The 516,268-nt window shown below is 41.8% G+C and overlaps 2 protein-coding genes across 2 annotated transcripts; both read left to right on the top strand.

Annotated features, from left to right (window-relative positions):
• Positions 1 to 98,363: 98,363 nt before the first annotated feature.
• hmcn1 (hemicentin 1) lies at positions 98,364 to 463,658 on the top strand. Its single transcript, XM_078407604.1, has 107 exons — positions 98,364 to 98,643; positions 150,789 to 150,859; positions 159,349 to 159,507; positions 165,043 to 165,165; positions 183,097 to 183,268; positions 185,767 to 185,873; positions 196,085 to 196,205; positions 196,524 to 196,787; positions 198,684 to 198,828; positions 199,889 to 200,010; positions 210,129 to 210,404; positions 222,036 to 222,177; positions 229,002 to 229,129; positions 232,450 to 232,563; positions 236,277 to 236,435; positions 237,548 to 237,742; positions 239,719 to 239,814; positions 241,139 to 241,266; positions 245,761 to 245,905; positions 248,520 to 248,632; positions 250,853 to 251,012; positions 252,011 to 252,182; positions 253,410 to 253,537; positions 258,862 to 259,134; positions 263,594 to 263,689; positions 267,523 to 267,714; positions 269,190 to 269,320; positions 270,265 to 270,412; positions 273,233 to 273,359; positions 276,248 to 276,402; positions 283,440 to 283,718; positions 286,001 to 286,282; positions 287,533 to 287,641; positions 289,096 to 289,265; positions 289,772 to 289,926; positions 290,713 to 290,836; positions 293,644 to 293,745; positions 295,344 to 295,520; positions 298,639 to 298,790; positions 300,719 to 300,842; positions 311,123 to 311,298; positions 312,514 to 312,610; positions 314,486 to 314,608; positions 318,575 to 318,736; positions 323,156 to 323,437; positions 325,285 to 325,452; positions 327,471 to 327,584; positions 330,288 to 330,371; positions 331,544 to 331,735; positions 332,566 to 332,739; positions 337,211 to 337,324; positions 339,037 to 339,182; positions 341,669 to 341,819; positions 342,065 to 342,271; positions 343,492 to 343,605; positions 347,503 to 347,690; positions 349,360 to 349,456; positions 349,700 to 349,861; positions 353,079 to 353,192; positions 357,820 to 358,022; positions 360,008 to 360,089; positions 364,052 to 364,183; positions 368,733 to 368,882; positions 370,893 to 371,052; positions 372,059 to 372,183; positions 374,751 to 374,934; positions 377,914 to 378,011; positions 380,742 to 381,020; positions 381,494 to 381,690; positions 384,600 to 384,681; positions 386,436 to 386,572; positions 388,432 to 388,573; positions 389,472 to 389,613; positions 391,793 to 391,920; positions 392,924 to 393,080; positions 395,129 to 395,250; positions 395,983 to 396,147; positions 398,109 to 398,216; positions 400,214 to 400,351; positions 401,150 to 401,284; positions 406,909 to 407,178; positions 408,200 to 408,390; positions 409,764 to 409,977; positions 410,968 to 411,102; positions 411,953 to 412,143; positions 412,754 to 412,835; positions 414,276 to 414,545; positions 415,243 to 415,413; positions 417,200 to 417,370; positions 421,263 to 421,433; positions 422,223 to 422,393; positions 424,503 to 424,673; positions 430,282 to 430,452; positions 436,199 to 436,348; positions 436,929 to 437,066; positions 439,152 to 439,273; positions 441,068 to 441,305; positions 443,573 to 443,635; positions 443,748 to 443,867; positions 445,235 to 445,369; positions 445,966 to 446,079; positions 446,340 to 446,465; positions 448,280 to 448,408; positions 454,375 to 454,710; positions 456,607 to 456,726; positions 458,511 to 458,637; positions 462,938 to 463,658. Exons 1-107 carry the CDS (start codon positions 98,364 to 98,366, stop codon positions 463,302 to 463,304), a joined length of 16,911 nt encoding a protein of 5,636 aa, XP_078263730.1. The 3' UTR covers positions 463,305 to 463,658.
• Positions 463,659 to 481,992: 18,334 nt separating this feature from the next.
• On the top strand, positions 481,993 to 484,443 carry LOC144597879 (toll-like receptor 2). The gene has a single exon (XM_078407612.1). It carries the CDS (start codon positions 481,993 to 481,995, stop codon positions 484,441 to 484,443), a length of 2,451 nt encoding a protein of 816 aa, XP_078263738.1.
• Positions 484,444 to 516,268: the final 31,825 nt, after the last annotated feature.

The raw sequence follows: 516,268 nt of genomic DNA, 5'->3' as shown, positions 1-516,268 counted from the left end.
TGACCAACCTCCTGAGTCCTGTGCCTCAAGAAGAAGTTTATAAACAAAGCATTCTATTAATGATGAGGGAAAAACGAGCCAGATGCTCTGTTCTCTTTGGCATTCATTAAGTTTTGCAGGACATATATGTCGAGAGAGATTAAATAAAAACAAAGTAGAGCTTTTCTTTGGTGTCTCTTGCTCTAAGCTAGCTTGTTATTTTAACTTGACTACAACTTTCTTGGTAGAGTTGTGGAGGTACCACTGAATAACATGTTGGTAGGAATCAATAGCATCAGGAGAAATGGAGAAGTACAAAAACTGAGAAGGAAAAGAATTGCATGGACAGTTTTTGCTTTTTGCTTGTGAACTTGCGCCATGATCAAAATCAAGTTCATCAATGCAAAAACATATAAGTCAAAGAGTAATAAACAAGATCTCATCAGCAATAGTTGTGGGCATCAGAACAAGCAATAGCCATGTAAGTCCACAGATGGTGGGATTACAATTGCAACAGTTCAGGGGTAAGGAACACCATTTGTGATAGTGACCAATGTTGCTGTTGCATCTCATTTACATAACCACCAACGCTGAAGATGCCATTAATGAAAGTAAGTGGACTGAGGACTAAGAAACCAACTATTTTATGGAAAGTTACACTAACAAGGGCTTTATTGTCAGGTCTGCATTTTCCATAACTATAACACAAATGGAAACTTGGATCAAAAACATCCTTCACTATATTTTTTTGATGGAATTTTATGAGGCTAAGTAGTTCTTCAGATTTAAAGTTTCAATTGGATTGCAAGGAGCAGGTGTCAGTTAGAGACTGGAACTCTTCATATAATCGTGGGCCAGCGCTCAGCTCAAGAACACCTGCATCATATTATTCTCAGTGGGAATTATTGACATCCTCCCCAGTGAGAGGGCAGTGGTTTTTAATGAACTTCTATTGTCATTGTGAAAAAATGTTTTGGCTTTTTTGTTCCACTTGTTTTTCATACTTGTTTACAAAATGGTGGTTGTGAATGTTGAAACGCTACTTGCACATAACAGTAATTGCACATAACGTTTCTTCATGTATGCACTAAATATTTTTATTGTGAGCACAATAGGGGTCATTTGGTGAAGCATTTAGGAGGTGGGCACAGAGGGAAAGATATTCACATGACCCAAGAACATTGTGCTGCAGGGGTCCGCACATTAATGTTAGGATGGATTCAAAGCATAAGTAACATCTGGAAATGGCTGCCCATCCAATGAGAGCAACAATTTGTGTGTCCTTGTAAGCCATAACGCAGCAGAATACAGCAATACCTTAATCCGAAACAGAAAATGCTTGAAAGGTTCAGCAGTTTAGGCAGCATCCGTGGAAAGAGAAACAGCCAACATTTTGGGTTTGTGACTAATATAACTTGTTCTGTTTTTATTTCAGATTTCCAGCATTTGCAGTTTTTGATTTACAGCAATATCTTGCATTTATATTGGTATCTTTAACATTTAAAACACCCTACACTATTTAAATTTTCTGAAACATAATCAAGAAAAAGGTATCTATTTAGAAATACATAGGCCATAAATGCACCTCACTTGATTTGGTCACCTTTCCTCCACCAACACTGATGGTTATTACAGCAGACCTCTTGCAGAATTATATTGGTATCAAGATATTGGCTGTTGCTTTTCATCATAACATCTTACTGAAGATTCCTTTAAATTGTACCAGAATTCTCACTGCCTTCCTCAGAGCTGCATAAAAATGGATGTGGGTGGAAATTACACTGGACTGAATTCTACTCAGTTTACTGCCTTGTTATGTATAAAGAAGAAGAAGAAGTTTATAAACAAAGCATTCTATTAACGATGAGGGAAAAACGAGCCTTCATATGTATAAAGAATATGAAAACTGGGAAAATGCATTTTTCAGTAACGTTTGTTCATGGATTCCACTCTTTCTTAATAAATAAATAAATAATGTGGTTTAAACATGTTTCAATAGTACTTTGAGCTTTACTTTTCTCTGTGCATTTTTGTTATGCTTAACATACCCATTGTAGTTTCTACACTGTCAATATGAAACTCAAGGCCTTCCATCCACCACCAGGAAGGTCTCGAGGTCTTCCACCCTCTCCTCCCAGCCGAAACAAGGATAGAGTTCTCCTGGTCCACATCTTTCACCCCACCAGCTTCCACTTCCAACATATCATTCTCTGACATTTCCTCCATCTCCAACGTGATCCCAGCACCAGTCACATCTTCCCATCCCCATCAATTTCCATTTTCTGCAGAGACTGCTCTCTCCGCAACTCCTTGGTTCACTCATCCCAAGCTACCTAAACTGTCCCTTCGACAGGTACTTTCCCCTGCAACTGTATGAAATGTAGCACCTGTCCCGAAACCTCCCTCATATCCATCCAGAGATCCCAGCTGTCATTCTTGGTGGGACAGAGGTTCATGTTCAACTCCTCTAATCTCATCTACTGCATTCGCTGAACCCAATCGAGCCTCCTTAACATTGGCGAGCTCAAGCATAAAGTCGATATCCGTTTCGCTGAAGTGCTCAGTTCGCCAAGGCCTACTGGATCTCCTGATTGTTAACCATTTTAACTCCTCTTCCCATTCCCATTTCTGTCCTAGGCCTCCTGCATTTCCAGAGTGAGGCTACATGCAAACTGGAGGAACAGTGCCCCATATTTCACATGGGTAGCTTATAACCTAATGGTATGAACATTGAATTCTCCAATTATAGGTAACCTACCAAAACTGTTATCCCTCCCCCCATTTCCTTGTTTCTATATGAAACAATTAACTTTATTATGTCTCATGATGTGGTGGTCATTGATCAGCCAGAATTGCCCTTGAGAAGATATTGGTGAACCTCTCTCATAAAATGTTGCAATGACATTTACATGGAGTCGATTATCCAGAATATGGGGAAAAAAATCAATTTGTTAGTTGTGATTACCTTAAAAATGACTAGAATGTCCTAAAAAATGGTTTGCTGCTTTCCTTAAAGGGAGGAAATCTGCCATCCTTATCTGGCTTGCCTATATGTGACTCTGGGTAAACCTCTTAAATTCCCTCTCACATGGCATGATTCAGTGGTAGGAAGGTCATCACTTCCTTCTGAAGGGCAGTTAGGGATGGCTAATGATTACTGGCCTTGCCAGTAATGCCCGGTTACCAGAAAACTGAAAAAAATAACAAAGTCCTTACTGTAAAGATACTCCAAAGGAGTGGGTCCGTAATGCATTGAAGGAAATGTCCCTTTCAGATATTAAAGTAAAATAAGCAAATGCACTTTGTTCCGCTAGGATATTAAGGTCAGAAACACTTCAGGTTTTTTGGTCAGATGGCTAACCTTAGGTGAAAATGAGGGCCTTTATTGGGAACAAGAGTTAAGAGCGTTTAAATGTCAGATGGGAATGAAACAATAAAATTCTTACTTGCTGCAACTTTACTGGCACAACACAACAAATAAAAAATAAATAAATAATCAGTAAAATTAGCTAATTAGACCGTAATAGTATGCATTGAAGTATGTAGTGCAACCTATATAAAGTCCACAGTTGGGATCATTGCTGAGGTAGGATTGTGGTTAGGGTTGTGCACTGGGGTTGAAGTGCCTGCTGTTTGAAGGGAGGTCGTGGTTCTCAGGCTCGTGTATCTTCTTCCTGATGGTGAAAGTGAGGTGAGAGCATAGTCAGATAGGCCTGTGATGATATTAGCTGCCTTTTTGAGGCAGCGCTTCCTGTAGATCCCTTTAGCTGATGGGGAGAACAATACCCGCGAAAGGAGGATAGTAAAAGCTTCTTTAGGTATGTGAAGAGGAAAAAAATAGTTAAGGCAAATGTGGGTCCCTTGAAAACAGAAGCAGGGGAATTTATTATGGGGAACAAGGAAATGGCAGACGAATTGAACCGGTACTTTGGATCTGCCTTCACTAAGGAAGATACAAACAATCTCCCAGATGTTCCAGTGGCCAGAGATCCTAGGGTGACGGAGGAACTGAAGGAAATTCACATTAGGCAGGAAATTGTGTTGGGTAGACTGATGGGACTGAAGGCTGATAAATCCCCAGGGCATGATGGTCTGCATACCAGGGTACTTAAGGAGGTGGCTCTAGAAATCATTGACGCATTGGTGATCATTTTCCAATGTTCTATAGATTCAGGATCAGTTCCTGTGAATTGGAGGATAACTAATGTTATCCCACTTTTTAAGAAAGGAGGGAGAGAGAAAACAGGAAATTATAGACCAGTTAGTCTGACATCAGTGGTGGGGAAGATGCTGGAGTCAATTATAAAAGACAAAATTGCAGAGCATTTGGATAGCAATAACAGGATCGTTCCGAGTCAGCATGGATTTAAGAAGGGGAAATCATGCTTGACTAATCTTCTGGAATTTTTTTTATTTATTTTTTAATAGATAAATTTTTATTGGAGATAGGTACATAACCTGTTTACATCTTTACAGTCATACATTTTTAAATTGATAATATTGTCAATTATTATTATATTGTCTCCTGGAATTTTTTGAGGATGTAACTAGGAAAATGGACAGGGGAGAGCCGGTGGATGTAGTGTACCTTGACTTTCACAAAGCCTTCGACAAGGTCCCACATAGGAGATTAGTGGGCAAAATTAGAGCACATGGTATTGGGGGTAGGGTTCTGACATGGATAGAAAGCAAAGAATGGGGATAAATGGGTCCCTTTCAGAATGGCAGGCATTGACAAGTGGGGTACCGCAAGGCCCGGTGATGGGACCGCAGCTATTTACAATATACATTAATGACTTGGATGAAGGGATTAAAAGTAACATTAGCAAATTTACAGATGAGACAAAGCTGGGTGGCAGTGTGAACTGTGAGGAAGATGCTATGAGGTTGCAGGGTGACTTGGACAGATTATGTGAGTGGGCGGATGCATGGCAGATGCAGTTTAATGTGGATAAGTGTGAGGTTATCCACTTTAGTGGTAAGAATAGGAAGGCAGATTATTATCTGAATGGTGTCAAGTTAGGAAAAGGGGACGTACAGCAAGATCTGGGTGTCCTAGTGCATCCGTCACTGAAAGGAAGCATGCAGGTACAGCAGGCAGTGAAGAAAGCCAATGGAATGTTGGCCTTCATAACAAGAGGAGTTGAGTATAGGAGCAAAGAGGTCCTTCTGCAGTTGTACAGGGCCCTAGTGACCGCACCTGGAGTACTGTGTGCAGTTTTGGTCTCCAAATTTGAGGAAGGATATTGCTATTGAGGGCGTGCAGCGTAGGTTTACTAGGTTAATTCCCGGAATGGCAGGACTGTTGTATGTTGAAAGACTGGAGCGACTAGGCTTGTATACACTGGAATTTAGGATGAGAGGGGATCTTATTGAAACATATAAGATTATTAAGGGGTTGGACATGTTAGAAGCAGGAAACATGTTCCCAATGTTGGGGGAGTCCAGAACCAGGGGCCACAGTTTAAGAATAAGGGGTAGGCCACTTAGAACGGAGATGAGGAAAAACGTTTTCAGTCAGAGAGTTGTAAATCTGTGGAATTCTCTGCCTCAGAAGTCAGTGGATGCCAATTCTCTGAATGCTTTCAAGAGAGAGCTAGATAGAGCTTTTAAGGATAGCGGAGTCAGGCGGTATGGGGAGAAGGCAGAAACGGGGTACTGATTGAGAATGATCAGCCATGATCACATTGAATGGCGGTGCTGGCTCGATGGGCCGAATGGCCTGCTCCTGCACCTATTGTCCATTGTCTATTGATGGACCTCTGGGCAATGTCCTTTACTTTCTGCTGCCTCCTTCTTTCTTGGGTGTTCAAGTTACGGATCCAGACTGTGATGCAACTCGTTAGTATGCTCTTTACCGCGCACCTGTCGAGGTTTGGTGGAGCATTCAGCAATATTGCATTGGTTTTCCCTTCCTGAAGTCAACTATCAGCTCCTTGGTCTTGCTAATGTTAAGAACAAGATTGTTGTTCAGGCACCACTCAACCAGATTATCGATCTCCTCCTTTATTCTGACTCATCATTACCTATTATTCATCCAACAACGGTGGTATTGCAGCACAGTTCCTTCCTACGAATTTAAAGATGATGTTGGAGCTGTGTCTGGCTACAAGGTCATAGGTGTACTGAGAGTAGAGCAGGAGACTGAGCACACAACTTTATGCTGTGCTGATGGTAACTGAGGAGGTCGTGTTGTAGCCAGCTCACACTGATTGAGGTCTGTCGATGAGGAAATCAAGATCCAACTTTATAGGGCATGCAGAGACCCAGTTCCATGAATTTGAGGATGTTTAGAGGCAGATGATGGTGTTGAAAGCTGGGCTTCTGTCAGTGAACAACAGTCTGCACCCATAGATGAATCATTCTTCAAGCTGGAAAGAGAAGTCGGGAAAAGGAATGTAAATGATGAACTTTTAACGTAAAATTAAATTATGGGTAGACATCCTGACTGAAAATTGGATTAAACCATTCTGTTGTGACTCTTTGACAGCCTTGCTGCAAGGGCTATAAAGACATTTCATAAAATACAGTAGGCGAGTCACCATTCTATTTGGCCCTCACTTGCTGTTACTTAAGCCCCTGGGATCTGCTTTGCTGACCTTATTAACTGTGGGCTTGTCATACATCATGTGAAAATATTCATGTTTAAATATACATAATTAATATATTTGCAAAAGACTGCTATAAAATATCGAGCAAAGACTGCATTGTTGGATGTTTTAGATCTTTAACTGTGCTTTCTCAGATGGATAGTACAAATCTTACCCCACCATCTGAAGGAGGCAGCATTTTGATCCAACATTATTGTTGTTTGTGAGCAGTTGCTATCTGCTAATCAGCTGTTGCATTCCTATAGTTAAACACAGCTACATTTCAAAGAAAACGATGTTATTGCCTACAAAGAGCTGCAGGATACATATTTATTTATACTAATAATATGTTTATATTATTGATTGAAATTATTGAGATGTTTTCAATATAATTCAGATTTATTTCCCTCAGTCCGAACACCAAGAAATAACTGGATTTGTTTTGCAATTCAAAGGAAAGAAAGTTTCACACAGACTGATTATCTATCAAGAGACACCATAGAAATAATGTGGGAAAGTAGGATAGATGGTCACATGAATCATTCAAAAAGTAAGTTCAGATTTAGGGGAACCTGGATTCACAATGAAATATAGTTTAAGATGCAGAAAGCTCCATTAATACTAAATACATCATGATCTGTTTTGTGCATCCATTATCATTGACAAACAAGTTTCACCAAATGCTTTATCAAGAGGATGGTGCCATTTATAGGGCATATTATGTAAGTGTTTGTGTATTGAACTGGAATAAACCTTGTTTTGTGGATCTAGAGTTAGAGCATTTAAAGGCAGATTCCTGATTCAACTGGTGAAAGTTTGCATTGAAGCAGAAGAAAGATAAATAGATTGATCAATATGTTATTGCCATTTTTACTGAAATCTTGATATTTTTAAATGATTTTTTGCAGAAAATGGTAAGAAAAGAAATGAGCAGAGAATGATTGGAATATAATACTATTAAATTATATTTATATTACATTTTTAGCTGTTCAAATTAATAGATTTTATCGAGTTTGCTAGACAATGAATCAATAATAAAGTATGTCGATGTCGACGTGGATGTGGTCTAAACACCGGTGTGTCAGGGCAAAATCCTGTAGCGGCGCCTTGATGTGTCGCTGAATCTTGGGGGTTAGATAGGGGATGCACGCTCTGGCCCAGCTGTTGACCTGTTTACGCAACCCGTGCCACAGGAACTTGGCTGCCATCAGAGCCTTTGTTGTCCGGATGGAAGGGTGAGCTAGGCCATGAACCATGTCGAAAATCTGGCGGAGCCAGGCAGCGGGGATGATGGGACTTGGTAGACACGTCGCAGAGGAGTGTGGTGTCAGCAGGCCCGAATCGCACATCCTCCAACAGCAGGCCTGAGATGGTGGTGCATTAGGTGAGCATCTCTTCACCCTCTCCCTGGGCGGCCGCCACGGCCCTGTAGTCGACTCCTGGGGCCAAAGCGTGGATAACATTTATGGCGGTGCGGGACAACGCATCTGCGACCTGGTTGTTCATGCCTTTAATGTGCTGGACGCAAGTCGTGTATTCTGAGATGTAGGTTAGGTGGCGCTGCTGTTGGGCTGACCAAAGATCAGACACATTGGCAAAGGCAAACGTGAGTGGCTTGTGGTCGGTGAAAGCTGTGAAATCCCTGCCCTCGAGGAAGTAGCGGAAATGCCGGATGGCCAGGTAAAGAGCGAGGAGCTCCCGGTCAAAAGTGCTGTATTTCTGCTCGGGGGGAGGGGGGGGGGTGGTCTCAGGTGATGACTGGAAAAGGCAAGGGGCTGCCAGCTCCCATTGATCAGTTGTTCCAGCACTCCGTCCATGGCTGTGCCAGATGCGTTGACCATGAGCGCTGTTGGTGCATTGGCTCATGGATATACCAGCATCGTAGCCTTTGCCAACACCTTGGCGTTGACGAACGCAATCATGACCGCGTCATCCCAAATGAGCTCTTTTGGCTTGTTGGCCAGGGCCTTGAACAGCGGTTGCATGATCCCGGCGGCATATGGCACAGAATGGTAGTAGAAGTCCAGCCTGCGGCCTACCCTATCCATGAGCCGTTGGAAAGCTTGGGACTTGAGGCTGAAAGGCATGCGCAGGAATTCAAAGAGCCCGAACGGGGTGATGAGGCCCGTCTTGGGGATGTCGTCTGGGTGGACCGGAATCTGATGGTAGCCGCATACCAGGTCGATCTTGGAAAAAACTTTGGCATTGTCCAAGTTTGTCATGAAGTCCTGGATGTGAGGGTCAGGGTACCGGTCGGCTGTTGTGACCTCGTTGAGATGGTGGTAGTCCCCACATGACCTCCAGCCCCCAGATGCTTTGGGGATCATGTGAAGAGGGGATGCCCACAGGCTGTCTGAGCGGCGCACTACGCCCATTTCCTCCATCTTGCGGAACTCGTTTTTGGCCAATTGGAGCTTGTCGGGGGCAGCCTGCGTGCACCATCATGGAGTGGCGGACCGGTGGTGGGGATATGGTGCTTCACCCCATGCTTGGGGCTGCCCAATGTGAACTGGGGAGTTATGATGTCAGGAAAATCGGCCAAGATCCTGGTGTACTCATTGTCGGAGAAGGTAATTGAGCCGAGGTGGGGCGTAGTCATTTCGGCGTGGCGCAAGGCGATCGACCTGAACGTCGCAGGATTAACAAGAAGTTGTCCTTTCACGTCAAACAACAGGGGGTGCGTCCAGAGGAAGTCGACGCCCAGCAGCGGTTGTGAGACGTCGGCGATGGTAAAGGTCCACTTGAAGCGACAGGAGTTGAAGTTGAGCGGGATCGTGCGGACCCCATATGTTCTGATGTTGCTGCTGTTGGTGGCAGTCGGGAAGGCCCCTTCTTTCTGGAATGAATGTTGGTCCCCTGTCAACGAGAAAACGCTGCCCCGAATGACGATCCCAGGTGTAGAGGAGGCGATGTTTTTGGCCGGCCGCAGTTGCCACTCCCGACGGCCGGGCAAGGCATTTCCCGGATGCGAGCAGGGTGGTCGGCATCGATGGACTGTTGAGCCCCACCTTTGGTGGTAGTAGCACCACTTGTCCTTGCTGGCGCCGTTTGTGGCCAACGTCACTGCCGCTCCTTCCGTGGAGGCTGGGGACGCCCGTATGACCTGCCGAAGCACCGCTGCCACCCGACTGATGGTGGCTCCACCCTGCTGTTTGGCCTGCCACAGCACGTCCGCCCGGGCTGCCAGACGTCGGGGGTCGGTGAAATTGTCATCTGCAAGGAGCAGGCGGATGTCGTCAGGCATCTGCTCGAGGAAGACCTGTTCGAGAAGGAAGCAGGGCTTGTGTCCATCCATTAGGGCGAACATTTTGTTCATGAGCATGGACGGCTTGCGGTAGCCTAGACCGTCCATGTGTAGGAGTTTTGCCGCCCTGTCACGGCGGCTGAGACCGAAAGTGTCCTTGAGGAGCGTTCTGATCGCTTCGTACTTGTTGTCCGTTGGTGGCTGGTGAAGGTAATCGATCAGGCGGTGTCCTGGTCCAGCGCACTGACCACGTAGTAGTACTTGGTGACATCAGCAGTTATCTGGCGGATGTGGAATTGGGCTTCGGCTTGTCCAAACCACACTTGGGGCTGTGATGTCCAGAAGGTGAGCAGTTTGAGTGAAACTGCGTTCTGCTGATCTGGGTTGTCTCGTCCAGGCATGATGAAATCCAAACGTGGCTGTTTTGGATCGTCAGTGTCACCACTGTTGAGGTACAAGTGTTATATAAACACAGTTTAATATTTAAACGATACAGCTCAACAATTAGTACAAGAGGACAAGGTGTGTGTTAACATGTTGACTGTACGGAGAAGCCTAGCACTGTCGTCCGCTGCACACCGCTAGCAGACCACCCAGGTCGGCGTTGATTGGTCCACGCCAGGTCCACGCGAGTGCTCGAGCTTGATGAACGACAGTTCGAAACCAAAGTGGCTCGGCCCGCCACACCCCATATCATTTAATAGATATAAAATTTCTGTGGAAATTGCAGCATATTAATAGATGCTGCCACAGATTAGGTTTTCTCTCATGCCTTTGTGATATTCCTTGTCCTAAAGGGTGCAATTTCCTGGCATCCTGCGTATCCTTGTGTGATGATAACGTAGATTATTTTCCCCCTGAGCCCCCCTCATGCGGGCAGCCACGGTGAGGCCTGGGTCCCGGGGCCAGAGCAGTGGGCAGCGGGCAGTGGTGAGGCCTGGAGCCTGGGGTCCGGAGCTGCAGGCAGAGGTGAGGCCTGGAGCCTGGGGCCCGGGGCCGGAGCAGTGTGCAGCGGTGAGGCCTGGAACCTGGGGCCCGGAGCTGGAGCAGCGGGCAGCGGTGAGGCCTGGAGCCCGGGGCCGGAGCAGCGGGCAGCGGTGAGGCCTGGAGCCCGGGGCCGGAGCAGCGGGCAGCGGTGAGGCCTGGAGCCCGGGGCCTGGGGCCGGAGCAGCGGGCAGCGGTGAGGCCTGGAGCCCGGGGCCGGAGCAGCGGGCAGCGGTGAGGCCTGGAGCCCGTGGCCTGGGGCCGGAGCAGCGGGCAGCGGTGAGGCCTGGAGCCCGGGGCCGGGGGCAGCGGGTCCCACAGCGGGCAGCGGCCTAGAGTGGCGCCGGGTCCGGAGCCAGAACCGGTGAGTGCACCCCTACACCCAGACCCCAGACCACTAAATCGTGAGTGGTGAATATTTTATTGTGGGTGGTTTTATTTTGCAAAACAATAGTGCAAGCGGAAATATTTTATTATGTATCACTATCAAATTTTATTATATATCACTATCAAATCACTATCAAATATCTATAATTTTCAGATTTGTGTACCCCTGTGAAAATGAGCATACTGAGATACTTTAAAAGACAGCGTCTTCAGATCGATGAAGAAATAAATGACAATGAAAACACTCAGCCAGAAAAGAAGGCAAAATTACTTGAAAATGATAATGTAACTGATGCAGCTGTTTCGCCTGATGCTGCATGTGAAGACATTTCAAAAGATATTGGAAAAATGTGATCTTCCAGACTGTTGGACACAAGAAATGGATGAAGCAAAAACAGGTCGAGTTTTTAGAACTGTATATAATATTGTGCACAAAGGTAAGCCCTATACAGATATGTCTTCTGATATTGAACTGCAAGAAAGAAACGGCATCGACTTAGGGTACGTTCTACACTCTCGTAAGTCATGTGCAGATGTTTCTCACCACATAGGGAACCAGATGCGAAAGACAGTGGTGGAAACTATAATTTCAAAACAATCTAAAATGTCTATTATGATTGATGAATCTTCTACTATTAATGGGAAAACTGTTCTTGTAGTCTGCTTGAGAGCAGCAGTTGGTGAATCTTCCCAACCTATATCATTCTATTTTGACTTAGAACATATGAAACTTGGTGCAAATGCAAAATCTATATATAATGGGCTTCTAAGTTGCTTACAAAGAGGTTGTTTTTCAATACAGTACCTAAAAAAAGAAAATGTGATATCACTTGTAACTGATGGTGCATCAGTAATGTTAGGACGAAATGCAGGGGTTGCAAAACTATTTCTTGATGATTTTCCTAATGCAACTGTTTGGCACTGTGCCAGTCACAAGCTTGAACTCAGTGTAGGTAATGCTATAAATGAAGTTGCAGGTTTGAATCATTTTCAGATATTTTGTGATAAATTGTATTCCTTATATCATAGGTCTTCTAAGAATCAGAATGAGTTAACTGCTTGTGCTGAGGCTCTTCACTGTCAACTGTTGAAAATTGGTTGTGTTTTCAGTGTGAGATGGGTTGCTTCGTCTTACCGAACTGTAAAGGCAATGTGGCAGTCTTATAAAGCTATTTGGGAGCATTTTGGAAGAGCACGCTGTGATGCTTCAAGATCTAGTGCAGAGGGAGCAAAGTATGAGGGGCTGAAAAAAGTATTAGAGTCATCAGCTTTCGTAAATAATTTGGGCTTGTTGATGGACAGTTTGCTAGAGTTGTTTGAATTGTCACTTGAACTGCTGAACCGAAATTGTACACTTAGTAAAGCACATGAGGAAATTAAACGTTCCTGAGGAAATTAAAGGTTCTTGAATGTCAAATAGACAAGCCAGGAAAATTTTATACTCAAGTGGAGAAACCAACAAGCCAGATGATATTTAATGGAATACATTTGAGAGCTGGTAAAGTACCTACTATACATAGACAACAGTTTTTGAGGTGTTTGGTCAATAATATGAAATCCAGGCTGCTTGAATCTACAACAGCTTCCAATGATAAATGTAAAAAGTTAATTAACAAGTCGAAATATTTAGATATTAACAATATTCCAGAAGACTCACTTTTTACCTTTGGGGATAATGATGTAGAAGAAATGGCAGAACAATTTGGCTTAAATGGTCGGCTTTGTGTCAGAGCCTTCAGAGAATTCAAGGAATCTAAAGGGAAGATAGTTTCTGCAGATTTTCAGCAGCTGGTAACGGCTGAAAATACACTTCCGGTATCAACAGCAGAATGTGAAAGAAGCTTCAGTGGCATGAATTTCTGCATTCCACCACAACGTGCAAGACTTCAAACTGATCATCTCTCAACTCTTCTATTTATTAAGTTGGTGGGACCTCCTCTGTCAAAATTCAACCCCGAAGAATATGTGAGGACATGGCTTCTTAGTGGCAGAAGGCGTGCTGAAGAAAAGGCATGCAGAAAGAAAGAGGAGGTGACAGAAAAAAATGGAGATTATATACCATTATGGAACATTTTGTAATGTAAACAGAGAGAGAGAGAGAGAGAGAGAGAGAGAGAGAGAGAGATGCCAGAAAGCAGCTATGACATATAATACACAATATACTATATTATAAATACACAATAAACAAGTAATGCATTCTTGTACTCTTACATGGGTATGACCGCACATAAAAAAATCCCCCCCCCCCTCCTTCCCAACCTCAGCCTCACGGACCTTAGAGTACCCCTAGTTCCTAAAACCCATTTCCATCACTGAATTTGTTCCAAGTGAGATGCAACATCTCACTTTAAGAGGGACTTAAGAAAATGTAGGGGCATTCATGCAGTCCTGTTTGATATCAATCTTCACTCAGAATGGTTCTTTAGAAGACCGGTTGGTCAATATCATGCCTTACATCCCTTCAAGGCGCAGTTATAAGATGGAGATAACTTTCTGCAAGCAGCTAAATAGGAGAAGGGTGTTTTGCAGTCCTTCTTGATTGTTTAAGCCAAAGACTTTGTGAGGTCAAAATCAGCCTAGTAGGTTGTTGGTGCCGCTCCATGCATTTTTCTAGAGTTGTCCACTGTGCCGCTGAATGTAGGGACATCTTCATTGGATAAGAAGCTTTCGAGTAAGTGTCGCGTATTGTCTATTATTGCTAATTCTACCCAATCTAGCTCAAAGTCCATGGCTGAGTTCCACCTCTACCATCCCAGGCTTCATTTTTCCTAAAATATTTTAAATCATAATACTTGATGATTAGTGACTGCGGAAGAATGGGAAAACCAATTTCACACAGGGCCCATCAGATGTGAATGCAAGATATCAAATGCATGTTAGAGATTGCTGAAGACAGAACTAAGGAAAAGGCTAAAATAATTTAACAGTGGTGTGAACATCCAGGAAGAGTGACGCTAGACTATCCTGATGATAACTCTGAGGTTCAGGGATAACACCAGTTCAGATTTACAGCTTTTCAAGGCTTTATGATCCTTTACCAAAGGGAAAATCTTATCATAAGGAGCACTTCCAAACCAATCCCTTATCTCAATTTGTTATTGCAAAGAATGAAGTGACAGATGTCAGCAATGTTAGTTTCATGTTGCAATGCCTGTAATGGTTAGCATTATACCCATTATTATCATTACCCACAGGCAATTTCTCGTAAATATTTGGGAGTACTGAAAGATTAGACTTTATCCAAAAACGTCTTATCTCTTACTTGTCAGCTTCTTACCAGACTTATTAAACCACTGTATTTTTCATCAAGGGGAAATAAATTGAATATATACTTGGAAAAGATGAGAAAAGCACTACTTTAAAATTCATCACAATTTCAAATCAGTAATCATAAATGCTTCCATAATGTTTGAGATGAGAATGAATCTGATGATTTTGCACTGCAGTGGCAAATTTCTGCACGAATTATTCACTGCCTTGTGCATTTACAAAGAAGAAAGATTTGCTAATTTAATCTGAGGAATGAGGATGAAATCCTTCTGAAAGATTAAATCCAATTAACCTAAATTAAGCAGTCCACTTGGGGTCTACACATGCAAATGAAACTTTGGCAATATGCTTTTCTAGGAGGTTACTTTTTTACAGCAATTCCACAACACCCTCCCCCCAAGTTGCAAGAAATATTAGCCCAAATCATATGAGGGAAATGTTAAAATAAAACTTGAAATTACAACATTTAAATGCAGCGGTGAGTGTGGTGCCATTAAATCAAACTGAAACTACAAAAAAAAAGAGCTATCCCTATGGAACAAAAGGAAAGAACGGAATACAATTTCAATATATATGACAATACTCCATAAATTAATTAATTAGGATAGAGATTAATCAATGTTAATTTTCATAAGATCATATGTAACAGGAGCAGAATTAGGCCATTCGGCTGACACACGTTTTTTGGCATGAAAGTGTAATAATTTGGACAGCAAGTTCAGAAAAATGTACTGCCAAGAAGTCAGAGCAAAAGGGGCATTACACAAGACCCAAAAGTACCAACCCAAGGTTAAATGGCAAACTGGAAAGTGTGACATATACTGTGTGAGTGCAATTCACCAATCTCCCCTCATCAATGCTCTGGGAAAATTCTGTCGCATTATGTGCCAAGGGTTCCTTAGTAATCCTGGAATGGAGATGACAAAAGTGGATTGGAAGGGAGCAGGTCCAAGCTGGCAGTGTCTTGCATTATTTTTGTTAAGTCAGGATAAGCTGTTGTAGCTTGGGAAATCTGAACAGAAATATTGGCTTTGTATGTTCCTTCCTGCAGATAACACATTTTATGTTGGTTCAGCGCAATTAAGTATATAAAGTCTGAAGAAGGGCCTCGACCCGAAACGTCACCCATTCCTTCTCTCCAGCGATGCTGCCTGAATGGAATTACTGAGTTACTCCAGCATTTTGTGTCTACCCATATAATTTCAGGACTTCGATTGAGAAATTTTGAAAGACCAATTGCATACTCATCCAAATCAAGGCAATGTAAGAGATCTCTTGATTTTATCTACGTGTAAACTTCCTGGTGACAGTTGTTACTTTCTTGAAAGGCAGATTTCACCATGTTTGAGAAACAGGAAGTAGTTGGCAGTACTTTCCCTCACCTAAATCTGAGTTAGAGCAGATTGCACGGGATATTTAAAAGGAGCAGAATTGCAAATGAGAGTTGTGCATTTTGTCTCAATTACCCTTCTTATTGCAAGCCATAAACCAGCAAAATTCATTAGTGAAGCAGCAGGAATTTTCTTTTTAATTGTTCCAGATGGCATTTGGCTTCTGCCTACATTCTAGGGTATCTAATTTATTGTGTTGCAATCATTTTTACAATCTCAATGAAAAGAAAATTAGTCACCAGTGGTTGACGGTAGTCAAAAGCAAGATTTGATTTTGATGTAATTTCTACATACATTTTTCACTTTAATATATCTGTCGAACTGAGTAACGTACCAACATATATTCCTCTTCACATCCCATTGCAATACAATCATAGAATCAGACCCCTCACTCTCACACCTCTTCAGCTTGCAGAGACATTTATTGGTCTATTTAATAATTATACAAGTACTGAATAAATGCAGAAATACACTCACCTTGGAATTGTTGTCAATTTATACTTCCTTGAATGTTAGGTCCTTGTAGATTGTGTATGAAATGGAAGTAAATCACATTTGTTTTTTGCCTGTAATGTGTTTTGCTCACCAGTCTGGTTTTGTATGCTATGTGAGCTTTACTTGCCATTTAGCTTTGAGCCAAAAGGATAAAGTAAACTCCGAACATCTGCAGTAATGAAGAGAAGCCAAGGGAGACGCTAGAGTAATCTCCAACTTAATTAAAATATCTTAATAAAATATTTATAACATGGCCAAACTCTCATTTAAAAGATTTAGAACCCAGTAGTCAACATTATCTATAATTTATATATTACTCAGTTCTATAGATGTCTGCGTGAAATGCATCAAAATTAAATTTCACTCTGACTACAGTCGTCCACTGGAGAACAACTCTCTTTTCAATAAGTTTCATACAAATGATTGCAATATCATACATAAGATGTCTCAGAACGCAGAAAAGAACCAAATGTACCCTAGGACAATTAAAAATAAAATTCCTATTGCTTTGTTAATGATTTTTGCTGGCATACAGCTGGCAAACGGAATTGCATCAGCAAGTATGATTGTGACAACACGCACAGCACTCAACTGTAGACCTGCCTTTGTGGATGATGTGTCCCTGAGCTGATTTGCATTTATTTCTAAAGTGGGATAGGCATTCCATGGTTCACCCTGTATTTAATAGTCAGGGTATTATGAAGTGATACTGGAAGAATTTATAAGAAAATAACTAGATGCTGGTACAAATCGAAGGTATTTATTCACAAAATGCTGGAGTAACTCAGCAGGTCAGGCAGCATCTCTGGAGAGAATGAATGGGCGACGTTTCGGGTCGAGACCCTTCTTCAGACTTTAAGAATTTAAATGATTTCTGTGAGCTGACATTTGAAAAAAATATACAGTAATTAACAAAAATGGCAGTAATACTGTTGGAATACAGTATTCCAACTAATACAAATGAATGTAGCAGTATTCTTTAAGAATGGCTGAAAAAGAATCAAAGAGAGGATACTTTGTGTCAATTTAGTTAATCTGCAATAAAATGGTGTATAAAATAGTTACTTTGCAAAAATAGGCCATTCAACTAGAAAATCCCAGTTTATACCAAAACTTCTAGCCTTCTCCATATAACTATTATTTTGCATTTTTGAGCTTAGCTAACTTCCTCTTAAATTTATCTGTGCCACTCACCACTCTTGTTACCTGCAATAATAAATTCAATATTTTAACTTTTCCAATAAATTTCTTTTGACTTCTGTTAGATTTACTAGTTTATCTGATATTGATCACTACTTGCATTTCTCCACACTTTCTACACTTTCAAACCAATTTTTAATCTTAAAGATCAACTTTAGGTTACCCATCACCCTTGACATTTCTGTCGAGGAGCGTAATGGTTGCCTCTGCCTGATGTTAAACCTTGTCAACACCCCTACCCCTCACTTGCAACTTGATCAATATTTCACTCTGTCAAGTTCATTGGTATCTGCTATACAGTGGCTACCCCACGGTAAAATAAACCACCCACAGACAACTTGCACTCTGAAAATTACTCTTCTATCTTAGCTTGGGAACTCAGATGTTTGGATGTTGATATGAATGACACATGACGGCAGGAGATGGTTAACTCAAATAATTATTCGGAAGATGAGTCTCGACCTGAAACCTCACCTATCCGTATTCTCCAGGGATGCTGGCTGACCTGCTGAGCTACTCCAACACTACTCCAGCTACGCTACAAGGATGTCTGCAAGAGAGATTTGAAGGCGCTCGACATCAATGTGGAGTCCTGGGAGAGTCTTGCAGCTGACCGTATGAGGTGGAGCGGTACCCTGAACCAACATCTCAAAATGGGGGAAGAGAAACTGATGAACGCAGCGGCAGACAAGCGGACACGCAGAAAGGAGCGCAGCAACTTCAACAGACCAGAGACCACACACAAATGTGACCTTTGCAACAGAGACTGTCACTCTGCATTGGTCTCTTCAGCCACAAGCGATGCTGCTCTAGCCGAGGTGTGGAGCAGGCAGCCAACTAGGATGCATCACCCATGGTCAGCCATTGTGTTCAATAGACTTTTTGAGGCAGCAACTCCTGTAGATCCCTTTGACGGTGGGGTGGCCATTACCCGTGATAGACTGGGCATTGTTCACCACTTTTTGCAATCATCATTCCTGGACATTCGACTTGCCAAACCAGACCATAAAGTAACCAGTCGATATAGAAACATAGAAAATAGGTGCAGGAGGAGGCCATTCGGCCCTTCGAGCCAGGACCGCCATTCATTGTGATCATGGCTGATCATCCACAATCAGTAAACTGTGCCCAACTTCCCCCCATATCCCTTGATTCCACTAGCCCCCAGAGCTCTACCTAACTCTTAAATTCATCCAGCGATTTGGCCTCCACTGCCCTCTGTGGCAGAGAATTCCATAAATTCACAACTCTCTGGGTGAAAAAGTTCCTTCTCACCTCAGTTTTAAATGGCCTCCCCTTTATTCTAAGACTGTGGCACCTGGTTCTGGACTCGCCCAACATTGGGAACATTTTTCCTGCATCTAGCTTGTCCAGTCCTTTTATAATGTTATATGTCTCTATAAGATCCCCTCTCATTCTTCTAAACTCCAGTGAATACAAGCCTAGTCTTTTCAATCTTTCCTCATATGACAGTCCCGCCATCCCAGGGATTAATCTCGTGAACCTAAACTGCACTGCCTCAATTACAAGGATGTCCTTCCTCAAATTAGGAGACCAGAACTGTACACAATACTCCAGATGTGGTCTTACCAGGGCCCTATACAACTGCAGAAGAACCTCTTAACTCCTATACTGAAATCCTCTCGTTATGAAGGCCAACATGCCATTAGCTTTCTTCACTGCCTGTTGTACCTGCACGCCAACTTTCAGTGACTGGTGTACAAGGACACCCAGGTCTCACTGCACTTCCCCCTTACCTAACCTGACACCATTGAGATAATAATCTGCCTCGTTTTTGCCGCCAAAGTGGATAACCTCACATTTATCCACATTATACTGCATCTTCCAAGCATCTGCCCACTCACTCAACCTGTCCAGGTCACCCTGCAACCTCCTAACATCCTCTTCGCAGTTCACACTGCCAGCCAGCTTTGTGTCATCTGCAAACTTGCTAGTATTACTTCTAATTCCTTCATCCAAATCATTAATATATATGGTAAATAGTTGCGGCCCCAACACCAAGCCTTGCAGCACTCCACTTGCCACTGCCTGCCATTCTGAAAAGGACCCGTTTACACCTACTCTTTGCTTCCTGTCTGCCAACCAATTCTCTATCCATGTCCACACCCTACCCCCCAATACCATGTGCTCTAATTTTGCTCACCAATCTCCCGTGTGGGACCTTATCAAACGCTTTCTGAAAGTCTAGATACACTACATCCACTGGCTTCCCTTCATCCATTTTACTTGTCACATCCTCAAAAAATTCCAGAAGATTAGTCAAGCACGATTTCCCTTTCATAAATCCATGTTGACTTGGACTTACCCTTTTACTGCTATCCAAATGCAAAGTTATTACCTCTTTAATAATTGACTCCAGCATCTTCCCCACCCCCGATGTCAGGCTAACTGGTCTGTAATTCCCCGTTTTCTCTCTCGCTCTTTTCTTGAAAAGTGGGATAACATTAGCTATCCTCCAATCCACAGGAACTGATCTTGAATCTATTGAATATTGGAAAATGATCACCAATGCGTCCACTATTTCTAGAGCCACCTCCCTGCGTACCCTGGGATGCAGACCATCAGACCCTGGGGATTTATCAACCTTCAGTCCCATCAGTCTACCCAATACTATTTCTCGCCTAATGCAAATTTCTTTCAGTTCCTCTATCCCCCTAGATCCTCTGTCCTCTAGTACATCTAGGAGATTGTTTGTGTCTTCCTTAGTGAAGACAGATCCGAAGTACCTATTCAACTCTTCTGCCATTTCCTTGATACCCATAATAATTTCACCCGTGTCTGCCTTCAAGGGACCTACATTTGTCTTTGCTAATCTTATTCTCTTAACATATCTAAAGAAACTTTTACTGTCCTTCTTCTTTATATTCTTGGCCAGCTTCTCCTCGCACTTCATCTTTCCAGCCGGTTTTGCCCGTTTTGTTACCTTCTGTTGTCCTTTGAAAGTTTCCCAATCCTCTGGCTTCCTGCTACTCTTTGCTGTGTTATACATCTTTTCTTTTAGTTTTATTCCATCCCTAACTTCCCTTGTCAGCCATGGTTGCCTTCTACTCCTCTTAGAATCTTTCTTCTGCTTTGGAATGAAATGATCCTGCATCTTCTGGAACCAACATGATCTTCTCAGTCTACCTGCATATTGAAACCCCCCATCACCACAGTAGCATTACCTTTGTTACATGCCAGTTTTAACTCCTGCTGCAACTTACACCCTACATCCGGGCTGCTATTTGGGGGTCTGAAGATAACTCCAATTAGTGTCCTCTTACCTTTGTAACTCTATCCACAGTGAATCTACCTCATCAGTCCCTATGTCACCCCTCGCAAGGGATGCTCTCTACTGTACACTTGTAGACATTCAAGTGACCATTCATTGACATACCAAATCTCCTGTCTTCTAAGAAAATAGAGGCCTTAATGGGGTTTCTTTATGATTGCATCATTGTGCTAGGTCCAGGACAGATCCTCAGAGATACACTGTTGTTTCTGCAGATCCTCCAAATTCCATAAAAGACCAGGATTCCCAACACTGAGACCAGAATTACATTCAGTCAGCTCCACTTGGCAGGTCACATCAGTTGTCTGCCCAACACCAGACTCCCAAAACAGAGACCCTATTCTAGAGTCTGTCATGGGAATAGATTTAATTCTCAATCCTGAGGGGGAAAAAAAGCCCCAGTTCTTTAAGTAAGTTCCATTTCACCAAAATTAAAGGGCTAAAGTAATGAATCACTCACATCATAATGTCAAATACCACTGTTGAATGACTATGGGATTGATTTCAACTTTATGAATTCAGCTTCAATGCAATTGACAATGCACTTGGTTATTCCACTCAATGTTAAAATATTCCTGTGCTATACAGTGCATTCAGAAAGTATTCAGACCCCTTCACTTTTTCCACATTTTACTACGTTACAGCCTTATTTTAAAATGGATTACATTAATTTTTTTATCATCAATCTACACCAAATACCCCATAATAAAAAAGCGAAAACAGGTGTTTAGAAATTTTTGCGAAGTAATTAAAAAGAAATAACTTAAATATCACATTTACATAAGTATTCAGACCCTTTGCTATGACACTCAAAATTGAGCTTATGTTCATCCTTTCCATTGATTATCCTTGAGATGTTTCTACAACTTGATTGGAGTCCACTAGTGGTAAATTAAATTGATTGGACATGATTTGGAAAGGCACACGCCTATCGATATAAGGTCCCACATTTTTTTTGTTGTTTTTTTTTTTTTTTTTTTTTTTTTTTTTTCCTCTCTTTTTTTCTTTTTTTCTTCTTCTTTTTCTCTCTCTTTTCGTTTTTCTTTTATCCTTATCTTTTTCTTATATATACCGACATATCTTCTAGGTATAGATAACAATTTGTTTTACACAACCTGGGGATATTTATGTTATACATTGCCATTGCTTATGCTTATGTATTCCCTTATATTTATCCACTCATGTATTTTTGTATGCCTATTGAAAATACTATAAATAAAAAATTAAAAATTAAAAAAAATTAAAAAAAAGATGAAGGAGTTGGTCGTAGACCTCTGAGACAGGATTGTGTCGAGACACAGATCTGGGGAAGGGTATCAAACGATTTCTGCAGCATTGCAGGTCCTGAAGAGCACAGCTCTGTCATTCTTAAATGGAAGAACTTTGGAACCACCAGGACTCTTCATAGAGCTGACCGCCCGATCAAACTGAGCAATCGGGGAAGAAGGGCCTTGGTCAGGGAGGTGACTAAGAACCCGATGGTCACTCTGACAGAGCTCCAGAGTTCCTCTGTGAAGATGGGAGAACCTTCCAGAAGGACAACTATATCTGCAGCACTCCACCAATCAGGCCTTTATGGTAGAGTGGCCAGACGGAAGCCACTCCTCAGTAAAAGGCACATGACAGCCCGCTTTGAGTTTGCCAAAAGGCACCTAAAGGACTCAGACCATGAGAAACTAGATTCTCTGGTCTAATGAAACCAAGATCGAACTCTTTGGCCTGAATGCCAAGCGGCACTGCTCATCACCTAGCCAATACCATAGATACGCTGAAGCATGGTGGTGGCAGCATCATGCTGTGGGGATGTTTTTCAGCGGCAGGAATTGGGAGACTAGTCAGGATCGTGGGAAAGATGAATGGAGCAAAGTACAGATTAGATCCTTGATGAAAACCTGCTCTGGAGCGTTCAGGACCTCAGACTGGGGCAGAGGTTCACCTTCCAACAGGACAACGACCCTAAGCACACAGCCAAAACAACGCAGACTCCTGCTTTGTGACAAGTCTGCGAATGTCCTTGAATGGCCCAGCCAGAGTCCGGACTTGAACCCGATCAAACTTCTCTGGAGGGACCTGAAAATAGCTGTGCATTGACGCTCCCCATCCAACCTGACAGTGCTTGAGAGGATCTGCAGAGAAGAATGGGAGAAATTACCCAATTACAGGTGTGCCAAGCTTGTAGCATCATACCCAAGAAGACTTGAGGCTGTAATCGCTGCAAAAGGTGCTTCAACAAAGTACTGAGTAAAGGGTCTGAATACTTATTTAATGTGATATTTCAGTTATTTCTTTTTAATTACTTTGCTAAAATTTCTAAACACCTGTTTTTGCTTTTTTTTATGAGGTATTGTGTGTAGATTGATGATAAAAAATGAATTTAATCCATTTTAAAATAAGGCTGTAACGTAGCAAAATGTGGAAAAGGCTGATGGGGTCTGAATACTTTCTGAATGCACTGTAGGTAACTAAGAGGGAAAATGAGGGAAGAATAGCATTAAGATATGTGCATATCTATATACACATTAAATTGTTAGCTCTTAGTCCTCCCATAATTCCGGGTCTCTAACACATTAATTGACAGTGCAATTCATTGGATGATTCACTGGTGTTAATGAACACACTGCATGTGCACATAAAGATACCATTAATCATTTTTAGATTTGTTCAGATATTTCGTCAACAATTTTAATTCTGTTCTCTTAATTGTACATTTTCCTGTCAACATTTGTACCAGATCATACTGTATATTATTGTACATAATCATTATTCTGGAAACGATGTGGCAGGGGGACTTGGTTTGCAGGGGACAGGAATTTCTTATTTTGCCTCAGGATATGTAATGAAAGCAGATGTCAAGGATAATTGCAGCATGGAAATAAACTACAGCTTTCAAGCATTGTTATTTATTGCTGTACATGCAGTCACAATTGGTTCCCATCTCAGAATAGCTATAAGCTTGCCCATGGAATTGACTGCACAGTGGAAATAATTATTTTCACCCACAGTAAAATAATTGCAATCAGTAAAATTTCTTGCTGTGCACAGCAAATGAAGCAAGGAACGTATCAAGTAGATTTTTGGAGATGTGCTGCTGTCTGTTTTTTGAAAGCATCAGTTTTTTTCTGGACATCAATGAGAATAGATGGTCATATTCAAGCACTTGTAGAGGAATAGTATGCTTAACTCAAACTGAATTGTCACAGTTGACTATTGTTGTACAAGTGGATCATATGAAAGCTCTATAATCTATTTATCTCTTTTTGGCACATTGGCCTTCATCAGTCAGAGTATCGAGTATAGAAGTTGGGAGGTCATGTTGCAGTTGTACAAGACATTGGTGAGACCACATTTGGAATATTGTGTTCAGTTCTGGGCACCATGTTATAGGAAAGATATTGTCAAGCTTGAAAGGGTTCAGAGAAGATTTACGAGGATGTTGTCAGGACTAGATGGTTTGAACTATAGGGAGAGGTTGAGTAGGCTGGGTCTCTATTCCTTGGAGTGCAGGCGGGGTGGATTTTATAGAGGCGTACAAAATCATGAGAGGAATAGATCGTGGTAGATTGGATAGATGCACAGAGTCTCTTGCCAAGAGTAGGGGAATCGAGAACCAGAGGACTTAGGTTCAAGGTGAAGGGGTAAAAAGATTTAATAGGAATCTGAGGGGTAACTTTTTCACACAAAGGGTGGTGGGTGTATGGAACAAGCTGCCAGATGAGGTAGTTGAGGCTGTACCTATCCCAACATTGAACAAACAGACAGGTACTTGGATAGGACAGGTTTGGAGGGATATGGGCCAAGCGCAGGCAGGTAGGACTAATGTAGCTGAGACATGTTGGCCGGTGTGGGCAAGATGGGCCAAAGGGCCTGTTTCTACACTATATCACTCTATGACTATATCTAAGACATGATCACCAACAATTGAACCAAAAGCAGGAGCAAACTTCAAGGACTCTCCCATTCTCACTGGCTGCGATCAAAGCCCAGCACCTGAGTGCAAAAGACAAAGCTGAGTTATTTGTGATAATCTTCAGCCAAATAATTGGTCTCAATCCTTAAGCAAAGGAAAAGGTGTTGATGTTGGTGTTCTGATAAAGACAATTAGGGTCATTCCTGACCAGAACCATTGGATGAACAGGAAGATTCACTTTCTGCTAGAATCCAGATCCAAGGCTTTCAAGAAGGATGAAACTTGGCTGTACAAGAAAGCCAAGTATGATCTTTGCAAGAATATCAGGGATGCCAAAAGAGAATTCCAACCAAGCTAGAGGTTCAATTAATTCAAGTAGATGGCGGCCTAAATAATTCACAGACTGTAATTGTGTGCAATCTCTGGATGCAACGTATCTCTACCAGTTGAGCTCAAGGACTTTTATACTCACTTTAAAAGGCAAACTAATTTTCACCATGCGCATCCCCCCATCCCCCACTTGCTTTCTCCCATAGTATATGAAAGCTGCCAGAGGACTAGTTTAGGCAGGTACAATTTCAACATTTAAAATACACTTGGACAGTAGATGGATAGGAAATGTTTAGAGGGATATGGACCAAATATGGCCAAATGGGAAAAGCTTAGATGGGGCATAGTGATAGAGTGTGGAATCAGGCCCTTCAGCCCAACATGCCCACACCGGCCAAGATGTCCCATCTATACTAGCCCCACCTGCCTGCATTTGGTCCACATCCCTCCAAACCTACCTTTCCATGTACCTGTCTAACTGCTTCTTAAACATTGGGATAGTTCCAGGCTCCACTACCTCCTCTGGCAGCTTGTTCCAAGCATCCACCACCTCTTGTGTGAAAAAGTAACCCCTGACATTCCTGAGCATCTACTGGGTGTTGTCCTTTGTTTGAAGTGTTAAACTTTGGCTCTGTTAATCTGTAAAACACCCTGTCCATGCTGACAAAGTTGACATATTCGACTTATCTCATTTGCCTGCATTTTGGTGAAATCTCATAAAACCCTTTCTATCCATTTTTTTGCCCAAATGTAATGAATCTGTTTCTGTAGCTTCATCTGCCAGCTCTGGACTACCCTCTCAGTTCCAGATATGGACTACCCTCTGAGGGAAAATATTGCCCTGAGACCCTCTTAAAACTCTCCCCTCTCACCTTGTAGAATCCACTAGCCTGGGCAAAAGACTGTGAGTGTTCACTTTATCCAACCCCTCCTCAAGCCATTAAATAGCAGTGAACTGATGTGTGGGAATAAACTGCAGATGCTGGTTTCCATCAAAGACAGACACAAAATCCTGGAGTAACTCAGCGGAACAGGTAACATCTCTGGAGAGAAGAAATAGGTGATGTTTCAGATTGAGACCCTTCTTCAGAGTGGAGTCTGAAGAAGGGTCTCGACCCGAAAAGTCACCCATTCCTTTTCTCCAGAGGTGCTACCTGTCTCGCTGAGTTACTCCAGCATTTTGGGAACTGATGGTATTGGTGGGTGAATACTGCTAATATCAGTCTGACCAATGCAGATTGGAAGCATGTAGCCTATCCAATCATCATAGTTTTCTGCTGATGTCATTCCATGGTTGTGATTTTCTTCTGGAGCCCAGCACACCAGTTCCATTAAGATGATAGCTACCCTTCCTCAAAAGGACCAATAGCAGGCCATTTAGCTCCAGAGCCAGTTCAATGAGAGATGGTACAATATGACAGTGATTAAATTACTAATCTCTGAAGAGGCAGCTGGGTAATTTTAATTAAAGTGACTAAATAAATCTGGATTCCGAATAGATCTGGATGCTAAAGTCCTCCAGCAAAGAAATTGTGTCATCTGGCATGTTTTATATATGATTGATTTGATTTGATGTGATATGATAATTTTTAGGAGAAAAAACTGCAGATGCTGGTTTAAATCGAAGGTAGACACAAAATGCTGGAGTAACTCAGCCGGACAGGCGCATCTCGGGAGAGAAGGAATGGGTGACGTTTCGGGTCGAGACCCTTCTTCAGACATCATTAATTTTTACCTGCTCTCTGAAATGGCATAGAATGCCTCCATTCAAACACAAGATGAAGGGATTAAAAGTACCATTAGCAAATTTGCAGATGATACTAAGCTGGGGGGTTGTGTGAATTGTGAGGAAGATGCAATAAGGCTGCAGGGTGACTTGGACAGGTTGTGTGAGTGGGCGGATACATGGCAGATGCAGTTTAATGTAGATAAGTGTGAGGTTATTCACTTTGGAAGTAAGAATAGAAAGGCAGATTATTATCTGAATGGTGTCAAGTTAGGAAGAGGGGATGTTCAACGAGATCTGGGTGTCCTAGTGCATCAGTCACTGAAAGGAAGCATGCAGGTACAGCAGGCAGTGAAGAAAGCCAATGGAATGTTGGCCTTCATAACAAGAGGAGTTGAGTATAGGAGCAAAGAGGTCCTTCTACAGTTGTACCGGGCCCTGGTGAGACCGCACCTGGAGTACTGTGTGCAGTTTTGGTCTCCAAATTTGAGGAAGGATATTCTTGCTATTGAGGGCGTGCAGCGTAGGTTCACTAGGTTAATTCCCGGAATGGCGGGACTGTCGTATGTTGAAAGGCTGGAGCAATTAGGCTTGTATACACTGGAATTTAGAAGGATGAGGGGGGATCTTATTGAAACATATAAGATAATTAGGGGATTGGACACATTAGAGGCAGGAAACATGTTCCCAATGTTGGGGGAGTCCAGAACAAGGGGCCACAGTTTAAGAATAAGGGGTAGGCCATTTAGAACGGAGATGAGGAAGAACTTTTTCAGTCAGAGAGTGGTGAAGGTGTGGAATTCTCTGCCTCAGAAGGCAGTGGAGGCCAGTTCGTTGGATGCTTTCAAGAGAGAGCTGGATAGAGCTCTTAAGGATAGCGGAGTGAGGGGGTATGGGGAGAAGGCAGGAACGGGGTACTGATTGAGAGTGATCAGCCATGATCGCATTGAATGGCGGTGCTGGCTCGAAGGGCTGAATGGCCTACTCCTGCACCTATTGTCTATTGTCTATTGTCTAAATACAATTAATATTGGTCTTATCAAGGATCCCTTGGGTGAATCGGAGCATAATAATCTGCAGAAGGGGGAAAATTAAAAGTGAGATCTTCTGATGATAGGTGTTTGTTGAATACTGGCCATTGATGGCGATATTTGGTGAACTTATATATGTTTAATTTTTAAAAGAAACATGCATCACTCTATTACACCGAAATGGATAATTCTTTCAGTCCTTCAAATCACGTATATTCTGCTTAACAGCCATATAATCTTTCCCTAAGCCCTGGCTTTTCTAGATTCTCAATTTATATTAACCTCCAAAGTGGAACCTTCACTTACTCATAACCTTCAGTTATTCCCCTACTCCCAATTCCTCCGTCTACGCCGCATCTGCGCCCGGGATGAGGTGTTTCACACTAGGGCTTCCGAGATGTCCTCGTTTTTCAGAAAACGGGGCTTCCCCTCCTCCATTATATATGAGGCTCTCACTAGGGTCTCTTCTACATCCCGCAGCTCCGCTCTTGCTCCCCATCCCCACACTCGCAACAAGGACAGGATCCCCCTCGTTCTCACCTTCCACCCCACCAGCCAGCGGATCCAACATATTATCCACCAACATTTCCGTCACCTACAACAGGACCCCACCACTGGCCATATCTTCCCATCCCCTCCCCTCTCTGCGTTCCGCAGAGACCGTTCCCTCCGCAACTCCCTGGTCCACTCGTCCCTTCCTACCCAAACCACCCTAACCCCGGGTACTTTCCCTTGCAACCGCACGAGATGCAACACCTGTCCCTTTACCTCCCCCCTCAACTCCATCAAAGGACCCAAACATTCTTTCCAGGTGAGACAGAGGTTCACCTGCACCTCCTCCAACCTCATCTATTGCATCCGCTGCTCTAGATGTCAACTTATCTATATCGGCGAAACCAAGCGCAGGCTCGGCGATCGCTTCGCTGAACACCTGCGCTCGGTCCGCATTAACGCAACTGATCTCCCGGTGGCCCAGCACTTTAACTCCCCCTCCCATTCCCAGTCTGACCTCTCTGTCATGGGACTCCTCCAGTGCCATGGTGAGGCCCGCCGGAAGTTGGAGGAGCAGCACCTCATATTTCGCCTGGGCAGTTTGCGGCCCGGTGGTATGAACGTCGACTTCTCCAACTTCAGATAGCTCCTCTGTCCCTCCCTTCCCCTCCTCCTTCCCAGATCTCCCTCTATCTTCCTGTCTCCACCTATATCCTTCCTTTGTCCCACCCCCGACATCAGTCTGAAGAAGGGTCTCGACCCGAAACGTCACCCATTCCTTCTCTCCCGAGATGCTGCCTGACCTGCTGAGTTACTCCAGCATTTTGTGAATAAATCGATTTGTACCAGCATCTGCAGTTATTTTCTTATGGAACCTTCACTCCTTACTTAAAAGCTAACATGTAACTTTCTGTGACTATAATTATGAACTAAACATTTACTCCCTATTAATAACTAATCCAAACCTTCACTTCCTATTAAATGTATTAGCAAGCATCATTAAACACACAGTGGCATAGCAATTTCTCCGAATAGCTCTACTTCCTTCAGTGTAGCTCTACTTAACTCAGTATTGTGTAAATGAAAATGCAGTTTAGACAGTGTAAAGTGTGATAATAATCATTCCACATCACTCCAGAGATTTGACCAGGCACTCAACTCACATGATTTGAGCTTGTGCAATTTCAACATTAGATATGCATTATAATCTGTGCAGTATTTCTATGTAGCCAAAGGTTTTAGTTGTTGATTGCTCCTGCGACAACATTTTTCTGCATGTGTGAAGATGTCATAAAATATATAGAGAGGTAATTTTATCCTGATCCACCCAACCCAAAACTGATGTGAATTATTCAACCTTCAATAGGATGTAAACTTTGGGTTGGGGTGTAATCTGGCCAGTGATTTTGGTGAAAATTATCCCTAAAGATACCATAAGATGAACATTAATAAATGATGTATTGCATAATGTGATCTTTGAAAAACAGAGCCATAAAGGTCATCATCACTGAATCAAGACATGAGCATCATACATATTATTGAAGAGTCATAAGATTAGAGTGGTAAATGTTTTCCTCAAATTTTCGCGGGGGAGAAATGGATTCTTAACCTTGTGGTACTGGTGGCAGAATCAAAAGAGTGATCTGGTCTTTTTGAAGGGCTTTATTTGAACCATGCTAGGATCAGTGCCCTGCAAAACTAAGGTAACAGACAGGCATTGAACAAATTAGTTGAGTGGATGGCATGGAGTGGCAGAGGAGAAATCGGAAGTTCAATAAGTCAAAAATAAATTAGAGATCTGGGCTCAGGGAAGCAAAAGGATGAATGAAAATCAATGCATGACATGAAAGGACAGAAGAATGTGTGGCAGAAATTGGGACTGGAGTAAGTAACAATTACAAGAATTCAAAGCTTAAAAGGCCTGTCCCAGTTAGGCAATTTCAAGGCGACTGTCGGCGACTAGGCTGTTGCCGAACGTTCGCCGGGGTGCGCGGGCATGATCGTGAGGAGTCTTCAATGAATCGTAGCGGAAAAATTTACCTGCTAGAAATTTCTCGGCGACAGCTGGCTTGTCGCCAGGTATCGTAGCTTATTGCGGGCGCTGTCGCATGCTGTCCCCAGGTTTGCTAGTGTGTCGCAGATGCATTTAGAAGCACATAATATTAAATTAAGAAAAGGCATTTGAAGATACCAGAAGATAGTTTTCTTTAACCAATTTATTTACCGTCAGGACATTTGACAGGCAGATTGGAGGTGACAGTTTGACGGTCAGGTAATTGTGGGAATTTCGCAATGTTTCCGAAGACGGTGTAATCTCTTAGCCAGGTGCTAGTTTCACAAAAAAAGTAACTTGTATCGACCTGACTCGGCATTGTCGTGGTCATTGTCCTAGGGTAAAAAAAAAATTTGCCGATCTGCTACGACTTTGACAGTCGCCGGCAGTTGCCATAAAAATCACGTAACTGGGACAGGCCCTTAAGGCTGTTTATCTGAAAGCACAGCATATTTTCAATGATAGATAAGCTGGTAGCTCCAATAAAAATAAATGAGATTGATTTATCGGCTATCACAGAAACACATTTGCAGTATCCAGGACTGTAAACTTAATAACCTTTGACCAGTTATCTTTGGTTTATTATTTTTACGTGCACTGAGAAACAGTCAAAAACTTTGTTTGCGTGCTTTAATAAAATCGTACCATGCATGCTTACGATTAAGCCTTACACAAAACAACAGATTGTGCAAATGCAAAAATACCTGAGTGCAGAATATTGTATTATAGCATTATAGCTGCAGAGAATATACCAATAAAAATTTGCAAGGGTTGCAATGAGGTAGATTGGGAGATTGGGACCACCCTATTAGGTTATGAGAGAACCATTTGGAAGTCTGATAACTGTGGGGAGGAAGCTGATCCTCTATCGTGTGATATGTGTATTCAAGCTTTCATATCTTCTGCCTGACAGGAGAGGGGAGCAGAGGTAATGGTGGGGGTGTAATTGTGCTTGATTATATTGGCTGCTTTCCTGAGGCAGTGTGAGGTGCAGAATGAGGTGATTGGAGTGGGTGGGGGGGGGGGGGGCAGCTTTTGTGCAAGGGAGTGCGCTACATCACAACTTTGCGGTTTCTTGCAGTCTTCAGCAAAGCAAGTTGTGATGCATCCCGATGGGGTGTTTTCTATGGCACATCTGTAGAAATTGGTAAGAGTTGTTGGAGACATGCTGAACTTTCTTACTCTTCTGATGAAAAAGAGGAATTTCTGTGCTTTGTTGGAGGTAGCTTGAATGTGATGATCCAAGACAAATTGCTAATGTTATTTATGCAAAGTATGTTGACGCTTTTGACCATCTCCACTTTGGCACTGTTGATGTTGACTGGAGCATGTACATCATCTTGTTTCTTGACGTTAAGTACTACTAGCTCTTTTGTCTTACTGGAGAGGTTGTTGTCTTGACATCACATTACTAAGTATAGTAAAGGGCTGAAAAGCAGCTTTGAAGAGCAGTATTGGGAATTATCGTGAAGGAAGTTTTGTCGCCTATCATTGATTGTGATCTCCGGATCAGGATGAAGAGGACCCAGCTGCAGGGGCTATGCTGTCTTGTAGTTGTAGTCAGCAGTAGGAGTAAATATCAATTATAATTCAAGTGAAGAGAGAGTGACTGGAAATGAATGGAGTGGAGGGAACTCTGGTACATTCTCCAGGTAGAGGTTGGGATGTTTCCAGATTTGGGAAGGCCTCAGAAACATAGAAACATAGAAAATTGGTGCAGGAGGGGGCCATTCGGCCCTTCGAGCCAGCACTGCCATTCATTGTGATCATGGCTGATCATCCACAATCAGTAACCAGTGCCTGCCTTCTCCCCATATCCCTTGATTCCACTAGCCCCTGGAGCTCTATCTAAATCTTAAATTCATCCAGTGATTTGGCCTCCACTGCCCTCTGTGGCAGAGAATTCCACAAATTCACAACTCGCTGGGTGAAAAAGTTCCTTCTCACCTCAGTTTTAAATAGCCTCGCCTTTATTCTAAGACTGTGGCCCCTGGTTCTAGACTCCCCCAACCTTGGGAACATTTTTCCTGCATCTAGCTTGTCCAGTCCTTTTATAATGTTATATGTCTCTATAAGATTCCCCCTCACCCTTCTAAACTCCAGTGAATACAAGCCTAGTCTTTTCAATCTTTCCTCATATGACAGTCCCGCCATCCCAGGGATCAATCTCGTGAACCTACGCTGCACTGCCTCAATTAAAAGGATGTCCTTCCTCAAATTAGGAGACCAAAACTGTACACAATACTCCAGATATGGTCTTACCAGGGCCCTATACAACTGCAGAAGAACCTCTTTACTCCTATACTGAAATCCTCTCGTTATGAAGGCCAACATGCCATTAGCTTTCTTCATTGCCTGATGTACCTGCATGTCAACCTTCAGTGACTGGTGTACAAGGACTTGAATGAAGAGATGTGGTTACAAGATCAGGGAGCAGTCATTTAAAACACAAGTGCATAAGAATCTCTTGTTGCATGCAGTGGTGAATCTCTGGAATTGTGCACCCCAGAAGATTGTGGAAACTAGATCACAGGAGACATTTGAAGAGGAAGTTGATATATTTTTTGAAAGGTCAGGGAACTGAGAGCTGTGTGCAAATGACTCAAGAGAAGTTGAGCCCTCGGATAGATTAACTGCAGTCGTTTTGCATGATGGGGCAGGCTTGAGAGGGCAGGTGGCCTTCTCCTGCTCCTGTTTTCGTGTGTTTTTATATTGGGTGTAAAACCTAAACCGAATCAGAAATCCTCTCTTTACATAGCTCACTTTTCACTATTCTTCTCCCTCTTTTCTCATCTAATGTTATTTATATAATTTATTTTATCATTCCTCAATGTATCTCTTCCCACTCAGCTTATCATTCTTGTGTAATAATAACATGCTTACTTGTTTGCATCTGCTCTTGTTAATAAACAGCTGATATTTTGTATCCAATTGGATAAATTCCTCCCGAGCACATCGTAACTCCAATGTTATTCATCTCCTGACATTTGGGAAAAAATTACCCCGTAATATCAGTAGTTGCTTTTTTATTCTTAGTTTTGGATTGTGGGTTTAAAAAAAAATAGTTACACTCAAAATGTTCTTATTGGACTGATGTAAGTCATTTATCCATTGACTTAAGGAATCATATCTCTAGATTTTAAAAGCTTTTCTTTGACTTTGAAGTGATGTGGATTGAGACATTGAAAAAAATATGTCTTGTTTTGAAACCCCAAGATAATAGGTCACAGCCAAAGATGAGGAAAATATCATGGTTGGAAAGGTTAATTGTGAAAGCAATATTTATGAATGGAGATGAAGAAAATATTTAGGAAAAGGACATATTGATAAAAATAGAAATAAAAGACAGAACTTACTTTCAAAGTTTAATTATTGGATTAATATTTATCATTGTGTAATGACTCCTACTGCTCACAGTTTGCAACAAGTGTTTTGCTGGAGGTTTAGCCACCATAAAGTTATACAGATACCAAATGGCCAAATCGCAACTGCTCGCTGCACTTTGTTGCTGACTTTGCTGATTTTACCAAGTTATGACCTCTCGTTCAAAGTGCTGAACCTTTGGGCCTTGCACGTACGTGTAACAGGGCCTGATAGCAGGACCCGCTAAAGAAGCTGAGAGTAAGAGAAGATTTGTTTACTTTAGGTGAAATATCATATTGTCAATTATGTCCAAAGCTGAACTTGAAGAACTCTATGCTTTTGTGGTATCACTGTATTGGTATAATTGTAATGTGCAAAACAAATTCCTCGTATGTTGCAAAACATACTTGGCTAATAAAGTATGATTATGATTATGATGATGTGAGAATTATGGCTTTGTGGCCATAGCTAATATATTTGGACAGCAACTGATGCAACTCTAACTGAAGTCACTTGCCATGTAGATTCCTCCCACACATTGCATGCACACAAGTCAAGGGAATATCATAAATTCACAAGACAAAGGAGCAGAATTAGGCCATTTAGACCACCGAGTCTGCAACGTCATTCAATCATGGCTGATCTATCTTTCCCTCTCAACCTCATTTCCTGCCTTCTCCCCGTAACCTTCAACATCCTTACTAAGCAAGGACCTATCAATCTCCACTTTAAATATACCCAAAGGTGGCCTCCAGAGCCATCTGTGGCAATGAATTCCACAGATTCACCACCCTCTGGCTAAAGAAATTGCTCATTTCTTAAGGTACGTCCTTTTATTCTGAGCTGTGTCCTCTGGTCTTAGACTCTTCCAATAGTGGAAACAACCATGCCACATTCACTCTATTCAGGCCTTTCACTATTTGGTAATACTCACAGGAGTTTAGAAGGGTGAGGGGAGACCTCATTGAAACTTACCGAATAATGAAAGGCCTGGATAGAGTGAATGTGGAGGATGTTAAAATATCTTCTATCGTTATCTCACACCCTTCTATTTTCTTGTCTCTATTTTGTCTCCTTTAGTCTCCTTTTCATCTCTTGCCTTTGTTCATCTACCTGCCAATCTAAACCTCTCTCATCTGTATCCACCTATAATTCACTAGGCTTTGTCCACCCCCCATTTATTTTCCAGCTGTCTTCCTCTTCTACAATCAGCCTGAAGATGGGTCCAAAACATTGGTCATTCATGTCCTCCAGAGATGTTGCCTGACTCGCTGAGTTACTCCAGCATTTTGTATTCCACGCAAGATTCCAGCATCTGCAGTTCCTTATTTTTCCTGGAATTGAACTTGTTTAGCTTTCCCTGGTACTGGCACATTTGGGAAGGAAAGCAAGCCAATACGGCTTCCTATTGTGGTCATATGTATTAGGATATCATCATCAGATATTCAAAGAGAACTCTGTCGTAATGCTAATGCAGATCAGATTGGGAAGAGACCTGGCTTACTTCGATAGTTAAAATTAAGGTCAATAATGCAAATTGCAACTAGAAACTCTTCGTACGTGTAATAATGCCTATGATTAATTAATTAATTAAATGTCTTGTTTTTGATTGCTTTGTGTAGTTTCAGTAACATAAGCATGTTTGAATATTTGGCACCTTTACTTCAGGAATCCATAATAAAGATGAGCCTTCAGGCACATTTCCAGGCGTGTTCTTTGTTGAAGCCATTCAAACAGAACAGAAAGAGCACACAGAGCAAATCTGCAATCATGCGGTCTATGTAGTGCTTAAAGAATATTGCCAAAATTCCAGAAACATTTTAAATCCCTATATCATGCAACACAGAATTTTATTTGTTCTTGCTCCATTCTGCCAAGATTAATTAAAATATGAAGAATGCACACCATTGAATGACATGCAGTGTATTCAGAAAGTATTCCGATTCCTTCATATTTTCCAAATTTTGTTACATTACAGCCTTATTTTTAAAATGGATTAAATTCATTTTTTTATCATCAATATCCCAGAATGAAGAAGCGAAAACAGGTGTTTAGAAATTTTTGCAAAGTAATTAAAAAGAAATAACTGAAATATCATATTTACATAAGTATTCAGACCCTTTGCTATGACACTCAAAATTAGAAACATAGAAACATTGAAAATAGGTGCAGGAGGATGCCATTTCGCCCTTCGAGCCAGCACTGCCATTTATTGTGATCAGGGCTGATCATCTACAATCTGTAACCTGTGCCTGCCTTCTCCCCATATCCCTTGATTTCACTAGCCCCTAGAGCTCTCTCTTTTAAATTCATCCAGTGAATTGGCCTCCACTGCCTTCTGTGGCAGAGAATTCCACAAATTCACAACTCTCTGGGTGAAAAAAGTTTCTTCTTACCTCAGTTTTAAATGGCCTCCCCTTTATTCTTAGACTGTGTTCTGAACTCCCCCAACATTGGGAATATTTTTCCTGCATCTAGCTTCTCTAGTCCTTTTATAATTTTATATGTCTTGAGCTTAGGTTCATCCTGTTTCCATTGATTATCCTTGAGATGTTTCTACAACTTGAGTGGAGTCCATCAGTGGTAATTTAACTTGATTGGACATGATTTGGAAAGGCACACGCATGTCTATATAAGGTCCCACAGTTGACAGTGCATGTCAGAGCAAAAACCAAGCTATGAAGACGAAGGAATTGTCCGTAGACCTCCGAGACAGGATTGTGTTGAGACACAGATCTGGGGAAGTATATAAAACGATTTCTGCAGCATTGTAGGTCCCGAAGAGCACAATGGCCTCCGTCATTCTTAAATGGAAGAACTTTGGAACCACCAGGACTCTTCATAGAGCTGGCCGCCCGGCCAAACTGAGCAATCAGGGGAGAAGGGTCTTGGTCAGGGAGGTAACCAAGAACCCGATGATCACTCTGACAGAGCTCCAGAGTTTCTCTGTGAAGATGGGAGAACCTTCCAGAAGGACAACTGTATCTGCAGCACTCCACCAATCAGGCCTTTATGGTAGAGTGGCCAGACAGAAGCCACTCCTCAGTAAAATGCACATGCCAGCCCGCTTGGAGTTTGCCAAAAGGCACCTAAAGGACTCTCAGACCATGAGAAACAAGATTCTCTGGTCTGATGAAACCATGATGGAACTCTTTGGCCTGAATGCCAAGGGTCACGTCTGGAGGAAACCAGGCACCATACCTACGGTGAAGCATGGTGGTGGCAGCATCATGCTGTGGGGATGTTTTTCAGCAGCAGGAACTGGGAAACTAGTCAGGATCGAGTGAAGGATGAACAGAGCAAAGTACAGAGAGATCCTTGATGAAAACCTGCTCCAGAGCGTTCTGGACCTCAGACTGGAGCATAGGTTCACCTTCCACCAGGAAAACGAGTCGAAGCACAACAGCCAAGACAAAGCATGATTGGCTTCGTGACAAGTCTGTGAATGTCCTTGAGTGGCCCAGCCAAAGCCCAGACTTGAACTCGATCAAACTTCTCTGGAGGGACCTGAAAATAGCTGTGCATCGACGCTCCCCAGCCAACCTGACAGAGCTTGAGAGGATCTGCAGAGAAGAATGGGATAAATTACCCGAATACAGGTGTGCCAAACTTGTAGCGTCATACCCAAGAAGACTTGAGGCTGTAATCGCTGGCAAAGGTGCCTCAACAAAGTACTGAGTAAAGGGTCTGAATACTTATGTAAATGTGATATTTCAGTTATTTATTTTTAATTACTTTGCAAAAAAATGTAAACACCTGTTTTCGCTTTTTTATTATGGGGTATTGTATGTAGATTGATGATAAAAAAATAAAGAATTTAATCCGTTTTAAAATAAGACTGTAATGTAACAAAATGTGGAAAAAGTGAAGGGGTCTGAATACTTTCTGAATGCACTGTAAATAATCCTTGGCAATACTACCAACTAGGCTTGGTCATGCACACTCCTGCTGATGTGATGCCCTTCAACTGATTATACTTGTGGCTGACCAAAAATTATTAATGCCAGGTTTATACCAGAATGAATGGGATGGAGCATGAGGTGGGCCTCAGAATCAATGGATGCTTCAGATGAGAAGGGAGCATGTACAAATGGATTAATCTCATTGTTCTATAAATGTCATATATATGTTCACAATTACCTCCTTTTCCAAGAAGTATTTTTGATGCATCATCAAGAATATTTTATACATTAACATCATTTTCATGACTTTGGGAAGAATTGTTTTGTTGTTTCATATCTTGTGGAGTAATTGTGGAACACTGTGTCCCAGAACATGTTTATTGTTTGCTGATGTGATCTTTGCCGAAACATGTACACATGATGGAGTTGTGAATGAATGTGACTGGCCTGTGTGATATTAAATGCTTGAAGCAGAAAACACTCTGATGCTAATGGCTTCAAATTTGCTCTTGGTGCAAGTGAAGCATAGCAAAACAAATTAAAGTCATATTAGTGCAAAATATTATTTTAAAGATTAATTTCTGATTTGCTGAATGTGCATTTAGCAAATTGATGGAAAATTTTAAAAGAGTAATCTGCAATCAAATTATATTTAAATTTTGAAAACTCTTCCTGAGGTAGATGCAACAGAGCTAGTGGATGAAATTTCAGTTTTCATGTACAACCATCTTTGCATTTTAATAGAAGTTATGAGGATAATCAATTGGACTTGGGTAGTGCTGAACACTTGATAAATAAGGTTTAGGTTTATTGTTGTCACATGTACCAAAGTACATATCCAAACACACCCGAGATACCTTACATAAATACAATCGTCAAACTCAAATACAATAGATAGACCAAAGGGGAAGATACAGAGTGCAGAATATACTTCTCAGCATTGTAGCGCATCAGTTCTATAGACAAAATCGAATGTCCTCAATAGGATAGAGGTGAATCGGACAGTACCCTAGTTTATGGCAGGACCGTTCAGAAGCCTGATTACAGAGGGGAAGAAGCTGTTCATGAGTCTGGTGGTCCACATTTTCAAACTTCTGTACCTTCTGACAGACAGGAGCAGGGAGATGAATGACCGGGGTGGGACAAGACTTTGATTATGTTGGCTGCTTATACGAGGCAGCATGAAGTGAGGATGGAGTCAATGGTGGGAAGTCCAGTTTGTGTGATGGACTGGGCTACATATACCATTCTCTGCAATTTCTTGTGGTCTTGGCAGAGCTGTTCCCAAACCAAGCTAATATCCAACAGTATGGTTTCTGTGGTACATCTGTAGAGGTTTGCAAGAGTCACTGGAGACATGCCAAATTTTCTGTCTCCTCAAGAAGTAGAGACACTGGTGTGCCTTCTTGGCTGTCACATCAATGTGGTTGGTCCACAACATCATTGGTAATATTTATACCAAGGATCTTCAAACACTCAACCACTTCCACTTCTGCTCCATTAATGCTGATTGGGGCATGTACTCCACCATGCTTCCTGAAGCCAATAACGAACTCCTTCGTCTTGCTGGCATTGAGGGAGTGGTTATTGCTCTGACACCATGTCACTAAGTTCTCTCTCTCCTTCCTGGACTCTGTCTCATCATCGTTTGGGATTCAGTCCACCACAATGGTGTCATCTGCAAACTTGTAGATAGAATTAGTCGAATGTAACCAAACAGTCATGAGTGAAAAAGTAGCATAATCAGGGACAGAGAATGTATCCTTGTGGGGCACCGGTGTTGTGAATTATTGTTCAGGAGGTGTTGTCGCCTATTCTCAGATTGTGGTCTGCGGGTCAGAAACTTGAGGATCCAGTGACCGAGGGGGGAAGCTGATTCCTACGTCCAGGAGTTTGGAGATGAATTTGGGTGGAATTGTGGTGTAGAAGGCAGAGCTATCGTCAATAAATATGTCTAATGGAGGATTACTTGTTGTCTAGGTGTTCCAGAGATGAGGTTAGCACCAGGGAGTTGGCGTCCGCTGTGGTGGACCTATGAACCTGTTGTGATGGTAAGTAAACTGCAGTGGATCGAGGCTGACTAGTCTGTTAAAGCACTTCATGATGGTGGATGTCAAAGCCATTGGATAGTAGTCATTAAGGCATGCTGCTTTACTTTTCTTTGGCATTGGGATGATAGTGGTCTGTTTAAAGCAGGTGGAGGCCTCAGAATGGAGTAGCAAGAGGTTACAAATATCTGTTGATACCTCTGCCAGCTAATCCACACAAGACTTGAGGACATGGACAGGGACTCCATCTGGATCAGTTGCTTTCTGCAGATTCACCCTCAGAATGCAGGATGTACATCAGCCATTTTAGTTACATGTCTAAAATGCACACTGCTTTCTGGCAGAAATGGAGTGGGATTAAACAGCTATAGACAGAAAAAAAAGCAGAATAATTATGGCAAAAATATATTTGGCTGAAAAATGTTATTAATAGTGAAATCGGGCTGAGTTGAGCTGGCTCTGGGGAATAGTTCCAAAGGGAGTCACTGGCATTCAGTAATCCCAGGTAAGTGAGCTCCAGACATACATGGACCTATTCACAAAATGCTGGAGTAACTCAGCAGGTCAGGCAGCATCTCGGGAGAGAAGGAATGGGTGATGTTTCGGGTCGAGACCCTTCTTCTCGACCCGAAACGTCACCCATTCCTTCTCTCCCGAGATGCTGCCTGACCTGCTGAGTTACTCCAGCATTTGTGAATAAATCGATTTGTACCAGCATCTGCAGTTATTTTCTTACACATGGACCTGCTCTGCCCAATTCATGCTGAGTGGCAGATGCTGCCACTTCTGTTGCTGGAATCCACAAGGAGAGTCCAGCACTGGAGCCTAGATGTGCTACAATGTTGCTTCTGAATACTGCTCCGGTTCAACCTGCAGTTAGACCTGCAGTGGGATCAAAGTGTACATTCATTTGAACAGGAATTCACAGCTTAGAAATTAGCAGGTAAAAAGTAAATTGCTTATTTTTGACTAGTTTTATTTCAGTTATGTCATAGTGGTTTAACGAATTTATTATATATATATATATATATATATATATATATATATATATATATATATATATATATATATATATATATATATATATATATATATATGCAACATTTATAAAACTATTTAAATATTGCACAGACAATTAAATCCTATGTGTGTAAAACAGCCTCCTAACTTCATGATGCCACCTGAGGCTTACTCATGTTTGAGGATTCCTACTTGTTGTGAAGGATCAGTTCAGGCAGCCCTTAGCATTAGGCCCAGGTAAGCGCAGGCAGTCCAGGTCAGGGCGGCATGGTGGCACAGCGATAGAGTTGCCACCTTACTTGAGAGAAGGCCAGAAGGCAGAGAGGGTAGAACACAGTGCAAGGAGTGAGAACTGTTGCGAGTAATAGTGGGTGGAGGGAGTGTAGGTACCTTAGCTCCTGGTTTGGACAGAACTGGGAGGTTTGGAAATGAAGCCGGAAGCCACATGGCAGAAGGTGGTGGCACAGACATGTACTGAGGAGACCACCTCCCCATTCCCCTCTGCAGAGTATTTCTTTCTGCATGAAGACACTATTACTCATTCTCTTAAGAACATGGATGTTCTAAACAGAGGAAATAACTGGCACCAAATCACCCTTTCAAAACCTGACATAATTTATAAACCTATTTGTCTTCTTTGTACTACTGGATATACATAATACCAAGGGCTCAAATCTTTCCTTGCAGCCTAGTTACTAGCTCTTATCTATGGCTCCCATAGTGGCTTAATCATCCTCGTGCGTAAATGTAATATTGTGGCTGAAACGAATGAGGTATTTAATAATTTGTAGTAAATATCTTTACCAAGAAAATGGGCATTGAGAAAATAAGAAATGATTTACTAAGTTTACCAAATTGACCTGACACAATTAGCCTTTAATGCTGGAGCTCTATTCCCATCATCCTCAAAATCCCCAGCATCTCAATCAGCTCCAGTTAAGGAGAAAAAGATTGGAATTATAAGAATGGGATGAGATGCAATAGTTTGGAAGCTGATTGCTACAAAATTGCAGAACATTACGAGACAGCACTTTGCAGTATATTTGGCATCAATATGGTAGATAGGATATTGCTGCATTCACATGAAAGTACAAGAATAAAGCAGAATTAGTATTTAAGAAGCTGTTTTATAAGCCTTGGTGATAAAATTGAACAGGAGATTGTTCACTGCACAGTTAGTTGTGGTCAATTTGGATCCATGGTGTAAACTGGGTGTCTAACTCAATTCATCATTCGCCAAGGCCCTCCCATTTTCTAATGCTAATTGCTCTCCTTGTCTATTGAGCTCTGGTAGCAAAATCAGTTTAGCTTGTAATTAAGGTGCTTCCAAGCCTTTTATGTAGCATGATGTTAAGGTTGTGTGGGCCCCATCAATGAACGGAGTATTTGCGAGACATTATTTCAAAAAGAAGACAAAATCTTTTTTTGGAATTACCATAATGGACTAAAACACTACATATAAATACGTGATATGTCAAGATTATTGTGAGTAAAATAAAAACTGTCTAATTATGATGAGGATGAATCAATTGTTACTATGAAAATTATGGATTTTAAAAGGAGTCGTAATATTTTTGCAAGCAATTAATCCCCCTTGATCTGATGTGCAGGCTGCCAGAGAGCATTACAAGGACTATTTACCATATCTGTGTTGTGCAATGACCTTCGTGTTTTTCCAGCAATTCAGCACAAGCGGGTGTAGGAATTTCATACATAAATTGTTTTTCCGTACATTACTGAGCAGGTCAGCTTGGAAGCACTGCATATTTGCAACTGGAAACCATTCAATGAAGGCAAATTCACTGGTTCAATGCAGCTTGTCTGTTTCAAGCTCATAATCAGGTGCTTAGCTTCAACAAATCCATCTTCACCTCTGCAAGTTGACAAGCAGCTTTTTGCTATCAACATAAATGCAGTAACCCTGGTATTTAATTTGCATTGCAAATTCTCATTTTAATTTATTTTCCAGAATCATCAGGCTCTTGCCTGCATTCATATCCAAGATCCAATTCCCAATTACGCTATTTATTAACCCCTGCAAACTGCCTTGTGCACTAACAATTTAGGGTTCTTCAGAATCTACCACCTTCTCAGGCCATTATCAACCGAAAGGTTCCTTGAAAATGGCATCACAGGTAGATAGGGTGTTAAAGGAGACCTTTGGTACATTGGCCTTCATCAGTCGGGGTACTGAGTAGAAGTTGGGAGGTATCACAAAATGCTGGAGTAACTCAGCAGGTCAGGCAGCATCTAGGAGAGAGGGAATTGGTGACGTTTCGGGTCGAGACCCTTCTTCAGACTGATCTCAGGGGGGCGGGACAAAGAAAGGATATAGGTGGAGACAGGAAGACAGTGGGAGAACTGGGAAGGGGGAGGAGGGGGGGAGGGGGGGAGGGGGGGAGGGGGGAGGGGGGGAGGGGGGAGGGGGGAGGGGGGAGGGGGGAGGGGGGGAAAAGAGAGAGACAGAGGAACTATCTAAAGTTGGAGAAGTTAATGTTCATACCGTTGGGCTGCAAGCTGCCCAAGTGAAATATGAGGTGCTGTTCCTCCAATTTCCAGTGGGGCACTGGAGGAGGCCCATGACAGAAAGGTCAGACTGGGAGTGGGAGGGGGAGTTGAAGTGCTCAGCCACCGGGAGATCAGGTTGGTTAAGGCGGACTGAGCGAAGGGGTTGAGCGAAACGATCGCCGAGCCTGCGTTTGGTCTCGCCGATGAAGAGAAGTTGACATCTTGAGCAGCAGATACAATAGTTGTGGTTGGAGGAGGTGCAGATGAACCTCTGCCTCACTTCAATAGAAGTTGGGACATTATGTTACAATTGTACAAGATGTTGGTGAGGTTGCATTTGGAGTATTATGTTCAGTTTTGGTCACCTTGCTATCGGAAAGATGTCATTAAGCTGGAGAAAGTACAGAGAGGATTTATGATGATGTTGCCAGGACTCAGGAGCCTGAGCTATAGGAAGATGTTTGCCATGTTACAGCTTTATTCCTTGGAGCGCAGGAGGCTAGGGAGTGATCTTATAGAGTTGTATAAAATCATGAGGGGAATTGATAAGGGGGAATGCAGAGTCTTTTACCCAGAGCAGGGGAATAAAGAACCTTAGATTTCAGGTGAAAGGGGAAAGACGTAATGGAAACCTGAGGGACAACCTTTTTACTCAGAGGATGGTGGGTATGGAATGAGTTGCCAGAAGACGTAGTTGAGGCAGGTACAACAATAACATTTAAAATACAGCACAGTGGCGCAGCAATGGAGTTGTTGTCTTACAACGCTTACAGCACCAGAGATCTGTGTTCAATCCCGACTACGGGTGCTGTCTGTCCGGAGTGTGTATGTTCTCTCTGTGACCACGTGGGTTTTCTCTGAGATCATTGGTTTCCTTCCACACTCCAAAGACGTACAGGTTTGTAGGTTAATTGGCTTGGTATAAATGTAAATTGTCCTTAGTGTGTAGGATAGTGTCAATGTGCGGGGATCGCTGGTCAGTGCGGACTTGGTGGGCTGAAGGGCCTGTTTACGCGCTGTATCTCCAAACTAAACTGAACTACGCTAACTATCTCAGACTTATTACCTTTATGACTCTGTGTTACTTGCAGAGGTTTTTTGCCCATTTAATTCTGGTTGGAATGAGATTCTTAAATAGGATTGATCTCCTTCAGGACTGCTAAGGGTTCCCTTACAGATGGCAATTTGTACCACATGTTCAAACTGTGTTGTTTGATTATTGTTCTGAATACAGATTATACGTACTTTGTTCCAATTAATCAGTACCGCAAATTGGGGCTGTTTTTTTAGCTTTTAAATTGACCTGTTCTGTATCTGGAACTGGTCTGTGTGTTGAGATTGACATTTGTTTTGCAATGAATTGGCAATAATTGAAAGGTTATAGAGATACAGTACACAAATAGCAGTATACCTTGTGGTATGAATGCTTCTTTGAGATTGAATTTTGGATTTGCTTTGCAAACCATGTTCCTCGCTGCTGGTAAAGGAGTTGAAGCATTTGCTCATAATGGACATCTAAAAGTTAATGATCTCTTTAATTACCAATTCATGTGGCCCTTGTAACTCATTAAGTTTGCCATTTAGCTGGCTGGCACTGCAACTAATGATCATTCCTGATCATTCAGCATGTTGAACAGGAATACAAAAAATGGGTGATTGGGATTGAAAGTGCTGCTTAAAGCCATTCTCAGCCTTCATTGGTCCTGGAGATTGCCTGATTACACAAATACTTTTGACAGAAATTGAGAGACTTTCTGAGACAACTGAGAGACTTTCTGAGACAACTGACATCTCTTAAAGTGTTTATGCTGATAATTATTTGACAACTTAATTTTAAAACAAATTATTATACTGCTACACCTCATGGGAGATCATAAAGGCATTACCAGGAGAGGGAGATTTGAGGGAAGACAACTGTCAGTTGATGGGGTACAATATAAGGGGTGGGAAGAGGAGGTTAGGAGGGAAAGGAAAGTTCATAACTTGTTAAGTGATTCACTGTCTGGTGATGTTGAGAGACTACTGACACTTTTGCCAACACGTCTAGTTCAGAAGGCACAATAAACTTGAAGAAGTGGATGGAAATTGAGGTGGAGTTTCTCCTGAATTTGGACCTCCAATGCCATGTTGAAGAATTTCACAACCCGAGTCATTGGGATATATTCCATTGCCTGTCAGCCAGTGTTCTCCACAGTCTTGATCGAAGAATATCTTTTCTCAAAAATGGCTCAATAATCTTAGCATCTCCAGGCCTGTTGAGGGTCAAATATTCAGCTATTAGATCCCCCAAATTGTAGCTTAGTGCAGATTTTTAAACACATATGTCTTATTGACACTGCGTTTAGTGCTATTTTCTCTCTTTTTCCACTAAGAGCCATTAGAATTGCAGATTTCTGGTTAATAATTCTTTGTGCGTTGTAACTATGAAGAAGAGAGACCGTGTACAGGTGATTTTGGTCGGTGAGGAACAAATTTACATCAGACGTCTAGATCACAGTGTAGATAACGAGAGCGGAATTATTGGCAGGTAGACCTAGTTTTGATTTAATAAGTGGTTATCAATATCACATGAAAGTAGAACTAAAATCTGGGAAGGTGTTAAATAAGTGCCATTGGACGTCATTCCAGGTTTATGTTATTGTTCAAGGTGAAAATGACTATGCAGGTATTTGATTAAAAAGTCCTTACTCTTGGAGGAGCTGTGGCTGCCATCCAGTTGCAGCCTGCTTTTGATAAATAAGCACAGTTGTCACATGTCTGATCTCCCTTGATGAAGGAAGTATCAAGTTGCACCATTTTTAGTTTTGTTTAGAGATACAACATGGAAACAGGCTCTTCGGCCCACAGTTTCCATGCCGACTAAAGATCACCTGTACACTAGATCTATCCTACACACTAGGGACAATTTATAGAAGCCGATTCACCTACAAACCCGCACATCTTTAGAATGTGGGAGGAAACCGGAGCACCCAGAGGAAACACATGCAGTCACAAGGAGAATGTACAAACTCTGGACAGACAGCACCCTTAGTCTGGATCAAATCCAGGTCTCTGGCGCTGCAAAGAAGCAACTCTATCGCTGCTCCACCGCGCCGCCCCAGTGTTATTCAGCCCTTCCTTCCATTGCTTCCCATGAAAATGAGAATCAATGACTTTATCATGATCTTGCTGGAGCAAGAACAATGAAACCAATTGATATATTACAGTGAGCAGATGATGTGGTGGTCACAATGCTGGGTGGTAATGCAGTTATTGAGAAGTGCATTGGAGAAATGGGATCTTTCTGCAACCGCATGTTAAATTGTAAAGTTTGTAGTTCAATGGGATGATATGAGAACAGGGGTTCAAGATATAATTTTCTCAGGAAATTCCTTCAGGCCCTGTCCAGGCCTCAGGTACTCTGGTGGGTTGTTGACATCTCTCTGCTACAGTTTCTCCTGAATTTGGACCTCCAATGCCACGTTGAAGAATTTCACAATGTGAGTCATTGGGATATATTCGATTGCCTGTCAGCCAGTGTTCTCCACAACCTTGATTGAGGAATATCTTTTCTCAAAAATGGCTCAATAATCTTAGCAACTCCAAGCCTGCTGAGGGTCAAATATTCAGCTATTAGATCCCCAAAATTGTAGCTTTGTGCAGACTTTTAAACAGATATGTCTTATTGGCACCGTGTTTAGTGCTATTTTCTCTCTTTTTCCACAAACAACCATTCGAATTGAAGATTTCTGGTTAATAATTTTTTGTGCTCTTGAACTATGAAGATTTTTTACAGTGAATGATTGAGGAACAAATTTCCCAGATTTCTAGATCACAGTGTAGATAACTGGAGCAGAATTATTGGCAGGTGGTCATTGTTTTGATTTAATAAGTGGTTATTAATATCATATCATATCATATCATCATATCATATATATACAGCGCGGAAACAGGCCTTTTCGGCCCACCAAGTCCACGCCGCCCAGCGATCCCCGCACACTAACACTATTAACACTATCCTACACACTAGGGACAATTTTTACATTTACCCAGCCAATTTACCTACATACCTGTACGTCTTTGGAGTGTGGGAGGAAACCGAAGATCTCGGAGAAAACCCACGCAGGTCACGGGGAGAACGTACAAACTCCTTACAGTACAGCACCCGTAGTCAGGATCGAACCTGAGTCTCCGGCGCTGCATTCGCTGTAAAGCAGCAACTCTACCGCTGCGCTACCGTGCTATCACATGAAGATAGAACCAAAGTCAGGGAAGGTGTTAAATATGTGCCTTTGGACGTCATTCCAGGTTTATGTTATTGTTCAAGGTGAAAATGATTATGCAGGTATTTGATTAAAAAGGGTGATAAAATGTAAGCAGCACATGCAAGTTAATATGCTTGGTGGTTTGAGCAGAATTTAAATTTCAAACACATTTATCTAAATCATAACTGATAACAAATGTGACTGCTTATACTTTCAGCAGAGCAAAACTTTTTGCAAGTAACTAAATAATTTCATAGCATAAAAATGGTTCAATTGTCAGTGAAAGCATGGTAGGTTTTGTACATGAACCTCCATAAAATTTCATTGATTAGTGATCTCTTGGTCTAGGATGGGATATGGTCCTTCTAACAAATGGGAATGATATTTTCAAAGCCTCCTTGAAACCGTGTAATGTTCTCTCTGCCTCATGGAAATCCTGGCCCGTAACCACTCAGAATGGAGAGGGAGCCTACTTGCCCTTGTATTGGGAGAACAGAGAAGCTCAAAGTAAATAGCAGAAGGAGCTCATCACCCTCCTGACTACTTACCGATCCACTGCGTCGGGCCCATGGCATAGTCTGCGATTCCCATATTGGCCTTATCAGAATTTTAGTAGAAACAAATTATCCATGATCCTAAAGGTCTCTCAAAAGAAAGCTAAAATAATACCTGTGTAAGGGGGGGGGGATTTTTCACTTTAAAGTTCTCCTACAAAACTATTTTAATTCCGTCTGAAAATAGATTTTACAGATTACTGAGGTGATTGAGTTCAAACTTGTTATCTATTGTTTTCCTACTGAGTAAATCATTTTAGGCAGTAAATGCTTTTTAACTGGAGTCTTGTGCTTGTCCTTGGAGTTAATAAATGAATAAATGGCTATTGCATAATCCTGATAGCACTGGTCTGGGGCCGTGTTATTAACTGGTTCTGGATATGGCAGTCGGCATATTTCCCTCACTCGTCCAGGATCATTAGCATTTTGTCTCACTGTGAATGTCGAAATCTGATTTTTTTTTCTCTTTTAAAAAGTTACTTTTTTAAAATCATCATGCCAGAGTTTACTATAGTTCAACAATGCAGAATTACTCTGAATAGGATTCATAAATAAAAAGACCAGCAAATTACTGTTAGTCCAAATGATTTCACAGAATAGTAAATTTGAATTTTTAATGTTTGCCTCATTCATATTTAAGATACTATGGCATTAATATAAAAACATAATTAGGAGCAGAAATCAACCACCTAGTCCCTTCAGCCTGTTCTGTCATTTCATCTAAATGTAACCCCAACCCTGCATTTCCATCAAGCTCCCATTTACCAAATATCCATCTGCTGTAGCTCCGCTTTACAAATATTCAATCATTCCATTTCTAGTTCTCCTTGAGAAAGAGCATTCCAAAGACTCCCAATCCCTTGCCAAATAATGGGCAACACTATTTTTAAATGGTGCTTCTATATTCTACAACAGAAGGAAACATCTTCTTCACATCCACCATGTCATGAACCCTCAGGATCTTTTGTATTTTAATTAAATCTCCTCTTGCTCTTTCAAACTCAAGCGGATAAAAGCCCATCTTACCCAACATTTCCTCAGAAGATGGCCTTGCTCATTCCTGGTGCAAGTCGAGAAAATCTTGATGAATTGCTTCCAACACCTTAACACTCTTCCTTACATGACTAGACCAATACTGTACACAGTTCCCCAGATGTAATCTTAGCAATGCCTTATAAAACTGGAGCACAAGCTCCCTAGAGCACAAGCTCAGTAGATAATAACATTTTGCCCCACCATGCAATTAGTTGCTAGAAACTACATACAAGTCTTTTGCAAATTGTGGACAGGTATATTCAGTTCCATCAGCAATGCACCCCAGCAACCCCTCATTTAGATAAGGTATCACAAAATGCTGGAGTAACTCAGCGGGTCAGGCAGCATCTCAGGAGAGAAGGAATGGGTGACGTTTCGAGTCGAGACCTTCTTCAGATTGATGTGTTTTGCATTTTGTGATACCTTCGATTTGAACCAGCATCTGCAGTTATTTTCCTACCTCATTTAGATAATGTGCTTTTTCTTATCATTCCTGCCAAAAAGGACAATTTCACATTTTCCCACATTTGTATTCCTTTTGGCAGTTCATGGCAAATCATTTAGCCTATCTAAATTTCTACGTAGTTGATTTATGTCTTTTTCATGAGTTACTTTCCTGCCCATCTTTATGTCATGAGCAAATTTAGTAACCATATCTTTGATGCCTTCAACCAAATCATTTATAGAAAATGGAAAACGTAGATGCCAAATGCCATTTGGAAATCTAAGTATAATACATTCAGTGGCACTTCATCCACACCATAATGTTACTTGCAAAAATTGCAAATAATTCAAGTGTGTAGTTCTTGCTATCTGCTTTTGTGTAAAGTTAGTTTTACTATTTTCCAATCTAATGGGAGCTTTCCTGAATCGAGGGAAGGATAGAAAATTATTCCAACATATGAATGATGCCACATCATTTTTTAAGAGTGAAGGATGAAATCCACCAGGGAACTTGGCAGGCCACAGCTCCTAATTTGCTCCTGATCACTTTTTTCTTAGTGATGTAAGACCCTTCTTCAGACTGGAGAAGGGTCTCGACCCGAAACGTCACCCATTCCCTCTCTCCTAGATGCTGCCTGACCTGCTGAGTTACTCCAGCATTTTGTGATACTTTCTTAGTGATGGTAATTTTCTTGAGTCCCTCTCCCTCTTCCATTTCCCGATTTCTTTTTTGATCCAATACTGCTCAACCTGGCGATTTAATTTCAATTCTGTGCAGTTTCCTTCATTCTTTTTCATGGTTTGTCTCAATTAATTGGATTTTTAAATTTGGCTGTACATTCTTATTCTCTCTTGAGGATATTTCTTACCCAATCATTTTCTGATCTTATCTTTTGGCGCATTATTTGTCGCCAAGCGTGGAGCCAACTGTAAGAGAGGTGACCCATAGTGTTGGACTCCCATCTTTGGTATCTGTGGACATTTCTGATGAAATGTGTGTTCATTGAATTGAACGATCGTATGCCTGATGATGAAAGTCCTTTTTATTTTGGTGAGACTGCCAGTGGCATTCATTGTGGATGGCTTCCCACGCTAATTGGAAAGTTGTTTGTTCCTATTTTATGCCTCATTTCCAATATTATTACGTGTAAAGCTCAGATTTTAAAATAAATTTAGCGATGCCCATTAAAAAAAAATAATACTGTATTGAAGCTAGTGTTCTGGAGATTTACCTTTTGATTCTGGTTTGGTAGGGTTGGGAATGGGAGACATAAGTGAGAAATAAACTAGTACTACTGAGTTACAAGGGCAAAGAGATTCATTGGAAATTTTCAGACACTGCTGCAAAAATATAGGAAGATTGCAAACCTGCATTAATTCTCCCCAAATGCCAGTTATGCTCCTGTCCCTGGCGAGTAATGAATTGATAGCTGAATCAGGGTCTGGGAAGGTTCCTTCCTTCCTTCATGTCTGAGAGGTCAGTCCTTGCTAACAGTCACTGTGCTGCTCAACAGAAAAGGTAAAATAAAGCAAAGCAAACAACCACAAGTGACAGACAGCTCCAAGGAGGCAAATTATATTGTATTTTTCTCCTCCGTGGAGAGAAGGTGGTTGCTTGTGCTTTTCAGATGTATTGATGTGAAGAAATGCAGGAAATGAGTAGCTGACCACTGGGCCCACTCCTTTCAACAGCAACGTTCTTGTATGAATAGAAGTCAAAACAAGCCCGAGAACAGAAGGAATTCAGTATTGCCAGGCTTTAACAGTCTTGTGTCAGCAGTTGGCTTGGTCTTGGGTTTATTCTCGTATCTGTCCGAAACACCACCTCACCCCAAATCCCCATCTTTAGGATTTCTGTTATTCAAATGAAACACAACGTTCAAAGCTGGCATGAGCATTGGTTACGATCCTCTTAGATTGATTTTTTCCCCCCGATCCTAGGCTTTGGTCACATTGCTCCTGATTCACCGTTCATGAAACTAATCACTGCTGCCCGAGTTAATTCCAGAACACCCACACCAGACTTTCTGGGTTTTTGTGTGTGGGTGTCAGTAAAATGTACGCACTACAGCAAACATCTGGAATTAAAAATAAGGGCTATTTGTTTGTACAGTTCATGATGTTGAGAGAAATTCCTTTCATAGAAATTGCATCAAATAATATAAAGTTTTTGTGGGTTTCACAACTCTCAGTTTTGATCAAAAATGATCAACAGGCGAGGTGCTTGGACATTCACCTCAGCAACCCTTGACACCACTTCTAGCATTTTCATTAACATTGTCTCCTTACAAACATGCCAGACACACACCAAAACCAGGCTTTCACAGCACTTGTTACTTAAAGAGGACCATAATGGATCCCAGCCTCTGCAATCTGGTCCACGGTCCATTTTGACCACTTATCCTTTAAATAATATTGATTCTTCATTTGGACCATCCCCCCCATTGATATATTACTTGAGTGAAATTCATCTCCATTTTATTTCTATAAATAACAAGGTAATCTAATAATAAGGTATAATCTAATAATAAGGTGTGTGGGAAGGAACTGCAGATGCTGGTTTAAACCGAAGATAGATACAAAATGCTGGAGTAACTCAGCGGGACAGGCAGCATCTCTGGAGAGAAAGAATGGGTAACGTTTCAGGTTCAGACCCTTCTTCAGACTTCTGAAGAACGGTCTCTACCCGAAACGTCACCCATTCCTTCTCTCCAGAGACGCTCCCTGTCCTGCTGAGTTACTCCAGCTCTCTAATAATAATTTTGTAATATGGTAAACTGTGCAACACACATTATTCCTTTTCTACCATTGTCTTCCTGCTCTGCCCTATTACTCTAAAGAAAAAGCAGGGAGGTTATGCTTTGCTTTCATTGGGCAATAGTAAGAACACATCTTGGTTCAGAGAACATTTACTGGACTGGAATGGGGAGGTTGGTCTATGAGGAAAGGTTCAACAGATTAGGCTTGTATCCACTCAAATTTACAGGAGTGAGAAGGGCCTTGGTTGAAAGATGCTGAGAAATGTTGGAAGGATGGATGTGGAAAAAATGTTGCCTCATGTGGAAGAATCTAGAATCAGGGATCACTGTTTAATAATAAGGGGTCACCCATTTAAGACATTGGGTGAGTTGTGAATCTTCAGAACTCTCTTCCTCAAATATTGAGGGAAGCAGAGTCTTTCAATATGGTTAAGCAAGAAGAATATTGATTCTTGTCAAACAAGGGGGTTCAAGGTTACTGCAAGTAAATGGCAATATGGAGTTAGGGTTGCAGTCAAATCGGCCATAGTCTTATTAAATGGTGGAACAGGTTCAAGGGCCAAGTCCCTGCTTCTGCTCCTAATTGGTGTCAGCCCATGAAACCCGATAAAGAAAAGTACCCTAGACAGAAAATCAGCTGTTTCAAAGTGAAAAACCAGGTTCTTGTCTCATCAAAAACTCTTTCTTGCATTGCATATAAAAATGGCTCTGTGAAAATATTTTGTCTTAATTTATAACCCTAAATCATGATAACTCTTTCTGATTCATACACAGCCCTTTATCAGTAAAGCAAAAAAACAAACGAGGAAGCATGTGGATAAATACTTAATCAAATTCAAAATTGTAAGTATAATGTAGAATAACAGGTTTAAAAAGTTGACAGAATTCATTAAAACGTTGCATAAAACATTTACAGTATATAATACATGTGTAGGAAGGAGCTGCAGATGCTGGTTTAAATCGAAAGGAGACACAAAATGCTGGAGTAACTCAGCGGGACAGGCAGCATCTCTGGAGAGAAGGAATGGGTGACCCTTCTTGAGGGTCTCGATCCAAAACGTCACCCATTCCTCTCCAGAAATGCTGCCTGTCCCGCTGAGTTACTCCAGCATTTTGTGTCGACCTACAGTATAATACAATTGGCTGAACATTTGTTTTGAATCTGAGTTTAATTTATTTTAACCGAGTTATTCATTTCAAAAATTCATTTACCAGACACACTCGTGTGTCAATAACAAGTTTGCAGGCACATTATTTTGGTTCAAGTTTTATTTTTGGAGCTCTGTGTCTTGTGAGCTGAGAAGGTTCCCACAGTAAAACAATTTCCTGTTTAAATTAACACAAGCTTAAGACATAATACTTTATGCAGACTACAAGCATTAATCATTGCCAAAGTCTGTAACAAAATATTTTCTAGAACCCATAAAAATTGGACATGAATCATTTAGGAACTTGAAAACAGAATATTTTCAGCATATTTTACTTCATTTTTCCCCCTTAGGTTTCCTGTATTGTACCCCTTTTGGGTTGATAGGTTGGTAACTTGAGGATAGATACGATTAAATGACAAAGATAAAAAGAAGAAGGGTCCGAATAGTCTGAAGAAGGGTCTCGACCCGAAATGTCACCCATTCCTTTTATCCGGGAAGATTGTTCCCGATGTTGGGGATGTCCAGAACCAGGGGTCACAGCTTAAGGATAAGGGGGAAGTCTTTTAGGACCGGGATGAGAAAACATTTCTTCACACAGAGAGTGGTGAGTCTGTGGAATTCTCTGCCACAGAAGGTAGTTGAGGCCAGTTCATTGGCTATATTTAAGAGGGAGTTAGATGTGGCCCTTTTTGCTAAAGGGATCGGGGGTATGGAGAGAAGGCAGGTACAGGTTACTGAGCTGGATGATCAGCCATGATCATATTGAATGGCGGTGCAGGCTCGAAGGGCCGAATGGCCTACTCCTGCACCTATTTTCTATGTTTCTATCCAGAGATGCTGCATGTCCCGCTGAGTTACTCCAGCATTTTGTATCTGTCTTCAAGATAATAAGCCATATACCTTTGGGGAACAAGGAAACAGACAGGAGACCTGGGAGTAGGTTTTCAACATGTCTCTGCTTTGGTCAGCTGTATTGACAGTCATCTGATTTTCATTTCTGCTCATTGTTAAATAGGACGGTCAATCCCCAATGGCAGATTGTGCCAAAGAGACAAATAGAAAATGTATCCCTGATCACAACCTTTTGCATTGCATGCTCTTCCATTGTCACCATACTTCCACTGAACCATACAGGTAAGAAGCCCCATTTCATTGTTCAGGAATGGAATTTGTACATGGAATCATGGAATAATTGCTGCACAGAAAGAGGACTTTCAGCCACTATGTTTATGCTGGCTCCTGCTACAGCAAACTTTACAGTTCCATTCTTATAATAATAATAATAATAAACATTTATTTTTTATAGCGCTTTTCCAAATGCTCAAAGACGCTTTACAAAAACAGTCAAGACATAAAAACAAACAGACAAACTATCCTATTCTTCTGCTCTTCTTTCATGGTCCAGCACATTATTCCTTCCCTTTTAAAAGCATCGATTGATTTTATTTCCACATCTCCTGCAGGCAAGTGTGTTGCAACCATGAGATCATAAACACTATTCTGACCATCATGCTCTCATGCATAACATTCTTCTAATTCTATCTGCTTTGTAGTATCTGCAGGGACTTTTGTGTTGCCTCTCTCATGGGCAAATAATACAGGTAGAGTTAATGACTCAACCTCCTTTGTTGCAGGCAGTAACTTTCTTTTAATAGCAATGCCAATAATTAATCAAAATTCATACTAGACGATGCACTCCGTTCTCATACAGTAAGTATGCTTGCATATGTACGCTATTTTGCTCATACACTCCACATTTTTTTCTCTTTCACAATAATGACAGGGTAGGGCAAATTATTTGTATTCAGATGCAAGGATTATCATGGAAAGTAACCAGTCAGCTAGAATATCCAGTTCTGATGACAAACCAGTTTGCGTAGGTTACAGTGCACCCATCCTCACTGCAGTGGTGGATCAGACAGGAAGAAAGGATATTGGGTAGACTCAAAATGCTGGAGTAACTCAGCGGAACAGGCAGCATCTCTGGAGAGAAGGAATGGGGTATTGGAACTCTGCCATATCTTCTGCAAGGATATCCCAGTCAGATTCAGAGTTGAGTCCGTGAGATTCAATAACTAAGACAAATAAAACAATCTACTTGTCCTTGGAAATAGAGAGTGTCCTTATTAATAAAATTACCATGAATATCTATCATAGTGGTAAGAAAGTATTTAATAAATAATATTATGACTACAGAAGAAGTTCTTCAGCTTCCTGTCTGGTCTTAATTTTGAAAACACACATCTGAATTGATATATCATATCATATCATATCATATATATACAGCCGGAAACAGGCCTTTTCGGCCCACCAAGTCCGTGCCGCCCAGCGATCCCCGCACATTAACACTATCCTACACCCACTAGGGACAATTTTTACATTTACCCAGCCAATTAACCTACATACCTGTACGTCTTTGGAGTGTGGGAGGAAACCGAAGATCTCGGAGAAAACCCACGCAGGTCACGGGGAGAACGTACAAACTCCTTACAGTACAGCACCCGTAGTCAGGATCGAACCTGAGTCTCCGGCGCTGCATTCGCTGTAAAGCAGCAACTCTACCGCTGCGCTACCGTGCTATAGTTGTTTAGTTTTATTTTACCTTTAGAGATGCAGCATGGAAACAGGCCCTTTGGCCCATCAAGTAAACACCGACCATCGTTCTATGTTATCCCACTTTCCTATCTACCTCCTCCACACTAAGGGCAATTTAGAGGCCAATTAACCAACAAATCCGCATGTCTTTACGGTGCAGGGTGAAACTGGAGCAGCTGGAGAAAACCTACATGATCATGGGAGAAGGTGCAAAGTACACGCAGACAGCACCCAAGGGCAGGTTTAAACCCAGGTCTCCGGCACTGTGAGGCAGTAGCTCTACCAGCCCTTCCTGGAGATTGTGGGATTGTTGTTATTGCAGTATTACAGGTTATTACAGGTCACTGGGGTGTGTAACATGTGGTTTGGGCCAACTCTATCTTCCTGACATACAACCATCCAGTTTGTCTCCTGCACCTATTCCTGTCATCTCACCTACTATAATATGCAATTTGAAAAGTTACTATTAAGAAATCCTATTATCGAGTAAACCTCCTGGAGAAAAAACATACTGCCCAGGTTCATGTATCTAACCATAGGCCTGCTGATATCAAGGGGTACTGAATGTATGTTGACCATCCAATGTCCAAAATCAAATAGTCTGCTTACATTGCCCATTTGAGAGGATAGTCAGTGGCAGCGAATGGATAGTAATGTGACTCCTACAAATGAGGACTCCAGTTTTTCACAAGATTGTGAAGCCCAGTACAAGCATTGCATCTGGTTCTGTGCTACCAAATGATCTGTGCAGCAGGCATTCTATCATACTGTTTTACAGTTCCTCCACTGCAGCCACTCACAATTCAGTGAAAAACAACGTGTTGATTCTTTCTACATTTTCATTTGGTTTGACAACTTAAATTAAATGCTTTTCAGATGGATGGGAGAATGAAAACAGCCATCAATGGCTCAAAGCCACTGCTGCCCTGGCTGTGGTAGAAACCCATTTATCAATCAATATGTAACAATAAGCAATCAAAGGAGACTGCAGAGAGGCTGCAGATGCTGTAATCCGGAGCAAAAAGGGACAAGTCTTGGAATTCTATAATTGCAGGGGAAATTGGCAGGGGACAGGGAAGGATGGGTGGGGAGAGATGAGTGGACCTACAATCACAGAGAGCTGAGCTTTTACAGTCTCTTGTGTCTATTCAATGAACGAACCTGTCGTATCCTGCAGAGAACGGATGTATGGATTGGTTCTGCTAAATTAAATAGAAACAAGCCACTTGGGATTTTGGCAAATTATAGCTGGCAGAATGACAACTAAAAGCCAATAATACATACTGAACCAAATTACTTTGCATTGCACTGGAACTGCAACACAAAATACTTTTTTGTGTTGGGTTAAGTGTGTTTGAAATTTGCGGCTGGTTTAGGCAAGCAGAGCAGGGATTGTGAAATATGATGTAGGCAGCATGCCAACCTTGTGTTGCTTATCGTTTATATGATTGTGACAATGAGAAGGAACATCAAAGGTTTAGAAGGATATGGGATAAACCCAGCCAAATGGGTCTAGTTCAGATTTGTCTGCATGGATAAGCCGGACTGAAGGGCCCTTTACCCTGTTGTAAAATTGTATGATTGTTGGGATTTACCATTTGAAGGTGCGTTCGCTGTCCTTGATGAATCAAATGAGCTCGCTAAAACATTTCTGGCACTGAATACAAATCTTTGATTATCACAGCCATCTCTTCCCACTGCACTCGGATCTGCAAGAATGTCTCGACATTGGAGAGAGCATCTTGCACCCAGAGGACTTGCTGGAGAAGATGGGGAGGAGTAATGATGGACCTATTTACAGCACAACAGAAGGCTCTTTAGACCAATGGCAATGGGAGGAGATGGCTGTGATAATCAAAGATTTGTATTTAGTGGCAGAACATTTTTAGTGAGCTCACTGAATTCATCAAGGTCAGTAAATGCATCCTCAAATGGTACATACCACCTCTCATAGAGTCATGCAGTTTTACAACATGGAAATGGGCCCTTCGGTCCATCTCACCATGCTGACCAAGGTGTCTGTCTGAGCTACTCTCATTGTCCCTGTTTCTCCCATATGCCTCTAAACCTTTCACGTACCTGTCTAAATGTTTAAATTGTACCCACCTCTGCAGCTTTCTCTGGCAACTCATTCCACCTTCAATATGAAAAGGTTATCACCCTGGTCCCTTTCATATCTTTCCCCTCTTGCCTTAAATCCATGCCCTCTAATTTTAGATTCCCTCACCCTGGGGAAAAAAGTTGTGACATCAACCTCATCTACACCCCTCATGATTTTATATGCCTCTATAAAGTCACCCCTCAGCCTCTTCCGCTCCAAGGAAAAAAGTTGCAGCCCATCCAGCCTCACATCATGCAAGTGGTGGAGGCAGGCTCGATTTTATTATTTAAGAGTAAATTGGATAGGTATATGGATGGGAGGGGATTGGAGGGTTATGGTCTGAGAGCAGGTAGATGAGACTAGGTCAGAGAAAGTGGTCGGCGTGGACTGGTAGGGCCGAACGGGCCTGTTTCCGTGCTGTAATTGTTACATGGTTATATGGTTATAAGCCTTCCAGTCCAGTATCATCCTCATGAATCTCTACTGCACCCTTTCCAGGTTAATGTTATTCTGCCTGCAGCTGGGTGCTCATAACTACGCACAATACTGCAGGTGTGGTCTCATTGGTAGCATGATTTTCAACTCCTCTACCTAGTGCCAAATGTCATCTCACTCTGCTGGGAGAGGAGAGAAGCTTAATGGCATTAACACAGGAGATGTTGGATTAATAGTTTTAGGCAGAAATTACAATGTACTTCAAACCCCAAGATGCGACACAGACCCAGAATTACATTACAGAGTGTTTTAAGACATCTCTATCTGGCACCAAACTGATGCAAAATAGAGCTCTCCAACAATGGGGAAGCAGGCTTGTACCTCGACTTCTTTGCAACTTTACAAATAATGTGACCAAAATTCCCTGGAGATTCAAGTCAAGTCAAGTTTATTTGTCACATCCATATACAAGATGTGCAGTGAAATGAAAGTGGCAACGCCTGCGGATTGTGCTAACTACAAAACAGAATAGAAAAAATAATTTTTAACACAAAAGATAAATTAATACAGTAAATTAAATTAGTCCCTGGTGATATGAGAGTTAACAGTCCTGATGGCCTGTGGGAAGAAACTCCGTCTCATCCTCTCTGTTTTCACAGCGTGACAGCGGAGGCGTTTGCCTGACCGTAGCAGCTGGAACAGTTCGTTGCTGGGGTGGTAGGGGTCCCCCATAATGTTGCTGGCTCTGGATCTGCACCTCCTGATGTATAGGTCCTGCAAGGGGGCGAGTGTAGTTCCCATAGTGCGTTCAGCCGAAAGCACTACTCTTCGCAGAGCCTTCCTGTCCTGGGCAGAGCTGTTCCCAAACCAGATTGTGATGTTCCCGGACAAGATGCTTTCTACAGCCCCAGAGTAGAAGCACTGAAGGATCCTCAGAGAGACTCTAAATTTCCTCAACTGTCTGAGGTGGTAAAGGCGCTGCCTTGCCTTACTCACCAGCATGGCAATGTGAGTTGTCCATGTCAGATCCTCTGTGATGTGGACTCCCAGGTATTTAAAGCTGCTCACCCTATCCACAGTAATCCCATTTAACTCCAGTGGCGTGTACGTCCTCAGATGTTGGGCTCTTCTACAGTCTACAATCAGCTCCTTAGTTTTTGTGACATTCAGGAGGAGGTTGTTGTCCTGACACCAGAGTGCCAGATCAACCACCTCCTCCCGGTAGGCCTTCTCATCGTTATCGGAGATCAGGCCCACCACCACAGTGATTCGATAGTCTTGCAACTTTTAAAGTCGTTTTTGCAATACTTTGCAAAAGTTCCAACAAAGGAAATAATGAGAAGAGAATTACCTGTTGTTGTGTTGTTGATTAGGAGAATACATTTAAACATATGATGGTGGGCAGGCACTGGTTTGCATTTAAAAAGAAAATGTTGAGTTTACACAATCAAAATTGCTTAAGGCACAAAAACCCATAGGAAAAGTGACACATCCATAAATAACAAGGGAAATTGAAAATAGTGTTAAATCCAAGGAAAGGGCTTGTATAGTTGCCAGAAATAGCAATTGGCCTGAGTATTGTGTGTTTAATAGTCAGAAAAGGAGAACCAAGCAATTAACAAAGAAAGGCAGGTGAGAAAGACAAGTGCAGTGACCATTGAGTAACATCAAAACAGATTGCTAAAGCTTCTACACAAGCATAGAAAGGGGAAAAAAAATAATGTAGTCCCTTTACAGGCCAAACAGGAGACTTTACGCCAGGTAAAAATTACAGAAATTACAGTATTTCACACTTATTTCACACGGAGCACCAAGGCACATTCCTTGTATGTGTACATACTTGGCCAATAAACTTATTCATTATTTTGACATAAGATGACACAAAAGAATTCCCATATATATTAGCAAATCAAGGGTTAAGTTGAGATTGAAGATTTAAAGGAACTGAGCATTTGCTGACAAATGGTACTGAAGCTGGTGAGCTTGAATGTTGATTGCTCCACTGGCTTAAAAGAAGAATTTGCGTTGGAAGGAGTACAGCAATGATGCATTGGACTGTTTTCAGATTTGGTGGATTTACTATCCGAGGAGAGATTGGATTGACAGGGACAATATTCTTAAACTTTCAATGGAATCAAAAGGAATGCCATTGAAACACAAAATTCTTAAAGAACTCAAGAGGCTAGATGCAGTGAAGATGTTTCCCTGGACAAATGCTTCTAGGATCAACAAACACAGTTTGAGAACAAAGAATCATCTATTTCTGACTGGAATGGGGAGAAGTTTCTTCAGTCAGAGGATGGAGAACCATTGGAATTCTTTATCCAATGGGTTGTGGAGGCCCGTCCACTGTGTACATTCAAAAGATCTCCATATTTCCAAATAATACAGAAATCAACGGATATGCAGAGGATGCTGGGAAATGACACTGAGGAAAATGACCAACCATGATCTTGATGAATAGTGGAGAATACACAAAGGGTTGGATGGCTGCTTCTTCTCAAGTTAATTTACACTGGCATCCTTTCTTGGTTTTCACTTGGCAATTCAGTGGCGTGCATCAGGAGGTGACTCCAGAGTAAAACTATCTCTTTACACTCTGTTCTCTGTTCCCAAAAACAATTTACATCAACATGAAAATGTAGTATCCTTATTTAACCAGACAAATATTCTCCGGAAAATCCTGCCTGTGATAAAAGAAGTACAATTGATTTTAATTGTGTTGTTAGTAGCCAGACTTAGTAACCCTTGTCACCATAACATCTAACTGCAGTGGACCATTTGTAAAGCATTTCTTTATCCTATATAGAAAAGATAATTTTACCTTTTAGTGGATAATTGATAGTTACGCTTCGAGCGATAAAAGTTAGATAGATTTTGTTCAAATACCGCCTCAGCAACCATACTCGGCATGTTTGATTAAACTCGATTATGCAGTATTGTGATATGGTTGTTAACTCATTCATTGTAAAGTAGGTTGAGATGTCATGCACACCTGCTGGTTTAACTCACAGTAGAATTTTAATGGAAGATATTAAATGGTGCGCTACCAGAAAAATTTGCAGAGTTGACAGTGCAGTTCATGAATCTCAACCTACTTTACAGGCATTGAAAACAATTATTTGAACACAGTTACCTTATTTGTTAGAATTGTAGGACAACTGTGCCCATAGCAGTATAATACTGGAGTATACATCTAAGAATTAACAGCATAAAGGGTTTTGTCTTGTTCAATGATTCTGTGTCTGGCAGGATGGTTCTGATCTTCTGACTAAGTATTACTGTAATTTGCAAATAGCTCAGACCTGTACACTAGCCCAGAGACAAAAGTCTCGACTGGTCCATTTTTCACTTACCAAACTATGAACATAGTCCCCTGGTTCGGTGCTCAATATATTCTATTAGTTTAATGGTGTGAATTACCCCTTAAGCTTAGCCATTAACATCGTGGACAAATTCAAGCACAGTGGAAAGAAAACTGGAGGGAAACTTTACATAAATAAAACTAGACTTGTAATTAAAATAGCAGGCAAAGTCAAGAAAGTGTATCTGAATAAAATGAGCCCGGTAATGCAAAACAAAGCACTAGTTTGGGTGACACTGATTACTTTGCAGCAAGTTCTTGAAATAGTATGCAGAATAATGTTCCCAGCATTTGTGAGGGTCGTGCAACCAGCCACAAATGGCTACAATAATAACTGCAAAATGTTTTCCCTGTGGAGTAATATTGCACCAATTACTGCCTCAGCGGTCGTAGAGTGCATCACTGGGATTTGTGCAAAGGTCCTTTTTAACTTAGTTTAGCTCAGCCCACACCAAATTCAAATCCTCCACACATTCCTCAAAACATTCCATAGCTTTCTGCCAACTGTATTTTCAGAATTTGCATTTACTGGGCATGAGGCAAACAAATATCGTCCTCTGACAAGCCATAGAAAGCATACAGCTTCTCTGGCCAAGCTCTGGGCTGCTGCTGTATGTATCCTGGCCCCTTAGCTTTGACTTACTGTTTGAACACACACCACCCAAAGGTAGATTCCCACCCAGAACTCTTGATCTTAGCAAAGAAGAACATAGATGAGATAGAATCTTGATTGGAATCTCACTTCTTCAGTGCTGAAAAGAGGAGACTCTGTCTTCTGGACAGACTTGGATAGCATTCTCTGGGATGCCGAAGGTGGAGGGGAGATCTGATAGAAGTATGTAAAACTATGAGAGGCATAGATAGGGTAGTCAGGCAAACTTTTTTCTGGATAAATATATCTAATATTTGATTTTTGGGAATATTTGATTTCCAAATATCAAATACAGGAGGGCATAGCTTTGAGGTGAGAAGGGCAATGTTCATAGGTGATGAGTGGAGCAAGTTTTTTACTCAGAGGGTGGTGAGCACCTGGAACAGGCTGAATGGGGTGGTGGTGGAGGAGGCATACGCAATAGTGGAATCAAAAAGAGTTTTGGAAGAGGCGCATGGAAATGGAAGAATATGGATAAGGAGCAGGCCGATAAGATTTCGTCTTGGCATCATACTTGACACAGACAATGTGGGCCGAATTGCCTGTTCCTGTGCTGTAACTTTCAATGTTCTATGCTCTATGTCAGTTTATGTGAGAAAATCTATGAGCCAAAGCATGGATGCTGCAATCACCTGCAGTGTCTCACAATGACTGTGTAAAGGCTGGAATAAACCTGAGGCTTGTAAACTCACTAAGGGTCAGTACCCATGCTCCCTTTTGCCAGATCTGCCTTAACCTGTCTTCATATAGTGTTTTGTTTGGAAAACTGTAAACACTCTACACTTTCCCCCATTCCGAGAAAGGGTCCCTGACCCAAGGTGTTGACAGTTTCCATTTTCCACAGATGCCTCATGACAGGAGACAGAGGAAACCGTAAATGCTGGAATCTGGAACATAAAACAAAATTGCTGGAGGAACCTGGTGGGTTGAGCAGCATCTGTTGGTGGGAAAAGTAAATTGACGATGTTTTGAGTCAAGGCCCTAACTCTATATCAGGACTGAGTGGGGAAGGAAGATAGCCAGTATTACGATATTAGATAATAGGTGGACCAAGGAGGGATGAGGAATGAGAGGCAGATGAAGAAGGAAGGGGGAGGGATGGAACAAAATGCAAAGTGCTGGAGGAACTCAGTGGAAATTCAGCATCTATGGAGGGAATGGACAGGTGATGTCTTGAGTCGGGGCCCCTGGTGATAGTTGGAGATAGACAAGGAGAAGACAGACAAAATGGAAAGTCTGGAGGTGGATTGGAAACAGAGAGAGAGACAGAGATAGGAACAAAGGAGGTAGGAATTATCCAAAATTGGAAAATTCAATGTTCATACCATTGGGTTGTCGACTACCAAGGCGGAATATGAGGTTTGGTTCCTTTGATTTGTGTTGGGCCTCACTCTTGAACTGGAGAAGGTTGGGAACATACAGACTGTGGGAATGGGAAGGTGAATTATAATGGCATGCTACCAGAATCTCAGGATGCCCATTGCTGATAAAGCGGAGGTTTAGACTCTGTAAATCAGATGCCTAATCTGCTTGTCTCACTTTCTACCTGTGATTCTGTTTTTGTTCTAGGAAGCTCAGTTTGTCCATAACTCTGACCTGCATGGGCAAAGGAGTCAAAGCATATATGAGGTTGTATGTGAGGTCTTAAGATAGACACATAATTCTATGAGGACAAAAGATCAGCTCAAGTCCTGGTCCTTCAAGTAACATGGCTGTCAAGTGAAAGGGTTATTAACGTTGATGTTCTGTGACTAACTAAGAACAATGAGCTTAAAAATCATACTGCAGGGGAACTTTACAAATTACATGCTGCGAGTGATATTTGGGGCATTTTACATTGGAAACATTGCTGGGGTATGTGAAAATCCTGCCTAAAGGTTTGGAATCAAGTTTTCTATGGATTAATAGTTCACCCAAAAATGGGCACAAACCTGCTTTACTTTTGGCCAATTGGTCAATTGAACTGATTTTCAGTCGCACAGCACTATGTTTTTGCAAAAGAATTTTGAGGTCCATCTGTTAATTTACTTATGTTAGAGTGAGAAAAGAATATTTGTGGACATTGTGATCCCTACATTATAGCCCGCAGCTGAATTGGATTTTAAACAAGGAACTAATTTTAACCTAAGGGCAATAAACAAACTATTGGAGGAACTCAGCACGCCAGGCAGCAGTTTCTCTCTTGCACAAAATTCCAGAATCTACAGTCTCTTGTGTCTTAATTATGTTAACCTGGGACCTGGGCATCATTGGCAAGGCCAGCATTAATTGCCCATCCTTACTTGCTCTTGAGAAGGTGACGGAGAGTTATTTTGAACTACAATCAGCCCTCCAGGTGAAGGTGCTCCCTGAGTGCTGATGGTTCAGACTCCAAGATATAGACCTAGCCATGATGAAAGACCGGCAATCTATTTCCATGTCAGGGTGGTGTGCAGCATGGAGGGCAACCTGCAGATAGTGGTGTTCCTATGTTGACCTTGTTCTTGTTTGGTAGTAGAAGACGAGAAATTGCAGTGTACTTTATGGGTGGTGTATGTATTTACGGCCTTATGATGCCATAGAAGGAGGTCCATCGAGACTATGTCAAATCTTAGTGCAATCCTATTATCCACATTCTCATTTATTTCCATGTAATCTATGTTCTATCATCAGCCTATCAACTTCCCCAAATTCTCCCGACACCCATTTACACCAGGGATAATTTGCAGTAACCAATTGTGGTAGAAAACTGGAACAAAAGAATGAATCCCACGAGGTTACAGAGAGAATGTGCAACGTCTACACGGAGGTAAGGATAGAGCCTGAGTTTCTGGGAGCATGAGGTCGCAACACAGACTGCAGTGCCACTGTGCAGCATTTGTAGAGGGTGAAATTGTTAAGATTGGGCCAATCTGTACTCTGTGGGCTATAAAGCTGCTGGCCTGATCCCTGCTGTGTGTGGCAAGACCAGTCTTATGGATAAATATTGGTCCCTGATCTGAACAAGTAATATCATGGTTCAGCCATCATGGTCACAGTGTTTTTTCTCAATGAGTTGGAAGATTAATTTAGTCAAACATTCTCAACAATATCAGAATTAATATTTTTCTCTTCAATTTGTGAATAATTTTAACAATTTACTGCCTGAATTTGGCTTTATTTAATTATGGGTTATGAGTATATGGGAGATAGACTCAAAATGCTGGAGGCAACATCTGTGGGGAGAAGGAATAGGTGACGGAGTTGGCTGCGCCTAACGGCTGCGGCTCTCTGGCAGTCTGTTGTCTTTTTTTCTTTTTTTTTCTTTGTGTCGGTGTTGGGATGGTTTTTGTTTCTGTTTTTGGCTGTGTATGTGTGGTGGGGGTGTGGGGTGGGGTGGGGTGGGGTGGGGTGGGGGGGGGGGCGGGGGGAAACCTTTCTTTTATTAGGTCTCTTCCCCGGGGCGCAGCTCGCCCGCGGGGCCTTCCATCGCCCGGCGCGGCTCGGCTGCGGGCCTTAACATCGCCGGCGCAGCTCGGGCCGCGGGACGTTTCAGTGCCCGGTGAGGCTCGGCCGCGGGACGTTTCAGTGCCCGGTGCGGCTCGGCCGCGGGACGTTTCAGTGCCCGGTGCGGCTTGGCCGCTGGACTTAACATCGCCCGGTGTGGCCGCGGGACGTTTCAGTGCCCGGTGCGGCTTGGCCGCTGAACTTAACATCGTCAGCGCTGTTCGGCCGCGGGACGTTTCAGTGCCCGGTGCGGCTCGGCGGCTGGACTTAACATCGCCCGGTGTGGCCGCGGGACGTTTCGGTGCCCGGGGCGGCTCAGCCGGGGGGCCTTCCATCCCCTTGCGGGGGCTGTGCGTGTCGTTTGCCTCGGTAGGGGTCGAGCTGCCTGTCCGTGGGTGCGGGGGGAAGAGAGGGGAAGTTTTGTTGCCTCCATCACAGTGAGGGGGTGTTTGGAGTCACTGTGATGGATGTTTGTGTTGGGGTCGGGTGTTCTGTGTTCTTTTCTTTTTTGCTGTGTTTTGTGTGACTGCTGAAATTTCGCTCGGTGTTGTGCCGAGTGACAATAAAGTGTTGTTATGTTATGTTATGTTTTGGCTCAAACCCTTCTTCAGAATGATTATGGGTGTATGGGTTTGGCTATACTGACCTCTACTGGTCATTTTCCATATTTTACTTTCAGTAATATGACGTGGCCTTTACAATCCAATTATTAGATTTCAAGGAGCACCTTGTCTCCACATCGGTCAATCCAGATGAAAGCGTGGCAGATCTAGTTGGACAGTTTAGATTCCTTTGTCAAACACCTTATGCTGAAGTGTTTTACTGATGTATAAATCATATGATGTAGTGATGAAGAAAACACATCAGCATATTTACTTCCTTTGGCATCCATGAGGATTCTCTCGGACTTCTACGGATGTGCTCTAGAAAGTATTCTGATGGAACAAACCGCTGTTTCATATGCACCTCAGCCTTATGCTGCCTGTCCCGCTGAATTACTCCAGCATTTTGTGTCTATCCTTGGTGTAAACCAACATCTGCAGTTCCTTCCTACACATTTTGTCAGCTTGATATGGGAGTTGCTCTCCACTTGACCGCCTGCAAAGAGTGGTAGACACATCTCAGTCCATCACAGGGACGTCACTTCATTGCATCCAGTCAATCTTCATGTTGCATTGCATCAGAACGGATGGAAGTACTGTCAAGGATGCTTGCCTCCATGGCCATTTCCTTGCAGCCTGGTATATATGACAATAAGTCAATCCAAATATGTGCCTGAATCATATCTTATGTTGTAAATTGAATTAGTTGCAAAGCCACATAACCAATTCTCCACTCCACCAAATTAAAACTCAAAACTTTATGTTGGTCCAGAAACGTTCTTACAAAGTGTTAGTTTTGAGCTTTCATATTATTGTCACGTGGTGAGATACAGTAAAAGTCTTTACTTTATGTGCTATCCAGGCAAATCATACCATACATGAGTACAATCCAATTACACAGGGAGCGCAAAGAAAATGCAGAATATAGCAATAGAGCTACCGAGACACTGCAAATAAAAAAAAGTACCAAGGCGTAAGTATGTAGATTGGGAAAAGGGGTATATATCTTTAGCTGATGAGAGATCTGTTCAGAAGTCTGATAACAGCAAGGAAGAAGCTATTCTAGAATCTGGTGGTACACGTTTTCAAGCTTTTGTACCTTTTGCGTGATGGGAGAGGGGAGAAGAGAAAATGACTAGGATGAGAATGGTCCTTGATTGCTTTGGCTTCTTACATGAGACAGTATGGAATGTGGATACAATCAATGAGATGCACAATGGACTGGACTGCATCCACAACTCTGCAATTTTTTCCAGCCTTGGGCAGAGCAGTTGCCAAACCAAGCCGATGCATCCCAGTAGGATGTTTTCTATGGTGCATATGTAAAAACTGGTAATAATCATTAGAAACATGCTGAATTTCCTTGGTCTTCTGGGGAGGTAGCATCATTGATGTGCTTGCTTTGGCCGTAGCTTTAATGTGGTTGGACCAGGTCAACATTTTGGTGATATTTGTGCTTAGGAACTTGAAGCACTTGATTATTTCCACTTCAGCATCATTGATGCAGACTGGAGTGCGTACTCTACCCTGCTTCCTGAAGTCAATGAGGGACAAGTTGTTGTCTTAAAACCATGTTACTAAGCTCTCCATCTCATTCTTCTACTCCATCTCGTCAATGTGTGAGATCCGGCCCTCCACGGTGGAGTAATTGGCAAACTTGTAAGGAGTTAGTGCACAGTCATGAGTGTATGGGAAGTATAGTAAGGGACTTATAGTAAGAACAGCTTGTAAACAGCTTGTGACTTCCCTAATTTAAATGCAATGGGTGAACTGCCTTAGGAGACCATGATTAATACAGGGAGAAGGCCATTAAATGGCTTAATGTTTAGTTGGACATGGGGATGCTTCTTAAGGTGAGCTACAATTCAAAGGAAAGATGTGTTTTTTGCTAGATAGCAACATTTTCCAGGTCTTCAACTGACTCCTCAGTTTTATTGATACAATGGAAATGGTGGGGGTGGTCAAGGAGCATATCAGCAGCAAGAAACACATAATTTCCCTTGTTGCTAGGTCAATTTCTCAGCATTGAGGCAGTACAAATAAATGCCATTGTATTTTCTGGTAGGGAACCTGTTGGAGAGGATTCTTTGGGATAGGATTTACTCACATTTGGAAGAGAATAATAATAATAATTTAAAGCATTTATTTTATATAGCGCCTTATCAGGTGCTCAAAGCGCTTTACATAAACAATCAAACATAAAAACAAACAGACAAACTATCCTAACGGAGAAGCGGCGAATAAACAACGCAGCGTCCTCTCACGTCAGGGTCCGGCAGTAGACAACAAAAAGCACAGGACACACAGATACAATTTTTACACAATTTTTACACAAACAGCCATCACAGTGATTGCTCTAGGCACACCCTCACTGTGATGGAAGGCAAAGAATGGGTTATTAAGGACAGTCAACGTAGTTTTGACCACTGCAGATGAGTTACTTTGGGGGGTGGCGGTGAATATCCTTCACATGGATTTTAGTAAGGTATTTGATAGAGTTCTTCATGATAGGCTAATTCAGACGATTAAGATGCATGGGATCCATGGTGGCTTGGATGACTTGGAAAAGTAGTATGAATTCAGAACTGGCTTACCCCTAGAAGACAGAGGGTAGTGGTGGAAGGATATTATGCTGGTTGGAGGTGTGTAACCATTGGTGTTCAGCAGGGATCTGTGCCACATTTGTTGTTTGTGATATATTCCTATAATCAACTTGTATGTAACTGTAGACACAAGGAATTGCAGATGCTGGTTTACCAAAACAAGGGACCTGACCCCAAACGTCACCGATACATGTCCCCCAGAGAATGCTCTCTGACCCGTTGAGTTATTCCAGCACTTTATGTATTTTTTAAAGTATAAATGTAGATAGGTTGGTTCGGAAGTTTTCAGACAACAGCAAATTTGATGTAATTATGGACAGCGAGAAAGGCCATCAAAGGATACAAAGGAATGTAGATCATTTACAGATAATGGAGGAGAAACAGCAGATGGAGTTTAAACCAAGCAAGTGTGAAGTGTGACATTTCGGGAGGTCGAATGTAAGGGGAAACTATACTGTTATGGCAAGACCCTTAACAGCTTTGTGTGCAGAGGTATCTTGGAGTCTAAGTCCATTGCTTCCTTATAGCGGAAACACAAGTGGAAAGAGTGGTAAAGAAAGTATATGGTATAGGAAAAAAAACTGCAGATGCTGATTTTAATCAAAGGGAGGCACAAAATGCTGGAGCAACTCAGTGGATCAGGCAGCATCTCTGGAGAGAAGGAATCGGTGACGTTTCAGGTTGAGACCCTTCTTCAGACTGATGTCAGGGGAGGGGGCGGGACAAAGATAGAATGTAGTCGGAGACAGGAAGACTAGTGGGAGAACTGGGAGGGGGAGGGGATAGAGAGGGAAAGCAGGGACTATCTGAAGTTAGAGAAGTCAATGTTCATACCGCTGGGATGTAAACTACCCAAGCGAAATATGAGGTGCTGTTCCTCCAATTTGCACTGGGCCTCACTCTGACAATGGAGGAGCCCAGGACAGAAAGGTCATATTGGGAATGGGAGGGGGAGTTGAAGTGCTGAGCCACCAGGAGATCAGGTAGGTTAAGACGGACTAAGCGGAGGTGTTCAGGGAAACGATCGTATATGGTATGGTTGCTTCCATTGGTCAAGGCATTGAGTATAAGAGTAGAGAGATCATATTGCAGCTCAATAAAACTTTGGTTAAGTTGCAATTGGAGTATTGTTCCTAATTCTGGTTGCCCCATTACAGGATGGATGTGGAGGCATCGGCAAGGATGCAGAAGAGGGTTCAGCACATTATTAGCTATAAGGAGAGGTTGGACAAACCTGGATTGTTTTCTCTGGACTGTTGGTTGAGAGGAGACTTGATGGAAGTATATAAAATTATGAGAAGCATAGGCAGGGGTAGAGGAGTCAGATTTTCTGCAGGGAGGAAATGTCCAACACTAGAGGGCATAGTTTTAAGGTCAGAAAGGGAAAGTTTTTCTATGCAGTGGTGGTGCCTGAACGCATTGCCGGGGTTGGTGGTGGGAGCAGATATGATGGTGATGTTTAAGAGGCTTTCAGGCAGACACATGGATATGCAGGGGATGGAGGGGTTTGAATCACATGCAGGCAGAGGAGATTAATTCGGTATCATGTTCGGCACAGGCATTGTGGGTTAAAAGGCCTGTTCTTGTGCTGCACTATGTTCTATGCTATGCAATGTTTTATGTTCAATCAAAACCAAACCCCAGCCTTGGGCCCAGACCTTGGCTCCACCCTGCAGCCTCTTCAAAATGAGCCACCTGGTAATGTACAAAATTACTGAAACATCACTCGGTGTAACTAATTAATAAAATCATTTACCAAATCATTTGATGAATGGGAGAAGAGTTCAAAGAAAATCCTGTACATAAAAATATTTATTTTGTATATATAACCCTGAAGTTAATCGTTAATGACAATTGAAGTTTATCCACACAATTTTCCATCATTTCTAACATACTGTAGATCACCACATACTGATTGCAGATTAATGGCTTGAGAACGGTTGTGATTCACAAAGGTTGACGTTTCATCGGAAAGGGTTTATAGGAATATGGTTTGAGGCAGGTCAAAGAGAATTCTGAAATCTGTACAAACCCTGGAGCGTGTTTTCCCTCTACAGGGAATGCAATACAAGTGTTTGCTTCACCATTAGTCAAGAATGGACTGCCGCATGGTATCCCCTGTCACTGCTGGGAATTTACTGGAGGCAGAGTAATTTTGGGTAGCAGTGGCCTTGACTATCTCCCCTGAGATAGGGACAGAAGTGAGACATAGGAACACATTTCAGGCTAGTGGAACATTGTTAATGAATGTAATGGTTAGAGTATGCATGGGAGTCTCCATAAAATCTGGGCATATTTCCTTGACAGCCTGTATCTGAAAACATATTATTTAATCATCCAGATAGATCCAGAATAGACAAGCAGGTTACAAGAGGTCATAAGACATTAAAGAAGCACTGAATGATGCCATGCATTGTTATTTTAAACATTGGTAAACAAATGTAATTCACTTGTCATTTAAGATTAATCCATGGATCAGAGAGCCATGAACACATAGTCCAAAGAGGTACTACTGACAGTGTGCTGTCCTGTTGTGATGTGTCAATGGAATATAATGTTAAACTGCAGCACCCACTGCCTTAGCAGGTAGATCTAAGTAATTCCATGGTGATGATTTAAAAACAACTGGGGAATTCTCCCAAATTATTTATTGAGGTATCTCCATATTAAGATTACATTAATTAATTAATACAATTAATTTAACCAGAATTAACTATAGGTTAATTTTCACCTACAATTAAATGGACCAATTTGAATAACATTTTGAATAATTAAAATACAAACCATTAAAATATATACATTTCTGGGGATTCCCAACATCTGCTCTGATACTTTGCTGAGTAAGCTAACCACCAAGAGGGAGACCAATATTCAAATTGGCAACAGTATCCATGGACAATGGATGGGGTAAAGAAAATCAAACAAGGTTTCTCGCCAGGACTCTGGTTGGAAGATTGATATGTTGGGAGAAGAACATAGCAAAGTTTAGCAGTGGTGTGCTTAGAGTAGTCACGTTGTTTGCATGACATTGTCTTGACTTAAGAAATATGGCCTGAAGACATTGGCAGGTCCTCATACATTTTCCAACGATTATGTTACGCATTACATGAAAGGTTGACTGAAAACTGGCTATAATCAAGGCATTGTGCCTCAGCACCTATACATCCACGCCATAAAAAGAAATCCACGTTTTTGTTTACATATTTTTCTTTTTCGTGGCATTTTGGTCTGATTTTATTCTGTGAATTTGTGATATTCGTTGGACATCAATTTATCCTTTGGATGGAGCACTGATAAATAGTCTAACATTGGTGGGTTAATCTGGTCATTGGCTTTCCAGACCACTGGTTGGTTAATGGAATGAACTTGAAATTCATTTCAGACTGAAGAAGGGTCCCAACCCGAAAAGTCACCCATCCTTTTTCTCCAGAGATGCTGCCTGACCTGCTGAGTTACTGCAGCACTTTGTGTCTATCTTTGGTTTAAACCAGCACCTGCAGTTCTTTGATTCTACATTTCAACCTGAAATACTTGCAAAATAAATATGTTTCTATGAATATGGCCTTAACATTTATTGGGTGCTCTGCGATATATACCTGGGCTTAATGTGCAAACTAAAGTTGTGGCCACCACTAATTTATGGAAGAGCTAAAAATACTCGTGGAGTTTTTCAGATAGATATGCTAAGATACAATACAATACAATGCAATACAATATATCTTTATTGTCATTGTATAATAAATATCTTTATTGTCATTGTACAATAAATATCTGCTAAATATTTATCTTGTGGATAGTCTTCAGTAGTAAGAGCTATTTTGAATCGAACCATCTCCCATTACTCCAACCATCTTCTGTGGAAAACATTCACACACTGCATTAACATAGTGATACACTTCAAAAGCAATTGTCAGTTTTAATACATATCAGCTAACTCAAGTTCTTCTGTTTATGACATCTGTGCTTTAGAATTTATTTCTGATCATTATGGTGAATCTAATTTCTGTTTGTGCTCATTGAGGTAAGATGGACATGTAGTCAAATTTAAGGGCCTGTCCCACATAGGCGATTTTTTAGGCGACTGCCGACGACTGTCATAGCAGGTCGCCGAAAAACCTGCGACAATGTCTACGACAAGCTACAACAACCTACCATCTAATCGACGGCAAGCTACTGACAACTGGCGACCCAATCGTCACGACGTAGGACGCCCACCTACGACCGCACCTACAACAACCTACAATGACACCTACGACAACCTACGACCACACAGGTGACAACTTATGATAACCGAAGTCAACCTACGTCCATCCGCGACAAGCTACGACCCTGTCGGCGACAAATGAAGACAACTGAAGACAATTCATGTCATTTTGGCCTGCAAAACAATGGAATCGCCCAGTTTCCCTATAAAAGGGGGCGTAGGATAAGGTTTCCAATCATTCTGCATCATGACTATTTGAAAGTGATGCCATGAGACACTACTCTGAAATACAATATCTTTAAACATCAATTTGCTGTCACAATGTCAAGCATTTCCTTTACTGATATTGAAACAAACAAAAATTTTAACAACAAAAAAAGATTGATAAGAACATGCAACAGTGCATACAAAAATATTATAATTACATAACATTTGTATATATGTATTGTTTTTCAATTATTTATGTACTCCCAAACCCCAAGGAGGGTTGTTGAGTTTCAATAAACTTCAAACTTTAAAATTCAAACTTCAAACATAATACCAGTGCAAAAACATACAAAATGTAACATCATTTATGGACACATTACACAGATAGGTGATCTGATAAAAATTCCAAACTCAAGTCCCCACTTGCATCCTGGGTCTCTGTTCTGGGGGTACCCCCTGGTGTCCCTGGTGCAGGTCTGGGTGTGTCAAGGCTGGGGTAGTCTGTGAATGCAGCTGAGAGCGCAGAGAAGCTACTAGATCTTGCAGGCTGCAAGGCAGTGTGTGTGGAAGTTAGGGTGACCTGCTGTGATGGTGTTGATGTAGCCTGCCACTGCTGTATCTGTGAGTAATATGACATCACTGGTGGTGGCTTCAGTGGTGGTCCCATCAGTGACTGTGGCTGCAACACAGATACATATCAATATTAAGTGAAAGTCAAATAAATCAAAACCGTTAACAAGCTGTGTGTGACAAAGAATTTCAAGTCCAAGTCACAAAAAGTTTTATAAAATTAGATACCTTGTGAGCCTGCTGATGTGGTGATCACGTCAGTGGCATCTGTTGTGGTGGCCCCATCAGTCCCATCTGTTGCTGTCCCATGTGTCCCATCTGCTGCAGAGTCTCCAACACACTCTGTGAATTGTGAATATTTCATACAAAAATACAAATTTTAAGGTCAAATATTAAAGTCAAATGTCCCCAAAATTCCACAATTTTTTTTTTACCGCCAGGGAGAAGTTATGGGCCATCGTCATGGCAGCAATTGTGTAGTTGAACCACACGTTCTCTGGGATCTTGAGCAGCTCATTCCTTAAGAATCCGAGGAAGGTGTCAACAGCCCTCTCATGTGGTGTCTGGGGCTGTGTCATGGCCTGTCTGGCCTCCCTGGCCTCCCTGGCCTCTGTTGCCTGTTGCATGAGCTGCAACATAAATGAGTATGATACAGGTAAGTAAATTTGGATTTTTTCAACATTCTGAAAATCCAGTGGTGACCAGAAAGACGCTATGACTCTTTGGAGACTAATCACGACCATATAGGCAACACCCTGGCGACCGTGTGGCGACAGCCTAGTCGCCTATAGTCGCCAAAAAAATTGCCTAAGTGGGACAGGGGGTTTAAGACATTGTTGAATTCTGTTTTCTAAGGTGGTCCTAGCAATGTTTAAGTTATTTCTTTAAAAGGCAAATTATCACTGATAAAAGCCCATTTGGCAAGGGACTAAGTTGTGTGGACTGATGCAACTCAAGATGTTTGGTGAGAAAAGTGATCTCACTCTGGACTGTTCACCCATAGAATGAGGTGGAAGAGGAGCATTGGAGGTAGAGGTCATTTGAGGTGAAGGGATGCAGGAACCAGAGGTCTCCCTGGGTTTGGGGCCATAGTGTAGGCCGAGAGATGGTGGTGCTTTGATCCTTTGATCAGGATCTCACACATCTGGACCCATTGACCCATCAGAGAACTTCAGGACACAATACTTTGCTGATATCGGGAGCACTAGGCAGATGGCAGAAGATTCTCAGAGGTTTTTTGGAATGCTTTCTGGGTTAGACTGTCGGCTTTGGGGGAAGTGGTTTTCGGGACTGGGGAGAGAGTGAGCAACATTTCTGGACGGTCTCACTCTCTTAGAGAAATCATGCAGCTAGGGAAGGCCGGAGTGAAGGAGAGAGCAGGGAAATCCAGAGAGAACAAGAGAGGGATAGGGCTACTGAAAAGACGCTATGACTCTTTGGAGACTAATCACGACCATACAGGCAACACCCTGGCGGAGGAGGAGGAGGAAGTTATGGGGTTGAGAAGAAGAAATTTAGGGGAAAGGAGGCAACGGTACAGAGACTGAGGGGGAGGACTAAATGAGGAAGGTGTTCAGGTTGGGGGATGTAAATGAGGAGCAGAAGTAAAGGGAATGGCCAAAAAGGCATCTTTGTGTATGTCTGTGACTACTCTATGTCAGTGCAGCAATACCTGGTATCAGATCACCTTGGACCTCCTTGGTCTTGGACCAAGACCTGACCTTGTCAAATACATGTGGTAACTGGTGCGCAATAGTCAGTTCACATTAAAAGGTTTACACAAATTCATCTTCCATATTTATTCCTATATTTTTCCAAGACATGGAAAAAGGCCTTTTTGACCCATTCAATCTATTCCAGCTCAGAGAAGAATCCTATGGCCCCCACTAACTTTCCTGTATCATATTCTCTCCACTTTGCAGTAATGGAGTGAAAGCAAGTCATCCTTGTCTTCGAGATATCCTCGTCTTCAATGTATTCAAGAGAGAGTTAGATACAGCTCTTAGGGCTAATGGAATTGAGGGATATGGGGAGAAAGCAGGAACGGGGTACTGATTTTAGATGATCAGCCATGATCATATTGAATGGCGGTGCTGGCTCGAAGGGTCGAATGGCCTGCTCCTGCACCTATTATCTATGTTTCTATGAGTGACTGTCTAAAAAGGTTACATTCACAACAAATAGTGAGATACAACTTTTAATGTACACCATTTTTAGGTTTTGATTGTAATAGAACAATATGCAAACGAATTGTGTCTCTCAATAAAATTTAAACAGGATAATCATCAAATGTTTGCAATATCTTTTACCCTCCATGATGTAAACTTCTGCTTGTCTGCCCTCTGCTGGTTCTATTTTGTAATACAACATGCTCTGAGACATTACATTGATTAAATGAAGAAGCATGTACTGCTGAGAGAAATAACTTCCAGGCCTCCTATCTTGGTAAATCTGTACAACGTCAAGTTAAATGTGTTAGAATTTTCATATTTAACATTTTTATATGAGACATGGCATTAAGATCACAAAAACACATCATTAAACTTAGGGATAAAGATGGATAACCATCAATCAGAAACCCAACTCGTACAGCTGTAAATAATAATGTTCCCACAATTCAGAGTCTGGGGGTAGTTAATGGCTCACATTCTGACACCCATTTGCAAGATGCAAATCAGAGAGCTCCATCTGATAAGATCTCCATCTGCCTGCAAAAACACAGCACCGGGCTAGACATGCAGGATCAGCCAGCCCACTTTGTCTTTCCCCAGCACTGGGAGTTTGTGGCTGCAATAGACAATAGACAATAGACAATAGGTGCAGGAGTAGGCCATTCGGCCCTTCGAGCCAGCACTGCCATTCAATGTGAGCATGGCTGATCATTCTCAATCATTACCCCGTTTCTGCCTTCTCCCCATACCCCCTGACTCTGCTATCCTTAAGAGCTCTATCGAGCTCTCTCTTGAATGCATTCAGAGAATTGGCCTCCACTGCCTTCTGAGGCAGAGAATCCCACAGATTCACAACTCTCTGACTGAAAACGTTTTTCCTCATCTCCGTTCTAAATGGCCTACCCCTTATTCTTAAACTGTGGCCCCTTGTTCTGGACTCCCCCAACATTGGGAACATGTTTCCTGCCTCTAGCGTGTCCAAACCCTTAATAATCTTTTACGTTTCGATAAGATCCCCTCTCATCCTTCTAAATTCCAGTGTATCTGGACCATCTGCAAGATTACACTGCAGCATCTCACCAAGGCTTCTCTGCAGCAACTCTACCACAGGCATGAGGGCATCATGGCCTGTAAAGACCTCCCAAATCATTTGTCATTTTGCCTCGGAAATGTACAGCTGCTCCCTTATTTTTTATGAGATTTAAATTCTGGAACGACATACTCATCATCGCAGTATGAGTACTCTTACTACATTGTGGCTCATGAAAGTGCTTACCCCACTATTTAAGGGCAGTGGGCTAAAGAGGCAGGCTTTGCTGGAATATTGAAAATAAACAATACTTTGTATTTGAATGATAATATTCAATTAAAAAAATCACGTTCATTTTCCTTTGCTATTAAGTATATCATGTGCCTTTATTGCCATCAGTTCCATGTTTTGCCCACAATTAAGTCTGTTTGACTTGTACATGGTGAATTTTAATACAAATTACAGATACTGCATGGAATTTCACTGTACCTTAATTGGTACGTGTGACAATAAACTGACCTTGAGACGTTGACCTTGAAACCTACAAACGTCTGTAAAATGGATTTTACCTTTATTTGGTTGCTATGTGGGCATTGTGTTTACTGCTAATGGCCAATCAGGGAACAAACCTCTTCTGCCCCAAAAGGTCATGAATTTGGGATTTAAAAAAAAAATCACGGGAGGTTATCAGCCTGATTGCTATGTTGAAACAAGGCCTGATTGGTTTCCAATGGCAACCGGCAGGATCAGTTGTGTCTGCTGTATTCTTACTGTTAAGGAAAATGGGAAGTGGTTCTTACTTTTAAAAATCTCTCCAGCAGCATAAAAGACATCCATGGAGATGAGGGAAAACACATAAGGATGTGGGCACATATATCTTTGGTTTGTGTGGCCACATTAACCTCTGCCCCTTCCTGAGATTGTCCTCACTGAATTTAGTTTCGTTTATTAGTTTAGAGATACAGCGAAGAAACACGCCTTTCAGTCCACGCTGACCAACGATCCCCACAAACTAACACTATCCTACAGACACTATGGACAATTTACAATTTAAACAAGCCAATTAACCTACAAACTGGCACGTCTTTGGAGTGTGGGAGGAAAATGGAGATCCTGGGGAAAACCCACTATGGGGGCAATTTTTTTCACACAGTGGATAATGCGGATATGGAAGGAGCTGCCAGAGGAAGTAGTTGAGGCAGATACAATAACAACATTTGAAAGACATTGGGATAAATACATGGATAAGAAAGGTTTTGAGGGATATGGGCCAAACATGGGCACATGAGATTAGATTAGAAGGGGCATCTTGGTCAGTATAGACGTGTCAGGCTGAAGGGCTATTTTCTGTACTATATGCTGTATGACTGCATCTCCCTCCTGCACACCTCTCCCCGAGTTCATCTCCCTCCTGCACACCTCATCCTGAGTGCATCTCCCTCCTGCACAGCTCTCCCTAAGTGTATCTCCCCCCTGCACACCTCTCTCTGAAAGTATCTTCCTCCTGCACACTTCTCTCCCAAATTCTCACTCTCACACTCCCTCGTCCTAGATAATTCTCCCTGTGTACAACCCTTCCATCCATCTCCCCCGTGCTCACTATCTTTTGTGTTCTTCTCTCCTGTCATGTATGGCAATGCCTTTCTTGTCTGGCTTGTGTCTGTTTAAATGTCTACAAAGTTTTACAATGTTGACAAGTTTGCTAGCAGTTGATTGCATAAAACTGATTAAAAAGCTGTGAGAACTGAGCATTTATTCATTTCCGCCATCTGGGATGAACAGGCTACCAAGTTGTGCACTTGTAACATATCCTTTTAAATTGGACAGTTTCACAGCCGCCATGAACGTGTTCTGATGGTGTTAAGCATGAAGGACAGTTCTAGCTCAAACTGCATCCAATTGGCCCTGTTAATGATATCTTCCAGCACTATTGATTGTACAGTTTTCCAGCAAACTGGTTGTTGAGAAGCCGGAAACATCTTGGTTAATCCTGGGAGTTGGTTGTTTAGGACAGATTTGCTGCTGTAATTTTACTGCTGTTGTACCTGCTTACAATTCAACCACTGTTGTCCATCAAAATGGTGCAGTCTAAATTTCATCCTTTGGGTTGTGCACATTTGCAAATACAGACCTGGCAGAGATCAGCCTAAATAGTGTAAGAAGGAACTGCAGATGCTGGTTTAAACTGAAGATAGACACAAAAATCTGGAGTAACTCAGCAGGACAGGCAGCATCTCTGGAGAGAAGGAATGGGTGACTTTTTGGATCGAGACCCTTCTGAAGTCACCCATTCCTTCTCTCTAATGCTGCCTGTCCCGCAGAGTTACTCCAGATTTTTGTGTCTATCTTCAACCTAAATAGTGTCGGCCGAGGATTAAAACAGTGACACAAGATAAGTACCCAAAAGCTGACCTCTGCTGGCTTAGAGCAAAACAGCAAACAGGTAAATATACTGTTCCCCAATTCATTTATTAAATAATAATTATAAGAAATTTCTCTCCAGGACCATGTCAAATATATAATTTAGATGAATTTACTCTGATGTCACGTCAGTGTTTCCCCTTCACTTAAATTTGATGGGCAGTTCCTTGTTCCTCAAAGATAAAAGGGACTCAAACTACAAAGACTGATATTTGGATATAAAAACAGGGAATGCTGGAATTCCACAACATCACAATGGAGAACAGCCAGGTTAGTCCAGTGTGTGTACATACTTTGTCTGAACCTGTTCAGCTGAACGTTTTCTGTCTGGAACATTAGCCTATTGCTTTTACAGATGCTGACAGATTGTTGTGTTTTTCACGATCTTTTTTTGTATTTATTTCCTCGTACTTAACCTTACATTAAAGGTCAGTACATTTTTCTTATTTTTAAAAGGCAGCCAATCCCTTGCGACAGAAACGTTATTTCAGCAGGAAAACTATTTGCTCGTGGAACAAAATTTGCTTGAAGTTGGAAGTTGCTTCTAAATTAATTTTGGGTTGGATTCTTGGTGCTTGTTCCCCCAAATCTTTTTTTAAAAGCAGGAAAGCAATGTGATACATTTGAAAACCAAAATCTAAACAACAATTAGTTTGGAGAATCTTCATTAAATACCCTCATCTACTCTTTGTACATGATTTTCAGATAGATTGAATCTTTCATTGTCAGAGTAAGCTAAATGCCCATCTGTACAAATTGAAAATATAGCCAGATAGAACTATTTATTTTTCAAAGATCCTGAATTCCGTAATAGAGTCATTGATAACCATAGATAAATTAAGCACAGAAATAGGCCTTTTGTCACACTTTTGTCCAGGCATTTCATTTGCACAGAACATAAAATAGAAAACATTACAGCACAGGAACAGACCCTTTGGCCCACAACATCTGTGCAAGCTATGATGCGTAATTAAACTAATTCCATTACCCTGCTTCTCTCTATTCCCTGCCTTTCAATTTGTATGAATGAATGCTTCTTAAACATTGTAATCACGTCTGCTTCTACTGGCTCCCTTGATAGCATGTTCTAGGCATCTACAACTCTGTGTAAAAAAACATTGCCCTGTAAATCTTCTTTAAAATTTCCCCCTCTCATCTTAAAAGCTATGCTCTCCAGTATTTGACACTTCAACCCTGGGAAGATGTATCTGACTATCTACCCTATCTATGTCTTTCATCATTTTATATACTTCTGTCAAATCACCCCCCAGCCTCCGACACTTAGAAAAAAACACTTCAAGTTTGTCCACACTCTCCCTTTAGCTAATGCTCTCCAATCGAAAACAACATCCTGGTGAACCTCTTCTGCATCCTCTCCAAAGCCTCCACATCCTCTTGTAATGCGGTGATCAGAACTGCACATAATACTCCAAATTATGACCGAACCAACGTTTTGTAGAGCTACCACATGATTTCTCTATTTTTACACACAAACTCCGACCGATGAAGGCAAGTATGCTATACACTTTCTTTACCATGATATCCATCTGTGTGACCACGGGATTATGAATTTGCAACCCAAGATCCTTCTATACACCCTGAGCATCTGATCTGGTTGTGGCCTCCTGCTGAGAGTGCTCTCCACAATGTTGCCCTCTTCAACACCACTCATCCTCCCTCTTCCAGTAGCTTGTCTTGGTTGTTGATCATAACCACACGACTCCCTTGACCTGCAGCATTAGAAACCATTCTTCACATGTTGAATTATGCCTTAATTCATTCATTCATTCATTCATTCATTCATTCATTCATTCATTCATTCATTCATTCATTCATTAATAATAATAATAATAATAATATTCATTTATTGTCGTTCCAACAAGTACAACGAAATTAAAAAATAGCAATCCTGACGGTGCGTAAAAACATATATGCAATAAATGCAAAACAAATAAATACCAATATATTAAATACAAACGTTTTAACAGTGTGACCTATTGCAGAAAGTAGTGTTCAGTTCTCGTATGGCCCTGTGGTAAAAACTGTTCTTGAGTCTGTTTGTTCGGGATTTGATCGACCTGAAACGTCGACCAGAGGGCAGAAGAACAAACAGACGGTGGCCGGGGTGGGATGGGTCTTTTATTATTTTTCCTGCTCTACTGAGGCAGCGCAGGCTGAACAGGTGCTCCAGGGAGGGCAGTGAGCAGTCGATGATCTTCTGGGCCGTCGTGATGACCCTCTGAAGGGCCTTCCTGTCCTTTTCTGAGCAGCTGGCATACCATGTGGTTATACAGTATGCCAGCACACTCTCGATGGAGCAGCGATAGAAGGACATCATGAGCTTCTCCTGCAGGTTGGTCTTCCTGAGGATCCTCAGGAAGTGGAGTCTCTGCTGTGCCTTCTTCAATGTGGTAATGGTGTTGGTAGACCAGGTAAGATCCTCTGCGATGTGCTTACCCAGGAACCTGAAAGCGGGTACCCTTTCCACACAGACCCCATTGATGTAGAGTGGGTCGTGTTCTGCACTGGTTTTCCTGTAGTCTATTATAAGTTCCTTTGTTTTGGAGGAGTTCAGGACAAGATTGTTCACTGAACACTGAACACCTTTGGATTTCATCCCTGTAGGCTGTCTCATCTCCTCCTGAGATGAGTCCAACCACAGTCGTGTCATCCGCGAACTTGATGATGGTGTTGGTGGGATGGGTGGGGGCGCAGTCGTGAGTGTAGAGGGAGTAAAGGATGGGGCTCAACACACAGCCCTGTGGTGAGCCGGTGCTCAGTGTAATGGTGGAGGAGAGGTGAGGGCCTATTTTGACGGTCTGGGGGCGGTTGGTCAGGAAGTCCTTGATCCATTGGCAGATGGTTTGGGAAAATCCAAGGTCAGAAAGTTTGGTAACCAGTCTGCTCGGGATGACTGTGTTAAAGGCAGAGCTGAAGTCTAGGAAGAGCATCCTCACATAGCGCCCCTGGTGTTCAAGGTGGGTCAGTGCAGTGTGAAGAGCAGTGGCGATGGCATCCCCTGTAGACCTATTTGCTCTGTAGGCAAACTGGTATGGGTCGAAGGTGGGTGGGAGGTTGACTTTGATGTGCTGCAGGACCAGCCTCTCGAAGCACTTTGTGATGACCGGTGTGAGTGCTACCGGATGGTAGTCGTTAAGGCCGCTGATGACAGACTTTTTCGGCAGTGGGATGATTGTGGCGGACTTCAGGCAGGGGGGGATGGTGGATTTTAAAAGGGACAGGTTGAAGATTTTTGTGAAGACCTCAGATAATTGGTCTGCACATTCCTTCAGCACTCTTCCCGTCACACCATCGGGGCCTGCAGCTTTCCTGGGATTCACTGCTCTGAGCACGCGCTTAACATCATTCTCCTGCACAGTGAAGATGTGGTTGTCAGGTGCTGGAGAGGGTGTTATGTCTGCCACTGTAGCTTTCACCTCGAAACGAGTAAAGAAACAGTTAAGTTCCTCTGCCAGCGAGGCGTCGCCGTCGGCAGTCGTGCGGTTGCTGGTCTTGTAGTTGGTGATGTGCTGGATGCCTTGCCATACCCGCCGTGGGTCATTGTTGGTGAAGTGGTCCTCAATCTTCCTTTTGTAGGACGCTTTGGCATCCTTGATGCCTCTCTTCAGGTTGGTTCTAGCAGCACTGTATAGAGCTGAAGGCGGTGTTACGGTCCTTGAGGAGAGACCTGACATCCTTCGTCATTCAGGGCTTCTGATTGGGATACAACCGGATATGTTTGTCGACGGTGACATTGTCAACACAGTTTTGGATGTAGCAGAGTACAGTTGATGTATACTCCTCCAAGTCCTGATCCTCAAAAATATCCCAGTTGGTCCTTTCGAAGCAATCCTGCAGCTGTGAGGAAGCTCCTTCAGGCCATGTCTTAACAGTCTTTATGGTGACTGGAGCTTTCCTCCTGAGTGGGGTGTATGCTGGAGTTAAGAATATGGACAGGTGATCTGACTGCCCCAGGTGTGGTAATGGTGCTGACCTGAAACCCTTCTTAATGTTAGAATAAACCTTGTCTAGTGTGTTTTTTCCCCTGGTAGTACATCTTATATGTTGTTCAAATTTCGGGAGAACTGCCTTTAGGTCTACATGGTTAAAGTCCCCGGCTATGATGTGGGCTACTTCTGTATATGTGCTCTGTTGTGAGTTTATTGCACCGAGCAGGTAGCCTAAAGCTGTGCTAGCATTAGCATTTGGTGGGATGTAGACTGCTGTTACTATAACCACTGTAAATTCACGAGGAAGGTAAAAAGGCCTGCATTTAACTGTCAGGAACTCCAGATCGGGAGAACAGTGGCTGTCCATGATTTTGGTGTTAGTGCACCAGTTGTTGTGCACGTAAATGCATAACCCCCCCCCCCCCCCCCTTGCTCTTACCGGAGTCGATGTTTCTATCCCAGCGAAACGCTGTACGCCAGGCTAGCTCAATGGCTCCGTCCGGGATAAGTGGATGAAGCCATGTCTCTGTTACTAAGAGAATACAACAGTCCTCAACAAGTTTGTTTGCTGATATTCGTAGCTTTAATTCGTCCATTTTGTTGATGATGGATCTGGCGTTGGTGAGAAACATGCTAGGTAGCGGTGGTTTGTGTGGCTGTCTCTTTAGCTTGGCAAGTATACCGGACCGGCATCCTCGCTTTTGCTTCCTGTCTCTCCTCCGCCTGCGACGCCTGTTCGCGCCGACAACTATCCACGGAGAGCCCGGTGTCCTGGCTATCTCCTCCGGTATATTTCGTGGGTGTGGAAATTCGCGCGTAAGGTCATTCATTCATTCATTCATTCATTCATTCATTCATTCATTCATTCATTCATTCATTCATCCATTCATTCATTCATTTCAACTGTGTGGGGTAAAGAAAGGACATTGTAATCAATTACTTTTGTACATGTGCACTTTATGTGACAATTCTACTCATTGGGTTTTAACAAGTGTACAGCAGAATGCATTTTAGAGATCGAACGCCATTTTGGCCCAGACAGATGTGCACAAATAACCCTAATGTCATGTTGCAGGCCTCAGTGATCAAATGAGTGACACTGGTTCATGTGCAGATCTCTTTCTTCATATTATATAGGATTGTGCCAATTTGATTTTAAGGTAATCTATTTTGACTCTGACCACCTCTAAATTACTGGGATTGTGATTGTATATTTAATACCTGGGATCCTGGATAGTCTTGGCATAAAATACTTAACACATAGGCAAAGGCATACCTCAAATGTCCAATTGTGTTCAATGTGCTGGCGGACAGTGATTGAAATGGTGGCTCAGATTTGGTCAGATTCTAAAAAATGGGTGCTCTGAGTCTTTGCTTGAGTTTGTTCTTTGCACAGCCTCAGTTTAGCCTGGACACCACAAATTCTCATTTCCCTAATGGTAATAAACTTCAAAGGCTTTTGACATTCATATTAAAGCCCCCCTGCATGCAGACTTTGCAAAAATCTGCTGAGTTTGCTTATACTGCTCTGTTTTATTATTTGAAAACCAGAGATTGGAAATTATCCTACGGTACGTTTCCAATAAAACATAATTTGAAAGCTCTTTGTGGGAAACAAAGTCTTCTTTCCTCTTTTTCTTCCTCATAAATTTGTTCTGTTGACTTGGCCAGGGGACTTTATCAATGAGGATTTTAGCAGATGTGCCAGGCTCTCAGAGCAGCACATTGATCCCACTGTGGAGCATCATTAGACGATAAATTACGATTTGCCAAATAGCTTAAACAGCAATAAAATCTTCTGCATCATCCATCCTGTTCCTCTTCCCCACTTGGACAGTAAATCATTTCCAGTGCTAACTCTAGTACTAAATGAAATGGCACATTAAAGATGTTGAAATTAGGAAGATCAATGTGACTTCTCAATTTTAGTATTTCCAGTTAATGTTTCAACTATACAACATCAAATTCAAACTGGGAGTAGATTCAGATATAGGTTAACAGTCCTTCTTTTTAACTTAAATTAACCTATAACTTTGGGAACTTTCTCTACTCATTCTCTCTGTAGCCAATGCAAAGACACAGCTAACAAGCTAACAATGGTTTATTCTACATTTTCCTTGAGTAACATCTCTTTTGATGTCTTGTTTTCACACCGTTCTTATCTCTTGTCTCCCTCTCCCCTGACTCTCAGTCTGAAGAAGTCTCCCATTCCTTCTCTCCAGAGATGCTGCCTGTCCCGCTGAGTTACTCCAGCATTTTGTGTCTATCTTCAGTGTAAACCAACATCTGCAGTTCCTTCCTACTCAATGACACAGTTGATCACTCTGTTCCCTCTCATCATCCTGCAATGTGAACCATGCTCATCACACAGTTTTCCAGCATATTTTTTTGATGACGCAAAAATGTCCCAATTGATTTCTGGCAAACTAAGTGCTTTAAGCGACACAGGTAGAAAGGGTGGCGAAGAGGTGATTATTATGCTTGCCTTCATTGGTCAGAGCTTTGAGAACAAGAATCGGGACGTTATTGCTACAGCTGTACAAGACACAGATGAGATGAACTTGGAATATTGTGTGCAGTTGTGGTCGCTGAACTCTAGGAAGGATGTCATTAAGCTGCAAAAGGTGTGGAAAAGATTCATGTGACTGTTGCTGAGATTGGAGGGTTTGAAATATAAGGAGAGACTATGTGGGGTGAGCCTGTTTTCCGTATAGCATAGGAGGTTTGAAGGATGACCTTGTAGAGGTTTATAAAATCACGAGGAACACACACAAGGTGAATGATCACTGTCCTTTTCCATGGGTTGGGGAGTCTCAAACTATAGGTTTAAGTTAAGGGAAAAAATATTTTAAGGGGACCTGAGGGGCAAGTTTTTCACACAAAGCCTGGTGCGTATATGGATCGACCTGCTGGATGAAGATCATAAAATTAAAGTGATAGGAGCAGAATTCAGCCATTCGACCCTTCAAGTCTACTCCGCCATTCAATCATGGCTGATCCATCTCTCCCTCCTAACCCCATTCTCCTGCCTTCTCCCCATAACCTCTGACACCCAGGACCTCTTTGCTCCTATAACAACTCCTCTTGTTATGAAGGCCAACATTCCATTGGCTTTCTTCACTGCCTGCTGTACCTGCATGCTTCCTTTCAGTGACTGATGCACTAGGACATCCAGATCTCGTTGTACGTCCCCTTTTCCTAACTTGATACCATTCAGATAATAATCTGCCTTCCTATTCTTACCACCAAAGTGGATAACCTCACATTTATCCACATTAAACTGCATCTGCTATGCATCCGCCCACTCACACAACCTGTCCAAGTCACCCTGCAACCTCATGGCATCTTCCTCACAGTTCACACTACCACCCAGCTTTGTGTCATCTGCAAATTTGCTAATGTTACTTTTAATCCCTTCATCCAAGTCATTAATGTGTATTGTAAATACCTACGGTCCCAGCACGGAGCCTTGCGTTACCTATACTAGTCACTGCCTTGATTGCCCTATGAAATTTGTTTTAAGTTGGTGCCCGGTGAATAGAGCCAGGCCCTCCAGTAGGCCACTGGAGATGTCGGGCTCACCCGGCAGGCCTGGCTCGCCTGCCACGGACGCCGACAGGACCCGCCAGCATCAGCTGAGGGCGAGATGGGTCGTCGGAGAGCGGGAAGAGCCGTTGGGGAGTAAGGAGAGCCGTTGGAGAGTGAGGAAGGCCATTGGATGCTCCCGCCGAGCATCGTGGAGCCGTCCAAGAGAGGACCTGGCGGTGGGCGGCTGAGGACGTGGTGGGTGCCGGAGGTTGGTCGAGGATGCGCCGGTGAGAACAAAGAAGGACCTGGCATGGGGAGGCCACTGGGAACAAAGAGGGACCTGGCGTCGGGAGGCCACCGAGAACAAAGAGGGACCTGGTGTGGGGAGGCCACTGGGAACAAAGAGGGACCTGGCGTCGGGAGGCCACCGAGAACAAAGAGGGACCATTGGGGATTATATTGAATACTTTGTAACTTTGTCGGCACCCTACATGTGGCGACTCTTTGCATACATATTTCTTCATTTTTCGTGCCTCTCTGTTTACTTTTCATTACTCCTAATTGTCCTGTGCTTCTTAGTTCTTCACATTATTTTTCCTTTCTCTCAGTCAGCCTTGGCTTCTGTTATTCACTTCATTGATTAGTGCAAAAAAAATGAATGGCAGCTCTCAACAACCTCAAGACAGCCTGATTTTTCCGAGTAGTTTCTCCACTCACACTGGTGGTTGCTCTGCAGAATTCTCTGATGTAAAGAAAATTACACAGGAAACATTGTCAACAGTAAAGCTATCCCACAGCTGTTTTATGCTGAAGATTAAAATTGGCTGCAAAAATCCCTGCAGAAATGGGAGTGCTGCGTTGCAAATGCTAAAACATTTGCATTGCCACAAAAAATGACATTATTGCAGTAATGGCAATAGCGCAGTGAGTAAAGCTTTATTGACCTTGAGTCCATGTGGTTAAGTTGGAGGTGTGGAGTAGCAGCAAATTGATAACTTATTCAGCAATATTTTCGCTAAAGGGCCTGTCCCACTTAGGCAATTTTAAGGTGACTGCCGGCGACTAGGCTGTCGCCAACAGTTTGCCGGGGTGTCGCGGGCATGATCCTGAGGAGTCTTCCAAAAATCGTAGTGGATCTCGGCTAGTCGCTGAGAAATCATCTAGTTTGAAATTTCTCGGTGACAGCTGGCTTGTCGGCAGGTATCGTTGCTTATTGCGGGCGCTGTCGCATGCTGTCCCCAGGTTTGATAGGTTCTCTTAGATGCATTTAGAAGCACATAACATTAAAATAAGTAAAGTCATTTCAAAATACCATAAAATGCTTGTGTTTAACCAATTTATTTACCGTCAGGACATTTGACAGGTAGACTGGAGGCGACAGTTTGACGGTCAGGTAAGCGTGGGAATTTTCGCAATGTTTTTGGCCTCAGCCATTACATTTAAAGTGGGCTCCAAACCCAGATATACAACCCAGAAACCAGATATGCATCTCCCTTACATTTTCAAAGAATGCCCACACACTTTTCACAAAAATCCACTGAACCACTTTTTAATATATTTTTTAAAATACAGCTATTAGTAAACTGGAAGTAAATCTACTTTATTCCTTGTTACAGTGAAGCTTGGTTTTCAAGTAACCCGGGCAAGATTTTTATTTCAAAACTCTCAAGTACTTACCGACTTGTCAGTGATTTCAGCGAAAATTAGGACGCCGGAGAAGCATTGACAGCGTGGGAATTTTCGCGATGTTTCAGAAGACGGTATAATCTCGACCTGACTCAGCATTGTCATGGTCATTGTCGTCGGATAAAAGAAAATTTTGGCAATCTGCTACGACTTTGATAGTCGCCGGCAGTCGCCAAAAAAATCGCCTAAGTGGAACAGGCCCTTAACTGTTTAGCACGCAACAAAAGCTTTTCACTGTACCTCAGTACACGTGACAATAAACTAAACTTAAATAAACTAAAGTCCTTTTCCAAATGCAGATGGAGCTGATCCCATTCTATAACATTTATAGCTCACCTTGCCAAGGACATCACAATGGGAATGTGATGTCTACCTTTTACCCGAGGGATAACATTTTCACACAAAGGGTGATGGGGATGTGGAACATGCTGCTGGAGGAAATTATAGTGGTGTGTACAATTAGAGTGTTTAAAAAACATTTGGACAAGTGAATAGATAGAATAGATTTAGTGAACAACTTGGTCAACATGGACGAGTTGGGCCAAAGGGCATCCTCCACGCTGTATTCTATGAAGAAAAACTCAGTGCTTAGTGGGCAAGACAGAAATTTGTATGTTTTAAGTTTAGGTTTATTATAGTCATGTGTTCCAAGCTACAGTGAAAAGGTTAGTTTTGCATGGTATCCGATCAGATCAGATAATACTCTGCATAAATACAATCAAGTCTAACTCAATAAATTGAGCAATGGGGAAGATACAGAGTGCAGAATGTAATTGTATTGTAACGCATCAATCCTGTAGACAAAGTCCAATGTTCACAATGGGGTTGAGGTGAATCGGACAGTAATAGTCTTGGAAGTACTGTTCAGAAGCCTGATAACAGAGGGGAATATGCTGTGTCTGAGTATGATGGTGTGTACTCTTAAGCTTCTGTACCTTCAGCTGGACGGGAGCAGAGAGAAGTAGGAATGATCGGGTGGGACAGGTCTTTGATTGTGTTGGCTGCTTTTCCAAGGCAGCACGGTGTTGATCGAGTCAATGGTAGGAAGTCTGGTCTGTGCGATGGTCAGGGCTACATCTACCATTCTGCAATTTCTCACAGTCTTGAACAGAGCTGTTCCCAAACCAAGCTGTGATGAAACCCGACAGTGTGGTTTCTCTGATGCATCTTTAGTAGTTTATAAGAGTCACTGGAGACATGCTGAATTTCCTCAGTCTCCTAAAGGAGCAGTGGCACTGGTGTGCCTTCTTAGCTGTTCCATCAGTATGGTTAGAGACAGATCATTGGTAATATTAATGCTGAGGAACTTGAAGCTCTCAACCATTTCCACTTTGGGCACCATTGATGCTGATTGTACCATATCCTCCACCACACTTCCTGAAGTCATTAATGGTGCATTAATTCAACAAGCTGAATAATTTGAGCAGCTTAATTAAAACCAACGGCATTTTGGCAAGAGGTGTCATGTTATTACAATCCATCTTTTCTGTTAATTTTACTGCAAAAATAAATAGGAATTAAAGGTGCTATAAAAATCCAAGTTGTTCTTTCTGTACCACATCATCTCAATTGAAAAACACCATGGGCTGAACTAACACATCTGGTCAGGCAGCATCTCTGAAAGAATGGATATCTGATGTTTCAGGCCGTGACTGAAGAAGGGTTCTGTACCAAAATATTGCCTGTCTATTCCCTCCAAAGATGCTGTCTGACCCACTGGGTAATTTTTAGGAAAGCTCATGAATTGTATTAAAATATCAAAAGTTTTGATTATATTTAGGGTTCTAACGCATAATTATTTATGATGTGCTGCCATCAGCGCAGAACCTCAAACAATGGGTAGGTGGGGAGCCGGCGTGTCCCTTGTGTCCAGAGGTGGCAACGTTGAGACATATTTTGTCAGGATGTAGAAGGACTAGTCTTTCTCAGGGTCGGAATACTTGGCGGCTTGACCAGATATTGAAGTGCAAAGCTGCAGCAATTGAGAGGAGGAGAGTACGGGTGAGTTCAGTGGACCTCAGGACTGGGAGTGTAGCGAATCATTTTGTCTATGAGGGAGAGAAAGGCAGAGGAGGGAAGTTTACAGATAGGTCAAGTCAAGTCAAGTCAATTTTATTTGTATAGCACATTTAAAAACAACCCACGTTGACCAAAGTGCTGCACATCTGATTAGGAAAAAAAAAAGAAACATACAGTGGCAGGCAGCCAAACACAACGTGTGAGTCATGCCAGTTATGGGGAGCCAATGATTGGTCGATGCAGATAGATTTAGGAGGAAAGCTTTTGGTTCCGCAGGAAAAAATTACCAGTTGGAGGCCTGATATAGTGTTATGGTCAATTAGTCAGCGGATAGCATATTTTACAGACCTTACGGTGCCTTGGATGAGGCTTATGAAAGGAAAAGGCTTAGATATGTAGAGTTGGCAGCAGAAGTTGAGCAGGATGATGGAGAGCAAGTGTACGTCCTGTAGAGGTGGGTTGTAGAGGTATCATAGCGAGATCGACCACATCGCTTTGTGGTTCATCAAAATGGTGCCAGATCATCTTTAACATTCAACTGAGGGAGACCTTTAACACTCATTTGAAGGTTTTTTAATTAATGTAAAAGGCAATTGCAAATCATTCAAAAATGATCATTTATTGTCTACTTGACAATGTTTTTTTTTGTTTCTTAAAAGGTTTAATTTTAAAGCTATGCTCGCAGATCATTCCCACCCAAAAGATACATTTTTATAGAAGTTTCTCTAGGATAAATTTTGATGAAATTATTTTGTGTCAAAGACCAAAATTGTTTTAATTCAAAGCAGAGCTTATGAAGTATGCATCGCCACAAGTCACTGACTTATGCTCCATTGTTAGTCTGATGAAGGTGGCATTCTGTGCTTGACAAGTGTACAGATGTCCTGCAGGAAACATAACTGACTGGTTGCAACACAGCCTCATTCGGCAACTTGATCACCCAGGAAGGAAGAAGATTACAGAGAATAGTAGACACTGCCTGGTCTCTCCACCATTGAAGGAATCAATTGGAAGCATTGCCTTAAAAAAAGCAGCTGATATTCTCAGACTCATCATCCTGACTGCACTGTCATTTTCCTATTACATGGGATGAAGGTACAGGACCCTAAAAACCATCACCACCAGGTTTAATATTCCTGCGCTTTTTTTGAAATTGTTGCACTTGTGTGTGAATTGCCCAGTAAAGGGTACTTGTACTGGTGATGATCACAGTAAGTATTGTTTTGATCATATGATGATTATTAGTTCAGTTTAGTTTAGAGATGCAGCGCGAAAACAGGCCCTTTGGCCCTCCGAGTCCGCACCGAACAGCGATCCCCGCACACTCACACACCCTATACACACTAGGTACAATTTTACATTTATACCAAGCCAATTAACCTACAAACCTATACGTCTTAAGAGTGTGGGATGAAACTGAAGATCTCTGAGAAAACTCACGCAGGTCATGGGGTGAACAAACTCCATACAGGCAAGCACCCTTAGTAGGGATTGAACCCGGGTCTCTGCCGCTGTAAGGCAGTAGCTTGACCACTATGCCATCGTGCCTCTTACACATTAAAATAAACCAAGTGTGGGTTTTCATTCTTCTTGATTACAAATTATATGAGGAGATCTTTGAAAAACAAGTTTGAAATTTACATTTTTCCCATTTCCCCTCTGTCTCTTTTCCTTCCCTCTTAATACAGACTTTTTTTCTCCTCTTTACTCCTCTTCCAGTATTTGTTTTAACATTGAGTTCATCAGGTTCATTTGCCAGTTTGGTTGGATCACCTGCTGGACTGCTGCTGAGTTACTCCAGCTTTTTGTGTCTATCTTTGGTTTAAACCAGCATCTGCAGTTCCTTCCTACACACCAACACTGGTTCAGTTGACTACGGTAATAGTTATCATAAGAAAATAACTGCAGATGCTGGTACAAATCGAAGGTATTCGCAAAATGCTGGAGTAACTCAGCAGGTCAGGCAGCATCTCAGGAGAGAAGGAATGGGCGACGTTTCGGGTCGAGACCCTTCTTCAGACTGATGTCAGGGGGGCAGGCAAAGGAAGGATATAGGTGGAGACAGGAAGATAGAGGGAGATCTGAGAAGGGGAGGGAAAGAGAGGGACAGGAATTATCTAAAGTTGGAGAAGGTTCCACATGGAAGGTTGATTAAGAAGGTTAAATCGTTGGGTATTAATAGTGAGGTTGCAAGATGGATTCAACAATGGCTGAATGGGAGATACCAGAGGGTAATGGTTGTAACTGTATGTCAGGTTGGAGACCAGTGTCTAGTGGAGTACCCCAAGGATCTGTGTTGGGTCCACTGTTTGTCATTTACATTAATGATCTGGATGATGGTGTGGCAAATTGGATTAGTAAGTATGCAGATGATACTAAGATAGGTGGTGTAGTTAATAATGAAGTAGATTTTCAAAGTCTACAGAGAGACTTGGGCCTTTTGGAAGGGTGGGCTGAAAGATGGCAGATGGAGTTTAATGCTGATAAGTGTGAGGTGCTGCATTTTGGTAGGACAAATCAAAATAGGACGTACAGGGTAAATGGTAGGGAATTGAGGAATGCAATGGAACAGAGGGATCTGGGAATAACTGTGCATTGTTCCCTGAAGGTGGAATCTCATGTGGATAGGGTGGTGAAGAAGGCGTTTGGTATGCTTGCCTTTATAAATCAGATCGAATATATAAGTTGGGATGTAATGTTGAAATTGTACAGGGCATTGGTGAGGCCGAATCTGGAGTATAGTGTGCAGTTCTGGTCGCCAAATTATAGGAAAGATGTCGACAAAATGGAGAGGGTACAGAGGAGATTTACTAGAATGTTGCCTGGGTTTCAGCACTTAAGCTACAGAGAGAGGTTGAACAGGTTGGGTCTTTATTCTTTGGAGCGTAGAAGGTTGAGGGGGGACTTGATAGAGGTTTTTAACATTTTAAGAGGGACGGACAGAGTTGACGTGGATAGGCTTTTCCCTTTGAGAGTGGGGAAGATTCCAACAAGGGGACATAACTTCAGAATTAAGGGACAAAAGTTTAGGGGTAACATGAGGGGTAACTTCTTTACTCAGAGGGTGGTGAGTAAATTGGATATGTATATGGATGGGAGGGGATTGGAGGGTTATGGTCTGAGAGCAGGCAGATGAGACTAGGTCAGAGAAAGTGGTCGGCGTGGACTGGTAGGGCCGAACGGGCCTGTTTCCGTGCTGTAATTGTTCTATGGTTATATGGTTAAGTCAATGTTCATACCACTGGGCTGCAAGCTGCCCAGGCGAAATATGAGGTGCTGTTCCTCCAATTTCCGGTGGGCCTCACTATGGCACTGGAGGAGGCCCATGACAGAAAGGTCAGACTGGGAGTGGGAGGGGGAGTTGAAGTGCTCAGCCACCGGGAGATCAGATTGGTTAACGCGGACCGAGCGCAGGTGTTGAGCGATTAATATCAACATTGAAAGGTAATAGTTATTAGTCCTCGATCTGGGAATCAGCTCAGTCTGGGCCAGTTTAATACTTTATGGTGGGATACATGTGGTGTGATTCAATCTCACTGGAAACAGAAGGTTACTTCCAAAAGGGCATATCGGTCAGACTGGCACAGTGACACACGGGTTAGTGGTGCTGTGTCTCAGCTCCAGAGACGTGGATTTATCTTTGGTGCTATTTTTGTGAAGTTTGCACATTATAGTCATAGTGTCGTAGAGAGGTACAGTGCGGAAACAGGTCTATTAGCACACTGTCTGTAGCAGTACCAAACACTAATTTTTACAATAATCTTATCCTAACCCATTTCATTTTTCCCACATTCCATCAGCTACTTTTCAGCATACTCTACACACTCGGGGCAATTTACAGTGATCAATTAATCTACTGACACGCACATTCTTAGGATATGGAAGTAAACACAAACAAAAATCATATTACCACAGAAAAATACACGAACACTAAATAGGCGTCAGCAGAAACTGTATTCTTCTCATGACAACAGGGATTTCTGCACAACACTCTGGTTTCCTCCCATATCCCAAAAATGTGCTGGTAAATGAATTGGCTACTGTGAATAAACCCTCAGTGTGGGTAAATGGCAAAATAATCAAAGAGAAGTTGGTGGACATGAAAGGGAGAATAGGTTGTAAGACTACAGGAAAATGAGAGGGGAATGGGATTGCTCTGCTGGGAATGCAATGCTCCCCATCGGCCAAACGGCCTCTGTCTGTGTTGTAATAATTAACAGAGGAAAAAATATGTATGAAGAGAACTGAAAGACCCAAGTTAATGTAACTTGGGACTCAGAAAGTCTGTTGGATGAAGAACCTTCAAACATTTCTCACAGAGGAGAGGAAAAACTACACTTAAAGGGTCTTGCATAAGCAAGAGGTTTTATAATTTGGACACATACAAGAACATGATACTGATGGAGTAAGTGGGCATGTGTGACATGATCCAGAATAGCGCATTGGAGATTATTCTGTTCATATTGATGGCGGTTTGGAAATGCTAAATCCTCCTGATTAGCCACAGGATTAGGTTGGGCTACCAAGTAAATCGTTACTCAATTTATATTAGATACATCATTTGTCTCATTGCTTATTGTGGTCCGAGAAGCCTTACTGTGCTGTTATCAGATGATGCTTGCAACCACTTTGTGAACTGATAATCTGAACCATGCTGAAGAAATATCCATCTTTAGGAATCAATTTACCCAATGTGGCCTATCTACCAGCAGAGGGAGGCATATCTTAAGTTATTTTCAAGGCAGAGGTTGCCAGCAGAGACTGGTGTGTTCCATAATTTGAAATCTATATACTAAAACTCTCGTTTGTTTGTTTGTTTGTTCCTGAACTGCAGCCAAAACAGTACACGATAGCATGACAATTTTAGGCCCACCTTACTCACCGTCATCCCTTTGGTGCTAATGGAAGAACTTTCATTGAAATCGGTGTTATATTTTAAAAGTTATTCACATTTTAAAGTTTAAATCTATCTCCTAGAGAGGGAGGGGGTGGAGGGAAGGGGGGAGGGGGTGGAGGGAAGGGGGAGGGAGGGGGGAGGATAAGGGGGGTTGAGGGGGATGGAGTGGAGGGAGGGGAAGGGGGGGCGGGAAGGGGGGAGGGGAGGGAGGGGGAGGAGGGAGGGAGGGTGGAGGGGGAGAGGTTTGAAGGGGGCGAGGGGGGAGGGGACGGGGGAGGGGGAGGCGGAGAGGGGAGGAAGGAGAGGGTGCTGCACCAATGCAGGAGAGGTTTGGGCCCAACGGGTCCACTTGGTCTAGTAGGCTCTAAAATCTGGCACTTTGTGGAGAGGACTAATCCAAGAGAAAAGTCTAACAACCTCTGATTTTTTTTAAGTAGCCACTGTTTTATCGATATTCTAACAAAATTAATCTTTGACAAATTCACTTTCCCTTGCTGTAGAGGCTAATCTTGCAATAGTCTGGATATTTCATCTTTTTTCCTTCCACCAAACCCACCAAATCCCAAATATAATATAAAACATTTGTTTAATATTACATAAACATAATATGTTTATTAGATATAAACATTATTATATAATATAAATAAATTATTATATAAACATAGAGATAACAGACCATGGGCTTCTGGCAGGATTAGGTTTAGCCAGATTTACCAACTCAATCGCTTTTTACAAGAGATTCTTAAATACAATTCCTTTTCTTTGTAGTTCGGTACAAACATTTCATTTCTTTACAATGCCACACCCCTATAAGTTGGCCTTTTCAACTGGCTTCCAACTTTGGTCAGCTTGTTAAACTGTTCTGGTGAGAAAAAGAACAGTGGAGCGCCAGTTTCCAAACACAAAGCATCTTTCTCACACGACCGGTGAAATAGTTTGAACAGCTAAATTGTCAGCAAACGTGATGGCAGAGCTGCACATTGTCTTGCAAACGGCAAAGAGTGTTTACTATTTACACTTCAAGAGAAATTTGAAGGAATGTGTAAATGCGTTCAGGGTGGCAAAATCCTCTGATTCTTTGGTTCAACAGAAAATAACATTCTTCACCCAAGTGACAGCCCAAGTAAAAGTGTAAAAGAACATAATGTGATTTGAGATGTATCTAGAAGCACCAGATTATATTTCTGAATACTGTACACATTTGAACATATACCTTTGAAGCATATGAGCCTCATTGTAGAAGCTACTGCCTTCCTTTATTAAAGGATTTATGCAATGGGCATCTTAGAAAGTTAATAGGGAATATTTTAATAACCTGACTATACCTTAAGTGGTTTATATATAATAACTGATGCTGTAGATATTATATAGTATATCATTACCATGTTACTAGTGGCTGCTCAGCAGACGAATTAATGATAATAGGAAAGTGCTCCACTTAACATATAAGCAGTGTGAGAAAGACAAAGAGCGCCACATCGCAACCCAGATCTGGAATTTGATTTTTCAGTTTGTCCCTTTTAGAGACCTGTATAATTAGTAACAATCCCACTGTAAAATGCCTTCTCGTTTCAGTTTCTGGAAAGGCGCTGCTAATCTAAAAATTGTATCGCTATTAACTCTGTGTTAAAAGCACCAGTGTGCATTGAACAACACAAGGCTACCAGCGCGCAATTCGCTTGGTCCAGAAACCGGCAGCAACCAGGTACAGTTTCAGAGTTGAGCTTGTGTCAGTGTCTATTTTCTCCGGCATTTCTGCTCGGTGGAAGCCCCGCGTCCGTGCATTCATCAATTACCAAGAGCTGATCTGTTTTCTTGTAATTAACTCTGTTCTGCAACTAGTGATGTAATTAAATGTCGGCTCCCAGCACAACTCCATCAATTTTAATCACAAACATACTTGTAATTACCCAGCCCGCTTTAGAGGAAAAAAAATAAACTTTTGTAAAAAAAAAGTGCTGACCGCGCGATGCATTTTCCATTGATCCCTGGAGCCAAGAAGCAGCACTAAAAGGGCTGACCTTTAAACTGAGCACTCGCCCCAAAGCGGGCCCCTAAAATCCCAGTGGCTCCAGTGCAATGTGCTCCAATCGGCACACAGCGCTCACCGGGGGTATCATCTTGCCTCGTTGATGAGAGGAGAGGGAAGGGGCTGAGCTGAGCCGAGCTGAGCAGTGGAGCTCCAGTCTGAACCAAATCCTGCCACAGCCAGGCTGCTCCCGACATCTGGCCACTCCAAGCGGTCTAACTGTGCGAGAGAGACAGGCGGAGGACCTGCGGGAGCTTTGAACAACCTTTGGAGATCGCCAAAGCAGAGGGGAGAAACGTTTATTTATCTGTTGCCTCGCAGAGCAAACGCTTCTTCTTTTTTTGTGTTTAAATGCATCGCCAAGATTTACGCGTCGTTTGACTTTTGGAGGAAGGTACTCTGCCCTTGTTTGATACGACCGTTCAAACAACGAACATGAAGTGGTTGGTTCTAGCCTCCACGGCGTGCCTTGTCCTGCTGTCGCGTCCGGCTGCTCTCCATGTCCCCGGGGGCGAGGTGGAGGTGGAGGTGGAGGAGAAGTCGCCGGACGTCCCGGAAGGAGCCTCCACCCTCGCCTTCGTCTTTGATGTCACCGGCTCCATGTACGATGACTTGGTCCAAGTCATCGAAGGAGCTTCCAAGATTTTGGAAACGTCCCTCAGTCGACCCAAGAAGCCCCTGTACAACTTTGCCCTTGTACCCTTTCACGACCCAGGTAAGCCCGGCCATCATTGTGCAACTTTGGCCACTTTGCTCCGGTTCTTCACACAGTCCTGGTTTGAAACGCATCCATACCGTTTATTCACGTTCATTGTATCTTCAGCTGTTGTTGGCCGAATGAACAGCGGTTTCAAACATGTTTCAAAACATCTTTCATTTACTTAGCAACATTTTAGTTAATAAACCCCCCCCCCCCCCCCGCCCATCAGAGATCAATCAATCTTCCCGAACGAACGCTTGTTACTTTGAGAATATCTCTCTGCGGATAACGGCGAGCTGTCTGAAACACGCTCGGCTACATAAGGGCAATAGCGCGAGTGGGGACTCATGTCAGACTGTGAAAGGACAGGGAAGCAGACAAATTAAATGCCATTTCTTAGCGGGGTGAAATGAGCAGTACGTGGTGGGTGGGGGTTAAATAGAAACCAGCCGCAGGAGGACTCGAATCCACGCAGTTCCCTGCAGAATGGGACACATGGAGACCTGGCAGAGAGGAACACTGAGGTGGGCTGACTGACTGCTGGCTGAACGAAAGTCAGCCTCGCCGAAGGCACCATTCCGATTTGAACAAGACCCGGGAAAAAGTTTTGTTTTTCTCCCCTTCATGAATCAGACTGAGGAAGCCACATTCTCAGAAACCTCGCGTTTCGGAACCACGGGGATCCATTGAGACGGCTAATGAGTCTTTTATTGCAAGGAGGGGGAGGGGGGTGGACGATTTTCTTACTTCCCGCCGAAGAAAGGGGGAAATGTATTCATTTTGTAAAATGTTGCGATTATGTGCCTGTGTGTACAATATATGTAAGTAGAGGGCCGGTGGAAGGAAGTTGTTTTAAACCACCGAGGCATCAATCAATAAAGCAAGACACAAAATACTGGAGTCACTCAACGAGCCAGGCAGCATCACTGGAGAACATGGATAGGTGAGGTTTCGGGTCGAGACCTCTTCAGACTGAGGGGGGGGAGAGAGGGGGAGGGGTCGCAACCAATAAACTGCCAGAAAGTAAGTGGGATGTTGGAAGTACATTAAGTTTAGATGAGACGATGGAGGCAAATCACAAGGCATGTAATCTCAATGACAATTCGTTGCTTGGGTCAAGATTAAAAAAATACTCAAGTACTGTAGGTCCCATAGCAAAGCTTTAAGGAATAGTTATCTTCGTTTTCCTGGATAGTATTCCCCCCCCCCCCCCCCCCCCAAAAAAAACCCTCACCAATTGATCATAAACAGGTTTGGTCACAGTTTATGAATAAGGGGTAGGCCATTTAGAATGGAGATGAGGAACAACTTTTTCACCCAAGGCGTTGTGAGTCTGTGGAATTCTCTGCCTCAGAAGGCAGTGGGGGCCAATTCTCTGGATGCTTTCAAGAGAGTTAGATTGAGCTCTTAAGGATAGAGTCAAGGGATATGGGGAGAAGGCAGGAATGGGGTACTGATTGTGGATGATCAGCCATGATCACAATGAATGGCGGTGCTGGCCTGAAGGGTCGAATGGCCTACTCCTGCACCTATTGTCTATGAGAATATGAAAAGTGCCTTATAAATACATAGTAACCATAGATTTATTTTAAATGGAGCAGTGATTCCTCAATTACCAGGGTAGGATGGGCCATAGTGTAGAAATTGGTGCCCCACATTAAAGCCTTAGAATCCTCTACTATTCTATCCCTGATGGTATAACATTTTCATGTTGAACCGGTTTGAATTTCACTGTACCTTAATTGGTATAAGTGACAATAAACTGACCTTGAAACCTTGAATACCTTCCGATAAACTGTTCATTGAGGGGGGGGGGGGGGGGGGTTAAGCTGTTTATCCATGCTGTTTAACCAATGATATATATGTAATTATAAAAACACCAGTAATTACAAGCATATTTAACAGGTTGCCTAGCTTAATGCTATTCACTACCTTACCTGAATCTAATGTGCCTTATGTTCAACAAAACTTAAAATTAATTATAAATATATGATAAGTGGCTGATAATGAACTACTATCTATATACTAAAACTCTCATTTGTTTGTTTGTTCCTGAACTACAGCCAAAACGGTACACGATAGCGCGGCAGTTTTAGGCCCACCTTACTCACCGCCGTCCCTTTGGTGCTAATGGAAGAAGTTTCATTGAAATCGGTGTTATATTTTTTAAGTTATTCACATTTTTAAGTTAAAATCTATCTCCTAGGGAGAGGAGGAGGGGGAGGAGGATTAGGGAGGATAAGGGGGGTTGAGGGGGACAGAGTGGGGGGGGAGGGAGACGGGAGGGGGAGGTTGGGCCCAACATGACCACTTGGTCTAGTGGAATTATAAAATTGCTTTGGTAATCTCTTACTGATTTTGTTAGTCAACCATATCTACTAATTATTTAAGTATTCGTTATTTGTTTGTGCTACGAATGATTTTAATGTTATTTCACAATTGTTGTTTAACAACCTTGTTCGATTCCTTCACTGCTAATTGGCAAAAAAAGGTACATTCAGTCTTTTACGTTTTATGGATTGTGATGGGAGTGTAGTTGTGTAAATACTAACATAATACAAATGGAGTGATGCAAAATATTTTGTGAGTACACCGACGCCTTGCTGAATTAGAAGACTGCTGTTGTCTTCCATTTTATCTGGGGAATTGATCATGTCTGCAGAGATGTACTGTACAGATCTCCTAGTGAGAGAAGGAAAATGTTCCCAATCTGGTCCTCCTGATGGCTATTGTTTTGGGGGACTCCATCCAGCTGTGCATAGACCCTGAGTTGCATCACCAAGGGTCACTGTATCTCTCTCAGTTTGTGAAGGATGGCTGTGCTGTGAGATATTCCATCCATTGTAGAAATGTTTGTGTAGAGAAACACCTTATCGTGAACTTCTAAGTACTCCGAAACCTCATCCTTTATAATGGACTCTAAAATCTTACCAACCACCGAAGTCAGACTAACTGGCCTATAAGATTAGCAAAGACAAATGTGGGTCCCTTGAAGGCAGACACGGGCAAAATTATTATAGGTAACAAGGAAGTGGCAGAAGAGTTGAATAGGTACTTCGGATCTGTCTTCACTAAGGAAGACACAATCTCCCAGATGTACTAGAGGACAGAGGATCTAGGGGGATAGATGAACTGAAAGAAATTTGCATTAGGCGAGAAATAGTATTGGGTAGACTGATGGGACTGAAGGTTGATAAATCCCCAGGGCCTGATGGTCTGCATCGCAGGGTACGCAGGGAGGTGGCTCTAGAAATAGTGGATACATTGGTGATCATTTACTAATGTTCAATAGATTCAGGATCAGTTCCTGTGGATTGGAAGATAGTTAATGCTATCCCACTTTTCAAGAAATGAGCGAGAGAGAGAAAACGGGGAATTACAGACCAGTTAGCCTGACATCAGTGGTGGGGAAGATGCTGGAGTCAATTATTAAAGAGGTATTAACGGTGCATTTGGATAGCAGTAAAAGGATAAGTCCAAGTCAGCATGGATTTATGAAAGGGAATTCATGCTTGACTAATCATCTAGAATTTTTTGAGGACGTGACAAGTAAAATGGATGAAGGGGAGCCAGTGGATGTAGTAAATCTAGACCTTCAGAAAGCCTTTGATAAGGTCCCACACGGGAGATTGGTGAGCAAAATTAGAGCACATGGTATTGGGGGAAGAGTGTTGACATGGATGGAGAATTGGTTGGCAGACAGGAAGTAAAGAGTAGGAGTAAACGAGTCCTTTTCAGAATGGCAGGCAGTGGCGAGTGGAGTGCTGCAAGGCTCGGTGTTGGGGCGGCAACTATTTACCATATATATTAATGATTTGGATGAGGGAATTAGAAGTAACACTAGCAAGTTTGCAGATGACACAAAGCTGGGTGGCAGTGTGAACTGCGAAGAGGATGTTAGGAGGTTGCAGGGTTCCCTTATCAATTCGGTTCATTACATAACACTAAATCCAGAATTGCCTTTTCCCTGGTAGGGTCCACTACAAGCTGCTCTAAGAATCCATCTCTGCGGCACTACAAATTCCCTTTCTTGGGGTCCAGTACCAACCTAATTCTCCTATGACCACCGTATGATTGCCTTATATACATGCCAATCTTATTTCCTGATGTAACTTGTACCCTATATCTTGGCTACGGTTTGGGGGCCTGTAATTAACTCCCATTAGAGTCTTTTTGCCCTTATAATTTCTCAGCTCCATCCACAATGACTCTACAACTTCTGATCCTATGTCACCCCTCGCGAAGGACTGAATTTCATTCCTACCCAACAGAACTACCCCACCCCCTCTGCCCACCTTTCTGTCTTTCCGATAGGACATATAACACTGAATATTCAGCTCCCAGCTCCGATCCTTTTGCTGTTTTTTTTAGTGCGAAGACTTATCCACACTGAATATTGTAAACTGGCTCATTCCATAGTGTAGCACAATGCACTGAGGCCGAGTGGCGCCACCACATGGGCAATGTAGGGAAGGGCCGCAGTGTAGGGTCCTCTCCCATTACACTGAGCACCTGGAACCCGTTATTGATTGGGGACGATCAGCCACGATCACAATGAATGGTGGTGCTGGCTCAAAGGGCCAAATGGCCTCCTCCTGCACCTATTTTCTATGCTTTATGTTTCTATGCAATAGACTACTCTGCAAACACATCCTAAACTCTCAAATTCCACTATCAAGAAGGACAAGGGTAGCAGGCGCATGTGATGTCCTGTGTAGGAAGAAGCTGCAGATGCTGGTTTACACTGAAGATAGACACAAAATGCTGGAGTAACTCTAACAAGCAGCATTTCTGGATCCCTTCTTTTCAGAGATGCTGCTGAGTTACTCCAGCATTTTGTGTCTATCGCATATGATTTCCTACAGTTTTCCCACCAAATTACCCACCCCTCATGACTTGGAAATTTACTGTCATTACTTTATCATTGCGGTTAAACTCCTGGAACCATGCCCGACAACACAGTTGGAGCCCTTCACCAAAAGATCTGCAATGGTTTGAAATGCTTGCTCACTGCTACCTTCTCCTGGGCAATTAGAGATGGACAATAAACAATGACTTTGCCAGCAATATCTCAAAAAAACAATCAAAAGAATTGCTTAAGCATGGTAAGGTTTAGGAAAGATGCAGTGGATCTTTGAGTGAAGTGAAGTCTCGGTGTGCAAAGATGGCATTGCCATTGCCTACTGAGTTAGCCAGTGATCCTCTATAAAATCCTAATGATGAACATTTGTAGGTAATAGGGGCAATTGTGTGGCTGTAAAGGCACATCTAAAGAGCTAGCTCTTCTGAGGTGGTGAATTTTTAACGGCACCCTGCTATTTGGAGAGAATAATGCCTTAGGCTGAAGATTAAAGGGTACAAAAGGAACATAATTCCCTGCAGTGAATTGATGGATGGTGGTTTTAAACAATCAGTCTTATTAGAATTAAATGCTTTTTAAATTCCCCAATGTTGAGGCCTTTGTCATCAGTAAGACCAATATCTGGTAACAACTGCCTTGGACTCTAATTACGACTGAGATGGGAATTCCTGAATCCCATTGATAGCCTCCCATTGTTGACTGTGATTGTGAAAGATCTGCTGGACCTGACTTCTTTTATTGCCAAGTTGTGGATTTCCACTGGAATCGTGCACAAGTCCTATCAGTGAACCTGTCAATTGCTTTTATAAGAAAAGGTCATCATTACAGAATGATTATTTCTTCCAGCTATTCATAAGGGAAGCCATCGCAATTGGCTATCTGCAAATCAAATAATTCTAAAATTAATAACATTGAGAGAAATTAGATGAAAATGTAGGGGGGTTCAAATTTATTTGGGCCAGAATTTCGGGTGCACAGTGCAAGCCCATTGGGAGGAGTTGGACGTGAGATGCAAGCTTGGGAGAGGGTAGGTTCACTACAGTGGCTGTGTGTGCGCATGGGGAGTTGGGAATATGGGCTGTGGTTCAGGTGGTGTCCTAGATCCGGTTCTTGCTGTGGGTCAGGGGCTCAATCACAGAGGCTTAAAGTTGCATGGATGCTGGGAAGACTGCTATCCTCATTGCTCACTCACAGGTGACTGAAGGTGGCATTCAAATACATGATCAACCTGTGATGAAAGTTGAGGACTTTGCTATACAGTATATTCTGTGAGTCCTTGATTTTTATCACCTGCTTCTCCTTTATATTCTGCTACATACTTTCTTGGCACCATTGTTTCCCATCCTAAAACATTTTCGGGCACAATTCCCTTTGATCACTAAGACTGTCTATGTTTGCCTCCCACATGTTGCTTGGCTCCACCCCTGCTTCAACTTGTCTGGTGTTGAAATCTTATTGGTGTATTGTTACCCTTTGTTAGTCATTCCAACGCATAACTGAGTAGCTTCAACCATATCTAAATTTAAGATTATCTAAAACTCTGCTGCCCATCTCCTGAAACTGCGATATTGGTTGATTGGGAAAATCAGGTTGGTAATGGACCCCAGGAAAGGGAGTTTGTGGAGTGCCTCCGAGATGGATTCTTAGAACAGCTTGTACTGGAGCCTACCAGGGAAAAGGCAATTCTGGATTTAGTGTTGTGTAATGAACCTGATCTGATAAGGGGACTCGAGGTAAAAGAGCCATTTGGAGGCAGTGATCATAATATGATAAGTTTTACTCTACAAATTGAGAGGGAGAAGGGAAAATCGGAAGTGTCAGTATTACAGTATAGCAAAGGGGATTACAGAGGCATGAGGCAGGAGCTGGCCAGATTTGACTGGAAGGAGGCCCTAGCAGGGAAGACAGTGGAACAGCAATGGCAGGTATTCCTGGGAATAATGCAGAAGTTGCAGGATCAATTTATCCCAAAGAAGAGGAAAGATTCTAAGGGGAGTAAGAGGCACCCGTGGCTGACAAGGGAAGTCAAGGACAGCATAAAAATAAAAGAGAAGAAGTATAACATAGCAAAGAAGAGTGGGAAGCCAGAGGATTGGGACTCTTTTAAAGAGCAACAGAAGATAACTAAAAAGGCAATACGGGGAGAAAAGATGAGGTACGAGGGTAAGCTAGCCAATAATATAAAGTAGGTTAGTAAAAGCTTTTTTAGGTACGTGAAGAAGAAAAAAATAGTCAAAGCAAAAGTGGGTCCCTTGAAGACAGAAGCAGGGGAATTTATCATGGGGAACAATGGAAATGGCAGACGAGTTGAACCGGTACTTTGGATCTGTCTTCACTAAGGAAGATACAAACAATCTCCCAGATGTTCTAGTGGGCAGAGATCCTAGGGTGACGGAGGAACTGAAGGAAATCCACATTAGGCAGGAAATGGTTTTGGGTAGACTGATGGGACTGAAGGCTGATAAATCCCCAGGGCCTGGTGGTCTGCATCCCAGGGTACTTAAGGAGGTGGCTATAGAAATCGTGGACGCATTGGTGATCATTTTCCAATGTTCTATAGATTCAGGATCAGTTCCTGTGGATTGGAGGGTAGCTAATGTTATCCCACTTTTTAAGAAAGGAGGGAGAGAGGAAACAGGAAATTATAGACCAGTTAGTCTGACATCAGTGGTGGGGAAGATGCTGGAGTCAATTATAAAAGACGAAATTGCGGAGCATTTGGATAGCAGTAACAGGATCATTATGAGTCAGCATGGATTTACGAAGGGGAAATCATGCTTAACTAATCTTCTGGAATTTATTGAGGATGTAACTAGGAAAATTGACAGGGGAGAGTCAGTGGATGTGGTGTACCTCGACTTTCAGAAAGCCTTCGATAAGGTCCCACATAGGAGATTAGTGGGCAAAATTAGGGCACATTGTATTGGGGGTAGGGTACTGACATGGATAGAAAATTGGTTGGCAGACAGAAAGCAAAGAGTGGGGATAAATGGGTTCCTTTCAGAATGACAGGCAGTGACTAGTGGGGTACCGCAAGGCTCGGTGCTGGGACCGCAGCTATTTACAATAAACATTAATGACTTGGATGAAGGGATTAAAAGTACCATTAGTAAATTTGCAGATGATACAAAGCTGGGTGGCAATGTGAACTGTGAGGAAGATGCTATGAGGTTGCAGGGTGACTTGGACAGGTTGTGTGAGTGGGCGGATGCATGGCAGATGCAGTTTAACGTGGATAAGTGTGAGGTTATCCACTTTGGTGGTAAGAATAGGAAGGCAGATTATTATCTGAATGGTGTCAAGTTAGGAACAGGGGATGTACAACGAGATCTGGGTGTCCTAGTGCATCCGTCACTGAAAGGAAGCATGCTGTGAAGCAGGCGGTGAAGAAAGCCAATGGAATGTTGGCCTTCATAACAAGAGAAGTTGAGTATAGGAGCAAAGAGGTCCTTCTGCAGTTGTACTGGGCCCTAGTGAGACCGCACCTTGAGTACTGTGTGCAGTTTTGGTCTCCAAATTTGAGGAAAGATATTCTTGCTATTGAGGGCGTGCAGCGTAGGTTTACTAGGTTAATTCCCGGAATGGCGGGACTGTCATATGTTGAAAGACTGGAGCGACTAGGCTTGTATACACTGGAATTTAGATGGATAAGAGGGGTCTTATTGAAATATATAAGATTATTAAGGGGTTGGACACGTTAGAGGCAGGAAACATGTTCCCAATGTTGGGGAGTCCAGAACCAGGTGCCACAGTTTAAGAATAAGGGGTAGGCCATTTAGAACGGAGATGAGGAAAAACCTTTCAGTCAGAGTTGTAAATCTGTGGAATTCTCTGCCTCAGAAGGCAGTGGAGGCCAATTCTCTAAGTGCATTCAAGAGAGAGCTGGATAGAGCTCTTAAGGATAGCAGAGTCAGGGGGTATGGGGAGAAGGCAGGAACGGGGTGCTGATTGAGAATGATCAGCCATGATCACATTGAATGGTGGTGCTGGTTCAAAGAGCCGAATGGCTTACTCCTGCACCTATTGTCTATTGAGTCATGTTGCTCCCTGGTAAAGCAACATCTCAGTCTTAAAATTCTCATCCTGAATTTGTTTTTCTTTCATGTACCTTGTTACCTCTACAATTTTCAGGGCTCCAATATTACTCTAACAGAACACACCCTTGCAATTGTTGCCTTTGATCATCTCTGAATTTAATCATTTCACCATTGATGGCAACATGTTCAGATGCCAAAGCAATAAGCCATGAAATTCCCCCTCAAATTTCATTACAACCTCCTTGCATATTCCAGATTTTTGGCCTGGCGTAAAATGTTATTTGTTACCCTGGGTTAAAAAAAAAGCTCTATGCATTCACCCGAGATATTCCCCTCATGATTTTATACATCAATAACAATATCACCACTGAGCCATCTGCGCTCTAAGGAATAATATTCTAGCCTGCCCGGCCTTTTCCTTGACCTCAGGTCCTCAAGTCCTGGAAACATCCTCATAAATCTTCTCTGCACTCTACAGCTTTATGACATGCTCCCGTCAGCAGGGTGATTAAAACTGAACAGTGCTCCAAATGCGGCCTCACCAATGTCTTGCACAACAATAACATAGCATCCCAATTTTTATACTCGATACCTTGACTGATAAACGCCAATGTAAGAGAAACCTTCTTTACCATTCTAATCTTTGATTCATCATCATCCCCCCCGTTTTTCAAACACCTCTTCATATTTGGTCATTATCTGCTCATGTGCTCCCTATCACCATAACTTTGAGCAAACTTTACCACTCCTCCACACACCTCTGAAAAAGTGCACCATTTTGCACCACCAGGAAAGAAAAGCCAATCAACCTCCCTCTTCCCTGAGTCTGAAGAAGGGTCTCGACCTAAGCATCACCCATTCCTCCATCCAGAGATGCTGCCAGTCCTGCTGAGTTACTCCAGCATTTGTGTCCATCATTTCCAATGTGGCCCCTGCCTCCTTACCAAACTCCTAAATAAACCAGCTTCTGCCAGAGGAGAAACTGAGATGGGCCATTCCAATTAGGTCCAAGAACAGGAGAAGTTGCATCGGACCAGTACAACTGCACAGCTGCAGCTACATAGCTTATGCTGTGAGTTGTAACACTTGGGAATTTGCAACCCCATATAGGTGCGGGTAGTCACTTGATGAGTTTACAAGGCTGTAATAGGATTTTGAAAGCAGGGATTGGGCAGGAAAGTGGTTTTTCGGAGTACAGTCATGTGTGATTGTATTGAATGGTGGGACAGCCTCAGTGTCCTGCTCGATTTCCTATAACTAGAATAGCCTCCAACTATTGAACAGAAACCCATACTTTTCCTTATATTCATCCCAACTAGGCTGAAGTTTCCCTTGAATAACTCACTCAAATCCAAAAGAAACAATGAAGCAAAAATGTATTTCTCATAAGGACACACATGGAAAAAAACACACGCTACCAGCTTGGAGATGCTATTAGATCCTGATGGAGTGTAAATTCCCTCGTTGCAGAAAGAAAAAATATCCAAATCTGTAGCCCATTCTTTCCTATTCGTTCAAGCCCCTCTCCACCTACTCTCCTTTCTTTTCCTTTCCTCTCCTCTCTGGTCATCCTCACTTCTTCCCACACATGAAGAGAAACATGCATTTAAAGCGTTTGCACTTTTTGCTGCTCCTGGTGCAGTGATAAGTACTCTCAATGATAAAAAAATTGCCATAGCTGTTAATCCATTGTACATTTACAGACCAATATATTCTTATCAGGATCACCTAAACTCTTAATGAAATAAATGTGTAGGCATTTTATAATTATACAATTTAAATTGCCTATTGATGCTTTCAAGAGAGAGCTGGATAGAGCTCTTAAGGATAGCGGAGTGAGGGGGTATGGGGAGAAGGCAGGAACGGGGTACTGATTGAGAGTGATCAGCCATGATCGCATTGAATGGCGGTGCTGGCTCGAAGGGCTGAATGGCCTACTCCTGCACCTATTGTCTATTGTCTATTGTCTATTAAACATTTTTTTGAGTAATTTAAGCCTTTCATTACTATTTAAAACGAGGGACCCACTCTCCCAAAAGACTGCCATTGGCTTGGGGTGTGAAATTCTGAGCATAATTTCAGCTGTTCAGCTCATCCAGGTGTGTAGCTGAATGGCTTAAAATGTATCTATCATGAAGTTTATTGTCATTTGCACAAATACATTGAGATACGGGTGCAATAAAAATCTTGTTTGCAGCAACATCACAGGAGCATACACAATGTATACTGAATAATATCTCTTCTTCATATCTTTGCTTATTTTGCATTTTGCTTATTTTCAAAATTATTTGAATAAAGGTTAGTGAAATAATTTGCAAATCTTAAGTGGTAGAATTGTATTTAAAATTTTTAAATGACGTTTCTTTATGGGTGAATGATAGAGAGGGGGACGTTGATAATGTGCAAATGACACACCTAAACTGGCCTGTGGATTTGTGTTGTGTAGGCCTCGGGAAATGGAGGAGTTGAGGACTCGGGTGAGCACAGGATCCCACGGGTGTGGGGGAGGGGGGAGAGACTAAGCAGTGCTGCTTCAAGCTCTGAGAACACCTGTCGAATGTTGATGCTTCCTAATTACTGCTGTGCTGTTTTGGGCAATTAGTAAAGCACCATCTTTCACCTGGCTGTGAAACAGAGGATCTTGTGAATCACGGTGTGTGGGGTCAGGAGAGGGAGACGGAAAAGAGGGAAAGTTGAAGTTTTAAAACAAATGAAGCCTTTTGGCGTGAAAGAAAAGTTGCAAAAGGACTGAGGAAAATAACTAATTGAGGTGGTGGGGGGTGGGTCTTGCCTCCTATCTTTTTCTGAATGAATAATGTTAAGGGTTAGTTGAATGCTGTGGCTCAGAAGACAGAGAAAGTGGGCCATTTCACAATTAAGGAGTTACTCATTTGAGCCAAATAAGGTGAAGTATTTTCTGAGGTTTATGAATCTTTGGATTCCTCACATGACAGTAGCATCAAAGTCATAGAGCCATCAAGCTGTATAGCACAGAGACAGGCTATTTGGTCCATCTTCTCCATGCCGACCAAGTTAGCAACTGGACTAGTCCCATTTGCGTGCATTTTTTCTCACAGCCCTCCAAACCTTTTCCATCCTTATATCTGTCCAAATCTATATACTAAAACTCTCGTTTGTTATCTTCTTTGTGACTGAACTTCAGGCAAAATGGTACATGATAGTGCGACAATTTTAGGCCCACCTTACTCACTGTTGTCACTTTAGTGATAATGTAAGTAGTTTTATTGAAATCGGTGTTATATTTTTAAAGTTATTCACATTTTTAAGTTTAAAAGGAGGGGAGGGAGGGAGGGGGTAGTGGGGGGGGAGGGGGGGTTAAGGAGAGAGGGGAGGGGGGGTTAAGGAGAGAGGGGAGGGGGGGTTAAGGAGAGAGGGGAGGGGGGGAGGACAGGGTGCTGCACCAATGCAGGAGAGGTTTGGGCCCAACGTGTCCACTTGGTCTAGTGTCTTTTAAAAATTGCAGTTACCTCTGCTTCTCCAGCTTCCTCTGGCAGCTCATTCCAATACCTCCCCTTTGATAAATTGTAAATATCCTAAGACACCACAACTCCTATGCCTCAAATTCTTGACTTCCATGACCTACTCCAGAGTAAAAAGTCTGGAGAGTTTTGAGGCAACGATAGATGCTTAGTGTTGAAATGGGTGAACATTTATTGTGGAGGATGAAGATTCAGCTTACCATTGAATCAGCTGTGAACTTATTAAAATTATGCAGCAGGTTTGAGGGGCTGAGCAGCCTATTTCTGATGCTAATATTTACAATGAGATTACGCGCACAGTGTGAGGGTGTTTAGCATTGTGATGGAACTATCAACGTGGGGAGATGAATCATGTGCTTGCCCACCCAGAAGGAGCTGGTAGTTGGTAATGCCTGCTTACCCTGACCCACCAGCTCCCATTCATCAGGAAAAGAAAAGACAGATTAGCAAAAAAGTAGAGTTCAGTGTTAAAGGAGGAGGGAATGTAGTGGAGGATCCAGAACTTGCCGATGAAATGTGCTGACCACTGAGGCAGGTAAGAAATCACTTGAATTACTTTGTGTGTGATGTTTAATGAGTGGATTTCAGCAAAAGGTAAGCTCGGAAATACCAGGAAATAAAGCAACGGAAGGAACTGCAGATGCTGGTTTAAACCGAAGATAGATACAAAATGCTGGAGTAACTCAGCGGGACAGGCAGCATCTCTGGGGAGAAAGAATGGGTGATGTTTCGGGTCAAGACCTTTCTTCAGAAGGTGATGTTAAAATCATAATTTGTGGTTCCAGACCCCTTAGAAATTGAATCCTGTGCTGTGTTGAGCAATCTCTTCTATTTACGCTTGTTCTGGCTGCATTGGAATCTGTTCTGTAATAGCACATTTCTCATGTCCTTGAGCCCTTGGGTACAACTACAGGACTACATTTAGGAACAAATCTCAGAGTCAGAGCATCTGTCATTTTTATGTTCAAGCTTTCTAAAGGGGCAATTACATTACTTGAGTATAGACAACTGCAGGTGTGGAGTCATATCCCTATGCTATAGTGGTGAGTGCAATTTGAGGAAACTGTCTGTATTGTGATTTTCCTGCAGTGCATATCAGCATCATTTGTGCATGTATCAAGAATCCCACATAAATTCCAAGAGCAAATTTTATTCCATATCTCAAACATCTGGGTAGTGATCCTACCACAACGAGAGAGAAGTTCTGAACTGTCTACCTCCTTGGTGACTCTCAGACTATCTTTGATGGGACTTTACTGTCTTCATCTTGCATTAAACATTATTCCCTTATTATGTATCTGTACACTGTGAATGGCTCGATTGTAATCTTGTATGGTCTTTCTGCTGACTGCTTAGCACGCAACAAAAACTTTTCACTGTACCTCTGCACACGTGACAATAAAGTAAACTAAACTGATTTTGTAAGGCCATATTTTTGTTACCTGAACAGCTGTAATGAGTCACCTATGCTGTCCTCTTCCAGGTAATGAACGGGTTCTGTTTTTACAGATGTCTGTAAATATATATATTTAATTGTAAGGCAGAAAATACACAAAAATCTCTTGAATAGGTAGCCATACCTCAACAATATCGTACTGAATGGCGTGAAAAACACTAAAGGCTGATGGGAAAGAACAATTGCTAAAACTAGAGAGGGGGAGAGAAGCAGACATTTGTAGCAACAAACACATGAATGAACAATGGACTGGTAAATATAATAATATTATGGGGCTGGCTCCTATGTAGTGGTGTCCATGCATTGGGCATTTGTCGCCTGGAGGCAGCCTGTACTTGGTTAGATAATCTTCATGGTGTTGAGCAGTTTGAGTTCACAAAAGTGACAAAGTCACTATTGCAATGAGATGGTGTCCTGAGGGGGGCAAATTAAGGTGCAGCTGCTGCTTCTATTTAGATAAAACCTACGGGTGTGACATATTGTGACTGGACTAATATAAACTCAAATCTAGGAATGCAACAGGAACTGAGGTCTTAAGGAGTAGGTAGTGAGCATCGCTGAAAGTTTGCTTTTCTGAACTAGTTTATACATTTTAGAGCAAAAAAAACTGCTGGAGAAAGTCTGTGGATCAGGCAGCATCAGTGGAGGGGAATGGACAGATGATGTTTCAGGTCTGGACTCTTCAGACTGATGAAGGAAGGGAGAAAGATGGAGAAGCGAGGGAGGGGTGGGCAAAACTTAGCAAGTGATAGGTGGATACAAGTGAGAGGCTTTGATCGGCAGATGGGTAGAAGAAGTGAAAAGGAAGCAAAAGGGTGTCAGATAAAGAGAGAGACAGTGAAATATATCGCCAGAGGAAGGGATATGGGTGAAATGGGACAGGGGAGGGGAAAGAGGAAGGATAAAAGGGAAATGGAGGACTTGGAATGGATGGGAGATGAGCATAAGGAGGAGGGGAAAGGTGGTGGGAGAAATGTGTGTAGGAGGAAAAGGAGGGTCGGGATTGCTTGAAATTGGAGAATTCAATGTTTGTACTCTTTGGTTGTAGACTGCACAAGTGGCATGAGGAGTTGTTCTTTCAGTTTGCATGTGGCCTCACCTTGGCAGAGGAGGAGCTAAGGACCAAGGTTGGTTTGGGAAGGAGAGATATCACCTCGTATTCAAATCGGAGTTACCACCTTATATGCACCTTATATTCCACTCGGGTAGTCCATTGCATCTCATCCTGTTCGTAGCTGGCTGATGGAGAAAAGCTGTAAATTTGTTTTTCTTCTTTCGCTTCACCAGTAGGTGGCGTGCATGCAAGGCGAGTTGATGTTTCAGGCATGTTCAATAATTGACGTTTTTACCCATGTGGAAAAAAGTTGTTACATGCTTGTGGGATTTTTTAACAAATTTGGATGGAATTCATGTATTCCCTGTGCACCACCCGAAAAGAGAAGCCCTTGAGGTGTACTTGATAGGACTGTGCTGGCCTTGTCTTTGGGATTTTACTTCAGTGATCAGAATGGCTTGACCTAGTCTTGAACTGCATGTTCAGAACCAAGCTTTCAGTGAAGAGAGGAGTTGAGTTGTGTGCTCAATTGATTAGGATGCTGTTGACACTGTTCAGGATTGAACTCTCTCCTTCCGGTTGTCAGAAATCATCTGTGTTTAGTCTTTAATCAAAATTGGGCCCCAGTAGCATTTTTTCAAATGAAGTTATGTTGGTGCTGAGCTTATTCTATGATTGCTACAATCCCATGTTAAAAATAGATCCCTTAATATATTTTATTGTCATATTTTCCCCCAATGCATTATATTTACTCACCCGAAATATAGATCTTGGTGGTTGAAGATTACTTGTCTTATAGACAATAGACAATAGGTGCAGGAGTAGGCCATTCAGCCCTTCGAGCCAGCACCGCCATTCAATGCGATCATGGCTGATCACTCTCAATCAGTACCCCGTTCCTGCCTTCTCCCAATACCCCCTCACTCCGCTATCCTTAAGAGCTCTATCCAGCTCTCTCTTGAAAGCATCCAACGAACTGGCCTCCACTGCCTTCTGAGGCAGAGAATTCCACACCTTCACCACTCTCTGACTGAAAAAGTTCTTCCTCATCTCCGTTCTAAATGGCCTACCCCTTATTCTTAAACTGTGGCCCCTTGTTCTGGACTCCCCCAACATTGGGAACATGTTTCCTGCCTCTGATGTGTCCAATCCCCTAATTATTTTATATGTTTCAATAAGATCCCCCCACATCCTTCTAAATTCCAGTGTATACAAGCCTAATTGCTCCAGCCTTTCATATCATATCATATCTATATACAGCCGGAAACAGGCCCTTTCGGCCCACCAAGTCCGTGCCGCCCAGCGATCCCCGTACATTAACACTATGCTACACCCACTAGGGACAATTTGTTACATTTACCCAGCCAATTAACCTACATACCTGTACGTCTTTGGAGTGTGGGAGGAAACCGAAGATCTCGGAGAAAACCCACGCAGGTCACGGGGAGAACGTACAAACTCCTTGCAGTGCAGCACCCGTAGTCAGGATCGAACCTGAGTCTCCGGCGCTGCATTCGCTGTAAAGCAGCAACTCTACCGCTGCGCTACCGTGCCGCTACCGTTCAACATACGACAGTCCCGCCATTCCGGGAATTAACCTAGTGAACCTACGCTGCACGCCCTCCATAGCAAGAATATCCTTCCTCAAATTTGGAGACCAAAACTGCACACAGTACTCCAGGTGCGGTCTCACCAGGGCCCGGTACAACTGTAGAAGGACCTCTTTGCTCCTATACTCAACTCCTCTTGTTACGAAGGCCAACATTCCATTGGCTTTCTTCACTGCCTGCTGTACCTGCATGCTTCCTTTCAGTGACTGATGCACTAGGACACCCAGATCTCGTTGATCATCCCCTCTTCCTAACTTGACACCATTCAGATAATAATCTGCCTTTCTATTCTTACTTCCAAAGTGAATAACCTCACACTTATCTACATTAAACTGCATCCGCCCACTCACACAACCTGTCCAAGTCACCCTGCAGCCTTATTGCATCTTCCTCACAATTCATACTACCCGCCAGTTTAGTATCATCTGCAAATTTGCTAATGGTACTTTTAATCCCTTCATCTAAGTCATTAATGTATATCGTAAATAGCTGGGGTCCCAGCACCGAACCTTGCGGTACCCCACTGGTCACTGCCTGCCATTCCGAAAGGGACCCATTTATCCCCACTCTTTGCTTTCTGTCTGTCAACCAATTTTCTATCCATGTCAGTACCCTACCCCCAATACCATGTGCTCTAATTTTGCCCACTAATCTCCTATGTGGGACCTTGTCGAAGGCTTTCTGAAAGTCGAGGTACACCACATCCACCGACTCTCCCCTGTCAATTTTCCTAGTTACATCCTCAAAAAATTCCAGTAGATTTGTCAAGCATGATTTCCCCTTCGTAAATCCATGCTGACTCGGAATGATCCTGTTACTGCTATCCAAATGCTCAGCAATTTCGTCTTTTATAATTGACTCCAGCATCTTCCCCACCACTGATGTCAGACTAACTGGTCTATAATTACCCGTTTTCTCTCTCCCTCCTTTCTTAAAAAGTGGGATAACATTTGCTATCCTCCAATCCACAGGAACTGATCCTGAATCTATAGAACATTGAAAAATGATCTCCAATGCTTCCACTATTTCTAGAGCCACCTCCTTAAGTACCCTGGGATGCAGACCATCAGGCCCTGGGGATTTATCAGCCTTCAGTCCCATCAGTCTACCCAAAACCATTTCCTGCCTAATGTGGATTTCCTTCAGTTCCTCCATCACCCTAGGTTCTCCGGCCCCTAGAACATTTGGGAGATTGTGTGTATCTTCCTCAGTGAAGACAGATCCAAAGTAACGGTTTAACTCGTCTGCCATTTCTTTGTTCCCCATAATAAATTCCCCTGCTTCTGTCTTCAAGGGACCCACATTTGCCTTGACTATTTTTTTCCTCTTCACATACCTAAAAAAACTTTTGCTATCCTCCTTTATATTATTGGCTAGTTTACCCTCGTACCTCATCTTTTCTCCCCTTTTAGCATTTTTAGTTAACTTCATTACAGGTTTGTGGAAACTGAGGAGGCCAAAATGTAATTTGCAGCCTTCATCAAGGTGGAGCATGAGATGCTTGATGGGTTGAGAAGGTAGGAAGTTTGGAAGAGATGTTGGGTTCTTTCTGCCATTTTCATTGGAATTCATTTGTTCCCAATGAAGGTTCATGAGATTTTGTTGCCCATTATCATTGGCCAGGGATTCCCACGAGTCAGAAGGTGTTACTTTTATTTTGTTTTAAAGAGGATTTGACAACATCCTTAAACATTATCTTAGCCTTGGTAAACTCGTGCCATAATGGAGCTTGGAGTAAAATATCTGTTTCACTAAATCTGATGGCAGGTAAGTGAATCCATTGAAAGTGTGATTAACTGCATGAAGTGTTTGGCTGAAGATGATGCTGACTTTGATCGGCTTTTCCTGCCAGTGTTGCTGGAGGTAATGTTGATGGTGTTGCTCTGGGATCACTCAGTTGCCCCAAACAAATGAAGATGGAGATCATGCTGCATTTGGACCAGGAGCTTTTTGCAACTCTGATGTCTTGATCTTGAAACACTCACTTTCTCTGATTCCTGAAGGCTGTATCGCTGTATTGTCTTTCCGCTGACTGAATAGCACGCAACAAAACTGTACCTCGGTAAACGTGACAATAAACTAAACTGTAACTATACTGCACTGGAAAATGTATCATTGTTCCTTCTCCTTTGCTGTGTCAAAATCTTGGAACTGCCTCCCCAATTGCATTGTGAGATTACATTCACTACGCTGCAACAGTTCAAGGTGGCATCATACAAAATTCTCTCAAAGATAATTATCAAGGGACAACAAACTTTAGTCTTGCCAGTGATGTTCAGATCTCAAGAAATGGATTTAAAAAAAGCAGCAGCCCACGTGACTGAGGTGGGCAGGGGTGAACTACGTTGAGCCTTCTGACGAGGGGATGGAGGGGAGTGGATAGCTAGCTTTTTGAAACGTTTAATGGTATCTTTTCTGAATGTTGTGGAGTGTTGGCTTTTGGAGTTTAATGGTCAGATTTCAGGAACCTGGCACGCCCTGTCTAACATTTTTTCTTTCATTAATTTGACAGTGTGCTATACAATGTTTACAATTAGAGGTGATAGTAGGTCACATTGCCTATATGACATTACTATAGGATAGTAGGTCATTGTGCTGCTTATGCAGTGAAAATGGTTTTGAAGTCCAACAATTATTCCAAATGCATTCTTTGCCCAACAATTCCACACTTTGTGCATCTCATCCACCATTGATGTTTAATCTTTCACTAAGCATTTCACACCATTTGAATATCCTTCCTTTTTCCCCTATATTGCAAAATCTGTTCCGAGCTTATTGGATTGAGCTTGTCTTTCATTCCTTAACTTTCTCCCATTTCAGTTTAATTTCCTGCTTGGTACCCATTGCTTTACAGCACTCTGGGGAAAACACTGAGCTGTATTTTGGAAATACAAACGGGTGTGCTGATGAAAGATCTTTGCACTCAAACGTTAACTTTGTTTCTCTCTCCTCGGGTACTCCCTAACGTGAGTGTTTCTGACAACTTATCTTAGGTTTCCACCATCTGTAGTTTTTTCTCTTTTTATATTGTTTCTCTATGAGTGGAGTACATGGCATCAATTATAAATTCTGCATGCTAAGGGGGTTTAACCATGTTTAAATATGTGCAAAGTTACAATTTTTTTGATAATTTTAATATCTTCAACTTCTAGAACGAGTTAATGTTTTATACTTTGCCGCATCAAAACCAATGATAAGATTATTTCTTGGAGTTTTAAGTGTAACTTTTTATATGTTTGTGAAACTTGCTCCAGTAATGCCCAGTCATCATTCTGAGACTCGGCTTTCCAGACGCTTATTAAAAGTGCCTGAGGGAAATTAATAAAATGTTCTTTTGCCAAACAGCAATTATTTCAATTCCTTCAGCACAGTCCCAAAGGAAGGCAACTTGTGTTAATCAGAATATACAATAAACCTTCAAACTGTAATTTGTAGACAGCCCTAATATGTATACAAAGCTGTTAGGGAAGGTATGCCCCCAATGGAATTTCAAACCAAGTTCTTGTTCAGCAGTGAAAGTTGAACAAAGGCACACTGTCAAATTCTAAAATGTAATCATCATCTGCAAGAACTCAGAATGGAGTTAAAGACATCGAGTGTTAATTATTTTTCTAGCTGGTTCAGAACACGCTCAGAACACTTCAGGTTCTGAGAATGGGGAGTGGGTTTCTGCTTGAATCAGACCCCCAGTTGTGCTTCTCCACTGAACACTAATGCCTCAACAAGATCACAATCTCCAGTTAAAAAATGTAATTTTTGAACTTCCTGCTCTCGGTTTCATTGCTATGAAGAGTTATCCACATAGTTACTGCTAGGGACTAAGGTTGTCATGTCTTAACTTCCAGATTAATTTTCCGTGTTGACAATTATTCTTAAATTCCAGTGACGTTCATTGTTTAGATGAGACCAATAGATTGCATAAAGTAATGGCCATAGGAAAGCTATACATAAATGTGCAAGAAAACAGTAGCAGGGGTATGCCAAAGGGCCCTTTAAGCTTGTACTGCCAGTTGATATTGTCACGGCTTATCTACGCTGGACTCAACTCCACGGTGCCACTTCTCCATTCCCTTCTATTCCTTAACCCATCAAATATTTATTCCCCTCCAGCTTAAATACTTCTTGTGATCTAGTTTCCACCACCTGCCAGGGCAGAGAATTTCTGAGATTCACCATCCTTTCTGCAAGGAAATTTCTATGTGCCTCCACTTTAAATGATCAGCTCATTATCTTGTACAAGAAAATAACTGCAGATGCTGGTACAAATCGAAGGTATTTATTCACAAATGCTGGAGTAACTCAGCAGGTCAGGCAGCATCTCGTGAGAGAAGGAATGGGTGACGTTTCGGGTCGAGACCCTTCTTCAGACTCGGTAGCTCATTATCTTGTAGTGTCTTCTTGTTTGATACACTCCCACTTGTGAAAACGTCCCAATATCTACGCCGTCAAGCCCCCTTAGGATCTTGCATGTTTGAATAAGGTCACCCCTCGTTCTTCTAAAAACAAGGAATATAGGGCAAAACTGCCTTGATAGGACAACCATCTCATCTCAGGAATTTGCCCAGTGAATCTCCTTTATACAGCCTCCAATGTTACTTTATATATTTTTAGGTGACCAAACGGTACGCAGTATTCCAGGTGAGGCTTCAATAACACTCTACAATTGCAACAAAACCTTCCTTTGTTTAAACTTTAAAACTTTTGTAGGCCAAATTCTGTTTACCCTTAACGACTTGTTGGACCTGCCTGCTAACCTTTCTAGTGATTTATGCATGAGAACACCTAGATTCGTCTGTAATTCTCTCACTGCAGTCTCTCTCTATTTAGATAATCAACCTTTTGATTTCAACTGAAGTGCATGACCTCACACTTATCCACACTGACTTCATTTGCTAGTCTTGCACCCTCTTACTCAATCTGTCTATATCCCATTACAGAATTCTGGTATTGTTATCACAAGATTCCACCTATTTTCCTATCATTGGTAAAGTTGGATATGTTGCACACCACGCAAAAACTGATTGTTGCAGAGCTCCACTCATTACCCCCTTCCAGTCCGAAAATGGCCCATTTATTCCAACTCTGTTTTCTACGAAACAAGCAATTTTCGGTTCATTCCAACATACTGTCCCCAATATCTTGGATTTATGCATCAGCCTCCTCAGTGGCAGCTTGGCAAATGCCTTTGGAAATCTAACTGCACTACATCTATGAGTTTCTCAGTATCTGCCCTCGCTGACACATCCTTAGAATTTGAGCAAATTTGTCAAACATGATTATCTTTCTTCATAAACCATATTAACTAGAAACATAGAAAATAGGTGTGGGAGTAGGCCATTCGGCCCTTTGAGCCAGCACTGCCATTCAATATGATCATGGCTGATCATCCAAAATCAGTACCCCGTTCCTGCTTTTTCCCCCATATTCCTTGATTCTGTCTAACTCTTGAAGACATCGTAACTAGGTTTATTTACATTTATCATTTCCAAATGATTATCTATTGTTTTTTTTTATTTTTGACTCTAGCATCTTGTCAATAATAGCTGTTAAATTAACTGGCTTGAAGTTTCCTGCCTTCTATCTTTCGCCTTTTTGAGTAAAGGAGTCACATTGGCCATTTTCCAATTTTCCCTCCCAGAGTTTATTGAACGCCATGTCTCCCTCCCAGAGTTTATTGAACGGATATACATATCTATGTTGGCTACTACTAATTCACAGCTGCGTTCTTCATGTTTACCTAAGCTGCCTCTTTATATTTATGCATCCAAATGTCCCCTTAAAATTTATTTTGTCTCTTCTTATGAGCTTTTTGGTCTTCTGCTGCTGGATCCTACAAAAGCTTCCCAGTCCTCTGCTCCATCACAAGTCCTTGCCACGTTGTATACTCTACTTTTCAATTTAGCATTATCCTTGACCTCCTTTGTGAATCAGGGATTGTTCCTCTTATGAAACCCCACTTATTGACTGGAATCTCTTGCTGAACATTGTAGACCAGCTGAATTAATATCTACTGACCGGAATCCTGCTTTCCCTTTCCACCTTATTAAGGTGCCAGTCCCAAAACGTGATGTATTTTCAATACATTATTGTTTCAACATTAAAATCAAGACCAAAATAGTTTTTGTTTGTCAATTCTTCCACCTTCCTTCCACCCCTCCTTCCATGCGGCTTTGATTCTGAATCGGTGAAACAATGGTCTCGATGGTTCAAGACTCCACCTTTTGTCACTGGGAATACCTGATAATAATTGTGGATTCGGAGCTTGAGGAAGTTGGTTGGCTGAAACACTGGGCATTAATGATGCAAAAAGGTTGAAAATGGGGACAATAAACTTTTTGTGGTGCTGCAAGGGAAATTTGCTCTTTCAAAGTAAAGGCTGCTCAGTCATAATGCTTATTTCTGCATCCAGTTTGAACTTTTCACAACTGGATGATAACAGTGGAATTGTAGAGCTGTCAAATAAAAGCTTGGCAGAAGTTATGGAAAACAAAGGACTATGAGAATGTATGTGGGGGTAACATTATTTATGAATCATCTTTTAATTTTGGAACATATAATGATCGCATTCATGCTTGCCTTGCCTCTGGCAGTTGCCACTTGCTGGTTTCACTTTCTTGCTTTCGTATTTACTCTTCTGTTCTGTGCCTGTCGACCTTTTTATTTGCTCAAGTTCTGCACAAGAGCTTTCAAATTCTTAGGTAATACTTCTAACTCTTCACTGATCGGTCTATGATTTGTAGTTAGTAAATAATGCCACAATCAAAATGAGGGAAAAAATATGGGCCTTTGACCTGTCGTACTTTACCCTTCCACATATGTCTAGTCACCCTCGTCCCTGACTCTCAGACTGAAGAAGGGTCTCCACCCGAAACGTCGCCCGTTCCTTCTCTCCAGAGATGCTGCCTGTCCCGACCCGCTGAGTTACTCCAGCTTTTTGTGTCCATGGCCAAAATACAATTGTTGTTGTACCCGTAAATGGCATTTCAAAATGTGACAATGTTATCAACATAATTAGTGATTTAAGAAAAATTTCAAGATTTTATAAAAATATTTGAGTTATTTGTGGATTGAATTACATTCTAAAACAATGAAATACCAAGGTTTGTGAATGGTGCCACAAGTAAATGTCATGTCTATTCCAAGATTTTCATCTTTCAGTCAATAGCTAGCAGACACTTTGTTAAAAAAAATATGGGCAATTCGACATGACAGCTATGTATTTGAGATTAATCGTCAGGTGTGTGTATATGTGTGTCTTAGTTAGGGTCTGATTAAAACTGAGAAAAATTAACAAATTCTGATGTAGCCTTCAAAACACTTTTAAAAATAAAAGAGAAGTTGACATTGTAGACGATAGAACATCATCCTTCAGTGGAAAGAGAGTGATGGTTAATTTACTGGACCAGCAGCCAAAGCTTTGGACCATTGAGAAGGTTGAAGGCTGTGCCTAACACTGGACTTCTTTCCACCCTTCAACGACTCAACATCAACAACTTACTCCCTCAACATGACAGTGATAACACAAAGGTGGAAATGGTATGGTGGTGATTTCAAAGGCTTGATATCCAGGAGGGAATATTTAATGGCAGCACCAGACTTAAGCATCTGTTTGACAGGTGGCCAATTGCGTCAGTCAATAGCAGTTATACAGTTTGGCGGCAGGTCCCAATGTGTACAAGGAAGTGAACAATAAAATGTATATAAATGAGCAAACAACCAAATGGTTCTAAATTCATTCATGAAGAACATCTGTTGAGACGTATGCTGTAAGGAAACAAATAAGGAAATGGTGAATAGGAAGATTCCTGGAACTCTATTTTTTGGACTCCACTTTGGATTTTGTGGGCTCCACCTTTCCCGACTCATCGATGCAGGCTCTACTTTATTCTGTACCTTCCCTGCCTCCTGTGTCCCCCTCCCTGACTCTCGGTCCGATGACTGGTCTTGACCCGAAACCTCACCTGTTTCTTTTCTCCAGAGATGCTGACTGACCCGCTGAGTTGCTGACTGACCAGCTGTGGTGGATGTTTATGTTAACTTATGTGGTTGTGTGTCTTGTTGCATTTCACTTAGTATGGCTGTATGGTAACTCAAATTTCAGTGCACCTTAACTGGTACATGTGACAATAAACTGACCTTCACCTTGCAACCTTGAGTTAATCCAGCATTTTGTGTCTATCTCCATTTTCTCTGGCTTGCAGAATTATTTACCCAGACAGTAAGTAGATGGCCATATAGTTAGTCCATTGGCGTGAGGTTATCATAATTGATCTGGATGTTGCAACGCGTACAGAGTTCATGCAGGATATGTTGGATTGAGTTTGTAAGCAAAAATCCTGGTCTGGCAACATCATTTGAAAACATGCTGTTTGTATGTAAATGGCATACAGCTTTACTTAAACAATATTTCTCTTGACCCCGCCACAGATTGTTCAGAACCATTTCATAATATCACATTTTTTGCCCCTGGCATGTTAAAAAACATGTTTGGAGAATAGCGCAGCGGTAGAGTTGCTGCTTTACAGCGAATGCAGCGCCGGAGACTCAGGTTCGATCCTGACTGCGGGTGCTGCACTGTAAGGAGTTTGTACGTTCTCCCCGTGACCTGCGTGGGTTTTCTCCGAGGTCTTCGGTTTCCTCCCACACTCCAAAGACGTACAGGTTTGTAGGTTAATTGGCTGGGTAAATGTAAAAATTGTCCCTAGTGGGTGTAGGATAGTGTTAATGTACGGGGATCGCTGGGCGGCACGGACTTGGAGGGCCGAAAAGGCCTGTTTCCGGCTGTATATATATGATATATGATGATATGAATAACCCTCTGAGATGCCAACTCAAGTCGATAAGAGTGGCAATGAAGGCATATAGTTTGCTTATCTTCATCGGTCAGGGCATTGAGTATAAGAGTCAGGAAATCATGTTGCAGCTTTATATGCCTTTTGTTAGGTCGCATTATTGGAAGGATGTGGGGCATTTGTCGAGGGTGTAGAAGAGGTTTACCAGAATGTTAAAAAGGCACAATGTGTTTGAGCAACTCAACAAATTAGGCAACTGATTTGTACAAATGAACATTCAGGAGACTAAATCCATTTCCTTTCCACCATTTCTCTTCCTGGCAACTTCCTAAAAGTGAACCAAACTATTTGTAGCCTTGGCATCATATTGGCAGCAAGATGAGCTTTGAATAACACATCAGCTCAAATAACCATCAATTGAAGTCATCCATTCTCAGGATTTTAGTTATGCTGGTAAACAACTGGTGGTTCATTCTTGTGGTTCATGATATAATTGAAAAGTTACAGATTCCGTACAGTTTTATATTAATAGATGCATTCTTGTGTATCTGCCTGTCTTTTACAGCCGTTTGCACTTTATTATTGTTTTCCATCCAGTAAATATTCTTTGGCATTTTGTATGGAATTTTGCTGCTGTTGGAGTTGGACCAATGGGCAGAGATGGTTCCTAAGGATAATTTTAATTGCAGGAAGAGATGGTGCAAGGTGCAACAGTCAATTTCAAGGAGTAGGCCTGAGGTAGTTAAAAGCTCTACCATTAGTTAAAGTGCGTGGTAATATTTAGGTGCTGCATTTCAATCTGTCAATGGATAGCTAATGCCATCGTGAAACAAACTGAGAGTGAGTGATTCATCTAAAACGTTCGTATTGCAATCAACTTGGTTTTTCTTTAAGTTGGATTAGATAGGGTGAATTTACAGTCTTTTTATCCAGAGTAAGGGCATCAAGAACCAGAGGATAGTGGTTTAAGGTGAGGAGGGAAAGATTTAATAGGAACCTGAAGGGCAACGTTTTCGCACAGAATGTGGAACGAACTATCAGAGAAGGTAGTTGAGGCAGGTATAATAAGAACATTTTGACGTACATGGATAGGAAAGGTTTAGAGGGATATGGGCCAAACGTAAGCAAATGGGACCAGCGTTGATGGGGCATCTTGGTCGATATGGACTAGATGGGCTGAATGGCCTGTTTCCGTGACCCTATCACTACTAATAACAATTGTGTAAATGTCTATAATATCACTGGTCTATGATTCATTAGACCAAATAGGCACTCAACAGGTCAAGCAGCTTCAATGGAAAGAGAAACTATTAACATTTCAGATCCAAAACCCTTCAGCCATTCTAATAAAGAGTTTGGAGCCAACACATTCTGTTTCGCTTTCCAGGGATGCATGACCCCTGTAATTGAGTGTTTTTCCTTTGATGCCTATTGACTTTGTTTTGAGTTGGGGTCCATAATACCACACTTGGTGAAATTGCTGTCTTGATGTGAAATGCTCTTGGTTTTGGGATTCGGCTCTTTGATATATGTTTGGACCAAACCTGCAAATAATTCTGGAACCCAGCAAAACCCAAACCTAAAATATGAAGGTGAATATCTGCGTGTAACACTATTATCTTTGGAATATTACTTGAAATATGCTGCATGGGAACAGGCCCTTCAGCCCCCAATGTTCATGCTGAACATGATGCTAAATTAAACTAATCTCCTCTGTCTGCACATAATTCATACCCCTCCATTTCCTGAAAATCCATGCGCCTATTTAAAAGCCTCTTAAATACCATTATAGTATTAGCCTCCTCCACCACCAGTAGCTCAATCTAGGCACTCACCACTCTCTGTGTGTAAAAAAAAAAAATGCTTTACACATCTTCTTTAAACTTTGTCCCTCTCAATATAAAGCTCTGCCATTCTAGTCTTCGAATCCCCACCTGTGGAAAAGCTTCTGACAGTCTTCCCAGTTATGCCTCTCATCATTTTATATAGTTCTATCTGGTTTCCCATTAACCTCTGACATTCTTGAGAAAACAATCTTTGTCCAACTTCTCCTTACAGCCAATAGCTTCTAATCCAGGCATTATGATAATGTAAGAACATTAAATTCCCCAATTTTAGGGAACTAGCCTACAAACAACCCCCCCCTTCTTTCCCCCCTGTTCTCCCCCCCCACCCCACCCCCATCTCTTCCCTGTGCTCCACCTGGATGGACACCCATTTCTCCCTTTCTTCTTGCCCCTCCATCCCCTTTCACCTACATTCCTACCTCTGGCTTCACATTTTGCACTTCTTCTTGACCTAATCTTACACTTTTTGTCTTTTCATCTCTGGCCTTTGTCCAGCCATCCGCCAAGCACCCCCCCTTCCCCCCCCCCCCCCCTGTATCCCCCTATCACTTGCCAGGCTTTGTCCTGCCCCACCTCTCTTCCAGTCGTCTTTCCCTCTACTACAATCAGTCTGAGGAAGGTTACTGACCCAAGATATTGCCTATCCATGTTCTCCAGAGATGCTGCCTAATCTGTTGAGTTGCTCAAACACTTTGTGCCTTTTTAACATTCTGGTAAAACTCTTCTACACCCTCGACAAAGGCCCCACACCCTTCCAATAATGCGACTTAACCAAAGGCATATAAAGCTGCAACATGATTTCCTGACTCTTATACTCAACGCCCTGACCGATGAAGATAAGCAAACTATATGCCTTCATTGCCACTCTTATCGACTTGAGTTGGCACTCTCAGTGGGTCATTCTCCAAACATGTTTTTTAACATGCCAGGAGGAAAAAATATGGTATGAGGTGGTTCTGAATTAAAAGAACCATTTAGTTAAGTCCCAAGGACATTGTTAAAACAAGGCTATAAATATTGACTAAAACATTCATGATCAATATTTTTGATTTAATTATTAATGCTTATAGAAGCAATAAACAGGAAGAAGCAAATTATATACATGTACCAGATAGCAAAGGTTCAGCCAAGAGATGGGTTTTAAAAAAAATCAGGGTTAAATATCTGAAGAGTGGGTTCCAAAAATATTCTATCTGAATCATTGGCTCGGCTTTGGAGGTGGGAAAAGTGAATAAAACTACTTTTTAAAGCTTTTTATTCACAAAATGCTGGAGTAACTCAGCAGGTCAGGCAGCATCTCGGGAGAGAAGGAATGGGTGATGTTTCGGGTCGAGACCCTTCTACTTTTTAAAGCTGTTGTTCCGTTGAAACTATTGGTACACTGGTATCTCACTTGGTGTTATTCTGCAATGTGCTGATTCAATGCAGTTGTCCTTCCAGTTAGAGTGCTCACAGATAAATACCCAGTATCTTTAAAAATATATTCACTTGGGCCACATACCACTGCACTGGAAATCGGGTGTGAGTCTGCCTACTGATGCTCTTGCAGCAATGACTAGCCCAGGACTCGCTATGGAGAGACTGCTTTCAGGGGTTGGTATTGGGCTGCCTGGGGCAGGCAGTGCAGCTACCCAGGACTATGATGTGGGGCTCAGGACTGCACCCTGGCCCAATTCATTATTGGAGTGGTGTCAAATCCCAGTGGAGCTCTAAGCCACAATTATCATAAAACAAAGAACAGATTTTATAAAAAGACATAAATTGCTAGAGTAACTCAGCAGGTCAGGCAGCTTCGCTGGAGAACATGGATAGATGGGATGGGAAATCATGTTGCAGTATTATATGACACCCCGACCTGAAACATCACCTTCTAGCTCTTCGCTGATCAGTCTGTGATTTGTAGTAAGTAATAATGCCACAATCAAAATGAGAGAAAAATGATGGGCGTTTGATAGACAATAGGTGCAGGAGGAGGCCATTCGGCCCTTCGAGCCAGCACCGCCATTCAATGTGATCATGGCTGATCATTCTCAATCAGTACCCCGTTCCTGCCTTCTCCCCATACCCCCTGACTCCGCTATCCTTAAGAGCTCTATCCAGCTCTCTCTTGAATGCATTCAGAGAATTGGCCTCCACTGCCTTCTGAGGCAGAGAATTCCACAGATTCACAACTCTCTGATCTGTTGGACCTTCCCCTTCCACATATCTCTAGTCACCCTCGTCCCTGACTCTCAGTCTGAAGAAGGGTCTTGACGCAAAACGTCACCCATTCCTTCTCTCCAGAGATGCTGCCTGTCCTGCTGAGTTGCTCCAGCATTTTGTCTCTTATCATGTTGAAGTTAATTTGCCTCTGATGTTTCATCTTATTGAATTGCCTGTTTGATACTCACTCTGAAAGCTCACTCTAAATATGGTATCTTGGGGAAGGTTCAAGGGAGTCACTGCTTCAGCGAGCAATCTGTTTTCATTGACACTGAAAGAGGAAAAGGGAGGAAAGAAGTATTTAACATAACTTCCTATGTGACACTGGTTAAGAAACATGAGAAGAAAATCATTCATATGCCTGTAGTGGTGAATGAATGCTAAACCGTTCATGTAGGTGTTACTTATAAATTGTCTCATTTTACTTTAACTTAAATAAGGTGCCTTTCCTCCTTTTGTTGTCCATTTTGTACTATTAGTCCAAATGGTTGTATAACTTTTACACTGACATGGAGTAGATAGTCCTTTTTTCCAGGTGTAAATAATAAATAATAAAGGATACAGGTTTAAGATGAGAGAAAGAAGGTTTAAATGAGGTGTGCAACACCATTTCTCCATCACAAAGAGAGTGGTGAGTGCTTGCAGCACACTGTTAAGGGAAGTGTTCAATCAGATATTGAAGAGGCATTTGGACACTCATGAACAGGCTGGGCATAGAGGGATACAGATCACGTGCAGGCAGGTCGGATTAGTTGGATTGGCAATGTGATTGCTGCAGACATTTTGCCAAACAGCTGCTTTTTATACAAATTCCTGCAGGCATGATTTATACTTAAAAATGGAGCAATTTCCGTTATCTTGTGCAAACACATTCGTAACGTCTCAATTTTTAAAGTAAATGACAAATTTTTGCTGACAAACTCATTATTGAGACTGAGCAAAACATGTTTTTGTAACAACGCTGCAGACTTTGTTTAACATTCTATCTGCAAGTTATGAATACCTATCGATAGGATTTTCTTTTGTGTGAGCTGTATGCTGAGCTTTGTATGCTGAGCTTTGAATAAACAATAGACAATAGGTGCAGGAGGAGGCCATTTGGCCCTTCGAGCTAGCACCGCCATTCAATGTGATCATGGCTGATCATTCTCAATCAGAATGCCAAAACACACTTTAAAAGAGCTGCTCAGCCCCTTTAACATTACAGGTTTCCCACATCTCTGTTACAAAAAAATAAATTAATTGAGAGATCAATCTATCTACTAGTTTCAATGCTGTGTAAAATGTCCAGTGCAAAAATGATGCAGATTCCCATAAAATGTTTGGATGTGGCATTTTTTTATACTGTGATGTGTCATTTAATTGCCTACCATACTGATGCAAACTACCTAAAATGCTGGATCAGTAAGTGAACTGAAACTTTTACAATAACATTGTGCTCCCTAAATTCTGGATTATTGTTAAAAACATTGATAAACCAATAATTTTCTCTGAAAAATGTCATTACCTAATTTATATATAATGTCTCGGGTGTAATTTTAATTTTGTACTGGGAATTACAATTTAAAAAAAAATCATGCTTAAGTTTGCAAAGAATCTACACTATGTAGCGACCATAGAGAATGGTCCGGGTCGTCGAACCCTCAGATTGGCCAGCGAGGTCACGTGTGAACGCGACCATAGGGATTGGTCCAGAGAGCGACATCGCTGATTGGCCAGTGTGGTCATGTGCGCTTTTGGCGCCCGAAAGTTCCAGTTCGGCGAAGTCTTCGAAGAAGACAGTAAGTTTTTGATGGTTGTCCTTTACCTTGTTGTTTAACTCTGTATTCGAATATTGCGGCTGCAATAAACTTCTTCTACAACCAACAAGTTTTCGGACTCGCCATATTGGTGACCCCGACGTGATCTGGACGATCACCGACTATGCAGGGACACGACGCCTCGTTGTTGATTGCCGCGCCTGGCACACCGGAGTTAAGCGCGGTAAGCGTTCACCTTCCGTTGTTTTGGACACATTCACCGCAATCTTGGTTTGTCCACACCGAAGCTCAATTTCATATAAAGAAGATATCGGTTGACTCGACGATGTATTACTACCTCGTCAGCGCTCTATCACCGGAGACGACCACACGCGTGATGCGGTTCATCGTTAATCCGCCTGCGGAAAGCAAGTACGAGGCCATGAAGAAAGTGTTACTGCGAACCTTCGGGTTTAATAGGCATGATTGCGCTGCAAGACTTCTGCACCTACTGGACCTCGGAGATCGACGGCCTTCCGTTCTCATGGCCGAAATGATGATGCTAGCCGGTGAGCATACGGATTGCCTTATGTTCGAACAGGCATTCCGAGAGAAGCTTCCTAAGGATGTCCGACTGCTGCTCACGGATTGTTCTTTTAAGGACCCCGAAGCATATGCAGCGAAAGCGGACGCGCTCATAGCGGCTAAAAACAAGGCAAGCGGTTCGATCAACAAGGTCTCGACATCAGTGACCACGCCACAGTGACATCAAGATGGCGCCGCGTCTCCCGCCAGTTCTCCGAAAGCCCGCCAAAAAGATCCGCACAAGCGCGGCTGGTGCTATTATCACCTACGATGGGGTAGCGAATCCCGCAACTGCCGCTCACCTTGTACCTTCGCGGGAAATGCCTCGGCCGATCGTACATAGGGGCAGTTACGATTGGCCAGAACCGACGCCTCTACGTCCACAATCGATTCACGGACACAGAATTTTTGGTGGACACGGAAGCCATCGTCAGTATAGTGCCGCCGACCGACCTCGAAACCAGAACGGGTAAGACAGGTCCCACCCTCATCGCGGTTAATGGCAGCCCCATTCACACTTTCGGTATACGGAAGATGTCCCTTGTGTTAGGCCTCCGCACGTACGAATGGCCATTCATCATAGCAGACGTCAGACAAGCGATCCTGGGCGCAGATTTTCTCTGGGCTTTTTCACTGGTCCCTGATGTCCGCGGTAACGACCTCCGACCCTCCGCCGGCGAGCAGCCCGTCGCTCCGACAATCGCCTCCCCGCCCAGCCCTACTGTCCAGGCCGTCGTCGCGGCCCCTGACTCGTATGCTGAGATCCTGGCGGAGTTTCCAGAGCTGCTCATCCAACGTTTTGACACGCCTTCGGCCAAGCATGGCGTGGTCCATCATATCCGCACCGAGGGCCCTCCCGTTTTCGCTCGGGCCAGGAGACTACCGCCAGACAAACTGGTGGTGGCACGGGCGGAATTTAGGAAGATGGAGGAAATGGGCATTGTCCGTCAGTCCGACAGCCCGTGGGCCTCGCCGTTGCATATGGTCTCCAAGGCATCTGGGGGGTGGAGACCATGTGGCGATTATCGGCGTCTCAATGCTGTCACCACGGCTGATCGCTACCCCATACCGCACCTACAGGACTTTTCGTCTGGGCTGGAAGGAGCGGTGGTGTTCTCCAAAATCGATTTGGTGCGAGGATACCACCAGATTCCGGTGCGTCCGGAGGACATACAGAAAACTGCAACGATTACTCCGTTCGGGTTGTTTGAATGGTTGCGTATGCCTTTCGGTTTAAAGAACGCGGCACAGGCTTTCCAACGACTGATGGACCGTGTGGGTCGGGGTTTACCCTTTTTGTTTATTTATTTAGACGACATCCTGGTCGCCAGCCCCTCAGTGCAGGAACACCAGGTCCAGTTGCGGACTGTGTTCCAGCGGCTCCAAGACCACGGGCTCATTATCCAACCCTCCAAGTGTCAATTCGGCCTCCCTTCTCTTGATTTTCTAGGGCACAGAATTACCCCTGCCGGCGCCTCCCCTTTGCCCGAGAAGGTGGAGGCTATCCGGGCATTTCCCAGGCCCACCACAGTAAAAGGACTACAGGAGTTTGTAGGCATGGTAAACTTCTACCATAGGTTCGTTCCGGCAGCTGCGTGGGTCATGAGCCCGCTTTTCCAGTGCCTTGCGGGAAAACCGGTAGAGTTGGCTGCGCCTAACGGCTGCGGCTCTCTGGCAGTCTGTTGTCTTTTTTTCTTTTTTTTTTGTTTGTGTCGGTGTTGGGATGGTTTTTGTTTCTGTTTTTGGCTGTGTATGTGTGGTGGGGGTGTGTGGTGGGGGTGTGGGGTGGGGGGGTGGGGCGGGGGGAAACCTTTATTTTATTAGGTCTCTTCCCCGGGGCGCGGCTCGGCTGCGGGCCTTAACATTACCGGCGCAGCTCGGCCGCGGGACGTTTCAGTGCCCGGTGCGGCTCGGCTGCGGGCCTTAACATTGCCGGCGCAGCTCGGCCGCGGGACGTTTCAGTGCCCGGTGCGGCTCGGCCGCTGGACTTAACATCGCCCGGTGCGGCCGCGGGACGTTTCAGTGCCCGGTGCGGCTCGGCCGCTGGACTTAACATCGCCCGGTGCGGCCGCGGGACGTTTCAGTGCCCGGTGTGGCCGCGGGACGTTTCAGTGCCCGGTGTGGCCGCGGGACGTTTCAGTGCCCGGTGCGGCTCGGCCGCGGGACGTTTCAATGCCCGGTGCGGCTTGGCCGCTGGACTTAACATCGCCCGGTGTGGCCGCGGGACGTTTCAGTGCCCGGTGCGGCTTGGCCGCTGGACTTAACATCGTCAGCGCTGTTCGGCCGCGGGACGTTTCAGTGCCCGGTGCGGCTCGGCCGTTGGACTTAACATCGCCCGGTGTGGCCGCGGGACGTTTCGGTGCCCGGGGCGGCTCGGCCGGGGGGCCTTCCATCCCCTTGCGGGGGCTGTGCGTGTCGTTTGCCTCGGTAGGGGTCGAGCTGCCTGTCCGTGGGTGCGGGGGGAAGAGAGGGGAAGTTTTGTTGCCTCCATCACAGTGAGGGGGTGTTTGGAGTCACTGTGATGGATGTTTGTGTTGGGGTCGGGTGTCCTGTGTTCTTTTCTTTTTTGCTGTATTTTGTGTGACTGCTGAAATTTCGCTCGGTGTTGTGCCGAGTGACAATAAAGTGTTGTTATGTTATGTTATGTTGATATGGTCCCCGGCCGCAGAATCGGCTTTTACAGCAGCTAAGGCAGCATTAGCAGACGCCACCATGTTGGTCCACCCGAGCCCCTCCGCCCCCACGGCCCTGACGGTTGACGCCTCTGACGTGGCGGTGGGCGGGGTCTTGGGGCAGCACGTCGGTGGCCGTTGGCAGCCCTTGGCGTTTTTCAGCCGGCAACTAAATTCGGCTGAGCTGAAGTATAGCGCATTTGACCGAGAGCTTCTGGCCCTCTATTTAGCTGTTCGTCATTTCAGGTATTTCCTTGAGGGCCGCCCATTTGTGGCCTTTACGGACCACAAACCATTAACATTTGCATTTTTCAAATTGTCTGACCCATGGTCGGCCCGCCAGCAGCGGCACCTGACTGCTATCTCCGAATTTACCACCGATGTCCGTCATGTCGCGGGTAAGCTTAATGCCGTTGCTGACGCCCTGTCTAGACCTGCTTTTTCCCCTATTTCGGCGGTGGACTGCGAGGTGGATCCCCAGGAGCTTGCGGAGGCACAGCTTCTAGCGGATACCGCTTCGGCATATCAGTCCACCACTTCGGGATTAAAGTTGGCTCAGGTAGCCTGCGGGTCGGAAGGCACGAAAGTCTGGTGTGATGTTTCTCTTCCCCGTCCCAGGCCGGTAGTACCGCCCTCCCTTCAGTGCCGGGTTTTTGATGCCATTCATGGGCTGGCGCACCCGTCCATCCGCTCCACCTCTGCTTTGGTAGCAGCTCGGTTTGTCTGGCATGGCCTACGGAAACAGGTAGCGGGTTGGGCGCGTTCCTGCGTTCCCTGTCAGACCGCTAAAGTCCAGCGCCATGTCCAGCCCCCCGTACAGGAGTTCGAGGTCCCAGCAGTTCGTTTTTTCCACATCCACGTGGATTTAGTCGGGCCTTTGCCTTCCTCCCGGGGCTACACCCACCTCCTCACGGTGGTGGATCGGTTCACCCGGTGGCCAGAGGCTTTCCCATTGTCTGATATTTCGTCAGCGTCTTGTGCCAGGACTTTGGCCCTCCATTGGGTAGCTCGTTTCGGGGTCCCGGCAGTTATTACCACTGACAGGGGGCCGCAGTTCACTTCGTCCCTCTGGGCCGCGCTCGCAGAACTGTACGGTTCCAAGTTACAACCCACTACTGCATATCACCCCCAGGCAAATGGACTTGTAGAAAGGTTCCACCGTCAACTTAAGGCGTCCCTCAGTGCAAGGCTTGAAGGCCCGGACTGGGTAGACTAGCTCCCCTGGGTTGTTCTGGGCATCCGGACTGCTCCTAAGTTGGATCTCGGTGCGTCGTCCGCGGAGCTAGTATATGGCTCGACACTTCGAGTACCCGGAGATTTGTTTCCGGACCCTTCAGACCAGCTGCCTACAGTCCCATCAGTGTTAGCATCTCTCCGGGCACGGGTGGGTTCCCTGGCTCCAGTTCCGACTTCACGTCATGGGTGTCCCATGGTACATGAACCGCCTTCCCTGAAGGACTGTGAGTTTGTTTTTCTGCGAAAAGATTCCCATCGCGCCCCGTTGCAGAGGGTCTATCAAGGGCCGTTCCGGGTTTTGCGTAAGGGAACGGCTACCTTCACCTTAGACATGTGCGGCAAGAGTGAGCTCGTCTCGGTGTCCCGGCTCAAACCTGCACACTTGGATCTGGATCAACCAGTCCTGGTCGGCCAAACCCCTAGGAGAAGCCGACCTCCGTTAATTCCGCTCAGTCCAGGACCCCCCGTTCCGGCAGTTCCTCCAGGACCCCCCGTTCCGGCAGTTCCTCCAGGACCCCCCGTTCCGGCAGTTCCTCCAAGTCCGGAACCCCCGGCTCCTGTGGTTCAGGCTGCCCCTCTCCGTACTCGTTATGGTCGCGAAATCCGGCTCCCTGCTAGGTTCCGTACCTCGGGTTCTGGGGGGGGTCATGTAGCGACCATAGAGAATGGTCCGGGTCGTCGCACCCTCAGATATTCCAGCGAGGTCACGTGTGAACGCGACCATGGGGATTGGTCCAGAGAGCGACATCGCTGATTGGCCAGTGTGGTCATGTGCGCTTTTGGCGCCCGAAAGTTCCAGTTCGGCGAAGTCTTCGAAGAAGACAGTAAGTTTTTGATGGTTGTCCTTTACCTTGTTGTTTAACTCTGTATTCGAATATTGCGGCTGCAATAAACTTCTTCTACAACCAACAAGTTTTCGGACTCGCCATAACTAACTCTTTTCTTGTCTTTAATCTACCTTGCAAAAAAAGACATAGCATGAGGTATGTCCGAATTCTGAAGTTAAAGGCAGATGTGCGAGCTATTGATCCCACCTTTGATTACCTTTTTTTCAGTGTGTTTTTTGTTTTAAGCGGCTGCATTAAACATATCGGAAAATGCTGTGGAAGATTAATAGGATCCACTGAGAGAACTCTGATAGTATCTGTTTCTCCTTTAAGTAACTTGACCAACCATTCGTATATGCTTTGAGTCTTTGTAGCAAAGGCTATCAGACGTTGCTTGCCATGAAGTTTCCTAATACTCATCAAATGCAATCCGAGCTGCATTGACTCAGGGATCCCACACACTTGGATGCCACGACTTGCTTCTCATTAAACAAGTGAGAGTATTGAAGGTAAGCTATGTCCTCCTCTGATCGTGTTCTGAGAAAACACCAAGCATCCTATTCATCTGCTACTAATTAGGGTTTTGAGTGAGAGCGAAATAGTGCTGCAGTAGATAAACATGCTGATTACCTCAAAGTACCGTGAAAATATTTCATGTTCAGCACATGCTATGCATTACACCTTTGGTACAAATAACATTAGTACGGGCAGAACAAGGAATGTCGGGGCTAGTTATCCAGTTCACTTTGTGTATTAAGATAGCTATTTAACTCAAACATTTTTGTAAATTCCAGAGTTTTGAATAGATTGTAATAATAATAATAATAATAATCCATTTATTTTATATAGCGCCTTATCACATGCTCAAAGCGCTTTACAAAAACAATTAACATAGAAACAAACAGACAAACTATCCTGACGGAAAAGCGGCGAATACTCAACGCCAGCGTCCTCTCACGTCAGGGTCCGGCAGTAGACATTAAAAAGCACAAGACACACAGATATAATTTTTTACACAAAACAGCCATCACAGTGATTGCTCTAGGCATACCCTCACTGTGATGGAAGGCAAAGTCTTATCTCCTCCTCATTCTTCTCCCGTGGTGCCACGAGGTGATCGAGGCTCCCAACTTTTTGAAGCCCCCACCGGGCGATGGAAAGTCCCAGAGCCGAGCCGAGCAGGCCGATGAAAGTCCTGAGCCCCCACTGGGCGATGGAAAGTCCCAGGGCCGAGCCGAGCAGGCCGATGAAGGTCCTGAGCCCCCACCGGGCGATGGAAAGTGCTGCGGCCAGGCCACGCAGGGCGATGAAGGGCCTGCGAGCGGGTCAATCAAACCTCGCGCTCCGGGGCGGTCGAAGCTGCTACGGCTGGAGCTCCCAAAAGCCGTTTGCCAGCCAGGGACCTGCGAACTCCCGATGTTGCGGTCTGCAGGGCCCACGGCCGAAGCCTCCGAGATGGTAAGTCCAGGCCCTGCGACCGGAGTCTTTGAGGTCGATCCCAGCTGGAGGCCGCCGACTCCACGGTGTTAGGCCGTAGCGCGAACGGAGATACGACACGGTAAAGGTCGCATCTCCGTTGAGGAGGAGATTTGAAAAAAAGGTTTCCCCCAACCCCCCCACCACCCCCCTACATACACAGAATTAAAAATAAAATAAAACGTACATTTAACGAAGACATTGACAAAAAAACGGGGAAAAAAACGGAGAGACTGCCGGTGAGCCGCAGCTGCAGAACACAGCCACGCCCCCAAAAATTGTAGACACTTGCAGCAGTGTAGTTTTGACTGAAGGGAACATTCTGCCCTCAGCTTTGGTTTCTGTCAAATCCTGCCTGGGAGTTTTGTGATAGACGATTAGTACCGCATCTCCTCAGGCTTAGTTATAGTTTGATATGGGCACCCAATTAAAGAGTATGGCGGAGTCTGAGATTGGCCCTTGGATCTGGGCCAAATGAGTACAGGTCTTCAGGGTTTTTGAGGCAGAGAGTGGAGTTGATCCAGTTTGTCATATTGACAACTTAACTGATAATTAGTCATGTTTATTTCCTTTGTTTTTCTCACTACAGCTATTGTCTGACATGCGTATTTCCAGCATTTTATTTTTATTTCACAGCTACAGCATTGACAGCATTTGGTTTTTGTAAATGGCAATTTTGCTAGTTGCTTTATACCCTTAAGGTTTATAGTTTAAGGCCTGAGTTTTCATCTTCACTTAAGTTAGAACTTTATCATTGTGCATAACCTGCAGAAGGGCTGGATGATTTTCTTTGTTTCAGATTTTGGGTAAAATGACATTCAATTTTCTCACAATAATGAACTTTGTCCCAAGCCAGAACAGAAGTCAACGCGTTTATAAATTTCTTATGCAACCACAGTTTCCACATAAAGTAATTGGTCCGAGGAAGACACAAAATGCTGGAGTAACTCAGCGGGTCAGGCAGCATCTCGGGAGAGAAGGAATGGGCGACGGTTCGGGTCGAAACCCTTCTTCAGACTTAAGAAGGGTCTCGACCTGAAACATAACCCATTCCTTCTCTCCAGAGATGCTGCCTGACCCTCTGAGTTGCTCCAGCATTTTGTGTCTACCTTTATTTGAAACCAGCATTTGCAGTTTTTTTCCTATAAGTAATTGGTCCTGTTGAGTTCTAATTTTATCAAAGGGAAATCGCTGCCAATTTATGTGGAGAGGAAAAGTTTGATGGAACCAGCAGACGCTGTGCAATAAATTAAAATATCTAGGTGGTTGGTGGCAAAGTGTGTGCATGAGGAATAATGGGTGGTTGGAAAGGAATTTCCAGGTTGAAACCAGAGCCACCACCATGTTTCTGAACTATTCACTGGGTTCAGATTCAAGGAAAGCTTCATTTTAAATGAACTAGCATAGTGAAAGGCTTGGATAGAGTGGATGTGGAGAGGATGTTTCCACTAGTTGGAGAGTCTAGGACTAGAGGTCATAGCCTCAGAATTAAAGGACATTCCTTTAAGAAGGAGCTGAGGAGAAATTTATTTAGTCAGAGATGGTGAATCTGTGGAATTCTTTGCCACAGCAGGCTGTCGAGGCCGTCAGTGGATATTTTTAAGGCAGAGATGGAGAGATTCTTGATTAGTACGGGTGTCAGAGGTTATGGGGAGAAGCAAGGAGAATGGGGTTAGGAGGGAGAGATAGATCAGCCATGATTGAATGGCGGAGTAGACTTGATAGGCCAAATGGCCTAATTCTACTCCTATTCCTTATGACCTTTTAACTCACTGCTGGAGGGAAACCATTGGATATGGTGTTTCTTCCAATCTAATTTTCCACTGCTCAAAATATCAAATATCTAATCAATTCCTTATTGGGTGGGGGGGGGGGGGGAGAGAACAAAGGGGGACCTGGCGCCGATACTTTGTAACTTTGTCAGCGCCCTTTATGTGGCAACTATTTGCATACCTTGGGTATGCAAGCACAGAATATGTGACAGTAAAGCATTCATTCATTCATTCATTATTGGTTATGTTGTAATTTCCTACCCTCTAATCATCTTAGTACAAATGAATATTGGATGATGGTTTCACCGTCGATTTTAGGACCGTTCTTCGAGCAGCTTATTCTGGATCCAAACTGAAGCCACCCCTGGGTAGTGGTGATCCTGATATGATTGAATGTTATGTGCGATTCGTGGGGAAGAAGAATAGGTGCAAGACCAATATTTGAAACATGGGCAAGTATTGCCTTAATGGGATGGAGCATAGAAACCCTCCACATTACTTCTGTAATATGGTGACCAGAATTGCCATAATACTCCAAATGAAGCCTATTCAAAACCCTATAAAGCTGCAACATGATCTCCTGACTTTAAAGATGTCCTCTGGAATATACAAAATAGATGAGAAAGAAAAAATCCAAAGGAAGAAACCATTCTCTATGGACAACTAAAAAAAGTCAAAAGGTAGTATCAGTCTTCAAGAAAAAGCATATCATTATGGCAGATCAGGAAAGAGCAATGAATGTCTCAAAGCTTAAGAAAGGAAAAAATAGCATGAGATAAAACTACCAAAGATTTATGTATTTCAATTGAGTTTAGAAAAGTTAACAATGGAACTGATGGTTCTGTCAAAAAATGAGTCTGGGGAATTCATTTGAAACCAAGGAGCTGGAGTTGAATTTCTAAATATTTTGCATCAGTCTTCACTTTAGAAGATGCAAACAAGATCCTAAAGAAAGCTGGAATTGGAAGCTAATGATGGACTTGGGAGAGGCAGTGGCTGCAGCAATCATAATCACCACAGAGTTGAAAAAATTATTGGATCAGTCTGTATCCTGAAGGATTTCATCCTTGGATCTTAAATCCTTTCCAAGAAGGGAAATAGTGCAGGAAGCTTCAGGCCATTTGGCTCAACAGCTGACACGGGGCAGGTGTGAGAAGCCACTGTTAAACATATTGCAACAACACACACAACAGGATTCAAGGTCTTGGTATTAGCTTATTATTGTTATGTGGACCAAAACACAATGGAAAAATCATACATGGGGTGTTGCATTTTGGGAAGTCTAACATGGATAGCACCTACACAATCAATGGTAGGGCTCTGGGAAGTATTGTAGAGCAGAGGAATCATGGAGTGCAGGTACATGGTTCCTTGAAAGTGGTGACACAGGTTGATAGGGTGGTCAAAAAGGCTTTTTTGGCACATTGGCCTTCATCAGTCATAGTATTAAATATAGAAGTTGGGAGGCCATGTTGCACTTGCATAAGATATTGGCGAGCCTATGCTTGGGGTATTGTCTTCAGTTTTGGGCACCATGTTATAGGAAAGATGTTGTCAAGCTAGAAAGGGAACAGTGAAAATTAATGTGGGATGTTGCCAGGACCTGAGCGCCTGAGTTATAGGAAGAGTTTGAATAGGTTAGAACCCTATTCCTTGGAGTGCAGGAGGATGAAGGGTGATCTTATAGAGGTATACAAAATCATGAGAGGAATAAATTGGGTAGACTTACAGAACCTCTTGTCCAGATTAGGGGAATCAAGAAACAGAGGACATCGGTTTAAGGTGAGGGGGAAAGATTTAATGGGAACCTGAGGGGTAACATCTTTACACAAAGGGTGATGGTTGTATGGAACTAGCTGCCAGAGGAGGTAATTGAGACAAGAACCATCGCAACGTTTAAAAAACATTTAGACGGGTACATGTATAGGTTTAAAGGAATATGGGCCAAACACATGCACGTGGGACTAGTATAGATGGGACATGTTGGTCAGTGTGGACAAGTTGTGCTGAAAGGCCTGTTTCCACACTGTATATGACTCTATGACTCTATGACTTTGTGTAATGCCTGTCCCTTCACCTTCTCTCACTTCCATCCTTGGACCCCCACTGTTCTTCCAGTGAGACAGAGGTTCATATACATCTCTTCAAACTTCATCTGTTGCATTTGGTGCTCCTAATGTGGCCTCCTTTACATTGATGAGCCCAAGCATAGAGGAGATGAACATTTTGCCGAACATTTGTGCTTTATCTGTTTTGGCCAGCTGGCGCTCTTGGTTGTAACCATTTAAACTCCTGTTCCCAAGAACAGCATCTTCCCAGCAACCATCAGTTTCCTGAATATTACACAACCTCCGCAACTATGATTTTCAGTGGTCTGTTTCTTTGGTTATATTATGGATTTTGGTTGTTTTTTTTGCACTATTATGGTTACCTTGCATTATGCTTGTTAACTTACTCTAGTTTTAAGTATTAACGTATTATCTGTATGTTATTGTATTTATGGGCTTGTTTAGCTAAACCATGTAAGAATATCATTTTTTCCTTTGTCAGCACATAAGACAATTAAATACTCTTGACTCTTGAACTGTGCAGGATTTTCAGTATTTTCTGCTTTTAGTCCTGGTTTCCAAGACTGTTTTTCTTTCTAATTCCTGTTCTGGTTTGCTTGTTTTTTGTTTGGCTGCTGTGGTTATGTGACCTAATACAAGAATAATAACCTAAAGCAATCTGGATTTATCACCCAAATTAATATAACGGCTTCCTGTGAGATAAGTAATAACCCACTAGAGACATTATTAAGCAGTTCAAATCTATTAGCGAGGCTTTGCTATAAAGCCTTCGGCTGATTCCATGAAACCTATCTATACTGACTCCATTGGTAAAGTAATTTTTTAAAAAAATAAGAAGTTCTCAAATTCCCCACTCCAGTTGTCAGTAATTCAGTGCAGGATGACTTTGTTCTGTGTTCAGATTTTATAATTTCTTGGACAAATAATTGGCCATCTCAAAATAGCTGCAGACATGTTGCCCTATACCAACGAGTTGGAACGCAAACCTTAGCCACGGTTTAGAGTTATGGGGTTGTAATTGTGACTGGATTGACAGAGGTTGAGCTTCCCATGAGCGCATATCTTGGGAATACTGTACATGAAGTCAAGGGTAAATTATTATTACCAATGTCACATCCTACCAAAAATATACACAGTTCTATCAGTATATGATTCCTTTAATTTGGTTCTTGCATACACACAATAATGTTATGTAATCAAAGATGCAATCTGGAATTCTCTGCCACAGAAGGTAGTTGAGGCCAGTTCATTGGCTATATTTAAGAGGGAGTTAGATGTGGCCCTTGTGGCTAAAGGGATCAGGGGGTATGGAGAGAAGGCAGGTACGGGATACTGAGATGGATGATCAGCCACAATCATATTGAATGGCGGTGCAGGCTCGAAGGGCCGAATGGCCTACTCCTGCACCTATTTTCTATGTTTTGTATGTTTCTATTCTGAATCTTTGGGAATGTGAGACATCAAGATACCATTTTTCAAATATTGTGTAAAAAAATCCTGGAACTACAGAGAATATTGTTTGCCATTGGTTTATTTTATACCAAGATATTAAAGGACAAAAATGCAGTAAGTACAAGGAATATGTTAATTTAAACAACATATTGTACTGAGTTTTAATAGAAGTAAGGCTATCACTGTCAAGAGTTGAGGATGAACACGGCATGAACAACATATGTTAAATTGCAAATTTCATTGAATTTACACTAGTGTAAGAGTATAGATTCTGAATAAAGCATGGCAACTCAAGCATTATATTTTTAGCTAATGGCTAAAGAATGTATTTTAACGTATGCCCCATTTCCTCCATTGTTCTTGAATCAATGTTAAGTTTATTTTCTTCATATGCAATTACTCAAAACTCCAAGGAGGAATCATGCAGTGATAGAAATTTGTAGTAGGACAAGCAGCCCTGTGTCCATGCTAATGCCTCATCCCAGTCATAGCCCATTGCCATATAGATTATTCTCAGTCTGTTCTCAAAGAAGTATTTCTTTAATATCACAAAGCTTTCTGTTTCTAATTCCTTTTTCAGGCAGCCAGTTGCAGATCTCATCGTGCATTGGTTTCAAATATTTTTCTTCTAATCTTTCTGTTCACTTTGGAAGTTCTTGACTTCTGGGAATAGAATTGGGTTATTTCCAAATGCTGTAAGTCTTCTTTCGTGTCCATCATCTATGTTTCTAATGTTACATCACTGTCATTGTCCGTCCTGAAAAGGACGCAAACGTCCGGTGACAATCAGTGGGAGCCATCACTTGCACAATAGATGATGGTGGTAGCAGAATTAGCTCAGGACACTTCCAGTTTCCAGCCCCACGACGTGGACGCTTCTGCTATGGGGCCAATGCCGTAAGTTTACTGGAAGGTTAAATGAACCAACATTAGAACACCTTGCCCACTAACCTATGGCTCCACACAAAGATTGGTGATCTTCCAGGGTTCCTATTCTCTCCCTAATTACTTTTTTGCTTTTAATAGACGTAGAATATATTTGGATTCTGTTTTAGCTTATCTGGCAAAATTATTTAGTATCTCATTTTGTCCTCTTGATTTTTCCTTTAACTGTGCTCCACACACCCCTTACATTCCTCAAGGAATTCAATTGATCCCTAACCACCACCCTATCTCAGCATCAAACTGCTATGGACTCCTTAACCACCACCCCAACTCAGCACCAAATGCAATGGACTCCCTAACCACCACCCTACCTCAGCACCAAACGCAATGGACTCCCTAACCACCACCCTACCTCGGCACCAAACTGCGATGGACTCTCTAACCACCACCCCACCTCAGTACTGAACTGCCATGGACTTTCTATAAGGGTTGCACTAAGTAGTTCAGCGTGCACTATTACAGTCTGATTACCTAATCCTGCTAGCCTTGCCTTCACTGTAAAAGGTCGATGCTGGGCCTGAACTCCCATTTAAAAGCATCCCACATACCATATGTACCTTTACCTGTAAACAACCTCCCCCGAACAACTTTTGAACTATCCCAATAGATTTGAATTATAATGTGTTCCATGAGTTTTTAAATTATTTTAATCCTTGTTAATTTGAGTGATGGAGCCTATGTTAATTGTATAACACAAGATAGATGAAAATTGTAGAGTTTTTATATTTAAAATGTAATAGAAGTGTGAACCGTTGTTTTAAAAATAAACCAAATAAAATAGTTTAAACTAGTGCAGCTGTTGTCATTAGAACAAAGTTGGTCAGAATTGGTTCTTCACAACAGGAGACCTCTGAGAAATCACCAAGGAAAATGGATGATAATACTGTATTCAGGGAATTCCAGATGTGCATGAATTATATTTGATATATGAAAAGCCATTGTGAAATAGCCCTGTAATTTCATTAACGTAACTAAAGGCATTTGGACGTTTTTATATGAATTGTAAATTTGGCCACGATAACATTCTTTTAATGGAAGCGCAAAAGACTGCAGATGCTGGAATCTGTAATAAAAAAGGAAAGCTTTTGAAGGAACTCAACAGATCAGGCAGTATCTGTGGAGGGAAATTGTCAATCATCTAGACTGAGGGTTGTAGAGCTAAAATCTCATCTGACTTTCGAAGAGATCCCTCTCCCCTACCCCCACTCACCATCAACAACACCATAGTCACATCTGTGGAGTCATTTAAGTTCCTTGGAACCATCATCTCCAGGGACCTTAAATGGGGGGCCATTATCGACTCCACAGTCAAAAAGGCCCAACAGAGGATATACTTCCTGCGGCAACTGAAGAACTACAATCTGCCACAGGCAATGATGGTCCAATTCTATACTGCTATCATTGAGTCCATTCTCACCTTCTCCATCATGGTCTGGTTTGGCTCAGCCACCAAGCACAACATTCGAAGGCTGCAACGAATCGTTCGCACAGCTGAGAAGGTTGTTTGCTGCAACCTTTCCCCCCATTGACGAACTGTACACTGCAAGGGCCAGGAAGCGAGCGGGAAAGATCATCTCTGACCCCTCTCACCCAGGCCACAAACTCTTCGAAGTACTTCCCTCTGGAAGGCGACTCCGGACTGTCAAAGAAGCCACAGCCAGACATAAAAACAGCTTTTTTTTCCCACGAGTGATAGTTCTACTCAATAACCAAAGTCTGTAGTCTCTTTTTTGCTCTGGTTTATTTCACCCACATGTTTACACTGTAATGTTGCATCCTTATTGTTTTGATGTGGTTATGCTTTATTCTTAATTGTTAACTGTATGTTTGTGTTGTCATTTGTGAGCTGAGCACCAAAGCACATTCTTTGTATATGCATACTTGACCAATAAACTTATTCATTCATACATTCATCTGGGCCAACATCAATGCAACCAGGAAACAGAAGGCTTGTCTAGGTTTAGTGCTGCGCTCTTAAAAAAAAAAAGGCAAACTATTGCCTCTGGTTTGGCTTCCCAAAGGCATTTTACCTACTTGATGAAATTAGCATTGACCCAGATACCACAGTGACGATGACCTGCACTTAATTTCAAACCCAGGAATTGAAGAAAAAAATAGGTAGATTGCTTGTAAAAACTGAATCGAGGGAAGATCCCTGCTTCTCTGAAGCCAGGGTCAATGAAGAGCACGAGTATCTTTAAGTTAGAAAGGGGGTGGAACGTAATTTTTGATTAAGACGTACATTTACTCTGCTTTCATAGATCACAAGACTGTGGGTAGTCATGGCTAAGAAAGGCTATAATTACATCTTTGGTATTCATTCATTCACGAAGGTCTTGCCCTTCCTTACATTTGAGCATTTAGAGAAATGTCAAGATTTTCACTTTCACTGTTTTATTTTTGAGTTGAGTTAAGACAATTAGAAGATTGGATTTACTTTTGTAAGATCCTGCAACCTTGCATTCCCTTTTAGATATGCAGCAATGGCCGACTCAAGGAGCCTTAACAACATTTTCTGTAACATCAGGTGTAGAAGGTCCAAACCACAACTGAATTTGAATTACTCCTATTTTACAAATGATCTCGCCTGATGTATTACTTTTCGCTTATGCAAAGTGCCTTAAACTCATCTGCAATATATCTCCTACTATCATAATTTAATTGGATTTGAGCTATTCCATTGTCCCCCACAAATTTGATCATCTTGCTTTTGACTTTCATGCTCACAGATAATTTATTGCAATTGGAAGTTGAAGCCACAGCCTACTGTCTCAATTCTCTTCTAATCTGATTCCTCAAAATATCCTCTGTAAAAAGTACACATTTTCTATCCTTCAGCTAATTCATCATCTATCCCAAGGATTAACCCTGGATGTGATTTGGAACTGAGTAACTTTTTCTTGTGGTACTGAATCATATGCATCTTGAAACCTCATGCACATAATGTCAGAGAGATTGCCCAGTTCCTTTGGGTTGTCACTTCATGGAAGTTGAGGACTTATTGGGGTACAATTTTCCTGCTGAGTCCATGTTGATAATTTTTTATTCGGTTGTTGTACAGATTCTCAAATTTAGACCTGAAAAGCTATTCTGAAATCTCTCACAGAATGAACGATTCATGAAGTAAGAGCTGCCTGTGTATATTTTGTCTTGGTCTTTGCAGGTAGTCACTAGTTAATTTGTTTTCAGTCTAGTGATTCTTCAAACATACCTCCTGCCCTCCCAACTACATGGAATCACTTGGAATCTCATAGCACATGAACCTTTGTCCAGTTTGTCTCAGTCGCAGTTGTAACATATTAATCTATTGCTGCTGTCTCCAGAAATCAACTTCCTACTTCAGGAAACCAGGATATAGTTACCAACTATCTAATCCTATTTGTATTCAGATATTTTAGTCTGCATAAGATGATTTCACTTTTGTAACAGACTCATTAACTCTAGTGAGATGCAGGAATTTAATGTTATAATTGGTGCAACCTGAGTTGGCTTTATTTTGCAGCAAAAGCTCTGACTGGGGAGAGGACATATATATTTTGTCAAGAGTATTTGGATCGAAAATATTTTTTGAATCTGGATGCTGAACCAATATTCTCTTAGAAGACCATTTTCATTGTCTTGTGTGTATTTTGTCATGTGACACACAATGGTCTTCCAAGAAATGTTGAACATTGTGGATTGATAAAAGGAATTATAGGTTCAATAAGTGCTTTTTTCGCAACTTTTTCGGTCCCTAAGTGCTTCTCACAGCGATCTGTAAGTGCTTTTTGCAACAATGTAGCACCCTAAGTCCATCGCTAAGTGCTTTTCGGTAAGTGCTTTTCGCCGGCACGACAGGGGGGGGCTGGTAGGGAAAGGGGGGTGGGGGAGAGTAACGGTGGGGGCGACGGGGAGGGTGGGAGGAGGAGAGAGTGGGGGTGGGAGGAGGCAGAGTGGGACTGGGGAGGGGGACAGCAGGGGTGGGGGTTGGTGGTGGGGGGGAAGAGAGAGTGGGGGAAATGGGGGTGCTGGGGAAAGGGGGTGGCGGAGAGTAACAGTTGGTCTGGGGGGGAGAGAATGGGGGGATCTGAGAATGGGCACTGGGGAGGGGGACAACAGGGGTCGTGAGTAGTTGTCGTAGGGGCCCCAGTACACTGCTTTGCCCGGGGCCCATAATGCTGTAAAGACGGCCCTGGCCGGACCCACAATGTTTCTCCAGCACTTTGTGTTTTACTCAAGATTCCAGCATCTGCCATTCCTTGTGTCTCCACTGTACATTACTACAGGTGTAAGTGGGTGAGAGGAGAATTTATGGGGTGGGGGAAATATGGGGGAATTGATGGGAATGCCAGAGAGAAAAATGGGATGAGTTAGACACTGTGAGCTGAAGGGCCTTTTACCAAGTTCCAAGCCTGAAACTCCAGATGACTCTATGTGAATGCATTAAAACATTTGTTTTCATGTCAATAGGCTGCAATTAACATTTTCAAAATGTAGATAGTCATTCAGAACACTGTGGTGTTTGGAAATATTAAATGCAAACAAGAACAACCTCAGATGAAAGAACCATGTAAACAATAATCACCTGCTCATTGGTTACTCTTTAGCTCACAAAACACATGGAAGTAATAATAATAATAATAATAATAATAAAATAATATATTTCTTTATTTGTCCCACACTGGGGAAATTTGCAGTGTTACAGCAGCAAAGTGGATAGCAAGAGACATTCATTATAAATAAAAATAAAGATAAGGATAATTGTCATAATTTACTGTGTTTTTCCTTTACTGTTGACTGGTCTGCTGGGAGTAGCGCTGGTTGACTGGTCTGCTGGGAGTAGCGCTGGTTGTGCAGGCTTACAGCAGCGGGAAGGAAGGACCTCCGATATCTCTCCTTCACACACTCGGGGTGAAGGAGTCTGTCACAAGTGAACAAGCATTTGCTGCAGTGTTTCCACACGACTTTGACCATTGAAGAATGAACACTGATATATTCATGCAGTCATTTGAGTTCTGCAGCCCAACACATCTGTGCCGAACAAGATGTTTATTTGAGCTAGTCTGATTTGCCTGCATTTGACCTCTATCGGGTCTGGGATAGCAGAATTCCCTGAAGGGAAATGGCAAAACACTTCAACTCGGATCAGTTAAGATTTATTTTGTTTGCGCTGCATCTTTATGCGCTGGTGGATGTCTGTCTTGAGCAAACATTTTTCATTTTCTCAATCCTCGTATCTTGGGACCCCCCACAATTTGCACTAAGAAATGAGGTACCAGGGTCAGTCATTTAACAAATATATTTGCTCTTAAGGTGGCTCTTGCTTAGAGGTGTGACAACAAATCTTTGCACGACTGTTATAACTCTCACTGGACAGGCTGTAACATTCTACCAACTGCCCACGGACAAATAGATATAGTTTTATTAATTAATAAAATTAACTATAACTAAACCTTTGGGAAGGGGAATAAAATTTCAATGAATGGTAAATTAACACGTTTCGCTTTTATGGAAATCCAGTCTCGAGTGGAGATCAACTTGGATATTGAAGATGCAGAGAACTATGTTTGCATATCTGTCGTGCTGCTGCAAGTACACATTCCATTGTTCCGTCTTGGGACATATGACAATAAAACGCTCTTGACTCTTGGCTTTAAGGTTGCCTTTTTTGCACTGGTTGACCCATATATGAGGTGTGGTAGGCATCAGGAAGAGAGCAGGCCACATATGCTCTGCTTAATAATATAACTCAATCATTCTGCTGACAAAAATTTCTCCCAGATCTTGGCAAACCCATGTTCAATAAAAATATCAAATAAGATTGCAAATATGAACATTTTAGTTCTCTGCCAACTTTAGATAGTTCCTCTGTCCCTCTCTTCCCCTCCTCCTTCCCAGATCTCCCTCTATCTTCCTGTCTCCACCTATATCCTTCCTTTGTCCTGCCCCCCCTGACATCAGTCTGAAGAAGGGTCTTGACCCAGAACGTCACCCATTCCTTCTCTCCCGAGATGCTGCCTGACCTGCTGAGTTACTCCAGCATTTTGTGAATAAAATGAACATTTTAGTTTGCTGGTCAGTGGGACACATGGTGCAGTGAGTCTCTACAGTTCAGGAGGAGGCAAACCCAGACGGCTTGTTGATAATGATGAATGTGGTTGTGGCGAAGGCTTGGCTGGCACATATTCTCTGCTGCAAAACATCAATTCGATTTGGTGCAGTGTGCTCTTGTAGAGTTCTGTAAGAAAGTCCTAAGATTGTTGGAGGATCAGAAAATTCATTTTGTGGCTGTTCAAAATTTCATAATCTTTGGAAAATATCTGTAAAATGAGCATATCTTTGATGTCATATCATCATATCATATATATACAGCCGGAAACAGGCCTTTTCGGCCCACCAAGTCCGTGCCGCCCAGCGATCCCCGTACATTAACACTATCCTACACCCACTAGGGACAATTTTTTTTTTAACATTTACCCAGCCAATTAACCTACATACCTGTACGTCTTTGGAGTGTGGGAGGAAACCGAAGATCTCGGAGAAAACCCACGCAGGTCACGGGGAGAACGTACAAACTCCTTACAGTGCAGCACCCGTAGTCAGGATCGAACCTGAGTCTCCGGCGCTGCATTCGCTGTAAAGCAGCAACTCTACCGCTGCGCTACCGTGCCGCCCTGTGAAGATAGTATTTCTGTCAGGAGTTGTCTAATTTATAATTTGAAATATTTTCCAAATATCTGAAAATGTGGTTGTTGTGTTAATCTTTTCCTTATCATATTAATATATACCGAATTATTCAACTAAAATAGATGGATTCTGTTATTTTGTGCGAGCAGTGTAACTCTTAAATTTTCTTCTGTTCCCATATTAAAATATATCTACTTATTCAAATATATTCAAATGGGGAAGCAAGGAACTGCAGATGATGGTTTACAAAAAAAGACAAAGTTCTGGAGTCACTCAGCGTGTCAGGCAGCATCTCTGGAGAACACGGATAGATGATGCTTTGGGTCTGGGCCCTGCTGAGCCGGATGGTCAAAACGCACAGTGATCCAGCACAGATCTACTTGCACTTTATTCTGTCTTAAAACTGTTACAATCTGTTTCGTTGGGGGGTTGTTGTTTAAATTAATACTGACTAGCTAATTAAATTATTGCTTCGTATGGGAGGCGCATTCCCAATCTCGTTGTACCCCTGTACAATGACAATAAAGATATATTGTATTGTATTGTATTGTGGTGGGGGGAGGGTGGTGGGGAAAGCTGGAAGATAGGACAATGGCTGGCGAGTAATGTGTATACAAGTGAGGGGAGTTGGAAAGGCAGATGGTTAGCAAAAGGCCAGAGATGAAAAGACAGAAGGTGTAAGAGAAAGTCATTGAAGTGATTTGAATAGTGAAGCTGGAGGAAGAAATGTAAAAAGGTGGAAGGGGAGAAATAGGTACAAGTCCAGGTGGGACATAGAGGATATATGGGGGGGGGGAGGGAGGAGGGAGGAGGTTTTGATAGTTACCTAAAATTGAAGAAATCAATGTTCATACGGTTGGGTTGTCAGCTATCAAGTGGAATATGAGGCGCTGATCCTCCAGTTTGTGTGTGACTTCACTCTTACAATGGAGGAGGCACAGGGCAGAAAGGTCAGTATGGGAATTGCAAAGAGGAGTTAAAATGGTTAGCAACCGGGAGCTTTGGTAGTCCTTGGTGAAATAAAAATGGGTTCTGGCCTTTTGTGCGTGCAATGTTTATCTTAATTATTTTTCATTTCTCATACAGTCGATTATTTGATAAAATAAATGAATTCTATTATTTTGTAAGAGCAGTGTATACTTTATTGGTAATTGTTATCAATCTTTCCAGCTGTGTCATTTAGGTTAGGGGCTTCCTAGGTGAGCAGGGAAAACTAGCTACATCCATTTGTGAAGTAATTGAAACACAGTGGATAAGTTGATAAACAGGGATTTCATTCAAACAAATGAACATGCAACCGTTGTTCACTTGAGTCAGAAGTTGTCTCCTATTTAATTTAATTTAAAAATTCTTGTCTTGCAGAGGTTGGACCAGTCACCCTTACTACAGATCCAAAAAAGTTTCAATATGAACTCAGGGAACTCTATGTACAGGTAAGACAAAATTACAAAAAACTTGACAGCAATTGTTGAACTAAAGTCTTTCTTTGAGTTTGAACTGTGTGTTGCCCCACCTACACCCTCAATTCCCAAATAGCATGAGTGTTAAATTCATTTCTGTTGCATTTTTCGTAAGCGGTCAACATCGCAGGAAATGCGTGCTTTGTTTGGTATGAGTGGCTGAATTCCTGGAATATTCAGTGTGTAGACGCCATAATTTGAGCTGTTTGTTTCACAGTTGACAATTAATTGGATAATTTCCATCTTGTGTCTTGCTGGCAAGTTGGCAAGTAAAGACAAGAATGAATACCCATTTAAAATCAAAATTCAAACAATATGCTGAATATGTCCTATTCACGCAAACCTATAACCAAGGAAAGTAAGGTGTTTGAAGTTGACTTGTCAAAGACCTTTAACCATCTAGATCATTAAAATGTTATCCTCCTCCTTCCATATCATGGGTACATTTCCTTTATCTGTAGCACTATGTTTACACAGAAGCTGTTGGTAAAGTCCTCAGCCTTTGTTCAGTTATATGATTGTTATTATCATAATTGGTTTATTTGAATAGATAAGCAAATGAAAAATAATCCAAGCTTTCCTCCAGTGATCATTCTTTTGTAACTTCTGACTTAAGTACACATTGGGACCAGGCTAAGTTCAACAGGCTAAGTTGAAGAAGGGTCTCGACCCAAAATGTCACCCATTCCTTCTCTCCTGAGATGCTGCCTGACCCGGCTGAGTTACTCCAGCATTGTGTGGCGAAGTTCAACAGATTTAGTCCTAGTGTATTAGTGACACTGACCCAGTTCACAGATGGAGGATGGTTCCTTGAGCAGACTTAAGCAACAATGCCAGAAACACTTGGCACATGCGCACAGAGAAAGAGGGTCAACCTTTTGAGCTGCTGACTTTCGACCAGCACTGGGAAAAATTCCAGAGCAGGTTTTAAACAAGTACAGAGGTAGTGAAATGGAACGAGGGTAGTATTTCCATAACATTTCAGCATTTTGGTTTGTTGAGGACAGGGGAACTTGAACGTTTTATTCTTTGGGCAAAAACTAGTTATCTTCTGCCTTCATCAGGATAACCTAACACCTCTTTCCAATTGTGGTGACATTTATGATAAAGATTCACACACTTTAAGTTGTGTGCTGCAATTCTACAACCATGGATGAGGTAGATTCTACTCTCATCACTAAATAATCGGGAATGCAAATTTCACTTATTATTAATGAGATAATAAACTTGTTTAAGTAGCTTCTTTAAAAAATAATGCTTGATGACACTTGCACAATTTGGCTCTATGAAGGAAGCTAAAATGGCACTTAAACTATTAGCTTACATGATCACATCAATGCCAGCTATCAGAGCATCTCAACAATCCCCTTAGGCCATTTATATCCCTGAAACCTATTCTATCTCGCATGGCCATCAACTCCCACAATTATACCTACCTATGATATGGGTACTCTACAGAGGCCACTTAACTTCCCTTCACATGTTTGGGATGAGGGAGGAAACTGGGGCCTCGGGTATAAATCCATGTACTCATCGGGGGACAAAATGTGTAGGAAAGAACTGCAAATGCTAGTTTAAATCGAGCGTAGACACAAAATGCTGGAGTAACAGCGGGACAGGCAGCATCTCTGGAGAGAAGGAATGGGTGATGTTTCAGGTCGAGACCCTTCTTCAGACTGATCAGTCAACCCATTCCTTCTCTCCGGAGATGCTGCCTGTCCCGCTGAGTTACTCCAGCATTTTGTGCCTACCTTACTCAGTGGGGGGATTATCCAAACTCCAAATAGACAGCATCAGAGTTTAAAACAGCGCCTCGATAAAGGCCTCAGGCCGCATTCCCAGTCCACAGCCGCGGCCCAATCAACACGTGCCCCACTATTCATGTCATCTACACTAAGCTAGGGATGAGTTTCCCGATCATACAATATATCTCGTTGCGACCCTTGCACATATTTTATCTTTACTTTCTCTGTATCTGTAACATTATATTTTACACTGTATTTCTCTTTTACACCTACTGATGATCAGCCTGGATTACACACAAACAAAAGTTTTTTCACTATATCCCATGAAGATAATAAAATAATACTAACAGCACCATAGAGGGAATGACTCCTCCAGAAAGAAGCAAGGAGTCCTTTGTAACATCAAACGCAATTCCAACGCCTACAGCCTATTACTGTATGGTTTATCAGTAATTTCAAACTCATTTACCTGCTTTTAATTTGCTTTCCCTGATAAAGAACAGAGAATATAGTAGATTAAATGTGTAGGAAAGTACTGGTTGACAATGAAGATAGACACAAAATACTGGAGTAACTCAGCGAGACAGGCAGCATCTCTAGGGAGAAGGAATGGGTGACGTTTCGGGCCGAGGCCCTTCTTCAGACTGAGAGTCAGGGCAGAAGGAGACTAGAGTCTCCCAGATTCAGTCTCAAAAAATTTAGTTGACCCAATATCGCTCGTGTGTGTAAAATAAATGCATCCTGGTCATACTTGTAAATGGCTGTATTGCAATTTCGGGACAATTTCGGTGACCCTACTGGAGGGAATGACTGCTCTGTATTGAATCCTTGTTATCCTTTTAAGCGTCTCAGCGAAATCGCCACTCTGTCCAGCTCCACTCCCCCCCCCACCCCCAACCATCTGATCCTGAAGGAGTAGAGTTCATTCAAACCTTTCTCATAACATAAGCCACAAGGGAGGCATTGTGGCACAGCAGAAGAGATGCTGCCTCACAATGCCAGAGACCCGGATTTGATCCTGACTATGGGTGCCCTCTGTGTGGAGTCTGGGTGCTCCAGTTTCCACACACAATCCAAAGATTTGCAGGTTTGTAGGTTAACTGTCCTCTGTAAATTGCCTCTAGTGTGTAAGATGCGAAAGTGGGATAACATGGGACTTCTGTATGAGTGATCAATGGTCGGCGGGATTCGGTGGAGCGAGGGGGCTGTTTCCATGCTCTATATCTAAATTAAACTTTATTTTGGTAATTCTAGTATGGTATTTTCTCCTCAACCAATATAGCTGTTCCACTGTGCAGGGCAACTGAACATAGTATTCCAAGTGATGCTTGACCCATCTGAGAGGAAGATATTATTTATTTTGGGTTGATAATGATATAATTAGTGGGTACTGCTGCTTATGACAAGGAAAATGTGGAGGCTAATAAAATGCAGGGTCCAGGCAGAGCACCAGAAATGATGTGGGTGGACAAAGAAGCTTTGTTGCCAATAGTTTAAATTACAAATCCTGTTATGTCTGCACATCTGGGTCATTTGATGAAAGGTCTCGACCCGAAACGTCACCTATTCCTTTTCTCCAGAGATGCTGTCTGACCCACTGAGTTACTCCAGCATTTTGTATCTATCTTGGGTTGTTCCTGAGTTGACTAGTTTTTTAAACCTTTGGGCCACATGTTGTTAGTTTTTCAGGTTGGTTTGTGTGGATGACCCTGGCACGCCATGTTAGCTCAGGTTTGGGCCACATGTTGTTAGTTTTTCAGGTTGGTTTGTGTGGATGACCCTGGCAGGCCATGTTAGCTCAAGTTTGCTGCTTTACTCACAAACCACAACTGTGGAATTGGATTTCCTGCAAAGATGAACAAACAAGGTTTCTAACTGCATGCAATCTGCTACCTGGCCTATTCTTAAGGCAATGCCGAGGATTAACAATTTATTGTGGAAATCGCAGCAGTCCATTCATTCTTGAAGAGTTAAAACACATCTTGCCCTGCTACTCTCACAAGTAAAGTTGATAGTATCATGTAGCTCAATGTGCTAAAAAATATATATTTAAAAAAATACAACATGAAGTTTTCATTATTTTTATAACTTGAGATAAGGAATTTTATTTTGCTTTGGAAAAAGCAGGAAAAAAGGAACCAATAACCACAGGACTGATGTACAGGCCACAAATACATGTTACTACTACTCCTTTTCCCCTTAGAGTAGCTTCTACCGACGATACATTCAGGATATGTGAACACTGTGTATCCTTGTAATTTATGTTACCTTGTTAATTTTATGTCTGTCTCCAGTCTTCTCTGAGCTTTTCCTGTGAAAGTCAAAGGCTGCATTTTTGTGTAGGCCTCCGTGATTAAGGACAGCAATCCAACAGCCCTCCAACTGTCACATTCCTAGTGATTTCAGAACAGCAGGAAACATTTTTTTTTTTTAAAGTGAGATATTGGAATGATTTTCAGCTTGTGCCTGAGGACTTGTTTTTTATTTAGTTAATGTCAAATGCTTGCTAATGGGGAAGAGAACAATTTGCAGCCAGCATTCCATTCATTTTGATACAGATATTTTAATTCAAGATGTGCCCTTCTGTTGAGCACGAGAGCCAAATTGTACATGAAATTATAGATTGATGCTATAGAAATGTGCACTCTGATACTGGCACTGTCACAGGGAAAATGCCCATTGTATCCCAACTAATTAGATTTCATCAAAATATGTCATAAAATATTTAAATATTTTTACATTGAAATAAGTCAATGGCAGATAACAAAATGAATGTTCCTTCCTAAAATCAAAAGTTTCTGATCTGGGTTGGATTCTGGCAGCAAGCTTTGGAGTAATTTAGGATGCGAGGTTAGAAAAGATGAAAGTTTACCATGAAAAGATGAGCCATTGCCCCCACTTATCTATTTTCTGTAAATTAAAGTCTGATTATATTAAAATTGATTATTTTCTATGTAGCTTTCCTTTCATATTGAATTTTGACCTATAAAACCATTTATATGAAGAACAATTCTAGTAGATTTCAGCTATTTCAAAGATCCCACCACTGAAAAAACATTTGCAACATTTAAGTTAAGAAAATGATGTCCATGCAATTTACTGCATCAGAAAGATAGAACATTTCTGCTTCTTGAACAGACTGAGTTTAAGGTGAGAATCAGTAACCCCCAGAAGGAACCTATCCTCAAATATTGAATGCAATTATTGAATGGATGTAGCCAGGTTTGCAATTGTCTTGATTTGGATATGTTCTGATCAGCCACAACAATGAAATTGGTTTGTGTCTAAAAGTTCAGAGACTCTCTGGCATAATCTGGGTGGGAATCTGTTGGTGTGGCTTCAAACTTGTGTCAACATCTTCAGAATCTACCTTTCCAGTGGTGTTATGTCTGCAGGCTACAAATCACTTTTTTGTACCATATTGATTTCCAAACAAAATAACTTATGCAGGCTGCCTTTAAGTAGAAGTTTTAAAAGGAGTGAAATGGAAATTGTTGTTTTATGAAAAGGATATAATAGAGAAATGGAGGATATTTAAAGGTGAAATTTTGAGAGTACAGAGTCTTTATGTCCCTGTTCGGTGGAAAGGAAAGAATAATAATTTGAAAGAGCCATGGTTTTCCAGGGAAATTGGACACTTGGTTCGGAAAAAGAGGGAGATATACAATAAATATAAGCGGCAGGGAGTAAATGAGGTTCTTGAGGAATATAAAGAATGTAAAAGGAATCTTAAAAAGGAAATTAGAAAAGCGAAAAAAAGATATGAGGCTGCTTTGGCAAGTAATGTAAAAGTAAACCCCAAGGGGTTCTACAGATATGTCAATAGCAAAAGGATAGTGAGGGATAAAATTGGTCCATTAGAGAGTCAGAGTGGACAGCTATGTGCTGAGCCGGAAGAAATGGGGGAGATATTAAACAATTTATTTTCTTCGGTATTTACCGAGGAGAAGGATATTGAATTATGTGAGGTAAGCGAAACAAGTAGAGTAGTGATGGAAATTAGGAGGATTAAAGAAGAGGAGGTACGGACACTTTTGAAGAATATAAAAGTGGATAAGTCTCCAGGTCCTGATAGGATATTCCCTAGGACATTGAGGGAAGTTAGTGCAGAAATAGCAGGGGCTATGACGGAAATATTTCAAACGTCATTAGAAACAGGGATGGTGCCGGAAGATTGGCGCATTGCGCATGTTGTGCCTTTGTTTAAAAAAGGTTCTAAAAGTAAACCTAGCAATTATAGACCTATTAGTTTGACGTCTGTGGTGGGAAAATTAATGGAAAAGATACTTAGGGACAATATATATAATTATTTGGATAATCAAGGCCTGATTAGAAACAGTCAACATGGATTTGTGCCTGGAAGGTCATGTTTGACTAATCTTCTTGAATTTTTTGAAGAGGTTACCAGGGAAGTTGATAAGGGCAAGGCTGTGGATGTTGTCTATATGGACTTCAGTAAGGCATTTGACAAGGTTCCACATGGAAGGTTGATTAAGAAGGTTAAATCGTTGGGTATTAATAGTGAGGTTGCAAGATGGATTCAACAATGGCTGAATGGGAGATACCAGAGGGTAACGGTTGACAATTGTATGTCAGGTTGGAGGCCAGTGTCTAGTGGAGTGCCCCAAGGATCTGTGTTGGGTCCACTGTTGTTTGTCATTTACATTAATGATCTGGATGATGGTGTGGCAAATTGGATTAGTAAATATGCAGATGATACTAAGATAGGTGGAGTAGTTGATAGTGAGGTAGATTTTCAAAGTCTACAGAGAGACTTGGGCCTTTTGGAAGGGTGGGCTGAAAGATGGCAGATGGAGTTTAATGCTGATAAGTGTGAGGTGCTGCATTTTGGTAGGACAAATCAAAATAGGACGTACAGGGTAAATGGTAGGGAATTGAGGAATGCAGTGGAACAGAGGGATCTGGGAATAACTGTGCATTGTTCCCTGAAGGTGGAATCTCATGTGGATAGGGTGGTGAAGAAGGCGTTTGGTATGCTTGCCTTTATAAATCAGAGCATCGAGTATAGAAGTTGGGATGTAATGTTGAAATTGTACAGGGCATTGGTGAGGCCAAATCTGGAGTATAGTGTGCAGTTCTGGTCGCCAAATTATAGGAAGGATGTCGACAAAATGGAGAGGGTACAGAGGAGATTTACTAGAATGTTGCCTGGGTTTCAGCACTTAGGCTACAGAGAGAGGTTGAACAGGTTGGGTCTTTATTCTTTGGAGCGTAGAAGGTTGAGGGGGGACTTGATAGAGGTTTTTAAAATTTTGAGAGGGACGGACAGAGTTGACGTGGGTAGGCTTTTCCCTTTGAGAGTGGGGAAGATTCCAACAAGGGGACATAGCTTCAGAATTGAGGGACAAAGGTTTAGGGGTAACATGAGGGGGAACTTCTTTACTCAGAGGGTTGTGGCTGTATGGAATGGGCTTCCGGTGGAAGTGGTGGAGGCTGGCTCGATTTTATTATTTAAGAGTAAATTGGATAGGTATATGGATAGGAGGGGATTGGAGGGTTATGGTCTGAGTGCAGGTAGATGAGACTAGGTCAGGGAGAATGGTCGGCGTGGACTGGTAGGGCCGGACAGGCCTGTTTCCATGCTGTAGTTGTTATATGTTATATATGTTATATGTTAAAACAAGAAGAGCATAAACAAATGCTATCTGATATTGGATCAGTAATTTTATTCACACTAACTGTACAACACTTAGGCTTCTGTGCCAGTTCAGAAAAATATGCTTCCTGTTTAAATGGCTGTGCTTCAGTCATGAGCTGCTTAAATCTGAATGCCAGCAATGAAAATGAATAACAATGATTATTAACAACTTGCTCAGTAATGAGGGATGAATTCTTAGGAATTCTGGGTCCCAGCTGTGAGAAATCCTGATTGCATTAATGCGTAGGGTGCAAGATTGCATTCATGATATGAAATGTAGAGATGAATTTCAAGGATCCAAGAAATCTGGATCGTCCTTTAATTGCAGATGATAATACAGACTTCAGAAATGACCAAGGATGATTTGGGTTAGAAAGAATAAAAATTATGTTAAAAAAATATATAGAAGATTGTTTTGAAGTACCCAATTGTCAAACAAGTTTTTGCTTCTGACTATTATCCCAACATTTAATTTGTTCATTTGTGCTATCTACCTTCCCAGTTGAACTGAGAACTGACGTGTTGTTGCATAAGAGTAACCTATGGGTGTCTGTAAAGCAGGAGCTTGATTGGTGATTGCCAGGGAAACAATTTTCCAAAAGCTTTTGTTTGAAAAACCTTAGGTGGTGACAAATGTTGGGGGAGTCCAGAACAAGGGGCCACAGTTTGAGAATAAGGGGTAGGCCATTTAGAACGGAGATGAGGAAGAACTTTTTCAGTCAGAGGGTGGTGAAGGTGTGGAATTCTCTGCCTCAGAAGGCAGTGGAGGCCAGTTCGTTGGATGCTTTCAAGAGAGAGCTGGATAGAGCTCTTAAGGATAGCGGAGTGAGGGGGTATGGGGAGAAGGCAGGAACGGGGTACTGATTGAGAGTGATCAGCCATGATCGCATTGAATGGCGGTGCTGGCTCGAAGGGCTGAATGGCCTACTCCTGCACCTATTGTCTATTGTCTATTGTCTAAATCTAGCAATAAGTAAGTTAGATCCATTGATCCTTGTAGGACGATGAAAATGAATACTGTTGACATGGTATATGTTTTGTTAATTCTTTCAAAACAGGGTGGTGGTGACTGCCCAGAAATGAGCATCAGTGCAATCAAAATCGCTTTGGAAATCTCCCTTCCTGGGTCTTTCATCTATGTCTTCACAGATGCACGGTCAAAGGACTACAGACTAGCTCACGAAGTACTGCAGCTCATCCAGCAGAAGCAATCTCAGGTGAGCCACACCACAGAGTGTCACTAACATTTAAAGGCCCGTGATGTTGCTGCAAGTAAGAATCTCATTGTTGTGTTGTCGGTACATTTGGCAATTAATGGAAAATAAACTCAGACCAAAACTGGCATGGATGAAATATTTCAACATCCACCCAACACATTCGGTATGCTTTCCTGTACTTCTCTGTAAACATCGTAAACCTGCTCCTTAATTTTCAACATGATATAGGTAAGTGTGTTTTACTTTTCCACTGACTAGTGAAGAAATTCTGTTGATCAACTATATTTATTTTTAAAGTTTTATTTGGCAAAGACGTAAGTAGTTTTAGGATGCTTCAGAATCTTTCTCTAACCATCAGTAGCCTGACGATTTAAAAACAATGAAGCAACGAATCTCATGTCTTCAGGAATAACAGTTGGCCTACCTAGTCTCCCCTTCCACTCGCCGCTCAGTTTTCTTATTGCAACTTTGAAACTGTTGTTTCTGTATCCACTTTACTACATGTCATATTCATAGTGAGTTGCATTTTGGAGCTTTCATCCGAGTATCTCAAAGACTTTGTATTTCCATCTCTGTAATGTCACCTGACATAATGCCTGCCTCAACTCATCTGCAGATGCTTATACCATGCCTTTGTTACCTTTAAATTTCACCATTCAAATACACCCCCACCAGCTGTTTGTATCTTGGGTTACATTTTATTCATCCATTCATTCCTCTGCCTGCTGGATTCCATTTAAGTAATCCCATGAATTTAAAAATCTCATCCTTGTTTCCAAACTCAAATGTGATTGCAGCCCTCTGTAATTTTGACCTCCTGAGCATTGCTAACATTAATTGCCCATTCATTGCAGGCTGTACCGTTAGCTACTCTAGAGTTTGAAAGTTCCCTGCAGAACATGGCTGCCTCTCTTTCCTCCTCTCAGAGCATTTGCAAAACCTGTCTCTTAGACCAAGCATATAATATTGTCTCCTTGATTGATTTGGAGTCTTTGTTTTCCTCACTTTATTCTGGTAAAATGAATCAAGTTTTGTTGGTGTATTAAGTACATTTTGTAAATGCAAGTTATTATACACAAGGTACACGATTGCAATTGCAAATCAGAATGATTTTGTGCTTTAAAAAAATGCAAACTACACAAGTGAAATTTTACCTCACAATTATAATTGATCATCTGGCAGTCATCTAAGCTGGCATTGAGCTTAGAATCTCTTTATTGTTCTTCCCTGAATGTTCCCTAATTTTATAATTGGCAAGGAATGTTGAAAACGAAACAGTACCTTACACCTTTGTGCTGCCTCAATAAAGCTAGATTGAAATTCAGCATTACTTCGTCATATATGCAGATCTTTGTTTTCGTTGCTTGTTGCAATGTTTAGGTGGTTTGAACATTTTAACTGCAACATTGAAAATGTTCTGCATTCATCATTCTCCCCATCCACAACCAATACATTATTGCTGCAGAGTGCATGATACGGGTATATCATTGGAGCCCTTGTTAAATTCAGTTATTCTTTTTAGCCCTGCAAGGAAGAAGAAGAATAACAAAACCCTCCTCTGCCAGTAGTCCTCTCAGCTGCAGGCTGTTCTAACTCGGACAAATATCCCGAAAATAGACACAACAAGCTGGAGTAACTCAGCACGACAGGCAGCAACTCTGGAGAGAAGGAATGGGTGACGTTTCGGGTCAAGACCCTTCTTCAGAAAATAATATATTCCTTTATTCGTCCCACACCAGGGAGATTTACAGTGTTACAGCAGCAAAGTGGATAGCAAGAGATCATTCATTATAAATAAAAGTAAAGACAAGGATAAATTGTATTCCTTAGCTGTTACTGTTGACTCGTCTGCTGGGAGCAGTGCTGGTTGTGCAGTCTCACAGCAGCGGGAAGCAAGGACCTCCTATATCTCTCCTTCAAGCACGGGGTGAAGGAGTCCGTCACTGAATGAGCTGCTCAGTGCAGTGACAGTGTCCTGCATGGGGTGGGTCTCGACCTGAAACGTCACCTATTTCTTCTCTCCATAGATGCTGCCTGGCCCGCCGAGTTACTCCAGCATTTTGTGTCTATCTTCGGTTTAAACCAGCATCTGCAGTTCCTGCCTACACAGGACAAATATCCCTGTTGTGTTCTTCATCAGAATGCTTGTTTATTGGAATATTCTACTTGCTTTCGTTGTGGGAACATTGTCATCACAAGTTATTAAGACTAAGGTTTGCTATTTTCCATGGACATGAGGGATAAGTAGTAAAAAGAGATACTAGTTTTGGCAGTACATGAACAGAAAATTAAATAAAAATGTCCAATTCTCTCCTGACAAACTTTGTCCCTCAGATTTACATCAGCCACCTCACCATGTTGCCCTGGCAATGTGCAGCTCTGTGTGGGTTATTGCACTTCAGCACATTGGCAATGCAACTGCTTTAGAATGTTCAGCCAAGAAGGCAAGATGGTGTTAAATAAATTATAAAAATTGTAAATCATTAATTCCAAATTTTCTTATTCCATATAGTGAATGGTTTTCATTCCAACACATACCAATCTTGTGAACAACTTTTCAACCATGCGTCAGTTTGACCCCATCTATTTAAAATGCCCCCACCTGTGTGTACCTATTTCATTTACAAGTTCATTTTACAACTACCTACAAGTTCATTTTCTCCTCTGACTCAGGTGATGTTTTTTTGGAAATCCATTCCCTTCGAAATGGGAAAAGACAATGTGTACCTGGAGAAGTTAAGTGGAGCACCTTTTTCTCCAGTTCTTTTGGCATTGATGAAGCCATCAATGCACAAAGTGCTGGAGTAACTCAGCGGGTCAGGCAGCATCTCTGGAGCACATGGATATGTGATGTTTTGGGTTGAGACCCTTCTTCAGACTAAATGTGGGGGGGGGGGGGGGGGGGGGGAGGGGAGAAGAAAGCTGAAAGATAGGAGGGACAGGACAAAGCCCCAAGTCTGGCAAGTAATAGGTAGATACAAGTAGGGGCTGAGGGGTTTGATAGGCAGATGTTTGGATAAAAGCCAGAGATGAAAAGACAGAAGGTGTGAGACAAAAGGATTAGAGTTGCAAATTGTGAAACTGGAGGAAGCAATCCCCACTCCCCCACCCCCCCCCCCTTCCCTGTGCCCCACCTGGACTCACATCTATTTCCCCACTTCCCGTTCCCCTCCCCATCTATCCAGATTCCTTCCTGCAGCTTCACGATTTTCAACTCTAATCTTTTTATCTCACACCTTCTGTCTTTTTATCTCTCATTGTCCAACCTTCTGCCTATCAACCCCTCCCCTCACCTGTAACCACCGATTACTTGCCAAGCTTTATCCTGCACCTCCTCTCTTCCAGCTTTCTTCTCCCCTCCCCACCATAATAAGTCTGAGGAAGGGTCATGACCCAAAACGTCACCGATCCATGTTCTCCAGAGATGCCGTGTGACCCGCTGTTACTCCAGCATTTTGTGGCATTTCAGGTAACCCAGCATCAGTTTTGTGTTGGGTTCAGAACACCCAGCTTTGTGTCATCCGCAAATTTGCTAATGTTACTTTTAATCCCTTCATCTAAATCATTAATGTATATTGTAAATAGCTGCGGTACCAGCACCGAGCCTTGCGGTACCCCACTAGTCACTGCCTGCCATTCTGAAAGGGACCCGTTAATCCCTACTCTTTGTTTCCTGTCTGCCAACCAATTTTCTATCCATGTCAGCACCCTACCCCCAATACCATGTGCTCTAATCTTGCCCACTAATCTCCTATGTGGGACCTTATCAAAGGGTTTCTGAAAGTCCAGGTACACTACATCCACTGGCTCTCCCATGTCCATTTTCCTAGTTACATCCTCAAAATTCCAGAAGATCAATCAAGCATGATTTCCCCTTCGTAAATCCATGCTGACTCGAAACGATCCTGTTACTGCTATCCAAATGTTCCGCAATTTCTTCTTTTAAAGCTCCTTGTACAGTCAAAAATGTGAAATTTCAGGTCTGACTAAAGTAATTTGTGTCTCAATTTGAAACAGCTCTGGAATTAATTTAGTTAGTTCTGAAAAAAAGGCACTGAAAGAGCCTCGGGGGGAAGGGGGGGGGGGGGGGGGGGGTGGAATCAAGTTGGTGTTACCCAAGGGAAATTTATTGTAATGAAACCTCCCAATCTAAATACTAACTTGGACTGCCAAACCAGCAGAGGCAAAAGTTCTTCATCTCCATCATCGTCATTTGTATTTGATCCTCCATTGCTCCATCATTCGGTTCCTTTTTGAGGTTCAGTTATGGTTGGACTGGCTCAATACCTAAGCAACATCATCATTTGGTCCTAAGTGGCTGCTATTTAAATGAGTGAGCTTGTGCAGAGCTGAGTTTATTTACTCTGTGCTTTTACTGTTTCTGAGGAAGCAGAAATGGTTAATGCAATACCCAGACTTGTATCGCTGAAAATCATCAGTTACAGCATTCCAGATTGAAAGACAGAATTGTGCTGAGAACTCTAAAACTGTCTGCCAAAAAATGTTACACTTTAGTGCAAAATCAAGATACTGTAGATAAAAGTAATTGAGCTATATTTTCCTTTTCGCTGGCTAAACCTCACGTTACTGTGGAAAGGTTATTCTGAGAGATTTCCTGGTTCTCTTTTGTTACAACCCTCAGGAATGCTCAGATGCAAGAGAAAAAGAAAATATATTTTATCTAAAATTTAAATCAAATAAATTGCATTCACATGGGATTGATTTGACTATGCTGTGAAGATCTATATGTTATTTGGAACTCCTTGAGCATATCAAATTCCAGAAATAATTTTTCAAATAAAATATTTTTTCAAAAGTTGTCAAGTGGATGATTTGATTGGCCATCTTATGCTAAATAATTGCCTTGTTTTTTGTACTCTGTGGCTACAGGCAAGATGGCCATGAACAAGAGGACTGCTTACATAATGTCTAACAAGGTTTTAATCTGAGAAATTCTGATGGAAAATGTCCACATTTCGCACCTGAGGAACTGAAGGAGCTTTAGGAAACTATATATGTTGGCACTCATTGTTTGCTCTCTCATATCAATTGGCAAGCGCATGATGTTATCTTTGCCCTTCATTTCACAAACACAGAGTTGAGTTAATGTGTTCTACCACAGAAAACTAAAGGAAGAATAATACGAGTTGGAGTTTTCTTCTGTCTTTCAGAAATGTTTGACTTTGTATAAATATGGCAAATTATAGATGTGCAGAGTATTCTGAGAAATTTGCAGTCTGATTTCATTTTAATCTTGGGCATCTTGGTCAGCATGAACAAGTAGGCTGAAGCATCTGTTTCCATGCTGTATGATTCTTTGACTCTAATACCACATTCTAGATATGAAGATAACAAGGAATTGAAAGATGACAAATGTAAAGAATCATATCACTAACCTACTCAATCAGCTCTTTCAGAAGTCATAATAAATCTTCATCTGAAGCACGTGTTGTTTGTTCAATAGCAGTGTGAATAAAGTTTGGATTTAATGCAAACCGGGATGTAGCAATTTAAATTTGTATTATTCCTCTGCAGGTTGTATTTGTGCTCACTGGAGACTGTGGTGATCGAAGCCATGTTGGTTATAAGGTATACGAAGAAATCGCCTCCACGAGTTCTGGCCAGGTCTTCCACCTTGACAAGAAACAAGTCAATGAGGTAAAGTTGGAAATCAATTTGTTCTAGACTACCGGTGCGGCTTTGGTCAATGAAGGACGTTTTTTGAAATGGTAGTCGCCCAGGATCAATTGATTAAGTGTGGTCAACTTTTAAGTGCAATTTAAGAAGGTAGCTCACTATCACATTCTTGTGGAAATTAAGGATGGACAATATATGTTGGTGCCCAGATTCAAGGACATGAATGAATTTAAAGTTACTCCCTGCATTGTTTGAAATTGAAGCTCACCAGACTAATTATACAAAATTCATTTCCCTGTATCTCCAATCATTCCTTCCTTCGTTCTTCTTGTACAGCCTAGATATATTTTAAAATTCAAATTTGGTTACTTTTGTAATTTGTTTTGCCTTTGTTCCAAATTGCTTCAGAGTAGGGTGGGATGGGTTTTGGCACTATCGAACATTCTAACATCAGCTTGATAGCAGTGCAATCTTTACAAAGTCACACTGCAGCGTGAGTGTTAGGTATCCAACCTAATCTGCTTCTGTGCTCAATATGCCTGTCACTGAAGATAAAACTGTTATTCTACAGAGCGGAAGATAGACACAAAATGCTGGAGTAACTCAGCGGGTCAGACAGCATCTCTGGAGAAAAGGAATAGGTGACGTTTCGGATCAAGACCATTCTTCAGACTAATCGACCCGAAACTTCACCTATTCCTCGTCTCCAGAGATGCTAGCTGACCCGCTGAGCTACTCCAGCATTTTGTATCTAACAAGGAATGGAGAGAGTATCATGCCTGAAATGCATGTGTAAGATTTCCAATGTGTGTGCAATGGAATTAATACAGTAAAGTCATGGGTCGGCCATTTAGCCATCAAGCTCCATTGTGCTGGAAGGTCATCTATCTCAATATATTCCTGCTCTATTCACTACCATAACTGGAGAGCAGTTCTGAACTACTATCTACCTCATTGGTGACTCTTGGACTCTCTCTGGTCGCACTTTACTGGCTTTACCTTGCACTAGACTTTATTCCCTTATCATGTATCTATACACTGTAAATGGTTCGATTGCAATTATGTATTGTCTTTCCGCTGACTGGTTAGCACGCTACAAAAGCTTTTTACTGTACCTCAGTACACATGACAATAAACTAAACTGAAACTGAAACCTGATGATATTTTTGGATCTGGAAATTTGTATATCTCCTTTTAAAATATATTTCACAACTTGGTCATTATGATAGTGAACTCCACGGATTGACTTCCCTCTGAAGAAATTGGTCATCTTCTCAGTTCCAAATGTCTTGCCGTGCCCCGGAACTATGATGACATGTTCTGCATTCCAAGAAAACATTCACCACCCATCCAGTTTGTCTAATACTATCAGAATGTTGTTTGTTTCCTCTCCTCTCCTCTCCTCCTGAGCTCTAGTGAATAAACCCAGTCCATCAAATGTCTCCTGATACAACAGCCCTACCATCCCAGAAAATTGTCTGATTTGCTGCACTCTCTCAATGGCTAGTTGTATCCTTGGAGAAGGAGGCCAGAAATGTGTACGGTACAACAGGTGTGGTCTTGCCAAAACCTAGCAAGGTGCACTTGGGGCTATATTCAAATCCTCTGGCTGTGAATGCTCATTTACCATTTGCCCACTTCTCTGCATGTTTTTCTCAAGTGATCAGTATGCAAAACATCCAAGTCTCTCCAAACATCAGCATTTCCCACTATATCACTAAATAACAAGAGACAAGAGTATTTTATGGTCATATGTCCCAATCTGAAACATAAAATCTTACTTGCAGCAGCACAACAGATATACGAACATAGTACTCAGTAAACACCATAATTAGCTACAAAAAAGAAGTTCAATATTTAAAAATCAACTAATATTGCAAAGACAAAAGCAACCCCCAAGTCTATGTAGTTCAGGACTTAGTTGGAGCTCCTTTTCTGTTTTCTCTTTTGAAGTGGATAACTGCACAATTATCTTGCATCTGCCATGTTTATGTCTGTTCAATCAGTCAAAGTTACTGTAAAGCCTCTCTACATCTTCCTCACAATTCTGAAACCCACCCAGATGAGTGTCTCTGACAAACCAAAAGGTTTCATTTGTGCCCTGACCCAAATCGTTGAAGTGGATTAGGAAGACCTGTGACCTGAGCACTGATCCCAATGGTACCATGCTAGTTACCAACTGCCAGCTGGAAGAAAACACATTTCTTCCTGTTGTTTCCCACCCATCAAGCAACTTTCAGTCAATGCCAATACATTATCCACACCAGCCTATTGATTTTCCCTTATCTATTCCGTCTGTTAAATTTTCAAAACAAAATGTTTGTCGAACTTGGTCTCCCTTCCGAAAATCTACATTGACTTTGTCTAATGGCATTGCTATTGTCCAGTTTTCCAATTGTTCTATCATTTACAACATTCCATAGCAATGTTCCCCTCATTCACCCAGCCTGCATGGAAATGATTGCTTCTTTTGACGCTGTTAATTCCCGTTTAAGGTTTTATTAGAAAATAAGCATTTGCTAAGATTTTGTGAAGATTTTCGAGAAATTAACATTGGAACTTTTTGTAATGTCAGAAATTTATAATATTTAGAAAAATAAGTGAGGTTAAGAGTGGTCACCATTTATCATGCACAAACTGAAAGGCTACATCTGCTGCATGGATTTGTGTAGATAAGTGTAAAATTTCTGAAGTTGCAACCAACCTTTTGTTGGTGGCATAAAAATAGCATCCCTGCAAATGCTCCTGACATGCAACATTTCACCTGTAACAATGCTCATTGTTTCCATTTCACACTTCTCTGCATTAAATTTCATCTACCAATGTCCATCCAATGTGCCGACTTAGTTATGTTCTCTGGCAGTCTGTTATTAACCTCTGTGTTTACATCTTCACATTTTGCAGCATCTGAAAATTTTGAGATTTTAGCCTTCACATCCAAATCATTAGTATATATGTAAAAGAATGACTTTATCACTCAGAAATACCAGTGTCTATCATTCTCCAATCTATTGAAAAACAACTATTTAACCATGACATGGCAAAATAAAGTGCTGGAATAACTCAGCGGGTCAGGCAGCATCTAATGAGGCAATGGACAGGCGATGTTTTGCCTTGGGAACCTTCTTCAGATTGATGGCTGACCTATTTATCATGACCATGACTTTGAGTATTTCTTATCTGTGCTGCTATTGATAATTTTATCCCATACCAACCAGTTAGGCTAACTCGTCTCTTATGGGACTTGATGAAATGCTTTCTGAATATCCACATAAATAATGTCAATTGCAATTCTGTTGTCTTCTTTATCTAATCAAAATAAATAAATGATGGCGATGAAACAGGAATCGCTGTTAAGAAATCTGCTTTGGCTCTTTTTTTCATAATTTAAACTTTTCCACATGCGTTTTACTTTTTTCCCCCTGATGATTGTTTGTAAAACCTTCTCCATCTGTGAATTAAACTTGCCAGTCTGTAGTCGCTAATATTTTGTAAATGAGAAAAATGTATTGGCTGTTTTCCAGTTCTCTGGCACCGTGAACACATCTTGAGATTTGGAGATTATGGCAATCCATTCTGCAATCTCCTCCACTTCCCTCAAATGTATCTATCTGAATGAGATGAGTTGTTTACTTTAAGCACCGGTGACCTTTCTAACGCCACCTTCCATTCAAACTTCTCGCATCCATTATACGCATTATCTCCCTACCGTATTTAAGGTTTTGGCAGCATCCATCAGTTGAAGGAAGGCCAGTGCAAGGTGTTCATTGTGTTCAACCATACATTCTGCCTCAATCTAAATTGCTTTGTTAATTTATAATGGGCCTCATCACTCCTTTTACCACCAGTTTATTTACATTTCTATGGAAGATTTTTGTATTCGTTTTGTGTTCACTTCAGAATACTGCCTGGATTAGAGGGCTTCAGTTATAAGGAGAGGTTGGATAGACTTGGATTGCTTTCTCAGGGACAGCAGAGATTGTGGGAAGACTTGGGAGAAGTATATAAAATGATGAGAGGCATAGATATGGGAAGCAGTCAGAACCTTTTTAGATGGCATACCTACAAGGCGAGATGGGGAAAATGTAATGGAGATGTGCAGGGCATGTTTTTACACAGAGTGTGATGGAGGCCAGGAGTGGTGGGGCTGCTGGAGTTATGGTGGAGGCAGATACAATAGTGGCATTTAAGAGGCATTTAGCTGGTAACATGGAGGTGCAAATAATAGAGGGATATGGGTCATGGACATTGAGGTGCAAATAATAGAGAGATATGGATAATGTACAGGCAGAGGAGATCAGTTTAACTTTGCACCATGTTTGGCACATTGTGGGGCGAAGGGCCCATTCCTGTGCTGTACTGTTCTATGTTCTATGTTCCTTGCTCACCCATTCTCTTTGTCCGTTTTCTATTTCTTTCCCCTACTCAATTTATTATATTAAATTATTTACCGTGATGGATAGTGCTCTTGACCCAATGTTACTAATGTGAACGAACAATGCCACTGAGATTTTTATTTGGTTGCTAGTGTAGAGGTTTAATGGAGTCTAATCAACATTGCAACAATGAAAGCTAACTTTTGAAACTCATGCTGCTCAGAATTTAATTGCTATTGCATTATTTTTTAAATACTTATTTGTGCTGTCTTTTAAAAAAATCCCTCTATTGTTTACATCAATCTTTTCTTTTTGTTACTTTTTTTTTTGTCCTGGATTTAACATTGAATTTGCTGTCTTACCTTTCACGTGCTTGTTCAGTATTTTGCTGTGAACCACTTTGGGGAAATTGATTTCTACTCTTCAAATTCTATTCCTAATTAGGACTGTAATTATAAATGTTGCATTACAAATCATTTGTTTTTCTAATATAATTGTATACCTTACTTTACAATACTTTTCTTCTTGCCTCTTCACCATTTTGGAAACCTGTGGATCACGGAGACCCAGTTTCCTCATCCCGTTCACATAGGTCCCTGTGTCGTGACTGCTGTTTTCCTCTCTGATTTCGTAGTCTCAGAATTAAATAGGCAATGATGTTTCTAAAGGATGGTGTTGGTACTGTTGATTATTGATTAATGGAGATTTCTCTGCCATTCTGTTTTTCTCCGTCCTCCATGCAAGCAACATGGGTATACATCGAACTCATGGTACCGATTAAGTATGGCTCCATTTGAGTATGCAAAAGAAATGTGAACATAAATTAAACAAATTTCCTGTGGATCCAGAACCATTATCTGTTTTTTCTTTACCCAATTATTGCAGTTCATTGTCAGTACACGTTCAGAAATCTTTCACTTCAGGAAATGCTTTGAATGATTGTCCAGATGTTACTAATGTGCTCCATTGCATGTACATTGAACATGTATTGACATATGAAGATTCCTTCACAGAATCTGAAGAAGAAATGGAAAGATTGCAAAAGAGAACCTTGGGGACAAATGTTGATACAATCTTTAATCAAATAAATGTGTTGAATGAATCCAAGGAAAACATTATACTTCAATATTTGTGGCTTACTTTTTGTGACAAAGAATGTCGCTTTGGTTAGTTTGGCAGAGTATTAAGCTGAGATACGGAACATATTTAATCAAAGTGCCCTGAAACACAAACATGCTATTTGTCATGTTAAGAAGCTTAATACTCTTTCGATTAAAATCATATTCTTTCTCCTGGCAAAGTAAAGGGAGATAGAAAAATAAATATGATCAAAACTTGGAATGAATTAATATGAGGACATCAGAAAATGTTCAGGTATTTAGTGTGCAACAGCAAATGACAAAGAAAGCCTGTGTTGCTGGAACTGTGAATCAATGTATATAATGCAATGTACCGTTGCAACAAAAATGTTGTTTGAGCCGTGAGGTTTAGGCTGAAATTGGATGCACTGTCGTTAAAACTAATTTCAAATCTCTGGCCGAGATGGTTTTGGAGCAAATGGCACAGAAATAGCCATTCGAGTCATACAGCATGGAAAGAGGCCCATCAGCCCAACTTGCCTATGCCAACCAAGAATCGCCATCTGCACCAATCCCACCTGCCTGTGCTTGGTCCATATCATTCTAAACCTTTCCTATCCATGTACCTGTCCAAATGTCTTTTAAATGTTGTTATTGTGTCTGCTTAAATGTCCTTTAATTCTGAGGCTATGACCTCTGGTCCTAGATTCTCCCACTAGTGGAAGCATCCTCTCCACATCCACTTTCACTTTTCAGGCCTTTCGCTTTTCGGTAAGTTTCAATGAGGTCATAGAAACATAGAAAATAGGTGCAGGAGGAGGTCATTTGGCCCTTCGAGTCAGCACCGCCATTCATTGTGATCATGGCTGATCATCTACAACCAGTAACCTGTGCCTGCCTTCTCCCCATATCCCTTGATTCCACTAGCCCCCAGAACTCTATCTGACTCTCTTTTAAATTATCCAGTGAATTGGCCTCCACTGCCTTCTGTGGCAGAGAATTCCACAAATTCACAACTCTCTGGGTGAAAAAGATTCTTCTCACAGTTTTAAATGGCCTCCCCTTTATTCTTAGACTGTGTCCCCTGGTTCTGGACTCCCCTAACATTGGGACCATTTTTCCTGCATCTAGCTTGTCTAGCTAGTCCTTTTATAATTTCATACGTCTCTACAAGATCCCCTCTCATCCTTCTAAACTCCAGTGAATACAAGCCTAGTCTTTCCAATCTTTCCTCATATGACAGTCCCTCCATCCCAGGGATTAACCTCATGAAACTATGGTGCATTGCTTCAATAGCAAGGACGTCCTTCCTCAAATTAGGAGACCAAAACTGCACACAATACTCTAGATGTGGCATTACCAGGGCCCCATACAGCTGCAGAAGGACTTATTTGCTCCTGTACTCAAATCCTCTCGTTATGAAGGCCAACATGACATTAGCTTTCTTCACTGCCTACTGTACCTTCACTCTTCCTTTCAGTGACTGGTGTACAAGGGTACCAAGGTGTCGTTGCACTTCCCCTTTACCTAATCTGACACCATTGAGATAATAATCTGCCTCCTTATTTTTGCCGCCAAAGTGAATAACGTCACATTATACTGCATTTGCCATGCATCTGCCCACTCACTCAACCTGTCCAAGTCACCCTGCAACCTCCTAACATCCTCCTTGCAGTTCACACTGCCACCCAGCTTTGTGTCATCTGCAAACCTGTTAGTGTTACTTCTAATTCCATCATCCAAATCATTGATATATATTGTAAATAGTTGTGGCCCCAGCACCGAGCCTTGCGGCATTCCACTCTCCACTGCCTGCCATTCTGAAAAGGACCCGTTTATTTCTAATCTTTGCTTCCTGTCTGCCAACCAATTCTCTATCCATGTCAATACCCTACCCCCCAATGCCAGGTGCTCTAATTTTGCTCACCAATCTCCCGTGTGGTACCTTATCAAAGGCTTTCTGAAAGTCTAGATACACTACATCCACTGGCTCTCCTTCATCCATTTTACTTGTCACATCCTCAAAAAAATCTAGAAGATTAGTCAAGCAGGATTTCCCCTTCATAAATCCATGCTGACTTGGACCAATCCTTTTACCGCTATCCAAATGCGCCGTTATTACCTCTTTAATAATTGACTCCAGCATCTTCCCCATCACCGATGTCAAGCTAACTGGTCTGTAATTCCCCGTTTTCTCTTTCGCTCATTTCTTGAAAAGTTGGATAACATTAGCTACCCTCCAATCCACAGGAACTGATCCTGAATCTATTGAACATTGGAAAATGATCACCAATGCGTCCACGATTTCTTGAGCCACCTCCTTGAGTACCCTGGGATGCAGAACATCAGGCCCTGGGGATTTATCAGCCTTCAGCCCCTTCAGTTTACCCAATACTATTTCTCGCCTAATGCAAATTTCTTTCAGTTCCTCTGTCTCCCTTGATTCTCTGTCCACTAGTACACCTGGGAGATTGTGTCTTCCTTAGTGAAGACAGATCCGAAGTACCTGTTCAACTCTTCCGCCATTTCCTTGTTACCCATAATAATTTCACCCATTTCTGCCTTCAAGGGACCCACATTTGTCTTTACTAATCTTTTTCTCTTAACATACCTAAAGAAGCTTTTGTTACAATACCTGCCATTAAATGTTCTTCTGCACCCTATTGATGAGGCAATTTGATTAATTTATTCAGACTATTTGAATACAAGCACCTCTAAATAGTTAAGTGATACGCTGTAAGTAATGTTAAGATGACTTGTTTAACTTCTAACTAAGTTTTTCCATAATGGCCAAGCAGTGGCCTGCTTCATCAGGAATGTGGAATGTCATGCAATGTTCTAGACCAATAATAAAGGTCAGCTGCTTGGCCGGTTTGCCAAGTCCAATGTTCGTGATCCCATGTATAATAATTTTACATATTCAGGAATGTTCCATTTACAAATACTTGCGGTTGTGTTCGGGAACATATTATTGTGACTAATTGTGAATGAGTGGTTTTGCCCATTGTCTGTAAATTGGATTAGGTACTTAATACTTATGAACAAAGTAAAAACAAAACTGCAGGACAATATTTTTAGAAACATTAGTTTCAATGTAGAAATAATTGTAGCAAGGAAACAAAATGGAAGGAGGTGAGGGCCGCTTCTTTACTGTGAAGGACACATTTGGGTTCATATGTGGTGTTCTTGACTTTATTTTGAGTGATTTTGAACTCGAGCTTTCAGATCATATTTAATGGAGACGGATTACTGAGAGGGTAAACAGTTTCCGTTGTTTTGGAATAAAATAATTTAAAGAAAGGCCTATCAAAATAAGATATCTTCACGTGCTCAGCCTCACAGCCAGTGGGACATAGACAGTTTGTGCAGGCAATGCATGTGGCCTATTATTTGTTCTAGCTGCACTTTACCGTAAAAACTAAATACTTTTCGATTTGACAAAGGAGTTGCTTTGCTGAAAATTATGGCCTATTTTAATGTGTTATAAGGTCATTTAAAGCAATTTTCTGTAAACCTTGGGCATCTCAATTACATATTTGATGAATGATTTCACATTTTAAGCAATTATGGCAATTCATCACCTTGCAGCATTTTGTTCTAGATTCCCTTTTGATTACTGCAAGACTTTGCATGAACAGAAACCTAACACCATACCAGGAATGAACACATTTAACAAAATAATCAAAAGCTAGACAATTCCTTCCTTTGTCCCGCCCCCCTGACATCAGTCTGAAGAAGGGTCTCGACCCGAAACGTCACCCATTCCTTCTCTCCTGAGATGCTGCCTGACCCGCTGAGTTACTCCAGCATTTTGTGAAATAAATACCTTCAATTTGTACCAGCATCTGCAGTTATTTTCTTACAAAAGCTAGACAATATTTTTTTTAAAGATTAAAAAAAATCTTGATTTAATTTAATTCATTATCAGGCAGTACATGGCTTACATCATTAATTCCTTAGAAAATGCCTCCAGAACCTGTGAAATTACGTATAAAAAATAATCAAAACAAGGCGATTCCTTTCTTCAACTTCAGCCTGCGTAAAATCTGACAAAACTAAGATCAATACTTTGTGTCCTGAACAAATCAATTGTTATTTTTTATATATTTATTAACCATTAACAACCCATTGCAAATCTGAAATCATTCATTTCAATGCTTTTTCAACAAACAATTGAAAATTCAATGGGAATCTAACATTCTTAATGCTGATACTATTAACTCAAAAGGACCAATTCGGAGCTAATTCAACTGAATGTCTATCTACTTGAGTAGTCTTATTTGCAACATATCCCTTTAAACCTTTCGTATCTATATACCTCTCTAAAAGTATTTTAAATGTTGTAATGGTACCCGCCTCTACAGCTTCGTCTGGTAGCTCGTTCTGTATATGTCAATCCCTGCTGTGTGGAATAAGCTGTCCCTCAGGCCCTTTATAGATCATTCCACTCTCACCTCAAATCTATGCCTTGTAGTTTTAGATTCCCTGACCGTGTGGGAAAAAAAAATCATTTATCCCCCTCATGATTTTACATACTTCTGTAAGGTCATCCCTCAACCACATTTGCTCCAGAGAAACATGTCCCAGTCTATCCAGCCTCTTCTTATAACTTGAGCCCTCCTGACCTTGGCGTGCAGGTGCAGCAGGCAGTGAAGAAAGCTAATGGAATGTTGGCCTTCATAACAAGAGGATTTCAATATAGGAGTAAAGAGGTTCTCCTGCAGTTGTATAGGGCCCTGGTAAGACCACATCTGGAGTATTGTGTACAGTTTTGGTCTCTAATTTGAGGAAGGACATCCTTGTAATTGAGGCAGTGCAGTGTAGGGTCATGAGATTGATCCCTGGGGTGGCGGGACTGTCATATGAGGAAAGATTGAAAAGACTAGGCTTGTATTCACTGGAGTTTAGAAGGATGAGAGGGGATCTTATAGAAACATATAAAATTATGAAAGGACTGGACAAGCAAGATGCAGGAAAAATGTTCCCAATGTTGGGTGAGTCCAGAACCAGGGGCCACAGTCTTAGAATAAAGGGGAGGCCATTTAAAACTGAGGTGAGAAGGAACTTTTTCACCCTGAGTTGTTAATTTGTGGAATTCTCTGCCATAGAAGGCAGTGGAAGCCAAATCACTGGATGGATTTAAGAGAGAATTAGAGAGAGCTCTAGGGGCTAGTGAAATCAAGGGATATGGGGAGAAGGCAGGCACGGGTTATTGATTGGGGACGATCAGCCGTGAGCACAATGAATGGCGGTCCTGGCTCGAAGGGCCAAATGGCCTCCTAACATTTTCTATGTTTCTATGACCTGGTGACATTCTCGTGAATCTTGTCTGCATCTTTTTCAGCTTAATGACATCTTTCATATGATAGGGCAGCCAGAACTGCACTCATTACTCCAAGTGCCGTCTCACCAAACAATTGCACATTTCTAGATTACGCTCTCATAATTTGAGCCTTGATTATTTTTAGTTTAACTGGTTCAAAGGATTCAATTGCATGTACCATAGATTTCCTTAGTTTATAACCATCTTTTTGCAGTAGATTTGGGTAGCCTACAATCCAACAACATGAACATTGTATTCTCCAATTTCCAATTTCAGGTAAACCAAACCCCATTCCCTCCTGATCAGGACCAAGGTCCTTTCACACAAACTTTTCTTTCCACCCCACCACCTATTCCTTTCTCTTCCTCTGCCTCCTCCTTCTGCTTATCATTCACCTCTACCCATTCCAGGTATGTTCTTCCTCCCCCTCGCCCTTCCATCCTTTTTGCTGCTTCTACTTTTCATTCCTCGCCCTTGTTTGTTATCAGATTCCACCATCGGTAGCTCTTTGTCTACTTATCACCTCTAGTCTTAGTGATTATCTCCACCAATTTCTTCCTCATCTGAATCATCTGCCAGCCAACCCTTCATTACCTGGATCCATCTCACTTTGGTCAATTGTTCTTTCAATATTCAGCAACATTGTCCCTTCTAGACTCAGCATCAAACTCAGGGAACTGGGACTCTACTCCTCCCTATGAAATCGGATCATTAATTTTCTCAATCACTCTGTTTGAAATTATGCAAGGACAATACACATCCTTAACTATAGCTATTAGGAAAACAATTGACATTCAATGACAATATTGATGTTAGGGTTTATTTTTCATTTATCATTTGTACGTTTCATTGCTTACCTGTACTTAAAATCTGCAGTTGATTCTCTCCAGTTTATTACTCTGTCTTTGGTACAGTAGTAGTTCAGTAACGTTGTTGTGTGACTGTACTCTATACTGTGATGATATGTGGAGAATTATAAAATGGCCACCTGTTTTGCACCTATGTTTTACTGTGGCACGCAACAGGGCTCCTATAACATGCAGAGGAATGTGATGTAACCTTCAGGTGCAGTTGGTGGAGTGTGCTGTGTACACTGCATCAAAGTGACACTGGGCCTGGAGAGGCCTGACTATCAGTGGTGTTTATGGCATGGTGATTCTCTGAAGATTGTCTCCACCTCCACATGCTTACTCGATTGTGTGGTGAAACTATGGGTTGTTTCTTCCACCAGCCAGAGAGTTAATATCCAGCAACAAGCACCAGATGAAGAGTGAGTGAGAGTAGAGTTGCCAAATTCCTCACTCCCAAATAAGGGACCAGGTGACGTCACCGCCCCGCGCCCCACGTGATTCACCCAGCCAGCGGCCACGTGCTCCCGCTCCACCAATGGCAGCTGCCCGGGCCAGGAGGCAGGTTGCTACGTAATCTCCGTTAGGCGGCACCCGGGCCTATACTGTCCGGAGGAAGACACAAAATGCTGGAGTAACTCAGCGGGAAAGGCAGCATCTCGGAAGAGAAGGAATGGGAGACATTTCGGGTCGAGGCCCTTCTCGGCTAACTTGTCGTGGATGTCCTCCTCGGTGGCTTCCTCGTGGACCCCGATCACAAACAGGATCCACCCCTCCTGGCTCTTCGCCATCTTGGCCTGGCTCGTCGCCATCTTGCTCCACAGAGTCTTAGTCTTCTCGCAGCCTGGATCGAGCCCCTTCCTCGGAGCCAAATCCTCGCCCCTTCCTCTTCTTCGCCTTCTGCTTCAGTTTGTGGATACTTTTGTCGCTCTCGTCGTTCATGGCAAAGTCCTCGCCGCCCGTCTCATGGAGGTCCAGCAGAAGATGGGTGACATAGAAACATAGAAAATAGGTACGAAAAAAACCTGCACCTCAACCTGGACCGGCGCACCGGCTACCTCAAGGGCTATGCTGTGGTGGAGTACAAGACCCAGGCTACAAGGAGGTGCAGGCGACCATGACGGGTTTGAGCGGGTCGGAGCTGGCCATCAGCGTGGACTGGGGCTTCGTCAGGGGGCCCCCTAGGAGCAAGAGGCCGCAGGAGAAGCCGGAGCTGGCTGGACCGGAAGCATCACTGAGCCGGGATGGAGTGTGGAGCGACTGGTGGGACGGAGCGGCCCGCACAGCGCCGTGGAGCGAGACGCGCCCGCAGATAGCCGTGCCCAAACTGAGCCTTGCGTTACAGGGGCCGTTTAATCTCAGTCGGGACTGTCGTGGGGCTGGGGAGAGGGTGGGGAGGGAAGGGTAAGGTTGGCTTGGGCAAAACAACACTCAGAAATAAAGTACTTTAGTTTAAAAATATATCTTCAGTCTGAAGAATGGTCTCTACCCGCGACGTTGCCCATTCCTTCTCTCCCGAGATGCTGCCCGTCCCGCTGAGTTACTCCAGCATGTTGTGTCTACCTTCGATTTAAACCAGCATCCAGGCCTAATACGGGACAAGGGCGGTCTTGTACGGGACAAACCAATTTAGCCCAAAATACGAGATGTCCCGGCTAATACGGGACAGTTGGCAATCCTAATTTTGCAAATGAAAGCGACCGTCTTCTCTGGGAGGATGGAGACTGATATCCATGAATGCTGTTGCAGTATCCAGTGATAATGACAGTGGCTCCTGATGGTTAGCAATCAGAGCCGGCATCACACCAAAGATATGTTTGCACACAAATTCACAAACAATTGATCTGAATTTGAAGAGAAACTGATATTCACCATTGCTCCTACATAAACTTCATCCACTGATCATCAATTGGTTGATGTGAAGCCCATGTTCAATCCAATCAATTTTAATCCAAAGTATCAACCCCAGAATGTATACAACACAAAAATTTAAGAATTTAAAAATGTCTATCACTTGCAAAATCTCCATTTATAGCTGCCAGCTGCATCCATAACTGTTCAGTATGCTGCATGGAGCAGAATTGCTGAGTTTCTTCCATCTTCAGTTCAGTACAATCCTAAATAAATCAATTGCAGAGTTGGCAGCTGCAGACCCCATTTGATTCATTGAAAATGTTACTGACGTCCCTTTGGACTGTCAAATTCTTTGTGCGGCATGGTGTCATTTGCAATGTGACTTTTTCACTTTCCCTGGAGTAAATTAACTTCTGACACGTAACGAGATGGGAATAAATTAGTGCATAATAATGATGCGCTGGCCATTTGCATCAATTTAAACTGTCCTGGCTCACCTGTATAAATTGAATTAATAGTCCCACTGCAGAATGCATGTTTTTAAAAGAAGTCAGAGAGCAGGAGGTCACAGCCAGCTTTGCACTTCAGTGCTGGTTCTGGTTACTGTAACATTGCACTTGCACAGAGTTAGTTCTGCTTAAGTATTAAGTCACAGAGATTGAAAACCTGTGAGGAATTTCTAGAGAAAGAAAAGCAGAGTTGTTTGTTACTTGCAAGTTGTCCAAGTGCAGTAATACTGGTTGAGTTCTTTAAGAGTCTGAGTAAATGTGATGTTTTGAAGATTCAAAAAGCTTCCATTGCGATGCTCAGTTCTGGCACTGACATGGGTTATTGCAGCTGATTTTCAATTTATTGAACAGATATTAAGTTTCATGTAATGATAGCACTGAGTTGAAACATCTCCCAACATTGATTTATGGGCTTTTCAAAATGCTCAGTTGGAGCTGGCATGTTGCTGTAACATAGTCATCTCTCTGCACCAAATGTATTTTAAATGTACTCTTCAATCAGCAATGAAAGTAACTTATAGCAGATAGAATTCAAGCTGGGATTTGAAGTATATTCATGGATTTTAACAGATGTTAGGCAGGCCAGTGTTAGAAGTCTTTGCCTGTGGAATTGAATTCTATTTCTTCAGATTGGTCCAGAAGGAGGCATTCAAGGGTCCGGCATTAGTTGAGGCCTTAAATGTTTTTTGATGTTGATCAAGTTGAGTCGGAGTTGGCAGGTGAGCAGATAATTGTTGTGCAGCGGTGAGGCTCAGGCACGAGTTGGGCTCCGTGTGCTGCGATGTAGTTAGGGAAGCTCTGGCCTCAAGTCTTGACCTGAAGCTTGTTGGCTCTGACCAATGGGGCCAAATGAGGAGAGCCCAAAAACTGCTTTCTTCGGGGATTTTATTTTTATCAGCTTCCAAAATTAATAACTCCACTATATTGGCTGGGGAATACTTTGGGACATTGAGATTGTGAAAGGAGCTTTATAAAAGCAGATTTGGGGTTATGTGTCTTGTGTTCTTTTTTTTTTTTTCTATGACTGCTATGTAGTTTCGTTCGGTACTTCGGTACCGAACGACAAATAAAGCTCTGTTATACCTGTTATAGTATGCTAAATGATACTGGACATTGAATCATCCTCAGGTTGTTGCACATTATTCCATTATCAGTGGAGATATCAAACTCTCACTCCAGAGGGTTTTCCCTCTGACTTTTCTATCAACAGACACTGACCCTCACAGGAAGCAACTATCTGCTAGGATGAAACATTAAACCAGTCTGTTAAAAATAATTTGCAGATGCTGGTTTATACCAAAGATGGATACAAAATGCTGGAGTAATTCAACGGGTCAGGCAACATCTCTGGAGAAAATAGATGGGTGACATTTTGGGTCGGGACTGAAGAAGGGTCCTGACCTGAAATGTCGCCTATCCATTTTCTCCAGAGATGCTGCCTGACCTGCTGAGTTATTCCAGCATTTTATGTTTATCTTTAACATTAAACCAATGTTCTGTAGAAATTCACCACTTATTTTGTAGGCAAAATTTTGCCTACAATTTTGCCTACAAATTCAGTGATTACATTTTTTTTTTTTAATTGTTGATGAAAAATCACTTTGCTAGGTCATGAGATCAAGAGTCTTCCATAACAAAATGAATTGCTCAGATGGATGTCTTTGTGACTGACCTATTTGTGACCACACTCCTTTGGACTTGCTGAGATGGAATTGCTGAGTAACCTCAGTTTCTGATAGAACAGATATCTCAAAATCACAAGAAGAATAGATCGGATAGATGCACAGAGTCTTATGCCCAGAATAGGGGAATCGAGAACCAGAGGACATAGGTTTAAGGTGAAGGGAGAAAGATTTAATAGAAATCTGAGGGGGGGTTTTTCACACAAAAGGCAGTGGGTGTATGGAACAAGCTGCCAGAGGAGGCAGCAACTATTGCAACATTTAAGAAACATTTTGACAGGTACATGAATAGGACAGGTTTAAATGGATATGGACCAAACACGGGCAGGTAGGACGAGTGTGGATGGGACATGTTGGTCGGTAATGGCAAGTTGTGCTGAAAGGCTTGTTTATGAGTATGAGAAATGGTTTTAAAGGGCAGAATCCGCTTCCAGATAATGTTTTAATTCTTGGATTTAGCAAAGCTAAGATCTTATGATTTAAAGAAAAGGCTGCCAATTAGTGTGCTCCTTGTGTCCAAAAGCATGTCTTTCATTTGTTGCCCCAAGAAAAGTCTGCAATAGTCTAAAGTTCCAATCATACGAGGAATTTGATTTGCCATTCAGTCATACCAATAAAAAGCAACAAAACACACAAAGTACATTTTAACATAAACATCCACCACAGTGACTTCTCCGCATTCCTCACTGCGATGGAAGGCGAAAAAAAAGTTCAATCTCTTCCCTTCTTTGTTCTCCTGCGGTCGGGGCACTTTAACCTTCCATTGATGGGACGATCTTGGCTCCCATAGCCGGCGGTCAGGCCCTCTGCGTCGGGCCGATTGAGCTCCCGCATCGGGGGGGGAATCTCAGCTCCCCCATGCCAGACAATCGGACGCTTGATCGGGGGGAGTCGAACCTCCTGCGATTTTGGAGCTTCCCGACGTCAGTCTCTACCCGAGACTGCGAGTTCCTCGATATTGAAATCCGCAGGCCGCGGTTAGAGGGTCGATCCAAGGCAGGGGATCGCAGGCTCTGTTGGTAAGTCCACGGCCCCGTGGTGGGGCTCAAAGACATTCTCGAGCAAGGCCGCCAGCTCCATGGCGGCACTGTGGTGCAGCGGTAGAGTTGCTGCCTTACAGCGAATGCAGCGCCGGAGACTCAGGTTCGATCCTGACTACGGGCGCCGTCTGTACGGAGTTTGGACGTTCTCCCCGTGACCTGCGTGGGTTTTCTCCGAGATCTTCAGTTTCCTCCCACACTCCAAAGACGTACAGGTATGTAGGTTAATTGACTGGGTAATATGTAAAAAATTGTCCCTGGTGTGTGTAGGATTGTGTTAATGTGCGGGGATCGCTGGGCGGCACGGACTCGGTGGGCCGAAGGACCTGTTTCCGCGCTGTATCTCTAAATCTAAAAATCTAAAAAAAATGTTAGGCCGCAGAGCAATCGGAGATATGATCCAGAAAACAATCGCATCTCCGGCAAGGTAAGAGATTGAGAAAAAAATTTCCCCCTCCCCCCTCCCCCACCCCCCACATAAAACAAACCAGATAACACATAATTTAAAAACACACTAAAAATAACATGATGAAAAGACAGACAGATCGTTGGAGATGCTGCCATCACTGACTGCGCCACCCAGTGGACAGTTCCTGGAATAACTGTAGTAGTAATAATAATAAAGGGCAGAAAGATCCTGTCATGGAAATAGAAAATGCAGGGAATACTCAACAGATCAGGCCGTAACTTTGGAGATAGAAACAAAGTTAATGGTTCAGGCTGATGACCTATCGTTAAAGCTGGCTTGTCTGGTATAAACTGGAAGGGTTGGTTAACTGAAATTGTTGAATTTAGTACTAAGTTCTGATGGTAATGTGATGTAATGTAATGTGCTAAATGGTTAGTTTGCAAAACTGGGTTAACATTGAACTAGTGTATTGGTGATCAATGGTCGGTATGAACTCGGTAGGCTGAAGGGCTTATTTCCACGCTGTATCTCTAAACTAAAAACGAAACTGTGTTTGAGTGTTTAGATGGTGGGTAAAGTTGCTCTTGTATGTCCTGTGGTTGCATGGGCAGATGCAATGAGAAGGAAAGTGATAGTTGATGGAGATGGGAGAATCAACTAAAATGTTGCAGAAGGAATGGCCCCTATGGAAACCTGAAAGGGGAGAAGAAGGTACATCTGATGATGACATCAAGTTGAATCTAATGGGGTATTACTTTTTCCTTTCCCCATAAATCGCACATTACTCTCTGTTATGGGATTGTAGTTTTCATTTTCTCTCTTGCTGTTGCAGGTTCTGAAATGGGTAAAAGAAGCAGTCCAAGCATCCAAAGTTCACATGCTTTCCACAGACCATGCCGTACAGGCCATAAACACCTGGCAAATTCCCTTTGATCCCAGTCTCCGAGAGGTGACAGTGTCTCTCAGTGGTCCTGCTCCTTTTATTGAGATCCAGGATCCTGCAGGTATGGTCCTTCAATATTAAATTGATTATTGAACACAATGAATGAACAAGAATAATTCTATGCAATTGTTAGAAGGAACCATTTTGTCAATGTCACAATGTATTCTCTTACCATTTTGAACATTACTACGCATCAAAAGACAGAGCAAACACACAACAAAGCATTTATCTAGCATTTTACTTTTTTCATTCTTCTAGTGTTTTTCTGAATTGACAGGAATTGACTCGAGTGTAAAATAAATTGTTAAATATTGTCTGAAAGTTTGTATTGTTTCAGGCGAAGTCATGACAAAATGGGCAATAACTTAAGCATTTATGCACATCACAGCGACTCATTAAAAACACCTCCACTTCAGATGTATGTGGAACTTAGAAATATAGAAAAATAGGTGCAGAAGTAGGCCATTCGGCCCTTCGAGCCAGCACCGCCATTCAATATGATCATGGCTGATCATCTATAATCAGTACCCCGTTCCTGCTTTTTCCCCATATCCCTTGATTCCTTTAACCCTAAGAGCTAAATCTAACTCTTGAACTTCATCAAGGAAATCAAAAAAATATTTATTTAGTGATAGCTAAGAATAGGGAATGTACAGAAGGACCACCTTATCTGACATGCTGCCCTACAATTTCCCCATGCAAATCATAATCTTTTTTTCCACTTTGATTAAAACGTAACAGGGGTGAGGTGTCAATTAATTGCTCAGGCAACTGAATAATATTGAGAACAAAAGCTAAGTGTTCTCAGTAATTTTTTAACCACCATTTGGTTTTGTGTCCTCTTTAACTTGTCTAAATGGATATTACATTTAGAGATAAAAAAAAATAATATTGTAGTATGTCCTTAGGTTTTTTTTGTGGAAAAGCGGTGAAATATTTGAGTGTCAATGAACGTGCGTTTCTTCTAAAAGTGTTGGACAACAAAAAAAGTTTATCTAAAGGCATTTTTAGTTTAATCTGTAGCATTTGGGAAACCCAGATGAAGTCTCTCAATGCATTAATGTGCCATGCACAATAGGTCCTTGGGTAGGCACCAGTATTGCCTTAACTAAAACCTAGAGTGAAGATAGACATTAATGACTGCTAGAAAAATAGGGTTGCTCCAGCAGGTGATCTCAACTTCCCTCATAATGCCTGGGAATGCCATAATGCAAGTGGCTTGGATGGGGTCGAATATGTGCCCAGGAAAGATTTCTGAAACAATATGTAGATGGTCTATGAGAGGGGAAGCAACACTGGACCTCTTATTGGGAAATGTATCAAAGCAAGCGACTGAAGTGTTGGTGGTGAAGCACTGGGAATAGTGACTATAATTCTAAGAGTTTTTAAATATTTCTAAAAAAGGTAGGATAGGTCCACACCTTAAAGTCCTAAATCGAGGCATGGCAGGTTTTGAAGGCATTAGGCAGGAACTTGCAAAGGTTGTTTGGGGGCGGCTAGTTGCAGGTAAAGGGACATCTAGTAAAAGTGAGATTGGGAGAGTCAAGAGGCAGCATGTACCTGCTGGAGTGAAGTGGAAATTTGGCAGCAAGAGGGAACCTTGGTTTATCAGTGGTATTGAGGCACTGGTCAGGGAAAAGAAGGAGATGTTTGTCCAGTAAATCCCTTGAGGGGTGTCAGAGAAGTAAGAGTACATTTAGAGGGATATCAGCAGGCCATGAAGAGGTCATGAAATAGCTTTGGCAGGTTTGGTTAAGGACAATTCTATGAGATTGTACGTATATTATGAGCAAAAGGATAACTAGGGAGAGAATAGAGCCCTTTAAGGATCAATGTGATCATCTCGGAGTGTAGCTACAAGAGATGGGCAAGCTGTTAAATGAAAAATTTGAAACTGTATTTACTGTGGAGAAGGTAAAGGTGACCAAGGAATTTCAAGGAAACGAATAGTAATATATTGGAATATGTCCACATTACAAAAGAGGAAGTGCTAGCAGTCTTAAGACATGGTAAAATGGATACATCCCTAGGACATGATCAAGTGCAGCCTAGGACATTGTGGGTAGGTCATGATAAAATTACGGGGGCCCGGCAGAGATATTTGCATCATCTTTAGCCATGGGTGAAGTACCAGAAGACTGGAAGTTGGCTGGTGTCCCTTTATTTAAGGCCTGCACAAACAAACCATGAAACTACAGACCAGTGAGCCTAACATTAGTGGTGGGAAGGTGACCGGAGGAGATTCTGAAAGTTAGGATCTATCAACATTTGGAAATCAAAGACTGATTCAGGAATAGTTAGTTTGGTTTTGTACATGGAAAATCAGGTGTCATAAAATTGTTTGAGTTTAAAAAAAAAGATGAACATGAGGATTGATGAGGGCAATGTGTTTAACATTGTCAAATGAACTTTAGCCAGGCCTTTAACAATATCCTGTAAAAACATTTTTAACTGAATGGTAATTTTTTTTGTTTTAGTAGGATATTAGTCTCAGTTTTATTGCATTTATTAACAGGAAAGCGACATTTCAATTGATTAAACTTTTCTTTGGATTTGTAGGAAAAATAATAAGGAAAGAATCTGGTCTTAATGAGCTTTTATATATCGTGAACTCTGCCAGGGTGGTTAACATCAAGGATCCAGGACAAGGACTTTGGACCATAAAGGTAAGTCTATATAGTGAGAAAATATATAAAATTCTTTGAAGATTGATGACAAACCAATATTATATAGATTCCATCACTTTCTTACCACAATTTCAGCAGGAAACTAGTAGGATCCTGAAGAAAACATGGAAACACAAAGCCACTTTGTGTATCTCGTGGTGATGTTTGATTCTGTGCATTGCCTGTAGTGAAATTATCAGTTCTATCCCTTTATTGGGCCTGGGTACATTGATATGCCTTCTCATTCTTATAATAGAAGAATGGGATCCCATCTTGCCATTTCTCAGATTTGTGCCACGTCTCGAGTGTCAGCATTAGAGAGCATGTCTGTTGTGTTGTAGGTTCATTATTATTTTAAAAATATGGAAATTCTGGTTTCAAATATGAAGGTCCAGCATCATTGCGGTTTGATTTTAGAGTATGTTTCATTGTAAATTAGCGATGAACTAAACATCCATCATCCAATGTGGACCAAGCAGAATTTGTACATCTTTGAATACATCGTTGCATGGATGAAGTCACAAGGATTTTCTCACATACATTCCCATCTCTGTTCTCTGGTATTGTTTGTTCTTTATGAGCCATAGGGACATACTTGACATTTTTTACCTGAGTCCAATGAAAAATTGTGTGGGAATCTTTTGTTTAGTTTTCCTCATTACCTGCCTCATTACCCATTGCCTTATTCCCACCAGGCACAAGGTAGAGAAGCGTGATAAGGCACACCTCCAGATTCTGGGACAGTTTCTTCCCAGCTCTTATCAGGCAACTGAACCATCCTACCAATAACTCGAGAGCAGTCCTGAACTACTATCTACCTCATTGGATACCTCAGACTGTCTTTGATTGGACTTTACTGACTTTATCTTGCACTAAACCTTATTCACGTTATTCCATTTATAATGTACCTGTACACTGTGGATGGTTCGATTGTAATCATGTATAGTCTTTCCACTGACTGGCTAGCACACAACTAAAACTTTTCACTGCACCTTGGTACACATGACAATAAACTAAACTCAGCTGTGGTCAAAAATTAGATTTTCCATTCAGAGTGGCTTTGTAGGTCACTAATTCATAACTACTCTATAGCTAGGATTACCGGATGCAAGGTTTAGGCCATAAAATGCTGGAATGCTAGGAGTTCCAGGTGCTGAGGCAGTGCTAGATCCAGTACAATACTCAATCTTGGGAGTGCTATGCATCATATTAATGCTGGAAGGTAGACACAAAATGCTGGAGTAACTCAGCGGGTCAGGCAGCATCTCGGGAGAGAAGGAATGGGTGACGTTTCGGGTCGAGGCCCTTCTTCAGATTTGCAACATCTGCAGGGGTTTTTTTCCAACACATATTAATGCTGGAGCTTGGAGCAGTGGTAGACCCTGGGAATGCTATCCTAGCAATGCTGTGTGTGTTAGCAATGCTTAATCCAAGGAAGGTTGCAAATTCATGGCACTATCTGTATACAGGTAGCAGTTAGTTGGGAGTGGTGGAGAGACAAGGTGATAATTAAGAACTACATCATAAAATTACAGCTGCCTCAATCTGGGAACAATTCTGCATGAACAAGGTAAGTTAAAGTGATGTTCATGTGTATGTTTGGGTGTGTAAATAGACTGCCAGTCATCTTGCTGTAGATTAACACAGTATTACGGCATCTGGAAAAGGTTCTGAGTTAGAAATCAAAAATCGTGTTTGAAAAAAGATTTCTTGTCTAGGAATTTATACATCCATTTTTCTTCTAATGTAATGGTGAGCCATTCATCCCAATTACAGGAAAACCCCCCTCAAATCGAGTGTTTTGTTACTTTCATTCTTGCCTTTACAAAAAGTAGAACATAATTTCCTGAAACAAAGTAACTCGCAGTGTGGTGCTGTAGGAAAATAATTGCAGATGCTGGTACAAATCGAAGGTATTTATTTCACAAAATGCTGGAGTAATTTAATTTGTCTTTCAATTTGTTGTATGTTTTACTACAGCATTGTTTAATTTAAATTATTTTACTTGAGAACTATGTTCTGCAGTTCCTTCTAGATTAAAAAGATCCTTTCACTGAAGGAATTGAACTTGAATGGCCCAATAGTTTCCAAAATATGTTATCTCTGCAGTACAGAAGAATAGGTGGTTTTTATCTTTTTTTATCTATTTGCCTTTATGTTATCTTTAACTCCCCTTCCCCTTTAACCTCCTTGAAGTTTGAAAGCAATTACTCTTTGAGGCTGGTTAAATAACAAGTCGTAGGCAATTAGGTACATTACGAGAGTGGGCAGATAAAAAGGGCCTCCTGTAAGGGCGGTGGAAGATGGCCTTAATGATAAGATATGGTGGAATATTTACGCTGAGAAGCATGTGGTTATCGCAGCTCTGCTCCACTGTGCTGCATTTGCCAGGATGATGATGATGAAAGGACTGGAACTACACTTGTTCTGCAGCTAATGTACTTGTTGGCTCTCCGCTGTGAAAGGTGAAATCTCGGCTGCCTGTGATTTTTTTTTAAACGAATTGCTGTACTGTAAAGGTTCCCGTTAAAATTAGTTTTAAGTTTACAGTTCAAAATAGTGGCGCTCAAGAATGGTCATGATCACCAAATGTTTAAGTAGATTTATGAGATGTACTTAATAACTATATCAAAGTGAAAATTCTGCCTGCTTAGAGAGCAGGGCATTAAAAACATAAGACTACCATTTTTAAAAAAAACGATGGTCTAGAAATCTGATTAGATACTTTGTTATAAACATTGAATTCTCCAATTTTAGGTCCTCACTTTCTGCTTGGACAGGTTACAACCTGATAACATAAACATTGAATTTTCCAATTTTAGGTAACATCAGCCCCACCCCCTTTTTCATTTTACCACTTCTTTTCCCCATGCTCAACCTCTTTCCCCTTACTCCCGACCCATTCCACTTATATCCCTTTCTCTGACTTCACTTTTCACCCCTCCATTATTTCTCTCTCCATTTTACATTGTTTTGTCTTATTTTAATCTCTAGCCTTTGTCCATCTATCTGCCAGTGAAACACCCTTGCCCGGTATCCACCTATCACTTGCCAGGCTTTGTCCTGCCTTCATCTCCTTTCCAGCTTTCTCCGCCCCACTGCCCCACCCCCCAACTGCCTGCAAAAGAGGGGTCCCGACGCGAAACGTCACCTCTCCATGTTCTCCAGAGATGCTGCCTAACCTGTTGAGATATTCTAGCACTTTGTGGGGGTTTTTGTACACTAGCATCTGCAGTTCCTTCTATCTCCATATAATCTGTTTTATTTGGTGGAATAGAACCCTATTTCAATTGCAAATTTTTACACTGGCAAGAGTTGCATGTCATTGTGCCATGAACAAATTTGAGTTTTGTGGCTATATACAGACATGCTTGAAATAGTTAAGGATTTGTAGCAGTGATATGTAAAGCTTCCCTTTCCATTTGTGCCATCAGATATATGCCATGTATGAGATAGATCTCCAGATTATCATGTGCCTGATTTTTGCCATGATTAGGTGACATATATTAGCCTCGAGCCTTGAGGAATTGGTCAAATACCCTTGATTTCTTGATATAATAATCACTTAAATATAATATTTAAAAAATAACACGAATTGTCTTCTCCTTTTGTCCTTTGGTGTTTAATATTATTTGCAACATAGCAAAACTTCTTTCAGAATTATGGGAGAGCCAAGACCCTGCAAATGGACACTCTGAACGTACCATTTATTTCCACTCTAATCTTTCACAGTACCTTTAGAATTATTAGAGTTAAAAGCCATGTCCAGTTTAGACAGCAACAATGATAATTGCCAACTGGTCAATTGCCAGGAACAAGAATTAAAGAGGAAAGTATCTAGGGTGGAACTTTCAAAAATGAATGAAATTAGTTGAGTAAGCTTAAAAACAAAGGTGAGTGACATCCTACTTTATTTATTGTTAAAAGTAAACACAAAATAGATCAATGAACAATGATTTGGAAAATAATGGAACATGTTGTAAATCTACAGATCAATCAGAGTAATATGTACTAAAGCACGTGCCAGCCCACATAGAGGACCAAATCAGCATGGCCTCATTCTCTGTGGTTGCAAAGAAAGGCCTCATTATGGTGAAACAATTTTCAGCTTCAAACAGTATCTCACCTGCTGTGTGTGATTATCTCTGTTTAATAACCGTCAACTGTCTGGACAATTGGATACAGTAAAATCTAACCTTACTGCCAACTGTCCATTACAAGATCATGGAAATATTAAATATGGTCCACAGATGTGGGACAGCTTATAAATCTACTGCAAGCCATGGATTCCAGCAAGGTCAAACCTGCGCTGATTGAAAACCAGTTCAATCGCTGCTAATAAAATTGGTTAAGGAAAGTCAGGACACTCCAAATGCGCATTTATAATAGTATGAAACCAGAGGATTAATAAACTTCTACCACATATACAGTTGCAGCAGATTGATTCATATAATGTACTGGATGCATCATTTGCCCAAGTCCTTCAGAGAAGATTGTTTTTGATGTCCCAGATTCCAGGTCATACCTTGAAAGTACTGAAACATATTTTATGACATTGACATAGATTATATCATTTTCTTTTAACTTTAGATAGAATTGAGAGGGAATTACTAAAATGGTATCTTTCTCCTTAAAAAAAATTAGCCTTGATGTCCAATTTGCAGAAATGGTGTGGATTTCAACAGCCCACACTGTTACACTTACTAAATGAAAATGTAAAATAAGCATAAAAGGATATGAAAACCAGTTCTTCCCCATGAATCTTTGAATGCAAGCATTTTAGAGAAATTGCAGCAAAGAAGCAGAATATTCATTCCCTCTGATCAACTCCAGTACTCATGCTAACTTGTGCCTCCTTCAATGTGGAATGATGGGACTAGGCATATTGCAATTTAATTGTGGTCTGAATATTTTGGAGCAGAGGGTGAATTTCCACTCCACAGTTGCAGCCCATGTTGGCTACTCTGCTTGGGGCTTAAAATCAGAGCTTGAAGGCTTTTAATGTGGTTTACCAAATATATGTGGAAGAGAATAAAGCCGACTGACATTTATATAGCACTTCATTAAATCTCTTATAAATGTTCCTAACAATTTCAAGTTCAGTGGATTACTTTGAAGAGTGATCAACAAATTCCCACTGATTGCCAGTACTTTGGTCTAGAATTTTTATTTTCAGAGTTATTAATTGTAAATTATATGTTGACTAGAATACCAAGAGAACTTCCTCTTCTTCTTTGACCATAGAATTTTCCAAACTAGTACAGCAGTTAGAAACGGTCCATGTCTAATGCACTATTTGTACCATAATGCCAACTGGTTAAAAGTCTAAATTATTGAGTTCATTGACTTCATATACTTTTTGGTAGTGTGTGCAAATGTCATATGCAATGTCCAAAATGGGAATTACAAAGGACAAATCACATTTGGGTAGGTCCTAAAGGATTGGCATCATTGGATGCAATTGTGTTTCTGAACTTCAAGAATCATTCCTCCTGCTTCTCAAAAACCCAGGAAAAACATTAAAGGGAAAAGTCCTGAATGAACTTGTGGCTGCAGGTTTGGCTTTATCATATATATACAGCCGGAAACAGGCCTTTTCGGCCCTCCAAGTCCGTGCCGCCCAGCGATCCCCGCACACATTAACACTATCCTACACCCACTAGGGACAATTTTTACATTTACCCAGCCAATTAACCTACATACCTGTACGTCTTTGGAGTGTGGGAGGAAACCGAAGATCTCGGAGAAAACCCACGCAGGTCACGGGGAGAACGTACAAACTCCTTACAGTGCAGCACCCGTAGTCAGGATCGAACCTGAGTCTCCGGCGCTGCATTCGCTGTAAAGCAGCAACTCTACCGCTGCGCTACCGCTACACAGGATGTGGATATCACAAGCAGTGCCAACATTGTCCATCGCAAAATAAGATTGAACTGAAAGCACAGTTAAGAGTTAGTCACATTGATGGGTATGAAGCCGCGTATTAGCCAGACTGGATAGGAACATAGGAATTCACCACGGAAAAAAGGACATGAACGATAGGGAGATGTGTGGGGTATTCTGATAGTCTAGGGCAGGTTGAGATCAAGAAGGATGATGCATTGAATCTATTGAAGAGCATTAAGGTGAATAAGTCCCTAAGGCCTACCTGGATCTATCCCCGGTTAATGAGAGAGGCAAGAGAGAAATTTGAAAAAAAATAGTCAAATCTGAGGAGGACTGCAATTAGCTCTCCAAAGTTTAAGTTATAGAACATTCTGCTAACTTGCAACATCCTATGCACCTTTACTACTTGTACTCACTGACCTACCTTGGTAACCAGTTCAGCAAAGTCTCAGTCGTGAAATGCTTAACGATTTTTAAAATTCCTTTCACCTTTCTCTATACGTGTAAGTTCCTTCAACCTACAACATACAAAAATCTCTGCACTCCACCACTTCTGGTCCCCTAATAAATCTCCAGTTTCAATGCTGCACCGTTGCTATCTAAGCTTTAGGGTGCCTATAAACGATTCTCTGGAATTCCACCCTTGCATATCTCTCCCTCGTTTACCTAATGGCTCGTTCACTCTATGGATTTGGAAATTTGGGCCTATTAAGAAGCTTATGATAGGGTACGATACAATAAAACTTTATTCATCCCCGGAGGGAAATTGGTCTGCCAACAGTCACAACACACAAAAACTTGAAATTAAAATTAAATTAGAAGTGAGAAAAAAAAGAAAAAGACAAGCGACTGTTGGCTGGCTGGCTGCCATGTGCACAGCGCCTTAACCAAACGAACAGACAACCAAACGAACACAGACTTATCCCCTGGGCAGAGGATTCTAAACTCCCCCACACCAGGTCCTCCTTTCCTCCTTTGTTCTCCCACCGTCCCTCACGACGGTCCACCCACGCCGGATCCCCATTGTTTTCCCCTCCCCCCTCACGCCCATTGGCTGCTGATTTGCGAGACTGCCATTGCCGCCGAGGCCCCACCATCGCCGAGGCTCCTGCTGCTACTGAGGCCCCACCACCGCCGTGGCTCCCATTGCAACCGAGGCCTCACCACCGCCGGGGCTCCCAATGCTGCCGCTGCGGCCCCACCACCGCCGGGGCTCCCTTTGCCGCCGAGGCCCCACCATCGCCAAGGTTCCCGTTGCAACCGAGGCCCCACCATTGCCGAGGTTCCCGTTGCAACCGAGGCCCCACCACCGCTGAGACCCCACCACCGCCAAGGATCCTGCTGCTGCCGCCGAGGCTCCCGCTGTTGCCACCGAGGCTCCCGCTGCTGCCACCGAGGCCCCACCACCGCCAATTCTCCCTCTGCTGCTGAGGCACCTAACTCTGTCGCCACTTAAGCTCCTTCGGCCCAGACAGGCGTCGCCGCCCGGCTTCTCCGCAGTCCCCTGGGAGTCCTGTGGGGCGAGTCGGGCCTGTCAGGCCCCTTTCCGGTCGCCGGGGTGCGTTCCGGTCGTCGGCACGGTTGTTCGGTGGGTGGATCAGGAGTGAGTAGCTCGTCCCGTGAGCTTGGCGTAGATTTTAAATATTTGCAATAATGCACAGACTTATTTCAATATTTCAGATATAGCAATAACTTCAAGACCTGATCAAACATTGAGACAGGTGGACAGAGCAAAATATTGTTTTTTTCTCTCTAGGCTGGAAATTGGTCCATTCCACCATTAGTAATTTTAGAAATTGTTTTGGCTCATGCTCCAATCTCCCTAGGATTTAACAACTTGATTAAGTTGCATTCTCTGAAATAACATATTTCAAACTGCTGTTACAATTTTGACAGCAGCTAATTAACCATGGAGGAGGCTAGGTATTCTCTCATTTCTACTCGGAACAGTTTGACCTCCACCTTAATCTTAAAATTAATTTATCTCTTCTTGATGTGACCTGAAACTGTTAAAGAGCAATGGGAAAATTATGTCCTTACTGGAGCTCTTCAAGCTTCTTGTCCTGCAGGACACATTCCGTCTGTTTTTTCTCCTGATATATATTTTCACGTTGAGTCTTTGTGGATGAATGGATCTTCAATGATTCGGGAAGTTCATTATAGTTTCTCTTTGCTGACACCCTCTGGGTTTAAAGCACTTTATATAATTGAATGCAATAGGCGGCACAGGGAACTGTAACTGTGCTCTCTGCCAGGCACAGGCATTCCTTTTAAGGACCATCTGTTTTCAAAGCTACAGGCTGAAAGTGATAGTCTTGTAAATATGGCTGATAATATTTTGATCCAGAGAGTTGGCTCAATGACTGAAATATCTCCAGGGCTGTTGGATTATTTAAATTGCTAATGAAATAAATCGGAACTAAAGGGTTATAATTGTAACATTGAAAACACAAAATTGTCATTATAAAAAGGCAAGGCAACCTGCCACTTTTACTTGGTCTGCCCTCAAAATGAGTTCATAACCACCCTCTGGAGTGGCCAGGAAGCCACTTGATTTTATCTAGCATTAAAAGCAAGAGGAATGCTCACTAAACCATGCAGCATTAACCGAGGTACCAGATGTCCAATGTTTCCCTGCCGGCTTTCACAAAGACCTCCTTGCAATATTTAAAGACTTGCCAATATTGAGGACACCTCACAGATTAGAGAAGGAATAATTAACTCCCAGATGTATTTCAGCCAAGCATGTTCACTCTATTTCCTATTGAAACAGCAGGAGACTATTTCAACCCGTCAAGTCCATGCCAATTCGCAAAACCAATCCCATTTACCCCCAATAATGCCACCCACCGGCCTGCACCACCTCCCTGCGGCTTCCAGCCCTGTGGCTACTGCCGCACTGCTTCCTCAGCCGCTTCCAGGCCGTGCCTGCCGTCGACACCACCACCACTGACCCTTACCAGCACTCTGACCTCTCATGTCATGGTCATGGTCTGTGACCAATGACTCCGCCAATCCTCGCCTCTCCCATGGCTGCCAGCAAGCCGTGGGCCGGCAACTCAACTGGATTCCAGGCCCGTGTTCCAGACCATGAGTCTGAAGAAAGGTCTTGACCCGAAACGTATAGTATCCATTTTCTCCAGAGATGCTGTCTAATGTGCTGAGCTACTCTAGTATTTTCTGTCTTTTTGTATATTAACCAGCATCTGCAGTTCTTTTTTCCAACTGCTTGTGCAATGATTATTACTTGGTAATCGCCGACTTGGTTATAGCTTGACAATCGGCAATAACAGACATCATTTACCTGCCGTTGGTCTGTTATTACGAGGGTTTACACCATGTTTATGAGATGAATGTTTGTAACTTAGTATTACAATTGTGCCTGCTGTACAATCACATGTAATGGATGGGCAGGGACTTCATTTTTGAAGTCAGCACAAGTGTTGAGCCTGGTTAAAATGAGTTGCACATTTTCCTATTCATCTTCCTCTTGCTATCTTCACCAGTGTAGTGTGAATGGAAACAAATTCAAATTAAACTCACTGACTGTCTCCTCTCGCCGTTACTTTGTCAGCCTTTTGGGGCAATGACCCAAGCCACCCAGTTTGATAATGTTAAAAGCAGATTGGCTGCTGATTTATGAAAACAAAAGTGAATGCAGATCCTGAGATTTGTGCTCCAGAAGGGGTTCTATTTTGTTGGATGTGTTTTGCAACCACTGGGTAACCAAGACTGATGGGTATGATGTGGAGAATGCACCTTTAGACAAACAACACCCTCAATTGCCAACAACAAGGACTTTAAGGTACAATCTTCTATCTCATTGTACATGCAATAGTTTAGCGACACAATGCGGAAACAGGTCCTTTGGCCCACCGAGTCCGTGCCAACCAGCGATCCATGCACACTCACTCTATCCTACACACACTAGGGACAATATACAATTTTGCCAAGCCAATTAGCCTACAAACCTGTACGACTTTGGAATGTAGGGTGAAACTGGAGCTCCCGGGGAAAACCCACGCAGGTCATGGGGAGAACATACAAACTCTATACATACAGCACCTGTAGTCAGGATCGAACCCAGGTCTGTGGTGATGTGAGGCAGTAATTCTACCACCGCACCACAGTGCCACACTTGACTTTGGACCACCAATATTTTGCTAATTTATCAACTATGCCATTAGAGGAGTTTTATTTCCTATTGCTCCCTAAGATAGGTTTCTGCATTAGTTAAATACTGCATTATTTAGAGTCTTTGAGGCTTGTTAGTAGAATTCATATTGCGAGATGTTGATATTCTGTGCTACCCCATTTTCCTGCAGGCTGCAAGTGCCGGGAGGCATTCAGTTAGAATCACAGGCCTCAGTATGATTGACTTTCGAGCTGGATTTTCACGAAAACCAACAATGAACTTTAAGAAAATTGGCAACAGACCTGTGCAAGGTCAGTCTTTAATAACCCTATTTTCACCTCTGATGGTACAGCAGATGCTCCAGTCTACGATAGCACAATGTATGCAAATAATTTGAACTTAGAGCAAGAGTGGCCATATAAATATTGACACTTGGAGCTACTCTATTATCTGATTCATTATTTAATATGGATGCCACTTTTCAAACAGATGACGAGGGGGGGGAACATCTTTTGTTAACTTTGATTATTATTATTATATGTTATTTCAAACAGTATTGTTTTATTGCTGTGTTTTAACTGAACTACGGCATCTTTGTATTTCACATTTCATATTACTCATACTTACAGGTATCCCAACGTACTTACTGCTGAATACAACTGGGCTCGCACCTCCTGCTCGAGTGGACCGAGTGGAGCTTCTCAGCACATCGGGCGCATCTTTGAAGACTATTCCAATAAGGTATTACCCTGACCGAAAGCCTTACAGCATCCTGAACGTGACTGAATTTATTCCACCCGATGAAGCTTTTTTCTTGAAAGTGACTGGATATGACACCAAAGAGTACCTCTTCCAGCGAGTATCCAGTGTGTCGTACTCCAACATTGTCCCAGGTGAGGCCCGCAGTGGCGCAACATTAAATCCTGCAGTGCCAGGTGGATGTTAACATTATTCCGCTGCTGTGTGGTGTTAGTAATGAACCTGTTACTGTTTCCATGTGGAATTAATGTCTGCTCTTTGCATGAATTGCTTAATATCTTAAAGTAATGGAAGAATGGTTTAAAGCAAATTAATTTTACAATCATTTTAAAGATGGCCACACCCTAACAGGCACCATTGATGTAGCCTTTGATATAAAAGCATCAGTATTAAAATTGTGCATCGTCCTATTCGGAACAGAAGGACATTTCCAGCAGGCAATTATTAGATACTAAATGGGATTTGCAATGTAACCTTTCCTCGTTTGGTAACACTGAGGCTTCCCTATTAGCGACGCGAGCTCTCTGAGCAAAACAGGATTTGTCTGAACGTGGCAATGATTTTATCATCTGAGCCATTCGAGGGACTGCATTTTTACATTCCTCTCTTAAATAGGTTTTTGCATCAGTTGAATCAATGCACCATTCTGTCTGTTTGAAGTTTGTTAGAAGTAATCTTTGTTGAAATCAATACGTCGGATTGATAAAATGTTTCTCGTACAAATAATTGTTTCCAATTTATTTTCAAAGAAGTGTTTTCGCCTTTTCGTATGCTTATTTACTGAAGAGAGATCCAATTGTAACAACACTTTAGTGGCAAAGGAAATTCCATGTGACTAATGTGGTGTAGTAGTCTCATTAAAGCTCGGGATGGAACACTGCGAATAATGTGGTAGCGATCCTCACATTCCATAGCATGGTACCCGCTGTGAACACGTTGTCACTTCACAGTTGTAGCCATAGGAACAATTATATAGTTTTCAATCTAAAAAAGCATTAGGTAAATGCATGGATGAAATTGCTTTTGTGTTCTCAGATTACCTGTAATCACTCGGGACAATTTTAAGACGTGCTCCTTGGGAGAACCAGGGTTGTAGTTGATTATCACGAGCATTTAAATCCCAATTTCTGCAACAAGGGACCCTAAATCACCCATGACTCATGCTGCAGAGATCAACTCTGCTTCTTGCATGTCCCCCCCGCTCCCACCCTGTCATTTTACAACTTAAATTAAGGCTTCAATTTCACCAGAAATTTCTGTACTATTAAGTTTCTTAAAATATTGCGTTTTACTGTAGCCACAAGAAACACAGTACACATCAAACATAAAAAGAGTTGTCAAATAAAATGAAATTATATAATCACCATCAGAGGAAGCAAAGCTTTGATTTTTGGGTAGAGGTGTGGCATTGGGGAGCAGCCTCTCTCAGGATGAGAACAAAATTGGTCAAATAGGCATAGGCAAGCACCCATGGAAAAACTGGGGAACTTTGGGCTGCCCCATTGAACCCAATGGGAACAGTGCTGCCACTGGCATATACTCGCACTACCAATTGACTTCCAAAGACAAACATGGCTAAGACTCCAAAGTAGCACTGGTTGACCTGCACCATCACTGCTGTGGTCAGTGAAGTAGCAGCCATTTGTGCATGTCATCAGTGCCGTTTTGCAACTAGCCATGGGGGTTATGATACTGTAAGGCAAAGACAAATATATCACCTTATATTGGTCTGAAGAAGGGTCTCGACCCGAAGCGTCACCGATTCCTTCTCTCCCAAGATGCTGCCTGACCCGCTGAGTTACTCCAGCATTTTGTGTCTACCTTCACCTTATATTACCTCATGCAAACTGGTTCTAGAGGTTCTTTTGTAAAATGAGTGGTGCCAACAAATACTGTGGCATTAGGATTTTTGGTGAGACTGTTACTCAGAAGGTTGATTTGAAACATGATTTAATATGATGAAAAATATCCATTTAATCCCTCCATAAATTTAATTAAAAAAATTCACAAAGCATGACTTCTTTCCGTAGGTGCTCCGAAGGTCACAATGCCGGCGCTGACTCCAGGTTACTACCTGCAGACTGGCTACATCTCGTGTTCTGTGGAAAGCCTCATTCCCTTCACACTGCGTTTCAGCAGAGCTGGCTCAAAACTTGGAACAGACCAATTTTACAAGTATGTACAAAAGATACATTTTGACGTGGTTTTGCATATTACCTGCTTCAGCCATGATTTGATCAGCCAAGCTTGTAACATTCATCACTTAGCATGCAAAGATCAGATGCTGGTGGCCACATTTGGAACATTGTGAGCAGTTTTGGGCCTCACATCTGAGGGAACATGTTCTGGCTTTGGAGAGGGTCTCAAAGCGATTTATGAGAATGATCCCATGACGATTTGATTAATGTATGAGGAGCGTTTGAAGTCTCTAGGCTTGTACTCACTGGAGGTGAGAAGGACGAGGGAGGAATTTCATTAAAACCTTCCAGTTTGTGGAAAGTGGATGTGGAAAGGATGTTTCCGGGAATAGGAGAATCTAAAACTAGAGAGCACAAGCTCAGAAGAAAAGGTATATTTTGGAAGGAGATGAGGAGGAATTTCTTTAGCTGGAGGGTTTTGAATCAGTGGAATTTGCTGCCAGTTGACAGTTATGAAGGCCAAGTCATTGGGTATTTTTAAAGCAGATTCATGATTAGTAAGCGTGTCGAAGGTTACGCGGAGAAGGCAGGAGAATGGGGTTAAGAGGGAAAACTAGATCAGTGATGATTGAATGGCGGAGTAGACTGAGCTGAAGTGGTGAATCCCGTTGGAGGTGGTGAAAATGTCAGAGGATTGTGTGTTGTGTGCGACGGCTGATGGGGAGAAAGGTGAGGGGAACCCCCGTACTGTAAAGAATAAGGACCTCTGTCCTGGTAGATCCACTAAATCAGTATCTGTATGCTGCAGAGAGACACTCAACCCTGTTAATGCAGGTTGCATTCAAAATCAGAAAGGTGAGAACTACCTAACTGCTGAAAAATCTGGATTCTCAAAATTCTTTAAATATATTACTTCGATAAACATTAATGCATTTGCAGATAATCTTTAAATTCTCACAATCAATAGTATTTAATTCCTTTAGTTATTTTGGGTTTGTCAGATTAACAATAGACTTCACTATGTCAAACACATTATTCTTGTTCTGATTTTGTCACGATAATTCTACTGAATGTATCTTGTATTCTCTCTCCTAAAGGGAATCTGCCATTGTGGATTTGGAAATGCCTCGTGTTTCTGCAGTGCATGAAGGTGTTTATGAATGCATAGCAATCAGCAGTGCTGGGACTGGGCGTGCACAGACCTTCCTGGACGTATCAGGTCAGAATCCACACAAATGTGCCTCAGTATTTCCATTTCACATAGAAAGGTCTGCACGGAAAAGCTACACAATTTTAATGCCTGGGATGTGAATGCAAATTTGTCATTTTGCGTTTCAGGATTTATCTCCATCTGGTTCCCAAAGGGTGCTGTGATGTAATATTGCCAATATCCATCCTTTTCTCTGATTGATAATTGGCAATCAGGCAGATTTCAACTGTTACGTTTCAGTGCTCTTGTCAAGGTAATGGAGCTGATTTTAACCCATCCCATGCCAACAGAGCAGGAATGGAGCGGTGTCTGATGGACCACCATTCTAACCGCTCATGGCAGGGTGGTGGCTGAATAAACTGCTGTAGCCAGATGGGAGCATTTGTGCTTGTGCAAATCGGCGTAAGGTCATGTGTCTAGGTGGATTTTAAACAAGGCCTGACTGCTGATCCTATCATAATCAAAATGTCAGGTGAAGGCAGGACGCACTGTGAGGAAAAATGATAATTTCCCTTGCTCCCTTCTCAACTTAGTTTAGTTTAGAGATAAAACGTGGAGACAGGCCCAGATGGCTCACCAAGCTCGTGCCGACCATCAATCATCCGTACACTATGTTAGAACACTTTTACATCCTACACACTAGCGGCAATTTACAGAAGTCAATAAACCTGCACATCTCTGCAATGTGGGAGGAAACCAGAGCACCTGGAGAAAGCCCACACGCTCACAGGGATAATATACAAACTCCCTACAGACAACACCCATAGTCTGGATCGAACCCGGGTCTCTGGCACTGTCGGCAGTAACTCTACTGCTGTGCCACCGTGCTGTCCTTTCTCCCAGACCTGCTTCTCATTACCTGACTTGTTTGCCATTTATCTTTCATGTTTCTCAGCCATTGTTAATGAGGCTCTGAATCATGTTTTGAAATTTCAGAATGTCACATTACAGCCTGGGAACCTCTATAACTTGGCTTCGTCTTTTCCTGCACTTGAATGGGATGCCAAAGAATGCTTCCAAATGTAAATTTATGCTTAAGATTTAAAACCGGACACAGTTGCCAGTTGAAGATCAGAGATATGGGGGAGAATGAACTAAGTATAGATTTAAATGTAGAGATGGCTGGAGGAGTAGAGTGCATCTTCATCAACTGTTTTGGCTTTTTGGTTTGGCAAATGAAAAACTTTTAAGAATCTGTAAGTTCTGGATATCGGAAATAAAAAACATAATATTAACCACTGGATGCTACCTGACCCGCTGAATGTTTCAGGACACTACTATTTTAACATTACGTCAGTTAGCACATGTAGAAAGTTAATATTTCTGTACCCTTCACCAGTACTCGGAAGGAGGAAAATGTTAGGATTAAGTTGCAGGAAGGATGGAGGGAGGGAGATAGGTCAAGAGGATTATCTCTGGTGGAGCGAGGCCAGGATCGCTGTATTGATAAACTCTAGTCAAGGTTATTTGGCCAATGGGTGAATGAGGGCAGATAGGGAGAGAGAACGTGTATAAGCATCTCCATAACATGTATGAACTGAGTGCAGCTAGTAAGTTATTCCACAAAATGCTGGAGTAACTCAGCAGGTCAGGCAGCATCTCAGGAGAGAAGGAATGGGTGACGTTTCGGGTCGAGACCCTTCTTCAGACTGATAGTAAGTAAGCCAGACAGTTAGTAAGTTGGTTTGTCTAGATGTATCTTTGGTCCTCATTGTACTGTCTCAACATCCATTGCTTTCATCTGAAGAAAAGGGGTAAACTATCAGCTGATTATGGTGAGGAGACCTGTGGCATTTTGATGGAGTATTCACTGTTTGCACCATGACTCTGGGCCACACCAGTTTACAAATCTTTGCTAAACATCTTCAGCTGATATTCACCTGTTGTCTCACCTGTAGGTCAGACCTTGTGAGGTTATATAAATAGCTTTACTGGAATAAAATAATAACCACATGGGAATTATGTTTCTTGTCTCCGACTTAGAACACATGTTTTTAAGTTTCAGATAAATGCCAGGTGCAGTTTATTGCGATCTTTTAGATGCCAAATGGAATTGGTATTCGGTAATCGTATCAAGTAATTCAACTGTGCAAGAGACAAGAAACAAACACATTTATTGATGAGCAATAGGCTTTCCAAACCTCCTTTAAAATGCCTACGTGTAGATGTTACATCAGAAAGTTGTCAAGAGTGTTTATTTGTAATATGTTCCCGATATGAACCCGGAACAATGAAATTCATCCTTGGTGCAGATTCACAGACACATTAGATACGACACAACGACAAAATAAATATATATATAATGACTTATCAGTTACTTTAAATGAACTAGATCATGATAGTGCAAAAATCAAAGCACACAGAACAACCATTGTAGTGCAAAATCTATAGTGGTACGATGCTGAGGTTGGGCATGGTGGTTCAAGAACCTGATGTTTGATGGGAAGAGGCTGTTCTTGAACCTGAGGTATTGAGTCTCAGGTTCTTGTACCATTGCAGTGAGAAAAGAGTGGAGGCAGGGTGCTATCAGTCTTTGGTGATAATAGCTGCCTTCTTGAGGCAAGACTTCCTGTTGAACATTCGATGGTGGGGAGGTCAGCACAAATGAAGGACCAAGCAATGTCCACCATTCTCTGCAGCCAACTTCATGCCTGAGTGTTTGAGTTTCTGAATCAAGCTGAGGTGTAACCAGTCGGTGTACTCTCCACCACGACATGCCAAATATCCTCAAACTTCTGAGGAAGTAAAGATTTTGGTGAGCTTTCTTCTTTCGTTTTGTAGAGATACAGAGCGGAAACAGGCCCTTCGGCCCCTCCGGGTCCGCGCCAACCAGCGATCCCCGCACATCAACACTATACTACACCCACTAGGGACAAATTTTTGCATTTACCAAGCCAATTAACCTACAAACCCGTACGTCTTTGGAGTGTGGGAGGAAACCGAAGATCTCGGAGAAAACCCTTGCAGGTCACGGGGAGAACGTACAAACTCTGCACAGACAGCACCCGTAGTTAGGATGGAACCCGGGTCTCCGGCGCTGCATTCGCTATAAGGCAGCAACTCTACCGCTGTGCCACCGTGCTGCCCTAATGATTCTCTGTGATTGCATCATGTACAGGACCCTGGACAGGTCATCAGAGATGTGTACGACCAAGAGCTTGAAACTGTTGACTCTCTCAATGAAAGCAGGTTCACGGTCCCTTATCTTTCCCTTACTGAAGCCTACAATCCACTCTTTGTTCTCGCTGATTGCAGTTCTGGCCAGTGTATAGCGTTCCTCAGTGAAATTGCCATAACCTCAGAAGATGCTGTATAATATATATACTTCTACCTTAATCCATGTTAATCAATGTGCCAAATATTGATTTGCTTGCTGTAAAATGTTTATAAGGTCACTTCAGAGGTCACATCTTCCTGATTTCCCCTTTGACCCCATACTTCAATGTAAATGGCTGTCCTTTTACGGTCCGAAGAAAGGTCACAATCCGAAACGTCATCTGTCCATTTCCCTCCACCGATGCTGCCTGACCCGCTGAGTTTCTCCTTGCACTAAACATGATTCCCTTTATCTCGTATCTGTACACTGTGGATGGCTCGATTGTAATCAGGCATTGTCTTTCCGCTGACTGGTTAGCACTCAACAAAAGCTTTTCACTGTATCTCGGTACATGTGACAATAAATAATAATTTCATCAGGACTCCAGTATCAGCACTGTCTAGTGTGGCCTTTAATGTTGATGACATAGTGGTTTTCTGGATTGCAGAGATCCCATGTGATTAATGGCAGAATGAAAATAACATTAAATAAGAATCCTGCCGTGTTGCTGCTGCATTCGTGATCAGAGCTCAATGGCAAGCACCACAATAGACTTTCCTACAGACTTTAGAGATACAGCAAAGAAACAGGCCCTTCTACTCACGTCGATCAGTAATTACCCTGTACATTAACACTATCCTACATTCTAGGGACAATTTTACAACCTACCAAAGCCAATGAACCCACAAAATTTTATATCTTTGGAGTGTCGGAAGAAACTGGAGCACCCTGAGAAAATGCGCAGGGAGTATGTCCAAATTCTGTACAGAGAGCACCTGGAATCAAGATTAAAATAGAGAAAGCCATCTAGCACCAAGTCCATTTGAAGCATTGGCCAATTGATCAATAACCAGTTACTGACTTTATCAAAATGCAGGAGTTATGTTCAATTGGTGTATTTGCCTGCATGCTAACCTTGTTGCACAAAGCATTAGGTTGAGACAAAATCAAAAGTGAGGATATATTGTGGATTTAGATGTTTGGCTATAAAAGGAAAAGTATGTTAGATTCTGGTGCAACTTGACTGGTGGGAATTGTCCTGAAGCTGTGCATCAGGTCTGCATAATATTGAATGAAAGTTTAAAGCCAACTTGTTAACAGTGCATTAATGCTCAGCTCCCACTCAATGTAGGCAGCCATAAAAAAAGTTTGACGACTAGCTTCGCGTTGACTTTGTGGTGACCTAACTTCAGGGTTATGCAGAACATTTTTGGAATTTTCGGTTTCGGTGATAAATGAGCCCAATGTGTGTCTGTGCAAGCTTTGGATCAATGCCATTGGACTGCCTGGTGCTCCATTCCATTGCTGGACTCATCTCCTGCTTGTATTACATTTACTACGTTACCTTGGTGAAATCTCATGGAGGCCACATGTGGATTATATTCTCTGGTGATTTCATCTCAATCTACAGACTATCTACAGTCCCCAGGCACTGCTGCGGATTCCATGAGGAGGTTGACAAAGGTCATAATAATTAACATAAAAGCTGTAAATAAAATATTGCAGTTGATTCAGTTAAAATTAAATCATCTTTAGTAAGGGAATCATTCCAAATATTCATGGGACACTAAAAGTACTGTTGCTCTCCAGTCACAGGCATACAAACATGTTTTCTTTATTACGAATTCTATATTTTAAATATTGGGATTCATTCCCATTTCTCCATTGATTGATTGATTCTATTTTTCATTGTTTTTCAAGTTAGTATGGTGAAAGTTAGTGTGGTAATGGAAAGAAAACCATGTATCTTTATGTGTACCAAACCTATTCCATGAATGGCTTTGAGAACAAGAGGAACACCATTTAGTGCTTCAAACTCATTCTCCCATTCACTACGTTCATGGCTGATCTGTGACCTTACTCCTTGACATTCACCTGCATTCCTTAATATATTAGATTTAAAATTATCAATTGACAGAGCACCAATTACTGTTTGCTAGAAAAAGTATCCTAAATTTATCTCACTCTGTTTAGATGTGTTTCCTAACTTCACTCCTAATTTCTTTGTCTTAGATCCCCCAATAATCAGAGAGCTTTTTTTCTGCCTGTACACTTGGTTCCCCTTAATATCGAGTACTTCTATTTAATCATCCTTTTGGCTTCTAGGAAATTCAACCTCAGTTTGCAAAATCTTGTTATTTAACCATTGGAATTTGGCTGCCCAGTTAAATCCACACTGCATTTCCTCTGTGGTCATTATATCCTCCCTGAGGTATGGTGCACAGATCTGCTGATGGTACTTACGATATGAGCTTTGTATATTTGTGGCATAACTTTTATCATTTTAACAATAACCTTTTTGATTATTTTCTGCACATGTCCATTATATTTTAATGGTCTATCCAGATGTGCTCCTCAAGTTTTATGCACTCAACAAATATGAGGTGATGCCTTTTGAGAAGTCAAATGGGGATAGGACATATTCAGTAAATGGTAGGATGTGAAAGAATGTTGATAAATACAAGGCCTTTGAGATTCAAATTCTCATTGGTATTCCTTGGATATGGCACGCATGTCTGCTTTTATTAGTCTGGGAGTGAAATATAAGACCTGGGACATTATGTTGCAACTTTACAAACTTTAGTTAGACTGAACTAGGTGCATTGTGTACATTTCTGGTCACCATACTATAGGAAGGATGTGGTTACATTGAGAGAATGCCAAGGAGAATACCCTAGATGTTGCCTGAACTGGAGGACGTTAGTAATGGGTAGGGATTGGATAAGCTGGGCTTGTTTTCTCCAGAGTGAAAGAAGGTGAGGGTTGACGTGAAAGAGATGTATGAAATTCTAAGGGGTATAGATGAGGTAGATGATCAGATGTTTTTCCCCATGATGGGGATATCAAAAACAAGAGGATATGGGTTTAAGATGAGAGGAAAGAGTTTTAAAGGGGATTTCAGGGATGTTTATTAACACATAGAATGATTGATATCTGAAATGCGCTTCCAGAGGAGGTGGAGGAATCCAATACAATCACTACATGTCAGAGACATTTGGACAAGCACTTGAATAGGCAATACATAGAAGGATATAGACCTAATGCTTTCAGATGGGATTAATGTAGATGGGCAAGCAGGTCGGATAGGACGTGGAGGCTCCAAATGGGTTTGTTTCTGTGTAAAAGACCGTGGCTACTTCCACTGCTACTAGCTTCCCACTCTTTGAAATATATTCTCCAATTCTTTTTAGCTCTAAGGTAGTGGACCTCAGATTTGAATCAAATTGCCAGAATTTTGCTCATTCACTCTTGGCATTTTAATGTCGCTATCACTCTGCTTACAATATCACCTATTTTTGTGTCTTTAACAAATGTGGGATCATGGTTTTCAGCCCATCACTTACAGCAGGAATAAATGAAATAACCAAAAGCCCTCTTGTTTTTTCATAGCATTGGAATTGGTTCCACCAATATCTCCTCTCTGCAGGAAGCTTTAAATATCATGGAGTGAATGATGTATATTTTCTTTAATCATAATCAGGCACATGACGTGGGGCAGGAGAAAATTCTCCGAGTCCTAGCTGCCTGGTTAGTGTGTAGTCACATTAGCAAGTGAGCAGGTCTAAATCTTTACAGCATAGGTCTCTTCATCAGGCCTGACTTCCAGTCACTGATTGACCCAAACCTTTGATTCCCAATACGTTTGCCACCCATCCATTGACAGGCCTGCCCCCAAGTTTCTACTTGGTTTATGACTGTTGGCCTCGTCTCTCCCAGGAGCTAGCCTGGAACATCATTGAGGTTTGCAACTGAGGGGTCATGTCCAAGATGACCATTGGAACAGCATTGTCGTGACTATTTATAGTGCATGAGATTATTTAGCCTTGGAGTTTTAACATTGCTGACACTATTTAAATAATATTCAGTTGACTGTCTTATTTAGAAACTAGTTTTTTGGTAAACATCAATTAGATAGACAAATGTTTCTTTATTAGATTTCTCTGAAACATTACATTTGGTTTAAATGTATCAATGGATAAAGGCAGTCGTATCAATTGACATTTTGTTTTATCCTTCTGCTTTTCTTTAGAACTCAATAACATTTTCAGTTGTGAATCATATTTTGAAGGTTAAAAAGTCCTTGACTGTATGGATTCTTGAGAACAACAAAATAAACACTTCAAATCTTTACAAATTGTTGATTCTGTCAGATTATATAAATTATCCATGGATGCCAGGATGTTGAAGGGAAATCAAAGGTTTCAAAGGTCTTTTAATGTCACGTGTACCAGTTAAGGCACAGTGATATGCGAATTGACATACAGCCATATGAAAAAAAAGCAACAAGACACACAACTACATAAAAGTTAACATAAACATCCACCACAGCAGATTCCCCACATTCCTCACTGTGACGGATGGCAAAAAAAGTCCAATCTTCTTCCTCTATATTCTCCCGTGGTTGGGGCAGTTGAACCATCCGTCGGGGCGATCGAAGCTCCCACAGCCGGCGGTCAAAGCCCCCGCATCGGGGCGATCGAAACTCCCGCGAAGGGCGATCGAAACTCCCGCGTGGGGCGATTGAAACTCCCACGTCGGGGCGATCAGAACTCCCGCAGCTTGGAAATCGGTCTCTGACGAGAGACCGTGGGCTCCGTGATATTAAAGTTCGCAAGCACCCACAGTTGGAGCTCCGAGGTCGACCCCTGGCAAAGGGATCATGAGCTCTGTGATGTTAAGTCCACAGGCTCCCCGCAGTGGAGCTTTCAACAGTCGTCCCCAGCAAAGGCTGCCAACTCCTCGATGTTAGGCCGCAGTGCAGACGCAGATACGATATGGAAAAAAATCACATCTCCATCGAGGTAGGAGATTAGAAAAAGTTCCCCCAACCTCCACCCCCCCACATAAAACAAGCTAAAGAACACTAAAAACATACATTTAACACATGCCATTAAAACACAAAGCAGGAAAGGACAGACAGACTGTTGGCAAGGCAGCCATTGCTGGCGCCACCCAGTAATGTACCCACAACTGGGATTTAGCACTCAATTAAAACTTTTAAATTTAAAGTACAGTGCCTGGAACATTCCTCCTGGTCCAATAAATCTATGGGACAAAAGCTGAAATATTTAAGATATGAGAGCTGTTGGTTTTCTGTTTACATATGTGAAGTTGGAAAAGGCAACTGAAAGAGATCCAACTCATTGGAATAAATCACAGAACAATCCCGAGGTCGCATTTACCAATTAGAGGAGAGCAGAAATTCCCAGTTTAGTGGTCAGAGGGGATCCTGCATATGTAAAAGTCCTGGAACATTAAGTGAATAAAAACAATTTGTGGCCTAGAAATTCATTAAAGTAGCACACCATGTGCTAAAATAACACAGAGAAGTACAAGCACAATCAATCACAATCACAATCATACTTTATTAGCCAAGTATGTTTTGCAACATACAAGGAATGTCATGTGCCATATGTGTGTGGTTTTCAAGTTCACACCCCAGGTACGCGCTTAGGATGGTGTTCCCATGAACATGTATTAAGCGCCAGCCATTTTAGGAGCCCTGCACCATTTGCTGAAACCATTTAGTGCTAATCAATGTAAATTGTGAACTCTAAATGGGTAAGTGGCCACGGAATCAAACAAATAATGGATATTCTTCTGCCTTTTCTAAGGCGTTCCCTCAGCATTGATGATAACTGGTTCCCACTCCAGTTCTGTGTGTTCTGAGCTGACTAATGTGGCCTCACTAAAGCCTTTAACACTCTTCTCAAATTGAGCGTCCTGATTGAAGTTTGATTACAGGAGTGTTGATATTTATTGTACTGAGCAGGGGAGGCCTCATGCATGAACTTGTATCTCTCTACAACTCCTTTTCCCAATAAATATACACTCAGGCAAAAAGGTTTTAATAATATCTATTGGTTTTGAGAGACCCGCTTATAGATGCATTTATTAGCTCAATTACTTCATCAGACCTGTGTTTTGATGCTAAAAGGCAATTTGTAAACAAAAATCAGTGGCACCCAGCACAATAATGTTTTTTTTCTAATGGACTTGGTAGAAGTATCCTTGCCACCTTCTCTGAAGGTCTCATTCAGCAGGATCTTGGACAATTTGTGGGAGTCAAGTAGTTTAGTTTAAGATTAGTTTAGAGATACAGTGTGGAAACGGACCCTTCAGCCCACCGAGTCCGCGCCAATCAACGACCACCCGTTCACACTAGTTCTATCCCACACATAGAAGGGACCATTTACATTTCTGACCATTTACAGAAGTCAATTGACTTACAAACTCGCACGTCTTTGGAATGTGGGAGGAAACTGGAGCACCCGGAGAGCATGTTCTCCCTGTGACCACACAAACTCCAAACAGACAGCATCCGTAGTCAGGATCAAATCCAGGTCACTGGCACAGTAAGACAGCAACTCCACCGCTGGGCCACTGTGTCACCCATTAATCCAGTGATCAGGATTTCATTTCTGCTATAAAAACTAAAAATGCTGGAGATATTTTGCAGAACAGGCTCAGGAGGCGAAGAAATGAATTTACATTTTTATCAATAAAAGACATAAATCGGAATTATTCATTCTATTTCTCTCCAGGGATATATCAAGCATATAAGTAGATTTTAATAAAATGGTTAATCAGATTCTAATTTATCATATTGCTGAATATGGTCAGATGCTACTACCTCAGAGTGTAATTAAAATTATTTATGTTATGAGCTGTTAATTTTATTTTGGAGAAAATATTTATGAAGTTCATTCAGCCTTGACAATTGCTTGAACTAGGGACCAAAGAACAGAACATCATTCATTGTTTTCCAACTATTTCCAATTTTACCTTTTCTCTTTCTTTATATGTGCAGAACCGCCTCCAACAATTCAGGTCCCCAACAACGTTACTGCCATTCCCGGGGAGAGGGCCATACTCACCTGCTTGACACTCAGCACAGTGCGTTACAACCTCACCTGGAGTAGAAATGGCTTTGACCCAAGACTGGCAGTGAAACACAGGGTACGAGTAATGAGCAACCTGTCTCTGGAGATCAGGAGTGTGCAGCCAGCCGATGCTGGCCCATACAGCTGCGTCGCTGCAAATGAAGGGGGCGCCACGTCTGCTTCCGTCTACTTGATTGTGCAAGGTAGGTTCCTTAATTAAACTTTAAGGATAATTTCTTGCTTAATTTCACCCCCCCCCCTCCCCCCACTGTATGAACATAAAAGCAGTTAGCAATTTTTTTTTTAAACCTGCAGATTTCAATTCTCCCTCACAAACATCGTACTTTGTACCCAATGGAAGCGACAATGCACCATTAAGTTAATATGAATATAATCTGTGGATTCCGGGAAGGCTGTTCAGCTTTAAGGGCCTGTCCCACTTTAGGCAATTTTAAGGCGACTGCCGGGAACTAGGCTGTCACCGACAGTTCGCCGGGGTGTTGCGGGCATGATCGTGAGGAGTCTTCCAAGAATCGTAGTGGATCTCAGCGTGTCGCTGAGAAATCATCCGGAGTGAAATTTCTCGGCGACAGCTGGCTTGTCGTCAGGTATCGTTGCTTATTGCGGGCGCTGTCGCCTGCTGTCCCCAGGTTTGCTAGGTTCTCTTAGATGCATTTAGAAGCACATTATATTAAAATAAGTAAAGTAATTTCAAAATACCATAAAATGCTTGTGTTTAACCAATTTATTTACCATCAGGACATTTGACAGGTAGATTGGAGGCGACAGTTTGACGGTCAGGTAAGTGTGGGAATTTTCGCGATGTTTATGGCCATCAGCCATTACATTTAAAGTGGGCTCCCAACCCAGATATGCAACCCAGAAACCAGATATGCATCTCCCGTACATTTTCAAAGAATGCCCACACACTTTTCACAAAAATCCATTTAACCACTTTTAAAATTAAATTTCTTAATACTGCCATTAGTAAACTGGAAGTCAATCCAGTTTGTGCCTTGTTACCGTGAAGCTTGGTTTTTAAGTAACCCATACAAGATGTTATAGTTCAAAACTCTCAGGTACTTACCGACCTGTCAGTGATTTCAGCAAAAATTAGGACGCGGGAGAAGCAGTGACAGCGTGGGAATTTCGCGATGTTTCCGAAGATGGTGTAATCTCGACCTGACTCAGCATTGTCGTGGTCATTGTCGTCGGGTAAAAGAAAAGTTCGGCGACCTGCTACGACTTTGACAGTCGCCGGCAATCGCCTTAAAATCGCCTAAAGTGGGACAGGCCCTTTATTTTGTCGCCTTGCCTCACTACACTTGTATGTTTGCAACATCTGGGCCTTGTTAATGGCTGCCTAGAGTATAATGGCAGGGATGTTAAACTGAACTTTTATAAAACACTGGTCCCATCTCAAGTGGAGTATTGTGTTCATATTAGAGTGGGTCCAGATAAGATTTATGAGAATGGTTCCTTAGATAAAGACCACTGTTATGAGGGTAGTTTATTTAGAGAAGCTGAGACGACTCTTTAGCGGAAAGAGGCTGAGATTTGATATATGTATGTAAAATGATCATGAGTATAGACAAAGTGGTTGGTGCAAAGCTCCATCCCTTTGGTGGAGAGTTTGAGGACTGAAGGTTACAGGAATTAAATTAATGGGAAGAGAATGAGGCATGTCAAATTTTGGTTATGTAATATGTTCTTGGAATCTAGAACACTGCCTGCAGATGTGGTGAAGGTAGGTTCCATTGTGGCCTTCGAGAGAGAATTAGATAATTATATTGTGACAAAAAAACTACAAAGCTATGGAGAAAGGGTTTGTGAGTAGAACCAGTGAATAGGTCTGGTCAAGGCCCAGTGCTGATGTAATGGACTGCAGGGTCTCAACTGCATCCATCTGTGTTGATGATATTTTAATTTAACCCACATGTTCTCTGCTATATTATCTTGCCTGCTGCCATTTACTTTTATTTTCATTCTACATCAAATTTTCCATATGAGGATATAGAACATAGAAAAGTCATCCAACCGCAATGAGAACATGCTGTGCCATTGCAGTGTAATCTTGAAAATGCAGCAAATCAATTAGTGTTGATTTGGTTTCATAAACAAGGGAATGATGCCATGGGTGAATGAGGGGTCATTGTCTTAAAGTGGGTGGTTGGAAGCTCACTTGAAAGGATTTTGAATGATATTTGAAGGCAGGATGAAGCAAGAAACAAAATTGGAATTGAGTTCTTGGAGGCTTTGTTACCAATACGGAAGGGGGAGCTACCAGGTCGAAATTGGCTATTTCTGTACAGGCCAATAAAATATTGATTTTATTGTTGCGATACACTTTTAATTTGAAATAGCCTTTGTGTTTGGACTTCTGACCTTTGGATATGTGAGATTAACAACTGCTACGTTTTACTTTTGACGAGTAAGGATATCAATTCTCAGACAACTGCTGTTCTCTTTGTGTATAGAGAGTGGGGGTGTAGCAGAAGTGAGCAGAGGTTACTCTTGGCTTTGTTTTTTCACACATTCTTTTGCCCACTTGTAAGTTGTAAATAGTATTTCAGGTCAGGCTGATGGTTTTAGCAGGGTGGATTGAATACTACCTTGCTCTTTTCAGCCTGGGTTGAAAATACAAAGATTTGGGAAAAGTAGTGTAGAGGCTCTTTCTGTACCATGTTCTTTGTTGTGAGTAATTTAACTCCTGGAGACCAGAATGTCCTTCTCTTGCAAACAGCTGCCCTAAAGACAGTTAATTGCCATGTACTACAGCCTGGATAATAGTCATTAAACCTTCTTTGATGTCAGATCATTACACAAAAGCTTTTTAAAGTTGGGAGGTCATCTTCGAGGTAGGGTGAGTTGAATACGATTTATTTATTTAACAAGGTTAGAAAGGGAATAGAGGTTTCCCATTCAAAGAAAAAAGGCAATCCCGGTAGATTTTAAATAGGATAAAAATGCACGTTGAAACTTTCTGAAATCAGTAATGAAATTTGGGTACAATATTTAAAAAATAAGTTTCCATCCCAACCAATTTGCCAATTAAGAACATGAGACTACAGAGTCATAAAGTCATAGAGTTGTACAGCTCAGAAGTGGGCTGTTCAGCTCAAGATTGCAACCTTTTTACCTATCTGCATCAATCCCATTGCCTGCAGTAGGTCTATATCCATCAATGCCTTGCTTAGCCAAATGCCTGTCTAAGTGTCTCTTGAATGTACCATTTGTATCTGACACCAGTACCTCCTCTGGCAAAGAGTTTCAGAGATTAATCATTATCTGTGTACAAAAACTTTCTCCTCAGATATCCTTTGAAACTTCTTCCTCCCATTTTAGACCTGTGCCCTCTTGTTTCTGATACCTCCAATATGGGAATAAGATTCTGACTATCTACCCTATCCATGTCTCTTAGAATTTTATAGATCGCTACCAAGTGACCCCTCCCTTGATCCAGTGAAAGCAACCCCAGCCTATCCTATCACCCTTCATCACTGAGGTTCTACGATCCATGCACCTTCCAAGTGTAGGAAACACTATTCTGCATTTCAGCTGGCTGGTCCCAAGTTTTAATTTGCCCTACCACAACTATTTAAACTAAATTGCACATCCTTACATTTTGTCTATCCTCATTTTTGATCCATAGTAAATAAATCATAGATGGTGCTGGAGTGAATAGTTATGAAAGGTTATTTTAATATGCTTTCGCAAAGCAAGATCTCACGTAACAGAAAGTGCTCCCACGTGTCTGTCTTAGCACAGAGACCACAGGGAGAGGAAATGTGGAAATGATTTGTCAGGTTTTGAAGACAAAATCTCTGCTCCAGATTTCCCACTTTGTAAAATTTGTAATAGACCAAATAGCCCAGTTTGAACAATAAAGCTGTGATTTAAAATTAATTCAGCATGTTGTCCTCTTGCCTCAACTCTACCAATACACTTAAACATTCAAAAGCAATAGGGTTGTCATAGTGGGTGACTTCAACTTTCCCAATATTAACAGAGGCTAGCTTAGTACAAAAGACATAGAAGAGGTAGAATTTATTAGATGTATCCAATAAGGTTTCCCAAAATGCTTGATTAGGAATGATGCTGAACCTGGGAAACATCTGGCCAGGTAGATTTAGTGAAACAGCATTTTGGGGATGGTGATCACAACTCCTTAAGTTTCAAGGTTGTAGGAAGGAACTGCAGATGCGAGTTTAAACCGAAGATAGACGCAAAATGCTGGAGTAACTCAGCTGGACAGGCAGCATCTCTGGATTGAAGGAATGGGTGACATTTTGGGTTGAGACCATTCTTCAGACCCTGACTGAAGAAGGGTCTCGACCCAAAATGTCACCCATTCCTTCTATCCAGAGATGCTGCCTGTTGCGCTGAGTTACTCCAACATTTTATGTATATCTTCCATAAGTTTTAAGATTATTTTGAATAGGAATATGTCTGGATGTTGGGGTAACGTATGAAACTGGAGTAAGGCAGATTACAATATTATTAAGTGTAGGAAGGATCTACAGATGCTGGTTTACACCGAAGATAGACACAAAATGCTGGAGTAAATCAGCGGGACAGGCAGCATCTCTGGAGAGAAGGAATGGGTGATGTTTCGGGTTGAGATCCTTCTTCAGTTTGAAGAAGGGTCTCGCCCCAAAACGTCGTCCATTCTTTCTCTCCAGAGATGCTGCCTGTCCCGCTGTCTTGCAACATTATTAAGCAGGAGCTAGGGAAAGTAAGTTGGGAGTAGTAGGTATTTGGTAAGTCTGCCTTTGATATGGGAGTTGTTTAAAGGCCAATTGATCAAAGTTCAGGCCCAGCATGTTGCAGTAAGGAGGAGGGATAAGGATGACTAGGTAAGAGAACCATGGATGACCAAACAGGTTGTATATTTGGTCAAAGGAAAGTGTATGGAAGGTTTAAGAAGATGAAATCTGATAGGGCCTTTGAATTTAAAGCAAGTAGGAAAACACTCGTGGGTGATTAAAGGGGCCAAAGAGGGCCATGAAAAAGAGGCTCTGGTGAGTTGGATTAAAGATACCCAAGGTTTTTTATATGGACTTTTTTAGGGCCACTCGAGGTGGGAATTTGTACATCGAGTCAGAGGATGTAGGTGACGGACTATATGAGTATTTTGCATCTGTATTCACAAAGGACTAGGTTACAGAGGACAGTGAGATCAGTGTGAGATCAATACTAATGTGCAAGGACAGCTTGAGGTCAAGAAGGAGATATGCTGGGGTTCTTGAAGATCATCAAGTGGATAAATCCCGAGGGCCTGGTGGCATTTTACCCAGGTTATCAAGCAAGGCAAGAGAGGAGATTTCAGGGGCCTTGACAAAGATATTTGCAATTTCTCGAGCTGCAGGCAAGGTCGTGGAGGTGCAGAGAGAGTGGGCAGTGTTGTTCCTTTGATTAAAAAGGGACGTATAGATAATCCAGGGAATTATAGGCCAGTGACCTCATGTCAGTGGGATGGAAGCTATTGGAGGGGATTCTTTCAGGATAGGATTTACCCACATGTGGAAGGAATAAGCTAATTAAGGACAGTCAGCATGTCATGTATTACGAATGTAATCTAGTGTTTTGAGGATGTGATGAAGGTGTTCAATGAGGGTAGGGCAGTGGATGTTATCTACATGGATTTTAGTACGGTATTTGTTAAAGCTCCCCATGGTTGGCTGATCCAGAACATTTAGGTGCACTGGATGCATGGTGACTTGGTCATACTGATTCAGAACGGACTTACTCAGAAGGCGGAGAGTTAGAAACATAGAAACATAGGCGCAGGAGTAGGCCATTCGACCCTTCGAGCCAGCACCGCCATTCAATATAATCATCTAAAATCAGTACCCTATTCCTGCTTTTTCCCCATATCCCTTGATTCCTTGTGGTGGAAGGATGTCAGACGGGCTGGAGGTTTGTGTGGAAGAGTCTGTTCCTGTGCTGTTCTATGTTCTGTGTATTCAGTGGCCATCTCTTCTGATAAATTTACAACTTCGGCATTTCTCTTATCTATAAACTTGTTCCCAATCCATCTTTCACTATTCTGTTTTGCACCATGAATGTTTAAAGTTATTGGGCTCTTTGTAGAACCATTTTTGTAGAACCCCCTTCCCTATTTAAAAGCACCTTCTGAAAAAACTCTTCTTTGTCATCATGTCTGCAATCTACCTATTCCAAATCCTTCTATCTTTTTTTAATGGACACTTATCTTTTCTGCATTTTGTTGAATTGCTTCATGGTGAGAGGATACAGGTAATTGTAAAGCTCTTAAAGTATTTGCACAATCTTTGTGCATTTGTCTTAATGCCCCTCTTATTTCTCAGTCTTGCTAGTCGGTGGCTGAGATTGAGAATGATTTCCAATAAATTATGCACATTTGCATTGTACGTTATCACCCAAAGTCAAAATCACCTCCTCCTGTGCTAAATTCATTGCATAATAGCTGTCTGAATGGAATTATTATTAATTTTTTTAACGTATCTCCCCATGCGCTAATACCAGAAATGACTTAAATTAACAAAATTATATAATGCAAGCAAATCATGCAACGTTTCAATGTTTGAATTCCAACTCTTGAAATTTTGGACATCTTTTTTGCTAAAATGCATATTTGTTCTTGCTCCTGGCAATATTGTCATTGTTTGGATTGGACAATCCCAGTCTCAGATCAATTAGCTAGTAGTCTGGTCTCAAAAGACTTTTCTTTGCCAAATGTATTTCAAGGAATCAGTAAATTTGAAACAGTGAATGGTGAACTGGGAGAATAATGAGGAGGTAAGTTCTTGCGGAGCAATGAGACCACAGGTGGAAAAATTTAGAGACCACGAAAATTCCCAGGCCAATTATACAGCATCACAAGAGAAGGTAACACAAACATCCTGTACATCCAGAGTTACTCAACAACGTCATTCTGACTGCTGGACTCCACACGGAATCTACTGATGAAGTGCCAACATCCTGCAGATTCCCCGCACTTCCCCATGGAAATCTGATGTGAACCAGTGCCAAGTTAGACCTGGCTCAGGTTCAGTGACTCAATTAATTTCCATGGATGGGGGGGGAGGGAGAAAGATATCTAACATGTTATTTATATTGTTTGAATTAATTGAGTTATTTTAGATCAATTTGAATGTATTAAATTATCTTCAAAAGGACACAAAGTGCTGGAGTAATTCAGCAGGTCAGGCAGCATCTCTGGAGAACATGGGTAGTTGAGGTTTCGGGTTGAGACTCTTCTTTAGTCCCGGATAATTCAGATTAGTAATCTTACTTGTTTTCTAGCATTTTTAAATTCAGTTTTAAAACTCTAGTTTGAATGATAAATTTTTGAATTTGATATTATTGGAATATTATTTCCATGTTTGTGATTACTGAAGACATTCAACATTTTTGCTTGTTTGTAATCTTGGCTCAGATCATTTTGGGGGCAGAATAGTGAAAGGGTTGGATAGAGTGGATATGGAGAGGATGTTTCCACCAGTGGGAGAGTCTGGGACTAGAGGTCATAGCCTCAGAATTAAAGGACGTTCTTTTAGGAAGGAGATGAGGAGAAATTTCTTTACTCAGACGGTGGTGAATCTGTGGAATTCTTTGCTACAGAAAGCTCTGGAGGCAGTTAGTGGATATATTTAAGGCAGAGATAGATAGATTCTTGATTAGTATGAGTGCCAGGGGTTATGGGGAGAAGGCAGGAGAATGGGGTTAGGAGGGAGAGATAGATCAGCCAAGATTGAATGGCGCAGTAGACTTTATCGGCCGAATGGCCTAATTCTACTCCGATCACTTATGATCTTATGATGTGTTTAGATTTTTTTAGATTTAGAGATACAGCGCAGAAACAGGCCCTTCGGCACACCGGGTCCGCGCCGCCCAGCGATCCCCGCATATTAACATTACCCTACACCCCCTAGGGACAATTTTTACATTTGTCCAGCCAATTAACCTACAAACCTGTACGTCTTTGGAGTGTGGGAGGAAACCGAAGATCTCGGAGAAAACCCACGCAGGTCACGGGGAGAACGTACAAACTCCGTACAGACGGCGCCCGTAGTCAGGATCAAACCTGAATCTCCGGCGCTGCATTCGCTGTAAGGCAGCAACTCTACCGCTGCGCCACCGTGCCGCCCTTATCGGTGGGAAGATAGTACACTGCTCAGACCCATGCTGATCAGGAGCCTTGTTATTCGGCTCAATGCATTAAGGGAAGCAGCAAGTCCTAGCAGCTCGCTGGTCCCAGGAGATTCCAAATCTAAACAATGTGGGTTGAACAGAAAATCTAGTGGATGAGTGCAGCTAGTGATTCATTTATTAAAAATCACTGCTGTATAGGAACAGCTCCATGATCACCCCAGCCCTTGGAAAACAAGTCAGATTATTTACAGATGTGTAAATGTCTTGAGAAGGGTCTCGACCCAAAACATCACCCTCTCCTTCACTCCAGAGATGCTGCCTGTCCCACTGAGTTACTCCAGCTTTTTGTGTCTATCTCCTGTGTAAATGGCCTGCTGTGTTCATTAATTAATGCGTGTGGACACTCCAGTTTCCACAGCAAACTGCTTAGCACCCTGCTAAGACACATGCTACATACTTACTTAGCAAAACTGTCCTCTCTATCTGGTGACAGATTCCTCAGTTGGCAGCACAATGGTCCATATTGTAGAGGGAAGTAGTGGGCTGTTCCAAACAGAACTGCCAGAATTTCCATGTGCATTTATCAGCAAGTTCAGAATTCCCACTTATGAATGTGGAAGAAGCAAACATGTTGGGCACTCGTTGCTGGTCTTTCCTCAACTAAGTTCCAGCAGAAGATTCCTCATGGAGTCCAGTGGTTGAGTTCTAGGTTGTAGCAGGTCCAGCCTCCGTTCATTTAATAGGAGAGAAAAACCTGCTAGGATAAAGGAGAATCCCAGTCCTTTTTTTGGTTTAATCAAATGTTCTCTTTTTAATTTAGTAAGACTTCAAGATTTTTGTTTTAATTATTCTGATGAATGGTTTGATATTTGTTAGTTTTTGACGTTTTCTGAATGAGACTGAGAAACATCCAAATGCATAAAGGGTCACAGTTGGCTAAGTCAAGGGAAGAAGTGGATCTGGGTGCTGAGATTTCTCAGCTGTTTTGTGGCCAGGGTGTGTTCTCACCCTCCCGCGTGATTGCATTTGCTCTACCATTGTCCAGGATCTCGCTAAATGAGGATTGGAACAACTTTATAAAGGGAGTTGACACCAGTGGAAACATGGGGAATGTGAAGAGCAAATTACTAGCATGAACTTTGAGATGTTGGATCAGCTGCATGCACTGGAACACCAGCATGAAGTTCTGCTGTACACTAAGGACAGTTATTACTTTTGACAGTTCCATGCATCTAATCATCGATACCTTCAACAATACTCACCCACTTCTGTCTGGAGTCAACTTGTACCGATTACTGTATGAGCTTTTCAAACATTAATCACGACACTGTGACACTCCTGACAGCAGTTTAAAAATGAGTCACCAAAGCAATTTTCAGGGATGCCTGAGTTTCTTTAAGTACATGTTCACAGCCTTTTAGTTGTAATGTTTCCTCTCCTCAAAGTCGCATGACAATGTTCATAGGCATTTCAAACGAATGGCCTCTACGACTGACATATTGATTCCCTGAGGTTGAGATGAAATGCTTAATCAAGATCAGTCTCAGTTCAGGCAAAACTGAAGATCGACACAAAAACTGGAGTAACTTAGCGGGTCAGACAGCATCTCTGGAGAGAAGGAATAGGTGACGTTTTGGGTCGAGACCCTTCTTCAGACTGAGAGTCAGGGGACTCTTGACCCAAAATGTCACCTAATCCTTTTCTTCAGAGATGCTGTCTGACCGCTGCATTACTCCAGCTTTCTGTGTCTATCTTCAGTTTAAACCAGCATCTGCAGCTCCTTCCTGCACATCAACTAAGATCACCTGAATGTTTCAACATAAATTTACCAATTACTTACATGTGTTGAACGGTGATGTTAATTTTCAGTTTCCTTATTTAAATTGGCATGGAAGTTAAAATGGTTGATTGTTTTATTTTATAAAAGAATGATGTTCTTCAATTTAGTTGCTAATTGAATAGCTATTTATAGCATTAATCATACATTGACAAAATGAGTAAAGATTATATAAAAGATTATATAAAGATTATATAAAAGATTATATAAAAAAGGTTGCATAATCCACATCATTATAAATGAAGATTCTAGGTTTCTTTCTGAACCTCTAATTTAAACCTGATAAGGTTGATCTCTCCAAAGTAAGGCTTGTATCTCCAAGATTTTTGATGGATCCTCTAATGATATCCTCAGCATTCAAATCAGTTATAATTGAAGGCTAACTTTAAAAAAAAATCTTATATTCTATGTACATGCTGATAATGTAAGCAAAATAATTCACAACTTTCAAGATTCACAATGGCTGCTTCCATGTTAATGTATTCTTTTGAAGTTTCTGCAATTTTAAGTTATCGTAATGTGCAAACAAAAAATATCAGTGATATATAGATCATGTCATGTCACTGAAAATCACAATTTGATATCGGAAATTTCTGGACAATTTAAGTGTTATCACTATGAAAATATCAAAATATTACCCTGAAGATGATAAATTTGATTTTGGTTGTTGCCCACAGTCTCTGGGTATTATAATGAATACTATCCCCCGAGGTTTGGGAGCCAATATGTAACAAAGCTACGTGCAAAAATGTTCTGCCTCTGCCTTCTCTTCCACGAGAATGCAACAAAGCGTCTTCTAACAGTAAAGTGGAACCACATTTTCAACCTTTTTCTGCTCGCTTGACCATAACTATAAAGCTGATAGCATCTAAACTTTGCCACGCTTTATTTAAATGTTATGCTGAACAGCCGTGGAATTTTGGCATTTAGCTGAGATGTTAATTGCCCTTTAAGGCTGCATGATGGTGAGTCCCTCTTTATAGTTTTATTAGAAAAAAAATGCCACTAATTTATCCATGAAGATTGATCTACATAAATACTTTGAATCCAGTGGTTGATATAAACTTCCAATCTTTGAAAACAATTAAACTTCTCACCTTCAAGTACTGAAATTAACATAATAGGGTGAACATGTTTCTTTTGCATAAGAAACAGTACCATGAAAGTTGACAATTTTGAAGATGTACAAAGGTGTTCTTTGTGTGGAGAAGGATTTAAACTGGGGGGGAGACTCAGCCCTTGCTATTTTTGTGGCCCTGGGATATTTTGTGGCTAAATATGACACAGGCAATCATTGGGAATTCACAATATTTGCTGTACCTAAACATTTTCCTACTTGTGTCCTGTGTGACTTATAATTGTTGTTGCAACAGAGGTGCATTGTGTGTTCCCTTGGACCTCATGATTGTAATGTGAAGCTCTAAAGTAATGCTCTATAACAAGGCGAGTGGAGGGAAATGTTCTTCAGTGTTAAACCAGACTCCTTCTTCTGGGCAATAATGCAGTGGAGATGGTTATTTAGGTTTTAGAGTGTCCTTTCATTTTTGGTAGTTTTTGTTAGTCCTGAATCAAAACAAATATTCTTATAAATGTCCCAATTTCCAGTGTCATCGAGTGGTTGAACTTGTAGCCATAAGACATGCACTTGAATACTGGTTGTGAATCAAATAATCCTGAGAATATGTATTCAGTCAAAGAAAGCCACATGTTCAAGGCAACAAGCCACACTCAGGTTCACTGTGGTTGGACGGGTTTCTTTGAACTAATTTGTCCTTATTTGAATCTCCTTCTCCTGCATGATTTGCTTTTCAATCAAAATAATTTTATTCTGAGTAACTGGTAATATTGTGCTTTAAAACAGAACCTCCACGAGTCACGGTGTATCCCACGAACCAGACCTTCACAGAAGGGAGGGAGGTGCAAATCGGGTGCACTGCCACTGGTTACCCACATCCACACATCGTCTGGACTCATAATGACATGTTTCTGATGGGGACAAACAGGTATGTATTGTCATAATATTTTCTGATAACTGAAGATTCTGTTCTGTTTGTCATCAATAATGCATTAAACATCCAACCCAACCAATGAGTTATATATCATGGACACTGGGGTAAGGTCCCTGATTTAGTTTACTTTACTCTACATTATTTTATAGTGTGGAAACAGGTCCTTCGACCCACCGAGTTTGTACCAACCAGCAATCACCCATACACTAATTCCATCCTGCACACTAGGGACATTTTTACAGAAGGCAATTAACCTACAAACCTGCAAGTGTTTGGAATGTGGGAGGAAACCGGAGCACCTGGAAAAAAACCTGCGCAGTCACAGGGGGAATGTACAAACTCCATACGGACAGCACAAGTCGTCAGGATCGGCCGGAGTCTCTGGTGGTGTAAAGCAGCAACTCTACTGCTGCGCCACCAAGCCGCCCTTCAAATCTCTGCTGAGATGCTCATTGAGTGCGAGAGAGGAAACTGTTCCAGGTATCCAATTATGATAGATTTAGATTTGGCCTGGGAGAGAAGGTTGATGTTAATTCACTTATTTCAGAGAATTAGCAAGATTTTGTGGTGACCACACCGTTGGTATATTTGCAGTGGCAAGATGCCAGTTGAAGCAGAAGTTGGTTATCACTGCCTAAGCAGATGTAGGCAAGGTGACAACTTTGTGAACTTCTAACAGTTGGCTTGGAGCTGAGGCTCTGCCTTCAGGAGAATTTACCTTGCATCTTCCATGGCTTTTTTCGGGATGTTCTAAAGCGTTTTGTAGCTTCTACCAATGGCAATGTGATAATGATCAGATAATCTTATTTTAGAAATGTAGTTTGACAAAAAAAACCTTGGCCATGACATCTGGTATAATTCACTTGCTGCTCTTTGAAGTAATGTCGTGGGATCTTACATGTCGCCTTAAGTGAGCAAAGATGTTTCGGTTTACAAAACTAAAATGCCAGAGGGTCTCGACTGTTAGCCTTCACAAATGCCGCGTGCTGAGTGCTTCTGGTGTTCCGTTTGTGGTCTAAATTCTAGCAACTGCATGTGTAGGAAGGAACTGCAGATGCTGGTTTAAACCGAAGATAGTACAAAATGCTGGAGTAACTCAGGGGGACAGGCAGCATCTCTGGAGAGAAGGAATGGGTGACGTTTTGGATTGAAACCCTTCTTCAGACTAGTCACAGGAAAGGGAAATGAGAGATATTGAACAAATTCAAAGGTTTCAAAGGTCTTTTATTGTCACGTGTACCAAATAAGGTACAGTGATATGCGGATTACCATAAAGCCATACTGAAAAAGCAACAAGACGCACAACTACATAAAAGTTGACATAAACGTCCACCAGAGCGGATTCCCCACATTCCTCACTGTGATGGAAGGCAATAAAGTCTAATCTTCTTCCCTCATTTTTCTCCCGGGGCATCGGGGCGGTCGAAGCTCCCGCGTCGGGGCGATAGAAGCTCCCGTGTCGGGGCGATAGAAGCTCCTGTGTCGGGGCAGTCGGACCATCCGTCGGGGCGGTCGAAGCTCCCGCACCCGGCGGTCGATGCTCCCGTGTCGGGGCGATAGAAGCTCCCGTGTCGGGGCGGTCGAAGCTCCTGCGGCTTGGAGTTCCTGAAGTCGGTCTCTGACCAGGGACCACGAGCTCTGTGACGTTAAAGTCCTGTAGGCTCCCCGCTGTGGAGCTCTCGAAGTCGGTCTCCAGCAAAGGCCGCCAACTCCTCGATGTTAGGCCGCAGTGCGGATGGAGATACGATACGGAATAAAATCGCATCTCCGTTGAGGTAAGAGATTAGAAAAAGTTTCCCACAACCCCCTCCCCCCATCCCCCACATAAAACAAGCTAAAGAACACTAAAAACATACATTTAACACATATTAAAATAACAACGACGAAGAAAGGGACAGACAAACTGTTGGCGAGGCAGCCATTGCTGGCGCCACCCAGTGGTTGATGAAATTAATGAAAGACATGCAAAAAAGTAACGATGATAAAGGAAACGGGCCATTGTTAGCTGTGGAAACATCCAGTAGCTGCATTCTCTTTTGGCTTCGATCTCTAGAAGAATAGCCTGGGTTTTTGTGCTTATTTCTCTGGAGTGTGACTTAAACCCAAACCTTCTGGTTCAGAAGCAAAAGTGCTACCAATTGAGGTACAGCTAACTCAGTGATGGGGAAAATACTGGAACAAAGTTAAAAGTGCATTTATGTGGATACAGGTTTTATTAATTTCTGGCAAGTATACACTTAAAAATAAGCTTTACAATAAGTGGGCCTTGTTTATTAACTAGGATTGTTGAAGCCAAGTTAAATTGTTTGTTTGACCTTCAGTATACAAATAGAAATTGTTTGGTTGCCTGCTGGGATGAATTTGGGCGGTCATGGTGGCGCAGCGGTAGAGATACTGCCTTACAGCGAATGCAGCGCCGGACACCCGGGCTCGCTCCCGACTACGGGTGTTGTCTGTACGGAGTTTGTACGTTCTCTCTGTGACCTGCGTGGGTTTTCTCCGAGATCTTCGGTTTCCTCCCACCCTCCAAAGACGTACAAGTTTGTAGGTTAATTGGCTTGGTAAATGTAAAAAAATTCCATCGTGGGTGTAGGATAGTGTTAATGTGTGGGGATCGCTGGTCGGTGCAGACCCAGTGGGCCGAAGGTTTTTTTCAGCACTGTATCTCTAAAAACGAAATTATCTTTACGTTAATTTTATTGATAATAATATGATATATACTTATTCTGAAATAAATCCCATAACTAATTACCTTTACCGATATTTACGTATGCATATGCATACCTCGAGTGTTGCCCTGTAATCATTCTTCTCAGCTGCAAAATCCTGGAATGGGTGACCATGTACTCACACTCCTTACCATACTGACTCCACCCAGGAGACGTAGACCTGCTCCAAAGTACTCCCCACAGCCGAGAGTCTGTCACTACATCCACTCTGTGATACAGCATCTGATAGGGAAGAAAACTGGTGGTGCACGTTTTCAAGCTTCTGCATCTTTTGCCAGAGGGGAGCAGTGAGAAGAAGGAATGACTGGGGTGGGACAAGTCTGATTAAGTTGGCTGCTTTTCCGAGGCATTGTAAAGTGTAAATGAAGTCAATGGCAGGAAGTCTGATCTGTGTGATGCATCCATTTGGATTGGATTACGGTGCTGAAAGCAGAGCGATAATTGATAAATAGGAGTCTAACGTAGGAGTGCTTGTCCAGATATTCCAGAGATAACTTGAGGGCCAGAGAGATGACATCTGCTGAAGGCTTATTGCGATGGTAATCAAACTACAGCTGATCAAGGCTGCTGGGAGACTGAAGTTAATATGTGCCATCACCAGTGTTTCCAAGCACTTCACAATAGTAGATGTCACAGCCACTAGATGGTAGTCATTAAGGCATGCTACTTTACTTTTCTTTGGCACCAGATGATACTGTTACTGCCATGAGACTCCAGCCTCAGAAATCCCTCTTGGCATTCTTAATGGCTCTGTGGTCACAAATGGGTTTACTGGGATTGTTCAAGTTAAATGCTGCAGACGTTGAATTCACCTGGGAATGGCCCACGTGATTCGTCCATGGTTTCTGGCTGAGGAATACACATTTCATCTTCTTTGGTACAAAGTCCTAGACCCACTTGCTGGTAAAGTCAGGGAGGTAGGAAATAAAATGTATCAGCATCTAAATACAATCCAATAACTGCTGTTGGCAAATCTGTATGAACAGCATTGGGGGAATGAGCTTGGCACCAATGTTCAATCCCAATCAATATTTAGTGTCAAAGATAGACACAAAAAGCTAGAGTAACTCAGCGGGACAGGTAGCAGCTCCAACCCAAAACGTCACCCATTCCTTCTCTCCAGAGTTTCTGCCTGTCCCGTTGAGTTATTCCAGCTTTTTGTGTCTATCTTCGGTTTAAACCAGCATCCATGTTTATATCTACACAATATTTAGTATCTCTGATTATCTATGGAGGACGTATTCTCGGGAGAGCTTTAGAGGTGAGTTGGCATCTGTAGAACTTTACTATAGCTTTGAGACAAGTGGTGAGAAGGCGGGGGAAAGCACAGTGTCAATGAATGAAGTCTGTTGAAGTAAGAACAGGCTTGATATATGACCTGAGCTCTCATTTCCACTATCAGTGTGCCAAGCCAACTCAGTCCTCCAGCAGCCTCTAGTGGCGCTGGTCTAGACATTCAGGATCACTGATTTTGCAGGATGGAAGCACAAGCTCACATACAAAGAATTTTGCTTTCTGTTTCGGGGCTACCACATTTAAAAAGATTTGAAATTTTTACAGCTTTTGAAATTTTTTGAAAGAAGCAAATCCAAAAGATTCAGCCCATGACCTAGATGATGCATGTAGTTCTGCCTCTGAAATGCAAACAGAACCTACAGAAGGTACTCAGCAAGTCAGACAGCATCTGTGGAATGAGAAACCGTTAAAGTTTCCAGTTGGAGGTTAGGGGAGGGATGCAAAGGACAAAGGACACGTCTCTGATGCGGTGGAGCCAGGATTGCTGTGATAATAGTACTTGAAAAATTGTTGAGGAATATTACTGAGAGAGAAAACAAACAAATGGGTATGAAAAAGCTGTGAGATGCAGGTCAGAGCTCGAGGAAATGTCACACAGATCAGGCACTGTCACTGGGGAAAAAAAATACAGATGGAAAACCTGCAGTGGAATTAGCCAGCTCAGCGAACAAACTAAAATTATCTGAAACTATTGAGTTAATGAATGTTCCCAACATTTTCTGTTTTCATTTCAGACTTTCAGCATCTGCAGTTTTTTCTTAATTTTCAGACATACTCTCAGCATCTACAAGTAGAAAAACTTGAAACAGAATGAATCCTGCGTTATTTGCCGAATAATCACAGCAATTGGTAGAGAATGTTGATTTCTGATTGGTTTCTGACCATGCTAATATTTGTTGCCCAAGTTATGCTTGGTGTATCCCATCACACATCTGCCTCTCCACCCTCTGCCCTGCCACAGAATCAGCAATTCCCTATGTTGGCTTCTTGTCTCAAACAAAACTCCTTTTTCCCACAACTTTGCAGTTGGCATAATCAAGATCAGGGCCACAATTTAGAACAGAGATGAGTAAAATCTTTTTCACTCACAGAGTTGTGAATCTGTGGAATTCTCTGCCTCAGAAGGCAGTGGAGGCCAATTCTTTGGATGCTTTCAAGAGAGAATTAGATAGAGCTCTTAAAGAAAGTGGAGTCAAGGGATATGGAGAGAAGGCAGGAACGGGGTACTGATTGTGGATGATCAGCCATGATCCAAGTGAATGGTAGTGCTGGCTCGAAGGGCCGAACGGCCTACTGCTGCACCTATTATCTATTGTTTAATTCCATGCATCAAGTCAAAAAGGATGGTTAACCTTGTAATGCTTGTAATGAGTGGAAAGCATTCATTGGTGAGGACATTAAATACATTGGATTATTGCAATGGTAAAGCAAATTAAAAATCTTAAAATTAAAAAAGCAGTTTGATTAACCGTCATTCCAATTAAATTTTATGCAAGCATAAAGTAAACGGCAACTCACACCAAAGTTAGAATTGACAGTGTTAAAAGTGAGATAGTGCTGTGAGGATATCTAGTAAATGATTGTGAAACATACTGAGCAGAGCATTCACACTGTTACAATTAGCAGAGTAATGTGAGGTCACACACTCACACGGCACTGGAAATGTCCAAACCACAGATCATCATCTTGCAGTCTAATTCTTGGCCAGAGCTTTGTTCGATTTGTGCCTCTGTTTCTTATTTCCCGGCACACCCTGTTCTAAATCTCTCTAGTGGGTACATCCTAAATCAGTAAGTAAGAATTTCATCGTTCCGTTTCACTGTATGTGACAATAAAACACTCTTGCCTCCTGAGAAAAAAAATGAATCAGTTGGGATCAAGTAGGAATCTGAGGAATAACAAGTTGTGAGGCTGTGGATTTGATCTTTGGTGTGGCCGACCAGCATCTGGGCTGTACACCTATGTACACTGTTATTTTTGTGGGCAAATATGTGCCTCTATATACATATCAATTAAAAACGAAGCTACATTTTTTTCCATCAGTTTGCCCCTCTGTTCTGTTTTATTTTTTTGTCACCAACTTCTAATTTAATAAACTAATAACTAAAAGATATTACATCGACACATGTTAAAAATTAAACACATTGTTTAAAATAGTACACTTAAAACTACAGTGCTGTGCCAGCACTTACCACCACAAGAAAAACACTTTGTGTACAGCCAGTGAAGCCAAAACCCTTCAGCATCTTAAATGAGCAAGTGGGGCTCATTGGGTCCTTAAACTGCAGAGAGCACACGAATCCCAAGTACTTCTCTCAGTTTGTATAACATTAGCTAACATCAATTGAACAAAAACACAGGTTCTACAATAAATTATAACTTCATGGGGAGCAATGGACGGGGAAGGGGGTGGAATGAGCCAGCGTTGTCATTCATGATTAGTTTTCATGCTGGGAAAGGTATGTGTGAGGATGTTAGTGACAAAAGATTTTGAAATAATCCACTCTATTCCCTCATCCTCCAACTCGTGACCGCTTTTTCTCGCCCACCTACTGCCACAGATAGGAAGAGCCTTCTTACAGCCAATTCTCAGCATAATAAATGCATAGAAACATACAATAGAAAGTTAAAACAGAAAGCACGTTAAATATGGGGATATAATAGTCTCTTCCATTGTTTTGGAAAATCATTCAAAGTTATATCATACAGTATTTTAAGTAAACAGCTATCAACAGTAAATGTGTCTTATAGCAAATGCATGTCTAATATGTTTCACTACTTTGTGTTTTAAAGACATATGCTTAGCAAAACTGGCAGTCTAATTATTAGACCTGCTTCTCAGAAGGATTCTGGAATCTATACCTGCCTGAGCAGTAACGCTGCAGGGACTGACAGACAGGCATCCATCCTCACCTATATAGGTAAGTGCAAACATCTTTATATTTCTGTACGTCGTAGTTTAAAGCACTGAAGAGTAAACATTAGTCCTATGCTGCAGCAAGGAGCCAGACCTGAAGATGGATTGCTAAAATTGGGACTGCTGGGCTGAATGTGACGGTCGGATTCTGTAGAATTACAGATGGGTTTAAGTATATTGCAGACTGTTATGGAAATTAAAGACTGGTTGACTCTGACAGGCAAATACAAAGATCACTATTATGATAATCACCAGACCATATAAAATTCCTGTCCTGATTCTTTATATGAGGTGTTTTGTGGGAACTTTGTCAAAAACATTTAAAACATTTGCTTCCTAAGAAAAGCCAATGACACACAATGGTCCTTGTAGTCATCATTCTCCAATCACTTCTGAGCCTTCCTCTGTGACACTGCTATGAAAAGCGGAATACAGCCACTTGGAAGTACATCTTGCAGCGGTTTAAATCTTGTACATTTCATTTAAGGTGATTTTAGACCTTAACCTCATTTTCCTCGCAGTGTTGAGCATCTGAAGTTGTGGCATCTATTTTCATCTGTTATATAGTTGATCTGTTCAGAAAATCAATGGTTGTTCCAGGATCTAGGCTCAAATTGATCAGTGTTGCAATGCCCCGGCAAAATTAGTCAGAGTTAGTTTGTCCAAAGAATTGCTATAAATTGTACAGCATGTCATTTAAAAAATATCTCTAAACCTCTTATTACATGTGTAACATTGGCATTTTATCCATGTTTTGTGTGTGTATGTGGGTGTGTGTGTATAATATATAGACACACACACACACACACACACACACACACACACACACACACACACACACACACACACACACACACACACACACACACACACACAAACAGACACAAACAGACACACACATAATGTATAGGCTATATTTGTTCTAAAATTGAGTAGGTTTTTTAACATCAATGATAAATAATTGAACCCTAAGAATCAAACTGCAGCTGCACTGTGTGAATTTTCGCAAAATGCATCAAATTGTGCAATTCACAATGAAACCTTTTATTTCACTAGATGTTGAAGTAATTTGAATATTTTGTGCAATATACAGTTAAGTAAATCCAGAAGCTGATCTTTGGGACATGTGGACTTTGAGGACATGTTCAGAAGTGCATCTGGGATTCTTACTGTTGATGTAAATAAGAGGCACAGCTGAGAGAGTCATTAATGGTTCTTGCAGACTTCAAGCTTCTTTTAAAAATTTTGTTTATGATTATCATTCAAGATCAATGCCAAAAATCAAGATGTGCAGCATAAGGAATGGATAATTAGGGACAGACCACATGCCTTTGTTTGCAGCAGGTCACGTCTTATAAACTTTTTTGAAGAGGTAACAAAGATGATTAATGAGGCAAGAGCAGTGGATATTGTCTGCATGGATTTTTGTAAAGCATTTCATAAACTCCCTCATGGCAAGCTGATCCAGAAAATTAAGATGCATGGGATCCACACATTCCATGGTAGTTTGGATTCACAACTGGCTTACCCATAGAAGACAGAGAGTAGTGATGGAAGAGTGTTATTCTGGCTGAGTTCGATGACCAGAGGGGTACTGCAGAGATCTATGATGGACTTCTGTTGTTCCATAAAATACTTTGATGTAAATGCGTACATTAGTAGGTTTGCAGATAGCACCATAATATGTGGAGTTACAGACAGTGAGGAATACTGTCAAAAGGATGGAGCAGGATATAGATCGGCTACAGAAGTGGGAGATGGAGTTTAGTCCAAGCAAGTGTAAGGTGTTGCAGTTTGGAAAATGGAATGTAAGGGGAAGGTATACAATTAATGGCAAGACCCATACAGAATGGATGTTCAAAGGGATTTTGGAGCCAAGTTTGTAGCTCTGTGAAAGTGGCAACACATTTACTCAGAGTGGTAAAGAAGGCGTATGGTATGCGTGCCTTCATTGGTCGGGACATTGAGTATGAGAGTCAGGAAGTCATGTCGGAGTTTGTTTCACATTTGGAGCATTAAGTGCAGTTCTGGTTGCCCCATTACAAGAAGAACGTAGTCCTTCGGAGAGGGTGTTGAACGTTTTCCGGATTCGAGGGTATTAGTTATAAAGGAACAGTTGGACAAACCTGGATGTTTGTTGTGTGTGAGTGTCAGTAAGTTAAGGGGTGACTTGATAGAAGTATATAAAATTATGAGAGGTAGAGATAGGGTAGACAGCCAAACCTTTAACCAAGAGAGGAAATGTTAGACTAGTGTAAGAAAATAACTGCAGATGCTGGTACAAATCGAAGGTATTTATTTCACAAAATGCTGGAGTAACTCAGCAGGTCAGGCAGCATCTCAGGAGAGAAGGAATGGGTGACGTTTCGGGTCGAGACCCTTCTTCAGACTGACGTCAGGGGGGGCGGGACAAAGGAAGGATATAGGTGGAGACAGGAAGATAGAGGGAGAACTGGGAAGGGGGAGGGGAAGAGAAATGTCAGACTAGACGGCTTAGCTTTAAGGTGAGGGGCCAATTTTAAAGGAGAATGTGCAGGTCAAATACAGAGAGTGGTGAATGCCTGGAACACTGCAAGTATTGGTGGTGGCTCTTTAGAGGCTTTTGGACAGGCACGTGGATATGGAGGGATATGGATCTCATGCAACCAGAAGAGATTAGTTTAATTTGGCATCATGTTCAACACAGACATTGTGGGCCAAATGGCCTGTTCCCGTGCTGCATTGTTCTATGTGCTTTTCCAGCCTATGATTCCTCAAAAATGCACTGGACATCCTGATACATTAATAAAATTTTGTTTTGCACTGTTTTGTTTTGCTGAAAGACAGAAAATTGAACCATAAAATGGTAAGGATACACAATAGGTAAATGAGGAGGAGATTGTATGAAGTTAATTTAACCTTGTGAATATGAAAGAAGCATCTTACAAACTTTATTTTTGTCTTTTCAAGTATTATGAGCAATTTTGTCCAAAAAAATCACAATAATTACTTATTTTGTTTCAGAATTTGGATCTCATTCTTAAGGTGCCAATAAAAGTATCCCCGAAAATGTTCAATGCTCTAATGAGAAAAATTCAGTTCTGGATTATTCTGCAATTTTTTTTAATTTGAATGTTATTTATGGGTTTTTATTAGATTACAGTGAGCAAGGTTTCAATTACTTGAATAGTCTGTACGATGACAAAATAGAATTGCATACTAAGACAAAAGTAAGTGCAGATGAAAAAGGTTTGTTGGACATCCGTGCAAAATAATGTTTTTTAATTTTAAGTTTTCAAAGTTGTTCCACTGGGAGTTGTAATTTGTAATTTTTCATCTCCACAGAGGCTCCAAAAGTTACCGTTGTCCGAAAGGAAATCCTTATTGGCCTTGGGGATACTGCAGTTCTGGAATGCAGAGCCTCTGGTGTTCCAGAGCCAGCGGTCAAATGGTTCAAAGGTGAGGGAACCAGCTGGAAATGAAATCTCCCATGCGATTCACCATGTCAGGAAAACTAGCCTGGAGACGTTTTGTCAGCTGCTTGCCTGTTGGTACAAATACCATTATATGTCGGGAAGCATTGTGCCATAATTGTTTATCCATTTGTAACTAAGAGCTTTGGGAATTAGAAGAGCCACAAATACTTTTGGTTGAATGTACTCCAGATATATTTCTAGCCCCTCAGATCTAATTTGCTGGATGTTTGTGGATTCATTCTGAGGACTTTGGCAATATCAGCTCGTGTGGATGAAAGTGTGCAAAATCTATGCCATAAATAACAGTTTAAATGCGTAGAAACAGTTTGCAGGGTGTTTTTTCAAATTATTGTTTTTCACTTCTTTAACTAATCGAGTTATCATCAATAGAGTCATACAGCAGGGAATTGGACCTTTGGGCCCAGCAACTCCACTCCGATAATCAAATACTCAGCTTTCTTATGCAGCTGTTCTGTGCACCGTGCATTAAAAATATTTATGATTATGATACATCTTTCTTAAATACAGTGCAAATATAACAAATATTAAGATATGATTCTTTTGTATGAAAATGAGACATTTTCAAAAGCAAATAATGGTGCAGGTTAGACCTTCAGAGATCATTCATCTTTGTTGACAGGGAATGTTGGTGGTGTTTGTAGTATTTACAACAGCTCTGGATTGTTCAAGAATTGGACTGCGAAATTGACATATTTATAGCTCAGAGGCATGACTACCTTACATTTCCTTAAGGTTGAATTTGAGAGAATAAATCCTCTCTTGGCTGGATTTACGACGTATGGAGGGCAAGAATGGAGTCCAGGAAGAAATCTTACAGAAAGCAGCTGCTTCCTGTGCACTTACAACATAATTGGGAGAACTTGGGAAGACTTATTTTTAAATATGACCTGGTTGTATATCAACTTTAAAGCTCTTGAGAGAAAAAGCACGTTTGTGGTAACAGGTTTAAATGTTCTGAGTTATATAAATACCATGGTGATGAAAGGCTTAAACTACACTTTCTTCCATCATTGAATCTATACTTTGGAATTTGCAGTACTGGTCTAAGTGTGATTACATAGCACTTTAGGAATGTACTAGACTGACAAAGACCACACTGGTTCTTTCATCAGAGTTCAAAAGCAGAACTTATAGTTTACCTCATTTTATCCTCATGTTATTTTTTGTACAATGGCCAATCTGATTTATCATTTTAATTGGCCTGCACATTTAGGTCACCTCTACTGAGCATCAGCCTAAGCTCTTGGCTCCCTGTCAATGTTTTCCAGGGAATGGGAGAGTATCCTACATATTATGTCACGGGAAGAGATTGGGAGATGTGCAAAAGAATAAACCCAAGGATGTTCTCCAAGCTCTTTTGGAAAGTTTAACACTTCCACTTCAATTCCTCGGAATCTGTGGTCCCTGACAATTCAAAAGGGAGAAGGAGCACTTTAGATGGCACTTAGAACCTCAAGTCTACACAAGTACAAAACGTGGAAACATTCGGTGGAAGGGTCATATGGTCATAAGTGATAGGAGCAGAATTAGGCTATTTGGCCCATCAAGTCTACTCCGCTATTCAATAATATCTGATCTATCACTCCCTCAACCACATTCTCCTGCCTTCTCCCATAACCCCTGATACCCGTAGAAGCTTCTTAGAAGTTGCCTCCCCTGTCAGACGCCTTCTGCCCTATACTTAACTGTTGAAGAGTCTGCATTTCCTACTTTGGCTCCATTGTCACCTTCGAATCCACAGACCCAGATTGGAACGGAATCTCCTTGATTACAGGGGCGATTCGTTTATCTGCGGTGTATATCTCTCAAATCTTTTCAGTTTTTAGTTGAGGCAAGCATGCTTTTGTGGTTTTCTTTCCTAGCTTACTTTTGTGATAGCAGCTTTCTGCCGTTTTCGTTCCAATGTGCAACATTAGCCAGATTATCCAGAGTGTTCCTTGAGGGGTAGAATCGATATCCTATCTGAATCCACGCCGATGTCTTGTGATTTACATTGTATTCCATGCACTGTGCAGTCCTATCTCTTTTGCCTTATTTACTGTTGGTACAAACTCTGCAGATAATTTTAAAGAACACTCATGAATCCTTGTTTATTCCGTTTCCCCAGTCTCACCAGTTTGATGAAGCTCAGTATCATGTTTGGTTTTCTATTTCTCATTGCAGCTTCTCAATTCATAATGAAACACCACCTCCTCATTACTTTCAAACTTCATTCTGTCATGGTCTCAGAAAATTGTTGTCTCTTTTTTCTCTCTCCTCAGTTCCAAATCATGGACACACAAGATGAAGTAAAAATCTCAGTCATGATTTCTAGGATACTTCATTGACCAATTCCTGTAGCTGTGGTACACGTCATCAGTTGTGAATAACATTTAAATAATGGTTCATATTTTCCATAAGTATCCATGTGTTCAGCCAGTCTCTCATGTGGCACTATATCACAACATTTGGCATTGCCTTTGACTGAATGAACAGAGACAGGGGAAAATTCCAAAAAAATTGCAAGAACAGCCAAATTTTTAGTGTGGAAGTCATTAGTGAATTTGACAGTGAGAACAAAACTGAGGGCTGGAACACAAAAGCCCATGTCTTTCTATCACAATGAAGATATTGTTGGGAGAGATCTATTTTTAAATCAACATCTTTATTTCACTTGTTTCTCTGCCCCTCTCCCAGTCTTAAGTCTTGTCTTTTGTGCCCTGTCCACTTGTGCATCACAATGTCATCTCCAGATGAATGCATGGGCAGTGTGAAATTTTGCAACACTTTCAATAAATAACCATCCAGAATGGTAAGAGATTAATGACTGAACCACTGACCACTCCTGAGTTTCTCCACATTCCTTTAAAGACATCGGCTCCCAATGTGTTGTTAAATTCGAGTCTGAACTTGTCATCTGTTCCCTCACGTGAGTTATAACACAGTTGTGCTACACCACATGGGTGCCTCTAAAGAAGCATCTTTATGCCCAATAAAATCTGTTCCAAGGTAGATAGGATTTTATTAGACTTAAAGATTGGAACTGGCGCTACAATCACCTACCTCCACAATGGCACAGATGACCCAATAAAAACATGCAAGCAATTCACTTTCAAAACATCATTATCACTGATTAAGATTTCTTTGGCTTGCAAGAGAAAGTTGCCACAATGAATACCCTTCAGTATTATCTTCCATTTTTCATGAATCTGTTGCTTTTACAAAGATCTGTTTTGAGAATTAGGTTCTGTAAAAATGGAAAACAATGAGGCGTGTGCTCCTAAAAGTGAAGATATTAACAGATTTGCTTGCCACTTGGTGCAAACATAGAAATGTTGGCCAAACTTTTATTGTCTATTCACTTGTCCCATAAATTTGCTGAAGAACAGTGTCAGTGTTGTGAAACTTTATCCTGTTATTCTTCCTGCTTTAGCTGTAATAATTGGCAATCAATTCACCAATTCTCCAAAAACACTCTTTTCTGGCTTAACTAGTGGGAAGCATATTAACTCTGCAATAGATACATTTTATTCGTACATTAAAATCAGCGGATCTTTCTGGCAGTCCGGTAAGAACATACAAAATGCTTATGACGTCAACATGCCCAAAAAGGGTTGGAGCTTATGGGTACTGTTTCACTTCCTGTGGGATTAATTTTCCTATTTTTTAATAAACACGCACGTTCGATGTTTTCAGGTGACCTCGAGCTGAATCCTTCCAATTTTCTGAGCATTGATACTCATGGAGGTGTTCTGGAGATACGGGAAATACAGGACTTGGATGCTGGAGACTATACCTGTGTGGCAGTGAATTATGCTGGAAGAGCTTCTGGCCAGGTTACTTTGGATGTTGGTTGTAAGTTTATTTTCATTGTGGCTTTAGTTACTCCCTTGTTTTTTTTCCATATGTTTTTGTTTGCTCCTTCATTTATCTTATCACCGATACTACTTTAGATTTTGAAAGGATTCGTTTTGGAGAGCCAAAATAAATCTCACCATGGCTTGCTTTGGTTTGTGGATGACATGGAATCAAATGTGTGAAATTGTCTCCACAACAGAGAAGGGGGAATTTCTACACGTTCACAGAAATGTGTTTACTGAAAGGATATTTTCCCATGACTGCTTGGAAGTTTCACAGTGTTGAAAAATATTAGGGAATTTAAGAAATATTCATAATTTAACTTCTTCTAGAAAAGGCAATCTGAGTAAGTCAGATTCTTGAAAAATTATAAATTTTGTTTATTGAAATGAAGGACATACAGAACATTTACACAGCCAAATATTCAGGAAATGTTGATATTTACAGAGCACATTTAATTATAAAGGAAACTTTCTTCTTACATCCACAAAGATATGCTGTTAGGTTAAATACCTACTGTAAATTGTCCCTCATGTAGTGAACGATAGGAGAATCAGGAAGAGGGGGCTGTTGCTAAGGTGAGGAATCTGAAAGAATAAACCTTGCAGGGAAAGAAATGGGGCAATGGGATCAATAGAATTGCTCTGAGAGCTGGCTAGACATTATTGGACAAATGCTTTCTTGCAAAAATGGGTAAATATGATCTGTAACATAATTGATCACCAACCTAAAACACAAATGGATTGTATGAACACAGCAATATGCAATCAAATAGCATTTTGCAGAATTGTCTATTTGGAGCAATAACATTAAAGCAAGTCAGGTTAGGAACTAACAATCACAACTGTGTTTCAGACCTCAAAAGTGTTGAAGAAGAAAGCCTGTAGGAAAGCAACTAGTTGTAAAAGAAAGTGAAAGATCGGGGAAGGGCACAGGGCCCATCAAAATTATTCTATTAAACCAGAGCATCCTAAGATGTTTTCCTACTTCATTAATCTCTTGCAGCATGCTTTGATTATATTTTCTTGTTACATTGCGAATAATGCAAATGAGATTCGCTGATATCATCTTCCATGCCAAATTGTTTGGTGGTTTCATCTTTTCCGCAGCGTCACCTGTTTTCTCGCAAGCCCCGCTGGATGTTTCCAAGGACATTAGTTCAAATCTGACAATGCCTTGCCAGGCGCTGGGTTACCCCAACCCCCGGATCAGGTGGCGGCGAGTGGATGGGGTGTCCATCTTCTCCAAACACTCCACAGTTAGTTCAGTGACTCAACTGAGAACAGGAAGTCTTTTTTTTAACAGTAAGTAACTCGTACCTGTTGCATGTATTGTACAAGCATTCCCCACACTCGTTTCTGAACCAAAACCCTTTGCATGTGAACACCTGCATCTATAAGTACATTGCTAAAAAAAAAACCTTAAGTTGTGCATCTCAATAATTTCACACAAAAGGCAGCATAAACGCAAATAGTATCAGTCATTTTCTCTCGCACTGTCATTTATGCAAGAATTATTAACAGAAGGAAACATCTGCAACACAACATCCTACCCCCTTATTGATGCAGGCTCCTTGTTATTATCAAACAAGCTTTCATGTCGTAGCTGAGATTCCATAACGTCTAAATAGTTGTGCCTAGATATTGGATTGCATGGCACCATTTTCCTGCGCTCCCTCGTTTAATTTCAATGCAAAATGAAGGAATTTGTTGTGATTGCACATAGTTGAGGAATTTCTGCCTGGGTCCTCCACGTATCATTGTAATGCACACAGAATCTCCTGTGCAGTGCGCAAAACATGCGGGGAAGTCACTTCCAAGAATTGTTGTCAAGGAAATTCGGCCTGCTACACGTCAATGATTTAACACTCCGATCTGACTCCATTTAGTTTCTAATCAGTAATGTCCTTGCAAAACATAGACAATTGTACAGTGATGAGCAGCTATTGGACTCCTTTTGAATTTTTGTAGGAGAAAAAAGTAGCATCTGTGAATATCATTTTTTTTTTCATGTTTAGGACTTTGCTCTTAAACTGAAAAACATAAGCAATTGGAAAAAAAAAGTCAGCCCTTTGAGGTTACTTCTCCATTCAGTAAGATCATGGCTGATCTGTTATCTGGTTTATTTTCCATTGGAGTATCCAGATAACAATCCCTTTAGAGTTCTAACTTAATGTTCTCAGCTTTGAGCATACTCAGTAATTGAATGGGTGGATTCTGCCAATTTGGAAGACAGATTATTTTGAACTCTCATTCTATCTGTTTTATGATTGTTAAGGGTCACTTTGCCAAAATATTTCTTTGATTCTGTGCTCTTTGGCTATTCGTGTATTAACTATTTTCAGGAAGCCTGTGTGCCGTTGCATTGATTTGACTGTAATCTAATTGCCCAGAACATTTTGAATTTGATTCATTGTCTGCACTTGCTGCTAAATTATGCTGTTGGCGTACAATTCTCTTACCCCTATCCACGATGATGAACTTACTGGTGAACTACATCCAATTCCCATCAGCAAAGCCCTGCGCGGTTCCATAGCTCTGCGTAACATATTCTCTAGCAAAATTATTATAAAGAAATGTTAATAGTCTTATTCTTACCTTACTTCCTGGCACCCATTGAATCTCCAATCATCCAAAATAGGTTCATTGATTTTGCAGCAGATCTACTTTTGTGCAGGAGCCACCAGATTCCCAGTGTAAGATCCTGCATGTTCATGGTCCATCATTGAAATTTGCCTTTGCACTCAAGTCCCAGATCTGCTTCAGGTTAAAGTTTTGAACCTACAGCTGTTTCTCCATAAACGTCAGCTTCATTACACAAGATCATGCACTGTTACACAATTGAGAATTGTTCTGTGACAATGATTTATTTTTCATTAAAAAAAAAAATCTTGTCATATAATTGAATGAATGAGGATGAATGAATTAATAAGTTTATTGGCCAAGTATGTACACATACAAGGAGTGTGCCTTGGTGCTCCGCTTACAAGTAACAACACAAACATACAGTATAAGAATAAGCTTAAAACATTAAGAATACATCATTACGGTTTAAACATGTGAGTGAAATAAACCAGAGCAAAAAGAGACTACAGACTTTTGGTTATTGAGTAGAGCTAATTGTGCTCTAACTTAATTAAAAAAGAATGGCGTTTCAATTCTTGCATTAGAGTCTGGAAGTATATTGTAAATATGTTACCAAAAATAAATGGTTTTCTCACTTTCATTGAAAGAAATCAGAAGAGTTGAGTTTATTAACAAAACAAATATCTTGTTCTCAGATCTCTGGGTGGAGGATGAAGCCACATACATCTGTGAAGCTGAAAACCAGTTTGGAAAGATCCAGGCTCGGGCCACCATGACAGTAACAGGATTAGGTAAGTAGTTTGATCTGAAAACATAGAACAGTAATTGTGACAGATATCTTAATGTACAAGTCAGATGAAATACTAGACAATGCAATGATGACAGATATCACTTAATGTTTAGTTTTAGTTTTAGAGATACAGTGCGGAAACAGGCCCTGCATATTAACACTATCCTACACACACTAGAGTCATAGAGTGATACAGAGTGGAAACAGGCCCTTTGGCCCAACTTGCCCAAACCGGCCAACAATGTCCCAGCTACGCTAGTCCCACTTGCCTATGCTTGGACCATATCCCTCCAAACCTGTCTTATCCATGTACCTGTCTCCCAAATAAGCCGGCTAGGCAGATGCAGAGGGGGGTGGTTCTGGGACACCAGAATGCACTGCTGAGCTTACTGGAGACGTCGTGGGTCCAATCAGCGAAACGTCGATGAAAGTAGGTGCCCACTTGATAACCCCAATGACGTGTTTGCCTAGCCTTGCTCAACATCGGAGGAGCATAGGTGAGTGCATAAGCCTCCCATCACCACCGGGAGCAAGTTGACATTTGGCACTTTGGATTTCTAACATCTTGTCCTGTGTATTTGGAAACACTATGGCACCACTGGTGTGGACATGACACGTTTCTATGGCATCAAACACCGCAGGCTGGGGAAACCAGATGATAAACAAACCTTATCTGGGATTCAGAGTGAAGTACAGTGTTTGTACTAGAGAATACATATGGTGAACTGCAGTTGGGGAAACTTAACATCGTTGCTAACAATGCTGAAAGTGAACCAATATAATATATATTGCAAAATTAGCTCCTTTATTGCAGTGCTGTTTATTGTTGCCTGTCAATTAGACAATTGTTAAATCATTACAAAGCCATTTTTCATGAGTCAGAAATGGGCCTGTGGACCCATGGAACTGAATACATAACTCTTGGCTGATTTTGCAGTGCAACAGCGAGGAAATTCCTCATTATCAAAGGTGCCCTCTTTTGGACAACAATAAATACCCTCGGCTGAATGTAAAGGACCTTGTAACGTTATTTCAATGAAGAGCAGAGGAATTATCCATGATAATAATAATATTCCTTCCCTCAGTATCAATTTTGTCTCATTATCTTGTCCTTAGCATAACCCGTTCTTGTGGTATCATATTTCATTTCATATTTCCTGCATGACATCAATGAATATAATTCAAAGCTTGCTTACATGACTGTAAAGGACTTTGGGACATCCTAAATGGGGCTTGAAAGGCAGGAACTAATTGTGTCTTTTTACTGATAAGAGCGTGGTGATTGTTAGTGTAAGTTCAGACACTTCATCTCTTTCCTCCCACAGTTAGACCGCTGATTGGCATCAGACCAGCTGCGGTCAACATCATTGAAGGGCAGCCTTTGACTTTGCAGTGTGTATTATTGGCTGGAAATCCCCTCCCAGAGCGACGCTGGATCAAAAATAACTTAAAGGTCAGCAAAGCAGTAACTAAACAATGGTTAAATGGGGGAAATTGGCACCACGCCATTGCCCCTCACAAGATAAGCTTAAGATTTGGGTTTAGCATGCCATATGCTGGCGTTAATGAATTGTACACTGGCATTAAAATTCAGTCTATAACTTCAGTGATGGATGAATTTTGGAAATATCTTGCAAATACTGATGTTACAATATGCCACATTTAACATGACGGGTAACAAATTTCTAAGCAATAGTTACTTATTGTGGCTTTGCTGACACGTGGCACGATTATATCCTTAAAAATATCTTGTTAGATATCTTGCACTTCCAACGAAATTGGATTGTGTGATGGTACAATCATTTGGTAACTTGATTCCATGCCCATTGAGATGAGAGTGTAGTCTGGTCGTGGGTCTTTGATGATATCAGCTGCCTTCTTCAGGCAGTGTTTCCTGCAGATCCCTGAAGTGATGGGGAGGTTAATAAATGGTCATGTCCACCACTTTTTGGACCCTCCTTCATTCTTGGGCATTCTGAGTTACCGAACCACGCCATGCTGCAACCCATCAGAATGCTGCCCAACATATCCCTGTAGAAGTTCAATACAGTATTCGGCAACATGGCAAATCCCCTTAAAATTCTAAGGAAGTAGAGGCATTGATAAGATTTCTTTGTGATTTACATAATTGTGCTGGGCCCAAAACAGGTATTCCGAGATGATCTTCACATTCAGGAACATTGTTATATACATTGTTTTATCAGTGCTTCATTTAATTTCTGACATACTTGATCCTATAAATCTGTATGTCTTTGGAGTGTGGGAGGAAACTGGAGCACCCGGAGAAAATCCACGCAGACACAGGGAGAATGTACAAACTCAGTATGGGCAGCACCCAGAGTCAGGATTGAACCCGGGTCTCTGATGCTGTGAGGCAGCAACTCCACTGCTGTGGCACTGTGCTGCCCTCAGTTGTAGAGTGCCTCGGATCTGATGCTTTCTGCAGAAGGGTGGTGCTGCTCTGTCAGGCTGCTCCTCTTTAGGTTCAGGTAGCAGACGAACTTGCCCATTTTGGATCAGTCTGCTTTCTTGTGAATGGCCTCGCTGTGCGAAGGGCTTCATGAGTGAAAACAGACCGTATAATCTGCACCAGTGGTTTCATTTGGGCTCTTGATGAGAATCTTCCCAGTGCACAAAATGTGCTGTGGGAAATAAATGTGATGGTTAGTATTCTATTGACATTTTAAATGCCATTTTTTTTTTAAATGGTTTTGAAATGCGTTTTGTATTTTGGTTGGGATAAAGGGCATCTCAGTCTGTGTGATCCTGATGGTTCATCTCCTTTTACTGTGCTTTCTTCAGGTTGCAAACAATTTTTGCAAGGGATAGAACTAATTAATGTGGTGACTGCTGCTTCAGCTCCTGAAGCACATGGGATTACATGCAATGATATTAAAGTAATCTCTCCCCTTCTTTTCGCCCACTACATTTCTTCCTTCAATGGTATAGATGTCAGGGTCTGGCCTGCAGTGTTTCCACTGCAGCTCTGTGCTGGTCACGGTTCAGCGGCCAGGAGGTATGCACCACAGCAGGGGGGGGGGTGCTCTTGCCAGATGTTCCATATCCCACACACAACACTGTTCCATGGAACTAATGATAATAATTAAAGTGTGCACATCACTGAACCAAGGAACTAAGAGCTGGGCACCGTTCTCAGAGCAGCCCACTCCAAAAATTCCAAACAGGGCTGCAACATGTCGAATAGGATAATTGGTGGCTGCATTGAAGCCAAAGGACTGAGTTTTACCCCAAGCTTTCCCCATCCCACCCCCTCCCCACACACACAGCATCTTAACCAAACGAGGTAGCACACAAGGATTTCATTAAACCTGCAAGTAGCTTAGGTTAGTAGGTCCAAATTGAGAAAATGTTGTGCATAGCTACTGCTCTGCACCAATGAAAATGCTATCAGTCTGACCTTTCTAGCGCTTGTTAAAAACAGCATCCTACTAGCCAAACTCTTTGTTCCTCTATAAAAACAGGACTTATGTGACTTTGGCAGAGTCAGAGCATTTCATTTTTTAGCTTTTTTTGGCATTACTCCTGGTAGATATCTACCCAGTAGAAAGCCATCCTTCATCTGATTAAATCAGGAAATCCCCATTCATTCTAGGGATAGCTTTAAGAAAACTACATTGGAGACAGAACAGTTGGAGTGACTGTTCGATCTGTGATCCTATTTCCTCTGTCAGAGGCCTGGAGCAAAACATATTTGGAGCATTGAGCAATGGAAAATTTCCCCATTTTTTAATCCTTTTAAGGTACCACATGGTAGTTACAACCCGATCCTTTTACCTTAAGCAACCATGGAATTAAAGCCTCCCCTTTCAAATTCAATGCAAAGTTGGTTTCAATACAGATTGTGTGGGTTGTTCACAGAATACAGTAAAGGCCACTGTTTATTTGCATTAGATCCTCTAAAAACTTACACCACGAGTTATTTGTCCAGAGCACTCAGTTGCAGAATTAGGAGCTCTTCCAAGAAAGGAGAAGAAAATATCTTTTGGTCGGAAGAAGCGATTTTAATCGAGATAAAGTTGTGCAAAGCCAGACATTCTTTGCTTCTGAGGCAAAATGGACGATTTTCCTTTTCAAGCATTGATGTTATGTAAAGGTGGAGCTGAAACTACTCTAGTGGTTTGGTTGAGAACAGTCAAGTCTGCAGCTCTGTGAAAATCAGTGCACTCTGAACTTTGATATGTGCTCACTGCAGAGTTGTAGGCTGAGACCAGCCAAAGGCAGGCGCAGCACATGTGACTCACTTCCCACTCCACCACTGGACTCCGCACTCAATATCCACTCCAATTTCATTGTGAGAATGTATGAGGATGTCAGGCTGGATTGACCAGGTCACTGCCATGCGTTTATTCTTTAATTTATTTATGGAAGCACTTTTTATGAATTGATATCACTTAGATATATTTTTAAACCTTTCAGCTTATTTTAGTTTAATGTTTCAATGTCTTGGATAATCAGAGATGTTTAATAGCTATTCGATGACAATTGACAGTGGTCAGCTATTTTATATATCGTCATGACACAGAAGGAAGCCATTTGATTCACTGAGTCAATACTGGCTCGAAGGAAAACAAAAAAAATCCACATTTATTTGGGACATATTTCCTCTCGCTTACTCATCCCCCCATATTCAATTCTTCTCCCACCCATCTAAATCTGGGTAATTTACACTTAGCCAATTAACATCAACCAGGACTTCTTTAGGGGGAAAACCATACGATACGATACGATAGAACTTTATTTATCCCAGGAGGGAAATTGGTCTGCCAACAGTCGTAAAACACAAGATACATGAAACATGAAATTAAAGTGACGAGTGGAAAGTCCAAGATTGAGGACGTGCAATCCTGTGGGGAGAGTGGGGGGTGGGGGGGAGGGAGTCAGTCTACCCCATGACAGAAGGGGGAGGAGTTGTACAGTTTGATAGCCACAGGGAAGAAGGATCTCCTGTGGCATTCTGTGCTGCACCTTGGTGGAACCAGTCTGTTGCTGAAGGTGCTCCTCAGGTTGACCAGTGTGTCATGGAGGGGGTGAGCTGTATTGTCCAGGATGCTCCGTAACTTGAGGAGCATCCTCTCCGAGACCATTTCCAGTGATCCAACTCCACCCCCAGGACGAAGCCAGCCTTCCTGATGAGCTTGTTAATTCTGTTAGCATCCGCAGCCTTCGCCCTGCTATCCCAGCACACATCATCAGAGTAATCTTGGGCTGGGCCAGTGACAAACACCTCATCACTCTCTGTGTTCCTCTTGCAGCATACGACAATGCCTGAAGTTGTTGGGATCCATAAACGTTTAGTGCAGCCTCAGGGAAAGTGCAAAGAACAGGCCAGATGAGGCGGGATCCAATGCAAAATCTAATTTAGTGTTTGCAAAAGGACTTGATCACTGCTGTATGTTAAGTACAGTAACAGATAAAAAGAAAGTGGAACAGGGCAGATGAGTATAAATATCTTGAAACCAGCAAAGAAACCAACAGAGGAATGATTGGGAGTCAGAAATAACTGCGATTTAAAAACTCACAGATGGTGAACAAAATCTGAAGGAGAAAACAAGCCTGCTGTACATTTCCGTGTACAGTCTCCACGTTCATCAGTGTTCCCCACAGCGGAAGCATGACGTTCTGCAATGGGAGTAAGTAACTGAAGCCAGAGAGGCACACTGAGGAAAAGGGATATAAATGGCAGTCATGACTGGCAGACAAGGAAAACAAAGGTTGAAAATAAGGGGAAAACTTTTCCAAAGGAGCTATTTCCAAAATTATAAACTTATGCTGCTTTCCTACTTTCTGTGCATCATCATCACTTTCTAGTGATTCATAACATCCCACCATAGAATTGGAAATCTGAGGTCTGACAGTGAAAAGTATAAAGCTATGAGGGAATGAATTAGTTGTATATCAATGCTGCAAGTTTTCACCCCTTCCCTAGGTGATATCAGATGGGTATGTGACCGTACGCAGGGATGGAAGTCTTCATATTGAAAGGATTCGCCTACGAGATGGTGGAAAATATATGTGCCTTGCCAGCAATGTGGCGGGAACAAGCAACAGAACAACTACTGTGAACATATTTGGTGAGTGCTACTCAACTGACAGCGCTGGTGACATCACCTGATTAGAGTAGAAGGAGTACCTGGAGTCAGTGTTGTTGTAAAATAATTGGGATGAGCTTGATTCCCATCCAGTCTTTTCCTACCTTCTAATTCACATGCTTTGAAAACATTAAACTGCCTTGTACCTTTGATATTTAACTGTTGTTGAAAATATCATGCTGAATTAATTATAAATGATTTCCACACGACATATTAATTTACCAGATGTACCACCTCCACGGGCAATAACTAAATAGATTATTTAGAAGAGAACATTTTGTTTTAGATAGGTTTCCTACACCCTTTTGTTTCATGCCTTATCCTTTTTATAACTTTCTACAGCTATTTATTAAGGTGCTGTGGGGTAATAAAAATGTTACGGTTGAATGCCTTTGCTTCTCGCTGTCAGTTATATTCACAGAAACATTTGACAAGGAGGAAGTCATTCCACCCTCCACCTCTCCACCTGCCTTTTCCATTCAATTTAATCAAGGATGATGTGAACTTCGATTTACTAGCCTTGGCTCCATCCCGTGAGATCTCCAGTAATAAAAAAGAACCAATTTTGATGTTCTGAGGGAATATTTTCTCAAATAACTTGTGTGAAAAAGTACTAATGAATTCACTACTAAATGGCGGAATGCCAATACTAGTTTAAATGTCTGTCAACGTCACCTTGAACATATTTAATGGATCTCCAGGGTGGAGAATTGCGAAGATTTATAAAGAAATTTCTCCCCTTTCTGTCTGAAATGGACGACTACTTATTCTGAGATTATTCTCCCTTCTTGATACTCCAAATGGGAGAAATATCCTCTCAGCATCCATCCTGCCACTTCCTCTCAGGATTTCAACATTATGGGCCATGAAGCCTATTCCTGTCCTGTACTTTTCCATGTTCTATGTTCGAGCTCTGTACAACTAAACCAACTTTGAATGAACACAATGTGTAATGAGTAAAATTTTCCCTTTTGTTTATCATTAATGTTTGTCAACATTTAAAAGATTCTTTCAAATCTGTGAATGGCAGCTGAGCGTGGAAAACATCTTCACCCTATACACTTCTATTATGATTGAGAACCTTGTGTCCTGGTGTCGAGACAACAATCTTTCTCTCAATGTCAGCAAGACAAAGGAGATAGTGATCGATGTCAGGAAATGAAGCACATACCCCAGTTTGCATTGACGGTGCCGAAGTAGAGATGATTGAAAGCTTCAAATTCTAAGGAGTAAATATCGCCAACAACTTCTCCTCGACCACCCATTTTGAAGCAACGACCAAGAAAGCACACCAACGCCTCTACTTCCTTAGAAGGCTTAGGAAATTCAGCATTTCCCCAACAACTCTCACCAACTTCTAGAGATGTGCCGTAGAAAGCATTTAATCAGGATGCATCACAGCATGGTTTGGGAACAGCTCCATTCAAGACCGCAAGAAATTGCAGAGAATTGTGGACGCAGCCCAGACCATCACACAAACCATCCTCCCTTCCATTGACCATTTATACCTCATGCTGCCTCAGGAAGCCCACTCGCACTATCAAGAATGAATCGCACCCTGGTCACTCCCTCTTCTCCCCTCTCACATCGGGCAAAAGGTATAGAAGTGTAAAAAATACACCTCCAGATTCAGGGACAGTTTCTTCCCAGCTGTTCTGAGGCAACTGAACCATCCTAGCACAACAAGAGCTCAGTCCTGAGGTACCAGCTACCTCGTTTGAAACCCTCAGACTATCTTTGATTGGACATTACTGGGCTTAATCTTACACTGAACGTTATTCACAATATTTCCTTTATCATGTATCTGTACACTGCGGATGGCTCGATTGTCATCACGTATTATCTTTCGGCTGACTGGTTAGCATGCAACGAAAGCTCTCTGTACCTTGGTACAGATGATAATAAAGTAAGCTCAAAACAGAGGCTGTGGTAAGCGATAATGGTGTCTGTTTACTGCGGTGGGGGGCAACACAGAGAGAAAAGAAAATTGTCCATGCTGTTTAAATCTAAGACAGCTTTTTCTCTACTTGTCAATTTCCAAAGTAACATTTAGTGGTTCTTTAGTTCCAAATCACAATTGCATAATAACCAATTCAGCTCAAGTATTGCAAATATTGTTTGCTAATTCACCACCTACGTAATATCCAATTGCAAGCAGAATGCTTGAACTTACCCTCTTGGGGGATGGCAATGTAGTGGTTACGATATTTGGATGAGATGCTTGCAGCCTGGACTCAGTGGTGTTCCTAAGTGGAATGAGTATTCCAGTGTGCCAGTGTCTGGCTTCCAGTATATTTCTAATTTCCCTATCACTATTCTTAGAACCAGATGGGGAAGACCTGCTGAATGTAGTAAGGCAGAAGATGGACACAAAATGCTGGAGTAACGCAGCGGGAACTCAGTCTGAAGAAGGGTCTCGACCTGAAACGTCCGGTTGAGTTACTCCAGCATTTTATGTCCATCTTCGGTGTAAACCAGCATCTGCAGTTCCTTCCTGCACAACGTAGTAGTGCAGACAGGTGTGGAACAATTACCCATGTCAGAGCTGGATCCAGCCATGTATATTAGTTATTCATGAGATATTTATCACTTCCAGTGCTCCCCACCATACAACATGGACCTCAGATATTCAGCACCATTGAGGGAGTTCCAGTTCGACTACCTTGTAAAGTACATGGTGTTCCTAAGCCTTCCGTTGTCTGGTCTAAGGTATGTATCCTAATTAGCAAGGAAGTGGCTATAATAACCTGCTTTTAGAATTGCCAAGGTATATGTTCTGAAACATATACCACAAATGATTTGTCTTCTCTCATCAGAGATTTGAGGATAGATAATGGCAGTCTACTTTTAATTTGTTGTATGATCTGCCACATTGATTTTGACTATTAGTGTGCTGGTTTCATAAGTAGCCATTCTCTGTTGCTGTGCTAATTATACAATGAGTTACTCTCTGCCACTAAGTCCAAGCCAAAACATCATCATGATACATGTTCACAATTTTCTTTATAATGGAGACACAAGAGATTGCAAAGGTAGACACTAAATGCTGGAGTAACTCAGCGGGTCAGGCAGCATCTCGGGAGAGAAGGAACGGGTGACGTTTCGGGTCGAGACCCTTCTTCAGAATGTACTTTATCCAACCTGCGTTGTACCCTGTCTGCGATGCGTCGGCACCAGCAGGCCCTCGCTCTGACTCTCCCACAGCTCTGGGTCTCACTCACGCACACCTGCAACGGACCCCAACTGTACTTTGTCCAACTGTCCACTTCCAAGCGATTGCAAATGCAGGATATGGAACAAAAAGCTGATTGAGGAACTTGAGTTCAAAAAACAAACAGCTGGAGGCAAACCAACAATGTAATCTACCAGTCCCTGCTTTACCCCGACCCCTCTGTTTCTGATACCAGCTACCTTCCCTCTCCACTCCCGGTCCTGTTGCAGGGTCTTGACCCAAAATGGTGACAATTCTTTTCCCCCCCCACAGATACTGCTTGATCTGCTGAGTTGCTACACTGCTTTATTATAATGGAATGGAGGAGATTCCTGATAGAATGTATTTGATCAATTCACATTTTCAGAAGTATTGATTACTACATCTCCTCCAGACATGGCAAAGCCCATTCCAATATTATCCCATGGTGTTTATTTGAACCACAATTTATCTGATACCTGAGAGGAACATTAGAGTTGCCGGTCCCATTGATACTACAAAAAGATTGTAAAAATATGCAGTGAAATTAATTTTTAGCATTGGTAATCACATTTGAAATTCATCAGGAGCATCGAACCTAAGCAATCTAACGTCGTGATCACATGTATCAATATAACATTGCATTGGAATGTAAAAAAATAATTGTTCATTGGACCACTTCAACTTTACAAGGCTCAAAAATGACACCAATTGAGTGATTATGTTTCACACGGCACACGATTTGTATAAATTCTTCATCTTGTGAAGATTTTCCTTTGAATATTCAGCTCCATGGAATTAGAAGCTCAGTTAATATGATCAGCAAATAGATACCAAAAAATGACTGCACACTCCCGTTATATTCTCCCCATTCTTTTACTAATTGACCACCAGAGGAAGTGTATAAACTGGAAGAGGTCGAGGTCCATAGAAAATCAGTGCTGCACAGTATTGAAGGATTTCTCATTTTCCAAGCCATTGTGTACTGTGTTCACAAACCTGTTGTGTTGCTGCTTCAAGGAAGAATTTTGTTCTTCCATTTCAGTGCATAGAGCAATATAACTCTCGACTCTCAAATAACAAATTAAATAATTGCAGCTTAATTTATTGCAGGAAAAGAAGTTACTGATCTGAAGTTTAATATGTGTAGATTAACATGGCATGTCATCCTTTGATCTGCTTGAGCTTGTTGATTATTTCCCCTTGGAGCATCTTGTTTCTTCCAGCTATACCCCACCCTAGTGCAATCTTCTTTGGGAAGGCTGATTTTGCAAAGCAGTGGGCCTCAGAGAGGAAAGGTCAGCTCCATCTCCAGAAATGCTTTGATTGCTCCTGAGACCCCACCTTTAGCCTCTCAAAACTGCATTTTAAATAGTGTGGATGACATATATTGGATATAGACTTTGATAAGAATGACCAACATTTGGAACGTTGAGAGTATATATGCCTTCTGATAAGATTGTTGAGTTCTAGCATTTGCAAGGTTTCTAAATTCTGGATTTGTGCTCTGCTTTTCACTAGGTTGATATGAGCCTCTCGCAACAAAGATTTTATGTACCTGATTATAACATACTCCTGTAAATTATAGAATTTTTGATAAATATTTTTTTAAGTGAAATGATTACAATGCAGGGTTGAAATGTGATCTCAAATAACAGTCCTGTGTTGCGCATATTCATCAGAATCATTAAAAGCAAAATGATCCATTTTCTGCAAATGATTTGCATCTTCTTTTACAGAATGGTGAACTCATTAGCCAGCATTTGAGGAATGTCAGCACTGAATCCGATGGCAGTTTGCTGATCTCTTCACCAAGTGGCAGAGAGACTGGAGAATTTGTGTGCACAGCCACAAACGCTGCAGGTTATACCTCACGCAAAGTTCAGCTGACAGTTTATGGTACGAGTACATATTTAATCTCTTTGTACAATCTAATTTATTGGTTGGAGATTGCAGGTCCTGGCTTGTGGAATGTGTCCTTGAGTGTTGAGTGTTGACAGGAGTACAGCAATTACTAAACTGAATCAATAATCATATTTTGAATGGAGAAACAAGGAACTGCAGACGCTGGTTAAAACACAAAAGGAGAGAATGTGCTGGAGTAATCCAGTGGGTCAGACAGCATCTTTGTAGAACGGTGGTATTTCGGGTCGAGACACTTCAGACTGATTGTAGGGGTGGGGGAGAAGAATGCTGGAAAAGGGAGAGGCAGGGGAAAGGGTGGCGACAGAGGCTGGGGGGGGGGAGGGGTTGATAGGCAGATGGTTGTCACAAAGGCTAGAGATAAGAAAGGAAGGTGTATGACAAGTTTGAAGAATTACAGATTGTAAAACCAGAGGGAGGAAAGTAGAAGGAAGGGGATGGGGGTGGACGGAGGAAATAAATAGGTGAGATTCCAGGTGGGGCACAGGCATGCGAAGAGAAAGGGAGGAGTCGGGGTGGTTTGGAGAGGGGTGGGTGGTGGTTGGGGAGCAGGGATTTGGGGGGGGTTGGGGTTTGTAAAAGGTTCCCTAGCTTTGGAGAATTCAATGTTGGAAGCTACCCAATCAGAATATGCGGTGCTGTTCCTCCAGTTTGCATGTGGCCTCCATCTGTCAATGGTGGAAACCCAGGACAGGAAGGTCAGACACAAAATGCTGGAGTAACTCAGCGGGACAGGCATCATCTCGGGAGAGAAGGAATGGGCGACGTTACGGATCGAGTCCCTTCTTCAGACTGATGTCAGGGGAGGGGGTGGGACAAAGACCGACTCTGGAAAAGGGGTGGCAGGATGAAGCCTGGCAGATAATAGGGTGGGGCAGTTGTGGTTGTCAAGTTTAGTTCTGAGAATTAGTTATTTTGTTTGCAAACAGAGCAATGTTTGACTATTTTAATTCTCAAGCAAATTCTACTTCCAGTTAAACCAAGAATTGTTACTGAGTCGGGAGGAGGATCTGCAGGGAGAGGTCCAGTGGAATTATCTGTGATAGAAGGAGAAGATATTACGTTGCCTTGTGAGGTCCATAGCTTTCCACCTCCCATTATCCGCTGGGCCAAAAATATGCAACTTATCTCTCCTTTCTCACCAAGGTAACTATAAGATTAATCATGGATCTGCCTGAGAGCATTTCTCTCATTTCACGATTAAGTGTGCTATGCACAGCTTTGGGATAATGCTGGACACATAAATTGTGCGGGGGCATACTTTGCAACTAAAGGTTCGGGTTATATTTCACTCGAGTAAATGTGGTTATTATTGGCATCGCTGATTTTGAACCTTTAAGTTATTTACTGATTCAGATAAAGTTTAGTTTCCATTGACCGTTTTTCTTTGCTCTTCATAATGTTTTAACTGCACGGAGGAATTACTGGGATTACATTTTTAACCGATGTATGTACCTCCTCTCAATAGTGTACGCCAACATAATTCTTCAGTTAAATAGCTTAGGTTTTCGCAACATGGAAGAAGAACCAATCTACAACATGAGTTCTTAATGTTTAAACCTATTTCAAATAAAAAATGAAGTGACGTGGAGCTTTTGCAACATTTTTGTAAATGTTGATCACCAACAACAAGCTGTGCTTGATTTCTGTTATTTTAATTTCCTTGTTGTTCAGCTGCTTGCACGTTTTTTTTATTTCTCTAATTTCTTCCTGTGAAATTATGATTCTATAATTTTTATCATATGGGTAGCAAATCCTTCAGCTCACTAGATTACAAGCCTGACAATGCTTTGATTTACGATATTTTTACTTTGCGATGGTGCAAACAGCAGCGACCCGTGGCGAGCCGCAGCTCGCTTCCGGCCACGTGATCACGTGTATTAAATGCATTTCGACTTACGAAATTTTCGGTTTCCGATGGGTTTCTCGGAACATAACCCCATCGTAAGTTGAGGAGCACCTGTATTGTGATTGGAGTATAATCACTGGTTTCACCCCTCCTTTTCCCCCATGTTTCGTTGTCTTTCTTGTCCTTTCATTTTCAACTGTTCAGCAGGATGATGATGGAAATGTTGACCTGTCTACTTTTCCTGGGCACACTGAATGATATGTAATGCTTTTCCAAAATATTCTTGTTTACTTTTTGCATTGGATTACCAGTTTTAAAATAAAGAAACAAAAGAGAGTCTAGTAAAACTCCTTAAATGGAAAAGTGCAGTCATTACCAAAGAAAATGGGGCAGTAGATAGGATCTTAAATTGTTGAACTTAATTTTGGTCCCTGTCCCCTATCTATATTGAAATATTAAAAAAATATTTGTTTTACACTTTAGCCTAATGGTGATTTTCAATTGGAATATATTTTGTATTCTAGACACACTCATCTTTCCTCTGGATCACTGAAGATTATTGCAACCAGACTGTCAGATACTGGAATGTACTTTTGCGTTGCTACAAATATTGCTGGGAACATTACACAATACATTAGACTGAATGTCCATGGTATGTATCCATGCTGGTGCAGACCAGTAATAACACTAGTCGTTCTTTCACTGTTAAAAGTCTGAAGCTGAGGGATAATTCTCTCACACAACAACAAATCACAATTTAAGCCAGACCAGCTCAATGAGCTTTAATATTTTGTTATTGCTCACAGAGGATTGGCATACATTTACACTTCTCCTATAAAACACATGGTTCAATCAGCATTGGATAAGTCACACACAACATGGGCAGAAACTCAAAACTTGCTAATTTCTTTATTTGACCTGAGAATCAATTTATTCAAAATTTCCCACGCCTATCTGTTTGTGCCTTGTTGTAGTGTATGGACGTTTGCACTCCACTCTCATTTCTATAATGAATTAATCGTTTTAAACATCTTGAAATTAATTTTTGAATTTAATTATAATCTAGGTAGATAATTATATCTATTGTATCTGCATTTAGAATGGCTTCCAGGCGCAGAAGAGATTGCACATCCAATTTTAAATTTTAGATAAGAGTTAATGTGATGGATAATGATTGGAGAAAGGAGAATGGGAATAAATAGTTGAGGAGCAGAGACAAGTGGGCTGCTGTGGATACAGCTGTTCACAATCTATGTTAATCATTTGAATAAGGGAATCGGGTGTGATATATTCAAGTTTGCTGATGATACAAAATTAGATAATATTATGGATTATGAAGAGAATGTAGAGAGACATCAGGGAGATTTTTACGAGGATGTTGCCAGGACTAGAGGGTGTGAGCTATAGGGAGAGGTTGAGTAGGCTGGTTTCTATTCCATGGAGCGCAGGAGGATGAGGGGAGATCTGATAGAGGGATACAAAATGATGAGAGGAATAGATCGGGTAGATGCAGTCTTTTGCCCAGAGTAGGGGAATCGAGGACCAGAGCGCATGGGTTCAAGGTGAAGGGGAAAAGATTTAATAGGAATCCGAGGGGTAACTTTTTCACATAAAGGGTGGTGGGTGTATGGAACAAGCTGCCAGAGGAGGTAGTAGTAGCTGGAACTATCCCATCGTTTAAGAAACAGTTAGACAGGTACATGGATAGGACAGGTTTGGAGGGATATGGACCAAGCGCAAGCAAGTGGGACTAGCGTAGCTGGGACATTGTTGGCTGGTGTGGGCGAGTTGGGCCGAAGGGCCTGTTTCCACACTGTATCACTCTATGACTATATAGACAGGCTAAGTGAATGAGCAAAGACATGGTGGATGGAATATACAGAGGAAATTGTGAGGCATCCATTTTGATAGAAAAACACCAAAAGATGATTTTTTTTTTAATGGCGAAAGCTTTAAAAGTGTTGGTGGTCAGAAGGTCTTCGGGTGGCCTTGTAAACAGCACGATCTCTAAATTAAAAACAAAATTAATTAAAATTTAAAAGCACTAAAATTATGAAGCATACAGATTAGCAACAAATATGAGACATTTTCAGAAAAGAATAACATTCATGTACTGTGACAATCTCGCCTCGTTCCGCAAACATCTTCAACTGTCCTATGTTACTTCAAATCATCATGTAACAAACTTCCCTGTTTATAATCCGTAGTTTCAAAAAATTCTTACAATTTATTTTCTTCATGACCAAAACTAACCCTGTAATATGTTTTATCTTTTATTTAACAAGACCTTCCTCTATTGCAATTGTACTAAAATTGAAAAGTATAGAAATAAGCCTGGATTAGTAGTGCCCTATACCCTGACTTGTTATTGAATAAGCCTCTTCTTAGAGTTTCACCTTTTGTCCTGCAGTGCTCTAAATGAGTCTCTGAAACATTGCAGGGATTGTACCCACAGGGTAGAACGATCCTGATCAAAGCTAGGGTTAAGGAAGGTCAGCCTTTCTTTAATAAATGATTGTCAAGAACAGTGTGTACCATTTAAATTTGTAGCATGCCAGAGATGTGATTCACATGGTTTAAGATGAACAGTATAAAAATGCCAATAAATACCATAATTATGATGAAAGTCACCCACATCTCATTTTCTTAGAAAAGAAGCCTAACAATATTCTATGACAGAATATTTCCTAATGCTTGTTTTCAAATATTCACCATCCTTTTGTTTTCAAATATTCACCATCCTTTTAAGATTGCTAAGAGTACTGTTAACAGAAATAACAGTTGCAGCTTTAGAAATGTATTTTTGGGACCAGCTTCTAAAGCGATTTGAAATGAAGTTTGGGAGCACGGTTATAAATAGAACATTTTCAAGTGATGAAATAATATAGAAGTTATTGAAAGTAGATTACTTTTTGCAGAAGTCATTATATTGTATGTACAGGATCTTGAGACCCTATATTTGTTGGACATGATATATTTTTAAAGCAGTCCAGATGTTCAATTCCTTTTCAGGTTTTGTGGACCAAATTCCAGACTTTGCAGGCAGCAACAAAGGAACAGTGTTCACATTCACTGCGCTGACAGAGAATTTGGGGTTTCACAAATGGGGAGTTTAAGAAAAAGAATGGCTTTTTACCATAAGAATCTCCACTGGGATGTGTCGGCTGTGCTTTCTTGTGTGGTGCTTCAGGCACCAATTTGCCCCCAGTTTTGTTTATTTGTGACGAGGGGCTCTTTGGAAAAATTAACACTACTTGGCAGACTGTTCAGTGCAGAAGCATTTGACAGAGACAAATTGATAACACCAATTCTCATGTAAAGTATTTTTGACAGTAACATCGCCAAAATGGGTGCAATAATATAATTAATGCCCTGTGTTATGGGTTGTCTCATCCCTTCTTATGCCTGCACCAGGTTGCTGCTGCTGGCACCAGGAACACATAGACATCTCCTGCAAAGCAGAAGAATGCCTGAATGCCTTACAAAGTGTTTGGGTCATTTGTCAGTGAGTGGTGTGCAGATATTGTGAGATGTAGGTGTCAAAACTGGAATGGAAGAAGATATGAGATGCAGTAGAACCAAGGATCTATTTGATAGAAATTGTTGTTAAATGCGCGATGTCTGTTGCCGAATAATGTGTGAGGCTAATGGTGCTGCTGTGGCATGAATTTGCTGTTTTCACTGACCTTAATCATACTTGTAAAGTTGTGAAACATTTTGCAGCACTGCATGTGTCCTTGGAGCTTGACATCTGGGGATGGTCCAGGGTGACCTCTATCCTCTGTAACTTGATTATTGGATTGTCTAGAGGATTTACTGGGCCCTGAAATTAGAGGGCCTCTTCTCCTCCTCCTTCTCCATGTGAAGGTATCCAGAATTGAATGAAGCAGTTGATTTGTCCACTCTCTGCCATGACTTAATGCCATGACATAGCTAATGAGATGCTCCGTTTTAAGATGCATACGAAAGATTTCAGTCAGAGCTGTCTACTTTCAATGAATTCAGATCCTGCGACTATGGATTCTGGAAATAACAAGTGTTGTTAGCTCTATCGGGACATGTAATCTGCATGGTTTTAAGAGAATACTAGAATGATTACAGCACAGAAGGCTATTCGGTTTTTTGTGCCAGCTCTCTACACAAACAATTCACCAATTCCATCCCCTGATACCAATCTTGCCATTTTTTTCTTCACCTAATGTTTATCTCATTCTCCCTTGAAGGCCAGAATAGAAGTTTTTCCACCACATCTGCAGACAGCGCATTCCAAAGGATGCATAATTGTTTCTCCTTGTGTCACTCTTAATTCTATCCCCCTTTACGTTAGACCTGTAACATTTAGTCCACAACCCCTCCACCAAAGGGCGCAACCTCCTACTGCCCATTCTGTTCAGACCCCTCATTATTTCATGTACTTCTATCAGATATTCTGACAGCCTCTCTAATCTGCTCTTGTAACATTCTCATAAATCTTTTCTGGACCCTCTAAAGCCGTTACATCTTATAATATGAAAACCAGAATTGAGCGCAATACGTACTCCAATTGCGGCCAGATCAGAAAAGCAAATCAAACGCAAGAAAAATTAAAAAACCTCTTTAGATTTTAGACTTTAGAGATGCAACGTGGAAGTAGGCCCTCGTCCCACTGAGTCCACACCGACCAGCGATAACCCCGTACATGAGCTCCATCCCACACAGTAGGGACAGTCTACAATGTTCAGAAGCCAAGTAACTTACAAACCTGTACATCTTCGGAGTGTGAGAGGAAACCGGAGCGCCTGGAGAAAACCTACACAGTCACAGGGAGAATGTACAAACTCCATACAGACAGCACTCATAGTGAGGATCGAACCCGGGTCTCTGGTGCTGTAAGAATGAAACTCTGATGTTGTGCCACTGTGCTACCCTAAACACCTTTTAGTTATGTCTGTAGAATTACATGTGCAAGCTCAGAGAGTATGCTAATATAAAATGTCATGTTACACCATTAAATAGTCACTTTTTTTCCTGTTACTGGTGTATTTATTAGCCATGTATCCCACCTTGATGCTCTTACATTGATTCGAGTGCCAAGTCTAACAACAAGGACTGTTAATCAAAGAATCTGTGAAGGAACAATTACCTCAAATAACAAATTCCAGTTTAAATGAACTTGTGCACATGGTGGAAGTGCAGTCTTGTCACCCCAGCATTAACAGCCAGTGTTTTTTGCCTCACATTACACCTATCACAAACCCAAATAATTACATTTTGTCAGTAAAAGTTGTTCGAAGCAAACCAAGGTCTCAAAGTCTAAGAAATATGGTTTTCAGGGTATACTGTTTTTTTGTAGTAATGGCCTTAAAAAAAAAAAGTGAGCGATCTCAAAGAAGATGCTGCCTGGTAAGTAGAGAAATATACCAATGATTTAGTGATGGGGACCAAAATGTAATTGTTAGTTTATGCAAAGCTGATGGTGGAGAGTATTTCCACATCGGTCGGTAGAGGCCGGTCTGTGATGGTGTTGGTGGGTGGGGAGAGGGTGGAGATTGGTGGTGGTTAGTGGTGGATTTGTTTCTGATATGAAGCTAAATGTCTCTTCCTGTGAGGTAATTTTTAGTTACATTCATGGTATCAATACACTCACAAAAAGATGTTACTGTCATAAAGAGTGCAGTCCTGGCATTCCTAAAATTAGAACTTCTTTGCAGAAAGCAGTACTTTAAACTCAACTCCATGCTACATGCTTTTATCTTGAGTGAATTAGGCAAAAGTTGTGCAACAGAGTAATGCTGATGAATACTGGTGTTAATGGAAGTGAACATGGGGAGAATTGGATATATTTTGTATCGCATGTTCCTGCTGTGGGGAATTACCTGCAAGCAAATCATATAGGACAAACTTAATTTTGTCTCATATGGTTATGATGAGAATTTGAAGTGAAATGCTGAGAGATGGCGATTCTATCTGAAAATTGTGCTGTCTGCTGTTTTTTAGTTCCTCCAAGAATTCAGTCTGGACCCCGCATTATGAAAGTCCAGTCTGGGCACAGGATCGACATCCCCTGCAATGCACAGGGTGTGCCAACTCCAACCATAACCTGGTATAAAGGAGGGAGAAGCATTCACTTCAATAAGGAGCAGTACCGTGTGAATGTAGAAGGAACGCTGACCATTAAGCGGGTCCAACTCAGTGATGATGGACCTTATACGTGTGTCGCCAAGAATGTGGCTGGTCAACATGAAGTAAATACAACTCTACAGGTTCACGGTACGTATTTAGAAACATAGAAAAATAGCTGTAGGAGTTAATCTAGTTTTTTGAGGATGTGATGCAGGTGTTCAATGAGGGGAGGGCAGTGGATGTTATCTACATGGATTTTAGTATCGTATTTGTTAAAGTTCCCCATGGTAGGCTGATCCAGAAGATTAAGATGCACTGGATGCATGATGACTTGGTCGTACTGATTCAGAACTGGCTTACTCATAGAAGGCAAAGAGTTAAAAACATAGAAAAAAGGTGCAGGAGTAGACCCTTCGAGCCAGCATTCAATATGATCATGGCTGATCATCTAAAATCAATAACCCGTTCCTGCTTTTTCCCCATATCCCTTGATTCCTTTAGCCCTAAGAGCTAAATCTAACACTCTCTTGAAAACATCCAGTGAATTGGCCTCCACTGCCTTCTGTAGCAGATAATTCCACAGATTCACAACTCTCTGGGTGAAGATGTTTTTCCTCATCTCAGTCCTAAACGGCCTACGCCCTTATTCTTAAAAGGTAAACCCTGGTTCTGGACTCCTCCAACATGGGGAACATTTTTCCTGCATCAGAATGGAGATAGACAATATTGATTGTGAAAGATAGAGGTTTAATAAACAAGCCTGGAAGGTTTGATGAATGAGTTGAGGGGAAACAAGGATTGAGAAAAAGGAAACAAAGCTTTTTGACAGGGCTCAGTTGTTTGTGCTTTGATGCTGAGATTCTGAGGATATACGCAATCAACTGAGGGCAGAGATGGACATGTGATCATTACAGAAACATGGTCTAAAGATGGGTCAACACTTAACAATCGAGGACATATTCCACAAGCCAGGACCTGCAATCTCCGACCAATAAATTAGATTGTACAGAGAGATTAAATATGTACTCGTATCATAAACTGTCAGCTGAACCTTGCGTGAGGTATAACCTGCAGCGTTTGTGGCTGTGCACACAAATTCCCCAGTCTCTCTGCCACTTGGTGAAGAGATCAACAAACTGCCATCGGATTCAATGCTGACGTTCCTCAAATGCTGGCTAATGAGTTCACCATTCTGTAAAAGAAGGTGCAAATCATTTGCAGAAAATGGATCCTTTTGCTTTTAATGATTCTGATTCTGCGCAACACGGGACTGTTATTTGAGATCACATTTCAAGGTTTCAAGGTCAGTTTATTGTCACATTGACCAATTAAGGTACAGTGAAATTTGAGTTACCATGCAGCCACACTAAGTGAAAAGCAACAAGACACACAACCACATAAAAGTTAACATAAACATCCATCACAGTGGATTCCACATTCCTCACTGTGATGGAAGGCAATAAAATTCAATCTCTGCATTGTAATCATTAATGGTGTGAAATTAACTTTTCACTTAAAAAATATATTTATAAAAATTCTATAATTTACAGGAATATGTTTTAATCAGGTACAAGGGAGGGCAGCGGAGCAAGAAGGGATCGGAGAGCATTTAGTCCAGGTGTGTGGTAGTGTGAACAATCACCAGGGACGACAGGTTAAAGGAAAGGTTATCATTGAGCAAAATGGGCGGCATGGTGGCACAGCGGTAGAGTTACTGCCTGACAGTGAATGCAGCGCCGCAGACCCGTGTTCGATCCTGTCTAAGGGTGCTGTCTGTACGGAGTATGTACGTTCTCCCCGTGACCTGCGTGGGTTTTCTCCGAGATCTTCAGTTTCCTCCCACCCTCCAAAGACGTACAGGTATGTAGGTTAATTGGCTTGGTAAATGTAAAAATTCTCCCTAGTGTGTGTAGGATAGTGTTAATATGTGGGGATCGGGGACCAATGATCAGCGCGGATCCGGTGGGCCGATGGGCCTGTTTCCGCGCTGTATCGCTAAACTAAACTAAGATGAAATCCTTGACTCGCCAATAGCATTAGCTGAGGGTGAACTGCAACCCTCTCGTTAAGTTCCGCTTCAATGTTCAGGCCTCTACTGTGGAGAAGATGTTTGCACAAGTCATGTCAATTGAGCTTCATATTGCACTGAAGGTGACTGTGCATGCCCAGTGGCCTGCAGGGATGGAACTCACAGCCAGAAAAGATCCAGATCAATTTTCCATCCATCAGGGGAATTTTAATAACATTTTTCTTATATACCTCATAAAACTTTGTGCAATGTGATAAAATTCCTAGGCCCCTATGTTTTCAATAAAAATGTCACCAATGCAGTTAAAAAAATAGTGGTCCATTTGTGGTAATATTTATGTTGGCATTGCTTACTTTTTAAAGGGAACCCTGAGTAATATATATGCTGGCCAAACCAATAGAGCCTTCAATCGACAAGAACTAGACTTCGGCAAGCCAGTGGATACCAACAATTTACACATAAGACACTCTACACCTCAGTGGATAGTATTCAACTCACTCCCTCTGGAATGTGGAACATTTTGCTGTGCATATCTTCAACAGTGGGACAACAATATCAGTTTTTCATGCTTTAGGAGGTAGCTCCCCTGCCCTCCCTTGTAGACTCCACCCCAACATTTCCTCAGCCCTCACCCCCCCCCCCCCCCACTACTAAAACTTGAGTTGACACATCATGGACCTTGCCACCAGTGCCACCACCTCAAGCAAACATAATCCTCATCTCACTCCTCACCCACTTTCCCCAATCCAATTTGCCCTCTTGCAGTCTTGCATGCTTTCTTGCAAGGCTTTCTCCATTCTCCCACTCTTTTCTGCTCCCCAACCCACTCTCTCAAACCTTTCTCCATGATCTCCAATTTCCACAATGCCAGGAGATCAGAGCCAAAAATACTTTTGTGCATGTATCTGTGGTCTAGGGCCTCCTCAATGCAAAGGATTACAGGCATTGAAGAAATGCTACACTAGAATTTTTGCTCTTCAGAAGGAGGCTATTTATTTTGGCTGTCAATGTTCTAACATGATCTAATATGTGGTTATGTAGAAACCTCATGTGAAAACAGAGTCTGGTTACAGCCCTTTTCATCTTCAATTTCTGTTCTATAGTTAGCAATTCCCTTCTCACTAATTAGATTTTCTCTATTCACCGGATAATTCAGTGAACACATTGTCCTTGACATGATTGAATGAATCAGAGTAAAACCAACCCAAGTCAGGTCCACTGAGAAAGGGATTAGAGGAGAGGGATCAGATGATGTTGGAATGATGAACTAAAATGGGCATAGATTTGGATGATGAAGCACCATCCAGAAAATGTCCAATAAAAGGAACCAGGGTAGGGCAAGGATGTTGGTGATGATGGGTTGAAAATGAGGGGACAAATATCTGAGGTTATGAAACTATTTACAATGAAGGAGTGGAGTTGTTGCCCCAAGTCGAGTGCTTTCAGCATGTGTGTATGCAAATACATGAGAACCAGCTTTGGTGCTCGATATTTCAGTGTTTTTTAAAATTTTTATTAATTTTATTTAAATTTTAACAAAACACATACATGTTACAGCTCATCGTACCCAATGATACCTACATTATAAATTCGATTATACATTGTAAATTTGATTATACATGTATTGTTCTGTATTATCTCCCCACCCACAACCCCCCTCCCCCCCACCCCCCAACACTGTGGCTGTAAGGAAACAACTCTACCTTTGTGCTGCCAAGTATATTCTTTGATACTTCCCCCAGATACTACCATTCACTTCCTGGGGCAATTTACAGTGCCGAATTAATCTATCAACCGTCTGTCTTTGGATGTTGTCATTGGATGTTTTCACTTGTTGAGTGCAGTTCTTCCCTATGCAAAATGCAATTGCAATCACAATGCAAAATTGGATTTTTTACTTCAACATTCTGAAACGTTTAATAGATTTGAAAGCTCGATGAACTGGAGATGATGTTTTGGTGACATTGAGGTCTTCTCCGTTGCATTGTTTAAGATTTTCTCTGCCCGGCGGGGGCTTCAATGTCGGGAGCCACGACCGCCCCGACGTGGCAACTTCAACAGCCTGACCGCGGGAGAAGACGGCAGGGGAAGAGAAAATAAATTCTGACCTTCCATCACAGTGAGGAAGGGACTGGAGGAGACTCACTGTGATGGATGTTTCTTTTTGTTTGGTGTTGGTTTATGATTGTGTGTGTTATTGCTTATTTTTATTGCTTATTTTTATTGGTCTTATTGTTGAACTGTGGGTAATTTTTCATTTCACTGCGTATTTATGGTGTATGTGACAAATAAATTGACTATTGACTATTGACTAATACTAGACTACTTGACACTTTGGATCGGAAATCTGATGCACTGGATCAAATAGGCTATTTTGGAGATGATCAGAAGGGAGAAATGAAGCAGGATTATCTTCGGATTGCTGGTTATTCTAAATGTTGATGGTGATTTTGCAAGACCAGTGAAGACTCGAGTGAAGGATGGCTAAACCAGTTCTGAGTCTTTCATGCACTGCTTTTAGCCTTGTGGACATGATGAACTGAGTGGTCTGTTGATATTATTTCCATTGTATTGTAGAACCTCCTACTGTTGAAGACCCAGGACCTCCATATAACACTCCTTTCCAAGAGAGATTGGCAAACCAGCGTATTGCATTCCCGTGCCCAGCCAAAGGTATGAATGGGAAATGTATTTATACTACATTTTATAACCCATTGAATCATGTACAGGTGCTCCTCAACTTACCATGGGGTTATGTTCTGAGATACCCGTCGTAAACTGAAAATATTGTCAGTTGAAATGCATTTAAAACACCTGGTCACGTGGCCGGAAGCGAGCTGTGGCTCGCTACGGGTCGCTGCCGTTTGCACCATCGCAAAGTCAAAATATTGCAAGTCGAAGCATCGTAAGCCGGGGAGCACCTGTATATTGCATTCTACGTAAATATGTTTTGTGCTTTTACTGGCTTTACAGCATCACCTTCAAATACCCAGTTTATTCATTGGAGGTAGGAAAATAATGGAATTCCTTTAGCTACAGAATTGAAAACTGGTGAAGTTACTCACCACATTCAAAACATCACTGAAGTCTCACCTGTTCAGCACTGCCTTCAACCACTGAAGGTCACCTCACCTTCTGTCTCCATTCTCTGTTCGTTTACTTATTTATCTATTTATTCACTTCTCTATGTTCTAGAAATCCCTGTAAAGCGTCTTTGAGTGTTTGAAAAGCGCTATATAAATGTAATGCATTATTATTATTATTATTAAAGCTGTAAAGAAACGTTGGTTAGATCACAAACAGACTGTCTGGTCACTATATGGAAAGTGTGCAGGGAACATTTATAAATTAGCTCACAAAAATGTGAGTGAATTAAGGATAAACAGATGTCCCTCTTTTACGAAACAAAGCCTGAGAATTTACCTAACAAAGATGTTTAAAATGACATCATGTTTTAGTTTTAGTTTTAGAGATACAGCGCAGAAAAAGGCCCTTCGGCCCACCGAGTCCGCACTGACCAGCGATCCCCGCACATTAACACCATCCTAACACACTGGGGCCAATCTACATTTATACCAAGCCAATTAATCTACAAACCTGTACGTCTTTGGAGTGTGGGAGGAAACTGTGGATCTGGGAGAAAACCCACGCGGTCACATGGAAAATGTACAAACTCTGTACAGACAGCACCCATTGTCAGGATTAAACCCGGGGCTCCGGCGCTGTAAGCGCTGAAAGGCAGCAACTCTACCGCTGCACCACCCAGAGTAAACGGAGTAAATACAGAGAAAATGTTTTCAATCATGGGAAGAATATGGATAGATGTCCCATTTTGCTACGTACACATAGAAATGCAGTAGGAAACTTAGAAGAAAACATCTCACCTAAAACGTGGTGAGACCTGAAACTCACTACATAGAGAAAGGAGAAAGGAATGGAATTAAAGAGATTGAGGATTTATACTGATATCTTTTGAGGAAGAACAATGGAAAAATTGTGAGCATTATTTTGGCATACTCACCTGTTTCTGTGCAGCATATCCGACAGCCTCATGATATCCAATGTGACAAGGATAATAATTAGTATTTTTCTTTGAGCCTATATTATCATTTTTCATCTCACATTAGGCCTTTTCTATGAATGACTTTGACTTGAATGAGTTAAGGATACATTTATGTTCTTTTGAGTTGTTTTATTTCATTATATGCTCTTGATATTGTTTGTAAAGTAAGGAGAATGCTAGTCCTTGGGAACACATAATTCAGTGCATCATTCACACCCCACTGTACGTGTGGACAGACGCTATAATATCAAATTGTGCTGCACGTCTTCTGGGAGATACTTCACACTGTGTTTCAGATGGTTCTCTCAGAAATGGTGTGAACTCTGCCCCATATTATCCTGGATGATGTACATGCTGCACTTCATATGCTACCATCCTGACTGCTAGCAACAGGTTTGCAAAATATCTTGGGACATTGTAGACTCATTATTTGATATAGTTTCATGTGGATTGATATGTAACACAATTCTTGAATAGAAGATGGCTGGAAGGTTGTTTTTATTGAAAGATTGATTCATATTTTTTAATCAGAAATGTTGGTTTTATCCACCGGGGGAATGTTACAAATTAATGCAGGGGTAGAGGTTATGAACTCGATTCCAAGTAATTTTCAGCAGCAATCATGATTCATAGTGAGCCAATAGTCATAGTTCACCCATTAATAGGCAGGAAGGATCAGTAATTCAAAAGTTAAGTCTCTCTCTTTCAATAGGTCACAATCTATGGTTCCTAAATACACCCAGATCATTTGACTAAAAACATAAAAAGTTTGCAAAGAAAAGAGAGTAACAACTGCAGTTTATCTGTAACAGATGTTATTCTGCATTTGCAGTGAAATCATTGAAATTGGTGGGGGTGCCATATAAATTTGAGCTTGTGTTTTCTATGAAAAGAAAACTAAACATCTCTTTAAAAGGCAAATTCATAGAATTGAGGTTCATGGAATAAAGAAGCTGGCAGCATAGAAATAAATATTCAGCTGAAGGGCAAAAATCAGCATTGTTGCAAAAAGTTGTTTTTCAAACTAGGAGCAATAAAGTTCTCCAGGGATCAGAGCTAAGATCACTGCTTTTTGTGACGCATTTGACAAGGCAGTGCTGGGTAAAACTCCTACATTTGAAGGGATTGCTAAACTTGGCATTGTGGTGTACATCGAAGAGTGTGGCAGACTTCTAGAGGATTAGGAGGCCGAGTGGACCCGTTGGGCCCAAACCTCTCCTGCATTGGTGCAGCACCCTCTCTTCCCCCACTCCCCCCTCCCCTCCCCCTCCTTCCTCCCTCCCTCTTCCCTCCCTCTTCCTCCTCCCTCCCTCCCTCCCCCCTCCCTCCCCCCCTCCCCCCCTCCCCCCCTCCCTCCCCCCCTCCCTCCCCCCCCTCCCTCCCCCCCTCCCCCCCTCCCTCCCCCCTCCCTCCCCCCTCCCTCCCCCCCTCCCTCCCCCCCTCCCTCCCCCTCCCTCCCCCCTCCCTCCTCCCCTCCCTCCTCCCCTCCCCCTCCCCCTCCCCCTCCCCCTCCCCCTCTCCCCCTCCCCCCCTCTCCCCCTCCCCCTCCCTCCCTCCCCCCTCCCCCTCCCTCCCTCCCCTCCCCTCCTCCTTCCCTCATTCCCCTCCCCCCATTCCATCCCCCTCAACCCCCCCTTACCCTCCCTCTTCGCCCCCTCCCTCCTTCCCCCCCTCCATCCCCCCACCCTCCCTAGGAGATAGATTTAAACTTTAAAATGTGGATAACTTTTAAAATATAACACCGATTTCAATGAAACTCCTTCCATCAGCACCAAAGGGACGACGGTGAGCAAGGTGGGCCTAAAATTGTCACATTATCGTGTACCATTTTAGCTGTAGTTCAGGAACAAACAAAACAAACAAACAAGAGTTTTAGTATATAGACGGACTGACAAGCAGTCGATTAAGTTTTTTTTTAATGTGAAGAGGTGCACGTCTGGCAGAAAGAATGAGGAGATGCAGTACTGGCTAAATTGTACACTTCTAAAGGATTTCTGCACTCCAAGGAATAGAGTCGTAGCCTGCTCAACCTCTTCCTATAGCTCAGGCTCTCGAGTCCTGGCAACATCCTCGTAAATCTTCTCTGCACCCTTTCCAGCTTGGCAACATCTTTCTTTTTTAAAATGGTACCCAAAACTGAATGCAATACTCTAAGCAGCCTCACCAACATCTTATACAACTGCAACATGACCTCGCAACTATATGCACTACAAAGCACTACATATTTTCCATGGAAGCCTTTCTGTAGGTTGTTTATTGGGTGCACTTAATAGTACCATTCTCCCCAGCTTTAGCTTAGCACCATGTCAGATGACAAATGCATAGTTCATGTGAAATTGATTAGTTCTTAAAGGTAACTGCTGTGTTTTCTTGACAAATTACAGAGACTGTACTTATTAAAGAGAATAGTTTTATCATGTAGTTTGTAATTCTCTGTTATTAGGTACTCCAAAACCTGTAATTAAGTGGCTACGCAATGGAAGAGAGTTAACTGGAAGTGAGCCTGGTGTTTCCATTTTGGATGATGGAACCTTGCTCATTGATACAGTTTCCCCACATGACAATGGAGAGTATGTCTGTGTGGCAGTCAATGAGGCTGGAGCAACAGAAAGAAAGTACCAGCTCAAGGTCCATGGTGAGTACCGGTAAAGTTACAAATTAATATTAATGTTCTCCAAACCAAAGGCTAAAATATCACTTGCGGAGATTAAACAAAAGTAATTTATAATAGCCTTGAATGCTCAACTGGATTATAGTTTAACTTTGCTGCCATCTAATGCATCCTTTCTAGCCCTTTAAAATCAATAAACAATAGACAATAGGTGCAGGAGGAGGCCATTCGGCCCTTCGAGCCAGCACCGCCATTCAATGTGATCATGGCTGATCATTCTCAATCAGTACCCCGTTCCTGCCTTCTCCCCATACCCCCTGACTCCGCTACCCTTAAGAGCTCTATCTAGCTCTCTTGAATGCATTCAGAGAATTGGCCTCCACTGCCTTCTGAGGCAGAGAATTCCACAGATTCACAACTCTCTGACTGAAAAAGTTTTTCCTCAACTCAGTTCTAAATGGCCTACCTCTTATTCTTAAACTGTGGCCCCTTGTTCTGGACTCCCCCAACATTGGGAACATGTTTCCTGCCTCTAACGTGTCCAACCCCTTAATAATCTTATACGTTTCGATAAGATCTCCTCTCATCCTTCTAAATTCCATTGTATACAAGCCTAGTCGCTCCAGTCTTTCAACATATGACAGTCCCGCCATTCCGGGAATTAACCTAGTAAACCTACGCTGCACGCCCTCAAAATCAACTTATAAACATCAATGGCAGTCTTGGCTCAGCAAGTCAGAGGATTTGAGTTCCAACCTCCTATTCTCCCCCCTCCCCCCCTCCACTGCCCCAGACATTTGGGTACACCCAGTTGCAGATGCTGAGTAAAGTGCTGAAGGATTGTGTTTCTGTCTAAGGTGCCAAATTTTTTCGGAGGCAGTAAACTGAATGCCACGTTGCTTGTTCACATTGGCTGAGAGAGCAAGCATTATCCCCATTTCCTAACAGATTGGTCACATTCATCCTTCCACCAGTACAAATAGAAAAGATCTTGTGTTCATTCACATCGCCATTATCTTTAGGACTTTAATGTGGGCAAACATTTTTCCATATTGACCTATTTTACTTGATTTGTAATGTTACTCCATTTCAAAAACTGTTATTTGTTTTGTGAAGCACAATATTATCAGGAGACTAAATTTGACAATCTTCCTTTACCTTTCTTGCTCTCACTGAGCATCTTGGAGATGGAACAATGAGGAGAAAACCAGGCTGGAAATTGTGCAACAATAGACAAAGCTCATTCCAGCAGCCCTGTGTGGGAACACTCCTATCAAACTTGCATGTGGTCCCATGCAGCACTATTCTAATTGAAGCAATAAATATTAATTTTGTACACTATTTGAGGCCACAAACTAATCTCCACTCGAGCCTGCAACGCTGAAATTTTACACCATTTTTTGATGACAAGTGGTTTTCATTCAAATAATTTGATAAGTTGATTGCATTTTATTTGGAGGAATAACAATAATTTGTGTAACATCTTCTCTTTTTTCCAGTCCCTCCTGATATCAGGGATGATGGAAAGCCAGCCAATCTCTCAGTGGTCATGAACCAACCCATCAACCTCTTCTGTGACGTGTCGGGACACCCTGCTCCTATTATATCCTGGTACAAAGATGGACTCCCGGTAGGTGATCACTTGTCAAACTGTTCGGATAAGCATTTATTGAGGATCATTTAGGGCTCCATTAATATTAAACCGATAGAATAATGGGCACCGTCTTTTCAGGCACTTCTTGTCATTGACAGTGAATGCTGTCTTTACCAGCAGATCCGAAGAATGAAATAAAAATGAACTGCAGATGCTGTTTTATATCTATGATAGACACAAATAAAGATAATGACTAATGAAAATAATGACTGGTAAAGGCACAAAATGCTGGAGTAACTCACGGTTCAGGCAGCATCTCGAGAGGAAATAAATAAATGATGTTTCGGCTCGGGACCCTTCTTCAGTACTGAGATATTGAGTCATAGAGTATTTTACAGTGCGGAAACAGGCCCTTCAAAGAGTCATAGAGTGATACAGTGTGGAAAAAGGCCCTTCATAGAGTCATTGAGTGATACGTGTGGAAATAGGCCCTTCGGCCCAACTTGCCCACACCGGCCAACATATCCCAGCTACACTAGTTCCAACTGCCTGTGTTTGGTCCATATCCCTCCAAACCTGTCCTATCCATGTACCTGTCTAACTGTTTCTTAAACATTGGGATAGTCCCTGCCTCAACTGGCAGCTTGTTCCATTCACCTGCCACCCTTTGTGTGAAAAAGTTACTCCTCAGATTCCTGTTAAATCTTTTCCCCTTCACCTTAAACCTATGTTCTCTGGTCCTTGATTCACCTATTCTGTGCGTCTACCCGATATATTCCTCTGATTCATTCCTCTCACATCTACAAATCCTCGAGGTACTAGAATTGTCAAACTACTGCTGTGAGTGAATACATTCCACAAACAGAACAGTATCAAGTCAGATGCCCAAAACATGTTTCCAGAAGCCTGAAATTTGCTATTTGCATAATTGTGTATATCGAATGTTACATGATAAAATATTTTTTCAATATATCCTCCAGGTTAGAGGCAGTCATGCCATACAGATATTGAACAGAGGAAAGACCCTGAGAGTGCACAAGACTGCAACTGGTGACGCAGGGAGATACACCTGCCGAGCAATCAACATTGCTGGAACTGCAGAGAAGATTTTCAACTTGGAAGTACAAGGTGAGTTGACATGGATTTGAAACTGCACGGAATAAATAAGCTATGAGATATTGTGCAAAATGTTCAATATCATATGATAATCTAGAAAATACCTACTCTGGATCCTGGAAATATGAAATAAAAGCAGAAAATGCCTCGTAGTTCAGGCATCAACCTGAATCATTAACTCTGGTTTTCTCTCCACTGATGCAGCTTGCTTTATTGAGCATTTGCACTATTTTCTATTTTTATCTGTGTGGCTTTATATGAAATATATGAAATATCATATATTTCTATATACCATGTACTTTATAGTTATAGATACTGGTGTCTCATTTAGCTCTTGCCACAGAGCCATGATTTAACATAATGCCCTTGATCCTCCCCATCTAAATATTTACAACTTGTGGAGCTTTAAAAAGGACATCTGCTTGGATTGTGCTCACGGTGCCAGGGACCTGGGGCAATGGCTGCCCGTCGTGTTGCTGTGCTCCGCTGTGCAAGGAACCCAGCTGGAAGCTCTGCCTTTTGCTGGTGCTCACACAGCCAGTTTGACACTCACAGTGAGTGTGGGCCATTGCTGGCTGCACCTTCTCCATGCCAATTTCTATGGACTTCCTCATCACATCCAGTGTTCATAATATTCATATAATGTTCCTACATTATGTCTTTTCAAAAGACATAATACACTTGAACTAATTGACGAGACACACATTTGCACCCTCTTGCCTTTCTTTGGTTTTGTAGCTCTCCCTAATGCAGAGACTTCTCTCTGGTAACATCAAAGGCTGTTAAGCTTCGCCTGACAATGCATGAGGCTGTTGTCTCTAGCCATGACCCACTTCATAGGGCAGCCCTGAGTGCCATGACGCTGGTCCCAACCCACCCTCACAAGCTCTCACACGCATCCTCTCTACACTGAACTCTGGATGGGTCATTACTCTGGGCCAGAGCACCAGAGCAGGACAGGATTCACTGAAGGATCTTGACACACAAGCACTGTTAGACACATCTCTGTCCATAATGTTACAATGACCTCTTTTGGTGATGACTCCATAAGTATTCTCCTTCCTAGAATTCATCCTGAAAATCAAGCAAGGTACAAGTGTACTGAGATGTGCTTTCTATACACATAATACCCTTCGATAAATGGATGGATGATTTTATTTTTGCACAACGTTTTACTGAAATTCTCAGTCATGGAACAATGAAAAAAAAAAGCTATTCTGGATGACGACATTTATTAATATAAACGCACAGGTCCTTGTGTAGTTATGGGTTCTGTCTATGTTGGTTGGAGATTTACTAATTTATAGTCCAAGTCCTCGTCTTTAAGATGCGGCCCCTCTACAACCCCATGGAACATGCACCCCTATTATTCCTTATATAAAACTGTTGGTATAGTTAACTAGTAAATTACTATGTATTTAAAACAGGCGTAAGGCAGAATGCAGGAAGTTACTAGTCTTATTAGGAAGCATATTCAAAAGGAAAATGTTTGAAGCTATCATTAAAACATTATGGCAGGATGCTTTGAAAAACCTACAGTTATCAGGCAAGGTCAACCTGGTTTCATAAAAGGGAAATTTTGTTTGACCAATTTAATGGAGGTCTTTCATGAAATAACGTGCCGTGGTTAATGGAGAACCAGTGAACACACTATACTTACATTTCCTAAAGGCACATGATTAGGTGCCACATCAAAGATATTTGCAGAAAGTTCATGGGGGGGAGGGGGGGAGGTAACATATTGGTGTAGATGTGACTCTATGACTATAACTAGATAGTAGATTGGCTATCAAACAGGAAACGGAGAGTAGGCATGAATGGGTTATTTTCTGATTGACGAGAGATTACCTCAAGGAATGGTGCGAGGGACTCGGCTTTTTACTATTTATATGGGTACCTTGAATGAAGGCACTGTGGCTTAGTTGCAAAATTTGCTGATGGCACAAATATTAGTTGGGACTTAAGTTGCCCAGAGGACATAAGGCTGCTACAAATGGATTATGAAGGGTTGAGTGGGCAAAGAATGGACACGGAAAAAACGTGAAATCTGGACTGATCCTGGGCTACTGGAGCTGTGAGGCAGCCATACTGACTGCTGGACCAGTGTGCCAGATTTCACATTTGCTGTTTGGACGAGTGAAAAGGGACTTAGTTGTAGCAGACAACGCTGAAGGGTCTTGAAAAGGTTGACGTAAAGGCTGTGTTCTCGTGGTTGAATCTAGATAAAATATCAAGATGCTCATTTAAGAGAGAGATTAGGCAGTTTTCTTTCTGAAAACAAATCTTTGGAAATCATCCTCAAAATGCAAAAAACAAACTGCTGGAAAAACTCAACAGATTGGGTGTAATGGGGATACAGAGGGATGGTTGACTTTTTGGGTTGAGACCCAGCATCAAGATTATGTCTCTATCTTCACGAAAGGGCATTTGAAGAAGAGAAATGGAATATTTTTAAGGCAGAATTTGAGAGATTATAATACACAATAAAGGAAACAATCAGATTAACCACAATCTTATTGACTCAAGTGACCTTCTCCTGCTCCCATTTCATATGTTCAAATGTTCTTTGAACTGATGCCAAGTCTAAATCTTTTGTTCTGATGACCTTTGAACCATTTAAAACTCCTTCAATATTCCATCTTCCTATAAATTTTAAAGTATTAACTTAATCTCAAATAATCACCAGTGCTGGTTAAATTCAAGTTCTATCTACTCTTTCAACCTTAGCATTACTCTGTTTTTGCCATTCACCTAGATTTTTCTAAAGATGTAATGAACTCTCTCTCTGTTTTCATACCACTTACATTCTTCTGCTTTGTTCACTCCCCCAAGTTCCTCCGAGTATAACAGGCGCTGGCAGTCCAAGTGAAGTATCAGTGATTCTGAATCAGGAAGCATCACTGGAGTGTAAAGTCCAAGGCATTCCATTTCCACATGTTCAGTGGTACAAGGACCACAGGTAAGCCCTTTTTCCTAAAATGCCGACAGTCTTCTGCTGGAGGGTCTAGGGAGCGGTCTAGAGCGGTCTAGAGCGGTCTAGGTCAACATGCCAAAGTTCTCTAACTGTAAGATCACTCCACATGGAGCTACATGAGAATGGAAAGAACAAAGTAGGAGCATATACGTTCCTCTCTCTCATTTAAAAACTATTCAGGTTTTATGTGAGATCTGTTTCAAGCGATCAGCCATCCTTCAGGAAATTCTGGAGCAAGGGTTAAGAAGTTATTTGATTAAAAAATGTTCTAAATCAGGAAAGTTTTCTCTTATTTCCTTTTAACATAGAAGGTGGCTATTTAGTCAATAGTCAATAGTCGTTTATTTGTCACATACACATAAATGTGTAGTGAAATGAAACATTACCCGCAGTTAAACAATAAGACCAATAAGATTAATCAATAAAAATGCAATAACACATACAATCACAACTAACACCAAACAAAAAGAAACATCCATCACAGTGAGTCTCCTCCAGTCCCTCCTCACTGTGATGGAAGGCCAAAATGTATTTTTCTCTTCCCTGCCGTCTTCTCCCGCGGTCAGGCTGTTGGATTTGCCACGTCGGGGCGGTCGGGGCTCCCGATATTGAAGCCGCCGCTGGGCGGTGAAAGGTCAACGGCCTATTCCAGGCCGCGCCGGACAGTGAAAGGTCCGTGGCGGGCCGACCCAAGCCCCGCGATTCGGGGCGGGCGAACACGCTGCCTCTGCCGCTGCCAGAGCTCCCGATGTCGGCCCCCATCCAGGGGCCTGCGGGCTTCCGACGTCCACGCGGCCCGCGCCGGAGCCTCCGGAGACGAATCGCAGCCGCTCCCGTAGCATCCGCAGGCAGCCAGCGCCGCAGATGGTGAGTCCGGGCCGCGGGCTCTGCGAACCAGAGCCCCAGGTGGTCCCAGGTGAATGGCTGATGGTAGGCCGCAGCGGGAACGGAGACACGACACAGAAACAAAGGTCGTGTCTCCGTTCGGGAGAGAGAATTTTACAGTTCCCGTTCCCTCCCACCCCCCCCCCCCCCCCCCCCAAACATAACATACAAACACTACACCATATTAAAACTACAATTCATACAAAACAACAAAAAACACAAAAGACAGACGGACGGACTGCAGGCAAGCCGCAGCTGCGACCCATCAAGTCCATGATGCTCAGAGGTCGTACCTCTCAGTTCTGTTCCCCCACATTTTCCTGTAAAGTAACCTCTCTCGTATGCACATTAACCAGTGCGCTCATGAAGAGAACCACAGATTCCTGAAGATCAAGATCAAACCTGGGGCATTGGACGGCACTGACTGCTGTGGCATTGACTGTTTAACTGCAGAGCAAGAGAAAAAAACTGTTTCTGATGGCAAAAGGGATGGTGAAGAGGACAAAGATATTTGGCAATGGTCCCAGAGGTGCCATGTTTTCTATACAGCTTGTTATTGTGATCTGAAGATGGTGGACAGAAATTCACCATTGACATTCACAAAAGGAATTAGATAAATATATGAAAGGGAAAAGAAATTGCAGAACTGCGGAAAAGGGCTATGAGCCTAGGAGTAATTGAATAGCTCAATCATAGAGCCATCACGTGATAGCTTCTTTCTGTGTTGTAACATCTTGTAATGCCAGGACTGTATGGAAATAAGAAAACAATATAAAATAAGGTGAAAACAGCCAATAGACTTCATTCTTCTTCTTCAACTTTAGTCCTAAGCAACAAATGTCCTGAGCACACAACAGAGGAGATTAATGCCTAGAATTCAGATTGTGAACCCACTTCCTATCTGCCACTTTGTATTTTGGAAGCAGCAAGCTGTCGATGCCCAATGTACTTTGAAGCCAAAAGCATACATGTCAAATCCAAAGAACTGTTTACTGAATCCTTGCAAAACCTTTAATGGCCTTTCATCAGATATCTTGTTCTCTGAAAAGTTGCAGACAGAAAAATCATGTTCATGAAGAATAAGGAAATAAACCTATAAACAGCTTGTATATTAGATTTGGCTTCAGGGTCAGTTATAAAACTGCTTTGGGCCTACTTTTGTATGATTTAATTAAAAATTATTTCTATTATGTGTGACCCATCTGTTCACAGCATGATGTGTTTGCGTGATGTTATCATGGTAATGTGTACAGCTGGTCACTTAAAAATATAGCATTACTTATTATACTTCTATTGAAATAAAAAATCATTATGATTTTGCATAATTAAATTCTGGAGGGATCATGCATGCAAATCAATGATTGCATTGATGGAACCTGTAAGAATATGGATAACTCTAATCTTTTACTTTCTCAGTTTGGAAACCTATCATTAAAATGTTCATAATGAATCAAGGTATCAGAGTAAAATGCAGTGTTTTAATTTATATTCGTAGCATGAGAACTCTATTAATTTTATGAGCGTAAAAGATAACCTGACCAAGCACAGCTTCAACAATATAGTTAGCAATGTAGTTGACATTCTCAATGGTGACCTTGATTCTGGGTCAGCAAAGTTCTCGCTGAGCTACTGATGCAAAAGTATCCATGGCAGACAAATAAGAGTGTGGCATCATTCTTTGTTAGCACTTTACATTTGAGGTATTTTGGCAGAATGGTGAACCAACCGCCTTTTTGATGGTTTTGCAAGCTCTCCAGCATTATTATTCCCTGATGTACACAACAGTGACCCAGGGCTATAATCAAGAAACTGCACAGCAACACAAGTCATGTTAGCATCTTTGTCAAGACCATTTACCCAGTCGATGTTCATGTGCTCCATGGAACCACCCTGAGCCCTCTTACAGAAGTCGTGTATTATCAGGTTAAGATATGGTACCGTATTACACCTTAAGGAATTGTAGTAAAAGAACTCAATTTTCCCAACAGGGTTCTGTTCCTGGGAGGCCCGAACATGGAGGTAAGAAATAATGGCCAGGTGCTACACATAAAGAGTGCGCGTTTGTCTGACCAAGGCAACTACCAATGCAGTGCTGTGAACACTGCAGGAAAACGATTCAAGGAGTTCAAACTCAACGTCTATGGTTAGTTCAACTTTTCTTGCTGGTATGGGGTACTGTTTTGTTCTGTTTTGGAGATTTTTTTGTTGTTCAATTATTTTATGTTGAGTTACTGAACTGTAAAGTTAATAACATCAGGATTGTGGCCAAGAGTCACATTCTCAGAGGTTGTTCTCAGTAATGTGGTACTGGTATTCGACCATCGAACAGAATGTTTCAAATCAAAGATACACAATTGCAGATATTTTAACTTTACGCTCTCATGCCAAAATATGCTCTGCTTCATGAAATCTGCAGGAAATTTGTTGCATCTATATTGTACTGGCGACACGGGGTGCAGCGGTAGAGTTGCTGCCTTGCAGCACTTGCAGCGCCAGAGTCCTGGGTTCGATCCCGACTACCGGTGCTTTCTGTATGGAGTTTGTATGTTCTCCCCATGACCTGCAAGGGTTTTCTCCAAGATCTTCGGTTTCCTCCCACACTCCAAAGTCGTACAGATTTGTTGGCTAATTGGCTTGGTAAATGTAAAAGACAATTGTCCCTAGTGTGTGTAGGATAGTGTTAATATGCGGTGGTCGCTGGTCGGCGCGGACCCAGTGGGCCGAAAGGCCTGTTTCCGTGCTGTATCCCTAATCAAAACTAAACTAAACTAAAACAATATCCTGCATCATGATAGGGAAGCACTAGGAGAGACACACTGTATTTTGCAGTGAGGTTTTAATTGACCTTTTTCTTTCTGAATGCAAGGTTTCGGGTCAGAAAGAGGCAGTACGTGTTGTAATGCAGTTCTAATCGATCTATTGCAACATCCTTGCCCTGTTGCTTGGAAGGGTTGGGCAACGGGTAAACTTGGTCAAATGAGGAGGAGAAAATGCAAATCCTACAGGAAAGAAGGGGAGTGGTTGGTTGACTGCTGCAAATAAGGGAACAGGCAGAACCACATTAAAAGGATGGGAAAAGAAAGATCTGGGGATTAAGCAAAAACGGCATTTTGCCAAACATAATCGCAAAAAATATCTTTCACTATCACGACAGTGAGAGAAATGCAGCAGGTAGTTTGGTGAGGATAAGCAGCAGCTCCTGAGTGTTGTTCTCTTCACCGGTTGCAGCCCAGATGGGCAGTCATGCTTTTCAGAACCCAGCCTGCTTGCTGAGAGGTGGTGCTGTCAGACTAGGTGGTAGATGGCAAAGTCCCCCAGCCAGGGCACATTCTGTGCTCATGAAGCTGTTCATATACGTTTCAAGTAATTTTCAACGTATAAGTGCTGATTAATCTGCTGAGGGAGGGCAGGGGGGAATCATTCGCAGGAATTTGGCCTGAATTTGTATATTGAGCCTGATGGCCTGAGTATTCGTGGAGAGTTGGATCAGTTCAGGGCCCCATACGCCCAGCAGTGTACAACAGTGCCATCAATCCTGCAGGAGGGATAAAACATTCCCAGGAATGGTGAAGGTGCCTGTTTGTCAGCTAGTTCACTGAGGCAGGCAATCTGGCTGTTATTTGTGGGTTTATTCTCCCAATCTTTTCATCCGGTTATGATGAGGAGACTCTGCAGGTTCAGCTGAGTAAAATGTGGTTCAATGGAGTGTGTTGGAGATTGTGGTTGTAATGTTGTACAGCTGAATGGGTCTCCAGGATATTTCAGAGACCTGTTCCCACACCGTCTGGAGTTACATGTATGTCAGACCCTGTAAGAATTGCAGATTTCCTTCTCCAAAAAAATAGATAAACCAATACAATACAATACAATACAATACAATATATCTTTATTGTCATTGTACCCAGGGGTACAACGAGATTGGGAATGCGCCTCCCATACGATGCAATAATTTAGGTAATTTAGACAGCAGCAACCCAACAAAACGAAACAGTTGTAACAGTTTTGGACAGGGTAAAGTGCAAGTTGATCTATGCGTTGTGGCCATCCGGCTCAGCAGGACCGGTTCATAGCAGCTATGGCCCTGGGGATGAAGCTGTTCCTGAGTCTGGAGGTGCGGGCATAGAAGGCCTTGTATCGTCTGCCCGATGGAAGGAGTCCGAACAGACTGTTGCAGGGGTGTGAAGAGTCTTTGTGGATGCTGGTGGCTTTTCTGAGGCATCGTGTGTTGTAGATGCCCTCCAAGTCTGGTAGCTGTGTTCCGATGGCCCTCTGAGCTCTATGGACTACCCGTTGTAGAGCTTTCCTTTCTGCCTCCGTGCAGCTGAGGTACCACACAGGGATGCCATGCGTTAGGATGCTCTCTATGGTGCAGCGGTAGAAGGTCGTCAGCAGCTGTTGGGGTAGACCAGACTTTTTCAGTGTTCTTAAGTAGAACAGTCTTTGTTGTGCCTTCTTGACCAGCGCAGCAGTGTTATTGGACCATGTTAGGTCCTCCGAAATGTGAGTGCCCAGAAACTTGAAGCTGGACACTCTCTCCACACTGTCCCCGTTGATAGAGATCGGGGCATATTCCCTGTTATGTGACCTACGGAAGTTGATGATCAGCTCCTTGGTCTTGGTGGTATTTAGGGACAGGTTGTTATCCGAGCACCAGTCCGCCAGGTTCTGCACCTCCGCTCTATAGTTTGTTTCATCCCCGCTCTATGGTTTGTTTCATACTTAGAAGAACATTAATTACTGTCATAACCCTTTTCATTCCAGATGTATATAATTAACAGAAAATGGTGTGGATTTAATTTGATCATGTCTAGTTCTCTGAATTTGTAACTCCACACTGTGATCATACCCTCAATTGCATAATTGTTAGGCATGGATAGGAGAGGAATTCTTCAAATCAAAAAAATTTCAGACATAATGTGAAAGGCACAAAATGCAAAAAGGGAAACTCTGTCAGTGGATGCAGGCTCCACCTAACCCTCCCCAAACTTACTACATTGTTAATTCAATTAAACTCCCATGCTGCTAATCATATACAGGAAGTATATAAATTAATTAATGTGTCCAGAGATAAAGACTTATGACATCTTGCATTGCACAGTGCAGGAAACCAGATGCTGGTTATGAAGGGTAATTATCTCACAGGCTGACCAAACCTCGTCTGAGAAACAGCTGGATGGATTTACAGTATAAAACATCATGTCTAACTAAACTAAAAGGCTTCAGGTCATTCGGCTTCTCCGGTAACTATGAGCAGGTTCCAGCAGTGCTTGTGAATTCATATTTTTAACTAGAATGCTATGCTCAGCAAATGATTTTTGGTTTAATTGGGTTTTCCTTTTTCACTGAAAGAATCAAATACATTACACTAACAACTTTAGTAAGAGATAAAGACGAAAAATAATCCTTTGAGAAACTGTGTATCACAGGCCTCATTAACTCGTTGCCCTGTATCTAAGTGTTAAACTATTAGAACACATGGACTTTGGAAAAAAATATCTTTCAATGCAGCCACAGTTCACATAGTAAGCTACACTGCAAAATATTGGCCAATTAATATTTGAAAAACTTTAGGGGCACCGGGTATAATCTGTTTAGTAAATGATTTGAACAATTATATAATAAAGACATGGCCTCTGCCTTCCCATGGGGGAAGAGATGCATTCTACCACAACCTCAAATGTGTTCCTGTGCTTTTGATTTCCTGCCAGAATTGATGACTGATGTTCTATACAAATGGTGAAAAATGGAAAAGTATATTTAAATAATATATATATAAACAACTAGAATCGTCCGAAGTATTGTCCAGCATTTTCGTAAAGTTGTGTTCCCTTGAATACAAGCGAACTAATGCATAGGAAGGAACTGCAGATGCTGGTCTACACCAAAGATAGGCACAAAATGCTGGAGTATCTCAGCCGGGCAGGCAGCATCTCTGGAGAGAAGGAATGGGTGACGTTTCAGGTCGAGACACTTCAGGCTGAGAGTCAGGGGAGAGGGAGACAAGAAATATGGAAGGGTAAGGTGTGAAAATGACAGATCATAGAAGATGCTGATCAAGGAAATGGAGAATGGTTTATTGTTAGCTGAGGGGAAAGTGAGAACGAGGCATACAATCAGTAAAATTAAAAGAACCAGTGAAGGTCCCTGGCATCTGCCTCTTTAAAGATTGGGCAAAGGAGAATGTGAAACTTGAATGGCAGGAATCTGGCAATTGATTGCCCAGGCACAGGAGGAAAACATTATTTTCTAACAAGTTAAACTTAATCCCAAGAGCGTGCTGATGACATTTATTGCAAAATGCAATGTTATGATCTAGAATGCTCTGCCTGAAAAGCAGGTTCAATAGTACCTTTCAAAAGAGCATTTGACAAATCCTAAGCAGGTTAAACGAGATGTGCGAGAAAGCCACAGAGCCGATGTTGATAACTTTTCATCAGAACCAGGAAAGGTGAGGATTCTAGTGGCAGTGAAGGGGAGAGTTGGGAAGAGCAAATATTTTTTTTGTGACTGGATGGTGAAAAGAGTAATGGATTAGGACTAATTGGCTAGTGCTTTCAGAAAGTCCATACAACCATGATTGGCCAATGGGTCCACTCCTGTGGTAAGACTGCTTATAATGAATGCAATGTTGCCATAATTTCAGATACAGGTGCAGTATTCTGCTACAAAGAACCCCCCACTGCAACTGCAAGTCTCCTTTCATCAGTTTTACAGTTGTGAAGACCGACCTTCTAACATATTTATATAGTTCTGAGGCTGTTGCTCCAATAGGCAAAAACAATTTCAACCTCGCTTGTTCACCATCCAGTCACAAAAAAATATTTGTTCTTCCCAACTCTCCCCTTCACTGCCACTAGAATCCTCACCTTTCCTGGTTCTGATAAAAAGTTATCAACATCGGCTCTGTGGCTTTCTCGCACATCTCGTTTAACCTGCTTAGGATTTACAACACTTTCTCTCTGCATTTTAAAAATGTCTTGATTCTACAATAAAAAAGATTTATTAATGACTAAAGATTGTGCATAAATATTAGGTAGACACAAATGCCAGAGTAACTTAGCGGGTCAGGCAGCATCTCTGGAGAGAAGGAATGGATGACATTTCGGGCCGAGACCCTTCTTCACTCTAAAGAAGGGTCTCGACCCGAAACGTCACCCATTCCTTCTCTCCAGAGATGCTGTCTGACCCCCTGAGTTACTCCAGCATTTTGTGTCTACCTTCGATTTAAACCAGCATCTGCAGTTTTCTTTCCTGTGCATAAATATTACTTTCCTAACTAAAATTTGTGCACACCAGAAATAAAATGCTGGCAATCTTTAAAACCGATTGAAAATGCTGGAAATGATAAGCAGGTTATTGACAATGAAACCAAGAAATTTGTTAACTTTTAACATTGTAAATATTTTAACAGTTTTAAATTATCATGTTGGAATGATGTCAATTATTGGATTAATATCTGTGAATATACATTAAATTACATTTGAAAATCAAAAAGTTGCTTCCTCCACCATGCAGTTAATTTAACCACCTGAGGAAATAGTCTATTGTATAAAATTCAAAATAATTAATCATGTTCGTGTCCTGTTTGAAGGACAGAGTAGTCAGATAAGCTTAAGTGTTCCTGTGTTACTCTGATAATTCTTACTCCAACGAATGGATATTCTTCGTTGTGCAGCCATTCCAATGTGAATGCGTGTTTGAATGTCACCTTACAACTGGAGAAAACAATATTCATTCGGTATCCAGCTCCAAGTTCCACTTGAGCTTCAAGAAAGCAGTTAAGGACCAAACTAGAATATTTTCCTACATTCTCTTCCCAGTTCTTCATTAGCCCCAGCGACAGTTTAATATTCAGCACCAAATCAAAATTGATCAGAAACAAATATTATATTTGTAAGCTAAGGGCTTGAGGCTTCCTGTTGTAGGATGTTGAAGTAGAGGGTACTTTTCTAAGGTAAAAGTTAAGTACATTATCAAAATGATGCGTCATTTGAAGAATGTCCTGACCAGAAATTGTGCTTGTTCATTCCCTCCACAGCTGCTGCCTGACCCACTGAGTTCCTCCAGCACTTTATGCTTTGATTCTAGCAGGGTTTAGACAAAAAATGCATTTGAAATAGTATTATTAATTTTCCCATAAACATCTTAAAATTTGCAATTGGATTTGATTTAATGTCTAATTCACCCTCGATCTAAGTGCATGGTATAATTATAGGATACAAAAATTGAAATATTTACTTTTGCAGTGTTCATCTACAAATGAATAAAGCAATCTTTCCTTTCCAAATGGCAGTGATGGTGCTGTTAAGGCAAACTAAGTCACAACATTAAGAGACAATGAACTGAAAGAACATCTAATAGTGGTATAACTTGATCTGTCAGAATAATAATTGTTTAGATTTCAATGTGATACATCTCATAGTAATCTGAACTGTTGATTAACCAGTCAATTGTTTTGACAGCTGCTAAACAGACTCCTGATGATCTGTTAACATTGTATTCATCCATTTGATCATTCTAAAGTTTATCTCAGTTTACTCAATGTACTTAAGCTTTTGCCTTTCTTGATTAGTATGAGCATCAAAGTTTATGTGGAGAAGGCGGGAGAATGAGGTTGAGAGGGAAAAATGCATCAGCTATGACCGAATGGCGGTGCAGACCCGATGAGCCAAATTGCCTAATTCTGCACCTATGTCTTATGATCTTATGGCCTTATGGCCTTGGTCTCACCTGAGATCAGCTAAATCAATGCAAACAGTGAATTCAGTCGTTTTATTCTATGTATGAGTAAGAAGGAACTGCAGATGCTGGTTTGAACTGAAGATAGACACAAAAAGCTGGAGTAACTCAGCGGGATAGGCAGCATCTCTGGAGAGAAAGAATGGGTGACATTTCAAGTCGAGACCCTTCTTCAGACATACATCAGCACTACATCAATTGGTCACATTACATGTGGTATTTTCCTCTTTGAACATAAATATCATAAATATCATAAATATCGAAAGGCCGAATGGCCTCCTCCTGCACCTATTGTCTATTGTCTATCCTGCCCTAATCTTAAAACCTGCCAGAATGATTTCTATGACTTTAATTGGTTATATATTCAGAACTTGTGCAAGGTGTCTCTTTCAAATGCTCAGTGATTGTATTTATGCTGCTGTCTTGTCGTTATTCCAAAAGTTGCACCTAGCATCAAAGGCGGTAATATCTCAAGTGACCTGACCGTTCTGCTCAACAACCCTGTCCTGCTGGAATGTGAAGCTCGCGGCGTTCCCCTGCCTGCCATCACGTGGTACAGAGACAACCGCCCAATCATCTCCAGTCCGCAAGCTACGTATATTGACAGAGGGCACTTTCTTCAGATACCTCGGGCCCATGTATCAGACGCTGGTCAATACTCCTGTCGTGTCACCAGCATCGCTGGAACTGCTGAAAAACTCTATGAGCTGGATGTGTATGGTAATAACTCCATTTACCTTTTTATTAAATTTCCTTTTACATCCATTGGAAATCCTTATTTTCACTTGGGGGAACAAACACTCTTTTGTTTCTCTGAAGACACTAATGGCTTGCATTTTTAAGCAATAATTAGCGTTTGTGGTTTTGGCAGTAGACTTTAATGCTCCATCCGTTGAAGGGAATCTTGAATCTGGACCACATAAATTAATGCTGCTTCACCAACCTTACAATTAATTAACCTCTCCATTCAAAAAATTCCAATGAGTTGAGTCAAATATAAGGGGAGGAGTCGGGCAAGAGTTGTAAAAGACCAACAGAGTGGCTGATGGTTTATCTCTGCCTCAACGGTTTAACTATTGGGTGGAGAGTGAAACTTCTTCAAGGGATAATTCACTCAGTGGTCAGATTTACTGTGGGCATTTCACTTTACTCAGCGTGACACATTCCTCTGCACTGCCAGCCATATGAAATTTTAACCTCCTTTGCAGTTTAACTAATCTCTAGGCAGAGAAAATACTACAAAAAGTTTTTTTATTGGGGTAAGGAAAGAATTGAGATTTACACCACAGCAGGTTGTTTATCTGTCTGGTTATTGTAAAAGTTTAAGATAATTGGAAAATTAGTTGCAATAAATTAAAAGTAAATACAACAAAGGTCAGCAAAACATTAGGATGAACCTGAGAAGAGGAAGGATGTTATACAGAGACAAGATGTTTCTTTTCAGAGTACATCACAGCTGAACTGGAGTTCCTGTGCTCTCAAAAAGAATAGAAACTTGTGCCCAGAGAATGGGATGAGTGAACAATTAATCTTAGTTGAGGAGCCAAGATTTGCCCATATCCAGGGCAAAGTCTTAGTTCTTCTCACAACAATCCACTTCCCAGAAAGCAATCCTGGCATTTTCTTACATAGAAACATAGAAAATAGGTGCAGGAGTAGGCCATTCGGCCCTTCGAGCCTGCACCGCCATTCAATATGATCATGGCTGATCATCCAGCTCAGTAACCTGTACCTGCCTTCTCTCCATACCCCCTGATCCCTTTAGCCACAAGGGCCACATCTAACTCCCTCTTAAATATAGCCAATGAACTGGCCTCAACTACCTTCTGTGGCAGAGAATTCCACAGACTCACCACTCTCTGTGTGAAGAAATGTTTTCTCATCTCGGTCCTAAAAGACTTCCCCCTTATCCTTAAGCTGTGACCCCTGGTTCTGGACTTCCCCAACATCGGGAACAATCTTCCCGCATCTAGCCTCTCCAACCCCTTAAGAATTTTATATGTTTCAATAAGATCCCCCCTCAGTCTTCTAAATTCCAGCGAGTATAAGCCTAGTCTATCCAGTCTTTCTTCATATGAAAGTCCTGCCATCCCAGGGATCAATCTTGTGAACCTTCTCTGTACTCTCTCTAAGGCTAGAATGTCTTTCCTCAGATTAGGAGACCAAAACTGTACACAATACTCCAGGTGCGGTCTCACCAAGGCCCTGTACAACTGCAGCAGAACCTCCCTGCTCCTATACTCAAATCCTCTTGCTATGAATGCTAACATACCATTTGCTTTCTTCACTGCCTGCTGCACCTGCATGCCTACTTTCAATGACTGGTGCACCATGACACCCAGGTCACGTTGCATCTCCCCTTTTCCTAATTGGCCACCATTCAGGTAATACTCTACTTTCCTGTTCTTTCCGCCAAAGTGGATAACCTCACATTTATCCACATTATATTGCATCTGCCATGCATTTGCCCACTCTCCTAATCTATCCAAGTCACTCTGCAGCCTCCTAGCATCCTCCTCGCAGCTAACACTACCACCCAGCTTCGTGTCATCCGCAAACTTAGAGATGTTGCATTCAATTCCCTCGTCCAAATCATTAATATATATTGTAAATAACTGGGGTCCCAGCACTGAGCCTTGCAGTACCCCACTAGTCACTGCCTGCCATTCCGAAAAGGACCCGTTTATTCCTACTCTTTGCTTCCTGTCCGCCAACCAATTCTCTATCCACCTCAACACTGAACCCCCAATACCGTGTGCTTTAAGTTTGTACCCCAATCTCCTATGTGGGACCTTGTCGAAGGCCTTCTGACAAGGCCTTCTTCCTCTTCATATCTGAGAAGCACTGAGGCAAATCATGATATCACAGCTGACATCAATCTCTTCACTGCTTGATTACGATTTACAGTACAGAGCAATGGTCCAAGTTAACCTCAAAACTTTCTAATATATTTTTAAACTTATTTAGACAGACTAATCTATTCTACTCACCTTTTTTTCCAGTTCCTCCAAATGTTGAAGGGCAGCCTGATACCCCTCTGCTGAAGAAAGTAATTGCTAACAGCTCAGTGGTTCTACACTGTGAGGCTTCTGGCCACCCACCTCCAGTTCTTACTTGGCTGAAGGATGGGGTTCCCGTGAAAGCTACCAACCACACACGTGTCCTGCAGGGAGGCAGGACCTTGGAGATTCTCAATGTGGTCGTGTCCAATGCAGGTGGCTACACGTGCATGGCTAGTAGTATTGCCGGAGAAAGCCAAATAAAGTACACCTTGGATGTTCTAGGTAAGGAAATAAAAGAATGTTTGCATTACCTTTGCAATCCCACAAACCCAGCAGCAAGTTCTATTTGGGGAGATCAGTGATGAGGAGAGATCCCAGGCCCTGATTTGCCACATGAGCTTGAAATTATCTTGAACAATTCTGGACACACGTATAAACCTTAATCCAGTGCTTCTTAAACTGGTGAATGGTTCACCCAAGGGTGAATGAAACTAGAGGGGTGCATGAAGGGTGAATGACTTAATATATATAAAATAATTTGCAAGGGAGAATACGACGAAAATTACCAAAAAACATAAGAAAATTTAGTCGAGGGTGAAGGAAATTTAGTCATAAAGACTCAAGGGTGTATGAATTTAAGAAGCACTGCCTTAATCTCATGAGAATAACCGACTCTTGGTGGATTAACACATTTAGCCTGAATGTATGAAGTGTTTTGACAGGTTCTGTCACTTCATTCACATTGAATGCTCCTAATGTATATTAATGCTTCAAGCAAAAATGTTCTCACATGCATACTTGCCCACAATAATGAGTCCGTGAATCTTTCACTGTTATCTAAGTTCTCAAGATCCCACAATTTAACTTTGATTAGGAGGCAGAGATCAGCCATGATTGAATGGCGGAGTAGACTCGAAGGGCCGAATAGACAATAGGTGCCATTCAGCCCCTCGAGCCAGCACCACCATTCAATGTGATCATGGCTGATCATTCTCAATCAGCACCCCGTTCCTGTCTTCTCCCCATACCCCCTGGCCTAAGAATGGCCTAATTCTAGTCCCATAACTTGTGAACTTAACTGAAATTTGAATAATTCCATGCCAGCTGCCCATGCAGGCATTTACCATGAAGGCCTTAGTTGGTGTCAGCTATTCAATGGGCCCAATTCCATCTGAGAGATGAAAAACCTTGCTGGATCTACACCTTTCAGGACAGGTACAAGGATAGGAAAGATATTTGTTTTCTCAAATATTGCTATATGTTCTTGATTAACTAATCACAAAGAATATTATGTCATTTGAAGATATTTCCACATTTATAAATCTAATGGGTAGCTAATTTTCACAGAAGATAAAGTAAGTGATGGTGTCTTTTTCCCTGGAGCGTGCAGGTGTATTTGAAAACTGACTGTTCATCAGAATGTAGGTGGTAAGCGGGAAATTTGTGGGAATCAAGTGACTTTTAATGATGCAACGTGCTCACATCTTGATTGCACTAACATTTGCATGCTTTACTTTTCTATCTTGGTACAGTGCCTCCAAGTATAGAAGGGGACGATGAAGCCATGGATGCCACAGTAAATGCCCATTATGCTCTGGAACTTGAGTGTAATGCAGCTGGAACTCCTCCTCCGGATATTACGTAAGCCTTAGCTACGTCTGCATGATTGCAAATGCTTACACCACAAGGCAGATTAGCAAGAGTTAATAAGATCCTTAAAGAGGAAACCACTCCATTAGAAAATCAACAGGCCAATTACTCAATGATTACTTTGCTTAATATTTTCTTGCTACTTACATCTTTCTGAACATCCTTGCTTTCCTAATAGTATTGATGCAGATGATTCCCTGGGCAGTACCCAATGTGATTCCGCTCTCAATGTTGTCGGGAGGAGAGACATTGTAGATCAGATCAGATCAGATTCGAGTGGTTTATTGTCATACACACAGGATACAATGAAATAACATCACACAAAGCTCATAGAGTAAACAGTGTACATGGAAATGATAAAAGAACAGTAAATGTACAGTGCACAATGAAAATGGACTGAATAGAAAGGAATAATGAGCCAGTGGATTGTGTTCACTGCTCTCTGCAGCTTCAGGTAGTCAAGAACAGAGCAGTTGCATAATCAGCTGAGATGCATCCTGTTAGAAAACATTCTATGGAGCATCTGTAGAAGTTCAAAAGGATTCTTGTGCGGACCCACTGAATCTTCTCAGTTACCTAAGAAAGTAAATACACTCATGCGTTTTCTTGATTACTGTATCAGTGTGAAGAGACCAGGTTAGGTAGTTGGTGATATGGAACTAAAAGCAGTTGACCATCTCTACAGCAGCTCTTTTAGTTGGAATAGGGTCGTGTGTTTGCACTGCCCCAGCCACCCACCCCTGCCTTCTTAGGTCTACAAATAATTCCTTCACCTTGCTGAAATTATGAGTTAGGTTGTTGCCCTGACACCATGACGCAAGGGTCTTGATCTCTTTCCTATTCTTTGTCTTATTGCTGTTGTTGATCTGACCAACAACAATAGATCATTGACGAATTTAAAGATAGAGTTGGTGCTGTACTTGACCACAATATCATAGGTTTACAGAGAATAGAGTTTGGGTCTGAGCGCACAGCCTTGAGAAGCGCCTGTAGGTGTAGGTCATGGGCTTATGCCCCAACTTACGAATTTTGAGGAAATTCTAGGCCCTCGATTGCCAAAAAAAGGTTTCCTAATTCTACTTAATGAAAGGCCATGTCTTTGAAATGGGCTAAGCAGTTCACAAAAATAATAAAACAGAGAATGGTGGAAATGCTCATTAGGTCAGGCAGCATCAATAGAGAAGAAAATGGAGTTAACATTTTAGGCCGATGACCTTTCCATGGTACTAAGAAAAGTGAAATTTATATTTGGGAGAAACTTAACGTTGGTGAAAATCAGTTTTTAGAATTCAATTGCATGCAACAATGACTGCATAATTTAAGTGATGCATGTCCCCATTTTTTGCTTGATAAGGCAACCGGTTGATCCTCAATGTGTTGACAATGAACAGCTTGGAACTGCAATTACATGGATCTTGTTGAAATTAAAAATTATTACTTTTTAGGTGGATGAAGGATGGAAAACCAATTAAAAATATAGCTGGTGTTCAAATTACAGCCAATGGTCAGAAATTGATCATCCCCCAAGCCCAGATCTCTGACGCAGGCAGATACCGGTGTGTAGCTACTAACGAAGCAGGCAGTCGGCAGCGAGAATTTACTGTCATTATTCAAGGTAACCACCCGCTCGTCAAAAGCAGATTTGTAGATTACTTTTGTTTTTGACCGTTAACTTTTTCTTCATGACTTTGAGGGTATTGCACAACAGACTAAAAGCAGAATGAAGAGTGGGTGCAAATACCTCCATCACCTTTCTGAACCACCCAACCACATTATATAATCTGTCACCTCAACAATTCTAGATCTGTGCTGTATGACTCTATCTGCCTTAATTAACAGATCGGAAAACACGTTTTATGATTTCACATGCTATTTAATTGGAGGTCTCTCATTAAAGAGATGATCTATAAGGTGACTTATTTTTTACAACAATGCAACATTATTTTTTTATTATCTGCCTATTGGCAGAATATTTTTTTTAAATTATCTACATTTGGCAGAATATTTGTCTGTCTTAGGATCCAGGAAGTTAGTTTTATGCCAGGAATTGACAGCTAAAAGTTAATTGTATTGCTGTGCAAATGGTATAACATGTGTTTCCTTTTTACCTCTTCAATGCAGTTTCCCCAACAATTAGATCAACGGGCCCTTTGGAAAGATCAGTCGTAGTTCATAAAACAGTGATCCTGCAGTGCGTCGCCAATGGTATCCCAAACCCTAGCATTACGTGGCTCAAAGATGAACGGCCTGTAAACACAGCAAGAGGAAACATCAAGGTATGGTTGTTGAATTATGATAGCCATATTAAATAGCTGAAGATATTTTAGCTGTAGTTTATAATTTCATGTTGCAGCTGATACGTGAACAACAAATTGGAGATTGACCATTCCCGAGAAAAATATATTCCTTGGAGAGAGAAAACCTTTGTTAAAAATTTCAGGAGCAGTAAATGGAGAAACAATGTGAGCTTCGTGGACTGAAGAAGGGTCCCAACCCGAAACATCGTCTGTCTATTCCCTCCACAGATGCTGCCCTGAGCAGCTGATTTCCTCCGGCATCTTGTGTTTTTGCTCTAGATTTCAGCATCTGCAACTCCTTGCGTCTCTGTCCAGCCATGTAAAATGATGTGGCCACAGGTTGCTGGGGTTCTGACTGCAGCAAGGGAGACCCTGTTCAGTTCAGTGACATCAGCGCAATTGCACTGAGTGGCGTGTAAAATCGACAGGGTGCAAAACTAAATGTGTCAGCCTGCATGAAACTAACCCCATCCCTTTCCCTGCTGATAGTATCTTTTACCATCAATTTTACTCAGCAAAAAGCAAAAGTTTTCTTTTATTCCAAATGGTTAATTTCTACCTGTTGATAACTCATGAACCGAATGCCATCAATTATACCTTTCAAAGTTTTATGCCTGATTATTATGAGGTCATCTGGCTGAGAAGTGGCGGCACTTTGAAACAAATGATGAGGATCATATCCTTGTACAAATACATGTTTCCATCACAGCACACAGTACATTAAGGTCTTTGGTGAAGTTGGATTATGTTATTGTGTGTTTGCAGCTGGAGTTTGCGGCTCATCAGCTGCAGATTGTGAATGTTTTGCTGGAGGATGCGGGCCGGTATACTTGTGTAGCAACAAACGCAGCTGGAGAAGCCCAGCAGCACATCAGACTCAATGTGCATGGTAAGTATTAAACACCAACACCAAAGCTGTTTACCAAGTAATTTACTCGATATTACATTTTTAACTTGCTACGTATTCTAGCATTCCCATTCTTCAATTCCGTGTCAAAACTATCCTTAAACCGTGAGAACAAAACACACTGGGCAGCATTGCTTTACAATGTCTGCATCTCCAAGGACTTCTCTTCATCATAAAATAGTTAAAGAAAAGGAAAGAATGACCTAAAAATGTTTGAATTGTATGACCAGTGTCTGCATTTATGTGCTGATGGGTTAGTCTACAGGTTAAATGAGATCTAAAGCAGGAGAGAGCATGAATTTCTTTTGCACAGTATATTTTTGAGAATCTGCTGGAAATGCTGCTTTTCCTAGTCCTTGAGTCCTGCCGCATTCTACTTCCCATCTATGCCCTGCCATTGGCAGTATGATTCAATGTTAAATAAGAAGATAACTGCAGATGCTGGTACAAATCGAAGGTTTTTATTCACACTGCGTTTTCTTCAGACTGAAGAAGGGTCTCGACCCGAAACGTCACCCATTCCTTCTCTCCTGAGATGCTGCCTGATCTGCTGAGTTACTCCAGCATTTTGTGAATGATTCAATGTTAAAACTTCTAATCTGATATGGACATTACCCTCTCTCCCCCTCTCTCTCTCCCCCTCTCTCTCTCTCTCTCTCTCTCCTTCTCTCACCCATGTGTAGAAATACTAAAATTGTTGTTAATTTAGTAGGTGATGTTGTTAAGCATCAGTGGTTTTATCATCATTAAACGTCTGGTCAATCATAAATCAATGAACTTTCAAATCAATGAACTTTCAAGAAACAATGTACCTTACAATTTTATTTGAAAATGTCTTTATTTCATGGAAATGTTTTTAATTTGTCCACTAACAGAAGTATACATTAATATGTTTTAAAAAGAAATAGTAACAGAAATTTTGGGATGGAATGGATGTTTGTCCTTGTCTTCTGCTCATTGAATGCTGGTACAGAAATATACCATACAAAATAATGTCAGTGTCTTGTTATATATGTACTTAACGTGCAACAATGTGCAAGATACATCTTCTGGATGCACTGGGACGCATCCTCAGTGATGTGACCTGGGGTCATCGGGTGTTTCGGGTCTCACAACATCAGACACCCTCGCCCAGACGACCCAGCCGGGGTTGATCAGGCCCCGACTTGCGTCCCAGCAGCAACCGCCCACGGATCAACCCTCTTAATCCAAAGCCATCTAGTGGCTATCTCTGCCGCTTCGCTTGTGGATTGAATGGCCCTTTTCTTTGCCAGCCCCGTAATGCCCAATTGGTTGAGGACTTTGCAGAGTGAGCATCCTGCAAAGCCTCTACAGCCCACCTCTATGGGTTCATAGCCTGTCTTCCAGCCTCTGTCCCGGCACATCTCCACCAGCTCCTGGTACTTTGCGCGTTTCCTCTCATTTGCTTCTTCCATACGCTCAATGATCAGCTGTTTTGTCACTTCGGAGGTGATGATCATGTCTGGCCAGAGTGATGTTGCTGTGATGTGCTGCGGAAATTTCAGCTGTTTGCCTAGATCGACGTGCAGCTGCCAGTCAGTGGCCCTGTAGAGGAGGCCCACCCTTGTTTTTGGTTGTGGTCGAGGCTTCTCTCCAACTTTGACAAAAGTGATTGGTTTCTTTGGGGCGTGGTGGTGTTTGCTGCTACTGATGGCAGTGGCTATGCTCTCAGCAACCATCTTGAGCACCTGATAATGGCGCCACTGATAGCGACCTTCCCCAAGGGACTTTGGGCAGCTGCTGAGGGGATGTTCTAATGATCCCCTTCCAGTGCAAAGTGGGCAGGAAGGTGTCACGCTCTTGCCCCAGACGTGGAGGTTTGCTGGGCTTGGTAGGGCATCGTAGACAGCTTGGACAAGGAACCGGACGCGCTGGAAGTCTGCCTGCATTATTGTCACCAATTCTAGCAAACTGAGCAGTTAGTACATTTAACAGAGGACAAATGTTGCATCAATTTCGGCAGAATTCACAGTTTTTAAATACTCGACATTTGTGAGAAGTATTCAATTCAGATCATTATATAATGCTTTTAAAGGTAAGGAGGGGCAATGTTTTCTGGTGTGTTTGTGAGAACATCCACCAACTTTGGAATTCTTTACCTTGTAAACTGTGGAATCGTGGTCTTAAGTTCGTTCTTCACAAAGATCAATAGCTTTGTGAATACTATTCAGATGAAAGATTATTGAAAAAACTTAACATGACATTCCTTAATGATTGATATATGGACCGTGGCATTCATGTATATTGGTGTGCAAGCATCATATCACAATTTGCAGATGACACAAAACTTTGATGTGTGATAAACAGTGTGGAGGATAGTCAAAGACTCAGAAGATATAGACAGAGTGATGGACGGACAGACGGCTGTCTAGCAAAAGCAATCGTGATTTGGAATTTGAATAGATATTTATGGGAGAAAAACATTTTATAGCTCCATGAAAAGAGCTGAGAAAAGGAACCAACCAGATCCCTCTTGCAGAGTTGTGCTCAAAAGAAAATAGATGCAAAATATTTTTTTATGGAATAAACACTAGAAAAAATATAATCTTACATGGAAATATTCAGCATTCAGCCAAATGGTCCAGGTTGCTGTTTATAGCCTACCACAGCGTTGTCTTCCTCAAATTATTTCCTCTTCAACCCCTAATAAAGTATTCCCTCCTCTGTCAAGTTTGCATTAACCCTCCACTGCCCCAGCCACTTCAGCCACTCCTTATAGCGATACATTTTCCTACCAATGAGAAAAACTATTTTGCTTCTCTTTGCAGAACCTCCGACCATTGAAGATGGAGGCCTCACTCTGAACAAGACTGTGATTGTTGGAAATCCAATAGAACTGAAGTGTAAAGCAGCAGGAAACCCAATACCAGGTGGGATGGCAAACTCCTATAATCTGCAGAAGGATTGAATTACAGCTGTTACTCCTTATTTGCTTGATCAATGGAATGAATGGAATACAGTTTCAAATTGTCTTTGAATTTTACCAGAAGCCTTCATGTAAATATTTGTGATTTGGGGAAATGTTTTAAGGGTTCTAAGGGTAGGCATTCAGAATGAAATACAATTTGGTTTTGAAGTTTGTCTTTCTTTGTAAATTCCTGGTTCACAAAATGTTTTCTGGTACAGCCATAATCTGTGTTGTGGTATTGGTCATGGTACATCGCAGAACTGGAGCTAAGCTGAATGTGGGACAGGTAATAAAAATGGCGGTTTGACCTGTTTGCTCTCTGCAACCACATGGTATGTGCACTCACAAAGAAAAACACATCAATGGTACGTGCAAGTTAAAGATCTGACCAAGGTCAGACACAATCACCCCTTAAAAGTCTTAAAATTCCATTAACTAACAGCTCACACACAAGGAGTCGATATAGGGTCCATCCTCCAAATTAATCAAGTCAAGTCAAATTTATTTATAAAAGCACATTTAAAAACAACCCACGTTGACCAAAGTGCTGTACATCAGAGCAGGTACTGAAAACACAATAAGAAACAGACATCACCGCACACAGGCACAAATAAAAACAGTTCAAAGGAAGCAGCACAAAACAAAAATCAGCCCCATCAGAAGGCTTCAAAACCCTAAAGAATGGAAGTATGTTTTGAGCCTGGACTTAAAAGAGCCGATGGAGGGGGCAGATCTGATAGGGAGGGGGATGCTGTTCCACAGTCTAATGTACTCCATTCAGTTCTTAAGTTCATTAGTGATAGGAGCAGAATTGGGCCATTTGGCCCATCAAGTCTACTCCACCATTCAATCATGGCTGGTCTCTCCCTCTCAAACCCATTTTCCTGCCCTCCCCAAAACCCCTGACACCTGTACTCATCAAAAATCGATCTATCTCTGCCTTAAACATATCCATTGATTTGGCCTCCACACCCTTCTGTGGTAATGAATTCCACAGATTCATTAAGAGGCATAAGTCTCATAGATTTAAGATCAAGGTGGAAACATTTTAATATTGGAGAGAATTGAGCAACTCGAGAGCCTCTCGATCAAATAAATAAATGGTATAAACTGTCAATGAATTGGACTACCCCAAGTGGATTTCTTCTGGACGCTCTGATTTCCTCCCACTTCCCAAAAGTGTGCTAGTTTGTAGGTAAATTGACCTCTGTAAATTACCTCTAGTGTGTAGGATGTGGGTTAACATGTAGCTAGTGTGATCGATGGTCGGCATGGACTCGTTGAACCAAAGGGTCTATTTCTATGCATCATCTATCAATAAATCAATCAAAAAGTAGTTTACTCCAACCACAGAAAATTGTAAATTACAGATGTTAATTGAAATCTTTGTACAATATGCACAGAGATATGAAACTTGTGAACTGTTGTGACAATGTAGTAAAACAGGAACAAAATTTTCTGTGTGTCTTTGGAAAGAATATCCTATATTTGCTCTGATAATTCAATTGCTGTAAAACACTTCTTATTTGAAGCATTTTAATTTTATTTTCTGCCTATCAGCTATAATATGGTTCAAAGACAACCGGCCCATCAACACAAGATTTGGAGCTTCCACATTGGACCGGGGTCAAGTTCTTCTGATTACCAATGCCCAGGTAACAGACATGGGTGTGTACAAGTGTACAGTCACCAATGTGGCAGGAACTGCTGAGATATCCTACAAGGTAGACATTTATGGTAAGCAAAGCTGCATGGGCATTTATTTATTCAGTATAAATCCAGTATCTTGATTTAAGATCATTGAAACTCAATGGAAATTCTTACACATATAACAATATGCTGAAGATAGACACAAAATGCTGGAGTAACTCAACGGGACAGGCAGCATCTCTGGAGAGAAGGAATGGGTGACTTTTCGGGTCAAGACCCTTCTTCAGACTTTTTACGTCAGTTCTTTTTGTTTTTGTAATTGTTTAAAAAAAAAAATTTAATCAACTCTAATGCAGTTAATGAAGCATTTAAAGATTTAACACTTTTATAAATTATTTAAGTATTGTCACCAATTAAATAATATGGAGCACCGACCGGTTAATGAAGGAGGAACCAAAGTGGATTTTAAAAGAAAAGGCTTAAAGTCCAATGTTACTTTTTCAGCCTGTCAAACAGTGCAATGAATATTATCCTCTGTACATGTGCTTGGTTTTGGTTTGCCTGTGATTTATACATTTAGCATCAAATTTAAACACAATAGCTAGACACCAACTAATTATTGATAGGACTGGAACCTAGATTGTAATTAAGTGTGATGTCCCTGCCTGACATATTTGATCAGGAAATATTCAGAGATGAGAAGAGCCTCAAGCACATATGCTCTAACACACAATGTTTGTCGAGTATTACTCCGCATGTTACTTCGTTATGAACTTGGGGCCCATGTTGCACATGATCCACACTGGCAAGCGAACAGAATGGGAAAACATTGGGCAGCCAGAAGTAAATAGACCATTGAATATGTTACGTGACTGTACACCTGTAGCAAGATGGTAAGTCTGAAAACTATTGACAGCAGCTTCAAATTGCTGACTTGAAGTGACAGCATTTGGACACAGGAGAAATAAAAGATAATGATCCCTGTCACGGTTGAAGCAGGAATAGTGCAAGATGCCATGTTGGACCCAGTCGGTCATGTTGGGAAGACTAGCATTTTTTATATGGTGTGTGAACCCTTCAGTCCTTTCATAGAATAGGTGGAGATGTTTCTCAGAACAAAGCCAATTGGCAACATGAGCTTGAAAGTAAAATTATATTTGCTCAAAATGAAGTCTTAAGAAAGTAATCTTAGCAAAGGAAATGGATTTACAGTTGTGGTACAGTGTGCAAGTCTGGTCACCTAGGTATAGGAAGGATATCATTAAATTAGAAAGGCTGTAGAAAAAAATCACCAGAATGTTACCTGGACTTGCGTGCTTGAATTATATGAGAGAAGCTGGATATGATGGGACATTGTAACATCGGAGGCTGAGGGGTGACCTTATTGAAGTATACAAAATTATAAGGGACATAGACATAGATAAAGTGAATGCTCACAGATATTTTTTCCCCAGAGCCAAGAATTCTAAAACTAGAATCTTTTCACACAGAGGAATGGCCATATCTTGAATGATCTACCAGAAGACAAAATTACGATTTTTAAAAGACATTTGGACAGGTACATGGATTGGAAGTATTGAGAGGGATATGGGTAAATACGGGCAAATAAAACTAGGCAACTTGGTTGGTGTGGACAACATGGACCTAAAGGCAAGATTCCATGCTATAAAGCTCGATGACTCAAATATGTAAGACACTTCAGCACACAAGGCAAAATATGAGACAGAGAGATTACAGAGTCAATTCGATCCTCGCGATTTTAGCGAGTTACATATTTGGAATCAGAAACCAAATCTCATGCAAAAGATTTGTTAGATGTGTTGAAGAATTTCTTCCAACTCTGTTCTTTTGGCACTTAATCAAATGTAGTTTAGCACCTGAGCAAATTGAATATGTTATTAAAAACAAATAAATGGTATTTTCACATGCACAGCAAAACATATCTCTGGAAATGGCTTCCAAACTATGTTAAAGAACTTCAGCTAATGGAGCCTATCAGTTATCTGTGACAAGGATGACAGTTTTGATATGAGGCTAAAATTCACATGATTGAATTGGTTGTGAAAAGCAGCTATCAATGTTCTGGAGATCATCAATCACGTGTATGCCAAATTAGATTAGTGCAAAAATGAAAGGAAAATGCAGCAATTTGAAAATCAAAGTGAAAGTTTATTATTTAATCAATGTGAACATTGTTACCATTGCTGACTGCTCGAATATGGGCAAAGATATGTTCCTAAAAAAAGTACAATTGACAAGAAATATGCTGAATCTGAAGTCATAATCTGGGAGCGCTAAGTGCACTGTGTACTTTCTCATGTTGGACAAAAAGTGATGCTACTGATCACATTAGCAGACGACATAACAGCTTAAATCATCTCTATGAATTATGAATCTACTGGAACATACTGTATATAATTTAATATTAGTGATGCCATTAAAATGCAAAACTGTGTTTGATTACTTCAGCTGGGCCAATTTACATGCTTCTCTCACACTTGTTTTTGCTGTTGCTGAAATTCTTTGGTCTTGAGGGTGTATCTGAAATGACCAGATGATAAAACAGAGTGTTTCACTTCAAAATGCTTACATTTTGTGTTACGTGCAAATGATTGTTCTGATTTTGGAGAAAGTGAAAATGAAAATTTGGAGAGATATAAAATGGCCTGCAGTCCCAATTATGTACATTACTCTGTCACAGAGAATTAGGCATTTGGAGTCCAATGATGACAAACATAAGGGCTAATCTGCATGATAAACAGCAAATTAAACATTGTACTGTGCTAAAAACTAGACTCCAGTGTGTCATTTTTTGAATTTGTCCAACTGAGTAATTCAAATGGAAATTAAATCATTGCATAACAAATGTTGACAATGACACCAAAAATATTGGAAAGCTGGAAGTACTCAGTAAATCCACAAGTATGTACGGCAAGTTAAGCAGTTAACGTTTCTGGCCGAAACTCTCAAAATAGGAACATTTTTCTGGCGTAAAATCATTCACCTGGAATACTCCAGTTTTTTCTCTCAGCAGAACAGCTGGGCAGTATGGAGATCATACACAGTATGTTGGAGATGATGACTTGTATCAAATGATATTGCAATGTGGACAACCAAGCACATGTTATAGTTGATATGAAACAAACATCTTTGTTTGACCATGCTGCACCCAATGTGTTCTCACGTTGATCATTTCCCTCTGCAGTTCCTCCAACAGTCTCTGGCAGCAGTGACATGGTGACGGTGGTGGTCAATAATGCTGCTAGATTGGAGTGTGAGGCTAGTGGAATCCCAAAGCCAAACCTGACCTGGCTGAAAGATGGCAGCCCCGTCTCCAGCTTTTCCAATGCAGTTCAGGTATGGTTTAATGCCCCAAAATTACATGGAGATATTAATGACAAGTCAATTTCATTATCAATTTTGTTCAGAAAGAAGCAGCTTACACGTCGACCTCAATGCAGAAAGCAAGATCCTTCAAATGTGATCAATGAAACTATCTGCCATAGCCAGAATGCTGATAGGGTTGCTTGCTTTATATCAAAAATACTTCACAAGATCTTTGCTAACTAGATAGACAGGGTCCCATTTCAATGTCCCAACAACATTGCTCAAAGTTGCCATTCAATGTAACCGTCTGACATAGGTAGAAAAAAAGCTGCAGGAGAAACTCAGCAGAATAACCATCTGATAGTCTTGCACCATTACTTCAGCCTAGATTGATGTCTTCAAAAGTTGGTGTGGCATCTCAACATTCAACCTTCTGCCCCTGGCATGAAAACTGTTGCTAACTGAAGTCTACACAACACAGATGGTGGTACTATTTGCGTAAAAAGTATTCTTCTTCCCACGGTTATTGTTGTTAGTGTATCATGACATTATCTCCTGTGTGAAACATTTTATGATATGAGCCCCTTCATTTTTTACATCTCAAACTCCATAATGCTGCAATTGAAGGTCAAAGAATTACAATCTTTCGGAGATGTAAGTATGTGTATTGAGCATCATTTAAAAAATATATATTTCTGCACAGTTTGTGTTGGATTATTTGGTTACATCCAGATTAGGTTAGACAACAGGTCTCGAAGGTAACAGACTGGCATGTAATCTATGGTGAAATGTGGCCCACATATGATCAATACACCATCAGCAAGAGCAAAAGCACATTTCCACCACAAATCTAATTGATTGCATTCACCAGCAGAGGGTGGCTATTTGGACTGTTGGGACTCATGGTTAGCATGCTTGACACACTATTTGTGAGCTGGCTGCTGACTGAAATGCTGACTGTTTTCTCAGTTACTTGTTTTTCCTGTTTTGGAATTGTTGAGCACATGCTGCCTACAGCATGATTTAATATAGATCTCTCTCTAAAGCGGCACGAAGCAGGACTGCTTCAGTGATGTAAAGAACTAGAGATTAGAGTGTGGTACAAAACTACACACCGCCCACTTCATACCAGTTCAATGATTTTTCTATTAGTCATGGATGGTTTGCTGACTGAATTCTAATGAGACCCAATGGAGCTTCCACTAAATCTATCGGGGAAATGCTGTGGATGCACCATAACTCTGTGAGCAATTTGGGCGGACATTTAAAATCGTTACAATGAAGCGTGAAAATAAGCCTGCTATTAACATTGGCATATAGGGTAGACACAAAATGCTGGAGTAATTCAGAGGGTCAGGTAGCATCTCGGGAGAGAAGGAATGGATGACGTTTCAGGTCGAGACCCTTCTTCTGACTGAAGAAGGGTGTCGACCCGAAACGTCAGTCTGAAGAACGGTCTCGACCCGCAACGTAACCCATTCCTTCTCTCCCGAGATGCTGCCTGACCCTCTGAGTTACTCCAGCATTTTGTGTCTACCTTCGATTTTAACCAGCATCTACAGTTTTTTTCCCTAAACATTGGCATTTAGTTGGACTACTTAATGTTAAGATCATTCACCAAGAGAAAATGCTTGCTTGTCCCTGTCCTTTAAATTTAAAACATAAATAATAGAAATGTATGGTGGCTCTTTGCTAATTATATTTAAGACAGCTGCATAGGTTTTGGAATATTGAGGGATTTGGGGAACATGGAGTTATACAAGAAGATGGTGCTGAAATACAAGATCATCATTTACCTGATTGAATGGTGGGGCAGGCAGGAGGGCCAATAGCTTACTTCTGATTCTGTTATGTTCTTGTGTAAGGAGTACATTTCAGATACAAGCAAGTTAATACATAATGATAAGTTGTGCGACACTTCTGTACAAAGTCTTTTGCCTTTATCTTTTACCTTGCAGGTTTTGTCTGAGGGCCGAGTGCTTGCTATCACCAGTGCTCAGATCAGCGACACTGGCAAGTACGTGTGTGTAGCCGTGAATGCTGCAGGAGAACAACAGAGGGACATTGATCTCAGAGTTTATGGTAACATTATTACAAACTTCCACCTGCTCCTAAATGCTTTTTGCATGGTATTCCCTGACTGCTTGACATAAACGTAAAGAGGTACAACTAAACTGCCTCAGATTTTTTTCATGTAAGCACTTTACATGGCTACAGCTGGAAAGCATTAATTTTCCATGCAATTGAGTAGTTCATGTCATTCGTGATCCATGTGCACATGGATCTCACTGGAAAAAAAAAATCAGTTTGCAATCTATTTAGTTATTATTATTCATGGTGCTTATTTTATCAGTGGTAAAGTAGTATATTTTGGCTGCAAATGACATTCCAGAAGGGAAAGCGTTCAGTTTGGTCTCGGTTATAATTGGTAAGCTGCAGAAGTTGATGAAAATCTTGTTGACTCTGGCTCAACTAGGAGACAAAACATTTGAAGAATTGGTTAAACCAGCGAAGCAGCAGAACTACCCTCACCCTGGCCCCATGAAGCCAGAATTGAACATTGCTGTACATTCCAAATGAACAAAACAGAAGGATAAATATTTAGCTATTGTTCTGTCACTGCCGTGCAGTAGATGAACTATTTGTATAAGATATCACTCAAGGAATCTGGGTATGGAGTTATTTTATTCTTTGAAGCCCCCTGAAAGTTCCCTCATCTTTTACGGAATCCAATGTAACGATTGAATGCAGAAGCTGGTGGGGTAGAATGTAAGGACCAGGGGAACACTACCCTTGCCCTGACTGGCAGGGGAAGAGGTGAGAAAAAAAGATGAGAATTTTCTGAAGGCTCTCGCAGGTGTGGTGGAAAGGAGGTCACAGGTAAGAAAAACCTAGGGCAAATCATGGGTTAGGACCAACGTAAGCCCAGCGTAGGTTCACTAGGTTAATTCCCGGAATGGCGGGACTGTCGTATGTTGAAAGACTAGAGCGACTGGGCTTGCATACACTGGAATTTAGAAGGATGAGTGGGGACCTTATTGAAACATATAAGATTATTAAGGGATTGAACACGCTAGAGGCAGGAAACATGTTCCCAATGTTGGGGGAGTCCAGAACCAGGGGCTACAGTTTAAGAATAAGGGGTAGGCCATTTAGAACGGAGATGAAGAAAAACTTTTTCAGTCAAAGAGTTGTGAATCTGTGGAATTCTCTGCCTCAGAAGGCAGTGGAGGCCAATTCTCTGAATGCATTCAATAGAGAGCTAGATAGAGCTCTTAAGGATAGCGGAGTCAGGGGGTATGGGGAGAAGGCAGGAACGGGGTACTGATTGTGAATGATCAGCCATGATCACATTGAATGGCGGTGCTGGCTCGAAGGGCCGAATGGCCTACTCCTGCACCTATTGTCTATTGTCATAAGTTTGAGGAAGAGCTCACACTTCATGTGGGCATGGAAGACCATTCAGGCTTCAATTTCAGATTCAACAATTTCAGGAAACTCAATTTTTATTGCGGAGTCTGAACTGGTTAGTTGTGTTGCAAGATTATCCATCTGCATTATTAAGACTATTTTGCATTCTCATCAGAGATATTCCTTTGTTCAAACTGTCCCTCTTCTACAATGAAAGTATGAGGCATCCTTTCTAAATAATTAGACTTTCTATTTAAAATATGATGTGTTCAAATCATATAAGAATATGATTAGAAAGATCTTGTACGGATAAAATAATCTTCAAGAAGTATGATCAGACATGGGCAAGAGTATATTTTGCTGCATTACACCCAGTTCTTATAGAGAGGACACAAGCCCTGCAAAGTTGCCTCTATGGCATGGAGGCATAATGTTGTCTTATAAAAACGGAAATAATGGTAATCGTGACATTCTTTACTTCCTTTTTTAAAGTTCTATGCTTGAATACAGAAATTGAAGGATGGAGTCCTCTATGGTTTATTGTCAATTAAAAGTTATATTCTTCAAATGTCTTTACATCTCATTTCAATAGAGTATTGTTGGTTCAGGTAATTGACTGAGAGGCCTTCTTTCTCATATTGCACAGCTTTGTAGGGTTTGTTTTGAGAAGGCTGAAAGGAGTGATGAAAAGTTCCAGTTACAAGTATTTGCCCTGCCATTAGATACACACTATAGTTGCAAATTTACATGAACTTACAGTTGCATACACTTGTGCAAATGGTTTGGGCTGTTTTAAGGATGCTAAATATCACACCTTTGGAAACTGAAAGGAAAGTCTGTTAGCTGTTTTAAATGGCATGAGGAAATTACAATTCAGTAGCAAACAATAAAGTAAAACATCTGTTTAACTGGTAACACCTGAAAGTACTTACACTGCATCAAAGCAGGTGTAAATTCAAAGTGAGCAAGCAAATTCATTTGAGATCTTCTCGACCTAAGTTGAATGGAGATTACCTCAGCTGCTCCCAGCACGAGTCAATGCTGCACAGAAAGTGTTTGAACCTGGTCTAGCTTTCACTGGCAGCAATCGGAGATAGTCATATATGCTATGTTTTAAACAGAAACCATTTTATTAATAAATTACATTATTACTGATTTTAAACAAAATAGAAAGTAAATGCATACTTTTATTTTACACAATGACCTTATGTAGTTTCAAATTAACCCAAAGAGCACCATATTGCATCAAACTATTTGCATTCTATAGACTTACGGTTTCAGAAATAGTACAGTAGAATTGAATGAGCAAATTAATATACCTGGTGTGCTTAAATAATTTATCTTTGATCAATCTGACATCTCGTCCGTTAGACATCAGTGTGGAATGCATAAAGCTGACAAACTTGTAAGTTTTGTGAACTGTAGAACTTTAAGACATATTTTCACAATTAAATTGTTAATGTTAGTTCACAAAAGCTAGTCTGAGGCTTTAGAAAACCAGTAGCTAATAATGAAATGAAAAGATGATACTTCTCAGAGTTATCAGACGTATCCACCTTAATGGACATCCTCTGACATGGGGTACACATTACGTAGATTCACCTTTGTATCAATTAAATAATAAAACATATACATTTTCATTTGAAATGGAAACCAACCTGATGCATTAATAACAAATTATTTCATTGTAAAATATGCTTCTACCACACGGTACTCTGTTCTCAATCACAATTATGAAAGGTAATTATGAAAATGAAATCATTGTGTTTGTTTTAATCTTTTTAGGGTACAGCATGTGCTTTGTTAAAACTATTTCACATTTACCTGCCCAGATCCCTGACATAAGTGTAAAATGTTGGCTTTTCTCTGATCTAATCTTCGGTTTCTGGAAATCACAGGAGTTAAGATGATTGGTATTACTAATGAAACTCGGGCTAATAGGGATTTGATATTGTAATTAGGAACGGCTTTTGAAAAAACCCAATAATGTTATTATAGTCAAGCACTGCTGCAGTGGAATATCTGGCAAACACATTCCACGCAACCAGATAATGCTTGTACTGCTCTCCTGAATAATATTTAGAAGAGCTTGTGCCATTTCAGTATTGATTCACATGGCCAACACAGTATATCTTGCCAGCTGTTAGAACTCCAAGCCAATAGTCGTCTTTTCAGCTCGCAAATCCCGAATGCTGCAATCCCCTGAGCCTCCTAATGCTTTGTTGTTCCAATTTAGTTTCTGGCAGTGTGCATAAAGCCATAAATTTACTTTAGGAAGTATATTCTTCCCAAAAGCTGGAACCTTTTTTTGCAAATTCATTTGCAGTTGTGTTACTGTTTTACAAGATTCCATTTATTGCACACTATGAGGCATTTGTTCTGGTGCAGTACACTAGATTATTGATGGGGACATTCATGCCACGACATATTATATTTTAACAATTGACAATTTAAGTTGTTATTGCAGTGGCTGAGCTTTTACGATCAAGAAATACAGTGCCTTGATTAGCCATTAGAGGAAGGGATTGCAGATGCTGATCTATAACAAAGATAGACACAAGGAGCTGGAGTAATTTAGCGGGTCAGGCGGTATAGCTGTAGAAAAAGGATGGGTGGTGGAGCTGGAGGCGAGAAAAGATAACGGTCAGCCACAAATGACCTCCAGTGGTAAGCCCACTGTTGGCGAGGGAAGGTGTGATCTCAAGAGGAAAACAACGTGGAGAACTGTGGAACTGGTAAAATGACTAGGGTTGAGGAAAGGGGAGTATAAATAGAAGTTACTTAAAATTAGAGAATTCAGTGTTCATATCGCTGGGTCGTAAGCTACCCAAGCGAAATATGAGGTGCTGTTCCTCCAATTTGGGTGTGGTCTCACTCTGGCAATGGAGGAGGCCCAGGACAGAGAGGTCAGTGTGGGAATGGGAAGACGAATTGAAATGGTTAGCAACCAGAAGATCCCATAGGCCTGGACGGACCGATTATAAGTGTTCATCGAAACGGTCGCCGAGTCTACAGTTGGTTTTGCCGATGTTTGAGTGAAGCATGTGGCACAATGATTAAGCCCTGCTGGAAAGGGAAACACACATACAAGAAGGAGAGGAATTCAGTTAATGCAGCTGGTTCTGCACAGACCATCACTGAGATTGGCTGCGGAGGAATCTGCAGCACAGCAATGTGGTTTGAAGGAGCTGTTGAGTAACGACAAGGAAATAAAAACGGAAAAGAAAGTGATTAGGATAAAGCAAAATACAAAAATGTGTGTATCATCTACTTCACAGAAAGACTCAGAGAAAAGAATTATCCTAAGTATGATTAGTGCAACAACGTGTATTTCTGCAGCACCTTTTAAATTAGTGAAATAACAAAAGGCATTTCATGGAAGGCTATCAAATAAACTCTGACACCAATGCAAATAAGGAGATATTAGGGCTAAAGATTGGTCAGAGGTAGCTTTCAAGGGAAAACTAAATTGGAAAGTGGAGAGTGCAATGTGAAAATAGTAAAATGTGCTGAAGTGTAGCCAGGGCCGTTTTTACAGCATTATGGGCCCCCGGGCAAAGCAGTGTACTGGGGCCCCTACCGTTACTCTCCCCCACCCCCCTTTCCCTACCAGCCCCCCCCCCTGTCGTGCCGGTGGAAAGCACTTACCGAAAAGCACTTAGCGATGGACTTGGGGTGCTACATTGTTGCGAAAAGCACTTACAGATCGCTGTGAGAAGCACTTAGGGATGGAAAAGCAAAGCACTTAGGGAGCTAATTGTTGCGAAACAGATCGCTGTGAGAAGCACTTAGGGACCGAAAATGTTGCGAAAAAAGCACTTATTGAACCTACATTTTTAAAGTAGTATTTATTTATTGCAAGTCACTTAACATACACAGATCAGCATGGGGCCCCTATGCTCGTGGGGCCCTGGGCAAGTTCCCATCAGGCCCATGCGTTAAGACGGCCCTGAGTGTAGCAGAGTTTGAGTGTCTTCAAAATGGGGCTGAAGCAGATGAGTAACCTCCATGAGTATGTTTTTAACGACACCTCTCATATATATGGTGCCTTGAACAGGGTAAAATAGAACAAGGACTTCACTGGAGCATTACCACACAAAATTTAACTCTAAACCACATAACAACGATCGAATCGTCTGACCTATATGTTTGCCGATGACTGTCCTATAACACTTACTGCTAAGCATCATGAGACAGATAAATTCTCAGCTGAGTTCAGCAACCTGAGCTCACGGTGAACTCTGTGCTGCTTTTCTATGTGTCTGTGAGTCCGTAAACATATTGATGATGTCAGCATTAATGTCTCACCCCAAAATCCTCTTCATCAGCTTGCATATAAAATATAAAAATCTGCTCCTGAAACAAAAGTGAGTGGGATTCAGTAATGTTAATTAATACTAATTAGCATTAAAAATCACCAGAATATCAAAGGTCTTCCCGTTGTACATAGTGACCAGACATGAACAAATTATTGAACGATTTCCATCATTCAATTTGCACTTTAAGTCTTTATTCAAAATAATCAATATCTTCACTCAGAATTACAGATCACAGAATTATTTCTAGTGGGAAAAAGAATGATCTAAAATAAAAAAACTTATGATCACTTGATCTACACCTTAGAAGACGTAACTTCACATTTCACGTAACTGAAAGGATGAAATAATGTTACAGGCAGTTGTCAAAGTCCAAAGCATTTTGAAATATTCTGCATGAGACCCAAATAGGTTTTGTGTGTGTAATGTGAAAACAACAATTAAAAGAGCATGAAAATGGCTGGCCCTACAAGGATTTAATACAATTCACGCACATCAAATTAGGTAAATAATTTTCAGTAGATTTTTTTGCAAAGGGCTCAAACCACCTTCTCCCTCTACTCACTCACTACCATGCCCCTTCCAGTCAATCCCAAATCTCCTTTGCTCATTCCTTTGCAGGGCCTCATTCAATCCAAAGCCTCTCACCACTCTGCGGTCCAAGTCTCTAAAAAAAGTCTCAGTGGAGCAGAAAATGGAGGCTGCCTGCCAATGAACAGCACAGAAAATTAACCCAGGTTAGGGATCAGATTCACAAGTGGCAAGCAGGTCGGAAGCTTAATAATCACTTGGCCAATTCCATGGTCTGGCTGTCATTGACCAGAAACTGCATATTGGCAGCTTCGCTGGGTCAGATGATCCAGCCCCAAATGTGAGTTCTGGGCATATTATAGACAATAGAAAATAGGTGCAGGAGAAGGCCATTCGGCCCTTCGAGCCAGCACCGCCATTCAATGTGATCATGACTGATCATTCTCAATCAGTACCCCGTTCCTGCCTTCTCCCCATACTCCCTGACTCCGCTATCCTTAAGAGCTCTATCTAGCTCCCTCTTGAATGTATTCAGAGAATTGGCCTCCACTGCCCTCTGAGGCAGAGAATTCCACAGATTCACAACTCTCTGACTAAAAAAGTTTTTCCTCATCTCTGTTCTAAATGGCCTACCCCTTATTCTTAAACTGTGGCCCCTGGTTCTGGACTCCCCCAACATTGGGAACATGTTTCCTGCCTCTAACATGTCCAACCCCTTAATAATTTTATACGTTTCGATAAGATCCCCTCTCATCCTTCTAAATTCCAGTGTATACAAACCTAGTTGCTCCAGTCTTTCAACATATGACAGTCCCGCCATTCCGGGAATTAACCTAGTAAACCTACGCTGCACGCCCTCAATAGCAAGAATATCCTTCCTCAAATTTGGAGACCAAAACTGCACATAGTACTCCAGGTGCGGTCTCACTAGGGCCCTATACAACTGCAGAAGGACCTCTTTGCTCCTATTCTCAACTCCTCGTGTTATGAAGGCCAACATTCCATTGGCTTTCTTCACCGCCTGCTGTACCTGCATGCTTCCTTTCAGTGACTGATGCACTAGGACACCCAGATGACGTTGTACATCCCCTTTTCCTAACTTGACACCATTCAGATAATAATCTGCCTTCCTATTCTTACCACCAAAGTGGATAACCTCACACTTATCTACATTAAACTGCATCTGCCATGCATCCGCCCACTCACACAACCTGTCCAAGTCACCCTGCAACCTCATAGCATCTTCCTCACAGTTCACACTGCCACCTAGCTTTGTATCATCGGCAAATTTGCTAATGGTACTTTTAATCCCTTCATCCAAGTCATTGATGTATATTGTAAATAGCTGCGGTCCCAACATCGAGCCTTGCGGTACCCCACTAGTCACTGCCTGCCATTTTGAAAGGGACCCATTTATCCCCACTCTTTGCTTTCTGTCTGTCAACCAACTTTCTATCCATGTCAGTACCCTACCTCCAATGCCATGTGCTCTAATTTTGCCCACCAATCTCCTATGTGGGACCTTGTCGAAGGCTTTCTGAAAGCCGAGGTACACCACATCCACCGGCTCTCCCCTGTCAATTTTCCTAGTTACATCCTCAAAAAATTCCAGTAGATTAGTCAAGCACGATTTCCCCTTCGTAAATCCATGCTGACTCGGAACGATCCTGTTACTGCGATCCAAATGCTCCGCAATTTCGTCTTTTATAATTGACTCCAGCATCTTCCCCACCACTGATGTCAGACTAACTGGTCTATAATTTCCCGTTTTCTCTCTCCCTCCTTTCTTGAAAAGTGGGATAACATTAGCTACCCTCCAATCCACAATTATCATTGTTATTGCAATCTGTAGATGAATAGCAGTACAATCACCCAACCTTTAACCTGAACTGTAAATTTAATCCTGCACTTTATAACATGAAGTCATTCACATGTGGGTTTTTTTCTTAATTCATTGTTTCAAACTAAATACATTTAAAGGAAATAGACTGTATCAGTTTTATTTTTCATTTGTAGAGTTTGGATTGAGATTTTGCTATTCAAATCCTGCTATTGGTATTGGTTTATTATTGTCAAGTGCACAATAATATTTTGACAAGGCAAAAAAATTGTTTACGTGGTATCCAGTCAAATGATACTATACATATGTAAAAGTGAGCCAGCCAACACAAGTACAGAGAGCAAAAATCTTGCGCAGAATATAGTGTTACAGTTTTACAGCGTTGTAGTTACAGAGAAAATGCAGATAAAAAAGAAAGCGCAAAGGCTGAAATGTGGAAGGTTGGAAGACAAAGACCTGATCCTTAGCTCATGAGAGGAGCGGAGCAGCAGCTATTCCTGAATTTGGTGATAAATGCAAGCTTCTGTATATTCTGCCTGACAGAGAGGGAATGACCAGGGGGGAGGGGATGGGGCAGGGGGGGGGGGGGGGGAGGCTGGTGTGTGTGATGGACTGGGCTGCATCCATAGCGCTCTGCAATTTCTTATGGTCTTAAGTTGTTGGCAAATTAAGTTGTGGTGTATCCTGATAGGATGCTTTCTACAGTTCATCTGTCGAGGTTCAAAAGAGTTATTGGAGACATGCTGCACTTCCTTCATCTTGAAATAAAGGTGTACTTGTGTCTTCATGGCCATAGCTTCTATATCGTTGGTTCAGATCAAGTTTTTGGTGATAGTTATGCCATGGAAATTGAAGCTCTTGTCCATCTCCACTGTAAATAAACTCCACTCCGGCATTGATACTGACTGGGGACACGTACACCTGATAGTTACCTGAAGTCAATAACTAACCTCTTCACCTTGTAAACATTCACAGAAAGGTTATTATTTTGACACCATGTTACTAAGTTCTCTATCTCCATCTTGGACCCTGTCTTATCATTGTTTGAGATCCTGCCCACTATAGTGTTGTTATCTGCAAGCTTGTCAAGGCAGTAAGAGCAGAATTTGGCTGCACAGACGAGAGTGGTTAGGGAATGTAGTAAGGGGCTGTGAACACATCCCTTATGGCTGTGCACCACTGTTGAAAAATTATCATGGAGGATGTTTACTGATCAGATGGGTTGGGCAGACAAGGATCCAATTGCAGAAGGGGGTGCTGACACCTAGGGCGAGAGGTTTAGAGATGTGTTTGGTTGGTATTATGGTTATGATGGCGGAGCTTTAGTCAATAGCTAGGAGTCTGACGTAGCTGTATGTATTATCCAGGTGTTCCAGGGATGAGTGTAATGCCGGATGGTATCTGCCATGGAGCTGTTGTAACAGGCAAACTGCAGTGGATTCAGGCTGTCAGAGAGGCCGAAGTTCATGTCCACCATGACCAGTCTTTCAATGCACTTCATGATGGTGGATGACAGAGCCACTGCATGGTAGTCATCGAGGCATGCGACTTAACCCGAGGCATTGGGATCATAATGCACTTCTTAAAGCTGTGGGAACCTCAGAATAGAGTAGGGAGAGGATGAAGATGTCTGTAAATACTCCTGCCAGCTCGTCTGCAGCTGTCCAGGTCCTGAGGATGCGGCCGCGGACTCCATCTGGACCAGTTGCTTTCTGCACGTTCCAAAACAGGTTTTTGAAACACCTTGTAGGTTGACCAACATCTATAATATTTAGTTAGCTTTCAGTTGCAGAGAAGGTGTATGAATCTTTCCTTCGCTCATCAACCTTTGTCCCTCTCCCCATCCCACCTCATCTGACCAGGCCCTAAACATCGGACGTTCAATGCTAAAAGTCCATCCAAATCTATTTCATAGTAGAGTTAATACTGCCCACTGAAAATGAAAAGACAGTCACTCCTTCTCCTCTCAGTTTAACAAATGTTTTAGTATTGAATAAAGAAAGTTTCTTGTTCATACTACGGCCACGCATAAAATATGTTTGTTATTTTAATCTGGCTCTTTAAGTCTCTATGTGGAGAGGGTACATCAACTTATGATCTTTTGGAAATTTACATGAATTTTATACCTGATTTTTGAATGCCTGTTTTTGTGAGCATGATGTAAATGCATTCCATGTTAATGCATCAATGTTACAGATTAATTACTGAAGAAAATAGGAAGAGTATAAATCCACCTCAGAGTAATATGATTTTTTTTCTCGCAGTTCCTCCAAATATCATGGGAGAAGAGCAGAATGTCTCAGTCACCATCAACCAAGGTGTTGTGCTCACGTGTGAAAGTAATGCAATCCCTCCTCCAATACTGCGCTGGCTAAAGGATGGAAAGCCTCTCTTCAAGAAGCCAGGTCTCAGTGTTTCTGATGATGGAAGTACCCTCACGGTATGTTGCAACAGTGTCACCTACTTGGTTATGAATCTGTCGCTTTTCCTTTGTAATTTATGATTTGTAATAGATTTGATTTTACTGCGAAGCTGGATTGATGATAACATTTTAAGTCAAAATGCCAAAACTTGTATTAAACTATGGTTGTATCCCCTCAGTTGCAATTTCATTTCCATTGATTGAAAACTGTTTCCTTATTCTAGAAATCAGGCACCAATTCATGAGTTGACAAGTTGGGTCAAATTTTTAGTAATAATATTTATTTATGTATTTCAAATGTTTGCACGGAAAATTAACAGTAACTTTAAATATTAATTATTGCTATCAGCTAGTTGCAGTAAATAAATCTCAATGCTTCCAATGTTACTTTGAAGGAACTGGGGGCTAATTTGCTTTAGCAACACTGTGTCTATTAAGTTTTGCATGATATTTTTAGGTTTTTAGTATTGAATAGATTGTATTTTTGTGGAAAGGGAAAGATGTTTTTAAGCTGGAAAGAGTACAGAGAAAATTTACAAGGATATTGCCAGAAGCTGAGGGCCTGGGCTATAAGGAGAGGTTGGGCAGGCTAGGACTTTATTCCTTGGAGCGCTGAGGGATGATGGGTGATCTTATAGAGGTGTATAAGATCATGAGGGGAATAGACAGAGTAAGTGCAAAGAGTCTTTTACCCAGAATAGAGAAATCAAGAACAAGAGGACATGGGTTTAAGGTGAGAGGGAAAAGATTTAATAGGAACTTCACGGGGCAACACTTTCACACAGAGGGTGGTGGGTATATGGCACGAGCTGCCAGAGGATGTAATTGAGACAAATAATATAACAACATTTAAAGATATTTGTACAGGTATGTGGGCAAGTGGCTTTAGAGGAAAATGGGTCAAATGCAGGCAGGTGGGACTGGTGTAGATGGGCAGCTTGTTCGACATGGGCAAGTTGGGCCGAAGGGCCTGTTTCTGTGCTCTATGATACTATGACTAGAACTGCATTTGGCGTCCATCATCTGATTGGTGAGAAGTGATTCTAGTAAATTTAGGCACTGATACTGAATGAACCAAAAATGTTCCTGAGTTCAGCACCATCACCAGCAGTGAAGCAACCAAGAAGCTTGCAAGGTAACGTGGCATCAATGTGCCTCAATAGAAATATCAACATCACAAGCAAAAATAACAGATTCTAAGCACTGTACGTAATTTTCTTTCCTCTCTCGTAGATTGAAGCTGCTCAAGTTCTGGATACAGGGCGTTATACATGTGAAGCCACAAACGTGGCTGGTAAAACAGAAAAAAACTACAACTTAAACATTTGGGGTAAGCTGTTTTCTCATTGCCCATATCTGTCTAAGAACATCCTGAAGATAATTCCAACTTGTAAGTAAATGTCAATGTGCAGATTGCCATTCAGTTGGAGTGCCGGTACCTGTGCCTAATGTTTTTGTAATATCAAACTCTCTCAGCCAGTGTCTGCAGAGGAGGGTTCTTTTGCCGCGTTCCCAAGCCTGCAACCATTGAATGAGAGGAATGCTTGTGGTTTGGCCTGTGAGCAACTACAAGCTGCGGAAAACCCCTTGCCAGATCATGCGGATCACTCGAACTGAGAATGACAGGGGCCTGGTTAAGCAAAAGGAGATCCCCCATCAAGTAAAGTGTGGAGACTGGAATAGACATGCTGCTTCTGGAAGTGGGTAGAAAGGCGTGGCCCATGGCACCTCACTTGGTCCAGTGTTACCTTGACATCAGAAGATGTCACTTTCATCTCAACAGTGCAATAAATTGGAGTTGCAAACGTCCAATACTTTATTGCACAGAAGAATGCCGATATGAGTCTGGAGCTCAGTGACCTGCATTTTCAAACTCTGATTTTATCTTAGACGAGGAAGTAAAATCCAGACCGATGGGACAGTCTAATTTATGGGTCCCAAATTAAATGGGTTAGCAAGCTTTTAATCCAATTCTTAATGACTGTACTTCTACACTACAAAAATTGCTGACAGCTTGATATTAGTATTCCAGGAGGTCACAAGGATGATTAGCGTGGGAAATGGAAAAATCAGACGAGTGAAGTACAGGCTTACTCTTCTGAGGTTAAATTTCAAGAACATTGTGGGGATAATGTAACTGGGAATTTTCCTCTTGTATCTGGCTGGGCAATCTTTCACTCAGGAATTCTTGATCTGGAAAATGGTGCCAAAATGCAAAAAGGCTCCTGTTTTCTGGCATCTTTAGCTTGAATCTAAATTTGTCATTCTAGGCCAAGAATAAAAGGTCATTCAGATGGGAATATGTATTGATATCTCAACAACCTTGTCCAGAACAGACTTCGAACTGTTTCATTGTCAATTTATTTCTTCTGTCTTTTTCACACAATAAATTGGTGCATGGGTGACACCTTTGGGATGAACAGATAAATATCTGGATTTAAATGCTACTCAATGCTTAATTTGCAAATCATCATTGCTACTTTGACCAAATCTCATGTGAACTTCACCACAGGGAATTAAAAAGTGGTTAAAAAAAAAAAGCAGTAAGACATTTAGCAATCTGGTTCTTATTTTTGGATAGCTTTACACAAAGTGATTGTTCTTAAACATATGAGAAAAGTTAAGACACTGTGGTTCAGCAAACAATTGGCCAAGTGCCTCCTGAAAATTAGAGTTCATCTCAGTTCAGACTAATAAAATCATAGATCACTTGCCAACCACTTTTGACAAGGATCAGTTGAAACTACTTTCTTTAATATGGACTGAATTTCATAATGAAATTTGAAGTCATTACCTGTTAAGCTCTTCAATTAATTTCACTTTCTAGGTATTTTATATCCATATATCAGACTAGAATTATGCACAATTAGTTTTAATGTTTGAATGTATAATATTTCATTATACATGCATTTAAATTACAGATTGAACTATTTGCATTAATGCAGCTCCCAAATTTTTTTTACCAACTGGTAGACACAAAATGCTGGAGTAACTCAGCGGGACAGGAAGCATCTCTGGAGAGAAGGAATGGGTGACATTTCAGGTCAAGACCCATTTTCAGACTGGAGACTGAAGAAGGGTCTTGACCTGAAACAGCACCCATTCCTTCTCTCCAGAGACGCTGCCTGTCCTGACTTACGCTGAGTTACTCCAGCATTTTGTTTTCCTACACATTATGTTAACCAACTTATATTTTATTGTTTAGTTCCACCCAATATTCAAGGATCAAATGAATTATCGAAGTTGACAGTCATAGAAGGAAACCTAATCAGCTTAGTTTGTGAATCCAGTGGTATTCCACCACCAAGCTTGGTGTGGAAGAAGAATGGTGAGTGACTAAAATTGAGTGTAAAATGTAGTTGAAGATGTATACCATTAATACAATATCAGATGCTGTATAATTAGATCACAAATGTTCATTGAATTGCAACAATCTGTGCCTTTCATTTTTTTCAATTCACACTTAACCACATCTCAATGGGATTGGTTTATTGGTTTATTATTATCACATGTGCCAAAATACAGTGAAAAGCTTTGTCTATATTCTATCCAGTCAAATCATAGAACACATGAGTACAATCAAGCCATATACAAATCTAAATGTAGGGGGGAAGGGGGGTTAGTCTGGGGAGGCTTGTCTTTGTCATGGACTCAGTATAACCACAACTCCCTGCACTATCTTGTGTTCCTGAGCAGAGCTATTCCCAAACCAAGCTATGATACATCCCAACAGAATGCTTTCTGACATGCATCTGTAGAATTTGGTAAGAGTCGTTGGAGACATGCCAAATTAGAATCATAGGAAGTAGAGGCGGGATGCACTTTCTTGGTGGTAGCTTCAATGTGATTTTCCGGCTATGAATTCTTGGTGATATTCATATCCAAGATCTTGAAGCTCACAACCATCTACACTTCAGCACCATTGCTACTGACTGGGGGCACGTACATCATCTCGCTTCCTGACGTCAATAACTAGATCCTTCAACCATTCCTTCTCTCCAGAGATGCTGCCTGTCCCGCCGAGTTACTCCAGCATAACTAGATCCTTCATCTTGCCAACATTGAGGAAAAGGTTGTTAGCATGACGCCAAATCACTAACTTCCCCATCTCCTTCCTCTACTCCAATTTATCATTGTTTGAGATCTGATCCACTGCAATCTGCAAACCTGGAAATGGAGTTGGAGCAGAATTTGACCGCACAATCATGAGTGTACCATGCATACAAAAGGAGAACACATCCTTGTAGGGATATTAAGAATTATGGTGGATGTTGTTTTGTCACCCATCCTCACCAACTGTGGTCTGTGGATCAGGACGACCAGGTACCATTTGCTGAGGAGAGTGCTGACTCCTCAGTCGAGGAGTTTTCAGATGGGTTTTGTTGGGGTCATGGTGTGGAAGGCAGATCTATGGTCAATAAATAAGGGTCTGACCGAAGAGTTTTTGTTGTCTGGGTTGAGAGAAGTGACAGATTTTATATTTGAAAGTCATCCACTGGTACCTAACACCTCCGCCGAGCTGTTTGATCCAGATGTACCCCAGCTTCCACCGTGACATTGCTCCCAGTGTCCTTTTCACACATTGCCTCATTTCCCTCTGAACCAAAGAAAGATCTGATGTTGCAACAGCAGTTTGTTGCCAGTGCACAGCCACTCTCAGGGTGTTTCAGTGAGTGTTGTTGTGCTGTTCTGTTGCAGTCTACATCTCAACCTTGATCCTGTAATCCTGTATCATCCAGAGTGGAGAAGGGAATTTTGTGCTATGCCTGTACCCTGTATCTAGCTTTACTCAGATAGGCACAGACACAAAATAAAACAGCTCGTAGATCAGTGGTGAGTCTATCGAAACACTTTGGTTTATTAAAGACCTTAACAGTGCACAGCAGGAAGCACACTGAGAGAACTCAAAGTGTTTCAAAGATTCATAGTTTATCCAAATGCAATATATCTTGTCCCTCATAAACCTTTCCAGTAACTTACCTACCACAGATGTTAGGCTCACTGGTCTATAATTCTCAGACTTTTCCCTGCAGCCCTTCGTAAATAGAGGCACGTCATTAGCCATCCTCCAGTCATCCGATACTTCACCCATATCTAATGATGATTCATATATCTTGACTCAAGCTCCTGCCCAATTTCTTCTCTAGCTTCCCACAATGTCCTCAGATATCAGGCATGATCAGGCCTGGGAGATTTATCCATCTTCACGCACCTTAGGATGTCTAGCCCCTCCTCGGCTGTAATACAGACTGACCTCAAGGCATCTTCTTTAACTGTACCAAGTGCCCTAGATTTACCTTTTTCACCACAGTAAAAACAGAGGAGAAATTCTAATTGAGGACCTCGGCCATCTCCTGGGACTCCACACACAGATGACCAATTTGTTTCTGAGGGTCACTATTCTCTGTCTAGTTAGCTACTTTCCCTGAGTGTCCATAAAATCTCTTCTAATTCCCTTTAATTTTATCTGCCAGAAATATCTCCTCTCCCCTTTTTGCCCTCCTGATTTCCTTTTTAATTATGCCCTTCAGTCATGGAGACTCTTCTAGGGATACACTTGATCCCTGCTACGCAACTTAATACTTCTTGGTGGCATTGTAATGATATCTTCCCTTGCATTTTAGACTCTGCTAATAGATTAGGGGAGTGGTAATTACTCTAATGGACTTGTTCCTCATTTTGTGGGCTGCCACAGCTATCTTCTCCCATTGTCTTTGCAGTGTTTGTTAGGTCCTTGCAGACAGTACATTTTATCTTCTTTGCACCTTCGCAACCAAACCCACCATCGCAGTGGTTGAAAATGATACTAGCTCCTCCGTCCTGTATTGAGCCATTAATATGCCCACGCTGACCAAATCCCACCATCACGTGTAATGCATTTCCCTTTTGGGAAGTGCAGACTGGCTTTAATAATATATGATGGCTTTAACTGATGTTTGGCACAATCAAATTTGGGCCACATGCTGAGCAATAAATCAATAAACAGTGCAGTTTGCACACAGCTGTGAGACAAATGAGCAAACAGTGTGAAGGTAACTTGATGCCTACTTTGGTAGCCATGGATGTTGGTCTTCTTCTTCTTGCGTATGGCGTGCACAACCTAAAGTTGTAGGTCAAGGGTAGACGTCCCGGCCAGGGCAGCAGCAGTTGCTGGGTGGATGGCCTTGATGCCACCAAGGAAAAGCCTCAGTGAACAGTCATTCACGATGTGTGGGATGGTCTGGTCTGGATATCTGCAGTCGCAAGCACTAAAGCCTCTGAGGTGTTTTGCAGGAATTTAACCAATTTAGCCCCCAAATATTTAGAAGCAACTTCATGTCTCTTTGACGGTCGGTCAACATGCCAATTTACCACTTGGACCACTTAATTATCCCTGTCAGGTCTCAGCTGCAACTTCAACGAGGATTATCAAGCTCTACATATATAGAATTGTAAAAATAGAGCGCTTCTTTCAAATTGAATAATCATTAATGAAATGTATCCACATAGTTAATGTTCAATTCCTGTTATTCCAGAAGTTTGCCAACTCTGATCTTTTCCATTTTACCTCATTGAAATACCAGGCCAAAATGCTTGAAACACTCAACAGGTCAGGCAGCATCTGTGGAAAGAGACACTTAATATTTTATTTCGAAGACTCTATGTCTCAGTTCTGATGAACAGTCCTAAACCTGAAAAGTTAACCAATTCTCTTTCCGTAGATGCTACCTGACCAGCAGAGATTTTCCTGCATTATTTGCTTTATAGTTGTTTAAAGTAATACTTTCCCCAACTTTATTCTTTAATTGCACAATTCCAACTCGTCTACTCTTCTTATATATTAATGATCTGCTGAAATAATATTCAAGAGGTAATTTCTTGATTCAAGAAGTAATTTCTTGCTTCAAGAGGACACATTTCAAAGGCCAAAAGGTGGGAAGGACACATATTAATTCTGCAACGCTAATTTCTTTAATATAACTAATAGAACATAGTAAAGCTGTGCAGAAGCATAGGCTTGGTTGTTTTGAAGGAAAATAACTGCAGATGCTGGTACAAATCGAAGGTATCACAAAATGCTGGAGTAACTCAGCAGGTCAGGCAGCATCTAGGAGAGAGATGGGTGACGTTTCGGGTCGAGACCCTTCTTCAGAAACGTCACCCATTCCCTCTCCTAGATGCTGCCTGACCTGCTGAGTTATTCCAGCATTTTGTGATACCTTGGTTGTTTTGAAGTCATTACGCTATTTCTCTAAGATCTTGCCACAGTGTTTCTCATAGAACCTATTTTATTAATTTTAATTTTTACCTGTAGGTTCCCCATTACTGAATGATCTAAATGGAGAGGTCCGTGTTGTCTCAGGTGGGCGACAGTTGCAGGTCTCCAATGCTAAACCATCAGACAGTGCATCCTACACTTGTGTGGCCACCAATATTGTTGGAACTACAATGAAAGAATACACGCTGGAAGTCTATGGTATGCAGTGATCTTTTCTTTGAATGAATTTTTAGATATTATTCAATTTTTTTTCCAATTACTAATGTTCTAACAGTTAATATGCGTGGATATTATTGCCATTTTCCTCAATGTTTACTCAAGTGTTTTGTAATACATCAAATTAAACTGATATATTTGAATAATAGTGGAAAAAGTAGAGGGAAAATAGAACTTTATCTTGATTTAAGACCACGCTCTATTTACATTCAGATATCAGTAAATTAGGAGACTGTACATTTATGGACTATTGAAATACGATTCTTTGCTTCCCACTGACATTTATTCAATCTTTTATTGATAAATATCTAAGATTAGTATTGTGTCGGAACAATGATTCCGTATGATTCAATCAAGAGCGCAGTCTTATCTGCATTAAGTGCAAACATCTGTATTAAACATTCAGAATCATTTGGCAGTGAACAGCTAGTTTAAACATTTTATTACCCGGTTTACTACTTGGACACCATTGACTATTATTTGCTGAACATGCCTCTCATCAACTGAACACAAGATTATTTTCAAAGGTTTTGAATCTTTTAGTGTTAGAAATTGTACTACATAATCCATATTTAATTCCAAGTAGGATAGATATATGTTTTGATATAGGTTATGTTATATTTAGATGTAGAACCTTACCAGGAACAATAAATAAATTATAATATATGTTATTACAATATAGATATGGTGGTGGTGCAGAGGTGAAGTTACTGGACAAGTAATCTTTGATTCTTTGTTCAATTGAATCTGTGTTCAAATCCCGCTGTGGGTCTTACATTCTTGTGGTCTTGTCAGCCTAGGCTCATGATTCTTGCTTTGCGGATTAAAATCAAGAATCTGTGAGATATCGTGGGTTCAAATCCTTCTTCATAGTCAGTTTCCAGCCCGTAGGGAGTGCAGGGCAGGGCAGTTTAAAAAAAAACGGCAATTGATTGGCTCAACAAGGTGGGTAAGTGCAGCAGAGTGGCTTGTGTTAGGGTGGAGAGCTTTGTTGAGGGTAAATGCTGAGGACTTGACCTGTGAGACCGATAAGGAAGCTGCAGATTAAATAGGGTGAGGCCTTTACTTTTCTCTTCGTTCCCCCAGTGTAAATGTAGTAAAGATGTTAGGGCTGTGGTACTCTACTCCTGCAGCATGTGGAACGTCAGGGAGACATCAGTTGTCCCTGAGGACCACATCTGTGGGAAATGCATCCAGCTGCAGCTCCTGATTGACTACATGAGGGAGCTGGAGCTGCAGCTGGATGATGTCAAGGCCATTTGGGAGTATGAGACTCAACTAGATGACTTTGAAGCTGGTACGACTTGGATGAGGGAGGGATGGAGAGAGAGGGGGGGATGCAAGGGTTACTTGAAGTTAGAGAAATCAATATTCATATATGAGTCTCATTGTATGTGACTCGTTCTATCCTAACACACAGCGAAGAATGGCCTGTTTCCTTTATCATCATTACTTTTTTGCATATCTTTCATTCATTTGTTCTATATCTCTCAACATCACCGTCTATATCTCTCATTTCCCTTTCCCCTGACTCTCAGTCTGAAGAAGATCTTGACCCAAAATGTCACCTATTCCTTTTCTCCAGAGATGCTGTCTGACCCGCTGACTCAGCCACTTGGGAGGTTTTAAACTCCAATGGCAGGGAGGTGGGAACTTGAGTAGAAGACCAGCAAAAGGAAGGACAGAAGGGAAGGCAGAGATTAGGACCAGGATGTCTCAAGGGAAAGACAGGCAAGGAGAGGTTAAGGAATAAGGTGAAACTATTTGGCTGAAGTGTGTTAATTTCAGGAAAGTCAAGTTGCTGCTTTGTCTGACTTCGATTAGGTTGCATTTGGAGTATTATGTGCAGTTCTGGTCACCCCATTACAGGAAAAAAAGTGGAGGCTTGGGAGAGAGTGCAGAAGAGGTTTACCAGAATGCAGCCCAGTTTGGAGGATATTAGCTATAATGAGAGTTTGAGCAAACTTGGAGTGTTTGCTCAGGAGTGATGGAGACTGAGAGGTGACCTTGCAGACATATTAAATGTTATGAAAGTCATAGTTAGGGCAGAGAGGTCAGAACATTTCTCCCATGGTTGAAATGTCGAAGACTAGAGGGCATAGCTTTAAGGTGAAAGGGTCCTAACCTAAAAGAGTCGTGCAGGGCAAGGTTTTTGCCAACAGTGGTGGGTGCCTGGTGGGTGCCTGCCCTGTCTGAGGTGGTGGTGGAGGCAGATCCGATAGCGGCAATTAATAGGCTCTCCATCGGTACATGGATACCAAGGGAATGGAGAGATATGGATCACATTTGGGCGAAGGAGATTAGTTTACCCTTGCATTATGTTCAGCATGGACAGCATTGGCTGAAAGGCCTGTTCTTATGTTGTACTGATGTATAGAGGGAAACATCGTCTCCGCAAGTACCCTGTTAAGCCTCAGAAGAAATTTGTACGTTTCAATATGATCTCCTTTCATTCTCCTAACTTAAAAATGTAGGCCCAGATTGCTTAATTTCTCCTGAAATAAAAATTCCCCATTCCAGGAATCTTATCTGTACTCTATCTAAGATATGTCCTTCCTTAGGAAGGGAGACTGGACTTAATCACAATATTTGAAGAATCACTGGGTGATTGGTGCATAAACTGTTATGCCCAAATAGTAAAAACCCAGCATGCTGTAGTCTTTCTAACTGCTTGCTGTACATTCATATCAACTTTCGCCACATAACGATACCAAGGTCACTCTGAACACTAACACCTTTCAATCTCTCCCCATCCAAACAAAACTCAGCCTTTCCATTTTTTCTAAGTTTACGACTAAACATTTTTTCATCATTATCCTTGTCTTTGCTCATTTAATTAACCTGTCTAAATCTCCCAAAATACCCTCTGCATCCTCCATATACTAACATCCAGCTTCTTATTATCAACAAGCCCAGATCATCCAAATCATTGATGTCAATTGTGAACAGCTGGAAACCCCATCAGGCATGACCCATTCATCTCCAGTTCATCCATTAGATGTTCTTTATTCTTTGCCAGAGCATTGCCCCAAATACCATATGCTCTAGTTTAATAATCTTTTGAATGTGTTCGAACATTCACAAGTTCCAATCAAGATTTCTTGGGTTATTAATATGGCATAATTGATAAAATTTAACAAATAATGTTTAACACTTTCCAATAAAGTTAAGGATAAGTGTCAATTGAGAATGATCTTATACAGACATATAAAATTATAAAAGGACTGGACAAGCTAGATGCAGGAAAAATGTTCCCAATGTTGGGGGAGTCCTGAACCAGGGGCCACAGTCTTAGAATAAAGGGGAGGTCATTTAAAACTGAGGTGAGAAGGAACTTTTTCACCCAGAGAGTTGTGAATTTGTGGAATTCTCTGCCACAGAGAGCAGTGGAGGCCAAATCACTGGATGAATTTAAGAGAGAGTTAGATAGAGCTCTAAGGGCTAGTGGAATCAAGGGATATGGGGAGAAGTTGGGCACAGGCTACTGATTGTGGTTGATCAGCCATGATCACAATGAATGGCGGTGCTGGCTCGAAGGGCCGAATGGCCTCTTCCTGCACCTATTTTCTATGTTTCTATGTTAATTGTTGTTGAGTATGCCCTGCCCTTGTATTCACAATTTGAAAAAAAATTATAACAGTTGTCATTCACATGATGGAATTTAAATAGTCTGTGTGAATCAACAAAATAACCACAAAGTATGAATCGATGAGTACACAGTGATTGCATCGGTCTCACATTTTTTCTATTTGCTTTATTTATTTCTGTTTAATGGTATTTTCTAAACTAAGTACAACTGGGTGACAGTTTATAGTAGTAAGTGCTTATATTATAAATGTTGGTTTGAATAAAATGAACAATTTAATGTTCGTACTCATAATTAATATTTGTCAAATTAGATGCCATATCAGTTCTATTCTCACCTTGGTGATCAGAATAATGCTTCTTTAAGCAGGCAGTTTGGGGAAAATGATGACGGGGGGCAATACTGCAGTTAAATAAAGGATTGTAATGACTGACTATAAAGCTTTGTGACTACTGAGTATTTTAAAAATATGTAGTGTTATTCAAAACGGGTTGCACAGTTTAGAGTTAATCAGTATATTGACAGTAACTTGTTTGTTTAAATAGTTATCTTGACAGAGTTATAAAAGATAAAGAAACTAACAGATGCCTGAAGAAGGGATTAGCTCTCAATGTGATACAACTTGTTAATCTTAGCCATGTCATAGTATTGTACTTGTATATTCTGTAGGGCGTTCAGTCTCTTCCCCTTTGAAAGACAACAATTTTCTCACAATAAATTGAAACATTAAAATAGTAATGCTGCAGACAGGCAGCTGTGTAGTTGCAACTATAACATGTTTTCTCTTTCGTATTAAAAGTCTTTTTGCTTGACAGTCCGACCAACCATCAGCAACAGTGGGAGGTACCCGACAGAAATCATTATTATTCAAGGGAATGACGCTACCTTAGAATGTGAGGCTCAAGGAATTCCTCGGCCAGCACTGACATGGATGAAAGATGACCGTCCCCTTGTGAATGACAGAGGCGTGAACATTTTAAATGGTGGACAGCTGCTCCAGATTAAGAATGCGCAGGTTTATGACACTGGGCGGTACACGTGTGTGGCTGTGAATGTAGTAGGACAGGTCGATAAGAAATATGATCTCAACATACATGGTAAGTAATAATACAATTAAAGTCTGAAGAAAACCTGAAACGTCACCCGTTCCTTCTCTCCAGAGATGCTGCCTGTCCCGCTGAGTTATGTATATATCTTCGGTGTAGGCCAGCATCTGCAGTTTCCTACACAATACAATTAATTTATTGGCTAAACTAGAATGATCCTGTAATCTGTGCACATGATGCACCAATTCTTGTTACGGGTTTCAGTAGAAGGGAAATAAATCGATTCCCATCAAGGATTACATTTCAGACATTTCCCTGCTGTGTTACCCATGATATTTATCAGCATAGATCCTTTAATTAGTACTTTTTTCTCACAAAATGTTGTAGTTTGATATCTCAAGTGCTATAGTCAGTCCTCGGGTTCAGCTGATTAACTTCCTGGATGTGTTGATTGCAGGAGAGAGTGTGCAAGGTTTAATGGGCCAGCTAACAATTTTCATCACAAGTTGGTATTTATATCTACATGTGAAAAAGTGGGCAATATTTTTAAAAAATCACCAGATGGGATGTGATCACCTTATTTAAAATTACAATCTTGCACCTCCTGTCAACAAAGAGAAACTGAGTGGAGTTCGAACAAAGGGGAGAAAATGAGAAGGAATCATCTTGGACACCACATAGCTATTAGTTTTTTTGCAGCATCACAGAATATGAATGCATTTTAATGAGATCTAAAGGAAACTGGAATGGGGAAAATGAAGGGGGAACATTTAATGATAATCTGAAGAACAGCAACACATACATAAGGCTGGTGTTCATCAGCTCCAGCTTGGTGTTCAACACCATCGTCCCTCCAAACTCATCACCAAGCTCCAAGACTGTGTTTGGCTGAGTCTATGTGTTTGTAACGTTGCTGCAAGCAAGACTTTTCATTGTACCTGTACCTCATCATACTTGTGCACGTGACAATAAACTTTTCTTGTCTTAATATCTTAGGAACAATAAATTATCTAACCACAGCACAATAACTCTGATCATCTGTAAATATTGATTATTGGTTCATAAGAATCATAAGATGTAGGAACAGAAACAGGCTATTCTGCCCATCGAGTCTGCTCCTCCATTCGATCATGGCTGATCTACCTTTCACTCTCAACCCCATTTTCCTGCCATCGCTCTGTAACCTTTGACACCCTTACTAATCAAGAATCAATCTCTACTTTAAAAGTACCCAATGACTTGGCCTCCAATGCCATCCGTGGCAATGAATTCCACAGATTCACCCCCCTCTGGCTAAAAAATTCCTCCTCATCTCCATTCTCAAGGTATGTCCTTTTATTCTGAGGCTGTTAGCTCTGGTTCTGGACCCACCCACTACTGGCCTTTCATTATTGGGCAACCTTCAATGAGATTCCCCCTGATCTTTTTAAAGGATACTTCCTGCAAGTACAGGCCCAGAGCCATCAAGCGTTCTCTTAATTCCAACTTGGCTTTAATGGTACTTAAAGAGTAAAAAGCATTCACTCTTGAAATGCAATATGAATTGTTTCAGGTCGATCAAATCCCGAACAAACAGACTCAAGAACAGTTTTTACCCCAGGGCCATACGAGAACTGAACACTACTTTCTGCAATAGGTCACACTGTTAAAACGCTTGTATTTAATATATTGGTATTTATTTGTTTTGCATTTATTGCATATATGTTTTTTACGCACCGTCAGGATTGCTATTTTTTAATTTCGTTGCACTAGTTGCAACGACAATAAATGAATATTATTATTATTATTATTATTCAGGAGATATTTATATGGATATAATTTTGTTTTTGTTATTTGTAATAACTTCTTTGTTGCAAATATATAATTTTATCACCTGGTATTCACAATTTATCTCATAGTGCCACCAAGTATTAGTGGAGCCAGTGGATTTCCAGAGAATGTCAGTGTTGTGGTTAAAAATCCCGTTGCATTGACTTGCGAAGCCTCGGGCATCCCTCTCCCATCAATCACTTGGCTCAAGGATGGACAGCCAATCAGTCAAAGCAATGCTTTGAGAATCCTCTCGGGTAAGCATTATATCACCATATTGTACCATGTTTTATAAAAGTTGAGGGATCAATGCTAATTTTCAAGCGTGGCAACGATTCATCAGCAGAACAGTGCTTTTTCACATGGACGATAAGATATTCAGTAACCAAGAGTCATTGCTTTTCCATGTTGCTAATTACTCTGTTCCTCTGGTGTGAACATAGGGTTTATTTTGTGAATAATAGAGTGATGTTTACGCAGATCCCAGCTCTGGACCGCTCCTTCACTGGACACTGTATTTTCTGCTTTCACTATTCATCTGATTTATGTTGAACCCATGCTTCAGTCAATCTCTCCCACAATCTCTCCCAGATTCACTGCAGCACGGATTAAATATAAAATGACCACACCGAGATTTGAAGGTAGACACAAAATGCTGGAGTAACTCAGCGGGTCAGGCAGCATCTCAGGAGAGAAGGAATGGGTGACATATCGGGTGGAACCAGCATCTGCAGTTATTTTCCTACACCGAGATTTGAGATATTTCCATGGAGAAACTAAGGTGCACGAGTAATTAATCAACAACAAAGGCAAACTCCAGATATCCTTATTAACTTAAGCCAATAGCTGACAGTTGTGGAAATGTTTGATGTTCCACATACATTGCAAATGATTCTTTGGGATAAACATGTAAAGGAAATCTATTTAGGACTTTGTTTTGCTGTGATGTGGTTTAATTGCACGTTGGAATTAACTAATTACATTTCTCTCATGCACGGAAGAAGGTACAAAAATATCAGAGTGCCAGAAATATCAGAGATCCAAGCCTCCAACAAGAATCAGGAACCTAGAAAAATACTATTGGTCATAAATAAAAGCTACGGAAGTTGGTGAGACCAAAAGGTCACAGATACCAAGGATTTGTGATCTGCATTGCAAAGTTTGAAAGAAATGGCTCTAGAGATCATGAATCCTTTGGTTATCAATGTGGTGGAGCTTTCTTAGAATATGACCAGTGGAATAGACAAGGGGAAACCAATCAACATGGTAGATTTGTATTTTGAGAAGGTTTTTAATAAGGTTCCATACAAGTCTTTGTTGAGCAAGGATATAGCAATAGAGTTGGAGATAAAATACTAAAGTAGATTGAGAATTGGCTATTGGGCAGAAACCACGTAATTGGAATAAATCCTTTTTAGTGGACCAACTGTAACTAGCAGGAAACCACAGAAATCTTTGCCTGGACATGAGGTATTCACAATCTACATCAGTGATTAGGCTACGGGGATCAAATGTCATATTTCCATGTTTTGTAATACACTAGGTGGGATTATGAATGGGAAGGAGGAGATAATGAGGCTTTGTGCTATTTAAATGGACAAGGAATTTAGCTGGAATAATATGGAAAAATGTGAAGTTATCTGTTTAGGTGCACCAAACAGAAAAGTAAAGTATATTTTAAATGGTATGAGATTGAGTAATGATAAACTGTCATTGTCCACGGGTTTCCAAAAGCCAGCAAATGATGACGATGCAAACAGAAATGTTAGCCTGTAATTGGGGAGGATCTGTCTGCATGAATTAAGATGTTTTACTGTAAATACATTGGCATTTGCGAGAACTGTGGACGTCTTGATTGTAATCATGTGTATTATTTTCGCTGACTGGATAGCATGCAACAAAAAAGCTTTTCACTGTACTTCAGTACATGTGACAATAATAAACTAAAACGCACCTGGAGTATTATGTATGTTGGTTTCATTATCTGAAAAAGCATATATTTGCCTTTGAGGGAGTGCAGTGAAAGTTCACTTGACAGTATTGCACGAGAAAGGTTAGCCATGACCTTAAAGAACAGTAGAGCAGGCTTGAAGGGGCAAATAGGCTAGTGATCCTGTTTATTTATTTCCTCTGTTCTTACTTCCAACTACAGGTTTAGTCAGTATTTTGGGGGACTCCAATTTAACTTTATGGGAATATCTACAAGCATCATGCAGGACACTAGTTATTTTTCAGTTTTCAATTGTGTGACATTTGACCTCCTATGAACCCACAGGAGGTCGTACACTACGCCTGATGCATGCAGCAGAGGAGGATTCTGGGATGTACTCCTGTGTGGTCACAAATGCTGCAGGGGAAAAGATCAAAGGCTTTGACCTCGATGTCTTAGGTATGTAATAAGTTCAGGAATAAACCAATAAATCACTTTGCATTGATGAATCTAACTCCTGATCACATTGTCAAACTCATTGGTGACAATAAAAATCCAAACAGGCTTTCCCTGGTGTTGTATACTTGGGAAAATGGGGTAACAGCCCAAGGTTTAAACATTTACCACTCACTGCCTGAGTAATGCTTTGAAAATATCATTCCATTCACTTGAGATCACCATCCAAACACATAATCTCCACGTGAGATCTGTGATGTTAGGTCTTCATTTTGACACCATATGGAATTTTTTAAGACTGATTTTTTTTTCTTCACATTATCATCTTTTAGCAGATTCGGAGGAACTAAAATACCAGGATACCATGCTACAAATCAGTTATACAATGGGATAAATGTTTTGGTCTGTGGTAGAGAAATGGTGCTTATCTTTCACTGCATTGACAGTTAACAACAGAGTGTTGCGTGGATCTGGTGCATGGATGTTCAGGGCCAAGCATCTGTGTAGTGCCAAGGCTGATTGGCTAGCATGCGAAACAGAAATTTTTATATTACCTCAGTACGAGTGACAATAATAAAACTAAACCACCAGGTATCTGTGAACAGAGCAAGTTAGCAACCCATTAGATTGAAAACTGCTCCCTGATTTGTGGAAAGTCTAAACCGATTTAGGGGCAGCACAGTGGCCTAGCGGTAGAGTTGCTGCCTTAGAGCACTTGCAACGCCAGAGACCCGGGTTCGATCCTGACTAAGGGTGCTGTCTGTACGGAGTTTGTACGTTCTCCCCGTGACCACGTTGGTTTTCTCTGAGATCTTCGGTTTCCTCCTGCAAAGATGTACAGGTTTCCTACATCCAAAGATGTACAGGTTTGTAGGTTAATTGACTTGGTATAAGTGTGTAAATTGTCCCTAGTGTGTGTAGGATAGGGTTAATGTGGGAGAATCGCTGGGAGAATTTAAACTAAACTAAACTAAATAAAATTAATTAAAAGCACAGAAAGTGTTTAATAATAATTAAAAACCTTAAATAAAGCAAACATTATAAACAATTTAACTCCCTTTTCACTCTGGGCCTTTTCTAGGTTGCACTATATACAACAGCTTGCATTATTATGGTCTGGTTATCTAGTATAACTGATCATTTATTTGTAATATTGTTTATTGTATGTTTATTTGGTGTGTTTAGTATGGTCTAAAGATACAGCACGGAAACAGGCTCTTCAGCCCACCGGGACCATCGATCACCATTCATATTAGTTCTACGTTATAACACTTTCTCAACCACTCCTTAAACACTCGCGGCAATTTGCAGAGGCAATTAACCTTCAAACCCTCACACCTTTGGGATGTGGCAAGAAACTGGAGTATCCAGAAGAAACCCACACGTCACTGGAAGAGCGTGCAAATTCCACACAGACAGCTCCCAAGCTCAGGATCGAATTTGGGTCTGTGCCGTTGTGAGGCAGCAGGACCATCAGCTACACCACTGTACTGTGTTGCACAAATTTGCATGTAAAACTGCAGCAAGTACGAATTTCATTGTTCTGGTCCCAGTACATGTGACAATTAAACCCTCTTGACCACCTAATCAAAAAGCTTGAAATCTGCATTGAAATCAATGAATTTACAGGCCCTGCACAAGATCCAAGAGACCATCTCTTCAGCGTAGTTAGGAATTCCAGTGCAACTGAGCTTTGCGGCTGGACTCCTACCAACTAATTCTCACAGACTCAGCCCTCTGAGTCTCGCAATAAATGGCACATATTTAGGCACCTTAAAATGTTTTAAGACTGCCAGCAACTCATTTGCAATGTGGATGTGTTCCAAGACATTGCTATTCCTTTCCTTAATCCCCTTAGTTTACACAACCTTCTCTAGAGTAAATACAGGGAAGAAAAATAATTATTTAAGTCCTCACCCATCTTCTGTTCCTTAACATATAGACAATCACATTGATTCTTAAGAGGACCTAGTCTTTCCCTGGTTAACCATTTGCTGTTAATATTCTCGTAGAATCTCCTAGAATTCTCCTTTACCTGATCTGCCATAGCTATCTCATGTCCTCTTTTCCCTCCTTATTTTCCTCTTACATCCTTTTATATTCCTCAAGGGATTCACTTGGTCCAAGCTGCTGATACCTGACACACTCCTCCACCTCTTTCCTGACTCGGGTCTCTACATTCCTCATCAACTGGGCTTCTCTAATCTTGTCAGCCTTGTGCTGAGCTCTAACTGAAGCCTGAAGAAGGGTCTCGACCCGAAACGCCACCCATTCCTTCTCTCCAGAGATGCTGCCTGACCCGCTGAGTTACTCCAGCATTTTGTGTCTAACAGAAGCATGCTCACTCTGAACTCTCCCTATCCCACTTACTAAATATCCCTTTACTTGCAAACAGTCTCTCCCAAATACTTTTCCAAGTTCCGCCTTAATGCCTTTTAAAGTTTGCTTTGCCCCAATATAGAACTGCAGCGTGTGGACCAGTTAGTCTTTCTCATACCTCTTTTAAAATAATTATGGCCACTGGTCTCAATGTGCTCCCCCATTGAGAGGATTACCCATGGTTGCACTGAATGGCAGAGAAGGTTCAAAAGGCTTTCTCCTGCTCTGTTGGTCGATATTTCTACTGGTCCTAAAGTCTAATGAAAACGTATAAAGTGTTTGTTCGCTGCACTATAATATGTAATTCTATTGTTCTTGTGTAAATAGTACCACCCAGCATAATTAATGATAAGATGGAAGACGTGAAAATAAAGGAGAATCACACTATAACTCTCACATGTGAGGTTTCAGGTAAGAGCACAAAACATTCTGAGCTGACCTGCATGTTCATCCGCATGTCCCAGAGTAGGGCTGGTATCAGCATTTGAGAATGTTGCACAAAAGGCTACAATTAGTGGTTGAAAGCACATTAAAATCATCAGAAAGGTATGCTGTGGGCATTGTCTTATAGACATCAACCATGGCCATGACTTTATTGTAACACATTGCCATGTTGTTCGTCGATACATTGCTCGTGTTAGACATCAACAGGGATTGATTTCTGCCCAGAGAGGGAGAGGTGTTGGTTTATCAAGGAGGGGAAAAATGGCCATTTGCGTGGAGCATTGGTTCATGAATGCCTGGTGGTCACATACAGCCCGAGAATGTGACAGGAGGCATGAAGTGATAAATGGAAAGCACTCTAGGGAAAAATGAGAATGCAAAGACCAACCTACTTCTATAATGTTTAAAATATTCGTATTTTTCTCTTCATTAATATGTGCAGTCCAGCAGAGTTAAAGGAACCTGTATTCATGAGATCATGATATTTGTGCCTTGTCGGAGAAGCAACAAACTTTAACTGTAGATACATATGTAACATTATTCTAAAGGCTGCAATGCATCAGCATTGGACAACGATACAGCCAGCTACAGAACAAAGGCAGCAAAATAGTCCACATGGACACAATCGAGGCAGCGAGCAAGATGGAATATAGTTTAACTAGAGAACGTGCTAATTATAATTCTTCACTCACAGATTTTGTTACCACACCACCTTAAGGCATTACATTTCCAAGTACAAGTGATTCACTTAAAGCACAATACATTAGTCTTCATGCAGGGAACATCTTTTAAAATTGTGTATACATGCAGTAAGGAGGCACATAGAGAAATCCTGCTCCCATGTGTACCCCAATGTAAATTATAAGTGCCTGTGATATTCCAATAGATGGTCCTGGTTCACTTATTTATACCATAGACGCATGTAAATGGATATTTATTTTTCTAGTGGCAAGGTTAGACTTCTTTCTCATTGAGGCTATCCTTCCAACTTTGCACAAGTATACCGCCATGTATTGTTAAACCAAGATACAAAGAATTTTTAGTAAATGTGTTTGGTTAGCGATTTGTTCAAAAATTGAACAATGATAATTACATGCAATACTAATTTATTTATGGAGGGTTTTATTTTGTGTGAAAAGGCAATCCAGTTCCACAAATAAGATGGCTGAAGGATGGTGAACCCGTGACTGAAGACCAGCAGCATCAGATCCTATCCAGTGGCCGTTTTCTCCAGATTGGATTCGCACGTGTGCCTGACACCGGGCGATACACTTGCATTGCTTCTAACGCAGCAGGAAACAAGAACAAGAATTTCAATCTAAATGTGCTAGGTTGGTGTTCCTCACATCTCAAACACACTAGGCTGGATAAACCATTTCTAGAATAGTAGGCATCTATAAATTTGAGCCCTTACGAGTGAACATTTTAAAAATTAAAATGTCAGTAGTCATTGGACACTGGGATTTAAGCAGCTCTGACATAACTCGAGCTCATTGATTTTGGATATGTACCAGGAGATGGTGATAAGCAGGTGATATCAAGACACCTAAACTTTGGCATTTTCATTTAAAAAGTGCAAAGTTGCTATATACCCCATTAAGTTGTGAATCTGTCAGATCAAGAGAATACTGTTTTCATGGAGTTAGGATTATGAAATGTTTCTTTGAACTGATAATACATCTGCCACCAGAAACTATTTTGACCCCATTCTGTTGAGCGTAGATTCGTCAAATTTTACAGAATGGGGAATGAATCTCTCAATTCTCCTACTAGGATCCTAGGGGATCCGAGTGTCACATTGCTCTCCGATGTTTAGGGAAGGTTCCAGACGGTTCTGGAAAGGCTCCTAACTTCCCACCCTCTCCACTGTGGAGTAAACAGGAGCAGTAAAGAATGATGGTGGAAGAGATGGGGAGAATGAGAACATGGATAAACAGATAGGGCACTGGAAATGCGCGTTCTAGATTGTTGCCATTCTGCAATACTAGTTTTTGCCGAGATTTATATTCAATGTTCAACAGTTTTACTGAAACAGCCTGAATCAAAGAGAGAAAGTGCATGAAAAAATCAGCAGGTCAGACAGCTTGTGTGGTCTGGGACTCTTCATCCGAACTTGAATCAATTTTATAACTTATTTGCAGTTTTCTCTTTCACCATTTAGTGTCTCCAAAAATTCTTGGTGTTGACAGTGAAGGCACTCCGGAGGATGTCACTGTTATTCTGAACAGTCCCACCTCCCTTGTGTGTGAGGCACAGTCATACCCACCTGCAATTATCACCTGGCTTAAAGATGGAGCATCTTTTGAATCCAACAAAAATGTTCATATTCTTCCAGGTAAGTATAAGAACATGAAAACCATTTTTTTTAATTACATCATGGGTATTATGAAATCATGAAAGTTAGACAGGTCAGAATAGTAATCTTTCTAAGATACCAATAGCAGTTTTTTCAGTAATTTACTATGAGTAAATGCTAAATATTTTCTGTCTCCATTGTGAAATACCCGAGAATAGATTTCTTTAATCTAAAATGTAATTGGAATGTAAATCATTGTTAAGAATGACTAAAATATGATGTAATGTACTAAAATCACCTGAATTAGCAAGCTATTGTGTTGCTATGCCAAAGCCAATTGTTAATCATTCCTATTAAAAATCTGAAGCGCCCACAGAAAAAAAGCTTTAGTTTAAATGGGGAGAGAAGCACAATGGGAAGTATATATTGTAGGATTGCCCATTTAAACATTTATTTGATTAGGTTTTAAAAGCCTCTTTAGCAGTCTGTTTTGACAGCAAATGTTTGCTTTCTCATCCAACTAGTTGGTTTAAAATGACTATTGTTTGATATTCTTGAATTTGGCTGGTTAAACAAATTGTAATAGAACTTTGGACTGCTTCTTAGATGCTGATTTATTTTCTGGAGATTTGCACTTCAGCAAATGTACTTTGTCAAAAGATGTGACTCCATTTTTCTCAATGGGAAGAATGACATGATATTAAAGCAGGTTTGTTCAGCTTCGGAGCCTGAGAGCCAGAGGTTGGTAATGGACCCCAGGAAAGAGAGTTTGTGGAGTGCCTCCGAGATGGATTCTTAGAACAGCTTGTACTGGAGCCTACCAGGAAGAAGGCAATTCTGGATTTAGTGTTATGTAATGAACCTGACCTGATAAGGGGACTCGAGGTAAATGAGCCATTAGGAGGCAGTGACCACAATATGATAAGTTTTACTCTACAAATGGAGAGGGAGAAGGGAAAATCGGAGGTGTCAGTATTACAGTATAGCAAAGGGGATTACAGAGGCATGAGGCAGGAGTTGGCCAAAATTGACTGGAAGGAGGCCCTAGCAGGGAAGACTGTGGAACAGCAATGGCAGGTATTCCTGGGAATAATGCAGAAGTTGCAGGATCAATTTATCCCAAAGAGGAGGAAAGATTCTAAGGGGAGTAAGAGGCACCCGTGGCTGACAAGGGAAGTCAAGGACAACATAAAAATAAAAGGGAAGAAGTATAACATAGCAAAGAAGAGTGGGAAGCCAGAGGATTGGGACTCTTTTAAAGAGCAACAGAAGATAACTAAAAAGGCAATACGGGGAGAAAAGATGAGGTACGAGGGTAAACTAGCCAATAATATAAAGGAGGATAGTAAAAGCTTTTTTAGGTATGTGAAGAGGAAAAAAATAGTCAAGGCAAATGTGGGTCCCTTGAAGACAGAAGCAGGGGAATTTATTATGGGGAACAAGGAAATGGCAGAACAGTTGAACCGGTACTTTGGATCTGTCTTCACTGAGGAGGATACAAACAATCTCCCAGATGTTCTAGTGGCCAGAGATCCTAGGGTGACAGAGGAACTGGAGGAAATCCACATTAGGCAGGAAAAAGTTTTGGGTAGACTGATGGGACTCAAGGCCGATAAATCCCCAGAGCCTGATGGTCTGCATCCCTGGGTGCTTAAGGAGATGGCTCTAGAAATTGTGGACGCATTAGTAATGATTTTCCAATGTTCTATAGATTCCGGGTCAGTTCCTGTGGATTGGAGGGTAGCTAATGTTATCCCACTTTTCAAGAAAGGAGGGAGAGAGAAAATGGGAAATTATAGACCAGTTAGTCTGACATCAGTGGTGGGGAAGATGCTGGAGTCAATTATAAAAGACGAAATTGTGGAGCATTTGGATCGGAGTAACAGGATCGTTCCGAGTCAGCATGGATTTACGAAGGGGAAATCGTGCTTGACTAATCTACTGGAATTTTTTGAGGATGTAACTAGGAAAATTGACAGGGGAGAGCCGGTAGATGTGGTGTACCTCGACTTTCAGAAAGCCTTCGACAAGGTCCCACATAGGAGATTGGTGGGCAAAATGAGAGCACATGGTATTGGAGGTAGGGTACTGACATGGATAGAAAGTTGGTTGACAGACAGAAAGCAAAGAGTGGGGATAAATGGGTCCCTTTCAGAATGGCAGGCAGTGACTAGTGGGGTACCGCAAGGCTCGGTGTTGGGACCGCAGCTATTTACAATATACATCAATGACTTGGATGAAGGGATTAAAAGTACCATTAGCAAATTTGCCGATGATACAAAGCTAGGTGGCAGTGTGAACTGTGAGGAAGATGCTATGAGGTTGCAGGGTGACTTGGACAGATTGTGTAAGTGGGCGGATGCATGGCAGATGCAGTTTAATGTGGATAAGTGTGAGGTTATCCACTTTGGTGGTAAGAATAGGAGGGCAGATTATTATTTGAATGGTGTCAAGTTAGGAAAAGGGGACGTACAACGTGATCTGGGTGTCTTAGTGCATCAGTCACTGAAAGGAAGCATGTAGGTACAGCAGGCAGTGAAGAAAGCCAATGGAATGTTGGCATTCATAACAAGAGGAGTTGAGTATAGGAGCAAAGAGGTCCTTTTGCAGTTGTACAGGGCCCTAGTGAGACCGCACCTGGAGTACTGTGTGCAGTTTTGGTCTCCAAATTTGAGGAAGGATATTCTTGCTATTGAGGGCGTGCAGCGTAGGTTTACTAGGTTAATTCCCGGAATGGCGGGACTGTCATATGTTGAAAGATTGGAGCGACTAGGTTTGTATACACTGGAATTTAGAAGGATGAGAGGGGATCTTATCGAAACGTATAAGATTATTAAGGGGTTGGACATGTTAGAGGCAGGAAACATGTTCCCAATGTTGGGGGAGTCCAGAACCAGGGGCCACAGTTTAAGAATAAGGGGTAGGCCATTTAGAACAGAGATGAGGAAAAACATTTTTAGTCACAGAGTTGTGAATCTGTGGAATTCTCTGCCTCAGAGGGCAGTGGAGGCCAATTCTCTGAATACATTCAAGAGAGAGCTAGATAGAGCTCTCAAGGACACCAAGATAGCTGGCTCGAAGGACCGAATGGCCTACTCCTGCACCTATTGTCTATTGTCTATTTTCAGGTAGTGGTTCAGGCAAACTGGTTGCATGGGTTTCTCTGCCTTTTAAAGATTGGAGTGTATGACAAATATTCTAAATCATGATGATGGCTGGTCAGTAATTCCATATGGAGCTGCCAACTAACTGCAGTGTACAGATCACCATCTTGAAATTGGGAATTTGCTGTAAATTCAGTGCCAGTGCCTGTGACTTCTCACTCTGCTGAATGAACTCTGTGCTGAGTCTAGGGATGGTTGCTGGACAGAGCATGGGCACATCCAATGTCATGTGTGTCAACCTGGCTTTAGTTTATTCAATCCAAATGTTTTTAAATAACTTCCATAATTTTTAAAAAAACTTTCAACTATTTCTATTGGTCTCTGAATATCAAAAACATTTAGAAAGATTATTTTTAATGTCTTGGACCCTACGAACTGTGCTTCCCAGGATAGTCATGGCAATGAAACTTGGAAGGACTATAAAAAGTTAGGATGCCATAGGATTAGTTAAGTAGTGGAAACGGACTTGACGACTGAACTGGATCAAATTCAACCTGTCACAGTGTTAAGATACAACTACTTAAGCACATCGAAGGGAGACACAAAAAGCTGGAGTAACTCATCGGGTGAGGCAACATCTCTGGAGAGAAGGAATGGGTAACGTTTCAGGTCGAGACTGAAGAAGGGTCTTCGATTTATACCAGCATTTGCAGTATTTTTCCTACTTAGGCACATCATCCCATTGTGCAGTGTATATATTATCTGTGAGATCTGAGCTGTGAAACAGTCTGAATCGTTCACTTAGTACAGGACAGGCATTCCTGTCAGGATAGGTCTGCAATGTTACTTAGATTGAAACAAAATGGTAATGAGATGTGCCAGGTGGCCTTTCGTTAGTTGAATTCAGATGATCAGTGAAATTGGTAAGTGTTAGCCTTGAATGAAAGCATTAACAATTCTGAAGTAGAACTAAGCAGTCAAATTGGGAGTTTGTTGCACGATCTCAATGATGTGCCATTTCAGCAACTAAAATTATGTGGTTTAATTAGATCTTAATGATTAAATGAAAAAACATTTCATAATATTCCATTATGATCAGATATCTAATTATAATATTTATATAACAAATTATTATTATTATTATTATTATTAGGTACGATATATTAATATAATTAATTTGGTCAGAGGAGGTATGGAGTGAGACTAGTAAATTCTGTGTTATACATCAAAGAAAGAATGATAAATCCATTATCATATCTAATTATGTCAGCATTGTTTTAGAATTTATACATGGAGCACACGAGTTTGATTCCCCTGATGTTGTGGTTGACTCATGTTGAGACTTTGCAGATCTCGAGGATTGCAATGCATTCAATTAATCCTTCTCTTTTTATTTCTTATTGCAGGAGGAAGAACGCTTCAGATTCTCAATGCTCAGGAAAAGGATGCTGGAAGATATACCTGTATTGCTACTAATGAGGCTGGAGAGACATTTAAAAACTATGAAGTCAAGGTTTATAGTAAGTGTCCGCAGAGTGGATCTGTTGTTCTGAAATAAAGTGCCCAGACCAAATAGATTAGCAACCGATCAATGTATCAAGTTTAACTTAGTTTAGTGTAGAGATACAGCATGGATACAGGGCCTTTGGCCCACCCAGTTTATACTGACCAACGATCACCCGTACACTAGTTCTATGTTATCTCACCTTTGCATCCTACATACTGGGGGCAATTTACAGAAACCAATTAACCTACAAACCTGTTGGAATGTGGGAGCACTCGGAGAAAATCCACTTGGTCACAGAGAGAACAAACAAACTCCGTGTAGACAATAGACAATAGGTGCAGGAGTAGCCCATTCGGCCCTTCGAGCCAGCACCGCCATTCAATGTGATCATGGTTGATCATCCACAATCAGAACCCCGTTCCTGCCCTCCCCCCATATCCCCTGACTCCGCTATCATTAAGAGCTCTATCTAACTCTCTTGAAAGCATCCAGAGAATTGGCCTCCACTGCCTTCTGAGGCAGAGAATTCCACAGATTTACAACTCTCTGAGTGAAAGAAAATGTCCTCATCTCCATTCTAAATGGCCTAACCCTTATTCTTAAACTGTAGCCCCTAGTTCTGGACTCCCCCAACATTGGGAACATGTTTCCCGCCTCTAACGTGTCCAATCCCTTAATAATCTTATATGTTTCAATAAGATCCCCTCTCATCCTTCTAAATTCCAGTGTATACAAGCCTAGTCGCTCCAGTCTTTCAACATACGACAGTCCCGCCATTTCGGGAATTAACCTCGTGAACCTACGCTGCACGCCCTCAATAGCAAGAATATCCTTCCTCAAATTTGGAGACCAAAACTGCACACAGTACTCCAGGTGTGGTCTCACTAGGGCCCTGTACAACTGCAGAAGCACCTCTTTGCTCCTGTACTCAACTCCTCTTGTCATGAAGGCCAACATGCCATTAGCTTTCTTCATTGCCTGCTGTACCTGCATGCTTACTTTCAGTGACTGATGAACAAGGACACCCAGATCTCTTTGACCTTCCCCTTTTCCTAACTTGACACCATTCAGATAATAATCTGCCTTCCTATTCTTACCAGCAAAGTGGATAACCTCACATTTATCCACATTAAACTGCATCCGCCCACTCACACAACATGTCCAAGTCACCCCCTGCATCCTCACAGCATCCGCCCCACAGTTCACACTGCCACCCAGCTTTGTGTCATCTGCAAATTTGCTAATGTTGCTTTTAATCCCTTCATCGAAGTCATTAATGTATATTATAAATAGCTGCGGTCCCAGCACCGAGCCTTGCGGTACCCCACTAGTTACTGCCTGCCATTCTGAAAGGGACCTGTTAATCCCTATTCTTTGTTTCCTGTCTGCCAACCAACTTTCTATCCATGTACCCTACCCCCAAAACCATGTGCTCTAATTTTGCCCACTAATCTCCTATGTGGGACCTTATCAAAGGCTTTCTGAAAGTCCAGGTACACTACATCCACTGGCTCTCCCTTGTCCATTTTCTTAGTTACATCCTCAAAAGTTTTTGCACCCATAGCCAGGATCGAGCCCGAGTCTCTGGCACTGTAAGGCAAAACTCTACCATTGTGCCACTGTGCCGCCCGATAATTAAGTCCCATAATGTTGAATTATGCTGGTGTTCACTTTTATCAGAAAGCTGGGAGTATAATGGTTTGCTGTTTTGTTTAATTTCTGTAGTCCCTCCTACTATCAACAAAGATGATAACTCGGATTTTGGTCTGTCTCCTAAAGAAGTTAAGATCAAAGTAAACAGCTCCCTGACTCTCGAGTGTGAATCTTATGCAATTCCAGCAGCCACCCTTCACTGGTACAAAGATGGACAGGTGTGTTGACCTTTCGTGTGTAATATTCAACGAGCACGTAAAATTATGTATTTGTGTTATAGGAAACCATGTTTCTTATGCAACTTGTTTTGCCCACTGCACAATCATGTTAACCATTTAAGTGTCACAATGAACAGGAGCAGATTTATTGTTTCATAAAATCTGAATTGAAATAAATGATTTCCTTTCTGTATTATCTACAAAATTTCTGAATGGATTTGACATCTGACATATGAGATGATATGGAATATTTATCGTAATCGATGTCCAGAATGAAATTGTGTAGGAAATGTCTCAAGAAGGGTCGCGACCCGAAACGTCACCCATTCTTTCTCTCCCGAGATTCCGCCTGACCCACTGAGTTACTCCAGCATTTTGTGTCCACCTTCCAGAATGAAATTGTTCATTAGCAATATCAAACTGGCCTTCTGGCAATCCTTTCACCTTTGCTAGGATCCTAGTTTTAGGGTCAAAGTTTATAGATGGATTCGCAGCCTAGCACATGACTTGTTGCTTTTATAGTAGTATGGCTGTATGGTAACTCAAATTTCACTGTACCTTAATTGGCACATGTGACAATAAACTGACCTTGAAACCTTGTTAAATATATAAACAGGTGTAGAAAAATTTGATGAATATTGGAAGCGCAGGAAGATATAGGTTTATGAATTGATAGTGAAATAACTGGGATAATTTGGAATCATCCTGCAAAGAGGCAGCATAGACTAGAAGGAGTGATTTTCTGTCATATAAACATAATTGATGTGTCATTTAGAAGGTGAAGTCCTGAAATCATCCCTGGGTAAATATATAATTCTCTATATTTAATAAGTGAGAATTTGAAAGTGATATATGAAGTTAATAACACATAGTGTTCTGTTTTTCTCAATTAATCAAGTAACAGTTATGAAGACCATTTATTAAAGTGGTGCATGAGAGTTCTCATCACCCTCTTATTATTCCACTTCCCCACCACTGGTCCGTTGTGCCTGCAGTGCACCCTTGGCTACAAACTGTACGTCAGCAACTCTGTGACACATCGATGCACCTCTTGCACCATCATGGATTTGTTTTTTGCTAATTATGTTTCTGCACTAATATCCTGTTTTCTTTTTCTTTTGCACAGTCTTCTATCTTTTAGAAATGTTGTTTGATTTATGTATACAGATGCTCCTCGACTTACGATGGGGTTACGTTCCGATAAACCCATCGTAAATCGAAAATATCGTACGTCGAAAATGCATTTAATACACCTAACCTACCAAACATCATAGCCACCTAACCTACCAAACATCATAGCCATCTAACCTACCGAACATAATAGCCACCTAACCTACCGAACATCATAGCCACCTAACCTGCCTAGCCTAGTCTAACTTAAACGTGCTCAGAACACTTACATTAGCCTACAGTTGGACAAAATCATCTAACACGCATGGCTGACTGGGAGCTGCGGCTCGCTCTGTTGCTCAGCATCACGAAAGAGTATAGTACCGCATATCGCTAGCCCGGGAAAAGATCAAAATTCAAAATTCAGGGTATGGTTTGTACTGAATGTGTATTGCTTTTGCACCATCATAAAGTCGAAATATCTCAAGCCAAAGCATCTTAAGTCGAGGAGCATCTGTAATTTGTTTTTTGTTGTGTGTTCGGCTGAGTCTATGTGCTGCTGTAAGCAAGATTTCCCCACTGTGCTTGTACAATGTACTTGTACATATGACAATAACATCGACTTGATTTGACTTGACTTCACCTCGACCACTTAGCAGGACAAGAACTGGTGACACAGGAAATGCCACTACTCACCTCTGGTTCCGAAGCAATTTTGACCCCAGACAATATGATGGTGATGTTCATTAAATTCTTGCCAGAATCTCTTCATTGTCATCAGTGTATATAAATCTGTGGGCTTTGTGGACAGGCCTTATTTTTATTCCCCATTCTTAACTGCTCCATAGAAGTTGGAGGGAGCTGCCTTTTTGAACCACTGCCTTGCCCTTCAAGTCACATGACTTGGAAATGTATCTCCATTGCTTTGTCACTGATGGCTCCAAATTCCGGATCTGCCCAATCAAGATCACTCTGATTATGTTCAGAATATGAACTACAGATCGCCCTGAACTTCTCAAAGTCAATTGGGGAGGAGCAATAAATGTTGGCCTTACCAAAAACTTTGATGTATCTATTTATGTTACGGTCAAGTTAGAAGTGATTCTGGCTTGGAAACATATTTTCTAGGCTGCCATTGGAGCAAACTGATGGAGTGAGCACCTTCAGAGCAGGGAAGAACAATAAGTTATTTGATTAGGACGCTATTGTTGTATCAATGTCCATCCAATCTTTCCATGTATCTGTTTAAATTTCAGCAAGAATTGTAAATCAGACTTCCCAAAATGTATCAATTTATGTGGTTGCTTTTGTTGAATAAACAAAGATAAGACACTGAATTTTCATGAAGCGAGAAAGTCAAATCTTTACATTTCCAGCCTCTGCAGGTGGATGATCACATCACTATCACGGCAAATGGCCGGATTATTCAAATCAAGAACACCCAGATTTCAGATACAGGACGGTATACATGTGTAGCCACCAATATTGCTGGAGAGGACGAGAAAGATTATGATGTAAATGTTCAAGGTTAGAGCACATTATTTGCTTATTCCCAAGTGTGCTTTGTGTTGCCACGATCTTTCTAAGTACATCTCTGTCATCTTCATATGTTTATTGTCAGACAGCCTATGCTGGCATTATCATTTACCTCCATCAGATGTGTTCTATAATTCCTTTGATCTTTTTTATCATATAAAAGTAACTTTTCTTACTGTGTAGGTTTGTAAAGAAACACTATTTTTAAGCAAGCATTCTTTTAATCCTTGATTTAGTTCCACCAAGTTTTGTGAAGCCGGAAAATAGCCATGATGTAAACGGGAGTGCACTGGACGGGAGCAGAGTCGTTGAATTCAAGGATGTGGTCATTAACAACCCCATCTCCTTGTACTGTGAGACCAATGCTGTCCCTCCACCATCTCTTACTTGGTACAAAGACGGCACACTGTTGACATCAAATGGCAATGTTTTGATACTGCCAGGTATGTATATTTTCACAGATTAAAAATGGTCCCCTAATGTGGAGTCTATATCTGCAATCAAAACATGCTATAGGTTCATTCTTATACAGTGGATTATTTAATTACAAAATGCCCACATTGCAAATGTTTGCAATCTGGCAATATAATCTTTGCTTTACCCTCTGGCATCAAACTACATGTTCTGATATTTTCCAGTCAGCAATGAGCAGCTTGCCTTCACTCGTGACCAAGTTCTAATCCACGATTACTCATTGGGAATTTCCTGCTCAAAGTTGGGAAGTCTTGTCAAACATTTTTAGAACATTAAGGAATCAGCACGAAATACCCTCAGCAGCAACATGCATTCCCTGTGAATTAATAAATATCTAGGATGGCACATTGAACAACCAGTGCTAATCCAACTGCCACCTTTAACCCAGGCTGTTTGTAGGAAGCCTAGAAACTTGACCAACGATTCTGAGCAGTATTCACAGGAGTATGGGACTTCAATTGAGCAAACACAGATTTCATAAGCTATATGAAAATCGTCACTGAAAGAAAGGCTTTGGACATATGCTTTGGACAAGAGCTGGCAGCTAAATCTGGTTTTATGCCTCCTTTAAGTGACTTTATTAAGTGTTTTACCTTTACAGAAGATATGTTGAGAGCTTGCTTAGAAACCTTTGGAGAAAATTTAAAAATTAGAAATTCTATTCTGAACATTACAGTTCCGAGTTCAGCACTTGTGAATTGCCACATGTATTTTCTGCTGGAACTGTTCCTTACATTTTTTGCTCCATCACTCCTGTGCCTACCAAAGTATCCACTACATCTTCCCATGAAACCACAGCAGTTGTATCGACAAGATCTCTCGTCTGAGGCTGCAATATACAAGCATTTCCTCCAGTTTTTGTTTGTGTATTTCCTGCACATAGGGTGGTCGCCACAAAGAGGAGATCAAAAGCAGATTTTGGTGAGCACACATCTCTGTGGTGGCCTGGACCTTCCTGTGGTTTGCCTTTTGGCCTGGTCATCCTCTCATCTGATAGATTGGGATTTCAGCATTTTTCTGTTTTCACAAAGCGGCTCAGACCATCTACTTGTCTTTATAAAATATGAACTGACGTTGCAAATTATAACAACAAATTGATTTGTACTTGCATTCTAGTGCCAGACAAAAGGAAGTGTATCCTTAAAGCCTAAATGTTTAATAACATCAATTTGTGCTTGTTGCCCACAAGGAGGACGTATTCTACAGATACCCAGAGCACAAGCTGAGGATGCAGGGCGGTACACATGTGTGGCCATGAATGAAGCAGGCAAAGACTCTATTCAGTATGAACTGAGGGTTATGAGTGAGTATCACAGGTGCAGTCAAGCAAGCCAATGTCATGGCACATTACGCTTAACTCGCATCAACTCTGCACAAAGTACCTTGCACCAAAATATGTTTTGCAATCACCACTGTCTTTCCTTTGCGTGTTCTATGATAGCAGAGTGCATACAGGAAACTAGGAAAAACAATGGGACCAGGTTGCAGGAGTGGCTCGGAGAAAGGTGTTGGAATGGGTGAGGGTTGGAGTGGGAAGGATGAACTACATTTCAATCAAGAGATCGGGATAAGGTAGTCATCTGAAGTGTAGACTGGAGAGCAGTGTGATTGGCTGCTGGTTGTTGGGCAAGGGTAGGATAGCAGACTGAAGATGGGGAGAATGTTGGATGACAGAGTGGGAAGCATTTGACAAGAGGGACATGATCAGGTTGCTGGGATCCAGTGTTACGCTCCTGCTGAGGAGTCCAGGCATATCTATGTCATAGAAAACCAGTGCAGTGGGGAAGTACTTTATTTAAGTAAAGGTGATATGGGCAATTTTAAAGCAGAGATTGACAGATTCTTGGTTAGTAATGGTATCAAAGGTTATGGGAAGGCAGGAGAAGGAAAGATAGATCAGCCATGATTGAATGGCGGAGTAAACTTGATGGGCCGGATGGCCTAATTCTGCTCCTAGGACTTATGAACTTCTTCATGGGACCCCGGTGCTGAACCTCACAACATGCCTTCTACTCAGGAAGGTCCCTTCAGATAATAGTGAAGCTGGTCTCAAGGGGACTGGGAAGACCTGCTTCTGCACAAGGGGCCTCTACCGTATATTTTTCAGGCTTCTTTATACATTTCATGGTCAAACACATGGGGGTGCTGGAAGGAAAAATGCAGAAAGAAGATGACTGCTGATGCTGGAATCTTGAACAAATCAGAAAATATTGCCAAATGCTCTACAAGTCAGACCGTGTAATTTGATGACTTTTCATCAGAACTTAGGAAAGTTAGAATCAAATAAGCTCCAAGCTGAAAATGTGACAGAACAATGGAGAAATCTGTGCAAGAGCACGGACCAAAAGAGACTTAAGGTAACAAATGATGGTGATATTGGCTGTAAGAGAGTAGCAGAGATGTGTTGGTCACAGATGGTCTGTCTGGAGGAGACATAAATAGAAAAGGAGAGAAAAAAAGTGCTGAAACTATGGAAATCAAAACCTTGCAGATTCAGGAAACCTGAAATAATAACATAAAACACTACAAATGCTTCAGCGCCGGAGGCCCTGCTGTCTATTGACGGCCCACTTTGAACTTCTCATGGTCAACCACATGGGGCAGCTCGAAGGAGAAATGGACAGGTACATGGATAGGAAAGTTTTAGATGGATAAGGGTCAAATGCAGGAAAAGGGGACTAGTTTAGATGGGGCATCTTAGGCAGCCTGAACGAGTTGGACTGAAGGACCTGTTGCCATGCTGTATGACTCTATGAATCCATGAATCTAATGCCTAGCAGGTCAGCCAGCATCTGTGGAGAGGACACAACAGAGTTAACATTACAGATACCGACTAATCAGAACTGGTCAGCTTTAAAATAAACTGGGAAAGTTTTTTCTCGGAAATGGATTAATTTGGTGTCTAGTCATGAGGGTTTAGGTTTACTATTAGCACGTATGCTGAAGTACAGTGAAAGGGTTTGTTTTGCATGCTATCCAATGAGATCATATAATTCTATACATCAATGTAATCAAGTCAAACTGAAATACAATAGGTAGAGCAAAGGGTATAGATACAGTATGCCGGATATAATTAACATTATTTTGGCGCAACAGTTTCATTGACAAAATCCAATGCCTGCAATGGGTTAGAGGTGAATCGGACAGAACCCTAACTCATGGAAGGACCATTTTAAAGTCTGTTGACAGAGGGGATGAAGCTGTTTCCGAGTCTGGTGGTGCACACTCTCAACCTTCTGTACCTTCTACCCAATGAGAGTAAGGAGAAGAAGGAATGACCATGGTGGAAAAAGTCTTTGCTTATGTTGGCTGCTTTTCCAAGGCAATGTGAATTGTAGATGGAGTCAATGGTGGGGAGTCTAGTCTGTGTGAAGGACTGGGATACATCCACAACTCTGCAATTTCTTGGGGTCTTGCGAAGCGCTGTTCCCCAACCAAGATTTGATGCAACCTAACAGTAACCTTTCTATGGTGCATCTGTAGAAGTAGTAAGAGTCATTGGAGACCTAGAGTCAGAATCATCCTGGAAACAGGCCCCTCCGCCCAACTTGCCCATGCCGATCAACATGCCCCATCTAAACTCGTCCCACCTTCCTGCCTTTGGCTCATATCCCTCAAAACCTACCCTATCCATGTACCTGTCTCAATGTTTCTTAAATGTTGCGATAATACCTGCCTCAACCATCTCATCAGGCAGCTTGTTCCACATACCCTTTGTGTATAAAGGTTATCCCTCAGGTTCTCATTACATTTCCCCCCCCCCTCACCTTAAAGCTATGTCCTCTGGTTCTTGATTCCCCTGCTCTGGGCAAAAGACTAATTTACCCGATCTATTCCTGTCATGATTTTGTACACCTCTGTAAAATCACGCCTCATCGTCCTGTGCTCCAAGGAATAAAGCCTTAGATGCTAAACCTCTCCCAATGGCTCAGGCTCTCGAGTACTGACAATGTCCTGGTAAATCTTCTCCTGCTACCCTTTCCAGTTTGACAACATATTTCCTATAACATGGTGACCAAAACTGAACATAATATGTCCTCAACATCGTCTTATATAACTGTAACATGACCTCCCAAGGGTCTCGACCCGAAACGTCACCCATTCCTTCTCTCCCGAGATGCTGCCTGACCCGCTGAGTTACTCCAGCATTTTGTGTCTACCATCTATACTCAATCCTCTGACTGCTGAAGGCCAATGTGCCTAAAGCCTTCTTGACCACCCCATCCACCTGTGACACCACTTTCAAGGAACTATGTACCAGCACTCCTAGATCCCTCTGCTCCACAACACTCACCAGAGCCCTACCATTCACTGTGTTGGTCCTGCCCATGATCGACTTTCCAAATGCAACACCCATTTCTCTGTATTAAATTCCATCAACCAATCCTCAGCCCACCTGCCCAAACAATCAAGATCCTGCTGTAGTCATCGACAACCATCTTCACTGTCTACAACACCACCCACATGTCATCTGCAAACTTGCTAATCATGCCATGTATGTTCTCATCCAAATTATTGATGTAGACATGATGAATTTCCTCCGTCTCCTAAGGAAGCAGACGCCTTGGTGGGCCTTCTTGTCTGACTCTCAATGTGGTTGTTCCATTGAGATAATTTGGCAAGTTGGAAGAGGAAATGCTGTTCATTGGGCTTTGCTGGAAAAGCATATAAAGTCAAGAAGAGAGGTTGGACCAGCAGCTCTTGACAATTAAAGTGACAAGCAAAAGGAAGGTTGAGGTGATTGAATGGAGAAAAACTAAGGACTTAATGCAACTGTCAGGAAGTCTAGTCTGCTTTTACGATTATTTTTAATTAACCCCTTATAGAATGTAAAAACATGCAGCTGCATCGTCCAATTTCTAGGTGAATTTATGTTAAAAATAGTGGGTAAATCTCTTCTCCCTCTCGTCAGTGTGGTCACATCGTCAATACAAGTTATGTTTGGGACGAAATGTGCATTTTAATGATTGAACCAAACAATGTGAAAAGTTACTATTTGACTGGTTATTAGAAATTCTAATTGCATTGCCAGAATTTGTTTAGCTCTTTTCAGTCTTTACAATGTCAAAAACGTCTGTCTTCAAAATTTGTGCCATCCACAACTTATGTACGGCTGGTCAAACCAAACTTTTAATTTCAACAGATTTCAAAAAGATATTACTGAAATAATTTGCTCTCTTCGTTATGCTTTTTCGCCTAGTTCCTCCTTCTATTAAACGGGTCGACAGTGATTTACCTGAAGAAGTCATTGTACTGGTGAACAAGACTGCCATGCTAGACTGCATTGTCAGTGGAACACCCACTCCCAAAATCTCCTGGCTAAAGGATGGCCAGGGGTTAGAAGCAAATGACCCCCACAAACTCCTCTCCAATGGACGAACACTTCAGGTGGTGTGAATATTTTGTCTAATGAGGCATTGGTATCCCAATGAACAAATTATCCAACACATTCAGTATTTTCAGGGGGTTCACTGTTAGAAGAACAGAATTATCAACAAGATTCAAACTGATGGTATATTTATTCAATGTAAAGTTGACTTTTCAAGATAAAATGAGGGGGGAAGGATGAGGGGGGAAGGATGAGGGGGGATCTTATTGAAACATATAAGATAATTAGGGGATTGGACACATTAGAGGCAGGAAACATGTTCCCAATGTTGGGGGAGTCCAGAACAAGGGGCCAAGTTTAAGAATAAGGGGTAGGCCATTTAGAACGGAGATGAGGAAGAACTTTTTCAGTCAGAGAGTGGTGAAGGTGTGGAATTCTCTGCCTCAGAAGGCAGTGGAGGCCAGTTCGGTGGATGCTTTCAAGAGAGAGCTGGATAGAGTTCTTAAGGATAGCGGAGTGAGGGGGTATGGGGAGAAGGCAGGAACGGGGTACTGATTGAGAGTGATCAGCCATGATCGCATTGAATGGCGGTGCTGGCTCGAAGGGCTGAATGGCCTACTCCTGCACCTATTGTCTATTGTCTAAAATATGCCAAGTTTGTTCTCTGCTTGTGCAGCAGTTCAGTTCCATTATTCGCCTATATGCATCTGAGTAAGGGATGGAAAATACACGAGGTTTAAAGTTACAAGGTACAACTTGCAAACCATTTCATAGCAAGGTATGACGAGGCCATAGTACTTTAACAATTCATTAGGCTGCTACCAGTCACCATCAAGATATCTCGTACCTTCCAAACATTACTATGTCTTCCCCTTTTGAATGAAAGATGAGAAAATTAAAAGAAAAGCGGGTGGCAGAGTATTATTTTTCATACACATCGCTGTAGACTGATGTGGCTGCTTAAGTGCAGACAATAGACAATAGGTGCAGGAGGCCATTCAGCCCTTCGAGCCAGCACTGCCATTCACTGTGATCATGGCTGATCATCCACAATCAGTACCCCGTTCCTTCCTTCTCCCATATCCCTTGACTCCGCTATCTTGAAGAGCTCTATCAAGAAAGCATCCAGAGAATCGGCCTCCACTGTCTTCTGAGGCAGAGAATTCCACAGATCCACAAAGTGAAAACGTTTTTCCTCATCTCCGTTCTAAATGGCATATCCCTTATTCTTAAACTGTGGCCCCTGGTTCTAGACGCCCCCAACATCGGGAACATGTTTCCTGCCTCTAGCGTGTTCAATCCCCTATTAATCTTTTATGTTTCAGTAAGATCCCCTCTCATCCTTCTAAATTCCAGTGTATACAAACCCAGTCGCTCCATTCTTTCAACATATGACAGGAAATAACATATCCCGGGAATTAACCTTGTGAACCTACGTTGCGCTCCCTCAAAAGTAAGGATGTCCTTCCTCAAATTAGGAGACCAAAACTGGACGCAATACTCCAGGTGTGGTCTCACCTGGGCCCTGTACAACTGCAGAAGGACCTCTTTGATCCTATACTCAACACCTCTTGTTATGAAGGAGGCCAACATGCCATTAGGTTTCTTCACTGCCTGCTATACCTGCACGCTTACTTGTAAAGATAAAAGGTATTTACATTGTTTGACGATGCATTTCTGCATCATTGTACAGGTAGTAATTGATTACGTTCTTACTCTTACCAACAGGTGCTCAATGCTCAAGTGTCTGATACCGGCAGATATATTTGTGTTGCTGAAAACATAGCTGGAAGTACTGAAAAATACTTCAATTTAAATGTCCATGGTGAGTGATACCGTTACAAAAACAGCAACTTCACACATTGTATTAAGAAAATCAGAAACCCCAAGAAATATGTCCTAACAAACTTTGCTTTACCATAATGTCTGGGAAACCATGGAATTAACTGCATAAGATTAAGTTAGGTCCTGGCTTTTGACATTTGACATCAGCTATTCTGATCTAAGTTATCTTGTTTGTCATAAAGAAAACCTGAAAATTAAAATTGAAATCCACTTTGTTGCACAGTGCCACCCAGTATCGTGGGCTTCAACCCAGAGAACATGACTGTTGTGATAAATAACTTCTTCTCTTTGACGTGTGAAGCCACAGCTTTTCCCCCACCCAGTCTCACCTGGCTTAAAGACGGGACACCTCTGCATTCTAACACCAACATTCTCATCTTGCCAGGTACGAAGTTGCTTCGTTTTGTGGAATTTTCTTTTGAATCTTGAATTAATAACCAACATTTTTGATCCTGTTGCTGAGATGGGAACAGAATGTGCTTACCATTACTCATGTCTGGCATTTTACTCAACATATTGTGCATTCCTGCAAATTAGCCTCTACATTTATAGAGTATGTGTTCTTTGATGTCTGTATATAACACGCTATCGTTCAAGGGGAAACTAAGCCTTGCTGACAGGCAGGGATTGAGCAGTGTTTTCAAAAGTATCATAGAACTATATCAGATTAAGGATTGTCTATTACATGTGTTGAAGACGTAGGGGCTAGCACCTTTGATATTCCATTGTGCATCATTGCTCATAAGTAACTCCATGGCTGGAATTTATAACAGTCATAGTCCTACCACATGGAATCAGGACATTTGGCCCATGTCCATGCTGACCAGTGGGCTCCCATCTATATTAATCCCATTTTCTAGCACTTGACCCATAACCTAGGTCCTTCAAGTGCTTGACCTTAATAAATGATGTAAGTGACTCTGCTTCCAACACCCTTTCAGGCAGTATGTTCCAGTTATCCACCACTCAAAGGGTGAGAAAGATTCCCCTCAGATCCTCTCTAAATTTCCACACTTTACTCTCAGATTCTGTCCTCTATTTTTATCCTTTGATAAGAGGAAAGGTTTCCTGCGGTCAGCCTTATCTATACCCTCCATAATTTTACATACATAGAACATAGAACAGTGCAGCACAGGAATGGGTCATCAATCCACAATGTTTGTGCCAAGTCAAACTGATCTCATCTGCCTATACATGACCCATATCCCTCTATACCTTGAATTTCCATGTGCCTATCTAAAAGCCTCTTAAACCCCACAATCATATCTGCCGCCACCACCACCACCTCAATATTGTCCCCTCTTTAACTCCTCCACCTAGTAAATACATACCGTGCCTCCCCATTCTCGCCTCTCAATGAAATGGCTGTATCCTTGGCAACGTCCTGGTGAATCACCTCTACCCTCTTTTCAGCACTTTCATGTTCTTACCATCGTGTGGTGACCCCAATTGTACATAATATTCCATCTGCGGTCTGACCAACGCTGTGCAAAGTTGTAAACCTCCCTGCTCTTGTGTCCAATGCCCGGAGGTTTTTTTCCATTCAAATGTCTTCTGGGATTTTTCCTACAATTGACTTGCCTGATAACGCTCGTCAACACTGTTATGAATTTGAGAAATTGAATTGGCACTTAATTTATTTCAAGCCACATTGTGAATCAAAATAACCATTGATGCAACTTTACCTCGCCTGTATCCACCTATCACTTGCCAAGCTTTGTCCCATCCCCATCTCTCTTTTCCAGCTTTTTCCCTGTTACTCGTAATAAAGTCATAAATCACAGAAACAGGCCCTTCGGCCCAACTCATCCATGTCGACCAATATACAATATCTAAGCTAGTCACACTGGACAACATGTCCCATCTACACTAGCCCCACCAGCCTGCATTTGGCCTATATCCTTATAAACATTTCCTATCCATGCACTTGTCATTAATGATTTTTTTTTTTAATTTGCACCTGCCTTAACTACTTTCTCTAGCAGTTTGTTCCATATACCCATCCTCAGTGTGAACAAGGTGCCCCTCAGATTCCTTTTAAAACTTTCCCCTCTTACTTTAAACCTGTGTCCTCTAGTTCTTGATTCTCTTACCCAGAGATAAAGACTTTATGCATTCATCCTATCTATTCCTCTCATCATTTTATACACCTATATAAGATTATCTAATATCCTAGCCAGCCCAACCTCTACTTATGGCACATCCCTTGAGTTCTAGTAACATACTCATAAATCCAGTTTAATGCCATTTTTCCTATAACGGGGTGACCAAAACTGAACACAATATTCCAAGTGCAGCCTCACCAAAGTCTTGTACAACTGTAATGTGACATCCCAAATTTTAGATTCTAGACCTCAGACTTTAGAGGTACGGCATGGAAACAGGCCCTTCAGCCCACTGTCTACGCTGAGCAGCGATCATCCCATACACTATCCTACACACTAAGGACAATATACTTTTTTTTTAACTGAACCCAATTAACCTACAAACCTACACGTCTTTGGAGTGTGGGAGGAAACGGAGCACCTGAAGAAAACCCACGCGTCACAGGAAGAAAGTACAAACTCCATACAGACAGTATCTGTAGTCAGGATCAATCCTGGGTCTCTGGTGCTGTAAGGCAGCAACTCTACCGCTGCGCCACTGTGCTGCCCTTCTATATTCAATTCAAGATCTCTATGTTGTAGAGAACACTCCCCAGGGCCCTACGTTCACTGAGAAGGCCTTGCTGTGGTTCGACTTGCTAAAATGCAGCAATTGAATTATTTGAATTCCACTCCATTAGCTATCCCTTAGCTCACTTGCCCAGCTAATTAAGATCCCACTGTAAATATTGATCTTCACTGCCTGAAACCACCTATTTTAGTGTCATCTTCAAACTTACTAATTATGTGTCGTACATTCTTGTCCAAATTGGTGATATTAATGACAAACAGCAATGGACCGATCACTGATCCCTGAAACACACCAATAGTCACTGGCCTCCAGTCTGAAAAACAACCTTCTGCCACCACCCTTTGCTTCCTATCATGAAGCCAATTTTGTATCCAGCTAGCTCTCCGTGGATCCCATGTGATCCAACCTTCCAGAGCAGACTACCATGCAGAACTTTATCAAATACTTTATTAAAGTCCATGTAGACTACATCTACGGCCAAGACCTCGACAACCTTTGTGGTTATTTCTTCAGAAATCTCAATTAAATTTGTGAATCATGATATCCCGTGCATAAAACCATGCTGACTATGCCTAATCAACCTTGTCTTTCCAAATAATTATATATCTTATCCCTCAGAATCCTTTTCAGCAATGTTTAAGCTTACTGGTCTATAGGTCGCAAGTTTTTCTTTGCAACTTAGATAGGTATGCAGATTTGCACTTCTACATTTCAGAATTTATAGATGTTGGTTTATTATAGAAAGTGGGTGGGAATAGGTGGGGGGGGGGGGGTGCAGGGTTGGGGGTTGGATATGTCTCTTTGTTCCAGGAGATTATAATTGACATAAATGTGTATAATAATAGCTACAGAATGCATCCTGTAGCTTCTTCAGTTTGATGAATAGTGGGATCTGTTTCTGATTTTGAAATCCTATTATCTCGCAGGAGGCCGGACTGTTCAGTTGCCTCGGGCTAAACTCACAGATGGAGGAAAATACACGTGTTTGGCCATGAATCAAGCAGGAGAAGCTGAAAAGCAGATTTACCTCACAGTTTATGGTTGGTATACATCACGACAATCAGAATTAGGTGTACTGGGACCAAAGAGATGAAAGTCAACTTAGTAATAATTCAAAGATAGACACAAAATGCTGGAGGAACTTAGCGGGTCAGGCAGCATCTCTGGAGAGAAGGAATGGGTAATGTTTCGGGTCAAGACCTTTCTTCAGACTGGTAATAATTCATAACGTTTTCATAAGAAATGTGATACTGTGCAAGAAAACAGCACTGCCTAGCTGAAATGTCAGTTAAAAGATAAAGTGAATTTAGCAAAATATGTGTGGAAAGAGGGTTGAGCTAGGAATTATTGTTTTGGAAAAAGACTAAGGCCCATTAGTAACAACAGGGGCAATCTGTATGTGGAGCTAAAAGATATTGGTGAGGTCCCAGATAAATACTTTCCATTGGTTGGCACCAGGAAAACAGAGATTATTGGGGCATTGTCTGAGATTATTAAATCTTTGCTGGCCGCAGGTGAGGTAACGGACAAAGTGAGGACGGCAAAGGTGGTCTGCCTTTACAAGGACAGCAGGAAAAGCCTGGTCATTCCAGACCCATGAGCCTGGCATCAGTAATATTAAGTTAATTGGTACAAAATTAACAGGATTAATGATCACTTGTAAAGACAGGGTCTAATCAGAGACAGTTGCATGGTTTTGTCAATTCAGATCCTTTCTGTCTCGACTACATCCTTTCTTTGTCCCGCCCCCTCCCCTTACATTAGTCTGAAGAAGGGTCTCGACCCAAAACGCCACCCATTTCTTCTCTCCAGAGATGCTGCCTGACCCGCTGAGTTACTCCAGCATTTTGTGTCATCCTGTCTGACCAATCTGTAGTGGAAAGAACGTTTACTAATGAGGGTATCGCAGATTGTGTGGTTTACATGATCTTCAGCAAAACCTCAATGGTTCAATGGTGCTCTATACCATAGATCTATGACAAGACCCCCATGGCAGACTGATCGAGAAACGTAGGGCCCATAGGATCCAAGGCGCATTGGCAATGGATCCAAAATGGGCTTGACAATAGGAAGCAGACGGTAGAAGGCTGTAGATACCTGTGACCAGTGATGCCTTGGGCCATTGCTGTTTGTAATATCTGTGAATGAACAAAGCTACAGTCAAATCTGTTACTGAAAATCTAGTTTTCAACTGTTGCCTCTCTGCAAGAATTCTGATCAAGGGGACATAGTCTTCATTTTACAGCTAGGCTATTTGAAATGGAATCTGTAATGCCCTGTCCTAAAAATCCAGATACCATGTTAATGGAACAATTGATGTTTCTTGGAAAATATTTCTATGATTTCTGTGCACAATGGCACAGTGGTAGAGTTGCTGCCTTAGAGTGCCTGACACCCTGGTTTGAACCTGACTACAGGTGCTGTCTGTATGGAGTTTGCACATTCTTTCTGCGACTGCACAGGTTTTTTTCTGGTGTTCCGGTTTCCTCCCACATTCCAAAGATGTGCAGATTTGAGAGTTAATTGGCTTCTGTGAATTGAGAGTGTAGGACAGAACTAGTGTACAGGATGATTGTAGGTTGACATGGACTCGGTGGGCCGAAGGGCCTGTTTCTAAACAATGTTTCTAAACAATTTCTAAATAACTAAACAATTATTTATTCTCTTTTATTTATTCATCACTTTACAATCTATGTGTAATTGGCACCCAATCCAAAATATCTAATTGTGTGTATAATTAGCATTATAATTTCCTGCATACGAAAATATCACTGTATATGTGTTAGTTCTGCAAAACACTGTTCCCATTCATAACACGACCAAATTTGTAGGCAACCGCGTCCTGCTTTTACTTAGCACATAGATAATAATAATCAATGCAATTGAGTTGTAGACTAAACTTGCATCTGCAAAATTCAGCAGGAGGTTTAACTATAATGGACTTGTTTAAAACCTGCTTCCTCTAATCTTTCCCTTCTCACACTAAACAGCCTTTAAACCCAATCTAACCATCATTTTGCTTTGCCCAATTTCCTCTCACTGATTACAGCCATGGTATTTTGTACGAGTGGACTAAAACAATGAAATATTTCTTGAAACTGCTGTTTATATTAAGTTTGGTTAATCGATTGTGAATTACTAACTAGCAGTTTTATTTTAATACACAAACTTCTAGTCATCTCCGATAACTATTAAAGACTGTGGTCTAAATTATATGTATCACAAGTAAAAATATATCAGCTTGGCCAGCAATTGGTTTCAATGATTTTTAATAATGTCAAATTTTTCCTCATGATTTTTCTTACAAATTTTGATAAATACTAATATTATATTAGTTGTACAGATATATACATTAATAATACGTCGAATTAGTTGCTTAATTGTGGCTTCTTATATAGAATTAAACATTAGTGATTTTAGACATGTATTTAGCTGTAGAGTTGTACAAAATAAAAATATTATTGGAATATGAGGATTTTTAAATAGATTTTTCATTTTACTTTATGGCCCACACAAACATTATAATGACAGCTATCCCACACGTCTGGTTTGTAAAGCAGAAATAACACCTTATGGTTTTAATATCAGCCTGTAATAGAATATAGTGCACCTGGTTGTGGAGCCAGAATAATGAAGTGAAGCTCGATTTGCTCTTTCTACAAACTGTTGACAATCTACATGTGACTGGCTCAATTCCAGCTCTTGTCGGGAGGCCTGCCTTAATCCAAATAAACACCAATTGGTTAGAAATGCTCTTTCTAAATAATTAGAGTTGTAAATTATCAGATGCGTTGTTAAGGTAACGGGAAGGTAACTGACTGAACACTCCGAGAAATGCATTTTGAGACATTGTACATAAATGGTGCAGCTCTTTGTTTTCATGTTTATTTCTTCTCTGTAAACTTGGAATATGGTTTGAATTAGAATGTCACATCATGAAAATCTTTAACACATATTTACGAACTGAGTACTGTAAAAACATTCCGGCAGATTGTCAGTTGTGTTAGGAGCCCTTTGGTTTCATGTAGTCAACCCGTTATAGGCCATCCTTGAGGGGAAATTAGCCTCTAATCTGCCATCTAATCTGTCAGCATGTCCATCTATTTAATAGAAGCTAAATTGTCATGTTTAATGAGAATACAGCAGCTGGGAAATAAATCTCTTCAAGAAATAAATTTCTTACAACATCAGTACTACGCCGCTTATCCCCTGGTCCAAGTTCTTGACTCTGCAGCGTGATGAAATGGCCCCTTGGAATAGATTGTATCATTCATTCAGAACCTTATATTTTTTTAATGAGTTCACTTCTATTCACGTAATGTACAAAGTGTGAAGACCCATCCTACTCAATCCTGTCTCCAGAGGATTATGATTAAACCAAGGAAACAACCTATGTTGCACCATTTCCATGCAAAGTATCTTTAGTTTAGTCTAGAGATACAATGCGGTAACAGGCCCTTTGGCCCACCGGGTCCGCACCGACCAACGATCCCCACACATTAACACACACGAGGGACAATTTACACTTATACCAAGCCAATTAACCTACAAACCTGTACGTCTTTGAAATGTGGGAGGAAACCTTGGAAGATCTTGGAGAAAATCCACGTAGGTCACAGGGAGAACGTACAAACTCCCTACAGACAGACCCCGTAGTCAGGATCGAACCCGGGTCTCTGGCACTGCAAGCGCTGTAAGGCAGCAACTCTGCCGCTGCGCCACCGTGCAGTTAGGATTTATCAGTTTTGAAATCGTATACTACACACTGCGTGCCGGATATAGCCCCAGTTGCATGGTCACTGTCGTGTCCAACCCGAAAACAGTGAGGCCAGAATACCGTTCAATTTTCCAACAGCTTATCATGCATGCATGGCAACTTCCTGCATTTCAAAAGGTTGTATATCTTTGGAAATTCCCATCTCGGAGAACTGTGGGTCTATTGTCATGCAGTATATTTAAGACCAGGACTGATAAGTGTTTTGAGCACTGAGTGCCTTGAGGAGATTAGGGAACTGGAGAGATCTGACTAAAGTTTGATGGTATTATAGCAGACTCAAGGGGCTTTATGGCCTCCAGCTGCTTCTATTTCCAGTCCTCTTTCGTCTTTTCTCCAGTGAGCTGTTTGGGATGTTTTTAATGTTAGCATTTCATTGTGAATGGAAGTTGTTGTTGTCTTCCCTTCTAACTGACAAGCTATTGGAAACAAAGCATTACATCGTCGATCACCACTTCTACTTTGGTATCCTCCAGCATGGATCTCAATAGAAAAATTCAGGACGTTGCAGTTTCCATATTGCTCTTGGAGTCTGAGATAGTACCTTACATCCAACCTGTGTGAATCTGCTTTAGGCAGTGACATGATTGAAAGCCTGTCTGCAAATTATCACCATCCAAGTCCTTTTGAGGCGCAGTACAGTTAATACCACATTCAAGGCTGCCACAGAAGGTAGTTGAGGCCAGTTCATTGGCTATATTTAAGAGGGAGTTAGATGTGGCCCTTGTGGCTAAAGGGATCAGGGGGTATGGAGAGAAGGCAGGTACGGGTTACTGAGCTGGATGATCAGCCATGATCATATTGAATGGCGGTGCAGGCTCGAAGGGCCGAATGGCCTACTCCTGCACCTATTTGCTATGTTTCTATGTTTCAAAGCTTTGTTTTTCTTATAGTTCCACCAACTATTAAGGACCGGTCAGGGGATTCGCCACACTCAGTTAGCGTTCGCACTGGGAGTACAGCCACTCTAGAGTGTGAATCAAACGCAGTACCACCACCCATTGTCACCTGGTTTAAGAATGGCCGTCCAGTTATCCAGTCCAGCAACATTCGCATTCTGGCCAACGGCCAAACTCTGGAGATCACAAAAGCTGAGGTAAGGCTTTTCAAAGTCAAACATGAGCATAATGCGCATCAGGGCCTCACTGTCTAAACTTTCTTTCTGGAAGATACAGTATCACATCCCATCTTCATTTAGACTAATTATCTTGCATGGATAATATCTAATTTTTTGATAGAAAATTTCTGTATTACTAACAAAATTTGAATCTGAATGGAAACCTTTTTCTTGCTACAAAAGCAATAGGTATAAAAAAAAAATCATAGGGTCATAGAGCAAGGAAATGAGCCTTTGTGCCTTCAGCCAATTGTGTGTGGGCTGACCATTTGCAACCTTTTACACTAAACTCATGTTATTCATCCATGATAGGACCCTAAACGTTAAAGTGTTCCATAGGAACCCACTCCCAGTGCGACAAATGATCAGCTAATTTAATTCAGTTGTGTTGATTGATGGGTAAATGTTGGACAGAGAAAACTACCCTATTTGTTAACCTCTGTTTAACATTTCATCCAAAACACATAGGCTACTTATATCGTTGCATTTAAAGAATTAAGCGCAATACCCAACTGCTTCCCAAATGCATATCTCGCATATGACCACCTCAGATACTGTGTCTGCTGTGGTCAGCCTTGGACTCCTGCCTAATGTCCAAGTCACTTGATGTTAACTTGACCTTGAACTGATTAGAAATAAGTTTTATTTAATTAGAAAATATTTTTCTTTCTTTTCTCAATTACACAGAGGATTCCAGTCAGAAAGTAAACTGAGATAATTAAGGTGTGCATTTCAATAATGAATAGTTTATTTTTCATTGTCAATTTATCATCAATCCTTGAAAAGGAAATCAAGTGGAAAATGGGACATGTAATCAAATTGTTCCATATCCATTGGTAATTATTCTTTTTCATGCCTTCAATTACTAAGTGTCAAACCCATTTAACCGTTCCCCAGTCATAATCAATATCTGCACGTCTCAGCAGAATGACATTGATGCAATTATTTTAAAGTGTTATTTTCAGTTTTGCTGTACTCTCCAATAATGTTGGACTTAAGGATGCTTCAAAAAGAAGCCGCCCTTATTTAAGTCCCTCCTCTCTCAGAATAAAGTTCACTCCATAATTAGAAAGACACTACTGAAGCTAAATTTTCAAATTTAAAGACGTGCATTCCTACAATTTAATTAGTGTGTCATAAATAACAAAATAAATCAGACATTCTACTTTTGGCTTCCAATTAGATGATCAGTGGGATGTTTTTAACTTGCATTTAATACAGAAAACTGCAATGTATTTTTGTGAGTCAAGGAAGTCAGGATGGAAAATCCGTAAGATGAGAGGAAATTTGAAATGCAATTTAAAATGTAAATGAAACTCAATTATTGAAAAATGGAAAATTCAATCTGTGAACTTCACAAGACAGATTCAAATGAATGCAGGCATTGCCACCAAGTCTACAGTCGCCATGTAAAAGCTAGAACTTTCTTTGTATATCAATTTCCATATACAGAAGTTCCTGGCATAAATTCTAAATTTGATTTTTGCTGATTAGATCCTTTAACTTCAAATACTTTCATTTCCACTTTTTTAGATTTTAACGTTTTTCAGTTGCATTGTATATTACAGCATTAACAGTCTGTTCTTTCAGATTAACTAAATAGGCACGGATGAATTTATAGATATAAGCAATCCTTCATGCCAGCTTTCCAACTGTAGCGTCCTTCCAGTAATATTAATTTAATTTGTATTATTGGAATAACAAAACATTAAAATATTGTCCAACTGAAAAAACCCATTAAATTCATATTACTGGAATAACCGCACAGTTGGAAAGCCAACTTGAAGAAATATACCTGTTCTATTATTTATAATTGAATAAGGTATTGCATTGTTAAATTGGTTACCAACTTGAACATGCGCATTGCCCTTTTTAATAATTAATAATGTGAATTAATAATTTTTATAAAACTATTATTTTCAGTATTTCTTTTGAAGATTTCTGCCTTTCTTTTGTTCACTTAGGTTTCAGACACAGGCCAGTATGTCTGCAAGGCCACAAATATTGCTGGGCAAGTGGATAAGAATTTCCACCTCAATGTACATGGTAAGTTTGTTTAGAAGTAGACTTTGTGGGGATATGGAGTATATAGCTATTCAAGTTTATTTTTATATGAAGGAAAACTGGCAATTTATTGGAGTCTGTTGTCAATTGGAGTCTGTTGTCAATTGGTGTTAGTCGTATGAAGTTTCAAGAGCAGAAATTTATCTTTGGCAGTTTTGGATAAGCTATGCCTTATATGTTCCTGCAGAGATAGTTTTTGATTAGATTAACACTGGAATTTAGAAGGATGAGAGGGGATCTTATTGAAACATATAAGATTATTAAGGGATTGGACACACTAGAGGCAGGAAACATGTTCCCGATGTTGGGGGTGTCCAGAACCAGGGGCCACAGTTTAAGAATAAGGGGTAGGCCATTTAGAAGGGAGATAAGGAAAAACGTTTTCACTCAGAGTTGTGAATCTGTGGAATTCTCTGCCTCAGAAGGCAGTGGAGGCGAATTCTCTCTTTCAAGAGAGAGTTAGATAGAGCTCTTAAAGATAGCAGAGTCAAGGGATATGGTGAGAAGGCAGGAACAGGGTACTGATTGTGGATGATCAACCATGATCACTGTGAATGGTGATGCTGGCTCGAAGGGCCGAATGGCCTACTCTCGCACCTATTGTCTATTGTCAATATCCAATGTCCAGCTTTATATCTTGGCTAATATGAAATCTAAGCAAAAAATGTTAGAAGTGCTCAGCAGTCATTTCTGGGGAGAGAAATAGTCAGATTTTCAGGTTGATGATGTTTAATTGGAACTGGGGAAAGTTAGAAATAAAACATGTTTTTAACTTGCGGAGGAAGAGGGAGACAGTCGGAGAGAAGGACGGGGAGGGTCTGTGAAAGTGTGAAGATGAGGAGAGACTGCGGGACACAATTGCTGGCTGAAAGAGGATGGAAAAGGCCATGATGTATGGAGGGAAAATAAAATATTGTATATATTCAGTAAGCCGGGAAAAACATCCGTTGGTCTTTCATCAGAGCATTTAATTCTGATGGAAAATTGTCGAGCCAAAACATTAACTTTATTTCTCTCTCCACAGTTACTGCCTAACCTGCTGATTTATTTTTGGCACAGTTTTTATATTGTATTTCCAGCATCTACAATATTTTGGATTTTGGTATATCAGAGGAATATCTGAGATCAAACAGGATTCAAACAAGATGTTTGAATTCTAAAATTACTGGAGGAACAAAGAGATGAAAATTGCATGCTGAAAATGTGGGATGCAAAACATTTTTAAGATATCTAATGTCTATTGTTCATTATAACAACTGGGATGCAAATAAGAATTGTTGTTTAATTATTCTCAGATTTGTACAGCTACAGGTCCTTATCTCTGATCCTTGCCTCCCATTTCTTCCCATAAACTACAAATTATCTTGACAGATGCGCAATGCCCACACCAATTTCCTGCAATATATATACCCTTGTTATATTTGGATCCACACTCCATCATTGAAAATCGTATTCTTCCCTAAACAAACCAACTGTCTGTTCTTCCACTGTGGCTTCAAAGTCTGGTATATCTCACTAAGGAAATTGTTGGGCAGGTCAAAGTACCTCACAAGGAATTGAATACATTGAAGCATGTTTCAAACAAACATCAAAGTTGGAAGTCAAACCAAACATTAAGTTAACCTCTTTTTTCCCAACACCAGTACTTCCAATGACACAGCACTCCGAGTAGTAAATGGAGCTCAACAATATACAAGCCATTTCCAGTTCTTCCCTGAATAAAAAATAAAAAAATAATTTCAAGCCTTGCATGATTTTGGTCATCCCAAAGCAGATAAACAAACAAATACATACATGGCCAGGCCCCATAAACTGGGAATAGATCTGGCCCAATAATTTTTTTTGAAAATAACTGCAGGTGCTGGTACAAATCGAAGGTATTTATTCACAAAATGCTGGAGTAACTCAGCAGTTCAGGCAGCATCTCAGGAGAGAAGGAATGGGTGACGTTTCTGGTCGAGATGGCCCAATAATCTGTTCATCTCTTTAGGTAATGCACTTCCCCAGGTCCCAGGGGACTATCAGCACTTTGTATCACAGTCGAGTAGATGCCCAATCCTCCAATTTCACCTCTTGCAGAAGATAGCACATTTGTTTCTTGAACCATTGTGAACCTGAAAACCTTTCATTGAGTAAAGCTTCATAATGGGTGGCACAGCAGCAGTGGTAGAGTTGCTGTCTTACAGCACCACTGACCCGGATTCAATCCTGACTAAGAGTGCTGTCTGTAGGGGGTTTGTGCGTACTCCATATGACTGTGTGGGTTTTCTCCAGGTGCTCCAGTTTCCACACTCCAAAGGCACACAGGAGGTTTGTAGGTTAATTGGCTTTGGCAAAAATTGTAAATTGTCCCTAATGTGTAGGATTGTGTTAGTGTACGGGGGTGCTCACTGGTTGCCGAAAGGCCCTCTTTCCACGCTGTATCTCTAAGGTTTAAAGTAAAATCTAAAGTATAAAGAGCTGGGCAAAATCCATTGTGGATGTTTCTATGTTGTATGTTTCTTTGGGCAGATAGTGGCATGCTATACATTATTGCAAAAAATAGGTTTGTAAATTGCAGATACATAACCCAGAGAGTTAATGTTGTTTATATCGAAAAGTTCAGCTAAAATGTTTGTAAATCTTATACCTTAACTCCAGCAGTGCAAGATTTCCTCAGTAGTGCGCTGAATATTCCTCCTGTATGCTCAAGTTCCAATAGATTTACTTCAACTCCTGAGCTCGACATAACATATTCTGAGCTCAGAATGAGCAACATTCCAACTTAAGAACATGTTGTGCCGTCACTGGCAAGGCCAACATTTAATTGCTCTTTCCTTGCTCAGCGTCCACATTCTCCAAGTCCTGAGACAAATCTCTACACATGTGAAGTGGACAGACAGAAGTAATGTGTTAGACACAAAAAGCTGGAGTAATTCAGCGGGACAGGCAGTATCTCTGGAGAGAAGGAATGGGTGACATTTCGGGTCAAGACCCTTCTTACAAAGTCTAAATGTGTTACTATGTCGATGCATTTTATCAAAATTATGAAATAAATTGTAAAATCTCAAGAGTTAACATTGGATTTTTTTTCCGGCAGTTCAAATGGTGAAGTGATTCAGTGCCAGAACTGGGGCATGGAAAATTGTTCTTTCTTTGAAGTTATCCATTACCATTATTGTTTCTCCAAAGGAGCAATTCATTCCTTGTGCACAAAACAGAACTTTTATTCGACACATTTGAAGGACATCATTGTCGTAGTCATTCTTTTTTCAGTCTTGCGAAAATATAAAATGTATGCCGAAGCCAAAGTATGTCAGCAGAGCATAAAATCATACACAATTTTATACTGCTTTTCCCATTAAAACGGCTGTTGCTATCTTTTTGAAGAACTCCTGAGTTGCCAAGATATCTCTAACTTTATTCAGTAAAGACCCCAGATTAATCCCACCGCTGTATTAAATTAGCTGCTCTCGATGCTTCATTGCTTGCAGGAGTTCTCTTATCCCCTCCAGATTTAATAGGATGAAATTAAAGCAGCTCAGACGTGCGTGCGTGTGTGCGTGCGTGTGTGCGTGCGTGTGTGCTTGCATGTGCTTGCGTGTGCGTGTGTGTGTGTGTGTGTGCATGCGTGTGTGTGCGTGTGTGCCTGCGTGTGTGTGTGTGCCTGTGTGTGAGTGACAAAGTATGTTTTCACAGCGGTAACCACCTTCATGGGTAGATGGTTCACCTCCAGTGCAGATTTATGTCAAACTGTATTGCAGCAAAATAATTGCCATTCACAGTCTTAAGTATCTCTTTTTAAAATGCAAAAGCCAAGAAGCAGGATAAAATAACAAGTTTGCAAAACCTGGCCGTTTTCCAGTGCAGGCAGATAAATTGGAAGTTTTGTTACACTCTGCATTTGCCAGGAAAAACATGAAGATGTAATTATACGTCGTTTAACTGTTCTATTTCTCATGCAGTCCCACCCAGAATTGAAGGCCTGGCAGAGGAAAACGTCACTGAGGTTATTAGCAATCCTGTCACTTTTGCCTGCGATGCTACTGGCATTCCTCCACCGACGTTATCTTGGCTGAAGAATGGGAGAACCATTGGTGAGATGCTGCTGCTACCTTGGCACTCAACTCAATGTCAAGTTCATGTTTTTGCTCGCATTAAAATGGGTAGACAATGCCCCCTGGTGGTATAATCTAAACACCAACACAAATAGAACATTATCTAAACAAGAGGCATCCTTTTACTTAACTCCAGTACATCTAGTAAATGTCCATGCCACAGATTTTATTTATTTCACTTTTTTTGGAATGTTAAAAATAGTTTCCATGTAAATCTCTGCTAAAATGTTTAAGACTTTCATTTCACACTGCAATGCTGTACAATACAGAGTACAATATATTTGAATACAGCTTTTTATTTTGACTTTGATGATTCAGTTAGCTCGTTGGTGTGGTTAAGAAACATGAGGGGAGTGGGCTACCTGAAATTGGACAATTCTATGTTCATACCATTAGGCTGGAGACTACACAAGCAGTATATGAGTTGAGACTTGAGACCAAGCATAGACTAGGTGACCATTTTGCTGAGCAAATGCCAAATGCCCAGCTCTGTCTGCAAATGGCAGCCTTCAGCTTCCGATTGCACGTCAGGTCATTGTCCGCTTCCCATTCCCACGCCAACCTGACTGTCCCTGGCCTTCCCCAAACGCAAACTCGAAGAACAACATATCACAGTTACTGCTCTAACCTGGAATGCTAAATCTGGCCTGTAGTTACATAAATAATGCTGAATCAAAAGTTGGCTAAACTGCTTGTTGTGCATCCAGAAGCAAACAGCACAAATAAGCAACACACTGGCAAATCTGCGATAAACGGAACCAGGTTTAGGGCCTAAAAATTGCTACACACAACATTATTTTGGCATTAAAATAGCATCGATGAATAATGGCATGATGCTTGTGAAAGTGGCCAATTCTCTGAATGCATTCAAGAGAGAGGTAGATAGAGCTCTTAAGGATAGCGGAGTCAGGGGGTATGGGGAGAAGGCAGGGACGGGGTACTGATTGAGAATGATCAGCCATGATCACATTGAATGGTGGTGCTGGCTCGAAGGGCCGAATGGCCTCCTCCTGCACCTATTGTCTATTGTGTCATGAAGAGCAAAACCTTTCATTGCAAGGTTCACAGAAGAGCACTGTCACTTTCCCTGTGCAATACTGCACTGGAGCCGCACAACATTTCCTTCTGATTTGAATCACGTTCTTGCAACATTCGGAATGCAAGCAGCTCTTGGAGACGTGCCACGGTACAAGCAACACTTTCAGCTACAGGGGAATGTTGCCACTGCATGAGTGGTTGTTTCAGTAATGGGAGAGGATGTCGGAGGTATCAGGAATATGCACAGCCTGCAGGAGCTGTTTTCTTTGTGTACAATGACCACAGAAACTCGCCCAAGGTTCAGTATTTGCAAGAAGTGCAGTGCTGGTCTGAGGAAACGCGTGACACCTTCACGATTGGTTTGAGTCACTGGACTGGTCCATATTCAAGGAATCTGTGGCTAGCCTAAATGAATATGCCATTGCTGTCACAGACTTTTATCTGCAGGTGTGTAGAGGACTGTGTACCAAAGAAGATGACATGTGCATTCCCCACTGGTGACCATGGATGAGCATGAGGTCCTCCCCAGGTGAAGTCCAAGTCTGCAGCATTCGAGTCAAACAACTTGTCCATCAGAGTGATCCCTAGAAATCTATTTACGACCATCACGGCGCCGTTAAGAATGTCAAGAGGGAATTCTGCACTGACCCGGAGACTTGAGGAAATGGCATGCAAACCCCATAGATTGGCACACTTGTAACCACAGGCTACAAAGCAAAAGTCAATGGCAACATTAGGTCCCTCCTCAATGAGCTCAACGCATTCTTCACCTACTTTGGAACAGACAATCAGTTGTGGAATGTTGCCCATCCCGCCAATGTCAGGGTTACTGTGGCAGATGTAACATCGTCCTTGAGAGTGAATCCACAGAAAATAACTGGTCTGGATGGAGTCCCTGGCCATGTCATCCTGACCTGTGTGGGTCAACTGGCAGAGGTATTCACAGACATCTTCAGCCTCTCACGACTCCATTCTGAGATCCCCACTTGCTTCAAAGAGACAACTATCATCCCAGTGCGGAAGAAAAGTAAGGTAGCGTGCCTTAATGTCTACCGTCCAATGGCTCTGACATCTGCCATCATGAATTGCTTTGAGAAACTGGTGATGGTACACATTAACTCTAACCTCCCCATCTGCCTTGATCCTCTGCAGTCTGCTTACCACTGTCACAGCCCCACAGCAGACTTCATCTCCTTGACTCTAGACTCATCTTTGAAACACCTAGACACCAAGGACTCCTACGTTAGACTTCTAATTATCAACTATCTCTCTGCCTGGGTGTGTAGGTTAACTTGCTTCTGTAAATTGTCCTGAGTGCTTAGGATAGTGCTAGTATATGGGGTGAACGCTGGTCGGCAAGGACTCGGTGGGCCGAAGGGCCTGCTTCCATGCTATATCTCTCGTCTAAAGACTACAAGAACTTGCAGAGAGTTGTAGATGTGGTCCAGTCTACCATAAGGACCAGACTTCTCACTATTGACTCCATCTACACCACACCGCCTCATAAAAACAGCCAACAAAATCAAAATCTTGTCCCACCCTGGTCATTGCTTTTTCTCCTTGCTCCCAACCAGCATTAGGACAGGAGGAACAGCTTCTTCCCCTCTATTATTAGAAACATGGAAAAAACATAGAAAAATAGGTGCAGGAGTAGGCCATTTGGCCCTTCGAGCCAGCACCGCCATTCAATAGGATCATGGCTGATCATCCAAAATCAGTACCCGTTCCTGCTTTTTCCCCATATCCCTTGATTCCTTTAGCCCTAAGAGCTAAATCTAACTCTCTCTTGAAAACATCCAGTGAATTGGCCTCCACTGCCTTCTGTGGCAGAGAATTCCACAGATTCACAACTCTCTGGGTGAAAAAGTTTTTCCTCATCTCAGTCCTAAATAGCCTACACCTTATTCTTAGCTGTGACCCCTGGTTCTGGACTCCCCCAACATCAGGAACATATTTCCAGCTTCTAGCCTGTCCAATCCTTTAAGAATTTTATATGTTTCTATAAGATCCCCTCTCATTCTTTATGTTTCTATAAGATCCCCTCTCATCCTTTATGTTTCTGTAAGATCCCCTCTCATCCTTTATGTTTCTATAAGATCCCCTCTCATCCTTAGGCTTCTGAACGATCCTTCCATGAGCCTTCCTTCCATTGTCCGATTCACCTCTACCCATTGAGGACATTGGACTCTGTCTATCGAACTGATGCTCTACAATGCGCTACAATGCGGAAAACAATATTCTGCTCTCAGAATCTTTCCCTTTGCTCTATCTATTGTACTTGAGTTTGACTGTGTCTATTTGTGGTGTGTCTGATCTACTTGGATAGCATGCAAAACAAATATTTTCACAGTACGGGTGACAATAATAAACCTAAACCTAGTTTGCCAGGGAGATCTCCAAGGTCACGGAAGGAGTTTGTGATGCCTTTGTGGAGCCTGTACCCTACCTGCTCCTGTGGACTGAAGGAAAAGCATCAGGAGCTTTCTCTTGCTGAGTGAAGAGTTTGGGTGTCCTCCTTATTCCAGCAGTGCACAGCAAACTGTGAGATGTAGCAGAGACAAGCAGCAGCAGGAAACTTGGTGTCTCTGTGTGGATGCAAATGTGACACTGACCTCCATGGGCACAAAGCTGTCGGGGCAGTAGTGAGGTTTTATAGTGGATCACAGGTCAAAGTGAGGACAAATGGTGCAGTTTGAGTCTTAGCCCTTTAAACAGCAACAAAAAATAACTTACTAAAACTGATAATTCAGTGATCAAATAAGAATGGCTGCAATCCAAACTAGTGAAGTTGAAAATCTCACTGGGGAATTTGTTTTTCACTCTGATCATTGGAGTGAGTTTTATAGAAGGAGAATGACCATCTTGCTGAAACATGTGAATAGTTTCTCCAAGGATCCTTGGGCATTGTGCTCAGTCGGGCTTAACCTGATCTCCACCGCACTGCATGGTTTATTTTAAAAATGGGCTCATATTTTGTACCCAATATTTTAGTTCTGACGAATGGTCATCAAGTTGATTGGTTCATGCTGTTGCTCTCTCAACAGCTGCTGCCTGGTCAGCAGAGTATTTTAAATATTTTCCACGTTTTATTTGTTTGCTGTAAAATTGGTTTGCATGTGCTATTTACATTATTCTCTAATGTTGTAAATGCTATAAATGAAAACAAGCAGAATTAAGTGCTTAACTACCATTCACTTTAAAACTAATAATACCCTTTAAAAAAGATTATATTTGCTTCTTGGTTGAATTTATACAGATTGCAGGCATGTTTACAATACACAATTTATGTTTAGAAATTCTGCTCAATGTATTTTCAGTAAATCATGCAAGCTAGATATAGATTGAAAATCATTAGGGGCCAAAATCATTAATTAACTATGAATCTGAGCTGTTTGAGTATTCAGTTTCCTAATATTTCACTAAAATGGATAATGGGTTTCAACAAGAGAAACTATGGAATTTTTTTTTATTGTGTTTCCTTTTGCTTCAGAAAATGCTGAGTCGTTGGAGATGCATGTTCTGTCTGGCGGCAGCAAACTGCAAATTGCTCGCTCTCAGCTTGCAGACAGCGGCTCCTACACATGTTTGGCAAGAAACGTGCAGGGAGTGGCTCAGAAAACCTACATCCTGACAATTCAAGGTGCGTAAGAGCCAAGTCTCCCGAGTATTGTTCCTGCTGCTTTGAACTTATCTTTAGATCATCACATCAGTCTGGTTGCTCAATCTGAATCGGTTTGCTTCGTTTGGAAACATAAGTAGAAAAAACAAGTCAAAGACAGTCACGTAAGCAGGTGCTGGAAAAACAATACATAAGAAAACAATCCTAACTTTTCAGATCTTTCTCTTGTTAACATCTATGAATGGTAAATACAGAAAGGTGTCAGTTTAAATACAAACGATCATGTTCTGTCACTATACATGGCTGAGTCACTTTATTACCTTACCCTGGTAACTATTTTCATCCAATCACTACCTCTAAGCTGAACCTCAAACACCACATCTCCCCACCATCAGGATCTACTGTCCCTACTTCTGCAGCATCAGCAGGCATCATCCTTGCCCCACAGCCTCCACCTCGACTGACATTACCTCAAGTTTCTCCAGTGCTACTTTTGCTAGCTAACCTCCATCTTACCCTAAAAAAAATTCCTGCACTGTATACGATTCCACTATCTGCATCATAATAAACTCTTCAACCATTGTACTCTTCAAATTATTTGCTCAAATTTAACAAAACAATTAAAAAGAGTCTTCCTGAGCAACCTTGTGCCCTGAACTCCAAAACTCAACCCGAACTTTCACCTCTAACCTCAGACTTCCCCCTCTCCATCTTCATCTTTGGAGTCTGCTTTGTCAGAGCTGGAATGCACTTCAGGATCTGGGTAAAAATCTGGCTGCTTACGGGCGGCACGGTAGAGCAGCGGTAGAGTTGCTGCTTTACAGCGAATGCAGCGCCGGAGACTCAGGTTCGATCCTGACTACGGGTGCTGCACTGTAAGGAGTTTGTACGTTCTCCCCGTGACCTGCGTGGGTTTTCTCCGAGATCTTCGGTTTCCTCCCACACTCCAAAGACGTACAGGTATGTAGGTTAATTGACTGGGTAAATGTAAAAATTGTCCCTAGTGGGTGTAGGATAGTGTTAATGTATGGGGATCGTTGGGCGGCACGGACTTGGAGGGCCGAAAAGGCCTGTTTCCGGCTGTATATATATGATATATGATATGATATGCCTTAAATTATCTTGCTTAAATCTGCTACTGCATGGCATTTTTTTGAAATGCTTATGTTAACAATATTGCACATATTGTATTAGTGTTGATTCTGTGGCCATTTAAAAGAGGAAGAACACGATTTTCAGTACAGTTACTAGTCCATGAATATAACTTTTCTCCTACAAATTTATTAATGTGATTATCTAATATAATGACCAGTGTTAGGTAATAAAGGGAGGAAGCAAGGCATAATGATTTGGCTGACTTCAATAGGAAGAAACTCACTTAGTGTAAAATAAGCAGCTGTTATTGCTGAAATAAATATTTTATACCTGAATCTCACCAATTCATTCCAGTCCAGAACGCCAGTTAAAAAATACTTTAATTATTTTAACATATAATGGCAAACGAGAAACTGGTAAACTCGAGAGCATGAAATAGTGGTAAGAAAATCTACTGATGAAAAAATTAACAGTGAATATAATATTTTATATTGCAAATGCATTTATATTTATTGAAAAGCTAAAATAGATCAGATGGCTTCATAAGCTCATCATCACAGAGAGAATGGAGACAATTGAGCAGAGGGCCAATTTGGAGCAGCAGCTCTAACCAAATAAGATCACATAAAAGAACTGAAGCAGAAATTGCTTGCAGTCCAAGTCAAAGAAGGTTTGCTGGAGAATCCTAGTAAGTGGAGGAGCAACCTAGTACCTTAATGTAAAGGGAAGTAAATTGAGGTTAAGAAAAGAAGTGATGTCCATGAAGTTGCGATCTTGCATAAGGTATCTGATCTATTGAAGGTACTGTTTCTAAAAACACCATAATTTCATTCCCTTTGCCTATGGGGATTTTATTAAGATTCATATTTCTGAACTTATAATTCCATGTGGGATTACTTGCTCTCTACAAAGATTTTTCTGGCTGTTGTGTTACAGTCCCTCCAAGTATTTTTGGTTCAGAGATGTCCAGTGACGTCAGTATTCTGCTGGGTGAGAGCGTGAAGCTGCTTTGTGATGCTGATGGCATTCCCAGACCTTCAGTGCAGTGGCTTAAAGACGGCAAACCTCTTAATGATGCGGATGCTAAACGAGTAAGGTAACTTTGGATCTTTAATCTTTGTTTGTGCCTTTCAAAATTGTGGAGGTAGTTATCAAACTCGTTAATGTATGTTTTGTGTCTAAACATATAACATAAATTGTATTTAGAGGCCCCAACCCCCTAGCAAGTTAACGTTCTCTACACATATCTTGTTTCTTTTCATTGCCATTCATGTATTTCCATCCATCAACTTAATCAAAAATGTCAGCGCCCTGAGATGAAATACAATAGTTCATTCCTTGAAGCCCGGCACAGTTACATTCTCAAGTAAATAAGGTATGATGGAGGCCCAGAGCAGATTAAAGCTTCATTTTAATGTATTCCAGTGGTTGGTCAAAGAGCCCAAATAACATAGCATGAGATTCTGTGACACATGATTGTTGACAATCTCAGTAAACCTAACAATCTGGTGTCAACTATCACTTAATCAGAGTTTTGAATCTCACGGTAACCATGAAATACTAACCAAAATTCATTTCACATCAAATAGTTTTCATTTGTTTCCAGCACCAGAGGTGACAGTCATTTGCATTACCTTGCCTGTGTCTACCTATTTACCTGCCACACTCTGTCCTGCCTCTCCTCACTTCTAGCTTTCTCATCCCCCCCCCCCCCTCCCCTCACCACACACACAATCAGTCTAAAAAAGAGTCCCAAACCGAGATGTCACCTATCCACATTCTCCAGACCTGCCTGACCTGCTGAGTTGCTCCAGCACTTTATGTCCTTTTGTACATTTAAACTTGTTTTCTATGGATTTTGAACAGGATAGCCAGCTGTAAAACATTGTGGAATGGAATTCTTGTCAATATTCTCTCAATCTCCTGCCATGAGCCAGGCAAGAGACCAGAGAAGTTGTGTAAACAACTGCCAAGGTGGTTTCCACTGCAGTAATTACAGGGGAGGTCAGGCATAGCTGTGCAAAACATTTCATGTTGTGTACTTCACTGCAGAAAAGCTTGCTGTTGTGATTTATAAATGTGTTGTGGTTCTGTTCTTCCAGAGTGAGTGCAGATGGCAGCACCCTCCACATTAATGGGACAGTGACTTCAGATGTTGGTAAATACACTTGCGTGGCCACCAACTCTGCCGGTGAGGAAGATCGCATTTTCAACCTCAATGTTTATGGTGAGTAATGGAAATGACAAACTAAAAACTTCCTGAAAGCTCTGTTGTTTGTTTAAAATAAAATAGGCAGAGAGAGAGACAGAGGAGACAAGATTTTCAGGTAGCTAAATAAATAATGTTGTGGCAACATGCAGATGAGGTCAAGTTCAATGCTGGTCTGAACTGGGTTCACTGACCCCACCTACTGTGCTGCTTGTGAGGTTTCCTGGTCCTCTGTACCAATGGGAAAAGTCACACTTTTGACGGGTGTAGCAGTCTTTCATACTATTTACAAATATCTATAATTACCTCAAAGTAAGCCTTGACTGGCATGGTAAGCTATAGCAGTAAAACTTGTGTGAACACAGAAACAGGCCCTTCGGTAATGGCGTATTTTCTAACGTTGTGGGATTATGTGGATCATCTGCCAAGAAAGGGGAGAGAGGTATCTGAGATAATCCAAGTGAATTTGAGGGTAGGGTGGAAGTTAGTGGTGAAGTTAATAAAGTCTATGAGCTCCTCACGGGTACAGGAAGTAGCTCCGATCCAGTCATCGCTGTAAAGAGAGAGTTGGGGGATAGGGCCAGTGTATGCCTCGAACAAGGACTATTCAACGTACCTGACCAAAAATCTGCGGCCCACGTGAGTGCCCATGTTTACACTAACTTGGAGAAAGTGAGAGGAGTCAAAGGAGAATCTATGTGTAAGATTTTGTTCTCCACCATTGACAGGTTACTAAACTCTGCTTCAACCCCTGATTTTTTAAGCCAAAGCTCTGCTGAAAAATGTGAGCTGTTTGCCGATTATTTTAAAGATAAGGTTCAGGCTATCAGAGCTGGTATCCCTTTAGATTCTACTGCCCTCTGCTGCCGACCTAGTAAGGTGCAGGCAAAAATGAGCAGTTTCATAAGTATTTCTACCTGCAATGCTCCTGAGGAGTCAGAGGGCAGGCCCAAAGGAGGGCAATCAAAGAACTTGCAAATGCCGCCGAACGGAGCAGTCACTGGCTGTGGCTGAAAAGAAAAGATACTGTCTGGGCTGCCACGTGACCATCTTGAGGCTAACCATAAGACACACACCCAGGTCTGATCACCCTGCGGTAGGCCTGCCTCGACTGAGGGTGTCTTGTGATAAAAGGCCGAAACACCCAGTGACGTTGAGGTACACAACTGAAGATGTGATGGAATGGTAGCAACATTACCTAGTGGTCACCCCCAAGAACAACACCAGTCAATTGTAGTGCAAACCTTAGGGATTGTAACATCTAGTCCTACTAATCAATCAGAACTGTGTAAAATTGTGGCTGAGAGCAAATTCACTACCTATCATTTCGAAGCGGTTCCAACAAAGTTTTTAAAGAATGTTTTTAACAGTTTATGCAGTTTTGATCTTACAATTTCCCAGATGCTTATAAAAGTGCTGTCGTAAAGCCTCTGTGAAAGAAACCAAATGTAGACAGTGGGCTACTGAGTAATTACAGACCCATATCAAATCTACCCTTTATCAGCAAAGTATTTGGTATTCAACCAAATACAACACTTTCTGAATCAAAATGACATTTTAGAGAAATTTCAATCTGGTTTCAGAGCAAATTACAGCACTGAGACTGCCCTGGTAAAAAATAGTCAGTGACCTTAGAGTTAACACTGACGAGGACAGAGTCCCAGTGCTGATCCTCTCAGACCTCACAGCAGCTTTTGACACCATAGATCACAGTATTCTTATTGATCGCCTAGAAAATTGGGTCAGCCTGTCAGATCAGGTAGTAAGTTGTTCCAATCAGATATAAGTGGAAGGAAGTACTTTGTTAGCCTTGGGGACTATGTGTCACAGCTGCATGATATACCCTTCGGTGTAGCACAAGGTAGCTGCCTTGGCCTGTTACTCTTTTCCTTGTATATGCTGCCGCTAGGAGGAGTTATCAGACAGCATCATGTAAATTTTTAAAGTTATGCCGATGACACTCAGTTACACCTCTCTGTCGATTGATCCACTGATGCAAATGCCTTAAGTTCCATGACCTCCTGCCTATTTTCCATTAAAAAATGGATGAATGCTAACTTTCTTAAACTCAACGATGACAAGACTGAAATGTTTATTACCTGGATCAAAACCCAAGAGAGAGATGTTACTCGGTAAACTGGGAAATTTGACTGCCTATGTCAAACAAGAAGTCACAAGCCTGGGGGTAAAAATTGACAATGATCTTAATTTTAAATCTCACATAACTAAGATAACAAAGTGTGCTTTCTATCACCTCAGAAATATTGCTAAACTACAGCCTTTCTTAACCCAACATGATTGTAAAAAACTCATACATGCTTTCATATCAAGCAGCTTGATTACTGTAATGCCTTATTACTAATGAACAATATTAATATATTATCATTACCTATTGCATTTACTTTTTTCAGTCTATCTTGTTACATTTATTCATAGTATTTATTCAATCAAATATTCAAAGATGTAGAAAATAATCTTTTGGTTTTCAATAGCTTTATTGTACGATATGGGGATTCCAAATGGACTATGTATAAAATAGTAAGTCACACATATTTCCTAATATATTAATATTATTTCTGCTGTAGTTCCACCAACCATTCATGGTAATCAGGAAGAGAACCAGGAACTCACTACGATATTGGACAACTCTATTAACATTGAGTGCATGGCTACCGGCTCACCTCCTCCACAGCTGAACTGGTTAAAGAATGGGCTTCCTCTTGCCATTTCATCTCAGGTCCGACTGCTCTCTGCTGGCAAAGTTCTGAGGTAGGTTGTCATAGACATAGACATAGAAAATAGGTGCAGGAGTAGGCCATTCGGCCCTTCGAGCCTGCACCGCCATTCAATATGATCATGGCTGATCATTCAGCTCAGTAGCCTGTACCTGCCTTCTCTCCATACCCCCTGATCCCTTTAGCAAAAAGGGCCACATCTAACTCCCTCTTAAATATAGCCAATGAACTGGCCTCAACTACCTTCTGTGGCAGAGAATTCCACAGACTCACCACTCTCTGTGTGAAGAAATGTTTTCTCATCTCGGTCCTAAAAGACTTCCCCCTTATCCTTAAGCTGTGACCCCTGGTTCTGGACTCCCCCAACATCGGGAACAATCTTCCCGCATCTAGCCTTTCCAACCCCTTAAGAATTTTATATGTTTCTATAAGATCCCCCCTCAGTCTTCTAAATTCCAGCGAGTACAAGCCCAGTCTATCCAATCTTTCCTCATATGTAAGTCCCGCCATCCCAGGGATCAATCTGGTGAACCTTCTCTCTACTCCCTCTAAGGCAAGAACGTCTTTCCTCAGGTTAGGAGACCAAAACTGCACACAATACTCCAGGTGCGGTCTCACCATGAAGCCAATGTTTTAAAACTATTTTTATTTGTTAACTGCAGAGCCAAGCCCCATTTGGTGCAGATATTGAAGCTACTCAGAGCCATCGAGGTCAGTTAAAAGAGGGTGGCTAAGGTTCTGCCATTTCTGACTTTTTCAGTTTGAGGAAGATAATCCCAAGAAAGGTTGAATTGGAGGCAGTGCATTAAGTCACGATTTGCTCTGAGGATGCTGAGAGGCAGAAGGTTTATAACGACATGTGAAGAATCAGCAAATGAGCATTTGGAGTTCCTTCCTGTAGTTCTGATATAACACCTGTTTCCTTATCATGGATTGGAAATATCACAAATGATGAATTAGCGGACCCAATCTGCATTAAGCAGGCCAAATTGGTTGTAATGTGATTTCAATCAGGAACTAGAGAACCACTTAAAAGTTACTTTGGAAATTGCCAAATAGAAAAAAGGCTGTCCTGTTTCTATGTTTCCATTCACTGTGGTAATGACACCATTATCCCATAAGAAGACGTCTGATGGCCAATGGATGGCCATTGAAATTGGCACGATTTTCAAAACTAAAGGTCTTTTCCATAGCAATGTTTATTTTACTGTGTATAAATGTTACTGTTTATTTTAATGTTACTGCACGCTAAAAAATATTAAAGGCTGCATGTTGCATCATTTAATAAATTATCAATGCACACATGTCAATACATGTGACACATCTATTGACATGTGTGCATTGATAATTTATTAAATGATGCAACATGCAGCCTTTAATATTTTTTAACTTGCAGTAACATTAAAATAAACAGTAACATTTATACACAGTAAAATAAACATTGCTATGGAAAAGACCTTTAGTTTTGAAAATCCTTCAAGAACAATGTATGACTTTGTTTTTGCAAATCTGAAACTCTAGTCCCTAACCTTCTTTCCCCCATTGACACAAATGACTTTATAACGTGATTTTTTCTGGAGTGAGGTATCTTTAGGAACGCAGCAATGGCAGCAGAAACATCTATATCTCGCTTTGCATTCAGGCCGCATTCCCAGGACTCATGGACAGGGCTAAAAGAGGTTCTCATATTATGGGGATCAAACCACATTCCCGCTAAAGCAGGAACAGACCCAAGCAGTTGTCATTTTTAAAGTACAGGTTTATGTATCTGTACGTTCATATCAACGGACTAAGTTCCTACAAATAAATTATCACTCTGTTGGTTAGCACCCACCCTTGTTAGACCACATTTGGACTACGCAGTTGCAGCATGGGACCCATAAACAATTTAAAACATTTCTTCCATCGAACGTGTCCAAAGACAGGCAGCTCGTTTTGTTACAAATACCTATGAGAGAGAAGCGAGTGTTACCGAACTTCTAAATTCATTGGGGTGGAACACTCTCCAAGACAGACGTAAAGCCCACCGTTTGACCTGTTTTTACAAAATGTTAAATGGTCAGCTCCACATAGATTACCACAACTACACCAAACCCAAACCTATCAGGAGTAGACGAGGGCATTCGATTCAATTTGAGATACCAGCTATCAAGACAGATGTGTACAGCAATTCATTCTTCCCTCGCACAATTAAAGCATGGAATAGTCTTCACCCTACTATAGTTATTCAACCAGCCACAACTAAATTTAAGGCAGCTCTTCTCCAAGAAGCCCTTCTTGCTTAAGTCCATACTCCGCCACCTCCAGTTTAAATTCCATTTGGAATATTTTGGAGGATCAAGAACCAAGTACAGATGAGTTGTGTGGCAAGTCCAGTTAATTGAAGTACAATTTTGCATTTAGAAAGCTTTTTATTCTTCATCACAAATAATAAGAATATAGAATTCCATGTAAAGAATAAATATTCCAAAGGTGTGGAAAGAAGGCAGGACCTAAAAGCCAAAAGAAAGATCTATCCTGATAAAAAAAAATACTGCCTGATCTTTAAGTCATTAAGAAACAAATGAGAGTCGAGAGTGTTTTATTGTCATATGTTCCAAATCAGGGCAATGAAATTCTTACTCTCCATCTCCATCTGCCAAGTGATCTGAGTTTGCAATTTTGATTTTGTTTAGATTTTGCATAGTTATTTTCGAATATAGAATTTTAGAATAAAAGATACTATTACAAATATGGGCTTCAGATTGCCCAAAAAGTAAAGTGTAACTGGATGCTTTGGATCAATCCATATCCTGACTCTGGAATTCTTCAGATGTATTATTTTCTGGTTTTAAATGGGATATCGTTAAATAAATTAACTTGGGACAAGATTAAGTAATCCCACTAAGGTGCTTGACAGTCACTTGAGTCAGTAGCATCAATGTTAAAAAATATGGAAATAGCATTGTACAATATCACTGCCCAACTTCAAGCTGAAGCTTGATAATCAATGCTTTACATTACTCTGTTGTAGAATTGTGCGGGCGCAGGTGTCAGACGGTGGGACATACACATGTGTGGCTTCCAATCGAGCCGGTGTGGACAACAAGCATTACAGCGTAATAGTGTACGGTGAGTTTAATACAGGGATCATGGATTGTTTTATACCATCTTTATTTTGGGCTGCAGTTCATGTGCATTTACAATGATGTACGGTTGAAAGGGATTTGTTTACACTGCAAATTTAGCATCATTGACCTGCTTCATTAACAAATGAGATTGTCCCAAGGGTGGGCAGCAATGAAGTATCTGAAACAGGATTCTTGCATTATTGACCACAAAAAGGTCAAAAACATATCTTGCAACTATTTCTCTGCTTGTGCTATTTCTCTGATTGTCCCACGATCTAAGAGTCCTTCTTTCTTCCTTTGCATCTTTCAATGTGAATCCCTGGATAATATGGGTAGGTGATGTTTTGAGTCAGGACCCTATACAGACTAATTGTCTGATTGTGGTGGTGGATGGGGGGGGGGGGGGGGGGTTGCAAGGCTAGAAGAGAGATGGGGCAGAACAAAGTGTGGAAAGTAATAGGTGAACCGTTGCAGCTGCGGCTTGCCTGCAGTCCGTCTGTCTTTTGTGTTTTTTGTTGTTTTTGTCTGAATTTTAGTTTAATATGGTGTAGTGTTTGTATGTTATGTTTGGGGGGGGGGTGGGAGGGAACGGGAACTGTAACATTCTCTCTCCCGAACGGAGACGTGACCTTTGTTTCTGTGTCGTGTCTCCGTTCCCGTTGCGGCCTACCACCGGCCATTCACCTGGGAACACCTGGGGCTCTAGTTCGCTGAGCCCGCGGCGCGGACTCACCATCTGCGGCGCTGGCTGCCTGCGGATGCTGCGGGAGCGGCTGCGACTCGTCTCCGGAGGCTCCGGCGTGGGCCGCGTGGACGTCGGAAGCCCGCAGGCCCCTGGATGGGGGCCGACATCGGGAGCTCCGGCAACGGCAGAGGCAACGTGTTCGCCCGCCCCGAATCGCGGGGCTTGGGTCGGCCCGTCGCGGACCTTTCACCATCCGGCGCGGCCTGAAATAGGCCGTTGACCTTTCACCGCCCAGCGGGGGCTTCAATATCGGGAGCCCCGACCGCCCCGACGTGGCAACTCCAACAGCCTGACCGCGGGACAAGACGGCAGGGAAGAGAAAAAGACATTTTGGCCTTCCATCACAGTGAGGAGGGACTGGAGGAGACTCACTGTGATGGATGTTTCTTTTTGTTTGGTGTTAGTTGTGATTGTATGTGTTATTGCATTTTTATTGATTAATCTTATTGGTCTTATTGTTCAACTGCGGGTAATGTTTCATTTTACTACACATTTATGTGTATGTAACAAATAAACGACTATTGACTATTGATATTGGGGTGGGGGTTTGATGGGCAGATGGTTTGACAAAGGCCAGAGATGCAAAAAATGTGTGAAACAAAATGATAGAAGAGTTGAGAATTGTGAAGTCAAAGCAAGAAATGTAGGTGGAGGGAAAGGGCAGAAATCGGTGCGAGTCTAGATTGGGAACAAGGGAGCGGGATGGGTGGGGAGAAAGGAGAGGGGAAGAGGGAGTTGTAGGGGAAGCTATGCAACTGGAATATAAGGTGCTGTTCCTCCAGTTTGCGTGTGGTCACACTCTGGCAATGGAGGAGGAATTATCATGTGTTTGGACTTGGTTTAGTGGGTGTGATGTTTGAATGTATCAGGAAACTTTCCCCTGGTCGCTGGCTCACAAGTTCACAAGTTAGAGGAGTAGAATTAGGCCATTCTGCCCATCGGGTCCACTACGCCTTTCAATCAAGGCTGATCTCTGTCTCCGAATCCAATTTTCCTGCCTTCTCCCCATAACCCTTGACACCCATTCTGGTCAAGAATTTGTCTATCTCTGCCTTAAAAATATCCACTGACTTGGCCTCTACAGCCCTCTGTGGCGATGAGTTCCACAGATTAACTACCCTCTGGCTAAAGAAGTTCCTCCTCACCTCCTTTCGAAAAGAGCGCCCTTTAATTCTGAGGCTGTGACCTCTGGTCCTAGACTCTCCCACCAATGGAAACATCCTTTCCACATCCACTCTATCTCTGCCTTTCATTATTCTGTAAGTTTCAATGAGGTCCCCTTCAACCTTCTAAACTCCAGCGAGTACAGGCCCAGTGCTGTCAAATGCTCATCATATGCTAACCCACTCATTCCTGGGATCATTCTTGTAAACCTCCTCTGGACTCTCTCCAGAGCCAGCACATCCTTCCTCAGATATGGGGCCCAAATTTGCTCACAGTACTCCAAATGCGGCCTGACCAGCGCCTTATGGAGCCTCAGCATGACATCTCTGTTTTGTATTCCAGTCCTCTTGATATAAATGCTAGCATTGAATGTACCTTTGTTACTACCGATTCGACTTGCAAATTAACTTTTTGGGAGTCTTGCACCAGCACTCCCAATTCCCTTTGCACCTCGAATTTCGCGATTCTCTCTCAATTTAGAAAATAATCTCTGCCTTTAATCTTATTACCAAAGAATAAAGGCGCAGATTATTTTCTACGGTGAAATTGCAAATATGATTGCATTCCAAAGACGTATAGGTTTGTAGGTTGATTGGCTTGGTATAAGTGTAAATTGCCCCAAGTGTGTGTCGGATGGTGTTAATGTGCGGGGATCGCTGGTCGGTGCGGACTCGGTGGGCCGAAGAGCCTGTTTCCGCGCTGTATCTCTAAACTAAACTAAACTACAGACAGGAAAAATCTCCTGCATCGTCTGCACATGCAGGACGAGCAGAGTTTGGTCGAATGATTCATTGCCTCCAATGTTTTCTTTACCTCCCATAGTACCTCCAAGGCTAGATGGTGCTGGCGGCACAGAAGACATCACAATAGTACTGGGGAATCCAGCATCCCTGACATGCATCACTGATGGAATGCCAACTCCAACGTTAGCGTGGTTGAAAGATACACAGCCTCTCAGGCTGGGCCCACTCATGACTGTTGGAAACCAGGGAATGTTGCTGCACATTTCTGCAGCTGAGGTGAAAGACAGTGGAAAGTACACCTGTGTGGCGGCCAATGAAGCTGGGGAGGTCAGCAAGCACTTCAGTTTGAAAGTGCTGGGTAAGTCAAACCTAACTCGCCATCAAGAACGGCAGAGCCAAAAGGCCTGTTCGTGTGCTGTGCATTGTGTGCATGACAAACAAGTCTAGACATTGGCCATGCAAGGGTAGTTGATGGAGACAGCCATCCTCTTGTGAGAGAGACATCACAAACCTGGTCTCCAGAGCAATCCTGTGGCCAGGGTTCACAGGTACATCGGCATCTACTGGGAAGAAGCGTTGCAGAAGGGTAGAATGGTGAATGGTAAAGAGAGTGACAGAAGTTAGTCATTGTGTGAAGAGGAATCAGCTTACAGAGGGAAATGATTTCCCAGTCAAAAACTTGTTACTCATTTTCATTATCTGTTTTGAATTTTCATTCTATTTATTTATTTCAGATACATTTTCCATGTGTTTGCCTTCTTTTGAATCATTTGCATCACTCCTGCACGGAGCTTGAATGAAGAGCCTACTTTATTTTTTGATATATTACAGATCCACCTCGTATCAATGGCTCCGATATTACTGAGGAAGCCTTTGTGGTTGTGAACAACCCCTTAGAACTTCACTGCGTTGCCACCGGCATCCCGACTCCTAAACTGACCTGGATTAAGGATGGACGTCCACTGCCTCTGACAGATGCTGTTTTTGTTCTTCATGGTGGTGAAGTGCTGAGAATAGAGAATGCTCAGGTGCAGTACAAGCTTCAATTCAAGTTGTCTCAACCATTCTATTTCTGCATAGCAGCAGTAGAGCTACTGCCTTACAATGCCAGAGATCCGTACTCGATCCTGACTACAGGTGCTGTTTGTACGGAGTTTGTATCTTCTTCCTGTGACCACATGGGTTTTCTCATGTGCTTAAGTTTCCTCCCACACTTCAAAGTCATATTGTCCGTAGTGTGTAGGATAGTGTTAGTGTAGAGGGAGATCGATGATCGGCGTGGACTCGGTGGGCCTTAGGGCCTGTTCCTGCACTCTATGTCTAAAGTCTAAAGTAAAGTTCTGTAAAATTTCTACCAATAATTACAAAGAGATGTGATGCTTTTCATTGTAAGCATTGCTTGTACACTAGACCTTGCTTATGAAAGGAGTGAATTAGTAGCCTTGACTGAGTCACGTCATCTAATTAAACAAGCTATCATCAAATGTTTTCATGTTCACAACGAAATAATATTTTCATTTGCATAACTGGAATTAAAATTTGCAAATCTCAAGGGTATGCCTTTAAGCTGTTAAAGTCTAGTGTGTTATTTAATTCTAAAAACTATTTTGAAAGCGCTAAGAGGAGGTGCAATTACACATTGTGTTATAGACACACAAATGTATATTTTGTTAAATCTACCTAAAGAAAAGGTTGCATCATCAACTGGAGGCATAACCTGCCCCTCCCACCACACCCCACTGTCATCTTGTCTCAGATGTCTGGCACTCTCCCCCTCCCACCCATCTCAAACTCAATGCTAGCATTTATTTCAAGAGGGCTTGTTTGCAAAAACAGGGATGTAATGCTGAGGCTCTATTAAGCGCTGGTAAGGCCGCATTTGGAATATTGTGAGTAATTTCTGGCACGATATCTGAGGAAGGATGTGCTGGCACTGGAGAAGGTCCAGAGGAGGTTTACAAGAATGATCCCAGGAATGAGTAGGTTAACCTATGATGAGCATTTGTTGGCACCGGGCCTGTACTCGCTGAAGTTTAGAAGAATGAGGGGGGACCTCATTGAAACAGGCAGAACAGTTAAAAGCTTGGATAGAGTGGATGTGGAGAGGATGTTTCCACTAGTGGGAGAGTCAAGGACTGGAGGTCATAGCCTTAGAATTAAAGGACGTCCTTTTTGGAAGGAGATGAGGAAAACTTTCTTTAGTCAGAGGATGGTGAATCTGTGGAATTCTTTTCCACAGAAGGCTGTAGAGGCCAAGTCAGTGGATATTTTCAAGGCTGAGATAGATATATTTTTGATTAGTACGGGTGTCAGAGGTTATAGGGAGAAGGCAGGCGAATGGGGTTAGGAAGGTTAGATAGATTAGCCGTGATTGAATGACGGAGTAAACTTGATAGGCCGAATGGCCTAATTCTAGGCCTATCACTTATGACCTCATAACCTTATCTACCATCAAACAAATTTCTTCCCTGTGCCTCTGCCCCCACCTCTCCACCATGATGTTGGGCTTGCTCCTTGTGGCACTGGCCCCTGTCCTGTCTAATCCCAATCCCTAACAAACCTGCAATGTTGGGAGCCAGATTTTCCACAATGGCTGGAGACCTGCCTTATTTGACATGGCATTTCATGGTAGAGTCCTCCTTTGCTGCTGCTTCTCCATCTGAGCTGTGAAAGGGAGAGGCTAAGAGTGGAGTGATGTTTGAGCTGGGTAAGAGACAGAAATAAAATGGGGGAAAGTTGTAAATTAATGGAGGGTGAGGTCTGAGACTGGCATCTCTATTAAAACACTCTTTCTCCTCTCTCTCTCTCACCAAATATACCAACTCCTTTTATTCTAATGTCCATCCTTCATCCCTTCAAACCTGAACTGGACCTACCTATCAAGTATCTCGAACCTACAGTTGCTTACTGCTTGCTGCTCTCCCTTCTGAAAATGTCCCTGCACATAATTCCCTTGGGTGTATTCACTCCCACTCATTTGTTCGTAAAGGGCCTGGTGGGGTAGAGGGAAATGCACTCTTTTGCTGTCGGTAGGCTGCAAGCAGCGACTCAAAGGTCAAGCTTTGCTTTATAAACTTTGCAAAACCATATGATCTGGGCATTGATCTTCTCATCGCCTCCACTGTTTGCAAAGAGTGCTTTTCTCAGACACATGGATAGTAAATGGATGGATGGCAGCATGCTGAGGGTTCTTAACAAATCATTATCAAAACTGAAGCCTGTCCAGCAGATTGATCGGACACTATTGAGCATCGTTTATTTTGGTGTCACTGGTCTTAAAACCACCAGATTTGTATTCTAAGTTACAAATAAATGCAATTTGATTAAAATCTGCCCAATTCATGTTCCACGTTGATCCACAGAAATCCTGCATCGTGTGATTTCTGGTTTCCAATTTTAAAATGTCCTGCTTGCTTCTCTATTTATCCTGTAAAGATGAAAATCAATCATTTTCAAATCTGCCAATTTCAAGAGTAATGAGAGAACAATGAAATAGTCCATTCATACAGAGCTGGTTATTGCATGGTAAGCATCTTTTCTCGAATGTAGACACGGTGAAGTTAAGGTACTGGTTTATTGCAATATTTTCAAAGAAAAATACTTCTGATACATTTGGGTACAGTGCTGCACAACCTATGCAGTACAACCTGGTGGTGTACTTCTGTTTCAGTCTTTGGTCACAGGTGTTTCCTTATCATTTCTGCATAAATCTTCAGCGAAACCACAGGAATCTGGCTCAGTGATTGTTTCACAAAAGTGATGTGAGACTAACATCTTCACATCACTGCATTGTCAGTTCAGCAACTTTACCTCCCAGTTATTGCTTTTGCTTTTGCTTTTGATGCAATGCAGAAAATTATAAAACAATGCAAAAAGGCCATTATGAAAATGTAGTTTAGTTTAAGGCATTTATGTGTTTGTTTTTTTCCTCCTCCAGGTGCAAGATACAGGTAGATACACTTGTCTGGCATCCAGTACGGCAGGCGATGATGACCGAGAGTATTTGGTGAGGGTGCATGGTAAGTCTACAGTCCATGGGCACACCAGACATGGGTCTTGACATTACAGTCTCTACACATTCTGACTAACTGGTGCAGCTTTTTACTCAATGGCACGTTTTTACTGAATTGCTCTGTACATCTGACTAGATCTAATTATTTGCAGGCTGTGCAACGAGGCATTGAATGTTTGCAAATTGAACAAACACAGGAAATTTTAAAGTGCTTTTATTTTTATATCAAGTGGATTGTTTGCCTGTTCAGATGGGCTGATCTGTCTACTGACCCAGGGCATAGAAGAAATGTCCATTCTGCTTGGTGTTAGTTCTGTTCACTTCACCAGCAATTAATGTAAAGGAGTATCAAGCACATGCCATCCCGGCTAAATTAATGCTTGAAGATACTATTAGAATGTTCATTTTTAGTGTGCCATAGTTCTTATTTCTAAAGCTAATAAATCCATTGTGGACAACAGCAGATGTGCCACAGATGTACATCCTCCGCAGTTAGAGATTCTTGATGGAACTACTTGTTCTAATGCCCCTAAATTGAGAGAAAATTTCTTGCGAAAATACATGTGTTTATTATTATTGCCAATTTGAGTATCTTTCCATCTGTATTTATTTTTTGTGGACTCTGCATTGTTTTCTTACAAAGTTGTAAAAGGAAATTACACAAGTACATTTGTTTGATGATAGAGTGAAGCACATGTTAGGGACTCTATTTGGGTAATGGGCCATTGAGCGAAGGTTTGATTAAATTGGAGATCTCACGTGAATGAGACATAAGTCGGTGTGCAGCCAGATTCTACTGTAGCCTACGCCTCCTGCTGTCCAAACTACTAGCTCGGATATCAATAGAAGACAACCTGAAAAACACATGTGCTAATAGTATCCTAGTTAGATTTAGAGATTGAGAGATACAGCGCGGAAACAGGCCCTTCGGCCCACCGAGTCCGCGCCGCCCAGCGATCCCCGCACATTAACACTATCCTATACACACTAGGGACAATTTTTACATTTACCCAGTCAATTAACCTACATACCTGTACGTCTTTGGAGTGTGGGAGAAAACCAAACATCTCGGAGAAAACCCACGCAGGTCACGGGGAGAACGTACAAACTCCGTACAGACGGCGCCCTTAGTCAGGATCGAACCTGAGTTTCCGGTGCTGCATTCGCTGTAAGGCAGCAACTCTACCGCTGCGCCACCGTGCCGCCCTTAATATAAGTTTATACAACAACCTTAACATTTTGCAAAACCTCAAGCACATTGTACCTTGATGAGTATACAGTAAACCCTTGTTTTAACAGACCTCTTTATGACAGATTTCTTTTATCGCGGACCAAATCTGTTTTAGACCGAGTTTGTTGTTTCACGGAATGACCACCAGGTGCGTGGCGTGAATAGTGTTTTTGAACCAATAAGCTTAGACTCGAGATCCAGCATGGAGTCTGCACCAAACGTTGAACACCCATGCACCACGAGGGAGAAAAGCTTGAACCACTGCAATAGTTCCATCCGAAACACACGGAATTGGCCCTAGTGGACAAGGGTAGAACTACCACAGTGGTTATCTCTTTCCCCCCACATTGCAAAGACAAAGACTTTGTAACAACGTGGGTTACCTCCTTAATCGGTTACAGCAGACAATGGTTAACAACAGACACCTTCTCTCCACGTATGGTCATAATAGCAAGAGTTTTACTGTATTAGAATTTATTTAGACTTTGTTGTTGTGGTGGACTTAAATTGATGCTATACTTTTGATGCAGTCCCACCAAACATCGCTGGTCAAAGTGGACCACAAGACTTAGCAGTGCTAAAGAATGGACAGGTAATCCTGGAGTGCAAATCTGATGCTGTACCACCTCCAACACTAGCTTGGCTAAAGGATGGGAAACCATTAAAGGTAGGAGCCAATTTCTGCAGCTGGATTCACAGAGTATTAGAAATAGAAACATGAATACGTTATCTGTGCCCTCCTACCTATCCCTCTTCAAAAAGGTAATTGTTAATATTTTAGCTCAGTGCCGCATTTATGCATTAAGCCTAGATATCTTGAATCCTTGAATAATAAAAGTATTATAATCTCAGTCTTGAACACACGAAGCGGCTGAGCCCCATCAGCTCATTTGGTAAAGAAGTCCATAGGTTCATTGCCCTCTAGGCAAAGACATTTCTTCTCATCTCTGCCTTAAATGGCTGATCAGATTCAGAAAATTTGATCCCTGGTTCTAGATACCCTATTGTGCCCCAGAAAGATCTTGAATGAATGAATGAATAAGTTAGTTGGCCAATTACGTACACATACAAGGAATGTGCCTTGGTGCTCCGCTCACAGGTAACAACACGAACATACAGTAAACAATTAAGAATAAAGCATAAAACATTAAAGCATTAAGAATACAACATTACGGTTTAAACGTGTGAGTGAAATAAACCAGAGCAAAAAGAGTCTACAGACTTTGGTTATTGAGTAGAGCTAATATTCACAGAAAGAAAGCTGTTTTTATGTCTGGCTGTGGCTGCTTTGACAGTCCGGAGTTGCCTTCCAAAGGGAAGTGCTTCGAAGAGTTTGTGGCCAGGGTGAGAGGGGTCAGAGATGATCTTACCCACTCGCTTCGTGGCCCTTGCAGTGTACAGTTCATCAATGGGGGGAAGGTTGCAGCCTACAACCTTCTCAGCTGATCGAACGATTCGTTGCAGCCTCCGGATGTCATGCTTGGTGGCTGAGCCACACCAGACCATGATGGAGAAGGTGAGGACGGACTCAACGATGGCAGTATAGAATTGGACCATCATTGCCTGTGGCAGATTGTGTTTCCTCAGCTGCCGCAGGAAGTACATCCTCTGTTGGGCCTTTTTGACTGTGGAGTCGATGGTGGCCCCCCCATTTAAGGTCTTTGGAGATGATGGTTCCAAGGAACTTAAATGACTCCACAGATGTGACTGTGGTGTTGTTGATAGTGAGTGGGGGGAGGGGAGGGGGAGCTCTCCTAAATTCTACAATCAGTTCCACTGTCTTAAGAGTATTGATTGTTGCGATGGCACCAGGAACCATGTTCCAGTGACATCACCTCATATTCTTCTGAACCCATGAAAATATAGGCCCAGTCTGCTTAATCCCACCGTGTAGTACAATACTCTATCCTCGGAATCTAATTCTTCATTGCACTCAATCTATTGCAAGTATATGCTTACATGGATACAGAGACTGGACTGTACAGAAATGTGGGTGTGATTTCATCGGGCATTTATAATGGATGTTTTGGCAATCACTATTAACCAGTAGGATAAATTGATTGAGGTCCGCTCTAATACCGATTTCTCTTTGTACAAAAACAAAAATTTGTTATTCTTCTCACGATTAGGGCAAATGGCTCTATTGCAGAGGGTGAAACAAACTTAGGGTTTTGGATATCTGATGGGTCCTTACAAAACATCGATTATTTTGTTGTAGTGAACATTGCACGTTGGAAGTGCCATCATTAAATCCATCTGTAAGAATAATACCACAAGCAATGGGATAAGCAATTTCAAATAATGATGAAAGGGTTCGGCAAAACCATAATTAATTGGACTAACTGTGAAGGTGGCTTGCTGTAACTAGTCTGCAGCAGGCTAGTTAATTCAATTCTCTCTCGCAATATGATGATACTGAGAATTCAGAGCAGCCAGTGCCTGGCTCCCATCCATGACTTCAGGCCCTTGTGCTGCTCCAGGTACATAACACTCGTGATCTTTATGCTTAATTACTTCAATCTGCAGGCCACCGCTCGTCTGCGTGTCCTGTCCAGTGGAAGATACCTTCAGATTAATAATGCCGAGCTTGGGGACGCAGCTCGATATGTTTGTGTAGCAAGCAACATTGCAGGGAAAATGACAAGAGAGTTTACTGTAGCAGTGAATGGTGAGTGCATATGTTCAAAGCCTTTCCAACTTGCGACAAACACAACCAGTATTAGCACCATTGATTATCACAGAAAAGTTGGATGAATTATGAAATTCAACTGATATCTGGATTTTGAACTGATGCCATGAGTATACATGATTCATAGGAGGATGACTTGAGATTTAGCTCACTGATAAATTGCACTTCCAGAGTTATGAGAGTCTAAGAACCCAAGGATGGCACAGCTGGTGGAGCTGCTGCCTCACAGCATCAGAGATTTGCTTTGATCCTGACCTCGGATGCTGCCTGTATGGAGTTCTCACATTCTCCCTGTGACCACCTGGGTTTCTTCCGAGTCCTCTGGTTTCCTCCCATATCCGAAAGATATACGGATTTGTAAGTTAATTGGCCATTGTAAACTATCCCTTATGTGTGAGGGAGGGGATAACGTGAAACGTGTGTGAATGGGTAATTGGTGGTCGACATGGACTCTGTGGTCCGCAGGGCCTGTTTCCATGCTGCATCATTACAATTAAAAACTAGAAATCATTATTCAAAGTTTTCAGTGCTAAACTTTGAGAAATTTCAGATTTCAAATTTCAAATTTCAAATTTCAGGTGGACAGTTTGTGCATTGTTTGATATTTCTCAAGATGAATTATCTGGACGGTGCCATTTTAATTACAAAGCTGTGAACCATCTGGCAAAAGTTTCTGAACTGTAAAATAAAATAACTTGCATGAATAGTTAAAACGCAAGGTGCAGGCATTCTGTTGTATACAATATCATCTAAACAATATTGTCTTTGCTCAGAATGAAGGGCACTTATTTTTTCAACAATTTTTAAAAAAAAGTTTACAAATGTAGCTTTAAACATGCTAAACTGGTACTGATGCTCTGTTGCTTTGAACATGCAGTTGCTCCAACGATCAGAGGTCCACAGATGGTGACTGCCCACATGAACCAGCCAGCAGTGCTCGTATGTGTGGTCAACGGGGTACCAACGCCCCAAGTCACCTGGAGAAAGGATGGTGCCATTCTCTCAGCGAGCAACCTGCGGTCAGGAATTACATTTTCTGTACTGTACTTGGAGATGCTTCTCTAGAGAAATACTGAGCACATTTAAAAAAAACCAATTTCAGCCTATATTTTCTACCTTCCTTAGGGGGGATCTTATAGAAACATATAAAATTCTTAAGGGGTTGGAGAGGCTAGATGCGGGAAGATTGTTCCCGATGTTGGGGAAGCCCAGAACCAGGGGTCACAGCTTAAGGATAAGGGGGAAGTCTTTTAGGACTGAGATGAGAAAATATTTCTTCACACAGAGAGTGGTGAGTCTGTGGAATTCTCTGCCACAGAAGGTAGTTGAGGCCAGTTCAATGGCTATATTTAAGAGGGAGTTAGATGTGGCCCTTGTGGCTAAAGGGATCAGGGGGTATGGACAGAAGGCAGGTACAGGTTACTGAGCTGGATGATCAGCCATGGTCATATTGAATGGCGGTGCAGGCTCGAAGGGCCGAATGGCCTACTCCTGCTCCTATTTTCTATGTTTCTATGTTTCCTTCAGTAGCTGCATTAGATAACAATACAATCTAGGAAGCATTTGCAGCGTTTCCTGCCACCCAATCTTTGGTCGGTTAGTTTTTGTTTCTCCTGCCTGTTGGGAAGCTGCTAATCAAACGGAGTATGGCCCTGTTCCCTGTGTTCATCCAGAGAAAGTATTAATAGCCAAATTCATCCTAACCACAATAATGTCCTGTTAAAGTGGAATTATTGGTCCTTTGAGGATTGTAGTCATTAATGTCCAGCCAATGCTTGGTGTCTATGCACATACTTCCCTTCTCCAGTTTTTTTTAATAGAAGCTATCAATTACAAAATATTATTTACAACCATACGACTTGTAAACTGCTGGCCAGACTAGTATTTAAGTGCCATTCCCAGCAGTCTAGGGAAGAGAATGCGATGCTGCCTTCTTGAATCACAGCAATCCATTTAGTGCAAACACAATCCTTATGCTTTATGGCAGCTTTTTATAAACCAGTGAATTGTAAAATTACTGCAGAGGGTAAAGTCAGCTATGTTGGTCATATACAAGGTAGCACAATAACTTCCCTGAGAAGATGTGGCCCAACTGGTTCGATTTTAGTGATAACTTTAGTACTTTTAATGATAGCTAGCTTTTTCTATATTTCCAAAAACACAATTTAAATTATCAAATTCATGGTGATACGTGAACCTGTCTACACTAAATTATTGGTTAAGACCTCTGGATTGGAGTTGGGTGGCAGAACTATTTTCCGTCATCCAGAACCCTTAAAGCAAAGAGTAAAATGTGACGTATTAGATCATCACAGGAAGTGCATGACCTCGAGTTAGCAAATGCCCACATTATGTTGAAAATCACCAGCTCATATCTGCATCCCATCAGTCTAATGTGCATCTATCCAGACAGCAGCTGCCCAGCAAGACTTGTATGCAATCATAAGCCTTGTAAAATGTTGTTGAATAAATGCCCTGAGAAATACTGTTACAATCTAAAAGTAACTAAAAAGGCAATAGTCATAGAGTCATAGAGGGATACAGTGTGGAAACAGGCCCTTCAGCCCAACTTGCCCACACCGGCCAACATGTCCCAGCTACAGTAGTCCCACCTGCCTGTGCTTGGTCCATATCCCTCCAAACCTGTCCTATCCATGTACCTGTCTAACTGTTTCTTAAATGTTGGGATAGTCCCAGCAGCAACTACCTCCTCAGGGAGCTTGTTCCATACACCCACCACCACCACTGTATGAGAAATTTACCCCTCAGATTCCCATTAAATCCTTTTCCTTTCACCTTGAACCTATCTTTCACCTTGAACCTATCTGGTCCTGAATTCCCCGACTCTGGGCAAGAGATACTGTGCATCTACCCGATCTATTCCTCTCATGATTTTATACACCTCTATAAGATCACCCCTCTTCCTCCTGCACTCCAATGAATAGAGTCCCAGCCTACTCAACCTCTCCCTATAACTCAGACTAGTCCTGGCAACATCCTCGTAAATCTTCTCTGAACCCTTTCAAGCTTGACAATATCTTTCCTATAACATGGTACCCAGAACTGAACACAATATTCTAAATGTTGGTCTCACCAACGTCTTATACAAGTGCAACATGACCTCCCAACTTCTATACTCTATTATTCAAGATACATAAAAGAAGTCTCATTTAAATCCAATTCTTTTCCTCCCCCCAGGTACTCTTTCTTAGAAGATGGTTCATTGCATATCAGCTCAGCTCAGGTAACAGATACAGGTCGTTATCTGTGTATGGCGACCAATGCAGCAGGAACAGCCCGTAGGAGAATTGATGTACAAATCTACGGTAAGTGCATTTGGTATCATTGACGCAAATTATTGGCAACATCTTGGAACCCATTTGCTTTCTGTAAATTGTCTTGCGATTCCTAAACCTATATACACAGAGATTCTACTTTCTTTTGACAACCACTTATTTTGATGTGGAATCGTCCGTTAATGTCTTCAGCGAATTTTCATTGTAAAAGAATTTTAATAATCCAGGCCATAATCCTATCGAGTACACTTTTTACCATGGCTTTGTCTGCTTCCAGACTAACATAGATACGTAACAAAATAGGAACTAATGTAGGCCATTCGTCCCTTCGCGTCTGCTGTGCCATTCATTACAGTCATGGTTCATCAACCGTCTCAATCCATTATCTCTGCTCTTATGTCACGAAACAAAAAATGGCAAAGCAACTTCTGTATTTTGTATTAGAATGGCATGAAGAACCTCAAGATACTTGCCACTTTCCAAGTAATTGTAAATAATTAATACATGGAAAATATATTTCTACATGAGGAAATATACTTTACACCCTTGAACACAAGCTTCATTAATTGTCCCCGAATACATCTCCGTGTCAATCAACTTTAATCTTTGAACGTCAGATACTTCAGATCTGTTGTGAATTATGCTTCATTTTCCTGGCATACTTTGTACTCTGTGTTCTGATGAAAAGTCACTGGGATGAATTCTTATGTTTATATCTCTGCACAAATGCTGCATGGCCAGCATTTTCTGTTTTAATATTGAATGTACAGCATTTAATGTATTCCTAGTTAATTGCCTTGTATAATAAATGCCAAACAAAGCCGCCTACATTCAATATCTCATATTCTCTTCTAATGCAGAGGCAAATATGGATGAACAGTACATGTTAAATTACCATCCTATTGTTCATGATTGATCTTCAACCCAACAGCCCAAACATATCTGTTCATGCAACTGGGACACACAGATGAATTTGGGCATTAATTAGATCCTTTTTACCCAAGTAAGAAACATGTTCCCTGATCTCTTGCAGTTCCTCCGTCCATTGCTTCTGGCCTCAACAACATCACTGTTCTCGTCAATGTGCAGACCACTCTGGCTTGTGAAGCCACTGGTATCCCAAAGCCCACAGTCAGCTGGGAGAGGAATGGGCGGCTGCTCAACACTGATCAACATCAGAATATATACAGGTGATTACATGCTATCATCGCAGAAAACAGTCATTCCTGAAATCATCCAATTGGGCGTGTTGAATGAATTTGCTATTAAAAATTATGAATATTAATGACTATATTATTACAGCAATATATTTGGTGCCAGGTTTTACTGTTAAAATTCATAAAACCAAACAGCACAGAAACAGGAACCTTCAGCCAACCATTAAGTGCCTATCTATAATCCTATATATCAGCACTTATTCTCTATCCTACTATGCTTTACTGATTTAAATATTTCTTACATGTTGGGAGAGTACCTGACTCTACTACCCACTCTGCCAGTGTGTTCCAGATTTCAAACAGCTTTGGGCTGAAAAGATTGTTCCTCAGATCTCCTGTAAGTTTAAACTAAAATACGTTTCCATTTATGTGGCCTTGATACTGATACTGCCGTCGAGTGTTGGCAACAGCCAAAACCTTCAGGCAGTGATGAACCCATGGAATTATTACATGTCAGGGACAGGCAATCAGGCCCATCAAATCTTGGACCAAAGACTCGGGCAAAGAGAGGTTTTTTTACGTTAGATGGCGAAGTACAGAGACAGAGACGTGAAGAGAGAATGTTCCAGAAATCAGGGGCTTGCCAGGTGCAGGAATAGCTATCAAAATTGGGTTGATTAAATTCATAAATGATAAAGTGGATAGATATCTGAGGTTTACAAATTCCAGATATAAGATATAATAGTATGGGACTATTATATCTGTGGATATCTATCCACTTTATCATTTATGAATTTAATAAATCCAATTTTGATAAGTTTTATCACCACTTTAAAATTTTAGTTTGGTCTTCTCTTGTCCAGAATGCCAAAACTCCTCTGTCCTTTTGTTATTATGATAGTAGCAAAATGTTACTTTGGAGGGGTATTAAACCATAATGGGAGCTTGACAATAATTTTGAATTACTACCTAGCATCATGTTGCATTGTGATTTGTTGGATAAACGGATATAATCTGATCATTCAGAGCTATTCATACTTTTTGGGCCTCTGGTTGTGTGCGTCAAGTGGTAGTTATGCATGTTTAGAGGCATTTATAATGTGAACCATTTCTCCCTCCTTTATTGCCCACTACGACCAATGCTCCACATGCCACTCAGCATTCATAGCCTTGTGGGAGTGTTGTGCACTCCCTGCTTTTTATGGGTAGATGATTGGGATTGTCAAGATTGACAGGTATAGAGACTGGATTGTAGTTTGGATACACTTACTCTAAGCGTGTCAACATGCTCAGCACTCTGCAGAAGTCCATACACATTGTAGAGAGACCATGGAACTCAGCCTGAGGATGCAGAGCCGTGACCTAGTCCACCCATTCTTTCTGGTTGAAGGAAGATGCAATTATGCAACAGCCCGTTGAGTGGAAAGATTCATCTTGAAAAATTAGGGCTGCATTTTGAGCATTAGGGTGGCACGGAGGCGCAGCAGTAGAGTTGCTGCCTTACGGCACCAGAAACCCGGGTTTGATCCTGACTACAGTGCTGTCTGTATGGAGTTTGTACGATCTCCCCGTGACCTGTGTGATTTTATCTGGGAACTCCGGTTTCCTCCCACACTCCAAGGATGTACAGGTTTGTAGGTTAATTGGCTTTGGTAAATTATCCCTAGTGTGTGTAGGTTAGTGCTAGTGTGCGGGATTGCTGGTTGGCGTGGACTCAGTGGGCTAAAGGGTCTGTTTCTGTGCTGTATCTCTAAAATAAACTAAAACAAAATAGTGTACAACAAATTAAATTAAGTAACCAAAGCAATGAGATAAAAGAAAAGGTTTACCATTTTGTGGAATTCTCTGCCACCGCGGGCAGTGGAGGCCAAATCACTGGATGGATTTAAGAGAGAGTTAGATAAAGCTCTAGGGGCTAGTGGAATCAAGGGATATGGGGAGAAGGCAGGCACGGGTTATTGATTGTGGATGATCAGCCATGATCACAATGAATGGGGGTGCTGGCTCAAAGGGCCGAATGGCCTCCTCCTCCACCTATTTTTTATGTTTATTTGATCATTTCTTTATTATTTTTTCTTTAGACTGCTTTCCTCTGGTTCTCTTGTAATCATCTCACCGACTGTAGAAGACACAGCACATTATGAATGCAAAGTCTCGAATTATGCAGGGAAAGATCAAAGAGCAATCCAACTTACTGTCCAAGGTGAACTCTTCAATTATGGTGCAGCTGATTTTTCACAATGGAAAGCTTGATACTCATTCATAGCACAATGCTGTTTAATACATTGTTTTGTGCTTTCTATTGGCACAGCTGTCAAATTATTCGCTTTCTATAAATGTTACACCCTCATCCACACTCGAACTACCATATTAAACAATGCTAAATTGAAACTTCTGTATGCATGGTTTATCAGGCCATGACATCTTTTGCACAAATCATAGTTTTAGCGGGTTCCCCTTTACAAACATCATCTATTAGTGTGAATTCTATCTGTTGATGTTGGATTCCTTTATCTACATTGATACTTTGTTGAGATTTTTTTTTCTGCATTTGGAATAACGAGTTAAAAATCTTGAATGAGAATAAAAAGACTTCCGCAAGTCTTGTGTGTGTGTGATCGTGTGTGTTATTGAGTGTGTTTTTGTGCATTTTCCAGGTTAAGTTAAGCTCCACTTAATTCCTAATTAATGAAAAGACTTGTTAATTCTAACCATGAAAAAATATGAATTTCATCAATGCATTAGTATCATTGCAATATTCATGTCAGAGAGAAAATGGAAATATAAGTGATGGGAGTCTTGTGTTTGGAGCTTAGGTTCACAAACATTGAAGCCTACGAATAAAATGCCTCTCCGCAAGAGTGTCAGTTGTCTTTGTGTTTGATTATGGTATTCAGTAGAACTATTGGTCCTCTTTAACTGTCTTTCTATTTAGTTCCTCCGTCAATTGCGGATGAAGCGACAGATTTGTTGGTAACACGGTTGGCCCCAGCCGTCATTACTTGCACTGCTTCTGGTGTCCCAGAACCAAGCATTCACTGGACCAAAGATGGGCTCAGGCTGTCAGCTCAAGGTGAAGGCTACCTCATTCTCTCCACAGGTAATAGTGTGAACGCATATCTCATATGTCTGGAAATTTAAAAAAAGTACAGCATGACTGGCAACATCTGAAAGAGAAAATTGGGCTACCATTTATCAGAGCTGATTTTGTGTCCCACTATAGATAATCATTATATTCATATTTTCTTGGAGCCAAAAAGTTATTATTTAATTTTTTTCTTGATCAGTCCCATTTCCTAAAAAGGAGAATTCCATGATTTTACTTCCAATGTCTGTTCTTCCCTCACCTTCATGTGGTCCCTCTCTGATCTTTGCGGCCCTTCTATTTCTGGGGATAAGACATCAGCCAATATTAACCATCAAACTAAGAACTACTGCAGAAATCTTAACCACCTTCCCTTCACAAATTCTGATAGTTCCATTTGCTCTCATCTCCCTGGCCACTAGCCTTCATACGCAACAAATTATCTTCTGCACCTCCACCATGATGCCACCACGAGGAATATCTTCCCCCTCGTTACCTTTCAGCATTTGCCTTGACCATTTCCGCTGTGGCTCTTGCTTATCCATATATAATTTCTTCTCCTTTCCACAATAACTTGCTTTGCAAACACTGGAGATACAACACCTGCATTTTTACTCCTTCATTCCCTTCAAGATGGAAGGGTGATTTACACATACATCTTTTAATTTATTAAACTGTACTTCCCACTTACAATATGGTCCCCTCCACACTAGGGTGACTGCTTTGCAAAATCCATCAGTAAGGTTGGCAAATGAGACCTCCCTACCTCCAGTCACCCTGTCACTTTAAACTTTCATGGAATCATTGATTCACAGAACTATATTTGAAACCTTATTTAACATCTCTGAAACACTAACTCTCAGAACAAGTGGGATGTTATCTCTAGGGTGCTTCCAACCCAAAGTTTTTATTTTTATTCATCAGACGGTTGCAAGACTAATGGGTGATCTTGGGGGATTTTAACTTTCCCAGTATATTCTGGGACTGCCATCGCACTCAGGTTTTAGATAGAGTGGAATTAGTTAAGTGTGTTCAAGAAGGTTTTCTCAGACAATATACAGAGTGCCCTACAAGGAAGAGGGCATAGCTTATCCTACTCTTGGGAATTGGGCAGGGCAAATGACTGAAGTTTTAGTGAACAAGCCTTTTGAGACCAACAATAATGGTTCCATTATTTTTTAAATCGTTATGGATACAAAATGCTGGAGTGACTCACCGAGTCAGGCAGCATCCCTGGAGAACATAGACAGGTGACTTTTTAGATCGGGACCCTTCCTCGGACTGAATGTGAAGGTGGGGTGGAAGAAAGCCGGAAGAGTGGAGGGGCTAGACAATGTATGGCAGGTGATAGGTGAACAAAGATGAGGGGGGTTTGATGGGCAGGTGGTTGGACAAAGGTCAGAGATGAACATGCACAAGGTGTGAGACAAAAGGATCAGGGAGTTGCAAATTGTGAAGCGAGAGGGTTGATAAGGTGCAAATTGTGTAGGAATGTGGGTGGAGGGGAGAGGGAAGAGATAGAAACAAGGTCAATCATGGCTCAGGGGAGGGGAGAGGGGGGCAGTGTGTGTGGGGGGAGGAGTAAAGAAAGGTGGGGGCAGGGTATTTTGTAGATGTTTTGTAGATGCAGAGGCCCAGAGGAAACGCACCGCGCGCAAGGCCCGGGCTACCTCCACTTCCACTGCAGCACCCATCCACTTGTGTCCTACGTGTGGGCGTGCCTTCCGGGCCCGGATTGGCCTCACCAGTCACTATATAAAGATGCATGAAAGAGATTAAGTCAGGCTGCTGATAAACATCTTTTTTATCTACTTCAAACTTTAAGGAGAAATTTACATATTTTGTATTTTGCTTCATTGCTAATTACCTTGCAATTATTTTCACATACAATGATATCTTGTGACAGGTCATTTACGCGATAAATAAAAAATGTTAAATATAATTATCTATTCATCTTTGCTCTCATGCCAACTCAGGAACAATTGAGATCAGTGCAGCTGAGCTCAATCACACAGGAAAATACACGTGTGTTGCAAAGAATGCTGCTGGCACTGCACGTAGACAGGTCAACCTCCGTGTACAAGGTAGGCACTTGTATTTCGATGTTGGACTTCCATTATCAAGAATCAAATCACAATTCACTGTGAAATTAATTTCTCTTTTTTTTTACAATACCACAGCCCTGCCAAATTACTTAAACATTCAAAGGAACAATTCCACCAGGGAACGTGAATCTGTTTATTCTATTAAGAAGGAAAGGCTTTTCTTTATTGGAGTGAATACTTTTCAGATCAAATATAATTGCTTATTGAAATAATAAGCATCTGGCCTTTTCTCAGACAGCCGCTGAGACGGAACCAGATTATTTGCAACCCACGTTAGCCCAAGGATGAGCTGTTGGTGACATTTCCGCACCATCACGGATGCTACGTTTTGTTCGCTTAATCCCAAAGCCCCAATTACCTCCCTGCTCCTTCAGTAGCTGCAGTCTGACATTTAAAACTCAAATTTTAGTTGTCAAATTCCTCCATTATACCACATCTTGCATTATTTGTAACCTCTTCCACTTCTATAAACCTCCAAGATATTTGTGCTTTTCCAAATCTGGTCTCCAAACTAAACCCACCATTTGCAGCCTTAGGTTCAGCGGCCTAAGTTTTGGAAACCTCGCTAACGACAACCTCCCTATCCGTCTTTCCTCCTTTTAATGTGCTCCATAAAAATAAGGGCTGATCTTATTGAAACGTACAACATTCCTAGCAGGCCTCTCAGTTTCGATTCCAAGATGTTTCCACCAATGAAGGAATTTCAAACAAGAGAGTTTCAAAGAGGTAGAAGATGGGAGGTTGGTCATTTAAAAATCAGATGTGGAGGAACTTATTTTTGCAGAGGATAGAGAATCTGTGGAATTGTCCATCATGGGGGACTGAAGAGGCTGGATCAAGGAAGTAGATACATTTTTGAAAGATGGGGGAAATTTAATGTGATGAACTGAGACAAAAGAGAAGATGAGGTCTGGGGCAGATCAGCCATGATCATATTAAACGGGTAGCAGGCTTGAGGGGCAAAATGACCTACACCTGCTCCTTCAGAGAGGCTTCCAAAACTTAGGCCTCTGAATGTATGGCTGCAAATGGTGGGTTTAATTTGGAGACCAGATTTGGAAAAGCACAAATATCTTGGAGGTTTATAGAAGTGGAAGAGATTACAAATAATGCAAGAGGTGATATAATGTTCTTTTGTGAAGTTGTTGTATGCCCTTTTTATCCATCTTATTAATCTCCTACTGCTTCCAATCATCTGTGGGCATACATTCTAAGGTTCCTTTGTTTCTCCACACTCCTCAACATCCTCCCATTTATTAATGTACAATAAATTCCTTGTTGCATTTATTTAAACCCAAAATGACACTTTTCTAGACTAAATTCCTTTTGCCACCAACGCCCAGTTGACCAGAGCACATTTCTCCTCCTGATGCCAAAACCTTTTCTCCATTGCGAAACATGTAGCTGAAATATGGGTCACCTGCAACATTCTCTGTAGTGCCCCTTACAGTTATTTGTATGCACAACAAAAAGCAAAGGAGCAGTACTGAGCCTTGTGGAATTCCACTGGTCGCAACATTCCAGTCACAAAAACACACCACAGCCTATTTTGGATCCAATTTGCCATGAATCCCATGCACTTCTTACCTGCCTGCTGTGCTGCACCTTGCCAAAAGCTTCCCTGAAATCCATTTGGCATTCTACTAACGCGCTATTCTCCTCGTTACCTTCTCAAAACAATTCAGTCAAGCGGGTCAGACATGATCTTACCTGAACAAAATAATACTGATTAATCTATACCTTTCGAAATTAAGGTAAACACTGCCTTTCAGAATTGATTCCAATAATTAAACTAGCTGGTGAACTAATTAGCTAATTAAATTATTTTAATTAAATTATTTTAATTAAATTGAAAGGATTAACGGAGGCGCCAGATCATTACTTGTCGGAAAAATCAGTGGTGAACTTGCATCGTGTAATGGCATTGGTTGAAAGTTTTATGTTTCTTTATGAAAATAATTTGATTTCCCTCCCAGAACCTCCTGTCATTCAAACCCAGCCCAGCAGTCTGGAGGTGATTCTGAATAATCCCATTACTCTTCCATGTGAGGCGACTGGAACACCAAACCCCATGATTACATGGCAGAAAGAAGGCATCAGCATTAACACTGCAGGTAACATTGCCGCTGCATTTCAATTCCAGTCTTAGTATGAGGTTTACTGAATTCTGTAAATGTTGAGGATATTGAAACAGGATATATTCAAGCACAATCGGCGAGACCAAACGTAGACTGGGGGATTGTTTCGTTGACCGCCTACGCCCAGTCCATCTGGACCTACCTGATCTCCCGGTTGCCAAACACTTTAATTCCCTTTCCCATTCCCACACTGACCTTTCTGTTCTAGGCTTCCACCACTGTCAGAGTGAGATCAAATGCAAATTGGCGGAACAGCATCTCATATTTCGCTTGGGCAGCCAGTGGTAGCAATATTGATTTCTCTAACTTCAAGTAATGCTTGCATCCCCCCTCACTCCATCTCTCCATCCCAAGTTATACCAGCTTCAAAGTCGTCTTGTTGAGTCTCATTGTCCGTACTCGTTTTCACCTAGGCCACAGCTAACAATGGCCTATTTCCTTTATCATTGTTACTTTTTTGCATATCTTTCATTCTATATCTCTCTACATCACTGTCTATCTCTCGTTTTCCCTTCCCCTGACTCTCAGTCTGAAGAAGGGTCTCGACCCGAAACTCCTTTTCTGCAGAGATGTTGTCTGACCCACTGAGTTACTCCAGCTTTTTGTGTCAAAGCAAGCACTACATCTTATTCATGTATTCAAATAAATCTTGGATAACCATCGCAGAATTAATGAAATAATTAGTAGCATTTCTGTACTAAGGTCCAAAGAATAACTATCATGCTTCAGCATAGTATCACGGTGCATCTCAAGGTATTACTGTGTGTTGTGCAGAAGGAGATTACACTGTGCTACCTAATGGGGGCCTTCAGATTGCAAGAGCTGCAGTGAAGGACACAGGAACATACATGTGTGTTGCACAGAACCCGACTGGCACAGCGCTGGGGAAGATCCGGCTGAGAGTGCAGGGTAAGTAACTCTGCAAATCCCTGATCTCAGTGTGAGTTTGTGCCAAATTAAGGCAATATTTCAGTTCACTTTTATTGTTTTTGTCACAAAATGTGCGACTGTTGTCTTCTCCTGGCTACCCACGTTTATAATAAGCCAGAGATTGAACCACTGCAGTGGAGAGATCCCCACCACCAATCTTTAATGACAAAAGTGCAGGTCCTGACCCGAAACACCACCTCTCCGTGTTTACTGGAGATGCTGCTCGATCCGTTAGTTGCTCCAGCATTTTGTATCTTTTTAAAAAATCAGCATTCCTTATTTCTGCAGAATTTATTATTCTATGATGAAATAGCATTACTAAAAAATGGCAATAATATTGAATGCAGCGGATAACAGTAGATGTAAAAAATATCTTCCCAAACATTTCCAAAGGGAAAGCACAAATGTTTCTGCCTGATTCTGTTATTGAAATCAGCGACCTGCATTTAAACATGAAATGCCATGTGAACAAGCAAGTCCTTCAATAGTTTTCTAACCCATTCACTTCTGACAGTGGAGCCTATTTTATTGTTGCATTGTGAAATAATGTACCCCTGTGTACAGTCACCAGATGTCACCAGTCACGTTCACTCCCCCTTCTCTCTGTCTCGCACTGCAATACATTTGGACATTCGTAGAGCTTGGCTCTTTTCGAGCCTGCTGGGATATTATACTTCCGGTTAATTTCCAGACTTGTGGCCAGAAATGCCTCTTCTGTACAGCCAACTGATCCCATTAATGTAGTTATCGAGTTACGGAAATAAGCCCATCATCCTGCTGAATCCACACCGAACCTCAGCCACCCACTTATCCTAATCCCGCATTCATTTGTTTTTTTATTGTCCCCATATTCTCAACAATCTCTCCCAGATTTGCCCTCCAAACACTGGGGGCTCCTTATAATAAATAATTAGCCTCCCAACCTGTATCCTGACTGTGGGAGGAAACCAGAGCATCGGGGGGAAAACCTATTTGCCATCACAGGGAGAATGTGCAAACTCCACACATAATAGCGACGAGGGTCAGAATTGAACCTGGGTCTTGGTTACTTTGAAACAGCAATTTTATTTTCTGCATCATTGTGCCACCCTGAATTACATGAAGCCACATTTCCTTCAAGGATATTGAATGTGTTCAACGTCTGTAAAGGTCTGTTCGCCAGGTGGTGTTTTGCCAGCCTAATAGTTGTTTTGCTTATGGGCACACTGCTGAGAAAATGGTAACATGCTATTGAACCCAGTAAGTCACAGGAAAGAGCACCCATTCTGGAGGTTATTGGTTACTAGTTTAATATTGCCATGTATGTTGAGGTACAATGAAAAGCTTTTGATTGCTTGCTATCCATTGACATCAAATCGCACTTCACATGCGTACAAATCAGGCATACACAAGTACAGCAGGTAGTGCAAAGAGAAAAACACCACAGTTCACAAAACAATTCACAGCATTGTGGAGTTCCAGTTCCAGAGAAAAAGTCCAATGTTCACTATGAGGTAGGTTGGAAAATTGGGACTACAACCCAGCTTGTGGGAAGACTTCACAGTAGTCTGATAACAGAGGGGAAGAAGCTGTTCCTGAGTCTGGTGGTATATGCTTTCAGGCTTTTGTATCTTCTACTCGATGGGACAGGGGAGAAGAAGGAATGACAGGGGTGAAAAAAGTCCTTGATTATGTTGGCTGTTTTCTCAGGGCAGCATGCCTCCCATTCTGTGGCCTGGATTCACTGCTGCCCTCCACAGCATCTGTGGATTCCTCATGGGGTCCAACAGGGCAGTGAACGCGCAGATTTCCCAGCTGTTCTGCTGGAAAATTGTTCACTGCCCCACACCAGATTAAACATGGGCACAACTATAGTGGTCCCTCTGAAATGAACAAGATATATTGGTGGGGGGGGGGGGGGAATATGTGGATATGTGGGGTTAATTTTGTTGCTTACGTTAGTTTCTAAGGTTTTAAGTGTATGTGTGTGTTGAATCTTAAAAACAAATTATATGAACACACTATTAGTCCCTGCACAAATGCTGCCTTGCCTACTGGGTTAGATACGTAGACAATAGGTGCAGTAGGCCATTCAGCCTTTTGAGCATGCACCGCCATTCGATGTGATCATGGCTGATCATCCACAATCATACCCCTTTCCTGCCTTCTCCCATATCCGTTGATTCCACTAGCCCTAAGGGCGCTATCTAACTCTCTTTTGAATGCATCCAGTGAATCGGCCTCCACTGCCTTCTGAGGCAGAGAATTCCACAATTTCTCAACTCTTTGGGTGAAAAATGTTTTCCTCATCTCAGTTCTAATTGGCCTACCCCTTATTCTTAAGCTGTGGCCCCTGGTTCTGGACTCCCCCAACATTGGGAACATGTTTCCTGCATCTAGCCTGTCCAATTCCTTAATAATTTTATATGTTTCTATAAGTTCCCCTCTTATCCTTCTAAATTCCAACGAATACAAGCCCAGTCGTTTCATTCTTTCAACATACGACAGTGACGCCATTCCGGGAATTAACCTCGTGAACCTCCGCTTCTCTCCCTCAATAGCAAGAATGTCCTTCCTCAAATTAGGAAACCAAAACTGCACGCAATACTCCAGGTGTGATCTCACAAGGGCCCTGTACAACTGCAGAAGGACCTGTTTGCTCCTATACCCAACTCCACTCGTTATGAAGGCTAACATGCCATTAGCTTCCTTCACTGCTTGCTATACCTGCATGCTTACTTTCAATGACTGATGTACACCCAGGTCTCGTTGTACTTCTCCTTTCCCTAACCTGACACCATTCAGATAATTATCTGCCTTCCTGTTCTTGCCACCAAAGTGGATAACGTCACATTTATCCACATTATACTGTACCTGCCATGCATCTGCCCACTCACCCAACCTGTCCAAGTCACCCTGCATCCTCATACCATTCTCTTCACAGTTCACACTGCCACCCAGCTTTGTGTCATCTGCAAATTTGCTAATGTTACTTTTAATTCCTTCATCTAAACCATTAATGTATATTGTAAATAGCTGTGGTCCCAGCACCGAGCCTTGCGGTACCCCACTAGTCACTGCCTGCCATTCTGAAAGGGTCCCGTTAATCTCTACTCTTTGTTTCCTGTCTGCCAACCAATTTTCTATCCATGTCAATACCCTACCCCCAATACCATGTGCTCTAATTTTGCCCACTAATCTGTGTAGGACCTTATCAAAGGTTTTCTGAAATTCCAGGTATGCTACATCCACTGGCTCTCCCTTGTCCATTTTACTTGTTACATCCTCAAAAAATTCCAGAAGATTAGTCAAGCATGATTTTTGCCTTCGTAAATCTATGCTGACTTGGACCAATTCTGTTACTGCTATTCAAATAACATCTTTCATAATTGACTGCTGCATCTTCCCCAACACCGATGTCAAGCTAACTGGTTTATAATTCCCTGCTTTCTCTCTCCCTCCTTTCTTAAAAAGTGGGATAACATTAGCGACCCTCCAATCCACAGGAACTGATCCTGAATCTATAGAACTTTGGAAAATGATCACCAATGTGTCCACGATTTCTAGAGCCACTTCCTTGAGTACCCTGGGATGCAGACCATCAGGCCCTGGGGATTTATCAGCCTTCAGTCCCATCAGTCTACCCAACACCATTTCCTGACTAATGTGAATTTCCTTCAGTTCCTCCGTCACCCTCGGACCTCTGTCCACTAGAACATCTGGGAGATTGTTTGTGTCTTCCTTAGTGATGGCAGAATCAAAGTACCTGTTCAACTCGTCTGCCATTTCCTTGTTCTCCATAATAAATTCACCTGTTTCTGTCTTCTAGGGACCCACATTTGTCTTAACTATTTTTTTCCTCTTCACATACCTAAAGAAGCTTTTACTATCCTTTATATTCTTGGCTAGCTTACCTTCGTACTTCATCTTTTCTCCCTGTATTGCCTTTTTTGTTACCTTCTGTTGATATTTAAAAGTTTCCCAATCCTCTGGCTTCCCGTTCACCTTTGCAATGTTATCCGTCTTCTCCTTTATTTTTATACTGTCCTTGACTTCCCTTGTCCGTGACGGTCGCCTCTTACTCCCCTTAGAATCTTTCCTCCTCTTTGGAATGAAATGATCCTGCATCTTCTGGATTATTCCCAGAAATTCCTGCCATTATTGTTCCACCGTCATCCCTGCTAGGGTTCCTTTTCAGCCAATTTTGGCTAGCTCCTCCCTCATGCCTCCATAGTCCCCTTTGTTCAACTGTAATACTGACACTTCCGATTTTATTTTCTCCCTCTCAAATTGTAGATTAAAACTTATCATATTATGGTCACTACCTCCTTATGGTTCCTTTACCTTGAGTTCCCTTATCAAATCCGGTTCATTACACAACACTAAATCCCGAATTGCCTTCTCCCTGGTAGGCTCCAGTACAAGCTGCTCTAAGAATCCATCTGGGACGCACTCCACAAACTCCCTTTCTTGGGGTCCAGTACCAACCTGATTTTCCCAGTCTACCTGCATGTTGAAATCTCCCATAACCACCGTAGCATTACCTTTGTTACATGCCAATTTTAACTCCTGATGCAACTTGCTCCCTATATCCAGGTTACTGTTTGGGGGCCTGTAGATAACTCCCATTAGGGTCATTTTACCCTTACCATTTCTCAGTTCAATCCACAATGACTAGATCTTCTGATTCTATGTCACCCCTCGCAAGGGACTGAATTTCATTCCTTACCAACAGAGCTACCCCACCCCCTCTGCCCACCTGTCTGTCTTTTCGATAGGACAGATAAACCTGAATATTCAGCTCCCAGCCCTGGTCCTCTTGCAGCCACGTCTCTGTAATTCCCACAACATCATACTTACCAATTTCTAACTGAGCCTCAAGCTCATCCACTTTATTTCTTATACTTTGCTTATTCATATATAACACTTTTAATTTAGTATTCACCTCCCCTCACACACTGGTTCCTATTTCACCTGACCTTACTCTCTTATCCCTTCTTGAACGTTCCGTCCCATTAATTTGGGTGTCTTTCGTCAATTTTCCTGTACTCTCTTCCCCTTTAACTCCATCCTTATACTCCCAATTTGTCAAACCCTCCTGCGTTCCTCCAGCAGTTTTTTTTTGTTTGTTTATCCAGTCACTCTTTACCTGTGAACACAGAAATTAATGTTGCTATAATATATCCAGCACCATGCAACTGTTGTCCAATGTGTACAAGTGCAAGGTAAAGAATGCAGTGGTGCCTGCTGTATGAAGTTATCAGGTTGCATTTTTCAAAATGTTCCAATGTATTTGTGATATTACAAATATTTTTCTTTTAAACTCCCATGCCTTATGAGAGTTCGCATTATCACAAAGCATTAAATTGTATAATATTTCACTTTTTTCTTGCCATTTCCTTTCTAAATAAAGCCGTTTTCCAGGGAGTTGGGCTGTGGAACTTCTTCAGTGTTTCTTTCACTTTATGATCCTGTGTTTAAAACCTGATCCTGATGTTTAGTGTTTGGTTCTCAATTGATGCCATTTTCTTCACAGGTTTTGTTTAAAAAAAATCAAATTTGCTGTCTAAATATTTCAATGATGTGTTTAGATGTATATTTGACAACTTCCTTTCATTTTGAAGTGGCCCCAGTCATAATGGCCCATCCAACAAACTATATCGGTGCTTTGGATAAATCAGTCACCATGGTTTGCAAGGCCAACGGATACCCAAATCCTGAAGTCACCTGGAACAAAGATGGACATGCGGTTACGGAGAGCATTCGCCAGAGGATCCTCAGTACTGGAGCTCTGCAGATTGCCTTTGCACAGCCCCAGGACACCGGGAGATACACCTGTACAGCATCCAACCCCGCAGGGTCCAGCAGCTCTGTCATGGTTCTGACAGTTCACAGTAAGAGTTACTTTCTGTGGTTACCTGCACCAACACCCTCCTCTTTAAGATTAGTTGGTCCTCTAACTGCAGGTCGAATCCATGCATGCTATTAAACACTGCAACCTCAAATAAGATCTGAACAACATGGACCATTATTGTTATTATTGCACTATTTGTGTTTTAGTGTGTATGTATGTGTGCATGTGTATGATCTATCTTTATGTGTATTTGTGAGGATGTGTATATATCACACACACTGAACTTTTTTCCTCTTGTTTATTATATTGTTTACGGTGTACATATTCTGTTGTGCTGCTGCAAGTAAGAATTTCATTGTTCTACCTGGGACATATGACAATAAAATACTCTTGACTTTTGCTCCACTCTTTGATGCTTGCACTGAGAGTTACCTAAAATTCCTTAAAGAATTCAGCCAAAGCAGACCGATCAAAACAATTAATGTTAAATTGTTTTCACTGTAACAACAACGGTATTAATCATCCTCCTGTCTTAAAGAAGTCAAGCCCACGCTGTCCAGTTTGCTGCAACACTCTGCAGCTTGCCTGCATTTCCCTGACTCAGCCATTTTTTAGCCCTCTGGTCAACAGCGTATTTGAAGTACACAGTACCATAATAACAACTGGGAAAAAGTAGCTTGATGATAAAACCTCAGACTGACTCCATCAGGTGTACTTTTCCCACCCCACCTGATGGAATCTACCCCACTATCTCAGCATGGGCAGGGTCAGCTCATGGGTCATGGGGATTAAATGTACAAGAATCCTTGAAGTTCCTGTTTTTCAGTCATCAGCTAGAAAGTGATATTACGCTTTTTTTGTCTACAAACTACGCAGTTATTACATTGGCTTTATGGAGCAGAATCAACTGAAAGAAAAATAAGCTGTTTGTGGAAAGGTGCCACAAAAGTCAGAAACTCCAGCATGTATAAAGTTATTGGACTAGGCTCTGTCTAATGATGCTCCCTACATGAAGTTATGAAAGTTACACCAAGCTGTGTTATTCAATCTGCCCTTTACAGTTCCGCCCTCCATCCGCACCTCAACCACTGAGTTCAGCACGATTGAAGAATCTCGGGGAATAATCCCCTGCAGTGCTGACGGAGTTCCTGAGCCAGTGTTGACCTGGCAGAAAGACGGCAAAACCGTGCAGGGAACTCCAGGAAAATACAGATTGTTGCGGTCAGGAGAGCTCAATGTGGAAAATGCAGCGGTGAGTTGGAAGAGAAAATTTTAATGATTGTAGTGAAATGCAAAATCATGTTTGTGATGAGAGATTAGGGGATTTTTAAAATGAAAAGTAAAGAACATCCACTTTTGAGATTATTACTGAGTATATTTAAGTCTAAAAGTGACTTGTTTTAGGACACATCGGGAATTGAGGGTATGAGGGAAATGGACAAGCAGAATGGTGGATCAGATTCAGAGGATTGCAAGGATAACTCCCGCTTCCATTTCTCATGCTGGACAATGGTTATTTTTAGTTCAATTGCTGACATAATGTGACCTATTTTGAAAATGTGCAGATGTGTAATAGTTACATAGTGGAAATATCACAATGTATGTAAGCTATAAGGAACACTCGACCTGGATTTTCCGAGGGTTAACGCACCTTGTACGCGTGCTGGACGTTCCAGCCACTCCACGTCTCCCTGGGGATGCACACAAGCGATTACTTTAGTTTAGTTTAGTTTAGAGATAGGAAACAGGCCCTTTCAGCCCACTGGGTCCGTGCTGACCAGCGATCCCCACACATTAACATTATCCTACACCCACTAGGGACAATTTTTACATTACCAAGCCAATTAACCTACATACCTGTACATCTTTGGAGTGTTACTATTGACGCTGAGGTGTAATGGCCGGTCTGGTTCGTGCAACACTTAATCCTCTTATGTTGACTCCATTGCACCATGAACAAAGGGCGAGTCAGAAAGCTCGGGACTTGTTTCACAAACGTCTTACACTGGCTGATTTTTTTAGGATGTCCATCAACCTCGGGCTCTGATCACGAAGTCAAAGTACTTCACATTTTATCCACCGGACAGATCTTTGACCTTGGCCTTCAAATGATTGTACTTTTTGCTATTCCACACACGTTGTTGAGCAATTGGTTCCAGATTCTCCAGTACTGTAAAAAACTTTGCTTCTTTCAGGAATGACATTTTGGGATTGATTTTCCGTACATGTGAAATCACTTTTGTCACATTGAACATTGCCAGCAATCCATTTTTGCAATAGTGATGCATTTTTGCATCACTTTTGCAACTGACCACAAAACAAATTGGCAGCATTGACTTAACCTTTGAAACATGTAAGAAGGAAACAATCCTATAGAAAATCATACCTGGCTTTTCAATGAATTGTGAAAATGTCTCTGTTACCTGGGTGGTGCTGGACAACAATCCAACAGCATCTCTAGAAATATCAGTGATGCAGATTGCCACTTTGCCACTTTGCCACTTGCTGGTTCACTTGATGGGAAGAGAGAAGCAGGGACATGGAAGGATCAGGATTTTCTGATGTGCTGACTTTAGGATTTTGACTCATGCAGTCTAATTGTAGTTTTCTTTCATTCTCTGTCAGCCTGACGACGCTGGCAGCTACACTTGTATAGCTACCAATGTGGCCGGCCGTGACACCAGGACCATCACCCTGAATGTCTACACCCATCCTACATTTACAGAACTGCCAGGCGATGTATCTCTCAACAAGGGGGAACACTTAGCATTGAATTGTGCAGCCAACGGTATTCCCACACCCAAAATTGCCTGGACTTTCAACAACAACATTATACCCGGTAAGAGTTCCAAAGGCAATGGCATAAAGTGACTGTCTGTTTTATTGATACATTACTGTAAGGAACTTACAGGGTTACAGGCAATAAGTAGGGGAATAGAACTATACACAGCTGCTTCAAGGACCAACTATAGTTATTGGGAGCAGGATGTTTCTCTGCTGTAAATTTCTTTGAAAATACAAAAAACTTTAAAAAATCTTTCATCAAACCAATCACAGAAAATCCTGAATTATCAATAGACAATAGGTGCAGGAGTAGGCCATTCGGCCCTTCGAGCCAGCACCACCATTCAATGTGATCATGGCTGATCATTCTCAATCGGTACCCCGTTCCTGTCTTCTCCCCATACCCCCTGACTCCGCTATCCTTAAGAGCTCTATCTAGCTCTCCCTTGAAAGCATCGAGATAATTGGCCTCCACTGCCTTCTGAGGCAGAGAATTCCACAGATTTACAACTGTCTGACTGAAAAAGTTTTTCCTCATCTCTGTTCTAAATGGCCTACCCCTTATTCTAAAACTGTGGCCCCTGGTTCTGGACTCCCCCAACATTGGGAACATGTTCCCTGCCTCTAACGTGTCTAATCCCTTAATAATCTTATATGTTTCAATAAGATCCCCTCTCATCCTTCTAAATTCCAGTGTATACAAGCCTAGTCGCTCCAGTCTTTCAACATACGACATCCCCGCCATTCCGGGAATTGAACTAGTGAACCTACGCTGCACGCCCTTAATAGCAAGAATATCCTTCCTCAAATTTGGAGACCAAAACTGCACACAGTACTCCAGGTGCGGTCTCACTTGGGCCCTGTACCACTGCAGAAGGACATCTTTGCTCCTATACTCAACTCCTTTTGTTATTCTTTCTTTCCAAACAGAAACTAAAAAATGCGACTTTTAACCAAGTTTTGAGTAATATGTTGAAGTCTCAAATTCAGGAGCATAAGACGTCATACAGCTTTACACTGACATATGTACATTTTGTTCCGACAGCCCAATACGATGATGTTAATGGGCACAGTGAATTGGTCATTGAAAAAGTGTCCAAGGATGATTCAGGCACATATGTTTGTACAGCAGAAAACAGAGTGGGATCCATCAAGGCCATTGGATTTGTGTACGTCAAAGGTGAATTAGTGAATTATTTTACTTTACTTTCGTATCCCAGCCTTATAAATGCAACTCACTAATTTTCCTGATCTCCACTGCAGTAGAATATTTTTAAGAACATTTACAGAATAAGAAGGTAAATTGCTAACATTAACCAAGTGCTTTAAGTATTGAAACAAATATGGAAAACCCTGCATTTATAGCTGAGAACTATTCACATATGTAAAGAGAAAAGATGATTAGAGTTTCAGATTTTTTTTTAATTCTGAGCTTGTACTAAGTCCACGTCGACCAGTGATTCTCATACACTAGCACTATCCCGCACACTAAGGACAATTTACAATCTTTACTGAAGCCAACTAACCTACAAACCTGCACATCTTTGGAGTGTTGGAGGAAACCGAAGCACCCAGGGAAAATCCACGCAGTCACGGGGAGAACACAAACTCCGTACATACAACATCTATAGCCAGGATTGAACCCAGGTCTCTGGCACTGTAAGGCAGCAACTGTAGTGCTGCACCACCATGCTGCCTAAATGAATACACACCATGGCTTGTTTGAAAGGGCTGAGACTGTGGCCATAAATAAAGTCATAGCCAGAGGTTTTATATTAATTATATGGACATTTACCTGGTCCCAGAGAGATCCAAGTGAAAAAAATAATGTTCCTCCCAAAAGGCTGATGAGAGATTAATCAACACCAATAACAACATAATGCTACCATAGGAACAGTCGAGAGAAAATGGCCATGTCCTGCATAATTTATCAATGCTGTATGTCATGTTGTGGTGCCACGATGTAAGATTCCAGTATGAGGTGCAACATTATTTTTGTTGAATATTAAGTACCAACGCTCTCTTCACAGAGCCTCCAATCTTCGATGGGGATTTCAATCCAAACCGCATTGAGTCTCTTGGAGGAAATGCTCTCCTAAACTGCGAGGTGCGGGGTGATCCACCCCCTAATATTCAGTGGAGTAAGAAAGGAATCCATATTCAGATCAGCAACAGGATTCGCCAACTCCACAACGGTTCACTGGCTATCTACGGCACCGTGGTGAGCCAGCGAGACTGAAAAGGAAGAATTATTGAATCCATGATTGTCTAATCATTTCAACACAAATACCCTTTCAAGTCATTATGGAACTGGTTAATCCGCGTGGTAGTTTGTTCATAAAGTAATTTAGGAAAACAATCTACAAAAATAAAATTATTTCCTTAGATTTGTAAATACAGTATTTTAATGCCAAACCATAATGAAATGTCATTAATATAACAATTATTTTGAGAAACATGTTCCATTATATTTAAAAGCCGTAGATTTACTTTCTATTGAGCCATATTATCTTATCTGCTCATGAGTTAGTCGATTTTGAATCAGTAATTTTCCCATCAGGAAATTCATAGTGATGGAGATGGGAAATGATAAATTTATATCAAGGCATTACATTTCATACTTTCAAAACATAATATATGAACTTTTTGCAAACAATGAATCTCTCTCACCTGTTACCACCTATCACTCGCCAGGCTTTGGCCCAGCCCCACCTCTATTCCAGCTTCTCTTCCCCTCCATATAGTGTTTGTACAAGGAAAATGAAACCGTGTGGACAGAATTTGTTTGTAAATTTGTTTGCCCTTTATATTTTAATCTTTTTTGTTTCTAGAATGAAGATGCAGGAGACTATAAATGCATTGCTACTAATGATGCTGGTGTGGTTGAGCGCAGCGTTACCCTGACTCTGCAGAGTAAGTCTGTGCTTGGAATTACTTACATTAGCTCATATATTAAAATATTCATCATAACTATTAAGGTAACATAATTTTATGCCCATCGTAACAAATTGTTGTGAATGGAAGTGAATATCATTTTATTTAGAAAAACTTAAAGTCATAACTCACTGACTCACAGAGAACGCATCTCCTTCAGGCCACGATTAATCCCATTTGGATTTAAGATTTTCTTCCATTATTTAGAAAAAATAATCAAAAACTTCCTAACTTTCTTTCACCCTCATTGCAATTCCTTCCAGATTGGCTTATACTTGTGCAATTATTTATCTGTATCTAACCTTTGTTTTGGCAGAATTTTGTTTTGGTATTCAGTAGGCTCTGTGGCACAGGGATTGTTGGCAAAGTGCCTTGCACTGCTAACTGTTACAGTACAAAGGGAGCCGATGATTCGGGTGGTCAGTACTTTACTGACTTTCTGTTGTGCACATACTGTATGTGAGACGAGAGCCTGATGCACTATGAGACTGGGCAGTTTCACATACTAAACTGAGGGTCAGATACACTGTGGGATGCATCCCATTGCATCCCATTCAGAGTAGCTGACCTGGATGAGAAGCTCATGTTTGCCTACTTTAAAACATTATAAGATAATTAATTTCAATTCAACATATGAATATATATATAAATAAATATAATTTTATTTATTTATATTTTATTTTATTTATTTATTTTAACCTTTTAAAATAACAAGGTTATTTTAACCTTTTACATATTGTTACCTGTTACAATATAATATAATTATATTAGAGGCAGTGAGATTTAGTTGAAAAGACCTTTGACAGCACAAGCTTTTGGGAGCAGGATACCAGAGATCCAGTCACCATTGGCAGACTGCACTGCCTCATGGGGCAGCCACAGCAAGGATGCCTTCAGCTTAGATACATCCAAGGAAACACAAAAGGTTATTGCGGGGGGACATAGACCATCTAGCACATGGTCTATGTGTTTATGTTGATAGATATGGTTTAATGTTGATAAAACATCTTTGTTTATTACACACTCTCTTGTCATTGAGAAAGAGAAATGGAGCGTGTCAGTGAGAGAGAGAGATAGCAACCCTACTACCTAGTCTTCAGCAATCTGCATTTGACTTTCTGCACACTGCTGTCATTTTTGTATTTACGTTCCGTAAAGTAGGGCCTGTTCCTGTGCTATACTGTGCTATGTTTCCTCTTTGGACGTTTGTATGCATTATTACCCTCTTCCTCCTTCAACCACTGCCGTGTATCTGTACTCTGAAGTTCGGGATGTTGGCATCATTTGATGCATTTTTTCAACTGATTGTACCCTCCAGTAGAATCTTAGCTTCCTCCCGGAGATTATTCAATTGAAAGAAAATGCATGAGTCAAGTTTTCTTTATTTTGTTCCTATCAGTGGTCCCATTTCTTCTCCAGGTTCCCCAGTGTTCACAGTCGAACCTATGGATACCATTACTGATGCTGGAAACACAGTGATGTTGAACTGCCAAGCAGGAGGAGAGCCACTTCCAACTGTGGAATGGTCCCGGCAAGGGCGGTCACTCGTTGGGAACGACAGGATCGCAATTTTATCCAACGGCTCACTGCGGCTTGCAGCAGTGCAGAAGGAGGACACGTCGGAATACGAGTGTGTGGCCAGGAACCTATTGGGTTCAGTGCTTGTCAAAATCACCTTGACTGTACAAGGTTTGGGTGGATCCTCCTGAATGCTTTCATTAACACATACAAATGCTCTCGGAATGATCACGTGTGCTATTGCTAGGCTAAAGAGCAGAAATGCACAAAATGTTAAAAATGATCACTTTCCCCATCATTTAAACTAAGCTTCCAATTCTCTGCCCATATAAGTAGGTGAAGATAATCATTTTGCCAAGTTACCTGTGACTATTATTGAATTACCATAGATTTGCCTTGGAACAAGGGGGATTTTCAGAGTATTGTGCCTTGAGGTATTTTACTGCATTAAACCACAATATTATGACGTTACAATTATTTTCAAGCTCCCTCTTTACCAATCATCTGTCTGGATGAATGCACAAGGAATGGTCATTGAGTCATTGGGGTAACGCCTTAGTTGCAGGATGTGTGGGAACCTGTGAAAGATGAGAGATCATTTAGCTACAATTTAAATGGTGCTGGAAATACTGAGCAGAATAAGCTGCAGCTGTGGGAAGGGAAACAGAATCAAAGTTTCATGTCAAAGATAATCGAGTTTAATTTATCTCTAATCCTCTTAAAAGCCATGAATTAAACATACATCAGCAATAAAGCTGAAAGCGCTAAGAGTATCTTTGATAATTTAAACATGTTTGATACAAGAAATGCTACAGAATAGTAAAGTGAAGTGTGGGTATGTGAATTCCTGTTGATCTGTTCCCTCCAGTACACGGTGGGTTTTCCGAGTGGTTGAAGTGGGGGTCATGCAGTGTGACCTGTGGACAGGGAGTGCGGAAACGGCTGCGACTTTGTCAAGACCCAGTGCCTGCAAACGGAGGACGGTATTGCCAGGGCACTGACTCAGAAACACGGCAATGTCAGTCCAAACCTTGTCCAGGTGTGTTTCAATTTCACACTATAATGTTACATAATAGTTTAGAATTTCAAGGGCGGCACGGTGGCGCAGCGGTCGAGTTGCTGCCTTACAGCGCCAGAGACCCGGGTTTCTATCCTGACTACGGGTGCTTGTCAGTACGGAGTTTGTATGTTATCCCCGTGACCTGTGTGGGTTTTCTCATAGATCTTCGGTTTCCTCCCACACTCCAAAGACGTACAGGTTTGTAGGTTAATTGGCTTCATTAAAGATTGTAAATTGTCCCTGGTGTGTGAAGGGCAGTGTTAATGTGTGGGGATCGTTGGTCAGCGCAGACTCGGTGGGCCGAAGAGCCTGTTTCCGCGCTGTATCTCTAAACTAAAACTAAAATTAAAGTTAATGGTTACATTTCTTATCCCTATATTGGAAACAGGAATAAAACTAAACTGATCATTTCCCTGTTAGTATTCCCTAAGGATTACCGTTCAGTGAAATATCTTCATTTATGTGGGAGTTCACTGAACCATGACTGAAAACTCTGAATGAAGGTGAACCGCCACATGCAAATTAGTGCTTTTTAATTACATCACCGGGCTGACACAACCAAGGTATTTTGGCCCCAACTTCCAAAAGAGAAAAGACCAAGGTTAGGATGCAAAATCTATTGAGACAGCCCAGTGATATTTGTTGTAAAAGTTGTGCAATTATGTCTTTGCGAAATAAGAGGATGGTCACTGCTGAAATTACCTCTCAGTTGATTCATTCAGAGCTTCCACTGCATTTGTGGGTGGGTGATGATCTGCAAATATCAATCCATCCTCAGTCTGCAGCCGACTCCCCCTCCCCCAATTTTGGATTGACCCCTCACCACCGACCCACCCCATTTATGCCAACCCACCGACCCACCCCCTCACCACCAACCCACCCCCCCACCACCGACCCACCCCCTCACCACCGACCCACCACCGACCCACCCCCTCACCACCGACCCACCCCCTCACCACCGACCCACCCCCTCACCACCGACCCACCCCCTCACCACCGACCCAACCCCTCACCACCCCTCACCACCGACCCACCCCCTCACCACCGACCCACCCCCCCACCACCGACCCACCCCCTCACCACCGACCCACCACCGACCCACCCCCTCACCACCGACCCACCCCCTCACAACTGACCCCCCACCGACCCACCCCCTCACCACCGACCCACCCCCTCACCACCGACCCACCCCCTCACCACCGACCCAACCCATTAATGCCGACCCAATCCTTTCACTGCCAACCCAACCCCCCGCTCTTCGGGTGCCCCCTCACTACTGACCCTACCCTGCCACCTACTTCAGCTGTTTCCTTGCTGCCGACCCACTCCCCGCAACAATAAACTTGGAAGTAATGTATCTCGGTAACGTTACAATAATAAACTACATTATACTACAGGAACCAATACTCTCGCTGGTCGAATGATTGCAACAAGAAAATACAAAAGACCAGATCTTGTGGATCTTTTGCAACTCGTGCCGTGCAATGATCACAAGAGACACCAGTCCAGTCGCTCACTTTGCAATCATATCCCAGGGGGAGCAGGACCTTGGAATATTTCAGTGTGAGATGAGCATGAGGGGCAACAAGTCAGAGAGGAAATTCATTTTAAGTTTTACATTAGTAGTTTCCTCTTCGTTTGCATTAACCTAACCACTTGCTTCAAAATAACCTGGGGACATGATCTCTGGCACATGTTCATGGTGGGTTGAGTCTTTTGTGGATTTTTTTTGATGAAATATCTTTCTGCCTTTTTATGCTTTTAGTGGATGGGAGTTGGTCCAAGTGGGGCCAGTGGGAAGAGTGTTCTCGTACTTGCGGTCAGGGAAACCGGACAAGGACCCGGAGATGCAGTAATCCATCAATGCAGTTTGGTGGCAGACGATGCGAAGGCAAGGCAGTGGAGGCCATCATGTGCAACATCCAGCCGTGTCCAGGTATGAGCAACGTTGCAGCCATGTTGCTATTGAGGGCGTGCAGCGTAGGTTTACTAGGTTAATTCCCGGAATGGCGGGACTATCATATGTTGAAAGACTGGAGCGGCTAGGCTTGTATACACTGGAATTTAGAAGGATGAGAGGGGATCTTATCGAAACGTATAAGACTATTAAGGGGATGGACACGTTAGAGGCAGGAAACATGTTCCCAATGTTGGGGGAGTCCAGAACCAGGGGCCACGGTTTAAGAATAAGGGGTAGGCCATTTAGAACTGAGATGAGGAAAAACTTTTTCAGTCAGAGAGTTGTGAATCTGTGGAATTCTCTGCCTCAGAAGGCAGTGGAGGCCAATTCTCTGAATGCATTCAAGAGAGAGCTGGATAGAGCTCTTAAGGATAGCGGAGTCAGGGGGTATGGGGAGAAGGCAGGAACGGGGTACTGATTGAGAATGATCAGCCATGATCACATTGGCTCGAAGGGCCGAATGGCCTCCTCCTGCGCCTATTGTCTATTTATGGTTAATTTTTACAACTACAATGATTTTGTAGGTTTTATTGCTTTATGCTTCGGTGAGTGAGCAAGATTGTTACGTTTTTCTTTTGCATTGTAACTTGTACCGTCAAGCAGGAATATGTCGCACTTCCCAAAGCATGAGTTATTCTTCGTTTTCCGGATTGTCGGCGATGCAAAAGAAAAACAAACGTTTGAGTGAATGAATTGCTGCTTTGTGCAGGCGGTGGCTACTGTCCGGAATGTCAATGGATGACCACTGTAAACCTGAAGCTGCTGTTCGTGCAGCGATTAGACAGCTGCAGAGGTCAGCATCCAGCGGAGCCGTTTGTCTGATCAAACCCTCCCTATAATATTACCCAGAAACACATCATTCCGGTAGACACAAGATGCTGGAGTAACTTACCGGGACAAGCAGCACCTCTGGAGAGAAGGAATGGCTGACGTTTCAGGTCGAGACCCTACAGGAAGGGTCCTTTGCTCCAGAGATGCTGCCTGTCCCGCTGAGTTACTCCGGCATTTTGTGTCTATCTTCGGTGTAAATCAGCTCCTTCTTACATGTTAAAAATCTCCCCACTTGGTGCTTCATTGCGGGTTACAGAGCTCCCTCCCACCCCAGGCAATGTCATTTGTGCCGCAGCCCAGAGTAGACACAGGTGCTGCACAAACTCACCCTCATTCCACACAAACCTCGCTCATCCCCAGGAGCGGCGTAGGGGTGAAGAGGAGTGAGGTTTGTGTGGAATGAGGGTGGGTTTGTGCAGCGCCCGTGTCTACTCCGGTACAAGTTCCAGTGCAAACGAAAATCATCACGATCTCGCTCACTCAACGAAGCATAAAGCAATAAAACCTACAAAATCATTGTAGTCTTGTACAAATTAACCATAAATACACCTAATTCATATTTTTTAAAGCAGTATTTTCTTACCTCTACGAAGCAAAACTGGAAAATACGGATGAAACGCAGGTCTGTATACACGCAGCAGATCAGCCGGCGAGAATGTTTAGCCCTTGTGACCTATGACCAGCGCATGCTCAATCAAGATACTGAACTAAGTACGGTATTCTGAAATGTTACGAAACATTTTATCTCTGCCAGTCCATCTGAATTATCAGTAGAGCTTCCAAGACATTTAGACCAACATACCATGATGATCTTTATCCATATTGTGGTTCAAATCCAAATTCTGCAGAGTCCATTAACTACATCCACTTGGCTGGAATGGTATGCCCTCTGGATCTGAGAGAACATGGTCTCTGTTATTTGTAACATGGAGAATGGACATTTGGATACCAGCTATCACCGAGCTGCCAAGTTTCCCATCCCAAATGGTTTTATCTTTCTTCTTTATATCCCTTATAAAGGAGATAGAACCAACAATTTCTTGGTAACAAAAACTCTCCCCACCCAACAACTTTTGAGCTTCACCGACATTGTTTTGAGCGGAGTTGGTGGCCTATCCACGGACTGGAGATTTCATTAGGAATCCGTGGTGATTTAGGAAGTTGCAGGTGATAGGGAATTACCTGTCCATGTACAGAGAGTAGCTTTCAGATCTCGGGCTCATTTTGTAACATTTTAGTGCAATGTTTGTAAATCAATGAAAACAACCAAACACATTGCTATGGGACAAGCATGCAACTGATCAATCAATTCTTGTCCATTATGGGTGATTTAAGAGAGAAAATGGTTGACTTGTGTTCTACATTGTACTTTAAAACTGGACATCGTCCGTTTCACAAGATAGGTATGAATGAAGAAAAGTATCTTTTGATTCATGTTCGGTCATTTATTCTGAGACCCAAATTGCTTTTTTGTTAAAAAATCACATTATTTTTGCCAATCCGTTCTGAAGTCTTTTCCAATTTTGGGGTAGTTTTCTTGTAACACATTGCAGCACAGTCGTTGCAATAGAGCTACTGTACAAAACTGTGTAAGTAGGAACTGCAGATGCTGGTTTAAACCAAAGATAGACACCAAAAGCTGGAGTAACTCAGCCGGACAGGCATCATCTCTGGAGAGAAGGAATGGGTGACGTTTCAGGGCGAGACCCGTGTTCAGATTGGGTAGGGATAAGGGAAATGAGAAATATAGACGGTGATGTGGAGAGATAAAGAACAATGAATGAAAGATATGCAAAAACGTAACAATGATAAAGGAAACAGGTCGTTGTAAGCTGTTTGTAGGGTGAAAATTAGAAGCTAGTGCAACTTGGGTGGGGGTGGGATAGAGAGAGAGAGAATGCCGGGGTTACCTGGTGAGAGAAATCAAAATTCATACCACTGGGCTGTGAGCTGCCCAAGCGAAATATGAGATGCTGTTCCTCCAATTTGCGTTTTGCCTCACTCTGACAATGGAGGAGACCGAGGACAGAAAGGTCTGTGGGATTGGGAAGGAGAATTAATGTGTTTAGCAACTGGGAGATCAGGTTGGTTCACGTGTGCTGAGCGAAGGTGTTCCGTGAAATGATCGCCCAGTCTGCATTTTGTCTCGCCGATGTATGAGTCCACATTTTGAACAGCGGATACAGTAGATGAGGTTGGAGGAGGTGCAAGTGAACCTCTGCCTAACTTGAAAGGACTGTCGGGGTCTCTGGACAGAGTAGAGGGAGGAGGTATAGGGACAGGTGTTGCATCTTCTGCGGGTGCAGGGGAACGTACCTGGGGAGGGGGTGGTTTGGGTGGGAAGGGATGAGTTGACCAGGGAGTTGCAGAGGGAACGGTCTCTGCAGAAGGTGGAAAGAGGTGGAGATGGGAAGATGTGACTAGTGGTGGGATCCCATTGGAGGTGGCAAAAAATTTGGAAGATTACGTGTTGTATGCGACAACTGTAACCAGTCTGAAGAAGGGTCTCGACCCGAAATATCACCCATTCCTTCTCTCTAGAGATGCTGCCTGACCCGCTGAGTTACTCCAGCATATTGTGTCTACTATACAAAACTCCCTGACATGGCTTTGATCCTGACCTTGGGTGCTGCCTGAATGGAGTTTTCATGTTCTCCACATGACTGCGTAGGTTTCCTCCCACATCCCAAAGAGAAATGGATAGATGAATTGGCTACTGTATGTTACCCTCTAGAATAGGTGGAGTGGCAGGAGGATCAAGGAGAGTTGATGGGCCAGGAAGAAAGAGTCAGTCACAAGGAAATGAGCTGATGGGAATGCTCAGAGAGTCAGTATACTCAATGAGCCAAAAGACTTTCTTCCGGCTCAAAGGAAAATATACAGAAATAGTAGACCAAAATGTGTTTTTATTTTGCAATAACATCACAGATTTTAGAAGTTCTAATCAATAGACTATTTATTTTTCTAGATGTGGTCTCCTGATTTTGTGCATTTATGGACTGAAATATCCAGCATCTTGTTATTCATCTCCCTCTAGTGGTCGGTGGCTGGAGTTCCTGGTTGCCATGGAGTCCATGCAGTGAGACCTGTGGGAAAGGTACTCAGTCTAGATTGCGACTCTGCAACAATCCTCCCCCGTCATTTGATGGGGCACACTGTGAAGGGCAAGATGCACAGACGCGCGTTTGTAAGAACAGGATGTGTCCAGGTAAGCTAGCAGAAACACATGAGCACAAAGAACTCTGCTGTCCAGGAAACATCGGGAAGTTTGCTTAGTCTGTGGAATCGAATTAGCTCTCTTTTTTTATACAACTGTTCTGACAAAAGTGTCTCCCCTCAGCTGGCACTCCCAAAACCAGAGCCATGGGCGAAGTGCTGTCATCATAACTACATAAGCAATAATGAACACAACTAGAAAAGGATGAAGGCATTACACAATATTTTGCAAATGCTTGCCAAGTTCCAAACATAAGCGAATTATGCAAGCAATTAGAAATACTTGAAACCAAGCACATAGTTGTTCATTATTCACTACATATAATTTGGGTCTTGATTACTACAGTCTGTTTGTCAAGTGTAAAGCTGTCGCCTTTACTCTGTACTCTGTGCACATCGGCAAGTCCCATTGGGTAGAGAAGTGTGAAAACACACACCTCCAGATTCAGGGACAGTTTCTTCCCAGCTGTTATCAGGCAACTGAACCGTCCTACCACAACCAGAGAGCAGTGCTGAACTACTCTAAACCGTATCGGGGACCCCCGAACTATCTGCGATCGGCCTTTACGGGCTTTACCTTGCTCTAAACGTTATTCCATCATCATATACCTGTACATTGTGAATGGCTCAATTGTAATCACTTATTGTCTTTCCACTGGCTGGTTAGCACACAACAAAAGCTTTCAGGGTTCCTTGGAACACGTAACAATACACTAAACTAGCTGCCTGAATTGATGAGAGACAAACTTCATCTGTTGTATCTGGTTTTTCACTGTTTTAGTGGATGGGAAATGGACACCTTGGATCAGCTGGAGTGCTTGTAGTGTGTCATGTGGAGGAGGCACACGCCAAAGGGCCAGGACCTGTTCCAACCCTACGCCACAGTATGGAGGCCACTACTGTGAAGGCAGCGATGTACAAATGGACTTCTGCAACACTGACCCGTGTCCTAGTGAGTATGATGACTGTTGGCCATCAATAAATTTAGCTGTGTTGGAAAAAACTGTAGATGCTGGTTTAAATCGAAGGTAGACACAAAATGCTGGAGTAACTCAGTGGAACAGGCAGCATCTTTGGAGAGAAGGAATGGGTGACATTTTGGGTTGAGACCCAAATTTAGCTGAGTTGTTAAAATCCCCAATTCAGCTGTTCAACTTGCTTATCCTACATGGAAATTAAGATTAAAAAATGATGGAATGGAAATAAAACCAGAATATTGTAGAAATACAAGGGAGGTACACTTGCATCCAGTTCTTCAACCTTGAGATCAGAGATTTTTAAGTTTAGCCTGAACCTGAAATAACATTAGATCTCTGCAGTTGTCATTTGGTCAAAAAGATCTATTTATATTTTCACATTGTTGGTGTCCAATCTATTACACCTTTGGTGAAACATTCCACATTGATTCTGATACTCCAACAGAACTTTGGCATTCTGATATTGACAACCTGAAATTAACCACTGAATTACGGAATATGTGGCCTGTCCTTCTGAGGTGACATTAGGCAAATATAGGAAAGTTATAGGAAAGATATTGTCATGCTTGAATGCTTCAGAGAAGATTTACGAGGATGTTGCCAGGACTAGAGGGTTTGAGCTATAGGCAGAGATTGAGTAGGCTGGGACTTTATTCCTTGGAGCGCAGGTGGATGAGGGGAGATCTTATAGAGGTGTATAAAATCATGAGAGGAATAGACCGGGTAGATGCGTAGAGTCTCTTGCCCAGAGTGGGGGAATCGAGGACCAGAGGACATAGGTTCAAGTTGAAGGGGAAGAGATTTAATAGGAATCTGAGAGGTAACCTTTTCACACAAAGGATGGTGGGTATATAGAACAAGCTGCCAGTGGAGGTAGTTGAGACTGGGACTATCCCAACGTTTAAGAAACAGTTAGACAGGTACATGTATAGGACAAGTTTGGAGGGATATGGACCAAACGCGGGCAGGTGGGACTAGTGTAGCTGGGACATGTTGGCCGGTGTGGGCGAGTTCGGCTGAAGGGCCTGTTTCCACACTGTATCACTCTATGACTAAGTAGAATATCTTCCTCTCAATGATTACTGTGGTTGGAGGTTTCTTCAACCTGGAGAGTGTTTGCATGATTGTTAAATATCTTTTGTCCTCAAAATAATTATAATGTAGTGCTCATCTGCATTAATTACGATGTTGAGTAAATAATCTACTGGTTAAGATATGACAATGCTGTATTTATTGGAACCAAGTTATATCACATAGCATATACATAGATGCACTGTCAGATAAAGGGCAGTTAAAATAACTCTCAGATGCAGCGTATCTATCTTTTATTGGACAGACGAGATTATGGATTTAATGTCGGTAGACACAAAATGCTGGAGTAACTCAGTGGGACAGGCAGCATCTCTGGAGAGAAGGAATGGGTGACGTTTCGGGTCAAGACCCTTCTTCAGTCTGAAGAAGGGTCTTGACCCGAAACGTCACCCATTCCTTTTCTCCAGAGATGCTGCCTGTCCCACTGAGTTACTCCAGCATTTTGTGTCTACCTTCGATTTAAACCAGCATCTGCAGTTCTTTCCTACACATGGATTTAATGTCAATGGTTCAGTTTCTCACTTTCACACCATACATCTTCTTACTGGTCAGCTGATGTTATTTACTGTCTCTTCTACCCTCCATTGTTATTTTACACTGCATTGGCTACTTTAGAAGACAAATGCAAATGGAAGAAGAATATATGTAGCTTCTCACCACATCATCTTCGCTACCCTTGCCCAAAGGACCATTCCAAGAGCTTCACCTCCCTGCTTAAGAAATTCATTTTGAAAGTGTTATCTTCACACATATGGATTTGTTGACTCTTGTTCCACAGATAAAATTTTGAAAACTATTAAATCACGATCTCAAATCTAATATATAAGTTTATGCAGAAGCATTGATACAATTTGTGAATAACAGGATAATAACACGAAGAAATTAGATTGCCTGTAGCCATGGATGCTCAGCAGGGCTCAAACTTGTCCTGTTCTCTGTACACTTATGTTGCACGTCACAGCGATGTTAATAATGCTAATAATGTTTGCCAGTACATGGGAATTGGGGTCCATGGAGCAGTTGGGGAACCTGCAGTCGAACATGCAATGGAGGCCAAATGCGACGGTATCGTACCTGTGACAATCCACGGGCAGCAAGTGGTGGAAGGGCATGTGCTGGAGCTGACACGCAGATTCACCGGTGTAACTCCGATACTTGCCCAGGTCAGTTGATCATTTTTACATTAGTATTTTAAGGCTTTAAAAAAGAGAAATTAAATTAGTTTCACTTGTCAATAACTCAATAACGAACTTCAACTTCAGGTAACTTGCTTTCTTTCTATCTATATCAGAACTGGCCATTCCTGCCTGTCACCTCTCTGTGATTTTGGCTCAGTTTTTCACTCATTAGTTGTACATCCTGGCCTGCTGGGCACCTCTTTTTCCCAGTTCTAATGTCGGGTCTTGGAACTGAAGTACTAATTTTTTTCTCCTTCCACAGAGGCTGTTTGACACGCTGAGTGTCTCCAGCATTTCCTGTTTTTATTTCAGATTTCAGAAGTGCTGTGGTAACAATATACAGATTTGAGCATAGTGGTATGAGATATAAATATGGCACAAGATGCAGCATCAGAACTAACACCACCGTAGTAATGAAAGTTGCAATAGCTTTTGATACAGTGAAAGGGATATTGTGGTGCCTGCCTGAGGATACTCTTTGTTTCTTTGTGACGTGTTGCTTTTCCATTGAGACGCATGCCACAGTCATTTAAGGCAGATTGCACAAGATGTTTGTCCAAAATTGCAGAGTATACCAAACTCCATAAATTTCTACTGTTCCTAAGAAAATAGATATAATCCCAGGAAGAACTATGGCTTCAGAGCGTTACCCTCCTGCTCTATATGGAGCTGCTTTAATATTCAACCTTTCAGCACATCAGTATGGATCAGTAATAGCTATAGCCTGCTGGATATACCCATTATGGAACAAAACCTCTCAGCATATGGGCTCGTATAGATACTACATGCCAAGGGGGTGTATCTTCCAAATTCCCAAGATAAAACCAGGTATTCAGAAGCTTCAGAGGCAACACAAGGGCCATGTGCCACGCAGCCCCTCACACTGACTGGTGAGCAGCTACTGCTCATTCAAGACTCACTCTGACATTAGAGGGCCCTCTCAGAGGTATTCAGAGCCTAGGTAGGAGGTTATATTATTTCCATCCTCCTTTAGTGTCTGAGCGTGTCCAGGATATCCTGAAAGGGGAGGGAGAGGAGCCAGAGGTCGTGGTACATATAGGTACCAACAATATAGGTAGGATAAGGGAAGAGGTCCTGAAAGGAGAATTTAGGGGGCTAGGAAGAGAGTTAAAAAAAGGACTAGGTAGAGGATTGAAGTGTAGGACATCTAAGGTTGTAATCTCTGGATTACTCCCTGTGCCACGAGCTAGTGAGTATAGAAATAGGAGGATAGAGCAATTTAATGTGTGGCTCAGGAGTTGGAGCAGGGGGGAGGGATTCGTTTTTCTGGATAATTGGGCCTGTTTCTGGGAAAGGTGGGAACTGTATAGGCCGGACGGTCTCCACCTTAACCAGAGGGGGACCAATATCCTGGCGGGGAGGTTTGCTAACACTGTTGGGGAGGGTTTAAACTAATTTGGCAGGGGGTTGGGATACAGCATGGAGCTAGTATAGGCGGTGAGGAGAAAGAAAATATAGAGGAAAAAACTGGTCAGATTGGGAGGCAGAACAAGAATGCCCCAGCACAATGGGGGTAGGGCAAGTCTGAACGGCATTTATTTAATGCGAGTATTGGAAGCAAGGGGGATGAATTGAAGGTATTACTGAACACATGGGAGTACGACATTGTAGCCATTACGGAAACATGGTTGAAGGAAGGGCAGGACTGGCAGCTCAATATTCCAGGATATAGAATCTTCAGGACAATAGACAATAGGTGCAGGAGTAGACCATTCAGCCCTTCGAGCCAGCACCGCCATTCAATGCGATCATGGCTGATCACTCTCAATCAGTACCCCGTTCCTGCCTTCTCCCCATACCCCCTCACTCCGCTATCCTTAAGAGCTCTATCCAGCTCTCTCTTGAAAGCATCCAACGAACTGGCCTCCACTGCCTTCTGAGGCAGAGAATTCCACACCTTCACCACTCTCTGACTGAAAAAGTTCTTCCTCATCTCCGTTCTAAATGGCCTACCCCTTATTCTTAAACTGTGGCCCCTTGTTCTGGACTCCCCCAACATTGGGAACATGTTTCCTGCCTCTAATGTGTCCAATCCCCTAATTATCTTATATGTTTCAATAAGATCCCCCCTCATCCTTCTAAATTCCAGTGTATACAAGCCCAATCGCTCCAGCCTTTCAACATACGACAGTCCCGCCATTCCGGGAAATAACCTAGTGAACCTACGCTGCACGCCCTCCATAGCAAGAATATCCTTCCTCAAATTTGGAGACCAAAACTGCACACAGTACTCCAGGTGCGGTCTCACCAGGGCCCGGTACAACTGTAGAAGGACCTCTTTGCTCCTATACTCAACTCCTCTTGTTACGAAGGCCAACATTCCATTGGCTTTCTTCACTGCCTGCTGTACCTGCATGCTTCCTTTCATTGACTGATGCACTAGGACACCCAGATCTCGTTGAACTCCCCCTCCTCCTAACTTGACACCATTCAGATAATAATCTGCCTTTCTATTCTTACTTCCAAAGTGAATAACCTCACACTTATCTACATTAAACTGCATCTGCCATGTATCCGCCCACTCACACAACCTGTCCAAGTCACCCTGCAGCCTTATTGCATCTTCCTCACAATTCACACTACCCCCCAGCTTAGTATCATCTGCAAATTTGCTAATGGTACTTTTAATCCCTTCGTCTAAGTCATTAATGTATAATGTATACATTAATGTAGGAGAGACAGAGAGCAGGGAAAAAGGGGAGGGGGTGTTGCAGTATTAATCAAAGAATCTATTTCTGCTGTAAGAAGGGATGACATATTAGCGGGTTCCTCAAATAAGGCTATTTGGGTGGAATTGAGAAATAGAAAAGGGGCATGCACCTTACTGGGTGTATACTACAGACCCCCAAACAGTCAGAGGGAAATAGAAGAACATATTTGTAGGCAAATCTCGGGGGGGTGTGAAAACAACAGGGTAGTAATAGTAGGGGATTTCAACTTCCCGAATATTGATTGGGATAGCCAAAGTGTCAAGGGCCCTGAGGGTGCAGAGTTCCTAAGGGTCATCCAGGAGGGCATTTTGAGCCAATATGTTGAAAGTCCAACAAGGGAGGGGGTGGTATTGGACTTAATCTTGGGAAATGAGGCCGGACAGGTGGCTGAAGTGTCAGTGGCAGAGCATTTTGGTGACAGTGATCACAATTCAGTGATATTTAAGGTGGTAATGGAAAAGGATAAAGAGGGACCAGAGGAAAGAGGAAAATTTCTAAATTGGGGCAAGGCCGATTTTAATCTGATACGGCAGAAGTTGGCCCTGGTGGACTGGGATCAGCTTCTCGTGGGGAGGACCGCATCAGAACAGTGGGAGTCATTCAAAGGAATAATTGAAAAAGTACAGAGGAAGCATGTTCCCCTAAAGTTCAAGGGTGGGACAAACAAGTCCAAAGAACCTTGGATGTCGAACGATATAGTAGGATTGATTCGGAAAAAAAGGGGGGCTTTTGGAAGGCATAAAGAACTTAAGGCACAGACATCATTAGAGGAATACAGAAGGTGTAGGGCGGTTCTTAAAAAAGAAATTAGGAGAGCAAAAAGGGGCCATGAGATAGCACTAGCGGGCAAAATAAAAGAAAATCCCAAAGTGTTCTATAAGTATATCAAGAGTAAGAGGATAACGAGGGAAAGAGTGGGGCCCATCAGGGACCATAGTGGAAAGCTGTGTGTGGAGCCAGAGGATGTAGGAGATGTTTTAAATGATTTTTTTGCATCTGGTTTTACGAGGGAGGAGGGTGATGCGGACTTAGAAATGGAGCAGGAGGGTTGTGATGTTCTTGAGCATATTGCTATTGACAGGGAGGCGGTGCTGGAGGCTCTGGCAGGCTTAAAAGTGGATAAGTCTCCGGGCCCTGACGAGATGTATCCCAGGATGCTGAGAGAGGCAAGGGAGGAGATTGCGGGGGCTCTGGCACAAATTTTCAGAGCCTCTCTTGCAACAGGGGATGTACCGGAGGACTGGAGGATAGCTAATGTGGTGCCATTATTTAAAAAGGGCAGTAGGGATAAACCTGGGAACTACAGGCCGGTGAGTCTGACATCGGTGGTGGGAAAGCTGCTGGAAAAGATTCTGAGGGACAGAATCAGTCTTCACTTGGAGGATCGAGGGTTAATTAAGGATAGTCAACATGGCTTTGTTAAGGGAAGGTCGTGTCTGACTAACTTGATTGAATTTTTTGAAGGGGTGACCAAGGAGGTAGATGGGGGTAGTGCAGTGGATGTGGTATACATGGATTTCAGTAAGGCTTTTGACAAGGTCCCACACAGGAGACTAGTCAAGAAGGTAAGAGCCCATGAGATCCAGGGCACCTTGGCAAAATGGATAAAAAACTGGCTTAGTGACAGAAGGCAGAGGGTGATGGTAGAAGGGTGCTTCTGTGACTGGAGGCCGGTGTCCAGTGGGGTGCCGCAGGGATCGGTGTTGGGTCCCTTACTGTTTGTAATCTACATAAATGATCTGGATGTCAACGTACAGAACATGATCAGCAAGTTTGCAGATGACACAAAGGTAGGGGGGGTGGTGAATAGCGAGGAAGGGATCTGCAAGCTGCAGGAAGATATAGATGAGATGGTCAGATGGGCGGAGCAGTGGCAGATGGAATTTAATCCTGAAAAGTGCGAGGTGATGCACTTTGGCAGAAATAACTTGGAGAGGGAGTACACCATGAATGGAAGGACCTTAGCGAAGACAGGGGTACAGAGGGACCTTGGAGTACAGGTACACAAGTCCTTGAAGGCAGCAGGACAGGTGGACAGGGTGGTTAAAAAGGCATATGGGTTACTGGCCTTCATTAGCCGGGGCATCGAATATAAAAGTAGGGGGGTAATGATGGAATTGTACAGGACACTGGTGAGGCCACAGCTGGAGTATTGTGTACAGTTCTGGTCACCACATTATAGAAAGGATGTGATAGCTTTGGAGAGGGTGCAGAGGAGATTCACCAGGATGCTGCCAGGGATGAAGGGCCTCGGCTATGAGGAGAGACTGGGCAGACTGGGGTTGTTTTCCCTGGAGCAGAGAAGGCTGAGAGGGGACATGATCGAGGTGTACAAGATCATGAGGGGCATAGATAAGGTAGATGGCGGGGAACTTCTTCCACTGGTGGAAGGTTCAACAACGAGGGGACATAGATACAGGGTAAGGGGAGGAAGGTTTCGGGGGGATGTGAGAAGGAACTTTTTCACCCAGAGAGTGGTTGGAGTCTGGAACTCACTGCCTGGGGTGGTGGTGGAGGCGGGAACACTCACAACGTTTAAGAGGCATTTGGATGGGCACTTGAAATGTTACAACATTCAGGGCTTTGGTCCAAATGCGGGAAAATGGGATTAAAATTAGACTGTGTTTGGTAACGGGCGGCACGGACACGATGGGCCGAAGGGCCTCTTTCTGTGCTGTAGGACTCTATGACTCTATGACTCTATGATAGAAGAGCGACTGTAAAAGAGCTCTAAAAACCACTTGGATGTGAATCATATGTGGAGTTAATGCTGCTGTAAAAAAAAAACCTGTTACGCAATAACCACCAAGAAATATGCTAATAATCACCATTCTTAATTATCTTTCTGATTACTCCTGAAGTGGATGGAAACTGGGGCCCTTGGCAAGCATGGAATGATTGTTCAGCAACATGTGGAGGTGGAGAACAGAGGAGACTCCACTTGTGTGACAATCCAATGCCATTGAATGGAGGCCGCTCATGCCCAGGAGATAGTTCTCAGGTCTCCAGGTGCAAAACGCAACCTTGTCCAGGTTTGTAAGCTGCTTCATTGAATGGTCAAGGAAACTAGCTTTGAAGTTGGTACAATTTTCATGAGATAACTACAACCAATTTAAAGAGGCTACTGAGGTTAACATTTCTTTGCCGTTGGCTATGTGATGTCATTGCTTTTTAATCTTAGCATTGTTGAAATTAATTCAGGACAAACAACCTGCTCCTGTGCTTTCATTTCTACAACAGAAGCATTTACTGAAACTCCTCTGTTGGATTTACCCTAAATGTTAAATCCATTTTCTAAAAGTTTCTTTGACCGACATTGTCAACCAGCCCTGAAGTTCTTCATCCAGTCATTTACTTTCTCTCCTCCACCTGCTGTTTCATTTGTGGGGTTGGAGAGGTTGATTGTAATTAAATAGCACATTTAACATGATTAAAGGAAATGCACAGGAGTGAATGTCAAATACTACTTGATAGTGAATCGCAAGAGCAGCCATTGGTGCGTGATCACAAACCTGGTCAGAGGGAAGTTTGGTTTAAAAATAAGAGCATGATTAAGAGAATGGTCTTTGTAAGATTAAATTCCACACAATTCTGAATTTTACAGTGATTATTTAGACCTAATAACATTATTGTGCAATGCATTTCAACCAAGGAAGTTTTCTTTTGTATATCTATATACTAAAACTCTCGTTTGTTATCTTGTTTGTGACTGAACCTCAGCCAAAATGGTACACGATAGCGCGACAATTTTAGGCCCACCTTACTCACCATTGTCACTTTAGTGATAATTGTGGTATTATGGGAATAAGAGTGTAAGGAATGCGGTGGCCGGAGGTGACGTGGGGACCCGGGGTGTGGCAGTGAGGGAGTTGCCCGGGCATGCAGACAAGCAGGCGGCTCCTGTACAGAGTTGCTAATTAAAGGTATACTCCGTTTACGTCGTGGTACGAGCTTTATTATACAAATAAACGCGACATGGTGTCAAGAGTGGGATCCTTGTAAGCAAAAATATTTTAAAAAAAAAAAAAAAAAAGAGGAAGGGGTATCGTTTGGCGCGAGATGGGAGACGAGCCTGCAGATATGGCGCAACCCACACCAACTGCTACGTTCACAATACAACCTCCAGAGCCATTCGATTTCACCAAGCCTCAAGAATGGGAGCGTTGGATCAGGAGATTCGACCGCTTCCGGCTTGCAAGCAATTTAAACGCGACGTCAGCAGAAAACCAGGTGAACACGTTAGTGTATTGCATGGGCGATGAAGCTGAAGATGTGCTAAAGGGGCTAACGCTAACTGCAGATGAGAGGAGGGAGTACACAGATGTCAAGGCGGGCTTTGATGCATTTTTTGTACCTAAAAAGAATGTAATCTATGAAAGAGCCAAGTTCAATCAGCGTGTGCAACTGCCAGGTGAAACAGTGGATTCCTTCATCACTGCTCTGTACGGATTAGCTGAACACTGCAACTATGGACAGTTACAGAACGAGCTGATCCGCGACAGGTTAGTGGTCGGACTGAGAAACGTCTCATTGTCAGAAAAGCTACAGCTAGACAGAGACCTAACCCTTGCAACTGCAATAACAAAAACAAGGCAGTCTGAACAAGTTAGACGACAGTGGTCTGACTTAAGAGGAGAAAATAGCGGTGCTAGCAAGTGCTCTAATGTTGATGCAGTATATGCTGAAAGCTACAGAAAACCCAAATTTCCCTCAAAGCCTCAGCCACAAGCACAAACACCAAGCAAAAATAGACTTAATACACGGCCTCAGCCAGGTTCAAAGGCCTGTTATAGATGTGGAAAAATGCCCTCGCATGGGAAATGGGAATGCCCTGCTAAAGATGCTGTGTGTCACAACTGTGGCAAAAAGGGACATTATGAAAGAGTGTGCAGAAACAGTGCAAAATCTCTCAATGCTGTCACTACAGAGGAAGAAGAGAGCTTTTTCCTGGGAGCCGTGGATGCTGGAAAAGACCCGTGGACGGTGCAGCTAGAAGTGAGACAAAAAAAAGTGTGCTTTAAAATAGACACTGGTGCTGATGTCACCGCCATGCCAGCCGAGGTGTACTATGACATTACAGGGGGGCATGATGTGAAACGCCTGGCAGTGTCGACACGCCCATTGTTTGGGCCAGGGGGCGATGCACTCTCTGTCCTGGGTGTAGCCAGAGAAACACTGCGCAGAGGCAGAAAGAAAGCCATAGAGAACATTTATATAGTAAAAGACCTGCACACTGCACTGTTGGGAAGGCCTGCCATAGAACGGCTTCAGCTTGTGTGCAGGGTTAACGGCATCACCGTGGAATCAGTGAAACAACAATATCCGAAGCTGTGTAGCGGCTTGGGTCTTGTTCGGAGGCCATACTCAATTAAATTGAAGCCAGAGGCTGTGCCCTTCTCTCTCCACACGCCACGCAGAGTCCCTCTGCCGCTTATGGGAAAAGTGAGGAAGGAGATAGACCGTATGGAGAAGATGGGCGTAATCACCAAGATTGAGGAGCCGACTGATTGGTGTGCCGGGATGGTGGTGGTGCCGAAGAAAACAGGTGATGTTCGCATTTGTGTGGACTTCACAATGATGAATGGATCAGTATGCAGAGAAAAGTTTATCCTGCCTTCTGTCGAGCACACTCTGGGCATGCTAGCTGGCGCAACAGTATTCAGCAAATTAGATGCCAACATGGGCTTTTGGCAAGTACCATTGACAAAAGAGTCTGCCAAATACACCACCTTCATCACGCCTTTTGGGCGCTACTATTTTAACCGTCTACCCTTTGGCATAGCATCAGCACCCGAGCACTTTCAAAGGATGATGATGACAGAAGTGACCGGTGGCCTGGAGGGGGTACTGTGTCACATGGATGACATCCTGGTCTGGGGACAGACGCAGGAGGAGCATGATGTGCGGCTGCATGCGGTGCTAGAGAAGGCATATAAGGCCGGCATTACGCTCAACATGGACAAATGTGAGCTCACACGCCACACAGTCAGATTCCTGGGTCATGTGATTTCAGCAGATGGAGTGAAGCCAGATCCAGAGAAGACGAGAGCAGTACAGGAAATGGATGCACCCAAAAATGTCAGCGAACTCAGGAGTTTTCTGGGCATGGTCAATCAGCTGGGCCGCTTCTTGCCTAACCTGGCCGAAAAAGACAAAGTGCTACGAGACCTGCTGTCCAAGAAGAACCACTGGTACTGGGGGACAGAGCAGCAGGCCGCCTTTGATCGGTTAAAAACAGAGCTGTCATCCACACCAGTGCTCACATTATACAACCCAAACAGTGCTCTAAAGATCTCTGCTGATGCTTCTTCCTTTGGCCTGGGGGCAGTCCTGCTGCAGAAAAGCGATGCCATGTGGTCTCCTGTGGCATATGCGTCCAGGTCAATGACACCGACAGAGCAGCGTTATGCTCAAGTAGAGAAGGAGGCATTGGCTGCGACATGGGCATGTGAAAGGTTCAGCTGTTTCATCCTGGGAAGACCATTCGAGCTGGAAACTGACCACAAGCCGTTGGTGAGTCTGCTGGGAGGGAAAGCTTTGGATGACCTCCCACCAAGAGTCCAAAGATTTAGGATGAGACTCATGAGGTACAACTATACAGTCAATCATGTCCCTGGCAAAAGCCTGGGGACAGCCGACACCCTATCGCGTGCTCCTCTGAGAGCCGCAAAAACACACGCAGACACAAGCCTATTAGAGGACACCAACATCTATGTAGACTCTGTCATCAGCAACATTCCTGTCAGAGGAGATTATCTGAGCAGCCTACGTGAGCACCTGCGGGCAGACAGCACATGCTCTGCACTGATGGAGTACTGCACAAACGGCTGGCCCGACAAAAGCCAACTGCAGGGAGTGCTGAGACATTACTGGGCTGAAAGAGCAGTGCTGATTGTGCACGATGGGCTGCTGCTGCGGGGCACGAGGCTCGTCATCCCATCAGCCTTACAAGGTGATGTGCTGCAGAGACTACATGAGGGACACCTGGGGGTGACAAAGTGCAGGGGCCGGGCCAAACAGACGGTATGGTGGCCAGGACTCAGCAGCCAGCTGAATGACATGGTGCTGAAATGTAGAACCTGCATCCAAGAGAGAAGGAATGTCAAAGAGCCGCTGATGCCAACGGAGATGCCAGACAGGCCTTGGCAAACCTTGGGAGCTGACCTATTCACGCTGAAAAACAAGACTTATCTACTAGTAGTTGATTATTTCTCAAGGTATGTGGAAGTTGCGCTGCTGTCACACACAAGGTCCACAGATGTGGTGGTACACCTGAAATCCATGTTTTCTCGTCATGGAATTGGGGAAGTTCTTAAAAGTGACAATGGGCCCCAGTTCTCAGGTAGCCACTTTAAAGCCTTTGCAGCAGAGTATGGCTTTGTGCACATCACGAGCAGCCCCAGGTGGCCTCAGAGCAATGGTGAGGCGGAACGCGCTGTACAAACCGTGAAAAACCTGCTAACAAAGGCGTCAGACCCATATCTTGCATTGCTGGCCTACAGAGCAACCCCTCTACAGAACGGCTATAGCCCGGCCGAGCTGTTGATGGGGCGCCGCCTCCGCACTACTGTTCCTGCCCTTCCAACCCTGCTGAATCCAGTTTTGCCTGACTACAACGCGCTGGGGGCCAAGGAAAGGGAGAAGAGGTGGAACGACGCAAGATCCTTCAACAAGAGGCACGGAGCGAGAAATCTGGAGCCACTAGTACCTGAGGAGGAGGTGTGGGTCACCGATGCACGAGTCGAGGGCAAAGTGCTATCTACACACAATACCCCTCGCTCTTATATCGTCCAGGTGCCTCAGGGCACACTAAGAAGGAACCGGCAGCACTTGGTGCCGCTGCAGACCAACAGTGGGGTAGTCGACGCTGATGAGCCACCGGTGGGAGAAGATTCAGCTCCACCAGAGCCAGCTCCACCAGTAACAACATCACCCAGCAGAGAGGGCCCCACCACAGAGACTGTGCGGACCAGGTGTGGGAGAGAGGTTAGAAAGCCGAAGAGACTTGATTTGTGATTTATTGATCTGTTTTCTATAATAAAGGAAAAGAGAGGGTGAAAATGTTCGGTAAACCTGGTACATTTACCTGAAACCTGAGAGTTTAAGTTTTGAAGAACACAGCCTGCTAAAGTAATAGTTCACAGTATGGTAACGCGGAAGTTATTTTATTTCTATTTTGCATGCTTGAATCAGGGACAGGTCTTCCAGCAAAAGGGCAGAATAAACCCCTTAAGACCTGCAGAGACAAAGGTAGTCCACCCTTTGTTCTCAAAGAAAGGGAGATGTGGTATTATGGGAATAAGAGTGTAAGGAATGCGGTGGCCGGAGGTGACGTGGGGACCCGGGGTGTGGCAGTGAGGGAGTTGCCCGGGCATGCAGACAAGCAGGCGGCTCCTGTACAGAGTTGCTAATTAAAGGTATACTCCGTTTACGTCGTGGTACGAGCTTTATTATACAAATAAACGCGACAATAATGCAAGTAGTTTTATTGAAATCGGTATTATATTTTTAAAGTTATTCACATTTTAAAGTTTAAAAGGGGGGGAGAGGGGAGGGGGGGGGGTTGAGGAGAAAGGGGAGGGGGGGTGCTGCACCAATGCAGGAGAGGTTTGGGCCCAACGAGTCCACTTTGTCTAGTAATCCTATGAAATTTTGGAATTGTTGCTTATCAGCCTTTGCAAATTTGATTAAATGTCCAACCAACAGATTTTAGTCTGTGCCTTAGGTTTTGCTTTCATGCGGCAGGTGATGTGCAGCAACTGTGTTCCTTCCTTTCAGGTGGTCCTCAGCGAGCCAGGGGAAGTGTTATAGGAAATATTAATAATGTGGAATTTGGTGTTGCCCTGCTGAATGCCACCATATATGAGAATTCACAAACTGGGACACGAAATATACAAGCACAAATCTCCAATGTGCCAAGAAGCATTGGTAAGTGATCAATTGTTATTGATCAATGAGACCTCTGTAGATATGAACATAGCAGAAAGGTCTGGGCTGTTCAATGGGCTTCATGTGGAGAAGTTGAGTTTGAAATCAGTTTCAGTGATGTTCACCTCCGAATAAAATCAAATTGCAGAATAAAATTGAATTACAGATGTAGATCTTTGGAAGTAGGAGGAAGAAACTGAATAAAAAGATTTCAAGAGAAGACATGGGAGGAGAAGGGGATGTTACCTTGCAATTTAACAGTCTTGTTATCTTTGTTGCAGTAATAATATTGAAGAGGAAACCCTCATTATTTAATAATGTATTTGACATGTTGGTGAACAACACCACTCCTCACTTTACAATTCTTTTATGAGCAACAGGATTGGGACCCTTTCTGCACAACGTCCTAAGATTTGAAGTTTGCTCTTGTTGATGAATTGCCTTTAAAAACAAGTTCTTGACCCTGGTAAACACACTGTCATGTGTGTGAGAATTGCAGTATGCACAGTATAGGTACTGGCGTGGTTGTGATATTATACTGTGCTTACTGTGTGTGTTACATATTTCACTGTATTTTTAGGGCCTGCCATGAGGAAACTAATTTCAATCTTAAATCCCATTTATTGGACAACTGCAAAGGAAATTGGGGAAGCATTCAATGGATACACTCTAACAAAGGGAATTTTCAGACGGGAGACACAGGTTGAGTTTGCCACTGGTTAGTTGAATATTTAGGTTTTTTTTAATTGTGCATAAAGATGGAGATTAATCATTTATCTGCTAAGTTCATGACTGCTTTAAAAATATTTCTATGAATTTGGAAAAAGAGTGCATTTTTTTAAAGCATTTTCCATTGTGGATCATCTTTCCACTGCATGGTGCACTGTCCTTAATGACTTCTCTTCTAACTGGTCAGTGCGAAATTGTTGTTTATCCCTTTAAATGTTGATATGAATGTTAGATGAATAGATTATCAATTAAACACAGAAGTGCAAACATTTTGTATGTCACAAAAGTTTTTATTGTTAATTCGCAGGTAATTTCTTCCTTTGCTGCTTTATTTTGTGTAAACAGATCTATTTAAAATTAATTGAAGTGTGTTAAAACAGCTCATTATCAATGAACAATTTATCTGTCTGCTAATAAAGCCTGGCTTTATTTCAACACAGATGTTCTTAACTAGGAGAATTACTCACACTCTTAGCATTTGGCCATGTGTTTTATTTCATTAATAAGGAGGTAGTAATTATGGGAAACTATGGGAAACTGAATTATACTGACTAGCAAATTTTGTGTTAAATTAAATGTTTGAACCATATTCTATCAATAACTTTGCCTCACTGTTTTCACATGTAACTATAAGGACATTTCAGATTTCTGCAACTGGAAAGTTTAATGCCTACTTTTGTACGACTTTCAGTGCTGTAGTTTAGGTACTTATTTTACTTTCCTATCTGTTTTACTTTAATAGGATATTTATTTGAAAGAGTTTAATGGTGAAATCAAAATGGCACAGAAAAAAATGATGAGCATATTAACTAATAGACCAATAACCCAGAAAAGAAAACAAATCAAAGTCCTCTAATGAAAGAACGGAGATTATGAAATAAAATTAATTTTAACACGATACCAAATACAATCTTAAATTCAAACATGACCAAAATTAATGTTTGATTTAAATGTAATGTGGAGTTTCTTGGTCACATTTGCCACAACCAAATCTAGATGATCATTTACAACCTAACCTTGAGCTTTGTTTTTAAGAATTCAGACATTTGTAGCCCTAAGGAGACATTTTGCACATTTTTAATATGACTCATACATATGGATCTTTAAATTCCACAAGAGGCTTCCCAATTTAGTGACCTACCATGGAAATAGCTAGATAGGTAGACAAGGCGTGACCAAGAATAACCCCACCACATTTGGGACCCGTACTATTTTTGTCTCAGTGTCCTTTGAGAACAATACATCCCTTTAATTTGCCTTGAATAAAAGCTCCTTCTGTCCGATCATATAAAATATGTGGTGCAGAAAGCAGCCATTCAGTCCAATCAACCCCAACTTGATTTAAGCTTCCTCAGTTCAATCTTTCAGTGTAACCTTTTATTTTCTTCCGTCTCTTGGGTATGTCTAGTTTCCTCTTTAATGCATCTATATTTCTCACCTCAACTTCTCCTTGTACAGTGGGTTCCACATTTTCACCACTCATTCTATAGAAAACTATTCTAAACCTTCTTATGGATTACTTGGTGACTATTTTCTTCTCTATGTCCCCCCCCCCCCCCCCCCCCCCCCTGTATCCACACCTTTCATACTTTTAAAGACCTCCTTGGATCACAAATAAAAATAAAATTGTCCATTTCTGACTGCAAACATGCAGGTTTGTAGGGTAATTAGCCAATGTAAAATTGCCTCTGTGTGCAGGGAGTTGATGAGAAAGTGGGATAACATTGAACTAGTATGAATCTAGTAATTGGAGATCGAGTGGATTCGGTTGGCCCTAGGGGCTGTTTCCACACTATTTCACTAAACTAAACGAGAATAATGGGCCAGTTTATAATACAGTTTAAGATGCTGTCCATCAGTAGCAGTGAATTGATTTTGCAGATGAAAAAAATGCTACTCAGTTCTTGGAAATCTGGACCAGCTCCCATTTCACAGAGTTTGCTTGCAGCAGGTCTGATTTATTTACATCCTGTAACCTCTTAGCATTGAAATCACTACCACATCACGAAGTATTAACACTGGCATGGGCTGCATTAGTGAGAATTATTTTTGGTTTGGTTGCTGTGGTTTCCAGGAGAGATACTACGAATGACGCACATTGCTAGAGGCCTGGACTCAGATGGGGCACTATTACTGGACATTGTGGTGAAAGGATTTGTGCTGCAACTTCCCTCATCTGTAAACCTCAATGTGAAGGTACAATAGGAAATACGTTATGATTCTCCATAATGTTAGAATAAGAGGGAACTTAGGTTGACGTGCATGTGTGCATGCAAATTCTAATAGAGTCTGACTACTGGGATAATAAAGTCTATCATGCTTTTATATTTTGTGGTGCATGTTACAATATTTCAAGCAAAAGATCTTTATGAAAAGAAAATCCATTTCAAATTATTATCTGTAAATAATCTCTACTTTTAAGTCGTTATGATGCTGTGTTGCATATGAATAAAGAGTGCCTTTACAGATTTTCTATAAAGATTGGAATGCATACAAATTATCTCAACTGATTCCCATACATTTCTGATCTCTAATGACCAAAAAATACATTATCTGGAAACAGCTAATTGTGTACCTGTCTACCTTAAACCCCAATAAGAAAAAAAACTGCAGATCCTGGTAAAAATAGAAGGTAGACACAAAATGCTGGAGTAAATCAGCGGGTCAGGCCGCATCTCTGGAGAGAAGGAATGTATGACATTTCGGGTCGGAAGAAGGGTCTCGACTCGAAACATCACCCATTCCTTCTCTCCAGAGATGTTGCCTGACCCGCTGAGTTACTCCAGCATTTTGTGTCTACCTTCTATCTTAAACCCCATATCATTATTATAACAGTGTTTAAACATTGGCCCAGATATCAGGGAGCAGGCTCTCCTTCATCTTTATTATCTTTGTAAATAGCTTTTCAAAAAAAGTGTTTCAAGTTGCCGCCAGTTCAAGTTAATAGCATGATGGCTGCTGGGCATTCAGTAAATAATGGGAGAAATGACTGAACGACTGAGTAATGGATGGGATATTGAAGAGTATTAGATTTAGATTTTCTTTTAGATTTAGAAATACAGCGCGGAAACAGGCCCTTCGGCCCACCGAGTCGGCGCCGCCCAGCGATCCCCACACATTAACACTATCCTACACACACTAGGGACAATTTTTACATTTTACCTTTAGAGTGGTGAAATCAGTGTTCAATCAGATACAAGACAAATGGAGAGATAGAAAACCTGGAAAAAAAGAGACTGAAAGGAATGCTAATTAAAATCTCTCAACAAAAACTTAATCTGAGACTCCAAGTTTCTGTTTGAGAGAATGGAAACTATTAAAATCTATATATTAAAACTCTCATTTGTTTGTTTGTTTGTTTCTGAACTACAGCCAAAACGGTACACGATAGCGCGACAATGTTAGGCCCACCTCGCTCACCGTTGTCCCTTTGGTGCTAATGAAAGAGGTTTAATTGAAATTGGTGTTATATTTTTTAAGTTATTCACATTTTAAAGTTTAAATCTATCTCCTAGGGAGGGAGGGGGGAGGTAGGGGGGTGGAGGGAGGGGGGGAGAGGGAGGGAGGATAAGGGGGGGTTGATGGAGATGGAATGGGGGGAGGGGGAGGAGGGGTGAGGGGGGAGGAGAGGGTGCTGCACCAATGCAGGAGAGGTTTGTGCCCAACAGGTCCACTTGGTCTAGTATACCATTAAAAGAGTGTTAACAAACTTTTCCTTGTTAAACTTGGAGAAAGGAAGGTGAAAAGTAGAGAATTAGCCAGCAATTTGTGATGATTCATATTTCAACTTTTCAGCCAATTTGTAAATTATTAACTGTCTACTGATCTCGTGCAATATTTATTTCAGCACATTCTGGGCTTTATGATGTAATGGTACTGGTAGCAAGATCAATGAATCTGTGTTTGTTCATCAGCAATCTTTATGAAAATCTTTGCTGTAATATACGTACTCAAACATAATTTGTGCATTCAATTCTGTGGTATGTTCAGGACTACTCAGAGGACTATATTCAGACAGGACCAGGCCAGATCTATGCCTACTCCACCAGGATGTTTACAGTAGATGGTGCCAGTGTACCATATTCTTGGAATCACACCATCACTTACAATCATAATCTCGGCCGAATGCCATTTCTTGTGGAGACACTCCAAGCTACTGCCATTGAGGCAACATATAGACCACTAGATGAAATTCTGGAGTACAAGATCCATGCTTTCATCGCAAAAGGTAATGAAACAGAAAGCAGGTTCTTTTTAAACAAAACAGGGTCCTTCCATTTATTTGGAATTGTCGTTGATATTTTAGAACAATGTAGTCCTTCATATATTTCAAAACATCAAAGTTCAGTTCAACCCGATGTTCTTTTCTTGTAAAAAAATTGTTCCGGTGTTTGTAATCCGGCCCAAACTCATAAATGTTTCACTTAACATTTTCCTCTTTCTTGGCATACAGTTTTTGGGTTTTTTCCCCAGCTTTGGGAAACTTCCCAGTTTGGCGAGTGTTGTAGAGCAAAGGGATTTGTATACAACGGACAAAGTATTAAATCATGGAGACATACTGCATGGAAATGCTGTCCTTTGACCTAACCTGCCCACGCCAACCAACATGTCCCATCTACACTAGTCGCACCTGCCTGCCTTCTCAACCTATCCTATCCATGTACCGGTCCAAATTATTTTAAATGTTGTGATAGTACCTGCCTCAACACCTCCTCTGGCAGCTCATTCCATATACCCAGCACCCTTTGTGTAAAGAAGTTGCCCTTCAGGTTCCTTGCATCTTATTCCCCCCTCACCTTAAACATATGTCCTCTGCTTCTTGATTCCCCATCTCTGGGTAAAAGACATTTACCCTATCTAATCCCTTCATGATCTTATACACCACTAAAAGATAGTTCCCTGAAAGTGGCATCATTGTTAAATGTTGTCAAGCTGGAAAGGGTGCAGAGAAAATTTACAAGGATGTTGCCAGGACTCGAAGGCCTGAGCTATAGGGAGAGTTTAAAGCAGGCTAAGACTATTCCTTAGAGCACAGGAAGATGAGGGATGCTCTTACAGAGCTGTACAAAATCTTGAGAGGAATCGATCGCATGGAAGTGGAGTCTCTTGCCCAGAGTAGCGGAATCTAGAACCAGAGGACATAGGTTTAAGGTGAGAGGGAAAAGATTTAATGGGAATTTGAGAGGTAACTTTGTCAGACCTCCCAACCCTTCCGAATTTGGCGGAAAGTTTCCGCTTTCTTATTTCATTTCCGCCATTCTGATTTTGCCTCACATTTTTCTGCAAAACACATGCCTCACCGCGCGCCTCGCCCCGCCGCTCGCCTCGCCGCTGGCCCGGCCTCACCGCTAGCCTCTCCTCACTTCGCCGCTGGACTAGCCTCGCTGCGGATGTTGATGTTGAGAGGGGATGGGGGGGGGGTTGGGGTGCGGATGAGGGGGCAGTGGAGTGGGAGGAGGGAGTGGGGTTCGGGGGGGTGAAGGAAGGGAGGGGGAGAGTGGTAGGGGAGGAGGGGTGGGGGAGTGGATTTGGGGGGAAAGGGGTGGAGGGGGGGGGTGGGGGGGAATGAGGGGGTGGGGGGGAGTAGGGTTGGGGGGGGCATGGACCGTTGTGATTTGCTGTTGAAGACCACTGGAGCAAGTATGTCTTCAATTAAATCAGGGATGTGCAGTTTTTTAAATTAAACACTTTCTTCATAACTTAGTCATACATTTTATGATCGTTGTTCTTTTATTCAATACTAAAAGAATTGGGATGTGTAAGGAAAAAGCGAAATAGAAAAAACAATACAAAACATTTTTTTCTTTGTTGTAAAAAGTATTTCTGTTCAATAACCTTTCTATAATAGTAGAATATACTCATGATAGGCCTGACATTGTACATGTAGTCTAAGAACGACAGACTGTTGGAAATAATAGTAGTTTTTCACACGTGAATGTAGCGCAACGCTTACGCGCATTTGGCGTGCAAACTTTTTTTTGCTGAAAAGTTGCATTACGCGCCATATTATGAATTTTAAAACAATTATTATTTTTGTGTTGCTTTTTTAAATAACATACAAAAACATTTAACATAACATAAAATAACATAACATAACAAGGCACATCAACAGCAAGGTCACTTTTAGGCACCTATTATGAGTTTTGATGTAAAATTCTGAATTTTGGACATCAACATTCTGAATTTGTAAACTCAAATGTTGGGAGGTCTGCTTTTTCACGCAGAGGATGGTGGGTGTAAGGAACAAGCTGCCAGAGGAGGTAGTTGAGCTCATGGATAGAAATGGTTTAGAGGGATACAGACCAAACACAGGCATATGGGACTAGCTTGGATGTGGGGCATCTTGGTCAGCATGGTTCAGCTGGGCCGAAGGGCCTATTTCCATGCTGAAGTGTTTGCTAAGGATTGGCAAGAGAAACAATCTTTTCTTAAGAATTGGCGAAAAGTAATTAAGTCCAGCATTCTCCAAAACTAAACATTATTTCTTTCATGCAGGTGACCACAGCAATCAGTGTCCAGGTGGTTTTGCTTTGGATTCCGCCAGGCCCTATTGCTCAGGTGAGTTGAATATTATTGTTCATCGATAAACTAGATTATTTTGTTGGACAAAGATGCTTTAATAGAACAAATGATACAAATCCTTCTTAAAGCCCTCTGTTATTCTGCACAGATGAGGATGAGTGCTCCCTCCATAACTCCTGCTCTCATTCATGCCACAATGCCATGGGCACATACTACTGTTCCTGCCCAACTGGTCTCAGCATTTCTGCAGATGGAAGAACTTGTCAAGGTAAACTAGATTTCTGCTGGACAAAATTCCGATCAGTGTTCAACAGTAAGACCAGAATGAATTCTTAAATAAAACTATTTTTAAACGAGCAAAATTCATTGAACACGAGAGCAACTTCGTTATTATTTAGTTTGACTCTTGAATCCTTGTGTACTTTAATAAGGCTCACAGTAGAATTGGTTTCAATTTGGTGTTTAATGAGATACATAATATATAAAATTCCATCTCAAAAGATCCATTCTTTATTGGCTATGATTTGGGCGCTGTGCAAGTTAATAATTCTTTAAATTGGTCATGTTTTATTCCTCCACACAATCCCATCCTAAATTCATAAGAAAGGTTGATAAACATTGTGGAAATGGATGCAGTAAACAGAGCTTCAAAACTCAGAGGTTTCCTTCTCATCGTTAATCCTTTGCGAGATCTGGCAACATCATCATCAAGTTACCCTCTGGAAGGCAGTGTTAGTCTGTGAGATGTGCTTGCAAAGGCCCAGTGGTCCACCTCTGGAAGGCACAGCTTTGTGGTAGATCCCTCTCTCTTCAATTCTAACTCAGCACTTGCTGCTTGAAGTGTGTTCTGAAAGCAGGGCTTTCAGATTTCATATGGGCTTTATGGAATTTCTGCTCTTTAAAAAGTCCATCAGTATCTTATGCCCACCGTAGCGATGTTGGGATCAGTCTGAAGAAGGGTCTCGACCCAAAACGTCACCCATTCCTTCTCTCCAGAGATGCTTGCTGCCTGACCCGCTGAGTTACTCCAGCATTTTGTGTCTACCTGCAATGCTGGGATTGTCTGATATATTGCCAGTACCCATCGCTGAGGGAAATGTAATGGGGAAATAAGAAATGGTCTTCAGGTCAGGGATAAGATGTACATAATAGTCCTTTAATTACTTACATGGTGGCTAGAATTTTGCCAATAACATAATAGCTATGCTGTTTGAAGGAACTATATGGGGAAAGCATTCCATTGCCCAAAGTAGCCTCTGTTATTGTTTGAAATGTAAAGACAGATTATGAAAATTTCAGTGCCAAAATTAAATGGCAAAGGTTTTTTAGATACGTGGGGGAAAAAATAGTTGGTGGTCAATAAAATCCTAAGGGGTAGAATGGCATGATTGCCCAAAAACATTGAACGGGCATTATATTATTGATTTCCCACTGTAGTTTTTCCCCAGTATTTGTGTACATTAACTTCAGAAATTGTATATCAGATGTGGGACACAAAGATCAACTATACTTCTACATCTATTTAGCACTGCCAATGATAAGCAAATTTACAGCTGTTGCCCTGGACAGGAAATCTGGGCCCTCTGTAAGTCACTGTTAGAATGTAAACCACTAATGCTGGTCTTGTTTTTTCAGATATTGATGAGTGTGCCTTAAGTGGTCGCCTTTGTCATGCGGGCCAAGACTGCGAAAATACCATTGGATCATATCACTGCGTAGTGAGGTGCAGCATTGGTTTTAAGCGGACTCCTGACGGTTTAAGTTGCCAAGGTATTAATGTCTTTCCAGTCACTTTACATCCCTTGAAACAAGCCCGGAGGGATACTCACAACCTTCTGCGATTTGCTTCATGTGTGGTTGCAAGGAAGGTGGAGAAACTAAACTAAACCACAATAAACATTTCTTACTGAAATATATCTCAAACTATTATTTCACTTGGATCTCAGGAAATCATCTAAATAGGCAACCTTCCCATTCAACACTAAGGGAGTAAAGGTGGAAGGAGTAGCTTTGCCAAGTTGAATAAATCTTCCTCTATCCTACCCCTTCTGATTTGTGAAAAAAACATACCATTGCATTGTTCTTCATTATAATTCAGATTTTCAGTATAAAATGAGTTCTGTTTTGTTACATTAAGACAGTATCTAAATTACATGCAGGTTGGTGTACTGAGAAGTTCCCAGCTGAGTCAACTACTGAATGCAGAGGATGTGAACTCTGGCAGCACAAGCATTATTTTTTTTCCTTACTATTTTTGGGGAATTATCATATGACAATGCATGTAGTTATTTTGTACAATAGAAATGTAGCCTTGGCAAAAGTGAAGTAATCAAGCTTTAGTACAGTATCTTTTCTCTTTGTGCCAGATATCAATGAATGCCAAGGATCTAATCCCTGTCAACATCGCTGTATGAACATTATTGGGAGCTACCGTTGTGTATGCAATCGAGGTTATCAGCTAAGAGGTAGAAGATGTATGGGTAAGTACAAAGGGTAGGCTTGGGGAAACTTTACATTAACAATCAGGGCTCATCGTAATAGTTAATCTAATGTTAAAAATTAGTATTCCAATTTGTCAGCAAGCTGCAAAAAAAGCCATCATTGTGACGATAAGACAGAAATAAGCAAATTTATAAAGCTGTGAATCACATAATGCAAAGCAAATACACTTATCTGAAAAAAATCTTCTGTAATTTAAAAAATGCAAGACTTCTGAATATGATCTGATTTTACTGCTTAGATATCAATGAGTGCAGACAAAATGTATGCCGTCCAGACCAACAATGCAAGAACACCCGAGGGGGATTCAGGTGCATTGATCTGTGTCCGAGTGGAATGACCAAAGCTGAAAATGAAAGTTGTATTGGTAAGTTCAGGGCAGCTTGTTTTTTTAAAAAATTTCTACGGGTTTATTGCAGTTTGGAGGAAGGAGGGCTATACGATTTCTGCATTAACAGATGTGGGAACTGGATTTATTTAGTTTGAACTTAATTAGATCCGTCATTCATCGTTTCTTTCTCATTGTTGAACGGTGTGGAGATTTGTTTGGAAAGGTTATTAAATCAAATATTAAGTTCAGTGGTGTCTCAGAACAATCAATGCCTCAAGGAATTATAATATTCAATTAGCTTGAACCGGGATGCAACATCAAAGACCTGGTATTAACCTCTGAGTTATGAAGCAATGCAGTAAATTCAATCAGGATCAGAGAGGTTAAATTTCAACAGCTTCACCCCTGAGGAGGAACTCGTTGTAGTAATAGATGAACCCTTCCACACCAGATGGGCCATTACACCCCCCCCCCCCCCCCCCCCGCGGTGCTCATCACCCCACAAGCACCAGCACCAAAAGGAAGACAACTCCCTTAAAAATGGAGTTAACATGCTGACACAGGTTCATGCACAGCTTTGCCTCAAGACGTTCCTAGGAAAACAAGATGAGGGCAGACGCCAGCTACAAATGTTTGTGGGGCCAGGGGAATTTTGCTGTGGTCTTGAGCCGTAAAACCTCAACATTAGGCATCTCTTTGATGAAACATCCTTTCAAGAATATTCTCAATGCTCAAAGTTGAGGACAGTCCCAAACTGCACATGCCAACAGTATTTCAACAAGAGAACTGCAGCTTGACATACGGCATGTTCAAGGATAGAATCTAAACTCTTTCCTGCCTGTAATTTTGATTGGAGATGGGGAAGAGGATGGTAGATGTCCATCTAAAAACCCACCCGTAAACTTGTTCAGCTGGACAAAATGTGCACAAGAAGACAGATGGAAAAAATTAAACATACTGTGAGCTGGCAGATTCCTGGAGTGAAATGCTGAAAGAGAATGACAGATCTAATTAAGTTCAATAAGGATGCACCCAGCATGGCAGGTAAGAGGAACCAACGGAGGTACAGTATCTGAATTGTGAAAAATTATTTATAAAATATCCCAGAAAATGCTGTTAGTGTAAGATGACGTCATTCTAAAATGGTAAAGTGGCAATAAGTGTTGATTTGCAAACCATCAGAAGGCAGGTCCTGTCCATCCCACATATTTTTAAAACACTTAATTGCAGGTATTGTTTAAATGCATAAAATTCCAAAAAACAAAACCATTTCCTTATCTTTACTATGTTAAGGCACTCGCTTAATTGCACATGGCCATTTTCCATTAATCCTGGTTAATACTCGCTTAACATGTTCGTGTTATTATTATTCTGTTGATATAAACAATAAGAGGCATGGTTAAACGTGAACAAACATAAAAAGAAAGAAACTCATGGTCACACTAACTGTAAACAACTGTACCAACTAAGTTGGTAATAAATCATGGAACACTCTACGTTTACCATTTTATGCAGCAGAGAAACAACTGTTATGTTCACTGCGCAAACTGCAGTTACGTTCTGCACAAAGAAAACAATCCCTTTCTCTAATAGTGTGCATTACGCACGATTAAAATATTGTGCTCAAAAGTATTTTGCTATGTGCAGATATTGAGTCCCAATGTTCCACATTTGTACTTCATCAATTAAGTATTGTTTCTTTTGAAACATGTAATTTGTTTAAAATAACTATTTTGTGCACTTTTCATTTCCAAGTGAGGCAAACATTGCACCGTTCTCCATCAATAAAGATGCAGCTTGACCTAGAATGTTGGACATTAATGCAGTTTTCATTGTTTCTTTGTCTGCAGATATCAATGAGTGTAAAGATGGCACCCATCAGTGCCGTTACAACCAGATCTGTGAGAACACTCAAGGGAGCTACCGTTGTGTTTGTCCGCGAGGCTACAGATCTCAGGGTGTTGGAAGGCCTTGTGTTGGTCAGTAAAATGTAGTAATTAATGCGAGTCCTTTCTGTGGAAAGCTGGCATGTTAGTCAAGGTTTGATTTTTATTTAGAGTAAATTAGATAAATTTAAGTAGGGGAAAAGAATATAAATTTATTTTCATCACATTAGGTGAGAAGGCTTGGGAATGACACATAACTACTTTGAGTTGGTGTAGGAAAAAACTGCAGATACTGGTTTAAACTGAAGATACAAATAGCTGGAATAACTCAGTGGGTCAGACAGCCTCTTTGGAGAAAGGATGAGGTGGCATTTTGGGTCATGACTCTTCTTTGAGTTTGTTGGGTCAGCCAACTTTTGGAGGAGGAGACAGAGTTGCCCATATTTTTTTGTATATTTTATTAAAGATTCACATCCTTCAACGATGCAGTACAATGCAACCAAGAATACCTCTGGGCAGACAATATAATATAAGAAAATAGGAGCAGAATTTGCCCACTCAGATCATCCCCACCATTCAATGTAACCACACCTGACCTGCCCGTGGTATCAACTCTTCTGTGCCAATTCCTCATGGTCCTCCCTATCTTTCAAAAATGTATGTATTTTGTCTTTACGTACCCTGAATGATCGAGCGAGCTCCACGCTCTGGGATAGAGAATTGCAGAGAATCTCGAGATTCTTCTCGAGAAGTTCTTCCTGTCCACCTGAGTTTTAAATGACCACTTCCTCATTTTGTAAATGTGTTCTCTCATTTGAGATTCTCCAACTTCTGGAAACATCTCTCCATCTACCCTGTCAAGTCCCCAAGGATCTATGCTGTTTCAAAAAGATCGCCCTTCATTAAGTCCAAACAATATGGATCTATTTTTTTTAATTGATCTTGATAGGATAACCCTCTCATTCCATTAATTAACTGAGTGAATTTCATTGGACTGTATCTAATAATAAAATGTGCTTTTTTAAATAAGGAAGTCTGAATTTTGCCAAGTTCTCCAGTTATGATCTCACCAGTACAATTGCAAGAACACTTCTCTATTTTTAAACTCCAACCCTTTTGCAATAAAGGTAATTTCATTTACCGCCCCAACTGTTTGCTCATCTCACCTGCTAATCTTTTGTAAATAATGCTAAAGAATATATGGATCTGCAATAATTTTCCATTTAGATAATGGTCTTCCTTTACATTCTTCTAACCATGGTACCTAACTTCACACATTAAGCTCCATGTGTTAGTTTTTTCCCCACTCACTCACTCACTCAATCTATCTATATTCAGAAAAAGACACTTATTCCAACTCTATCCATTTAACAAACTTCCCCTAATATTCTGTGCTTTCATCTGGTGCACAGGTTTTTTTATGTTGCACCTTGTCAAAAGTCTTCTGAAAATCCAAACATACTACATTCACATGGTCCTCTCTGTCAACTCTGATTTTTACATCCTCAAGAACACCAATAAAACATGATTTACCTTTCATAAACAATGTAGATTTTGGTTAATTATATTCAGCTTCTCTAAATAACAATCAATTTCTTCCTTGATTGTAGATTCCAGCATTTTGTCCACAAGAGATGTTAGCTAACAGTTATATCAAATTAATAACACAATTTATCTGAATTTAGCAGGAATTTTGACCTTTTTTGGTTTGGGGAGCACAGAAAGCAATTTCATAGTCAAAGATTTACAGCATTGATGGAAGCCATTCTGCACATCTTGTCCATACTAACCAAACACAAATGCTATTTCAGCCATTGTAATTTCTAAGCTTTTGGTCCATAGTTGTGGATGGCTAAAACTGGTACTATATATTAAGTCATTCTGGTCCTGATTTCTTTATGTTTTTGTAAGAAAAAGTGATCTGTCGTGTAACCCCGCTATGAAGGAATTTGTCAAATTGGTACACACAGCACAAACCAGTCAGAGGTGCGCGGTTCTTTGGATTAGAAATACCTTTGATGTCCGGCCTTCATCTGATCTACGTAACATAGAATTATAAACTTTGGTCTCCCCTATTCTCTTTACGATCTTTAATCATGATCCTGGTGTGCTGCAATGCAACGTCACTAAATTAATCCATGCATTTATCAATGTATCCAGCCACTTCTGGAAACATCTCTCCATCTACCCTGTCAAGTCCCCAAGGATCTATGCTGTTTCAATAAGATCGCCCTTCATTAAGTCCAAACAATATGGATCTATTTTTTTAATTGATCTTGATAGGATAACCCTCTCATTCCATTAATTAACTGAGTGAATTTCATTGGACTGTCTCTAATACCAATATGTGCTTTTTTAAATAAGGAAGTCTGAATTATGCCGAGTTCTCCAGCTATATCTCACCAGTACAATTGTAAGAACACTTCTCTATTTTTGGTTGGGCTTTTGTTGAACAGGGCAAGACAACTTGCAATATTTTGTGACTTATTTGCTCATAATGTAGAATAATGAGTGCACTGAATGAGGGGGGTTAATGTGGACAGTACTATTGGAAAAACAACCAAGAAACATACACTACACTACTGCAGTAAACACAGTACTTTGGGACGGCACAGTGGCTCCGTGGTAGAGTAGCTTCTTAATAGCTTCAGACCCGAGTTCCATCCTAACCTTGGGTGCTCCCTGTGGCTGCTTGGATTTTGTCCGGGTGCTCGGGTTTCCTACCGTGTTGGTGCGGAGACGTGCAGGTTTGTGGTACAGTTGCTTCTTGTGTAGGTCACTGGTGGAGCCATTCCCTCATGGCGCTGGGAGCCGGGATCCCATCCTGGCCTCTGGTGCTCACTGTGGTTTCCTTCGGGTGTGCCGGTTCTATCCTACACATTGCAGTGTGTGGGGTGGAGCAGGAGTGCCGGGGCATCTGGGGGAGCACCAAGTCATAGGGGGCACCGGGGGTCGGGTCTGGGCCGGGGTCTCTGGCACTGTGGGGCTGCCGCTCGACTGGTGGTTTGCGTGGTTTGTGGAGGAAAATTGAGCTGCAAGCCTGAACGTCTTGGCAGGGGGTGGGGGAAGTCATGGTGTCACAACATCTTGCCTTCTCCAGCACACCACCCGATCCCGCCGACCGACGAGCCTTCGGGTGGGTTCCCGGACCCATCGTCCAGCGAGCCTTCGGGCGGTTAACAGCATCCACCACAAGGTGGATTTTGTCCGGGTGCTCGAGTTTCTTGCAGGAAATTGGAGGAGCAGCACCTCATATTTCGCCTGGGCAGTTTGCAGCCCGGTGGTATGAACGTCGACTTCTCCAACTTCAAATAGCTCCTCTGTCCCTCCCTTCCCCTCCTCCTTCCCATATCTCCCTCTATCTTCCTGTCTCCACCTATATCCTTCCTTTGTCCCGCCCCCCTGACATCAGTCTGAAGAAGGGTCTCGACCCGAAACGTCACCCATTCCTTCTCTCCCGAGATGCTGCCTGACCTGCTGAGTTACTCCAGCATTTTGTGAATAAATCGATTTGTACCAGCATCTGCAGTTATTTTCTCATATCCACCACAAGGAGTTCTGTCCAATTTACTCCTTCAGAGCAAGTGCTTGTGCACAGTTAAACACCAAAATCAAGAAGTTGCTGTTCGACTGGCCTGCATCTCCAATGCTATTCAGATGTCTTGCTGTGAGGTTCCACACTGAGATATAGCGAATGGTTCTTGTCCTGAAATTATATACATTTTTTTCTTTACAATTTTTCTTTGCAATTGTAAAATCCAATTTCTGCAGATTTAATTGTATGCAGTTATGCAGTTGCATGCAGTTATAATGCATTTTTTACTTTATCGTTCTTCCTTTTATCCTTCACTCTTGATTCAGATTTTTCTTTCCATCTTCAGTTTACTTAATTTCAGAGTTGACATTTGAATTCACAACTCTAATTTACATTGACTGCTTTGGAATTTGCTGCTTATTAACAATTCTTGTGGCTGAAGGCTGTACACAAATGCATGTTCCGTTCACACAGATCCCAGATCTCTTGTACACATACACCATGTCGATATGTGTTCCAGCAACTGCTGCCTACCTACAAGACTAATATCCAATCACCGTTCTTTTGGAATATTGTCCAAACATACCATGATCTGCCTCCACAATTGTTAGAGAAATATTAACGTAAATTTTCTCAACCATCTCACCTAGAAAAGATTAAGCATAGCTGAAGAATAAATTTAAATTTGGAAATAAACAAAGAAAATAAAAATGTAGTCAAATGGACAAACAGACAAGAACCAACTAGAATGTTGTCTCAGTATGTCGGCAGATGCAAGATCGAATCATTATGTGAAATGATTGTATTTATTCACAAAATGCTGGAGTAACTCAGCAGGTCAGGCAGCATCTCAGGAGAGAAGGAATGGGTGACGTTTCGGGTCGAGACCCTTCATGTAAAATGATTGGATCAATTTAGGAATTAAAAAGCTGCTTTAAAGTCATAGAAAGATGTAATATAGAAACAGGCCCTTTGGAATACTAGATTCACACCAACCAACAAGTACCCATGTACAATAATCCTAGAATACTGTAATCCCTTTTTAACTTTTCCCGACAATCCCATCCATTTCCCCAGATTCTGCCACTTACCGACATACTCAGGGCAATTTACATTGGCCGATGAACCAATCCCCTTGCATGTCTTTGGGCTATGGGAGGTGATTGGAGCATCTAAAAGAAGCTCATGTGATCACAGGGAGAGACCATGCAGACTCCACATTGAGAGCAACCAAGGTCAGGATTAAACTCAAGTCTCCGGCGCTGTGCGATCGCGAGGGTTTACAAGCTGTGCCATGTGCTGCACACGCACATGCACGTACACGCGCGCACACATACATACACGCACACACAGACACGCGCACACACACACATACATATATTAGATTAATATATATATGTATGTATATACACATATTTTTATATATTAATCTAATCATAAAGGATATGTGGCACATGAGCTAAATTGTTAGAAAATGGAAGAATTCAGACTACAGCAGTCTTTTTTCCACTCAACATGGTTTCACCCAGTTTCTGCCCTGGACAATGATTAAGATAATTATAACATTAGATTAATACATAACCAATTATTTATATTTGCTATTTATTGTAGTTCCAACACCTGCCAACCAAATGTGATTTGAGTCATTTGCTGAAACATTCTTCTTTGTTCCAAGATATTGATGGAGTCTGAACTGATCAGTAATGTGATTGTTCATACTTATTAAAATATAAGTACAGCTATTATAACGTAACTCAAATCAATTTACTTGAATAATCATGTATTGTTTTTACTGTTATAACAGATTTCACAATACTTATTTATTAATTTTCAAAGGTATTGTCATTTAGCCTGAAGCATTAGGTATAATAAAAAGCAAAACTTACAGCACAACTGCATTTTGCCTAAAACTACTCTTAATTTAGTAGTAATTCATCAGCTTCTCACTCAGCATGGTTGCTGTTTGGAATAGAAATTAAATGCCATACTAATGGAAGTTTGCAGCAGAGTGGAGAGAGATTCTGTCCACATGTAACAAACTGCAAGTGACTACAGAGCTATTCAGGATGCATGCCACTTACAATGAGCAGATAATTACTCAAAAATAAAATGATTCAGCCAAGATTCTCCCTATAGTTATTTCGCCAATATCATCTCGAGTTCGTCACTCAAGTTTGCAGAAGAGTAATATTCTGATATTCATAACCACTATCTATTGATTTCTTACCAACATCCACATTAACATTTCCATCATGAAGGTAGCAACAGAAGTATTGTTTTCTAGAGTAAAGGTAGATTAGTATGTGATTGTCAAATAGATGCCCTTATTATACATGCCCCCATTAAATTGGACATAGTATGTTCAGAGAAACTTTATTCAGAATCCTGCCCGGAGCCATGTCAGTAAAATCAAATTACTCCATGTGTGGTAGCGTACAATGTTATCCAAACTGATCCTGTTTTTTGTGTTCTCTTTTCTTTCCCTTTCATGGTATATTATGGTGCGACCCTATCATATGAGCAGACTTTGACGAATGTGAGCGGGTGCCTAAACCTTGTGCATACCAGTGCATCAACACACCTGGCAGCTTCAAGTGCGTGTGTCCAGCTGGACAACATTTGTTGGGTGATGGGAAATCCTGTGCTGGATTAGAAAGATTACCAAATTATGAGAGAATCTATAACTATGCACAGTTACCCAGAGTGGGTTACTTCAACCAGCAACAATTTAGTCAGACCTCACAGTATAGATCCCACGTGGGCTCCGGAAGCCTTTACCGCGTGCCTTTCTCGAGGACTGGCAGGAGCATTAGAAAGACATGCCCTGAAGGCTATGAGACAAAGCATGGCAATTGCATAGGTAAACATCACCCTTTGTCAATGGACCACTGTGTTTTGTTTTATGTAGTAGAAGCTGGAAAAAAACATAAATAAAAATATCTTGAAGGCTGTGCAACTGATGTGCCATTGCACACGGGAAATTGCTTCTGATTATGTTCACTGATATCACTTGCCTTGTGCCTTCAATGGTTATGCTCATTGCGATTGTTATTTTCATTCTGCCAGAATTGAGTCATGTCTTTTGATTTCATAAAGCCACAGTATTTTCCTCTTGATATGAATATCTGTTTGACTTGTACGATCAGTACAGCCAAACAAATCCCATCAGTGTGATCCACACCAAATGAAAAAATGTGACTGTAATTTATCTTCTGCCATCTGATATTTTCATTTTAATGACATTTAATGACATTTTCATTTTAACGTTATAATTAAAAATATTCATGTAACAATTATATGTATTTCAACATTCCGAACCATTTGGCATGAGGAATATGAAACTTAGTAATATAAAACAGAAGTGTTAAAATAATGCATCTACTTTAAATATATTCATCAATCAGAGAGTTGTGAATCTGTGGAATTCTCTGCCTCAGAAGGCAGTGGAGGCCAATTCTCTGAATGCATTCAAGAGAGAGCTAGATAGAGCTCTTAAGGATAGCGGAGTCAGGGGGTATGGGGAGAAGGCAGGAACGGGGTACTGATTGAGAATGATCAGCCATGATCACATTGCATGGTGGTGCTGGCTCGTAAGGGCCGAATGGCCTACTCCTGCACCTATTGTCTATTGTCTATTATCTAATAATCATAAAACAAAGATGAATATTATAAATTCTCATTCACTTAAACACATGGTAAAATGGTGCTGTTCAGGAGACCTATGCTGAAAACCCATCTTGGACATGGGCACTGACAACGCTATGCCTTCCAAGCACTTCAAAAATGACCAGTGGTCACTGCTCGCACAAGTATAAAAAACACGGATAGTGAGATTGCCCACTGTGACAGAGCTTTTAAAGTGGCCGTTCCCTGTGCGATTTGCTCCTTTGAGTAATTGGGCCAATTTGCAACAGCAACAGGTCAGAGATGGCCGTGACCATCACACATACCTTAAAGATGATTGGACATTCTGCCAGTAGAAAGATGTACATGGGGGAAGGAACAAAGTAATTACTCCCCACTCCTACCCAAACAAAATAATGTGCTACCAATAAACCTACATGTGTCCACCTGGACATCATGAGTGGACCCCAAAGGACAGATCCTTCAACTTAATAGGAAGGTGGCCTACTCCCACTTTGAGGTGCAGACTGCTTTTTTAACACAAGCTCTTCATTATTGTAGTATCACCATCAAAAATGCATTGTAAATGCAGTGTTGTCACTGCACTATGTTCAGCAGCTTTTTTGCGCACTAGTCTATGATGTGCACATCCCTTGCACGATCAAATGCGATACACAATAGACATCTAGCTGGCAATGTCTGTTCTCACACATGAAGAGCAATACCTTGGGCAAGGCAGTCGAGGACTGCTGGCAGCTCAACATCTCAAGCAGAGGAAAAGAAAGAAAATGGAGGAAGAGGGAAAGTGACAAATACCAGTTCTCTGATTTCAGAAAGGGGCAAATGTTCACAAGTAAATACATTCCTTTTTTCATTTATTTCATTTTTTTTTCAGTCATTTTATATTTTTAAACAATACTGCAACATTGAAATAGAGAAAATTAAGATTTTCTCATTTCATTCTCTACAGTAATGCCCATTAAATGTAAGACATATAATATAGAGAAAGTTAGAACTTACTGTTATAACAGAAAATTTGTCATTTAACACCACCTGTATTTTGTTAATGCCAATTATTCGTAGTGATTAATACTTTGTTGATTTTTTTGAATATTGTCTTTTCTATTTGCAGATATTAATGAATGTGAAAAAAAGGAAACTTGTCAGCATGACTGCAAAAACACAGCAGGGAGTTACCAATGTCTCTGTCCCACTGGATACAGACTCATGCCCAACGGGAAAGCCTGTCACGGTACGATACCCTTTCACCAGTTCCTTGTAATTTTGTTTTGGGGGGGGGGGGTCATTCCCTTGGTTGACACATTGATAAAGAACATCACATAAGAAATAGAAACAGATGCAATCTATTCATCCTCTTTGTCAATGCTCTGCCATTCAAAAACATCGTAGCTGACGTTTTACTTAAGTGCCATTTGCCTGCATTAGAATGGAATACTTTATTGTCACATGTGACAAGACACAATTCTTTGCTTGCATACCCAATGTATACAAATAGCGGCCACCTACGGCACTGACAAAGTTACAACACGAACCATATCACTTGATTCCCTCAAAATCTAAATGAAAAATTAGCAGTCTCTGCCATTAATACACACGGCCACTGCACCTCAAAAGCCTTCTTGGGAACAGAGTTTAAAAGATTCATCAATATCTAGTATTGGAAATTTCTCCTCATCCCAGTCCTTGATGGCTGACCCCTTATTTGAGACTGTGACTGCTGGTCAAACGTGTAACCTTTCACCCTGTCACTGGTTCCAGAATCCCCAACTAAAGGAACCATTACCCTGTGCCCAACTCTCAAGCCCCAGAAGAATCTGGCAGCTTTCAATGAAATCACCTTTCCTTCTTCTAAACCCGAGAGAATATAGACCCAATCTGTTTAATTTCTCCTCGTCTGATAAATCAATTCAGATCAATTAATCCGGTTCATTGCACTCCCTCTATTGCAAGACCACATGTGGGCTCATTAGGCAAATGCTAATAGTTCTTTTACTAGGACAACTTCTGTAAAAATGCCGTTTCAACTTACATATAAAACCAAAACCTGAGGCCATAAATATTAGAGTCATATTTAAACTTAACAGGCAGGATAATCCACTTTACCAAAAGACTGATTGGTATGTGAAGCTCACAATAAATCGTTGAAGTGAACAGCATGGATGGTGAAAGCTAAGCTACTAATGCTGTCCCACTGCTGGTATCAGGAACAGGACTTTGGCCAGTTTTTTTACCTGGTGCTGAGACTAATTGTAACCTTTGCAATGCTGTCCACAAATCAATTCTGCCCAGAATCTTCCAATCTGCGTGGCCAATGTTCCAGGTGGTTCTCTTAGCAGCCAATTGTGCGTCACAGTGGTGCAGCAATAGAGTTGCTGCCTTATAGTGCCAGAGAACCTGGGTTCAATACTGACAACGGGTGCTGTCTGTACAGAACTTGTACCTTCTCTCCGTGACTGCGTTGGTTTTCTCCGAGATCTTCGTTTTCCTCCCACTCTCCAAAGACGTACGGGTTTGGAGGTTAATTGGCTTGGTGAAATGTAAAAATTGTCCCCAGTGTGTGTGTAGAATAGTGTTAATTTGGTGGATCGCTGGTCGGCCCGGTCTCGGTGGGCCGAAGGGCCTGTTCCTGCGCTGTAAAACAAACAATCCAATGTATTAGTCATTTTATTTTCCTTTTGAGCATTATGATGGTTTTAAATAAGTCAAAATAGAAACTACTCTAAATCATGAATAGCATAACATTCTTACAACATTTTTCTATGTAAAAATATATTTGCTATATTGACAATGAGCAACAACACCAATCTCGTGGCTTTCATTAGTGAACTCTCTTACATCTTCACACCCCATTCCAGTGAAAAATCATGACAATTCACCATGAATGATAATTACCCTATTAACCTATCAGTGGAAAACGTGTTTATTTTCTTTGTTAAGTTCCAATAATAGGCCGTCACATATTTAAAATATTTTAGATGTTGCATTGCACTGATATTTCCTTATTATCCTCTGCAGATGTTGATGAATGTCTAGAACAAAACATCCATTGTGGAGCCAGTCGTATGTGCTTCAATATGAGAGGCAGTTATCAGTGCATAGACACACCTTGTCCACCTAAATACCAGAGAGATCCAGTTACCGGGTATGATGCACCAATGCAATTAACTTTGTTCTACAGCTATTATTTGCTTCCCTGTTTTACTTCATTTTTACAGACAAAAAGGAAACTGATTATAATCCGCACTTCATCTAAGCAGTGAACTGCAGTTAATAAATTAGTTTTCATTTATTCCTATAGCTTTCCTGATTCTCCTAATATAGTGTCAGTATTACAGTATAGCAAAGGGGATTACAGAGGCAGGAGCTGGCCAGATTTAACTGGAAGGAGGCCGTAGCAGGGAAGACGGTGGAACAGCAATGGCAGGTATTCCTGGGAACAATGCAGAAGTTGCAGGATCAATTTATCTCAAAGAGGAGGAAGATTCTAAGGGGAGTAAGAGGCAACCGTGGCTGACAAGGGAAGTCAAGGACAGCATAAAAATAAAAGGGAAGAAGTATATCATAGCAAAGAAGAGTGGGAAGCCAGAGGATTGGGAATCTTTTAAAGAGCAACAGAAGATAACTAAAAAGGCAATACGGGGAGAATAGATGAGGTATGAGCGTAAGCTAGCCAATAATATAAAGGAGGATAGTAAAAGCTTTTTTAGGTATGTGAAGAGAAAAAAATAGTCAAGGCAAATGTGGGTCCCTTGAAGTCAGAAGCAGGGGAATTTATTATGGGGAACAAGGAAATGGCAGACGAGTTGAACCGGTACTTTGGATCTGTCTTCACTAAGGAAGATACAAACAATCTCCCAGATGTTCTAGTGGCCAGAGATCCTAGGGTGACAGAGGAACTGAAGGAGATTCACATTAGGCAGGAAATGGTGTTGGGTAGACTGATGGGACTGAAGGCTGATAAATCCCCAGGGCCTGATGGTCTGCATCCCAGGGTACTTAAGGAGGTGGCTCTAGAAATTGTGGACTCATTGGTGATCATTTTCCAATGTTCTATGGATTCAGGATCAGTTCCTGTGGATTGGAGGGTAGCTAATGTTATCCCACTTTTTAAGAAAGGAGGGAGAGAGAAAACAGGAAATTATAGACCAATTAGTCTGACATCAGTGGTGGGGAAGATGCTGGAGTCAATTATAAAAGACGAATTTGCGGAGCATTTGGATAGCAGTAACAGGATCGTTCCGAGCCAGCATGGATTTATGAAGGGGAAATCATGCTTGACTAATCTACTGGAATTTTCTTGAGGATGTAACTAGGAAAATTGACTGGGGAGAATCAGTGGATGTGGTGTACCTCAACTTTCAGAAAGCCTTCGACAAGGTCCCACATAGGAGATTAGTGGGCAAAATTAGAGCACATGGTATTGGGGGTAGGGTACTGACATGGATAGAAAATTGGTTGACAGACAGAAAGCAAAGAGTGGGGATAAATGGGTCCCTTTCAGAATGGCAGGCAATGACTAGCGAGGTACCGCAAGGCTCGGTGCTGGGACCGCAGCTATTTACAATATACATTAATGACTTGGATGAAGGGATTAAAAGTAACATTAGCAAATTTGCAGATGATACAAAGCTGGACGGTAATGTGAGCTGTGAGGAAGATGCTATGAGGTTGCAGGGTGACTTGGACAGGTTGTGTGAGTGGGCGGATGCATGGCAGATGCAGTTTAACGTGGATAAGTGTGAGGTTATCCACTTTGGTGGTAAGAATAGGAAGGCAGATTATTATCTGAATGGTGTCAAGTTAGGAAAAGATGACGTACAACAAGATCTGGGTGTCCTAGTGCATCAGTCACTGAAAGGAAGCATGCAGGTACAGCAGGCAGTGAAGAAAGCCAATGGAATGTTGGCCTTCATAACACGAGGAGTTGAGTATAGGAGCAAAGAGGTCCTTCTGCAGTTGTACAGGGCCCTAGTGAGACCGTACCTGGAGTACTGTGTGCGGTTTTGGTCTCCAAATTTGAGGAAGGATATTCTTGCTATTGAGGGCTTGCAGCATAGGTTTACTAGGTTAATGTCGTATGTTGAAAGACTGGAGCGGGTAGGCTTGTATACACTGGAATTTAGAAGGATGAGAGGGGATCTTATCGAAACATATAAGATTATTAAGGGGTTGGTCACGTTAGAGGCAGGAAACATGTTCCCAATGTTGGGGGAGTCCAGAACCAGGGGTCACAGTTTAAGAATAAGAGGTAGGCCATTTAGAACGGAGATGAGGAAAAACTTTTTCAGTCAGAAAGTTGTAAATCTGTGGAATTCACTTCGTCAGAAGGCAGTGGAGGCCAAGTCTCTGAATGCATTCAAGAGAACTAGATAGAGCTCTTAAGGATAGCGGAGACAGGGGTTATGGGGAGAAGGCAGGAACGGGGTACTGATTGAGAATGATCAGCCATGATCACATTGAATGGTGGTGCTGGCTCGAAGGGCCGAATGGCCTACTCCTGCACCTATTGTCTATTGTGTTAGTAAATCAAGGCTTCAAAATGATTGATTGACGTATTTCTTGGAAACTAAAATCTCTTACAAAATGTTGATTCACATAATACCATATTTCTATTTACATTCTAGTCTCACTAGAAGAGACAAGGTAGGGACATAGAATAGACACAAAATGCTGGAGTAACTCAGCGGGACAGGCAGCATCTCTATAGAAGGAATGGGTGATGTTTCGGGTCAAGACCTTTCTTCAGACAGGGAGTCGGGGAGAGGGAGACACAGAGATATGGAGAAAAACAGAAATCAAAGGGGATGAAGGTCAAGGTCGGACTCTCAGTCTGAAGAAGAGTCTCGTCCTGAAATGTCACCCCTTCTATCCAGAGATGCAGCCTGTCCGGTCAAATAAAATAGAAACTACTCTAAATTATTAATAGCATAACATTCTGACAGCTTTTGTGTCTACCTTCAGTGTAAACCAACAGCTGCAGTTCCTTCCTACACAGGTAGGAACTCATGTTATATTTTATCACTAAGCTATAGAAATGCTGAACAAATCCAAACAGATTGGGTTTTCTCATAGAATGTTGCATCCAGTAGCCAGGTATTAACTATAAATTTGGGAATCAGTGACCAAGTCACAGATTAAATATTTTAAATGTTTTTTTGTTTGATTAATTACTATACATTTCTATAACTATAAACATGTTTATATACCTGCAACAAAAAATCGGGATTATTAATGCTTGAAAATTACAAAACCACGCAAAGGATGAAATTTTTCAATACCCAATGCCATTCTTCCAGCACCCATTAGCTCCTCAAAAATATGGAGCATATATCAGTTTAGATTGTCAGAACAGAGTTGGCTGTGCACGTTTTTTTTAAATGTGCACATAACATTTTTTTATGGGCTGGTATGATGACATTGTTCTTTTCCGGTTCAAATAATTGTAATAGAATGTAAAGTAAAATTCCAGAGAAGCTCATTTCAAAACAATGCAATCACATGTTGTTGGGTTTAATTACAGAAAATATGCGAAAATAAGATCAAGCTGATTTGACATTAGATAATTAAGAGAGACCAAAGTCCAAAATGTGAGATTATTTCCGTGAAAACCAACCTAATGAGTTAGGTGGGCACAGGTTCACTCTAGAGAAGTGTAGGTTGGAAAAATGCAGATGCTGGTTTAAACCATCGACACCAAAAGCTGGAGTAACTCAGCGGGTCAGACAACATCTCTGGAGAAAAAGATTAGGTGACATTTCAAGTCAAGACCCTTGTTCAGACTGGGAGTCAGGGGAAAGGGATACCTTTCCCTTTCCCCTGACTCTCAGTGAAGTAGACTCTCTACCTGAAAACGTTACCTATTCCTTTTCTCCAGAGATGCTGTCCGACCCGCTGAGTTACTCCAACCTTTTAGTTTAGAGATATAGTGCAGAAACAGGCCCTTTCAGCCCACTGGGTCCGTGCCGACCAGCGATCCCTGCATATTAACACTATCCTATACCTACTAGGGATAACTTTTTTTACATTTACCAAGCCAATTAACCTTCAAACCTGTACGTCTTTGGAGTGTGGGAGTAAACCGAAGATCTCGGAGAAAATCCATGCAGGTCACGGGGAGAACATACAAACTCCGTACAGATAGCACCGGTGGTCGGGATCAAACACGGGTCTCCGGCGCTGCATTGGTTGTAAGGCAGCAACTCTACCGCTGCGCCACCGTGCTGCCCTTTTTGTGTCTATCTTCACTCTTGTGAACATAGATCTAATGTGAGAAGCTGCTTTCCACTGTGATTTCCTTACGTAAAGGATAGAGCCATCTACAGCAAAACCTTTGGAATAATTTTGGGAACAGGAGTACCTTTCACAATGATTATGATAGAATGGATCAGAAGGCTTTACTCATTCTTTGAGTTTGTGAATTGAAATATATTTTTCTTTTTTAGATTTTGCCTGAAAAACTGCCCATCCAATGATCTAGAGTGTGCTCTCAGTCCGTACGCCTTGGAGTATAAACTTGTTGCCCTTCCGTTTGGTATCGCTGCTAACCAGGATCTCATCCGTCTGGTGGCCTATACTCATGATGGAGTGATGCATCCCAGAACTGTCTTCTACATTGTCGATGAGGACCCGTTGATACCTTTTGCAATTCGAGATGAGAACTTGAAAGGAGTTGTATTTACAATTAGAGCACTACAAGAGCCTCAGACATATCGGATGAAAGTACGCGCCTCGTCATACAGTGCAGATGGAAACATTGAATATCAGACTACTTTTATAGTTTATATTGCAGTGTCTGCATACCCATACTAAGGAGCACTACAACATATAACTTTTATTCACTCAAGTAAATAGGAATCAAGTCCACCGGAAGCAAATGTTTAAAATCTGCCATTATCTAATACAGTTGTGAAAATGGTGCTATGCTTTGGCAGTACACATACCTGAAGGTTGTAGACAGCAGGCAACACACTGCCCAGCTGTTCAAACAAGGGAAATAAATCATCATTCTCAACAATGGAAAGTTCTGACCAAATTACCACCGACCATTTAAAGTCATTACACTGTATAAGAAAGCGACACGTTCTGGGAGTCAGATATCAAGATGTATTCTATTTTTATGAAATGTATATATGAACAATTCTGTGCATTTTATATGCAGTTACCTTTGGTGCATTTATTTTTTTCCTCAAAAGACTAAAGTGTAACATCAGATAATGAAATAAAGGTCACATCCTTCTAATTTGTTTTACAGTAAGCACTCCATTTATTCACTATCTTCAAATGATGCAGTCCAAGATTACTAAAATATTTATTGGGTTATTATGCTTTGACCATCCAAAACCTGGCTGGAAGAAAAAGACCCTTCTCCACACTTCATATTAAAACAACCGGTCAAAGTTTAGTCAGGTGATAAACAGCATGAGTCTCTCTTTTCCAACTTCTTCCAGGCATTTACATTCTGATATTTGTATCAGAAATGTCTTCTCTCCAACAACCATTTTGCATCATAACTTTAACTTTTTAAGTTGAATAATATGTCTGGCATTTAAATTAACAGGGCAAGGAAAACAGTAACAGGTTGGAAAGAATCGACATGTGATTTTGAAAGACATCAGGTTTGATAAACCTTTTGGAATTTTTTTCATTGAAAGTTATTTGTATTATTTATAATAATTTTTTTTAAATTAAAACACAGGATGTAGCAGCAGACATATAGACAATAAACAATAGGTGCAGGAGTAGGCCATTCGGCCCATCGAGCCAGCACCACCATTCAATGTGATCATGGCTGATCATTCTCAATCAGTACCCCGTTCCTGCCTTCTCCCTATATCCCCTGACTCCACCATCCTTAAGAGCTCTATTTAACTCTCTCTTGAATGCATTCAGAGAATTGGCCTCCACTGCCTTCTGAGGCAGAGAATTCCACAGATTTACAACTCTCTGACTGAAAAGGTTTTTCCTCATCTCCGTTCTAAATGGCCTACCCCTTATTCTTAAACTGTGGCCCCTGGTTCTGGACTCCCCCAACATTGGGAACATGTTTCCTGCCTCTAACGTGTCCAACCTCTTAATAATCTTATATGTTTCGATAAGTCTTGTAAGCCTTCCTCACCATTCAATATGATCATGGTGGATCTGTCCAGGCTTCAACTCCTTCTGGCTGCCAGATCCTCCTCACGTTTTCAAAAATCTCCAATATTTCAAAAATCTATGTACTTCTAATGAACTTGGCTCCACAACTCTCTGGGATAAAGAATTCTAGAGCATAACCAAACTCTGCGAAAAAAATCTCTACATAACTAAGTTTAAATGACCAGCCTCTGACAACTATGTATTTCACATTCTCTCATTGCTGAAAACATCTTTAGACCTACCATGTCACGTACCCTAGAGCTCTTATTTGTTTCAATAAGATGACCTTTCATTCTCTTAAACTCAAGAATCCAATCCGAACCTGTCTAGCCTCTCTTGATAGGACAGTGTGTAATTACTATACAACCAGGAAGATCTTAAAATGCACATTACAAAAATGGATTTTAAGTCATAATGTTGTAAGATTCAAACCCATTTAAACTTATCTAAGCGAGGGAGAGAAAAAGCAAGAAACTAGATTTCGATTTTTTAGATTTTTAGATTTAGAGATACAGCGCGGAAACATGCCCTTCGGCCCACCGAGTCCGCGCCGCCCAGCGATCCCCACACACACTAGGGACAATTTTTACATATTACCCAGTCAATTAACCTACATACCTGTACGTCTTTGGAGTGTGGGAGGAAACCGAAGGTCTCGGAGAAAACCCACGCAGGTCACGGGGAGAACGTACAAACTCCGTACAGACGCCGCCTGTAGTCAGGATCGAACCTGAGTCTCCGGCGCTGCATTCGCTGTAAGGCAGCAACTCTTTAGTTATGTAGAGATTTTATATGTACAGGAACACCACCGATTTTCCGCAACTGGTGGTCACCTCCTATAATGTAGACAAATCTACAAGAGTGCACTTGAAATCCCCCCCGGGAAGTCCCTCAGAAAAGGTGGCTTCTAGGCCGGGTGAGGCCCTTGACCTCATCGGGATTTCCGTGCCGATCGTCGGGTCGAATTTGCCCCCTGCGGCCGGGGCACTGGAACTCTGACCCGGCCGGAGCTGGAAGATCGATTCCCATAGCTGTCTACCGAGGCCGACTGCGGACCTGTATCTCGGCTCCTCGGCTGCCTAGGTGGACTGTTGCAGTACCCGGAGGCCATGACCTCTCTTTCTGAACAAAGTTTATTTCTGATTTTTTATTAATACAGCTTTGACAATTCAATGCATGAACACATTAGTACTGATAGATATCCCCCCGCCCCCCCCACCCACAATACCATTCAGAGGATATACAACTTAAGATATGCAAGGAAAATAAGTAAATAAGTAAACATAAACTTAAGCATAAAAAATTTAAAAAAGACAAAGTTAAAAAAATTAACCAAAAAAAATAAATAATAAATAAATAAATAGAGATAATAATAATATATATTTTTAAATAAATGGTTAGAGGTTTAAAGCAGTACATCATATTATCTAGGGCACCAACATGCATAAAAACAGAGAAGAGGGAAGCAGAAAAATCAGAATGTTAAGACATATCAGGGACCTTTCTAATACTTCAATTCCACTCTTAATTACATACACACATATCAAATACTCTACTCAACCATAAAATTATCAGAGCCTAAAGCATCAATACAACTAAGAAAAGGTTGCCTATCAATGTAAACTTCTTCCACCTCAAAAACATTGCCCGTCTCCGTCCATCCCTCTCCTCCACAGCTGCAGAAACCCTCATCCACGCCTTCATCACCTCCCGTCTGGACTACTGCAACAGCCTCCTCTATGGCGCACCCTCAAAAATCATCAATAAACTTCAATACATTCAAAACTCCGCTGCCCGTCTACTCACACACACCTCGATCCGTGACCATATCACCCCCGTCCTTTATAAACTCCACTGGCTCCCCATCCCCCAGAGAATCCAGTACAAAATCCTCCTCATAACCTACAAAGCCCTCCATAACCTGGCCCCATCCTACCTTACCGACCTCCTCCACAGGCACACTCCCACCTGCACCCTCCGCTCTGCCGCTGCCAATCTCCTATCCCCCCACATCCGGACTAAACTCAGATCCTGGGGGGACAGGGCTTTCTCCATCGCTGCTCCCACCCTATGGAACTCACTACCCCAAACCGTTAGAGACTCCCCCACACTCACCACATTCAAAACATCGCTGAAGTCTCACCTGAAGTTGATAACCATCTTGATCACCACTGAAGGTCACCTCACCTTCTGTCTCCTTTCTCTGTTCATTTATTTATTTACTTATTTATCTATTTATTCATTTCCCTATGTTCTCAAAATCTCTGTAAAGCGTCTTTGAGTATATGAAAAGCGCTATATAAATAAAATGCATTATTATTATTATTATAAACTTGTCAGCTGATTCCCTAACAGTATCCCTAATCTTCTCCAATTGAATAAAATACAACATATCCCTAATCCACTGTGCAAATGTTGGAGGGTTACAATCTATGACCTCTCTTTGACCCGGCAAAATGGATAATGCAGAATGGCTCTGGAACCAAGGATGCGGCAAAATCAGTGGTGGACCTGTACATTAATAGCAGGGAGAAGGTTGGAACTCTCAAGGATAATGGAGGTAATTTGTACTTGTAGTCAGAAGATAGAGGCGTGTACTAAATGAGTCATTTACTTAGATTATTCACATTGGAGAAAGACATGGAAGACAGTGAGATCAGTGTGCAGAATACTAATATACAAGAGCAGTTTGAGATCAAGAAGGAGGAGGAATTATAGGCCAATGTTGGCTTTGGAGAGGTGCAGAAGAGGTTTATAAGAATGCTGCGTGGGTTAGGTGGTGTTGGTTACAAGGAAAGTGATACGTTCTACTCAGTATCATTCTCAAAAGCACGCATTGAGTGGGAGACCAAAACAACACACGTCTGTTCACAAGATCCACATTTTAACTGTGTATTTTAGCAAATGCGCAGGCACAGCTTTACCATATTGTTGCATGTATACATCACATAGCAGCTTTACCATATTGTTGCATGTATACATCACAGAAAGGATGGACAAATTTGCGTTGCTTTCTCTGATTTGCAAGAGGTTGAGGGGAGATTTGCTAGAAGTATATAAAATTATGAGAGGCATAGATAGGGTAGACAGAACCTTATTCCAAGGGTGGAAATGTAAAAGACTGGAGAGCACAGCTTGAAGGTGAAAAGTGCAAACTTTAAATGAGGATTGCAGGGAAAGTTTTTGCGCAGAGCATGGTGTGTGCCTGGAAATGTGTTACCAAGGGTAGTGGTGGAAGCAGATACAATAATGGTACATGAGGCCTTTAGCTGGGCGCATGGATATACAGGGAATAGAGGGATATGGATCATGTACAGGCAGAAGAGATTAGTTTACCTTGGAATTGGAGACCAAAGGGCCTGATCCTGTGCTGTACTGTTCTATGTTAAATGTTCTTGGAGAGTAAAGCAAGCAAGGGAATGCATGATAAATGGCATGATACTGAGTAATGTGAAAGAACAGCAGGGGCCCTACACGTCCACATAGTTAATTGAGGATGTATTTCCATAAATAAGTACGGCCCACAGATGTAAGATAAGTCAATACAATAGTTAGAGGGGACTTTGGTGGGAGTGTGGAACTCACTCTCTGAAATAGTAATAAAGATCGAAACAAACATTTGCAGACAATTTAAACGAATGGCCAACAGCAAGCAAATGGGATGCAAGATGGAAAAATGTGTGTCATTTACTTCCATAGAAAATCTGAATGTCGTAGCAGAATAGAATTGTGCAGCACAGACAAGATCTTTCGGCCCACCTTGCCCATACTGACCATGATGTTTATGTTTATCTATGCTGATCACATTTGCTTTCATTAGGCTTGTATCCCTCTATGCCTTTCCTATCCAAGTACCTGTCCATGTGGCTTTTAAACATTGTATTGAATTTGCCTCCACCACCTTGTCTGGCAGCTGTTCCAAATATTCACACCCACTATGTGGAAATCTTACTGCCGGGTTCTCCTTTAAATTTCTCCTATCACTCCTTAAACCACTGCCCTCTATTCCGAGACACCCTCGCGTAAGAAAAAAAGCTCTCCATGTCTATCCATTCAATTCCCCCTCAGAATTTTATGTCTCTCTAATGTCACCCCTTAGCCTCCTATGTCTATAAGAATAACCCAACCTATCCAATCACTCCTTATATCTACGGACTTCCATTCCAAGCAGCATCCGGCTGAATCTCTTCAGGAGTGTACACAATTGTCTAACTAATGTTTTGCACAGCTACAACATGACATCCCAACTCTTATAATCAATCCCTCGACCTATGAATTCAAGCATACCAAATGCCTTCCACACTACCCTATCCACCTGTGTCGCCACTTCCACTAAGCAATGGACGTGCATCCTAAGGTCGCTCTGTACATCAATGTTCCTATGGTCCCTGCCATTTACTCTAATTGGACCAAACCCATTCACCCTATTCACCTGTGTCTCTATTTTCATTGAGTTATGGTATTTCAATGTACATCTAAGCTCCAAAGGTGTCTGCTATTCACTCCAGATGCCCTGCTACTATTTGACATCTGCCTGGATTAAATTCCATCTGCCACTGCTCCATCCATCTTTACGGAGGATCTTTGTCCTGTTTGTTCCCTGGGACAACCTGTGTAGGAAGGATGCTGGTTTAACCGAAGATAGACACAAAAAGCTGGAGTAACTCAGCGGGACAGACAACTTCTCTGGAGAAAAGTAATAGGTGACATTTCGTGTCAAGACCTTTCTTCGGACTGAAAGTCAGGGGAAAGAGAAACGAGAGATATGGACAGTGATGTTGAGAAATATAGAACACATGAATGAAAGCTATGCAAGAAAGTAACAATGGTAAAGGAAACAGGCCATTGTTAGCTGTGGCCTAGGTAAGAATGAATACAGACAATGAGACTCAATAAGACAACTTTGAAGCTGGTATAACTTGGGTGGGAGAGGGATTGAGAGTGAGGGAATGCAAGGGTTACTTGAAGTTAGAGAAATCAATAATTAGGCCACTGGGGTGTAAGCTGCCCAAGCAAAATATGAGATGCTGTTCCTATTTTCATTTGGCCGCACTCTGACAATGGAGGAGGCCTAGGACTGAAAGGTCAGTCTGGGAATGGGAAGGAGAATTAAACTGTTTGGCAACTGGCAATCTCCAGTACAGGAAGGATATAGAGAGATTAATAGCATAGTGTCAAGATGACAATCTCTCCCTCAATGTCAGCAAAATGAAGTTAATGGTTATCAACTTCAGGACGTGAGATGCTGCACATGCCCCATGTTGCTGAAGAGGAGATGGTAAAGAGCTCCAAGTTCCCAGAAATACATGGCATCAATAATTGGACCTGGTACAACCACACAGATGCCATGGTATGAAAGCACAAGCATCTCTACTTCCTCAGAAGACTAAGAAAATTCAGTATATCCCCAATTACATCCATTTCCACAGATGCCCCATAGATGACATCCTATCAAGATGCAGCATAGCTTGGTTTGGTAACTGTTCTCCCCAAGACTGTAAGAAGTTGCAGTGAAATGTCAGTATATGATGCAAACCAGCCGCCCCTCCATCAATCCATCTACATGTCATACTGCCTTGGGTGAGTCGCCCCTCCACCAACCCCATCTACACGTCATACTGCCGCCCCTCCATCAGCCCCATCTACTTTCATACTGCCGCTCCTCCATCAACCCCATCTACACGTCATACTGCCGCCCCTCCATCAGCCCCATCTACTTTCATACTGCCGCCCCTCCACCAACCCCATCTACACGTCATACTGCCGCTCCTCCATCAACCCCATCTACACGTCATACTGACGCCCCTCCACCAACCCCATCTACACGTCATACTGACGCCCCTCCACCAACCCCATCTACACGTCCTACTGCAGCCCCTCCACCAACCCCATCTACACATCCTACTGACGCCCCTCCACCAACCCCATCTACAAGTCCTACTGACGCCACTCCATCAGCCCCATCTACTTTCATACTGACGCCCCTCCACCAACCCCATCTACACGTCCTACTGACGCCCCTCCACCAACCCCATCTACACGTCCTACTGCAGTCCCTCCATCAGCCCCATCTACACGTCATACTGCAGCCCCTCCATCAACCCCATCTACATGTCCTACTGCCTTGGGTAAGCCGCCAACATAATCAAGGATCACTTACAGCCCAGTCATTTCCACTTCTCCCATCTCCCATTCGACAGAAAATATAAATCTTGAAAGCGGATTCAAGAATAGCTTCTTCCCCGCAGTCATTGGACTATTGAATGAACTTACTTATCAGGCTGTATTCCTAATATAGGAATACAGCCTGTAATATAGGAATAGGGCGGCACGGTGGCGTAGCGGTAGAGTTGCTGCCTTACAGCGAATGCAGCGCCGGAGACTCAGGGTCGATCCTGACCACGGACGCCGTCTGTACAGAGTTTGTACGTTCTCCCCGTGACCTGCGTGGGTTTTCTCCGAGATCTTCGGTTTCCTCCCACACTCCAAAGATGTACAGGTATGTAGGTTAATTGACTGGGTAAATGTAAAAATTGTCCCTAGTGTGTGTAGGATAGTGTTAATGTGAGGGGGTCGCTGGGCGGCAAGGACTCGGTGGGCCGAAGGGCCTGTTTCCGCGCTGTATCTCTAAATCTAAATCTAAAAAAAATCTAAAATCTAATCTCCCAATCTACCACATCGCAGCCGTTGCACATTTTTAAAACTACAGTTTCTCTGTAGCTGTAACACTATATTCTGCACTCTGTTTCATTTCATCTTCTGGACGAGCTGTTGTACTTGTGTATGGTTTGATTGTGTTCATGTATGGTATGATCTGTCTCGGTAGCATACAAAACAACATTTCTCACTGTATCTCGGCACTAATTCCAATAACTCGCTCAGATCCACATCAGTCACTAAGTCGCTGTAATTAACTACGTATTCTCCACCTTCTCTAATGGCGATTGCACAAGTAGTTTATAACCACTGCTCAGAAGAGATTTCTTTTCATCACTTTTTGTCTCACGTTTGTGCACATCTCTTAGTCCATGGTTAATGCATTGTGCGTCACTTAGATACAATGTTTCCTGGTTGGTGGTTGAGTAATCTCCATCAATGGATCAGCTGTGGAGCAGGAAGATAGATGTATCAGTTTGACATAAGACATGTGCCAGAAAAACTTGAAAGGTCATGCCACCAGATTCAAGAACAACTTCTTCCCTTTTATTATCAGAACCTTGAATGTACTGCTCATGTCCTAAGAAAGACACAAAATGCAGGAGTAACTCAGCGGGACAGGCAGCATCTCTAGAGAGAAGGAATGGGTGACATTTCAGGTCGAGATCCTTCTTCAGACTGGTTAGGGATTAGGGAAACGAGATATAGACAATGAGAGATGTGGAGAGATAACAAAAAATGAATGGAAGATAAGCAAAAAGTTACGATGATAAAGGAAACAGGCCAATGATAGCTGTTAGTTGGGTGAAGAGGAGAAGCTAGTGTGACTTGGGTGGGGGAGGGATAGAGAGAGAGGAAATGCCGGGGATACCTGAAGTTAGAGAAATCAATATTCATATCACTGGGCTGTAAGCTGCCCAAGTGAAATATGAGATGCTGTTCCTCCCATTTGCGTTTAGCCTCACTCTGACAATGGAAGCAACCTAGGACAGAAAGGTCTGTGTGGGAATGGGAAGGAGAATTAAAGTTTTTAGCAACCGGGAGATCAGGTGGGTTCAGGTGGACTGAGCGAAGGTGTTCAGTAAAACAATCGCCCAGTCTACGTTTGGTCTCGCCGATGTATAAGAGTCCACATCTTGAACAATGGAAACAGTAAATGAGGTTGGAGGAGGTGCAGATGAACCTCTGCCTAACCTGACAGGACTGTCGGGGTCCCTGGACAGAGTCGTGGGAGAAGGTAAAGGGACAGTTGTTGCATCTTCTGCGGTTGAGGGGAAGGTAACTGGGGAGGGGGTGGTTTGGGTGGGAAGGGATGAGATGGGAAAATGTGGCTAGTGGTGGGATCCCGTTGGAGGAAATTTGTGGATTGTGTGTTGTATGCGACGGCTGATGGGGTGGAATGCAAGGACGAGGGGGACTTTGTCTCGGTTGTATCTAGGGGAGGGGGAGCAAGGGCGGAGCTGCGGGGTACTGAGGAAACACAAGTGAGGGCCTCATCGATGATTGGAGAGGGGAACCCCCACTCCCTAAAGAATGAGGACATCTCAGATGTCCTGGTATGAAACATCTCATCTTGGGCGCAGATGTGGCGTAGCCTGAGGAATAGGGAGTAGGGGATAGAGTCTTTGCAGGAAGCAGAGTGGGAAGAAGTGTAGTCGAGATATTTGTGGGAGTCAGTGGGTTTGTAATAGACATCAGTCGATAGTCTATTTCCTGTGATGGAGACTGTGAGATCAAGAAAGGAGAGGGGGGTGTTGGAGATGGTCCAAGTAAATTTGAGTGCAGGATGGAAGTTGGTGGTGAAGTTGATGAAGTCCCTGAGTTCTGCCACGGCACCTCCCTTGTCGGCAGGTTTGGTTATAATGATGGGGTTTCTGCAGGGTGAGCGGAGGACTGCATGTCCAGAGGAGGAGAGGTTAGAGTAGGTAAGGGGAGTGGAAAAGTTGAGAAGGTTGATGTCACACCAGCAGTTGGAACTAAAAAGGTCTAGAGAGGGTAGAAGGCCATTCGGGGGAGTCCAAGAGGAGGGGGGCCGGTGGAGAAGGGGTCATCACTGGGTGGTGAGGACTCCTTCCCATAGAAAAAGGCACAGAGGTGACAGAAGAAAAGCTCTACATCGTGGCGAACCCGAGACTCGTTGAGGGGGGGGGCGGAGGGGAATGAAGGTGAGGCCTCCATTGCGGAATTTAATCTTCTCAACTATATAACTTTAAAACAAAGTTAAATGACAAAACATTCAATGGTTCCCTGCTATCCTTTGGGGGAAAAAGCTGAGTCATTGCATTCTCACTGTAATGGGGAAGAGGAGGGGCAGGATGTAGTGGAAAGAAGAGCTTCAGGAGACTGCTAATGATCCAGTAAAAGGGTTTGGTTGGTTAGTCACTAATAATTGCCTAAATCTCTTGAGAATCTGGAAAACAGGTCTTTCTTGTTTGATGATGTGAGAAATATGTTTCCATTCAAGAAGGCATTAACCAGAAAAGACCAACAGACATTTCTGCTGCAAAATGTGTTTCCACGAGGCAAATATAACACGATTGATGAATTAGGGAATACTTTTGTATACACAGGTCAGATTGGTTACAACTTGATTTCTATCGGGAACTAGCAGACCACTTACAAATTACTATCCAATTGACAAGCAGAAAAAGCAATCTTGGAATAAATTGTTGATGGAAAAGACCCTTTCCATCTCATGCACCCCCCCCCCCACCCCCACCCCACCCCACACACACACATATCACCCCACCCCAGTAATCAAACGCAGTCGTCTCTAAAGAACACTAGAACACTGGTTGGTAGGTTCACTGTAGATGACCATAAACATCGACAAGAATCACATCTATTGACAGTTGTGCAATGATACTCTATTAAACAATGTAACATTAACCTTCAGTATGTTTAGCTTTCACAAATAAATTTGAACACATTAATAAAACCTTTAGTTTTGAAAATCCTGGGAGAAATAATTTTGTCATTGTGGGTCCGAGACTCTCTAGCTCCTAACCCCTTTTCCTTATTGAGAAGATTGTTTTTATATCGCTTTTTTATAACACGGGGTTTCTTAAGATGGCAATTATGGTGATATAGCAGAATTATCTGTATTCCCATCGATGGAGAACCAAGGAGTGAAGGTAATAGGCAAGTGCTCCTAAAGTTATTTGGAGAAAAAAGCATTTAGCCAGAGAGAATTAGGTCTGGAGTCACTTCCAGGATAGTAGAGGAGGCAGATTCAATTATACCATTAGAAAGGCAAATAGATAAGTCATGGAAATAATCTGCAAGGCAGGGCGGAGAGGCCAGAAGAGTCCGGCTGGCTGGATTGCTCTTGTATAGGACTGGTAGACGACAGACTGAATAGAACTTCCTGTGTTATCCTTCTGGGAGCCTGGCTGCCAAAGCTCACTATGTTGCCAACCAGGGCCTTGATTATTTTAACTGAGATAAGTGTGGAATAACTGATCTAAGCCTGCAGCTGTACAACAATCTTCCACCCGCTCACTGTCTGCCACCCTGATACTCACTGTGACCCAAATTGCCAAGCTTAAGATGCATGCGGAGACTTCCCAACATGAGGAATGGAGGCCAATGTCAGCATCAAACAAGCCACTTATCAGGAGACACAGGAGACTGCAGATGCTGCAGTCTTGAGTAAAAACATGGTGCTGGAGGAACTCAACATCAGATCGAATACATGGAGGAAAGTGAACAGATCATGTTCTGCCTTGAAACATTACGCCTCTATCTCCCTCTACAGATGCTGCCTGGTCTGTCGATGTTTGTTCAAACCACGTATCTGAGTCTGCAATGCATCCAGCTGACCACATACCTACCACACCAGTGGGACTTGCTACATAGATTAAGAGAGGGCAAAGTCAGTGCCTAGAAGTTCCACCGTGGTCGTTAATGAGAACCATTGACTGTTGCTGTAGAGAACAGAAATCGTGCTGCCTCTTGGTAATGATGGTGCACTGGGGAAGCCCAGCACTGGACTACAGGAACTTGGGTGACCAATGAGGACTATTCTGGCTCAGCGATCAGACACACCCAGACTGACTGGCTTCAGTAGGACCAGAGATACTGTTTACTTAGAAAATGGAAGAAATTTGGCGTATCATTGAATATTCCATAGAACTTCTATTGGTGTGTGGTAGAGAGAGCAATGATGCAGTGCATCCCAATGTGGGGTTTGGTAACTCAAGCACCCAGATGCAGAAAGAAATGGACACCATCCAGTCCACAGGCACTGACCTCCCGGCCATTGAAGGGATCTACAGGAAACACTGCCTCAAAGAGACAGCAAATATCACCAACTGGCCGTGCTCTCGTCTTAATGATACCATTCTGAAGAAGGGTCTCGACCCGAAACGTCACCCATTCCTTCTCTCCCGAGATGCTGCCTGACCTGCTGAGTTACTCCAGCATTTTGTGAATAAATACCTTCGATTTGTACCAGCATCTGCAGTTATTTTCTTATACCATTCAGAAGAAGGTAGCTGAGAACCGTGACATCGGCTTCAGGGACGCTGGTAATTCATCGCGGACACAGATTCAAGTGGTTGGACAAAAAGTCATGAGTCAGGAAACTTCGTTTCACATGAAACACCTTGTTTCCTGCTGATTACAAATGCTCTGCTTGACACGATAGCCGGGGGCAGATTGTCTAGTAATGTACACAGGTGTGGTGTAGGCGTGGAAGAAGGTGGGTGCAAACCAAGTGATCCTCTACTGGAGGGCCAACAACAAGCACAGGTGATGGACAACCTGTGTGTAGGTGCACTGAGCCGCAGACCAATGACTGGACGATGCAACCGAGTGCTGGAACCGCCCGGGATTTCGCCCCCGTAGATTAAAAACTGTTAGCTTCCGCATCTTGTTGAGGAAAGCGACTCGGTTTAGTGGAAGAGCTGCAACACCCCCCGCGGGAGCCCCGACAACACGGTTTGTATCTGTTTCATTCCGATCGGAAAGTTCATTGCGAAGTCCGGATAAAGTCGGCCAGAAATTGTGTCCAGGATAAGTCGGTGTGTCTCTTCACATCAGTCCCCAGTGATTGCTTCATCGGCCGTCCAGGGGGAGAGAGAGGGGGGGGAGGGAGAGAGGAGGGAGGGAGAGAGGGGGGGGGAGAGAGAGAGGGAGGGAGGGAGAGAGGGGGGGGGAGAGAGAGAGAGGGAGAGAGGGAGAGAGGGAGAGAGGGAGAGAGGGAGAGAGGGAGAGAGGAGAGAGGGAGAGAGGGAGAGAGGGACAATAGGTGCAGGAGGAGGCCATTCGGCCCTTCGAGCCAGCACCACCATTCAATGTGATCATGGCTGATCATTCTCAATCAGTACCCCGTTCCTGCCTTCTCCCCATACCCCCTGACTCCGCTATCCTTAAGAGCTCTATCCAGCTCTCTCTTGAATGCATCCAGAGAATTGGCCTCCACTGCCTTCTGAGGCAGAGAGTTCCACAGATTTACAACTCTCTGACTGAAAAAGTTTGGAGGGAGGGGGGGGGGGGAAGAGAGAGAGAGAGAGAGAGAGAGAGAGAGAGAGAGAGAGAGAGAGAGAGAGAGAGAGAGAGAGAGAGAGAGAGAGAGAGAGAGAGAGAGAGAGAGAGAGAGAGAGAGAGAGGAGGGGGAGGGAGAGAGGAGGGGGAGGGGGAGAGGGGGAGGGAGAGAGGGGGGGGGGGAGGGAAGAGAGGGGGAGGGAGAGAGGAGGGGGGAGGGAGAGAGGAGGGGGAGGGAGAGGGGGAGGGAGAGAGGAGGGGGGGGGGGGGGAGGAGGAGAGGGGGGGGGGGGAGGAGGAGAGGGGGATGGAGGGGAGAGTGGCTTCCTTTCACCCGGGTTACTGGGATCTGCAGAGGCTGCCGATGCAACGAGGGAACCGCAGACCCGTCCACCTCTGGGGCAGGTAGTGTCTGGTGAGCGGGCGTGCAATGTGTGAAGAAGTGCGGCCCTTCCATTCCCGATGCCAGCCCCCAGCCCCCTCCTCCTCCACCTTGAGGAGTCCTGAGCCACAGGTCCCCCGGGTGTCGGTGGCGATGTTGAGGCTTTAAGCACATCCTTGAATTGGATCCTGCATCCAACAACGTGACCAACAGAACCAGTAGTGTTTGCCCAAGACAGGACACTGACTGGCTGATGATGTTCACATGTCCCTCTGGTGAACGGGGAGGGGGTTGCCAGGGATTTGCCACTGAGATCTGGAGTGCGCTCACTGTAAATTGAGCCATTTGTGATTAGTTGTGAAAATGAGCTGCAGCCCCACAGGTGGTTGGTGAAGGTGAGATGCAACATCGCAGCAAGAAAGACTGAGTAACGTGTTTGGGCAGTAAGGCAGCATATTTGATAGCCGTCTTCACTGAAGAAGGGTCTCCACCCGAAACGTCACCCATTCCTTCTCTCCAGAGATGCGGCCTGACCCGCTGAGTTACTCCAGGCAGGATCTCGCCTGCAATTTAAAGGAGCAGTTCCTTAGTCACCTGGAGACAGCTGTTGTGGAGATAACTGCGATCACTTCCCCGCAACAGACAGCGTGTAGTTGACAGACACACCTATCTACTTTCTTGAAGTTGGCCACAATTCCAATCCCCTGGAATATCCTCCCCTTCCCACACGTGGACAACAAGATTATGGATTTGTCACATATATTCTTCACGCTGAGTGAAACATTTTAATGCAGAATGCCATCACCTCAAAGCCTTGTTCCTGCTGAGCTGTCAGTCAGGAGCAATGGCAAAGCTAGTCAGAATTGGTTGTCCCATGACAAAGTGGAGTATTTATAATGACAAGATTGTTTGAAGTATCCTGGTGTTAGCTGAGTGGCAACATCGGCTGCCGAGAAACGCTGGCAGTGCAGATTACCTCTGGATGAATCATTCATGTATTTCCTCAACACCTGACGTTCCCCATGAGGTAGTTTGTCTTGTAATCCATAATAACCTGCAGATTGAGGAAGTAAAGTTACAGTTTTGTTTAGTTTACAAATACAGTAGGAAAACAGCCCCTTCTGTGGCGATGAGCTTGACATTCGCGGAGAGAGCAGATCTGGCTGGAGACTGTGTCCAAAGGTCTTCCTACTGTACGTGATGTAGCGCAGTGCCGACAGCCTTGGAGATCCGAGGTTGAAGAAAGCTGCTCATAGAGAGGTCTGGGTAGAATGTGTAACCTGAAGACTTTGCGAGTCGGCCCTTCTCTGCTGCTTGACCTTCATCCCCGGGCCCAGGGTTCCTGATCCACCCTGTCAGCCATGGCGTTTTGACAGAGATGTCACTATTAAGGAACCCATTGAATGAGTTTTGCAGTAGCTACATTTTCTGAAGTTAAAAAAACAGTATCTCTTATTTTTTGCACATTCTTTAGTAGAGTTTTTGAGGAAGTTCCTGGTACTTTGAATTTGTTCTATCAGGTCACTCTATTCAGCAGAGAAAGTCCTTTAGTGGGAAAAAACGGGGTGTCATGTGCCACGTTGTGCTGAGAAGATGGTGACAGATTGGAGCTGAAAGATGTAATGACGTGGGTAAGGGTGAAAGTGGGTTTTACCAGTTAAGGATGTCACTTGATGGATGCCTGATGCCAACAAAATTGTCAGGCATGTCTCCGTGGAGATGCCCAGTCCACAGTTTCATGTGGTCTGGCACAATGTGTCCCGGAGGTGACTCCAGCACCATCCACTGTGGTTGAGATCCAACTGGACCACATATCATCCCCAAAACCCACACCACAGAATACACTGCCCAGAAATAGCAGGAGACAGGGTAACGAGCGAGACTGGGAAAACACTGGTGAACGCTGAAGGTGTATTTTCTGGTAACCTATTAGCAGTTCTTCCAAGTAGAAAGTAGTGATGACGGGTATGGAAGTTCTAAGTGCAGTGGCCCAGATCTATGGTACACTCTCCAGTGCCGATGTAATGATGGTGCAGGTGACACCACTCATCCATTTGCTTCAGGAAATCCTCCATCTTCCACCACGTTTCCAACTGAACCATGAACAGTTGACCACTGGGTCATGTACATTCAAAGCACTGACAATCACAATAGACAATAGGTGCAGGAGGAGGCCATTCGGCCCTTCGAGCCACCACCGCCATTCAATGTGATCATGGCTGATCATTCTCAATCAGTACCCCGTTCCTGCCTTCTCCCCATACCCTCTGACTCTGCTATCCTTAAGAGCTCTATCTAGGTCTCTCTTGAATGCATTCAGAGAATTGGCCTCCACTGCCTTCTGAGGCAGAGAAAATAACTTTAACTTAGTTTTCCCTTGCACAACCATGTAAAACACTCTCCAGTTTGGGAGAAGATGGAGTGTTATATCACCAAGGGATCCTCACCTCTGCATTAACGTGCTACTCGGAAAATGTTACACACGGATTATCAGGATGTTATTTTATATCAGGGTTACTTACTTGCCTTTATTTATTCGATCTGTGTATTCGTATATAAATTTACGTTTTCAATAGAATTAAAATACACTAAATTCTCTGCTCTGATTTTAAGAACATGAGAAATAGGAGTGGTTCCATCCACAGAGCCTTCTATCGGTCAAAAGATCTCTGCTGCACTTTGGCCACAAACCCACTCTCACATCCAATGCCCACATTAATATAACCGTGCACATAACCAGCTCTCAGACACAGCAAATTCTAAAGTATTTCCCCCCACCTCCCCACCCATCCAACTCCCACCACTCCCCACAGTCCCCCCAGTCCTAAATCGAGACAAGTAATGTTGACAATCTACTTAGATTGCTCATTCTGGGGAAAGGATGAGCTCTTGTTCCCCCACAATCTAGAAATTATAGGCCAACACCACACATTCTTTCCACCATAACAAGAGACCTAAACCGCTGCCGACAAGACAAATCTCGACATGCTGTGTCACTTGCACAGCGCACAATTTTAACAGGAATCCTATAATTCCGCAGCTATTTACAATATACATTAATGACTTGAATGAAGGGATTAAAAGTAACATTAGCAAATTTGCAGATGACACAAAGCTGGGTGGCTGTGTGAACTGTGAGGAAGATGCCATGAGGTTGCAGGGTGACTTGGACAGGCTGTGGGAGTGGGCAGATGCATGGCAGATGCAGTTTAATGTGGATAAGTGTGAGGTTATCCACTTTGGTGGTAAGAATAGGAAGGCAGGTTATTATCTGAATGGTGTCAAGTTAGGAAAAGGGGACGTACAACGAGATCTGGGTGTCCTAGTGCATCAGTCACTGAAAGGAAGCATGCAGGTACAGCAGGCAGTGAAGAAAGCCAATGGAATGTTGGCCTTCATAACAAGAGGAGCTGAGTATAGGAGCAAAGAGGTCCTTCTACAGTTGTACAGGACCCTAGTGAGACCGCACCTGGAGTACTGTGTGCAGTTTTGGTCTCCAAATTTGAGGAAGGATATTCTTGCTATTGAGGGCGAGCAGCGTAGGTTTACTAGGTTAATTCCAGGAATGGTGGGACTGTCGTATGTTGAAAGACTGGAGCGACTAGGCTTGTATACACTGGAATTTAGAAGGATGAGAGGGGAACTTATTGAAACATATAAGATTATTAAGGGGTTGGACACGTTAGAGGCAGGAAACATGTTCCCAATGTTGGGGGAGTCCAGAACCAGGGGCCACAGTTTTAGAATAAGGGGTAGGCCATTTAGAACGGAGATGAGGAAAAACTTTTTCAGTCAGAGTTGTAAATCTGTGGAATTCTCTGCCTCAGAAGGCAATGGAGGCAAGGTCTCTGAATGCTTTCAAGAGAGAGCTAGATAGAGCTCTTATGGATAGCGGAGGCAGGGGGTATGGGGAGAAGGCAGGAACGGGGTACTGATTGAGAATGATCAGCCATGATCACATTGAATGGTGGTGCTGGCTCGAAGGGCCGAATGGCCTACTCCTGCACCTATTGTCTATTGTCTATAAGCTGTACTTCTACCCCCTGGCACAAGAGGCAGGCACGCCATTTGTCGTCTTACCTATTTGCTGTAAATGCAAATTACCTCAGTGTTTTTCATAGGGCAATACTTAGCAGTCACTCAAGATATTTTCTTTGCTTCTTTAAAAGATAAATCATCTCATATTTCCCCACATTACTCCATCTGCGACCTTCTTCCTGCTATCCACACTATGCCACTGCAACCTCTTGTCATCCTCTTTACCACTTGTTTTTCCATGCATTTTTGTCATGCCAGTAAACTTGTGAAACTTGGTTCCTTTATCCAAATCTCACCTTCCACAAATTCACCCCTCCCTGCACCCAACAAACATCTGGGCAATTATCACTGAGCAGAAACTCAACTGAACCGGCCACATAATTACCGTGGCAGCAAAAGCACATCATAGGCTAAATAACCCAAGGCAAATGAATAACTTCCCAACACCTCAAAGCCTTTCCACCAAGTGCAAGTCGCATGTCAGGAACATGCCGGCTCGAGTGCAGATCCAAAACCAAAGCAGTTTGACACCATCCAGCTCAAAGCATCCCAATCAATTAGCACTTGTACCAGCATACCTTTACATCAGTGGATGCACACAAAATACACTGCCATTGCAAGCCCAGGCTGTCTGACAACAGCTCCCAAATTTGTGACCTTCACCATCAAAGCAAGAGAAAAATGTAGAGAACATCATCACCATTTCCCTTTGAATAAATATGTTGTTGTTGCATTAATATTTGTATTATAACACTTTTTGCTTTGATAGAACTTCCTTGAAGATGGATATTGAAGGAAGATGCAAGAGTTGAAACTTGGACACGGAATTTTCTTTACAGACATCATGGTGCAGATAACTCTGTTGGGGACAATTGCCGTGTTAACTTATCTTTCCCCACCTGCTGCTTGTGTATCATCAGATGGATTAGAAACCTATTCAACGAATTGTTCAGGAATTGGATATCCACTTTCCTCTTGTATCCTGGGGCCAGACATAGAGAAATTGGATCTCTCCCACAACAACATCAAAATAATTCAACAGCAGAACTTCCAAAATCTGACCAAGCTGAAAATTCTGTTTCTCCAATTCAATGAGATCGCCAAAATAGAACCTGGATCATTTGCAAAAAACTCAGAACTACTGCATCTTGATCTTTCAAATAATTTGCTGCATCTTATTTCAGACTTGCCATTTAACCATCTCCGATCATTAACATACCTCGATATTACCCACAACAGGTTTGAAACGGCTGAGTTTGGAGCAGAGATCAGCAAGCTGCAGAAACTACACACTTTACGTTTTGGAAATGTTTGGCTTTCTTCCCTAAACTCCAGTTCCTTATTTCCCCTTCATGCACTCCCAATTAAAGAGATGTATTTTATACCTGGAGAATTTAAGACATATGAACCTGGAACGCTCAATATCCTACAAAGCATGGAGAAACTCTCTTTAGATTTACAATTTGGGCTGCAACCACAATTGTTGATTAATATTTTTAAGGATTTACCAATATCGACCATTACGTTGGAAATTCTAAATACTGATTTTGCCAAATATGGAAAAGATGAAGATCTATTCTTTCCTTTAAAAAAATCAAATATCTCAACATTAGTTTTAATGAATATTACCATTGATGATTCTTTGACTACTTATCTCTTTAACACTGTTCTGAACTCAAATATAAAAGAATTATATTTAAGCAGTATTGCAATGGATGGCATTGGCAAATGGAATGTAGAGACTGTGCCGGTAGAAAAGATTAATTTGCGTAAATTTTCTATAATTGACTTAAGTAATCCAAATTTCTACAAATTTTATTCACTTGAATATTTTCTTGGTATATTTACGCGACTGACTGAATTAACAATAATGAAGGGGAGCGTGTTCTATGTCCCATGTGAGGTATCTGAAATCATGACTGAATTAAGATATTTGGATTTATCTTCCAACATACTTCAGGGACCTACCTTTGTTCCTGAACAATGTTCTGCTCCTTTTCCCAAACTTAACACTCTTGTTCTAAACAGGAACAAAGTTGCAGATCTATACAAACTTAGTAGATTGGCAAGGAAATTGAAGAGCTTGTCCATTATAAATGTGACTCATAATGATCTACGCTTGGCCAGGGAACAGTCTTGCACATGGCCTCCAACACTGAAACGTATGGATTTATCACACAATTCCCTGGTAGAAAACGTGTTTGACTGCATGCCGGCATCACTGGAATCTCTAGACTTGAGTTACAATTCCATTACCGCTGTGCCAGACCTTAGAAGATTGAAAAACCTCCAGGAAATTTTTTTGACAAAAAATTCCATTGTCTCTTTTCCTGAGATTGTAGGACTGAAAACTCTGCATATTGATAACAATAAAATAACCCATGTCAACATGGACTCATTACAATCCATGGATCTGAAGGAGCTCAAAATGAGCAATAACCCCTTTGAATGTTCCTGTTCAATTCAGTCACTCTCCACTTATGTTCAACAAACAGATACAAAGATTCTTGATTGGCCGCATCAGTATCAGTGTTACAGTCCACAAAGATTTAGGAATCAAGTCATCAAATATCTGACATTTTCTCCCATCGAGTGCAAAATCCCCTTATTTATAGGGATCTTTGTGGCATGTACAGCAGTTTTAGTGGCAGTATGTGTCCTGCTGTGTATAAAATATAACGTTACCTGGTACATACGCACACTCTGGCTTTGGCTCAAAGCTAAGAGAAATCTAGATGTCAGCCAGGTTCAAAACAATTTTGAGTTCAATGCTTTTATTTCATACAGTGAACATGATGCCTTGTGGGTGAAGAACAAATTGTTAGCACAGCTAGAGAACAACGAGCCGCCGTATCGCATCTGCATCCATGAAAGAGATTTCAAACCTGGAAAACCAATCATTACCAATATCATTGATTGCATATCAAAAAGCTACAAAACCATTTTTATCTTATCAAGAAACTTTGTGAAAAGTGAATGGTGCCACTATGAACTTTTCTTTGCCCACCAACAGGTATTTGATGATAAAAAGGACAGTCTCATCCTGCTCCTGTTAGAACCTATTCCAAAAAATTCTATTCCCGATCGATTTTGCAAATTGAGGAAGCTGATGAATAAGAACACGTACCTGGAGTGGCCTCAGAACGAGTTTCAACAGGGCTTCTTTTGGAAAAGATTGAAAGCTGTCCTGAATTTGGATTTCCATCCGTGCAGTTCCATGCTACAAGTGAGCATGAAAGGTGGCAATTAGATCCATGAATACCATAGAGATACAGACTTAGTCATACAGCATGTAAACAGAACATTGGATCACCATGTACATATCAATCAGTGGGCACTCAACCTCAACAATGTAGTGTTCTGCTCTCATCGATATACTTGGTTACCTTTAAGAAATTTATTCAGATTGGTCAGACAAGTTCTACATTTGACAAAGTCATGGTGGCTATATTTGAATTTGAATCCACACATTCACAACAAAGTGAAGCCCACATTCAACAAAAATAACTACTTTGCCCTGTGTATATTTATGGTAACTACATTGATCTGAATTATCTGCAGCAATACCGACATATGGTTAAATGTACAAATGATATAGCAATTAGATATCTGAAATGAAAAATGTTGTACAGTGTACTTAATAGACAATAGACAATAGACAATAGACAATAGGTGCAGGAGTAGGCCATTCAGCCCTTCGAGCCAGCACCGCCATTCAATGCGATCATGGCTGATCACTCTCACTGATCACTGATCACTGATCACTAAAAGTATACAATGACTATGCTTTCCTTTTGTAAGTTTTTTTTTAAACAATGGTGCCGACTGAAATATAAAGGAATGCGAGGAGTTCTCTTTATTTGAATTGGGAGGGGTTATGCTTGCAATGCTTTAGTGTGTTAATAACCAACTCTGCACTGTCAAGTAAAAAACTTGAATGTGGACGACCATGAATTTGATCTAATCAGGCATTCTAAGCAGAATTATGTGCAGTTGGTGTCACCCACTTCACTACATGAACCATGAGGGTAATTCTTGGGGTCGCATGTCACCATGGATCATGAATTTCTATTTTACAATCTTGTGCATTGCAACTCTGTCTATTTTCATATCATGCGACACCACAGCATGATGGAAACATAGAAGATAGGTGCAGGAGTAGGCCATTCGGCCCGCCATTCAATATGATCATGGCTGATCATCCAGAATCAGTACCCTGTTCCTGCTTTCTCCCCATATCCCTTGATTCCGTTAGCCCTAAGAGCTATATCTAACTCTCTCTTGAATACATCCAGTGAATTGGCCTCCACTGCCTTCTGTGGCAGAGAATTCCACAGATTCACAACTCTGGCTGAAAATGTTTTTCCTCATCTCAGACCTAAATGTCCGACCCCTTATTCTTAGACTGTGACCCCTGGTTCTGGACTCCCCCAAAATGGGGACCATTTTTCCTGCATCTAGCCTGTCCAATCCCTTAATAATTTTATACATATGTTGCGATAAGATCCCCTCTCATCCTCCTAAATTCCAGTGAATACAAACCCAGTCGACCCATTCTTTCATCATATGTCAGTCCAACCATCCCGGGAATTAACCTGGTGAACATATGCTGCACTCCCTCAATAGCAAGAATGTCCTTCCTCAAATTAGGAGATCAAAACTGCACACAATGCTCCAGGTGCGGTCTCACCAGGATGCTGTATAACTGCAGTAGGACCTCTTTGCACCTATACTCAAATCTTCTCACTATGGCCAACATGCCATTAGCTTTCTTCACCGCCTGCTATACTTGCATGCTTACTTTCAGTGACTGATGTACGACAGCTAGGTCTCGTTGCACCTCCCCTTTTCCTAATCTGACACCATTCAGATAATAATCTGTATTCTTGTTCTTGCCACCAAAGTAGATAACCTCACATTTATCCACATTATACTGCATCTGCCATGCATCTGCCCACTCACCCAACCTATCCAAGTCACCCTGCAGCCTCATAGAATCCTCCTTGCAGCTCACAATGCCACCCAGCTTTGTGTCATCTGCAAACTTGGAGATGTTACATTTAATTCATTCGTCTAAATCGTTAATATATATTGTCAATAACAGTGGTCCCAGCACTGAGCCTTGCGGCACCCCACTAGTCAGTGCCTGCCATTCTGAAAAATACATATTTATTCCTACTCTTTGCTTCCTGTCTGCCAACCATTTCTCTATCCATGACAATACCCTATCCCCAATACCATGTGCTCTAATTTTGCACACTAATCTCTTGTGTGGGACCTTGTCAAAGGCTTTTTGAAAGTCCAGATACACCACATCCACTGGCTCACCGTCATCCATTCTACTTGCTACTTCCTCAAAAAATTCCAGAAGATTAGTCAAGCATGATTTCTCCTTCATAAATCCAAGCTGAATTTGACCGATCCCATCACTGCTTTCCAAATGTGCTGCTATAACATCTTTTTTTTTTTTTTTTTTTTTTTTTTAATATTTTATTTTTGAAAAGCATATGTACAAATCGAAATAAGAAAAAACACATTTGTTACAAAGTTCTTACATAGCTTCAATTTTTAAATTTTTGAAGAGAGAAAGTAAAAATAAAAATATAAAACTATAAACTTAGGGAGAGAGAGTAAGAGGGTTAAAAAAAAAAAGGATCTAACAATAAAAATTAACGGGAGTAGATCCGGGAGACAAAAACCACAGCTGTACATCCAACCCCCAACTCAAGTTTCAACTTTTTATTTAAAATTTTTTTTAATTTTAGTCCTGTGCCAAACCCATTTACTTTTCTAAAAATTCAATAAATGGAGACCATATTTTTAAAAATAACTCAGGTTTGTCGATTAAGGCAAACCTTATTTTTTCCAAATGCAGGGTCTCTGTCATTTCCATAGTCCACATTTTAATTGTGGGGGTTATTGGTTTTTTCCAAAATTTAAGTATTAGTTTTTTCGCAGTTATTAGACTGTAATCAAGAAAATGTACCTGACTTACTGTAAAATTTGTAGTATGTTCTGATAATCCTAATATAATTAATTTTGGGTCCATATCTAATTTTTTATTAATAACTTTAGAAACTATTTTTAAAATCTCCAACCAGAAGTTTTGCATTTTTATACAAGTTACGAAAATATGAGTTAAATTAGCTTCTTGAAATTGACATTTATCACACATAGGAGAGATACTAGGAAAAATCCTATTTAATTTCGTCTTCGAATAATGTAATCTATGTATTATTTTAAATTGTATTAAGGAATGTCTAGTATTCAATGAACATTGATGTATATGTTGTAAACTTTCATCCCATATATCTTGCATTATAAATTGATTCAATTCGTCCTCCCATGCTCGTCTATAAGATTCTGATGACGGAATGTCAATGTCAAGGAGAATATTGTAAATAAAAGATATTAATTTATTTGAGTTATAATGTCGATTCAGGCATACATCAAGTGTTTCTGGACCTCTAAACTTATATTCTTGCATGTGTGATTTTACATAATCTCTAAGTTGTAAATATTTAAAATAATTATTAACATGTAATCCGTACTTCTGCTGTAACTCCTGAAACGAAAGAAAAGTTCCCTTATGATAAAGATCTCCCACCCTTTTGATTCCATAACTTTTCCATTGAGCAAAGCCTCTATCTAAGACAGACGGTTTAAAAGAAGGATTATTCGCAATAGGAAGGAAAACAGATAATTTACTCAATTTTAACGTAAGCTTTAATTGTTTCCAAGTACGGATAACACTATGTATAATGGGATTACCTCCATATGTTTTTTTATTTAAATTTATTGGAGCTAAGAGGATCGCACCAATATCGAATGGTAAACAATCCTCTTTCTCCATCTTTAACCAATCCGGTTGTTGATCAGAATCATCCAACCAGCAGGTTATATTTTTAATATTAACCGCCCAATAATAAAATAAAAAGTTAGGTAAAGCAATTCCTCCATTAATTTTAGACTTACATAAGTGTCTTTTATTTATTCTATGAGTCTTGTAGTCCCAAATAAAATTAGTAACAATTGAATCAATTTTTTTAAAAAACTTTTTTGGAAGGTAGATCGGAATTGCTTGAAATAAGTATAGTAGCTGTGGAAGAAAGATCATCTTTATAGCATTACTACGACCAACTAATGATATAGGAAGTGTTTTCCAAAATTGGATATTTCTGTGTAATTTAGCAAGTAAAGGAGGAAAATTTGATTTAAATAAAGAAGTATATTTCCTAGTCACGTAAATTCCAAGATATTTAAACTTTTCATAGGCAATTTTAAAAGGAAATTGTTGAAGTATGGCCGGATTATGCTCCATTATTGGCATAATTTCACTTTTATACCAGTTAATTCTATAACCTGAAAATGAACCAAATTGAGTTATGAGATTTAATAAATTCGGAATGCTAATTTCTGGCTTAGTAATATATATTAATACATCATCCGCATATAAAGAAATTTTATTGGTTGTATGTTTAGTGTTGTAGCCATAAATATCTGAATTTGATCTAATACTCTCAGCAAGTGGTTCTATAATGAGGGCAAATAAAAGTGGTGATAGTGGACATCCTTGTCTACAACCCCTAGCTAAATGAAATTTAGATGACAGCATTTGATTAGTTAATATTCTAGCTGTTGGGGATGTATATAAAAGTTTCACCCATGCACAAAAATTTTCACCTAGTTGAAATTTTTCCATCACTGAGAAAAGATAGGGCCATTCTACTTGATCAAATGCCTTTTCAGCATCTAGCGAGATGATTGCTAAATCTTCATTTAATAGTCTATTTGAATAAATTATATTAAACAAGCGTCTCAAGTTGAAAAATGAATATCGTTTGGCTATAAAGCCTGATTGATCGGGGTGTATTAATTTGTCTATAACTAGACTTAATCTCTGAGCTAAGATTTTCGCTAATATCTTCTGATCAGTATTTAAAAGAGCTATCGCCCTATACGAACCAGGGTCTTCAGAATCCTTATCTTTTTTAGGAATGAGGATTATTGTTGATTCAGTCAGAGTTTGTGGCAATCTCTGTTGTTTAAAGGCGTGACTATATACAGTTTGCAAACGTGGAGAGATCAAACCACTGAATTTTTTATAAAATTCATTATTTAAGCCATCAGGGCCAGGAGTCTTCCCATTTTTAATGGATTTAATAGTCTCTTCAACGTCTTTCATAGTTATTTCTGCGCCCAGTAAATTTCTATCACTCACATTCAAACCAGGAAGGTTACATTCCTGCAAAAACTTTTGCATCTGCGCAGAAGTATCTGTTATTTTTGATGAATATAATGACTGATAAAATTGCAAAAATCTCTGATTAATATCCTTAGGTAGTTTAAGCAAATCTCCATTTTCTGATCTAATTTTATGAATTGTAGAATCATCTTCTAATTTACGGAGTTGACGTGCTAGCAATTTCTGTGGTTTATCTCCAAATTCAAAATGTTTTTGTTTAGTATATTGAAAAAGCCTTAAAATATGAGCTGAAAGGATATAATTTAACTTATATTTGAGAACTGCAATTTTATTATGTATTTCAATAGAGGGAGCAATGGCATTTGTTATGTCTAACTGTCTTATCTGACTTTCCAGGTCATTCTGTTCAGCTCGGTTCTTCTTGTTTTGAGACGCTTGAAAAGCAATAATACATCCTCTCACAAACGCTTTAAATGTTTCCCAAAGCAGGGACGCAGGTGTTTCAGGAAGGTCATTTGCGTTAAAAAAAATCTCAAATTGCGATTTAAGATAGTCATAACATGCTTTTTCATTTAAGATTTGCGGATTAAATCTCCAATTAGTCTGTTTCCCCGTTACTCCTTGGAGTTTTACCCTAAATGTTAAAGGGGCATGATCGGATATAATAATGTTATGATATTTTGAATTATACGTATAAGGAATAAATTTGGAGTCCACCAAGAAATAATCAATTCTTGAATAAGTTTTATGCACAGGTGAATAAAATGAATACTCTCGGCCTGAAGGATTATCAATCCTCCAAACATCTTTTATATTTGCACTATTTATATAAGAGTTTAATAATTCACACGACTTGGATTTTGTTTTCCTTTGAGTTGAAGATCTATCCAAATAAGGATCTAATGTACAATTTAAATCTCCTCCAATTATCAAGTTATATTGTCCAAATTCTGGAATGGTATTAAATATTTTTTTTTTAAATAACGGATTATCAAAATTTGGTGCGTAGACATTCACCAATATCAATTTTGTAGAATATAGTTCTCCCACTAATATAACATATCTACCTTCAGTGTCGACTATAGAGGAAGTATTTATAAATGGTATACCCTTACGAATTAAAATAGCAACACCTCTTGATTTAAAGGGAAACGATGAGTGAAATACTTTATCAATCCATTTGCCTTTCAGTCTATTATGTGCTACATTTTTTAGATGAGTTTCCTGAAGGAACATTATGTCTGCATCAATAGATTTTAAATGTGAAAGTACTTTACCTCTTTTAATTGGTTCATTAACACCTTTGACATTCCAACTACAAAATGTAATACCTTTAACCCCTGTTTTCCTAATAGAATCTTGCATCTTAACCGATAAATGGTCTATAATAAAGCAAATGGTCTGGCACCCGGACTACAACATTTTTCTTGAATGAGGGGTGGATGATCTTTTGTACAGCGTAGAGTGTCTCCCGGAAATATCTCCCAAAAGTATATAATTTCTGAAAAATGACATGATAATAAAAGTTAAATCTAAAAAGAAAATCAATATATAAAAGGTTAAAAGAGTGCAGGAAAAAAGAAGAGACAACTAAAACTACAACTACAATTAGTGCAGTTAGTGTTAGCCACCCTAAGGTGGCAAAAAATCTAAGGACTTCCGTGAGATGTAAAAAAAAAATTAATACTAGCTCCGTTTTTTAACACAGTTATTGTTTGTTTTTTTTGTTTTTTTAAAAAGAGAGATAAACGGGGCAGGCCCGAAACTAATTAGTCTATAATAAATCGATTTTTCTATCTAAAGTGTATTAATTAAGTATTCAAAGTAAGGTTTACATAAATCAAATATTACTTAAACTTCTTATTAGTAATGATTAATAAGAATATATATGTTTTTTAATTAATAATTATTAGTTACGGTTAATATACGTATAGTATATACACTAAACTTAAATCTTTGAATTTTAATATTTTTAAAGTCCAATTAGATGTCTGCCAATTAAGATAGCCGTGAAATCATAATCAAGCCTTCAGCGACCTTTCGATCTCCCGAGCAAATTCCAGTGCTTTATTATGGTCAGTAAAAAAGGATTCATTTTGATTGTAGGTCACTCGGAGTTTTGCTGGATACAACATACCAAATCTGAGCGCTGGGATCTTCTTGAGAATAGATCTTGTCTCATTAAACAGTGCTCTTTTCTTAACCACCTCAAAGGGGTAATCTCTGAAGATGCGAATCTCATCGCCTCGGAATGATAAAGCTCTGTTACTAGCAATTCTTGACAGCATATCTTCTAAAACGTGAGCATTATGCACCCTCAGAATCAAATGTCTTGGAGGCGCATTAGCACCTGGCCGTGCTCTCAGTGCTCTATGGACTCGGTCCAGCAAGGGCTTTGAATCCATTTTCAAAACTTCTTGTAATAACTCAGCAGTAAAATCACGAAGGTTTTTATCTTTTTCTTTGCCTTCTTTAACTCCAAGGATTCTTAAATTTTGTCGTTTTGAATGACCCTCTAAGTCAGTACATTTTTCGGTTAATCTCATCAATAAATCAGAAAGACGCTGAGTCTCCAACAATACTACTTTTGTAGTTTCAGCACTCGTCTCGGCTAAAATTTCCAACTCACCTATAGCCTCATCATGTTGTTCTATTGACGCCGTGATGTGGTTCAGCTTACCAGAAAAATCAGAGTCCAACTTTTGTAACTTGGAGGTTACTTCCTCCATGTGTTCATTCATAATTACACACATTTCAGCCTTTGATTTATCCAACTGATCCTTAATAGTAGATAGTATTTCCCCCTTCATTCCTTTAAGGGAAACTAATTCAGCTTTCATCTCTTGTAATTCAACTGTCATATTTACCACATCTTTAATAATCGACTCAAGCATCTTCCCCACTACCGATGTCAGGCTAACTGATCTATAATTCCCTGTTTTTCCTCTCCCTCCTTTCTTAAAAAGTGGGGTTACATTACCTACCCTCTAGTCCATAGGAATTGATCCAGCATCTATAGAACATTGGAAAATGATCACCAATGCATCCATGATTTCTAGGGCCACCTCCTTGAGTACTCTGGGATGCAGATCATCAGGCCCTGGGGATTTATCCGTCTTCAGTCCCAACCGTTTACCCAACACCATTTCTTGACAAATGTGAATTTCCTTCAGTTCCTAAATTCTCGGTCCCCGAGATTGTTTGTGTCTTCCTTCAAGAAGACAGAACCAAAGTGCTTATTCACAAAATGCTGGAGTAACTCAGCAGGTCAGGCCACTTTCCTGAACCAAAGTGCTTGATTAACTGGTGTGCCATTTCCTTGTTTCCCCATTATAAATTCACCTGAACCAATGGACTTGCAAAATATTTTTTTAGTTTGTTTCAAGGAGCAGAGAAAAGTCATCTAATAATAGATTTCTCAGTTGACTTATAACGCAATTCTTCCGCCCTTATGCTATCCAAGCAAATCATCTGTCGCTGGAGTTCTCATCCAAGGTTTTCTGGCAGGAAATCCATCTGGAATGGTTGCAGCTGCATGAGGATTAGTGTATTTTTCCAAGAACCTCATTGATCAAACTAGAACTATCTTGGAACAGATGTTTACTGAAATAATGGAAGAGTGTCAGTCAAATCATTTGTGCTGGCCCATTGTGAATGCTAAACCCACTTCCCCATTTGCAACCATCTCACAACTTCTTCTCCTCAAGTAGTTATCCATTTTAAAAGGGAAGGATGGTCCCTGATTTATCTGCAACATATGCTCTGTGCTCGAATAAATCTACGTAAAGAAATTTATTCCACACCGCCTTCTTATCTGTAACAATATTCCAACTGTGGCCATTTCAATTTGTCTGGCATGTATCAAAGCTTATTGTAGATTTTCCCCTTGTACATAACCCTCTCTTGTACATCTTGTACCTACATTGATGACACCAAGGTAGAGCTGATCAAAACATAGAACATAGAATAATGAAGCACAGGAAAGGGCCATTAGCCCACAATGTCTCTGCCAAACATGATGCCAAGTCCCTCTAATCTGCCTGCACATGATCCATATCCCTCCATTTCCTGGATATCCACGGGCCTATCCAAAAGTCTCTTTGGGTTTGGGTTACAAAATTTGGATTTGTTTTCTGTCCAAGCCCCAACCACTCAGTTTACTAACAACAAAATTGATGTCTGATCAATCATTTCTTTCCACTACAATGACAATTTCCAAGCTGGAGTAGAGATACTTGTATATGTTACACCACTGCACTAGCATGGTTAGGCTAGCTTCCATGAGATTAGTAATTCAGGTCCTTCTCCCTGGCAGAGGACAACAGGCAGCAAGGAATCACCAAGTGTCCTGGTGGTGCAGTGCTGACAACTTCCCCACGTTGGGAGCATTGCAACTGAAGGATGAGTTGTTCCACAATCTCGGGGGCTTTCACAGCCAGTCCATGAGCATCCCCGCAGGGGCATGGTGCTCATTTGCCAGCAGCAAAGTAACAGTTGCTCCTCACCTCTTTTGCAGCAGTCTTCTGTGCCCTTCATCCGAGTCACCAAAGCCTGGTTACTGGCTTCCCTCACACCATCTGGCACTTCACTCAATTATAAATCTCACATACCTGTAGGCAAGGACAAAGTTGCCACCCACAACAACCATGACCAGAAATTGATGAGCTCACCTGCCTGGGACAGCCCCAGATAAGCACAGCACCATAGAGAAGGACAAGTTTCCACATTTATGGTGGCCTGTTAGAAATTGCACAACCTGATAACCACATCGCTTTGGCCTGTAGAGGGTCTGTGGTGCAGGAGGTGAGCAAAAGAAAATAGGAGGAAAAGTCCAGAATCCCTTTCTGGCCAGGCAATTGATCAGCTAACATTTAGTAACTACACTTCCAATTCCCCAGGTACAGAATCACAAAATGGTTACAGAGCTGAAGGAAGACATGATGCCCATCAAGCTCAGATCAAATGGTAGAAGTTAGCCAATAACAACTCAATATTCAATCCAAGTTCGCAAATCAACTATAATCAAAAAACATCTGAAAGCATCAACGAATCAATACTATGCATTCCTTGATGCCTTTCCTCTGCATGCCAATGGAGCATTAGGAGTGGTAGTACAATCCAAGAGTATGGACAATTCCGGCTCTACAGAGCTGGTCATTGCAACACACAGTAATTTTGACAGAATAACACAGCTGCAGCTCGAGAACTCCTTGCCACAGGAAAAAAAGTTGATCCAATACTTGGATAATAGCACATATTCAAGATGTTTTCTGAAGACTATTAGGACTGCTTGCAGGTGACTTGAAAATCAATAAAAACGTGATTTGCCAAATATGCTCATCACCTCAATGGCATGAAATGGTGAACCTTGATACAAGACCAAATGTAGGAGGCTAAGTACGAAATGCACGAGAGACCCTTTTGTTTTGGAAAGGTACCAAGAATTATGAGATGTTGCAATGCTCTCTAGTTTGAGACTGCATCGAAGTTAAGAAACTGTTGAGAAAAAATAGTCATAAAAGGAGAGTGATCTGGCAACATTGAAAGTCAGTGCCTCTGCTTGTATTGAGAATAAACAACAATGTGCAAAATATAAACACAAAGTGCAAGAGTAACTCAAGGGGTCAAGCCGCATCTCTGGGGGAAATGGATAGGTAACGTTTCAGTTTGGGAACTTTCTTCAGACTGATTGCAGTAAGGGAGCAGGGAATAAAGCTGGAAGCGAAAAGACGCTGAACAAATGATGGCCAACAACGATGACCTCAGGTGAAGGGGGTTTCATGATAAAGGCTAGATGTTGAAACAAGTGAGAGCCCAAATGGGATACATAGTTGTGAACTGTAAAGCTAGTTAATGGACATTTAGTGGGAAGGGGGAGTAGAATGGACATGTTTGCAAAGTTATCTAAAATTGGAAAATTCAATGTTCATGTGGTTGCATTCAGTAGAACCAGTAGATGTTACTGTAGGTTCAGAGGCGTTGGAGTGGCTAAGGGGTTGATGTCTCGACTGCCAGTTAGAAATAAAAAGCCCCAGAGAGGGTAGGTGGCCACAAGGGAGAGTCCAAGAAAAGGAAGAGTGTTGGAGACAGCAGAAGAGGTCAACATTGGGTGGTGAGGACTCCTTTGTTGGCAGCCGGGATTTCTCCTACCTCTTTTTGCTTCCAGTTTTTGTTGCCCGCTACCTACAAACAGTCTGAAGAAGGGTCCTGACTTGAAACGTCACCTATCCATTTTCTCTAGTGATGCTACCTGACCCGCCGAGTTACTCCAACATTTTGTTAATGTGTCTCTCTTTGGTGTTAAACATGAATCTGCAGTTCCTTTTTATTTCATTTTAACAACAATCTGCATTTTGGATTAAATTACCTCAACAAACACACAAGTATCAGAACACAATTGCAAAGAGAACATTTTTAATTTGATCCAACATATGTTTTAATTTTCAATCTAACAATCTTCACAATTTTGCCAATTTTTGATATTATTAGTCTGTTTGCTCTTCATATGAAGTTAAAGTATAAGAATCCAGTGGTTACCTGTTGCTATTTCATTCTACAACCTGTGGAATATTCGGCATATTTGAATAAGAAAAATCATATCAGACAAATCATAAGCATGATTTTTTCATGAAGTGGGTTTTTTCTGAATGTGTATGTGTGATGATTCATCAAGAACCAGCAGGTGTCATCCATGTATGGAAAAAATGTAATTATAATTCATTAATAATTTGAGACTGAACAAAGATATTGAAAGAAACCAATGTAGCGGCCTTCCAGTGATAGGAAAGTCAGACGTTGTGAAAAAGTTAATATATTTAAAAATTGTTTTGTTGAATTACATTTACATAAATAATTGTATTAATTAGAATAATAACTAGTCAGTACGTTTAGAGCTGAACGTTTCCATCCATCTCTTGTTATTCCCCCTCATGTCTAAAATAATGTGTTGATCAGTTAAATATTCTCATTGGCTGAGCATCTCCAGAGCCCAGTGAGTTGTGAATCTGTGAAATTCTCTGCCACAGAAGGCAGTGGAGGCCAATTCACTGGATGTTTTCAAGCGAGAGTTTGATTTAGCTCCTAGGGCTAACAGAATCAAAGGTTATGGGGGAAAAGCAGGAACGGGGAACTGATTTTGGATGATCAGCCATGATCGTATTGAATGGCGGTGCTGGCTCGAAGGGCCGAATGGCCTACTCCTGCACCTATTTTCTTTGTTTCGATGTTTCCACTTCTTTGGATTGCAAAAGTTCAGGATACATAACTTGACGGTGGAAATAATTATCATTTCAGACCCAGATGGCCAACACTTTGTTACGCAACTGCAAACCTTAGTTTAATACTCTTGACAAGTCATTTGGAACTTTTGTAGTTTAGAGCAGGGGTCTCCAAACTATGGCCCAGGGGCCACATCCGGCCTGCCAAGAGATTTTAACGTTCCGTGCTGCAGCTCAGCTTCCCCCGTCAGCGTGTCTCCGGCTCTCTCCCGGTGCTCCGAGCGTCCCGACTCCTCTCCCCGTACCTGTGCTCCTCACTCCTCCAGGCTCGGCGCCTCTGCTCCGTGCCTCGCTTCCTGCGGCTCTTCGGCCCCTCGCCACTCCTGCTGGCCCTCCAGCCCTTCTCCCCGCCCGCCATCTCTGTCAGCCGAGCTGCTGGACTCCACCTCCACTTGACCAGCGCTGAACACCTCGAGGCTGGGGCTGCCGAGCAGAGCCATGGCCTGGTCCTCCGCCTCGGCTCCCAGCGCCCGGCGCCCGGCCCAGCTCACGCTGCTGCTCGGCCTCCGCTGCTGATCGGCCTCTCCCCGGTCCTCTTCGCGCCCGACACTCCGCTCCTCTTCTTCCACCGCCTCCTCCTCCAAAGCCGTCGAGCACGGCATGGGCCCTTCACCCTCAGGCGGGACGCCGACCTCCAGTGCTTGCTGGATCTGCCCCTGCAGACCTCCAGGCCCCTCGGCTCGGGTTCTTCCCGCTGCTCCTCTCCCAGCTCGCTCAACCCCGTCCTTTCCTCCTCCTCTTCTCCCACCACCGGCCGGTCAGCGGCCCTCTGCCTCTCGGCCTTGCTCTCCTGTCTCCCTTCCCGGCCGCGTTTCCCCTTCTCCCACCGGCTGGCCAGACGTTTTCCCAGCTGCTTCGTGCGTCCGTAGGCTTTGCAGCCCTTCTCCCAGTTCTTCTTCCTCCGCCGGATCCTCCAGCTTCTTCCCCATTTTAAACAGCACAAAAATTGACCATTTTGGCGTTTTCTTCAAGGTAAAAACATACCTGTTGCATGTGTTACTAGTGTATGCTGGAAGCTGCCATGTATTCCAGATGGCTTGAATTTCTTCCATTTGTTTTACTCAAGTTCTTTTTTGAGTTCATTAAATTTATAAAACTGACATTTCTTTATTATTTCCTACGGCCCGCAAAAATGTGCCAAATATATAATGTGACCCTCATGCTGAAAAGTTTGGAGGCCCCGGGTTTAGAGATACAGTGGGGAAACAGGCCCTTCGGCCCACCGGGTCCGCACTGACCAGCAATCCCCGCACATTAACACTATCCTACACCCACTAGGGACAATTATTGCATTTACCAAGCCAATTAACCTACAAACCTGTACGTCTTTGGAGTGTGGGAGGAAACCGAAGATGTCGGAGGAAATCCACGCAGGTCACAGGGAGAACGTACAAACTCCATACAGACAGCACCCGCAGTCAGGATCGCACTCGGGTCTCTGGTGCTGTATTCGCTGTAAGGCAGCAACTCTACCGCTGCGCCTTCGTGACTTTTATCGATATATAAACAAAATATGTATATAATACATATAGTTTGTTAAAAGAATATCTGAAACTCAGAATCTCCTCATCATTAGGAGATACTAGCTAAGGAAAAACAATCTTATTTGCACCCATTGTAATGGAAAGCACGTACCTTTGTAAGAAAATTAAAACTATATGATGTTGCCAAGTGGAGACTGACCCAACCCCTACATCTAATTCAATCTCCACCCATAGTGATAAGACATGTAATTCGCTTTTCTCAGGGTTAGCCTTGGCCAAATGTTAATTTTGAGATTTGTTTACAATGCTTCCCAAACCCTTCTGAATACCAGGATTTATTGGTCACTCAGAATTGGTCTGCTTTTCCATTCCACCTGGATAATTTCATATTTCCCATAAAATATTTTTATGTTCAAGTCAAGTCAAGTCAAATTTATTTGTCACATACACATACTCGATGTGCAGTGAAATGAAAGTGGCAATGCCTGCGGGTTGTGCATATAATCCATTTCACCTTCTTACCAGTTAACTGGTCAGTCTATTTCAATTTTCTATTTCTAATGTAGGTTTTACGCCCCACCACATTTCTTGGAATGTCTTCCACCCATTCAGTTCTCCAGGATTTCTGAAGTCTTCTAATTCTCCTTTACTAGGTACTACTGAATTTAATCAATCTACCTAGCAGTCTTACCTTCAACTGTTAAGACTCCAGGCTCCAAATTATCTTCCTAAATTGGTTTATTTCTCTGATCATCTTATACTTTCTTACATTTTCTTATGACACAGAGACCATGCACACTTTGAGTCTATTAACTCAGTGAATTCACATCAGTCCCATTCTCCCCCTTTGCCTGTTGCTTATTCACCCCCATGCTCACCATCCCCCCCAACTATAACCACCTGGGGCAATTTACAAGGGCCAAATAATGTTTGCGTATTTATCCATTAATTATTTTCAGCATGTGGTAACATATTGCAGTCTATATAATGCCTTCTGAAATTCCAAGTCTGCTACTGCACTTTAACTACTGGTTACACCCTCAAAAAATAAAATCAAAGATTTGTTGCACTCCATTTCCTTTTCATAAAACTGCGATGTTATTTCTTAATAATGTCATTAATAATGCTTCACTTGTTTAGGTTCTAATAATGTATCATATTAATCTGGTAGACTGGAGTTGGGAGCGAGTCAGGCAGATGACTTTACAGATATCATTTTTCCATGACCAAGAGACCAAGAGACATTACGTTCCTCTTCTTCCTCGCGCAGTACAATTGAGTCAGCTTTGTTGACTGGGTGCAGCAGCCAAGTAGTGAGTTGATATACTTCCTTCCAGGAACATTTTTAATAACAGGACCGAGGTCAAACTGATGTGATCTTCAGACATTGCCTCCTTTCTCTTCACCGTCAGTCAGAATTGAGTCAAGGAAAGATCAGCAACGAACACTTTTAAACTGAAAGCCGTTTCTGTACGAAGATTAAATCCATCCTGAGCCATGTATTTAATTTTGCTCTTCACAGGTCATTCCCCAGACGGCAACTTTAGATGGCAGGGAACAATAAGAGTTACGTGTACATTCAAGAAAGCTCTCTGTTTGCTCCCATCTGATGATCCATTTCCTGCCCCATGTTCCAGACTATCAATAGCAACAACATGCAAAGCACAAGGGAACACATTTACAGATCCAACGTTATGATCCACATCAGAAATACTTCCAAAGTATTAAAGTCATAGAGTCATACAGCATAAAAACATGCCCTTCAGCCCAACTAATCCTTGCTGACCAAGATGTTCCATCTAAGCTAGTCCCACTTACCCACATTTGGCCCAGAAGCCTCCCATGTGATCTAACTGTCCAGAGCAGCCTACCATGCGGAACCTTATTAAAGGCCCTGCTGAAGTCCACTTGAACGATGTCTACAGCTCTCCCTTCATCAATCTTCTTGGTTACTTCTTTTAAAAGCTTAATCAAATTTGTGAGACACAATCTCCCATGTACAGACCTGTGACCTCTTGTTTTTGAAACCTACCATGGGAAAACAATTCTATCTGTGTACCCTATAATTTTGTACACCTCTACGAGGTGATCCTCAGTCTCCTTCGCTCCAGGGAAAATCAGCTTGGCCTATCTAATCTCTACCTATAGTGAAAACCCTCCAATCCTGGCAACATCCAGTGAATCTCCTCTGCACACTCTTTCACATGAAGGAGATGGAGAACTGAGTAACATGGTGTCAGTAGCAATAACCTCTGCCTCAATGTCAGCAAGATGAAGGAGCTTGTTATTGACTTCAGGAAGCATGAAGTATATGCCCCAATCCGCATCAATGGTGCCGCAGTGGTTGATGTGCCTGCCATTAATATTACGTGGACCAGACATGTAATATTAATATGTCACGGACCAGCCACATTGATGCAACAGCCAAGAAAGCATACCAACGTCTCTACTACCTTCGGAGACTGAGGAAATTTGACGTGTCTCCAATGATTCATGAAAACTTTCACAGATGCACCATAGAAAACATACTGTCGGGTGGCAGCACAGCTTAGAAACAGCTCTGCTCAAGACTGCAAGAATTTTTAGAGAGTAGTAGATGTAGCTTATTCACAGATGTAGCTGTACATCACAGACCAGACATCTCACCATTGACTCCACCTACACTTCACACTGACCCGCAAAAGCAGCCAATATCATCAAACCATCCCAGCCATTCCTTCAGAGGGAATCAGGAACAGCTGCTCCCTCTGTTGTCAGGCTTCTGAAGGACCTTCTGTAAGCTCGGGTACTGCCCAATTCATCTCTACCCCATTGCATACATTGGAATGGAACTCATACACTATATTCTGTACCTTCCCCTTTGCTCTGTCTATTGTTCTTGTGTTTGACGATTGTATTCACATATAGTATTATCTGGTATGATTGGATAGCAGGCAAAACAAAGCTTTCCACTGTACCTCAGTACACGTGATAATAATAAACCTAAACCTCTCCTGCGTAACCACATACAACGCCCACAATACTCCAACCATGGTCTCACCAGTGTTTTCTAAAGTTGTAACATAATATCCCAACCTTTATATTCTCTGTTCCATCCTATGGAAGTAAACATGCAATATGCCTTCTTCATAACCCCATCTGCTTGTATTACCATTTTCAGGCAAATATTATCTTGAACGTAATAATATTTCATTCATGCCAACCACAAACTTACTGATCGTACCTCCTACATTCACATCCAAGCCAGAGCACAAACAACAAAGGTGCCACCACCCATCCTTGCAGTACACCACTGACCACAGACTTCCTATCACCATTTTCTCCTTCCTTTTACCAGTCCAATTTTGTATCCAAATGGCCAGCTTGCCTTGGATCCCATGTGTCTTACCTTTATAGACCAACTGACCATGCAGAAGACACAAGAGACTACAGATGCTGGAGACTGGACCAAAATACAAACTGCTGGAGAAAATCAGCAGGTCAAGTAACATTTGTGGAGGGAAGTTAATAGGCAACATTTTGGGTCGAGACCATTCACCCAGTCCAAATGAAGGATCTCAACTGTGTCCATTTCTCTTCAGATGCTGCCTGAATTGCAGTGTTACCCCAAAAGTTTGTTTTTGCTACCAGACAGGACCTTGTCAAAACCAAAAACAGCCAGATAGATAATATCTACCACCCTGCATTCATCAATCCTCCCAGTTACCTCATTCCTGAAAGGATTAGGTTGCAGGGTTATTAGCAAAATTGGCTGGAAAATGGAAATAACAGCACAGCATTTTCCAACGAGTCTGAACACACAGGAAATATTGAATGTCTTTGCAAGTTTAAAATGAAAATTAATAGACAAAGAATAACATATAACATATAACATATAACAACTACAGCATGGAAACAGGCCTGTCCGGCCCTACCAGTCCACGCCGACCATTCTCCCTGACCTAGTCTCATCTACCTGCACTCAGACCATAACCCTCCAATCCCCTCCTATCCATATACCTATCCAATTTACTCTTAAATAATAAAATCGAGCCAGCCTCCACCACTTCCACCGGAAGCCCATTCCATACAGCCACAACCCTCTGAGTAAAGAAGTTCCCCCTCATGTTACCCCTAAACCTTTGTCCCTCAATTCTGAAGCTATGTCCCCTTGTTGGAATCTTCCCCACTCTCAAAGGGAAAAGCCTACCCACGTCAACTCTGTCCGTCCCTCTCAAAATTTAAAAAACCTCTATCAAGTCCCCCCTCAACCTTCTACGCTCCAAAGAATAAAGACCCAACCTGTTCAACCTCTCTCTGTAGCCTAAGTGCTGAAACCCAGGCAACATTCTAGTAAATCTCCTCTGTACCCTCTCCATTTTGTCGACATCCTTCCTATAATTTGGCGACCAGAACTGCACACCATACTCCAGATTCGGCCTCACCAATGCCCTGTACAATTTCAACATTACATCCCAACTTCTATACTCGATGCTCTGATTTATAAAGGCAAGCATACCAAACGCCTTCTTCACCACCCTATCCACATGAGATTCCACCTTCAGGGAACAATGCACAGTTATTCCCAGATCCCTCTGTTCCACTGCATTCCTCAATTCCCTACCGTTTACCCTGTACGTCCTATTTTGATTTTTCCTACCAAAATGCAGCACCTCACACTTATCAGCATTAAACTCCATCTGCCATCTTTCAGCCCACCCTTCCAAAAGGCCCAAGTCTCTCTGTAGACTTTGAAAATCGACCTCACTATCAACTACTCCACCTATCTTAGTATCATCTGCATATTTACTAATCCAATTTGCCACACCATCATCCAGATCATTAATGTAAATGACAAACAACAGTGGACCCAACACAGATCCTTGGGGCACTCCACTAGACACTGGCCTCCAACCTAACATACAATTGTCAACCGTTACCCTCTGGTATCTCCCATTCAGCCATTGTTGAATCCATCTTGCAACCTCACTATTAATACCCAACAATTTAACCTTCTTAATCAACCTTCCATGTGGAACCTTGTCAAATGCCTTACTGAAGTCCATATAGACAACATCCACAGCCTTGCCCTTATCAATTTCCCTGGTAACCTCTTCAAAAAATTCAAGAAGATTAGTCAAACATGACCTTCCAGGCACAAATCCATGTTGACTGTTTCTAATCAGGCCTTGATTATCCAAATAATTATATATATTGTCCCTAAGTATCTTTTCCATTAATTTTCCCACCACAGACGTCAAACTAATAGGTCTATAATTGCTAGGTTTACTTTTAGAACCTTTTTTAAACAAAGGCACAACATGCGCAATGCGCCAATCTTCCGGCACCATCCCTGTTTCTAATGACGTTTGAAATATTTCCGTCATAGCCCCTGCTATTTCTGCACTAACTTCCCTCAATGTCCTAGGGAATATCCTATCAGGACCTGGAGACTTATCCACTTTTATATTCTTCAAAAGTGTCCGTACCTCCTCTTCTTTAATCCTCCTAATTTCCATCACTACTCTACTTGTTTCGCTTACCTCACATAATTCAATATCCTTCTCCTCGGTAAATACCGAAGAAAATAAATTGTTTAATATCTCCCCCATTTCTTCCGGCTCAGCACATAGCTGTCCACTCTGACTCTCTAATGGACCAATTTTATCCCTCACTATCCTTTTGCTATTGACATATCTGTAGAACCCCTTGGGGTTTACTTTTACATTACTTGCCAAAGCAGCCTCATATCTTTTTTTCGCTTTTCTAATTTCCTTTTTAAGATTCCTTTTACATTCTTTATATTCCTCAAGAACCTCATTTACTCCCTGCCGCTTATATTTATTGTATATCTCCCTCTTTTTCCGAACCAAGTGTCCAATTTCCCTGGAAAACCACGGCTCTTTCAAATCATTATTCTTTCCTTTCCACCGAACAGGGACATAAAGACTCTGTACTCTCAAAATTTCACCTTTAAATATCCTCCATTTCTCTATTATATCCTTTTCATAAAACAACAATTTCCATTTCACTCCTTTTAAATCCTTTCTCATCTCCTCAAAATTAGCCTTTCTCCAATCCAAAATCTCAACCCTTGGTCCAGATTTGACCTTCTCCATAACGATATTGAAACTAATGGCATTATGATCACTAGACCCAAAGTGCTCCTCAACACACACCTCCGTCACCTGACCCATCTCATTTCCTAACAGGAGGTCCAACACTGCCCCTTCTCTGGTAGGCACCTCTACGTATTGCTGCAAAAAACTATCCTGCACACATTTTACAAACTCCAAACCATCCAGCCCTTTAACAGAATGTGATTCCCAGTCTATATACGGAAAATTGAAATCACCCACAATCACCACTCTGTGCTTACTACTAATATCTGCTATCTCCTTACATATTTGCTCTTCCAATTCTCGTTCCCTATTTGGCGGTCTATAATACACCCCTATAAGTGTTGCTAAACCTTTCTCATTTCTGAGTTCCACCCAAACAGCCTCCTTAATCGAGCCTTCTAGTCTGTCCTGCCAAAGCACTGCTGTGATATCCTCCCTGACAAGCAATGCAACACCCCCACCTCTTGCCCCTCCGATTCTATCACATCTGAAACAATGAAATCCTGGAATATTTAATTGCCAATCGCAACCCTCCTGCAACCATGTTTCACTGATCGCCACAACATCATACTTCCAGATGTCAATCCAGGCTCTAAGCTCATCCACCTTTCTTACAATGCTCCTAGCATTAAAATATACACATTTAAGGGACCCATCATTTCTTATTCTCAGTTTATTTCTTTTCCCTTCTTTCTCTCCTACATATTGGGTCTGAGTGTTTCCCTTTTCTGCCTCCTGCCTCACACACTGCCTATTAGCTATCTGTGTTTGAGTCCCTCCCCCCAACCGTACTAGTTTAAAGTCTCCGCAGTTATTTTAGCAAATCTCCCCGCCAGGATATTGGTTCCCCACGGGTTCAGATGCAACCCGTCCTTTTTGTACAGGTCATACTTCCCCCAGAAGAGGTCCCAATGATCCAGAAACTTGAAACCCTGCTCCCTGCACCAGTTCCTCAGCCACGTATTTATCCTCCACCTCACTCCATTCCTATTCTCACTATCGCGTGGCACAGGCAGTAAGCCTGAGATTATTACTTTGGAAGTCCTTTTTTTTAACTCTCTTCCTAGCCCCCTGAATACTCCTTTCAGGACCTCTTCCCTTATCCTACCTATATTGTTGGTACCTATATGTACCACGACCTCTGGCTCCTCTCCCTCCCCTTTCAGGATATCCTGGACACGCTCAGACACATCCCGGACACCAGCACCAGGGAGGCAAACCACCATCCGGGTCTCCCGACTGCGTCCACAGAAACGCCTATCTGACCCCCTCACTATAGAGTCCCCTATTACTACTGCTCTCCTCTTCCTTTCCCTACCCTTCTGAGCAACAGGGCCGGACTCCTTGCCAGAGGCCCGGGCACCGTCGTTGCCCCCAGGTAGGCTGTCCCCCCCAACAGTACTTAAACAGGAGTACTTATTTCCAAGGGGTACAGCCACCGGGGTACTCCCTAGTCCCTGCCTCTGTTCCTTGCCCCCCCTAACAGTGACCCACTTGTCTACCTCCCGTGGTCTAGGAGTGACCACCTCTCTGTAACAGAGAATGACAACCCTTTTTCCTGTTCTACCATCCGAATTTAATCTGCAGAACTTTAATGCCCCTAATATGGAACATTGTTCAGAAGCCCTGAGAAATTGTGCTGTGGGAGGTGAAAATGTCACAGTGGTGTGATTGGCAGCAGAGGTGTTCCTCTGATACTAGAAGAAATTAAGAAAGGGCGGCACGGTAGCGCAGCGGTAGAGTTGCTGCTTTACAGCGAATGCAGCGCCGGAGACTCAGGTTCGATCCTGACTACGGGTGCTGCACTGTAAGGAGTTTGTACGTTCTCCCCGTGACCTGCGTGGGTTTACTCCGAGATCTTCGGTTTCCTCCCACACTCCAAAGACGTACAGGTATGTAGGTTAATTGGCTGGGTAAATGTAAAAATTGTCCCTAGTGGGTGTAGGATAATGTTAATGTACGGGGATCACTGGGCGGCACGGACTTGGAGGGCCGAAAAGGCCTGTTTCCGGCTGTATGTATATGATATGATATGATATATGCATAAAATATTATCAATGGGTTAATAACAGGCCCAAGCTTGTGCTTGAAAGTCAGAAATCAACATTTATTCCATTTAAAAATGGAGAAGTTTACATTAACACAGGCAGAAAAAAATCACATGTGGTTAAAGTGCACATTGTCAGATTTTATCAAAGGCCATTTTTATACATTTTGGTTTCACCATGTAGAAATTAGAGCTGTGTTTATACATAGGGTATACATTCATGTTTGGGACACATGGCTTCACAGGTCTTTGTAGTTGTTCAGATGTGTTTAATTGCCTCCTTAATACAGGTATAAGTGGGCTCTCAGCACCTCGTCTTTCCTCCAGTCTTTCCATCACATTTGGAAACTTTTATTGCTGTTTATCAACATGACGACCAAAGTTGTGCCAATGAAAGTCAAAGAAGCCATTATGAGACTGAGAAACAAGAATATAACTGTTAGAGACATCAGCCAAACCTTAGGCTTACCAAAATACTGTTTGGAACATCATTAAGAAGAAAGAGAGCACTGGCGAGCTTACTAATCGCAAAGGGACTGGCAGGCCAAGGAAGACCTCCACAGCTGATCACAGAAGAATTCTCTCTATAATAAAGAAAAATCCCCAAGCACCTGTCCGACAGATCAGAAACACTCTTCAGGAGTCAGGTGTGGATTTGTCAATGACCACTGTCCGCAGAAGACTTCATGAACAGAAATACAGAGGCTACACTGCAAGATGCAAACCACTGATTAGCCGCATAAATACGATGGCCAGGTCACAGTTTGCCAAGAAGTACTTAAAAGAGCAACCACAGTTCTGGAAAAAGGTCTTGTGGACAGATGAGACAAAAATTAACTTATATCAGGGTGATGGCAAGAGCATAGTGTGGAGGAGAGAAGGAACTGCCCAAGATCGAAAGCATACCATCTCATCTGTGATACACAGTGGTGGGGGTGTTATGGCCTGGGCATGCATGGCTGCTGAAGGTACTGGCTCACTTATCGCCATTGATGATACAACTACTGATGGTAGTAGCATAATGAATTCTGATGTGTATAAACACATCCTATCTGCTCAGGTTCAAACAAATGCCTCAAAACCCATTGGCTGGCGGTTCATTCTAAAGCAAGACAATGATCCCAAACATACTGCTAAATCAACAAAGGAGTTTTTCAAAGCTGAAAAAAAGGTCAATTATTGAGTGGCCAAGTCAATTACCCAATCTGAACCCAATTGAGCATGCCTTTTATATGGCTGGGCGAAGATCCATCATGCCCCCTGTGTTCAACACCAGCCACACTTAAGCACATCCTCACTGGGTGTAAAGTAAGCTTCTCCCAAGGACGGTACACCTGGAGATATAATCAAGTGCTCAAATGCCTGGCAGTGACTCTGGAAACCAGGAGAACAACCAACAACCAACAACAGGAGAACAACCAACAATGCCCTGCCACCCAGAACAACCAACCCAGAAAGAAACTGCGCTACACAGAGCTTGCAGCGGAGGTAGAACAGCGGGGCTGGAGAGCAAAGATCTGCCCGGTAGAAGTTGGATGTCGAGGATTCGTGGCAACATCTACCGTAAGACTGATGAAGGACCTGGGGATCAGCGGACAAGCCCTACACCAGGCCATCAAGGAAACATCACGGGTGGCAGAGCGGAGTAGCCAGTGGCTCTGGCTGAAGAGGAAAGACCCCATCTGGTCTCCCAAATAAGCCGGCTAGGCAGATGCAGAGGGGAGTGGTTCTGGGACGCCAGAACACACCGCTGAGCCTACTGGAGACGTCGTGGGTCCAATCAGCGAAACGTCGATGAAAGTAGGTGCCCACTTGATAACCCCAATGACGTGTCTGCCTAGCCTTTCTCAACATCGGAGGAGCATAAATGAGTGCATAAACCTCCCATCACCACCGGGACCAAGTTGACATTTGGCACTTTGGATTTTTGTAACATCTTGTCCTGTGTATTTGGAAACACGCTTTGAAGAGAAAACTGAATGGGACTAGCCCCCAAAACAACACAAGTTAAAGATGGCTGCAATAAAGGCCTGGCAGAGCATCACCAGAGAAGACACCCAGCAACTGGTGATGTCCATGAATCACAGACTTTAAGCAGTCATTGCATGCAAAGGAAATGCAACAAAATACTAAACGTGACTACTTTCCATTGCTGTGTCCCAAACATTATGGTGCCCTGAAATGGGGGGACTATGTATAAACACTGCTGTAAATTTCTACATGGTGAAACCAAAATGTATCAAAATGCCTTTATTAAAATCTGACAATGTGCACTTTAACCACATATGATTTTTCTATTACAAATCTGAAATTGTGGAGGCCAAAGGCAAATAAATAAATTATGGGTCTTTGTCCCAAACATTATGGAGGGCACTGTATGTCTGCCTGGAAATCTATGACATATTTGTGCCAGCACCATGCACTCTTTTAACAGTTTAATCTTGAACGTTGGGAACTCATTATTTTGTTAGCTGAAGAGCAAGGTGCCATAACTTGGGACATTCATAGACGTCACAGGAAATGAATAATGCTTTTGTCTGCCATTTTTGCAATGATAGCCCTGAGCAGCTGTGATCTGAGCTCACTTGGTTAATGATGTGCCAATTTCAAATCCTTCCGAATGTCTCCTAGGAATGTTGATTTAGCAAATGGAAATTCGATTTAAAATTTCTACACATTACTTAGATTGTCAAATTTGTCTGACTAACTCCAAAGAATGAAGGTTTTTAAAATTTTAATGCTTGGCTCAACATGATTCATTCAGCCCTTGAATTGAAGTCATGTCTGAACACAGAGAGGGAACAAATCCAACTCCCCATCTTCTTTTCTGATATTGAAAATCCCCCATTATCCCAAAATCCCACAGAAGATTCAATACTCTAAAAAGAATGACAAAATTAAAAATGATCATGCAAATTTTGAAATATCTGACTAGTCACTTTTCTCATTGATGCTATGAAAACAACAGATTTAGGTGACATCTATATACTAAAACTCTCATTTGTTATCTTGTTTGTGACTGAACTTCAGCCAAAATGGTACACGGCAGCGCGACAATTTTAGGCCCACCTTACTCACCATTGTCACTTTAGTGATAATGGAAGTAGTTTTATTGAAATCGGTGTTATATTTTTAAAGTTATTCACATTTTAAAGTTTAAAAGGAGGGGAGGGGAGGGGGAGGGGAGGAGGGAGGGGGGAGTGGGGGAGAAGGGAGAGGGGAGAGGAAAGAGGGGAGGGGGGGAGGACAGGGTGCTGCACCAATGCAGGAGAGGTTTGGGCCCAACGGGTCCACTTTGTCTAATATAATATTAAATCCCTCCATCGTTTTCATTACAAACTACTTGTTATTTTTCACCCTCACCAGCATTTTTTTATTTTTTTTAAACTTTCTTGCAAAATTCCAAAAAGCCTATCAACTTGCAACTGTCTTCAACACATATTTCCAATAACCAAAGGATCAGAACTGAATTTCTATACATTACTTACACGTTAACTATTACAGCCACCATATATCGAAGGAAATAAAAAAATAATAGCACAATGATGGGTGACAGGTCTGCAGGTTGGATGGAAAATGAAAAATGAGATCACAAGACTTTCTATAATCTTTACTAAAAACGATGAGTGTGGTCATAGAGAGATTCTGGGGAAGTAATAATGGAAAACAAAGATGGTAGAAGCATTAAACAAATACCTTGTTTCATCAGTCATCACTCTACAGAATATATGCCAGAAATAGCTGTTAATCAGTTAAATGAGAGAAGGGTGGGTGGGGATGGGGGTGGAGGGTGGGGGGGGGGGGGGGGGGGAGGGGAGAGAATGAGAAAAGATAACTCAGGAAAATTACAATCAGCAAAGCAATGGTACCGGACAGATTGTTGGAGATACATTCCTGCAAGGACAGGCTGGGTCATTTTACCCTGGAGCATAAGAGGCTGAGGAGTGACTTTTCAAGTTAATAAAATCGTCAATGGCAGAGATCAGGTGAAAAATTCTCCCCCAAAGTGGAGAATTCAAAATCTTGAGGGCATAGGTTGAGGGTGAGAGGGGAAATAGTGTGTGTAGGCTTGTGTTAATAGGGAGAGGTTGGATAGTTTCGTTTAGAGATGCAGAGTGGAAACAGGCCCTTCGGTTCATGCTGACGATTGATCACCCATACATTAGTTCTATCCTATACACTCGGAACAATTTACAGAAGCCAATTAGCCTACAAACCTGCACTTCTTTGGAATGTGGAAGGAAACCTGAACACACGGAGAAAACCCATGCAGTCACAGGGAGACTGTACAAACTCTGTACAGAGAGCACCTGTAGTCAGGATCAAACCCGGGTCTCTGGAGCTGGAAGGCAGCAACTCTACCGCTGCACCACTGTGCTGTCCCAATTGGCTAGGACTTTTTGTTTTGGAGTATTGCAGGCTGAGGGGTGACCTTGTTAAGGTATACAAGATCATGAGGGACATGGATGAAATGAACGCTCTCATTTTTACTTTGGGTAGACGATTCTAAAACTGGAGGATGTAGCTTTAAGGTGAAAGGGGAGGAAATTGAAGAGGAACTTACGGAGCAACCTTTTCACTCAGAGGGAAGTTCATATCTGAAATGAGCTGCCAGAGGCGGCTAAAAAAAGAGGATATGATTACAACTTTGAAAAGATATTTGCACAGATATGGTAGACACAAAATGCTGGAGTAACGTTTCGGGTCGGTGTGACGTTTCGGGTCGAGACCCTTCTTCAGCATGATGTCAGGGGAGGGGCCGGGACAAAGATAGAATGTAGTCGGAGACCATAAGACTGGTGGGAGACTTGGGAAGGGGAGGGGATAGAGAGGGAAAGCAGGGCCTATCTGAAGTAACTTCAGATAGTCCTTGCTTTCCCTCTCTATCCCCTCCCCTTCCCAGTTCTCCCACTAGTCTTCCTGTCTCCAACTACATCCTATCTACATCGTCCCCTGACATCAGTCTGAAGAAGGGTCTCGACCCGAAACGTCACACATTCCTTCTCTCCCGAGATGCTGCCTGACCCGCTGAGTTACTCCAGCATTTTGTGTCTACCTTCGATTTAAACCAGCATCTGCAGGGGGGTTTTTCCTACACCTTTGGACAGAGATGGATAGGATAGGTTTGGAGGGTTATGGGCCAAATGGAGGCAAATGAGACTAGCCCAGTATTCCAAATTGGTCCTAATGGACAAGGTCAAGTCAAGTCAATTTTATTTGTATAACACATTTAAAAACAACCCACATTGACCAAAGTGCTGTGCATCCGTTCAGGTACTAAGAACGAACATACAATGGCACACAAACATAACAGCACATAAATAAACAATTCACAGCGCCCCCTCAGAGGGCCTCAAACGCTAGGGAGTAGAAATAGGTTTTGAGCCTGGACTTAAAGGAGTCGATGGAGGGGGCAGTTCTGATGGGGAGAGGGATGCTGTTCCACAGTCTAGGAGCTGCAACCGCAAAGGCGCGGTCACCCCTGAGCTTAAGCCTAGACTGCGGGATAGTGAGTAGCCCCAAGTCGGCCGACCTGAGGGACTTGGAGATAGAGTGGTGGGTTAGAAGATTTTTGATATGGGGGGGGCAAGCCCGTTCAGGGCTTTGTATGTGAATAGGAGGAGCTTGAAGTTGATTCTGTACCGTACTGGGAGCCAGTGGAGAGAGGTCAGAAAATGTCTGTGGGTGATGTGGTCCCTTTTACGGGTACCCGTCAGGAGTCTCGCTGCGGCGTTTTGGACCAATTGCCGAAGGTGGGCCGAAAGGCCTGCTTTCATGTTTTTTTACTCAATAGCAACAACTCTCAACTTTTGATTGAGCTCACTTCAGCCTTCTAGATTCACCACTGAGTTCAACATCATCAGGTATAATCTCTGCCCCGATCTTTCCACACAGCAGCCAACAGTAATGATACTGACACTCCTGAGCATAACTGTTCTTATATTAAACAGCCTAATTCACCAATGCACAGCAAACTAATGTCTCTTCTTAATCACCCAATCCATTTGCTATGCAAACCTCAAATACATGCACTATCTATGCGCTGCACGTTCTCCAGCCTACCCTTGAGCAGCCAGTCCCCTATTTGTAAACGATGTTGGCTTTTCCCAGCCAGACCAATATCTTTTAAAGCTCAGTTAAATTCTACTGCAATAAAATAATTTGTTTGCCTCTCTGATCATTTTGCTCCAGACATTTTCTTATTGAGCCTATATTTTCTTCTAATGCGGATATGAATTGCAACATATTTGGCACATAAGTGGGACTTGGTGTGTAATCGTCAGGTTAAAACCATTTTCAACAACACTCAAAATATCAGCCTCACTGAAAACCACATGTATGATTTTTTTTAATAAACTTATTTCCCAATATTTATGGAGAACATTTGCTTTCTTTGGCAAGGTATTGCATTTTGTCTGATCAAATGGCAGTAGGCTTAAAAGTTTGACAAATCAAATCTTGTTTGGTCACTCTCATTTCCTTTAAAAAAGACTATAAAAGTGCAGAGGGCTTGAAATGTGAATTTATAAAATTGGTGAGATTGGATTCATATACGGTGAGTACTGTAGACTTAAGGAATTACATTAAAATATCATTGTTCTTTTGATTGATACACCAAATTATTTACCAATGTAAATGTAACAATGCATTTGTTAGATTTGTTTTTCTGCTGAGAGATTTCTTAAGTATTTTTAAACGTTTTTTTTAGCATTTTATATTAGAATAATTTTAGTCCATATAAAGCTGTTAATTCAGAATGGATGTCAGAATTATCTTGCTTAAGTGTATAATGACATGATAAGGATTTTTGTGAAGATACCCTCTGCTGACTATTTGACTTCATGACAACAAATGAACTGAGGAGGTTGTTATAAATCTTTTCATATGTCAGAGAAATTCTTACGACTGCATTAATAAAGACTGTAGAAATGACCAATTCAAAAGATTAAACGACTTAATTTATGGTGTTGAATCTAGCATATTCATTCACTGTTTCTTTATAAAAAAATAATTTAACTGTAGCTTTTGTCCGTTAATAAAAGTTACTGGAAGAATGCATGCTTTCTTCAAGTTACAATCTTTGTAAATGCAGATATTTACATAGTTTCATCACCAGATAGCAACAAAAGGTTAACATACATATATTGTTCAATTAATAATAATTTAAATGTACAATAAGTGATTTTCAGCACGACTTTTGGGATATATGATAATCTCTTAAAAATCAGAAACAAGATGTATGATTTAAACTATGATAGTCCCCAATATAAAAGAAATGTCATCATGAGGAATGGATTAAACCCCACTGAAAAGCACTAGAGCCAGGTTAGTTGTTAGTTCAAAGACAAACTTCCTCTCCAAACTCTTGTTAAGGTTTATAAATTAAGCTAAATTTAATACTTCCAAACTTAGAAGCATTGTCCTAAGGCAGCACCAGATTCCATTGCCAATATGTTTTCGATTTGTGAACTGATTGCATGGTTGATGCCAATGGCAGAACACCATCAAATCCACAAAGAGGGAAGATGTGATAAATGTAAGAATTACTACCAAGTGACACTTAAGCATTTGGAAGAAGAGAAAACATGCAGAAATGAAAAATTTTCCAATGATCCGAATAACTGGGGGATGAAATGAAAAAACCTACATTGAACTAGGTTCTCATTACAAAAAAAAAGCCAAAAAAAGCAGGTGATGAGGATGTGTGATGTGACTAGCGAGACTGTTGTGCTTATTTTATGGACAATGGTCAACTTTCAACTGTCCCGAGTCACTTGTGAATTCAAGTGCTATTCCAGGAACTTGAGGTTTAAAATGGTGTAAAACTGTAATGTAGTACCGAGGGCGTGGTGTACTATCAGGGATGCCCTCTCTTCTCTTGAGTGGATGTAAAGGTCCCTGTGAAAACTCTCCCCATAACCTGGTAAATATTTATCCTTCAAGCAACTTCGCTAAAACAAGTTGTCCGGTCGCCTCTCCGCCATTGTCAACAGAGCTTATACGAGGAAAATTAGCTGCTAGTTATAACCGCACTTCAAATAAATGCTGTGTGGGACAATAAGGTTGTGAAAGGAACAAGTCTTTCTTTTTTCCTCTGTCTTGGTCTTATAAATCCTACAGCAAGAGCCCCTCTCATCACAAAATCTGCAGTGATTCTGAACAGAGACAACCTAGGACTAATACAAGATACAAATGGAAATCTTAGCTTCTGACGCACTGTTACTCTCCACCTAACTGCACTAAATAAACATGTACATTTGACAAACAAAAATTGTATACTTTCTTCATACCATTAACAAGATGTGTATTGATATAATTTGATAATTGTAGAAAACTGAACTATTGCAAAATAAAAATTAGATTTACTGGTTATTTATAGTTTTTACTTTTAAAAAAATAAAATAAATCAGTACCAACTATGCATTACATTTACAGCAACATTGCAGTCTAGAAATTGGACCAATCTGCCCACAGAATGCACAGAAAATGCACTGAAAGCAGTTTTAGAGTAGATTGTGTCAGTGACCACTTCTGGGTGAAACTGCAGCCATCAGTAAACTGGCTCAGGCATTTCCACACAAGGTCCAGTTTAGCACAATTAATGACACCTGTCACACACCAAGTTGTGTCGGGTGCAGTTTCTTCATTACCAGCAGAAATTAGATTTTTGGGACAATTTAAACCTTCAGAAATTATTCACAGCTTACCACATGGCAGGCTGAGCCACAACATTAGATCATATGGGATCCAAATGGATATAAACTTGGCTTGAAGGCAAAAGATAGAGGGTACAGTATGATGAGTTAAACCAGGGCAAGACCTACATTGTAATTGGTCAGGTCCTGGGGAGGTTGTAGAATGGAGAGATTATAAATGCAGCTGCACAGTTCCTTGAAAGTGGTGATACAGGTGGACGCAGTGGTGAAGAAGGCATTTGGCACACTCACGGTTATCAGTCAGGTTATTGGGTCTGGGGGTTGAGATGTTGCGTTAAAGCGGTACAAAACATTGGCAAGGCCACCTTTGGAATACTGCAATATAGTTCTGGTTACCCAGCTATAGGAAGAAAGTAATTAAATTGGAAAGAGTGTAAAGATGATTCATGAGAAGTTACCGAGACTGGAGGTTGAGTTGTCAGCAGAGGCTGGATAAGCTGGGTCTACTTTCTCTGGTGGGCAGAGGTATATAAAATTATAAGGGGCATAGGTAAGGTGAACAGCCACAGTCTTTTTCCCAGGATGGTGGAGTCTAAGACTAGAAGTCATGGATTTAAGGTGAGAGGTGAAAGATTTTAAAGGACCTGAGGGGCGATCTTTTTCACACAGAAGATGGTGCGTAAATGAAACAAGCTAGCAGAGGAAGTGGCAGAGGCAGGTATGATTGCAACATTTAAAAGAAACTTGGACAGGTACATGGAGAAGAAAGGCTTGGAAGGATATCGACCAGGTGCAGGCAAGTGAGACTAGCTTGGATAAAATCAAGGAAGTGCTGCACTGTCAGAGGTGCTTCTTTTAAGTTAAGCTAGTCTGTGCTTCCGGATGGAGGCATTAGGTTATATTCCTATTTAAAGAGGAGCCCGACCTTTGCCTGTATTCATCATTTAATAAACATCACTATAAGCAGATAATCTCGTGTTTTACCTCATTGTTTGAAGGCATTTATTTTTCGTTACTACTTGATTGGATTTAAACACCCCTAAAGGATCTGTTGTCTTGAAGGGTACACTGTTAAAAACAATTGTTTTCTTTAGCTCCTACAAGGATGGGGACAATGGTAGAGTTTTAAAAAATATTATACACTGAGGAACAAAAACATTATGACCACCTGCCTAATATGCTGTTGGTCCTCCGTGTGCCGCCAAAACAGCGTCGACCCGCCGAGGCATGGACTCTACAAGACCCCTGACGATGTCCTGTGGTATCTGGTACCTAAACATTAGCAGCAGATTCTTTAGCAGCA

Source organism: Rhinoraja longicauda, chromosome 11 (genome assembly GCF_053455715.1).
Source record: "Rhinoraja longicauda isolate Sanriku21f chromosome 11, sRhiLon1.1, whole genome shotgun sequence".
NCBI classification, from domain to species: domain Eukaryota; kingdom Metazoa; phylum Chordata; class Chondrichthyes; order Rajiformes; family Arhynchobatidae; genus Rhinoraja; species Rhinoraja longicauda.
This window is presented reverse-complemented; position numbering and strand designations above follow the sequence as displayed.

What these genes read in the sequence shown, in the direction of transcription:
- hmcn1 (XM_078407604.1), top strand. Translation starts at nt 98,364, where the DNA reads ATGAAGTGGTTGGTTCTAGCCTCCACGGCGTGCCTTGTCCTGCTGTCG. An exon ending in ATGATGGAAGTACCCTCACG is followed by an intron (nt 311,299 to 312,513) that starts GTATGTTGCAAC and finishes CCTCTCTCGTAG; the next exon opens with ATTGAAGCTGCTCAAGTTCT. An exon ending in ACTGGTACAAAGATGGACAG is followed by an intron (nt 339,183 to 341,668) that starts GTGTGTTGACCT and finishes TTACATTTCCAG; the next exon opens with CCTCTGCAGGTGGATGATCA.
- LOC144597879 (XM_078407612.1), top strand. Translation starts at nt 481,993, where the DNA reads ATGCAAGAGTTGAAACTTGGACACGGAATTTTCTTTACAGACATCATG.